This window comes from Capra hircus, chromosome 10 (assembly GCF_001704415.2).
Source record: "Capra hircus breed San Clemente chromosome 10, ASM170441v1, whole genome shotgun sequence".
NCBI classification, from domain to species: domain Eukaryota; kingdom Metazoa; phylum Chordata; class Mammalia; order Artiodactyla; family Bovidae; genus Capra; species Capra hircus.
Genome location: NC_030817.1, coordinates 29,376,061 through 29,952,776, shown reverse-complemented (window position 1 = coordinate 29,952,776; position 576,716 = coordinate 29,376,061). Strand labels below are relative to the sequence as shown.

General features: G+C 42.7%; 2 protein-coding genes and 2 pseudogenes across 4 annotated transcripts; 2 read left to right on the top strand and 2 right to left on the bottom strand.

Annotated features, from left to right (window-relative positions):
• TMEM30B (transmembrane protein 30B) lies at positions 164,309-167,810 on the bottom strand. Its single transcript, XM_005685946.3, has one exon. The coding sequence runs from the start codon at positions 167,697-167,699 to the stop codon at positions 166,638-166,640; it is 1,062 nt and encodes a 353-aa protein (XP_005686003.2). The 5' UTR covers positions 167,700-167,810; the 3' UTR covers positions 164,309-166,637.
• PRKCH (protein kinase C eta) lies at positions 207,178-568,767 on the top strand. Of its 2 annotated transcripts, none has more exons than XM_013967227.2 (14): positions 207,178-208,209; positions 280,965-281,028; positions 331,018-331,168; positions 336,225-336,259; positions 338,089-338,177; positions 339,689-339,818; positions 342,674-342,801; positions 346,053-346,196; positions 346,381-346,554; positions 375,528-375,682; positions 421,393-421,531; positions 422,193-422,381; positions 441,417-441,560; positions 442,944-444,230. In XM_013967227.2, exons 1-14 carry the CDS (start codon positions 207,847-207,849, stop codon positions 443,088-443,090), a joined length of 2,052 nt encoding a protein of 683 aa, XP_013822681.2. In that variant the 5' UTR covers positions 207,178-207,846; the 3' UTR covers positions 443,091-444,230. The 2 variants fall into 2 exon arrangements, with proteins under 2 accessions (XP_013822681.2, XP_017909572.1); XM_018054083.1 differs by lacking the exons at positions 441,417-441,560; positions 442,944-444,230 and adding exons at positions 483,549-483,713; positions 567,658-568,767 and having other exon boundaries at positions 207,487-208,209.
• Positions 385,042-385,562, bottom strand: LOC102180130 (annotated as a pseudogene).
• LOC102180398 lies at positions 571,651-573,060 on the top strand (annotated as a pseudogene). Its single transcript, XR_310342.3, has one exon. The product of XR_310342.3 is annotated as an elongation factor 1-gamma pseudogene (transcript).

The window sequence follows — 576,716 nt, the reverse complement described above, 5'->3', positions numbered from 1 at the left end:
TTCTGGTTTTTGTTTAGTTTTGTTTGTCTTTTATCCTTCCCCCAGCTATTCAGGGTGGGTGTTCACCTGCACCCTGAATGAACAGTTTACTGCCCTGTGGCTTTAGGGGAGAAGAGTCTAGTTGTAACTTTGTTGCTTTCCGTCAGCAGTGTTGCTCCCCTTCTCCAGACTCACTGGGGAAAGGGAGTCTCCTTTGGTGTCCTGCCTGCTTTCTGTCCTTTCTGGAGCAGTGAGTGGATGTCTGCAGAGAAGAGCCTGCAAGTGGGTGTGGATTCCTCTTGTGTTTGCAGCTCCCAGGGGTGCTGTACCCTCATGCTAGTCCACTTTTGTCCTTTCACAGTTTGTTACAAACTTTTAGCTGAGTTCTTTTTATTTTAGCCTAGTTTTGTACGGTGCCCAATGTCTCTTCTTCCTATAGTCAACCACAAGTAAGCCCTTGCTTAGTTTCATCTCTTCTTGGAGAGGCTGTCTGTCCATACATAGCCTTTGAGCTTTTTGATTCTGTATGACCTTAGTTTTCTGATGGATTCAAGAAAAGTCGTAATTCTGCTGATTGTTGTGAGGATGGGAGAGGTACTTTTTCAACTTTTCTACATACAAGGTAGGAGTGGAACTCATATGTTTTCATATCTAATCAAGCATGTACCCTCTCTTTATTCCTTTTAAAGGGTTTCTTAGCTATTCTCATGTATTTATTCTCTTAAATACACTTTAGAATTATTTTGTCAAGTTCTTCATCTCTCATCTTGCCCCCGAAAAACAATTCTTTTCAGAGGGAAAGGGTGTTAAAATATGTAGACTGATTTGCATTCTCGGTAGTGTTGAAACTCCCACTGCCAAGATCTGAAGATCACAGCCAGGGCCAGTGTTGTGATTGGAAGAATCCTCAAAGGCCAGCCTGCCTCTAAATCCTACTCATCTGCTCTGGTGCCTTGAAATTCCAGTATTAGAGGTAAGAGAAATATTTTCAGAGCCTTAGGGGATTAAAATGTATGCAGTTTGCCTTGGAAGGATCAGTATAATTTGTAACCATTCCTCTACTTACAAATTAAGACCACATATCTGCACAAAGTTTTGTGTGAATTGAGTGACTGATTGTGTGAACGTGTAGAAAGAAGGAGAGGAATTTTGTTAAGAACACGAGAGCTGGAGGGAAAATTCCTGGATCTGGAACTGAAAGCCGTAGAGTAGCTGAAAATGAGGACACTAAACCCCCTGGTGGCCAGGGACAGTGAAAGCCCCATGGGCAGCTCTGTGGTCATCATGCTTCAACCTGGCAGTCAGAGCCAGGGCAGACAAGGCTCCTCAGAGCAACTGGGCATGACTTGGGGGTGGGGGAGGGGGGCACGAAGTCTCCAGAATGTGTGGTGGAGGAAAAAATTTCTCCAAGAGGAACCAGTAATTATCACACCTATTGATTTGTTCTACCATGGCCCTCACAACTGTGACTCTCCTGGAATCAAATGAAACAATCCATCAATGGTTTCAGAAAGAATTTTCCAGTAGGGGAAATAGAGAAAGAAAAAAATTCTGGGAAAGGAAAAAAAAAAATCAAAACACCCAAACTTCTTGATGTTTTCCACAGACTGTTTTAGAAAGAGAAAGAATGATGCAATTCAATAAAAGATGATGATCCTTGGTTGACCCAAGTCATTTCACAGACCAAAAGCCGGAGGAACATAAAAGGCATAGACGCCCACAGGCAGACCATAGTTTTGATTTTTAAGATGCAAAAATTTTTTATAAATTAATATTTAATTTTCAACCAACTCCAGCACCTCATTAAGGAGGGGGCTGTTCTGTGCCAGACTCTTCCAAGGAAACCTGCTGGGTTTGAGTGTAGGTGTCAGCAAACATTTCCCAGTGTGCTCTAATGGGGAAATATTTATTTTGTAACACTCCTCTCTGACCAAAAAACAATTATGTGACATATTTTATATGACCAGGGAGATTTGGACTAATCATATCCATAACGTACCCTAATACAGAGAAACAGTTTTACGGGTATTTTTTCTTTGGCATGGATAGGGTGCTCCATCCTGGAAGAATGAGGCTTCATGGGAATTTCTCTTTAGCACTTAGAAAAAATAGTTTGGGAACACATAAGTTTGTGCTTGGTTTGGGATCTTGAATCCTGGAAGGTCTCTGGAAAAGGCGAGTGGGTGTGTGAAATAATTGTTAGTTACTGCAAGTCCATTTCATAATGGCCTATAAAAACACACATATTCCTTTTCTGACACTGCTATGCCTTTACTAAAACTTCTTGAAACAAAAAAGACTTCCCACAAAGTCATTTTCTGCTATTGGAGGGATAACATTTAGAGCAAGGTATAAGGACCTTTGCCAGAATAATTACTATTTATGGCAAAGATCTCCAAGATTTTACTTGGAACTGAGCAGGCTGGCGCTGCCCCTGCTCTGTGGATACACCACACGCATCCAGCAGCCACAGAAAAGCTGGCCGCCCTGCCAGGCAACGCTGCAATGTTAATAGAAATCACATGTTCTCAAGGGTGAAATATGATTATCTGCTAAGTGAAGGCTCTGTCAGGAGAAGCCAGAGGAGTGGCAACAACATGCCGAACCAAAACCCCGGAAGCGGTCCTGACCCTTTTCCATCCATCCCCTCTCGTGTATTAGAACGTGTCCCTGTGGGCACCTCCATGGCATGGCTGCCAGGACTCAGCATCCCAAGGCCAAGGCAAGTTTATGAACAGTAGGATCATTTATGTGGCTGTTGCATCTGGAACACACAGCAGTTCAGTGATTTGAAATCACTGGAAGAACAGAGAGAGGGATGTGTTATGGCTGAGGGCAGAATTTGGGCTAACGTTCAACAGACCAGCCACAGAGCCCATGTGTTAGTGTCCTGCTGGTAGTTCTGTTAGGAAGGCCTGTCATGTGTTGGGAAAATAAGACCTCTTATTAGAAGATAATTATTGTTATGTAAAAGTGATGCTGTGAAGCTGCTCAGTTACCCATGCTAGTGAAAAATCAAATTCATCATCTAACTGATACATAAATACAATAGGAAATGTAGATATATACAGTCAAACAAATGCTATATTCATGATCCGCTCAGCATACTGTCTGGTTTGAAGCATGATTGGTAGCAGGCATGGTCCCATGCGGCAGGGTCAGCTCTGCCAGTTTAGGAAATCCCTCTCTCCCCCTACATCCTACCTCCATTAATAATTTGTTATGATTCCTTAATCCATACACCTCTAAACCACTTACCAGCTCCAAGTTGTCACTGAGCAACAAACAGCACTTTTCTCTTCCGTAACACAGGGACAGTCATATTTCCTTTTATATTCCTAAATTTACCTTGATCTCCAAGAGAGGAAGAAAACGTACTTCTGTAATTTGGGGATATGGAACTAACACTCTATGTTTTTCTTCTTTGTTTCTTTCACAATTTTTATAGTGTTTTATTGTATTTTCTTTTATCCCTCTTCTTTCCAGCAGAAAGAGACCTGCTTGTTTTTTTGGCTGTATAGGAACCATTCCATTTTCTTGACCATATTATTGCATTTCTCTGGACCTTCTCCAGTTCTATTTTGCCTTCCCAGCAAAGAGATGTTTTTAAAAAGTAGTTATTTGGAGGAATAACATCAACATGGTTTATTATTTTTCTGCTTCATTAAATACCAGTCTGCTGTACTAATAGCTGTCAGTAAAGCCAAAAGTTAGTCAAGTAAGTAAATCATTTTGTTTAAAAATAGAAGTGTTGACACAGGCACAATGTACTAATTTGCTAATCCTTTTGGGACATACACACACATATAACTAATTTTGTACACACTCACATAACTTTGTAACATCCAAGGTAGTGATAGAATTACATACCCAGAGCTGCCAGTTAGTGATCAATAAATTGATAAATTATCAGTATATTGATATATTCATACATTTGGTATGACCATAGTGTATACAAATTAATGATAGGGTCCCATAATTAAACAGCTGGAAAAAGCTCTCAAGCATCATCTAGACCAGCCCAGTATTCCTAGATTAGGCAACATTTGAAATAGGCAAATCAAATATTGTCTTTCTTGTAATTTCAGGGTTCTTTTATTAAGCATTGACTGTGGCTAGCACCATGTCAGGCACAAGAGGCAGGAAGATGGAGGGGACCTTGTTCTGGCTCTGAATTTAGGGCCACACTTGAGATGCCAAGCCATTGGGTTATTGAGAGGATTAAAGGGACTGATATCTGTTAGAAGACCAGGTATATAGTGAGCTTTGCCTAAGTTTGCTATTATTATTTTTAAGTTTGAACATTTTAACTTCTACATTTTTATAATTGGAAGGAAATGGCCTGTTTAAAAATACCCAATGAGAAGTGCAACACTAGAAGTATGAACAGAATACCATGGGAACCTGGAGAAAGGAAGGGTGGGACCTGCCTGGAGGAGTGGGAATGGGTATCAGGAAGAAGTTGAATTGGGGCCTCGAAAGAGAGAAGGTGGGAGAAGAGCTTTCCAGTCTGGGGTGACAGCAAGTACTAACTGGATACATTCTTGGTTCATTTGGAGGCAATTTCCCTTTGTTGAGGACTTTTGAGAGATAGAGAACTCTGATTAGAGATGCCCCAACAATAACCCATCTTTCTTGAAGGACAGTAAGTCACCCATAATAAAGCTTCCCTTCCAGACCGTAATCTGCTCAGTTCTTTTTCCTCAGGGGATTTATTCTCATCTTTTGTTTTTGTTTTTGTTTTGGTAGAAAGGCAGTTAGCAAGAGCCTTGGCAAAATTATAAAAGAAACAATATGTCCTTTTGACTGACCTCTTCCCAGTTTGGAGTCTTGTCCCCATTCAGCATTGCCTGATGTTCACTGAACAAGAAAAAGGAACCTACAAGCTCATTCTCACGGCCTCTTCTGGGCTTACCATGCACTGTCTGCATCCTAAAGGTGAGCTTTCCGAGAATAATGTTTTAATGCAGAGATTCCTTGGCCAGTAAAATTTTCAAAAATTTTGGCAACCCCCAACGAAGTGCTAACTTTTTATTTTGCTAAGTGGGAACATTAAAAAGAAAACAAATTCCCACCCAAGAATATCACCACTATTTCTTAAAAGAAAGCATTTTTTTAAACAGCAACAAATAGTGGAAAGGGTAGAATTTCAGATTAAAGGATAGTCTTTTGCAAGAAATAGAACTGGTTCAGGAAAGTTCACTAGCTTTATTTTGCTGCTGATCAGTGATGGTCATTTGGGAAGGGCTGCATTGACTAAAAGGGATGAATACCTAAGGGTGGGAACTCAGCCACCAGTAGGGGCTAAGTGGGAACAGACAGAACCTCATGGTTTTCTCTGCCCCTCTGCCTTCTGTTTCACTATTGGATTTCTATCTGCTTCAGGAGCTCAGCTTTATCTGCTTCCATCTCCTGACTATTGTGGGAACTGAGCCTTGTTTTTTGGGGTCAACTGCCCAGACCATCAGGGCTTCCCAGGTGGCTATAGTGCCACCTGCAATGCAGGAGACATAAGAGACATGGGTTTGATCCTTGGGTTGGGAAGATCGCCTGGAGGAGGGCATGGCAACCTACTCCAGTAGTCTTGCCTGGAGAATCCCTTGGACAGAGGAGCCTGGTGGGCTATAGTCCATGGGGTCACAAAGAGTCAGACACAACTGAAGCAACTTAGATCGCACATATGCCCAGACCATCAGGGTCAGGAATTGACCTAAATGGACCTGTTGCTGGTCCCTGTCATTTCAAATCTCTTCAGTCAGTTATGCTCACTGTTTAAAAACCTTGAGTCAAAACCTGTGCTTGATCACGGCCCAAGCCTTGAAGAATACATTTGTCCTATTATCCTAATGTATTAGGAAGAATACATTAGTCCTAATGAAGAATACATTATTCCTCAATATGTCTATTGAGGTTTAGAAACTTCACGTCAAGTGAGGTTGACATGCTTAAAATATAACTTTGATGTAAGTGCTTTTCTGAAGGTAACAGTCACCTTTGAGGTACTTTGCATTTCTAGCCCACTTAGGACACATCAAGTGTCAATAAAGTTTGATTTATCCAGTAGCCAAGCCAGACCACTATGGACAGGGTCAAGATGCTAGCATTAGGGAATGGAAATATGCAAAAACTGCCTTTCTATTTTTGGTCATGTTCTGCAGCATGGTTCCTAGAATAAATTGCCGCTGCACAGCAGGATTCAAGGAAACAGTGCTGACGGCCTCACTCTTCTTGCATTGTGAAGCCTGGAGAAAGATCCGCCCACTGCTGACTTGTGTCCTAAATGAAAAATGCATTCCAGGTAGAACTGTGGCTCCTAATAATTTACTGGATCTTGCTCAAGAGAAATAGACATGAGTATTTATTTATAGCTGCTCAACTCCCTTTCAGACACACTCCAAATTTATTATTCTTGAAATTGAATTAGTTGTAATCACTGATTATGGGAACACGGAACAATTTCGAGGCAGGCCGGGAGGAAATTTTGTCGTTAGACTCTCCTGCACTAAATCCTGGTTTCAGCTGTGGGCCTTGGGCAGGAACTTAAATATTTCACTGTATTTTCACATCTGTAAAATGGGGAGGTTCCATTTATTTGGCAGAATCATTGTGAAGGTTGAAAAGAATAGTTGTGCAATGCTGGACAGATAACAGACCCTCAGGGAATAGTTCTGGTCGTTATTATCAAGAATTATTTAGAGTGGGAAAGAAAGCTCTTTTGGCATTTCCTGACCACCCTGGGACAAGGGTAAGGAGTGGGAGAGGGCTGGGAGAGTGTGGTCTGTTTCCTTGTGCTGGCTTCTAAATGTTTTCTCCTCTTCATGATGGACGGGCGAGGACAGGGATCACTTGTGGGTGGCTTGAGGAAATAAGTGAGCAAACAGCTGCCTCTTGCTCTCTAAAGTTTGGGGCCCTCGCCACCTCCACCCACAACACCTGTGTTCTTAATGGTGATTCAAATGCACATGTCTCTTTCAGGTAGGTTGAAAACATCCTTGCAGGCCTGTCCTCCAACCTGGACTGCTCTCTATGTCCCCCTGGCAGTGTGCACAGCACATGCTAGTTTGTTGACTCTGGAAACCAGGTTAGCACAACGCAAATAGGAGTTGAGTGAACTTGGGGACAGCTGAAGCAGCTGGACACATAAATCCCTTTTCCATGACCATGGTGGCCTTTGGCTTACTCCACTGGAAGAGAGGAAGGAGAGGATGAAATGCACTGTCATCCAGGCCAGGTTCAAAGACAGGGATGCCAGCAAATATAGTCTGCTCCTGTTTTTAAAGTTCTCTTCTCTTGTTACTATTGCTCAGTGTAAACAGTCGGCACTCAATGAACACTAGCAGACAGATGGAATCACTGCTCTCACCAGCTGACCTGAAAGTACTACCTGCCCTACCCCCTGAGCCTTGGCTGCTGTGTGGCACTACCCCTGGCTAAGCCCCAACCCCCCTACTTAGCACCTGTCAATCTCCTGTCCTCTATGAAAGAGCCTATTTTTCTCGAAACCTGCTGGGCCCTCCACTTCTCCGGGATTTCCTCAGCGCTGTCTGTGCAAGTCTTTCTGCTGCTGGAGGTGTTGCTCAGGCCCAGAAACTCAGGGAAAGGAAAAACGAGTCAGCTCTAGGCATGACTACAAAGTCTTCGCCTTCCCAGCAGCCTGGGGGGTTTTCTTCTCACCAGGACAACAGTGAGTCTCATTGGCTCCCACTGCACAGGCCAGCTCTAACCATGTCTCCACCCGGGGCAGCCACCCAGGTGATTCCAAGGGGTCCAAGGAAGAGCAGTGGGACAGAAGGGTGAGGGCCTTTTCCTGTCAAGTACAGAGGCTCCCTGCCCTGGATACTGGTCACATGCCCACGTGTGCCCAGACTGTCAGAAAGCCAAGCCCACCCTGCCCAGAGTGCTTGTGCTTTAGTTCTTGGCGGCTGTGGTCACAAATAGTGCAGTTTTTAATTCTGTGTAATACTGCCATGAAAATGGGCTTAACTGCTTTTCAGTATGGTCGTTATGACTCTCTTAACTTCCCTTCCCCATGAAACCTTGCGTGAGTCACGGCTGGAGAATCTCACTCCACCCCAACTGTCCTGAGGACAGACAGCCTGGCTTCCTGGGGTCTCTCTTCCTGGCAGTAAACCCCGCTGTCCCTGAGGACTGTTATAACTGGTCTGTGGTCAGAACATCAGGGAGCCCATAACCTGGCAGGAGTGGGGGTTTCCTTCCCAGCTCATTCCCCATCCAGGAGGGAAGACAGGTGTCTGCTGCACCTTCCCACGTGGGGCAGTGGAGAGATGGAGGTGGACCATGGGGCCTACTGGGCACAGAGGGGGAGCTGTCCTGCAAAGTCCCCAAGCCCAACCAGAGTCTTCCCTTCCTGAATTTGAGTCTCCTTGCTCCCAAGGGCAGTGGGGGCTCTTTCACGTGTAAAGGACAAGCACTCACTTTGGCCTCTGTATCTGTTTACAACGGCTCCCTTAACAAAGACAGGGTGACTTAAACAACAAAACTTCATTGTCTCACAGTTTAGGAGTCTGGAAGTCTACAATCAAGGTGGCAGGAATGCTGATTCCTTCTGAGGGCCGTGAGAGCAGATTCTCTCCAGTCTCGCTCCTAGCTAGTAGATGACAAGTTTCTCTTATATCTTTACACCATCTTCCCTATCAAGTGTGTCTCTGTGTCCAAATTTCTCCTTCTTATAGTCACTCAGTTGTGTTCGACTCTTTGCGAACCCATGAGCTATAGCCTGCCAGGCTCCTCTGTCCATGGGATTCTCCAGATAAGAATACTGGAATGGGATGCCATTTCCTTCTCCAGGGGATCTTTCTGACCCAGGGATCAAGCCTGAGTCTGCTACACTGCACGCAGATTCTTTACCATCTGAGCCACTAGGGAAACTCTATAAGAACACTGGTCATATTGGATTAGAGCTCACTCTAATGACCTCATTTTAATTTAATTATCTGTTAAAGACCCTATCTCCATATACAGTCACATTCTGAGGTACTGGGGGTTAGGACTTCAGTGTATGAGTTTTTGAAAGGACACAGTTCAGGCCACAACAGCCTCCTAGAATAAAAGTTCATTTTAAGGATACTGAGCTGAGGTGGGCCCATGTGTAAGCAGTTCTAGAGAGTTTTCCCTTTCTTGCTTTCTTTCTCTGGACTTTTCAGACCCTCTGGGTGAAGTTGAGTCTTTCTCATATGCACACTCCTAACACCCCTTCTCCCTTATAGAATTTACCAGATGTAATTAAATAATGGGAGGCAAAGTTTCCTAGCCAACATCCATCTCCTTGCTACTCTGGAAGCCCCCGGGGCAGCTGGGCAGATGGCAGCCTTGTTCTTTGCTGTGTCCCCAGCGCTTGGTCCAGACTTGGCAATTTCAGGGACTTAATCAGTAGTTGCTGATTGCAGACCTCTCACTTACGGTGATTCACCTCTTCTTCTCTCACTCCTTACTGGCCAATTCTTCATTAGCCTCTGATCCGATTTGCCCATGTTGCAGAATTGCTTTCTGTGTTTCGTATTTTACTTTGTGATATGCATACTATTATTTACCTAGTGCTCTCCTTTGAAATAAGTCACATTTTTACATGGAGAAATTTATTTTAAAAATTGTGTCATAGGTTTGATATTCTACTTATATGTTTAAATGGGTAGATATTAAAACAAATAAGAAACTACCAGTAAATGTTTGTGTAACAATGAAGGCTTTCCCTGAACCACTGGTGGACTACCTACCCTGCTCAGGACTTGGAGGAAGATAGTCTACCTGACTTAGCTGACCATCTCTCTGGTTATAACAAATAGAGTGCTCTTGGCTGCGAGTAACAGAAACTGCACTGAAGCTGACTGAAATGATAAGGACATTTACTATGTAACTGAGATACTGGCATAGTGAGGTGTGAAGACTGCTTGTTTTGAGGGCTCAATCATCTCATCAAAGATTGAAGTTTTTTGCATCAGACTGTCCTCCAGCCTCAGTGTTGGCTTAACCTTGTGGTAAGAGCAAGACAGCAACAGTGTCACGGCATAACGTTGAGACACCACGTTCAGAGAAATAAGGGAGATTACCTTTGCCATTTTCTTCAATACGTGAACTGTGAACTTCCAGATGTTCAAGATGGTTTTAGAAAAGGCAGAGGAACCAGAGATCAAATTGCCAACATCCGCTGGATCATGGAAAAAGCAAGAGAGTTCCAGAAAAACGTCTATTTCTGCCTTATTGACTATGCCAAAGCCTTTGACTGTGTGGATCACAATAAACTGTGGAAAATTCTGAAAGAGATGGAAATACCAGACCAACTGACCTGCCTCTTGAGAAACCTGTATGCAGGTCAGGAAGCAACAGTTAGAACTGGACATGGAACAACAGACTGGTTCCAAATAGGAAAAGGAGTACGTCAAGGCTGTATATTGTCACCCTGCTTATTTGACTTATATGCAGAGTACATCATGAGACATGCTGGGCTGGAAGAAGCACAAGCTGGAATCAAGATTGCTGGGAGAAATATCAATCACCTCAGATATGCAGATGACACCAGAAAGTGAAGAAGAGCTAAAAAGCTTGTTGATGAAAGTGAAAGAGGAGAGTGAAAAAGTTGGCTTAAAGCTCAACATTCAGAAAATGAAGATCATGGCATCTGGTCCCATCACTTCATGGCAAATAGATGGGGAAACAGTGGAAACAGTGTCAGACTTTTTTTGGGCTCCAAAATCACTGCAGAATGGTGACTGCAGTCATGAAATTAAAAGACGCTTACTCCTTGGAAGAAAAGTTATGACCACCCTAGATAGTATATTGAAAAGCAGAGACATTACTTTGCCAACAAAGGTCTGTCTAGTCAAGGCTATGGTTTTTCCTGTGGTCACGTATGGATGTGAGAGTTGGACTGTGAAGAAAGCTGAGCGCCGAAGAATTGATGCTTTTGAACTGTGGTGTTGGAGAAGACTCTTGAGAGTCCGTTGGACTGCAAGGAGATCCAACCAGTCCATTCTGAAGGAGATCAGCCCTGGGATTTCTTTGGAAGGAATGATGCTCAAGCTGAAACTCCAGTACTTTGGCCACCTCATGTAAAGAGTTGACTCATTGGAAAAGACTCTGATGCTGGCAGAGATTGGGGGCAGGAGGAGAAGGGGACGACAGAGGGTGAGATTGCTGGGTGGCATCACTGACTTGATGGATGTGAGTCTGAGTGAACTCCAGGAGTTGGTGATGGACAAGGAGGCCTGGCGTGCTGTGGTTCATGGGGTCGCAAAGAGTCGGACACAACTGAACGACTGAACTGAACTGAACTGAACTTTTCCTACAAGATTCCCATAAGACTTCCCTATGAAGTTCACTGGCTAAAATTGCCCATGCTGAGTCCTTGGAAATGAAATGACCAGGAAGTTCTCTGGGCTGGAAAAGATGCATGTCCATGACAACCACAATGTCCATGACACACACACATCAGTTACTAGACTATGGACAGGTTTGCCACTGAGGAAGGTGCCCACTGCTGGTTCATTCCGTGGCTACTCCTAGCCCCAAACCAGCCTATGTCAAGGGCAGGCAGTTTCAACCAGATGAGGGGTTGGGGCATGGCAGGGGGCACAATTGACACATCCAGGCTTTCCATTCAGGTGGCAGTTTCTATGCCCTCCAGCTCTGCCTGGCCTGAGATGGAGCCATCAGCTTCCAAACCAATGCCGCTGCCTTCTGGATTTCCGTGCTCTAGCTAACAGCAGACCTGAACAAACAGAGCCGGCTCCCACCCCACCTTGGCCCCCAAGTCTGGGAAGAGAGAGTCTGCCTTGAGTCTGCTTTTGATGGGGCTGAGCCAGACCCGCAGGGCTCATTTTCTCTGTCTCCTGCTAAATTCCCTGGCTGCTCCTCAGCTGTCAGGTTGCCAAGCCCTGAGCGTCTCCTGGCTCCATCTGCAGCAGGAAATGGGCCTGACAATTGTTCTTCCAGAGCTGGTGATTTTTCAATATGTATTTGTATGGATCCCACCCACGCTTCGTCTCCCAAACCCCAGGTTGTATTCAGCTCTTGATTTACTAAGCACGTACTACAAGCCCAGCTCTGTACTCAGCATGGTGGGTCAGGGGTGGGTGAGGAAGGGAGTGGGGAGCAGGGAGGGGACAGAGGAAGCATCTGACATGCTCTCCGTTTGGGGGCTTGTCTTCTAACCATAGCGACAACCACACACTCAGAAAGTGAGATCTCTAGCCAGGGTGGCTTTGTTTGGCTATAGGTAGCATAGGTGGTCCAGATAAAAACTGCCATGTGGGCTCAGAGGAAGGTAAGATAGACAGTTCCAGCATGTGTGCTGACCATTCTGTCCGCCTCTACTCATGCCAAGGGCCATTCTCTTCCCTACTGGGTACTTGGAACTGACCGCCAGAACCTGCATTACCTGGCCTTGGCCCTCCTCTTCCACTTGGGCTGGTGGAACCACAGACAGGAGACGGGGGCAGAAGGAAAGTGAGGTCTGGGATCTAGTCTCCCTGTTTCCTCCCCATCTTGTCCCCCTGTTCTGGATTTTGATTCTGGTTTGGCTGGTTCTTCTAAAGCTGTAGCTTCTGGGAGGTGCAGGATGGTGTGGCTTCCTGCTGTCATGGGCCCCCATGGTCCCTATTTGGTTTCCATCAGCCTCCTTACACCTCTGAAAATAGTTTCCTTATTCTTCAGAGCTCCCTTCAGTGTGCTGGGACATTTACTGACAAACCAGCTTAGGGAACCCCCTCTGAGCAGAGCCTAGAGCTGGGAGTCTGAGGATGAGTTTGAGTTGGGAAACAGAGAGGAGAACAAAGGGCTTTCCAGGGGGAGCACAGCCTGAGCTGAGGTGCCAGGGATAACCTGGGGGAAGTTGGGGAAACTGCCTGGACAGGAGTGAAGGCTGGAAAACCAGATAAAGCATCAGCATGGGACGTCCAAGACCGATAAAGAGGCCACTAAATTTTTATCATTAAATCCATTAAATTTTATCATTTTATCATTAAATTCATTTTATCATTAAATACATTTATCATTAAAATTTATTAAATTCATTTTTTAACTGAAAGATAATTGCTCTACAATATTGTGTTAGTTTCTGCCAAATATCAACATGAATCAGCCATCAGTATACCTATGTCCCCTCCCTCTTGAACCTCCTTCCTGCCTCCCTCCCGTTCCACCCCTCTAGGTTGTTACAGAGCCCCATTTTAAGTTCCCTGAGTCACACAGTGAATTCTCATTGGCTGTTTTACATATGGTAATGTATATGTTTCCTGTTACCCTCTCCATACATCCAACCCCCTCCTCCCTGCCCACCCATGTCCACAGTCTGTGCTCTCTGTCTGTGTCTCCATTGCTGCTCTGCAAATAGGTTCATCAGTACCGTCTTCCTAGATTCCATATATATGCGTTAATATGCAATATTTGTTTTTCACTTTCTGACTTACTTCACTCTGTATAATAAGCTCTAGGTTCATCCACCTCATTAGAACTGACTTAAATGTGGTCCTCTTTACGGCTGAGTGATACACCATTGCATGTATGTGTCTCAGCTTCTTTATCCGTTCATCTGTCGATGGACGTCTAGGTTGCTTCCATGTTGCAGCTACTGTAAATAGTGCTGCATTGAACTTTGGGGTACTTGTGTCTTTTTCAATTTTGGTTTCCTCTGGGTATAGGCCTGTAGTGGGATTGCTGGGTCATATGCTAGTTTTATTCTTAGTTTTTTAAGGAATCTCCACATGGTCGAGATTATGAATTAATGAGTCAACAATTTTGACTTTAAAAAAATTATTTATTTATTTGGCTGTGCCGGGTCTTAGTTGTGGCATGCAGGATCTTCAGTTGTGGTATGTGAACTCTCAGCTGCAACATGTGGGATCTAGTTCTCTGACCAGGGATTGAACCTGGGCCCCTGCATTGGGAGTGCAGAGTCTTAGCCCCTGGCCCACCAGGGAAGTCCCTTAGTTTTGAATTTATCATTAATGATTTTGTTTTGGTTTCTACTTTTTCCTATTGTTGATTTTACTGTCATTATTAATAACAGCTAATATTTATTAAACACTTACTTATGGATTAAATTGTGTGCACTGCCAAATTCATATGTTAAAGTTTTAACTTGCAGCAAGCACCTCAGAGCATGAGTTTATGTGGAGACAGGATCTTTACAAAAGTAATAAAGCCAAAGCGAAGTCTTTTAAGTGGGCCCTAGTCCAATAGGACTGGTGTGCTTATAAGACAGAGAAATTTGGACACACAGTCGTGCATAGAGAGAGGATGGTGGGCAGAGACTCAGGCCGCATAAGGCTGTCCGCAACCCAAGGAGTGAGCCTGGGACAGATCTTCTCTCAGAGTCCTCAGACAGAAGGAGCCTGCCGATGCTGTGATCTTGGACTTCCAGCCTCCAGAGCTGTGAAATAACCAACTTCTGCTCAAGTTCCCCAGTCCGTAGGACTTTGCTACAGCAGCCCTAGCAAACTGATGACACTCACCGTGGAGCAATCGTGTGCTGATCTGTTGTGAGCAGTCCTGTGTGCACAAACTGCAAGTTATTAATATCACAGTCCTTCCCTGGCAGCCCCTCTATCTCAGCACACTTTAACTGGGCTTTCCTCATGACTGAGGGTAGAATTTGCTTGCAATGCAGGAGACCTGGGTTCAATCCCTGGGTTAGGAAGAACCCCTGGAGAAGGGCATGGCAATCCACTCCAGGATTCTTGCCTGGAGAATCCCATGGACAGAGGAACCTCGCAGGCTACAGTCCACGGGGTCACAATGAGTTGGACACCACTGAGCGATTAAGCGTGCACACACACACATAACACTTACAGTCCTGACCCTTTTCCATGATTATCAACATATCTATTTATTGAGCCTGTATTACGTACCAAGCTGCCTTCTAGAGTTGGGGAGACAAAACTGACAAAATGCCTTATGGTCCTGGAGCTGACATTCAATGTTTCTTTTCTGTCTGCTCAAAGAAGAACAGCTCCATGAGTTAATGACACCTGAATGTGGTTAATGTGCCATAAATGAGAATGAAACCAAGATGACAATGGTGATGCCCTTGCCCAAGGTCAGTGCATGACAGGGCCAGGAACGAGATGCTGCAAATCAGACAGGCTGAGCCTTTGGATCACTATTGTCCACTCAGTAAATCCTCTCAAACTGAAGGGACAAGGGACTTATACCACAAAAATGAGTAAGACTCTTTCAAGTCCTTGTTAATGCCTGAGGTGTGTAGGTTTTTATTTAGCGCACAAATGCCAGGACTTCTGCTCAGAGGACTTGTTGTGTTCAGTCGCTGAGTCAGGTCCCACTCTGTGACCCCATGGACTGTAACACGCCAGTTTGCCCTGTCCTTGAGTATCTCCTGAGCTTGCTCAAACTCATGTCCATTGATTCAGTGATGCCATCCAACCGTCTCATCCTCTGTTGCCCCCTTCTCCTCCTGCCTTCAATCTTTCCCAGCATCAGGGTCTTTTCCAGTGAGTTGGCTTTTTCATCAGGTGGCCAAAGTATTCAGCTTCCAATGAATATTCAGGGCTAACTTCAATATTAGGATTGACTGGTTTGACCTCCTTGTTGTCCAAGGGATTCTTAAGCGTCTTCTCCAGCACCACAGTTTGAAAGCATCGATTCTTGGACTCTCAGCCTCTTTATGGTCCAACTCTCACATCCATACATGACTACTGAAAAAGACCGTAGCTTTGTCTGCAAAGTGATGTCTCTGCTTTTTAGTATGCTATCTAGGTTTGTCAAAGCTTTTCTTCCAAGGAACAAGTGTCTTTTAATTTCATGGCTGCAGTCACAACTTAAGAAATGTTTAAAAGAGAGGGAAGGACCCATATTTAGACTTTCTGAGGAACATCCATTCCAGTTTCAATTGCACTTATGTGCAGTTCTCTCCTTGAGAGAATGCTGGCCTGGCCTGGAGGCCCGTGGTGGCTTCTGATGGGTGTAGGCAGCTGCCTTCTAGATGACAGTTCACCAGAACCTCTGGCCGTTGTTCGAGAACAGCGTCTGGTGGGGAGTGGTGGTGAAGGCAGGTGGTGTATGGTATGACCAGCTCGTGCTTCAGTTCACAGCCCTGGAACATGTACTTTGAGCTGCATTCTCTATTGGGGGCAGAACAGAACGGGATAGAAGTTACCAGGTTGTTGGAGGTCCAAGATGTAGAACAAAGGAAGCAGATCCTAGATGCTGAGAGAGTCCTTCCAGCTCATTTGCCGGGAATTCTCATGGGTGTTGTTTGCCCATCTCCCTCAGCCTCACCCTCTCTCTTAAATGACCCAGGAGCCAGGTCTCATGCCTTCCTTTGGGCCATGAGATCATAAGCATGATCATTGTGATGGTGTAAATATACTTTAGTTACCCTAGCTTCTGCCAGACATGGAAATTCTCAGTCCACAGCGTGGGGTTGTAGAAAGCTAAGTTGCTCATGTGTTAGGCCACACCAGCCCCAGGAACTGCTTCTGAAAGGCTGGATATGCTGGTATGGAGTGATGGCCAGCCCCCCACACCAGGCCCTGAAATCAGGGTAGCTGGGCCTGCTGCTCAAGGTCCAACACAGACCCTCAAGAAACTGGGTGCTGGTCCCGGATCTCCTTCTCGTCATGGTCCAGATGTGGACAACTGTCATCTGCCCCTTCTGGTACAGTATCAAGCGCGTAAATGATTTGTTCACTAACTTCTTTTTAACTACAGTGGCTTCTTGATTACCCCATAATAATGCCCCTCACACTTATTGTTATCCCACTTTGTTTCTGTGGGTGGATGGGGAGGGTGGGGGATGGCCAGGTGGTAGAAACTGGGCACAAGCGTGGGTTGGTCCAGGGGGTGTATTGCCCACATGAATGTCATCATCCCGTATGTTGTGGCAGAAAAAGTTGGGAACTAAATGTCTTTCAGATTGTTCGGAGACAGGCTTCTGGAAGACCCATTAACAGAATGTTTGGAAACCAGCTTGGAAATTTTGACACATTGTCACTTTCATCTGCTAAGCAGCTTACAAACATTCTCCCCTCCTTCCCATGACTGCTTCCAGCTTCTTTGCTTCAGCCCAACTGTCTGAATTTTCCAAGTGAGATCACAGACCCAGAGGGGGCTGGCTCTGAGCTCTAGGAGGGTGTCAGGGGTAGATGCCAGGTTTGGGGGCAGGAGCTATTGGTCCTCAGGAAAGTCCCCCATTTTGCTCTGCTTTTTGTGAATATTAAAACCCTGTCCATCACAAGGCAACTAACCCCTGAATTCCTCAGAGCTCTGCCTCATTTGTAGAGCAGTCACTGTCACTGTGCTGTGCTTAAGACTGGGAGCCCTCCTGGCAGGGTGGCTGGTGGGGACCTGGCTGGGGGGGTTGCAGACTTTCCTGGGGTGACTCCTGGTGCCTCTAGGAATGTGGATGAGTTCAGGCCACTTTACAAGCATGAAATAGGGATCAGGGACCAGAGCCACTTCTCTGATATTTTAGGGTATGCAGTTGATGGGCAAAGCCCAACCTGAAGGGTTGTTCTCTTCTCTAGGAAATCTGAGCAACTCCCTTCAGGTTCTCCTCCCCTCTGACTTTTGTTGCAGTGGCCCTGAGGAGGGTCTTGGGTCTGCCCACCTTCTATCAATCACGAGCAGGAATGCTTCGGGGGCGCGCACGAGAATCTCTTTGCCGGGGAGTTAACTGTCTCTTTAATGCGTGTGTCTGCGCCAGCCCAGTGGGAGGCATGATAGATGCCCTGGGCTCCCCAGGGGGCAAAGCTGAGGGCTGAACAGAGGTGGGAAAGAAAAGCAGGTTTGTAAATAAACAAGGGCAGAGTCAGAGACCCAGGGCTTCGCCCCTGCCGAGGCTTTCCGGGCTTCTGACAAGGGGAGCTCCTGAAGGTCCCTCTGGGGCAGCTGGGGAGTCAGTTATTGTTTTTGGATTTCACCGAGATGAGCTCCAGATGACTTTCCAAGGGCTGGTTTCACAGCACATTTGCTCCATCTGAGCAATCACTCTCTGCGGCAGTTGGATTTCCATTCGGCATTTACCTCGTGTGCCCGGAATCAGGACTGTCTGCCTCCATGGGGTCGAATTGTCTTATTTTCTTTGGGGCTTAGCCAAACCCATTCCACTGGCCTTGGTTCCATCTAGGCACTTCCATTTGTGTGTGGGCAAGCCCAGACCAAGTTCACAGAGGTCTCCAGAGCACAGGGACGTTGCCCACTCCTTGTAGAATATAAAAAGTGAGGGAGAATTCATCAGATCTCTTAATTGCACACAGAGTGATGTTTAGCTACCATGGAAGACAGCAAAAACCAGAATGATGCCCAGCTTAGGAAATACCTTGGTCTCTGCTAGGGTGCTTCCTGAGGAGCCAGGACAGGCCTCTGGAGGATGTATGATGGGACCCCCTGAAGGGGAGTGGGCTGATGGGCAGCACTGTATACAGCAAAGAGAACCCTGGGGGTGTGCAAGGGGCAGGGGCCAAGGTGGAGAGGTGGGGGTGGGGGAGGTGGGGCCAGGTGTAGACTGACTGAGCTGTTTCAGGGACCAACCAGAGGCCTGGGACAGAGACCCAGGAGACCTGGCCTTGAGATGCTTGCATGTTGGGTGGTACCAGAGGTTTGGATTCCTTTGTCTTAATGATCTCACTTAAAATTTTTCTGATATTTATACTTTGGTAGTACAGAGAAAACTAGCCCCTGAAGTCAACATGCAGGTCATGTTTTTCACTCAAGGAAATAAATCTGTGTCCAGCCTTGATGCAAAGCATCCGTGGATGTCTAAGTTGTTTAAGTGAATGGCAGCGTGTTCTCTATGACCTGTACTGACAAGTGTGCCTGCTGTTAACCTCGTTCTCACGCATTTCCTCACCAGGTCACGTGTCCTCCAGCAGGACTGAGTCCTGAGATTCCCCTATTCAGCCCTTCATGTGCCCTCTGACCTCACTCATCTGGCCTCACTAATGTGGGCAGGGCCCACCTCTGCTGGTTTCTTGGTGCCCTCCCCCAGGGCTTGGCATGGGGACAGGGCCACCGAGGGTGCCTGCCACTCATGTGCTGCTTGAACACACTCCCTTATGGTGGCTCATGGCCCTCCCAACCCCACTGCTTCCTCCAGCCCCTCCACATCTACCTTTCCCACACTCCACTCCATGTCCCCAAGAAGAGCTGTGCTTGATTACCAGCTCAGGGCATCCACCCTGCAGAGGAGTACATCCAGTCTCTGGAATCAGAGCTGAATGCCAGGCCCGTGTCTGCCACTTATACCTGTGTACCCTAAACTTATTTCTCAATCTCTCTTCATCTGTAAAAACAGAGGATCAGTGCTGCCATGAGTCTTAAATTGTCCTAAAACGATAGAATCTGCTCTTCTTCCGTTCAGTTCAGTCGCTCAGTTGTGTCCGACTCTTTGTGACCCCATGAATCACAGCATGCCAGGCCTCCCTGTCTATCACCAGCTCCTGGAGTTCACCCAGACTCATGTGTGTCAAGTTGGTGATGCCATCCAGCCATCTCATCCTCTGTTGTCCCCTTCTCCTCCTGCCCCCAATCCCTCCCAGCATCAAGGTCTTTTCCAGTGAGTCAACTCTTCACACAAGGTGGCCAAAGTATTGGAGTTTCAGCCTCAACATCAGTCCTTCCAGTGAACACCCAGGACTGGTCTCCTTTAGGATGGACTGGTTGGATCTCCTTGCAGTCCAAGGGACTCGCAAGAGTCTTTTCCAGCACCACAGTTTAAAAGCATCAGTTCTTCAGCACTCAGCTTTCTTCACAGTCCAACTCTCACATCCATATATGACCACTGGAAAAACCATAGCCTTGACTGGACAGACCTTTGTTGGCAAAGTAATATCTCTGCTTTTTAATATGCTGTCTAGGTTGGTCATAACTTTCCTTCCAAAGACACCCAATTTTAGAGAAATTTTAAAAGGAACAAATTCCTTTCTGCTGGGGTTCCTTTTAAAGTTAACAGGGTTGAGGGCCCTCCCAAACTTTTTGTTAGAGCTTTCATTGTATCTAAGAGAATGTATCTGCATCCAAAATGAATTCTAGAAGGAAAAGAACAGAAAGGAAGTAGAAGTTTGCCAGGCGCTCAGGATGGAAGTGCTTAAATGCGGTTCTATTTGCTATGCTCTGTGTGTCTATGGACCGTGGGGATCAGCTTTACCCATTGAAAGATTATGATGGTTGATTGTTCCCTGATGCTGGCTTTTACTATGATGGGAGGTGTCCTCTGAGGTTGCACCTGTTGCCTTCATTCATCTTGTCTTTTTCTCTCTGTGCCTCATACTAAGTCACTTCAGTTGTGTCTGACTCTTTGTGACACTATGGACCGTAGCCCACCAGGCTCCTCTGTCCATGAGATTTCCCAGGCAAGAATACTGGATTGAGTTGCCATGCCCTCCTCCAGGGGATCTGCCCAACCCGGAGATTGAACCCACGTCTGTTACATCGCCCGCATTGGGCGTGTTCTTTTCCACCAGCACCATCTGGTAAACATGGTTTGGTCTTTCTTCAAACTCTGTTTCTCTGCGCCTTTCTTCTGACTCCACACTCTAGATCCTAACTGGAAGGCACTCCCCCCACCTGGGGGAAGGGATTGTGTCTTGGCCGTGGAGGAAGAAGTTGGTAAAATAATTCTGTCTTTTCGGTGCTCAGGTCTCCCCACTATCCTAATATCATTGGTTGGGAAAAAGCACTTCAGGATCTGGAAAGAGATTGTTGCCTTAAGTATTAGTTGCTCAGTCATGTCCAACTCTTTGCAATCCTGTGGACTGTAGCCCACCAGGTTTCTCTATCCGTGGGATTCTCCAGTCAAGAATACTAGAGTGGGTTGCCATGCCCTTAGAGGAAGTGAAAAGAAAAACTGTGGTTAGAAATAAGTGTCTATTTTCTACCAATGAGAGCACCCCTGTGCTTAGGCATCATTTTCCAACAAAAATGGTTTATGCACAAAGTGCCTATACTGCTATTACTCAGGGAGGGTTGGTCCAAGGCCTTCTCGAGAGAAGAGCCAGGAAGAGATTATGAAATCCAAAATGTAATTTCTTTCATGAAATGGTGCCCAGTTCTACAGACTTGCATTACTATAGACTACCAAAGGTTATTTACTTGAAGCCTACTAAGAACCATTAAGCACTACTAAGCTTCTGAACTACATTTCTTCATAGTATAAAATATAATGCAATGTGAAATACTTACATATTAAATTATAAAATAAAGATGCATGAGAAATAGGTATTATATATAATATAGTATAAACTCATGTGTTCAAGTTTATAATGTTTTTACAAAGTGAATGAAAAATTCTTGTTTATTCCTCTAATTTTTTTTAATCATTACTGAGTTTTGCATTTTTTCTCTTCAAAAGGGGGAACAGGCAGAGGGTCTGTGAGGACTTCTGCCAGGTCTAAGTTGGCCATAGTCAAAAAAGTTTGAGGGTGCCATCCAGAGAAAGGACACTGCAATTAATTTCCCCCAGCTTCCTCTTTTTTCCTTAGAGTGGTTTGAGAATTAATGGTTGGACAATGAAGCATTTCTGCATCTCCACACAGGAAATGGTAGAGAAGTTCTAAGTGTGATGGTGTAAACATATTATCATCTGAGACAGAAATAGTTGCCTTGTCCACCCAAAGGTACTGTGAGCATATGGGTTGGTTTTCTTTTCATCTCCATTTACTATCTGCAGTTTCCCTTTAATAAAAGAACAGAGAAAAGAAAACTAATCCAGCAGTTTAGGCTTCTCATCTATTATAAGGAGAAGAAAAATTCAAAGACAAAAATCAGTGGAATATTTTACTTGCAAGCTTTTAGAAGATACATATAAACAGAGATCAAAGGAAGGCAGAGACACCAGGAGACATGGTTGATTATATCCTTCCAACAGTGGTAATTGTGCCTCAATTTGCAGGGAAATAGGTTCCCTTTCACAGCCCTGATGATGTGAGCTGTGGCCGAGACTGGAACACATGCGGCGCATCCCAGAGCTCCAGCATGGGGGCTTTCGTGGGCTCTGCTGTGTTGTAGTGAGCAGGGCCCTGCCCCCGCCCCCAGCACTTCACAGAGTTCCAGGCGGACTTTGTGTCTGTGGCAGGATCTGGGTCTGGGTCCTCCTGGCTACTCATCAGCCCAGAGGCAGAGCACCCACAGAGAAACACAAACACTCCACTTGCCATTTGCAGTGGCGGTGCTTTGTATCTACATTTTTTTAGTTACAAAATATACATTTATTGCACCAGAGTTGGAAAATTCTAAACCATATAAAAAAGAAAATAAATACCACCATAATCCCTGTACTCGAGGGTAACCACTGTTGAAATGCGGGTCCTGCTTCTTTCAGTCCTGTGTGTGCGTGTGTATATGTACATCTTCATGCAGTCAGTCACCCACAAGGATTTCCCAGCCCCTCTTGTTTCTGACGAGGCTCAAGCCTGCTGCATGTTCTCCAGAAGCCCGAAGGCTTTCCTGGTGTTCTGGAAATTCCAGTAGTCTCATGGCCTCTGGATCACCTCAGATCTCCAAGCATCTGTTTCTACAGCCATTTTAACTGCGTTGTTCTGCATTTCATGGACCTAGATGAATACAAAGTCTTTCTTTGGATTTCCATCCCAAATGTCCACTCACACAAAGCGTTTATTGTGAAAATGGACTTTACTGAAACTGGCAGGTGGGACAGAGTTAGAGTTTAGCTTGCAGCCATAGTAGCACCTACAAATGGAGTGCCAGGCATCTTTGTGCCCTGCAGGCAGCCCAGCACCACCCTCCCGCACCCCCACCCCCTACCTCCCAGCCCTGTGCGGAATGTCTGACTCTGGGGATCTGGGACTCGTATCTTCAGCTCTCTCCTCCACCTTTGGTTCCATACCCCCTTCTCCCTCACAAGCCAACATAGCCCCCAAAACCTCCTGTTGTTTTGCACCTTTCAACACCAGACCCTCAAGTGCTCTTTCCTAATACAAGGGATTTGTGAATGAATTTTCTTAAACAAGAACCTTTCTTCTTCCAGTAACTGTTAAAATAACAAAAATCTTAAGATCATACTCTATATACATATTTATTCTGCTTTTTTAAATTGACCATTGCATTTTTAACACTTTCTCTGTCACTAAACCCTTAATGACACAGTACTTCATTAAATAGACGCATTCATTTCACTAGTCTGCTATGGTGGGGCAGTCTTTGCTTTGGGGAAATTTATAAAGCAGAAGTCATGAGCTCAAAGGGGTGTGAATATTCTTAAGGTCTAATACTAATTGCCAGATTGTCCTCCAGAAAGGTTAGGTCAATTTGCATACTCCCCAGGTCTAAAGGAGAGTGTCAGGTAACATGATTCTTTAAATGATTTGCTAATTTGGCACTGGCTGTGTTAGAGATTATTTCAGGGCAGCAAAATGCCTGGTCACTCAGCGCCTCAGAGAGCCTGAGGCATGGAGGGAGTTCTTGGCCTGGCTGGACTCCAGGACCCCGGGGTGGGTCCACAAACCTCTCAGGACCTCTAGTGCCACTGCCTCACCCAGGCGAGGACACCCACTTCCTCGGGTGACCCGAGCAGGCCCTTGCCCCTGCCCCCTGCCCTTGGAGAGGTAACATTCCCTGGGCAGCTCCCTGTCCACCTTGGGTATGCTGCCCTTGGGCAGGCTTCCTAGCCATTCCTCAACAGAGAAGGAAGGCACTGGGCACTCCACCTTCTTCCTGGCTCAGGGGGAAACAAGGTCTAGACCCACCAAACTCATTTCTTTCTCCCTCATTGGAGCTTGAACATGATCAAGAGCATCAGCTCCCCCATGGCCCATCCTTCCCGTAGAGTGTTTCAAGGGCTCTGCTTTCCCTTCCTCTGAGGTCAGAGGGCTGCCAACAGAGCCTTGGAGCTCATCTTTCCTTCCCACACCCCTTTCTTTCCTTTCTCGAGGTGAGAGAGATCCGGGGAATCGGAGCCCTTCCCCCCTTCACAGTTAGGACAGTGGTTAAGTTGCGCTTTTCCCACTTAGCAGTGCGCACGTGTACACAGGCAGCGGAGACACTGGCCATCCAGACTATTTTTAAACAGACTGAAAATACTGACTTACCGCAGAGGACTGTGCTGAAGGGGCTTGTTTAGGGTGTCGGATGAACCTTTACAAATATAAAATGCTTTCCGTCACCCTGCTCTTAACGCCCACCATACAGGTTCCTCTGCTGGGAGCCAAGCAGGAAGAGATTTGTAAACTCAGGCTGGCAGAGGGATGGGGGTAATGGGCAGCCTGGGTTTCGTGCTGCTCTGCGTGATTCAGCCTCTCTAGACCCTGGACGACCCTGGGGGCAGACCCTGAATTGCCGGGCTCAGTATAGGGCCCCATAAGTGTTGGTGGTTGGCTAGGACCATGCAGGTGATGGAGGCCAACTGCCAGAGATGCTGTGATCTCCGATACCTCTATTGCGCCCAGGCATACCCATGTCCCCCTCTTGCCCCAAGTCCTTCCACAGTGTCCCTGGACCTGTCCCCTTCTTGGGATATCAGCTGCCCCAGCATAAGGCTTGGCTGTTGCAGGGCGGAGGAAGGTCAAGTGCTCTTCTGTTCCAGGTCAGGCCCTTTGGATTTAACCTTGAGGCAGAGGATCAGCTGCCCTGGCAACCCGCAGCTCCTTTCTGCAGCAGTACCTCCTTCAAAGGTAGCTCGGCACGTCCTTGGCTGCCGGCTTCCCGGGGCGATAAAAATAGCTGAGGCCCTGCAGCTGCTGAATGATGAGTTCTGGAAGGAGATGATTGATTCTCACAGCTGAGCCCTGGGGTCAGTGAGCGCTGCACAGGCAGAGGGGCCTGGGGTGAAAGCTGGGCTCGGCCCTGGGCCGCTATAGATAGAGCTGTTGACAGAGGGATCCAGGCTCTCTGCACCTGAGGAGAACACAGTGTTAGCTAATTAAAAGGAACTGCAAAGGGCTCTAGTGGAAGGCAGATCATGCACCATTTTCTTTTAGGCCAGAGTTGACTTTTTTTGATAAGTGCATCATCTCCACACCTTCATGTGGAACAAGTTTCCCACCAGGGCAGGAGTTATTTCCAGGAAAAGTGATGGGGTGATAAAGCGACAGGAGCCCATCTTCCCCTGAAACAATGCTGAGGAGCTGGCTGGGCTTATGAAACACCCTAGGGACACAGATGTCAGGCAACTCCCTATGGCCTGAAGTCACCCCCTGCTCCTCCCTTAGGTTGCAGCAGGGCTCTGCTCGCCTTGCCAGGGGCCTGGGCCTGGGCCATTGACCTGGGCTGCTCTGGTTCTTCACGGTGATCTAAGGTGAACTGTGCCCATGGAGCTCCTGGCTCCACTCCGCTAACAGAGTAGCTTTGAAGCCGGGTCCCACATCACAAAGCTGCTGGGCTGTGCACAAGTAAACAGCTGGATGGGTGATGTTGCACAGCTGGACCAGATCTGGACAATTCAGAGATAGGGCCATGTGTGTTTACAGTGCATGCTCTTCAGGCAATCTATAGCTCAGCGTGTAAAGCACCAATAATAAGGTTTCAGAGACAGAAGGAGAGAGAGAGAAGAAATTGCTGGAGGAAGGAGAAATGAAGAGGCAAATGTGAAAGAATATGCTTTCCCATGAGGTTATTAAAAAGATGATGAGTTGATGAGGTGGCCAGACACAGAATATCATCCAGATGGCCGCTCCCCAGGAGAAGACGCAGGACTGTAATCGGAGCAGAGGGCTGGGAGGGACATACTGGTTTCTGTGAAAGAAACTAACAGAAAAAGACTCTGCAGAGAAGCCTGGGTTAGGACCACAGGCTGGAAGGAGAAGGGACCCTCTCTTTGTCTTTTATGCCACCTGTTGGGCATCTAGGTGTGTCTTTGTCTCTCTGGAGACACAGGAGTTGGACAAACTCATGCAATCCCTTCCTCACTGTTCTTTGCTCAGAGGTGGGATTGTGCATATTAAGTTGCTTCAGTCATGTTTGACTCTCTGCAACACTATGGGCTGTAGCCCACCAGGCTCCTCCATGGGATTCTCCAGGCAAGGATACTGGGAGTGGGTTGCCATTTCCTCCTCCAGGAGATCTTCCCAACTCAGGAATTGAAACCACATCTCATAACTCCTGTTTTGGCAGGCAGATTCTTCAACCGTAGCACCACCTGGGAAGTGCAGAAAAGAAATTTCAGAACAGTAAGGAAACAACCCCAGGGGCCTTCCCAGGTGGTCTAATTCTTAGGATTTCACCTTCCACTGCAGGGAGCGCTGGTTCGATCCCTGGTTTGGGATCTAAGATCCTATATGCCTCACGCCTGAAAATCCAAAAGTTAAAACAGAAACAATATTGTAACAGATTTCAATAAAGACTTTAAAAATGATCCATATCAAAAAACCCAAACAAACAGGAAAACAACTTCACAGGTCACCTCCAGGTCTATTCCTGGCATTTGTGGGGGAAAAATGGAGAGTCCTTCTCTGGCAAATTCACCTCTGTCCACACAGTGAGGGTCCTCCACACACACACTTTATGACACCCCAGCCCTAGCTCTGGCTCTCCATCCCACAAAATCACCACCACTTGGCCACTGCCTGGGGCCAGGAGAGTGCACATGGGCCACCCTTTGGAGGTCAGACCTGGGAAGAATGCACAGGCTGAGGCCATTTGGAGCTGGAATTTCCAGGTTCCAGTTCCCTAGAACAAGCTTAGAGGTGGCGGGATGGGGTGGGGGGTGTCACTGAATCTAAGTGGACACATCCTCTTGGTCACACAGACTTTTCATTGCCTCATGGAAAGTGATGTGACCCAGGAAGGTGAAAATGGGGCCCTTAAAGGGTATAATTGAAGGCAGGAACCCCAGTTGCTCAAGTCTAACTGGTGCTGACTACATCAAACTGAAGCTGTCCAAAACAGGATGAATTCCCACCAGATCCATTCCTCTCCTTGCATTCTGCCTCAGTGCCACCTTCCTCCCCCAGGGAACCCTGGGAGCCCAACTCCTTCCCCATCTCTGGAGCAGCGTTCAGGTCTAGGAATTCCAGCTCCTCCAGAATCTTCCTTCTCTTTCAGCCCTTGGCTACAACCCAGTGAGAACTCTCACTTGTGCCTGGACTGATTTCCTGGTCTCCTGGCTTGATCTCCTCCCATCCGATTTCCACACTGCCACCCCAGCAGTTTTTCCCCAGTGTGAGTATGACCTCTCTACCTTCTGTCCTACTTTAAGCTCTTCAGGAGCTCTCTGTGCCAGAAGGATCAAATCCAAGCTCTTCAACCCAGCACACATATCTCCTTCTAACCCTCCTCTGCCCTCCTCCTCTCTCCCCTAGCCTCCAACTCTCAAACCTAGCCAGATTCACTCACAGTGAGTACAGTGTCCCCTTTCTGACCTCCTTGCTCCTTGCTCATTTTGCTCCTTCTGCCTGCAGTGTCCTTGCTTGGCAGCCTGGTCAATGTATACTTTCTTTCTCCCAAATGGTAACCTTTTCAGCGCCCCCTACCATCTCTTTCCACCCCAGGTAAAACTGATCCCCTTATCTGTAACTGAACTGATGCTCAGAGCATAGCAGTTAACACATTTTCTGGTATTTACTTGTTTACGAGTCCTTTCTTTCCTAACTAGCCTGTAAATTCCTGAAGGCAGGGGCTAAATTCTTCTTCTTGACATCCCTATGCTTGGCATGGGAGCATGTGTTGAACTGGAACAGAAAAGCATCCCCGTGATAAGAAATCCTCCTCTTTACCACTGCACCACCTGGGAAGACCTGCTGCCACAATCAAATTGTGTGTTGATGTGCATATTTTGCTTCATTTGTACCAGATATCATATAGAACAATTCTGAAACAATAGGCAGGAACTGATCACGAAGTTCAGGCATGAATTCAAGACAGGGATGAGTCCATAAAAGGAGTCTTGCTGAGAACCTTTGGTGCCGCCAGCAGCTGGAAAGGCTCTCGGAGCCTGCAGAAGTTCCAGGGCTGTGGACTTCGTGTCTCAGTTGCCAGGGTCATCTCAGGACGAAGGCCAGGTCAGTTACTTTGGCCACTTGGCTCTGCATCCACTTCCTCCAGTAGGGGCTTCTTCCTCACCCTTGGAAGGAGAGGGAGGGGGAAGGGTAGACAGGTATGAAACCTACTCAGGCGGTCAAGGCCCAGCTGCCCATCTCATCCCTCCATGATACCTTGAATGTGGTAGTGCCAAAGATATAATCATGAGCAAGACACAGCCCTGCCACTGAAGGGCCCTCACTCAGCTTGGAAGACAGGGAAATAAACCAGTGGTAACCGTGGAGCAGAACACCTGCCAAGAAAGGTGAAATACTACATGACTGAAGGCCCCTGAGCATGCACTGCCCGCCTCCGTCGTATGACTCCTGGTCCTGTGTGCCCTTCACCTCACTCTTTTCTGTTGCGGGGTCTCTGTCCTTGCTCACACCTGCCTTCTCTGCACACCTCTCCCCCTGCTGGCCCCTCCTCATCTTCCAGCTTCTGCTGACTATCATTCCTCACAGAGACCTTCTTCGTTGCCTAGCCTGTGGCAACTTCTCCATTTTATTTCTTGACATTTGCTTTAGGCTTCTTGTTTATTTCCTTTAAAGCACTTACCAGGTGTGACTATTTCATTTATTTAAACGTTATTATCTCTTAAATCCACAACAGAATAAGCTCCAACAGAGGCCGCATCCATCTTATTTTCTCTCGAGTGAACAGCATCTGGCACATAGTAGGGGCTCAAGAATCATTTATGAAGCAAGTGAAGGAAAAAAGGACTCTTGTGAATCCTCTAGTGTCTGATGGGGGGAGATGTCACATAAGGCTTCCCAGAGACAGGACATTTGAGCAGGGCCTTGAAGCATTGTTAAGTGTTTGCCAGATGGCAGGACCATCACAGGTGTACGAGCAGGGATACACGTAGCCCATCTGGGAGGGTAGGGAGGGGCACAACTGCTGTTGGCAGTCTGTCCCTTTTTGTGTACAGCCACTAACTGATGCATGGGGTGAGGTAAACTATTAAAAGTCTGTTTTGACACGTCGACCTCTTTGGCAAGCCCATTGAATTCAGCACACGCGTTAAACAAATGCAGCACAGCTGAACAATTAGAACTCGGAATCTATACTTGAGGGACCCAACAGGGACAACAAGGACACTCAAGTGACCTCAGATGATTCCGAAACCTGGGAAAAATACCCCGGCAAGCCCAAGTCATCTGATCATGAGACTCATCTCCTGATCGCCTCTGACTGCTTACAAAGAGCTGGCCAAGGACATTCCAACTCTTCCAGGCCATCAGGCCAAGTTCCCAGGGACAGCTAGCCACTCAGCTCTCTCCCCCATCACACTCAAGGGCTGCATCCCATCGGCTGGCAGACACCTGCCCCAGAGCCAGCAAAACCACCACCGCCTTTGTACGGGGCCACAGGGAGAGGCTGTGGTTGGCAGAGCCCGGTGATTTATGACCTCCAGGCTCACCACCAGCACTGTGCCAAGTCGAGTCTCCAACTTCCCCAGGCATGGTCTCTCAGTTCCAGTGATTTATGGATCCCGAGGGAGCCAGTCACTTTTTCCTTCTCCTCTTTCTGCACCCTCCTCCCAGGACAAACAGGTTTCATACCCTGTGTACCTATTGCGTGTGATGACAAAAAGAGGCTCCATTGGCCCATATCCTCTCTGCACCTGCTGTCAGGGGATGATGGCTGTTGATCGGCAGCCACGTCCATTTCGCTGGCATTTCTTCAGCTCTTTGTGTGGTGTCTGGGCACCAGCCGTTGTGTTCTTTCTATGGCTTTGTCGGTTGCCAGGATCCACTTCCCACCTGCAGCAGGCCTGGCTCAAGACTGTGAGGTTGGGTTTTCTTTCTGTCCTTCTTTCTCGCTTTCCCTCCCCCATCTGTGTGTGTTAGTTGTTCAATCATGTCTAACTCTTTGAAACCCCGTGGACTGTAGCCCACTAGGCTCCTCTGTCCATGGGATTCTCCAGGCAAGCTTACTGGAGCGCCAGTTCCGTCTCCTGGGGGATCTTCCCAATCCAGGGTTTGAACCCCGGCCTCTCATGTTACAGGCAGATCCTTTACTATCTGAGCCACCAGGAAAACCCCTCCATCTATAAGAATCCACAAATCTTAGCTTAATTTCTTGGCATGAAGACCCAAAGGGTCTGAATTTCCTTCCAGGAGAGTTGAGCAGTCATAGTAGCTGCCCCGTCAGTGCTGCCCTTGAGCAGCTGGTAACCTGAACCTGCTCTGTTTGTGCTGTGCAGTGAGTGGGTCTTGAATTTCTTCCAAATCATGCCTTTACTCCAAGCGGTCACAGGAGAACAGGAAGACGGCACTCTTGCATTGCTCTCAGGTTCTATCGAGGCAGTGGCATCCTTGGGACCCAGAATGTGGAAAGGCACAGTCAAGACAGAGTGAGCAAGGGTAGGTAGTCCAGCACCATGGCTCTCATGCTCACCCTGCTGCAGCGCCTCTGTGTTCTGCTCAGGAGAGCGGATGTAAGCCAGCCCAGTTGGCTTTCAGCTCCAAAGGTGGCAGGCAGCAGCAGGACATGTCCGGTCTCAAGGTAGGGGGTGGGGGTGGGGGTGGGGTGCCAGGGCTGCTTCTCCAAGTGCACCAGGCTGCTGCCTGTAGCTGCCTTCCCTCTGGTTTCTGGTGGCCTCCCCAACCTCGAGGGGCCTGCCTATACTCCTTTCATCAGCAGAGCCAAACAAAGTGTGGGCTGGAGACTCTGGGATGCTCTGGGGCCTCGTGGGGTGTGGGGAAGGTGCCCACAGTGCTTGATCCAGGAATCCCTGCTCTCAGAATGATGGCATATTGTATATGTGTGTGTTCAGTCATGGCCTATTCTTTTGTGACCCCATGGACTATAGCCTGCCAGGCTCCTCTGTCCATGGAATTCTCCAGCCAAGAATACTGGACTGGGTTGCCAAGGCCTCCTCTAGGAAATCTTCCCGACCCAAAGATTGAACTTGCCTCTCCTGCATTGCCAGGCAGGTTCTTTACCACTGCACCACCTGGGAAGCCTGAAGGCATATTGTGGGGGTTTAGTAATGTATGATACCACTTTGGAGCACTTACTGCCTCTCAGGGACTATGCTAAGTACCTTACATCATCTTACTGAATCCTCTCAACAACTTGTCAGGAATGCCTTTCTTTCCCAACTTTCACAGATGAGAAAACTAAGCTTCCTGGGAAATGATTATCATACAACTGGTAATCGGGAGAGCCAAGAATTCTACGCAACTCCACTGCTCATGTGCTTAATAAACAAATTATACTGCTTTCCATGAGGGTTATTAGGAATTCATATATTTAAGAAGCACTAGGTAAATTAGTCAAAATTCCAAACAATGGTTAAATCTAGGGTGTTCAGATAAAGCAAGTAAATTTCCAAAATATAAGTTGAGACAAAGCAGAAATACCACCTACCCCTCTGACTCCTAGGATGATTCTAAGGCAGCCACCAGCTGCTTTGGTTTCCTCTGCTCCTGGGGATGGCAAGGGGAAGGGTACCTCTCAGCTCCTCCTGGACTTACCTGGTTAGGATGAAACCTTGAGAGTAGACTGCCAAGGACCCAGACATCTTTGGGGCACCATTTTCCTCCCTACCACATACAGGTTTTCTTATTCAGTCCTCATGGTAGCCACATGAAGTATATATTCTTGTTATACTCATTTTGCAGATGGGAAAAGTGAGGCTTCCAGAATTTACGTGACTTGCCCAAGGTCACGTCTGCTTGAGCTGCTCTAACCAAATACCATAAACTGAATGGCTTAAACAATAAAGATTTTTTGCAATTCCGGAGGCTGGAAAGTCCAAGACTTTGCAGGTAGACCTGGTATCTGGTGAGAGCCTACTTCCTGGTGTGCAGATGGCTGCCTTTTACCCTATCCTCACATGGTAGAGAGGGAGAGAGAGATCTCATGTCTGTTTCTCTCTTTGTAAGGGCATTAATCTCCCTAGGAGGTCCCCACCCTCATAACCTCATCTAATCCTAATTACTTGCCAAAGGCCCCACCTCCCAACAGCACTGCACTGGGGATTAGGGCTTCAACATCTGGATCTGAGACAGCATATTTGGACGCAAGTGTTCAGTTCATAGCAGTCACATAACCAGGAAGTGTCAGAGCCAGGACCTGAGCACAGATGATCTGACTCTGTTATATTCTAGTGACATTTTCCCAAAAGCGATATATGGCTCTTCTGTAGCCTATTTTTTAAAAAATTGAAGTGGAGTGCACTTGCTTTACAGTGTTTCAGGTATACAGCAAAGTGGTTTGGTTATACATATATATGCACACATGTATACATATTTGATTTTTTTCATTATAGGTTATGCAAGAGTTTGAATATAGTTCCCTGTGCTACATAGTAAATCCTTGTTGTTCATCTATTTTATGTGTAGTGGTATGTATCTGTTAATTCTATACTCTAATTTATCCCTCCCTGCCTTCCCCTTTTGTTGTTATCGTTCAGTCCCTAAGTTGTGTCCAACTCTTTGTGACCCCATGGACTGCAACACACCAGGCTTCCCTGCCCTCCACTATTTCCTGGAGTTTGCTCAAGTTCATGTCCATTGAGACAGTGATACTATCTAATCATTTCATCCTCTGCTACCCGCTTCTCCTTTCACCTTCCGTCTTTCCCAGCATCAAGGTCTTTTCTAAAGAGCTGGCTCTTTGCATCAGGTGGACAAAGTATTAGAGCTTCAGCATCAGTCCTTCCAATGAATATTCAGGGTTGATTTCCTTTAGGATTCACTGGTTTGATCTCCTTGCAGTCCAAGGGACTCTCAAAAGTCTTCTCCAGTGTCACAATTTGAAAGCCTATTTTTTAAAAATTTCATAATGCGTTTTGACCATATTTCTTTATGAATAAATATCTACAACTTTGTTTTAATGACTGGATCATGGATAGGTTGAGGATACAAAGGGTAGAGTCCAAATTCTTTTTCATGATACTCGTGATCTTATTGCTTTATATCTTTGTAAAACAAAGATAATAGTTTTAATACCTACCATGTGATGTTGGAGACTGCACGTCAATATGATTTGAAAACCATAATTTTCTATATAATGTAAGTCATAATGATCATTGTCATTATTATGTACCAGGGTAAGGGGACTCCCCATGGGTTGGAGTGCTCTGGGGAACAGAAGTGCTGGTTATCTGGATGTTCTCCAGCTTTTAATCATCTGGAAACCCATCTACTAGGGAATTGTCTTTCCGACTGCATTGGTTCTTCATAGAATGGAACATATTAGACCAAGAGTTAGCAAACTGTTTTCTCTGAAGGGCCAGAGAGTAGATATTTTAGGCTTTACTTGGGCCATATTGTCTCTGCCATTACTGTTCAACTTTGCCATTATAGTGTGAGGGCAGCCACAGACAACAGACATGTGGCCATGTTCCAGTAAACCTTTACTGTGGACATTGAAATTTGAATTTCATATCATTTTTTTATTATTTCAAACAGAATTTTTCCCTTTTTTTTATATTATTGGGGGATAATTATTTTAAGTATTGTGTTGGCCTCTGCCACACATCGACATGAATCAGTTGCAGGTATACATATGTAAAAATATGGACTGTTTCATGAATTGGCATGTCATCCTTGTGCAGGGGCCATGCTAATCTCTGTATCATTCCAATTTTAGTGTATGTGCTGCCAAAGCAAGCACTCACATGATTTTAATATCACAGAACAGTATTCACAAAACAGTATTCTTTTGACTTTAAAAATCACTTAAGACTACAAAAACATTTCTAGGCTCAAGGACTGTAGTTTACCAAACTCAGAGTTAGATTATCAAGGGGTGTTTGTTTTTTTTTTTAATGGAAATGTATTTCGGACAACTTGTGTCGGAGTCACTGCAGAGGAGAATGCTGTTGAAGGTGCAGCTTCCTGGTCCTCAAAACAGACCCACTGAACCAGACTGTGAGGGAAACCACCTGGGCCCCTGCAGTTTTAGCAGATTCTCCCAGGTGACTGTGAAATACATTAAGTGTAGGGAGCCATTTTAGCTAAAAGGAAACCAAGAGCGTTGGTGGAGAAGTTTTCAATTTTGGCAGGAAAATGAGGTCAACTGACAAAAACAAGTGTTTCCTACCCAGGCAGGTTCTTTTGGGATATTTTTAAAGTCACTTGGGTTCTCCTATTTATGAATTTCTTTTGGTCTTACTCAGACCCCCAGTGCTGTTTTCCAAAGAGAATGAGCAAGCATCGGAGCCCTGCTCAGCTCATATTGATTTTTGTTCTGAGTCCACCTCCCTATTTTTCTTCCTAGCTAAAAGAACCCCAGTTTTGTTCTGGCATTCAGCTTTAAGGAAGGGGACCCTTTTGCAATAATGTTTATCCCTTTTGCTAGATGTTTATCTTCAAGATGGCTCTTTAGGGAAAAGAAAAACCCTGTATCATGTTTGCCAATTCCTGTGGTGTAAATATGCCCACCATGGACAGTCTCAGGCTACCAACAGGAGATCACCAAATGGAGGGTGTGGGGAGAGACATGTGCTGTCAGCTCTTTTGAGCTGATAGGAGCTGCCCTGTGGCCACCCAGGGACCACGGGTCAAAGTCAATCATGGTGATCCCATCTCTCTGTAGTAATTGGCTTGTGACCAAAAAATATTCCAGGGCAGGGCTGAGTGCTTTAAGAAAAGTTTTCTTTATCAATAAAGGAAGGGGTTGCTTCTCTTATTTCACTGCAGTAATTCATACTCCACTGCAGTTAGTACTGACAGGCATCTTGTGCTCATGAAGACAGCTGGCCTGAGGACAACTCATACATCGTGGATTTTAGAACAGAGACAGGGAAGGGACTCATGTCCTTGGTGATGTGATGAAGCTGCTGAAAGCACTGTGTTTCAGGACTTCTAGTTCTGTGCATTCCAAAATATTCCAGGTTGTTGAATCTCTGTGGGCTGCGATTTCTGTTACTAGCAGTAGAAAGCTTCCTAACTGATGTATCGTCTCTGCACTGACCACTCAGAAACTCAGCAGAGAAGGCACCTGAGTTATTAGTCAGCCTGTAGCACCGCACCAGGGGTGGCTGCAGAGCAGAACTTCAGGGACTCGGAGGCATTGGAGCTCCAAGTCAGCATCTCACAGCTCATTCTCTCTCCCCTGCCCTACCCTCCAAAGCCCATTTACCATATGAAATGTCACCAACTTCCTGTCTCACATATCTTGCTCCAGCACGGCTAGCGCAAGTGATGTAGGACATTACTAGGGCTCCGACACCAGCTTGTGTGGCTGAGGTTTAAATGAATTTCATCAGCATGATTAAATACTTATTACATGAGTCAAACATACGGGCTTCATTAAGCTAGTGAACTCCCAGGAACCTCCTCTTCTGTTTATACAACCCATCTGGGCTCTCAGATTACTTTAAAGAAACGGGATAAATGGAGTTCGATATGACAGCCAGGTCGTCTTTCAGCATTATACTCTCAGAGGAAACGCATCTTCCATTGCAAACTCTGGCTCCCATACAACTGGGTGCAGAGGTTTTTTCCATCTGCTTCTGGCCTCCGTGAAAGCCTGACATGATGCTGAAATTGAGACTTTAAGTGTAACTTGCCAAGACATGACAGACATACTTTTCTCATTGGAGCATGGAACATTGTCTAAAGTCATTTGCAAAAACACAGACCCTGGGCCTTTTACAAGGAGGGCACACCTTGGAAGCAAAATAAAGGACAAGGTTTAATGAACTTACTGGGCCTCTGCTAGTCGTTATTAGAAGCTCTTTATCAAATTAAAGGCCTGCTGGGAAGGCAGCTGGGTGCCGAGCAGCAGTGACATGCGTTAAGTGCCAAAGTGGGTTTTAATTGGCTGTTTAAATGAGGAAAAGCTCCCTGCAGTGTGACAGACACACATAGCGGGTGTGTGCAAACACACAGGCACCCACACATGCACACACATCCGTGTGGAGCCCCAGGCAGTCTGGGAAATCACAGGAATCACATTTTTGGAATGCTGACATCCCCAAAGCGGGAACGCAAACCCACCAGGAAGGGAACCCTAAAACGTGGCGTTCATCTCCATGAATGCCAGTTATTATCTCTGATAATAATGAATAAGAGCGATGCAGCAATAAGTTGTTTGAATGCTGCCAGTTTCATACTGTATGTAGTCCAGCTACGCTGCCAAGGTCCTCTTACTCTGGGATCAAGCTCAGGGTTTTGCCATGTCTTGCACGTCTGTCAAGCCAGCGACATATCAAATAGGGACACATTAGCTACCTTGCAGGAATGTTATAAGAGATTTACACAAAGCTCCTCACTGTGCCCAGTGTCTATAAAAAGCCCAATAACTGACAATTATTTTGACCGAAATAAAAATTTTCTACTGTTTTCTTCAAAGCTTATTAGAGGTTATTGATTCCTACTAGCTATGCTCAGGATGAGAGGCATTGAAGCCTGGTAGCTAAGAGCACAATCTTTCACGCCAGCTTTATGTGAGTTTGTATGCTGGTTCTACCACATCAGGGTACCTCTCTGAACCACAGACTCTTTTTCTGCAAAATGGGATGAGTCATACCTGCTTCATAGACTGGCAGGGAAATCATATGACCTTGTCAGAAAAGAGCTAAGCACAGTGTGTGCACATGGCCGATGTGACCACCAATATACTTATTAAGGTTGTAAGTGTTTCTGTTCTCCAGTGAGAAATGAGGTGACTCAGTTACATAGTGGCTGTGGTACCAAGGACACCTTGGCTTTTCACAGAGGCTTCTAGCAAGTATTCTGTTAGTCAAAACACCGGTTGAGTGTATGGGATGGAATCTTACCAACTGACTGTGGCAAGTACAGGGCTTTTAAGGAACTAGGGACATATTTAGGACACATGGGGAGGAAGGGTTGACAAAGGAAGAGATTTGAAGTCAGTGTCTTGCTGTTCACCCCTTAGAAAGCTGGGCCTCCTGCATGGAAATGAGTATGAACACATTTTGACCCAGAATAACTCTGTGACGCAGCTAGGACCAGAGTCCAGGGCCCCCATTTCTGGACTTCAGCTTGTTTTACCGAGAAGGTTTCTTGTTAGGATGAGATTCTCAAAACCACGAGGGAAAAATTATTCCAAGGAGGGCAACTGTTTTTTCTTCCATAAGCAGGTTTATTCTCTTTTTTATTCTTGATCAAAAGAATTTTATTGGTACTCCAAGCTTGCTATTTGACAGAAGCTTTCAAACGAACTTCTTATAAGAGCAAGATCTCCCAGGTTTCTTTACAGGGTGGTGTGCAGTAGCCACTGTAACTTCTGGCTTCGTGTCAGCACCAGTTTGGTATAAAGTTATGAGGAAGTTGGGGGAGGGAGAGGGGAAGGAATACACGACTAGAGAGGTTGGGAGAGCTGGTAAAGTGACCATCTTTTGAAGAAGTTAGACATATTAAAGAACCTCGGCCTGGCCTACCGCTGCTGACACGGAACTTAAAATCCAGGATGTGGGTCCTTGGAGCCATTGTGAATTGGGAGATGTTTTCATAAAGGCTGCAAAAACAAACGCTCCCGGTTGAAAGCATGAGGCTACGTGCATTTAAACACACACCCTCTGTTCCAATAACACCGCAATTCCGAGCGATCCCTGGTGCATCAGCAAGGAAGCGAACAAACTCCTTCATTTCCCAACATCCTTGCTGGGCTTGAAGGGACCGCTGTTGCTCGGCTTTGCAGCCCTGCAAGGCTTTAAACTTGAAATAGCAGCGTCCCAGGGCTTTTACAAATGAGCCACAGCAGGCTGGACGTGGGCTATGGATTCATGGGCTGCCGGGGGGTTAATATCTCTTGCAATTACAAATCAGAAAAAAGCCTGCATTCTTCTTCATTCTCCTGCTTCACACATCCTTGGCAGCTGGGCTTCCCAATGCTTCATTTAGGCCCATGCCCGTGAAGGGCCGGATCAGCAGGCGCGGGCCATCAGGCAGCCATGTTAAGCCTTTGGCCTGGATCCCTGCTCCCTGCACTCGGGTGAGACAGACAGGCCTTTGTGTGCCTGGAGCCGGCTAAGCCAGGATGTGACTGTGAGCTGGAATCTGACCTTTCATGGGCTCCAGCACCTGTCAGAAAAAAACGAACAAACTTGGGGTGTTTTTTCCGCTCCGGACTTAAATGCCAGTTCTGTGACTCCCTCACAATGGAACGGTGCCAAGGCAGTTGTGGTCAACTCCGGCTCTCTGAGGACCAAACCTGAGACTTGAGTGATGGACGGCCCTGTGTTTCTAAGGCCTGGCCAACTCTCAGCTTAGAAGGAATTCAAGCCGAGCTGAGGACGCCAGGGCTCTGAGTTAGGAAACTCAGAGCAGAACCACATAGCCATATTCCTCTGGCACCCTGCAGTGTGCGTGTATGTGTGCGCACACACACATACACACACACACACGTGCATTACACATTGGAACAAAGACCCAGTCACAGTGACCCTGACCCTGGTGTCCATCAAGGGGCAATTTTGAGACCCACCCCATGCTGGCCTATTGTAGTCTTCTGAGTCTGAAGTACTGGTCACGCTTGGGGTAGACCCAGCCAGGTATGATCTGCAGGACCAAAGGGGACAAATGGTTTAACCTTCTTGAACCTCGACTTCCTCAGCTGTTAAATGGGGAGAAAAAGGCCTAATTCCAAGGGTTATGTTGTTGTGCATTAAATGAGATGATACATACAAATCATGAGAACCTTGCCTAGGCACCTTGGTCAGTAGCCATGTTTCCCTCCCATTCCACAGGGTGTGCTGAGGCTGGAGGAGGGGTGAGGGTGCTGGTCACCACTCATACTCCATTGCCCAAGGGACACATCCTTCCCTGATCCAGGAAGAGAGGCTGACCCAGCCCATCAATGACTTTAGATGTGGGAGGACAACTTTTTTCCAAAGTGTGGCCTTGGAGGATCATGTTCAGGGCTCCTTGGTGGCCTGATATTCGCCTGGAGGTGGTGCCGCTGCCAGAAGGGCACGGAGGCCTGGTTGGTTGGTATACTTACCAGCACCCTGAATATGTTCAGAACCCTACAGAGATGGAGGAAGGCTTCTTGCTCGGGAGTGTGTCACTTTGAAAGGAACATGGCCACTGTGCCTGCAGCCTTCCCTCTGGGGATCCTGCATGTGCCGAGATGTCAGGATGTCAGAGATGTCAGATGTCAGGATGTAGGCTAGCAGTTCAATGTAAAGGAGCAGCGGTTCTGGTGGAAAGAAGTGTCTACAGTTAGACAGATGCCTGCCCCAGAGCCTGAGACATGCAGGAGACGGCGGTGAAAAAACTCTGAAGTCTCTTCATCATCATCATCAAGCTATCGAATACTTTAAAAATACGTCAACATTATCATTTTAAATGCATTTTTCCATTACATTCATCAAAAATGAACAAAATTGTGCTTTAGAAATGAAGTTTCTGTTTCTTGTTTGACTTTACTACATCTTGTGAAAATAGGTGCATAGTTTTTACTAAATTTGGAGAGTGTTAGGAGAGGGCAATGGCACCCCACTCCAGAACTCTTGCCTGGAGGATCCCATGGATGGAGGAGCCTGGTAGGCTACAGTCCATGGGGTTGCTAAGAGCCAGACACAACTGAGCGACTTCACTTTCACTTTTCACTTTCATGCATTGGAGAAGGAAGTGGCAACCCGCTCCAGTGTTATTGCCTGGAGAATCCCAGGGACAGGGGAGCCTGGTGGGCTGCCGTCTCTGGGGTCACACAGAGTCAGACACAACTGAAGCGACTTAGCAGCAGCAGCAGCAGCAGTGTCATATAATGGAAAAGGGTGGCTCTGCCTTGGGGGAATCTCAAGGAGATAAGTCATCGTTTTCCAGAGAGAATATAACTGAAATTTGGTGACAGGTAGCCATGACTGGCAGCTGGGATGACTGGCTCCAGAACTAAGATGCTGAGCCAAGAAAGCAAATAAGTGTGTATGAGCCTTCAGGTGGAATGTGGTTGTTGACTTGAAATAAGCTGCTGCTGCTGCTTTTTTTTTTTTTTTTTTTTTAAATAAACTGCTTCTTACATGGGCAACTCTATGTAGTTGGTGCCAGTATGAGTAGAAGGGAGGTTTATTGAACCATTCTCCTAAAGAGCACAGAGTAGGCCAGTTAGTAAACACACAAATAGGTTATCAAGTCCATTACCTTTGTATAATTTAATTTTAAAAAGATATCATTACTGGTCAGACTGTACCTTTTGTAGTCTTTTTGTCCCTAATGTTTGAAACTCATAGTTTGCCATTTAAATATATAATTCCCTTGAAATATATCATGTTTAATCCTCAAAAGGATTCCCCAAAGGGAACTTTCACTGTTCCCATTTCACAGATGAGGACAGAGACTCAGGGAGGTTGAGTAACCTGTCTGGCATCACCCAGCTAGAAAATGCCAAAACTGGGACACAATCTCAGGTCTGTTTATTTCAGGTCTCAAATTCTTATTAAAGATACTCTGTTACTCCTTTCCATTGCTTCTTAAAATGTATTCCTTTACAACAAAGACATTCAGATGATCATAATTTGATTTTTTGGCTTAAAGGGTGACTTTAATCCATCAAATTGTATGCTGACAATATATTCCTCTGTATCTTTCAAAAAAGGTCTTTGTTTTAAAAATTCAAATGAAAAATTTTCAATGCTCTAAATCAGATTTTCACTGGAAGCATGTTATCTGATCATGTGATTATTTGATGTTTGATAAATATTCACTGCTACTGTTCAGTCCTCAGTTGAACAGTTTAAAGGTGGCTGGTTTTAGTCTTAATCTGAAATACATTAGGAAGGTCAGCCAAACCCAGGCAGGCTTCGCTAAAGGTTTTTCGCATTGGTCACAGTTTTGACTTATAGATCATCAATTAGTTGCAGATGTCGACAGTAATATGGAGTGTAGGAAGGGTCAGAAGAACACTTCGTTCCCATTTGAGAGGAATTCAGAACTTAAAAAAAATACTCTGTTAATTCTGAGCTGCCAACATATACACATTCATGCGTGTGTGTAACTCCCTGGAAAAACAATCAGGTTTTTGGAAGCAGTAGGCCATAGTTCTATAGATTTTATAATTCACTTCACAAGTACTTGGGTTTTAAAAACATAATTGTAACAAGAAGAAGAAGAAGAAGAATCCTTTTCACATTTGTCTCATCTCTAGAACTCAATGAATAGTTAATTTTTAATAATTACAATAATCACTATTTAAAAGTACTAGCACAGCTATGTTGACAGCAAAGTTCTGGAGTACCCTGTTTGTCTGTTTTTCCATCGGTCCTCACACTCACTCTGAGTTAGGTTCTACCATTAGTTCCAGGTAGAGCAAAGGAAATGGGCTTCCCAGATGGTGCTAATGTTAAAGAACCCGCCTGCCAATGCAGGAGACATAAGAGACCTGGGTTCATTCCCTGGGCCAGGAACATCCCCTGGAAGGGGCATGGCAACTCACTCTAGTACTCTTGCCTGGAGAATCCAATGGACAGAGGAACTTGGTGGGTTACAGTCCACGGGGTTGCAAAGAATTGGACACCACTGAGGTGGCTCAGCACAGCACACACACAGAGCAAAGGAAATGGAAGAGACAAGTGCCTTGTGAAAGAACAGGAGGAAAAGACTGCTTCTGTAGCTCACTGATCCCACAGGTCGATCAGCTATGGCCCATGGGCTTAATCTGGGGCCAAGGCCTGTTTCCCATGGCCGTGGAACTCAGAATGGTTGGAAGAGGAGCTGTAGGAAGTCAAGGAAAAGGAAAAAGTACATGGCAGGCCACATGTGGTCTGCAAAGACTAAGATATTTATTATCTGGCCCTTTACAGAAAATATTTGCCAATCCCTGGTCTGGACTAGTGTTAATAGAAATATTATTCAGTCACATAAATTTAACATTTTTTAGTAGCCCCACTAATGAAGCAAAAACAAACAAGTAAAATTAATGACATATCATTTCAACACATAATCAGTATAAAAATTACTAATGAAACATTCCTTTTTTTTCATTCTTTGAAAGCTGATGAGTATTTGATGCAACTCATCTGAGTTTGGATGAGTCATATTTCCAGGATTCATTAGCCACAGGTGACAAGTCACTACTCTCTGGGATAGTGCATGTCTAGACATCGAGGGAACAGGTAGGATTTTGATGTGGGGGTTGGGAGAACATCAGGCATGATCTAAGCAGTATCTCCCAACCTTGGCACTACTGGTATCTGAGGCTGTACCCTCGATGCTGTGGGAAGTGCCCTATGCATCGGAGGATGTTTAGCAATATCTTTAGACTCTACCCACTCGATACAAGTAGAACATTCCCCTCCCCTGTAGTGAGAGCCCAAGATGTCTCCAGATATTGACAGATGTCCTCTAAGAGGCAAATTGTCCTTGGCTGAGAACCACTGGTCTAAAGCATGGAAAAGGTGTGTAGCAGCACACCTGGAATTGCCTAAAAAATGTCCTCTGAGTCAATCACTTTGATGGAAGAAGCAATCGAAGGAGAGTAATGGGAGTGTGGGTAGAAAAAGCTGAGGGCAGAGCTCAGGCTAAATAAAGCATTTGAAATTTATTCCCTTAGCTATGATAGCCATCAAAGAGTTTTGAGCAGGGGAATGAAATTAGCAAACTTACAAATTAAAAACATTTTTCTTCCATCTTTGAATAAGTAGATTCTTTCTGCTCTTTTATTGCCACAGATTTTTTTATTCCCCTTAAAGAAAAGCATCATTTAAAGAGCCAGCATCCCCACCCTGTGTTTGATGGGTGGTTTTTCATAAATTCCAGTAGAGGGATGGGTCTCCAAAGCAGTGATCCAGCCCCTTGGTGAGCAGGCTCCCTGCCACTTAGCTGACATTCCGCCCTGCGGGAGCTGAGGAGAGAGGAAAATCAACAGCGGGCGGGCTGAGAGACTGTAGCTTATGCTGTTGGAATTTTCAGCAGGGCTACTTGGTGTTACAGATGGGGCCAGATGCAGCAGCCTGATAACAACTCCTGTATCTTACTAGATTGTTTTATTAGCCCAGTTTCTGACATCCAATGGCAAAGGGGTTTCTAAGTCCGCTATGAATAATAATAACGATGATGATAATAAATAGGAATATGTGTAGGTCTTTATAGTTGGTCATGTGCTTTTGTGTACATAGTCCTGTTTAACAGTCATGCATCAGGTATAATATTGAAGGAGGCATGTACATTGTAGATGCATATTTGAGGGTTTGTTCCTTTCTGGGCGGCTCGGAGGCTGTTTGTCCAGCTCTATTAAATGTTCTCTGTTGGCGCCTTGGACCCACTCTCCCCCTCTCCACCCTGCTCTGTGTCCTGGGAGGCTGGCCCGTGCACATTGCATCAGCTGGACTGTTTTGCCCTCATTTTCTGCTGCTGCTAAGTCGCTTCAGTCGTGTCCGACTCTGTGAGACCCCATAGACGAGAGCCCACCAGGCTCCCCTGTCCCTGGGATTCTCCAGGCAAGAACACTGCAGTGGATTGCCATTTCCTTCTCCAGTGCATGAAAGTGAAAAGTGAAAGGGAAGTCACTCAGTCGTGTCCGACCCTCAGCGACCCCATGGACTGCAGCCCTCCAGGCTCCTCCGTCCATGGGATTTTCCAGGCAAGAGTACTGGAGTGGGGTGCCATGGCACGTGGGAGATCACAGGGTGGGGGAGAGTGAGATTGGGGTGTTTATTCCCCCGTCCCTTCCTGCCAGGCTGTGGGTTGGTGGAGCTGCACGCCTCCGCTGAAGACCTCGGCTCCTGTGGTGATGGGCTTTGCCAGACTCTGGGCACTGCTTGCTCTCCTTGTCCTTTCAGGCCTGAGGGTGGGAAGGCCCTTTGCCCCTGGGTGCTTCGTCATCCCTTGTAGGCTGACCCACACCCCTGCCAATTGTCCTTTCATAAATCCCTTCCATCACCGCACCCCACCCCCCTGTCCCCACTGGGACCCTGCCTGCTTCTACTGAGGAAGGCCCACCCCTTTGTTGAACAACCCAACATCCAATCAGGACAACTCAAGCAAGGCTAGTGTGAGTAGCCTGGCCTTTGAAGTCAACGTGTTGACCACATTTTATAGCTAGAGAAGCGAGGCATGGTGTTTCTGTGGCTTTTCCTGGGTTATCAGGTAACTTGGTACACAAGAACTTTAATCATAACCCCCAAACCCAAATACCCAATTCTCTTCCAGAGAAGAATGTATGTAATGCTTAATTCAGTGTGTTTCTTTCTGGAATTTCTAACAATAATAATGGAGAAGGAACTTGGGAGGAAGTGTCAAAATCACGGTGTTTTCCTTTCCTTACGTGCACGTCTTTCAAGGGAATCTAAACTCCAGCTTGAGCTCCAATGTCTGAACCAGACTCGTCAGCTGTCAGCAGGTTGGCCCTGTCATCAGATCAGCAGAGGGAGATGTGTGTGTTCTCATCTCCTGTCTGCTCTCGGCCTGACTCTACCCCACGGGGAACAGGCCTGGACCTCACAGGGCCTGCACTTCCTCATGGAGTCGCAACCAATTACAAAAAGAACAAACCCTGCTCTGGGTTTTGTCTCAGCCAGTTTCACCAGAGGTAATGATTAATGTCAATTAGTTGAAAAAGTCTAGGTCTTTATTAAGATGCTTCCCAGCTATTAGTGAACACACTTTAGGTTCTTGATAGTATCAAGGTTATTAAGAACCAGTAAGAGCAGAGATAAAATGCCTAAAAACTATAGCAAAAGAGAAGACAGGCATTCTTAGGCAGTGCCAGGTAGAGGGCACTGAGCTGCCTGTGTATTCAGCCTCTTTAGGTATGTAGGGGTGTGGTGTGGGTTCACTCCGAATATTGGGGCTCTGGTCTTGGCTCGCTGAATGACTTGGGGCCAATTCCTTTAATATTTTAATTTCAGTTTCCCAGGAAAGGAGATACAAGGACCTTGCATACTTGTTGAATGCTTCTCAATGCTGACTCCATGTTAAAATCATCTGGGCAGCTTTTGAAGAGGGTATGTGGGTTCTACTCCACACCAGTAGGATTGGAATCACTGCAGACAGGATCTTGGCTTTGGTATCCACTATTCTGTGAGCAGATACAGTTCCATCCTCAAACCAGAGTTGAGACAGGGAAGGAAAAGGGGAGATGGAGAGCTCAAGCTGGGTTTTGATACATGTGTGTTTCCTATTCATGATCAAAATTTTTTAGATCAACTGTACCACTGCTAGCTGGGGGATTAGCTTAAATGGTAGAGTGCACACTTAGCACATGAGAGGTAGTGGGATCAATGCCTGCATCCTCCACTCAATTTTTGGTGCTTCCCCCATAACTCAGTTGGTAAAGAATCTGCCTGCAATGTAGGAGGCCCTGGTTTGATTCCTGGGTTGGGAAGATCCGCTGGAGAAGGGATAGGCTACCCACTCCAGTATTCTTGATTGGAGGGCTTCCCTCATAGCTCAGTTGGTAAATCATCTACCTGCAATGTGGGAGACCTGGGTTTGATTCCTGGGTCAGGAAGATCCTCTGGAGAAGAAAATGGCAACCCACTACAGTATTCTTGCCTGGAGAATCCCATGGACAGAGAAGCCTGGCTGGCTTCCAGTATTCTTGCCTAGAGAATCCCATGGACAGAGAAGCCTGGTGGGCTACAGTCCATGGGGTCACAAGAGTTGGACACGACTTGGCAACTAAACTACCACCACTGCACCACTGTACTTTATGTGTAGCAGGCACTTGATAAATAAATGTTCAGTGACTTGGAGGAAAGAAAAGGGATGCATGAGAAGAGAAAATAAAGGAAGGAGGGAGGAATGATAGAAGAACATTAGGACAGCTTTCTGTCCTCAATATTTGTGGAAATCATTGGCACAGCCAGGAATGATTTACCTGAATTTACAAAAGGTTTTGAAGAAACTGAGGAAAACGTAAGACTGAGGAAAACATAAGAGCTTGTGGCTCTTGACATAGGAGTTTTCAATGAATTTTAACTTCCTGTTGGTTTTAGTTGATTTGAGACTGTGATATCTAAAAATATTTGAAGGCAATTCAGTAGCTCTTGCCAGCTGGATTTCTCCTTGGCTAGACTTTGATTTGAAGGTGATTCAAGCATTGTTTGGTAACCCCAGTCTGAGATAACCAGGATAACCTTGATCTCAATTCACTCTTCAGGGTGAAAAACCATCTAGAACCCTCTGGAACTTTTTGTTTTAAACAAACTATTTTGTGAACTCAGTATATTGATCCACAACAGAAAAAATAATACCAGAGACAAAGAAAAACATTTCTTAATGAATCAGGAATAAATTCATCAAAGAGATAATAATCCTAAATGTGTGTTTGCACCTAATAAGAAAGCTTCAGAAAACATAAGGAAAAACTGAATATTTATCCAAGATAAATGAAAGCATATATTTTCACAAAAACATGTGGTAAAATGTTTCTGGTACCTTTATTCACAATTGCCAAAGCTGGAATCAAGCCAAATCTCCTTTGATGAACACATAACCAAATGTGGTAAAGCCATTAAATGGAATACTACTCAGCAGTGAAAAAGAATGGATTACTGATACACACAAAGCGCATGGTAAGTTGAAAGAAGACAGATTCAAAAGACTATGTATTATATGATCTCATTTATATGACAGTATAGAGAAAGCAAATTAATAGGGATGGTATTAGGTCACTGGTTGCAAGGGACCTGGAGGAATGGAACAAACTCGAAGGGAACAGGAAGGAACTTTTGGGGGAGACGCAGATGTTCTATGTCTTGACTGTAGTAGAGGCTATATCACTGCATACATTTGTTAAAACTCGTAGAACAATATACCTAAAAAGGAGAAGAGGATGGCAGAGGATGGGATGGTTGGATAGCATTACCAATTCAATGGACATGAACTTGGGCAGACTCCAGGCAATGCTGAGGGACAGAGAGGCCTGGCATGCTGCAGTCCACGGGCTGCAGAGTCAGACACGACTTGGCGACTTGACAACCACAACATACCTAAAAAGTGCAGATTTTCCTCCATGCCACTTATCTCCCAATAAACTAACAACAACAAAAAACCACAGAGGAATATTGTAAATAATTTTGTGCCAATAAATTCAACAACTTAGACAATAAGACAAATTCTTTAAAAGACAGAAACCACCAGAATGCTTTAAAAGTATAAATAGCGTGAATATGGACTTTCCTGATAGCTCAGTTGGTAAAGAATCTGCCTATAATGCTAGAGATCCTGGTTCGATTCCTGGATCAGGAAGATCCGCTGGAGAAGGGATAGGCTACCAATCCAGTACTCTTGGGCTTCCCTTATGGCTCAGCTGGTAAAGAATCTTCCTGTAGTACAGGAGACCTGGATTTGATCCCTGGGTTGGGAAGATTCCCTGGAGAAGGGGAAGGCTACCCACTCCAGTATTCTGGCCTGGAGAATTCCATGGACTGTATAGTCTGTGGGGTTGCAAAGAGTTGGACACGACTGACTTTCACTAACATGAATAGTCCTATATCTATTAAAGAAACTGAATTTTGTTCTTAAAATCTTTCTCACAAAGAAACCTCCAGGCATCTCTGGAGCTCCATGGCTTCTGTGATGCACCTGATATAAAATATTAAGGGATAATTACTGCTAATTCAGTTGGAGATATTTCCTAACTCACTTTATGAAGCTACCTCTACCCTGAGAGCAAAACCAAGGACATTAGAAGAAAAGAAAATAGTGACCAACTTTCCTCATAATGTAGCCCCCCCAAATATTTAGTAGAATATGAGCAAATAAAATCCATCAATACATAATACATCATGGAATGCATGATTCCAGCTTGTCATTCATCCAGCCTGGCTTTCACATGATGTACTCTGCATCTAAGTTAAAAAAACAGTGACAATATACACCTCATGTATTTATTAGTCACAGATAATTAAAAATTGATAATTAAATACAGCTTTTACAATGGCCTCTAACAACATGAAATACTTCGGGGTAAATTTAACCAAATATGCACAACACTTACACATGGAAACATAAAATTGTTGGGAGAAGTGGAAGGTCTAAATTAGTGGAGAGAGATACCATATTTGGTCAGAAAACACAATAGTGTTGAAACTTCAGTTCTTCCCAAATTAATATACAGAATCAACACAATCCCAATCAAAATTCCAGCAGATTTTTTTTTAAAGAAATTGACAGTTCTTTAAAAAATTTTTATCAAAATGTGAAAAACCTAGAATTGTCAAAACTATTTTGGAAAAGAACAAATGTGGAGGAATTATACTACCTGATTTTAAGATTTACTATAAAGCTACGTAATTCAGTATGGTATTGGCCTGAAGACAGACAGAATCAAAGAGCAAAATAGGGGATCTAGAGATAGACTGCACATATATGGTCAATAATTTTTCAAAAAAAGTGCCAGTGTAATTTGACGGGGAAAGGAAAACAACTGAATGTCCATAAGGATATAAATTGAACCTTGCCCCTTATCTCACATCATATACAAAATTTATTTTAAGTAGATAATAGGCCTAAATGTCATGGCTAACGTATAAAATTCTAGGAAAAAATAAATTGAAGTGGCTGAGGCAACTATTTCTTAGATAAAATACAAAGGCAAAATCTTGAAAGATAAAAATTGATAAACTGGACTCCTTCAAAATCATAAACTATTGCTCTCCAAGAGACACTGTCAAGAAAATGACAAGACAGGTCGCAGACTGGGAGAAAAAATTTGTCAAGATGTATTGTAAAAGACTTGTAGAGAGGCTAAAGAACTCTTATGACTCTGTAATAAATGAGAAACAACTGGGAAAAAAGTTTAAACAGGCAGTTCACCAAAGACGATAAACAAATGGTAAATAAAGACATGAAAAATGCTTAACATCACTCATCATTAGGATAATGTATAGTACAATCAATAAGATATCACTGCATGTTCACTAGAATGACTGGAATTAAAAATACTTATAATACCATGTGTTGGTGAGGACATGGAGCAACTGAAAAACTGTCTTCACTACCAATGGGAAGTGTGAAATGGAACAGTCCTTTGGAAAACAATGGGCCAGTTTTTTTAAAATAATAATTTTTAAAATGTATTTATTCTTGGCTGTGCTGGGTCTTTGCTGCCACATGGGCTTTTCTCTAGTTGCAGCTAGCAGGGGCTTCTCTTCATTGCACTGAGCAGGCTAGTTACTGCAGTGGCTTCTTTTGTTGCAGAGCACAGGCTCAAGGGCAATGAGCTTCAGTAGTTGTGGCAGGCAGGCTCAATAGCTGAGGTTTCCCGGCTCTAGAGCAGAGGCTCAATAGCTGCGGCGCATGGGCTTAGTTGCTTTAAGGCATGTGGGATCTTCCTGGATCAGGGATCGAACTTGAGTCTCCTGCACTGGTGGGCAGATTCTTTACCACTGAGCCATCAGAGAAGCCCCTGGCCAGTTTTAAATAAAATTTAATGTGCACTTTTCCTATGATCACTTCTTAGATAAGAACATAAGAAGTATAAAAACATGTGTCCACACAAAGATATGTACATGAATATACATATCAACTTCATTTTCAGTAGCTAAAAGCTGATATCAATCCAACTATCAATTAACTGATGAGCCGAAAAACAGATTGCAGCGTTTCGTTACAGTGGAATACTTCTTAGCAGCAAAAAGAAATGAACTACGGATACATGAAACAGCATGGTGAAGCTCAAAAGCATTATGCTAAGTGAAAGAAGCCAGATGTGGAAGACTACATGCTGTCTGATTCGATGTATATGAAATTCCTGAAAAAACAAAGCTGTAGTAACAGAAACCAGATTAGTCATTGCCTGGGGCTGGAGATGGTGAAATGAGGTTGACTGCACAGGGGCTGAGTACTTTTTGAGTGCTGGAAATATTCTGTATCTTGATTGTGGTGGTGATTATGCAACTCTATATATTAATCACACTGATCATACTATACATTTTTTAAAGGTTTAATTTTATTATATACAAATTATAACTCTATAAAGCTGATTTTTAAAGGGTCTAGATGTAGACAGGACTTCACATCAGAGTGACAAGTGGAAAGTTGCATGGCAAATTATACAGATGCAGGCAAAGATGAAGAATTGGAACAATTGTTGAAATCAATCTACTGTATTGGGTTTGATTATAATAGAGCCTGCCTGTTGGAGCTTTAAAGAATTGCCCTTGATAAAGAATCTGTTGCTTCTTCACACCCATCTTCATGTTTCCTTTCCTTCCAGCTTTTTGGCTGATCCTCTGACGTTGTCACTTCTCATTACCTCTTGAACTTAATTCTAATGTTTTTGTGATTGGGTTTTGTGTAGTTTCTAAGAGACTAAGGATTCAAACATTTATGGTCATCTGGTCAATCAAAAACTGAACTTTACTTAAGCTCTTTGGTATTTGCAATGCCAGCATTTATTTATCCTTTCCCAGTGGAAAAGCTGAACAACTAAAGAAAAAAAAAAAAAGTTAACGAGCTAGCTATCCTCAAAAACCATTTAGGGATTTTATATACTTTCTCTTTAAATGTATCAGGGCAGTTCACATAATCACTACAATTCATGACAAAATAAATTATTCCAGTTGTAGGCTCTGTAGTCAATGGATAAAATGCTTTGGCATGTTTTTAACGGGAGTGACATACATGGGGACTCTCTCTTCCTCAAGAGACCTGAGCTCCAGCAAAATGATAAAACTGGCCCAAGGCCGTGGAATCCCACGAGAAATTGAGATTGAAACCACAACACAAAGAGCAGAAATTTTGCATGCTTTTCAAGTTTCTAGTTTGATATGAACAAAGCTTTGTGTGCAAATCAAGGATATATTTAAAATTTTTCTCCTATGAGCACTTTGTGGTGTTTTGCATATGATAGAGTAAGTCTGGTAAGGGAGGAGAGCTGTATTTTACCATGTTTAGAATCCACTTAATCTCTTCGGTCTAGGCAAATCCCACCAAATGAGAACAGCTTGGTGTTTAAATTTGTTTACTCCTTGTAAAATAGAACTTCCTGATTTTTGATTCTGTAAAGATTTCTTGAAGTGGCATTTAAATATTTTTTTTGATCAGTTGAATGCAAATGGATCAGAAATGAATGGATAAAATTTCCCTCAAAGTTACTCCAAATTTTAATAATTAAGAACTAGCCAAACATACTTTAGGTTTAGGACTGGATTTAAAAGGACAAACCATTTCAAAACATTCAGGAAACTCAGACTGCATTCCAAACTGAATGTTTTGTTTAAATTTTACATGGGAAACAAAACATGCAGATTTGTCTCCACAAATATGAATCTGCTTTCAGTATTTATACCTCAACTGTCTTACTGATAGGAAAGTTTTCATGTCTTTTCTTCCTGGAAATGAAATAAATTTTCAGAGAAATGAGAGATTCTCATTTGAGAGATTAACAGTTGAGAGCAGTCCAAGCCTATACTGGGCAGGTCCCCAAGCATCTCTTTTGAAAGAAGCCCACTACCCTCTACTGTGGTACCCATCGTGACGGGGCCTCATTCATGAATGTAGTAACAAATAGTTTTCATTTTCAGTTCCACTTATCCTCCTAGACCTTGTGGTTCCCATTTTCAATTCCATTCTTTCTCCAGACTCTGTTCCAGTTTAGCTATCGGGCCTTTCTCTCGTTGAGCCATCCTGGTAAAATATTTTCAGTCCAATTCTGGCTTCTGGGGACAAACCTGATTCTCCCCTCTTACCCAACTCCCTGTTGCAGGGAGCTCCACTGTGGGGAGTCTGGGTTGGGCTGGTCATGGAGATCCCACTGAACTCAATGAAGAACTCAGTGAATTCTGGGTCCAGGTCTTGGGAAGAGAAATTTCTACTGATCTGGGATGAACAGCTATAGATATTTAGAGAGACACTTGTCAATGGAACTAGAATGGGCAAAAGATGTTTGTGGTGTCTTGCACCAGTGGTATTTCATTTCCTGAGATGAGTGTTAGTAGGTATAAAAACTCTCCATCTGTCCAGCCAAGGGCAAGTGCATGCTGGCAAAAGATAGTTATTAATACCTGTGACCATGGCAATGACTCAGGTTGTTGAGATCTTCAAGGTTTTTTACTTCCTGCTCTTTTCTCTTGGTTTTCTGTTTGTTACTTGAAGTTTAGTTGACTTCCCTGGTGGCTCAGATGGTAAAGCGTCTGTTTACAGTGCAGGAGACCTGGGTTCGATCCTTGGGTCGGGAAGATCCCTGGAGAAGGAAATGGCAACCCACTCCAGTACTATTGCCTGGAAAATCCCATGGATGGAGTAGCATGGTAGGCTACAGTCCACGGGGTTGCAAAGAGTCAGACATGACTGAGCGACTCCACTTTCTTTCTTTCTTAGTTGATTTACAACATTGTTCTCTTGGTTCTCTTCATAACTGATGATTAGAGCCTCAAAGAGGGAAAAGATCGGAAAAAGAGACAAAGTTAAATTGATCATCTGTGCTACCTTTTTGCAGTTAAAAAACTTCAAGTTCATATCTGAATCCTTAGGCAAAATAGAAAGATTATTGATTAAGTAAACTGCATGTTGAGAGGACTGATAATCTTTCTTTTCCCCTCTGTCCCATTCCAATCAGAGGGGGACTGCTAAATTAAAAGAATTTAATCAAGACCAATTCTTTGCCCTGGTAATCAAGAGAATTCAATGATATACGGATGGAGGCCCACCGCTCTGAGGCCAGGCCTGCTAATTAGGAAAATATCATTCTTTTCTGTGGATTTAGACCAGTGGTTTCCAAATGTGTCTGCACATTAGAGTCACCTGGTAAGTCTTAAAAAAATAAGAAGGGGTGGGCCCAAACCCAACTTTGTGAGAAACCAGTATTTTTTTTTTTAACTCCCTGTGTGATTCTCATGTACGACCAGAGTTGAGAACTGCTGGCTTAGATTGTAGTGCTTCTGAGAAAATTTAATATTTGTCTTTGGGAGGGGTACTTACTTTAAGAGGTCAATTAATATAAAATTGGCAGTCCTGTATCTCTTTTACTGTGGGAAGGTTGCAAAGTAAACCTTCATTCAAGGATTCACACCCACCCTCATCCATGAAATTATTAAAAAAACTAAGATCGTGGCATCTCTTTCTATCACTTTATGGCAAATAGATGGGGAAACAGTGGAAACAGTGACAGACTTTATTTTCTTGGGCTCCAAAATCACTGCAGAGGATGACTGCAGCCATAAAATTAAAAGATGTTTGGTCCTTAGAAGAAAAACTATGACCAAGCTAGACAGATTATTAAAAAGCAGAGACATTATTTTGCCAACAAAAGTCCATGTAGTCAAGGCTATGGTTTTTCCAGTAGTCATGTATGGATGTGAGAGTTGGACCTTAAAGAAGACTGAATGCCAAAGAATTGATGCTTTTCAACTGTGGTGTTGGAGAAGACCCTCAAGAGTCCCTTGGACTGCAAAGAGATCAAGCCAGTCAATCCTAAAGGAAATCAATCCTGAATATTCACTGAATATTCATCTTGAAGGATTGATGCTGAAGGTAAAGCTCCAATACTTGGGCCACAAGATGCAAAGAGCTGACTCATTAGAGAAGACTCTGATGCTGGGAAAGATTGAAGGCAGGAAGAGAAGGGGATGACAGAGGATGAGATGATAGGATGGCCTCACCAACTCAATGGACATGAGTTTGAGCAAGCTCCAGGAGATGGTGAAGGACAGGAAAGCCTGGTGTACTCCAGTTCATGGGGTCGCAAAGACTTGGACATGGCTGAGTGACTGAACAACAGCAAAATTCATGTCTCTGAAATTCCCAGGTGGCTCAGCAGTAATCTGCCTGCCAATGCAGTAGATGCAGGTTTGATCCCTGGATCGGGAAGATCCCCTTTAGGAGGTAATGGAAGCCCCCTCCAGCGTTCTTGTGGGAAAATCCCATGAACAAAGGCCCTAGTGGGCTATAGAGTAGCAGAGTCAGGCATGGCTGAGTGCACAGCTGTTCATGTCTCCATTGCTCTCCATGCTTATGATCATGGTAAATTTAAGGTTCTTGTTTCATTGCAGAAGGATTTAGAGATGAACTGATTGGTAAGAAGTGGATTTATTTGGAGAGAAACACACTCTACAGAGTGTGGGTCATCTCAGAGTACTGGAGTGGGGTGCCATTGCCTTCTCCACTCAGAAAGTGCAAGAGCCTCGAAATAGGAGGTGGTTAGTTTTCATGGGATGGGTTATTTCATAGGCTAATGAGTGGGAGGATTATTCCAATTATTTTAGGGGAAGGGGCAGAAATTTCCAGGAATTGGGCCACCACTCCCATTTTGGTCTTTTATGGTTGGCTTCAGAACTGTCATGATGCTTGGTGGATGTGCCATTTAGCATGCTAATGTATTACAATGAGCTAATGATGAGGCCCAAGGTCCACTGGAAGTCAAATCTTCTACCATTTTGGAGCCAGTTGGTTCCAACCAGTCTTTGTCATGAGATATGGGCATGTCATTCTTTTAAAGGTTGTGCCCTGTCTCCTTCCCTCCTGTTTCACTTAGAGGTGGCAATAAGCATTTGTGTCCACTCTACTGAAAGTGGTTGGGGAGGGAGTCATTCAAACTGTTGTTCTCCATAAGCATTCTGAGAGTGAGACCTCTTCCCATGGGTAGGGGAGGTATAGAGATTTCCTAGGAAAAGGGATGAAATTTCCTCCCTGGGGATGGGCTCTGAGCCCATAAAGTCCAAATTGACTTCAACTTCAGACTTTGTCCCTCTTACACTATAATTTCTTTCTCAATGTGCATTAACCCATTAGTAAATAAATTTTGCCTGTGGCTTTGCAGCCTGTGTGTTCATATTGTGATGACTGAGGGGGTAAAGTGGCAAGAGGGAGGGAGTCCTTCTGCCTCCTTCTCTCCCCAGGGAAGAGGCAGGCCACCCATCAAGAGGACCACAGCTCTGCAGAGGGGCCAGATGGTTACGGCATCCCCACAGCGGAGCCAGCAGCAGGGGTGGCAGATGGTCCATAGCCTGCAGAAGATCTCTGGAACGAGCATTCAGACAAGAGGGGACAAAGTTTCTGGTACCACCATGCAGCATGTGCCAGTAAATGTTTTGCAAATGGCTGTCCAGAAAAGGAATCTCAAGTTTGTGGCATTGGCCAATTTTCATGGTGTAAACACCCTCACTAATTTTAGGCTCCCATCTTGAACCAGAGGTCTCTTGAAGAGGAGTTGGGAAAAAATGTGCAAAACCAGCTCTGGCAGGCTGGGAGGAGTAGGCTCCAGGGGTCCACTGCCCATGGTTGGGCGAACAGGCTCCCTGCAGGAGAGGGAGGGGCCCAGCAAATTCTTGGGGGAATCGGTGTATTTTCTATAGATTTCTGCTCTCTGTGTGTTTCTGCTTCTCTTTCAATGTAAACAACCAACATTTGACTGTGATTACTTCAAATATGACCTCATGAACTCAGGGTTGAAAATAAGCATTTATCAGAAGCAAAATCTGGATTTGGACCCAAATAGAAAGAAAGGACTAAGGGCTGCACCTTTCATAAAATCTGAAGAATACATATTTTTGAATCTCCTTCAAATATTTTCCTAGAGGATCTCTACAGTTTGAGATGTTCAAAACATGTAATATTTATTGAGTGCCCACTATGTATTGGGTACCTTACATGTGTTAATTCCTCTTTACTATAACTTTATGAGAAAGGTATTATTAGAATAACACATTTTAGACAAATAACCACAGTGCCTATGTTTGAATAAAACTACATGTTATTCTAGACTGTTCACAAGGTTGTTTGAGATGGTCAAAAATAGCAAATATTTACTGAGTGCCAGTCCATTCTGAAGGAGATCAGCCCTGGGATTTCTTTGGAAGGAATGATGCTAAAGCTGAAACTCCAGTACTTTGGCCACCTCATGAGAAGAGCTGACTCATTGGAAAAGACTCTGATGGTGGGAGGGATTGGGGGCAGGAGGAAAAGGAGCCGACAGAGGATGAGATGGCTGGATGGCATCACCAACTCGATGGACGTGAGTCTGAGTAAACTCCAGGAGTTGGTGATGGACAGGGAGGCCTGGCGTGCTGTGATTCATGGGGTTGCAAAGAGTCGGACACGACTGAGCAACTGAACTGAACTGAACTGACTGAGTGCTTACTATGTACCTGGTGTTTTCCTTGAACTCTCCATTGAATTTTTATAATGGCTTAGCAGTCAGGTGTCACTATGATGCTTATGTTACAGTTAAGGAAAAAAAGAACAGAAAGTGACTTCCTGAAGGTCAGGTGACTCATTGATGGCAGAGCCAAGAATCAAACCCAGGCAGCCTGGCACCACAGACTCTACCATCTTTCCAAGGAGGAATGTTCTGAGGCCAATCCCTGACCTTTGGTGTAGATGCACTTCTAATCCAAACGTTTCTGCACAAACACCTTTCCCAGCATGCATCCTTCCTTCAGGTTGTAAACTACCTTTCTCACTTTGGCAGTGTATACAGTTTGGTATTATGTTATTGTGGTCTGTGATTTAGAGCTGAAGTATCTACATGCAAAGAGGTCAGGAGATGAATACAGAATCAAAAGCAATTCTCCTGGATAAACAAGGTCCTCTGTATAGCACAGAGAACTACATATTCAGTTCTCTGAATATATAGTTCATATTCAGTATCCTATGATAAATCATAATGGAAAAGAATATATATGTAAAGAATGTATATACACGTATAACTGAATCATGTTGCTAAACAGCAGTAATGAACACAACATTGCAAATCAATTATACTTCAATTTTTAAAAAAATTCCTCTATTTACAAAATAAAAGAAAGCAGTTCTCCTAATTGCTAGTCAAGTTCAATGTTATCCCCCTGAAAACCCCACACAGAATTCAGCTAAACTAAAGGGTTAAACAAAGTAGAATTTGAGAAGAATTCTATTGATCGCCACCTTTAGTACTGAAGCAGTTTTGAAGTTACTGCCTCTTTGGAATGACATAATTTACACCTTTCATTCTGGGGTTGTCTTAGCTGAGCTGCACAGTGGTGTTCTTATGTAGACAAAGCTACTGGAGTTTAGAAACAGGAAGGGCTAGAAACTCACTTTTAAAGTAAAATAAAGCTTACACAGTGGGGGATTTCCTTAACTCTCCAAACTCTGTGTTAGGTAGTCAGGAAAGAATAATAAAATTCCCCAGGAAAAGCGTTTCACAAATGGCAGTGGTTGAAATGTGGTTTGCTAGGTGGCCATGGGTCTGATTTCCAGCCTGTTCTCCTCACCTCCTGCAGGGCTGGTCCCAGTTGTTTTTTGCACGGACAGGTCTGTCGAGTGTTGCAGAAGAGCCAAGCCTTTCCAAACAGGCCACGGAAAGTCTGGAGGATGCTCAGCCCACAACCCAGGCTCCTGAAAATGTGTGTCTGGGTCCCATAAGCACAATGCTGGCTTTCCAGGGCTGCTTCCTTCATTACTCAGGAAGGGGCGCCAACTTCCATTCAGCCCTGTCGACTCAGCCAGCACTGCTTAACAGTGGAGAAAGCGAAGAGGTGCTTGTTCAATAGAAAGCAAACAATAGGAACTGCACGGATATACAAGGCTTCTAGCAGGTAGCTTCAGAGAGAAAGAATAAGATTGATGGAGTCGGAGATGAAATAACATGATGCCGAAGGACGAACGGGGTTTCTGGGCAGTCCTTCCAAAAGGTGCTGTGCAGTGTAGGGTTTTCAGGATGTTTGATTCAGCCCTGAGGACCTTAGGGAATGAAGCAGATCTTGGGAGGCTCTGGTCCGGGGCCGAGATGGGAGAGACAAGTTTAATTTAGGAGTTCACACCTGTAGCCTGTAGTGGCCAAATCATGGTTGAGTGGGAATGAAAAGATCCAGATAGTAACATCCTAGTACATTTATATATTTCATTACAGTACAGTTAGTGTTGCTATTGCTCAACACATGCATGCCTAAAACTCACCTCACTATGCAAAATTGCACAATAAAAACTACAGGGTTTATTGAAAATGGATCAAGGGTACAATACCTAGAAGCTTTGTTAGTGACATTAAAAAAGATAGGAATATAATAAAAATGATGGCACAGTCTCATGTTAAATAATTAAGAAATATGTAAAGACCACAATAAATATGGTACCTTATCTTGAAAAGAACCAGAAGTTTGCTTGTGGAAGTGGGCTTTGCAGCTTGTGAGTTATTATAAAGTGATGGAAGGTTATCAAAATTTTCAGTCTTGAAATCCTGGAGCTTATTTTTCTGACTTTGAAATATAGGCCTTTTGAAGTATGCATTTATATTATGGTATAATAGATACCATCTTCACCGAAATTGAAAATTTAAATGCATGTATGAGTGCCGAAGAATTGATGCTTTTGAACTGTGGTGTTGGAGAAGACCCTTGAGAGTCCCTTGGACTGCGAGGAGATCCAGCCAGTCCATTCTAAAGGAGATCAGTCCTGGGTGTTCATTGGAAGGACTGATGCTAATGCTGAAACTCCAGTACTTTGGCCACCTCATGCGAAGAGTTGACTCATTGGAAAAGACTCTGATGCCAGAAGGGATTGGGGGCAAGAGGAGCAGGGGACGACAGAGGATGAGATGGCTGGATGGCATCATTGACTCGATGGATATGAGTTTGAGTAAACTCTGGGAGTTGGTGATGGACAGGGAGGCCTGGCATGCTGCGATTCATGGGGTCACAAAGAGTCAGACACTACTGAGCGACTGAACTGAACTGATGATCTTTTTCAGTTAACTTCTGTATCCCTGCTGGAAATTCTCTCATGGCTTTCTCATCTGCTCTTGGGGCTTTGTCTAACAGCTGAAAGCGTTGGAAATTGTAGCAATATTTGAAACTACCCACCTAGCTACTGACAGTACTAGAAAGTGCCACCTCTGCAGAATATAGCATTTTTCATGAAGGTCTTTGTATACAGATGGTGAGTTCTTTTTGTGAGAAAGGTCATCCCCCATCTTTCACTCTGTGGTTTTCAGTCTCAACAATGCTCATCTTTTCCATCTCTTCCAACTTCAGGTCTTATTCTTACCGTCTTTTTAGCACTTAGAGTTCCATCTATAGATGTTTCTTTTCTTATCATGGGATTGCGGATTGTCTTATGCTTGTTGCTTGGAAAATGTCAGGTGTTCTCTTGAGTCTTTCAAAATGCTTTTTTCACAGAAAGCTTTTCTTTCTCATGACCTGTTTGGTGTTTTTGAACCAGGATGCTCAGACATATTTCAAATGCTGAATGAGTTGTTGTTGTCATTTCTTTTCAACTACAGCAAAGTTAACAAGTGTGAAAGAATAGTGAAACACAACCTTGGAGGACAACACACTTGGTTAGGGTAAGTAGGATGTATAGGACAGCACAGCTTCAAGGTAGAGGGTAGATGTGTGAAGTGTGTGCCTGGGTGCGTCCTGTCCTACAAGACTCAGTTCACCTGGGTGCAGTTTTCTATGTTAACCTAGTTTTTCTCACAGACAAAAATTACCCATGAGAAATCTACGGTATGCTCAAATTGTTCCATAATATACTCACCTAACTGGAATAAATTTGCATTTTCAAAACAAGTGTTTATCCCAGACTATATGCATCGTACCTCTGTTCATGTATTTTCTCACTTGATCTTTATAATAATGCTGTGAAGTAGACAGGAAAGTTAATATTCCAGTTATACAGATGGAAAAACTGAAGCTGGAACATCTCAAAGCTTGGATATGAGCCTGGAACTGCCAGAAGTTTAGATACGAGTTCTGACCAGGTTTTCAGTTTCTAGTCCTAGCAGTTCCTAAAGCCAATTTTACTCCTGTCTTCTGGAAGTTTGGTTTTGTGAGCCAGGAAATTTTCTTCTTTGGCTTAAAGTAGTTTGAGATGGGTTTTTCGAGTAATGCAGAGACTTGGCTAATGCAGGGTAGCCTGGATAATGTTCAAATTCTCTCCCAGCTCTGGGAAACTTTCTGCCACATTTTGACTTGTAAATTAACCAACTTCAGATAGAAGGCACCCTGAATTTCAAGATTTGCCTGTAAAGTTGGAGGTTCTGCCTGTAGTGAGCAGTGATGCAGACACAGGATAAAGGAGATAGCTTCTAGGACCTGTGAGGGCTAGCCAAGAAAGTCCCCAGGCAGAACTAAGAACTCTTGGGATCTTCAGAGGGGTTTGGTTTGCATCCCTTTAGACATGGCCCTTTCTGGAGACAGTGACTTTTCACTGTTCCTGTTGTCTGGGCTGTTGTGATGTAGCCATCACCAGGCTTGCAGGAGGAGATGCTCTGGGTGTAGCTGAGTTTCCTCTTCCTCCTGGCCCTCTGGTGTCCTGACTACTGTCAGCTAAACCCCAGTTCAGTGACAGAAAGGGATCCCAAAGGTTTTCAGCAAAGAGCTCAGGGCATATGGCTCCTGCTACTTTTGTGTTATCAGCTAACTGCCTGTGCCGCAGACACTGGAGAAGAATTCACGTGTTCATTCATTCATTACGCAGTTACGTGTGGAAGGCCGATTATGTGCCAGGATCATTCTTTTTACATGGTTTCTTTCCTTTGCTTCTTACAGTTTGAAACCAGGAACTGCCTGGCTCCCAGCCTGTGCACTTGACCCCGTGCTGTCTGCTTCTCCTGTTCAAGGTTATCCACAGTCTCAGTCAAGCCTCAATCGTTTTCCTACTTACCGGAGACCTGGAAACTTGTCAGTGACCTTCCTGTGACCTGGAAAACAATTTCTCACCTTGTCACTGCCTTTCAAGTTTGAGTGCAGACCTAGTTCCCTTCTATTTCCACAGCGAGTGCCTGGGTGTCACCTTCCTGCGTGGTCTGATGACCTTTATATATATTCCCTTCCTTCCTTCCTTCTTTCCTTCCTTGTGTCTTGTTTTAAGTTCATGCATTGGGACCAGCCTACAAATTTAAGAGGAAAAGAGTAAGAATAAGGAAAGCAGAGCAATCTAAATGCTGGAAAAATTTTTATTATTTTTAACTTCACAAATGTGCCCTTTGAAGTCGGTGGCCATGGGTCCTTCCCAACCTGTGCCTTTCATGTCCTGTTTCCAGCTGGAGTGGGAGGCTGGAGGTGCCTTGACCCTGAGCCCATGGTGGGCTATGCCTCCCTGTCCTTGGAGAGGAGATGCAGCTGGCCTTCCTGCTGGGAAGCCACTGATGCTTGTGGGGAAGGGAGGGCAGCCTGAGGCATCACCTTATGTGGTCAAGGCATCAGTGAGGAGTGACAGGGCGAGATTCCTACAGCCAGTGGGCGTGGGACTGGGGAGGAACGGGATGTTTCTGGGGCTGGATTTTCAAACTTTCTGCCTTGACTGAAACCCAGGTTCTCAACAGAGGGGATGTGACTCATGGCTGAGATATTCCCTCTGGCCTTGGATGACATTTACGTTGATTACCTCTGAGTCACATTTCTGGGGGGAAATTTTTTTTTTTTTTTTCCCACCAGATACAAACTGAAGGGAAAATGGCATGGCTGGTAGTTTGGAGACATCAGTGGAAACAGGATCACTTGAGTTATTGGTAGGAGAATTTAAAGACATGCAAGAATGGCAAGACGAACAAGGCAGAAAAGGAAGGTCATTGAGGAGGCAAGAATCATCTAGCTCCAATGGGACAGGTAGAACTGGGGTCTCTCCTGGTGTTGAAGGGATATGGGCTGCACAGATGGACTCTGGCCTCTGGCCTTTTAGTGCGGTTACAGAAATTCAGAACTTAAGAGTGGAGCCATTGTTCACGCCTTTATTTTGCAGGTACTCACTGAGTGCTTTCTTTCCATGTTCCAGATTCTATTCTAGGCAACCAGACAACACAAAGTCCTACCTGGTAGGGTTGATCCCAGTAGAAGAGAAAGACAACAGAGTGAATAAAAAAGCATCTTTCAGTCCAGCCATTTTGACTAATTAACAGAAATGCCTTCAGAATGTCCCTGCAGGATGTTGCAAGTCTGTGTAGTTTAAATGAGAGGAGGGGGAGTGAAGGGTCCTGTCAAGGGCACTCTGCTTCAGCTCTTCCAAGTTTGTCTGGAGTCCAGGCTCTTATAGATGCCTGACTCCATACATGGGATCCCATCTCTAGAAGAACCAGCAGGGGTGTGGAGCTGCCTGGGAAAGGAAAATAAAGGAGCCCCATTGAAGTCCTGGATCCTCCTATTGTGTGAGTTTGAAGCTTCACCTGAGGTTAAGAGCCTTTCTAATGTAAATCTCATTGTATATCCGGAGATAGGAAAAGCCATGTCCCAAGTCCAGTAGGATTCCAAACCAACAGAAAAACCAAACCAAACAAATTGAAAACACTTTGCACTAAATTAGCTTCACTTCTACTTGACCTAAAAGAATGGTTCCAAGGGCATTTCCTACAAAATGACCATTTGCAGCCACCAGGCTGCCATGTGGGCAGACGGTAATAAGAAGCAGAAAGAGCTAAGGACGAGGAGCCAGAGGTCTGGACTCCCATCCAGACTTGCCACTACCTGGCCCTGGAGAGGCAGGCAGCCCCACAGGCTGGCTGGATGGAAACTGAACACGGGGAGACCCAGGGCGAGGTTCTCCATCATGAATGAAACAGGCACACTTGCGAAGAGGGTGGGTACCGGGGAAGACAAGAAATAAACCAAAGGCAAGGGCTGCAGTGAGTGGCCAAGAGCCTAGCATCTCACTGAACCTTGAAGAAGCCAGACAGAAGGATTAAGATGCTTCCTGCGACCTGAGTGACGCTGGCTGTGGGAGGCTGGGCCAGGAGGCCCTGAAGGAAGGAGCACTGCTTGGCTGCCCGCCTGCTGAGGGCGAGGCCAGTTTTGCCTCACAGTGCCCTGTTCTCTAAATCCAGGTCAGAGCTCACTGACATCCCCACTCCCTCCCCACCTCCCTGGCCACCTGGCTGCCCCCTGGACCTTATCTTCTGGCCCACCCTCTGGGCCCATCCTCCCAACTGCCCTCCAGGGACCACTGCACACCTATCCATCCTGGACAGGCAGCTTGCAGCCAAGTCTTTATGCAAGACAGGAAGGCAGTATATGATGATAAGGAGAGAATAGAGGTGGCGGGGAGGGGAGAGGAAAACAAACATGGAAGGAGAGGGATAGCCGCATGAAGGCTTCAGCTAAAGGCGGACTGAGGCTTCAGGAAGAGGGGTGAGAGTGAGTGATGCTAAGAAAAAGGGAGCTGGGACGTGCTGCAGCGCTAGTTCTTGATTTCCAGTGGCAATGAAGGTGCAGCCCTGGCTACTTCTCCCCAGCAACTTGCTTCTTAATCACTGTCCTCCAGGTGGCTGTCTCCTCAAAGTTCTTCCCTCCCCCTGGCACCCTCGCCTGCAAGAGTAACCTGGAGAGGGCTGGCTCGCTTCTCCTTCCTGCCCTGTGGAAATTTCATCCTTTTGGAGGGGTCTTGGCTCCTCTTTCTGTCCATCTGGCTCTAGCCAGTGTCCCCAGGCCATCCATCAAGGTCAGTCAAGGGAGTGAGCAGATCAGAACTTGGATGGTTGCCGAGGGTGTGGTTTTGACCTAGAACTCACCCTGGGTAGGTGGGGTGCCCATGTGTGTATGCCTGATGTGCTGGTGTGCACGCAGGGAAGTGGAGATGCGGCTCTTACAGCTTTGGCAAAAGGATTTGAGTTTTACAGATCAGGGACTAAGAAGGCTGTTAGCTAAGGGTGGTCCAAAGACATGAGTTAAGCTGCCCCCAGCTGAATCTGTGATTGAGTCCATTCCTGTAACTTAGCTCTTGTGTATGTTGTGTGACCTGCAATTTCTCACCTGGAAATGGAATAAATTCTTAAACGGTTGTTGTTACCGTTACTATGGCTTGATCTTTCAAGGAGATGGAGTGTCTGATGTGCTAATGGGCCAGGTCAGTGACCAGAGTTACGAGACATTTGGGGTGAGACTCTGAAGCTCATCTTGTCTCTGATCAAAGATGAGAGAATTCCTATCCCTGCTGGTGGCTGGGTGGTTGAGGAGGGGCAGAGCGGGATGCTTGGAATGAAGATATACTGGCACTTAGCTGTGTTGCCTTCCCAGGGTCCAGCCAATGCCCATTATTAACAAGAATTCCCTGCTTTCATCATTTTAAAGAGAATTACTTTATTACCAACATGCTATTAAAATAACAGAAAGCCAAAGCAAAAATTGCTCCCAATACCACCCTGAAATCAAATCAATGAAAAATATGCACTATATCCAACAAATATAAAACTCTATCCATGATGTTACTAAGCACACCAAGAATGCACATGGACGTGGCCTGGCAGAGGCTGCTGACTAATCAACGAACGTTTTTTCAGGCTTAGGCCCAGCCATGCTATTCTCGACCAAGGTTTCACGACTTCTCAGAGGATCTGGCTTAGAAATCATGGAGGAAGGAGAGCCAGGCACAGCCAAACCCCACCTATCCTCCTTCTCCTCCCTCATGATGGTCTAACCCTTTGAAACATCGCCAGGTCTCCATGGGAGGCAGTCCTTCCGCTACATTGTGACATGGCCCCTTGATGTTGATGGCAGGGAATGAATGGAGTCTGTGCATTTGCCACAGAACAAATGGTGCTTCATCTGTGCCTGTTTGAACATGTGTACGCTTCTGCGTTTCAGTGATTTCTTCCTTCCCTAACCAATCTACTAAATGCAACATTTACAACCAGTCTCGCATGCATTATTGCAAGACTGGGGCCTGATCATGTCAAATGAAGGCTGCCAGCTTCCCCTGCCAGAAGCAAGAGGCACTGGGAAAAATGGAAATTAGACAATAGTCTTGTATACTCCCTGCTCTGTCATGGATGGCCTTCAGCAGGAAACCAATCAACGGAATCAAAAGAACACAGTTTCCTGTTAACATAGAGCGATGCCAAATCCACCCGACATTATTATTTCATGCCCTGTGCCAGTCATTGTCAACCATAGCATAAGTAATAACATGTGACTGGGGTTGTGGTTTTAGTGAAATATTCTTTTGCTTTTGGCATGGTACCACACACCTTCATATGCTTTATTGCCCTTTCCCAAACCTAGGGAGGTTTCTTTTTTATTTTTCCTTTTAAGATTTCTTTTCCCCCAAAGAACTACATCTGGCTGTTTTGCTGCATACCAGCTCCTAAACCCAAGCCAACCGAGTCCCAATTCTCAGCCTTTTCTTAAGCAACACTTTTTAAAAAATATATTATTATTATTATTGCATCACATAGGGCTAAAATAAACCCACTGTGTATTGGCCTTCAACAATCTTGCTTTTCCTCAGAAAATGGCTGGTTCCCTAAGACTGGCTTTAGGAGAGAAAAACCTCTCACATAATATTTTTCTTGCTCTCCAGGCTGATCTTGAAGGTGCTGATAGGTTGTAAGCCACAGCCTCTGCAAGGATGTTACAAGCCCTGCAGCAGGCGGGAAGTACATGTGTGTTTGGAATGCAACAAAAGGAGAATGTTACAGTGCGTTTTGGACAGGAGCCTGCATTTTTAACCCTTTCTCCAACTCCGTTAGCTACTCAGAAGTTTTATCCTAAAATGCCATAGTTAAGGGGAAATGTGGGCTTCCCTGGTGGGTCAGACAGTAAAGATTCTGCCTGCAATGCAGGAGACTTGGGTTCAATTCCTGGGTTGGGAAGATCCCCTGGAGAAGGGCATGGCAACTCACTCTAGTATTCTCGCCTGAGAATCCCATGGACAGAGGAGCCTGGCAGGCTACAGTTCGTGGGATCCCAAAGAGTTAGATATGACTGAATGACTAAGCACAGCACAGCTCAAGGGGAAATTTGAGGGGACACCTGGATCACTCTTTTGTTTTCAGACAGGTTTTCCTGGTGGTAGAGGGTTCTAGTCACAGCCAGAGCTGGCTCGGACCCTGACTCCCTCTGTTACTAGACATGTGACTCTGGGGAAGTTGATAAACTTTCTGATTCTCACTTTTTCTCTCTAGAAAATGGAGAAAACACTTTCCAGGACCGGGGCACTCTGACCTGTCATGGAAACTTTTAGCAGGAGGTGTGCCTCCTAAGTGCTCAATAAATGGTGCAACTATTTTGAAGAAAGTGCTTTGGAAAGTACTGGGTCCTTGCTCTCCAAAGTTTTGGGGGGGGGGACAGGAAGAGACTCTGGGGTTCCGGGTCAGGGAGCCTGTAGGGCCAGGTGCAGAGGAGCTGCTCTATGAGGGCTGCGTGCATTCTTTCACTTGTCACAAGATTTCCGGGAGAGAGAGACTAGGCAGGCACCATAATTCCCATTTCACAGGTAAAACATGGAGGTCCTTGCACACTGCTAGAATTGACAGAGTCAGCGCTGAACCCTGGAGCTCCAGAATCCTTGCTAATGTCCCATTTGTACCTCGCACTTCCTCTCAGAGCTGAGTTATTTTTATCTTGGCCTGTCCTCAGTTCCCCAAGGCCCGTTCTCTCCCTTTCCTTTCCAGGGAAGGACAAGCTCCCTGCCTTTACACACACACACACACACACACACACACACTCTCACTCACTCACTCACTCACCCACTCACTCACCCACTCACTCACTCAGTCATCCCTGGCCTGCGCTGCCTCCTGTGGTCTCCTATGAGAGTGGCCACTCACACTTGGATAGGACCTAAACTTTAAGGTGATTTGACTGCCTTGGATCACATTTTTCTTACCTGTACGTCTTCCCTGAAGTCTCTCTCTCCCTCTAGGTAGCTTTTCTGAACTGCACATTTGTTACCTGTAGGTTCCTAGATTAACCCATCATCTTTGTGGCTAAACTTGTCTGTTGCTTGAAAAGAGGAATGGGTTTAATAAGAGGAAGAAGCGCAATGTTTTGGAGGATGGAGGACTCGGGTTGGAGTGGGGTTCTAGTTCAGGTTCCCAGGGAAAGAGACCCTGAGATGGACATTGTTTGGAGGAAGTTTGGACATTGCAGAGAGCTCTGAGGGTCTGGACTTCCCTTGTGGCTCTGCTGGTAAAGAATCTGCCTGCGATGTGGGAGACCTGGTTTCGAAGATCCCTTGGAGAAGGGAAAGGCTACCCACTCCAGTATTCTGGCCTGGAAAATTCCATGGACTGTACAGTCCATGGATGGCAAAGAGTCAGACACGACTGAGTGACTTTCACTTCACTGAGGGTCAACATTAAGGGGTGGAGTGGAGGGCGGGTAGAAGGAGCAGGACTGAGCAGACGGAGGCTTAGACGGTAATGATGAGTGTAGTTACGACTGAGACTCAGCTAATTCCGTAGAAAGCTAAAATAACCCTTCAGAGTTGTCCTTCTCAGAGGAGGGGGTGTCTTTATATCCTCCATTAATCTGTCACTGAGTGCAGGTTGCTGCCAGGGATGTGAGTTCAGACAGGTATAATCTAAGGGTAGGTCTTTGAAAGGGACTCAGCTGACAGCCTTCACCGGCTATACCCTCAGCATCTGGGTGGGATGTAGGGAGGGGAGAGGGTGGAGGATGAGATCTTAGCCCTGAAGGAAAATTGGGTGGAGTGCCATAGTATCCACTCTCAGGAGAAAGCAAAGAGCAGTAGAATTAGCTGGAAGCTGGAGGCATGGGGCTTTTGAGACTCTGATGAAAAGACTTTAGAACTAAGGTATTGGGAAAGAGATGGTAGTTTATTTCAACCCACAACTGAAAACAGTAGAAAAAGACTTGGACAGCTGCAAACAGACGAAATTTTCTTGCTATGCCCATTGCCACTCTCCTTAGAACCTGGCCATGCATCTCACCTTGGATTTTGGTGTCAAAGTGCTGGACCAGTGTTTCACAAAGTCTGCTCTGTGAACCCGATCTGTCCAAAGTATTCTTGGGAAGGGGCTTTGAAAAATGTAAATTCCTGGGCACCAAAATGGCAATCCACTCCAGTACTATTGCCTGGAAAATCCCATGGACAGAGGAGCCTGGTAGGCTACAGTCCATGGGGTCACAAAGAGTTGGACAAGACTGAGCGACTTCACTTTCACTTTCAAATGGAATAGAATCTCTGGGGATGGGACCAGAAATCTGTATTTTAAGCATCTTCCTTCCCTCACTATTTGGTTCTTTTGTACTTTCATACTAGTGCTCATCAACATCTCTGTTACACTGTCTCTGGAACTGGCATGGTCTTCAGGGCTGAAAATATTTTTCATAATACTATTAATTAATGTACTACTACATTAATATTTTTTATAATAAAAATATTTGCATAGAGGAGTTATATCACTCTATGGATTTTTCAAATCACTTCCGTAGTAGGCCCCATTGAAGTGGCCGTGATACTTACACCATTTGCCCTAGCAGCTGTACCTGTTCTACTTATTCTTCTTCGGGGGGACCAGTCTCTCCTCCCCTCCACCTCCCTTTGACCCAACAACCATAGGGCTTGAATTAGAGCAGCTTTTTTCTTATGGGATTTCACTTATCTGACCATAATCACAGGTTGAGGGTGGGCATCTGCCATGAGCTGGGCCAGTCACTGTGGCCTACCTCCGCATCCAGTGATTGATGCAGAAATGTGCCCATGATTCAAGCTAAGGCAATTTGAGTCCTTCCCCTAGGATTTTTTTTTTCCAAACTAATGGTGTGGGGAAAGAGGAAGAGTCTTTCTCCTCTGCTCCGTTAGCATGATTCTACTGCTTTCAGTACTCATAGCCAGTGGTGTGGGGTAAGTGGGTTTGGGAGAGCAAAGCAGACGCCAGTGAAGAGACGCGGGGCATGTCCTGGTGGTAGTGAAGACCTCTATTCAGGTCACTTCCGGCTTTGTATGGTTTGGGAATGTGAACCAGTGGATTTCCTGGTACCAAGCCTGTGAGGGTAGTTCATTAGGATGTGATCGTGTGTAAATGTGGAATTATCAGACTCATGGGCTGTCTGGGAGGGGGTGTGGTGAGGAATGGAGGTAGTAAATAAGTACTAGAGGAAAGGTCTCCATTTTCTTCTGGCTGCACTCTGCTCCTTCCACCGCCAGGGCCATACAGTTAACAACTAGACATTACATGTATGTGATGTTTGTATTCCTTTCTCTGCTGAACCTAAAAAACAGACAAAACACCTTTCAATCCAGTGTCTCAGGAAGCTAGTTGCTGGGGCATCAGCCTTTGATATGAAACCTCCTTTCTTGGATTCTTGATCCCTTGCCTTTGTATCTCTTTCAAAAGAAGTCTTTGTATGCTAATTTCTATGCGAGTCTTAAAGTTTTAAGTGTTTGTCTCTGTATCCAGGGGTGTTAGCAGAAAATCTTGTTCCCCACATCCATCAGGGAGAAAAGGTCCTTGCTTACTGTGTTATTTTGGCTTCGTTCAACTATCAACCCCACGTCTGAGGCATATTTCACAAAAGAAGCTATCTCCTTGAGGTTCATTTTTCCCATTTGGTAGGTCAGGGCTTTAGCTTGAGGATGAGAAGTTCAGTTCAGTTCAGTCGCTCAGTCGTGTCCAGCTCTTCACGACCCCATGAATCTAAGCACACCAGGCCTCCCTGTCCATAACCATCTCCCGGAGTTCACTCATACTCACATCCATCGAGTCCGTGATGCCATCCAGCCATCTCATCCGCTGTCGTCCCCTTCTCCTCCTGCCCCCAATCTCTGCCAGCATCGGAGTCTTTTCCAATGAGTCAACTCTTCGCATGAGGTGTCCAAAGTGATCCTTGCAAAACAGAAAAGTTGAAGTCTGTAGTTTAATTAGTTTGGATTGAAAGGAAGAGGGCAAGTAACTGTTTGAGGGGTATACAAGTTTACCCAAAGGAAATTATGCTTCCTTAGTGGCGGGGTGGTGGTGATAGTGGAAGAGATGGTAATGATGACGGAGGTAGTGGTACTGGTGATGGCGGTGATGATGGTAAGCTTGGTGACAGCGGTGTGATGAGCACCCAGGAGACAATGGTCTTGCTCACCAGTTCCTTCCACACCCGAGGCATTATCACTGATGGTTGCTATTGTTTCTCAGTGTAATGCTCTCCTACAAAATAAGCACTGAGAACATAAGGGACATTAAGTAAAAGCCCACATACAGAGATTTGCTCAATTTTCTCCTGCCCCTTGAGCTGAGAAAAAAAGCACCTACCAGGTGGCCCATCCCTATTCCTTGCTTTTTTGAGGAGCATCCTCCTCCCTCCCCTGACTTCCTCCTTCTCATTCTCCTCCTTCTTCCCTGTCTCCAAATTAATTTTAGCAGGGAGTCCTAAAGCAAATGATCATGTTACAAGTCTAAATGCGATAGCCTGTCATCTTTCATTATTTTTGACATAAACAAAACTGTCAGAAGTATCTGAGACCTGCCCTTGGTTCAGGGTATTCTTTCTGAGGCCGAGAGAGGTACAAGGATTAGGAAAAGGGGGGTTGCTCCAAGGTAATAAAAAATGTAATGGAAGATTGAAAAAGATCTCCAATTCTAAACTTGTGTGCATTGTTAGACCATTGCATTTAAGGGCGATATTGATTAAGGCCATAAAATGTTTACAGAATTGTGGCTTATTTTATAATACAGAGGTCTGGGGGCATTTCATTAACCAGATTTATTTCTTTGACTATTCCCCTGCAATTTGCTTGAATATTTAGATTTGATTTGCAGTTAAAGAATAAATTGCCTGGCTTGTTTCCTGGAGATTGGTCCCTTCTGTGGACTGAGCTGTTGAAGACAGGCAGAGTATTTTTTCATATGGAAGAAAAAATAGCCTAACTACTAGAGTTGACTATTTAGGACTGTGAGCTAGTGTGCCAGGATTTCAGGCACACACACACACACAGAAATGTTTTGGAAAAGTTTCTTATTCTTCACATACTTGGAACATGGATCTCCCTGCCAGTGATCCTGGGATGAGCTGAGTGTAAATAAATGCAAGTATCTATTCATCAGAGACTGTTTATCTTTTTCTGGCCCCTCATTCAAAGCAGCCACAGTTTTCTGAAAGAGCTACTCAGACCATACTCCAAAGCAGAGAATTATTTGGTTCAGAGTGGGGAACGCTGAGGCCACAGTCTTGGTTTGGGGGCATTTCAGAACTTTAATATTTTGGTAACCCATGCTCTATAAATCATTGAATTACATCAAGTCTATTTAAAACCCCTCTGGGCAGCTGTTTAAAATGCTGTCACTGCAGTAAGCTATGTCCTCAGAGTCACATGGCAGGTTGGGGCCGAGAAGGGGATGGGTTTTGTTTGTGTTTCTTTGACTCCAGTTAGATTTACTCTCTGACTCTCCACCTCTGTGAACAGTCCCTCCATTTCCAGTTATTTCAAAGGCAGGATACAAAAGCCATTGAGTCCATCAGGGTTAAGCCTTCCCATCAGAACAAATGCTTTTTCCTTACATTCTTCCAGCCATATAGTGTAACTACCACAAATTGCTAACTTCGGATTAATATGTTTAATAAGTGAAATCTGGACTACTTCAAGAAGGCAGGCAGTTTGGAGGATTGGTTGCAGCTGAGTGGTCCCATGGCTTTTCCGAGGTCATCGCTTGGGGTTGAGACCACCTGTGTAGCACCTGTGGGCAACTCGGGCCTAATGACCCCAGGGAGCCTAATGACCCAGGGAGCCTAATGACCCAGGGAGCTCTGCTCTGCCAGCCCTGCTCTCTGGCCTCCCAATTTTCTCTGGGGTCTGACAGGGCTGGGTAGGGGTGGGGGGGTGCCGTGTGCATGTTATTAGGAGGCCAGATCGGGGGCTAGGGGTGGGGGTGGGGGGGCGGCAACCTGGAGTGAGGCCTCAGGCTTCGCTTTGGAATGCTGTGTCTTACTAGTGGACTGTCGGCCTCTGTTCAGGGTCCTAGCTTCTGGAAGAGAAGGTGGCTGCTGCTGTCTTTACAGTCACATCTGGGCCTGTCTTACCCAAGCCATGTGCCTGAATGCATGCACACACAAGCGAGGGAAGTTTAGCCTCACTGAACTTAATCAGAACTTTTCAACCAGAAAAACTGAAATTAAAAGTCAAATATGCTTATCTTAATTTCAGCAGACTTATAAATGTTGAAATCTACAAAAAAAGAAAAGAAAACAATCAAATTCCACATAAAATGTGTGTGTGGTGGCAGGGGAACACTCTCTTTTCAGTCTTGGCTCCTCCCATGTGTTTTGTCCTTTCCTGGCACATAGTAAGTGCTTGATAAATTTGCTGGATCAGTGTGCGAATCCAAATTAAGAGCAAGGCTTTTGGAGTCAAGATCTGAGTTTGAATGTCAGCATCCCACTTACTAGCTGTCTGAGCTTAAGCAGGTTACTTAACCCTTTTGAGCTTCAGGTTAAGTTGCCGGGAGGGTTAAGTGAGATAAAGCATGCCATATATTATACAACTGATCCTTGAAAGTAGGGGTTAGGGGGCCCGACCATCTCTATGCAGTGGAAAATCTGCCTATAACTTTACCTTCCATATCCAAGGTTCCACATCTACCAATTCAACCCACCATGAATCTTATAGTACTATAGTAGGTATTTATTGAAAAAATGTCCATGGAGAGGCAGACCTCTACCTTCTCAGTTCAAACTCTTATTTGTAAGGGTCGGCTGTACATGTAATCTATATTGAAATAAATAGCGTCTATCATATATTCTTGGAGAAGGGCATGGCAACTCACTCCAGTATTCTTGCCTGGAGAATCCCATGGACAGAGAAGCCTGGTGGGCTTCACTCCATGGGGTCGCGAAAAGTCAGACACGACTCAAGTGACTTAGCACATCATATATTCTACTCCCCACTGCACTGCGCCCAGAGCAGACCTCTCTAAAGATCAAGAGCTGGTTTTGCCTCTGCCTTTGCCAGCTGGGGAAGGAGTGCTGGGCTCAGCTTTCTCTGCCATCCAGGGTGGGGATGGGAAGAAGGTAGGGCCACTGGCCTTGGCTTTGGCGGGGCAGCCCTGGCCTGCTCACCAGCCCCCAGTTCAGGGGCATCCAAGTTCCAGCCTCCGTTCTGTATCTGGGATCCTCCAGGGGATCCCCAGGGCAACGCACCCCCAGACATTAGTGTATTTTGAAGAGGAAAAAAACACACAACAGTACACAAAGCAAAACAGCAATAGCCGAGGGGAAGATGATTCAAAGACAATCTGCTTATTTTGAGCCAAATCAAATGAGAGGCAGCAACTCGCAGTCTTCCCCCATCCCTGCAAGCTGATGAAATACCCGAGGGCCCTTGGGAAGGGGAGGCCACGTGTGTTTGGGAATCCCAGTGGGTGTCCCCAGCTGGCCTGTCTCTGGCCTTGCAGAGATTTCTTACTAGGTCAGTGTTTCTTTAAAAAACAGTAACAGTAAAGCCCTTAATTTGTTTTTGTTTTTTGTTGTCTGTGTGTTGTTTGGTTTTTTTTTGCAAAGTTCCTGGTTAAATTTATGGAAAAGGCAGTCAAAGGGAGGAAGGCACTGTGGTCCCCTACAAGATATTCTCCTTCCCTGAGTTGTCCCAGGTGAAGGGCCTTTGCTCTCCCACTCAGCCTGCACCAGACACTTCCTTCATGAGGAGGTTCTGGACTGGAAATGTTGCTTCTCAGGAAGGAGGGCTTTATTTCCTACTGTAGGGGCCCTTTCCTACCTCCCTTCCTCTTTCCCTCCCTCCTCTTCCCTTCCTCCTTTCTTTCCTTATTTTTTGGCTGAGAGTTTGTTATTTGATTTTCTCGCTCTCTCTTTCCATGGAGAAAGCAGGGATTTGTTCAAGTCTCATCCTCAATGATTGCTAACTTTGTGACCGTGCTGCTGCTGCTGCTGCTGCTAAGTCGCTTCAGTCGTGTCCGACTCTGTGCGACCCCATAGACAGCAGCCCACCAGGCTCCTCCGTCCCTGGGATTTTCCAGGCAAGAGTACTGGAGTGGGTCGCCATTGCCTTCTCCTTTTGTGACCTTGGATATCATTTAAACTTTCCAAGCCTTCGCTTCTTTATGAGAAAAATGGAGTTAATAATGTCCAAGATATGAGATTGTTGGACTGATAAGATATATTAACTGTAATCATGTACTCACCGCATAGAATACCTTAAGTAGGGACAGGTCTAATAACAAGGGCTGCTCTCCTGAATAAAATTACTTTGATAATCCCCCACCCAACACTCTACTGCTTAAGAAAACTTCAGTTAATAGTTTCTAGCCTCTGGGATCTTAGAACAAGCAGATCTTCAAGGTCAGCTTAAATACTAGTATCATTTCCTTGAAAGGGAGACCAGGAGTTTTTCCCAACCGAACATCTGTTTCAGCCTCTGCATAATCTGTGTGCCTTCACTCTTGTACCACTTCAGTCCGTCCTCCAGCAGCCAAAATGGTCTTTTAAAACTTATGGTTACTGGGGTGGTCGGGGGGAAAGTAGAGGAGAGAGGGATAAATTGGGAGATTGGGGTTGACATATGCATACTACTGTATACCCGAGTCTCTTGCGACACCTGCATTGGGAGGCGGATTCTTTACCACCAGCACCACCTGGAAAGTCCCAGATATAAAATAGATAATCAGGACCTATAGCATAGCACAGGGAACTCAACTCAGTACTCTGTAACGGCCTGTATGGGAAAAGAATCTAAAAGAGAGTGGATATATGTATAACTGATTCACTTTGCTGTACACCTGAAACTAACACAGTATTGTAAATCACTTATACGCGATTAAAAATAATTTAAAAAAACAGAAATTCAAAATCATACAAAACAAACATCTCAGAAATCCCAAAGCGTATCACTCCTTTTCTGGAAATGCTTCAGTGGTTTCCTGTTATACTTAGAATGAGATCTAAACTGCATTTGCTGGGCAAAGACCTGTGCTGCACCATCATCCCCTAGCCTGTTCACCACTGCTCTTCCTCTCTCTATTTTCTACCTACATGACCACCTTTCTGACCTTTGCATTCTCTGATGGCTCTAAATGCTCTGCTGCCTTAAGGCTCTGCACTCACTCTTCCCTGGGCCTGGAGCTCTGTTTTCCTGGATGAGTCAGTCTTTCAACTCAAATGTCACCCCCTCAGAGATGCCATCCCTCTACCTGATCTAAAGTAGCACTTATACCCCACCCTCAGTTACCCACTACTTACATCACCTCGTGCATTTCCATAGCACTATTATTCATTATTTATTCATCCATTGATTGAATAATGATCTTATAATTTAGGTGGAAAAAGTAACTTATAAATAATCAGCTTAAGCCAAGGGACCATAGAAACAATTGCAATAGCTTTTAAAGCAAGGAGAGACAGTCACGAATTAACCAATCTCTAAAATCAAAACAACAGAAAAGATCATCAATAGGAAGCCTGAGTCTGTGGTCAGAGCTTGGGTGGATACAATCCTATCCCAGAAAAATTACTGAAGGACTCACAAAAGGGTAAAACAATCTGACTTCCCTTAGGTATGAAGAAGGTGGAAAACATTCCCCATGTAGCTTCAATGAAAGCAGGAAGAGAGAATGGGTTAATTTTTGTAATTATGATAATTTCTTGTGTATTAAACACATACTTGACTAGGTCTGTTAAGAAAATTAGCTTTTGCTGGCTTACTCATTTTTTTCCCTCAGGGCCTACCAATGAGCCTTATTTTCTTAAAAGAAATTTTTGGTTTCCATAGAGAAAATTCTAGAAACAAAATATACTACAGAATTCAGTCTGAATTTTTTTCAAGCACTGTCTCCTTCTGATGTGCCTGGCCTGGGTTGTTTAGAGGCTATTGGTTTTGATGGCTTTGGGAGTTTATTGAACTACTGCAGATTATATAAATTATATTTTTTTCCTGAGTAATTTTGATTGAATAAACTTTTCCCCTAGTTCTCCTCCCCCACATAGTTTACATGCTCATATGTATTCCAGAAAAATTTAGTCCACATGTTTAGATTCATTTATGCTCAATTTATCCTAGGATCACTGGCAAGGGGACCCATGTTTAGAGTATCTGGAGAATAAGAAACTTTTCCTAAAACTCTTTTCATATGTGTGCCTGAAATGATAGCACGTTAGCTCAGAGTCCCAAATAGGCAAATCCAATAGTTAGATATTATTCTGATATGTGAAATAGGAAGATTTTAAGCAATGGATGATACAATCCCATATTATTTGAATTTACTTTAAAAGAAGTGATTTCTATTTACTGTTGGCGTTTCAGGATTTTTCCTTCTCTATTCAAATCCTGAGCAAATACATCCAGACCAAATTAATTTTCCCATGTATAAAAGCCATGTCAATAAGAAAAAATAACTAGCCACGTGGTTTGAAGCAAGTTAACCCAACTGCTCTGAGCCAGTCTCCTCATCTGTTAAACAGGGTTGTTGCTGCTGCTGCTGCTGCTGCTAAGTTGCTTTAGTCATGTCTGACTCTGTGCGACCCCATAGATGGCAGCCCACCAGGCTTCCCCATTCCTGGGATTCTTGAGGCAAGAACACTGGAGTGGGTTGCTATTTCCTCCTCCAATGTTAAACAGGGTTAGAGATGTCCAATCTGCAAAGTTGTTGTGAGGATTAAAGATAATGTCTGTAAAGCTCTGAGACTTAAGTATGACTTGTAGTAGAGTTTTCAGTTCAGTTCAGTTCAGTTCAGTCGCTCAGTCGTGTCCGACTCTTTGCGACCCCATGAATCGCAGCACGCCAGGCCTCCCTGTCCATCACCATCTCCCGGAGTTCACTCAGACTCACGTCCATCGAGTCCATGATGCCATCCAGCCATCTCATCCTGGGTTGTCCCCTTCTCCTTCTGCCCTCAATCTCTCCCAGCATCAGAGTCTTTTCCAGTGAGTCAACTCTTCTCATGAGGTGGCCAAAGTACTGGAGCTTCACCTTTAGCATCATTCCTTCCAAAGAAATCCCAGGGTTGATCTCCTTTAGAATGGACTGGTTGGATCTCCTTGCAGTCCAAGAGTCCTCAAGAGTCTTCTCCAACACCACAGTTCAAAAGCATCGATTCTTCAGCACTCAGCCTTCTTCACAGTCCAACTCTCACATCCATACATGACCACAGGAAAAACCATAGCCTTAACTAGACAGACCTTAGTCGGTAAAGTAATGTCTCTGCTTTTGAATATACTATCTAGGTTGGTCATAACTTTTCTTCCAAGGAGTAAGCGTCTTTTAATTTCATGGCTGCAATTACCATCTGCAGTGATTTTGGAGCCCCCAAAATAAAGTCTGACATTGTTTCTACTGTTTCCCCATCTATTTCCCATGAAGTGATGGGACCAGATGCCATGATCTTCATTTTCTGAATGCTGAGCTTTAAGCCAACTTTTTCACTCTCCTCTTTCACTTTCATCAAGAGGCTTTTTAGCTCCTCTTCACTTTCTGCCATAAGGCGGGTGTCATCTGCATATCTGAGATGATTGATATTTCTCCCAGCAATCTTGATTCCAGCTTGTGTTTCTTCCAATCCAGCGTTTCTCATGATGTACTCTGCATAGAAGTTAAATAAGCAGGGTGACAATATACAGCCTTGACGTACTCCTTTTTCTATTTGGAGCCAGTCTGTTGTTCCATGTCCAGTTCTAACTGTTGCTTCCTGACCTGCATACAGATTCCTCAAGACGCAGGTCAGGTGGTCTGGTATTCCCATCTCTCTCAGAATTTTCCACAGTTTATTGTGTAGAGTTTTAACAAGGGACAAATGGTCCTATCCATCTAGCATTTAGTAACAGTTATGATGAAGGTCTACATGACACTGTCATCACTAAGATGGTTATAGGGTGCATGTGGAAAGGGGCGGGCAGAAAGGAATGTCCAGAGTGACCAGATGGCCAAGGTGAGCAGCTTTCAAAAGGGCTCCTTCAAGGAAAGCTGGCCCAGATAGTTAGACAACCAGATGCCACTATGCTCAGCATCCTTCCTAACCTGCATCTACAGCAGTTAGCTGGCCATTTGTTGAAAGCCAACCAAATGTTGATGATGGTCATGGTAGATTTGGGGCCACACATTGGAAGACATTATCATAAGTAATCCCCGTGTGGACCTCATGACTTTTGTGTACATGATCTTTGGAACTTCATCTTCCCTCCTCCTTAGGATGTTAGCTTTCTGCAAGACAGCTCAGTGAGGAGGACAACCCGCTTCTAAAATGGGACCTAAACAGACTCTCTTTGCCCCAGCATGGATCTGAAAGGGCAGTTCATATATGAAGCCACCCATGAGCGTGAAGTGTCTTCAGGTCTTATGATCTGCAGACCACAGTTATGCTCTTCATTGAGAAAGAGTATTTACAGGAAACAGTGAAAGGCAAGGGAAACCACTCCAGCAATCATGGGAAAGATGGTGTCAGATGGGAGGGCAAACCATTGTAGTAACCTCCAGCAGTAATTATGGACATCTGGATTGATGAAAAGAACTGAAGGATGGCAGGCATTCTGCATTGGGGCCTGGGTTTTCCCAAAGGAAGATAAATGGGAAAAACATGTTTGCTTTAACTGCTGACTCATGGTACAAAATTTTAATTCAGAGACTTTAATTGAAAATGCAGTGAGAATGTAAAAGATTTACATAGAAAATATTTTAGTACACTGGCAAGACATTAATTATAAAACCAGATGGTCATGGTAGAAAAATCAACCAAGAGGCCTTTATTATTCTTTTGTTTGCTTTGCATGAAACATTTTTACTTTACAAATTCAGTATTTGATTATATATAAGCAAGACCACTTTTCCATTAAGGTTAATAATATAGAGAGTGATTGTCTGGTGTTCCAAAATATTAAGAAAAAGAATCATCGCTATAGAAACCTGGAATATGAAAGCATTCTTGTAATAGACGCTTCATGACCAATACACTGGTTCTGTCTCCCCAGAGGCCAGTCTAATGAGACCCTGTTTCTCAGCTCCTATTAACCATGACCGCTGTCTCAGTCAAGGGTCATTTGTTTGCAACAGAAGGTTGAAACAGAACTGTCTGAAATTAGCTCAGAAAGAGTTTAATGTGAAGGTATTGGAGGCTTTCAGAAAAACTTGTGCTCAGGAGGTATAATCAGTTAGTTTGTCTGATAATCTCTCTCTCCATCTTTATCCTAAGGCAAAGGCATCTTCTTTTTGCTTTCCTCCACACACATGTTCCAAGATAAGGCTGGTTTTTCCTGTGCGATGAACAGGAGTCCTACCGTGGCTGCCTATTTGAGTTTAAATCCGCCATCTTCTTTGTTTACTATTTGTCCCATCTTTTTTAAAATTCCTTTTTCTCCATTCTTCTATCCTTTTTACGTTAATGTAGTATTTTAAAAATTATTCCATTTCCACTATTAGCTTCTTGATCATACATTCTTTTTAAAAAATATTTATTTATTTGCTTATCTTTGGCTGTGCTGGGTCTCTTCCTATACTTGGGCTTTCTCCAGTTGTGGCGAGCAGGGGCTACTCTCTAGTTCACGTACAAGGGCTTCTCATTGCAGTGGCCTCTCTTGTTGCAGGCTTCAGTAGTTGCGGCACTTAGGCTCAGCAGCTGTGGCTCATGAGCTCAGAGCACGGGTTCAGCAGCTGTGGCGCATGGGCTGACCTGCCTCATGGCATGTAGGATCTTCCCAGGGATCGAACCAATGTCACCTGCATTGTAAGGCAGATTCTCAACCACAGATCACCAGGGAAGCCCAATTATATATTCTTTAATTATTCTTTTTGTGGTTACCACAGAGACGACAAATACACGTCACTGACGCATTAGACTATACTATAAATTAATACTGCTAATGCTTCGTGGACAATGAAACAACTTTGCAACATTTAAGCCAATTTTCCTGTTTGGGCTATTGTTGTTGTTGTCATATGTTTTAATTCTACATACTTTTAACCCCACAAAACATTATTCTTGTTGTTTTAAACAGTCAATATTCATTATGTTTTACCCACATGTTTACCTTTTCCGCTTCTCTGCATTCCTTCCTGTATTAACATGTTTCCATCTGTGATTACATTCCTTCTCCCTAAATAACTTCCTTTAGCATGTCTTCTAAGTAAATTTCTACTACCAACACATTCTCTTGATTTTTGTTTAAGAGTTTTAATTTCAAACCTTGTTCTGTAATCTACCTGTGAGCTTTTCTTCTGCTTGTGACACTTTTCTCTGCCCAAATTTATACACAAAAATTTGTTTTCCCAGCTTCAATGATACCCTATAATAATTATGAGACTTTTTATAGTTTATGTTTTGAAGCTATGACTTTTGTCCAGTAAGGATTCAAAGTGCATTTTATAACTCAAAACCTATGATGTTTTCAGGTCTTGAAGGCCTACCATGTGTCAGGCAATGTGCTAGTCATTGGGAATAAAAGATAAGATATGAACTTGTCTTCTAACAGCTCAATCTTGTAGGAAAAACTGGCCAACAAATGTTATATCATGTGTAATAAGTGCTGTGATAGAATTATGCGTAAGTTATTTTAGGAGCCAAAGGAAGAACACCACAATTAGGATCAAGGAGTATTCCCCAGGAGAGATCTTGTATTGAATTTTAAGAGTAGAAGTTGTTAGACTCGTGTATCAGCTAAGAGTTATTTTGTTGAAAATAACAGAATATATAACTAACAGTGGTTTAGATGAGTAATCTAGAGGCTTTTTTTTTTTTTTTTTAAAGTAATTTAGAGGCCTTTGGACTTCCCTGGTAGCTCAGCTGGTAAAGAATCCGCCTGCAATGAAGGAGACATCAGTTCGATTCCTGGGTTGGGAAGATCCGCTGGAGAAGGGATAGGCTACCCATTCCAGTATTTTTGGGCCTCCCTGGTGGCTCAGTTGGTAAAAAAAATCCGCCTGCAATGCAGGAGACCTGGGTTCGATCGCTGGGTTGGGAAGATCCCCTGGAGGAGGGCAGCCCACTCCAGTATTCTTGCCTGGAGAATCCCCATGGACAGAGGAGCCTGGTGGGCTACAGTCTATGAGGTCACAAAAAGTCAGACATAACTGAACAATTAAGCACAGCACACAGAGACCTTTGGCATTGATTTCAGCTGAGGATTTATGCTCTTAACTCTATTCTTCTGCTCTGCCATCTTTGGTGTGATGGCTTTTCATCCTCATGTTTTATGGTCTCATGATTTCAACATGGCTGCCACAACTCCAACAATAGCATCCCTGCTGAAGGTGGGAAAAGGAAGGAAGGATAGCACTGTTCATACCTGTCAGTTCCCTAGAAGTTCCACAGCAGACATTCTTTTGCATCTCATTGGCCAGAGTGGGTCATGTGACCACTCTCAGGTACAAGGAAGCTGGCAAGGGAGGGTCTGACTGTCAGGCCTCTGGGGAGGGAGGTAGCCTGTTGGGGCTGAAGGATTAGTCCACTGCAGTGTCTACCACAAATCTAAGGGTGGGGAACAAATGTGTAAAAGATTGGAGCTGTAAAACTTCATGCACATTTGAAGAGCTACAAATTGTTCTGGAACAAATGGGGATACTCAAGCATGCTTGACAGTGGCCATAACACAAGGTGCCTTGTGGGCTAAAGAGTCAAGCCACGAAGAGCAACAGAGAGCCTCAAGTAGATAAGAGTTGTGTTTTTAAAGAATTGCTCTGGTGGCAGTGTTGAAGTTGGCTTGGGAGTGGTCCAGAGTGCAGTCAGGGGGAAATAATTAGGAAGCTCTTGCAGTAAGCTAGGTGAAATGGGATGATGAGTAATTGTAGAGATAAAGATATGGCATGAATAATAGTTATATTTGAAACAATAATTATTGCAAGGTAGTATGTATAGTTGTTAAGAGTTTGAGTTTTGGAATAACATGTAACTGGTTTCCAATTTACTCTGCCATTTCCTACATGTCCAACTCTGGATATTACTCAACATCTAGAAATCTCTTCCTTCAGTTGTAAGTAGGGGCAGAAGGAAGACAGAATCCAGTTCATAGGGTTAAATTATATAATATAGTGGATTGTTAGTGCAGGCTAGCATTCCATTCTTTCTCTGTTATTTATATGTGAATATACATACATATTTATATAGATGCAAATATTGAATGGAAAGAATAGACCTAGGATGACCCCAGGTTTCAGGCTCCAGTGACGAGGAGAATGATGGTCATTGAGATGGGGAGTATTAGAGGAGGAATGGATCTGAAGGAAAAAGTGTGAGTTCAGTATTGGAAACATTTGAGTAATTTGAAACGTGAAAGTGAAGTCGCTCAGTCAGTCCGACTCTTTGTGACACCATGGACTGTAGCCTAACAGGCTCCTCCATCCATGGGATTTTCCAGGCAAGAATATTGGAGTGGGTTGCCATTTTCTTCTCCAGGAGATCTTCCCAACCCAGGGATTGAACCCGGGTCTCCCGCATTGTAGGCAGACGCTTTACCGTCTGAGCCACCAGGGAAGTATTTGAGTAATTTAGGGATATTTAAATGGCCTAGGGCATTGGGTAAGTGTTGCTTTAGCAAAAAGAACTTGACCATGAATAGACATTTGAGTGTCATCACATTGTAGATTATGGTTGAAGTTGAATGGATTCAACTCAGGGATCAGAATACAGAGGAAAAGCAGAGGTCATCAGTGAAGGGTGTAAGAAGGGAGAGTAGTTGGGAAGATGAGTGAAAAGCATGGCTGGAAGAGTGGAAGAAAGTCCAGGAGCATCACAGTGGACAAAGGAAGGAATAACCAAATGGTACAATATTTCCCAATCCTGGATTTCATCATATAGGTCCTAGGAAGCCTCTGTAGGGTTGTATTTAGCCGAGCAGTAGAGACTGAGGCTGCATGATGTGACTTGGAGAGTGAATGGGAAGAGAGAAAGTGGCGACAGGGAACCTAGGGAGCTATTTCCAGAAACTTGGCTCTGACCAAAATGGAGCAATGGAACAATAGCTGGCCTGAGGGAAGGTCAAGGAATGGCATCTTAGTTTGCTCGGACTGCCACAACAGAATACAGCCAACAGGTGGCTGAAACAACAAAAAATCCATCTCCTCTGGAGGCTAGAAGGCTATGATGGAATCACTAGCAAGTTGTGTTTCTGGTGGGAGCTCTCTTCCTGTCTTCTGCATGGCTGCCTTCCTGCTGTACTCACATGGCTTTTCCTCAATGTGTCCAATGGAAAGATGGAGATTAGGATCAGGGCCCACCCTTAGGACTTCATTTCACCTTAATTACCTCCGTCGAGACCCCATCTCTGAACAGCCATGCTAGAAGTTAGGACGTCAACATATGAGTTTTGGGGGGACACAAATATTCAGTCCATAACAGAGTGCTCTTATGAACAAGATAGAAAGGATTTTTTGTGTGTATTGATGCAGAACAACCAATAATGAGGGAATAACTAAAGATATAGAAGAGATAACATGGGCTATTGGAAAGATGACGATAAAATCAAAAGCAGAGCTTTGGATCTCAGAGAGAAGGGAAAAGTGTTGATGCCAGTGGAGGTGAACATCTGTAGGTGTCCTGGGAGGAGATTCCAGCCCAGTGTAGGAAGCAAAGTCATCTGAGAATAAGAGGTAATCAGGAGCGGGGTGTTAGAGAGGCAGGTGAATATGCGATTGCTGAAGGTCCAGCTGTGCTTGGAGACTACAGATTGATAATGGCCCATTCTTCCCAGTTGGGTAGTGATGTCTAGTTTAGGTAACCAGCTGACACATCCTTGAGGTTGCTGACCTGCTCAACTATTACTGCCATTTTGTATCATCTGTCATCTACAGACAGCAAACTGAAGCTTGAATTAAAATTCCTGCTTTTGAGACCAGAGGTACAGGATGGAAAAAGTACAGTAACATATCACTTTCAACTACAGGGGAACTTTAGTTGCTGGGACTGTAAGAGTTAATGATGCTGGGGGCATTTTTGGGCTGCATTGGTACAAGCACAGTATCTACACCAGAGAAGGTGAAAGTCTGTATTCAATCTGTGCCTGTCAGGTTATTCTGGAGAATTTTGAACACCACACATGAGAAGAACATGAACTGTACTGTAGTCACACAGACCATTGGATAGGACTCAAGCTGTGCCACGTGACACATGAGTACAGTCACTGGGGCACATTTAGCCTGAAGAGAAGACAGCGGTAATAACTGTTGATTTAATCAGTGTATTTATCTTGTGTCTTATGTGCTTCCACTCAAAGAAGTTTAACACTTGCTGGTTCCTTGTTTTCCTCTGACTTCCCTGGGGGATAGGGATGTTATCACCAAGATTTCACAGATAGGGACATTGAGACACCTAGAGGACAAAGGCAGGAGACAGCCTGGGTGTCCAGCATCCACCAACTTGCTCCTTAACCATTTGGTCCTTGATTTTCATAACAAACATTTCCCTTCTGTCTCTGCGCATAAAAATCCCCCGATCTTTCAGAGCCCAGCTGAAGTTTCCTTCCAAAGAAGCTTTCTCGGCATCATTGGGCTTTCAATGATTTTTGCCTGCTTTGAAATTTGCAAGTATTCAGAACATTTTACTAAGCACCTAAGCAATATAAATTGATATCTGTTGCTAGAGTCTGTAGTACTTCATTCTATATTATGTGCTATTTACTCCAGTGTTGGTCCCCTCTCCCTACGTATAATGAAAGTAAGGATTATGTTTAATTTTTTTCATACCTCTCATAGGGCCTAGCCAGTGTTGAACCCTGAACAGATGTTCAATATTATGCCTTTGCTCCAGAGGGGACAGTAGCGCCATCTTCTGAGGTTGTCCACTCTTCACACATTCTTGAAAGAGGAGTCTGAAACAAAGAGCAGTATCTCTACTGTGGACATGGCAGAATGTGAGGGCCCCATGGACGTCCACTACTTGTAGGTCATTCTCAATTGGTTACAAGTATTAACATTTTAGCAGCTACTAAGAGTTCCCAGTTATCTCCTTGACATTCTTGTGATCAATAAAGTACACTGTCAAAAGTGGATTCTCCTGAGATTCAAAGGGATTGTTTTGTTTTTAAAATATTGTTCTGCAAGTATTTTTATTTTTCCTGAATTAATCCTTAAAAAACAAAATTTTTCATGACTGATTTGAAGCATCAGCTTTTCCATTTTAAGTTTTACTTCTGTCCTGATTCTGTTTTTAAGATCTTATGAATTTGATGGCAATGCTTTTGATTTCCTTTGCATCAGCCCCTCCACTGGCTGGTTATCCAACACCAGTCCTAATACACTGAGCACACGATCCTTCATAATGTAACCTCAGACTCATCCAAACATTCACTCATATAGCTTCTGCCCCCGCCTAATTCTGGAAGCATCTCAAATGTGTCTTCCTCTCTATACCTCTATGCCTTTGTGTGTGCTGTTTCTTCTATTGGAAAACGTATCCCCCCTTTATTTTTGTGAAGGGAAACTGCTACTTGCCCTTCAAAACGAGACTGAAGTTTTGTCTCTTCTGTAGAACATTTGTTTTGCTCCATAAGCAGAGTTAATGGCAGCCTCCTTTGTAATCTTTTTCTCTACAATGGTGCCTCATATATTGCACTGTAATTATCTATTTACATAACAATTGTAACAAGTCTGAGGGCAGAAACCATGTCTCTGTATTCCTAGTGCTAAACATAGCAGATGTTCAAGAAATGTAGTCTTTGAACAAATGAATACATTGGGCTTCTTGGTCATAAGCAGCTGAAATAGACTCTGATAATCTCAAAAAGAAACTAAAGAATTTTTTGGACGGCTACTGGGGACAGATCAATGAATGTCTGGAAGACTGGGTTTGAAAAACAGGCTGGACCCAAGAAGAACCCATGAGGGGAAATCAGGAGGGACAAATAAATTCTGATTACCATTTATATCATCATATCCCTCCCACTGGTTTCTCAGGCTGGGGTTCAGTTCAGTCACTCAGTTGTGTCCGACTCTTTGCAACCCCATGGACTGCAGCATGCCAGGCCTCCCTGTCCATCACCAACTCCTGGAGCTTGCACAAACTCATGTCCATCGAGTCAGTGATGTCATCCAACCGTCTCATCCTCTGTTGTCCCCTTCTCTTACTTTCAATCTTTCCCAGCATCAGGGTCTTTTCCAAGGAGTCCATTCTGCACATCAGGTGGCCAAAGTATTGGAGTTTCAGCTTCAGCATCAGTCCTTCCAATGAATATTCAGGACTGGTTTCCTTTAGGATAGACTGGTTGGATCTCCTTGCAGTCCAAGGGACTCTCAAGAGTCTTCTCCAACACCATAGTTCAACAGCATCAATTCTTTGGTGCTCAGCTTTCTTTATAGTCCAACTCTCACATCCATACATGACTACTGGAAAAACCTTTGATTAGATGGACATTTGTCGGCAAAGTAATGTCTCTGCTCTTTAATATGCTATCTAGGTTGGTCATAGCTATTCTTCCAAGGAGCAAGTGGCTTTTAATTTCATGGCTACATTCACCATTTGCAGTGATATTCGAGCCTCCCAAAATAAAGTCTCTCACCATTTCCATTGTTTCCCCATCTATTTGCCATGAACTGATGGGACCAGATGCCATGATCTTAGTTTTCTAAATGTTGAGTTTTAAGCCAACTTTTTCACTCTCCTCTTTCACTTTCATCAAGAGGCTCTTTAGTTCTTCTTCACTTTCTGCCATATGGATGGTATCATCTGCATATCTGAGGTTATTGATATTTCTCCCAGCAATCTTGATTCCAGCTTGTGCTTCATCCAGCCCAGCATCTCACATGATGTACTCTGCATAGAAGTTAAATAAGCAGGGTGACAGTGTACAGCCTTGATGTACTCCTTTCCTGATTTGGAACCAATCTGTTGTTCCATGTCCACTTCTAACTGTTGCTTCTTGACCTGCATACAGATTTCTCAGGAGGCAGGTAAAGTAGTCTGGTATTCCCATCTCTTGAAGAATTTCCCACAGTTTGTTGTGATCCTCACTGTCAAAGGGTTTGGCATAGTTAATAAAGCAAATGTTTTTCTGGAACTCTTGCTTTTTCAATGATCCAACGAATGTTTGCAATTTGATCTCTGTTCCTCTGCCTTTTCTAAATCCAGCTTGAACATCTGGAAGTTCGTGGTTCATGTACTGATGAAGCCTAGCTTGGAGCATTTTGAGGATTACTTTGCCTGCGTGTGAGATGAGTGCAATTATGCAGTAGTTTGAACATTCTTTGGCATTTCCTTTCTTTGGGATTGGAATGAAAACTGAACTTTTCCAGTCCTGTGGCCACTGCTGAGTTTTCCAAATTTGCTGGCATACTAAGTGCAGCACTTTCACAGCATCATCTTTCAGGATTTGAAATAGCTCAGCTGGAATTTCATCACCTCCACTAGTTTTGGTTATAGTGATACATCCTAAGGTCCACTTGACTTTTCATTCTAGGATGTCTGGCTGTAGGTAAGTGATCATACCATCATGGTTATCTGGGTCATGAAGATCTTTTTTGTATAGTTCTTCTGTGTATTCTTGCCACCACTTCTTAATTTCTTCTGCTTCTGTTAGGTCCATGCCATTTCTGTCCTTTATTGTGCCTATCTTTGCATGAAATGTTCCCTTGGTATCTTCTTGAAGAGATCTCTAGTCTCAGACTCAGGATGGGGGGAATGTGCCATTAGTTGACTCCGTGTCACATCAGACTTTGCTCACTTTGTGGACAGACTGGGTTGAAGTCACCTGCTGTTGTCAGGTTGCAAGGCTGGGAGTTGAGTAGGTACTATGACCACTAAGATTACACACAAAGGGGAAAAACAACTTTGAAAGGAAACTGGGATGATAGCAGAAGCAAAATGAAATGTGTTTAATTAAGAAAAAGACAAAAAGACTGACAAGTGTCTCTTACTAAGATGAGACTTTGCAGAAAAGGAGACTATGTGACTTAAAAATCAACAATATTGGCTGGCTTGCTTACCAGCAAAATCGCTCTTGACATTTAGCACCTTTCTTTATTTTTCTTGATGAACTCAGAGTTCTTGCATAAATTTAATAATGTGTTATGTATCCCCTGGGTATCTGATTTACTGACTTGAGCTGAATGATTGGACTCAATACAGAAAAAGAGCTTGCAAACTTTGCCTATGGCTGTCGAGCCATCAAGGAACTAAGCTCTTTTGCTCCCTGGAGAAGCTAAAAATTCTAAAATGAAGTGCCCTCTGCTCTGGTTTCTGCTTTTCAGCATTTCTCTTCTGCTTTCACATACTTTTGCTGTTTTAAAATTAAATCTAAGAAACTCATTCCATATTTTTCATCATCTGCTTTTGAAAGTGAATGTTATGGATTTATGGTTTGGGTTTCTTTGATGTTAGAGTAGCAAACTATGCTTGCTTCACTTGTTTTCATTTCATTTTTTTAACATCTATGAAGCTTTGATAATTTGATTTATTAAAACACCACAGTCAATGTAGGGGAACTGACACCGTTCGGATTGTTGGAAAGCATCATCAAACATCAGGCACTAGTTCCCTATAGAGAACTTATGCCTGTTATGATGGACTCCTCCTCTTTGGTCTTCAGGGAAGTCTGGAATTAAGCAAAATTTCAAGCTACACCCCAAGGATATTCATTCCTAGGACATTTCAAGAAGTTTGAATTTGCTCCCACTCTCCTAATTTTGATTTTATACTTGCTAAAGTTATTTAGAATGATCAGTTATTTTCTTATTAAGAGTCAAAAATGCTCCTTCTTGTTTCCTGTACTGTGACTATGGATCTGATGTATTAAAAGTTTCATTTTATATAGTATCCCTTTAAATGTATTAAGGAGGAGAGGGGATGTGGAGTGGAGACAGAGAGATAACACAGGAGAACTCTACCCTGAGTGGAAAGACTGGATAAGAAGACCACCAGCAGAGCTTAAAACTATGTACAAAAATGTTAGTGTTGAAAGAACATCTAGATGTATTCATTGCAATCCTGGTGGCTCAGACAGTAAAGAATCTGCCTGCAACTCAGGAGACTTGGGTTCGATCGCTGGGTTGGGAAGATACCCTGGAGGAGGGCATGGCAACCCACTCCAGTATTCTTGCCTGGAGAATCCCATGGACAGAGGAACCTGGTGGGCTACAGTCCATGGGGTTGCAAAGAGTCGGACACAACTGAATGACTAAGCCACACACAATATCATTGGGTTTCAAGGAAAGGAACCACTTGTGTGCATGCTAAGTCACTTCAGTTGTGTCCAACTCTTTGCAACCCTATGAACTGTAGTCCACCAGGCCCCTCTGTCCATGAAATTTTCTAGGCAAAAATATCGGAGTGAATAGCCATTTTCTCCTCCAGGGGATCTTCCTGACCCTGGGATAGAACCTGCATCTCTTATGTCTCCTGTATTGGCAGGTGGGTTCTTTACCATTAGCACTACCTGGGAAGTCCAGAAACCATCATGTGTTAACATTTAATAAGTGTGTGTGTGTATGTGCGTGCGCGAGTGTGTGTCTATGTGTTTGTGTATGTAAGGGGGCCATTATAAGACTATGACAGGGACTCTTTTAGCTATCTGAGGAATGGAAAAAAGCCAGGTCACATGGGGACCAGAACTTCAAACTCAGAAACCAGGGATTCTCGCTCTCTGCACATTTGTCAGGAATTGTACATTCTCTTCTTAAAACTGATCATTCAACACACAGTGTTATATAGGCTATTATAAGTTTCTTTCCTTGATAAAGTAAAAAGGCAATTAGAAATGTCAGGAGATTTAAAAAAATCACTGTCTAAAAATTAAACAGTTTCAACTATGACATGGTTTTGAACTGATGGAGTATTGAGAAAGAATCCATTCAACTTTGGTGTTAGGAATAGTCTCCTTAGCGTGGCGCACAGGTTTGATAACATAAGAGGTACACATCTTTCGAATGGGTCCATTTGCACTATCAAACTAATAATTAATTTTTATTTAAATTCTTACTAAGTGACAGGCACTTGCTAAATGCTTTAGGTAATTTCATTTAATTTTCAAACAACTCTATATGCTAGGTACTATTATCCCAAGTTTTTCAGATGAATAATTGAGGCACAGAGAAGTTAAATAACCATATCAAGTCACATAGTTCTTAAGTGGCAGAGTTATTTTAACTTATATGTTTTACCTCTATGATATATAATATTTTGGGCTAGGATATATTATCCCGAGGTGGCAAGAATACGCAGAAGAACTATACAAGAAAGCTCTTAATGACCCAGTTAACCACAATGATGTGGTCACTCGCCTAGAGCCAGATATCCTGGAATGTGAAGTCAAGTGGGCCTTAGGAAGCATTACTATAAACAAAGCTAGTGGAGCTGATGGAATTCCAGTTGAGCTGTTTCAAATCCTGAAAGATGCTGTGAAAGTGCTGCACTCAATATGCCAGCAAATCTGGAAAACTCAGCAGTGGCCACAGGACTGGAAAAGGTCAGTTTTCATTCCAGTCCCAAAGAAAGGCAATGCCAAAGAATGCTCAAACTACCACACAATTGCACTCATCTCACATGCTAGCACAGTAATGCTCAAAATCCTCCAAGCCAGGCTTCAACAGTATGTGAACCATGAACTTCCAGATGTTCAAGCTGGATTTAGAAAAGGTAGAGGAACCAGATATCAAATTGCCAACATCCATTGGATCATCGAAAAAGAGAGTTCCAGAAAAACATCTATTTCTGCTTTATTGACTATCCCAAAGCCTTGGACTGTGTGGATCACAACAAACTGTGGAAAATTCTTCAAGAGATGGGAATACCAGACTACTTTACCTGCCTCCTGAGAAATCTGTATGCAGGTCAAGAAGCAACAGTTAGAAGTGGACATGAAACAACAGACTGGTTCCAAATCAGGAAAGGAGAACGTCAAGCCTGTATATTGTCACCCTGCTTATTTAACTTATATGCAGAATACATCATGTGAAATGCTGGGCTGGATGAAGCACAAGCTGGAATCAAGATTGCCAGGAGAAATATCAATAACCTCAGTTATGCAGATGCTGCTGCTGCTGCTAAGTGGCTTCAGTCGTGTCTGACTCTGTGCGACCCCAGAGACGGTAGCCCACCAGGCTCCCCCGTCCCTGGAATTCTCCAGGCAAGAATTCTGGAATGGGTTGCCCACCCTTATGGCAGAAAGTAAAGAGGAACTAAAGAGCCTCTTGATGAAAGTGAAAGAGGAGATTGAAAAAGTTGGCTTAAAACTCAACATTCAAAAAACAAAGATCATGGCATCTGGTCCCATCACTTTATGGCAAATACATGGGGAAAATGTGGAAACAGTGTCAGATTTCATTTTCTTGGGCTCCAAATTCAATGCAGACGGTGACTACATCCATGAAATTAAAAGATGCTTGCTCCTTGGAAGAATAACTATGTCAAACCTAGACAGTGTTTTAAGAAGCATAGACATCACTTTGCCGACAAAGGTTCATATAGTCAAGGCCATGGTTTTTCTAGTAGTCATGTATGAATGTGAGAGTTGGACCATAAAGAAAGCTGAGAGCAGAAGAATTGACACTTTTGAACTTTTGTGTTGGAGAAGACTCTTGAGAGTCCCTTGGACTGAAAGGAGATCCAACCAGTCCATCCTAAAGGAAATTAACCCTGAACATTCATTGGAAGGACTGATGCTAAAGCTGCAACTCCAATACTTTGGCCACCTGATGCGAAGAACTGACTCAGTGGAAAAGACCCTGATGCTGGGAAAAACTGAGGGCAAGAGAAGAAGGGGACAACAGAGGATGGGATGGTTGGATGGTATCACTGACTCAATGGACATGAATTAGAGCACACTCAGGGAGATAGTGGTGGACAGAGTTGCAAAGAGTCAGACATGACTTACTGACTGAACAACAATAACATATTATCCCAATCAGGAATAAATGATATTTACATAATCATTATAAAAATTATATATAGATGAAGTATGTAAAATTTGATTATAATCACAAAAGAGAATGCCAACATTATTGATCTTGGAACAGTATAGAAGTAAGTTGGGGCAAAGAGGGAGAAAGAGAAGGGAAAAGAGTATGTATTGCCTTATATTTCCCAGTAAAAGAGATATTATTTAATGTTACTGTATCAAAAGAGCAGAATTTTTAGTTATATAAAAGTGCTAATAGGACTAAAAATAAAAAATAAGCTAAAAAATGGAAGAATGTTGAGAATAACTAAGCCAAATTTTTTACTTTAAAAGTAGCACTCAATAGATTCTTCTTAAAATTGATAAATCAAGAAACAGTATAAACATGTTATTCCAGTTATGTGGATGGCTACCAGAAAACAAAAAGCTATAAACAGATGAACAAGTTACCTATGAAAAGTAGGCCTGGAGTGGAAATCATGGAGTGAGATTTTTACTTTTTATTTTATACTTTTCCATTTAAATGATTATTTCCATGTGTATACATTATGTTTTATAATAAGAACCATGCCCATAATATTTACTTCAGTAAGTCAACAGCTAGGTTTCCATCCCAGAAAAATGCCCATTGTAGATGTACAGAAGTGGCTCTGAGTGAAATTTCAGAGGCTGGAATTACAGTCCGTGTAAGGTGTGCTGGGCAAACACTGTTGCCCCAATGGTCTGGGTTTCCCTTACATAAATCTGAATGTCTTTAAATCCCCACCTATCCAACATACAGCCTAGAGATGGGAGTAAACAAGGACCCTCCTGCCTGAATTTCTTAGCCTCTTTTCTTTCACGTTTACCTCTGTGTGAGAAGGCGTAGTACGTTCTACTTCCTCTTCTGATCTCTGTCTAATGCTGACTCCAGGGTACAATAAGCCTCATGGCTGGACCTTAGTAGTAGATGGGGTACAGGAAGGGAAAATATCTTACTGAAAAGAGTGCAGAATATTGGGAGGCATTTCAAAAGTATTATCTCCCTTGTTGTTGTTTAGTTGCTAAGTTATGTCTGAATCTTTAGCAACCCCCTGGACTGTAGCCCACCAGGCTTCTCTGTCCATGGGATTTCCCCGGGCAAGAATACTGGAGTGGGTTGCCATTTCCTTTCTCCAGGGGACCTTCCCACCCCAGGGACTGAACCCACATCTCCTGCTTTGGCAGGTGGATTCTTTATTACTGAGCCCCCAGGGGAGCCCCATTATCTTGCTAATGTGTATACAAAAATGCTTACAAAAGGTCTGCAAGAATACAGACCACTTAGTGGCAGTGGGCACCTCTGAGGAGGGGGATGGGCAAGGCGGCAAGTGTATTCATGTATTGTCATGGCTTGTTGATTTTCTTTTGGTGCTATTGATGTTTCAGTGCTTTCATATTTTTTACATTTTGATTATTGCAGTAGCCTGTAAAGTTCGTTTTTGTCTCTATTTAAGTTTTTTACTGAATTAATAGAATTTATATTTTAGAATTGTTTTAGGTTTACAGAAAAATTGAGTGAAAAGTACAGCGAGTTCTCATGTATCTACCCTCACCTCCCTCCCCAATTTCTCCTATTACTAGCATTTTGCATGACTAACATCCTGTGGTACATTTGTTACAATTCATGAAGCAATATTAATACATTGAAGAAGCGAAGTGAAGTGAAAGTCACTCAGTCATGTCATGACTCTGAGTCATGGAATTTTCCAGGCCAGAATACTGGAGTGGATAGCCTTTCCCTTCTCCAGGGGATCATCCCAACCCAGGGATTGAACCCAGGTCTCCTGCATTACAGGCAGATTCTTTACCAACTGACCTACAAGGGAAGCCCATTGATACATTATTATTAGCTAAAGTGCATGGTTTCCATTTGGGTTCACTTTATGTTGCACATTCTGTGGGTTTTGACAAAGGTACCAAAACATATACCTACCATTAGGGTATCAAACAGAATAGTTCCACTGTCTTAAAAATCCCATATGCTCCTATGTGCTTCATCCCTCCCTATAATTGATTTTTTTAAACTTTTTATTTTATATTGGGGTAGAGCCAATTAACAATGTTGTGATAGTTTCAGCTGAACAGAGAAGGGATTCAGACATTCATATACATGGATCCATCCTCCCCCAAACTCCCCTCCCATCTTTATTTATTTTTTTAATTGGAGTATATATCCTTTGGGCTTCCCTGGTGGCTCAGATGGTAAAGCATCTGCCTGCAATGCGGGAGATCTGGGTTCGATCCTTGGCTCAGGAAGATCCCCTGGAGAAGGATATGGCAACCTGCTCTTGTACTCTTGCCTGGAAAATTCCATGGACAGAGGAGCCTGGTAGGCTACAGTCCATGGGGTCGCAAAGAGTCGGACATGATTGAGCAAATTCACTTTCACTTTCATATTTCCTTTACAGTCCCTCCCTGTAAATGACTTTTAAAAAATCTGTGGTAGTCCTGATTCCTGTACTTGCCCTGTTGGCTATTCCTACTTGCTCAAGAAATGAAACCCAGTCTACTGCACCTGCTCTTTTCATTACTCACCCTGCTCTCTGTGATAATAGCATCATGAGTGGTCTTCAAGCACCTCACATCCTGCCACTACCACCACCTGTCAGGGGAAAACCCAGACAGGATGAAATCTGCATTCCCAGCTGTCCCTGTCTTCCAAGGAAGAGAAACCCTAAACCAGTAGCTGAAGAATGAAACCAGATATCCCAGGGAAGGACTGGGGATGCCAGGTCTCTGGTGGTCTGAAAGAGGCCCCAAGTCAGAAGCCCAGAATTGCTGGGAAAACCAGCAGGAGGTGTAGATAATGCCAGGTAGCATCTCAGGCACTGTGAGGAAGGGGCCTCAAATAACAGGACTTGGGGTTTGTTCCTTGCTGAGTTATTAGGAACAGTGTAGAGCCCTTCTGCTTCCTGAAAATAAAAATAAAACCTCATTCCCAGTGTTGGCACGGAGGGCAGTCTCTCGTGGAGACAGCTGGGAATGAGGCTGGAAGGTGTTTCTCTAGGTAATGTTTTTTAAATATTTTTGCTGTGATTTAGAGTAAAAACATATTTCGTATTGACATCTAGTGCACACACAAACACATGCACACTGCAAATAGTATTAGCATCACTTGGGAGCCTGTTGGAAATGTAGGATATAGAGCTCACTTTTGACCTACTAGATCAGAATCTGCATTTTAATACAGTTCCCAGGTGATTATGATGCACCGTAAAATTTAAGAAGCACGCCTTCAGGGACTCTGAGCTAAAAACAAGTAAACTGTGCCTATGAACCTCAGGTGGTCTCTTCCATGGGTTCTCTCCACTTCAGACCAGAGCTCTTAGTAAGTACTTCAGCCAATAGGAATCTTGGGGTCCTATCTCCCATCTTGTCAAGACCCCACCAAATAATAATAATAATGGTAAGAATAGTGCTGCTGCTGCTGCTAAGTCACTTCAGTCATGTCCGACTCTGTGCGACCCCAGAGACGGCAGCCCACCAGGCTCCGCCATCCCTGGGATTCTCTAGGCAAGAACACTGGAGCGGGTTGCCATTTCCTTCTCCAATGTATGAAAGTGAAAAGTGAAAGTGAAGTTGCTCAGTCGTGTCTGACTCTTAGCGACCCCATGGACTCCAGCCCACCAGGCTCCTCCGTCCATGGGATTTTCCAGGCAATAGTACTGGAGTGGGGTGCCATTGAATAATTGTATTATAGAGCTAAGCATGTGCTGAATACTATTCTAGTGCCTTGAATGTATTAAGTTTTTTAATTCTAACTTAGTTTCTAGCTTTTTGCATTTTATGTATGAGAAAACTAAGATACAGAAACCTTAAAAATTTTTCTCATCACATGGTAATAAATGGGGAAACGAAAGTATAAAACCACAAAAGGGATAAAGCAGGAAGCACACTAGTGATGGGAAACAGTCAACAGATTTCCACAAGATGGAGAGTGGATGGGAGAAGGCTGTTGAGCAACACACACAGGTGGAGAAAATTGCGACCTCACATATTCTCCCTGGAAGGCTACAAAGGTGACTGGAGCCAGTCTGTCTGAAAAAGTCACCAAGAGGCTCTGTGCCTAGAATCAGCAGGTTTGGCTGAGGCTCACGGTAATCACTGGGAGGGGAAAACTAGACAACTGCCCTGTTGCACATCCCTGTCATCCCTGGCCTCCCAGCTTAGTGCATGAAGCACAGCAGCTGACACTCATCCAGGGCAGAAAATCTGTCAGTTCTGCTCTAAAAAAGTTTGAATTGGAAACCTAGGGGAAAGCTAAGATGTCCCATATAAATAAAAATCTCATTTGGACATGAGGGATTTCCTGGTTTAACAGTTGGTCGGAGTTTTATATCAAGTCCAGTTATTAAATGTGAGAGTAAAAAAAAAAAAATCTCAGAACTGTGAGGACTTAGAAAGTTTTATCTTCCATGCCCTCTTTTGCGGGAAGTTACTTCAGGAAGTACTCCAGCAAAATAAGGAAGTAAGCCAAGTTGCCATCCATAAATTAGCAACTCTGACCCAAAAGAACAGGGACAGACAAAAATCTCTGGGATGACAGCAGTATAGCAGGCCCAGATGTGGGCAGGTCCAGATTGGTACAGGAAGAGAGAAGACTTTCAAAACAGAAGGACTTAGGAGGGGGAGGCCAATTCACTCAGTAGAAAAGACGTTATTATGGAGAGTTTGGGACATTTTTGAGAATATGATAATGGAAAACACTACGAAAATTTTAAAAAGTAAGAAATCTCAAGGGCCAGGGGAAGCTATATAAGAACTTAACCAAATGTGATGTGGTTTAAAGCAAATGATAAATGCAGGAAAATAGACTCCATTAGTCATTGATGCTATAAATATTCTACTTGAGGTGGTCCTTGGTTAAATAGGACCAATAGGGAAGGAACTGCAATTCCAGCTCACTGCTTGCCTAGGTGTGGAAGAATACTTTGTTATAAACACGCAAATATTTTTCACTGGTGTCTAACTTTTAGAGTCAGCCTATTGGCAAAGCAGAGAAAAGTTAGACGTTATACAGACTATAAATGTCAACATCAGCCATAAACTGCAACCAACAGAAGGGAGGATATAGAAGAAAAGGAAGAAGGAAGACAGAGCAACATAATTATTGCCTCATTTTTGTAAAATAGGGAGTGAAGGAACACTGTTCGAACTGAATAGAAATTTGTGGGAATGTAAATTGGAAGAGTTTTTTTGGAGAGCAATTTGGCCATACTGTTATTGTTATTTAGTTGCTAAGTCATGTCCAACTCTTTGTGACCCCATGGACTTTAGCCTAGCAGGCTCCTCCATCCATGGGATTTCCCATCAAGAATATAGGAGTGGGTTGCCAATTCCTTCTTCAAGGGATCTTCCCAACCCAGGAATCAAACCTACATCATCCTGCATTGCTGAGCCACCAGGGAACCCCTAAACTGACAATAGAGCTAAGCAAACTGAAGATGCCCCCTACTGTGTACTCCAATCATTCTAAAGAATTGCTCACACATGAGTACGAAGAAGCTCGTAGCAACTTGTGGAACAGTTTAAAGGAATCAACGTAGATGAAGAAACAGTACCTAGTGGTTAAAAGAGGGAACTCAAGCTAGATGGTCACTAATTAGCTGTTGAGATGTTGGGCATGTGACTTCCTCTCTGAGTTTTCTTATAGATGGTTGAGGATTGCTACAGGATCATATTAGCCAAGCAATGGAGAGTACTTGGAGCAACGTGGCTGAGAGTAGGCACTCAGTATTGTTGTTGTTATTATTACTATTATTTTCCATCAACAAGGCCTGAATACTGCAGCACATTCATAGAAGGGATACAAGGCAACTGCTGAAATGAAAGGACTATCATTTACTGTGTTAACATGCATACAATTTGAAAACATCAAGTTGAGTGAAAAAGCAAATTATAAAGTGTTCAAAGTAATAAAACCATGTACATACATTTTTAAACATAAACAATACTATGTATTGGTTATAGATATGTACAAATGTGTATATAAAAGATATTTAAGGAATAAATAGGTGTTATGTTATTCTCTATACTCATATTTCATAATAAACATTTAAGATACAAAACTAAGTTGCTGAAACAAGAAATGGGGATGTAGTACTTTATAGAAAGTTTTAAATTTCAAAGATAACTAATAAAAGAATAAGAATATAAATATTAAATATTGCAAGGAGGAGGAGGTGAGAAAAGGAGGGATAGGATCATTTTTTTTGTCTTTTACATTGGAGAGGCAATAGATATTGTTTAGACTTGATAAATTAAGAAATAGGAGTGTACGTATACGCTCTAGAACTATGGAGGTTACCAACAAAAGAACTAAAACCAGAAGTTAAAATAAAATTTCTCTAGAGACTGAAACTGGATACAGTCTCTTATAGTATTTTATTCTGTGCTATGTATCATTTTGATGAAAGTTTAATTCAGATTTAAGCTTAATATAGATATAAAAAGAGTCTTGAGTTCTCCTTGAGACCAGAATTTTCTAAGCTTTACAATCTCTTCTTCAACGACCAACATCACCAACACTGAGTCAACAGTGAGGCTGAAACAAGTGAGCCTCAGAAAGATAATCAATTGCAGACAGTAGGCACTGAGATCCTACTGCACTTGAAATAACTGTTTCCATGGCCAGCCTTGACAGATGGGCTTGCTTATGTTAAGGGGGCTCCTGGATTTCCTTCTAGGGAGACAAAGGCCTTCTGCGAGACCCCTGTCTCTGCCCCACTCTGGTCAGTCAGGATTCTGGGGCAGGAGATAGAAGCAGTTGAAGTTTTAGAGACAGTTTAATGAAGAGATGTACAGAAATGTGGGCAAGGTAAAGTAAACCAACAAATAGTGCTGGGCAACCCTGGGAAGCTCAGTCACCACTTCTGGGCCTGCAGGGATGAGGGAAGGAAGCCCTGTGTGAGCTGGAGCTGCTGCCGGGAATGCTGCTGTTGTTGCTTTGTTCTGAGATCACCTGTGTGATGTGGACAGTCCCCGTGATGCTGGTACTTCCCACCCTAATGCCCTGCATCCTGCTTCCCTGCATGAGGGCTGTCCCCAGTTCCAGGGTTCTGACTCAGCCCTTGCACAGGACAGAGCTAAAAAGCCAAGGGTAGAACATGCTCCTCATTTTACAGATGAGGCCTAGGGGGAATAAAGTTATGTTGCAAGTCTCTTAATGCCTCAGTCAGTCAGCATCACTGGAATAAACATATAGGAGTCCCTATTGCTTTAAATAGACCAAGAGTCATAGGTGTATGGTCTGTATCAGGCAGGAGTGGATCACAGGAGTAGAACTCTGGGAGTGATGTGGAATGAAGCATTCAGTAAATGGCTTAGACTGTGTGCAGCCGTGTGCGTGCCAAGCTGCTTTCTCTGCATCTTGTGTTGAGCCTGAGGTCCCTCTGTGTCGGCGGCAGTGGTAATTGGGAAGGAAATATGAGTGTGGTTAAGAGCCAGGGCAAACTGATACCCATCTGGACAACTGGACTTCACAAGGACAACCTGCCTTTGCCCTCAACACTTCCAGTCTAGGTACTGGGTTGCTCTGCTGGAGAAGCTGGTCCCTTTGCCATGGAGTGACACCAGCACATGGCCCAGGACTTGGAGCCACTGAAGGAGGATCTGTGGGCCCAGGCAGTGCCCCTCACTGAGCCAGGGGAGCCAGCAGATCAGTGGCAGAGTGAGCAATACCTGATACCCACACCAACCTTCAGAGCATAAACCTGGAAGCATCATCACATCCATGAGTTTCTCATGTGGCCATCTGTATCCCGGAACCAAAGGGGTAAGGAAATTCTGAGGCAGGTAATTTCAGCTTGGCTAAGTGGACACATCACACATTTTGCATAGATTTTACTGACTTGAAAGTGCCTTGGTGGAAGCGAAGGCTCTATGAAGTGTTACAATTTGACACAACATCTAAGAGGATGCTGCACACAAGATACTCTGTAACTGTGTTCCATTTTGATGAAATAATCTAAATATTAGTCTTGTTGGTTTGCAGTCCCACACAAGTCAGCCAAACACAGCTGTGTAGCCTTCAGAGCCTTCAAATGATCCCCAGATGATGGCAGCCCACTCTCTACTCCTTAATTGCTTCTCCATTATAGCTTCCAAGTTGCCAAGCGTACCATTCATTTAATATCCCTCTACACTTAACGATTGCTCATGATCTGAAACCTTGTCAAAAAGATTTGAAGAAAAAGGGAAAAATATTAAGATCCACGGAAAAAGCCCTTGAAACTTGGAGTGGAAAAAATGACCAATAATAATAATAATAACCTGCCATGGTGCAAGCCAAGAGGGCAGTAATTATAACACAGCTTTGGTAACCGGAGGGGCAAAAGCGAGGCATTTCTGCCCAGGTGAAGATATAGCCAGCAGCCCCCAATATTCACAGCACCAGAGATGTTTCCAAATCCCACTTCAAACCTCGTAATCCCTTCAGTCCTTAACTGCTGGGGATGACATCACCTTTCCCTCCGTTTCAGACAGAGGCTCCCCGCTTCTTCTCCAGAGCACTGTTGTGGTCTAGCAGGCATGCAGCTTTCACGCTGACTTAGAAAATCCAGTCGCACACAATTTAAAAAATTATGATCTCTTTTTTCCCCTTTATAAACAGATGCCATTAACATTGAATCTAAGCAAGGGCGTAACTGTCCTGGCTCACTGAAGGATTTGTGGAATGTTTTTCAATATTGTTGAAGGCATGGATTTTCCTGCTGCAGAAAAGCTGTAAATATGGCATCACTGGGAGGCTGAAAAGTGTCTGTTTTCAGGGATTTGCCTCCCCGAATGTCTATAAAAAGGGAAACAAAAAGTAGAACGAAAGAGTAATGTACAGGCATGCTTAAATCTAGATTTTGCTGCTACTTGCTTGAGTTATTTAAAGTCCTCTCGTTCCACTCACAGGATTTTCAAGAAATAGGAGATTTCCCTTCCTTTTCCATATTCTCTCTCCATTCTCTGTCTGTATCTCTTTATAGCTATCAGTCTGTCTCTCTAGATCTATGCAGTGGCACAATAATTCGACAGTTCTTGTTAACATAGACACACATCCATTCATACATACACTCACTGATTCATCAGACATTTCATGAGCGATTGTTATGTGCCAGACACTAAGTTCTGAGTATAAAAGAACAAACAATTCCTGCCTTGGGTCTTACCAGTCTATTGGTGGTAATCGCCTTTTAAAGGATAAATTACACCATATTAAGAACATGCTCAGTGAGAAGAGAAGGGAGCAACTTATTATGCCGAGATAACCTTTCCCAGTTGTTCCAGAGAACCCTGGTATGATTATTTTCTGAGTCATAAAATATCCTTACAGGTCACTTTGAGTTAGTTTTGCAGTATTGAGTTAATTCAGTGGAAAGAGGAATCATCTTTCTCTGCCAAAACTTACCCTTATGTCAGGAGGAAGAGGGGTGGATGGAGAAAAGCACAGGGAGGGGGCCTGGACTCGGCCTGCCAAGGGACCAGCTTATTTAAATTCCCTGGTGCTATTAATGAATTATTAGGCTGTTAATAATGTTGTGTGTACTCATGTGTATGCTTAATTGTCTACTCTTCAAAAACTCCCTCCTTCCCCTCTCTTCTTTCTCCTTCTTCTTTTTGAAATGGTCAGAAGAAATCACAAAGACAAGGAGAAATCTTGTTTTATTGTCCTTTCAGTAAATTAGACCATCACATTGTGACATTTGTCTGAATCATTTGGAAATCTTCATTCCAAAGTCTGTAAAATCCCATCCATGCCTCAGGAGGGAGGGGAGAATGTACAGTTGCCAAACTTCACACTCTCCCGAGCCTTGCTAAATTTGGACCCAAGTGCAGAGAACTGGGGTTCTGCACTCACTTAGAACTGGCAAAAGGCAACTGAAAAAGGACTTCATGGCCATCAAAAGCTGTTATAGTATCATATGGTGATGAGTTTAATGTAAATGAACCTAAAACATCTGGTTCAAATTTCCTCTCAAATAAACAGCGTTATGAAAATTGGTGTGTGAAAAATATCTTCTGGGCAAAGGCACTTTGGATTATTCCTAAACTCAAACTGTCTGCAGTGATGGTTTAAGAAGAGGCCCAGGTGAGGCTGCCCTGTTGTTTCTGGTGGCACCTGAGTCTACATCCAATAGGGCTGGAGCAGAAAGGACTGACCACATGAGCTATCATCTTCCTAATGCATAAAGGGGAGTAATTCATTCATTTCTCAGTCATTTACTGAGCATCTGCTGAAAGCCAGCTATGATGCTTTGCCGAGGAGAATCTGTAGGAAACAAGACAGACCCTGCCGTTTGGGGGTTTGCCATGTACAGACAACTTGAAGGTATACACATGAGACAGGCAGGTATCGCAGAACATGGTAGTTGTTTCAGATGGTCAAAGAAGCCTGTGAGTCACCAGCTGAGTGTGGGTGGACTGATTCTGTGGGAACGTGGCCTCTGTGCTGAGAGCTTCAGAGTGTCTGGTTGACTGCTGCACTCTGCAGGGCCAGTCTCCATGCCTGATACCTGGCAGGGCCTCAAGAAATATCCATTAAATAAATGGTTCTCCAAACAGATACTGAGAGGGGAGCTGGGTGAGGAGGAGAGGAGGTGTGTTTGGAAGCAGTGAACAGTGCATGCCCAGGGCTGGGGAGAGAAACTTTAGTAGGCAGGGGACAGAAGGGCTGGGCAGGGATGGGAAGGAAGGAAAGAGGCTAGAGGAAAGAGGAGTCCTGATACTGGAGGGTCTTATAAGCCCAGTTAAAGGCTTAGACTTTATTGTATGGACAATGGGATATCCTTGAAGAGTTGTAAGCAGAGAAATGACATGATCAGAGTTTTATTTTAATTTTTTAAGGATGACTTTTTTATATATATAAATTTTTTATTTGGCTACTTCAGGTCTTAGTTGCAGCATGCAACTTCATTATGGCGTATGGGATCTCTTTTAGTTGTGGCATGCAAACTCTTGGGGCTTTTCCGGTGCTTAAGTGGTAAAGTGCCTGCAATGCAGGAGACACGAGTTTGATTCTTGGGTTGAAAGGATCCCCTGGAGGAGGAAATGGCTACCCACTCCAGTATTCTTGCCAGGAAAACCCCATAGACAGAGGAGCCTGGTGAATTATCAAGTCTACAGAGTCGCAAAGAGTCAGACACAACTGAGCAACTGAAAGCACGCATGCACGCAGGCACATAAACTCTTAGTTACGGCATGTGGGATCTAGTTCCCTGAGCTGAGACCAAACCTGGGCCTCCTGCATTGGGAGCATGGAATCTTAGCCACTGGATCATCAGGGAAGTCCCCAGTTTTATTTTTGAGAAAATCTCTCTTGACTACCATGTGGAGGTGAAGGTGAAGTTGCTCAGTCGTGTCCGACTCTTTGCGACCCCGTGGACTGTAACCTACTAGGCTTCTCCGTCCATGGGATTCTCCAGGCAAGAATACTGGGGTGGATTGCCATTTCCTTCTCCAGGGGATCTTCCCGACCCAGGAATTGAACCCAGGTCTCCTGCATTGGAAGCAGACGCTTTAACCTCTGAGCCACCAGGGAGAGTGGATTTGTATATTACAGGCATCCAGAAGGCTTCTATAGTACTACAATGGAAATGAGAAAGTGGGTCTGGCCTTGGATGGGGACAGTGGGGATAGAAAGAACCCGACAGGTTCCAAAGATATTTAGGAGGCCAGACTCAGTGGGACTCAGTGATCACTTGATGGTAAAGGGTGAGGGAGATTCCATGAGAGGGGCTCATCTTGAGATAGAGATGTGCCAGCCAGTGATTCCTTAGGGAAGTGCTCCCAAGTGGGAGGAGCAGAACAGGAAGGGAAGGAAGCTAAGGCAGGGTGTGACTTTCAGGCAAAATCCCACAGACAGTGCATTGTCTTTATGCTACAGGGGAATTCTACCTTATCTCAAACCATTTCAGTTGATTTACTTATTTATACCAAACTTGTTCCACTTAGGATTTAAGGCAGACTCTAAGGATGTGTAAAATGCAACAAGATTGCTTAAAGATCTAAGACAAGAAGAAAGAAAATGGGGGAGAGCCTAAGAAAGATGCCAGGATTGAAAGTAAAATGTGTACTTTAATCAACATATTCCCCCTATGTGGGCCACAAGCTTGGTTATAATATGAAAGGGAAGCTTCAATTATGCAACTTGGTGTTCAGAAAATAAATACCAACTTCAGAAGTGCAAATATTTTTGACACTAGAATGGGATGGAAATTTCTTCAGAATTATGATATGGGATAACTGTATGGTTTTATAAGTAACTTGCTTAAAACTCCTGGGAAGAAAAGCAATAAATCTCATGACAGTTTTAAAAATAATGATCCTCAACAGAAGCTGATAGCATCTCATCAAAAACAGAATTCAGCAAAATCCACCTGTCAAGGATGGATGTGCTGTGGGCCAGGTTACTGGTTCTCAGCTGTCCTTGCTTGACTGTGGGTAGACTTTAGAATACCTCATAAAGTGTCGCTTAAAAAATAATAGATGCCCTCCTTCAAGCAACCCCCATTGTCCTTGCAACTGAATGCTTACTAATATTGACTCATAGTGCACTTGAATTTTCTTCTTTATTCTCTATCTCAGTTGTCAGTTCAGTTCAGTTCAGTTCAATCGCTCAGTCATGTCCAACTCTTTGCGACTCCATGAATTGCAGCCCGCCAGGCCTCCCTGTCCATCACCATCTCCTGGAGTTCACTCGGACTCACGTCCATCGAGTCAGTGATGCCATCCAGCCATCTCATCCTCTATCATCCCCTTCTCCTCCTGCTCCCAATCCCTCCCAGCATCAAAGTCTTTTCCAATGAGTCAACTCTTCGCATGAGGTGGCCAAAGTACTGGAGCTTCAGCTTTAGTATCATTCCTTCCAAAGAAATCCCAGGGTTGATCTCCTTCAGAATGGACTGATTGGATCTCCTTGCAGTCCAAGGGACTCTCAAGAGTCTTCTCCAACACCACAGTTCAAAAGCATCAGTTCTTTGGTGCTCAGCCTTCTTCACAGTCCAACTCTCACATCCATACATGACTTCTGGAAAAACCATAGCCTTGACTAGACGGACCTTAGTCGGCAAAGTAATGTCTCTGCTTTTGAATATGCTATCTAGGTTGTAGTTACCCTCTATTTCTAATTGGCTGTAGACCTACATGACTTAGTAGACATTTGTTCTGAGATTAGACTTAATGTCATTCCATAAAAACTAAAAAATTTTAAAAAAAGAAAGATGCAGGTGTGAATCAGCAGCCATATTATCTATGCTTACAGCTGAGCCTGGGGAGGACTGTGGGTACAGCAGTCTCCTCAGAAACCATTTGAATCTATGCTAATGCATAAGCTCACAAGCTGCCAAGACCAACTGTTCTACGCCCTATACCACAGTTATAATACTAATAGTTTCAGCCAAGAAAAAACTTTCAAGGATGTATATGCAGAAATCTATCTCGTAAACAATTTGCGGTTCTCAATCTGGCTTGAAATGCCCCACCTGCTCGTGATTGCTTAAACTTCAGTCTGATAGTCTCTGGGTGTATCCATGTCTCTGCATATGAACTTATTTGCAAAACAGAAATAAAGACACAGACATAGAGAATGGACACATGGGTACCAGGGGTCAGGGGAGTGGTGGGATGAATTGGGAGAATGGCATTGACATATATACAACTACTATGTGGAAAATAGATAACTAATGATAACCTACTGTAGAGCACAGGAAACACTTCTCAGTGCTCTATGGACCTAAATGGGAAAGAAATCCAAAACAAAGGGAATATATGCATAGCATGGCTGATTCACTTTGCTGTACAGCAGAAACTAACACAACATTGTAAAACAGCTATTCTCCAATAAAATTAATTTTCGAAAAGGTGGGTGAATACACTTAGAATGGTCTTCAAACTGTTCTGGAGCCACAGTTTTCCCATGGTGTTTCATTTATTCAATATTTTAAAACCGTCTTTAAAGGAACCAAGTAGAGAGTGACCTTGACCCACAAAAACTGGGGTCATTGACCTTCCTTTCTGAGACTAACAGAGATGAGCCTTGTGGGACTCAGCCAGGAGCCAGGTTTCTTTTCACATAGTTGTCTTTGGGGAATGTATTTCTTGCAGTCGGGGAATGTATTTCTTGCAGTCAGGAAATACCAAATGGCACTGTGCCAACATTTCCTGTTGATTTCATCTATGAACTGTCTCTTAGATTTTCCCTCCTTTCCAAGTCTTCGTCCCCTCAACATAAGATGTTATGACCCCTCTTTTTGCTTATACTCTGGTGTTGACCTGTCCATTTCATCTTGCACACAATAGCCAGATTTGTGTTTTCCTTCGTAAGAAACCGTTTCCATTAATGTCACATTCCTGGTGAAGCATATGATTGGTTACCATCTTCCTATCATGCTGAGTCAAGAGTTCTCTAACTTTCAGCACCCTCTACAATCTGATTCTGTCATACATTCCCAATGTTATTAACCATTATCCTCTTTCTCCTCTGAATTAACACACTGTTTTGCTCATTCTTCTTCTATAAACACTTGTTAGTTAAAAACTTACATACTATCCTCTCTTACATTTATGTTTTCTTAATACATTTATTTCATATAATAAATGCATATCAGTTTAGAATTATGATATATTTTTAATGTATCAAACCTTTTATCATTTTCTAGTGATCTTATTTACCACTAGCATAGCAGCTTTTCTTCTTAAAGATCTATTTGATGTGATAGAAAAATGGAGATATCAACTTTTTTTTTTTTGGCTTACATGCCTGAAAGCTGGTTTTATACCTGATGTACTTAAAACCTTTCAGTGTTCTTAAGAATATATCTATATATATGTTCTTAACAGCATATATCTAGATTTTCTTTTTTACATTTATTTTGGTTACCAATGTATTTACATTTATTTCTGTCATCTTATTTTGTACCTTCTATCTGCCTTGTCTCCTCTGTTAACTTTATTTTCCCTCTTGGATTAAATTTATATCCTTTATATTTCTCCGTGAATGAGAATTTTTTTGTATTAAGCTTTCTTTTTTGTCTGTGTCTTTTTTTATACTTGTTTTTGGTAGTTTTTCAGTGTGTAAAAATTTTGCTCGACTTATTTTCTTTTGCATATTGTAAATATTACTCCACTGTCTTTTGCCTTTCATTTTACTACTGAGCACTACTTGCTCCTTGATATTTGTTCTGTCTTTTCTTTCCAGATGTTTTCCTGACTTTCTATATGTCTTTGCTGTTCCTTGGTTTCATTGTGATATGTCTAGATATATTTTTCTAGTTATCTTACTTGGGAGTCATTGGCTTCCTGAATATCAGGTCTGTGATTTTTCAGTAATTCTAGAAATAATTGAAACACTTACTAGACTTATGGTAGACTTTCTCAATCTGTCCATAATTCTTAGCCACTGTTTCATATTATCCATCTTTTTGTTTCCTTAGACTAACTTCTGGATAATTTCTTTACATTTCTTTTTCAGTTTATAAGTCCTCTTTTTATCTGTTTCATTTGCTATATAATTACCTGTTCTGTGCTTATATTTTCAGGTCTATTATTTCTTAAAGCATAGTAAACCTGTGTTTGCATTCTGTGTCTGATAATTTCAGTTCATAACTCTAATTTTGCTGACTGTCCTTTACAATGCCTTGTGTGTTTATGCTTTGTGACTGTGAGTTCATGTTCCTGGTGCTTGTCCATGGGAGTTCTTTGAAACCTGAGTTGCAATTGGCAACGTCAGAAAAGATTTGTGCTTCCTGACATTCAGATGGCCAATAGGCACATGGAAAGATGCTCATAATCACTAGTTATTAGAGAAATGCAAATCAAAACCTCAGGGAGGTACCACCTCACACCAGTCAGAATGGCCACCATTAAAAAGTCTACAAATAATAAATGTTGGAGAAAACGAACCCTCTTATACTATTGGTGGGAATGTAAATTAGTGTAGCCATTGTGGAAAACAGTATGAAGATTCCTCAAAAAACTAGAGTTGCCATGTAATTCAGCAATCCCACTCCTGGGTACATACCTAGACAGAACTACAATTTGAAAATATACATTCACCCTTATGTTCATAGCAACACTATTTACAATAGCCAAGACATGGAAGCAACCTAAATGTCTATTGACAGATAAATGAATAAAGAAGATGAGATACATATATACAGTGAAATACTACTCAGCCACAAAAAGAACAAAAGAATGCCATTTGCACAACATAGTTAGACCCAGAGATTTATCATACTAAGCAAAGTAATTCAGAAAGAGAAAGACAAATACCATAGGCTATCACTTATATGCGGAATCAAAAATACCACACAAATGAACATATTTACACAACAGAAACAGACTCAGACATAGAGACAGACTTGTGGTTGCAAAGGGCGAGGGGAGGGAGGAGGGAAGGATCGAGAGTTTGGGATTAGCAGACGCAAACTAGTGTATGTAGAATGGACGGACAACAGAGACTTATGTATCGCACAGGGAACTGTATTCAATATCCTGTGATAAACCAGAATGGAAAAGAACATGCAAAAGATTTTATATATGTGTGTATATATATAAAATGGAGTCACTTTGCTATATGGCAGAAATTAATACAGCGTTGTAAATCAACTATATTCAATAAGAATTTTTTAAGTCAAAAATATTTGATAATTATCAGATTAAGTAGATTTTATTTCATCCACGAGTAAGAGTATATTGATATACAGTAAGATCTGTATTTCCTGTTGTTAGTTGCCAAGGGGAAATAACAACTTGGAACTACTTTTAATAATTCTTCACTTAAGATTTTTAGCCCACAGAGATAGTATGAATTCATGTCATAAACCAATATGAAGACTAACTCTACCCAGTACCAAGTTTTCTTGACAGCTCCCTCTATCGTGTGAGCTTATTTCCATGCTACTGTAACTCAGACATGTGGTTCACTGGGATCCCAGCCCTATGAGAAGGTCTCCTGTTTGATTCCTCACCTTGATTGGGTCCTGAGCCTTTCATCTCATCTCACATCCTAAGCCATCATCACAATAAAAGCCCAAAGTCACTAAAATTTGATGGATACCCCTCTAGAGTTCCTGCTTTCAGTGAATTTTTGGTCTCTGCAGAGTCATTACTTTCCTTTAGTTCAGCAAATCATGTAAAATTACTATTTAAATCATAATTTAAAAATATTTTATCAGATGGACTTTTCAGATGATCTAGTTGACCATATTTCTGGAAAAAGAAGGGAAAGCATTTACATCTCCCTGCTTTGGTAGGTTGTAAGCTCCTTGAGGAAGAGTTATTTCCTATCAATCTTTGTGTCTTGTTTTCCATGACTGTTATTCACGGTTCCTAGTACAGTGTTTAAACCATTAGTATGGTGATACTTAATTTTATGTATCATCTTTACATGGCTATAGTGACAAACTCTTTGGTCAAACACCAGGCTAGATGTTGCTCTAAGGGTATTTTTAAGATGTGATTAGCATCGACAACCAGCAAACCCTAAGCAAACCATATTACCCTCTATAATGTGGGTAGGCCTTATCAATCAGAAACCTTAAGAACAGGCTGAGGCTTCCCAAAGAAGAAAGAATTCTTCCTCAAGCCTGGAAGATAGAAACCCTGTCAGAATTTCAAGCCTATTAACTTGCCCTCTGGACCAACTCTTACCTGTCTGCTAGTTCACCTTATGGGCCTCCCAGGTGGCTCAGTGGTCAAGAATCTGCCTGCAAATGCAGGAGACGCAGGTCCAGCCCCTGGGTCAGGAAGACCCCCTGGAGGAGGAAATGGCAACCCACTCCAGTATTCTTGCCTGATAATTTCCATGGACAGAGGAGCATGGCGGGCTGCAGTCCATGCGGGTCACAAAGAGTCAGACACAATTGAGCACACGCATATACACAGTTTGCCTGTAGCTTTCAGATTGTCCACCCCCACAATTACACGAGCCAATTCTTTAAATAAATCTCTCTCTCTCTTACTCCACGCGAATAAATATATCCTATTGGTTCTGTTTCTCTCAAGGATCCTGCCTAATACAGATGCTCCAGAAATATTTAGAAATATCTGCTAAGTAAATGTAGTTATGAATGAAAGGCTTTGAATAAGTGCTTGCTGTTTAATTGTATGATTTACTGAAGCTTCTGTCCGGAGATTTGCCTCCCTCTTAGGACTTGCTCTTTTTTTAATAAAAGAGTATGTACCATTCTGCCTCAGCTCTGTTCTACTTTCCATTTAATAGTAAAGCTGTGGGAGAGATTTCTAAATTCATATCCTGTTCCTCAATGTATGTTCAGTTTTGTGTGATATAGGAAATCTTTGTGCCAGAGTCAGAATGAAGACTGCTGCTCAGAACTGGTACAAATTCTTAGGACATCCAGGAGAACCACAGGGCCTCTGGGACTACAGTCTCTCTTGTATAAGTTCGTGGTACAAAGTTCTTCCACATAATCTTCTGGCCAATACAGCATTTCTCGGCTATTTCTCTTCACATTTATTTTGTGATTCAGATCCATTTTCACGTTGGCAGAAAACCTGGGGATTAAAAATGGAAACTCAAAAGTCAAGGGTTAACCAAAGAAATAAGAAAGAGTGGTAAATGGTTCAAGGGAGACATTTGCAGGCCTTCTGAAGGTGAAGAGCCTAATAAATTCCACCTCTAACTTCTGCAAGCTCATAATTCATGGTTTTATCCTCATATGGAAAGCCCTTCACTGCTTTCCAGGCTTAAAAGAAGTTGGGATGCTGAAGAGCTAGTTCTTAAGTTGTCACATGGCTGGTTTAATGGCAACCCACTCCAGTGTTCTTGCCTGGAGAATCCCAGGGATGGAGGAGACTTGTGGGCTGCTGTCTATGGGGTTGCACAGAGTTGGACACAACTGACGCGACTTAGCAGCAGCAACAGCGAAAGAGAAAGCTTTCAGTTGTTTTGTGTAGCTTTGTGTTACAAAATTAAAGTGATTAAAAAAATCATAATTAATTTAATATGATTGTTACTCCATGGGGAAGACTTGGGGGCTAGGCCAGGAAAGGCTAGTCTAGCATTAAACATGAAGCTCTTGTTCATGAAATGCTCTGGTCAGAGCTGCTCTTTTTTGGCAACTCCAGGTCCTTAATCTGGGGGTGGCTAGAGGGGAACACACATTTGTAACAAATCATCAAGCTGTGTATGTAAGGTGTGTACTTTCCCCTGACATTTAGCTGTACCACTGTATTTCAGTTTAAAGGAGACAAAGAGGATCTGACAATGTAGAGGGTAGACTGGTGTTGAGTCCATCTTTTGAATTCCCGTTAGCGCTTAGGGACACAGACTAGTGTCCAGCCTTCTCGTCTGTTCCCACCTGTTTTCCCGACCTCTCCGCAGCATCACCTCAGCCTCCACAGGAACATCATCGCCTTTTCCTTCCCTACCAGCAAATGGAAATTCAACTGGAGTCTTCTTGATAGAGAGGGAAAATCACATCAAGACTGGGAAGAAGGTTATTCTGGCATATGAAAACATAGCTCTGGTCCTGTGGTACACAGCTGTGGACTCTGCATTCACAGAGCTGACTCAGATCTTGGCAAGGATCTCTGACACGCAACCTCTGCTCTTTGAAGCTCCCTCTTCTACTTCTGAAGAGAACCCATGTTTTATAAGTTTCAAACTTCTCTCAGAATAGAACAGATATTGTAAATCTTGCTTAGTTGCTCAGTTGTGTCCGACTCTTTGTGATGCTATGGACAATAGCCCGCCAGGCTCCTCTGTCCATGGGGATTCTCTGGGCAAGAACACTGGAGTGGGTTGCAATGCCCTCCTCCAGGGGATCTTCCCAACCCAGGGATCGAACACAGGTCTCCCACATTGCAGGCGGATTCTTTACCATCTGAGCCACCAGGGAAACCCACTTATGGGAAGGCAAATATAGGGCCTGCCCTGGAGGTGAACGAAATTTTGAGTTTATCTTCTGTTTCTCTTGGCATAGCTGGTGTTATGTTGTTGGCCAGTAGACATGAATACAGAACTTCCCTGAGGTGGGATGTTTCAGTCCATAGCATGCTCACTTTGACTCTCTTTCATGTCTCTTTTCTGATTCAGTCAAGTTCATAGAAGCATTCGCTACTGGAAAATGAAGTTAAAACAAGCTCGGTTCTTTTCAAAAAAAAGCAAAACTTGTAATGCTTATTAAAGGCAGTAGGGGGAGGGTAAATACATCTACCTCACTCATCACAATCATCTTCCTATCCTCCTGACCTCTTCCTCCCTCTCTTATCCTCCAACCCCATACTCTCTTCTTGAGCTATAGGCACACCCATAGCCATCCCTCCATCACCTTGCATTGATAGATTTAGGTAAAACATCCTCTTTCAGTGTATGAATGATAAGCTTTGGTAAGAAAATATTACACATTCACCAGATTTATGGGCACCAAATGAATATTTTTGCACATTTCTACATGGCCAAATGTGCCTAGCTGGTCGTTCGTCAGTACTGCCTCAAAATAAAATGTTCTCCTGCCTGCCTCTCCAAATTTCAAGGGGAAAAAAAAAAGTGAGAGTGGAGGCAAAGCATACACAGACATAGTTTGGCGGCTTAAAAATGGTCTTTAAAAGTTTTAGTTGAAACTTGGCTTTTGTCTCTCAGCCCTCAGGGGAAAAATGTGAGCTTGTTTCCTCATTGAAAAAATATCATAGCCCTTGACAGGCTGGATTCTTTGATCCTCCAATATTACAGTGATTTCTCCAGTGCCCTCCTACACCCCATCCCTCCTCACCCCTCCCCACCCCCACATAACTGGGGCTTTGTAACCTGATGCTCCATAAAGAGCATTTCCTCAAGAGCATTAGGACATGTCCCCACATAATATTAAACCTGTCCCCCAATTGCCCTCCCCTTACTCCCAAGCACAGTCCCCTCCTGAGGCTTCCGCCGTGAGGCTGGGTTGGCAGGAGAGGCTGGCTCAGCTGTTTTGAATTAGGGGCAATGGGAGGCTTCCTTGTAATATATGACTTAATCAGGGGTCCCTGAAGTAAACAGTCCAAACTGCGTCTGGAAATGACCCGAAATTGGACTTCATAAACCTCCTTTGGCTTTGGAGCTGGGAAGGAATTTGAATCTCTCATAGGTGTGTTGTACGTTATTGTTAGCAGATGGGTAGCTGTCCTCAGACCCCCGTAGGAATGAAGTATGTTGTGTGGTGGTTGAGTACAATTAGGGTTACCAGATAAACTACAGGATGCCTAGTTAAGTTTGATTCAGATAGATAATATTTTTTTCGTACTGCTGTCCCAAATATTGCACGGCTACCATGGTGTTATTGATGTTATTGTGCCAGTCTTGTAGTGTTACTGCAATAATTTCCAGGAGTGAAGGATCCTTGGTGTTCTTGATATTACCTCCTTCCTACTGAGGCAAGGCTCAGACCTCTGTAAAGCTCCACCTGTAAACTTTGGGTCATTGTTGTTTTTATGACTTCTCCTTAAGACTAGTATCCTGTCACTCCTTTTTCAGGTGAGTTAGCGTCATGAGTTGCATTGGAGAAGGAAATGGCAACCCACTCCAGTGTTCCTGCCTGGAGAATCCCAGGGACGGGGGAGCCTGGTGGGCTGCTGTCTATGGGGTTGCACAGTCAGACATAACTGACGCGACTTAGCAGCAGCAACAGCAGTGCCAAGAGTAAGAAGGAAGCTGCTGCCCATAGGCAGTCTCCCCCAATAAGCCAGAATTTAAATGCTTTAAGTGTTGTCATTATATGCATGAGGCCAGCAGACCAGTGAAAAGATGTTCAACATCACTAATGATTAGAAAAATACAGGTAAAAACTATAAGTTGGAGGTGGGAGGGAGGTTCAAGAGGGAGGGGACATATGTATACCTATGGCTGATTCATGTTGATGTATGGCAGAAACCAACATAATATTGTAAAGCAATTATCCTCCAATAAAAAATAAATAACCTTTTTTTAAAAGAAAGAAAACTATAATAGAGTACCACCTCACACCAGTCAGAATGGCCATCATCAAAAAGTCTACAAATAATAAATTCTAGGAAGGGTGGGAATGTGAATTGGTGCAGTCATTATGGAAAATAGCATTCCATTTCCAGTTCAGTCACTCAGTCGTGTCCGACTCTTTGCGACCCCATGAACCACAGCACGCCAGGCCTCCCTGTCCATCACCAACTCCCAGAGTTCACCCAAACCCATGTCCACTGAGTCAGTGATGCATCCAGCCATCTCATCCTCTGTCGTCCCCTTCTCCTCCTGCCCTCAATCTTTCCCAGCATCAGGGTCTTTTCAAATGAGTCAACTCTTTGCATCAGGTGGCCAAAGTTTTGGAGTTTCAGCTTCAACATCAGTCCTTCCAATGAACACTCAGGACTGATTTTCTCTAGGACTGACTGGTTGGATCTTCTTGCAGTCCAAGGGACTCTCAAGAGTCTTCTCCACAGTTCAAAAGCATCAATTCTTCGGCACTCAGCTTTCTTCACAGCCCAACTCTCACATTCATACATGACCACTGGAAAAACCATAGCCTTGACTAGACGGACCTTTGTTGACAAAGTAATGTCTCTGCTTTTCAATATTCTGTCTAGTTGGTCATAACTTTCCTTCTGAGGAGTAAGAGTCTTTTAGTTTCATGGCTGCAATCACCATCTGCAGTGATTTTGGAGCCCAAAAAAATAAAGTCAGCCACTGTGTCCACTGTTTCCTCATCTATTTGCCTTGAAGTGATGGGACCTGATGCTGTGATCTTAGTTTTCTGAATGTTGAGCTTTAAGCCAACTTTTTCACTCCCCTTTTTCAGCTTCATCAAGAGGCTCTTTAGTTCTTCTTCACCTTCTGCCATAAGGGTGGTGTCATCTGCATATCTGAGGTTATTGATATTTCTCCCGGCAATCTTGATTCCAGCCTGTGCTTCCTCCAGCCCAGCGTTTCTCATGATGTACTCTGCATATAAGTTAAATAAGCAGGGTGACAATATACAGCCTTGATGTACTCCTTTTCCTATTTGGAACCAGTCTGTTGTTCCATGTCCAGTTCCTCAAAAAATAGACTTGCCATACGATCCAGTTGATCCAGCAATCCCACTCCTGGGCATACAACCCAGACAGAATTATAATTTGAAAAGATGCATGCACCCTAGTGTTCATAGCTACTATTTACCGTAGCTAAGACGTGTAAACAACCGAAATCTCCATCAGCAGATGAATAGGTAAAAAAGAGGCAGTACATGTATACAATGGAATACTACTCAGCCATTGAGAGAGTGAACTAATGCCATTGACAGTAACGGGGATGGACCTGGAGATTATCAGACAAAATGAAGTCAGAAAGAGAAAGGTAAATGCCATTTGATATTGCTTATCTGTGAAATTTAACATCTGACACAGATGAACATATCTATGAAACAGAAACAGACTCGAAAACATAGAGATCAGACTTGTGGTTGCCAAGCAGGAGGGAAGGTGAGGGAGCAGTGCATCGGAAGTCTGAGATTTACAGTCTGACCTATTATATGTAGAACGGGTAAATAGCAAAGTCTTACTGTTAGCACAAGGAATTATATGCAATATCCTGTGATAAACCATAATGGAAAATGAAAAAGAATGTATATATATATATATATGTATACTTGAATCACTTTGCTATACAGCAGAAATTAACATGCCACTACAAGTTCATTATATTTCAATAAAATAATTTTTAAACAGTGTCATTATATGGATCAGTTCTGTATCTTAGAGCTTTATTACCCTACGAGTTGTATTATTTGATGTTACTCAGATGAGTCATTACCATTCAGTTCAGTTCAGTCGCTCAGTCGTGTCCCACTCTTTGTGACCCCATGAATTGCAGCACACCAGGCCTCCTTGTCCGTCACCACTCCCGGAGTTCACCCAAACTCATGTCGATTGAGTCAGTGATGCCATCCAGCCATCTCATCCTCTGTCGTCCCCTTCTCCTCCTGCCTCCAATCCCTCCCAGCATCAGAGTCTTTCACCTGTTATTAAATAAAAAATAGAAACATACAAAAGGAACATTTGAGTTGTTATCATTTCCTCTAGTGGTGATAATTTAGAAATTTTTGTCATGTTTTTCAACTTTGTAACAAAGCTTCTTTACAAATTACATTTGTCATTGCTGTTTGAAGCCCACAGAAAAATGGCTTATGAGAAATGAGGCAGAAATGACAGAACTGCTTCATCGTAATAACTGAAAAAGAAGTCAGAAGGTTCAGGGAGGTGGCAGTGTTAGAATAGATTTTCTATGTAAGACTCAAGAATCTGCCTCTCGACTATGCTCCCTGGGAGGACTCGGAGTATGTTCTTCTCATAAGGGTAGAAGGATTGCATTGTGACAGCATCATCTGTATATTTGGGCTTGTGGTAAATGATGAGAGATGTTGCATGGTCCTAGAGAACCCTTGGAAAGGCACAGTCCTGGGACCCCTGCTGCTGCTGCTGCTAAGTCGCTTCAGTCGTGTCCGACTCTGTGCAGAATCCCTCTTTTCTCCCAGTTGCTCCAACAGCAAATCCCAACATCCTGTTACATGTACCCCAATCCCACATGGCTATGCTAGCGGTGAATGCTGCTGATAATCCTGCCTAAGGATACCTCCCCTGTCATGTGGCAGAGTCCTGCTGGGAGCTGTACACCCAAAAGAGAAAGTTTTTTGATCATCCCAGACAAAGGTATAGCTGGTGGACTAAACAGGAGGGGAAAAAACCCCATAGTATTCAAAGTTTATTAGATTGGGTAAAGGAAAAGGAAGCCCCAAATCAGTCCTCATGCCAGTTAGGAAGAACAGGGCAGCTGAGTATTAAAGGGATTATCCTCAAGAAATACAACAGGAAATGGGGGCAGAGTTTAGAAACAGTGACAGAAGGAAACATTGTAAGATGAATTAGGTAAGATTTGCAAGAGTCAACAGTGAGGAAACCAAGAGCTAGAACATGGCACAGAACACAAAACCAGAGAAGAGCTTGGTTAGAAGCACCAGCTCCACACAGAAGATACGATAAGAAAAGGCAAGAGACGAAATTATTCCAATGGTGCAGGAAACTCACTTGCCTGGAAAATTCATAAGGAAAGGGCAGATACATTAACATCGTCAACAGAGGAGGCAAAAACAAAGATAGATGACAATAGAGAATCTGATGGTATGATCAAGAAGGGAAAGAAAGGGATTAAAACCTGGAAAGGAAAATTAAACAGGCAAAGATACAGAATTTAAATTTTTATTTTTATTTATTCCTGTTCCCACATTTTATTGTATTTCCCTGGCAGACGTCCCACACTCTGGTAAGTCTGGGGGAAAGGGAGGGGTTGGCAGAATAATGTTGCTTTGGGGATTTGAATCTTATTACTTGGTGCTGTTAGTGCTGGGCAGACATTTATAAAAATTGCATGCTGTAGTGGCAGGTCATTTATTTAAAAATGAATCTTGAGCTTCAAATTTAGGACAAATGTGCAGGGTTAAAAGAAATAAAGAGAAATACTAACAGGATGAAGGCAAAGAGAAGGTGGGGTGTCAGTGGGCAGCAGTTGGCTTGGTGGCAACTAGAAAACCTGCCAGTGATCAAGAATGAGAGAAACCCAGATGCCAGATCCCCTATGGACGAGAGGCACTGACTTCCTGGAAGCTGTCTTTTTGGCTGCTTACTTCCCTAGGGATTTTCCTTTAAATTAATATTAGCCATAAGCTTAGACAAAAGTCACCGGAGTTGGGTTTGGAGGTGAGATACCGTCATAGTTAGTTCTGCTTTTCACATTTTAATTACCATTTTTCTCTCTTTCTTTTTTGGGCCTCATCTTCTGCTCAGGAAAATTTTATTCCCGAGCACATCATCTTAATCCTCCCACGTGCCTCCCCATTCTCTTCTGTCCTTTGCTCCTCTCCGTCTTTGTGAGAGGACAGGAGGCATGTTAGGGCAACCCCTGTCTGAGGTTTGGGCTCTGACCTCCTGCATTCCTCCTACGTTGATTCTGTCTCCTGGAAGCGGTCTGAGGTCCCACGGAGAACCTCATGGCTGGGACCACCACTGCCTTTGCAGCAGCTTCTCATCTTCTTGCTCCTCAGGAGGGTGGCATCCTTCTTCCGAGCCAGGCACTGCAGGCTGCCTTCCTTTTCCTTCTTGCTGCAGCTTTGCAGAGTCATTTTCTAAAACATTCACCGGAAGGGAGAAGGAAGAGTTACTGGTGCCTTTTTCGCTAGGTGACTTTTTGTTAAAAGGCTGTTTGGGAGAGTATTTACAATCCAAACAGTCCACAGAGATTGCCTCCCCGTGTGATATCCTCTTTAGCTGAGTTCTCTGGGGTGCAGGTGGGGGAGACAGAGTCACCCACACAGGGCTCCCTCCCAGCACTGTCTGGCCTGGCCCCTGTCTCTGCAGAGTGCTGAGGCCGCCTCTGAAAAGCAGATCCTGTAAAGTGATATTTTCCCCTTTTCTAATCTCAGAAAAGCTGTCAGACTGGTTCTGAGCCTCCCCTCTGTTACAAAATTTGATGTGTGGTGCTGGGTTTTATCAAGAAGCTAGTGTATCCAAGGCTATCGAGACAGATTTTCACAGGCAAATACTGGGTTGGACAAAAAGTTCATTTGGGTTTTTCCGTAAAATGTTATGAAAAAATCCGAATGAACTTTTTATCAAATCCATATCTTTGAAATGATTCTCAGTTGCTCAGCATCTTGCTTCACTTCTGTTCTTCTTGTTAGTTTGTATGCATTTTTTAAATTTCTTCTGTGTGGTACAGACAAAAGAAGCATTTTCCTCACTAGCATCCTTACGTATATCTCTTTTAACTATGTTTTGGAGACTCAAGTGGCATTTTACTTCAAAATTCCCTCATACACATGGACTTGGAGAGATACAGAGTAGCATATTTCCTGTATTAAAATACTTGCTCAAGATACACTGTTCTTTCTGGTTTATCAAACAAGCAAATGTGTCTCCCGAGAATTTTGAGTTCAGACAGGAACAACTCCGTGAACCTTTCTGTGTGTGAATCACTTGAGCTTTGGAAAGGTTTCCTCGTGGGATTTATGATTGCATAAAATATCCTGCTTCCACCTGAAATGTTTCATGAAATGATCTCTCAGCAAAGACTGTTAGTTTTATAATGGATAAGCGGCATTTGAGAAAATAAACTCTGCATGAACAAAAAGCTTTCAGCTTCGTGTATATATTCTGTCTTCTCAGAAAACCAAAGAGCTCTCATGAGCTCATGAAATTTGAACCTCAAAGATTCAACTAATTAATCTATTCCTCTTTCCATATTTTATTCCCAGTGGCCAGTTTCTCACCCATTATATTTAGGAGAACTGGAAAACTTGGGAGATATTTTCGGCCTGGGTTTTTTTTTTTTCTCTAACTTTTAAAAACGTGCTATTGGCTCTCTCTCTCTTTTTTTAAACTTTGCACCAGCCAGTCCAATTCTTCATCTTGTTGAATTGCCCCAGGAGACTTAAGCTCTGAAACCCAATTCCCCTCAAGCAAAGATATTTCATAGTCTTTTAGAAGTGAAAAGCACCCCAGTTTCACCCATTTCAACAGTTTCAACACAGGAAAGGATCCAGGAGAGGGAGAAGGAACTGTACAATATTGAGAAGAGAAGAGATTGTTGGAAGCTTCAGATTCCGTGTGCTTTCCACCAGCGAGCCCTATAAAGTGGCCGACATCAACAGAGACAAGAAGGAAGTGTGAGTTAAAGATTTCACTTTTGTTTTGGGTTTAAAATGAAGCGACGGTGTTTCCTACAACCCATTTCTTTAGCTTTCAGACTGTCTAGAGTGTCTTGCCTTTGAGGCCAGTACTGAGGTGAGCTTATCACAATTTCCATGGCCTGAGGCCTACAGCTTCACCTCGGGCTCCTACCATTTGGCTCAAGTTCAGCTTTTCTCCAGCTTCTGCCCTCCTCCCCAGCCTCCTGGGGAGGCTCTGTTGCCTGATCTTTATTGCTCTTTTCCCACACTCCATTATACAGCGTGATATCAGCCTCTGAATTTATTTATTAGGACTCAAGTCTACAATATACAACCCCACTTTTCCTGTCTGACATGGCACCTTCGCAGCAGAGGGGGCAAGAGGCGCTGCTTGTCATAAACAGTGGTAGAAAGTCGGCACCCAGAGGGGAAGGGCCAGAGGCTTGCAAAAGAGCCAGCCCTCTTGGAGGCCCCTCAGAGCCAAATTGGTTTTTCAAAGTTTCACACTTATAGTTCCACGGTCCAGACGGGCAGCCACAAACAGCTCCTTGTGGGGGAGTGCATTTGCAGTTGGCAGCCTTATACTCACATGTCTGGCCTTCACTTGGGACAATGGCTCCATTTTTTAAAAATTAGCTTTTTGCCTAATAAGCTTAATCTTTGTCATTGATGTTCCCATTCAATATGTATAAATAATCTGCAAACCTAGATTGTGTATTTTTTTAAGAAACAGGTAATTCATTTACATTGTGTATAACTCAAAAGGGTAGTAAAAATATGTATTTGTTGAGAAGTCTCACTCCCACCCCTGACTAAGTGGATTCATCCCCATCCCTACCCACTATGTGTAACCACTTGTATTAGTGTTTTTATGTCTTTTCAGTGCTTCTTTTTCTACCTGTTTTTAAAATAAGCCTTTTATTTTAGAATAGCTTTAGATTTACAGAAGCATTGCAAAGATAATATAAAAAGCTTTCGCATTCTTCTCATCCAATTTCTTCTACTGGTGTTATCTTATACTACCATGTATATTTGTCACAACCAAGAAATGAGCATTGTATGTAAGTATGAACTAAATTTTACACTATGTATCTTTCATGAACATCCTTTTTCCGGTCCAGGATCCCACTAGCATGCTACACTGGTCATCAGGTCTTTCTTGGCTCCTCTTGGTTGTGATAGTTTTACCGATTTTTACTTTTCTTTAAATTAAATTTTTACTGGATAAAGTTGGTTGATAAAAATGAAAGAGGAGAGTGAAAAAGTTGGCTTAAAGCTCAACATTCAGAAAACTAAGATCATGGCATCTGGTCCCATCACTTCATGGGAAATAGATGGGGAAACAGTGGAAACAGTGGCAGACTTTATTTTTCTGGGCTCCAAAATCACTGCAGATGGTGACTGCAGCCATGAAATTGAAAGACGCTTACTCCTTGGAAGGAAAGTTATGACCAACCTAGACAGAATATTGAAAAGCAGAGACATTACTTTGTCAACAAAGGTCCATCTAGTTAAGGCTATGGTTTTTCCTATGGTCAAGTATGAATGTGAGAGTTGGACTATAAAGAAAGCTGAGCACGGAAGAATTGATGCTTAAAAAACTTCAAAAAAACTGTGGTGTTGGGAGAAGACTCTTGAGAGTCCCTTGGACTGCAAGGAGATCCAACCAGTCTGTCCTAAAGGATATCAGTTCAGGATGTTCTTTAGAAGGACTGATGTTGAAGCTGAAACTCCAAAACTTTGGCCACCTGATGTGAAGAGCTGACTCATTTGAAAAGACCCTGATGCTGGGAAAGATTGAGGGCAGGAGGAGAAGGGGACAACAGAGAATGAGATGGTTGGATGGTATCACAGACACAATGGACATGAGTTTGGGTGGACTCCGGGAATTGGTGATGGACAGGGAGGCCTGGCATGCTGCGGTTCATGGGGTTGCAAAGAGTCAGACACAACTGAGTGACTGAACTGAACTGACGTAAAACATTGCGTAAATTTAAGGTTATAGCATGGTATTGCTGTGATCTATTTATATATTGTAATATGATTTCCATTGTAATGATATTTATCATATTACATACTTACAGTATAATACTATTGTCTATATTCCATATACAGTCTATTAGATCTCTGTGGCTTATTTAGTACTCATTACAAGTTTGTACCATTAAACACCATCTATCTTATCCCTCAGCCCCAACTCCCCTGGTAACCACCATTTTATACTGTTTGTTTGTTTACAGTTTGACTTTTTAGGTTCTACATAAAAGTGTTTCTGTCTGACTTATCTTTCTTGTCATAATGTGCTCAAAGCCCATGCATGTTATTGCAAATGGAAGGATTTCCTTCTTTCTCATGGCTGAATAATATTCCATTGTGTGTATATACTACATCTTTCTTATCCATTCATCCACTGATGGGCATTTGAGTTGGTTGCATATCTTGGCTATTGTGAATAACTGCTGCAATAAACATGGGAGTATATACATCTCCTGTTTTCATTTCCTTTGGGTATATAACTAGAGGTGGAATTAATTTGTTGAGAAACCTCCCTATTATTTTCCATAGTGGTTGGGCTTAATTTCTATTCCCACTAGCCACGTGTAAGGATTCCCTTTTCACCACAGCCTCACCAGCACGTCTTGTGTCTTGTCTTCTGAATGGCAGTAGTGAGGTAACATCTCATTGTGGTATTTAGTTGCATTTCCCTAGATTTTTCTTGCATTTAATGATGCTGACAGATTTGAGGAGTGCTGGGTTGGGTATTTTGTAGAATACCACTTTGGGGGTTTGTTTGATATTCTGCTCATAATTAGGCTGGGAGGAAGACTGCAGATCTGTTGTGGTTGTTCAGTAGCCAAGTCATGTCTGATGACATGGACTGTAGCATGCCAGGCTCCCTTGTCCTCCTCTACCTCCCAGAGTTTGCTTAAATTCATGTCCATTGAGTCGGTGATGCTATCTAACCATCTCATCCTTTGCCATCCCTTTCTCCTTTTGCCTTCAATCTTTCCCAACACCAAGGCCTTTACCAGTGAGTCAACTCTTTGCACCAGGTGGCCAAAGTACTGGCCAAGAGCTTCAGCATCATTTCTACCAGTGAGTATTCAGAGTTGATTTCTTTTAGGATTAACTGGTTTGATCTCTTTGCAGTCCAAAGACCACAGAGCTGTACTGTTATTCTCATCACATCATATTAGCAGGCACCTGCTGTCAACATGACTTATTGCTGTTGACATTGACCTTGATCACCTGGCTGGGGTGATGTGTACCAGGTTTCTCCGCTGAGAATTGACTTCCTTCCCTCTCCCCGCTTTGCATACTCAGCTCTTTAGAAGCAAGTCCCTAAGAGTGGCCCACAATGGGGGAGGGGTTTACGTGTTCCTTAATCTGTATTTGGTAAATTGGCAGGGCCCTTTGGAGCACCAAACCTTGTGCTAAGACTGCTCCTCTGAGCGGAGGCTCCAAAATCAGACTTTCTCAGCAGGATCTCACCTTCTGATACATTCGCACATTCTCAGAGGCAACTCACACACTTGCCAGCTTGCTGAGCTTTCAGGCTATCATTTTAATCATGCTTTAATAGCGACCCCTCTACATCAAAATCCACTTTTACGAGGGTGAATACCACAGTGCTCCGGCGCTAGGAAAATGCTCTCTACATTAAATTTCAGTGGATTTACACTGGATTTTGTTTTAATCTGAGTTCTGAAAAAGAATGTGTGGCTCATAGGACAGTCAGTGTTTGGGGGGGTTGATGCATACAGACTTGTAATGGCATGTGTGCTTTGTAGTCCCAGCTCTGGAACTTCCTGTCGGGAAATAAAACTCTTTGAACTGATTTCTGTTTTACCACTCCCTCCCACACTGTGGACTTGAGAAGTTCATTCTCCTGGGACCTCAGAATTGCCACCTGCCCAGTGGAGAGGGTGACATGAGGCCCCAGCAGAGCATCTTGCTAAACACTTCATAACTGGAATCAGACGAACTGAAGAGGGGCAGCTCTTGATGACTAGAAGTGATGCACTGCAGAGCCTCTGGGGCACAGAACTCCTCCTCTGTCCCCTGGGAAGGGGTCATGGGGCAAAGAGCCTGGGTGCATGATGGCATTCATGAGCTCTCTGAGGTTCTGGGGGAGGTGGCTCTATATGCCTATGAGCAGATATTGTCTATCCTGTTATTGCAGCATAACATGGAAACTCCTCTTTTTTTCAGTCAGCTTATAAAAATAAGCAAGGCAAAACAACAATCTTTAGTGGACATGCATAGTCTTGAAAAATAGAAATATAATCTCAGGAATGGGAGTTTTTTAATATGTATGTATGTATGTATGTATGTATGTACATATGTATCCAACTGCACCAGCTCATAGTTGTGGGACAAAGGATCTTCAATCTTCACTGCAGCATGCAGGATCTTTTAATTGTGGCACACAGCATCTATTTTCTTCCTTTCTTTTTTTTTGGTTGCAGGATATGAACTTAGTTACAGCATGTGGGATCTACTTCCCTGACCAGGGATCCAACCCAGGCCTGCTGCATTAGGAGTGCAGAGTCTTAGCCACAGGACCACCAGGGAAGTCCCAGAATGGGGGTGTTTTTAATGAGAAGCAAATTACCTGTATCAACTGATGTGGCTGATAGAAGTGACTGATGAAAGGACAATCATTTACCAAATTCTGGAAGCCCCTTCAGTTCAGTTCAGTTCAGTTCAGTTGCTCAGTTGTGTCCGACTCTTTGCGACCCCACAGAATTCAGCACGCCAGACCTCCCTGTCCATCACCAACTCCTGGAGTTTGCTCAAACTCATGTCCATTGAGTCAGTGATGCCATCCAACCATCTCATCCCCTTCTCCTCCCACCTTCAATCTCTCCCAACATCAGGGTCTTTTCAAATGAGTCCATTCTTTGCATCGGGTAGCCAAAGTATTGAAGTTTCAGCTTCAGCATCAGTCCTTCCAATGAATTTTCAGGACTGATTTCCTTTAGGATGGACTGGTTTGATCTCCTTGCAGTCCAAGTTACTCTCAAGAGTCTTCTCCAACAGCGCAGTTCAAAGGCATCAATTCTTCAGTGCTCAGCTTTCTTTATAGTCCAACTCTCATGCCCCTTCAAGACCCCCCTAAAGGTTCACCTCTGTTCCATCACGCCCCTTCAAGACCCCCGTAAAGGTTCACCTCTGTTCCAGCACAGTCTTAACTGTAGGTGAATTGCATCATGTCAGGTTCTCAGTACTCACTTGCTCTTTCAACCAACAGGCATTTCTCTAAGCCAGGCACTGTGTTAGTAGTAGTAGTAGTGAAAGTCACTCAGTCATGTTTGACTCTTGCAACCTCAGGGACTGTAGCCCACCAGGTTCCTCTGTCCATGGGATTCTCCAGGCAAGAATACTGGAGTGGGTTGCCATTTCCTTCTCCAAGGGATCTTTCCAACCCAGGAATTACTGTGTTAGTAATTCATCCTAAAAAGCATGAAAAATATTGTTCTAAGTGTCAGCACAACCTTCGTGACTCATTAAAATCTTTCAAATACACTTGTCCAGACCAAAATATACATCTTCAAGCTAAAGGTTATATTTTTTCTTGGCCACACCCTTCATCAAGTCATCTTTTCTCTTCCACAATCTGCTCTGGCCCCAGAGAGAGTTGGGAGAGGGAAGTATTTGCAGGATGTTGTGGGTCAATCAAATAGAAAGGATGTGACAACTTGTTGTGGGTTTGTGATGTTTCAATTGGGTTGTTCCCAGTTGGGGTGACAGATTTGTATGGGGCAATCCTGTCATAGTCCTCTTGCTGTCCTTAATCACAAAAATGTGCTGGAAAACTGGATGTTGTGGATAGACTGTGGAATTATGTGATTCCCACAGAGCGTGGTGTTTGGCAGTGGTTGGGAGATGATGGTTGTCATTAAGTGCTTCTGAATTCTCTGAAATACTTTCCTGTGAGACAAACAGCTGAGCTTTTGGTCATTCCTGATAGAGGCCTAACTATTACATCCAGGGTTTGTCTTGTTCTGTGTGCTGAGTGAGCCATTGACTGATAGAGAGAGGTCCCCCAATGAAGAATATTCTATCCCCATCTCCCCATCACCTCCTACTACCATCAACCCCTCCCACCAACATGTCTTTCTCGGATATCCTTGGATGCTACCACTAATCTTTTAACTGTGAATGTTCTAAAGAACTATGCATTCACTGATACGGATAATGCTTCAGTCCATCATTAGCCATTAGCAGACTAAATGTGTTTATTGGATTCATTTAGCCAGCTCTTCCAGGCTCAGATAGATTGAGGGGACAAATTATTTTTTTGATGATGGAGAAGAAAAATCTAGAACAACACCAACAAATCTAGATTGATTGGCAGCATAGAACACTGGCTAATCCTGTGACTCTAACAGTCAGACATCTGCTCTCATGATCTTCTAGTTTCATAACTTCTTTCCTTTTAATTATTTTTTATTGAAGGATAATTGCTTTACAGAATTTTGTTGTTTTCTGTCAAACCTTAACATGGATCAGCCATAGGTATACATATATCCCCTCCCTTTTGAAACTCCCTCCCATCTCCCTCCCCATCCCACTCCTCTACGTTGATACAGAGCCCCTGTTTGAGTTTCCTGAGCCATACAGCAAATTCCCTTTGGCTATCTATTTTACATATGGTAATGTAAGTTTCCATGTTACTCTTTCCACACATCTCACCCTCTCCTCCTCTCTCCTCATGTCCATAGGTCTATTCTCTATGTCTGTTTCTCCACTGTTGCCCTGTAAATAAATTCTTCAGTACCATTTTTCTAGATTCTGTACATATTCATTAGAATACAATATTTATCTTTCTCTTTCTGACCTACTTCACTCTGCATAATAGGTTCTAGGTTTATCCACCTCATCAGAACTGACTCAAATGTGTTCCTTTTTTATGGCTGAGTAATATTCCATTGTGTATATGTACCACAACTTCTTTATCCATTCATCTGTCGATGGGCATCTAGGCTGCTTTCGTGTTCTAGCTATTATAAATAGTGCTGCAGTGAACAATGGGATACATGTCTATTTTTCAGTTCTGGTTTCCTCAGGGTATATGCCTAGGAGTGGGATTGCTGGGTCATATGGTGGTTTTATTCCTAGTTTTTTAAGGAATCTCCATATCATCTTCCATAGTGGCTGTCAGAACCTCTGTGACCCGGGTAGTTTCATAACTCCTTCCTGCTTCCATTTGTACAACAGGAATGACAATAACAAGAGTATCTACCTTGTAATATTGCAGTTGGGAGGATTAAAAGAGAACAGTTAGATGAGTGCTTAGAAATGCCTGGCATGCATCAAGTGCTTAATAAATATTACGTATTGGAGAGAGACTTGAGCAACTAGCTGTTAGCATAAAGGCCCTGGGAATGTGGAGAGGAAGAAGAAACGTCCCAGAGTAAAACATAGTCCAAAAAAAGACTTGCATTCATGTTGCTAAGAACTGGTTTCTATCCCCGAGTGTGGAACTCATAAGCTCTTCTTCTCAAGCCTCCCTCCAGTACCTTCCAAGATTCCATCCACAATCAACAAAGGGATTATCTGCTCCAGTTTCTGGGGAGAGTATCATTTTACCCTTAAACCAGAAGAAGGGGGACTCCCTGCATTTTCTGCCTCGGGGGTCAATTGTCATCAAGTTTTCCATTCATTTCACAGGGATCATGTCCCCACCCAGTCACAGCAGTAGCTTAGGTGACAAGTAGTTCAGTAAATTGACTGTTGAAGAATTGCTTGAGTCCAGTACAGACACAAGGACAGAAACAAGGTCAAAAGTTGAAGCTTAGAAGACAGAGAGAAAAGCAATCTTTTCAAGTCTAGACAGCATATTAACAGAAGGGCTTAATGTGCTTCTCTGTTTATGGGAGCTTTTTGCTGACAGCAGTGAACCTGAGCCCTTTCTTCTCCCCATCCTGCAAGTTCCCTTCTGCTGTGTTGTTAGAGGCTGCCTCTTCCCGTGAGCCTGTGGAGGACTGCTGCAGGGCAGGGGGAAACAGGGAGGGAAAAAATAACTGGAGGGTTTATATTTTGGAGGCCGAAGGTGAATTCATCACATCAATCTAATGTGTGTGTGTCTGTGTGTTTGTGGTGTGCTTACTCACTGGGTCATGTCCAACTCTTTGTGACCCTATGGACTACAGCCTGCCAGCTTCTTCTGTCCATGGAATTTTCCAGACAAGAATACTAGAGTCGATTGCCATTTCCTCCTCCAGGGAATCTTCTGAACCCAGGGACTGAACTCGTGTCTCCTGTCTCTGCATTGGCAGACGGGTTCTTTACCATTGACCCACCTGGGAAGCCTTCGAAGAAGGAAATGGCACCCCACTCCAGTACTCTTGCCTGGAAAATCCCATGGATGGAGGAGCCTGGTAGGCTGCAGTCCATGGAGAAGCTAAGAGTCGGACACGACTGAGAGACTTCACTTTCACTTTTCACTTTCATGCACTGGAGAAGGAAATGGCAACCCACTCCAGTGTTCTTGCCTGGAGAATCCCAGGGATGGGGGAGCCTGGTGGGCTGCCGTCTCTGGGGTCACACAGAGTCGGACACGACTGAAGTGACTTAGCAGCAGCTGTAGCAGCAGCACCTGGGAAGCCGTAGCAGTCCACAAATATACTTTAGTCCCCCAGTGATTTTTTCTAGAAATGTTATAATTGTAAATGAGAGAACAGGCAGATTATCAAACATTTTTTGTATGTATTTTTATTTTCCCAAGGAGAGCAGCTTGAGAATGATATTTTCTTTCATTTTTAATCATTTTTTTAATTACAAAAATTTATATTGTTATAAGTCTAACTCTGACTGGTTACAGTATTGAGCAGTAGCTGATGAGAATATGAATTCATTTCCATTTTCTGGAAAGCATTTTGGCAGCATATAATAAAAAGTCATCAAAAAGGGCATATCCTTGGCCCAGAATTTTCATTTCTAGGATTTTATACTATGGGAATAGTAGTATAAATATTTATATGACAGAATGTTCCTCACAGAATTATTTAGAATGCCCCCCAAATGGAAATTTTCTAAACACTCTGAAATAGGGAATGGGTTAGAGAGAATATAATGGGAATGCCAGGCAGTCATTCAAAGCCTTCCTCAGGGAAGCATGTAATAGCAGTGAGACATAAGGTAGGGCTTCACATCACAGGCCTCAGAGGCCTTAAATTTGAGCTGCTATATGCGGGTGGTGATAACTCACAGGGGCATTAGAAGGACAACAGAAATGAAGATAAAAAATGAGTTGATGATGATGTCATTGTTGGGTAAAACACAGAATGACCAGTATAGTCATAAAATATCATTCAATTAAATATTATGTATATGTGCATGACTTTAATACATGTATACCTTAATATATGTATACATATATAGTACATTATATGTACATGTAGATATGTATGTATATGATATGCATAGAAGAAAGACTAGAAGGGTAGACACAAAATGTCAAAAGTAACTCAAAAGTAACTAACTCTGGGTAGTGGAATTACAGGTGCATTTAATTTTCTTATTTCTCTGTATTTTTCAAATTGAAATTCTGAATATACATGGCTTTGATCATCAGAAAGTTTCATAATGTCAGGAGTAAAATCTACCATTGATCCCTGACATTAAAATGCTTAATCTGTTCTCTATAAGGAACAAGAATTTTCAAGGGATGCGAAGTAACATGCACCTTCCAATGAGGCTCTTTAACCTGGAGAGAGACTGCAGGAAGGACTGACCTCTTCGGAGGCGTCCAGCTGTTGGAACAAAGTTCCACCACAGTCAGAGCTCAGAGCTGCGGAATCCGCCTGCCATTGTTCACCTGGGGCACCTGAATGGCTCTGGTTACATAAACCACTAGCTGTTTGTATAAATGGCTATTTTACCCTGGTCTGAATTGGAAAGAGTCTGTTTGATAGAACAGCTTATATAACTGAAATCTGAGACTGAAGGAAGGATTTGGCTTGGACTGTTGATTGCATGGGAGGGTGGGTTGGAAAGGAAACTTCCAGAGTGAGAGGCTCTTATTTTGAGGCAGTGAATTAGAACAAATTGTTCCTCGCACTCCACCTAACCACATTAATACAGTGGGATCTAGCCCATCCATAGAAATGGGTTCTATTCCTTCTTCCAGGGAGGAAACAGGGCTGTTTTTCTCCAGGGATCAAACAAAGTTAAGACACTCATGCCCAGACGCTGGTGGGAATGCCACATTTAATAGTCATTCCACGGTCCGCAGGCTGTGCCCCATTGATATTTCAACCCCTTCTGTTTTTAAAAGCTCAAAAACATTTTCATAAAGGTTTTCTTGGGGTGGGATTTTATTTTTGCAAGAGTGGGTGTGTTTGTTGGGTTTTTTCCTCTTTGAAAACTGTTTCAATTTTTTTCCTTTTTCCCATCCTGAATTTTAATGGGTCTGAAAGTAGGAGTCTGCCAGAATTTGAACATTTAGAGAAAAAAACACTGTAAGATCTTCTTTTCTCGAAAGCCAGCCTGGCGTGTATTTTTCAGGCCTTTCTCCCACACCCACTCAGCCTGAACCATGCAGGCTGTTTGGTGCCGGCCAAGGCCTCATGCTGTAAGCGCACTTGCTTCCTGTTTCGTCTTTCACTTCATCTGGACCCTGGGGCAGACTCAATTCTCATCTCTGAGGCTCTGTTATTTCAGTCTTTGGTCTCAATGTCACTTAATCAGGAAAATGCTAATTCCTCAGCAGGGAGAGGAAAGTCATAACTCTCTTCTTAGCCTTATATTAAATCCCCTAGAATCCCCAGAACAAGTAGCCCGATGCTCTTACCTCTATTTTTCCATCTGTAAAGGGAAAAACCATGAAGTGTGTTTAGTCTTCATACACAGTAATCCATGAAAGCCATTTGGGAACAGTTTAGGTTGTGCCTCATTATCTCAAAAGGTGCAGAGAAAGTATCACATCGTTCAAACTTCATTCATCTTAATCAATACATATAAGTCAAGTGTCTCTTGGTCCATATTTAGAGCAGAAGTGTGTACTCACGGAGGCAGAGTAGGTATATGTAAACTCTGGCCATGCCCAGATACTCAATGACTGTTAGTGGGATCCCCTTTCACCTCCTGGTCACTTCTCTGTCCCTGCTGCTGCTGCTAAGTCACTTCAGTCGTGTCTGACTCTGTGCTACCCCATAGATGGCAGCCCACCAGGCTTCCCCGTCCCTGGGATTCTCCAGGCAAGAACACTGGAGTGGGTTACCATTTCCTTCTCCAATGCATGAAAATGAAAAGTGAAAGTGAAGTCGCTCAGTCGTGTCCGACTCTTAGCGACCCCATGGACTGCAGCCCAACAGGCTCCTCCATCCATGGGATTTTTCAGGCAAGAGTACTGGAGTGGGATGCCATTGCCACCCCCACCAAAAGGACCTCCTTTTAACTCAGGACCCCAACTCCATGAAGAACTTGTGCAGATTTCAAACCAGAGGGATGACAGTCTCTTAAAATAGTTTTTATGGTAGTGTGAATCACTAATATGACTAATCCTTGGGGGCTACTGCTGCTGCTGCTAAGTCGCTTCAGTCGTGTCTGACTCTGTGCGACCCCAGAGACGGCAGCCCACCAGGCTCCCCCGTCCCTGGGATTCTCCAGGCAAGAACACTGGAGTGGGTTGCTATTTCCTTCTCCAATGCATGAAAGTGAAAAGTGAAAGTGAAGTTGCTCAGCCGTGTCCGACTCTTAGCGACCCCACGGACTGCAGCCCAACAGGCTCCTCCATCCATGGGATTTTCCAGGCAAGAGTACTGGAGTGGGGTGCCATTGCCTTCTCCGAATCCTCCTGGGGGCAGTTGCTAATTTTTATTCTGGGGTGTCCTCTTGTAAGATCCATAGCCAGTTTATTAATAACTTTAAGGGGAGGAAGGAAAAACTACTACATGAATAGTGTATAGAAGCAGGGAGATAACATCTCAGGTTCAGGGAGTGAAATGCACAAAACATTGGAAGATCTGTGAAGAAGGCATTCGTTCACTGTGGTCTAATAAGAGCACAGATGCTAGGGACTTGCCTGGATAGGATCCCTGCACCATGGTCAGCTGTGTGACTAGGGCAAGTGACAGCCTCTCTGTGTCTCAGTTTCTTTGATCATAAAATGGGGATAATAGTGCTAGTGGCTCAGAGTTATTGCAAGGATTAAAGGATTTAATACATGTTAAGTGCTTAGAACCATACTTGGTAACCAGTCAACAAACACTAGCATAATTGTGAATCCAGATGAAATTTTATTTTTCTTCTTCCAAATAAATCTAATGAAATATTGAGAACTTCTCCCCAGGAAAAAATACAGACAAAGATAAAAACTGTACAGACACAGAAAATTTATACACAAGCTCAGGGGTTTCCAAGGCCCTGTGAGTGTGTTAGTCGCTCAGTCGTGGCCGACTCTTTGCAAGTCTATGGACTGTAGCCCATCAGGCTCCACTGTCCATGGAATTCTCCAGGCAAGAGTACTGGAGTGGGTTGCCATACTCTTCTCCAGGGGATCTTCCCAACTCAGGGGTTAAACCCAGGTCTCCTGCACTGCGGGCAGATTCTTTACCGTTTGAGCTACCCAGAAAGCCCTAAGTCCCTGTGAAGTCCACTCATATTCCTGATCCACTTGGTGGAATCTAGAGAGATCTGCTTTGGGCAGTGTGGTGTGGTGGCTCAGACCCTGGGCTCTGGAGTCAGGCCAACTTGGTACCTGCTCTGTGAATTTAGCCCTGTTGATAGAAATGGATTCTATGCAGTAAACTGGGGTAAAGAAATCATGCAGTTATCTGGGAATGGAGATTATTGCTGTTGCTCCCAGTCTGTTTCCAGACACGTCTCCCTTTGTGGAAGAGCTGGGAATTGGCAATCTGGAACCACAGTTCTGAAAATGTCCCTCACAAATGAATTAGGGGAAGAGTAGCAGCAATAGCAACACAATTTAAACTGTGAGTTGACATATTTCTAAATATTTAAGAAATCGATACTGTACTAAAAGTCTAAATAAACATTCTTAAAATGATGGTGGAGTCAGATAGGAAGGTGCCAGAACTTGCTCCCAAGAGCTGGTTTATAATCCCTCCCCAGCCTTGGAGGGGCTTCCCAGGTGGCCCTAATGGTAAAGGACCCACCTGCCAAAGCAGGAGACATAAGAGACGTGGGTTCAGTCCTGGGTTGGGAAGATCCCGTCGGGGAGGACATGGCAACCCACTCCAGTATTCTTGCTGGGAGAATCCCATGGACAGAGGAGCCTGGCCAGCTGCAGTCTGTGGTCGCAGAGAGTTGGACACAATTGAAGCGACTTAGCATGCACATAGCGTGCATGGAGACTATGAATGGTGATCTCCCTACTCAGACTTTTCCCCCACTAACATCAGTTTTGAATACCAGGAGCCTGGTGCATTTTAAGATTTTTCTAAATGTCCAAAGGATTCAGCTTTCAGCAGGTAATATTTATGCACATGCCACATATGTTTATTTGTTTGTTTTTTAAGGACCTAAGGAAAATATACTGAAATGTTAAAGCTGTTATGCCTGGGATGTATAGATACAGATTATTTTAATTTTCTTTACCTTTTTCTTTACTGTGGTCATCTGCTTTGTAATAAGTATGTATTATTTGAATAATTAATTCAACAATTAGACATTTGTCTATATGAACAGTACTCTGCTAAGCATTGAGAATACAGCATCCATTATCTCCTCATGTCTATGATCTAGATGGGAATAAGACATTGAATAAGTATTTACACTAATAATTTATGCTTCCAATGACAATAACTCCTGATAGAGAAGTCTAGGTAACTGAAATCAAGAGAGATTGACCTAACCTAGAGTCTGGGAAAGCTTCTCTGAAGAAATAGTATTAAAACTGAAATCTGAAGGGGGAGAGGAAGAGGAAAGAAAGAGAAAAATATTCCAGATGTGGAGATTAGCATGTACAAAGACCCTGAGGCATGGTGATTTAAGAAGTTAAAAGGAGGCCAGAGTGCTTACTGCTTGGGGAAAGGAGGAAATTCACATAAGAGCAAGATGGCCTCAGAGATCCTGTTAATGGTCTTTGCATTTGATTTTAAGAGGAATAGAGAGCCAGGGTTTTAAGCAGAATAGTAACATATAGCTATTTCCATTTTGGATTTTTTTTAATAGAAAAACAAAAAAGTATTTCAAATCATTTGTTATTAATAGTTAAGATGTTCTTGAATTTAGAGCTTTTAAAAACCAACTCAGTAGACTCACCCTATATATTGAGTTGGCCAAGAAGTTCAATCGAGTTTTCTGTAACATCTTAAAAAACCAAACAAACTTTTTGGCCAACTCAACATAAAAATATTGAGTAAAAGTGTTTTTATAATAGGTGGTTATTCTTTTTCTTTTTTAAAAAAATATTTATTTAGGCTGCACCAGCTCTTCATTGCAACATAAGGTATCTTTGTTTTCTAGTTGTGGCACGTGAATCCTTAGTTGGAGCATGTGGGATCTAGCTCCTTGACCAGGAATTGAACCTGGGCCCTCTCCATTGGGAACTCAGAGTCTTAGCCACCAAACCACGAGGGAAGCCCCTAGGTAGTGTTCTTGGAACATCAGCTTCCTTTACCCAGGGAGGACAGTGACAGGAGCTTAGCCCTGCAGCCTGGCTCCCCTCTCAGTCCAAGGCCATGGGACATGCCAGTGTGACCAGAGCAGGTGGTGGAAGCCAGGCTACAGGGACTCTTCCTCTCACCACCCCAGGGAGTTGAGGTAGGAGGCAGCCAGTGAGCATTATGTCAGGAAACATGCCCTGGAAATGCAAAACGATGCAACTCCCAGACTGGCTATGGTCAGAGCACAGCTGGACAAACTACAGCATCTAGAACCTGACAAGTTGTGAGGGTGTTTTTCTGCTCAGGAGTGCAGGGCTGGGTCTCTGTCATGTCAGTTAACTACAGCTGGAGCTCAGGGGATCTATCAGGGACCTCCATAAATGTACATCCTGAAATGCTGTCTTAGAGATGCAAACACACCAACTTGGAGCCTACATTTGTTGTGAAGCTTTTGAGCTTATTGAAAACAACTTCTTAAACCACCATGCTCTATCATCTCATGAAATCACTGTCTTAGAAGTAATTGGTCACTTGGCCACTGAATAACAGAAGAGATGTTTCCAGCAAATGCTCCTCTCCAGCGTTCCTAAATCAACAGGGTGTGTCCTGGTTTCTGGGTTGTTTGAACGGCAGGGGGAGCTGCCAAAACCCACCCTCTCCTGGAGGAACTCAAAACTTTAGTGGGCTCTGGAGCCATGGTAACAGGCATCTGGTAGTCAACTTTTCCTGTAATAAGAAGGTATTAAATATTCACATCAGGAATTGGGACTTTTGTCGGCCCTGGACTGGTCTTCCAACCTGTTACCTATTATGCCTCACACTTTATATACCCCCGAATACAACAAGAAGAAACTTGTGAGTGTTCTATAAAACCTGCCACTGACATCAGGGTGGGTCTTTGAGGCTTATGGTTATCCTAATAAAAGCAAGGAATGTATAACAGGCTGTAGCCAGCAGACCACCAGCCACTTTATTGTAGAAGCACAAAAGAAAACCTCTGGTAAACCTACCGTACCTGCTGCACAGCGTGTGGCTGTTTTTTAACCCTTGAAGACTCCGTTATGCGCCCAGCTTGAGACGACATCTGTATGTTTCTGGTTTCCCTTCCTCTGAGGTCTACTAAGTTACACACTTAGACAAGAAATACCTATTGATGGAGTGCTTATGAATTACAGATTGGAGGTTACAAATCAATTCAGGATTTTTCTAATATAAATTCAAACCAGATCTGTGAAGCCAGCTTTTCACAGGCCATATAGGCAGATGGGCAGCCAGGCACCCATGCAATAGGTGTGATGGGGTCTTCTATGACCCCAGAGTCCTCTTTCTGGATGTCTTCCATTCTCCATAGCTTCCCTCATGCTCAGGAGCTCCGTGTCCTACTCCTGCCCAAGTGCAAACGCAGGAAAGAACCTGTATCGGTGGAGGGATGGCAGGAAACTCTCGAAAGAGTTATTCACACTGCAAAGAATGAAGTGAAGTTGCTATTTAGCAAAACGTAGCCTGGTAAACACTGGAAAAGACCCTGATGCTGGGAAAGATTGAAGGCAGGAGGAGGAGAGGATAAGATGGTTGGATGGCATCACTGACTCAATGGACATGAGTTTGAGCAGGCTCCGGAAGTTGGTGTTGGACAGGGAAGCCTGGTGTGCCACAGTCCATGGGGTCACAGAGAGTCAGACACGACTTAGCGACTGAATAACAATAAGGCTGGTAAAGAGAACTGGTGAGAGGCTAGAGAAGCACTCAAGGACTCTAACCATAGGGAGCTACTCCCACCCCAACATCAAGGGGCTGGATGTGGTGGAACCCTTAAGAGAATCCAGCAGGAGCTTCAGCAAGAGAAGCTGGTGGTGCTGCCTACAGCAGCCAGTGTCCTGGGGCACAGAGTGCCCATGGAAGAGCAGAGAATCCATCTGGAGGGGCAAAAGCAAACGGCCAGCACAGGGTCAGACGTCAGGTTAGGCAATCTATTACTTCACTCAGATTCTTTAGCATCCCAAGCCTAATAAGCATGAAAGAAAAGTTAGAGGTTGTGCAGGCATCTTATTTTTAATCCTTGTCCTAAAGGGTTTTCCAGCATCAAAGAGCAGGTATGGCAGGGAGAAAGAGGGAGCTGTCTCTGTTTTGAAACCCAGTAGCTGGTGGCCTCTGATCTTGGGATGCTTAGGAATGAGGGAGAGCTTTCAGAGGAGACCAGATATACAGGGGCACACAAAGTCTTCACCATCCCAAAGTGCTCTCATCCACTGGACAAGTATGGAATGCACTGCAGCATATCTGTATCTGAAAGAATTCTCCTATTCAGCTTATTTAGGAGTCATGAAGCCATGCCCCTCATCTCAATCCTGCATTTTTGACCAAGCCTTGCCAGTAACTTGCCTGCTTCTGGTCATGCTCCCTCCAAGCCACAGTCCTCCACATAATCATCAGAATATCCCATCCTAAAAAATCCCCACTTAAAATTCTGCCGTGATTCTCCATTGCCTACAGCATAGACCACCACCCCCCCAGTGTATTCCCAGGTACTTCTGCAGCCTTATCCCTTTTAAGTCTCCTCCTTGTCCTTCAGATACCTACCATGTCAGTACTTTTGCTTCTGTCATCTGAGATGCCTGAGGTCCTTTTCTGGGTCTTCTGCCCCTCCCATCTACCTCCTGACACTTACTGGTTGTTTTGAGGTGTGTCAGGAGTAAGACCTCCAGGCTGAGATTCAGAGATGCTGACCCCCCTCCTATACAGCACCCGCACATCACACTGAAGTGTCCCATCTCCTTATGGGAGCATCAGAAGGCCGAGGACGATGCCCTGTGTATGAACGCATCCTCTTAATGCAGCACCAAGCAAGAATTACTGTTAGAAACTGATAAACTAAACCAAATGACAACTTGCCAGCAAGTGTTTCCCAAAACCAGGTTCCCTGGGAATTAGACATTTCTTTAAGCCCTGTAGAAACACAACAGTATAGATATTTAATTAATGTTACTAGTTCTCCCTATATATTCTGTGTACACCTTAGCTGCTTACATATTAATGTAAATGAAAAATCAAACACTTATAAAGGATGTTTTTGTGGAATAAGTAGAAAGAATAGAAAAATAAACCATAGGACATCTGATTTAGGGAGGCTTTAAAATACCCTCCAGTGGAAGAAGTAAAGTGACATTGTTACCTGAAGATAATAGTATGATCCTTTGGAATTACCAGCCTTGATAGGCTGACCTCTTTGTCCCTATGGCTCTTAAATTTTCTGTAATTCTAAAATGGCTTTAAAACAAACTACTTCAACTGCTTAGTGGAGACATAATCACTTCGTGTCTATTGTTTCACAATTGTGCAGCTGTAGGATTACTTCATATAGTTTGGGATTTGTTCCTAAGACATGGGCGCATTAAATGAAGTGGGTCGAACATACCTCACTTCTCACAAGCTCTGGCAACATTATTTATCCTTTAAAATTGATATCCTGTAGTTATCTTTTACTTCCTGGTATTCTCTAGTGCTCCTGGAATAGTGGGCTGGGCCACCTTGAGACGGCAGCTTCATTCATTTTAACGGAGATCACCCACTGGAGTTACTGGAAAATGTCCATTTTTACATTCAGCATGTTATCTCAACCATCAAAATAATCTGGAGTTGGTTTATTTTTTAGAAAACTATTTGCTGCAGATCAAAAGTTGTCAGTCGTAAAAAGGATGTTAATAACAGAGAGACATCAGCAGTGTAAACAAAGCAAAATCACTGGCTGGCGTTGCACAACCTGCAGAAGGCACGGTGGGGGCTGGTGCTTGGTTGCTAATAGCTCTCAATCTATAGAGCAGCTCATCGATTCCACTGGCATAGTCTGGGGGTCTAAACAAGAAAACTCCATGGAGTCAAAAAGAGCAAGGCATAGTTCAGAAACTCCAAATCCTCTTGACAAGTATCCAATGCTGGGACACAAATTTGACACCAAATTATTTATTAAAGCCTCCCTCCCTCCACACACCACCACCATTGCAACACAGTATTTTCTTCCATGCCCTCTTCCCACTCCCGAATATGAAGTTCAAACTAATTGAATTCAGTGGCAATTGGAAACCCCAGTATTATAAAGAGTGTATTTCATTGTATATCAGTTCAGTTCAGCTCAGTTCAGTCACTCAGTCGTGTCTGACTCTATGAGACCCCATGAATCGCAGCACTCCAGGCCTCCCTGTCCATCACCAACTCCCAGAGTTCTAATTCTGGATAAACATACTCATAAAACCACACCTCCCCACTTTTGTCTCCATCTGAAGAGGCATCTGTGGTGACTGCAGCCTCCTCAGCATAGCCACTGCTCCTCTGACAAGTGCTGCTCAGACACAGGGCGCTTCTCCGGAAGTTGATGGTATAATTGGGGAGCAAAGGGAGTAGTCATCCACCCAAATGCAAACTGCAGAAAGCATCGGTTATGCAATTTTGAAGGTAAGATGTTGACACAACAATTGTGAAGACCATGAAGAAAAGGTATTGAGGTTATCATTTCATCCAGGAATTGCTATACTTAGTATTTACCCAAATGAGTTGAAAACTTATGTCCACACAAACCCCCCATACATGGAAGTTTACAGTAGTTTTATTTCATCCTTGCCAGAACTTGGAAGCAATCAAGATGTCCTTCAATAAATGAATGCATAAGTAAGTGACTGTATTTCATCCAGACAATGGAGTATTATTGGATGCTAAAAAGAAATGAGCTCTCAGCCTTGAGAAGAAGGAAATTTAAATGCATACTACTAAGTGAAAGAAGTCAGTCTGAAAGATTACATGTTATAGGATTCCAACTATATGACATTCTGGAAAAGGCGAAACTATGGAGATAGTAAAAAGATCAGTGGTTGTCAGGGCAGGATGGATGAATAGGTGGAGCACAGAGGATTTTTAGGACAATGAAACTGTTCTGTATGATACTACGATGTTGGATACAGGACATTATACATTTGTCAAAACGTGTAGAACATTCAACACAAACAGAGCCCTAGTGTGAACTATGGACTCTATGTGATGATGATGTATCAGTGTAGGTTTATCAGTTGTAGCAAATGTACCCTCTCCAGTGGGATGCTGTTAGTGGGGAAGGGCATGCACGTCTGGACAGGGAGTATCTGGAAACTGTGCTTTCCACTCAATTTTACTGCGATCCTGGTACTGTTCTAAAAATTAAGCTGTGTTTGTTTTTAAGTCTAGAGCTTCCCTTATAGCTCAGTTGGTAAAGAGTCCGCCTGCAATGCAGGAGACCCCGGTTCAACTCCTGGGCCAGGAAGATCTGCTGGAGAAGGGATAGGCTACCCGCTCCAGTATTCTTGGGCTTCCCTTGTAGCTCAGTTGGTAAAGAATCCACCCACAATGCGGGAGACCAGGGTTTGATCCCTAGGTTGGGAAGATCCCCTGCAGGAGGGAAAGGCTACCCACTGCAGCATTCTGGCCTGGAGAATTCCATGGACTATGCAGTCGGGGTTGCAAAGAGTTGGACATGACTTTCACTTCACTAGAGCACTGAAAAAAAAAAAAAAAGATGTAGTGGAAGCAGAGTAAAAGGGAGTCTTTTAAATATCTGATTTAAATATCAGTGTTTGGTCACCCAGAGGTATATAAAGGTGTAGAGTAACCAAAAGTGGTGCTTAATATTTCATGCGTCTTTACTGATGCAGCCCCATCCTCAAGCGACCACTTTGTTCAGTGTTAGAACCCCACTCCTGCATTCCTCAGTGTCAAAACCTGGCCACCCATCAAGCTGTTTCCTGCTTGGGCTGCCTGTGGGGCCTCAGGAGAAGTTCCTGAAGTGAGGAGGTAGGAAGACCATGCCTTCCCTAGCACCCCTTTCACATGCACCCTGAGACTCAGGATCTGATCTGAGTGGCCTGTGTGAACCTGCCCTGAGTTCCTGCAGGAAGAAGTTGCTCCAGTTAAAGACTAACTTCCACCCAAGACTGAACAGTCACTGAGTATTAGACAGTCATTGCTCTGCAAGGTAAGAGTGATCACCAAGGCCAGGCTGAACCCCATTGGCTGACAATGGCCTAGATGAACAGAAGTACACGCAGCTCCATTCCTTATTCCCTACTTAGAAGCCTGATAATGATACACAGAGAAGAGGCACAGCATAAATTCAGGTTTGGGCTTCCCTGGTGGCTCAGCAGGTAAAGAATCCGCCTGCAATGCAGGAGACCTGGGTTCGATCCCTGGGTTGGGAAGATCCCCTGCAGAAGAGAAACGCTACCCACTCCAGTATTCTGGCCTGGAGAATCCCATGACTGTATAGTCCATGGGGTCGCAAAGAGCTGGACACAACTGAGCAACTTCCGGTCCCATCACTTCATGGGAAATAGATGGGGAAACAGTGGAAACAGTGTCAGACTTTATTTTGGGGGGCTCCAAAATCACTGCAGATGGTAATTGCAGCCATGAAATTAAAAGACGCTTACTCCTTGGAAGAAAAGTTATGACCAACCTAGATAGCATATTCAAAAGCAGAGACATTACTTTGCTGACTAAGGTCCATCTAGTCAAGGCTATGGTTTTTCCTGTGGTCATGTATGGATGTGAGAGTTGGACTGTGAAGAAGGCTGAGCGCCGAAGAATTGATGCTTTTGAACTGTGGTGTTGGAGAAGACTCTTGAGAGTCCGTTGGACTGCAAGGAGATCCAACCAGTCCATTCTGAAGGAGATCAGCCCTGGGATTTCTTTGGAAGGAATGATGCTAAAGCTGAAACTCCAGTACTTTGGCCACCTCATGCGAAGAGTTGACTCACTGGAAAAGACTCTGATGCTGGGAGAGACTGGGGGCAGGAGGAGAAGGGGACGACCGAGGATGAGATGGCTGGATGGCATCACGGACTCGATGGACGTGAGTCTGAGTGAACTCCGGGAGTTGGTGATGGACAGGGAGGCCTGGCGTGCTGTGATTCATGGGGGTGCAAAGAGTCAGACACGACTGAGCAACTGAACTGAACTGAGCAACTTTCACTCACTTATAAACTCAGAGCAAGAGTGAGTTAAGGCTAATCATCTTGTGACAAGGACTAATTTATTTGAGAAATTTGAAGTACTGACTTGAAGCCTACTTGTTCATACAGAGTCATTATCAAAGCATCCATTTCCCCAACATTGCAATCCCACCTCCAAAACCACAGATTTGTTTCTCTTCAATCTCTCAAGCCTGACATCTTTGTCCATATTTCTTCATTCTACTGCCTGAAATAAAGGTTGGTCATGACTGAGCATGTGCAAACACGCACACGTGCGCGCGCGCACACACACACACACACACACAAGTCCGTGAAACTAGTGCCAAAAGCAAGGATTCCTTTAAAAAGTACAGTGGGCAAGAGTGACCCCTGCTGGATAAATGAGGACAAACTAGGATAGCCAGGAACTGAACAGAACTGAACACAGGAAAAAAGAAAATGTTTTAAAGTTGTGCTTTTGGAGGAGAAGAAAAATTGTTTCATTTAATCATCTTTTTAAAATTTATTGAATTAAAGGACAAACCTGAAAGTCGTATTCCTTTTTAAGTTTCTAGAAACAAACTTGGTTGAGTGTTTGCCACTTCTGCAGCACCTTGATACTTAACGTTAAGTGATTTTTTAAGAGCTCGTCTATTTTGCGCAGGGCATCTAAAAGCAACTTAATAGCTGAACTGTTTCTTTTCTATCTAATTGCCTGCCAGGGTTCTGAGTTCTTTGTGCACAGGCAGGAGTGTATCTGTTTCAGGATCAGGAGTAATTCTGATAAACCTGAAAGCATATGGTGAACTTCAAGACTGAGTTTTCAGAACTGCCTGGGGAAAGGGATGTGTTTGAGATAGGTCAACAAGGTTGGAAACATTCAAAGAAAACGTGACACATTTTACCAAACTTTTTCCTATGGTCACTGTGTAATTTGGATATTTTCAGAATCCTTAGTCCTTAATTTGGAAGATGAATGCTTTTTTTTTTTTTTTCCTAAAGAGAATGTTTCCTTATGCACAGTATATATCCGGATGCACTAAAATGTGCTGTGCTTTGCGATATCTTCTTTAAACACTCTGTTATAGGGGCATGGAGGAAACAGTTCAGTGTTTCAGTTCACTGCCTTTTATGTCAAAATGCCGAATCATACCTGTTTTTGACTCCGCCATTCCCTAGTTAGGCAACTTTGGGCAAGTTCTCTAAACTTCCTATGTCTCAGTTTCCTTCTTTGTAAAAGGGGGTTGCTTATAGTGCCCACTTCAACAGGTAATTGGGAGGGTTCAGTGACTGATGCTGAAACCTGTCTCCTATCATCCTGGGATAATCCCAATTAGCTTTAGATGAAAATGTTGAATCTTAGAGATGAAGATATAGATATTCATGATTTTAAAAAAAACATGCTGAAAGACTGGCACTTGTATATGTCAGTTGTTGAGAGGGAAGTCATTGATGGTAGGCAAGCCTTTAATTTGGGGCAGGAATAAAAACAAGTCAATTTTAAAGTTTCTCTGCCTATATGAACACCTCCAATGAAGCACAGAGTTAGAAGCCTCCAAGAAATTTCAAACCACTTTTCAGGAAGGAATCTGGTCTTCTGGGTGTAGACGGGTTTCCCCAATATATTGCCAGTATGCCATCTGTTCCTCCTTCACCAGCTCTGTACCTACCGGGGTGTTGGAAGAAATGCTGATAACAAAGATCCATTCTATGCCCATGAAAAGGACGCACTCTGTAGGGGGAGGAGGAAAAAGCTTCTGAGTCCTTCAGGATCCTGAGATTCGCACTGTCCTTCTTCACTGCAGTCTGACACACTCTCAGAGGGACTGTCGAAATCTTTGGCAATCATTCTCCTCCACTGACCAGGGTTAGACTTAGAGTTGAAGACATAGAGCAGAGCAAAATCAACTCCTTTCAAGGCAATTAGCCAACTGGTTTAGCCAAACCAATTTCTAAACATTGTCCTTTAACTTCTTGGTAGGATTAAGGGTGGAGAAGGAAATGGCAATCCACTCCAGTATTCTTGCCTAGAGAATTCCATGGAGAGAGGAGCCTGGTGGGCTGCTGTCTGTGGGGTCGCACAGAGTCAGACATGACGGAAGCGACTTAGCAGCAGCAGCAGCAGGATTAAGAGAGTATCTTTCTCTTCAGTAACTGGATTGTGGACCTCACAAACACCTAGCAGGAAAGAGGTTAACTGAAAGGGTTTAGGTTGTTATTTACATGCCATGTAAATACCTAACTAGTCCTGGCCTTTGCATTTGGCCATATCTCGACAGGGATTATAGGATGAACTTGGCACTTGTGGGACTCCCAGGAGAAGTCTTGGGATTTGGGAATATATGCTTTTGAAGTTTGCCATTCACGTCAATCTGTTCTTTAGGCCAAATCCTCATAATCACACCTGTCCTCCTTATGAGGGTTTGATTGTGGATGAGGCAATTTTTGCCTTTTCTCCCCAAAGGAGAGATCATTATCTTAAAAAAAAGATTGTCTTATAAGAGGCAAGTTCAAATACAGATGAAAATAATAATACTACTTAGCATTTCCACTTCACCTTTCATCTACAGAGCTCAAAGTACTTGGCAAACATTAATTAATTCTCAGAACACCCTTGTGAGGTAAAGTAAGGGTATTATCTTTATAATAATATATAAATACTGGCTGATTCATGAAAGCAGCCACTTTAAAGGGACAATTCTGCAGGATCAATTTCAAAAACAACCTTCTCACCTGGTGTAGACTTAATCCTTTTGGGTAACACATTTGGGAGCGCCAAATACAACATTCTAGAGGAGGCATTATCTACCCTTTCAAAATGATTTCTTTAGTGACTTTCAACAGTCTTAGCTATTTTGAGGAACTTTTTCTCATTAAAAAAACACTCGTGGCTTATCTAAATGATATCAGTCTCTACATATGAAAGAATTCAAAACTGTCCTTATATAAAATTTAATGCTGAGAATTTGGGATCCTATTTCAAATGCATGTGGATTTGAAGGGGTGTAATAATTTCAGGATTTTGTAATGTTTTCTATCCTTGTCTTAAATTCTGAACACATTGCAAACCGTAGTTTCAAGATTCATCAAAATGGGTACCAGTCAAAACAAGAGACTCTGACAGCTGGCAAAAGCTGACCAAGAATGGATTGGTCATCTTGCCCCCACTTTCCTCTCTTCATGTGGGTTGCAATGAATGCTTCACGCCAAAAGGTGGTCTGTTTTTCTCTTGTATCCCTTCCATCTTCTGTCTCCTTTAGCAAATAGCATAGTATTCCCTTTCTCAGTTGCTAACCTGGGTCCTCGCAATTGTTCATCAGGACTGATTTCAGAGTGTATCACCTCAATGAAACTCACCAAACATCACTACATTCCATCATATGTAACTTCATTTCTTGTTTTACCCACAACTATAGATTTCATAACTTCATTCCCATTTGCACTTGCTCTCCCTGGTGACAATGCTCATCTGTGTGAAGTCTGGCTGGCTTTTTGATCCCGGAAAGTCAATTTTTTAGGCTAGTAGAAATAATCCTTAAATTAAAAGATACTTGCTCCTTGAAAGGAAAGCTATGACAAACCTATACAGTGTTTTAAAAAGCAGAGACATCACTTTGTTGACAAAAGTCTGTATAGACAAAACTGTGGTTTTTCCAATAGTCATGTACAGATGTGAGAGTTGGACTATAAAGAAGGCTGAGTGCCGTAGAATTGATGCTTTCAAATTGTGGTGCTGGAGAAGATTCTTGAGAGTCCCTTGGACTGCAAGGGGATCAAACCAGTCATTTCTTAAAGGAAATCAAACCTGAATATTCACTGGAAGGAATGATGCTGAAGTTCCAATACTTTGGCCACCTGATAAGCCAACTCACTGGAAAAGACCCTGATTCTGGGAGAGATTGCAGGCAGGAGGAGAAGGGGGTGACAGAGGATGAGACAGTTTGGTGGCATCATTGACACAATGTACATGAGTTTGAAGAGGCTCTGGGAGATGGTGAAGGAAGAGAAGCCTGGTGTGCTGTAGTCCATGGGGCTGCAAAGAGTCAGACACAGCTTAGTGATTGAACAACAACATGTCTTTAAATCCATTTCCCATCAAGAACTATGTGGCATCCAGGAATCACTCAGTAAACATTGTCAGGATTTACTTTGTTCTGTGGAAATGGAAAAACATCCCCGGACTCTGAAACCTTTTTTTATAGTCTTGGTTGGGTAAATCCCCTACATGAAAATTTTATATATGTATCTCTGAATTTTCTGCTTATCGAGCCTTGTAAGTGAATTATTCTGCTCAGCCCCGTAAGAAATGGTACTGGTGTGTACCACTTATCTCTGGACTGTGGATCCGCTAAGTCTATCTACTTGCCTCTGTCGATGGCTTTACTTAGCAGCCTCAAGAGAGAAAACCTGGTTTTGGTCTCATAACATTGGTTGAGCTGATGGTCTCCAATCTCCAAAGTGGGATAAACCAGATTCCTTCACTGTGTTTATTTTGGCCCGCCATGTCTCTTTATGGAGAAAATGGTCTAAATAAAGTGCTTCCTCTGTGAATTTTGACAGGAAACACTACTAATATGCTTTCCTTTTGTTGTGTGCCTTGCTCTTTTCTCCCAGTGTTGTTTAAATATTTTCAGGACAATGACATATTTATTAATTCACTCCTCTCTGCATGGGGCATGAAATGATTGGTTCCTCTGTAAAACCCTCTTAGAAAAGGTGGTTTCTCCAGTGAGAGTTAATAATATTACCACTATTCATGTAAAAAAAACACTGAGACAATCTCTTAAAAATGGAACACATTTATCTAAAACAGCTGGTAAAGAAAGCACGCAGGCCCAGCCAGAGGCAGCGAGGCCAGAGGTCAGGGTTAACACCCATTTCGGTGGAACTTTGAAGCTGACATTTTACAGATTATATGTGTCTCAATGCACAGTGGGCATGGCATATAAATTGGACTTAGAGGCCCCTATTTGTTCTCTGCATTTTTATGAGCCCACAGAGCTCTTCTTTGAAGCAGCATACATCGAAAATAAAAACTCATTTTAATGTTGTGGAACTATTTACAATAAATCACCTTTACATCCTGGCTTTTCCTAAGTATAAGATCTCTCTTTCTTCACACACACACACACACACACACACACTCATGGGTAGCTTGTTTTTTATATTTACAGTATGGTAAGCCCAGCTCCCCTCTTCTCCTTGCTTTGACTTACGAATCTGATCAGAGATGCAACTGTATTTGGTACCACAGGGACGCCTATTGTAAGTCACGTGAGATGATTCAGCTGCAATGAGCTATTCTTTACCCCCAGGAAAATCCCCTGATACCATAAAATGCTGGCTATAGCATGGCCCTTCAGCACTAGAAGAAAGCATCTGATTTCAAAGAGATTGAGTTCCACTCTGGAACTAATTATATCATTCCTTTTATGGATATTTTAAGTTGCTAGGTGTTTTAACTGGAGAAGGCTGGCGACCCAGAGAGAAACACGCACTGGCAGAGACTGCCATGGGCACTTTAGCCACCTAATTAATTTTCAATAAAAGCTCACAATAGTTAATTTGCTCTAGACTCAATGTAAATCAAATGGAGACAAATAGGTTAAAATTAGAAATGGGTGATAGAAACCATGTTTACGGTCAAAATTACCTTTCACCCTGGAAATAACACAGATTGACAGGGGAAGAAAATGAGACCACACAGATTTTTGTTCAAATTGATTTTTAAGTGGATTAAAGATTTTATTAAGGAGAAAACCAGAATCTCCCCTCCCCAGTTCGCCCCACTGGAGAGATCTGAGATCTACAAAACAAAACAAAAAAATGTTACTTTCTGGAAAAGTGTAGTTTAGAAAAATGGCACTTTAAAAAAAAATCGGAAAATGAAGACATTGTTTCCATTATACCAAGTTGCCTGGTGCCCTCTCTTTCCCCTGCCCCCTCCCCAGGCTTAACATAGTATGGGTATAATAGTAAAAACACTATAAAGTTATTAAGTTCCCAGGTCTAAATTGCCAGGCTTGCCTACCCAATGCTATTCCTTTAGCTCCTACTTTTCAAAACATTGCTTTCTAACATCATACAACCATTTTTACTTTTACAAGAACACAGACACAGATTTCTTATGATTTTATAATGATACTTCAGGCCTCCAATTAAAATACCTAGACAATATAGATATCTTTGGCTCAGTCCATTGGACAAATATTATTATTAAGCTTCTCTCCAGGATTTTATATTTGCAAAATATTCTGTGGGCTTTAATCATTTTAAATTGCCTTAACTTTGCCCATTTTCTCCCATGCCTCTCTGTTATTCCTTAGGCAACCATTTCATTTTAACCCATGAACTACTCATGTGATGCAAGGTGAACTAAGCTATTTTTTTTTTTTAACATGTTGGAACGTTAGCCTCAGAGATAGTTAGCTTTTCCCTCGTCCTTTGCTGAACATGGCAATTTAAACCACCCCGGGATTCTATTTTTATTTCACTTTTGCCAAGTTCATGAAGTAAATTCCCTCTTTCCCACTCAATCTGGTTTTTCTTCCTGCCCCAAAGGAATGATGTTGTCACTGTAATGTCTTCTAATGCACTATAAATGCCGTGATGAATTGGAGGCAGGCTGGTTTCTTCTGAGCAGGAGTCCATTATCCTGTCACAGTGTTCCTTCCCTGTAACTTAATTTTTATTGTAACAAATGACTAAGTACCAAAAAATGAAACAATGTGATGGGCCAATCTAAAGTGGCCTGACTCTGATGGTAAGTGCAGTGGAGTGACAATTGTTTGCAGCTGCCTTCCAAGGGCTCTCTCCCTGATGACATCCACTATCCAAATTGGAGTTATCAAAAGCATTTTCTGTATGTTTATGTAAGATCTTCATCCACACTGACTGACTAACAATACTAATATAAATAAAGCACTTTGCAAAAGACATAAGCTAAGTGTTAAGAATGAGCATGTTAAGAGACCGTCTTAACTGTGTATTAGAATCACCTGGAAATTGGTTCAACCGTGCTATAGGATGCCAGCTCCCATCACAGGAGAAGCCAGTATATTTGGCCAAAAATGAAGCCGAGGAATATGCATTTTAAACAAGCATCTCTCTTTATTTTGTTGGAGTCATATAGATTATATTGTGAGAAGCCCTTGCTCAGAACTCTGGTCAATAAATCTTTTCAATAAACATCCGCTGCATACTTGACCTTATTTTATAACAAGACATCGTTTTTCTGATTGGCTAACATAGTTTTAATTTGAACACAATATATTCATAAATGGCCCATTTCCCCTTCTTCTGTTTTATAGATTGTCACCAACATGTCTGGAAGATTAAAATCACCTTTATATTACTGATGATTAAAGAATATTAATCGGGAATCCATAGATTCCAGGAAATTCTATCAACTTGGCATGTAAGTGAATAGAGGATTTTGCAGATCAGCAGTTTCCACATATTCTAAAATGGGTCTGTGACCCCCCAAAAGGTTAAAGATCATTGTTCTAAAAATGGAAAAACTTGGCAGTATTGGCCTTATTAGTATGAAACTTCCACATCAAATAATTGGTTGTAATGTCTAAACAGTACAACTGATTATGTATCTAACTAGTACAACAGATATTAAGACTATAGCTTAAAAAGAGACTATAGTTTTATAGGTAATCAACATTTTATAATCAAATAAAGTTTATTTCAAACCTCCTTACATACTCAAACATTGTCTGATGTTTGAAGTTTAATATGTATTATAATCAGATTGTCCCAGAAGCACCGAAACTTTTTTCCTAAGAAATATTTAGTAATGAAGGATAGAACCACTAGGTTTCACTTCCAGTGTTTTAAATGGTGTCTATTTTAGAGGCAACATGAAACTGAACAAAGTTTGGAAGATAGTGGAATCTCAGCATCAATTCATCTATTAAATATTTATTGAGGGCCCATTAAGAAAAATGAAAAACATTTGTTTATTGAAGCCTGAGGTTAGCAGGTTTGGGAATTTTCCCAGTTTCATCTAAACACACCTGTAAATTCTCATGGTAGAATCCTCCAGTTGTAAATTCCCAATTGGATTGCGATTTCAATAAAAATCACAGTTGACGTTATCAATCCATGTAATTTATAAGGACAATGGGGCTGACTTTAAAAAGTTTGACCATCATTTACTTAGAAGTCTGGATGAGAGTGGGAGAGTGTTGGGGAAAGAAGTAAAAGAATAGGTTTCTGAGTAAAGACACCTTAATCAATTGATGTCCATAGAATAATGATAGCTGTTTTGAATAATTATTGTTCATGCTTATAAAGAATGGGAGCCATATCAAAGAACACCAAATATTGTATCTCTACCTTAACAGCTGCTGGTAGTGAGACAAGATGTCCTTAAAATGGTCTCCAAGTATTTCATTTTAATCATAAACCATGAGGTGTTAAAGGGGTTAATGAGGTCTCAAGTAATTGTCAACTAATTATCTTTAAGTTGTTGTCATCACATTCTAATTGTTATACTTCTGCCAGCTCCGCCACTGGGGGTGCCCAATCTTAGAGTAATTGGTTAAACACTCACACACACCCATGCACACAAACCGATGGTTTCTAGCTGCTGTTTAGTTTGCTAACCTAAACCATTGTCACCAACACACACGTGCATGCATACAAACACACATACTTGCATACAAAAAGCTTTTAGGAACTTTCATCTTTTTAAAAGGGCAGGGGGAGAAATCAATAAAGTGGTAGCCTGGCCAGCAGTAGGAGATGGTTGAAGCAGCACGGGTGGCTGAGCTGTATGAGAAACAGATGTAAGCTCTTTGGGGCTAGGGCAGGCCTTTCTCTTTACAACCAACTCAACCAGCCAATGGAAAGCAATTAATGTCCCTGCCATCCGTCACCCACCCCTGGCCCCCAAAGATTATTCAGTCTGTCTGTTGAAGCCAAGAGCTTCATCCACCCAGCTGGAGAACCTATGATTTAGGCTCACACTTCACTCAAGTAGTACGCAGTCTTAAAAATGATTCGTTTCATGGTCTGAATCAGCAGGGAAGTGCTTTCTTGCTGCTCTGTTTTGTACATTCTACCCTCAGACAGGTCTGCATTCACCTATTGCTCTTTACATTCATCTCTTTCTTTTTCAAATTTGTTTCACTGGCCTGGGAATCATTTTGGAGTTGATAAAGGACAGGGACCAGACACAAATGGGTCATTGCCAGTATGGTTACTTAATCAGCTTTCAAAGGAGTTAGATGTTACAAGCTTAAGGATTTGAAGTGATTTTTTAACCACATTGAAAAAAATGGCAATTTCTCAAAAAGATAAGCAGGCATCTACCCTACAACTCAGCAATCCCACTCCTAAGGAGTACTCAAGAGAAATCAAAAGATACATCTACAAAAATAATTACATGGCAATGTTCATAGTAGCATTACTCATAACAGTTTCAAATTGGACACAACCCAGTTGTCCATTAACAAGAGAAAGGATAATCAAACTGTAATACATGCCTGCAACAAAATACTACTGGTACACAAGAATATGGGGAATCGTAAAAGCATTAGATTGATCAAAAGAAGGGAGATATGAAAGAGCATATACTGCATAATTCATTTATATGAAATCTATGAATGGCCAAAATTAATCAACAATAATAGAAGTCAGAAGTCAAAAGGGTTGCCTCTGGTATGGGGGATACTTGATTGTAAAGGGTCACATAGGAGATTTTGAAGGTGATAGAAATGTTCTATATCTTGTTTTAAATGGTTGTGTTTGTGAATGCAATTGACATAACGCACTGACTTGAACACCTAAGACCTGTATCTGGTACTGTGTGTAAATTATCCCTCAAGTTTTTTAAAATTAAGAAGGGAAGAATTTGGGGAATACAGATGTTGTACCAGGAAAAAAGAAATGACTGTGGAAATCAGGAAATAGAAATGAGGGGAAATCAGAGAGGCTGGAGGATGTGAAACTCAATAAGGATGATAATATATGTGGATACAGAAATCCCTAGCCAGCTACCTGAAAGTTTCTTGAGTACTTACTGTGTACCAAGCACTGTGCTAATCACTTTCTTCTATATTATCTATTTATCCTTCCCTTTTTCTTTGACACTCCAGTGCATAAAATTGGATTAGCCCTATTCCTTGGTTCATGACATATTCTTATCTTTGGTCCATGCCTGGCTAGTTTTATTCAGTTAGCTAGTTATTCATAATATATACTTGTAAGACCTTCACCTAAGAACTAACTAGAACCTTGACTGTAACCTATTATCTAGCTATATAATCCTATCTCCCATTTTCCCAACTTCCCCCAGCTCAAGGTAACCATCATCCTCAACTCTGTGTTTACCATTCCTTTTCTTTCCTTTTTACATAGTTTTATTAAAGCTTGTGAATTATTGTACATGTAGATTTAAATGTTACTTAGCTTTAACTTTATGAAAAAATGTATTCTATATAATCTTTTGGCATTTACTTTTTCACATTATATTGCTGAGATTCATGTAAATTGTTATGTCTCTGAGTCATTTAATCTTTATTATAGCCCTATAAAATAGGGATTTTTAGCCACATATTGAAGATAATATTGGGGCTCAGAGAAGTAAATTAATATGTCCAAGGACACAGCTAGGAAGTGGTAGAGACAAAGAGTTAAAGCTTAAAATTGGTTAACATATTTTAACCAATATGTTACACTGCCTTCTCTGTTCTACACCATCTGTAATTTATAACCATATCTCTATCAATACCTCTACCTGTTCTTATCTATATCCACCTCTGTACATATATACATATAAACATAAATGCCAGCATGAAGCCCAAGTTATGGAGCATGAAAGAATCCATCAAGTCTATGTAATAATTTATGGGTGGGTCCTTATACTCTGGTGGAGAAAAATATAAAAGTTATACATGCGTATCACTTCAAGGATTTTGGTCCTTTAAAATTCAGAGTACACAAGCAGGTAACGCCATGGGAATAGTGTCAGAAGATATACAGTAGCATGTACCCATGCGCTTTCTGGGGTGTGTATTAGAATAGCACCCTTCTTTTATTTCATCTCATATTCTAAAAGAGCAAATGCATGGGCCTTGTTTAAGCAAGTACTGCTCTGTACCTTATAACTGTATACCAGAGGCTGTAGAAACTAGGTCACTCTCTCAGGATGCCATTGCAGCCAAGCAGAATCTCATTAAAAATCAATTCCTCGGGTCCATAAAGCCAGTTTATTTTATCTTCCTGGAGTGCCCGCTGCTAGCCGTTACACAGTTCCATTGTGTGGCAGTCTTGTCTGTAAAGAACATTGCACAAAACAGCCATTTAAAGATTTTCCATTTTTATGTTAAACTTTATAATTTTGCAGTAGTTTAAGTTTACAGGGTTTGCTTCCCAAGTTTGAGATATCTTGTTACATGTGTTAGAAGTAGTATTGTTGATCCTAGGTCTCACTAATTAAATATTTGCCTTTATAAACTAGATGCTGTCCAATGTGAATGTGCAGATTTAATTGGGTAGCAGGGGTTCCGGAGCTAAGAATGCCTGATTTGGTCAATTTCTGCAACTTCTCACCCATGCTGCTTTCTGACTGTTGAATTGTACCCACAGCCTCTCTGGGTAATAATGCAAAAGTCAGGTCGGGAATTTGCCGTTTGTTGTGATTTGAATTCAGGTATCTCTAAACATTCTAGAAATCAATATGTATCAGCCAAATTTTATAAATGGGGAGTTGAAAGCACACAGAGATTTAGTGACCTGTACAGGTCACACCCTCTGAATGAACAGCAGAGGCGGAAGAAATTGGAGAGGCTGCTCTGGCCCCATCTGGAATCTTTTAACTCTTCTGACCCCCTTCAGCGATTTAGGGGCTGGCGGATTTCAGAGATCAGTGAACTTCTTGGAACAGTGCTTGGCAGTGAAACAGAGGCTTGGATTCCTTAGATTTTAGCTCTTCCAGGATGCAGGCTCGGTTTGCAATTTAGAAGACAGGGTGTGTGTTGTGAGGGGAATAAGAAGGGATGGACAAGTGTGAATTGGGCTGGGACTAGAGTAGGAAAAGGGTTAAGATGGCTACAGATACCAAATCCTTGTCCCCTGCATGCTTGGGACCAAATAAGCATATCATTAAAAAGATTTTAGACGTTGAGATCGGAAGAAACCAAGTCCAAAATAAACCTCAGTATAATCTATTTAAAAAATTTCAGTGGAAAGCGACAGGATTCTCCTCTGCTATGAACTCCTGCGATTCTGACAAATGTGTTTCTCCTCATGAAACCACCGCTGGGCACCATTCGCCAAGATGCCTTATGTAGAACCCCGTATCTACAAGACGGTGATTAGTGTTTGAACAAAAAGAGGTACCTGCTCAAATATGTTTGCATAGTTTGGCAGTATTTGATCTCACCCCTGGAGAATCATAAGCTAAAAGCTCTGAAAAGTCCTGCAGGGGGAAAAAAAACCTATTTGAACTTGTCTGATCATGGACTTTCCCCACAGTGTAGCAAAGCAGCTACAAGTAGCATGTCATGAAAATAGAAATAACCTGCAGAAGACATTTCAGGGGAATGATTTTTTATGTATAAATTAATCTGTTAATGTTTGGCTGTGCTGGGTCTCCGTTGCTTTCCATGGGCTTTCTCTAGTTACGGTGAGAAGGGGCTACTCTTAGCGGTGCTGTGCAGCTTCTCTTGTTGTCGAGCACAGGCTCTAGGTGCCTGGGCTTCAGTTATTGCAGCATGCAGGCTCGATAGTTGTGGCTCTCTGGCTCTGGAGCAACGGCTCAGTAGTTGTGGCTCACGGGCTTAGTTGCTCCGCAGCATGTGGACTCTTCCTAGACCAGGGATCGAACCCATGGCCCCTGCATTGGCAGGCGGATTCTTATCCACTGAACCACCAGAGGAATGATTAATCCTTCAACATTAAAACAAAATATTAATCATGTGCCCAGTCCACTGTAAACATTTCCATCTAAATCTCAAATCACAGAATTCTATCACTGGAAAGGCATCCAGTGGTTTAGTCCACCAGCCTCATTCTGCAGAAGAGGCACAAAGCGTTAGATAACTTATCGGAGTCACATGATGGAAAAGCAGCCGTGCGCAGGATCTCCTCCCAAGTCAATGCTCATCTGTGTCCCCATCCTGACACTCAAAGCATGTAGTTTTCATCTGAGCTTGAAAACACAAAACTGAAATGCTTCTTCACCAGTGTCCTGTGTTAATGTTTGTCTAGGATGAGATTCGATTAGGGGAAGAGTGCTAGAACTTGAAAGAAGGGCTCTCCAGGATTGGGGAGAATTTTAGAGACTACGAATGCTTCCCTGGTAGCTCAAATGGTAAAAAATCTGCCTGCAGCACAGGAGACCTGGGTTTGATCCCCAAATCAGGAAAACCCTCTGGAGAAGGAAATGGCACCCCACTTGAGTATTCTTGCCTGGAGAGCTCCATGGACTGAGGAGCCTGGCAGACTCCAGTCCATGAGGTCGCAGAGTCAGACATGACTGAGCAACTTGCTTGGATTGACTGAAAGCTTTTAGAGGACTTTCCAGGTGGTGCTAGTGGTAAAGAACCCTCCTGCCAAGGCAGGAGACATAAGAGACATCGATTCAATCCCTGGGTCAGGAAGATCCCCTGGAGGAGGGCATGGCAACCAACTCCAGTATTCTTGCCTAGAGAATCCCATGGACAGAGGAGCCTGGCAGGCTATGGTCCATAAGGTTGCAAAGAGTCAGACATGACTGAAGCGACTTAGCAGGCACACACGCAATGCTTTTAGAAATATTCCAGATTCAGAAAACAGGTAGTGCCCAGTAGACACTGAAGATGTGTAAAGCCAGCAGGTGGGAAAGTTGTCAAACTCGAGCGTCAGAAGGACAGAAACGGTGGAGTTGCAAGGAGACACTAATCATTACAGGGAGAAATGCTCACCAGCCTTTGAACCAGGGGCTTGACTCAGCACTGGAACAGGGATGGAGAGCAAAGGCAGATGGAAATGTATCTTCCAAAGGGCCAGGAGAGGATTTGTCTCATAAGAAACGTGTAACTAGAAACAGCTTGATCTGCCTGAGTAACCTATAAACCTGCTATTCCCCATATTTGTGTACATTTTACGCTACTAAAAATTGGCATAAGAATCTGTGTCTGCGTACGTTAAAAAAAAAATCTGATTCTATGAGCTTGGCTAAGGAGGGAGGTGAGGAGGGTGGGGATAGATGGTGGGGAACAAGAAACACATTTTTGAAGGAGAAACAAAAACCTGATTCCTTGGTCAGGGTGGTAGAGGGTGGGGTTGAAGTGAGTCTTCCACCAGCTAAGTCTAAATTGACTGGGAGGCTTTTATTTAGAATTCTCTCTTGGCAATATTTTATCACAGTATGGTTTCCATTCTTGGCTAAGTAAAAGAACTGAGGTGGAATGGAATTGGCTCCGTCTTAGCTCTGACAAGACAGTCATAATAATGGGAGCCATCTTTTCCCCATAACTTTGAAAAACATGAAAGCAGATATTGGCTCTGAGCATGTCTGATGGTCTAACTTTATTTCCTGTCAACAGAAATAACTCTGATTTATATTTGGTCATCAAGTTCACACACTCACATACAACTTGTACTGAGAGAGCACAGAGAGATGTAATATACAGACCTGTGATGTATGCCTGTCCAGCAACGCTTCCTGGTCCAAAGGAGACCTCAGGGACTGAGAAAGACACTTCAGTATTCTCACTCTCCTCACACCCTATCCCCCTGTGCATCCTTCCAGTGACGTATATTACTTGGGCTTCAGATGAGCTCCGTGTAGGCTTTGATCTTTGAGCCCCTCACCTACACTCTTTGTGATCCAGAAGGTTGGTTGGCCTGTATCCAGTAATTACAGTGAGATGTTGAAGACTGAGGGGATGATCCATGCTGGCATCTGGCACATTGTTTTATTCTTCTAATATCTGGGTACATCAGAGAAGTGAGAGAATTTTTAAAATTCCATTTGTTTTTCAAAATTGATCGATAGTCCAGACAGTGGAAATTGAGTGAATATGCCTTTTCAGTTAATGCCTTCTTGTGTCATCTGGTTTTGAATTCAGAAGCATTCTTTCCACTGCCCTGTTATTGTACCGTATAATTCATTGAATTTAAGATGCTATCAATCATGACATGTCCCATTATTTTATGTATCACTATGAAAAAATTGCTGCCCATTAAAAGAGGAACTAGTAGCTCCTTATGTTTAAATTTTTGTATTTTATCCTCATTCAAGGGATTTTTAAAATACTTATTTAGAGTTTTATTATATGTCCCACTTGTGCAGAAATAAAAAGGAAAGTATATGTAAAATTAAACTGGCTAACTTTCCCCTAACATGTCTTCATACCCAGAGCCCAACTGTTCTTAGTCCCTCTAGAGACAGATCTTTCAATGTCTGTGATTATGCACAATGCAGTGTTTTGCCCCAAAATATGATGACGGTGCAACACAATGACACCCACACCATGACCGTGGCCTGGCTGACAGTGAGTCTAAGTGACAGCAACTGGAAGAAGCCATGGATAGTGAGAAACCAGGAAATTGAAACACAACCTGATTTTAGAGATGTTAAAATGTGGGGGTGGGAGATGTCTTAGAATGGAAGAAATATGGTGTCAGTCTCAAAGCATGGCATGTACAAGACTCATGTATACAAAATTCAGAAATATGTTACAAAAATTTCTCTTTTTGTTTCCAAGGCTCAGCTTCAACCTCAGGAAAAAAAAAATGCGAAGTTTAAAATTAGCTACCTCCAAATTACTGTCTAAGTGTAAGCAGTTCACCGGATCCTAGTGAGCATACTTACTTTGCTTGCTGAGAGACTATAGGCTTTCTTTTTTTAAAAATGTGGCCACGGGGAGGGTTTATCTGTCAGTTTCTTAAGACTGTGAGCCAGCTTCATGTAGTTCCTGGGAAAGGTGCCTGCCAATATTTATTAGCCTCTCACTATAAGAAACCCAAATTCTAATTTCAAATAAGTCAATCCTAAAGCTGAGCACTGAAGAATTGATGCTTTTGAACTGTGGTGTTGGAGAAGATTCTTAATAGTCCCTTGGACTGCAAGGAGATCCAACCAGTCCATTCTAAAGGAGATCAGACCTGAATATTCATTGGAAGGACTGATGCTGAGGCTATAACTCCAATACTTTGGCCACCTGATGCGAAGAACTGACTAATTGGAAAAGATTCTGATGCTGGGAAAGACTGAAGGTGGGATAAGGGGACAAGAGAGGATGAGATAGTTGGATGGCATCACTGACTCGATGACATAAGTTTGAGTAAGCTCTGGGCGTTGGTGATGGACAGAGAAGCCTGGCGTCCTGCAGCCCATGGGGTCTCGAAGAGTTGGACACGACTGAGCTGAATAAAAATTTCTAATAAAAACCATTTTCATGCCTATTTGGCAAAGTTATCTGGTGAAAAGTTGCAGTGAAGTAGATGGCATGTACTTTTCCAAGAATAGTGTCAAGAATCTTTTCTTTATGACATAGCTCTAAAATAAACACACAACTTTTAGCAGAAAAAACAAATTGGTAGTAATCACTAGAATTATATTTGAAGGAAATAGTCCATATAATTTGAGTATAAATGAAAAATAAACATTTCAGTTTCTTTTTTGATAGATTAATTGGAATGTACTAAAACACAGAATTATTATGCAGTTTATAAGCATTCGTATTTTATTTACTCTCAGGAGCCTTAATTTTGGAAACTAGTATTCCACATGAGCATTCAGTTCAGTTCAGTCGCTCAGTCTTATCTAACTCTTTGTGACCCCATGGACTGCAGCACTCCAGGCTTCCCTGTCCATCTTCAACCCCCGGAACTTGCTCAAACTTATGTCCATCGAGTCGGTGATGCCATCCAACCATCTCATCCTCTGTCGTCTCCTTCTTCTCCTGCCTTCAATCTTTCCCAGCATCAGGGTCTTTTCCAATGAGTCAGTTCTTCGCATCAGGCGACCAGCATTACGCAATTACCTAAGATTTTTTTCCTTTCCCACCTGCATGAGGCCCAGAGGTAGTTAAAGGCTGGGATTCTGTCTCCGTCCAGCGGAGGGCAGTAGTGCACATCTTTAGAAGAGAGTCCCGATTGCAGATTGGCCAGAGGCTCAACTAAGTTGTACATTGCGTTCCCCGTCTTTTGAGTCAGGATCTGGTGACAGTCCTTGGAAGGGTCAACAAGGCCATGAAGAGTTGGCTTCAGGGCGCCAGGTGGCAGAGTTGAAGGCTCCTCTTCCCAGTTCTGTGGGATGTACTCCCTCAGCCCAGGGTTGTGTGCTGCAGGAACGATTCAAGACTCTGTGATGAGCAAAGCATCTGGGACCAAGCCTTGCTCCTTGGCTGCTTGAATTCACCTTTGACCACAAACTGGACGGGATGCGGTTAAAACATGACTCATTCCTTTCTCAAGATCTGTCCTTAGACTGCATTTTCTCCTATTTTCTGCTCTGATGAAAGGCAATGAGGAGACGTGGAGACTTATAGGTCCTTTAGGAGCTTCTGCCTCTCTGTACCATCCCTGCCCAGAGCTTTGTTTCCTTCCTGACATATTTGGACAAACTGGGAATGGCCAACCTACCAGAATTCCCAGGGAACCAACCATTGAGTGTGCTTGGTGCCTTTGAACTTTCAATTAGAATGGAGTGCTTGGGCAGTAGTCCATCTAAAGTCATTTCAATCATTCAATTTAAAGAAACTGTTAAATCAAAAAGAATTTTCAGACTTCTTAACAAATTACCAAACGCTTGAGAATGACTTCTAACCATGTGCATTGCATGAGTCTATAGAAATACTGGAAACACCCCAGAAAGGAGTGGACTCTAAGAGTGTTATAGACCATCATGTTCTAAGAGTATGAGGACCATCCCCACCCCAAAAGCCTTTCACAAGGACAGGGCATATTCCCTGGGTTATTACTTTTTTCAATACTATGCTGTCTGTGTAGTCTAAGGGTGCATGCTCAGTCGTGTCTGACTCTGCGACCCCATGGACTGTAGCCCACCAGGCTCCTCTTGGGATTTGCCAGGCAAGAATACTGGAGTGGGTAGCCATTCCCTTCTCCAGGGAATCTTCCCAACATAGGGATCAAACCCTCATCTCTTGCATTTCTTTACCACTAGGGCCACCTGGGAAGCCCTGCATAGTTTAAATGATGTTAGCAAAATGGACTCCTGTGTATTCACTTCCTAGTTTAAGAAATAGAATGTGACCAGTACCTTTGATGCCCCTGTTTGCCTGTCCCTCATCCCTGCCTCTTTCTTCCTGCCTCCTCTTTTCTCAGAAGTAACCACTCTCCTGAATTATAATCACTTCTGGTCTTTCCTTCATGCTCTGATGGCCTCTCCCTTCTGTTCCATTGGTCTAGTTGCCTTCCCTCTTGTCTAAAATCACCCAGTTGTCTAAATAACTGAAACTTTGCAGTAAGTCTTCATTTCTGGTGGGTCAAGGGAAATTCCCCTTCCACCTCACTCCCACATCCCCCTGTTCCTTTTTTTTTAGGAGTGTCTTGCCTATGTTTGTTCCCTTATGAGATTACTCTTAATATTCAGAGAGGACGAGAAATCAAGTGCCTTAGTGTGGATCCTCAGTCTGATAAGCTGGTTTGAATCCTGGCTCTTCTTTACTGTCTGTGTTACCTTAGGCTAGTTACTTTACCCCTCTGAGCTTCAGGTTCCTCGTCTGTGCCCTGCAGATTCACAGGACTGTCATGAGGATTACAATGGGGGGACGTTGCTGGTAAGGTATCGAGAACATTGCCTGGAAGGCATCGCTACAGACTTTGAATAGCTGGGAGCTTCTGCAGTCACAGTGACCTCCTTGCTGTCTCTCGTCAACCATGTCACCTTGGACTAGTTTCTTTATTTTTCCAAACCTCTGCTTCTGCATATGCCCAATGTGGATAATATTAGGGTTTGTTATAGAAGTTAAAGGAGGAAACCAAGGAAATTGCTTAGCATGTTGTCTGGGAAATGCTTAACAATTTCATTTAAGCATTTTAAGTAGATTTAATTTTATAAGTGAATTATACCTTCTCTTCTTGGAGATACTTCTGGGTATCTACAAAAACACTTGCCTGGAAATCCAAAACGTTTGCTTAAGCGAAGAATGCTGATTGTAAAGGGAAGTTTGTGAAACCATCTCTTGCATTCTTGCAACTTTTCCTTGCTGTCATCTTTTTGAAGAGCAGGATTCTCAGAAGGAAAAAAATCAAAGCCAAACTCTTTCCTAGGCCGTCTCTGTTTCCATAGCCTGCTTTGCTGGCTTAGGTCTGACCAGGCAAAACTGTTTCTTAACTTGTTTTCCAGAATCAGAGGAAAGTTTAACATAACAAAATTTTATAGCTCTTGCCCAGTAACATATATTACTTTAGAAAAATAAAAACACCTTTCCCTTATCATGCATTATTCTTTTACATGTACAATTTTCCTGACGTATTGAAGTAATATTCCATGGTTTGCTATGACTTGGAGGTTTATGGCCCTTCTGAGGCAGATCAGACTAAACATAATTCATTCATAGCTACTTAGTGCTCAGGGAAATAAACCCCTGAACTTAAATAACTATGGTGTGACCTCCGTAAAATATTATTTATGGTTTGAAAACTACTATTATGTAGATATCAAGATGTGCCAAATGTTATAAACCAAACATCAGCCGGCAAATGGGACCACTAGTATGCCATTTATTTTTGCTTTTCTTTCTGGATATTTCTCTACAAATGCTATTTTCATTTAAATGGTTTCTGGAGTAATTATCTGGCAGAGGAAAGCAGTGTTCATTTACATTTTATTATAGAATACTACAGTAAGTAAAAAATTCTCCTCTATAAAGAAGCACCACAAAAATATAAACATTCCATTAACTTTTTGCAGTTTAGTAGGAGAGACACTGAGGACTTTTGAGTATAAAGTAACTGTCCCTTCTATCAATGAATTAATGTAACCCATCTGCTATTCATTGCTGCAAATTAGTTTATGGAGGAAAACCCGACTGCACATGTAAGTTATCCAAATGGGAACTCTAAGCTTAGACTTTGGCACTGTTAAAAATATACGCGCCTTCACGACACTCCTTACTGTAACATTTTCAAAAGTTTAGGGTGTCATCTTTGTTTCCTCAGTGATTTCCTATGCATTTAATGATATTGTAAGAAATAATCTGTTCAGTGGTAGTAAAGTAATGGAATCACAATTATTTCCTAATAATCATTCATTTGAAGACCTACCACAGGCTAGTCACTCAGCTTGGCGTTGACAGTCATAAAGACAGATGAGATGAAAAAATCTTCAGTGCTCGGAGAACTAACAGTTTGAATATGGAGGTATATAACCAAATAAGCAATTTCTAGACAATGCATCAAGTGCTGTGAGGAAGGAATAAGCACAAAGGGAAGACAAGGCTGAGGGCAGAGAGTGGAAGGGCAAAGATGGCTTGTGGAGGACTTCACAGAGCCAATGACCCAAACACTGAGCAGGGTCTTGAGGATGACTGGGACACATTCTGATGGTCAAGTGGACATGCAAGATGAGGATGGGAAAAGACATGAGAAGATGCTGGGCTCAGGCCCCTTCAAATCATTCAATATAGCTGGAATCTGGTAGAGCCTTGGAGGAAGAAGGCATGAAGATTCAGAGCGAGGCCAACCATGAAGGCCTTGTAGGCCCTGCTTAAGGAGCTTAGACTTTCTCCTGCAGGCTGTGTGTGGACGTGAGAGAGTTGAAGTTGAGGGTCATGTGATGAGATCTGTGTTTTGGCTAGCTCCTTGTGGTTAGGATGTGGAAAATAAACTAGAGCCCAATTAGCAGGCTCCTCCAGCTTCCAGATGGAAAATAACAAAGTCCTGGGCCAGGGCAGTGACAGAGAGAGACTTGATTGAATGTGCATTTGGGATCTAGAAGCAACAGGCTCTGATAACTAGCTGGATGTGGGAAGAAACAGAGGGAGGAGCCAAGGAGGCAGTTCAGGTTTGGGGCTTGGATAACTGAGTGGGACCGATGAGTCATTTTCAGCATCTGGGGCTATTCCTGGAAGAATGGGTTTGGAGGAAAGGTCAGTGGGTTTCCTGCTGACCACGTGGAGCTTATGCTATTTGTAGGACATTTAGGCGTATCCCAGAGGCAGCTAGATGTGTGAGTTTGGAGAGAAGTTAGAATTGCAGGTAGAGATTATACCATTTACTTATATGATGGTCAATAATGTTTTTAAAGATTCATGAAAGGGAGTGAACAAATGAGCTAAGTTGCCTCCTAATGGTACAAATGATACCATCATTCAGTTACTTACAAATTACATTGAAATATCAAGTCTTCAGCCCTAAAGCCCTGTAGGTAAAAACAAAAAGCAAAGAGTAAAAAAAAGTGTTTTCCATTCTGTATTTGGGCTTCCCTGGTGGCTCCACTGATAAGGAATCTGCCTGCAATGCAGGAGACCCGGGTTTGACCCTGGATCAGGAAGATCCCCTGGAGAAGGGAATAGCTACCCTCTCCAGTATTCTTGCCTGGAGAATTCCATGGACAGAGGAGCCTGGTGGGCTATAGTCCATGGGGTCTCAAAAAGTCAGACACAACTAACACTTTCACACACTTTCACATTTTGTCATTTGGGTTTTCCCTGGTGGCTCAGTGGTAAAGAATTTTCTGGTGGCTCCTGTCCGCAATGCAGGAGATTCGGGTTCTATCCCTGGATCAGGAAGATCTCCTGGAGAAGGAAATGACACCGCACTCTAGTATTCTTGCCTGGGAAATCCCATGGACAGAGGAATCTGGCAGGCTATAGTCCATGGGGTTGCAAAAGAGCCGGAAATGATTTAGCAACTAAACAACAACAACATTCTGTCATTTACTATGAGTAGGAAGTGATGGAGCTCTCATTTTGGATTCTTTAATAAAAATGGAATATGTCTTTAACATTAAAATCATAGCAAGACTTCATCAAGTCTTCCTTTGAGAATATTCAAGTGCCCCCATTGAAATGACTATGACTGCCTCATCCAGAGGCTGTGCTTTTGTTGTAGAACACTGCTTTTATTGACTTTTGAACAAAATTGAGCAAAATAGAATGAATTTCTCCCTCATCAGTCTTGATGACTTTCTAAAACCTCATGCATTTTGATGGTTAAAATTAATGAAACTGTATAATAGTGTTAAGCACCTTGGACTTTCAGAACAACGGCCTTTTAGAAGAACAAAGTATCATAATTAATGACACATCATTCACAGTTTTCATCAGTAATGTAAGGTTTCAGCCACTTTAATAGGAATTCAGTTAAGAACTCAATGCAGAGAGAAAGGCTATTAGAGGAGGTGCTTTACAGTAATATCTTTTGCTTCTAAGGAAGAAGGTAAATCACACTAAAACTCATCAAAAAGACAAGCTGAGAGGTTCAGAAGGAGGTGAGCTACCATCCACTTACTGAATTTCTCCAAGGTTTGTCATCAGTGAAGTCACTGGTGGGCTCTGCCCTCTGCAGTGGGTTCCAGTCACAGCCAAGTCTCCCCCTTCTGGACACCCTGCTTCATGCTCCAAACTGCACCTTTTTTTTTTTTTTTTTTCTTTCGTTTCTCCTCTTGCTCCACACCCCCAGTCTATGTTAGGTTTCACTGCCTCGGGGTCTTCATTGTGCTATGCTGAGCTGCTCAGCCAAGTGCATAAATAAAGAAAAGACACCTTGCTGTGGTGAACTAATTTACATCATTACCACTAACAGTGAGAATTATAACGCCAGGTGGCAAACCAGTGGGGAAGTATTTTTCCCTGAATACACGTTGTTAGTCTTATCAAAGAAACCATGGGGGATGGTAGTATATAGTGAGTCAACAACTGTTTGTAATTTTTGCAAATTCTTTACACAAAAATACTACTCTTGGGTAAAATCTCTCTGGGAACTTAATATATTTCAGTCAGATTCACTGAATGACTTTCTTAATGACACTTTATGTGACTGCTTTTGTTAGAGGGAAATTATGAGAAATTCTCCTGGGGGGGAAAAATTGAAGTTAAAAAAATTCAATTTTGTCATCTAAATCAGTCAGCTATGTTTTATCTGTGGGAAAAAATCTAGGGTGCAAAGAAATGCCTGATGAAAATAAAGGAAGAGGGCGTTTACTATTATTACAGTTACTTGTACACAGTAACTGATATACCCAGGGGCATATAAGGAATTGATTACATTACAGCTCTACCAATAACTCTGAGAGTTTGCTCAAGACTTTTGAGATCCCCAATGACGAGAAGCGGGCACAGATACCATGATGCAGAAAGGGTTGTGGTTATATAGTGTGAAGTGGTACTTATTACTAAAGAAAATATCAGACTGTTTTTCTGTCTCTGATTTGAAACAACTGTCTAGTCCTTGAATTGTTGACTTGATTCTGGAGATTCTTGGAAAGTCTTTCTTGTTACATTTTTCTGTACTGGGAGTTCCCGCCAACCACATTAGTTTCTCTTTTGTTTGTGGTTTACTTTACAAAGTAGATCAAAGCACATTTTCAGTCCAGTCGTTGAGGTTCACTTTTCAGTCTCATTCCAGACAACACAGCTTTAGCTAGGAAGCATTTACTGGACAACATGAGACTTCAAACCCAGCTAGAATCCAGAGATACTAAATAAAACGCTACAGTGCAGGAAAATGTTTCATCTTTTGTTTTCAAAGTTTCTGAAGTTTTGTAGTCCAAAATACCGAATAAATAACTGTAATTTAGAATTTGGGTAAAATGCAGAAATGGAGAAGTAAGATTGCTGCAGTCACACTCTTTAGTAACTTAATACTAAATATTATTAAAAATTGACCACATTTTACTAAATTCAAACAACAGTCAAGGATTGTCTGATTCATACTACATGTTGATATTGATGTAAGTTCAAATTCTGTGTTAGGAAGTTAACACTGAAAGATTGAGTTCATTTGAGCTTTATTCTGAAAGATGATTTTCTTGCTGCAGTATAAATCTGCTAATAACAAATGAGCAAAGTGGATGGTAGCTGGTAACTTTAAACGTTTGTGGCTTTAAGATCATAGTTCAAAAGGATTAAGCAAATGTGATAACAAAGGCAACACAAATATAACCTTTATTCTCTTTCAAAAACCCAAAGAGGACCTGGAACCATATTCATTGATTTAATCAGAATACCTTTAATTTTGTAGACTCACTTAAAATTTTATAGCGATGAATACTGTAAAAATGATAGTAATATACATGGTTCTTCTCAACTAAGTAGTAAAAAAAATGTGGTAAATTATAAAGAAGCAACTACTTGATCAAAAACTCATGATAAATAAAAATTACTCTACATATATATGATCATATATACACAGCCTAAAACAACACTACAAAATCTGACAGTAAAACTGTGTCATATTCAGGAGTTGGGAAGCCAACATACTGGGATTATAATATATTTTTTGGTTTATGTAAATACTGGGACAGAATCTCTTAAGTCACAACTGTTCCAGAAGATCCAACAGATGTCAGCGAACATGCATGTTGTCTATGTCTATTATTTTTCAAAGAACCAGAAGAATAAAATAAAATTAATATAAATTATTCAGTACAATTCAATATTTCTGTGACTCAATTAAAACAAAAAAACAAAAAACTTCAAAGTATTGCCCTGCCTTATGCCGCTGCTGCTGCTAAGTCGCTTCAGTCGTGTCTGACTCTGTGCAACCCCGTAGATGGCAGCCCACCAGGCTCTCCCGTCCCTGGGATTCTCCAGGCAAGAACACTGGCAAGAGCAAAAACTGTAGTCACTGGAAAGTAGCCATAATAGAGAACAGGCACTAAGGGTTCTGACAGAACACCGAGTAACTGTTTGCTTTCAGCAAATAAACTTGTGCAGATGATCTCACTTTTTAAAGTTCTTTTGCCATAAAAGGGTTTTTAAAAATTCTATTATCTTACAGTAACTTTATATATCAATATATTAAAATGAGTTTAGAGTAGTCAAAGTTTAACATTATCTCAATGGTTCAAATAATTTTTGAGTCTAGTTTACATAAGACTAGTTTCTTAGCATTCACTTCAACATATTATTAAAAACAAACATGGTTCATTTGAGAACATTAACTTTTTTTAGACACAAAGGAAAAGGTATGAACAACATAAGCATAAAAAAATCACTAAGCATAAAAAATCATTTAGATGACAAGACTGAGTCACAATATGACTTTAGGAAAAACATTTTCCCTCTAAGGTCCCCTCCAGCTATCTGATTCTAAGGTTAAAACCTTCCCACTGAATTGTACAGACTGACCTGACATTTTCAAGTCTCTACACAGTACCTGGCCAAAAAAAAAAAAAAAAAAAATTCAATTTCTTGCACTAAAATATCAAATGAATTGTTGCAAACCCTGCTCTGCAAATCTGTATGCCAACTAGCTGTTTTCACTACTCTGCATGTTACAGAGAGCTTCCTATGTTCAAGGAGGAGCGAGATCAAACTTGGAACATTATGCTTGTCACTGCCCCTGGGAAAAGATGACCACCTGAAAACCTGAACGGGCAGTGATGGAGTCACACCTAGCCTCAGACATATAAGGAAATAGGCAACAGTATCCTACTTGCTCCCTGGTTCAGGGCACTGATTCCCTTGAGGGAATACAGGAGGAATCTCCAGATGGGTTTGTTAAAACTGCAGCTTCGAGGGTCTCACTAAAGCCTTAATGTGTCAGAATTTCTGGGGATGGGGCCTTCTAATCTATCTACATTTTAAAACAGTATGTTCTCCTCCACTTCTCCATGCCTCTGCTGGTTATTTGTAGGCTTCACTCTCTACACTTACCCCCACCCCCAAGAAAAGAAAACCACTGTACTACAGTGGTTAAAGCTCTAGCTTCAGAGTCAGAATCAGAACCAGGAGCCAATGAGTAGCTGTTAGATCTCGAAAGAGTTCTTTAACATCTACAGGTCTGTCTCTTCATCAGATGGAGTTTGAATAAGAATGTATAAGCAAGCGTCCATTCCTCGCTCAAAGAACCTAACATGTCCACTCGTGAAAGAGATGGGGGAAATTTGTAGGAATGTCTCGCTCTAGCAGTTCAAACACCCTAAAAGAGCCTGGAAGCGCCTGATCAGGTGTCAATTTCTCTCTCTCTGGTCCCCTCATCCACAATAGGAGGCAGTGTGAGGCGAAGCTGGAATTGGGTGACAGTCGAGAGGGAGAAGCCTAAAGAAGTTTGCAAGAGTTTTGGCAAGGAGCAGAAAGGGTACTTTGAAAGCAGGAATCACTCGTCGTCCTCCTCGTCGTCGTTCTGGTCCTGGTAGCGAATGTAGACGACCAGCATGACAAAGCCCACGAAGATGCAGAGGGAGCCGACCAGCAGGTAGGCGATGCCCAGGAATGGATTCTTGCCGCCCATCCACGAGATGCTGCTGAAGATGAGGCGTTTGTGGCCGCTGAAGACGCGCACCGGATAGTTGTAGGTGATGTTGACGCGGTAGGCGCCCCGCGGCAGCCCGGCCGAGTAGTTGCCCTGGCGGATGCGCGCGTACAGCTTGCGGAACGTGGGCAGCGCAGCGGTGCGCATCCACACCACGAAGTCCTGGTTGATGAAGCCGGTGTTGTTGGGGTCGGGGCTCAGCTCGTAGACCGGCCGGTGCCAGTTGGGCGGGGGCGCGGTGCCCCGGAAGGCCAGCGCCAGGCTGCCGTTCACCAGCGGCGGGTTGCGGAACTTGACGTGGTAGTCGGTCCACCAAGCGATGCCGGTGCGGTCGAGCGGCACCTCGACGTACGGCCCGTTGGGCTGGCGCTGGTGCCACAGCGAGAAGGAGTCGTTGAAGAGGCTGTTGGCGATGGCGCCGCAGGGCGCGATGGGCAGGCCGGCCGCGCTGTACTGGTAGGGGGCGCACTCGTTGACCGGGTGGCGCAGCGAGCTCGGCAGCCCGCTCAGCTGCGAGTCGTCGCGGGACACGCCGTAGCGCCGGTTGTTCTGGTAGAAATTGGTCAGCTCGTAGTAGAGGTACACGGGGCCCTGGAAGAGCTCGGGCAGCGAGAAGTACCAGGCGCACGAGCAGGGGGGCGGCGGCGCGCGGCCCTGGCCGGCCGTGGCGCACACCGAGCAGTTGCCGGTACCCGGGTCGCCGGTGTAGTCGTACGCGAGCTCCTTGATGCCGTTGGAGGAGTAGTAGAGGCCCAGGCCCAGGCCGATGAAGGCCAGGCCGGCGCAGAAGAAGAGCGGCAGCGCGATGCTGGCCGACAGCAGCGGGTGCCAGGCGGGGAGGCGCTGCTGCGTGAACGCGGTGTTGTCCGGCTGGTGGGCGCCCCGGGCGGTGGCGCTCCAGGTCATGGCGCCGCGCGGACCCACGGAGGGGCGCTCGGGTGCTGCGGCCCGGCGGGGTGCCTCGCCCTCCGCGCTGGGCGAGCCTGGGGCTACTCCCGGGGCGGTTTCCGCTGGCTCAGGTGACTTCTGGCCCCGGCCCGGCCTCAGGCCCCTGCACAGGTGAGTCTTGGTACCAGGTTCTTCTGGCGGTGGCTGGATCCCCTCAGTTCCGCCTCGGCCCAGGTGCTCGACCGGCTCCGCCCCTGCGGGTAATCGCGAGCCGCGCCCCGCCTCTTCTGGGGTGAGTAGGGCGGGCGTTCCCTTCCCTCACCTGGCGGACCCAGGGTTCGCTTGTCCTCTCGATTCAGGTGGGTCCGGACGCCAGCTCCTCCTCCTCGAGGTGAGTGGCGGCCCCAGGCTGCTTCTGAGTGGCTCCTACCTTGCTCAGGTACTTCTTCCCTTCCGCTTTCTATGTGACCAGAGTGCCTGGGCCAGTCTTGCCCGAAATGATAGAAGCTGCAGCTTCTAGCACAAAGTTCCACTGAGGGATCGCATCGTGCGTCCTGGAGCCTTGAAGTTTACAGGTAATTAATCCTCTTATCTAAAAGGCGGGAAAAGTGTCTCTAGCGACTCTTTGTAGGTTAATTTAAGGACCCTTTTCAGTTATCTTTCAGGGATAAATGTTAATGTCCGAAGAATCGCACTGTAGTAAATCTGTTTGGAAATCCATGCCTGCATTCAAATTCTAGCCTTTTTTTTTTTTTTTTAAAGGGAAAATGATTTTCCAGCTAGGTGCCCCAATCTGGCTGTAGAACTAAAAAAAGTGAAAAGTTCTCTAAATATAAAATGACACTTAAAACAGAGAATTAAAGATGCAAGAGGTTCAGAGCCTTTAAATATCTCTAGCTGGTGGAGAAACCGCACAAACAGAAAAATGCACTTACATGTAATTTCTTTCTCTTTTCAGATTATTTGCCTGACTGGGGGAAAAAAAAGCCTTATCCAAAGTACCAAAAGACCTACTGCTATCCACAGTCAAGGATGTTATGACTTTTGGCCTAAGGAGGTGAACTACAAGGATTTGTATTTCTTACTGCAGAGAAAACTCAAATTAGTTCTGAACATTGCTTGGGATTCCAGCTTTTATATCTAGGTTGGTACAATATACACAAGAAGGTGTCAGGCCATTTCAACTTTGTGCTAAATCCTTCTTGGGTATTGAGGTGTTTCTGTCTCTCTTCCTGCTCATAAAATGCAAATAACTTAAATATTTTCTATATTACAGTTCTGCACCTAGAATAATATATCACATTCTGGAGTCAATTGAAATTTGGAAAGTTAGAATACTTGCTAAATTAAACAACAGGATTTTGTTTGTTTGTATATATATATTTTTTCTTTTTTTTTTATTTTTCTTAACTCCAAAAATATTTTGTATTGGGGTATAGCCAATTAACAATGTTGTGATAATTTCAGGTGAGCAGTGAAGGAAACTCAGTCATACATATACATATATCCATTCTCTCCCAAACCCCATCCCATCCAGGCTGACACATAACTGAGCAGAGTTCTGTGTGCTATACAATAGGCTTTTGTTGGTTATCCATTTTAAATATGGCAGTGTGTACATGACCTTTTCAAAGTCCCTAACTATCCCTTCCCCACTGCAACCATGAGTTCATTTTCTGTGAGTCTTTTTCTGTTTTATAATTTCATTTGTATCATTTCTTTTTAGATTCCACATATAAAGGATGTTATATGATATTTCTCCTTGTCTGTCTGACTTACTTCACTTAGTATTACACTCTTTTAAGTCCATCCATGTTGCTGCAAGTGGCCTTATTTCATTCTTTTTAATGGCTGAGTAGTATTCCATTGTATTTATATACCATGTCTTTATCCATTCCTCTGTTGATGGACATTGAAGTTGTTTCCATATCTTGGTCATTGTAAACAGTGTGCAATGAACATTGGGGTGTATATATCTTTTCAGGCCTTGTTTTTCTCTGGATACATGCTCAGGAGTGGAATTGCAGGGTCGTATTGCAGGGTCGTATGGTGGCTCTATTTTTAGTTTTTAAGAAACCTGCATACTGTTCTCCATAGTGACTGTACCAATTTACATTCCCACCAACAGTATAGGAGGGTTCCCTTCTCTCCACACCCTCTCCAGCATTTGACGTTTGTGGATATTTTGATAGTAGCCACTCTAACTGGTGTGAGGTGATATCTCATTGTAGCTTTGATTTGCATTTTTCAAATAAGTGGTGATTTTGAACATCTTTTCATGTGCCTATTGGCCATCTGTACATCCTCTTTAGAGAACTGTCTATTCATGTCCTCTGCCCATTTTTTGAGCAGATGTTTGTTTTGATGCTATTAAGTGTCATAAGCTGTTTGTAAGTTTTGGAGACTAATCCCTTATCAGTCACATCATTTGCAAGTACTTTCTCCCAATCTGTGTGTTGTATTTTTGTTTTGTTTCCCTGATAGCTCAGTTGGTAAAGAATTTGCCTGCAATGCATGAGACACTGGTTCAGTTCCTGGGTTAGGAAGATCTACTGGAGAAGGGATAGGCTACCCACTCCAGTATTCCTGGGCTTCCCTTGTGGCTCAGCTGGTAAAGAATCTGCCTGCAATGCGGGAGACCCTGGGTTCAATCCCTGGGTTGGAAAGATTACCTGGAGAGGAAGCGGTGTACCTACTCCAGTATTCTGGCCTGGAGAATTCCATGGACTATATAGTCTGTGGGAAACAGTCAGACACGACTGAGCAACTTTTACTTTTTCTTGCTGTGTGAAAGCTTTTGAGTTTAAGTCAGTCTCATTTGTTTATTTTTACTTTTATTTCCATTATTCTGGGAGATTGATTAAAAAAGATCTTGCTGTGATTTATGTCAGAGATTGTTCTACTTATGTTTTCCTCTAAGAGTTTTATAGTGTCCGATCTAACATTTAGGTCTTTAATTGGGAATTTTGTTTTTAGCATTCTTCAAGTGTCAGTCTTATTATGCCAGGGAATGTAGAAGACAAAAGACAATTAGACTAAAAAGGACCCTTGACATCAAGGCCTTTTACAGTCTAATAGAAGACATATTACTTAAGAGTAAGAAAGACTCAAAATAGAGAAGAGACAGCATATACTTAAGTACCAGATTATACTTTACAAGAATGATATTAAAATTAAAAAGTAATCTTTGAATAATGGAAAATTCACTCTGTCTTATTGAAAAAATGAATGCAGTTTGGAAGCTTTAGCTTTTAGAGCAGACTGAGGGAGACCCAGCTGACTTGAATTCCACTTCCCTTACTCCTGATCATCTTCAAGAGAGGAAATCCCAGCATTGTCCATAAGTTGCTATCGTATGATCCAGTCTCCACTATACCTGTCCATCAATGAGATAAAAGAATAAACATTTCTCTGTATCATTTTGATGAGTTCCATCCATCTCTTTTATCATTGAGTCATCAGTTGGCTTGACATAGAGTCCACAAAATTAGTCTCTAGGAAGGAATTCAGTTCCTGAAACTTAATCTAGTGGATTTTAAGTTTAACAACTGCCCTGCCACCGCCCCCCTGAAGTGTGAGCCCTCCTGTTGAGCTGAGAGCCTTACTAGCTCTCCCCTCCTCAGGCGACATTTGTTTTTTCATTCAAATAACTATCCAATAACTAAGGTCAGAGTGGAGTGTCCCAAAAGTCAAGAGAATATTTCAAGACAAGGAATGGTTAACGGGGTGAAACAGCTGAGAGCTTCTAATGAGATATGAAATGAAAAGGCACCTTTGGATTTAGTTTCTGTGGGAACAGTTTGGGTGGTAGAGTGGGAGGAGTCAGGTTATCTCAGATGAGGCAAGGAGGACCTGGAGACAGCCAAGGTAGGACAGCTCCTTTTAGAAGTAAGGGGGAGAGGAGGAGAAAGGCAAGTGTTAATCATTTAGAAGAGTAGGTATCCATCTCAAGGAAAAGGCTTCTTTATAGATGACAGCAAGAGTTGGAGGGGAGAAGGATTTGAAGGAAGACGATCATGGTTTAGGCAAAGTTGAAAAGAGGGGCAATAAGCTCATGGTACAAAAGTGGGAATAGGCAGGAGGTGCTGGGTTCGAGAGCACATGCAGGGTCAGGTCACCTCTGAAACTGGCAGGCAGGGACTAAGGATGGATGCAGAATGCAGCTAGATTTGGGGCTTGGCTCAAGGGAAGAAATTTCTCATGTAAGAATTTCTGTACAGTAAAGTGTGTTTTGGTGGGGGTGGGGGTGGGGAAGCCTGAGACTAGGCAGGACCACTAGGAGCAGGAGAGGAAACTGGCTAGGGGTATATGAAGGGATGTTGGGTGACTTCATCTAGGGAAGTCCTGCAACCCAGGCTGGGCAAAGACAAGTGAACACATCCAGCTCATGGGGGCTTTCAGCTCAGATGAATTAGAAATAAAGGTCTAAGATATTGCAGTTTATTGTGGACAGGGTAGCTAAAGTGATATGCTTTAGTCTTTAAGCAGAAATACAAAGAAAAGTGAAACAAAGCTGTGGGAACAAAAGAGAGCACAGGGACCAGCAGACTGGCAGTTCTAATGATGTTAATAAGCAGGTGGCATGAAAGCTGAGAGGGGAACAGCCCTGGCTTGAGATGGGATGTTAAAGAGTTTGCAGGTGGAGCAGTGTCGAGATCCAGGTTTATGTCATGCCTTCTCTACCAGCTTGTAAATTCTGAGAGGCCAGGGATGGGTATACATTGCTGTGTCCCTCAGTTCAGTGTATGGTGAGGGCTCTGACCTGTCTTTCATTTGGCTATATGTTATCATGATGCATTAAAGGATACTTAGATCATGTCAGTCTCTCCCAGTCCCAATAAAGAAAGTTCATTCTAAACAAGTCTTTATTGCATCTCTTTGTCATGAAGAGAACTCAAAGTGAAAGAAAAAGTCATTTCCAATTCCAGTATTCCTAAAACCACTTTATTTTTTCTTTTATTTTCTAGATTTATCCATATAATTATTTAATTGATTTTAATTACAAAAATACATTATCATTCTATGTGTTAAATTACCTCCTTATGGAATGAGATGAATAAAGTAAATATTTCTGTTTCTCTGTGGTCTTCATAATTTTTAAATGGTTCCAGAATCCATGCTTCTGCCATATTAAACTACTTTCCTATTGTTGGGCATGTAGATTATTTTTATTTTTTCAGTATTCCAAAGAATATGGTAGCAAACATCTTTTTGCATATAACCTTTCATTTTATATTATTTCTAAATTTCTAAAAGTAGGAAAGAGGCTTAAAAATCAAAGCTGTTAAAGATACATACTGCAGGAGTCTTTGATCTTGCTGCAACAATGTTTACTTGGCTACATTCACCAAAACTTTGCCAACAAAACCAGTTGTTAGCCCCAGAATGTATTCAATCTGCATGAATAAATGACCAGGTACTAGGAGAAGCAATATAGGATAGGGGAAAGAAAGTTGCCTGACATTAAGGAAGTCCAAGTTCTATTCTAAAGTTTATCAAGAAATAGCTGTGTGACCTTTGTCAAATTAACTTCTCTGGTCTCCTGATTACTTATCTGTATGAGTGTGTTTGCCAAAATGATAGTAAATATCATTTTCAGTGCAAAGATATCTGGTCTTACTCATCCTAAGAGATCTTTCGTACACTACACTGACTCACTGAATAAATTGTTTGCCTTCTTGAGTACCTACTGTGGGCCAGTCACTCTGTAGGCCCTTCATATGCTGTAGCTCATGTAATTCACACCCGAAACCTAGGTGGTTGGTCCTATCATTAAAGCCATCAAACTGACACAGAACTAAGATTTAGGCTAAGGAAATGGAGGCTGGCCAAGTTTTTATAGAGGTAAGTGGGAGATTGGAAAGTCTAAATTCCAGGCATCCTGCATTTTCAGTCACTACAGTGTAATGTCTGGGCATACTTCCTCTTAAAAAATCCCCAAAGACTTGAACCGATTTTTAACGTTGCAAGTCTTTTATAGCCCAGAGATAAGAGAATTCTGTTCCATTTGTGCCAAGTCCCAGAACATCTGAGTTGCCTTATTTTTGTTTAACAAAAGCTTTCATTTTAAAGCCAACTTTTGTTCAGCATGTCTATTTCTCTTGCTCAAGTAAAAATAACTTCACTTGTCTGGCTGTACTCAGGTTTTGCATTTATTTCATTTAATTCATGACTATTTATCTTACCGTAATAGAGCCAAGGGTTTTTAATTGGCATTCCCTTATATAAGTTTATACTGCTCAAGATTGCTGCCTATTACTCTGCCCATGGGGCAGCTTTTATTTAAAAGGAATCAAATTAAATTGCTTCATAAAATTACAGCATGTGTTCAGAAAAGTTTGAAAAAAATCCACTGTGCCTGGACTTCATTTTTCATTAAGAACTGTATTCAGCAGACTTCCTGTTTCAAAAATTATGGGGTGGTACCCCCTAGTGGAAGATACAGAGAAACTTGAGTGAATCAGTACTGCAAGCACTGAAGGCAGAAAAGACAGGAATTCTTTCCACTCTTTGCTGTGGTGTGTTGGGATTTTTGGTCATCAACTTCCTGAAAAAACAGTGGAGGTCATGTGTAAGAAGAATTGGATGAGTTGAGCTGCAAGGGGCAGTATAAAATAAACAATGGAACCGAGATAGGTGACCATAGGTCTCAGATGTTACAGGCATTGGGTATGGGATGGCCAGGTTAAAAGGCTGGGCAAACCAGCAGTGATGGGATTGGACTTGAACTTTGTGCATAAAGTTTGTTTGCAGGAGTTGTACTTGGTGAGTTGACAGAAGAGAGAGACATCCAAAATATCAGGAGGACAAGTTGGGTGACAGAATTGAGATAGAGGGGAAGGAAGAGCTTTGTAACTAGAAATAAGAAAGTGTATAATCAAAACTGAATTGGGCTATGCACTGTGAAAGGTGAGATGGGCATATGCGAGGGTGAGGATGGGAAGAGAGAGGGGATATGGGCAGAGCAGTGTCTAAGGAACCAGCCTGTCTGTTGAGGCTAGAGGGCACCCTCACCTGGATGTGATATATCCTCTGGCTTTCCCTTTCACACAGTCATGATATCTCTTTGTGTTTTTAAAAGTTAATTTACTGAACTGCGCTGGGTCTTAGCTGTAGCACCCAGGGTCTTTGATCTTCCTTGTGGCATGTGGCATCTAGTTCCCTGACCAGGGATTGAACCCAGGCTCCCTGCATTGAGAGCACAGAGTCTTGGCCTCTGGGCCACCAGGAAAGTCCTGACAATATCTATTTGAAACTTAGGAATTCCTGACTGAATCAGGAGTGAACAGTTAAACACTTAAAATTTTTTTCAAAAAGTTATCAGCTTTGAAATCAAATAAAGCAGATGTTGGTTGCCACATGAGGGCAAAGCCTTGTGTTCTAATACCCATAATGTGAGGAGGGAGGGCTCATCTTAGTAAAACTGAAGTGCCCAAGAAAGAGGTGCTTAATGGTCTTTGATAGCATCAATGAACTGAAGAAACATACTTCTAATTTCACTATCTAGGTCACTGATATAAATATTTAAATACCTTGGCCCGGAAGCTGGGAACCTGTACTTGTCATGTGTGCTGATCAATACGCCTTGTTAATATTCAGTCTGAAGGTTGTATTACCCTTGGAGGATGGCAGGGGCCCTTGACCTTTCTCTCTGAAATGTGAATTTGAAAGTGGTTGTGTCTAAAGCTTTCAGTTTTCTTTTAGTAGGAAGGATACTGTGAGGATAGCTGCATTGAGTCAACTTCTAAACCAAAGTTTGGGAATCTTAAAGGGACCAAGACCCTACATGATACCTGACTCAGTGGTTCCCAAACTGGCCAAGTAGCAAAATCATTGGGGGAGGGAGGTGGTGTTTAAAAATAAGCATTTCTTATAATCTGATTCTTGCCACTAAATCATAAGCCCCAGGGGCTGGCACCCAGGAAGGTTACTCAGAGCAATGTGAGATCATTTGGGGCCACTAATCTAGCCTCATAATCCATCTGGGGATTCATTTTGATTGTAGTCAGGGATTTTGGCAATGGCTGGCTATTGTTCAGACATGAGGAATGTCACAGGAGCAACTGAGGGAAGTGCATCTAGCTCTCATAGGAAGAGAAAGTCATCAAGCTTCTATCCTCTCTCTGTACTGTTTCTTGCCCCTGCTTCTCCCTGACTTCAGTAGGTACCCTCCCCAGCAAGTTTGCTTCTCCAGATCTGGACTTCGCATGCTTTGGGTTGCCACAACTCTGATGTATATATGGGTGATGGATCATCTTTTAGCTCCTTCTGACTTTGCCAGTTATGTTCTTTAGTTCAGGGAGACTCCAGCTTGGGTCACTGCTCCAGCCCTGGTCCAATCTGTTGTGGCAGAAGTGGGAAAAAGTCCCAAGATAGATACATGGCTGCCTGTGTCTACCTCTTCAGTAAAAGTTGAAGTGACTCTTCTAAAGGAGAGGGTGTGATCTGGCTAAGAACTCAAAGGCTGTCCACCACACCTTTGTAACCTCAATGAGGAGGATGCTTGAGCCTCTTTGAGTTTGAACACTTCTTGTGACAAAGAACTCACCAATTTGTGCAGTCCCTAGCACAAGCTGGAATCAAGATTGCAGGGAGAAATATCAATAACATCATATATGCAGATGATACAACCTTTATGGCATAAAGAGAAGAGGAACTAAAGAGTCTCTTGATGAAATTGAAAAAGGAGCGTTGAAAAAGTTGGCTTAAAACTCAACGTTCAAAAACACGAAGATCATGGTATCCGGTCCCATCACTTCATGGCAAATAGGTGGGGAAACAATGAAAACAGAGACAGACTATTTTCTTGGGCTCCAAAATCACTGCAGATGGTGACTGCAGCCATGAAATTAAAAGACACTTGCTCCTTGGAAAAAAAGCTATGACCTACCTAGACAGCTTTTTAAAAAGGAGAGACATTACGGTGCCAACAAAGGTCCTTCTAGTCAAAGCTATGGTTTTTCAAGTAGTCATATGTGGATGTGAGAGTTGGACCATAAAGAAAGCTGAGTGCTGAAGAATTGATGCTTTTGAACTGTGGTGTTGGAGAAGACTCTTGTGAGTCCCATGGACTGCAAGGAGATCCAACCAGTCCATCCTAAAGGAAATCAGTCCTGAATATTCATTTGAAGGACTGATGCTGAAGCTGAAACTCCAATACTTTGGCCATCTGATGGGAAGAACTGACTCATTTGGAAAAGACTCTGACACTGGGAAAGACTGAAGACGGGAGAAGGGGACAACAGAGAATGAGACGGTTTGATGGCATCACCGACTTGATGCACATGAGTTTGAGCAAGCTCCGGGAATTGGTGAAGGACAGGAAAGCCTGGCGTGCTGCAGTCCATGGGGTCACAAAGAGTCAGACACAACTGAGCAACTGAACTGAACTTCCTTGTCTAGTTCTAAGATTTGACAGCTTTTTGGATAATGACCATAATGTATTCTAGGTTCCTTCTCTAGAGGAATACAGAATAATCTTACTCTTTGCTCTTTAAGAATGGTGAAGATGGCTATCATGTGTGCACCAGGATTTTTATTTCCAGAATATTCTTGCTTAGTTTCCTGATTTGGTCCTCTTTGAGTTTAGACAGTCATCATTCTTGGCGCCTTCCATTGGTTGATTTGGTAGATATTCTTTTAAAATATCTGTTTATTTAGCTGTGTCAGGTCTTAGTTGCAGCATGAGGATCTTTGAATTTCATTGTGACATGTGCTTATCTTTTGGTTGCAGCTTATGGGAACTAGTTCCTTGACCATGGATCCAACCTGGGGCCCCTGCATTGGGAGCCCAGAGTGTTAGCCGCTAGACCACCAGGGAGGTCCTGTAAGATGTTCTTAATAAGAATTTTCTTACATAATGCCTTAAAAAATATCGAGGTGGCTTTAAAATATGCAATAAAACAACATACAAAAAGTACTCCAAAGCAGAAGACTGAAGGCTAAGGGAATATATTTTATAAAACAAGGTGGAGCTGAGGGAGAAGTTGGTTCATGAAGTACCTGCTGTGAGATTGTGTGACTTGCTGGGGGTAGTCTGCAGGCTTGCTTCTGAAGCTTTCTAGTGACCAACGCCAAGAGCGAGGGATCAACCATAGCATCCATAGGAGGAACAAACCATTAGCTCAAAAGAATGTGATTTCTTGTCCAAAGACTAGGAAGTATTTCCTCCTTGGGGTTTTCCCAGAGAGGATGTCACAAAACCAGGTAAACAATATCTTTAACAACAACCTTGCAGTAAATATTGCATTTGTTTCCTAGCACTGTTTCTTACGTCTGCCTGAGGGAGATACGCTGATGCTTGTGTAAAGCACAATTCCGTGCAGCCGTTCTAGGAAGGCCCCCAGTCCAGGCTGCATGTGCCATTCTGTGCTCTGCCCCCCTGTCTATGAATGGTGTTAGAGGATCTATCAGTGGTCCTCAGGCTATGTTCTGAGGGGCCCATCAGTGGTGGAACTAAGCTCCCCGTCCCTCCTTTGCATCCATTTCTCTGACCCTGGGCTTTTAAGAAAGACATTGTTTGAACAAGAGTTCTTTGGTTAAAGAAGTTTGAGAATGGCTGATCTTAAAGAATGGGTGCTCTGCTGTCCTTCAGGTAGTCTTTCATAAATATCGTTCATTTTCTGAAGTTTTCAATATTTAAGGAGCAGTTGTGAGTTCCAAGATTAAACATCATGGTAAGTTTGGACTTTCCTGGTGGTCGAGTGGTTTGGAATTTGCCTGCCAATGCCAGAGAAGGCAATGGCACCCCACTCCAGTACTCTTGCCTGAAAAATCCATGGACGGAGGAGCCTGGTAGGCTGCAGTCCATGGGGTCGCTAAGAGTCAGACATGACAGAGCGACTTCACTTTGACTTTTCACTTTCATGCGCTGGAGAAGGAAATGGCAACCCACTCCAGTGTTCTTGCCTGGAGAATCCCAGGGACGGGGGAGTCTGGTGGGCTGCCGTCTGTGGGGTCGCACAGAGTCGGACACGACTGAAGCGACTTAGCAGCAGCAGCAGCAGCAGGAGACATGGGTGTGATCCCTGATCCGGGAAGATCCCACATCCTGCCGGGCAGCTGGGTCTATGTGACACAACTACTGAAGCCTGGGTGCTGCAACAGGAGAAGCCCCAGCAATGAGAAGCCCATGCACCGCAACTAGACAGCCGCCCCCACTCACTATAATGAGAGAAAGTCTGCTCGCAGCCATGAAGACCCAGTGTGCCCCAAAATCATTTAATTAAAAAATGAAAATGAAAAACATCATGGTAAGTTCCTAGAGCCCCAGTTAAACTCAGAGCCATGTGTTTTAATAAGCAAGCAAGCTAGGGAGGGATTGACAACTTCTTATTAACTCAGAGGTAACTCACAAGCACATATGGTGGACAGAAGGCCACTGCACCTCCACCTGGAGGTGGGCTAAGAAATGACCATCTGTTGTTTCCCAGATTCTCCTTAAGAAATAATTTGGCATTTGCTCTAACAAGTTGATATTCAATGTATAGCCTCAATGATTTTAGCTTGAAAAACTTATGTCTCTTATAACCGAACACTCATTTTATCCATAAGCAAATCTCAATAAATTACTCGCAGAACATCTACCTTTTATACTGAGAATGGTCTATGTATGTTTAAAAATTATGTAAAACCAGAAAGTTGATGGTTTTGGATTTAGAACAACTGGCTTTTCTTTTGCTTACTCCTTGGAAGAAAAGTTATGACCAACCTAGATAGCATATTGAAAAGCAGAGACATTACTTTGCCAACAAAGGTCCGTCTAGTCAAGGCTATGGTTTTTCCAGTGGTCATGTATGGATGTGAGAGTTGGACTGTGAAGAAAGCTGAACACTGAAGAGTTGATTCTTTAGAACTCTGGTGTTGGAGAAGACTCTTGAGAGTCCCTTGGACTGCAAGGAGATCCAACCAGTCCATTCTGAAGGAGATCAACCCTGGGATTTCTTTGGAGGGAATGATGCTGAAGCTGAAACTCCAGTACTTTGGCCACCTCATGCAAACAGTTGACTCATTGGAAAAGACTCTGATGCTGGGAGGGATTGGGGGCAGGAGGAGACGGGGACGACAGAGGATGAGGTGGCTGGATGGCATCACTGACTCGATGGACATGAGTCTGAGTGAACTCCGGGAGTTGGTGATGGACAGGGAGGCCTGGCGTGCTGCAATTCATGGGGTTGCAAAGAGTCTGACACAACTGAGCGACTGAACTGAACTGAACTGGACTGAATGAAGGACAGGGAAGCCTGGTGTGCTGCAGTTTGTGGGGTTGCAAACAGTCACACACGACTTAGTGACTAAACAACAGCAGTAGAAAATGGGGTCAGCTGGCTATTATGTCTTTCTGGTTCTTCATACTAAGATCATGGCATTGGTGGTGTCTGATCCATCAATGGACTGTTATTGCTGACTTTGAAACACAGTAGTGTTAAGTGTGGATTCCTTGTAAACCTTTCAGGTGAGGGTGGAAATGGGCCTGGGGCCTTGATATCGAGCTTGTATATCTCAGTCTACAACTGATTACAGTCTTCAGAGTCAAAGGTTATAGAAAAATGATAAAAGCAGCAAACTCAGGTTTTTCTTGTTAGATTGCTCCACTGGCTTGACAAAGAGTTTAATAATGACTGATGGTAGAATAGCTGTGCCCATAGTTCCCTTTGTGTAGAACATTGACCCAGGAGTCCTAGAATTCCTTCAACAGGGAAGTGACATATACTTTAGATAGACCATCTAGTAAATTAGGAGAAGAGCACATGACTGCCTTTGGGGAAAATGTGATAGATGTTACTCTGGTCCAATCAATGAGGAGAAATTAAAACACTGTCAACAGGGATCTTTCCTATCTACTCACAGAGCCATGTGATAACCCTTTGAAAGAAATATCTGTGAGAATAGTATGTGTGAGGATCCCTGTGTACTTAACTGTAAATGACTGGGCAGTGAAAGTGGGAAATTGTAAAATCAATCAAAGGTAAGCTCATCTTTATTAACTTCCCAGGTTGGCAAAAGGAATCTGTTAAGGCAAAGCCCTAGAAGGCCTGACTGACCACAGCCTTGTGATCTGGTAAGCCTCCTGCCTTCTTTCAGGGCCCGCCAGCTAAGGCTCAAAGAAGAAACTTCTGGCTACCTGTAGGCCTTTTTTTACCCCATCTCAAATGACCATTCCCAGGACAGCGCCCCAGTGTCTGGACAGGGAGGGTGACGGCAACAGAAAGCAGCCTCAGGAAGTGCTGGTCCTAAGTCTTCCTTCCAGAAGCAGGGGGATGACCCCTATTTGGCCCTCCCCCTGTAAGTTCACACAGTTGACCTCTGGCAGTCCTTACATTCAACTGGAATGACATCTTATTCCCACATTGAAATGGCAGAGTTCCCACTATCCAACTTGTACAGACACTCATCTTGGAGACCAAATCACTTCATTTCCCAAACATAGTGAGTTTGCTAAGATCCGCGTTCTCTGTTAGAAGTGATCTGTGGGTGATCAGTCTTCTCTAAGAGTTTTACTTAGCTCGATTTGTAAACCATGTTCAATGATCTTGCCAGGTCCCAGTCTCTGTCTGCACACAAAGCAGTCAGCCTTCTTGCAAGCTGTGAGAAGCTAGCCTGTGGGTAGCACCCATGATCTAAATATCAGGATTTCTCCCAGGAAGATCTTACCAGGGAAACTGCCCTGTAACCTGCCCGTCCATAGAGTGGGCGACCAAGCTCTTCTGAGTAATCAGTTTGCACTGAGAGTTACCGTTCTCATCGCGTGTGTTGCAACACTTCTGTTGCTATGCTTTGTTGCTACTGACTGAGGTGGGTGGTTGATTTGCCTGCCCTGTCTTCACCCCCTTCTTCAGAACTCTCCCCAGTCCCCCAAATATGGGGATTGGTCAGGGAGATGCTACACAGACTTGAAGTTTTATATTTGTTGTTTTACTTCAATTTAGAGTCATAATTGCATTTATTACGATGATTTACATTCTGCTTCTTTAGTGCATTAGCCATCTCAGCTAGTTTTGTGTTATCTAAATATTTGATCAAAATAACCTTAACCCCAAGCTTTAATCCTTCATTCAAGTCACTAATCAAAATCCTTACTGGGGGCTTCTCTGGTGGTACAATGGATAAGAATCCACCTGCCAATGCAGGAAACACGAGTTCGATTCCTGGTCCAGCCAAGACTCCACAAGCAGCCCGTGCCCCACTGCCATTGATCCTGTGGTCTAGAGCCGGGGAGCTACAACTACTGCGTCCACATGCCCTAGAGCCTCTGCCCCACAACAAGAGAAGCCACTGCAACGAGAAGCCTCTGCCCCACAACAAGAGAAGCCAGTGCAACGAGAAGCCCGCACACCATAAGTAGAGAGTAGCCCCCACTTGCCTCAACTAGAGAAAGCCTGAGCAGCAAGGAAGACCCAGCACAGCCAAAAATAATAAGTAAATAAATAAATAGTGAAATCAGGATTTTTTTTTTTAAAGAAGTTACTGGAAAATGCTGACTGGATTTGCCTCAGTGTTGACTTGTTAACTGGTGTAGATTTATTTGATGGTAAGATGAGCTTCAATGTGTTGTTGGAGATCTCTTTATTGTCATGGAAAGGTGTCCACAGTATACTGAAAACTGAAAACATTCATTCAATAGTATGCGTTTTTGATTCTATTGTTGTTAAAATATGTGTGCGTTTGTGTAAACATGATGGACAGGGAAGCCTGGGGTGCTGCAGTCCGTGGGGTCGCAAAGAGTTGGACACAACTGAGCAGCTGAACTGAACTGATGTAACCATGGAAGAGAGAGAGATGCATGCAAAAAAAGTCAGTGTTTATCTCTGAGGGGCCACACTACTAATAATTTCTTATTTGTTTTTAATTCTTGTATGTATCTCCCAGAAAACTATTTACTGAGCATGGCTGGCTTTTATAAATAGAGGAAAGAGCAAAGCAGTTTACAGTTTAAAAAATTCAAAAGAAATAAAGAGAAAGATCAAAGATATCCCTTTGGCATATCCCTAAAGACCTTCCTCCAGATCCAAGAAAGTGTTTCTCAGACCATTGTGCTGAACACACTTATTTGAAGAGATTTTAAAAAATATCTCCCCTGGGAGAAGCACCAGGAGAAACTGCTATTGCCAGCCCCTGGACCAGCGAGTGGACAGAACCACTTAGTTATAAATATACCTTACTTGGGGGCTACTCCAGTGGCCCAGGGGTAAAGAATCTGCCTGCCAAGTAGGAGACACAGGTTGATCCCTGAGTCAGGAAAATCTGCTGGAGAAGGAAATGGCAACTCACTCCAGCATTCTTGCCTGGGAAGTCCCATGGACAGAGGAGCCTGGCGGGCTAAAGTCCATAGGGTCACAAAGAGTAGGACATGTTAGCAACTAAACCACCAAGCTGCAAAATATCTTTTCTCTTCCTCTGCTCTTCAAAAATGGGATAGTAACATCTATCTTCAAGAATGGTGATAAGGCTGATGTGAAGTAGTGCACACAGATGCCAAATCGAGTGCCTGGCACATGGTGAAGCCAGGTAAGTGAAATCCTGGTCTCCATGGCATTTAGCCCACAGTTCTCCAATTTCTTCTCAGACCATTCCTTATCACATCTCTTCCCTCTTCTTCCTTTCCAACATATTTTGGGAACTTATCTGAGTCCAAGAAGAAAGCAAAGAAAGTGATTGTTTAGTATTGACACCAGTTTGCAAACATCATCATTTCTAATGATCTCCATGCATGCGTGCATGCTAAGTCTCTTGAGCCGTGTCCAACTCTTTGCAACCAGACTCCTCTGTCCGTGGGATTCTCCAGGCAAGAATACTGGAGTGGGTTGCCATGCCCTCCTCCAGGGGATCTTCCCGACCCAGGGATTGAACCCGCACCTCTTATGTCTCCTGCATTGGCAGGTGGGTTCTTTACCACTGGTGCCACGTAACATAATAAACCTTACATAAATAACTTATGTTTTAACTTTTTTATTTATCTCTTTTGCTGCTTTTTTGTGGCTTTTGCATTATGAAGTCCCCTTGGATTCTTGTAAGCCTGGAAGTTAATTCAAGAAACATTTGGAATTGTACATAAAGCTGTATGTGATTTTCACTCCCCAAAGAACTTAAAGGCAGGTAGAAAAGACTACACAATAAAATATCACTTTTCCCCATTATAACATTTTGGTGGAATTTTGGCCATTTTGAATATTCTGTGTGATGAGGGAAGAGTGAAACAGCACACTTTATTGTTTAAATCCCTTCTTAATTGGAGCAGGCTATTTTGGAACAATTCTTACAAGAAGTTATAGATTTCTATAGCCTATGGTTCAAACCACCTCAGAAAGACTGAGACCAAAGAGACGTAGCCTTGTAGAGGCTCATGAAAGGAAGGGAAGGTGACTCATTTGACTTGGGAGCCCCACACCCAAGTATCGGTCTGGGAGGCATTGTTCTTAGAGTCGCAAGCTTGACTAAGATGGTGCACAGCCATGCTCCTCCCATCGCTTCTCTCACTTATGCCCCCAGAGCTGGATGGCATGTGTGAGCAATGGAAAATTCCTTTGACTCCAGAGCTGGGCTGGCAAAGGGTCATGCCACATGCTGCAGCTTCCCCAACAGAATTAGTGGATGTCAGCTTAAGGTTCCTTCTCTGGCGTCCAAGATGCATTCGGCAGACCCATCATGTCCCCAGGGAGAGTGTATGAAATAATTATTTCCATGCAGAAAACTAGTCCCACATTAGCCTTGTAGAAATCAAGATAAAATCCTTCTATTGATACTCCTAATTTACCTCTTTAAAAACAAATAGAATGATCATAGTTGAATATATTATTTCATCCAAGGTGTTTCTAATGATTTTGTTGTTGCTGTTCAGTCACTAAATCATTTCCAACTCTTTGCAACCCCATGGACTGCAGCATGCCAGGCTTTCCTGTCCTTCACTATCTCTGGAGTCTGCTCAGATTCATGTCCATCGAGTCAGTGATGCCATCCAACCATTCATCTTCTGTTGCCCCCTTCTCCTGCTCCCAGTCTTTCCCAGCTTTAAAGTCTTTTCCAATTAGTAGGCTCTTCACATTAGGTGGCGAAAGTATTGGAGCTACAGCTTCAGCATCTGTTCTTCCAATGAATATTCAGGGCTGATTTCCTTTAGGATTGACTTGCTTTGTCTCCTTGCTGTCTCGGGCCGCTCAAGAGGCTTCTCCAGCACCACAGGTTAAAAGCGTCAATTATTTGGCCCTCCGCTCTCTTTTTACTCCAGCTCTCACATCCATACATAACTACTGGAAAAACCATAGCTTTGACTGTACAGATCTTTGTCAGCAAAGTGATGTCTCTACTTTTTAATATTCTGTCTAGGTTTCTCATAGCTTTCCTTCAAAGGAGCAAGTGTCTTTTAATTTTATGGCTGAAGTCACCATACACAGTGACTTTGGAGCCCAGGAAAATAAAATCTGTCACTGCTTCCACTGTTTCCCATATATTAGCCATGAAGTGATGGGACCAGATGCCTATTTTAGTTTTTTCAATGTTAGTTCTCTTCCTCTCTTTCAGAATATGGTTTGGGGCCATGAGGTGGCGCTGTTCATCTCGAATATGAAAATCACATGAAATTCCAATGCCAGGCTGTGCAGGAGAAAGTAATATGTTTAGTTAAAATTGTCACATTCTTTTTTCAGTGAGGGCAGAAACGTTTTATTTTTTACATAAAAATTTCCACTATTAAAATTTTCTAAAAACAACCCAGAACATTATCCCACAGTCCTACATGAAACTCTCCTTGTCGAAAGCAAATGTTCCTTCCTATGTAACATAAAAGCAATGCCTCTTAGACTTTCAGACTGGAGTGTTGGAATCCTGAGTTGAATGAGATTAAAAAAAACCCAAAAACTCTTCCACCTGCCTTTTGGAGCATTGTGCTCCTGATTTTCTAATATTGTTGATAAATTTGTACTGTGTAGCTATATTCTCTGACTTCAAGGTCCTTATTCCTGGAAGCATTTACAGATAGGATGCAAATTCATTTACATGGTATCCAAAAATGCTAGCTTTAAATCTGGAAAAGAAGAAAATGGCTTTCTTAGGAGCTAGCTTCATGACTTTCTTTAACCAGCTAATGGAAGCTGTTTCTCAAGTCTTCTCCCCAGACAGAATGTACCACAGTGCCTGCTTCACCAATTGTCTGCTGTTCCTGTTTCCAGCCTTCCCTCCTGCTGTACTGCCAGTCACTCTAGAGCCCTGCCAGAGGCCCCTTGTCCTCCCCTCCCACAGTTCTCCCCAAGCAGTCTCTCCCCTGCCCAGCACTCTGGTTACCTTTTGGTGTCATTGTTTCCTAGTCTTCCATGTATCCGCTTCTTCCACTTGGATGTTTTCAGGCACTGTTATTCTGAAATCATCTGAGATGAGCTCTACCTACCTCCAAACTAGCGTTCCCTCTCTGGGGCAATGCCACCTTCATCCATGGAGTTGCCTATGCAGACATCTGAGATTCAGCCTCTGCCCTCTTTTGTTTTCATTCCCATCCCATCCCCACCTTAACATTCTGTCACTACTATGGGCATGGATTGGATCATCTCTCATTTGGCTGATGATTGTTAACCTTCTCCTGGTCTTGGTCCCTCTGAGCTCATTAAAAAAAAATTGTAGCCAGACTGATTCTTGTATACAATATGTATATCACCATGTTTAGATCCTGCTGGAAATCCTCCATAGCCTCTTGTCTCTCTCAAGACAGATCCAAACTCCTTGACATGAACATAAGGCCCTGGGCCTGTCCCACCTCTCTGGCCTTATCTCCCCTGTCTCAAACTCTGTACTCTGTCCTTTGACACACCTGTCAGCCTATCAGATCAGCTGGACTTTCTCCCTCCTACTACTTCTGCACACACCTTCGCCCCTGAAATTCTTTCCTCTCCACCACCCACACCCCACCCCCTCCATATCTCCTGTATACTTCCTAGCTTAGATGTCACTGCCTCTGGGAAGGGAATCTTCCCCATAGAATCTCCAGATAGGATGAGCTCTCTGCTTCAGTTTAGTTCAGGTCAATTCCTCAGTCATCCCCAACTCTTTGTGACCCCATGGACTGCAGCACACCAGGCTTCCCTGTCCACCACCATCTCCTGGAACTTGCTCAAACTCATGTCCATCGAGTTGGAGATGCCATCAACCATCTCATCCTCTGTCATCCCCTTCTCCTCCTGCCTTCAATCTTTCCCAGCATCAGAGTCTTTCCCAGTGAGTCAGTTCTTTGCATCAGGTGGCCAAAGTATTGGAGCTTCAGCTTTAGCATCAGTCCTTCCAGTGAATATTCAGGACTGATTTTCTTTACGATGGACTGGTTTGATCTCCTTGCTTACCACAGCCCTTATCACACTGTATGGTAACAGTGTGTTAGTCTACTTTGCAGGTTGTAGGAAACAAATTTCTTTCTTTCTTTGGCTGCGCTGGGTTTTAGCCGCAGCATTCAGGATCTTTGATCTTCATTGTGGTATGCTGGATCTTTAGTTTTGGCCTTTGAACTCTTAGTTGCAGATCTAGTTCCTCGGTCAGGGATGGAACTTGAGCCCCCTGCATTGGGAGCAAAGAGTCTTAGACACTGGGCCACCAGGGAATTCTCATATAAATCTCTTACTCCCTACCTATCTCCATCATCCAACACAGTTCTTAACACATAGTAGGTCCTCAATAAATATCTTTTGAACAAATTAATGAAGACTTGATCTACACAGCTCACTTCCACTCACTCTTTATAACCCACCTCTATCACCTTCCCCACTCACCCCTCAGGAGTGAGTCCTTTCCATCAAAGACCATCATGGCCCTGGGCACAGACCTCAGTCAGAGCATGTATGTCGTGTGGCAATGGTGTGAACCATCTTCACTAGACTCTGTATGCTTCAGGGCAGGACAGTGTCCTCATCAATTTCCTGAGAGTGGAGAAGCAGCAGGGTTTCCCTGCTTCCAAAGATCATCAGCAAAATATGACGAAGACAGACTAAGTTTTCATCTGATTTGGGGGTTTAGGCCTGGTTTTGTTTTTATGGCTATTACCTTCAACAAGCAGGGGCACCTGTTGTTTGTTCTCACTCCCCTCTGCTGAAGTAGGGGCCTCAAAAAAGCCTTGCCAGAAAATAAAAATTTAAACTCTAAGGTTTACAGCCACAAACCATCGCTTGGTGAAAACTACTCATGCAACCATTTAAGGGTGTTAGGTCCCATAACGTGTGAGTGAGGCTGTTAGAGTTTCTGGTATGTGTGAGGAATGTGTGTATGTGTGTGTGTGTGTGTGTGTGTGTGTGTGTGCGTGCGCGCGGGCGCGGGCGCGCGTGCTCTGACTCCTGTTTCCCTCCACTAGCCCCTCTGTGTACTCACTTCCTTCAGAGGATGGGACTTGATTATCCCTTGTGTAGTAATACCATATAGTATTATTTCTTAAACACATGTGCCAGATGCTGTTGTAAGCATTTCACATGTGTTAACTCAATCCTTCAAAGACCCTTTGACACAGGTGTTAGCATACCCATTTTAGAGAGGAGAAGACTAAGGCACCAAGAGATTTAGTAACTCACCCAGGAATGAGCAGAGGAGGTAGGATTTGGACCCAAGCAGTTTGCCTCTAGCTCATGACCTTATTTATCTACTATATATATTATATGGAAATTTGACAGGAAATATATTTATGATTATTTTGTTTGAGGATACTAACAGCCATAAAACATTGTCACATTCAGTATGTCAATATCTGTAAGTAAAAGGGCAGATTGTTACCAAAACCTCCCATCTCCTCTGACTCAGATCAGAGCATCCTCAACCCCAAACTCTGCAAAAAGCCTTGTAACCCTTTTCCTTGCAGGTGTTTAAGCCTACTTTCCCATCTCCCACAGACTTTCTTGAGATAAGCAGTCTTGCTTAGTTCTCCATAAGTGGAGAGCCTTCTTTCCTGCTTTTTTTTTCTTTTTATTCATTCATATTTTTACAACGCTGTGTTAGTGTCTGCCAACAACGCTGTGAATCAATCAGTCATGTGCGTACATACATCCCCTCCCTCTTGAGCCTCCCTGTCACCCTCCCATCCCACCCCTCTAGGTCACTGCAGGGTACCAAGCTCCCTGTGCTATATAGCCGCTTCCCACTAGCTGGCTATTTTACACATGGTCGTGTATATATGACAATGCCACTCTCTCAATCACCTCTCCTGCCCCTGCTGTTTCCACAAGTCCTTTCTCTCCGTCTGCACCTCTATTCCTGCCCTGCAAATAGGTTCTTCCTTTTCTTGATCACAGATCTCTAACTGCTAAGTTACTTTTCTTCCATTTTTCCTGATGCTAATTTGGAGACTTCTTAAGTTTTACAGGCTCTCTCGCTAAACATTATTCACTGCGTCTAATAGTATAGCACACATCTTATCTCTAAGAGTTCATATATATTTGAGTACACTCCACCCGACTTGAAATCAAACCAGAGCACTGCAGCTCACATGATGGCCACAGAAGTTAGCAAGCTCTATTGTTAATTGGTATAACACAATGTGGTCATACGTATTTATCCATTATGAGACAGGCTACTTTAAAATAAATGTTTCAAAGGATAAATAAATTTTTTTCATACAGATTGAATACTATCTGACGTTTTAGAAAGTGATTTAGAAAGAGCTCCTTCCCATATGTAAACTTTTCTTCCTTTTATAATCTAAAGCCTGTGGCCTCATTTCCCCATTTCATTTTATCTCACAGTTTTCCTTTATCTTTTCTGTTTTTTCACTTAATCTTGGACTGGAGCATTTTTGAGCATTTCATTCAATCTCCTATCTAATATTTGTTGGATGTTTTATTTTTCCTCTGGGGTGCTGGAATACGCTTATGGAATATGTTTCCTTAGATAACGTGTTAACAGGAAGGGAATCCTATTTAAAGGGAAAATGTTTAGATACTTTTTTCAAGACCAATAGTGTATTCTGGCTCAAAGAACCTCCATATGAATATCATTCAACTACTTGCTCAATCAGTATTTATTGAGTACCTACTAAGCCTGGAATCATGCCAGGCACTGGGGAAATGAGATAAAAGCACAATCTTATCTTCAAAGAATTCATAGTGTAGGGTAAGAGAGTAATTATTTTTAAACAATAAGAATGCAGTATATAGGTGCTGTAACGCAGATATACACTGGAGGGCAAAGGAGCAAAAGGAGAATTTATGTCCTCTTGGTGGCTCCAGAAAGATCACCCTGCAAAAGGATCACAGGACGTCAGGACTGGCCAGTTATTTTCATTGTAGAAAGAAACACAGTTGGGTTTGAACTGTAGAACTTTAATTCAGAAGGAAAAAGGAGTAAACACTTTTCAGATAAGGCTATAAGATCATGTTGGCATTATATTATCTAACATATCTTATGGAACTTTAAATTTCAATTATTTTAAAAATTGTATATTTAAAATTTCAGAATGTTTCAATTTTTTAATTTTTCTGTTGTTGTTTGGCAGATACAACCTATTTATTTTTAATTGAGCTGAAATGTACATAACAGTGAAATGTACTCATCTTAAGAATACAATGTTATGAGTATGCTAATGATACATCCTTGTAACCAGCACAAAAAATAGGCTGTGTAGAATTTTTCCATCATTCCAGAGAACTCTTTCAAGACCTCTAACAGGCACCAGACTCAACAGGCAATGACTGATCTGAAAGTTTTGTCTGTTCTATTTCTTTAACAGATATAGGGCTATTCAGATTTTCTGTTGTGTCAGTTTTTAATATATTATGTTTTTTCAATATTTCCAATTGTTTTAAGTTGTTGAATTCACTGGCATGATGTTAAGTATAATATTCCTTTATTATTCTATTAATATCTATATGACCTCTGGTGAGGTCTCCTTTTTATTCTTAATATTGGTAATATGTGTGAGTTTTTTTACCTTCATAAATCTTGCTAGGGGATTAAATGTTACTAATCTTTTAAAAAACTGATTTTTTACTTTATTCATTTTCTCTGTTTTCTATTTTATTGATTTCTGCTCTCAAGTATTTCGTTTCTGTTACTCATTTTGGGTTTAGTTGGCTTTTCCCCTCAGCTTTTAAGACCTTATTTTTCTCCAATGAAAATACAAATATTTAAAATCCCCTCTAAGTACTGCTTTAGCTGTTTCCAACAAATTTTGACATTTTTTGTTCCTAAATAACTCAGGTGAAAGTATTTTTTAAATTCCCTGTGATTTCTTTTTTGACATAGAAGTTATCTAGAATCATGTTGTGTGGGTATGTTGTAAGGGTGTTTCTACAAGAGAGTAGCATTTGAATCGGTGAGCTGAGTAAAGCAGATGGCCTTCCCCACAGTGAGCGGACCTCATCCAATCCACTGAGCACCTGAATAGAATAAAAAGGAAAGTGACCACTTGAGCTGGGTTATTGATCTTCTCCTGTCCTTGATGCTCATGATTCTTAGGCATTCAGCCTCAGTCTAGAGTTTATAACATTGGTCTCTGGTTCTCAAGTCTTTAAAGGACATCATTATTTTTTGGAGGGTCACCAGCTCACAGACAGCAGATCAGGGCCTTCTTAGCCTCCATAATCGTGTGAACCAATACCTTATACTAGAATCCTTGTCTATCTATCTGTCTGTCTGTTTACCCATTTACCCACCTATCTATTCTATTGGTTCTATTTCTTTGGAGACCTTTCACTAATAAAGTACCTATTTAATACACATTTGAAAATATGTATGTATTTGTATTCTGCAAATACTAAGTATGATACCCTGTAAGTATCAGTTAGATCACGTTGGCTGATAATATTGTTCAAATCATTTAATCCTTATTCATTTTTTTGTTTGTTTCATTCTATCAGTTACAGAGAAGGGTGTTAAAGTCTTCAACTATGATTATGGATTTGTCCTTTAAATTCTAATTTTTGCTTCAGGTACTTAGAGCTTTTTTAGTCCCATAGATATTTGGATTGTTTTATGCCTTCATGATGAAATGACCATTTATTAATAAAGAATTATTACTCTTCAACTCTGATCATTTTCCTTGACTTGAAGTTTATCTTGTATGATGGTATGAACACCAGCTTCCTTAGATTTATTTGACCTGTCTTTTTACTTTCAATTTCTTTGGTCCTTTAAAACACATCATGTGCAAACAACATGTAGTTGAATCTTGTTTTTTATTTATCCTTGCAATCTCTTCCCTTTCAATGGATTAGTCAGTTCATTTACACTTAATGTAATTATTGATTTGGTTGAATCTAAGTCTTTTATCTTGCTAGTTGTTTTCTATTGTCCTGTCTTTTTTCTCCTCATATTCTTCCTTTTTGTTCTTTGTTCTGTTTAATAAAACATTTTTAGCACTCTATTTTATTTAATTTTAAAGAATTGGAAGAGCTGATACATTCATTTATTTAACAAATAATTGTAAAACTTCTGTATGCCTGCCATTGAGCCTGGTGTTACATACAATAGTGAATAAAGTGAATATTTCTGCATCTATTGAACTTATAGGATAGCAAATCTAAGATGATTAGTACTCTATTTTAATTGAATTCCTCTATTGGTTTTAAGTTATACATTTGTGTATTTTTTTCCAGTGGTTTCTCACATTCTCCAGCTAAACTTTCTTCCATAGTGTAAATATTTCATGTGCTTTTCCAATATAAGAGCTTAATATGTGACTATTAAGACTTGAAATGTGGCTAGTAGAACTGAGAAACAGAATTTAAAATTCTGCTTAATTTTAATTTAAAGTTTAAGGTTTAGTCACTCGTGGTTTTTGTTATTGTTGCTCAGTCATGTCCAACTCTTTGCGACCCCATGGACTGCAGCACGCCAGGCTTCCCTGTCCATTATCAACTCCCAAAGCTTACTTAGACTCATGGCCATCAAGTCGGTGATGCCATCCAACCATCTCATCCTCTGTCATCCCCTTCTCCTCCTGCCTTCACTCTTTCCCAGCATCAGGATCTTTCCTAATGAGTTCAGCTCTTCGCATCAGATGGCCAATGTATTGGAATTTCAACTTCAGCATCAGTCCTTCAAATGAATATTCAGGACTGATTTCCTTTAGAATGGACTGGTTTGACCTCCTTGCAGTACAAGGGGCTCTCAAGAGTCTTATCCAACACCACAACTCAAAAGCATCAGTTCTTCGGTGTTCAGCCTTCTTTATGGTCCACTTCTCACATCCATACATGACTACTGGAAGCCTTTATTGGCAAAGTAATGTCTCTGCTTTTTAATATGCTGTCTAGGTTTGACCTCTGTATAGAATGACACATTCTTATCATTCTTTTTATTTTTTAATATTTCTTTAAAGATCAAAGGCTATTTTTAAAAAATTATTTATTTGGCTGTGCCAGATCTTAGTTGGAGCATGCAAGATCTTTACTTGCAGCATGCAAACTCTTAGCTTTAGCATGTGGAATCTAGCTCCCTGACCAGAGATGGAACCTGGACCCCCTGCATTGGGAGCATGGAGTCTTAGCCACTGAACCACCAGGAAAGTCCTCCATCCTCATCATTCTACTTAAAGTTAACCACCTCGTGTAAAATATAAGAACTTCATAATATTATCATTTTAACTCTACCCTCTTTGTTATTGCTTGTCATATATATTTACTACTACATGAGTTAAACCCCCTACAATATGTTTGTCTTCTAGCAGTCTTTTGTCACTTAAATAAATTATGAGAAGGAGAGAAGAAGACAGTCCTTCACGTTTACACACCTGGTTGCATTTCTGCTGCTCTTCCTCCTGCAGTGGTCTTGATCCTGGTGCTCCCTCCCTCCAGTGCAGGCTTCCTCTTGCTGTCATTTCCCGTCATCCTCAAAAACTTTTCTGTTCCTGTTTCTTATAGTTCACAGTGAATTATTCCAGCATCCATTTATCTGAAAATTAACAATATTATTAATATTAATAAATTATCTTAATATTTTTTATTCTTATAGTTCACAGTGAATTATTCCACCATCCATTTTTCACTTTTGAAAGATATTATTACTGCATTTATAATTCTGGGCTAACTACTATTTCTATCATTTTCATGATGACATTCCGCCTCTCTGGGCGCCATTGTTTCTAGTAAGAAGGCAACTCTCACTCGCAGTGCTGTTCCCCTCTAGGTAATTGGCTTTTTACTCTTTATCTTTGGTTTCCAGTTTTTTGACTGTGACATACCTAGGTGTGGTATTTGAATTTATTCTGGTTGGATTTTGTTGATTATACAATGTGTAGGCTGATGTCTTCTGCCAAATTAGAAGAGTTTTCAGTCATTGTTTCTTCAACTTTTATTCTACTCCATTCTCCTTCATATTTTTTTACTAGGACCCAAATTACATACACAAACACACACACAGATATATACATATGTGTGTAACATATACATATATATATATATATATATATATATAGGTACATATATGTTTATATATATGAGTGAGTGAGTAAATGAAAGTTGCTCAGGGTCTGACTCTTTTCGACCCCATGGACTGTAGCCCGCTAGGCTCCTCTGTCCATGGAATTATCCAGAAAAGAATACTGGAGTGAATAGCCATTCCCTTCTCTAGGGGATCTTCCCAACCCAGAGATTGAACACAGGTCTCCTGCCTTGCAGGCAAATTCTTTACCATCTGAGCTACCAGGGAAGCCCATATGTGTGTGTCTAAAACTTTTTACTTCTAATATATCCATTTGGTTTATTTCTTTGCTGATACTCCCCATCTGTTTACTCAAGATACTCATCCTCCTCTGTTGACCCTTAAGTATATTTATAATAGCTGTTTTAAAGAACCCCATCTGCTAATTCTAATATTTGGGTCCTCTTGGATTCTGTTTTTATTGACTGCTCCTTTTCTTGATTATGGGTCACATTTTCCCACTTCTTCACATCTCTAATATTTTAAATATTATTCTTGAATATTGTTATAAGTGAATTATGGAGAGTCTGGATTACTTTATCTTCCTTTAAAGGGTGTCAAGGTTTCTTCTATCAGGCTGTTAAATTACTGGCAAATCTTGATCTTGTTGGGCTTTGTTTTATTATTTGTTAGTATAGTTCTGTTTCAGTTTTGTCCTTACTCCTGGGCGTGGCCCTTTCTCTAGGGTATGGCCCTTTCTCTGGGGCATGGTATTTCCTCCTAAGGTGTGGCCTCTTTGGGGTTTCAGCTGAACACATTAGGTGCTTATTAAGGCTGTGCCACTGCGTCTAAGCCAACATTCTCACGTTTCCAGTACTACATGGCCTATGATATCTCGGCCCAGCTCTCTTACTTGCGTGAGCCCATTCTCAGGGCTCATGAAGTCTTATTCTGCACACTGGCTGTAGGGAAATACTCACGAAGTCTTCTTTGTCACCCTTCTCTGAACAGCTTCTTCCTTTTTGATATCCTGCCTTACAAATTCCAGGGACCATGTATATTCTAAACTCTGTCTGTACCCCTTTTGTTCAGCAGAACATGCGTATCCCTTTGGATTCTAATTCCTTATCATTCTATTGGTGTCCCCAGGCAGAGAACTGAAGGAGACATGGAGCTTTTGGTGTGTTTCCCTTCTCCCAAGTATCATCGTCCTACAGTGTTTACTGCCAAGTGCCGGAGATCGTTAACTCAGATATTTATGGTGGTTTTCAGTAGAGGGCCAGCCGAGTGCCAGCCACTCTGTAGGGCCAGAAGTGGGTGTCCTCTTCTGCATGTTTTGGTACAGTATGTGCACCTTAATAAAATACTAGAACAAAAGATCACTTTCCTTTTTTTCACGTAAAGATCTTTATTTCATTTCTATGTCAGGGCACTGTTCTTGATGATTATTATGTATTATTTGTTAAATTTTATTAGAGTATAATCGCTTTACAGTGTATTAGTTTCTACTTATGACACAGTGAGTCAGCTATACATATTCATATATCCCCTCTGTTTGGGATTTCCTTCCCATTTAGGCTACCCCAGAGCACTGAGTAGAGTTTCCTGTGCTATACAGTAGGTTCTCATTAGTTATCTATTTTATGTATAGTATCACTAGTGTGTGTATGTCAATCCCAATCTCCCAATTCATCCCACTCTCCCCCTTCCCTCTTGGCATCCATGTTTGTTCTCTTCATCTGTGTCTGTATTTCTGCTTTGTAAATAAGACCATCTATACCAGTTTTTCCTTAGATCCCATATGATTATTATTTATTCTTAATCAAACCTCAATATCATTACTTTGTTGAAGTTCCTTTAAATTATTATAATTACCACTTCTAAATCATAAAGATCAATAATTAACATTAATATCTGTGAGACTCATTATAGTGCTTATCAAACTTTGAAAAGACATTTTAAAGATATTAATGCAAACTATGAATAGAACAAAGTATATTCTAATGTCCTCCTATTTAAAAAAATGGAATATAAAACAATTATGAGACAATAAAATGGTGTATATAAACCTTGCTGTTCACTGGCACAAAATCCAATTTGTAATTTTGTTAAAAATGACAAAAATAACCTTTTTCACTGGTTGTAATTTGACTGGCACATCAAAGTAAATGCTCGAAACAAATTTTCCCAACACTGAATTTCTAGGAAACTGATATAAATCATCAATTATATATTAATTTATGTTTTATTGTTTAACAAAACATATGTAAGTGATATAAATGATACCACTGTTTGTATAACTCAATTAGAGAGATGAGATATGTTGAGTCTGTAGTTTACTTGAGACTAGAGCCCACTCTGAGGAGCTCTGGCCCCACATTCCAAAAACCCAGGAAATGTGTAATAAACAGCATGAGAAATGCCCACATTCTGGTTCTGGCTCCTCATCTATAAAATAGGTTTGCCCTAAAATTCTCAGGCATGCCTTCCAAATCAAAGGACCCATCCTTTTTGTGTCTGTATTTTTACTTTCTGACCATCTTCTTATTACAATGCTGTACTTTTGTCTATCATCTTAAAATGTTCACTCTATACGTTTATTTTCATCTCAAAGTAATGATAGCTGTATTTCTGGGTGGTTATTAATATTCATTGAATACTTATAAATGTGAACAAAAAACAGACCTGTGGCAGAATGCCAGGTAATTTTAAAACAAAAAAGAAAACAGTCACCCCATAAATATAATGCACTGAGTCTCTGATGGCTATTACAAAAATGGACCCAAACTCAGAGAAATAGCTTGTCCGTTTACATGGAAATATAGACTCTGGAATGATATCACTGCCTGCCATCAGTTATCTAAAACTGAGTCCAAGTTTTTAAAGTCATTTCCTAACTAATGTTAACAAGCCCAGGTGTTTCCTGATTTCAGTTGTTCAGACTCTCAGAAAAAAAAAAAAAAGAGTAAGGCAGGGAAATGTGTAAAATTCCTTTGTTGGCTTCCTTTCGCCCATATTGAACCCAAGTTTCATCTTCCTACTGTGAGTGGTTTTTGTGTTTCCCTGTCCATTTAGCCCATGAGCTTGTTTTTCTTGCTTACTTGTTATACTCCTCAGAAGTCTCTCTTGTTTTTCTTGTTACCAGTGTTATTTTTTTCCAAGTTTTCCTCCGTATTTAAAATCTCAGTATGAGTGATTATATATTTTGGGTTGTTTTGGGTTGTAATCACTGCATTTATTCTTTTTAAAAATATTTTTTCTACTTTTTATTTTATTATTGGAGTATAATTGCTCTACAGTGATACATATGTTAGTTTCTGCTGTATAATGAAGTGGATCAGCTATGTGTATACATATGTCCCCTCCCTCGTGGCTCCCATGCCGCCCCTCTGGGTGCGTTACAGTGCACAGCTGAGCTCGCTGTGCTATACAGCAGCTTCCTACTAGCTATTTTACACATGGTGGTGTATATATATCATTGGTATTCTCCAGATCTGTCCCACCCTCCTCTTCTCTCTCTGTTTCCACACGTCCACTCTCTCTGTCCTGCCTTGCAAATAGGTTCATCTGTACCATTTTTCTAGATTCTATATATATGTATTAATATACAATATTTGTTTTTCTCTTTCTGACTTACTTCACTCTGTGTGACAGACTCTACGCCCACCCACATCAATTGTTGTTGCTCAGTTGCTAAGTCTTGTCTGACTCTTTGCAGCCCGATGAACTGCAGCATGCCAGGCTTCCCTGTCCTTCACTATTTCCCGAAGTGTGCTCAAACTCATGTCCGTTAAGTTGATAATGCCATCTAACCATCTCATCCTCTGTCGCCCCCTTCTCCTTCTGCCCTCAGTCTTTCCCAGCATTAGGGTCTTTTCCAGTGAATCAGCTCTTTGCATCAGGTAGCCAAAGTACTGGAGCTTCAGCTTCAGCATCAGTCTTTCCATTGAATATTCAGGGTTGATTTCCTTTAGGATTGACTGATGCACAATTATATTTGAACTAAGAGAATGTGTCAAAAATCCTGCCTCTGACTGAAGAGCCTCTGCAGGTGCTGGGATTGAGCCCCTGGTCTCGAGTACCAGTTCCTCAGCCCAGGGGGATAAATGGCATAGAGTGTGAAGCAGCCAGAATGAGGTAGGGGAAGGGAAAGTGAACAACAGGGTAAGGCAGAACTGAAAACATTTCTATAATGCTGTAGGACTTTGCATGTGCATTAAAGTGCAGTTCTCATTTAATTCTGTGTTATTATGTGACTTCTTTAAGGTCATCTAGCCATTTTAGAGGATGCAAACCTGTCTTTGAATGCTTTTGTCCCTTATGTCTGGGCTTCTTGAACTGGAGTATAAAAGAATCACCTGAGATTGTTAAACTTTATTGAAAATGCCAATTCCTGGGTCATCCCACTCCCTGTTTCACAAAAATCATGGCCAGAAGATCTGAATTGCACTTCTCTCACCTGTTGGCTTCTAAAGCTAAAATTATATTGATGGTATAGTGGTTATTTTCCATTAAATTATTAGAAAGCAAACAGTACCTTGATTTAGTATAAAGTATTTACCTTTTCTAGTATCTAAAAAAAGTTTGCTAACTTTCTGTGTTCTAAACAAATACCTGGATTCAGAGTTTTAAAAAGGGCAAAGGGGAAGCTACTTGGGTGATTTTAATGTCCTCACATGACAAAATGATTGAGGCTGATGTGAAACTTTCACACTTCATTACCAAGATTTCAAGGATGGAAAGTCTTTTTTTATGCCTCCTTATTATGAACTATAAGCTCTTGGGAACGGGGGCCAAACTGCTTTTTCATTTCCAAGAACCAGAAGGCGTTCAAGCTTCACTAGAAAGATGACAGGAAATGATTACAATTTGAAGGGGTTAAAGTCCACCTATCTGTGATTTGGTATGGAGTTTTTAATATTAACTAAAAAAAATTAAATTACTGAAGTGTTCAGCAATTATAGAAAAATAGAAAAATCACAACATACAGATAAATGAAAAGAAGAAAAAATCATCCATAATAAACAACATTTATAAAGTTGCTTACCATGTTCCTGGCACTATTTCAAGGGCTTCACAAACACTTTCTATAGCGCTCACAGCAACCCACTTCACAGCTGAGAAAACCGAAGCATAGTAAGAATAGGTAGAGCCTGAAGTCACGCTGCTATAGGGGATAGGGTCTGGGTGGAGGCAATCTGCCTCCAGAGACCATGTTTTCAAGCTCTCCACTAGCCAGACTCTATTCTATAATCCATTACCCCAGATAGTCATGCTCACACTTAGGGGTCTACCCTTCCAAAAATATGTGCACACACACATATGCATACATGTACAGCATATACACGCACACTTTACACTAAATAGGATCCCTGCTTTCTTCACTAATAGTATATTATGAACTTCTATAATGGCTACTATAGTAAATAGTAACTGCTACATCCTGGCAAAATATTCTATTTAAAGTGAAGCTCCTCCCCCTCCCTTTGTACAACTAAGAGAAAGCACAGCCATGAAGGCCCACGTGATCTTCCTATTAAGATTACTTGACTTGGCAAAAGCTGTTCCATGTACTAAAGTTTATTACTATCTACTATTCAATTCCAAGGCTGAAAGAACATGTTACACATGACCTAAAGGCGATTCTTGAGGGCTCTGAAAACCCTGAGTATGCTGCCCAGTGACCAGAATGGAATACTGATTAGATGGTCACTGAGTCAACCTGAGAATGCCATCGATGAGACATAGAGAAAACCCAGCAAAGGGCAAAATAAAGATACCATCAGAGCAAAATAATCATTTTCCTCTCACAGATTTCTTACACAACCCATAAAATCTAATAACTTGCTTGCCACTTAATAACCACTTGGTTTATTAATGGACTAGAACAAAATGATAAAAGTTAATGGAACAACCTGACCATTAGCTACATTAATAATAGGTTTAGAGAAAATTATTTCTATTTTTAACCATATATGCTTGCTTTCTATTACTAGTGCTTTTTAGAAATATTAAAATGTTAAGAAACATACTAAAGTGAAAAGTTATAGTGAGTTCTGTATTCAGAATTAAGGAATTTTACATTCTTTTAGCTTCAAAAGATATTTTTGTCTCATTTGGTGACATGCTACTATAGGTTGTAATTATAGAAGTAGATACAAAGAAATAATTAAAGTTACTAAATGCAGATTTGCCTTCAGTTCAGTTCAGTTCAGTCACTCAGTCGTGTCTGACTCTTTGTGACTCCATGAATCGCAGCACGCCAGGCCTCCCTGTCCATCACCAACTCATTACCAACTCCCGGAGTTCACTCAGACTCACGTCCATCAAGTCAGTGATGCCATCCAGCCATCTCATCCTCGGTCGTCCCCTTCTCCTCCTGCCCCCAATCCCTCCCAGGATCAGAGTCTTTTCCAATGAGTCAACTCTTCGCATGAGGTGGCCAAAGTACTGGAGTTCCCCTATTTATCTCTTATTTTATATGAAGGTATGTCTTTTTTAAAAAGTCTACCAGATTGTAATCTAGGCCAAGGACTTTTATGAATCTGTTTTTTAACAGAATGCCTGTAAAGTTTTCCAGGGTTCCATACTATATTAGGATTGTAAGAGGTGGCTCAGTGGTAAAGAACTTGCCTGCAGTGCAGGAGATGAGGGTTTGATCCCTGGGTCAGGAAGATCCCCTGGAGCAGGAAATGGCAACCCTCTCCAGTATTCTTGAATGGAAAATTCCATGGTCAGAGGAGCCTGGTGGGCTGCAGTCTGTGGAGTCGCACAGAGTTGACATGACTGAGCAACTGAACGTGAGCATACTACTATTAGGAAAGGCTCTTGGGTGATGTAAAAGTTTCAAGTGAAAATATTCTAATGGGTAGATTCGAGTAGGTGAGTTATGTCGAAAGTAAACCAGCCATGGGAGAGATTTGTGTTTGTTCCGTTTATATTCAGAAAATATTTAACTTTAGTGGAGTTTCCTGTTAGAAAACAATGGCAGAAATGTCTTACCGAGTTATTACTCCCGATCACCAGGCAATGTTTAGGCAACCTGACTGCTTTTTTAAGGGCGTATTGCTTTGATGTTTGTTCCTCTGTTCTGAGATCAGTCCCTGGAAGGCCGGTCTTTTGAGGAAGGCTGAGGAAGTGTGAAAGCTGAGTCAGGCTACTCCATCCGCTCTTTAGGACTTTGCCCCTCAGCCTTCCTTTCCCTCATTCCCTCACTCAGCATGAGCTGTTCATCCATGGAGACACAGACTGTTGGCATCAGGACCCTGTGGCTCTCTGAGGACCTCACTACTCCAATCATCCCAGACTCCTCCCACCCCACCCTTCCTTCTGACTTGGCTTCTGTTTCTTCTTCCATGTCATTGAAGATTTTCCTTTTATCCTGGTTTCAGAAGCCTCACAGTGATGTGTTTAGATGTGGGTCTTTATTGCTTCATTCTGCCTAGTACACTGTGTCCTTTCAATATGAGACTCATGTCTTCCTTCCATTCTGAGAAATGTTATTATCTCTATGATGTATCTTACCTTTTTCTATGCTTTTTGGAACATGTATAAGGACATTGTGGCCCACCTTTGCCACATTATATGTGCCTTTATGCATATACCCTTTTACATACTTACCTTTGCATATTTAAAAATGGATGAGAGGCAGCACTGCTGTAACCGCTGCCCTGTGTACCACTCACTTCTGCCTGCTGAGAATCTCCAACTTCCTCCTCTCCGTACTCAGTGTATTTGATAGTTTTCATTCCTATTGTGCAATAAAGCCACCTGGGATAGGGGTTAGGCATGCATTTTTTGACAAATGGACCAAATCTTACCTCTTTCATATATTAAGTATGTGATACAATTCACTTAACCATTCTGTCCCTCACTTTTCCTGTGTGTAAATAGAGACAATAATACTTACATCCATGGTTGTCATGAGACTCAAATGAAATGTGTGTCAAGTGCTGGTGAATACTTAATAAACGATACTATGGCAGTCAGAGTAACAACTGAAATGTACCATATGCTTGACAATGTATCACATGCTTTGTTTCGAATCATTAAATATTTTATCTTCAGAGCTCCCACAGATGAGTACATCATTATTCATTTGTAAATTCAACATCTTAAGAACTGTTTTCTTTTATCCATGTTGCATTCCAATCTTAATCCTTTGGTATACATATTTTATGTATTTCATGACATATTTATATTTCTTTCTTTAGATTTTTAAAATGTTATTCACTATTTTTTCCTATGTTGTTTATCATATGTCATTCTAATGACTATGTGATATTCCACTGAGTTGTTATTCTGTAATTTACTCAGTCATTTCACTATTGCTGGAAGGAAAGTTATGACCAACCTAGACAGCACATTAAAAAGTAGAGACATTACTTTGCCAACAAAGGTCCATCTAGTCAAGGCTATGGTTTTTCCAGTAGTCATGTACGGATGTGAGAGTTGGACTGTAAAGAAAGCTGAGCACGGAAGAATTGATGCTTTTGAACTGTGGTGTTGGAGGAGACTCTTGAGAGTCCCTTGGACTGCAAGGAGATCCAACCAGTCCATCATAAAGGAGATCAGTCCTGAGTGTTCATTGGAAGGACTAATGCTGAAGCTCAAACTCCAATACTTTGGCCACCTGATGCAAAGAGCTGACTCATTGGAAAAAGAGGACAAGAGGAGGGAAAGATGGAGGACAGGAGGAGAAGGGGACGACAGAGGATGAGATGGTTGCATGGCATCACCGACTCAATGGACATGGGTTTGGTAAACTCTGGAAGTTAGTGATGGACAAGGAGGCCTGGCGTGCTGCAGTCCATGGGGTCGCAAAGAGTCGGACACGACTGAGTGACTGAACTGAACTGAACTGAGATAATGTAGTAGGAATTGTATATGCTGCTGCTGCTGCTAAGTCGCTTCAGTCGTGTCCGACTCTGTGCGACCCCATAGACGGCAGCCCACCAGGCTCCCCCGTCCCTGGGATTCTCCAAGGCAAGAACACTGGAGTGGGTTGCCATTTCCTTCTCTAGTGCATGAAAGTGAAAAGTGAAAGAGAAGTCGCTCAGTCGTGTCCAACTCTTCGAGACCCCATGGACTGCAGCCTACCAGGTTCCTCCGTCCATGGGATTTTCCAGGCAAGAACATGAGTGGGGTGCCATTGCCTTCTCTGGAATTGTATATAGAGAAGTCCAAAGTTATAGTGTGACTAAGACAAGAAAAAAGAATACAGTAATTCCCCTACATATGAACCTCAAGTTGCAAACTGTCAAAGATGCAACTGAGCATTCCATCCGTGTCAGGCATGAGTGAAATTGCAGCTTGCCTTCCATCCCCTATTGCTGATGCTCCTTTAGCGCTACCATCTCTCCTCTCCTCTCTCTCCTCCAGTCAGTAACTCTTCTTGCCTCTTCACTTGATGCCAGCCCCTATATGCCAACTGTTGTACTGTACTATTGTACTTTTTGAGGTATTGTACTATAAGATTTAAAATGTTTTATTTTTTGTGTTTGTTTTTTATGTATTATTTGTATGAAATTATTATAGACCTATTATAGACCAGTACTGTATAGCTGATTGTGTTGGTTGGGTACTGAAGTGTAATTTTGTTGGACTTAATGAACATGCTCTCAGGATAGAACTCATTTGGATGTAGTGCATTTTACTGTAGTAATAAGTGGAGCAAAAACAAACCTCTAGCCTATTAAAAAAAAAACCTATAATATATATTTTAAAGCAGTCTATACAGATATGTGCAGCTTCCCTTATAGCTCAGTTGGTAAAGAATCCACCTGCCATGCAGGAGACCTGGGTTCGATTCCTGTGTTGGGAAGATCCCCTGGAGAAGGAAATGGCAACCCACTCCAGTATTCTTGCCTGGAGACTGCCACGGATAGAGGAGCCTGGTGGGCTACAGTCCATGGGCTTGCAAGAGTCGGACACAACTTAGCAACTAAACCACTACCATACAGATATGCAAGTTCTGCACTGTATTCTGTACAAGCCACTATTGATAAGGGTGGGATGCATATAAAGAGTGAACTTCTTTCTCCCCTGCCTTCATTAAAACTCAGGAGGATCAGCCCTACATAACAGCTGTCATGTAGGTAAGGTTTGTATTGGCATCCAGTCCTTCCCTACAGGGACTTTGCACTAGATGCTGTCTATCACCTGTCTAGTGTCCCCTACAAGCCACCTAATGACACATGACATGGGCTGGAGACAATCAGAGTCTTCCTCAAGATTGATTTAAAGACGCCAGTAGAGAAAAATCTCATTCTACTGAGGCTGTTAAACTAGAAAACCAGGAAGTCGAGGTTGCTGGAGACCATCTCCCTGGCTGTTGGCAGGCAAGTTTAGACAGCAGGCTAAGAGCCACAAGCATAGGTGCTTCTTAAACTAAGGTCCGTTTTTTCACCTATGCCTTGGATGGCATTCACTCCTGCAGTCTCAGAACTGTGCAAACCCTCTCTTTTCCTGCACAGCTCTCCTTACTCAAAAGCCTTCCACCTGGTGCGTCCATCTTCCTCCTCAGTTCTCACTCTCCTCACTACTCCAGCCAAATGTCTTGAAAGAGTATCTACACTCACTCTCTTCACTCTTATTTTTCACCTCAACCTACTCTAAACAGGCTTCCACATTTACCCTTCTACTGAATCAGCTCAAAGATTACTCAGGAACTGTCCAACTCCACAGGCTTTCTTTAGTCTTGTTTACTTAATCCCTTAGCATCCTCTGACCTAGCTGACCTTTCCTTCCTGCCTGAGAACTTTTGAGTTGGTTTCCACAATAACTGGAAAACACATCCTCTTGAGTTTTCTCTCACTTCTGCCTGCCGCTTCTCAACCCCATTGTCTGCCTCTCCTTTACCTGTAGATGTTGGGGTTTCTGGAAGTCTGCAGCCTAAGCCCCTTCTTTCTCTCAAAGTACATTCTCTTCCTATCTTTTCCTGTAATGGAGCTCTCATCCACTATTTAGCTTTGATTGTGATCTCCATACTAATGGCTTCTCCACTTATGCCTTTACTCCTGACTCTACCTCTGAGCTTCCCAACCACATAGCCGCTTGCCCACTTTGGATTTCCACGTAAATATATCAGAGGGATATCAAACCTGACGTGTTTCGAACTGAACTCTTCACCCTCCTCCACAAATCTGCTGCTCCTCCCCTAGTGTTTCCTAATCGCTCATGGCTCTGTCATCCACACAAGTGCTCAAGTCCATTTCCAGCATGCTTCTTTTAGCACTTTCCTCTTCCTCATTCCCTTCTTTCCATCCATCACTGAGACCTGCCACTCCGTCTCAGTTCCACCTCCTTAGCTTCATCACGGTCACATCACCCAACTCTGTCACCATCCTCTCCCTTCTAGACTTCAGCCACAGCCTCCCCACTGGTGTCCCCATGCCTGTGCTGGCTCCTTCTAGTCCATTTTTTGCACAACTCCAGAGAGAGATTTTAAAACCTCAATCTCATCCTGCCCTGGCTCTGCTTAACAGTCTTCCAGAGGCTTCCAGCTGTTCATAGTTAAGGTCCAAAGACCTACCAATCTGGTTAGTCTTGGCCCTCAACCCACCTTTACAGGCTCTTTTCAGCCACTTGCCCCTCCAGCCACATGGAATCCTCCTGGTTCCCCAAACAGGACAAACTGTTTTCTCAGGAACTCTGAATAAATAGATCCTTCTGCTGTGAATTTTTTTAGGTAACCCTTCTCTGATTAGCTTCCCCTCAACCCTCCGGTTACATTACCCCAAGATACCTTGGTCTGTTCCTCCACTTCCCCTCTATTTACTGTTTTTCCTCTCTTGTGGGACTGTTAAGCCCCAGGAGGGCAGGCACCATGGCTGGCCTGCTCACTGCTCTGTCACCACTGCCCACCTACGCCTGGCACTGACCGATAGGGCAAAAATGGAGTATTTGGTGGCCTCACCACCTAACCCCAGGGCACCTGTGTAGCTGCCCAGCATTTGGGACTGTCTTCTCTTAGTGCTGAGATCCAATAGCAGCAAATCCTTCAGTGGTTCTTAAAGCTAGAGTCCTACTCTTTGGAGGAGAGGATGACAAAGTTGACCCAAATGATCCCCTTGACCTTTCCCACTGGGGCCATACAGGAGCTCCCTGGGTGTTGGAGAGCTTGCTTTACGGCTCTGTCTAAAGCTAAGGTGTCCTCTGGGCGATGTGCTACATCCCTGCCCCGTTCTTCTAAGGAAATGCTGTTTTTAAGACCGGCCTTTCCCCACCGACCATTGTTCTTTTCTGTTTTCATTCCACAGTGTGCCTAAGTGAACTGCTGAGAACGGAGTTGAGAGCCCCAAATAGGGCAGTGGGAAGAAGGGAATAGAAAGGCTGACCTGCTCCCAGGAGACTCAGAGTCGCCAAAGAGAATGTAATTAGGGATCTTAACAATGGCCTAAGCTTTATGGGAGACAAATTGGTTGAGGTGGCCCTCAGGGAGTGAGGAGATCCCAGGGGACAAAAACTGCAGGAGCCCCGAGTGGAGAAGCAGCTGGAGGCGGCCCCCTCTGACTCACAAACAGAGCAACAGCCTAGACTGTTCCTAGAAGAAGCGATTTCTTCGGCGCACGTGTACTGGGGACTGTGTCGGTGTGTGTTTGTGTGAGTGAACATCTTCTGCCCTTGTCCTGTAGGGCTGGGCGGACCAGGAACCGCCCCGCAGAGGAAGAGATTTAGTAGTCTCGGCCACGTCTGTCTTCAGAACCGACCTTTCCTGCTCTTTGTGCAACAAGACACACCTCTCCGAGGAAGGAGGCGGACATCATTACTACTGCCCTATTAAAACACACACACACACTCACACACACAACAACCGTGTAATTACTCTCCGCAGGAAAGGCGCACAACAGGATGGGCCCGAGCTGAACTCGGGATGAGCCATCCTTGTAAAGATTAGGAAAAGGAACCTCCCTGCCATGCACCCGCCTCCGGCCAGGGCCTCTCCCAGATGGTCAGGCTGGGTGGCCAGACCACCTCCTAGGGTGAGAGGGTGGGCGCGGGAGTCCCCCAGCCGCGCGAGTTCCCTGTCCCTTCTCCTACCCGCCTTCCAGCTCTCGCTGGTTCAGTCTCCCACGCCTCAGGTGTTTGCTGGGGCTGGGCCACAAGCCCTTCCCATTTTGGCCTGCACCTGGGGTAACCTCCAGCCCCGAGCGCCCCGCCAGACTGCTGCAGCGAGTGCGCCCAGAGCGGTGCGAATCGACCCGCGCGGGGCTCCCCGGGCTGCGTGCGCCCCGCCACTGCCCAAACGCAGGGCTGGGCTCCGGCTGCGCGCCACGCCCCCGGGCTTCGCACGGCGCGCGAGCCCCTTGGAGGGTGTCTGTGAACGGGGAGCCAAGCGGCTCGAGGCTCCTGCCCGGGATGCGGCGGCAGCTGCTTCCTGGTTTGAAGCTCGCCGAGTGGGGGAGAGCGTGAGCCCGCGGAGGCGGGGGCAGGAGCCCGAGCCGGAGCAGGCGGAGGCGGGGGCAGGAGACGCTGGAGGCTCGAGCTAACCGGACGGGTCGCTCCGGCTCTCCCGGGAGAGGCGCTTCCTGGCCCTGAAGAAGGGGCGAGTCCCGTGCGAGCCCCCGGGAGGCGCCGCGCGCTCGAGAGGGACGGTCGGGCGACCCCGGCCCGCTGAGGGCTCGGCGCCCGGCTCCCCTCCTTTCCACCTCGCGAGGGAGGGAGGGAGGGAAGGAGGGGAGGGAAGGTCCGGCGGAGGAGGCACAATGGCCTGTCGAGGGGAGCTTGGGTGCTGCTTTTCCCGGGAGCTGCCTCCACTCCAGCGGCCGCCGCGCGGGCTGGCCTGAGCGAGGGCTCCCCGCTCTCCGGCTGCGAGACCGCGCGGTCCCTGGGGCGGGACAGCGGCGTCGGCATGTCGTCCGGCACCATGAAGTTCAATGGCTACTTGAGGGTCCGCATTGGCGAGGCCGTGGGGCTGCAGCCCACCCGCTGGTCCCTGCGCCACTCGCTCTTCAAGAAGGGCTATCAGCTGCTGGACCCCTACCTGACGGTGAGCGTGGACCAGGTCCGCGTGGGCCAAACTAGCACCAAGCAGAAGACCAACAAGCCCACGTACAATGAGGAGTTCTGCGCCAACGTCACCGACGGTGGCCACCTGGAGCTGGCCGTCTTCCACGAGACGCCCCTGGGCTACGACCACTTTGTGGCCAACTGCACCCTGCAATTCCAGGAGCTGCTGCGCACGGCCGGCACCTCGGACACCTTCGAGGGCTGGGTGAGTACCTGGAGCCCTCACCTTGGTGTCCACTCCACACCTTTCCCGTCTTTCATTTTACAGAACTTGCCTGGGACCCGCTTTCCCATCTTCCCAGGCTCCGCGGCTCAGGGAATTCCCTCCACTTTTGGTCCACGTCCAGGTGGCCCGTGGCACTGGTGATGCGACCGCGGTGGGTGTGCGAGGGCATAGTTATGCCTCTAAGAAGCCATCCTGGATACGGTTCCTCTTGGGGATGGCAGCTTGGGCTAACGGGAAGTCGGGGGAAGGGGCCATCACCCCCTCCTCCCAGACTTTGAGTAAGGCGCCCTAACTCTCTGCACGCGGGTGATACAGGAAAGGCAAGGAAGGTGTGTTAGTAAAGTGACTTGCTTTGGATAAAGCTCTTTAAGCGTTTCTTAAGCGAAAGGCATGCATTCTCGCAGGTATTATTCATAATGTTTATGGATACGTGTTGGTTCAGCCGCTCAGACGTGCACACGTGTTTCAGCATGCACATCCATTACATCCCAGAGGTAAATAACCTGCACTGGCAGGGATCGGAGTGCCTGGGTCTGCAGTTGGCAAAGTTTTGTTAAGCAGTTTTTCAAGGAGATGAGATTTACATGATGTGTTTGCAGGCAACTTCAGTTCAGTTTCAGCCCAAGAGGTCTGATTCCTGCAGTTAGTGTTTCTGCTGTTACTGGTCTTGAGAGTTTCCAGGGCTCCTCAGCAGTTTGTGAACCACCCCTGGTTTCTCACCTCACCTGCTTGAATTTCTGTGTATTGACAAGTAGTTGCCCGCAACTTCCTACTTGCCTGTGCTTTTCACATAGTTCCCATGAGGCAAAATGTCTGCTGCAAATAAATTAAAATGTCTAGAGACTCTGCACAGTGCTAAAATGCATTTGCTTCCTAATCTTCATACTGCCTTTGTGATGCAGGTGTTATCCTTCCCACATGTACGTGATGAAATGATAATTAGAATGAAGTGGTCTGGTCTGGCCGAAAAAGTCCTTTGAAGACTCTTAGGAGTTTAATGATTGAAATTCTGGAGGATGTCAGTTTTGAGGCCAGAATGTGAATCAGTTTTGAAAACCCTGTTTGAAATTAACAAGTGGGGGAATCAGATGGACAGTAAGAAAGACTCATTTAGATATTTTACACTTTGAGGGATTGATACTTTTATCATATATTTTGTAAAATTACAGCTAGCTTGTGGAGTAGTCTCTTAAATAGGAGAAAAAACCATAATGACTGTTAAACTGTAACATCAAATTATATCGAGTTAATTTCTCTTCAGCTGAATTTGCTTTGTGGAATTTAGAAGTGGACTGGAGAGGAATGGCCAAAAGAGAGATTGACATTTTATTTTGTGAATTTCTGAATAGGAAGTAGAGATCAGTCTAGGAATCTGAATGGAATTATTAAATTAGTATCCAGTTAGGAGTTAGATTGGGCAAAGCTCTAAAGAACTGGGTTCTGAAATATAATGGTGCAGGCTGACCGATGGTCATTAGAAGCATGTTTTCCAAGAGAGATCCTAGACTGGTTTTCTTTACCCGTAATCCGCACATTTGAATCACCTGAGGGACTTTTAAAACCCCCTACTTTTAAAGACTCTAGACGAGACTCTCTGGCTGTGGACACCAGCATCAGTATTTTTCGGTTCTCCAGGTGATCCCAATGTGCAGTCAAGTTTGAGAACCTGTAGTCTAAATGAAGACCACAAGGTAAGGGCTGGAAGAAGCATAAGTATAGGAAGATTCAGGTTACTTGAAAAAGTGGGGTGCCTATTTAGATCTGCCTATTTTCCCACTGGCTGTAGATTTAAATGTAAATTAAATTTACATATCTTATTTGTCTCAATTAATTATATTTAGGTGTCTAATGTAACCCGGTAGTGGTGTTCTGAAAAATACGAGTGTTTGGTAGGATATATCAGCATTTAAATGACCTTGACATTGGTGATTTGTCAGACACTCATTCAGTGAGGAGGCAGAGTTTTTAAAATTCTTGGTATTTTGAAATTGTGATGATAGGGTAGATAAAATAGGCAGTGAGTTTCCTTTTTAAAAAATTTTTTGTTGAAATAATTTTGTTAAAATATTTGGAAATATATGGAATGCTTGTTTTTTAAATGATCCTCTATAGGTCTAAAGTGGTTTTGAAATTCAGAATTACAGAATTACTTATTTGTCCTTGGCATATTAAATTGAAATGCATAGTTCATTCAGAAAGCTATAAATGGAATAATTTACTCCACGATAAATTTATTTTTTGCAACTGAAATTACAGATTGCTAAACAATGAAAATAAACTAGCAGTTTAATTATCCCTAGATCAGGAGAAGAGACAAAAACAAGATACCTTTATTATTAGAATAAAACAAAGTTGTTACGCCTTTTTGCTTAACATAATTTCTAAGTATTAAGATCGTCTTTGACATTGATTGTGTACCAGTTTCATTGATATTACCTTCTAAGCTTGATGAGAGAAAGAGATCTATTTTGTGCAGTTATATTCCTAGTACCGAGGAGGACGCAGCAACCCATTCCAGTATTCTTGCCTGGAGAATCCCACTGGATTAGGGGAGCCTCATGGGCTACAGTCCCTAGGGTTGCACACGACTGAAGTGACTTAGCACACACGCGCACATTCCTAGTACCAGGCACAGTGCCTGCTGTGGATTAGGCAATCAACCATTTCTTTCCTAACTACATTTATTTCATTTAATTTGCATTATATCCAAGGAGGTAGTGAGATATAATATGACAGCTAAAGAAGTTCTTAAATGGAAATTCAGTGTTAAACTCTTCAATTAGAAAAGATTTCAAAGACCTGAGTTTCTGCCTAAAACTAGGAAAGTAAGAACCAGTCAAATCCTAGGTAAGCAGAAAGAAGGAAATATAAAGATAGCAGAAATCAGTGAAGTAGAAAGCAGAAACAGTAGAGAAAAACCAATGAAACAAAAACATTGGTTCTCTGGAAACACACGCACACACAATAAAATTGATAAATCTCAAGCCAGAATGATCAAGAAAAAAGATGACACAAATTACCAATGTTAGAAATGAGAAAACATCACTATAGATCCTATGGACATTAAAAAAAATAAGATAATATTATGAATAACTTTATGCCAGTAAATTCCGCAATTTAGATGAGATGAATAAATTCCTTGAAAGATACAGATGACCAAAATTCATTCAAACAACTAGCTTTATGTCCATTAAGGCAATTGAATTTGTAGTTAGAAAACCTTCCACAGTACAAACTTGAGGTCCCAGGTGGCTTAACTGGTGAGTTCTATCATACATTTAAGGAAGAAACATTGACGATTACACAGACTGTTCCAGAAAACAGAAGAAAAGGAAACACATCCTGGCACGTTTCATGAGGCCAACATTACCTTTATACTAAAACTTGATGGATGCTTTGCAAATAAATAATAGAGCTAAAGACCACTGCCCCTTCTGAGTGTAGATATTAAAAAATCTTAAATTTTAGGAAATCACACCCAGCAATATAACAAATGATCAAATGGGGTTATAACCAGGACTGTAAAGTTCATGGTTGATTAAACATTTAAAATCAATCCGTGCAACTCTTCAAATTAACAGAATAGTTTAATAACAGAAAAAAAATTCATATGATCAGGTCAATAGATAAAGAATTTGACAAAATTCAATATCCACTCATGATAAAAACTCTCAACAAATTAGCAATAGAAGGGTACTTTTCAACCAGATGAAAGACAGCTGTGAAAAACCTACAAATAACATGTTGATAGTGAAAAACTGAATGATATTCCCCTAAGATCAAGAGTGGCAAGGATAGCTACCCTTACCACGTCTGTTCAACAGTGTAGTGGAGGTCGCAGAGAGTGCAACAGTTCCATTGTGGAAATGATAATTTTCTCAACAAGTGCTGCTTGAATAATTGAATAGCTATATGCAGAAACTTGTGCATTGACTTTAATCTTACATTATACACAAAAATCAACTGAAAATGGATCATAGACCTAAAAGTAGGATTTTAGCTATAAAATTTTTATAAGAAAACACAGACGAAAATCTTAGTGACCTTGGTCACCACAAGTACTTTTCAGATAGGACCCAAAAAGCAAGTACTATAAAGAAATCAAATCAGACTATTTAAATTAACTCTTACTTTTCAGAAGATTCTTAAGAAAAAGACACAATCTACTAGGAGAAATTATTTGTAACATGTACATCAGACAGGGGACTTTTAACAGGAATAGATAAAATGACAATGAGAAAAATAGTTTAAAAGTGGGACGCAATGAGAAATGTGTTCAAATTAAAAATGGGACAAAGATTTGAATAGGCACCCTTCATGGAAAATAGCACAGTAAAAGATTAGTTAAGGAAAAGTAAATTAAGACCAAAACCCATGGGAATGTCTAAAATTAAAGAGACTGATCATACCGTGTGAGTGAGCAAGTAGAGCAACTGGAACTGTCATATACTACTGTGAGGGATATAAAACGATAATCACGTTGGAAAACACTTTTGATACTTTCTTAGTGTTAGGAATGTACTTACTATGGGACCTAGCTACTCTTAAATGAAACCATTTATACATAAATATTTTTAGCTGCTTTATTTGTTATATAGCCCCCAAACTGGAAAATGTCAGTCAACAGGTGACTATTTAAACAAATTATATATCTATACAGTGGAATACTACCCAATAATAAAAAGTAATGAACTATTGATACGTGCAACAAAATGGATGACTCTCAAAATACGTACTTTATGTACTGAAAGAAGCCAGACAGAGAATACATACTGGATGTTTTCATTTATGCAAAATTATAGAAAAATGTAATTTGCAGTGATAGGAAGCAGAGCTGTGGTTGCCTGGGACCAGGGGAATGAAAGTGATGGAGGGATGGATTACAAAGAAGGCATAAGGAAACTTTTGAGGGAAAAGAACATATTCATTATTTTGATTGTGGTGATGGTTTCCCAGTTATATACTTATGTCTAAGCACTTCAGATAGTTTGCTGTTAAGTATGTGGACAAGTATACCCAATAAAGCTGTAGGGAAAAAACAATGAGGATTTATTATCCTTATTTTTCCAAATAAGATGTTAAATAAGTAAAATGCCTGAATTAGATTTGAGCCAAGGCTGACTCTTGAAAACTACATTGTCTCTTTAGTGAAAAAAAAAAAAAGAGTAGGAGCATTAAAAAAACAAACAAACAAAGTCATTGAATATAGTTTCTGACTTTTAAGACAGTCTCATTTTCTAAATTATCACTGTCAGCTTTTTTTCTATTCCTTCTTCAACTGGTTTATTTTGTATAATTTCTTGGACTTGTGATACCCCAAAATTTGTCCAGATTAAAACCTTATTTCCTTCTTGTTTGCTCGTTCTTCGCTCACTTTCCACGCGGGGACCAGCACCTAATATACTTACTGCAGAGCATGGGGACATGGGAGGAGGCAAGAGGAGCTGGAGGCTGCGTCATGGAAAGACCTTGGCATCCCCTCAGGAAGGAAGGACCTGCTTGGCAGGATCCCAAGCTGTTTTCCTGGTTCAGCCCTCCTGAAGACATTCTGTTCCCTCCAGCACTGGGAGGGCTGCGTTCTCTCAACTTCTCACTCAGGGTACCTGCCTGGTAGTCTTGTCAGAGGAAGCAGCCAGGTTACCACTGGGCAATCACTGATTATCTTTGCCCTTTATTTGTGGATCCAGGTACATGGATTTAGAGCATCAGATTGAATCTTACAGATTCATTATCTGTTGGTTCATTCTCTGTTGTATTTTGTAGTTTTTTATTCTCACGGTTGTTTTTCTTTGAAGTCGATTGGGCCGGAGTGTTTAGGAGGAAAACATTTTAGCATGTATCGGGAGGTTTATCCCAGTATATGTGAATTGTATTATTTATATTGTGTCTTCACTTTCATGATAAGAATTTTGCTGCAGTGGGGCTGGCTGTTTCTCATCATGGTTAAGTTGTGGTTCAAATGTTTCAGGCATTTTCCAGACCTCATTATCTATTACCCTTCAATGCACTCAACACTCTCAGATCATTGTTAATCTGTTTTATTATACCCTTCTCTTTTGGGCTATTATCACCTTGAGATCAGGGACCCCTGTCTCTCTTATTCGCTGTTCTAAGTCCAGCATCTTGGGCAGTGTCAGGTGTATAGTAGGTACTAAATATTTGTCAGAATGTGTTTTTGGAGCAAGTAGAATGTAAGCACTTTGGAAAGATTTTTACTTAAACATTCATCTTTTTAAAAAGAAAGAAATGGAAGTAATTGAGGAGTGACCAGTTATTCCAATGATCAGTGTTCCATGTAAAAAATTAATTAATTGCACATCAACTTGTGCTTTAAAGACTGGATAAGATTTTTATCCTTTGTATATGGTAATAAATTGAAAATTGCATTTGGAAAATTACTGGCTTTTGCTCATTTTAAAAGACTGATTACCAAACCTGTTAATATGATGTGACTTTGTTCACTGATAGTTTGTGAGCCCGACATGTTAAATTTGGTTGTACTTCAACAGTGGAAAGCTAATGAGGTTGGTGGGCAGAGTGAATCATTGTATCTTATGTAATTCTTAGTATAGTTTTGGTATCTAGCAAGAGTTTAGAATGATGACTGTTTGTGATAGTAAAAGTGCAATAATTTTTTACGAGGTAGGTAGCATTTACATACAATCAGAGAGATGCCTTGGATTCTTTGTAGTCTTTCTTCTATTTTGCAAAGCAGTTGGCTAGGTCTGGTACTCCATTTATGTTGGCTGCTGGCCCCATTTTGTTAGAATATAATGAAAATGAGGCCTGAAACTCAGTGCCTGATCACTTTCTTTCCACTTTCATCACTGCTGTATTCAAAATTATCTTTCTCAATTGCCAAGCTGATAATCATTCCTTTACTTAAAACCTTTTGGTGGTTCCCCACTGCCCTTAGATAAAGCACAACTATTTACAATGGTATAGAATATTCTTTACAAGCTGGTCTCCGATTTCCTCTTCAGCCTTATGGCTCACCTCTCCCCAGCCCACACTTTCGTGCTCCAGCCACAATGATCAGCTTTCCGTTCCTCAAGAGCCATCATGCTAATTCCTGCTTGTGCTTCATGTCTCGCTGTAGATATCACTTGACCCAGGAAACTTTCCCTGACGTGCCAGGTCTCGGGTTGGCTCTCCTCCTCCTTAGTGTTCCCTCAGCATCCTAAGATCTCTACTGTCCCCTTCCCCTCTCTCCTGAAGGGACAGATGTATGAATTGATTGGGTTCCTGTGGAAGTATATGATATTGATCAGAGGAGTTCAGGGTTTAAAAGTGTGGACTGTTGACTGAGGTTCATCCCCTCTACCCCTAGGGTAGCTACTGACAAACTATTACATGTTTCTCTATGAAATGCCAAGCCCTGAATGAGCCTTCCTCCACCATTGAGCCCTCCTCCACCATTGAGCCTTCCTCCAACATTGAGCATACCCAACATGGTGCTCTGCCCTGGGGAGGCCAGTGGGCAAGACAGACATGGCCCTTTTCATCACAGACCTCATAATTCCATGGGGGAGAGAGATTGGAGAAGCGGTGACTGGGGAAAACAACTAGAAAATGACAAGACAGAAGTAAGGACTATAATGCTGGTGAGTGCCTACTTTGGGGAGACCAGAAACATTTTTCTGGAGGAAAAAGAGCTAATTTTTAAGGCTTCAGCATAGATTGCATGGCCACAGGTCTACTTCAGTTAAAGGATTTGGAAAAACCATCCCTCAAAAGAAGAAAAGGAACTTCTAACTTGATAATGTTTTCCCAGAGAGACATCATAGATCTTTTTGAAAGGTAAATGTTCCTGATCCCTAGAAAGCTTTCCATCTTCTGAAAGTTTGCTGCTGCTGCTGCTGCTCCTAAGTCGCTTCAGTCGTGTCCGACTCTGTGCAACCCCATAGACGGCAGCCCACCAGGCTCCCCCGTCCCTGGGATTCTCCAGGCAAGAACACTGGAATGGGTTGCCATTTCCTTCTCCAATGCGTGAAAGTGAAGTCGCTCAGTCATGTCCTACTCTTAGCGACCCCATGAACTGCAGCCTACCAGGCTCCTCCATCCATGGGATTTTCCAGGCAAGAGTAACTGGAGTGGGTTGCCATAGCCTTCTCTGTCTGAAAGTTTGGAGGGAACTAAATTTCAATGTCTGTGAACAGATAACCTGAAAGAACATTTAACTCCCCCAAGAAAGAAACGGTAACACCTTTTTTTGAACCATCAAACATCCCAAGTTTTGTGCAGATCAGAAAAGAATCATAGATGTTGAAGCAGAAAGGTCATCTTGTTTGGAACAGTAACAAAAAGCCTGACAGCTCTTAGGACCATGGACGCCCTGCAGATGTATTCATTTGGCAGAGATGTTTTTAACGTTGACTCTGAAGAAATGGCAACCCACTCCAGTATTCTTGCCTGGAAAATTCCATGGACAGAGGAGCCTGGTAGGCTACAGTCCATGGGGTCGCGAAGAGTTGGACACGACTGAGTGACCTCGTTTCACTTCACTGAAGACATTTCATTCTGTGGGGTTTGCTGTAGACCTCACCACTCCCTAATACTCAGTCTCCTATTAGCTGCTTGATCCTGGGAGGTTTTTGAGTTTTTGAATCTATGATAGCTCAAGTGTTTTGTTTTCAGAATGTGGGAACCAAAGCTCTAGCTAAAGCATTATTGTTTCCTTAGCTCATGTGATATATGACAGACACACACTTATATACTAACATCACACACACACTTATACACTAACATCTACATAGATATGACAATATACTTATTCAAATCTATTTAGATATGTAGTCATTTATTAAATATATTAAATTACATATTTGCTTATTTAAATATTTATTTACCTATTAATATGCTTCCTAAAATTTTAGTGGAAGCTGGCTTATTAGTAAATATATGGGAAGTTAACTTTAACTGCAAATTAGTTTGGTATTAGCTACCCAGTTAAAAAAGAAACTCTTTGTATTTCATTGTACAACTTACAGCAATATCTAAGTACTGTGCTAAGAGAGTCAGGAGAGCTGGGGTCAAGGTTTGGCTTTGCCATCTGTCAGCTGTGACCTCAGGCAAGCCTCTGTGTAATAGGCTCTCAGCTCCCTGGTTTCTAGCAGGAGGGGATTGCACTAGAGTCTCTCTAGGGACCCTTCCATCTCTAAAGCTGCTGCCTCCATATGTTAGGCAATTACATCATTTCTTTGCTTTTGGAGTAATTGGTTTGGTTTTAAGCAGTCAAAATGACTTATGTCTTATCAAAGTTAGTAATTCCTAAGAATTAAATTGGTCCAAATCTAAATTGCTCAGGCTTGGAGAGGATTTAACTCATGTCTAAATGACTTTTAGCATTGGTAGTGATGTTGGTGTTGTTTCCTTGGCTTAGAATCAACCTTAAGGAATTACAGTGGGTTCTCATTTTAAGTCGTGCAGTTGTATCTCTTGATTTACACTGATGGGCTCCTCATTCTATGGGACTGGTAAGTTATGTCCCTGTTTTCTTGCATCAGAGAGAGACTGAGAATCCCACCCTTTGAGCTTTTGCTAGAAGCCATTCTCACTAGCATGGTAATTAATGCTTTATTGTCATGAGGTGTCTGTAGCCACCAGTCTATATATCCACCCTGCTTGATGACAAGTCCTATAAATCACTTGTACGATAGACATTTTAATTAGATGGCAGAATGGGCCCAATGGTATTGGCTATTGTAGTGTTTATGTGCTATACTGGAGAATTTTATGAGTTGGGAAATTTTTGTTGAGAATCATGGCCCTATATAGGGAGATTTATCAAGATTATTAATGTATTTCTGTAGCACCAGTACATTAGAGCAGTGATTGTCAAAGCAGCTAGCATATTTTAATAGAACGACTATACCAACAGTGCTTTAATTATGTGCTGTCTTCTGGAAAGTTCCTTTGATTTTTACGTAAGTTCAACCCTGACACAACTTTGACCTTACAGGGGGAGAAATGCTTAAAAGGTAACCAAAAGTGTTTAGTTTGCTCTATGGTTAAAAAAAAAAAAAAAGAAATGTGCCAGAGGATAGAACCAGGGTCAACATGAGCCCCTCATAATTACCTGAATGAAATAAGTCATATGGGGCCAGTGTGAGCATGTTCTCAATGTAGTGCTTGCTCTCCAAGTGCTTAAACCAGAACCACAAAGCTGAATTTTTCTTTGCAAGTCAGATATATCTCTTGCACTTACTTGGCGCTATTTCTGCATCTTCCATTTGATGTACACTTACATTCGATGTGTCTCTGTCCTCACCCTGGGCTTCAGTGTTCTTGTCTGTGGTGGCAGGGGCTGGGCAACCTGTGCTCTGTGGCCTCTTCCAGTATCTGCGTTATGTGGCTCTGTTCGTTGTTCCATTAGACAATGCAATTTCTGCTCCCTTCTGAAACGTCTTCTGGAGATTGTTCTGCTGATACTGATTTGTTCTAGGCTCTGAAATTATTTTTGGAAGAGCGCACAAAAGCTGTATTAGCAACAGTTCCTAAACAAAATGCATTTATTAATTTGTGAGCTGTTCATCTCTTAAGTGCTTTAGTATATATTACTCTTGATTTATCACAGTACGGAAGAGTTCAGAATGGGTTTTTAATAGACTCAGTGCTTTGGAAACCATGTTTGAACCCTGGATCGTTTTAGTGATGATAAAAGCTATGGACCCTGTTTCTAGAAAAACGCACATGCGTGCATATTGACAATGTGCTGGGAACAGTGTCATCAGTTTCGTGGTCCCCAGAAGCCTAACTGTGGATACCCGGCTTCAGGTGTTAAAAGGTATCAAAAATGAGGTTGTTATTAATTTCTAATTCCTAGGGTATGTACTTAAAATGTGTTCTCACTTCTGGTTCCCGGTGAAATATACTAGATTATGACCCATTTTAGGACCTATTTGGTTGTGTCATTTAGGTATTTTCAGAAATCTCTACTGTTGAACGGTTTCTTTTAGGTTTGCAATAGATGGAAAGTTAAAAAAATAAAAAAACTGGGACATTTTGAATGACCTTGGCTTGATGTCTTCTGTTAAGATAACCCTCTGTAAGAAGAGATAGGATTTATCAGTATACTTAAAATATTTACCCTCTTCTTGAACTGTACTGGGCCTTGTGGTGAACCACTGTGCTAATCCAAGACAAAACGATGGGATCAGTGGCGCTTGCCTGCTCCTCTTGTCCTGTGATGCCAGGTCTCCAGTGGCCTGGGTCCGTCTTGAAAGTGAAAGTCACTTAGTTGTGTCTGACTGTTTGCAACCCCATGGACTGTAGCCTGCCAGGCTCCCCTGTCCATGGAATTCTCCAGGCCAGGATACTGGAGTGGGTAGCCATTCCTTTCTCCAGGGGATCTTCCTGACTCAGGGATCAAACCCGTGTCTCCCACACTGCAGGCAGATTCTTTACCATCTGAGCCACCAGCCCAACAAGATTATCTGTTCCTGAGTTATAGCTCACCTTGCCGACGCCTTGGAAAATAGCCTGATGATCCTAGAAATTGAGCTGAATGGAGATTGCCCAGAGTGCAACCCCCTAGCTAGTCAGAGGTGAAGCTTGAATCTCGCTCTCTGGACTTGATTCTTTCCTGACACCATCCTAATGTGTGGAGGAGGCAGCGGGAAAGCCATTCAGTCATTCATCGATCTATATTGAGCACCTGCTGGGTACCCCTCTCTGTTCTAGGTGTTATAGATGGGGCAGAGAACACAACTTTCAGAATCTCGGCTCTCACAGGCCTTTTACCCTCTCAATAAGCAGGCAAATAGGTAATTACAAGAATAGCCCATGGTGGTTAGGTGCTAAGTAGAGAATTAAAACAGGGTGGTGTGATGGAGTGTGACAAGGTGACTGCTTTACTTAGAGTGTCAGAGGACTCATAGGGTGACATTTTGGCTGAGACCCAAGTGGCAAGAAGCATCCAGCCATGTGAAGATTATAGAAAGCATCTGGGCAAAGGGAACAGCTCAGGAAAAGGCCCAAAGGTGGCGACAGGTTTGACATGTGGAGGAACAGAGAAGGTATGAGAAAGGGCATAGACTTGCTGTTAGCAGGTGCAGTGTATTATCCCAGCTCTGCCACAGTGAGCCTGTCCCTTCAGCTCTATTCTCTCTCCTGGAAAACGGTGTTCAAGTTAGCTACCGCAGAAGGCTGGTGTAAAGATTAGATTTAATATGTAAACCATGCTCAGCACAAAATAGGTCCTCAAGAAATGGTAGCTTTGGCTGCTTTTAATCTCCCAAGGAAATTAATATTTTGACAAGGACCTTCTGAAAATAATCATATTGGCCAAGGAAAGGCATTCGGATGGTTTCACTTTAGACAATGAAGGCGGTGATGTAGGCGCTTCCTGAGGAATGGGGGAGGTTGTAGTTTTTGTGTGTGTGCGTGCATACTCACTAGTGTCTGACTCTTTGCAGCCCCCTGGGCTGTAGCCTGCAAGGCTCCTCTGTCCATGGAATTTTCCAGGCAAGAATACTAGAGTGGGTTGTGGTTTCCTACTCCAGGAGATCTTCTTGACCCAGGGATTGAGCTGGCGTCTCCTGCATTGGCAGGTGGAGTCTTGATTGCTAACCCACCTGGTAGTCTTGTGGGCATCCCTCAAATGACACTAAGGCATCTGCCTGCTTGCGACCTGTTTCAGTGTCATAGGTTCCAAAAAAAAAAAAAAAAGAATAGAGGAAAGGAAACAAAGACATCAAAGTTTATTCCAGGTTCTTGAATTTTTAAAATGATATATTTATTTTCTATGGAGTCATAAGTATTAATGGAATGTTTTAATACTTAGATAATTGTACTGCAGTGATATAATTGATAGGGTTCCAGGTGTCTTACTTTTTTAGAAAACTATAAATGTGTGGAGAATTAATAACCATAGTGCCAGTAATCATAAAGGAAATAAAACCTCAAAAATTATAAGTGGGTACAGTTGATTCTTGCTGACTTCTGCAAAGCCCATTTACCTGATTGAGTATAATTTGGGGAATTAACTCTGGATAATTTTGTCTATTTTTGAATAATTTTGGATCATGCCTATTTTGGCATCTGCTAGATCTCCGGAATATTTCTGACCATCCCTTCAATATCTGTCTGGTCTCTGTTGAATGTAAAAAGACACATTAGCATTAGCCTAAGCCATATAAATCAGAATGCAGAATCTACAATGACAGAGTCACAGCACACAAATACAGGCTTTGAAGAATATTTATTGGACAACGACCATAATTAGCAGTGCATCGCAGTGTGATGGTTGAGTGTCAGCCAGATTGGGTTCAACTATTCATTTTGCCTCTCATTAACGAGGTCGCTTGCCTGGAGAACCCCAGGGACGAGGGAGCCTGGTGGGCTGCTGTCTTTGGGGTCGCACAGAGTCAGACACGGCTGAAGTGATTTAGCAGCAGCAGCAGCAACGAGGTTGCTTAACCTCTGCTAGCCCCAGCTTTCTCCTTGTAACTTACTACCTATCTCATAGAGTTGTGTGACAATATAGTGAAGACTTAGGTAAACTAGTACAGTGCATGACATATACCACTGTAGAAAACTCAAAGTCACAATTACCACCACTCTACCAGTACTTAAATATGAAGTCATGATCCCAGCCTTTTCTGAAATTAGCTTTCAAAGCAGTAAAATGTTTATTTACACAGCATTTTGGAGTTTTCAGTTTTAAGGAATTTAGAGGTCAGAATTTTAGAAAGGGTTTTTGAGTCTAACCTTCTTGGCACATTTGCTTTTTATTTAGGATTCTGGTGTGTAAATCAATAAATAGGGTGGTTATTGGTGAAAGAGAAGATGGTTTCCTTATCCTAGGTTTGGGGTAAATTCTGCACATTTGTCCGTTTTGAAAGATCTCGAAAGGAATCTGGGGAATCGAAGCTAGAATTACTATAGTCGCAATGTTGACTAAAGTTAGTTTATGGAAAACCTTGAGTTTGAGTCTGTTGGTTAGCGCATCTGATGCTGAACAGGGAGAAGGTTCTGAGTTAGGGGCGATAACCAGAAAGAAGTAAAGTTGCAATATTTTAGTTGCAAAAATCCAATGAAGCTGCCTTTCAAAAGCTGAAATGAGAAGGTTTATTGCTGAGAAAAGATGGTAAATAGCCTCTTTGAATAGGCATTAAAAGATGTTTCCTTGACTTAAGTTTGAAGATATAATGCATTGGATGTGAATTATTCTTTCATGCTTTTAAGGAGGAAACAATTTTATAAAAGTGCATCATTTGACCTTGTGGATTTCCGGGTGAATCAAGGATGCCAACAAGAGTGATTTGGTTTACAGAAAATATGACCATTTTCCCCATATCAATTATCTACAGCTTTATCAGTTAAATCAACACTCGTTTGGGGTCCTAGGTCTTTCATGGGTGATTTTAAGTTAGATGTGTTCTGATACAAAAATGTTTACTCTTTTAGACCAGAAGTTTCATCTGCTCCATAGTAAGGCCCAACAGTATTCATAGTGATGTTCAGTGCAGCCTTGGTTCTGGCTGCTCAGAAGTCTTGGTTGGCTCTTAAGCTTCCCGGAGAAGACGTTGTTTCTGAGTCTCCCTGCTGGGCCCCCTCGCCTTCTTGTCATGCACATCCTGTACCTGGGTTGTGGTTGTATTGATTTGCTGGGGCGCTGCTGTTGCAGATGTCTGGGGGCGAGTGAGAATGTGTTCGTGGGCGTTGGCCTGATGTTGGCCACTGACCTGCTTTCTGCCCAGTTGTACCGCTATCTGTGTGAGCATCCAGATATATCTGTGTGAGCACCGGTGACCCTCAGGGGCCCCCTGGTAAAGGAAACTTGTAGACTGAAGAAGCCCCTCCTTGTTCTCATGTCTTGAGTTGGCCTCAGAATTCAAACACTGTCATCCACTTTTGCTAAGAGATCATCTCTTTAAAAATATTCCTATTTCAGATACAGACATTAATACTTTGTGTGAGTTTAAGAGCAGCCTTAGGAGTAGTTTAGGGATAGTGAATATGCCAGTGTGATTTTTATTCCTTGATTATTTAAATACATGTAAAAGGTGTGTGGCTTCCCTGGTGGCTCAGACGGTAAAGTGTCTGCCTACAATGCGGGAGACTCAGGTTTGATTCCTGGGTCGGGAAGATCCCCTGGAGAAGGAATGCAATGCACTCCAGCACCCTTGCCTGGAAAATCCCATGGACGGAGGAGCCTGATAGGCTACAGTCCATGGGGTCGCAAAGAGTCGGACACGACTGAGCGACTTCACTTTCACTTTCACTTTCCAAAGGTGTGTGGAAAGACTAAACCGAACCCTAGGTTCCCCAGATAAAATGTTAACTTGTGTTTAAGTGATAAGAGGTGGTTTTCAATGTAGGAAAAACGGACTCAAACCATCTTCTGGTATACCAGATGTCAGGACTCTATTAACGGCAGCCTGCCTTTGGTAAGAAAAGGAGACCAGTGAGGGGCATAAACTGGATAATGGTTTAACTGTGACCTTGAAAGAATAGTTGCCATGTAAGCTTATTTTTTAAAAACACATCCTGTTTCTGGAAAGATAAATAAGTGGCCTGTGAAGTTGCCTAATTAGGTGTCCAGTGTGTGTTTTCGTCTCTGAGTGGAATTTCTGATGCTCATTGTCAGTCCCTTCTGCTATAATTTGGTCCTTTTGGGCTTGTGAATGTAGAATTTTGATTTTAAAACAGGAAAAATAATGATTCTGAAAAATTGTTCCTGTCAAGATATCAAAGGAGACTTTCCATTAATGTCATTTCTATTAGTATTTTGAAGTCAAATTACCTGCTGACAGTTTTGCTTCAGTGAAGCTTACGTTAAAAGGAAGAAACTGACTGAGAGAATTAGAAGAAAAAAAATGAAGTATCGCCAAGCACCATCCCCAACTCCCTCTCCCCTTTCTCTTCACAAGACCCTTGCTTCCTTACTTGTTTTTTGCTTGAGTCATTAGTGGGAAGAGCTCAGATTAGAGCCCCGGTTATACTCAGAATTTAAGTGTACTTCCTAACACCCAGAGTCTTCTCTGTAGTCAAGGGCCCTAATGTTCCAAGAAAACTGAAGCGCACAGGTGTGAACTTCCTGCTCCCACCTGTGGCATATCCTGCAGGCAGTTTTGAGATGAGGCCCAGTCCTACGCCTGCTCTGTTTGGGTCCCCTCTGTGTCTGTCTGGGTCAGGTATTTCACTTCCTGTACCTTCATCCTCTCCCTTCCTCCCAACACCTTTCCTTTAGAAATGACCCAGATCTCTAAGCACTCAAGTTCCCCAAACCCCACAGAATAAATGACCCAGGGCTGTCTTGGCCTTGATTGTTTCCCTTTTGAGGTGAGGCTCAGTGTCTCCCCTTCTCATCTCAGCCATCTTCCCAAAGAGCTGACTGCATCTGTCCTCTCCAGCCCATGCTTTCTTCCCAGTGCAGACTGCCTTGTGCCTACATCACTGTGTGAATACCACTCCTGCAAAGCCCGGGAATGACCATGTAATCACGTCACTTACTTCTGCTTCTTCCTTCTCTTTGCCTTCGGGCTTCAGTGTTTCTCCAGCACCTTCTGGGAATTTCTTTTTGTATCAATTTTACAATTTTTTTTGTACAATTTTCCTATTGTATCTCTTTCCTCATCCTTTAAGCTCCTTTAATATTGGTGTTTCCTGGGGTTTTATCCTTATATTGTTGTCTTCCTTACTCCAGATAGTCTCATCCGCTCTCATGGTCTTAATTGTATTGCATGTAGGCCAAGAATTTCTAAAACTCTGTCTCCAGTCTTTGTCCCTGAACTTGATTAATGCTTCTTGGACTGGGGCAGGCTTAGGGCGAAGGGCTTTATTCTCTGTCTCCTTCAGGCTTTCGCAACAGTCTTGAGGGATGAGCAGTTCCATGGTTCCTGCATTTCCTACCCAAGGAAACTGTGGCTTAGAAGGTTCAAGAACAGGCCTAAGGTCTCATGTCTAATATGCTTGCTGGACAGAGCTACTTGGGCATCCTTCAGGTGTCTTAAAGTCAACACTGCCCACAACTAAATACCCCATCTTTATCCCTGCCTGCTCTTCCATGCCAGAGAAGGCAATGGCACCCCACTCCAGTATCCTTGCCTGGAAAATCCCATGGATGGAGGAGCTTGGTAGGCTGCAGTCCATAGGGTCGCTAAGAGTTGGACACGACTGAGCGACTTCACTTTCACTTTTCACTTTCATGCATTAGAGAAGGAAATGGCAAACCACTCCAGTGTTCTTGCCTGGAGAATCCCAGGGATGGGGGAGCCTGGTGGGCTGCCGTCTCTGGGGTCGCACAGAGTCGGACACGACTGAAGCAACTTAGCAGGAGCAGCTCTTCCATGCATTTTCCCTGTCAGAATTCATCTCATCATCATTTGGGCACCTGGGCTTCCTTGTGGAGTTTTCTCTTTCTCTTCACTTCTTTCCCATTTTCATCAACTGCCAAGTCCTTCTGGATTGGCTTGCTGTACATTCTTGAGTCAGCTTCTCTTTTCCATCAGCACCATACTTGTTCAGACCCTATCACATAGATAAATTGTTTCAGTAGCCTTGGAATTGGTCACCACGAACCTACTCCCTCAAATCTGTCCTCCTAGAGCTGCCCGGATGAGCTGTCTAGAACCCAACCTTAACCTCTCTCCTGCCAGCAGTCTTTTAAAGGCTTCCCATCGCCTATAAAGTCCAGGCCCCTTGGGAAGATTCCTAGGAGTCTGGCCCTTGTCTCCCTCCCCCATTCCTTCTCCCATCTCTCCTTGTCTCCCAGTTCATGATCTAAGTACAGATGAGCTAATTAGGTTTTCTTGCTTCTATTCATGACTAATTGTCTTCGTTTTCAGTACATATTGGGAGAGGAGAGCAGGTATTCCTTTGTAGTTTGGATAGAGGACTTGTTACATAACACTGGAGGAGACAGGGGTGAAGGAGGTCACGTAGCAAAAATGTGTCACTTTCTATGTAACCATACACACACCCACAAACAGGCCAGGGCATGCAGAGAAACATACCAACACACTCGGCATTCCCAGGGCACCTGCTTCAGCTGGAGGTGCATCAGGTGCTAGCTAGGGGTGCACAGTTCAAGGAGTTCACCTTGTAGTGAGGCAGACGGCACGAGCCCATTGTTTCATCATCAGGGAGCTGTGGAACAGAAATGAGTGCAGGACGCAGGGGATTGTAAACCTGCTTCAGGGAGGACGTCGTGGAGGAGGATACACCCAAGTTCAGTTTTCATAAGAAAGGCAGTATTCATCAGGCTTATGCTGGCACAACCTCCTGTCCCATATCTCCCTTGGGGATTTGTATATTTTTCCCTAGAATTTTACCCACGTGGGTCATTTTATACAGGGCTCACACCTCAGTGCCTGTTAAAAGCAAACTGTATATATATGTATATATGAAATAGATAATGTGGAGTTCCTGTGTAGCACAGGGAACTATATTCAATATTTTGTAATAACCTATATGGGGAAAAGATCTGATCTGAAAAAGAATATACAGATAAAAACCCACGCCATGCTCAGTAGATAGGTTGTGTCCAACTCTTTTGCAGCACTATGTACTATAGCCCGCCAGGCTCCTCTGCCCATGGGATTTTCAGGCAAGAATACTGGAGTGGGTTGCCATGCCCTCCTCCAGGGGAATCTTCCCAGCCCAGGGATTGAACTTGCATCTCCTGCATTGGCAGGCGGGTTCTCTACCACTGAGCCCCCAGGGAAGCCCCATAGGTAACAGTCATTTTGCCATGTACCTGAAACCAGCACAACATTGTCAATCTACCATACTCCAAAAAATTTTTTTTAATTGGAAAAAAAAATGTTTAAAGGCTAAATTCATTTTAAAAATTAAAAAAAATTAATAAAGGCAAACCGTGTCTGGTTCAGTCCATTGGCAGGAACTTGCTTCATGAGGGCAAGGGACTATCCTAACCCTGCTGATTCCCAGTGGCTGGTTTTGGTAGGTGCTGAATAAATGGTTGAATTGGGTGTCTTGAGGGGAGGGGTAAGAAAGGGTTCTCTTCCTTACCCCAAGTCAGTGTAATGGTTGAGGCTTATGTGGGGTGGGCCTATGGCATCCTGAGCAGAGTGGCCTGCCTGTGCCATGTAACCGGACTGGCTCCTGGGAGGGGCAGCGTGTAGGCTAGATGTCCAGCTCGGTTCTGGACAGAAGTTCCAGACTCCTGCAGCTGAAGGGAGTGCCCTTTTAAAGGCTAAACTAGTAATTAGACTCAAGCAGAGGGTGGTGGAGGTGGAGCTAACTCATTTATTAGCATATAACATGATCACTCAAACTCCTGTAAATATAGATGCTGGTGGTTTGTCTTCTCCCAACTGCAGAAAAGCCTGGGAGATATGCCCTGGGTTATGAGTTACTCAAAGGGCGGATGCTCGAAAATCTCAAAATACCAGACTATGTCATATCTGTGGGCTGTGTGTCCTCCAGTTAATTACAGATTTTTATCTCCATTTATGTGAAGTTAATGATTATCTTGGTTTGGGCTCGGAACTATCTGCGTTAGACCCCTGGTTCCACTGGGCTCGGTCACTGCCTACTATTTGGCTTGAGGCCTTTGTTTTTTCCACCAGAAGAATCGCACCGTAAGTGTTTCCACAGGAACTCTGCCCTTCGCCAGTGTCATTGTTGTGGCTGTATGGCAGAACCCACAGGGTGGAGGTGTTTTAGCCCTCACTGAAAATGCCACAGATCTTTCCGTCTCTCACTGCAAATTTTCCAGTCGTGTTCTGGTCCACCGTGGAGTCTTAAAACCGGGTTTACTGATTACCATGTAGGAACTGATTATTAGATGTCGTAAATGATCCATTGAAGATCAGCATCCAGAAAGTCCATTTAGTCTATGTCTCTAGCAACTAACATTAGACAACACCCTGTGCAAATTGCTGGTAAGGTCCAAGAACTGTGTAGCATCTGTTAAGACAGCCAAAGACATTACCGTTAAGTAAGCCAAGTTAAGACTTATCTCTGGCAAATGCAGTTTTGACCCTTTCAGTGTCTCAGTGGATCAGCAGGTAATTGTTCTAATTGAATCATTTGCTTTCCTTTTTTTCTGAGTGCTTCCGGAGGGCTGGGAATAGTTGGCTATTAACTGGACTTCATGTTATGCCTGATTGGTATTTATGGCAGACCAGTTACCCCTGTAATCAAGTAGTTATTTGGATTAATAAGTCAAAGGAATGGCTGGGAGGCTAGTGTACTGCCTGGAGAAAGGGTCACTGTACCTCTTGTTAGGAAATTAATGAATCTCAAATGACTATGACTCAAGTGAGAGATCTTCAAAAAGAGTGGCTCCTTAGAGAAATAGTGACCAGCTCATTGAAAAATAAGACACTAGGTTAGATCAAGAAGACTCATCTGTTCAGACTGGTTGATTTCTCTTTTAAAACTATGCAAGAACTAGGCTGTATAAGGAAAAGGTCTTAACTTTTCATTCATTCTGGAGCTATGATAGAACCAGGAATAGACAATACAAAGGCAGAGTGACAGGTTTCTTTAGACATTTGTCTTAAATGTAAAATGTTTATCTAATGTGCAATAGTAAGACCTGGCCTTTTTTTTTTTTTTTTTTTTTGGTAACCAAGTGATATTTTGAATAATACTCACTGTGTAACAACACATGACACATTGTGAAAGTGTAAACATTACTCTTATTGAGTCTGAAGATGTTTTAAAAAGTGTCATTTATAACTTATTAGGGTGAGATGAGTGGAATTATATATGGCACAAGGCAGTTGGTCTGGGTTATTTAGAATAGGTTTTTTCCAGGTTCTATCTTCTGTGGAAAGCACAGCCTTACCTCTTGGCTTTGTTAGTTCCAGGATTCTGACAGTCTTAAGTGTGAGCCTTCTACCCCCAGAATCGCATCCCCTTCATGCTACACCAGGCCTATATTTTGTTAATGGTGGCTCTTTTGGATGGTGACGTTTTGCCTTTGGTAATCTTCCCTCGTCATCCTGAAATGATGCCCATTTACCTCTGAAACACCATGAAGGTTCTCATTTGAAGGACACGACTTCTTATGTGCTTGAGAAAGAGGTGCAGCCTTGGTTTAGGCTGCTGATGGAACCGGCAGATCTCTGAAAGCTCCCCCGGCTCTGAGAATTCTGACGTCATCCACTTCCGCTGCCAGGCTTGCAGCTTAAAGACATTGGAGGTGGAAGAAGAAAAGGAAATAAATGAAAGACATAACTCCTTTGGGCCAGTGGGAAGTGGGTCAGGAGTCAAGTGAGACAGTGCCTGGCACTTCTCAGCCATCGCAGAGCAGAAGTGTCTTGTGATGCACACGGAGGCAGGCCAATGGGTCTATTGTGTGCCAGGGGTTCCCAGGAGAGTAAGCTGCCGTGTGGCAGGTGTAGCACACTGCAAGCTGGGATGAGTGACCGATTTCATCCTTTCTTTAAAAAATTGATTTACTGTCGGCTGTGCTGGGTCTTTGTTACTGTGTGCATTCTCTAGTTGCAGCAAGTGGGGCCTACTCACTAGTTGTGGTGCATGGGTTTCTCATTACAGTGGCTTCTCTTGTTGCGGAGCACAGGCTCTCAGCACACCGGATTCAGTAGTTGCAATTCGCAGGCTCAGTAGTTGTGGCTTGCCAGCCCTAGAGTGTGCAGGATTCAGTAGTTGTGGCCTGTGGGCTTAGTTGCTCTGCAGCATGTGCTGCTCTGTAGCATCTTCTGGACCAGCGATTGGATCTATGTCCCCTGCACTGGCAGCCAGATTCCTACCCACTGTACCCCCAGGGAAGTCCCAATGTCATCCTTTTTTTTTTCTTTCTTTTTTTGGTGATTTGTTGAATGAAGTATGGGCATCCCACATGGTGCTAGTGGTAAAAAAAAAAAAAACCCACCTGCCACTATAGGAGATGTAAGAGACATGGGTTTGATCTCTGCATTGGGAAGATCTCCTGGAAGAGGGCGTGACAATCCAATGCAGTATTCTTGCCTGGAGAATCTCATGGACAGAGGGGCTGGGAGGCCTACAGTCCATGGGGTCACAAAGAGTTGGGCATGACTGAAGCGACTTAGCACGCAGCACTTAAACAAAGTATTTGATGTTTGAAAGTAACTTCCCTATGAGAAGAGCCCATGGAGAGTGTTGGGTGGCTGCTGTGTGACCAGACTTGTTCTTTTCAGTCGGCAGAGCCAGCCCCAGGGCAGACAACAGCTGCAAGTACAGCTGGAACACCACCAGGGCCTGTAATCCACAGATTTGCTTGAGGATAAGAAAGGTGGGCTGGTCACCTGCTGGTCTGCTCTGATGAGCGTGCTGGCCCTGCTGATCTTTTCTTGGGTGTCACTCTAAAATCGCCTCCCATGGCTGGTTATGTGACCTTCTGTTTTCACCAGATCGCTAGCTCCTTCAATAGATGGATCTTAGAGATCATCTGGGACTTAAGTTTTCCTTTCAGTTTTCAAGTTCCAGTGACTGCCTTGAGCTCCCAGTGGAGTGACTGAGGCCAGGCTCGAGTTGCTTTACCCAGGCTCCTACTTCATGTGATAGTTTTTCGGTTTCCACTTTGAGAGAATGACCTTCTCAGGCCTGCGACGGGCTCTTTCTGTTCCTGTCACACACTAGGCTGCACACTCACCCTCCAGCAGTTCCCTTTTCTAGTGTATTTCCTCACAAATCATTTTCCCCTTTCCCCTGTTTTTAGGGCAGCAGATCCCAAGATATTCACATACAGATACCCTCCCTTCTCAGAACCTTCTCCTGTGAGCACATTTATGGAGGACAGTCTCTCTCTAGGGTCTTCTGCCATCTGTGGTCCCTTTGGGGCTATCATGAGGAGAGTGTTTTCAAGTCTTTTCTAGAAGTTTCCATTTAATATTTAATTATTCCAGATCATGTAGATTTTAGACTTCGCATAAAAAGACAGGGGCCTATGTTAGATGTATTAATCTCCCACGGCTTCTAGGTAACATTGACCACTACGGAGGAGTGGCAGGTCATTCATATCCTTTCCCCATCCACAGACCAAAACTTCCAGTATTTGTATCTGGGAACCAGGTTGACAGAGCCTCAAACAGTAATTCGATGGTGGTGCAAATCTGATGGAACTGTGCATATTGAAGAGGATAAATGATCCTCCACCATGAGTCTCAACTTGTGCCTTCTAAGAGTTCTACTGCAGGGTCCAGAGGGAGCAGAGAAGTGATAAATGGAGTCGTGTGAAGGTGGGATCATGCATAATAAGAGTAGGTACTCAGTAAAGGTTAATTAGGTGTCAGGCTGAGTGCCTCAGATACATTTAACCTATCCAATCCTCAGAATGCCTTTGGGACGAATTTTTCTTATTAGCCCTTCCTTCTGAGGCCACTGAGTCTCAAAGAGGTTAAGATACTTGCCGAGTTAAGTGATGGAGCTGGAGTTTGAACCCCTGCAGAGAACCACCAGGTGGCATTACACCTGCTTCGGGTGATTGATTAGTAGCAAGATGTAAAACTTGGAGATGAACTTCCATGTATTTGCCTTTTAAAGGTATATATCTCCTAATTCTGATATTGTGCCAAAGACATTGTCAAGGGCTTAAGGGCTCATAGGCCCTGGATACAGAGAACACGTTCCATGTGCTAAGTGTGCTTCTGCAGCAGAGAGCGGGTCCTCGCCATGGTGCCTGTCCTAGCAGTGGGGTGAGATCAGATGATCTCATAGCACACATCTGATGGGCTTTCTCTGGGACTCACCTCTCCTCAAACTCTGTGCTTGCTGCACTATACATTTCTTCTACCTTTAATTTTATGCTCTCTTAGTAGAACAGTGAATTGCTAGGCAGAGACCTTGCAATGGAACTTACCAGCACAAGCTGGTGCAGAAAGTGTTGGTTGTACCCTACAAATAGTCACTGAAGGTAGTCAGGGGAATTTCCTAGTGCTTAGGGCTATAGCTTCTGCTGATGGCCCTTTAAAAACAAAAAAACAAACTCTTTTGAGATATTTTTAAATTAACTGTTACTTTGCAACCGGTTCAGCACTTTCTTGAATCACTTATTATGTGTCTGGGGTTCTGTTAGGCATGGATCATGAAGAAATAAAAAAATAGGTTCTCTGCCTTCAAGAAGCTTACCTCATAGAGGAAACAGACACCCCAGTACTTCTAGGGATCACAAATTTACTTTGTGTCCAATATGGCCTTAATGCAGAATTCTAAAGAAATTAAACTTCTTGAGCAAAGCAAGCATGAGCAAACATTTCACGTATTTCTGCCTGTGTTTTGTGAATCATTTTGTTTTCTGTCCCAGACTTCAACCAGACAACCATTATAGGAATGAATATTTAAATGAGTTCTTTTCCTAAGGATTAGTTTTTCTCATTCATGTCTTCATTCCGTAACTTAGCTAATGAAGTTCTCACAAGTCATTTTTAAGTTTAGGGATGGCTTAGGAATTGTACCATATATTTACTTGGACCTGTCTGCTGCCCCTTATTTTACAGTCTGTTCACTAATGATTACTGTGTTTGAGTTCCTTTGAGTTTGATAGTGAGAGGTGGGGACTGGTCCAGAGAGGAACCAGTGATAGGTATTCCAAAAACTGACGGTATTTGGGTGAAAATCCAGAGACGGTGCTTATCTAAGGCAGTCTGGTTTGTGCCAGGTTTGAAGGAAATTTAATTACTTTAAAAATGCTATTGCTTTTTATTTCACATGTTTTCCTTGCCTCACTGTTTTCCTTGGAGTCATTGGGATGGAGTGTTGCAGTTTAAGGTGATATCCTTGTGCTGATGGTAATTTTCTGATGATCTCCAAGACTGTATGGAACGTGTCAGAACAGACCCATCCGTCCCCCGCTCCTCTGTCACCTGCTCTCTCTCAGGCCTCGGTGCCCACATCCAGGTGGTTGGCAGGCACCTGGTAGCTCTTGCCTGCTGGGCTTAGCAGTGGTGTTTTTGGGCCTCATGCAGTTGGAACGTTTGTCATTTATTCAGAAATCCCCATTTTGTGGAGATTTGTGCTCTCAGTTTAGATTTAATGAAGAAACACAAGCTGGAATCAAGATTGCTGGGAGAAATATCAATAACCTCAGATATGCAGATGACACCACCCTTATGGCAGAAAGTGAAGAGGAACTAAAAAGCCTCCTGATGAAAGTGAAAGAGGAGAGTGAAAAAGTTGGCTTAAACCTCAACATTCAGAAAACGAAGATCGTGGCATCTGGTCCCATCACTTCATGGCAAATAGATGGGGAAACAGTGGAAACAGTGTCAGACTTTATTTTTGGGGGCTCCAAAATCACTGCAGATGGTGACTGCAGCCATGAAATTAAAAGATGCTTACTCCTTCGAAGGAAAGCTATGATCAATCTAGATAACATATTCAAAAGCAGAGACATTACTTTGCCGACTAAGGTCCGCCTAGTCAAGGCTATGGTTTTTCCAGTAGTCATGTATGGATGCGAGAGTTGGACTGTGAAGAAGGCTGAGCGCCGAAGAATTGATGCTTTTGAACTGTGGTGTTGGAGAAGACTCTTGAGAGTCCGTTGGACTGCAAGGAGATCCAACCAGTCCATTCTGAAGGAGATCAGCCCTGGGATTTCTTTGGAAGGAATGATGCTAAAGCTGAAACTCCAGTACCTTGGCCACCTCATGCGAAGAGTTGACTCATTGGAAAAGACCCTGATGCTGAGAGGGATTGGGGGCAGGAGGAGAAGGGAACAACAGAGGATGAGATGGCTGGATGGCATCACGGACTCGATGGACGTGAGTCTGAGTGAACTCCGGGAGATGGTCATGGACAGGGAGGCCTGGCGTGCTGCGATTCATGGGATTGCAAAGAGTCGGACACAACTGAGCGACTGAACTGAACTGAAGTGGTAGCCATTGTTAATCCAGGGGTCATAGGAGGCAAGACACCTTAGGTAAAGTCCCTTGAAGAGAGGTACTCAGTCTGTTTTCATTACAATTTGTTAATAATGTTTCTCTCTGTTTTACACACCTGAAGTCTAGTGTAGTTGGTAATGAATCTCCTTAGTAATTTATATTGGCAGATCTGAGGTGTTAGATACTAACTAAAACATTTTACACTCTGCATGTTAACTTCACTCACAGTTAAGTGTCCTCAGGGTAAGGAAGGATGCAACCACCTTTACGCAAAGAGAAAGGAAGAGAGGACCCAGCTTCTTCAGGAGTGGGACGAAGTGCACTTTACTGAGCCTGGCTGGGGCAGTGGGGTGAGGAAGAAAGTTAATAGGTCTGGGAAGGGAGTATCTCACTAGTTTCCCAAAGCTGTTTCATCCAGGTGCCAAGAACGTTGTCAAAACCCACAAAGGAATTCCCCAATTCCTTTCCATTCCTCTTTCTGATATGATCTGAGATCAGTTGATTTACTGGCCAACCTTCCAGTTTCGCCTGCACTGCACTATATTTTTACGTCTTTCTAAATGGCAGGCTGTACAGTGTGGTGTTTTGGGGGAAGGGGTCACAGCCAGAGTAGGGTGCCCAGTGTTAGAATGCTCTAGAGGTGCATGGCTAGACAGTGGATTTTGAATGAATAAAAGGAAAGGCTGGGTGGATCAACTAGTGAGGCCCTCTGAACCAAGTGTGGCCTCTGGAGAAGCAGGAGGTAGGACCAGATTTGCCAGCAGATGGAGGGAAACAAAACTCTGCCTCTGGTGTGCAGGCTTGATAAGCCACTTTTCTGCTTTGATTGTGCCAAAATGGAGGAAAGCTTCTCTAGTTCTTTATGGGGGCCAATAACAGAGAAAGTGAAAGTTGCTCAGTCGTGTCCGACTCTTTGCAACCCCGTGGACTATACAGTCAGTTCATGGAATTCTACAGGCCAGAACACTGAAGTGGGTAGCCGTTCCCTTTTCCAGGGAATCTTCCCAACTCAGGGACAGAACCCAGGCTTTCTGCCATTGCAGGTGGATTCTTTACCAGCTGAGCTATCAGGAAAGCCCGGGCCTTTATTACTGGTGTTCTTAATTTTAGTAAACTCTGCCGAGCTGCTTTGTGCACCAATCTTGGTATGTAACTTCTGTGGCTGAAGTTTTTCCTCTTCTTTCTCCCCTGTCACAGTCACCAAAAGCCAAGTAGCCCTTGGTGAATATCATTTTTCCTGTGAATCCTCCAGGCCTGGTTAGTTTCCCTTCCTCCCATCTTACACTTCCCTAGCCACTGGTACTTCTTCCTTGTAGCACTTTATACACAGTTATTTACAATTGATTAGTTGTCCCCTCCTAGATTCTAAGCTTCTTGAAGGCAGGGTCCAGGCGCATCCTCTGTTCCCAGCAGCTGCTCGGCACCTAGAAGATGACCAGTTAGGACTGGTTGTCCAGCTGACCAGCAGACTGACAGATTAACACTGAGGCATTCTTTGGAAGTGTTGTTAAATGGAATCAGTCTGAGAATTTGATAAAACGCTGATGGTATCAGTTTACATTCTTACAAGTCTGCCCTTGAGGCTTGTAAGTGGCAGTTTGTATGCTTAGTGCTTTACAGGTTTCACAGGATTTTCCATGTTTCCTTTCACGTGCATTTCCTACTTTGACCCTCACAGTGGTTCTCTGAGGCACGTAGACATCATTTCCTTTTCAGTTGAGGGGACTCAGGAGGTTACACAGCCTGAGGCGTAGCTGGGGCTTGATGACTGATCTGCGGTCTTATGCTGTTCCTCCTCCACCCCCATGTTTATTGAGCACCTACTGTGTATCAGTCCTTAATATTTGTTACCTATCTACTCTCTCATCAGTTCAGTTGAGATATTATCCCCATTTTGCAGATGTGGAAATGGAGGCTCTGAGAGGTTAAGTAACTTTCCCAGAGACACATAGTGTTAACAAAAGACACAGAGTCTGGGTCCAAGCCCAGTTCTCCTGTGCTGGAGGGCACAGCTATTGCCACAGAGGGTACAGAGAGTGCCAGCTGAAACCTTGCTGATCCTTCTGGTGGGGAATGGAGAACAATACTTGTCACTTTAGAAATTCTGGTTGCTGTCTATATGTTCATTCTTGTGCTCATGGTGGTGTTAGAAATACTGTATTTATTAAATGTCAGTGAGATGTAGGACTGTGCTTGGGATGCAAGGATGAATAAAGAGACCATACAGAGAATTGTGACAGTATATTATGTATGTATGTGTGTGTGAGTCACTCTGTTGTGTCTGCCTCTTTGTGACCCCATGGACTGTAGCCCACCAGGCTCCTCTGTCCATGGGATTCTCCAGGCAAGAATACTGCAGTGGATTGCCATTCCCTTCTCCAGGGAATCTTCCTGACCCAAGGATTGAACCTGGGTCTCCTGCATTGCAGGTAGATTCTTTACCATCTGAGCCACCAGAGAAGCCCTATAAAGACCCCCCCAAAGGTCTGTGTGTTACAGGACTGAAAAGCTGGGAAGATAACCGACACTGGTATTCATATGATGTTTCTTGCTTTCACGGTCAGCCGGTTTGTATTCTTTTTCTCCTTTCCACCATCACTGTCCCTCACTGTCAGGACTGAGGTCCAGACGGTAGTCCATCCAAAGGCTACCTGTTGGCTACTGGGCCCTAGAAGAACGCCTATACACTTACTTGCCTGGCTTGCGTTGTATACAAACAGTATAAAAATAAAAGAGAACCGACAGATATTTAGATCTATGGACTTGTGCAGAGAATGAAAATTACTTTGATCTGGGCAGTGTTCGTGCCTTGCCTGCTGGCTCCATACTCCTCTGGAGACCAAGAACGTCCCATTGTCTCTCTGGGTCATTTCTGAAATGGACCCGGGAAGCTGCAGCAGAGTCTCTGTCCTCATCTCTGCCTCAGAGTCCCGCGCCCCTTGAAGACACTACCAGAATGTTCTCTCGTCCCTATGGCTGCCTGTACCAGGAAACTCCACGTGCCCCAGAATCCTGGGAGGAAAGGAAGGGAATATCAGTTCTCCTTTGTGGGAACAGAGATATTGACTATTCCAACCCTTTAGACAACCCAGAGGGATGGGGTGGGGAGGGAGGAGGGTTGGGAGTTCAGGATCGGGGGACACATGTACACTCATGGCTGATTCATGTTGATGTATGGCAAAAACCACTACAAGATTGTAAAGTAATTAGCCTCCAATTAAAATGAGTAATAATAATAAAAAAAAAGCTCTTCTCTTAGCTTAGACCTTCACATAATTCCAGAATATCCTTGGTGACTTCGATCTTACAGCACTCAGAGATCAGCTCTTTAGTGGCAGGGATTTCTGTTGAGGGATTGTAGGTAATGTTTCGACTCTGCCTGAAAGATCCCAGTCTGCCTCATGCAGCCTCAGCCAAGGAAATGAGTAGGTTCTGGTGCTTCCTGTTCACCCCGGACCACTTTGCTTTGTGGGTTAGGATCCCAGGGTAAGCAGTGTGTGACTCGTGTTTCTCATCATGTAGTTTACGCAGTTTAAGCAATGCTCATTTAAAACATTGTAGTGGCCTCATGAAATGATACTCGATTAAATAACTTAAAAGTAGCTGCTGCTCCCCCAAATAAATGATTGGGCTGTGGCACTAGGGGTGCTGAGTGAGGGCTGCATCACTGTCACTTACTTGCCTTGTCTTTGTGGGGTAAGGGTTCCTTTGAAGGGCCCCAGGATTCTGGAGGAATGTGTTTCTAAATCTTCATTCTCACAGATGACGCTTCTAGCTCGACTCCTGCACACTTCCTGCTCTGGGCCTGCGGGCGGGGGCGGTGGGGATTGGGCAGGAGGTGTGGTCATGGTTGGGGGCCTGTTGGGGAAGAGGGCAGGGAGAAGCAGGCTGATGTTCTGTGGCTTTAGCCTGTCTTTTCCCCTTTGCTTTTCTGTCTTCTGTGAGTATATATATATATTTAAGATTTGCTCTGTTAGTGAAAGCATTCCAGCTGGGAGGGACATATTCAAGTGAACTAAATGGTGTTTGGAGGCAGAGTAAGGGGCAGGGAGTTCTAGGGGAGACCTGAATGGTGCTGGTGGTTTTCCAGTTGATAGAATAGTCCTTTCCTCTGGTATAGATTTAGCTCTTTGGAACCCAAAAGACTGGAGAAGGCAGTGGCACCCTACTCCAGTGCTCTCGCCTGGAAAATCCCATGGACAGAGGAGCCTGGTAGGCTGCAGTCCATGGGGTCGCTAAGAGTTGGACACGACTGAGCGACTTCACTTTCACTTTTCACTTTCATGCATTGGAGAAGGAAGTGGCAACCCACTCCAGTGTTCTTGCCTGGAGAATCCCAGGGACGGGGGAGCCTGGTGGGCTGCCATCTATGGGGTCGCACAGAGTCGGACACGACTGAAGCGACTTAGCAGCAGTAGCAGCAACCCAAAAGACAAGTCCAAATTAGTCAAGAAAATGACATGCTCTTGGCACACTGTGGTTTGTATTGAGGAAAAAGTGACCCAACTTTGAGCTTGAATTCTTAGTCATGAATTCAAGGAGGAGATGACCTCTCCCATATGTCTTACTGTTTAGCTGTAAAACTATAAAAAAAAAGAATGCTGTTAAGTTTGCATGGCTACTGTTCATCATGGCAGGTGAGCAGATTTCTACGCTGACAGCTGGGCTAATCCTGGGAGCAGTCGGTGCTCCCTCACAGAGAAAGTTACTTTGACATTTTTCAGTCAGTCATGAAGTGCAGGGTCTTAGCGCAACAGCAGTGTGTGGTAGGAAGGGTGGGAGATTGGGAATCTGAGGGGACAGTCCCAGGTTGACTGCTGAAGAACAGTGAACTCAAATCAGTCATCACTTCTGTCTACACTGAGGTTATCTGTTCAACAGAGAAATCAGGCCATTATCTCTAAGGGCTTTTCTGGCTCTCAGTTCTGCAATAACTGCTCTTGGAGACTCTCTAGCTGTTTTTGTGGGCCTGACTGTTGAATTGCTTACCCTTTCCTTAAAATCAGGGATTGCCTCATTGTTCTTATCCTTTACCTCCTCACTCATGTCCACGTGGCCGTTAAAGAATACAGGGAATTGATATGGAAAGAAAGACGTCCCTGATATTACTGAGTGAAAAAAATCCACTTGCAGAGAAGTAGGCATGGTATGGTCCATTTCTAAAATAATAATGATAATGAATGGTAGTCATATTAGTATAAGTCTCTATCTTTTAGTTGAACTGTTGGGGCCAGATGTGTTCCTGAATTTAGGACCTTTTGGTTTCACGCAAGGCCATGCATCGTCTATTAAGTAATACTTCCCCTGGGGGCTAGGATGGCATCCTGTCCTCCAAAACAGTAACATTCTGCAGTGAAACATGAATATTCACATTAAGTGGGAAAAATTAAGATGACAAATTGTCTTATGTTTTTGAGGTCAAATTTGACGACAAATGTTATAAAAGTTTTTCATGTTTTGGAGCTTTTTGAGTATCAGGATTGTAAGTAAGGGATTATGGACCTGTAAAACTAAAGGGAAGAGATCTGGAAGATTATGTATCAAACTCGTAGCGATGGTTTTTTGGCTATAGAAGTGCGGTAGAATTACAAAAAAATTTTATTTTCCAAAGTATGTGTTTTTTTTCCTCCGGAGCATGTCTAATTTTATAATCAGAAAAAAGTGACTAAAGGTATGCATAAAACAGCTGAAAGCGCACTTAACAAATCCATTGCAGTGTGTATTAGGCCATTAGGATTTGAAGGATATTTCTTCTCAAATTTTCAAATTTATGAAGTGTGACTATAACTTACATATACTTAAATTTTTTTCTAGATAGTAATATTGGAAAACTATAAAAAGAATATGTGATAGTAATTAAAAAGTCAGTGGTAAAAAATAAGTCCTTTGGAGTCCCATGTGGGAGGTCAGGAGCCACCTTCTCCTTACTGGCTTGTTGTTGTTCAGTTGCTAAGTCATATGCGACTCTTTGTGACCCCATGGATTGGAACATGCCAGCCTTCCCTGTCCTTCACTGTCTCCCAGAGTTTGCTCAGATTCATGTCCATTGAGTCGGTGATGCTATCTAACCATCTCATCCCCTGCCCCCTTCTCCTTTTGCCTTCAATCTTTCCCATCATCAGGGTCTTTTCCAATGAGTTGGCCCTTTGCATCAGGTGGCCAAAGTATTGGAGCTTCAGCATCAGGCCTTCCAATGAATATTCGGGGTTGATTTCCTTTAGGATTAACTGCTTTGATCTCCTAGTTGTCCAAGGGATTCTCAAAAGTCTTTTCTAGCACCGCAGTTCAAAAGCATCAATTCCTTGATACTCAAACTTCTTTAAGGTCCAACTCTCACACCTGTGGGCTTCCCTGGTGGCTCAGATGGTAAACAATCCACCTGCAATGCGGGAGGGGTTCGATCCCTGGGTTGGGAAGATCCCCTGGAGGAGGGCATGGCAACCCACTCTAATATTCTTGTGTGGAGAATACCCATGAACAGAGGAGCCTGGTGTGCTACAGTCCACGGGGTCACAAAGAGTTGGACATGACTGAGTGACTAAGCATACAGCACTCACACCTGTACGTGACTACTGGAAAAACCATAGCTTTGACTGTATGGACCTTTGTTGGCAAAATAATGTCTTTGCCTTTTAATATGTTGTCAAATTTTGTCATAGCTTTCCTTCCAACGAGCAAGCGTCTTCTAATTTCATGGCTGCAGTGATTTTGGAGACAAGGAAAATTAAATGTCACTGTTTCCACTTTTCCCCTTCTATTTGCCATAAGGTGATGGGACCAGATGCCATGATCTTAGTTTTTGGAATGTTGAGTTTTAAGCCACCTTTTTTAGTCTCCTCTTTCACCCTTATCAAGAGACTCTTCAGTTTGTCTTCATTTTCTGCTCTTAGAGTTTGTAGAGCACATTATACCAACCTATTATATAATAAAAATCACATGGAAGAAACAATTATATATTTAATAGCTGAAATATCATGTATGGGAAAATATTTTATGGAGATATAAGGCCTTATAGGGAAATATAAGAAGTAAAAGATGTTATTGAAGTAATATTGCAGTTCTTTGAGGGCCCAGAATGAATTGAGTTGGTGGGAATGGGCTTTGTCTGAAAACTGACTGGAAGAATTCCTCCAAATTTGAAGTAATTTGCAGATGTATGAAACATAAGTGGGATGGTTGGTAGTTGATTATTTAACTTTATCAGTTGATATATTAGGACATATATTATTCTTAATTTTTACTTTTTTCCGTATTTGTAATCAAAATACACTCATTTATTACCTTTCCCCTCGTAATTATATAATTACCATTTGTATGTTGCAAATTTGCAACATATGCATGTTTGCAAATTATGCAAATTACCATTTGCAGAATATTTCAGTCACGGTTTACATAATTTGTTGACTCCTTATTGCTATTTCTAATTGTTGTTATTGTTGTTTCATAAAGAATACCCTCTGTGCCAGTAGGTCTTCCCTTTTATTTCCCCTCCTATATCTTGGGGTTGTTTCCTTATGAAAGATTTTCTGAATGTCATAAGAACTTAAAGTGTATCCATAATCACTTATTGAGTGCCTGCTAAGTGTTGAGGTTCTGGAGATACAGAGATGAAGTTTTAGAACCTCTGCATGAGTTATGTCCAGTTCCTAGATCTCTCTTCCCTACCACCTGGTTAATTCTCCATTTGAATTCCACTTCATGGAGAGGTCTTCTGTGAGTCCCTCCAAAGTAGTTTTTCTGAACCTTTTCTTCTCATTTAATCATGGTTATAAACACATAGTCATTTTGGGATTATTCATTTTGTTTTTGCCTTCTTCAATAGACTATGAACTCTGAGAACAGGTCCATGTCTGATTTGTTCCCCTTGGTACTTTACTAGGCACTCCAATATCTCTAACAAATGAGTGCTTGAATAAATAACTCAATGCACATGAGTTTGAGCAAGCTCCAGGAGTTGGTAATGGACAGGGAAGCCTGGCGTGCTGAAGTCCATGGGATCGCAGAGTCAGACACGGCAAATTATGTAAAGCAGTGACTGAAATTCATTTATTGCTTTATGAAAATAAACCTTTCCCTCTTGCAACAGAGTTCCAAACTCAGTGCCAACATGCTACTCAGTGTCTTACCTGATTTTGCCCTACTCTGCAGTAGGAGTGGGCTCATCTTAAACTCTTTTCTGCTAAAGCTATTGCTTTTCTGTACAAGTCCTCCTTGATCTGTCATTCTATTATATACCAATGACATTCACCATTTGGACTTATTTTGACTTTTTTTTTCTTGTTTTCCTCATATTTAAAAAAGTATGTTTTTTCAGGACCTGTTTTACTAGTGTTATCTGATGACTATTCCTATTTTGGTTTTTATGCCCTTTCAAAAACTGTTAGTTTTTTGAGGGAAGGGATGGTTTAATCTCCAATAGTATCTAATAAAGATTCATGTGGAAGAGGGTTGGTAATAAAAAAACTTTGAATGGGATACTTTGGAAAATTCATTTTCTTTTTTTAAAATTTAATCTTGTAGTGGAGTGTAGTTGATTGACAGTGTTATGTTAGTTTTAGGTGTACAGCAAAACGATTCAGTTATATATACATATATATCTATTCCTCTTCAGATTCTGTTCCCATATAGGTTATTACAGTAGACTTCCCTGTGCTATACAGCAGGTCCTTGTCGGTTATCTATTTTATATGTAGTAGGTGTATATGTTAATCCCACACTCCTGATTTACCCCCTTTGGTAACGATAAGTTTCTTTTGTAAATCTGTGAGTCTGTTTCTGATTATAGATAAGTTCATTTGTATCATCTTTATAGATTCCACATAAAAATGATATAGTAGATATTTGTCTCTGTCTGACTTACTTCACTCAGTATGACAATCTCTAGGTCCATCCATGTTGTTGCAAATGGCATTATTTCATTCTTTTTTATGGCTGAGTAATATTCCGCTGTAAATACGCAGCACATCTTTATCCGTTCTTCTGTCGATGGACATTTAGTTTGCTTCTGTGTCTTGACTGTTGTACACAGTGCTGCAGTGAACACTAGGGTGCATGCATCTTTTTGAATTATGGTTTTTCTCTGGATATATGCCCAAGAGTGGGATTCTGGATCACATGGTATTTCTAGTTTTAGTTTTTTAAGGAGCCTCCAGATTGTTCTCCACCAGAAAATTAATTTTTTTTAAACGTATGTTTTAATGTATCCCTTGGGTCAAAGGACTTCTTAAAAGGATGATCATCAAATAAGTATTTAAATAATAGGACCAAAATTTATATTCTTACCTCTGTACTAAAAATGTGCAGTAAATCAAATTTAAGGGAGAATTTGGTAGTCATATGTTCAAGATTTAAATCTCTTGACTACTCTTGCTTTGACTTATCATTTGCCTAATGGGTAGCTTCTGAATTTATTGCTTGGAATGTTGCTACTCAGGGCTGATGTTGTTAGTATTGCTACACCATGATTTTATTTGTAGCTGCTTCCACATTCTAGCTGACTTGGAATCTGGAAGATCTCCACCAAAACACCTGTATAATTCAATCTAAATTCAGAAGTGTCACTGTCAAGAGAGGCAACTTCAGGTTTATGAGACTCCTGTGAAGTCTCCTTTAATCATAGATCTCCTTATACATAATAGAAACTTGCAGGTGATTCACCAGGGGTGGAAGCCTGGAAAACAGACTGCCAAGGAAGGTAGTCTTTCCGGTAACACATTACCACCCTTTTGAAGCATCCAGAGAACCTGAAGAGCAGGAACTGCCAGTCAGACTGACTGAACGCTTGGCATTCTTTCATGGAAAGATGACAACTCATCTGGGGGGAAAGAGGAAGTGGAGGGGGGCACAGAACAGGAGGGTGAGCTGACATTTCCATTGTTTTGTAGACTGCTAGCTCTAGTTGGGTGGTTGCTTGGGGGAGGGGAGGAGTTGGAATCATGCCCTTCATTGTCGATGTCTAAGGAAGTGTACCATTTTATTAAGGACGGGAATTTGTATCCATTTTATCCTTGCATTGCTTCAGAATCTGGATTGCTTGTGATCCCTTATACTCTCCTCACACTGACCCCTGGGGCACTACTAATTATAGTTCTAGCATCATTTTAAGAATTGAGATTCTTCTGTGTAAAATTTCTGTGAAATCTAAGTGCCAAAAGATTTTTTACAGGCTATTTCTGGCTTTGCCTCTGACATGTTTTGTTAGTTGGTTTTTGTCTCAATTGAGAAGCTTACATAGTAAGAGTCAAAGGACTTAATAAGGTGCTATTTTGATTATTAAGTGTTGTCTTGGGACATCTTGGAGGAAAAGAGTTATTTTCTTTGTTTCTCAGTTACTTTCAGTAGAACCCACTATGAAGAAGAATGAAGACTTCAGTAGACAGCCAGTGGCGAGGAGGGGAATGGTGGGTCGTTTGAAGACTGGTTGGTTCCCTGATTCTATGGTTTTTCCTTGACCAGCAACACCGCAGGCCCAGACCAAAACCAGGATGCCTTCTCCATGCCCGTATCTGGGCTACCAGATTGTGCAGGGAAGACTTGCCCCAGGGCAGTTGATGCTGTCCATTTCATCCCCCTTCTACTGAAATGTTACTCCAAGCTTTTGGTTCTCCCAAAGGCCTCTCCACCCTTTCACTCAGACAACCCTGCATCTGACTTCATTAAAAAAAAAAAAACTTAGACTACCTAGAATGATTTCTACCAATTTCCTGCTCTGATACCTGCAAACATATGTATAGTCACCTCACTTGCTTTCCTCTAGGTTTCTCCCCATACCCTCCTTCCTCCTCCTAAGCCTTCCTCTGTTCGTTACTGTGCCTTCCTCTCTAATTTTCAACCTTTGCGGATTGACTCTCTCTTTTCCTTTGGCTATGAATAGCTCTCAGTGTTTCCTACATTTGCGTTTCTTGTATTTACTAATGCCTGTTTGTTAAATCCAGTGGACGTGTGTAGTTCTTATTGCTCTGGACGTCCTTGTTGTGTCTGATACAACTTGTCTACTGTCTTCTCCTGAAGAGTCTTTGGTTTCTAGAAGGGATGGTCCGTGCCTCTGGTTTTCCTGCTGCTTCTCTCCTTAGTGGATGTGTCGTCCTTTACTCACCCCTTGCAGCTGGAGCTCTGCTCTGGGAGGGCTGCTTCTCTCTTCTCACATCCTCTGGCTTCAGGGCTTCATCCACTCACTGGGTTTTCATCACCGTGTATGTGTTGTGACTCCCCGCCCCCCAGTTCTTTGCCTTATACTGCAGCCTGGTTTCCAGCATCGACTGGTTATCACATGTATATCTGAAAGGTGCCCTAACTGTACAGGGGCTGAACGTACCACTTTTCCTCCAAAGTGCCCCCTTTCTCCCATCTTCAGAGTCTATATTGTCTGGTGGTGAAGGTTGATGCTCTAGAATGAGACAGACCTGGATTCTGATACTTGCTGATATTTGATCATGAACAAATCATTTAATTCTCCAGCCTCAGAGTCTTCCTTTTTAAAAATGGAGATAAAAATAGTACCTGTCTCAGAAAGTTCTTGGGAGGTAGACCCTGATGCACCTGTTTGGTGCCTGGCTCTTAAATAAGAATACAGTAAATGTTTGCTCGGCTGGTGGTGTTCTCTTTTAGTTACTCTTATCCGTTGAGTCATCCTTAAAACCTATTTTCTTTGGTTCCTTTATCCAGCTAGTCACCCAGTGTGGCTGATTTCTAATTACCATTTCTTTCTAGTCGTAGAAATTTCTGAGTTTCCCTCTTCTCTTGATTCTCATTACTACTGCCTGCATGCAGGGTCTCATTATTACTCCCCAAGGTGAGACCGCAGTCTCCTGCCTTCTTTTCACACCTGCAAGTCCACTCTGCTGCTAGGTGTCCTATCTCTGTCTAACAGGACCTCTCTCTTGGTTGAAGCCCTCCGGTGTAAATCAAAGACCAAGCTCCTTAATGTGGTATAGCTGGCTTTCCCGTAGCCTTCGTGGCATTTTAGCTTATTTTCTGACGCTCCCTGACTCCAGCTGTGTACATGAACAAAAATGTCTTGTACTGTTCCCCGTGCATGCCATGCTGTTTAGACTCTTTCTCACCTTTATTATCCACCCTGCTGGGAATGCTATCTTCCCTGCTTTTGCCTTACTAATTCCTTCTCCTGAGGACTCAGCTAAGTTGCCACCTCCTCCAGGAAGCCTTCCCAGACCCTCCCAGGTTAGTCTGGTAATCTTTCAAGAATCCTGTCATTCTCTGTACTCATTGTGTGCCTGCCAGGTTGGATCATGATCTATTTATGTTCTTTCCTTTCAACATAAATCTTGAAGGGCAGACATTATGTATCATTCATACTTATATTTTTGTACCTAACTTGGTGCTTGACATGTAGTAGATACTTCTGAAATGTTTGTTAGATGAATGACTGAATTTGAGAACAAGCAAACTTCACAGCAACCTTGGTTTTCTAGTTCTGGCGCAGGACTAGGTTTCAGCATTTCAAGCCATGTCTGGGCAGCCACGGCTGAAGTAGACACCCTGGTATTGCTTCCTTGGAGTTCCTCGTCCTAGGTAGCAGTGCTGGAGTGAGACTGTCAGCTCACGAGTGTCTGAGCCTGAAAATTATTCCTGTGAAGAATAAAATATGTCACATTAGTGGCTTAATTTTTTTTCCAGAGAGCACTTTAATGTTTTCAAACCTGTGTTAGTGTTAACACTTTCTATTTGCATGAGAACTTCCCTGATAGGAGATATCACAGGTATTAAGTTTTCTGAGTAGTGTTACAGCAGGGCAGAGCTACTTTCCATTGATTTGGAGATAGAGAGCACATATACCATGAGACAGAACATCTTTAGTGATGGAAAATAGACTGACCTACTTGAGAGGCTGCTTGTTTCCTAATTTTCTATTTTAAAAAGATGACAGCCGAACGCTGAAAAGCTTAGGACATTTTAGAACTCTGCTGCCCAATATTGCGGCTTCTAGCCACATGTGGCTGCTGAAGTTTAAATAGAATTAAAATTTAAAAAATTCAGATCCTCAGTTGTGTTAGCCACATTTCAAGTTCTCAGTAGCCACATAAGGCTAGAGGCTACCATATTGGGCATCTCAGATATAAAACATTTCCTTCATTGCAGAAAGTACTATTGGACACACTGCTTTTGAATGTAAAATTCTTGTTGGATAATATAGAGGTGGTTTTACAGCTCTATGCAATAAGAATTTTTACTGGGAACACCATATAATTGCTGTATCATTTTATATAGTGTATATAGCATTTTATCACCCTATCATTTGATATTGTCTTGATCTTCAGGGACAGTGACAATCAGACATGAAATGCTGTATTGTCTGCCTGGAAATGTTTTATTATACAACTCTTGGGGGAAAATGAGTGTGGGTTGAATAAATGGAATTATTTTTCTTTGCCTTACATTACTAGAAAAACTCAGAGGCTAAAATATATCCTGGAATTAAATAACATTTATTAAAGAATGCTATCTCTCTGTGAGAAAGTGTGTGTGGGGGGAGGGGGCAGGGGTGTGCTGGATGAAAGGGAAACATGATCTGTATAGTTGGATATTATTAAAACACTTAAAAAATTAAAAGCAAAATGAAGGCAAGATCTTTTACTTTCTTTTGTTTTCTTTCACATTTGCATTATCCACTGAGCTTCTGGTGGCCTGAGAAGTTTAAGAAGTAAGCATAGATTTAGTTTAACTGGAACCATGCTAGGAAACTTGAGCTGCCTTATAGTACGATGGAACTCACTAGACTACTGCATTGTGGAACAGCAACTTTTAACATTGACTTCCTTGGATGCCAGTATCATCGAGGGATGGAGGAGGGGGGGGGATTGGAATGATTGTTCAGAAAGAATAAAAGTGGCAGACCTGTACAGCTCATCTCACACAAAGATTCACCTGTGGCTGCCATGCACAGGGAAGTATGGCATGAGTCACTCCATGATTAAAGAGACACAGACGTGTGTGTGGTCATGGGGTTGGGGGGAAGGGGAGGGTGGGATGAATCGGGAAGTTGGGTTTGACATAAATATGTTACTGTGTGTGAAATACATAGCTGGTGGGAATCTGCTGTGTGGCAGAGGGAGCTCAGCTTAGTGCTCTGTGATGAACTGGAGGGATGGGGTGGGGGTGTGAGGGAGGGCCCAAGAGGGAGGAGATATATGTATACATATAACTGATTTACTTTGTTGTACAGCAGAAATTAATAAACATTGCAAAGCGGTTATACTCCAATTTAAAAAAATTTAAATAAAAATAAGAGGTCATGACAGGAAAAATAGAGACTCCAGGAGGCCATAGGTGATTCCCATTTGAATGGCTTCTGAAGTCCAGTTTAGAGGCTACGGTAGGTGGGACCTTCTTTGAATTATGGAGGCTATCATTTCATAGTAGCATCTTCTTTTCCCACTCTGTTTAAAACAGTGCTAGAGATATTCTTCAGTTTAACCCTTTAAAAGAGGAGGGATGTGAGCTTGAGGGTGAAGGACACTGAATTCTGCTGTGACCTTCCTGTACCGTTGTCTTCTTGGGGTGCTTCATTATTGAGGCAGAGAATAGAGGGCTTGTAATTTGGAGTAATGTGTGGAAAGGTTTGCAAGAGAGTGGAGAGCGAAGGCTGTTTGTCCTAGATGATAATCACAGTGGTTATAGTGTAGGCCAAATGGGTTCCTGACCCACATTACAAGTTTATTTTACCAATGAACTTTTACTTCTCAGTGAAACATGAGAATTTCAGGGAGTTAATTATTTGTGGACTCTTTTCTGAAACTTTCAACTCTGTCTCCTTTTTCACAATGGGGCTCATTTTATACCCTTTATGGCCTATTTTGAAAAGAGGCAGCTTAACCTTATGTTGTGAATGTGGGCTTTGGAGCAGGTAGGTAGGGATGGAAACCCATGGTCACTGCTTGTACAAGTTATTTAAATTTTTGAGCCTTGATTTTTACATCCTGCAAAATGGGAATAATAATGCTTACCTCATGGGCAAGAGAAGGACATTTTCACATGTGGAATACAAAACTAAATCAAGTTGACTCATTTTCAGAAAGACTTTTGAAAATGAATAAACATGTCATTTCTTGATCACTTTTATGGTTATGTTGATCTTTTTTTTTTTTTTAGTTTTATCACATGTATTCACTTAGTGTTATAAAATTTTAAGGAAAAAAAATAAAAATAAAAAAATAAAACTTTAAGGAGAAAGGGTTCATGGTGAAACTAGACAGTCTCAGAATCTGTACTAGTGTCAGGGAATTAGTCAGAAAATAAAACTGAATGTGCTCAAAGGATCAGTTCCTTTTAAGAGAAATCACTGTATTATTTAAAAGAAAACAAAGGGACCAAGGAAAATGAGAAAGCTGAGAAATTCAAAGGATGTTCACTTGTTCAAAAACCCTTGATTATTTGAACATTTTGCTGTTTTGAGGAATGTTGTTCACTGATTTCCATTTAGCCTACGAGAAAGAAACCAGCTTAACTTCGAGAGAGTTTTTGAGGACAGACTACTCAGTGATCACAGACCTTATCACAGTCTTGTAAAAGTCAGGATTCATGTGACTCTGACACAGAGGAGGTGGAATAATCAAATGTTCCTCCCATGAACACTGTATAGCGATCACCACAGAAGGAAACAAAGTTCCCTTTTCCTGAGCTGCTCAGGCCAGCACGGCTGAAGACACGTGTCCTGTTGAAGCCACAGCGTGTATTGATGACCCTTTTGCACCCAGTACTGAGCTAATTCCCAGAGGTAGAAGATGCATCCCAGCCTTAGAGACGCGTATCATGTAGAGGGGAATGTGGACGTGAGCACAGGCAATGTCAGCACCAGATGATGAGTGCTGACAAGGAGCTGGGAGAACACAAAAAACAGCTCTTTACCTCATGTACATCTTTGTGGAGAAGTCACCTGAACTGAGTTCTGAATGATGAGTAGGACTTAGTCACACGATGAATGGGTCGGAGAGAAGGAGGCCATTGTTTGTAGGCTGAGGGAATAGTGTGAGTGTTAATGCATTAAACATCCTGTGTATGCTGGTGAGTGCAAGCCTTTTGACATTAATTGAATATGAAGCATGGGGTGGGGATCAAGGGCTATAAGGGGAGTGGTGTAGTTGGAGGCCAGACCATGAAGAGTCAGATATACTATGTGAAGCTCAGATGTATGTTCTAGTAGGTGGGGAGCCACTGAAGAAGTGCTTTTTAAAAAAACTTAATTTAGTTTTGACTGTGCAGGGTCTTCGTTCCTACATGCCATTTTCTCTAGATGCGGGGGGCCTGGGCTGCTCTCTAGGTGCGGTGGCTGGGCTCCAGGATGAATGGCTTCGGCAGCTGCAGCTCCTTGGCTCTAGAGCATAGACTCCATAGTTGTGGCATGCAGGCTTAGTTGCTCTGCGGCATGTGGGATCTTCTGGGACCAGGGATCGAACCTATGTCTTTTGCATTGGCAGACGGATTCTTTACCACTGAGCTACCAGGGAAGCTTGCCATTGAAGAATTTAACTCGAAGTGTAAATGGTCAGATTTGCCTTATGGGGGGTTGCCACGGGAGCTTGGTGGATCATAGGTTTGAGACTAAATGACAGGAAGCTGTCACAGTAGAGGATCAACCATGCAGGAAAGCAATGGAAATTAGGTCTGGAAAGAAGATAGATATGAGAAATTCCCATGATGTGAAGCTTATGTGATTTTGATCAATGGGCTATGGGGAATGGATGAGATGGAAGAGACCAGGATGGCCTCTAAAATTCTGGTGGTGTTAATGGATCTAGGGAATGTAGGAGAAAGAATTGGTGTGGGGGCCAAGGTGGTGTATTGATTTTGAAGTGTCTACCAGCCAACTGAATGTGATTCTGAAACTCTGGGAAGATGGGTGGCTGGAGACAGGAACCTAGGAATCACCCAAATAGAGGTGGTCGTTAGAACCAGTGTGAATAATTTCATGCTCAAGGAGAACAGAGAATGAAGAAGGCGGTGGATAGAGAACAGTCCTAGGGAATATCAGAAGTGGAAGAATACATTCCTAGGAAAGACTTGACAGGAGGAGCTCTCAAGGTGGCATCTGTGCTTGTCCTAGAAGCTGGTGGTCGGGGACAGGGAGCCTTTTGAGAGGTTTGTCGTTGAGATACCTAACTCCTGGCCACTCTAAGTGTTTGACGAAGTAGCTAGCAGTCAAGGTAGAATGGATTTGGGCATTTGAAGAGATTGGAGATTATTTGGAATATCCAGTCACTGGAGAAAATGAGAGGTGAGCTAACAAAGAAGAGTGAAAGAAAGGTGAAGAGGTGCTAGGGCTTGAGATTAGAAATTTTGCATGTTTAGTGGCCCCGACATGTATGTGAATCCTTAGCCAGTGTGCAGGAGGAAAGGAAGCAGATGACGAGAGTGGTCCAGGGTGGGGTTTCGTCAATCAGATGTGGCAGAAAAGGAAGATGTGAGGACACAGGGGTGCTGGCAAGAATTGGGAAGGAAATGTGACCAGAAGGTGCCCTCGCAGGTTGAAAGGGACCAAACAGTTCACAGCCTTGAAGTGCTCTGTGTGCTCAAAGAATGGAGGCAGAGGGAAAAGGCTGGGGAGTGGTGTCAATCTCAGGACAGAGCAGTTCCAGGGTGTGGTCATAGGAGTGGGTGGCAGAAGCGGCCTGACAGAGACGACCAGATGAGTGGAGGGCAGCCCATAAGGAAAACTACAGAAAAGGGATTTTGACTCCACTTGGACAAACTTGTAAGATTCACTCTGAATCGCAGGACAATATGTAGAATAAAACTGTATTTGGATGTTTGAGAACATGATAGATAGCTGTGTGTCCTAGATGTTTTGGGCCGTCTGCCTGGATGCAGGGGCATCTCCTCTCAGTGTCTCTGAAGACACCTGTTGGAATGTCTTTATTTAAAGTGTGGGGAAAAGTCTGGGTTTACATCTCTTTAAGGAGGAAAATAAGAAAGCTTAGACAATGAATATAATTTATGATACTACTTTATACTTTTCAGAGATATTTCACATTTTGCTGTTCAGTTTAGTGTGATGGTTCTGGGTAATCTATTTAAAAGTCAATTTTTAGTTTACTACTTTCTGCAGAGAGGGTAGAAAGAAGTACATAACCCATATATTTCACTGAATGAAAGGATGGGTAATTAACAAAAAGATCTGAAAGTGCTAAGATAAATGTAAGTATTTTCTCATGCTAAGGAAAGCAATAGATTGATGCTGAGTTATATACACTTGAATTCCACCTAAAGTTTCATTTCAACTTTATATATTTCTGTATTTGATTTTTTAAACTGTAGTTTTGTCTTCTAAGATGAGAAACAAATAGAAGCAAATTGCATGTAGTGTTTCGTGTCCTACCATGTGCTGGGTGGTATGATGATAAAAAGATGCATAAGACTTGCATCTTGACTCCTAATAGCTTTGAATTTAGTTGAAGAAACAAGACATAAACACGGGAAGAGTTAGATAATTATGCAGGATGTAAATCGCAAGGCATGACATGACTAATGGACAGACACATTGTTTGGACAGCAGATCTATAGGAGTTCAGAAGAAAGGCCATTGCAGGCAGTGATGGTAAAGGAAGGGGTGTTATTGACAGAAAATGAGGGAAAGAAGATCAGGGTTAAGTAGAGGGACTGAACCTTGGGAGTTATGAAGCCTTGTTTGACAGCTTCTGCCTGACCTTTCACCTCATTTCCCAATCGGTAGAAGGGAATGATGATGATATGTTGCCTCCCAAACTGTCAGGAGGTGAGACAGTGATTGGAGAGTTCTTTGCAGAAAAGTCCTGGTCCTTCCATAATGCGTAGAAGGTACACACTGCACACCTTTGGCAGTTTTAGGTTATTAGTTTCTGTTGTTCCCATTCACTGAGTTTTAGGTTATTTCGTTTCTGTTGTTTTCAGTTCAGTTCAGTAGCTCAGTTGTGTCCGACTCTTTGCGACCCCATGAATCGCAGCACACCAGGCCTCCCTGTCCATCACCAACTCCTGGAGTTCACTCAGACTCACGCCCATCAAGTCGGTGATGGCATCCAGCCATCTCATCCTCTGTTGTCCCCTTTTCCTCCTGTCCCCAATCCCTCCCAGCATCAGAGTCTTTTCCAATGAGTCAACTCTTCACGTGAGGTGGCCCAAGTACTGGAGTTTCAGCTTTAGCATCATTCCTTCCAAAGAACACCCAGGGCTGATCTCCTTTAGAATGGACTGGTTGGATCTCCTTGCAGTCCAAGGGTCTCTCAAGAGTCTTCTCCAACACCACAGTTCAAAAGCATCAGTTCTTTGGTGCTCAGCTTTCTTCATAGTCCAACTCTCGCATCCATACATGACCACTGGAAAAACCATAGCCTTGACTAGATGGACCTTTGTTGGCAAAGTAATGTCTCTGCTTTTGAATATGCTATCTAGGTTGGTCATAACTTTTCTTCCCAGGAGTAAGTGTCTTTTAATTTCATGGCTGCAGTCACCATCTGCAGTGATTTTGGAGCCCCCCAAAATAAAGTCTGACACTGTTTCCACTGTTTCCCCATCTATTTCCCATTTACTGAGATGCAAAGAATTAGCATATTGCTAAAAGTTTGGCCTCTTTTACAATAAGGAAAGACTCATAAATCTCTGAAGACATTTTATGCAAAACTACTAGACCAATGATTACTTTGGAAAAACTCTTTTCGTGGCCATGTATCCTTTTTTTAATCTTTATCTCCTTGAGCAAAGATAATAAGTAGTAAGCAAAACAAGAGGAACCCGATTCCAATTTAGGAGGAAAATAATTTGTAATTCGCTTGTTCACCTGGAGTCCTTGAAAAAGTTGGTGGAAGTTGCAGACTGGCTGGCAACTACTTTAGGTGCATCCAGCTTGGACTCTGGCATTTTGGAGACTGTGTGGCCTCAGAATTCATGGATTTCCTGGATATAAGGACATGAGTGTTAGTCATATCAACTTTGCTGGTAATTGCTTTGGGGATATGGTATGAATTAGGCAAGGAAGTTTGTACCTAGACTGTAACTAATGTGGACCCTTCTTATACATTCGTTGATCCTTCAGCCACTCTCTAGTCCATGTTTATGCAAATATTTATACTTGCCCCAATTGCCAAAGACCTTGAGGCATCCAGCACTCTTGGGCTCTTAGTGTGATGGTGATAAACTTAGGATCGTGGAACTTAAGCCTCAAATCCACTGAGAGTACCTCTCTGTCTAGGGAGGTTGTCATTTTGGTGTGGTCTCACTTCCCTTCTCTAAGGTAGCAGTAGCAAGATGGACTAAAAGTAAAATTCCTGAGTTAACTATTTTGAGTAGGGAATTCTGTTTTCCTGACTCTATCCAGTTGCCTACATCCTCCACTGGTCCACTCTTTTGCTGCTTATGGACCTGGTGACCCAAAGGCTGTAAGCATGATTTTCTCCTACTTTGCCAGATTGGGGACCTAGAGCTACAAGAAGGCAGAAAATATGACAAAATATATATGACAAAGAACAGTGGAGAAAGAGGAGAGATGAGAAGCTGAAGAAGGCTTGCATTACATCCACAGGGAGGGGATTGAGTCAGCTAGTGGTTCTCAAAGTGACGTGTCTGCCTTTTCCCCAATCTAAACGTCCATGTCTGACTCAGTTTCCTTGGAGGACACACAGTAGGAAAATGAATCCAAGATGGTGCAATTCCTGCATTGCAAGTGTGTGTATGTGTGCGTGCTTGCATTTGTGTGTCAGAGGTCAGCCCTGATGTAACTGCCATCAAGGTCATAGCAGGTGAGGTCACGGTGGGTGAGGGTACATGCAGGCATCGCATGGCCGGGCTGCCCTTGGTGCTGTTCTCTTCCTGTGACTTCCCTATTTTTGGCACCCATCCTGGTGCCTAGCATACAGTAGGTGCTCAATCAATGCTTGCTGGATGACTCACTGGATGAATGGGTGCTAACTCTGACTCCTGTTGGGAGTTTTGTGACCTGGAATCACTATACAAGGAACGAGAAGGCTCAGAGCAGATTTGTGTCCTGCTTGTGACTTTCTTGTTACAACTGCAAATAATGTGTTACTCAGATAGAGAGGCTCTAAACCCGAGCTCGGGAATAGAATGCACAGTTGGGATTTTCTAGGGAGAGGGTCAGAATGGGTCTGTGACCCAGCCTGGCTGAGGGGCAGGGTTTTAACCCAGCCTCACCCTAGCATGGGCGTGCCAACCCATTCAAGTTCCAGCATCTGCTGGAGGTTCCTGACAGAGGTCACCCTTTGCCTCTTGTTATGGAGAAAAAAAAAAAAAAGGAAACTGTGCCTCCAAGATGATCTTGCCTTTGAGCCTGGAGTGTGTCCCGACCAGGAAGAAGACTTCCTGCTGATGGCCCTCAGCCTCACTGATTTGTCAGGAAAATCTTTAAAGGCGGAGCTGACATTATGGAGTCTCTGCTCAGCAGACACATGGATGTTTATGAAGCAACAAAGGAGGAACAGTTGGGCCAGAGGTCAGAGGACTTCATGCTGATGTGCCCGTTGGCAGCGCCTGTCACTCTCCTGTAGAGATCTTCCATCTGTAAAACTAGATACCCATTACCTCCTGACTGGAGCTAACAGGGAGAGCGTGCTGTGGAGGTTTGAACATTCTCGGAATGTGTACAAAAATTTAAAATATTAATAGAAATATGTTTACTTATAAATGGTGATTTCTCTCCTGCAAATAAATTCATAAGACATTTTTGCAGTCTTTGAAATTGTATGGTTGATATAGACATCCAAAGCACAATTGATAGTAATTGGTGCTTATGGGGAATTTTTTGAAGGGTATTTAATAATATGTATGCATTTATTCATTATTTATTTATTCAGAAAATGGATGGAAACCTATCTAATATGTGCCAGACCCTGGAAACATACTTGGGCCCGTGCTTCCTTTTGACATCCTAGCTGTGTACTTGGCCATGTGGTTTGAGTTTTGTAAATCAGCTTTAGAAGAAAGCTGCTGCTTAGAATTTGCTGTGCAAAATGTACCATAGAGTCATTGAGATACTTCTGAGCAAGTCTGTAACCACTTTCAGCAGATCATATATGACGATGCACTGAAACAGTGGTTTTTAACCTTTAGCCTGTGTCAGCATCACCTGGAGGGCTTCTTAAAGTACAGATTGCTGGGCCTACCCCCAGAGTTTCCTATTGACAGGTTAAGGGGAGTGAGGTGCTTAACTGTGTGCAGTTCTGAGAAATTACTAGGTGGTACTGATGTGGCCTGGGCTTCCCTGGTGGCTCTCAGTGGTAAAGAATCTGCCTGCTAATAATGCAGGAGATGCGAGTTTGATCCTGGGTCGGGAAGATCTCCTGGAGAAGGAAATAGCAACCCACTCTCGTATTCTTGCCTGGAAAATCCCATGGACAGGGGAGCCTAGCAGGCTACAGTCTAAGTATCACAAGAGAGTCAGACATGACCAACAGCTGATGCAGTCTGGGGACCACAGTGGGGAGCCACTGCATTCGAGACATTTCTTTAGCCCTAAGAGCCTTGCAAGTTCTGCTCCTTTTCAGAAACTGGTGTGGTTTATTATGGTTAATGTGATTCATGGTTGTGATCTTGGTTCTCATTTTGCTTTGCTTCAGAAATTTGGATTGAAATTTTTAGCTCAACTTCAATAAAAATTAAACTATTTACATTTAAACTTGACTCCAGCCTTGATTATCTATTTCATTTTCTCCATTCTATTCTTTTTACCTGTTTATATTTTGCAATTTTGCTATATAACTTTCTGTAAACTGCATTTTGTGGAATGTAGTACATATTGATAAATGATTGCCAACACTGTTCTTTTCTTGGGCAATTGGCTTTCAAATCAACTATAAAATACTATGTTTTGTTTTTTTTTTTTCACGTTACAGTTGTAAACAGTTTGTATCAGTAAATATTTCCAAAAGTAATTGGGGGTATTTGGAAAACAAAGACCTTTTCCTGTCTGCTGCAGTGAAGATTGATTACTTTTAAATTCGAAATCTAGAAATAATATTTATTTAGCAAGTGGTTACAGTTCCCAAAGCTATGCCATTAGGCTCTATAAAATCAGTAGTATTGGGAAAGAATGGTGAATATTGTTCAAAGTCATAATCTTTACTCAAGAATGGTACATTAACATAGCAGTTACTTTATATTAACTGAAATTACAGAATAAAATGAGGAAATCAGGTGTCTAGATCTCAGGATAGACCATTAGCCAACCAATCTGCAGTTTTGAATTTTTACTTTATTTTTTATTTTTTTAATTTTTAATTTAAATTTATTTATTTTAATTGGAGGCTAATTGCTTTACAATATTGTATTGGTTCTGCCACACATCAACATGAACCCGCCACAGGTGAGGGATGGTATGGGGAGGGAGTTTTGAATTTTTAAAATAATTACTCTATTAGTAGGGGATGCAGATATTGAATATATCAGACATATATTTTGCTACTTTACTGTAAAAATATGTGATTAGTGTAAATATCCCAGGTGGCTCAGTGGTCAAGAATCCACCTGCCAAGCAGGAGATACAGATTGGATCTCTGGGTTGGGAAGATCCCTGGAGAAGGGAACGGCAACCCACTCCAGTATTCTTGCCTGGGAAATCCCATGGACAGAGGAGCCTGGCGGGCAGCAGCCCATGGAGTCACAAAGAGTTGGACACAACTGAGCAGCTAAACAACAACAACAAACGAATGAATAGGTGTGTTTAACAGAATTTATTTGATGTATCATTTTCATAACAGTACTTTTGGTAAAATATATGTCTAATACTTGTCATATTTGAGATTAACAATTGACTCTAAATTGTTTGAGTTAAGGGTAGAATTCTTGACAGGGATAACCACAAACAATAGATTATTCATATACATCCACTTAAACTGTTACTTTTTTGTTTATTCAGTCATAAATATATGCTCTTTATAATTGAAATATAATTTGCAAATCATAAAAGCTACTCTTTTAAAGTGTACAGTGCAGTGAGTTTGGTTTTTACACAGGTTGTGCAGCCGACAGCACTATCTGACTAATGTATTAGCTATAGGAACAGTGTCTCTGGAAAAGTCAACATTTTAGTGGCAACTAACATGTCCACCTACTCCAGTATTCTTGCCTGGAAAATCGCATGGACAGAGGAGCCTGATGGGCTATCGTCTATGGGGTTACAGAAGAGTCGGACATGGTTAGCAACTAAACAACAAAACAGTGGATTGAAAATTTGAAAATTGGATAGGAGGCATAATAGGGTGAGAAAGTTCTCAGTAAACAAAAAATAGAGCTGTTTTCAAACAACCAGTGCATAGATAATACGATATAACATACGGAGATTTATATTTTTTGAGAACCTTACTATGTAAATGGAGAAGGAAATGGCAACCCGCTCCAGTATTCTTGCCTGGAAAATCTCATGGACGGAGGAGCCTGGCAGGTTACAGTCCATGGGGTCATGAAGAGTTGGACACTACTGAGCGATGTCACTTACTGCATAAAAACAAACTTCACAGTTTCTTAGGTTGTAGGATGAACAGGGAAGGGAGGTAATGGTGAGAAGAGGGGAGGAAGAACTACTTAAAGGGTTGCCAAGCTTTAATGTGCATCAGTCAGTCACCCCAGGGGTTTGTTACATGCGAGGCTGGTTTACTGGGCTTGGCCCTGGGGCCTGTATTTGTACTAAGTACATCAGGAGACTCTGGCTCAAGGGGCCTAGAGAAGTTCTTGCAGCCCTTACTCCTTTAGCACTGGGGATAAAAATGAAAAACTGAGGTGTCTTGAAAACATTCTCCCAAGTCCTTACCCCCTCCACCTTTTTTTTTTTTTTTTGGATGAGGAGTTCCTGTTCAGATTTTTTGCAACTCTTTGTGAAATCAGATAGTGTAATGGGCATGACATCATTTGCATTACACAGCGTTAGTGCCAAAAAAAATAAAACCTCGTTATGTTAGATGCTGGTTGGAGGCAGTGAGTGGCTCATTTCCCTTCTTTCCTGGCCCCTTGGTCTCTCTGTCTCTCTTTTTCTGTATCTCTCTGTGTCTTTCTCTCTTTCTGTCTTTCTCTTTGTCTCTCTCCCCCTATCTTTCTCTTTGTTTCTTTCTCTCACTCTCTCTTCTTCTACTTTTAGCTTAAGGGAGGACCCTTCACCAACAGCTCGTCTGAAAACAATCTACAGAAAAGGAATGAATGGGAGTGCTTCTTAAAAGATCAGTCTTGGGGTCTCAGAGGGGGCCTTCTCCAGGAGCACGGACCAAAACCAAAGGCTGCAGTATGAAAAAACTGGCTCAGCCTGGGGTGGGCGCACCCCTCGCAAGATGGGGAAATTTGGAAACAAGACTCACTTAACAATGATAGGGCAAAGCTACCTACACAACCTAAAAAAGTCAGGTCCTTTTGCTCTGCCTCCGGCTGGCTTTTCGTCTGTATATTGCAGAGTTCACGTGTCTCACCTGCAGTATTGTTCCTAATTCAGATTTCTCTAGAGGTTACCTGGAATCAGGGCTCTATGGAGGCACTTTTTATTTAAAAGCTACTTTTCTTAAATAGACATTTTATTTTAGAATGGTTCCAGATTTACAGGAAAGTTATGAAAGTAGAGTTCCCACACAGCTCATACCCAGTTTCCTCTTTTAATATCCTACATCAGCATCATACTTTTATCACAGATAATGAGCCAATAATGATGCATTATTGCTAACTAGGCTCCATAGTTTGTTCAGATTTCTTTAGTTTCTACCTAGTGTCCTTTTTCTGTGTTGGGATCCCATTCAGGATACTACGTTATGTTCAGTTGTCACGTCTCCTTAGGCTCCTCAAGACAGTCCCAGTTTCTCAGATTTGTCTTGTTTTTGATGAACTAAAAACTTGAGGAGTACTAGTTAGGCATTCTGTGGAATATCCTTCCGTTTGGGTTTGTCTGATGTTTAGACTGTGGTGGTGGGGTTGTGGGGAGGAAGACCAGAGATAACATACAGTCGGTCATTGTTGTTCAGTTGCCCAGTTGTGTCTGACTCCTTGTGACCCCATGGACTGGAGCAAGCCAGGCCTCCGTGTCCCTCACCATCTCCTGGAGTTTGTGCAAGTTCATGTTCATTGCCACCCAGCCATCTTATCCTCTGACACCCTCTTCTCCTTCTGCCCTTGATCTTTCCCAGCATCGGGGACTTTTCCAATGAGTCATCTGTGTGCATCAGATGACCAAAATGCTGGAGCTTCAGCATCAGTCCTTCCAGTGAATATTCAGGGTGGATCTCCCTTAAGATTGACTGATTTGATCTCCTTGCTGTCCAAGGGACTCTCAGGAAACTTCTCCAGCTCAAAGTTCTAAGGCATCAATTGTTTGGCGTTCTGCCTTCTTTACGGTACAGCTCTCAATCGTACAGGACCACTGGGAAGACCATAGCCTTGACTATACAGACCTTTGTTGGCAGAGTAGTGTCTCTGCTTTACAGTCTGCCATTACATCACATTAATTACATCAGCATGCATTCTACACACACATACTAGCAAATGCATTATTAATGTTGATGGGAACCTTGATTGCATGGATGAGCTCGTGTTTGTCAGGTTTTTCCCATGGGGTTGCACTTACCCCCTCCTTTTCCTTCCTGTGCTTTTTGGAAGGAAGTCACTATGTATAGCCCACATGTAAGGCTGGAGAGTTAGGTTCCATTTCCTGGGCTGAGGGGCAGGGAGAAGTATGTACATACATGATTTGGTGTTCTGCTTGTGAGATTTGCCCCTCCACATTTATTTAGTTGTTCAACATTTTGTTTAGGTCAGTTGAACTTGTGGATGTTTATTTTATACTTTAGCTTACAATCCAACACTCCATTATTTGGTCATAGAAACTGTCCAGCTTCAGTCTTTGGGATCTCTTTGAGTAGGCTCCTATGTCTCTTGGTGGCATAACCCCATCATTGTGGGTTTGTTTTGTTTTTATGTTTTGAGCACTTCTTTATTCTTCCTGGCACTACAAATGGTCCAGGCTTATTTTGTATATTTATTGCTCCAGCCATAGAATCAACCATTTCCCCAGGATCGCTGGTTCCATTTTTTTGGAGAATGGTGTTAGAAACCACATTCTGGGCACCGGGTATTCTTGTTGCTAATGGAGTGTTATTGCATTTAGGTCCTCTCAGAACAAGGAGAGATGTATGTATACCAAGCCTTAAATGTACAAGGGTTTCCCTGGTGGCTCAGATGGTAAAGAATCTGCCTGCAATACAGGAGACCTGGGTTTGATCCCTGGTCTGAGAAGATGCCCTGGAGAAGGGAATGGCTACCTACGTCAGTAGTCTTGCCTAAAGAATCCTATGGACCAAGGAGCCTGGTGGGCTACAGTCCCATAGGGTCACAAAGAGTCAAACATGACTGAGTGACTAACAGTTTCATTTTACATATCCACATATCTGTAGGTATTTCTCCTCTGTGTCTATGTATATGCATCTGTGTTAAGCCAAATATGAGTTCGCACTGATGCCTTCAACTTCAGTATGCTACACGGATCCTTCTAGCCTTTCTCCCTTACTTGTCTCTTGTCTACAAATTCTAATGGTGAGAACTTCTTCCCACCACCCATCATCCATTTACTTACATGTGGCTTCAGAATGATTAACTGGTACACCCCACCTCCAACCCTCAACTTTTCCAGATAGGGTTCTGTGCTTATGTGAAGTTCCTTTTGCTTTAGTCTTAGAGTCCTCACTCCTTTCCAAAGTTACTAGGTCAGTGCCTTTTCCCTCCATCCCTCAGTGAGGTTATTTCATAGTTCTGAGTGTACTTGATTCTTACGTTGCAGTTTGCGTTCCATCTAGGGATCACTTGACTCCCCAAATGCTTTTTATTTCATTAATTGCATCCATTCAAGTTGACTGTAAAGTTTTGTGGGTTTTGGCAAATGCTTAGTGTCCTGTGTATGGACAGCATACAGCATAGTTCACTGCCCTCAGAAGACCCTTGTACTGATTAATGAAGAACTTGAAATTATGGTTAGGCGAAAGAAATAGGAATGAGTATTAGAAAATGTCTTCTCATGAAAAGGCAAGGGCTGGTGGGGCCTTGTTTGCTGCTTTAGGAGAAGGCAGATTCTAGGGCCCAAGGATGTGTTTAGGTTAGAATCAAGTGACATGACAGAAAAAAGTGTGGGGTGGGTTTTTCATTTTAGCAAAAAATCTCCAAAGAGTCCTAGTGGAAGTACCGCTGGTGGATCTGAAGCGAGAGGTGGGTGGTGGACATCCTGTTTCAGGCCTCTCTTCTTTTATTCCAAGTTCTACAGCGGCCTCAGCTCAGCCTTTGGCTGAACATTCTACCCAGAGTCCTACCAATCAGCTACATCTGACAGCAGTTCTGGTTTTACTTCTGTGTGATGTTCAGAGACTGGTCTGCTATCAGGCTCTCCCCTGGCTGAAGCCCTAGTTGGCTTTCAGCTGTAGCTGCGTAGTTTCTAAGAGTTGGCAAAGTTAATTTAATAAGAGAACAGGACAGGTGAACTTTAGGAAAGCTTCTTGGGCAAATATTAATCAGGTTTATTGAAAGTCATAAATGTATTAGGATTCCATCCACAGGATGGTGGGAATGGCATTTGAGGACCTAGAATCCATCTCTAGTTCAGCCTGCCAATTTAAAGTGATTTACCCTGGGTGTCTCTGCAGTACAGTGGGGACAAGGGTCCTATACTTTCCCTTACTCAGAAGGCAGTTGTGAAGATACATGGGAAAAAATGTGTGAGATTTCTCAGGGTACCCAAGATAGATGAAGTGCCTTTCTGTATGCTCTTTTGCTGGCTTTGTTGTCTCCCGTTCTCTAAACATAGCTTTGCCTCTTGACTTTGCTCTATGAACTTCACCCTCTGTCCTTGGCGGGGGTCTGTCTTGAGGTTCAGTTATCCTTAGTGTATGGATGACAACCCTCACTCTGTCTAGGCCTTTAAGTTGCAGGCCCCATCTTTCTTTTTGTCAAATATTTCTACCTCAATGGCTTTTCAAAAAAATCAGTATACTTAAAAATTAGTCATCCTAAACCAACTGATTCAATGGACATGAGTTTGAGCAAACTCTGGGAGATAGTGAAGGACAGGGAAGCCTTGTATGCTGCAGTCCATGGGGTTGCAAAGAGTCCGACATAACTTAGCAACTTAACAACAAAACTAAGTGACCTTCTAGACTGTCTTACTTCTTGCAGGATAAGTCTTCCAAGCTTTCAGATCCTGGAACCCTTTTTGGTTTTTCATCATCCCCAGCCCTTAGCCCCCAAGCCATACTGAGCTCCTTCGGTAATATCTCCTTCCTGTCCCCTCCTCCATCACTGACCTGTACCACTGGAACAAACGCTTAACTGTGTCCTCTTTCCCCTAGTCCTCTAACTTGTCTCCCAGCCTGTTCTCCTTTACTATTGCTAGTCTAATTTTTCTTAAATTTAAAATCTCAACTTGGCATCCAAGGCACAATTTGAATTTCCAGCTTTACCTTCCTGCTTAATTAAAATATATAACTGAACTACATGTTCCTTCTTGCTTCAGTGCTGTGCACTCTCCTTTTCCCCACCCTGCTTATCTTGGCGGGTTAAATTTTAGAGGGGAAGTAAACTTTCAGGTAGAAGATTCAGTGGTATAAATGAACTTTAGGCAAGTATGAGGAGGACCTTTCCAACAGAACTGCTCAGGATGAGTGGGTACCATGGGAGAGGCCCCACTGTTACTTTCTGGTTCCCAAGCCTGGCATCCCGTTAAAGGCCTTATCTTCCTTCACCTCTGCAGCTTATGGCTTCTTTTCTGAAGCTGCTTCCTCCCATGAAACCACACTTGAGCAAATCCCCCATCCCTGAGATGGCATCTCTGGTTTTCCTTTCTTCTGCCTTGTAAAATGAATTTGCTTTCTTCTTTCTCCCTTTCCTGTGCTCTTTCTTGAAAAGTTGAAGGCTCTTGGTGATCACCTTTTGAGAAAGATTCCTAGATGAGAACTCCAGCCTGGTCCTCACTCCATAGTTTGTCTTTAGTTCTGTCTTCTTGCCAGATGTTTCTATTTGGGTTCCTTTGTGTCCAAATTTGAACTCATTTCCTTCCTTCTAAAACGTGTTCCTTCCCCCTGAGTTCCCTGCCTGATTGATGGCAACAGAGGCTGGAAGGCTTTTTCTGTGCAGGGCCAGCCAGTAAGTATTTTTGGCTTTGTGGGTTGTAAGGTCTCAGTTATAACCACTCATCTCTGCCCTTGAAGCACAAAAGCAGACATAAATAATATGTAAACAAAAATGAAGGTCACTGTGTTTCAATAAAGCTTTACTTAGAAAAACAAGCAATGGGCTGAAATTGACCTGTAGGCCATAGTCTGCTGACTTTTGATCTAGGTCACCTAGGCTTCTAATTCAATATTCCTTTGACCTTCCTACTGCTTGTGTTTGCTTTGTATGATTTTAATTTCTACTGACTCCACCCTTAAGAAACCTTTCATATTTCTGGATCATACTCTTCCCCCATTCATTGGTCTAGTAGACAAAATAATCTGTTTTACATGTTATTCTCCATCAACTTACAGAATCAAAACTTCTTGTAACTCCTCTTTAATAAGGTTAAAATTCTCTAAAGGCAGCTGTTTCTACAGTTTTTGCCTCTAACCTTCTCTCCTACTCATCTGTATGAACACTTCCCCATCCACGCTGGGTTAGTTTATGTTCTGATACTGTTTCTATCTCTGCTCATGATGTGCTGCTGACTCACAAGGATCTCCTCTCCCACTTACTGAAGCTTGTCTTCAGGCCTCCACTCAGGCGAAGCTCTGTCCTAGCCCAGTGATTGCTCTTCTCTCACTCTCTTTTTAATTGAACTGGAGTTGACTTAAAATGTTGTGTTAGTTTCAGGTATACAGAAAAGTGATTCAGTTATAAATATATATGTATATATATGTATATTTATCCATATATATATGTATATTATTTTCCATTATCAGTTATGAAGAGATATTGAATATAGTTTCTTGTGCTATACAGTAGGTCCTTGTTTTTTTATCTATTTTATATATAGTAGCTGCTGCTGCTAAGTCACTTCAGTCGTGTCCAACTCTGTGCGACCCCATAGATGGCAGCCCACCAGGCTCCCCCATCCTGGGATTCTCCAGGCAAGAACACTGGAGTCGGTTGCCATTTCCTTTTCCAATGCATGAAAGTGAAGAGTGAAAGTGAAGTCGCTCAGTTGTGTCCAACTCTTAGCGACCCCATGGAGCCTACCAGGCTCCTCCATCCATAGGATTTTCCAGGCCAGAGTACTGGAGTGGGGTGCCATTGCCCTCTCCGATATATAGTAGCATGCATATACGAATCCCAAACTCCTAATTTATCTCCCCACCTTTCCTCTTCGGTAACCATAGGTTTGTTTTCTATGTTTGTGAATCAGTTTCTGTTTTATAAATAAGTTCGTTTGTTTCATTTTTCTTTTTAGATTCTACATATAAGTGATATCATGATATTTGTCTTCTCTGTCTGACTTACTTAGTATAATCTCTAGATCCATCCATGTAAATAATGCTGTAAATGATGTTATTTCATTCCTTCATTCTTTTTTGGTGAATAATATTCCATTGTGTATGTATACACCACATTTTCTTCATCCATTCATTTGGCAATGGACATTTACGTTGCTTCCGTGTCTTGGCTATCATTAATGATGTTGCTATGAACATTGGAGTGCATGTATCTTTTCAATTTGTAGGTTTCTGCAGATATATACCCAGAAATGGGATTGCTGGATCATATGGTAACTCTGTTTTTATTTTTTTTAAGGAACACCCATGAAAAGTGAAAGTGAAAGTCACTTAGCTGTGTCCAACTCTTTATGACCCCATGGACTGTATAGAACTCTCCAGGCCAGAATACTGAAGTGGGTAGCCTTTTCCTTCTCCAGGGGATCTTCACAATCCAGGGATCGAATCCAGGTCTCCCACATTGCAGGTGGATTCTTTACCAGTTGAGCCACAAGGGAAGCAAGGAACTTGCATAGTGGCTGTGCAAATTTACAATCCTGCCAAGAGTGTAGGAGGTTTCCCTTTTCTCCACACCCTCTCCAGCATTTATTATTTTTATAGAGTTTTTGATGATGACCAGTCTGACCAGTGCGAAGTGATACATCATTGTATAGTTTTGATTTGCATTTCTCCAGGTGGCTCAGTGGTAAAGAATCTGCCTGCAGTGCAGGAGACACAGGAGACACAGGTTCGACCCCTGGGTTGGGATGATCCCCTAGAGTAGGGCATGGCAACCCACTCCAGTATTCTTGCCTGGAGAATGCCATGGGCAGAGCAGCCTGGTGGGCTACAGTCCACAGGTTTGCAAAGAGTTGGACGTGACTGAAGCAACTGAGCATGCAATGATTAGTGATGCTAATTATTTAGCAAAAGATGCTAAACATCTTTTCATGTACCTGTTGCCATCTGTATGTCTTCTTTGGAGAAATGTCTGTTTAGGTCTTATATATTCTTTTTGGTTAGGTTGTTGGTTTTTTGATATTAAGCTGTTTGAGTATTTCGGAAATTAAGCCATGATGTTAGTATCATTTACAAATATTTTCTCCCATTCTGTAGATTCTTTTTTTTTTTTTAGAAATAATATAGTTTTTATTTTATTTTATTTTTATTTTTTTAATTTTTACTTTATTTTACTTTACAATACTGTATTGGTTTTGCCATACATTGACATGAATCAGCCACGGGTGTACATGAGTTTCCAATCCTGAACCCCCCTCCCACCCCATATCATCTCTCTGGATCATCCCCGTGCACCAGCTCCAAGCATCCTATATCCTGTATCGAACATAGACTGGCAATTCGTTTCTTACCTGATAGTATACATGTTTCAATGCCAAATCATCCCACCCTCTCCCTCTCCCACAGAGTCTAAAGGTCCATTCTATACATCTGTGTCTCTTTTGCTGTCTTGCGTAGAGTGTTATCATTACCATCTTTCTAAATTCCATATATATGTGTTGGTATACTGTATTGATGTTTTTCTTTCTGACTTACTTCACTCTGTATAATCGGCTCCAGTTTCATCCACCTCATTAGAACTGATTCAAATGTATTCTTTTTAATGGCTGAGTAATACTCCATTGTGTTTATGGTTTCCTTTACTGGGCAAAATCTTTTAAGTTTAATTATGTCCCATTTGTTTATTTTTGCTTTTATTTCCATTACTTTGGGAGATGGATCCAAAAAAACATTGCATGATTTATGTCAGATAGTGTTCGGTGTATGTTTTCCTCTAGGAGTTTAAAGTATCTGTCTTACATTTAGGTCTTTAATCTGTTTTGAGTTTATTTTTGTGTATTGTGTTAGAGAATGTTCTAATTTCATTCTTTTACATGTAGCTGTCCAGTTTTCCCATCATTATTTGAAGAGACTGTCTTTTCTTCATTGTGTATTCTTGTCTTTGTCATTAATTATTGACCATAAGTGCATGGATTTACTTCCAGGTGTTTTATCCTGTTTAATTGATCTATGTGTCTTGTTTTGTGCCAGTACCCTACTGATTTGATGACTGTAGCTTAAGGGCATAGTGTGAAGTCAAGCAGTATGATTCCTCCGGCTTTATTATTCTCTTATAAGATCGTTTTGGCCATTTGGGGCCTGTAATGTTTCCATACAAATTTTGAAGCTTTTGTTATAGCTCTGTAAAAAATACCATTGATAGGCATTGCATTGAATCTGTAGATTGTCTTGGATAAGATGGTCATTTTAACAGTATTGCTATCTTTTCACCATTTCTTTTGTCTTCAATTACTTTCATCAGTATCTTATAGAGTGCAAGTCTTTTGCTCCCTTACGTAGGTTTATTGCTAGGTATTTTATTCTTTTTGACGTGATGGTAAATAGGATTGTTTCCTTAAGTTCTCATTCTGATATTTTGTTGTTAATGTACAGAATTTTGTATTTTACCACTTTACCAAATTCATTGATGAACTCTGGTAATTTTCTGATGGTGTCTAGGATTTTCTCTGTATAATATCATGTCATCTGATTGCTCCTTTTCTTTTTTTTAAGAATCTTTTTTTGAAGTGGGCCATTTTTAAAGTCTTTATTAAATTTGCTGCAATGTTTGTTTTATGTTTTGATTTTTCAACTGTGAGGCAGGTGTGTTCTTAGCTCCCTGACCAAGGCTCGAACCCACAACCCCTGCACTGGAGGGTGAAGTCTTAACAACTGGAGAGTCTCTAATAGCTCCTTTTCTTGATCTCAATAGTGCTTTTGATGTTGTCCTTACCTGTTCCATTGAGAGTGTACTGGGTTGTATTTTCTATCTGTGTGGTATTCCTACTTCTCCATCTGAACTTTAAGAAGCTGTTAAGGGTGGCCAAGAGTCGGACATGACTTAGCTTCTGAACAACCACCAGGATGCCCAGTAGGTACTCAGTCGACATGGTAATGGTCATACGTTGAACTCTCCTTCCTCTAGATCAGCTCATCTCTTTAGAAACCATCTTATTTAATGGTACCATGATTATATTGGCCTCATACACTCTCTCTGTGCCCACTTCTCTTGCATGTTCGACTCCATCTCTGATTACAGAGTCTAGCTGTTGCTCCCTCCCCTACCTTTCCTTTTCTGTTCCCCTCCTGCAGCCCCTCTGTTGCTGGCTTAGCTCAGGTCACCTTTGCTAAGACCACTGGAATAGCCTTCAACTATGCGTTCCCACCACCAGCCTCTCTCCCATTATTACCCAGTACCAGTAGGGCTTTGTCATGTTTGTATAATCCTGAAACATGCAGATGGCCCTTAGTGGCTCCCCGTTCCCTTGGAATAAGGGCTAGCTTTCCAGGGTGCCAGGAAGCCGCTGATAGCTTTTCCTCTCCAGCCTTATTTCTGCCCCATCTCCTTTACAGTCTGCATTCCACCGTATGCAGCCCTGATAGTCGGTGTGCATCTGCACATACTTCTGTCTCTCCTTCCCTAGCCCATCTGGAAAACTGGCATCTGTATATCGAGGTAGGGCGCATATGCCACCTCTTTACAGCATTCGTCTCTCCTTCCCTCTGGAAGACCAAAGCGGGTGAAAGTGTCACAGTGTAACCCTTGGGAGAGACCTTGGGCTTGATGCATTTTCTAATGTTCCTTCAGATTCACAGTCATCTAAAGGAGACCAAGAGCCTGAGTGGTGAGAAATTAAGTAGACAGGTCTATAAAACATCCTGAATGCTTAAGTATGCTAAATATGTAGTTCTGACTTCTTGCTTTGGCTTGGCTTTCTTCCTCCATTATAAAGTAGAATAGTTCTGGTTTTATTTATATCCTTTTCTTAAAAAGAAAACTGAGATCTTATGTGGCAAACACTTGGAATCTCCATCTTGTAATATTTCTCTGTTCTTGTGGGAGAGTGGCCTGAGGAGGAGGCTCACTGTGGGGCTGACAGCTCACCTCAGGTTGCCCCCTGGGGTTGTGGAGGACTCTCAGCAGGAAGGGGGCATGGGTGGTGTTTCTCACCTCTAGCCACATGCAAAGGTCACCTGTCCCCTTCACTTACTATCTCATCCTGGCAAGGATAGCATATGTTATCTTTCTAGAGGGGTCTACAAAACAGAAAAGAGAAGGGTGGAGATCATGTCGAATGTGTACTTTTAAGGTGTTCTTTGATGTAGGGAGCACAATTACTGTGGTTCCTCTCTCAGTTTAGGGTCTGGTCTGGCATGAGATTCTTGCTGGGGCAGATACCTTATTGGAGGAAAAAGAAAGTGCCTTCCTGGTTCTGGAGGGTGCTATTCTGAGAGTCCTCTGTTGGTTTCAAGGGTGGGCCTTTTCTGTCCATCTGGAGTAGCAGCAGCTCTGGATCTCCTTGGCTGGGCAGATCCTTTCAGAGCTGCGATCCTTATTCATAAAGGAGGTGTCAGGTAGCCCTCCCAGCACAGAATTGAAAGCCCTAGGAGGTGAAGAGGGAGGAATTGTAGTGGAGTGTTTTGAAGAGCCTAAGGCATCCATCATCTAATTAACATTTTCGGTTCCTTGGATATTGGAGTCAAAGATTGAGATACACACACACATAGCACTTACACAGTAGACCATTTCTGTCTATCCTTAGCTCATTAAAAATGCTCTAGTCCTAAGAGATCCAGTCTGGATTACTTTTTCCTGATTTTTCATTTTGAGCAGAGAGACTTTGGAAAACTAATTTTAATGCAAAAGAGTTCCAGTTTTTCCAGGAGAAACACATTTTACACTAGGACATAGGGGTAATGGGCTCTGAGTTGAAATAATTCTAAATTTAAATTTATAGTGATTGGGTGTGTTGAGCTGGCGATGGGGCTCAACATTAGTAATTAAGAATTATCATGAAGCTTAAACATGCATTTGAGAGACAGACTCTTGTGTTGTCTTTACTTCCTCCATGGAGTTCAAAACTTGTTTCTGGCTTGGAATTGTAGAATCTCAGATATGAAAAGGGCTTAAAGCTTAGTCAACCTTTAGTGTCTAGGTGTGGAAACCAGATGATCTGCCACAGGAGCTGTGGTCACAGCCAAGGGCTCTTTCCCTACCATCCTCTTCAACTATTCGGAGTGTCCGGGCTTAGCAAGATGAGGATTTAGTCACTGACAAATGATGGTATTTTCCTTCACTTTAAACTATAGTCAGATTTGATAAATTTCACCTTATAGTCTCATTTTTTTTTTCCCCTGTAGCTGGACAGGTGGATCAACCCATGATGCCATTTCTTTTTTTCTTTTAAACACCAAGCACATTTTGTATTGGAATATAGCTGATTAACCATGTTCTGATAGTTTCAGGTGAAGAGCGAAGGGATTCAGCCATGCATATACTTGTATCCATTCTCATTTTTAATCTGTGGTGCTTTTTAATGCGCTTTCAACTTGCAAACCTTGTCTGATTGTGAAAGTAGAAAGTCAGCAGGAACATAGGATTTGCCTTATTTACCCACTTTTCCTTTAAACTCCTTCCCATGACAAGACAATGTGCTGTGTGTGTGCAGCACATGACCCTGACTCAGGTCCTCCAGGCAGCTGACTAATGGGACCTGAGCCACTTGCTGCATTTTGCCGGCCCCAGCACAGACTAGCCACACTCCATGGCTCCTGCCACGTGCCCTGTGGAGAGCCATCAGGTGACACCATCAGGCTGGTGCCGCTCCCACTGGTCTTGGCAGCGAGGAAGGGAGGCTGGAACACTGAAGCTTGGCATTTGGCGAGGAGTGCCCTCAGGTGCTGAGGGCACAAGTCCAGCCTGAGTTCCCAGGGAGATGGGTGATGTGATTGACCTAACATGCCGCAAAGCCCAGACAGGCGGGTTCAGTGAACAGAAGGCATCAGGTAAACCTGCAGCAACCCGCAGGCAGAGGCAGGCACACCAGGGAGGCTGGTGTGGAGCTGGGGCAGGAGCTTCCCTGAGTTTGGATCTTGGCTTGGCCTTCATTGCTGGGTGACCTTGGACAATTCCATAACATCCCTGAGCCTCCATTTTCCTGTCTGTACTCTGGCGGTGGAATTACTTACCTCACAGGAGGGTAGGGGGAAGCTGAGAAATAGTGTAGGTCAGGTACCTGGCAGGGCCCCTGCACACTGATGAGTTCATGACACAGTAACTGCTATTTCTATTGCTAACAAACACAGCTGCATACCTAATTATTGATTATTGGTACAATTCTGTAAAGAATTTTTTCCCTCCAAGAATTTGAGCTCTCATTTTTAAGTCTGATGGTTGTAGCTGGAAGAGAATTGTGAAATGCTTTATCATGTTTTGAGGTTCTTTGGTTACTTATCCCTAGAGTAAGACCTAGAAAAGTTATAGAAAGGATTTACCTAGCCAAGAATCTAGGTGTATCACATATGTCTAGCTGCAGATGTCAATTCACCATAGAGTTTAGGTGAACCTTCTGCTGCTGCTAAGTCGCCTCAGTCGTGTCCGACTCTGTGCGACCCCATAGACGGCAGCCCACCAGGCTCCCCCCATCCCCAGGATTCTCCAGGCAAGAACACTGGAGTGGGTTGCCATTTCCTTCTCCAATGCATGAAAGTGAAAAGTGAAAGTGAAGTCGCTCAGTCGTGTCTGACTCTTCATGACCCCACAGACTGCAGCCTACCAGGCTCCTCTGTCCATGGGATTTTCCAGGCAAGAGTACTGGAGTGGGGTGCCATTGCCTTCTCCCGGTGAACCTTCTACCTCTGCCCAATAAAGGGTTGGTGTTGTTTGTTTTTTTTTTTTCCTTTTAATATGCTAGAGCCTTTTGCTTATCCTATGCTCAGATGACTATCAAGTAGCCAGAAGTTTCCTGCCTGTGATCAATTCTAATGCCTTCTGTGAAGGGAAATGGTTGTAAATTATTACCAGTTAATTAAATGAGTGTTTCCGTTGAGTCCTGTGTGCAGGCTTTTATCCAAGCCTGTTTAGAATCATGGAACATTAGAGCTTGAAAGGTTGTTAAACAATTGTCTTGTTTCACGGGCAAGAAGACCAGGTTCGGGATGTAGGTGATTCGCTCAGCTTCTGCAGAGTGATGCCAAAAGAAACACTGGCTCAAGATGTGTGGTGGGGGAGGAGAGAGAGGGGCTGGCAGTATGGGGGCACGTCAAGCAATCCGAATATGATCCCTAAGCAGTGGGCCTGTGTAGTCCATATGCTACTGGTTTGCCTTGGAGCCATCTTGAAGTGCTTTTATATTTTATGAAGTACTGTCACAGAGTATTTATTGTAGGGTAAAATACTGTCATTCCTATTTTATAGGTGATGAAATTGAATTGGTCAGATGACCTCCCAATTTGGCTCACTAGACCAAATCAGCAGTTATTTGCTGAGTGCTTACTTGGTTCAAGGAACTCTGCTAGGTCCTTCGGAGAATTAAAAAAAAAAAAATTGTCAGCTCCCTTGGGAATGGAGCTTATAGACATAACTGCAAGTGATGAGATTTAAGTGTGAAATTTTATCTAATTGTTCAAGGGCATTGGTAAATACTAAGATAATAATCGAGAAAGGAATTTTGAGACTGGAGGGACCAATGCGCATGTCAGGATCTTCCTGGCAACAGTTTCTTCCTCCAACCTCTGTAGCTAAATCATCTTTGCCGGGTACACTCAGCTGCTCCTATCACCCTCAGCCCCAGGGAACTTCTCTGGGAAGTCCTGAGCACCTGGCAATGATCCTGACTCTAGGAGTCATCCAGCCGAGGTTGGGATGAGTGGATAGATGAAGAGAGAATGGCTTTCTAAGCAGAGCCAGCAGCACAAGCCCAGGTGTGGCTGCACCACAGTGAGGAGACAGACCTGACCAGCAGAGCAGGTTTAAAGAACGGAAATTTGAAGAGGTTTGGGTTAATTAGTGGGGATACAGAGGGGAGCTCACGGTGCCCTGGAAAGCCCGGTGAAGCAGAATGAGTGTTCTTCTGGAGGTACTGGGAAGCCTCTGGAGGCTTGGATGGAGGAAAATTGATGAGAGTGGCACTTTGGGAAGAGCATTTGGGCTGTGAGATGTAGGCACTCGTTTCGTTTGTTTTTATACCATAGATGTTGTCAATTTTGGTGCAGTCCAGTCTGTCATTGTCTTGTCACTTGTGATTTTGCTGTCATACCTAAGAAACCATTGCCTACCCCAAAGTCAGGAAGATTTATTCCTGTTTTCTTCTAAGAGTTTTACAGCTATAACTCTTAGTTTTAGGTCTGTGATCCATCTTGATTTCATATTTACATATGGTGTGAGGTAGGGGTTCGCTTTATTCTTTTGCATGTGGAATACAGTTGTCACAGCACCATTTGTTAAAAAGAGTATTCTTTCTCCATTTAATAGCCTTGATGCTCTCCTGCCCACTTTTAATCCCTTTCTACCACTTGTTCTATTTCCCTTATCCATCCCCAGGCAACCACAGATATGTTTTCTGCCAATATAGAAGCTATATGTTTATAGCCATGTAAAACTGTATGTTGTCTTGCTTTTTCTAGGCAGAATATTCTCTTTTGTGTTTGGCTTCTTTCGTTTACTATTCTTACATTTTGCTGCATACATCAATAGATTATTCTTTTTATTCTTGGGGCTTCCTAGGTGGCTCAGTGGTAAAGAATCTGCATGCAGTGCTGGAGACCCAGGTTCGATCTCTGGGTCGGGAGGATCCCCTGGAGAAGGGAATGGTTACCCACTCCAGTATTCTTGCCTAGAGAATTCCATGGACAGAGGAACCTGGCAGGCTGTAATCCATGGGGTTGCAAAGAGTCAGACACAACTGAGCGACTAATACACATTCCATTGTATGGCTATATTGTATTTTTTTAAAAGCCCTTGTGAACATTTGCATACATATCTTTGAATATATGCTTGCATTATTCTTCCCTAAATACAAGTCAAATGACTGGATCAAATGGGAGATGTATGTGTAACTTTTAAGAAAATATCAAACTGGTTCCAAAGTGATGGTACCAATTTACAATCCCATCAACAGCATATGAGAATTCCAGTTGTTCCACATTCTTCCATTTAGTATCATCAGACTTTTTAATGTTAAACCTCCTAATAGGTATGCATTGTTTTTGCATTTTGGTTTTAATTTACATTTCTCTAATGACTCCTTGGAAGAAAAGTTATGACCAACCTAGATAGCATATTCAAAAACAGAGACATTACTTTGCCAACAAAGGTCCGTTTAGTCAAGGCTATGGTTTTTCCAGTGGTCATGTATGGATGCGAGAGTTGGACTGTGAAGAAGGCTGAGCACCAAAGAACTGATGCTTTTGAACTATGGTGTTGGAGAAGACTCTTGAGAGTTCCTTGGACTGCAAAGAGATCCAACCAGTCCATTCTAAAGGAGATCAGCCCTGGATGTTCTTTGGAAGGAATGATGCTAAAGCTGAAACTCCAGTACTTTGGCTACCTCATACAAAGTGTTGACTCATTGGAAAAGTTGACTCTGATGCTGGGAGGGATTGGGGGCAGGAGTAAAAGGGGACGACAGAGGATGAGATGGCTGGATGGCATCACCGACTTGATGGACATGAGTCTGAGTGAACTCCAGGAGTTGGTGATGGACAAGGAGGCCTGCGATTCATAGGGTCGCAAAGAGTCGGAGACGACTGAGCGACTGAACTGAATAACTGATTATGCTGATCTTGTCTTTATGTACCTATTTGCCATCTTTATATATGTCTTCTTTGGTGAAATTAAGTGATGAAGCTCATTTTTTAAAAATTGGGTTTTTTTTTTGTCGTTGTTTTAAAACAGAGTTAAGCGAGTTCTTTATGAGAAAAAGTTACATATATTTTCTCCGGATCTGTAGCTTGTCTTTCATTCTCTTGAAACTATCTTTCCAAGAGCAGACATTTTCATTTAGATGAAGTCCAGATTATCATTTTGTTTTTTAATGGGTTGCACTTTGGTCTTATATCTAGGAAATATTTGCCTAACCCAAGGTCCCAAAGATTTTCTCTGATGTATTTTTCTTGAAGTATTAAAGTTTTAGGCTTTATATTTAGCTCTGTAATCCATTTTGAGTTAATTTCTGTATAAGCTACAGTGTGTGAGTTCAAGTTCAGTATTGTGTATAGGAATATCCTATATGGGTTCATAAGAATGCCACATTTTGAAGGCCATTGCTTTCTGAATTTCAACAAGGACTTTGGAGTTGCCCTCCTCACTAATAGAAGTGGTCTATAGGAAAGAGGGCTTAGTTTATTCTCTTCTCCCTGAATGACTGTTGCAGAAAGAATGCTCAAGGTCTGACTTTGAAAGTGGGGCCTCCTGGGCACTCTGGCCTCAGCCCTGTTATAATGTACATTCTGTAAGTGCCATAGATGATGACACGGTAACCCAGGCCCTGATTTGGAAGGCCATGAAGCTGACGAGCCGAGAGACTGAATGACTGGATTTGGGATTCAGTGAGCCTTGGGACCCACAGAAGCGAGCTGAAATTCTGTAGAAAAATACAAAGCTTAGGATTTGGGGCCTAATCACTGTTTAGGATGTGGAAAGCAGAGCCTTACAGCAGGTAGAAAAGATGCAAAGGTTTTAGTTGATGACAAACTCAGGTTGGGTCACTGGATCTTCTCTAAATTGTTCATGAAGGTCTGTAGCTGCATCACTAAAGGGCACTGTCAGTGTTGACATCAAGGTTGTGATAACCTTGCTTTATCCTGTTAAGGTTTGGTTGCACCTGTGGGCTGATGTTCGCTCTTTCATGGGGGTGTGGAGAAATTGGAGCTTATCTGGAGGAAACTTATCAGAATGGTAAAAGAGGAGAAAACCATGTCCTGTGTGAAACTATTTGGAATATCCTTGTTGGTTTGTTAATTTTCTCACAAAACCATTTCAGTCCTCTTATGTGCAAGGCAGTGTCCCAAGTGACCAGGGCATAACAATAAGTGGGTTCCAACAATGGTCTCTGTAATGGTGTGGGGTTGTCCACTTGTCTAAAAGAGGTCTTGAGACTTACTTGGTGGTCTAGTGGTTAAGAATCTGCCTTACAATGCAGGGAACACCGGTTCTATCCCTGGTCCGGGAAGATCCCACATGGCGCAGAGCGGCTCAGCCTTTGCACCACAGCGCCTGAGCCCAGGTGCTCTAGAGCCCATGCTCTGTAATGAAAAGCTACCTCAATGAGAAGCCTGTGAGCAGCAGAGAAGACTCAGCACAGCCATAAATAAATCAATCCCACTCCCTTATAAAAAAAGCCTGATGAGCCCCTCTTTGCCTGGCAAGGTAATAAAGCCATCCTTAAAAAGTAATAATAAAAATAAATAACTAAAACAAAAGTGGTCTCAGAAGGTCTTCCTGTAAAAAAATGAGTTTTGAGTTGACTCTCAATGGACAAATAGGAGTTTGACAGTTTACAAAGAGAAGGATTTTCTAGATAAAAAGGCCGCATGCCCCAAATCACTAGGCAGTAAGCTTCAGACAGGTAATGGGTATTTTCCACCATTTTGACCACATTCTCCATTATGCTGTCTGACCCAGAATCCGTTTTGTTGATCTCTCAGCTTATAAATGAAATAACATGCCTCCCCGCAGAGTCTACAGGTAATTGAAAGAGGCTGAGATATGGGTTGTGTGTGTTTGGGGTGGTGAGGACACAGCATGCAGGGCTGTGTGCCCTGCTGAGGAGTTTGGCTGTTATCAGAGAAGAGAGAGGACACATAGAAAGGTTTTAAGTTAGAAAGTCAGACTTTCACTTTTGAAATGTCAGTGGTAACAGCTGGAGGACAGTGAGTCTGGAGACAGAAACCAGCTAGGACGCTGGTTCTGGAAGAGGCTAGGTGAGGCAGAGCAGAAGGATGGAGAGGAAGGGGTGGGCTGAGAAGATTCTCAGAAAGTGGACTTGGAGTTATGTGGTAGGATTACATGCACATGGTGAGGAGTGTGGGCTGCTGGGAAAACGTGGAATCAGGAATGGGGGGAGTCAGTTAGTGGGTACAACATATGACTTTGCACTCTGGACATGTTGAATTAAAGGGATTTTCTCAATGAGACGTAGAGATGGAGACTTTCAGAAAAGGTGCATAGATAGGTTTGGAAGTAAAGTCTGTGCTTGAGACTTAGGTAAGTGACCATACCCTTTTGGAGATTCTGATGTGTTTGTTTTCTCCTACTCCAAAAGATTCTCAGGTAGATTTTGAAATCATGAGTCTGAATATTCCTGTGGGAGGAAAAGAGGACTTAGGAGCTGCAGGGTTTATAGAGAGATTCACGAAAGAGGAAGCTGGCCAGAACATCAGATACTGCAGAGAAGTCAGATGAGGGAAAGACAGACACATCTTTGGATCTAACCATCGGGTGCGCACATGTGTTACAGGAGCTGTTTCAGTGCTGGGAAGACAGGGAAACAGATTGTAGGGGATGGCATAGGTGTTAGACGGTGTACAGGGGAGGTGATAATTGACTTTATTAAAAATATGACTTATTCTCTTAGGCTGCCAATTTGGATAAGCCTTTTTGGGTGCAAGTGATTTAAAAAAAAAACACCTTACTCAAACTGGCCAAAGGAAAAAGAATGTATGGGCTCAAATAACTGAGAGATCCAGAAGAATAAAGCAGGGCTCGATCTAAGGCTTTGAATGACATCAAGACCTGGTCCCTTTCTTTTTCAGTTCTCCCTTCTTTATTGGCTTCATTCTGCAGCCCAGTGTCACCAAATGGTGCCAGACATTCCCAAGTTTCTGTCCTTCCAGATTGAAGTTCAGCTGGAGTGAGATTGTATTGCTCCCTATAGATCCAGGATTCCTGATTGAACCTATTTGCATTCTGTTGTGCAAAGCTGCACCAGTGACTAAGGGTAGGGAGTAGCAAGTACTCAGATGGTGATATAGGGCATATGTCAGTTTCAGGCCGGTCATCATGACTGAGGGAGTTCAGTGCTCTGCTTGGCAAACTTGGGTCACATGTCCACTCTGAAGCAGGGATAGAATCACAGCTGAGCCATGGACTAATGTGAGGGCAGGGTGGTTCTCAAAGCTGAAGTGCTGTTGCCAGAAGCAGGCATGGATATTCTGCCTAGAGCTAAAATATGTGCTACAGCTATAGGGCACAAAACTAGGGTTGGTGAATGCAAGCTATTGGTCACTGCATTTCCGCCAATGGAAGCTATTGGTCACAGAGAACGATTACCCTGGGGGACAGGAATGAAAGAGGTCAGCTGCAGAGGTATCAGTTGGCTGTCACTGACAGTGTCTGAACAGCCACCATGAATAGATGCCAAGCCATTGCACTGTGTAGATGTAGCAGTTCACCTCTAAGGCCACACTGTCAAACTGTTTCTCTGTAACACAGTAAGGAATACATTTTTACCCTAAAGCCCAGTATGCCCTTAATTATGCATACAGAACTGCAAACAATTTTCATGACATAGTACTTTTCCTTCATATTTGGTTTGTTCATGTTTTCTGTTCCATTTAAAAATCTCTGTTATATGAAACTCATCACATGATTTTCATGTCTCACTTATCAGTCTCGACCTGCAGTAGGTAAATTCTTATTCTAAGGTCAGAGGTCTTAGAGGAACTTGGTTTACAGGTGGTATTTGAGTCTGGCTTTTCCACCACAAGGGTGGCTTGGGTCAAAATTGAGGATCAAACCTGTTGCACTGTGAGAGCTCCTGGTTCTCCGTGCTGGAGTCTCCTGCTCTCTGTCAGAGCAGCTCCTGACCCATGGGGTGGAGGGACCTTCTTTGTAGGCCATCAGGCAGTGTTGGAGGAGTTCACGTGCTGTGTCACAGAGGTGGCCTGGCAGTCTGTCTGCCTGGGGCCTGGCAGCAGCTCCTGTGCCAGCAGCAGTGGATGATGTGAGGTCAGTGTGTGTGCATGTGTGTGGCTCTGACAGGATTTTATATTGAAGACGAGGGAGTGGCTTTTAAAAATATTTTTGACTTGAAACAAGTCAAGGCAGAGAGTGGAGACAATTAGAGACTGACATCCTGTTTAGTCATCTCTCCAGAGAGTTCTATTTTCAGAGCTGTTCTATAAGGGTTCACAAGTGGGGTTAAGGTAGTTAAGGGGATATTGTTAAGTTAGCAGTAGTCGTGATGCAAGAAGCTGGTTTGAACACTGGGGTGAATTGCAATGCGGTAACCACGTTGATAGTAGTAGACTGAAGGCAGAGAAAGGCAGAGTTTATGAGAATCAGCTCTTACGTAGATGAAGATTTCTGAGTCAGTACAAAACAGTTTTGTACTGTTTGTTAGTACTTTTGAAAAGGTAAAAGCAGGGTGTGGTGTTTAAAGACAGGTGGCAGTGAGCTAGCGTATGGTCAATGCATTTTTTTCCCTTCAGTATGGGTCACGTGTTGGTATAGTACAGGCAGTGAATAGCACTGTCAAAGTTCTTTGAGGTTGTCTCATGGGAGCAATGTCAGAAATGCTGAGTAATGGTATCATGGACTTGGAGTTGTGAGCAGTGAAACGGGATGGTTAAGACCTTGCCCAGAGCCACTGTGCCAATCAGACTGGAGTCCACGTTCTGGTCTAGTTTGAACACTGTACCAGATGATTTGCAGCTCATTTAAATTTAATATTCTATAGTCAACTTCTCCAGACCTTTCTGTCTTCAGAACAAAGGCAGGACTGAAGTTCTGGGCTAAACTTGATGAGGTCTTTATTGGGTTGGCCAAGAAGTTCATTTGGGCTTGGCCAACAAACATTTAAGGACAATTGTAAAGTTATGTATTTAATTACAATTAAAATATTGTAAATTTATGTATTTGTGTAAATTTATGTATCAGAATCCATGGCTTAGAGGTGTTCATGGGTAGTTCAAGGTTGGCGTGAAGAGGGCAGAGCCTGCCTGCCTGGGCCCACGTGGTCAGAGCAGACATGGAGGGCACATGCCCCTTCACCCTGGGGCCATGCTGGGTGAAGGCTTTTGGGAGACGGGCATGTTTTCAGAAGATGGGATCTGTGAGAAGACGTCCAGCTGCCTCATTGGCAGGATGTCCATCTTGTTTTCTCAGCTCATAGGTGAGAACAGAAAGGAACCTTGGTGTTCCTGTGAACGGTTGAGAGTAGGGGATGCACACAGTAGAGAATGTACTGCCTCTCCTGGTGCTTCCTGAAGATGAATTGCACTCAAGTGGAAGTGGGATAGACAGAGACAGCACTCTTTCAGTCAAGCTTAATACTTCCCCAAACTGCAGGTGTGCAGCTGGCCATACCACATTGGTTCATAGCCTTTTGTGTTGCCATTATTTCTCTACTCTATATATGTGCCACGTGGTGTAGCAAAATATTGTTCTTACAAATGCTGCCCATCAGTTAGGGATGTTTCAGAAATGGTGACCTTGTGTATGAATGCTTATCAATATCTCAAAGAGCCAAAATGGAAGAGGAAAAATTTCAGGAGAGGCGAAGCATTGCAAGGATAGTTTCGTTCAGATCTGTTTTTCATCCTTCACAACTTCTTTCACTGTTGCTTGTTTCCTGCCCACCTTCTGTTCAGTGAAAGACTTAGATCCGATCTGTGGCTGTGATTTGCACATTGAGGCCTCTCTGTAAAGAATTTTTTGAGATCCACCAAAACAATACTTCAAAATTAGAATATAACATATTTTTCCCTCTCTCTCTAGGTGGATCTGGAGCCAGAAGGGAAAGTGTTTGTCGTAATAACTCTAACAGGGAGTTTCACTGAAGGTAAGAATGAATTTGGGGTGGTTTCTGGTATTTATGTACTATTGAGTTCATACTCAATAGGAATTTCTATCATAGAAATAATGAAAAAAATATTTTATAAAAGATACTTTAAAAAATTAACTGTTTAAATTAGGCTGGTTGGTATTTTATTGCCTAATGGTCTGTTGGTTTTCGTTGCCAGAGCAAATATATTTGCTAATTCTGGCAATCTTGTGTTTTGGCTTTTATTCATCATCTTCTTAGTTCAAGAAGTTCTTGCCTTTTTTGATTCATGTCTATTAAACTGTACTTAAATTTTTGGCTTTGGGCCTAACCTTTAGTTTGCCTCTTAATGTATTAAAAATTGAAAGATCATATTCTCTTCCTTATAATCTTTATCTCATCCTGTCCTTCGAGTGATTCTTTTCCTCTTCCCCTGACACTACCCTCACCTCCCACTTTCCTTTATTTTTAATTGAGGTAAAGTTTATATACAGTGAATTGAATAGATCAGAAGTGAAGAATTTTATTTTGACAAATGCGTACAACCATGTAACTAGCACTGCAATCCAAGACATAACATTTCCATCCTTCCGAAAGTTCCCTGTGTCCTTTCCTAGTTAATCCCCTGCTGCCAGAGATAAGAAATGCAATATTTTGTTTTGTTTTTTTCACTGTAGTTTAGTTTTGTCTATTCTGGAAGTTCATATAAATGGAACTATATAACATGTTCTCTTCTGTGTCTGATTTATTTTGCTCAGCATAATTTCTGTAAGATCTATGCGTGTCGTTGTGTATATTAGTATTCCATTCTTTTTTATTGGTGAATATTCCATTCTATAAATGTAGCACAATTTTGTTTGCTCATTCTTGTCCTGATGGACATTTTGGAGTTTTCCCTATTTGGGGTTATTATGAAGAATGCTTCCATAAATATTCTTGTACATAAATTACGCCTTGATTTCTCTTGGGTAAATGCCTAGCAGTGGAATTGCTGAATAACACAGTAGATACATGTTTAACTTTGTAAGAAACTCACATGATTTTCCAAAGTGGTTGTATTCTTATATTCCCACCAGCAATGTATGAGAGTTCTAATTACTCCATGTCCTCACCAACATTTGATGTGGTAATTCTCTTTAATTTTAGACATGCTGGTGGCTATGGAATGATAACTTGTGGTATTAATTTGCATATCAAATTCCTTGCAATTTCTGTCCCTTTTCTAGTGGCTTTCCAGTGTTTCCAATTAATTGTTTTAGAATACATCTCTAAATATTTAATTGTTTTTGTTGGCAGGGTAAGTCCTTTGCAAGCTATTCTGCCATTACTAAAATCCTTGCAAAGTTCTGTAGAGGTGTGGCTTTATGGTTTGTCTGTTTGGTGTTGGCATTTTGCAAATTGGTGACACCTTTGAGAAATGATTTTCTCTTATCCCATTTAACCCTTCTCCTTCATATGGGCAAATTATCTTAAGGTTAGTATTTTTCAACTTGTCTCAGTTGTTGCATCTTATCCTTTTGCTCTGATATTGAAATTAGCAGACACTTGGGTTACTTGAACATGAAAAAACTGTCCAGATTATAGTTTAGGGGTCTTCTGCCTGCTCACAAGTCTTTTGGTTTTGCTTGGCATTTTGAACAAATAAGATTCGTGAGAAAAAATGAATCTGTTCATAACTCAGTCAAATAAAATATAATGTAATATTACAGAACATTGCTGAGAGAACATTCTTACAGCACATGGAAAGTGGGTACAACCATGGTATAGACAAACCCAGCAGTGAGTGTAGAGGCATGAATGAGGAGTGGATAAGATTCTGAATATGCTGACCTACCCGAATATGCTGCAGTAAGTTGCAAGGGGCCAGAGGAGTAAGGCCATGTGTGTTAGAGCAGGTCTGAAGGTGCTGTTGTTGTTACATGACATCTCTTTTTAAGAGTTATGCTGTCCCTCTAAGAATAAATTTTATTACATTTCTATCTTCCTTAATTGTACACTAGAAACATCAGAACAATGGTGCTGGAATAGTCCTCAATGTTCTCATAGTATTAATTTATTAGTTATAGTGATAAAAAGAATGTCAAATGTTACTCGGGGTGAGTTCTTTTTTTTTTAAATTTTTTAATTTTTTTTTATTTTTTAAATTTTAAAATCTTTAATTCTTACATACGTTCCCAAACATGAACCCCCCTCCCACCTCCCTCCCCACAACATCTCTCTGGGTCATCCCCATGCACCCGCCCCAAGCATGCTGCACCCTACGTCAGACATGGACTGGCGATTCAATTCTTACATGACAGTATACATGTTAGAATTCTCGGGGTGAGTTCTTACTAGGACATTGCAATAATATTCCTTTCAGAGGTGACCCTGGGTAAAATGGCGAGGCAGGCCAAGTTCATCTTGGGTAATTCCACCTCCCCTTTAAGTTAGTCCTTCCTGTTCTCTGTCTTCAAGTGTCTTACTCCAGAAAGATGCTCAGTGATCTCCTCTCTCCAGGAACACTTGCTAATAAGGAAGACAGGGGATTCATGGGCTAATTCATACTACAGTGATAATGATTGATATCTTAGCATTCTACCCCTCTTAGGTGTGCCTGTGTATTTTTAAATGATGTTAAAAGGGCTGTTTTACTGATGAGAAGGAGATTTTTGATGTTCAAGTTCCAGGATCTGTAGCATCACTGTGTGGGCTGTATTTTAGAAGCTCAGAGCTGATCTCCCTGTCTGTGGGAGCCTTATCTTGCCAGTTTAGCTCCTAGGCTGGGGCTCAACTTGAGCTGGTACGTTGCTGCAGCCTTAGGGCACAGCTTCCTTGTCAGATGCAGAGAATGTGATGGCTGTCTCTGTGTGTGTTACTCAAGGAAGGAATGGAGCTCCCCAGCCCCCACATTCCTGCCTCGGCTGTGGCAGCACATGGACCTGGCTCTGTGAGAATGTCCCTGGTTTGGCCTCTCTCCTGTCAGCCACCCTAGGTCATGTCTGGCTGTCAGGTGACAGGTCAGCTGGTAGAAGATTTGGAGCTCTAGTTCCCACCTGGGGTGCTGGAGGGCTTTACATAAAGGAGCAGGGTGAGGTCAGGCTTGCCTGGTGTGGCTCAGGCTGTGAAGGGGGCATTGGCCTGGGATCCCAGAGAGATTGTCAAGGCTCAAGAAATGTTGGTTGATGAAAGAATGAAATGATGCCATTTGCTGCAACATGGATGGACCTAGAGATTATCACACTAAGTAAAGTAAATCAGGCAGAGAAAGACAAATATCATATGATATCGTTTATATGTGAAATCTTAAAAATGCTACAAATGAGCTTATTTACAAAACAGAAACAGAATCACAGATTCAGAAAATAAATTCATAGTTACCAAAGGGGAAAGCAAAGGTGGAGGAAGGATAAATTAGGAGGTTGGGACTAACATATACACACTACTATATTTAAAATAGATAACAAGGACCTATAACATAGGGAACTCTACTCAATATTCTGTAATAACCTATATGTGAAAAGAATCTGAAAAAAGGATACATGTATAACTGAATCACTTTGCTGTGCAGCAGAAACTAACACAACATTGTAAATCAACTATAATATAAAATAAGAGTGAAGTTCAAAAAGAAAGAAATCTTGGTTGAGCCTCAGTGTACATCTGATCTATCTCACAGGGTTATTTTGAAGGTCAGATGATGGAAAGTGTAGGAAAGTGTAGAGTGTTCTATGAAGGCACATCTCCATGTTCCTGTTGTCATGGCAGCAAGATTCCTGTCATTCTCCGCACCCCTGCAAGGCACCCATGTATCCTCAGCAGGTGTACTTTATTTCGACACTGATTTTCTTTTATACTAGAAGCCTCAGGTTTTTTTTTATGCTAGAAGCCTCAAGAATTTAGTGGACAGTTTCTAATGTGATGTTGGCTTATTGCCATGCCTGTTTCCCTTTCATGGCCTGCTCTAGGGGTTCTGCCATTAACAGATGCTATAATCCCAAGGCTCTCCTTTAAAAAGCAATTGCTTAAATGGAGGTATGGTCTGTGATATACCAGACTGGCATTAGGAGCTGCTGACTAGTCCTTATTTCATCCTGTCTCATCTTCTCATCTTTCGATAATTGTGCTGAATTTGCAGCTAAGGCAAAAGAGTTTTTATTAAATATAAGACATGACATGAGAAATGACATGAGCGATGCCTGCCGAGTACAGACCTGTGATCTCATCACAGATGCTGGGGATATAAAGATGAACAAGATACAGACACTGGAATGAGCTCGTCTGCTGTGGGCAGATGCAGCCTATGTGTACAGTATGGGGGCCCAGGGCCCAGCACAGGAGTAAGTCCAAGCCATGGTGCTGGCTGGCAGGAACATGTGATCAGATCAGCCAGGAGATTCTGGAGGAAGCTCCACTGGGGAGCATGGTGGAACAATCAATAGAAATATTGCTGGTGGAGGAGAAGGTTCAAGAGGGGCAGATAGCGTGTTCACAGGTATAGGGGTGAGAGAACAGTGAAGAGTTCCATAGACTGAACATAGTGAGAGGGGTGCTGAGTGAGAGGGGTGCTGAGTGAGAGGGAGTGTGGCCGGAAGTGCGCAGAGACTTGGGAGGAGGGCCTCATGCACATGGCTCAGAGGTAAAGAGTCTGCCTGCCCGTGCAGGAGATGTAGATTCAATCCTCAATTGGGAAGCTCCTCTGGAGAAGGAAATGGCAACCCACCGCAGTATTCTTGCCTGGGAAATCCCATGAACAGAGGAGCCTGGTGGGCTACGGTCCCTGGGATCGAAACGAGCCACGCACAGACGAGCAGCTGAGCCCACAGGCAGGCATAGGTTTGCCCAGGACAGTCTGAGTTTGTCTGCAGTGCCAGTGTGAACCATTCACAGCATCACCTTGCAGTCTCATGAGGATCCCAGGTTAGAGGATAAACTGCATGGTTGCACTACTTCTAGGCTCGCAGACATGATGGGGTGCCAGTGAAGGGTTTTAGGGAATGGGAAAATCTTACTTGGTAGCCATAGGTACATGAGGCTGGCGGCAGGGGGCTATTAGGATCATAAGAGGAGACGGGTATAGATAGCCAGTAAGAAACAATCAAAGTTTTCTAAGAGAGAGATTACTAGAACTGGAGTTAAGGTGGAATCTGTGGGGATGAATGGAGAGTGGGAGACAGCTATGAGAAATATGTAGGTCTTGAAACCAGCAGGAATTGGCAACTCATGGGGTGTCAGGTATGAAGAAGGATGAGACTCTGGTGATGCCCAGAGGATGTCGTGCATTCACCAGACTAGAAACATAGCAGGAGAAAGTGATGAATTTAGCTTTGAGCAGGTGGAGTTTGAGACACTTGTGGGAAACCCAAGAGGAGATGCTTAGTAGCAATAAGAGTCTAGAGTTTTGTTAAGGGATCTAGGTGTGAGATATAGCTCTGGCTGCCAGTGGGAGCCAGTCTGGAGGCTGGGATTTAGAAAACCAAGGTTGACTAAGAGCAGAACTCTGTGGAACACCAACAATTAAGAATCTGGCTCACAGATTATAATTTGTGAAACTTACTCAAACTCTGTTGAAGGTTTACTTAATGAACACTCATTTTGTTAGCATATTTATTACTTATTCAATAATATTTGAGTGCTTACTGCATGTTAGGGACTGTTTTGTCAGATGGTAGAACATCTTCCAAATTGACATCAAAATGTTTGCTAATGAAGTTTGGAGAAAGGGCAGAACATAAAAGAGTTTTAGAAAAAAAAATTATGCATAAATTGGTGTTAACAGCAGTAGCTTCACAATTTGATCATGAAGTGTGCTGTGTATAGATTTATGTTTAATGCTGAGATGAGAGGATGAGCCTGCTTCGAAACCCAACATTAAATTGAGACGGAGCAAGAAAAACTCTTCATGGAGATCTGTCACAGAGCTGAAAGGCATAACATTGTCAACTGGATCAAAAACCCGTCACCATTGTTCATATTAAGAAAGGTGTTATCACTCTTGATCAGATATAGAATTCCCCTCAGCACTGCTGCCAAGACCCAGTTGAACTGACTTATTGTTTTGAAAGGACTGTCTTATGTCATTTATTTCACTCTGGCTAAACCTTTCTGGAGCTCACCACTGGATCAGCCACCTAATCGAGCTGAAATTTTATTAAAGTGATGAAAGAAACCTGGACTTTTAATGCAGCCTCTAGATGCTGTCACTATGGCTCTGTTTGATGGTCACTGTGCTGGACTAGTTCTTACCTGGAAGAGTGGAATGGCCAAAAAAAAAAAAGAAGAAGGTTTGAAATATTGATGAAAATGCATTGAACTAAACTCATCACTTATATAATTGGAAGAGAAGCAACAAAAGAAATTGTTAAAATAGTGATATCCCCTCAGCAAATCAAAAAAGATGGTGCTGCACTGTAATGCTATTAAGAAATACAGTGTAAGATTTGAAGATAATGTAGTTTATGTAAGTGAAGTTTGCTTGAATTCAGAGTATCTCATACTGCAATGATTGGCCCACAGAGTGAGAACCAGATGACATGTGTTTCCTCATGGGAGTACACCATCCCATTTGTGAAGTAGTCTTGCCAAAAAATCAAGCCCGGATCTGGTCAGGCTTCCACATCTAACCACCACTGTGGAGGAAATAGGGGGATAGGGACACATTTAAAATGACACCATGAGGTACAATCAGCAAAATTCAAAATGTGGGAACATTTGATAAGACAAGAGACTTGGTTCCTTTGAGTAAAAATTGGAAGAGAAAAAGAAAAGAGAAGGAAAGACCAAAAATAGCAAAAGATTAAAAATTGGAGGAAAAAAGGGAGAGAAAATCAAAATAATAAATGAGAAACATATTAACCACCTTCAACATGTGAAACGTATCAAGCAAGAATTGCAAAACTAACTCCCAAGATACAACTGGGAAAATGTATGACTGTATACATCATCATAATAAGGAATTATTAACCTTATATAGCTGTGATTGTGGCATTTTGGTTGTTTAAAACAGAGCATCTATGAGCGATACATACTGAAGTGTTTACTGATAAAATGATTTCTGAGGTATACTTCAGAATATTCCAGAGGTGGGAGAAGGGGAGAGAGGGTACAGGTAAAACCAGATTGGCCACAAGTTGCCTCTTGAAGCTAGATGACAGTTACATGTAGGTTTATAAGTTTGACTACTTTTTCATGTGTTTGAAATTCTCCTTAATAAGAAATCAAAATTATACATTTAAAATACCTATTTCCTAAACAAAAAACAGTATGTGGGTTGCCTCTGCAACAGCCAAATGATGCTTTAACTTTGAACACATGAAATCTATTCTCATTTATAATAAAGCTGGTGTTTTTTTATCTATACATTTTATCCTTAATTCCCAATTTTTATGTATGATGAAGAGGAAGAGTTAAAAATTTAAATGACTAGAGTACTTCAGAAATATTTTTAAAGATTCTAAATAAATACTAAGCTGTGAGTCAGAAACTGCAGGTAGGAAGAAATGAGTAAGACAAATCCTTTCGTTCTGTTGTAAAGTTCTCACTCATAACGAATGACAGGTAAGTCGTCTATGAACAATTGCATAACACTTTGCCCTTAGAAAGTTTCATTTTAAGATAGTTTTCTTAAAGAATGATGTAAAGCAAAAGAATCAATGGTAGACAGATCTTGTGGACGTGTCTTTCCCCCAAAGTTCCCCAAGCAAAGTTGAGAGTGTTCTGTACCACTTCGGAGGAAAAAGTGATTTCTTAAAAGATAAACAAAAATACAGTCTGACAAAGAACTTGTCATTTGTGGATTTGAAGCTCATCGAGAAAGCTTCACTGAAGCTTTGAATTGCCCCCCTTCTTTCAGACTCTTATTATGTTACTTAGAGCTAATACTCATTTCCCCTGGGGAGAGGATGGAAAGTGCCGGAATTTTGGTATCTGCCAAAAGTATTCTTTCTTCTAAGGGAGTGCACTGTAAGATCGAGTAAAATTCTGATCTTTTTGAACCATTTTCGCTCAGATTTCCTGTGCCAGACCACTGGTCTACACGTAATTATGTTCTCTGCTAAATCATCATGGGTGCGTGCACCGAGGCAGATGAAACATGTGTTAACTGCTTGAAGGCTGCAACTCAGTTTCTCACACTCTCTGTGTGTTATTTTTAAAGGGGGAAAAAGTCATCTCTGATGGTAGTTTTCAGTACTCCTTTCTCATGTTTCAAGCCTGACAACATATTGTTGATATATCTTTTTAAAGTTAGCTTTTTAAAAAAATATGTATTCTCTCTGTACATTCAACCTGAAGGACGAGTGGCTACTTTGGTTCTCCTGGTGGTCCAGGCTGTTCTGTGGCTCCCATTGGAAATGACTGCCGAGTTGGAGACAGGGCTGGAGGGTAACAAAGAGGCATTGAGGCAGTGGGGAGAGAAGGAAAACTGGAAAAAGACATGATCTTTTTAAAGAATTGAAACTAAACTGTCCATGTTGTGGTTGACCTGATCCTCTTTCCCATGAGAGCAGGCTCGTTTATTGAACTCCTTCTGAGGACCAGATGCTGTGCTCAGCCTGAAACTGAGCAAGGAGCAATAGCAGCTCTTGTTTCATTTTCTTCCAGTAGCAAGATAGCCTCTTACCCTCCTAATAGTTGCCCTCTATATGTTCATGCCATCATGCATATTATTTCATTTGCTCCTCACAACAAACTACTGAGGTGGATGTAATCCTCAGTATGCAAATGGTGACTCCATCTCAGGGATGCTGAGTTGCTATGGTCTCCTGAGTAACGAGTGCCGGAGCCCAGACACAAGCTCAGACTGGGATGCTGAGGTCCAAGATCTCTCTAGGCCATCAACTATTGGGGAGGTGTTTCCATGTTTTCTCTTTATTCTACCTTGGATGAAAACTGTCCTATAGGTGATATAATCCCAACCTTCACAGAGTTTTGTTTTCTTTTGGGATAATGTTCTTTTGCAAGACTTTCTTTGGAGTCCCCCTTCTTACACATAAAGGTTGACAGTATTCTGGGAAAGGTACCGCCTTCTTAAATACCAGGTATAGATCAGAGAACTCTGGGAAGACTGAGCTTGAGATTTGCTAAGTTTTACCATCATCATCAGTAGGTTCTCTTAATGAAAGCATTAAACTAGAACTTGGAAAAATTATAAGTCAAATGAGTTCAGTTAGCATATGATAGCTATATTTGCCTAGTTATGTCTCAACCATTGTTGGCTTCATCCTGACTACTTCTCTTACTTTCATTGACTATTGATGATAAACTTTTAAATGGTTCCCAAAGTGTGGTCCTGCAGATCTCTGGGAGTTCCAGAATATTCAACTCTGATTATTCATTGGAAGGATTGATGCTGAGTCTAAAGCTCCAATACTTTGGCCACCTGATGTGAAGAGCCGAATCACTGGAAAAGATGCTGTTGCTCAGAAAGATTGAAGTCAAAGGAGAAGAGGGTGGCAGAGGATGAGATGGTTCTATAGCATCACTGACTCAATGGACTTGAGTTTGAGCAAACTCTGGGGATAGTGAAGGACAGGGAAGCCTGGTGTGCTGCAGTCCATGGGGTTGTAAAGAGTCGGACATAATTTAGGGACTGAACAACAACAATGCATAAGGCACTCTGCTATATACTACAATACTATTGTGTCTCAAGAAGGAACACTTGAATAATTAATCTACTTTTTTCACCCCATGGGACACCATTTTTTATTGAAAAAATGACAAACTGTAGTTATCGAGACATAGGATTTTGTCAGGTATTTTCTTAAAAATGAATGAAACGAGCTTGTTATTTCCAAGCAAAAAGCTGAGTGTGATGCTGGTGATAAAATTGGACCCTGCAAGGCATGGGTAGAATTTTAGAAATTTTATACTCACCACATGAGCTTGTCAGCTTACAGTACTTAAAAGACTTTTCTTATGAATTTGTTGTTTATTAACAATTGTGAGGCTTTTTTTAAAATATTGTAAAATAGGTTAACATTTGGAAGAAGATCTGCATAACTTAGTAAACCTGTATTTTCAAAATGACCGATACAAAATGTTACAAACCATGCATGAGTCAAGGACCCATTGAAAGCTTAAGACAGACTAATTGATTTTGTGTAACAGTATAAAAATCTCATCGATTATATAGATTCTACATTGCAACTAACTCTTAAACTACCAGTTGTGTCAAGTTTTGGTATAGACTCAAAGAAGCACCTGAAAAAGCTATTAAAACACTCTCTTTTCCACTACTGTCTGTACGAGGCTAGATTTTGTTCATATACTTCATCTAAAACAGTGTTGTAGAAGATAGAATACAGAAGCAGATCTAAGAATCCTACTGCCCTCTGAGTCACACTTTAAAGGGATTTGCAGAATTGTAAAACAATGCCACTCTTCTCATTTAATTTTTTTAAAAATAAAGTTATCTTTCATAAAAATGTTATTTGTTAACATGCAATGAATTTGTTATTGTTTTAAATGAATAAATTTTTTAAAATCTCAATTTTAATTTCTAACATGATAAATAACAGTAGAGAGAACCCACATAAACCAAAACTGAGCCCTTGATTTTTAAGACTAGAAAAGGGTCCTAAGGCCAAATTATCTCTAGAATTTCTAGGTTATCTCCCCCTTAATCTTTCTTTCAGAAGTCCAGCACTTTTAGTGATAATTTAAAGAAGGAACTGACAAGCTTTTGTGTATGCTCTATTGGGACTGACATTAGGTGACAATTAGGTGATATACACAACAGAAAAATTCAGTCATTTTTTTGAAACTGTTATCCTTTTTCTCTAATTATTTTTACTGTGTGTTGCACTTCTGCAGTGGGTTTTTGTTATTAGCCCTTTCTCATAAAAATAGGGAGGTCAGGAAATGACACCCAAACTACCTAGAAACCTATGGTGGTTTCTAACTTTAGAGATGCTGCTATTGGCAGCTTGATGCTAAACCTTTGCTTGATTTGAGCAGAACAAGGCAGTCGCAGTACTTCTGAGCAAGTGGACAGAGCTGTTAGCACTAAAAGCTGAACCGCAAAAATAGCTCAAAAACCTATGGTTGGAAGCATCCGCAGATTCACCTTGTGTGACACTCACCCACCAGCATGTTCATATGAAATCAAGATTCATGCAAAACATAGAGTCTGACTAGTATCTTCATTTTCTCAAGCTTAATATATATATTTTTTCAGTTGGAATTACACTCATGCAGAATTCTCTCAGTGGAGCTGAGATCTGGAGAAAACAAATGATTTAATTTTTTGATAGAAAAATTAATTGCTACAGAGTCTGGTTTCATTGTGCTTCAGTTTCATTTCCAGCATCCCTAGTGCTCTCTGCTCTCATTGTTTCAAATGAACAAGGCAGCAGAGGTTCTGTGTGCCAGGCCAGTTACATTGACATCCCTTTTGGTAGGTTTTTTCCCCAATAACGCCTGTGTCAGTGGGCAGGTGAAGAGGCAGGAAGACCAATTTCTTCTCCCCTGAAACTTGTCATCAGCATTAGGATTTCATCCTGGTGTTTGAAATTTCTATTCAGCACTAGATGACTTCCTGTGTGAGGCTGAGAGTGGGCGAGGGGAGCCTTAGTGGTCTAGGATTGAAGACACATTCCTTGTGTATATCAGAGATTGCCTTTGATTTTCTTAAGTGGCAACTTAGTTCTAACATTGTTTTGGAGAAAGTCGGTTGCTGTCTCTGTGAATTTACTTGGGTTACAGAATATACTGGATTGGGTAGTACTTCTAAACTATCACCACTTGGGTCCGGTGGATCGAGAGAATTCTCTCTGGACACACACTGTGTTTATGTATAACGTGATATATGTATGCGTGCGTGTGTAGGTCGGTACTTACTAATGACATTGAGTTTATTCCTATAGAAGTCAAAATTTGGTGTGTGGGCGGAGACACAAACAACTAGACAAATTAACATAATATGCCAAGTGGTAAATGCTCTGGAAAAAATAGGGCAGAATGAGGGGACAGAGATGAGGACTGTGTGTGGCTGTTCTGTTCAAATTAGGTTGGTGTTGGAGCTGTCGACCTGAAGGGAAGGAGGGACCATGAGGTTGTGTTACGGGAAGAGGGGACAGGAAATACAAAAAAACTCTAAGGTGGGAGTGTGGTGGGTGAGTGAGTGTTAGCAGAGGGGAGGATTGTTACCAAGCACTGAAGTTCAGAGGAGGTGCTAGCGTCCTTGCTGACAAAGTCTGCATGCTGTTAATGTCACTTCTCTTATCAGGAACACATCTTTGTTAATTGAGTGAAGTTCACCTATATTTGATGCTGTCTTACCATTTGGCTGAACATAATCTTTCTTCTTTGTCTAGGGGCCCATAGAGCACCATATTTATATCCATTTATAGTGATTTAATGTAAGTTGTTAAGCAAAAACTTTTAAATTTATCATGAAGACTATCCTGAGTTCTGTGTATTCCATCAGGGTTTCTTATTGTTCTAAGCTACATTAGGATCAGTTGCATAGTTTAATATGCATTCAAATGTACTATCTGGCAATATATATAACAATTCCATACACTGCTAAATATAATTAGGTATAATTTAATTCCAGCTATAGGTTATTAGGAAATTACTCTTACTGTACACCTGACCTATCTAAAACACAGTCAGAAAATTTAGGTTCAGCTAGAATCTTCTGCTCATGAATGTGGTGGAAACTCACTTTTGTTGAGTTTTAATAAATGCTAATGACATGGCTTCAGCAATACATGAACTGTGAACTTCCAGATGTTCAAACTGGTTTTAGAAAAGGCAGAGGAACCAGAGATCAAATTGCCAACATCCGCTGGATCATGGAAAAAACAAGAAAGTTCCAGAAAAACATCTATTTCTGCTTTATTGACTATGCCAAAGCCTTTGACTGTGTGGATCACAATAAACTGTGGAAAATTCTGGAAAAGGTGGGAATTCCAGACCACCTGACCTGCCTCTTGAGAAACCTATATGCAGGTCAGGAAGCAACAGTTAGAACTGGACATGGAACAACAGACTGGTTCCAAATAGGAAAAAGAGTACGTCAAGGCTGTATATTGTCACCCTGCTTATTTAACTTCTATGCAGAGTACATCATGAGAAACGCTGGGCTGGAAGAAGCACAAGCTGGAATCAAGATTGCCAGGAGAAATATCAATAACCTCAGATATGCAGATGACACCACCCTTATGGCAGAAAGGGAAGAGGAACTAAAAAGCCTCTTGAGGAAAGTGAAAGAGGAGAGTGAAAAAGTTGGCTTAAAGCTCAACATTCAGAAAACGAAGATCATGGCATCTGGTCCCATCACTCCATGGGAAATAGATGGGGAAACAGTGTCAGACTTCATTTTTGGGGGCTCCAAAATCACTGCAGATGGTGGTTGCAGCCATGAAATTAAAAGATGCTTACTCCTTGGAAGGAAAGTTATGACCAACCTAGACAGCATATTCAAAAGCAGAGACATTCCTTTGCCAACAAAGCTCCGTCTAGTCAAGGCTTTGTTTTTTTCCAGTGATCATGTATGGATGTGAGAGTTGGACTGTGAAGAAGGCTGAGTGCTGAAGAATTGATGCTTTTGAACTGTGGTGTTGGAGAAGACTCTTGAGAATCCCTTGGACTGCAAGGACATCCAACCAGTCCATTCTAAAAGAGATCAGTCCTGGATGTTCTTTGGAAGGAATGATGCTAAAGTTGAAATGCCAGTACTTTGGCCACCTCACGCGAAGAGTTGACTCATTAGAAAACACTCTGATGCTGGGAGGGATTGGGGGCAGGAGGAGAAGGGGACGACAGAGGATGAGATGGCTGGATGCCATCACTGACTCAATGGACGTGAATTTGGGTGAACTCTGGGAGTTGGTGATGGACAGGGAGGCCTGGCGTGCTGCAATTCATGGGGTCGCAAAGAGTCGAACACGACTGAGCAACTGAACTGAACTGAGTGACATGTGGAGAAGTAAATAGGTTAAAGGTCAGTCTGGGCACATACAAGACTTAGTATATAACTTTTTGAAGGTTAATTCTTACTGCATTTTGTGTAAACAAGGACACTTCCATTATCTGAGTCCTTTGATTGATAATTACCAAGTCCTGAAAATAGGGCTTCAAAAAGTGTGAAATGGCAAGACAGGAGGATCTGTTCTAGAACAATGAAATCAGTTGAGAATTTTGAAAAATGCAGGGTTTTTTTTTCAGGCCCAAGACTGAATCAGAATCTCCTGGGAAGAGGCCAGGAAAACAGATTCCTAATAAGCACTTAGACTGGTTTTAATGGTTGGCCAAGTTTGAATGCCCCTGTTGTACTTTAAATCATATCTAATTTGATTAATGGAAAATTTTGGTGATTGGGAAGTTTGCAGGTTGAAAAAAAAAACACACAGGAAAAAAAACTGCATAGTAGAGTGTATTACTTTGCTGTAGTCTGTTAAGAGTTGACAAAACCCCAAATGCATTTTTTTAAAAAAGAACCTTTAAAATGCTGTGACATAAACAGGTCGGGTTATAGTTTTTGCACCTTTGGGAGAAGAAAATGAGACTCAGAGGCTAAGGGCCTTGCTTAGTATATATGTATATGTCTAAATTTGGTGCTAATGCTGAGACTCAAATCAGCATTGAGCGTCTAAAATCAGGATGGGAATGTTGGCTTTGAGACAACGTCTAGGTGTTTCCCCTTCTCTTTGAGTAGCTGGGATCAGGAAAAGACGATTTAAAGTGATTCCAGTTACAATAGAAGCCAACATTTAAAAAATAATATATATGTTTTAAAAGATTTGATTGGTGTTCTGTCTTTGAAAATGACAAGAATTATGAAAGTGTCTTTCATCTTTTATTTATCAATATTTGTGTTACAGTGGCACCTGTATGCTAATTCTTAGAACCAAGAACAGATTAAATAACTCAGTGTGTACTTTTCTGATTCAAAGGTTTGATATCTTCCACTTTACACTGACTTTCTCAGCACTATCATGAGGAAGGTTAATTTTGCAAAAATATTTGAAGGTATTATCAAGTTTTCCGAAGGCTGGGCATAGCTCCGTTGGTGTTGATCTCTTATTTGTTGGTGATAGACCTGATACACAGATTTACTTTGTCAGGGGCTTAGCTGTGATTGGGCTTCCCTGGTGTCTCAGACAGTAGAAGAATCCACCTGCAGTGCAGGAGACCTGGATTCAGTCCCTAGGTCTGGAAGATCCCCTGGAGGAGGGCATGGCAAGCGACTCCAGTATTCTTGTCTGGAGAATCCTATGAATAGAGAAGCCTGGTGGGCTACAGTCTATGGGGTTGCAAAGAGTTGGACATGACTGAGTAAGCACAGCACAGTAGCTGTGATTGGAGCAGGTTGTCAACCAATTCCAAGACTTGCATCAATTATAAGATCTCACTTTGATCCCGTGCCTGATTTTTATTGTGTAACTTGTATTATGGAATATAGCTGATACTCAGAAAATGAAAACAGCAGCTGTTCACATGGTGAGCAAGAATTAGGATAGTTTTAAGCAAGTAGGAATGTCAGAGAAGGGGCTAGTTTAAAAGTGTTCCCTTGATGATTATGCTTTGAGTATTCAGTTTACCTATATTAGTCTCATTGTTACAGGGATTTTGATAAAACTCAGTTGATGAGTTGGGGTGTCTCAGTGGAATGAAATGAATAACTTATTTCTCAGAAAAGGTGTAATAACTCTGAAGTAAGTCTGGATGGCATCACTGACTCAATGGACCCGAGTTTGATCAAGCTCCAGGAGATGGTGAAGGTCAGAGGATGCTGGCATGCTGCAGTCCATGGAGTGGCAAAGAGTCGTACATGTCTGAGCAACTGAAAACAACAACAAAGTCTGTAGTGTTCAGAAATCATTGTGTAGAAGTGACTGCATGTCTGGGTATCACTGTCTCACCTAATGGTTGCTTAGAGTCTACCCAAAGGAGTGCCTAAAAATACCTGGAGGGGTCCTTCCAACAGTGAACTTTAGGGAGGTTCATTGACAAAGACTGAACTTAACTGTCAGAGGGAACCATTAATTTTGTTAAACATATTAACAAGTGATGACTCAGGAGGACTGATGCCTCCTGCTGGCCCTTCAGGATACCGTGGGGACACTCAGCCAAGATGCGGAGGAATAGTCCTGCTCAAGGGTGCCTGTTACCAGTCAGTGAGTGTCTTGTTCTATGCCTCTGCCTCAGGGGTTGCACTTTCTTAGTGGATATTCTAATCACTACGGTCTTGATAGTGCCTCTGTGAATGCTCCAGGGTCACTCTAAGTCCAGCCTTACGGATGTTCTGTTTCATGTGCAGGATATTCACCCTATGCTAGCTGTGTCTGTTCAGTCCTCTCTCTCTCTCTGCCTCTAACCAGGAACCATGAACTTCCCGTGGACTAAGACGGGTTTGGTTTGGTATGTGGCACAGTGCAGTGCTTTCGAAATGTTTCAACTTGAACTCTTCAGGCCCAGCAGGGTTCTCCAGGGCACCCCTGTCCCCAGCACTCCCAGTTGTCTTACTTCCTCTGACTTCACACCTCCATGTCTCCACCTCTCAGCTTGCAATCCCAGATGAGTGTTTGTTCAGTGTTTCTTCTTGGCAGTGTGTAGTAGCCGTGGGGCACTCTTAATTGTTTTTTTAAGGGGAAGGATCACTTTGCTGGAGTCAACTGAAAACACTTTCCCTTTGCTGAAGAATATAATGGTTCCTCTCTTACACCGTTCAGTATCCCAGCTGGCCCCAGAAACACTCCCACTTCTGGTTTGGGATCAGACAGGGTCTCATGTTCTTGGGAGTTTTAGGGGGAAGGGTAGGGAGAGAACTCTTTCTCTTTTATTTTACTTTTTTAATCAAGAAAATAAGTCAGGCTTTCAACCAGTCCATTCTGAAGATCAACCCTGGGATTTCTTTGGAAGGAATGATGCTAAAGCTGAAACTCCAGTACTTTGGCCACCTCATGAGAAGAGTTGACTCATTGGAAAAGACTGATGCTGGGAGGGGTTGGGGGCAGGAGGAGAAGGGGATGACTGAGGATGAGATGGCTGGATGGCATCACAGACTTGATGGACATGAGTCTGAGTGAACTCTGGGAGTTGGTGATGGACAGGGATGCCTGGCGTACTGCGATTCATGGGGTCACAAAGAGTCGGACACCTCTGAGCAACTGAACTGAACTTAGATAATAGGTCTCCAGGTTCCTGAATACCCCCCAAAGTTCATTTCTGGTGTTAGTGTTAACCCTGTCATTAACAGAACCACACAGACACAGTTCCCCTGGGAACTGCTGTCAGGGGAGGGGGTCTCTTACTGTGCTCAAGATGTGGAGTTGGTGGTAGAAGGGCATCAGCTTTGGATAAGATGGACCCATCTCTGCTTCCTGTGCTTCCCAGCCATGTGTGACCTTGAGCGATGGTTGCCTTAGATGAAAAGCACAAGACTGGTGGTGTCTACCCCCAGGACTGCTGTGAAGGTTACATGAGATGATACATGCTTGTACACACCCACAAAGTATTGTATGTGGCCTGATGCATGTTATGTACCCACCCAATTAGGAAGGAAATCCATACCTAATGTGTTTCCATGTACTTTGTGGTGAATCGTCTAAAGGACACTGGGAAAGATATAATGATATAAGCCTTGTTTCTCGGCCGTTGTTTCAAATCCTAGACAGCACTTGAACCTGTCACATATTTCATGTTCTGGAAGGGCGCATTTCGGGCTGTGTGTCTAAGTGCTTTTGATGGGAGCTGCTGTCAGTGAAGCCCTGGATGGAAAAAAAGGTATGGGAAGGATTCTCTCCCTGTAATGGGGTGCCGTTTCACCAGTTCCCTGCTTGCTGGGCCTCAGAGATCATAGGTTGCTCCTCTTCCTAAATTTGCCCACCAGACCAAATACTACGTCTTTTCCCAAGTCATCCCTTCAGGGTTTAGCTGATGCCTGGGTGGATGCTATTGTATGGTGTCTCCTTGTGAGGGCCGAAGGTGTGTGTGTGTGAATGTAACTGCCACGATTGCTCCGTAGGAATGCTGACAGGACAACAGGACAGGCATTAGAGTCTACACCCTTGTCTAGCATGACCCAGGGAGCAGTGGGTCCAGGGAACTATCCTTTGGGATCATATCGTAAACCAGCTCCCACGGTTGGCTGGTTCATTTGGTGCAGAAATACAGATGCAATGAGTACCTTCTTCCCATAGCTATTTTAAGAAGAATGAGTTAATAAGATATTTCTAGGTCCCAGAATGAAGGTATGTTTTAAAAGCAGATTATATGTGCTACTTGAGGATAAGATGGTTGGATGGCATCACCAACTCAATGGACATGAGTTTGGGTAGACTCCAGGAGTTGATGATGGACAGGGAGGCCTGGCGTGCTGCAGTTCATGGGGTCGCAAAGAGTCAGACATGACTGAGTAACTGAACTGATATATGCTACTTGCTGTTAATTTCTTATCCCTAGAGGACTTAATCTGAAGTGCCAGCTTGGACATTTTAAGTTGTTGGGCAGCATTGGCCCTGGCTTCCTATCTTTTCAGCTGCACCAGGATTTTGTTAGGTTCGGTCATCAGCCTGATGACTAACGTGCTGTTCATCAACTCGAAACAGCACTGTTTTCTTTTGTTGTTTATTCACACCTTGCAGTTGGTTCACTGCATGTGGATGTTGTTGTAGCCTTTAGTCTTTTGCCAAATATTTGCCTTAGTTTATTAAATTAGTTTCTTATTTATCAGTCAAAGTGTGTGTTGACTTTTGTGGTTTTAATTTTACAGGCTTGGTTGTCTTTGTATTACCAGATGGTGTCTCTTGTTTGAGCCCATAAGCAGGGCTTGTTTGCAGGTTGGCTTGTTCTGTTTAGGGCTTAACCACACCCAGTTCCTTCTCAACTTAAGGATGGTGTTCTATTCAAGTGAAAGTCCATCTCTAAATCCAGTACTTAATTATTAATTAAAATATCTCTTGCACATCTTGGAGGCAAAATTACAACTTCATTGCACAAGAAGGAGGCGTGCATGCTGAAAATCTGTGAACTTCTGTGTGGATTTGGGTTAGGTTAGCCTCTTTGCTGCATGGTACATGTAGGGAGGGCAATACAAATCCAAAGGGCTGAAGGTAGGGAAGCTTCACAGATGTTATCAAGCAGTGTTAAGGACTCTCTTTCTCTAGGGGTCTTGGGGAAGTGCTGCTGCCTGCAAGGGTGAACAGAGTCTAGATCTGGGTGCTTGCTTCCTGCTTCTAGCACTGTTTCCAACTCATGGACTGTGATGAGGGAACTATCATGGCTAAGGTCCTCTTTCTGCAGTCCTCCCCATATTCTTGGATGCTCCCCCATCCCTTCTCTCAGGTGGAGCCTATGGGCTCCCTGAATTGAGGAGATGGGGATCGGAGGGTCCGTAAAGAAGAAGGCAGCTAGAGATCCCTGGCTAGAATACCAGAGTGGAGACAGCTGCCAAGAAAAGGCACTCCACAAAGATGCAAAGTGACCCCTTTAGTATTTGAGTTCTAATCAGGATACGGAAATACCTGAGGCAGGGGAAAGAGTCCTGCAATAGAATTAGAACTCTGCCTGGTGCTGACAAAGGGCCAGGAATACTGCCTGTTCCTACCAACTGGATGGGAAAATATCAAGATTCATGGAGCGCTGAGTTGAGTATACAGAAAGGTCTCGCTTGCCTGGTGAGGAATAACTAGCACTAGGCTGAGCACTGTTCTGGCCACTTAAAAAAAAATCTAAAAATCTAAATTTGATAGGATCAAACAATTTCCAAGTAACTTCACTGTGTCCCTGAGCAAAGTTCAAGATTCTGGAATTCAAAACTATCCAGTACTCAACAGGTAAAGTTGATAATGTTTGGTATCCTATCAAAAACTACCAGACCTGCAAAGAATTAAGAAAATGTGACCTATAATGGAAAATCAATTAATCAATTGAAACTGATCTAGAACGAATACAGATGTTAGGATTAGCATTAAAACAGTTATGATGACTATTCCCTATGTTCAAAAAAGTTAAATACAGAGAAGGAAGATTTTAAAAAACCCACAGATTGGATCCTCCAACATGATGTACCTAAGTCAAGCCTTTTATAACTTAATCCTAATGCTATTTCCGTCAAACTCACATGACCCAAACATGGCCCCTGCTGATTTATCTGATCACTAAGCCCGTCCTAGTCCATTCAGTGTTCTCTTGAGCCCAAGTTAGGGATCACCAATCAGTGTTGACTCAGTGATGCCAGGACTCAGTGGTACCTTTACCTTCCTTCATGCCTGCTCTGCCAGTGCCAGACGTAAGGAGTTATTCTACAGCACTGTTCCTGGGACAAGGAATGCATTTGAATTCTTGGTGTATAACCGGGTGCTCAGCAAAAATTCGTGTGTTTCTTGTTTTTTCAGCAACTCCAAAACCATTATACTTGCAAGCCTTTTTTTTCCCTCCTGCACAAATTCTGGTTCTATTACTCTGCTAAAATATATCCTGCAATAAGTTCTATCTTTATGTGCCCACTGTCCCTCAGTATGGCCATTTCCTTTCTTCCTTTCTGCTGGTTGCCAAGGAAACCTCTCTTCTCACAGAGGCTACACCCTTTTCCTGGGCAGATTCATCGTCTCTGGCCTCTTATGTATTCTTACTTGCTCACTTATCTGGTCTGACTACACTTTGTATAATCCCTTAGTTGCTTTTGGTTGCTTCTCCTTTGGTTATGTTGATGGAAAAAAATTCTTCACCTGATCCTCAGCTGCCATCCTATTTCTTTTCCACTTTTATAGCCAACTATCTTGGCATCACCGATTCAATGGACATGAACTTGGGTGAACTCCAGGAGATAGTGAGGGACAGGGAGGCCTGGAGTGCTGCAGTCTATGGGGTCACAAAGAGTTGGACTTTGCGACTGAACAGCAACAATAAATCTTGACAAATATTCTGTTTCTGCTCCTGACCACCTGCTTTCACCTCAGTCTCTGAGTCTCTCTTGTTCAGCCACCTCCTGATTACAAAACATACCAGCTTTCAACAGTCTTCTGTTCTGACCTTGCTGCTGTATTTGTTTCTGCTTCCTGATCTTCTTTTGGGAGCCCCAAATCACCACTGCAGATATCTGCCCTCTATTCTGAGTGGTGATCCTCAGCACCTCTAGGTCCTTCTTCCATTCGCTTCCATGATGACTTAACCTTTATCTTCTTCAAGACCCCATTTACTTGCTTCCCTGGTGCCTCAAACGGTAAGAGATCCAGCTGCAATACAGAAGACCTGGTGGTCCTTGGGTCGGGAAGATCCCTTAGAGAAGGGAATGCCTACCCACTCCAATATTCTTGCCTGGAGAGTCCCATGGACAGAGGAGCCTGGCGGGCTACAGTCCAAGGGATCGCAGAGTCAGACACGACTGAGCGGCTTACATACTTCATTTGAAGCAGGTGGCCTTGCTTCCTAAGCGATTAAGAAAATTGCAGGAGGTGTGACCTCCCTTAGCTACATCCTGCTTCTGACTTTATCTGCATTCCCACCGTCTTTGTTCCTTAGCCTCTGTCCCAGGGGACAGCTGTCCTTGCTTTTGCCAAAGACCTGAGCTTCCTCAAACACTTTGCTTCCATACCTGTAGTTCTTCACTTCCCTCTCTCTTGGGTTCTTTCCTCAATCAGTAAACATAGCCAAACATTCTCAGCCTAAAAATCCAGCACTTTCTTGGGTACTTTCCATTGTTTTTCTTCTTTTTCATCCAAACATCTTCAGAGTGTGCCCTGCCTGTGTACACTCTCACCTCTTCTTCACCTTCTGTTTTCTCCCCTAGCCACTCCTGAGGCTCTTGGCTTCCTTCTCTCCATTCTACTCAAGGAGCTCTTGATGAGGTCACCAGGGGCATCTGCATTGCCAGATCCAGTTAGCAGTTCTCAGTCCTCGTCCTAGGACATCTCTACTGCATCTGACAATGTCCTCACTCCTTCCACCTCGGGGCCCTCCACTTTTTCACCTCCACATCACTGAAATCTGTTGATGTCCTCCCTGACTCTTCCTTCTCTGTATCTTTAGGCTTCTTGCATCCTGCTTCAGTTTGTATTCTCCAGGGTTCCGTCCATTGCTGTGCTCACTCATATCCTTGGGGAATCTGTGTTAGTCTAGGGGTTTCACTCTGCCTGTTGCTCTCTACCCTGATATCTTCATCTGCAGTCCAGCCCACTCTCCTGAGTGGCGACATTCCACATCCAGTCACATGCTGGGTGCTCCCACCGTGGTTGTTCATTCATTCTTTCACTTAGCAAACGTGGCATCTCTGGTGGCTCATTGGTAATGAATCTGCCTGCCAATGCAGGAGACGCAGGTTCAATCCCTGGGTCAGGAAGATCTCTTGGAGAAAGAAATGGCAACCCACTCCGGTATTCTTGCCTGGGAAACCCCATGGACAGAGGAGCCATGGACAGTCCATGGGGTGGCAAAAGAGACATAGCTTTGTGACTAAATGCCAAATCTCCTATCTCCATGTTCTGTTGAATATGAAGTGCTGATGATGAAAGGAAGCAGCCCTCCTCTGCTTGGTGCTAATCCTGTTCTGATCCTGCTCCATCTCTTCTTTCCTCTGCCTTTGTGGGCTTCCACTCCGCCTCCTGTATCTTAAAATTAAGCACTTACCCTTACAGGGTCTCTCATCTTCAGGGAGACTATCAGTTATTACCTTCAGCCTCAGTTCTTCCCGTGAGCCCTGGTTAAGTGAAGTCTTTCAAACACCTTAGACTCAGACCCAAGTCATCATTTTCCCCCCTTCTCAGCCCCCTCTGCTTACTCCATTTCTGTCCTTGCTACTTCTCTTCTAGACACCAAGCTTGAACCCACATATTTCCCCCACCTACGCATTTTGTCTCTCCAGCTAAAACCAAAAGCACAGTTTCTGCTCTGCTTTTTACCTCTGTCTGTACACCCCACCCCCAACTTGTCGATCTGTGAGGGCATAAAGTGAGGCAGAGAGAAGTGGTTCCTACCATTTCCTGTTTTAACAAGCATCTGCAGAGCCCCCACCCACTCCAACTTTGACATTAAGTAATCACATTAGAAGTGATATTTTTGGAAGAGATTTCACCCAGACTTCTATTTCCACCCAGAAAGGGACCTCGGGAAAAAGATTAGCCATTGACAGATGAGGATGTGGAATCAGTTTAATGAGGATTCTCATTGGGGATGTTTACTGAAATTATTTTAACCACTCTTACTTTAGACTGTGCTATGTACAATCTTCTTTCTCTTTGGGTGGGGGATTCCTTAACACTGTATGGGGCCAATTCCATCACTGGCCTGTTACCTTCAGTTTCTTTTTTCAGCTTCATTGAGGTACACCTGAAAAATAAAATTATAAGATGTTTAAAGTATACATCATAGCGATTTGAAATACATATACATCATGAAAGGATTTATACCATCTAGTTAATTAACACATCCATCACTACCTTCAGTTTTTAAAGTTATTTTTAATTGTAGTAAAATACATTTAACATAAAAATTTACTATCTTAAATCTGCGATAACTGTACAGTTCATTGGCTTTTATTGTATTAATGTGCAGCCATCACCATCTCTAGAACTTTTTTCAAAACTGAACAGAACTTTTGTGAAACTGAAACTCTACTCATTAAATAATAAATCCCATTCTCCCCTCTTTCTGTCTCTGAATTTGACCACTCTGAGTGTCTTATATGAGTGGAATCATGCAATATTTGTCCTTTTGTGACTGACCTATTTTACTTAGTATGAGATCCTTGAGATTCATCCATGTTGATGCATGTACCAGAATCCCCTTCCTTTCTAAGACTGCCTCTATTCTAGAGGAGATCAGCCCTGGGTGTTCTTTGGAAGGAATGATGCTAAAGCTGAAACGCCAGTACTTTGGCCACTTCATGCGAAGAGTTGACTCATTGGAAAAGCCTCTGATGCTGGGAGGGATTGGGGGCAGGAGGAGAAGGGGTTGACTGAGGATGAGATGGCTGGATGGCATCGCTGACTCGATGGATGTGAGTCTGAGTGAACTCCGGGAAATGGTGATGGACAGGGAGGCCTGGCATGCTGCAATTCATGGGGTCACAAAGAGTCGGACATGACTGAGCGACTGAACTGAATATTTCATTGTATGTAAATACCACATTTTGTGTATCCGTTCATCTGTTAATGGACTCTTGGATTGCTCACCTTCACTTTTAAAACATTCTAATATTAATATATTAGACTAAATCCTGCTCATTGTGAATGCTTCAATCTCACACTTAGTTGAGACTTCGTTGACTCACCTTTCCCAACTGTGACCTGGTGGCCTGGAGTGAAGAGGACAATGACGTCTATTTTTCTTTTGAAATACAGTTGATAGATAACATGACATTAGTTTCAGGTGTACAATATAATGATTTGATATTTATATGTATTGTGAAGTGATCACCACAATAAGTCTAGTTTACATCTATTACCATACATAGTTACACAAGAAAAAAATCCTTGTGATGAGAACTTTTAAGGTCTACTCTCTCAACAACTTTTAAACATGTAATACAGTTTTAACTGTCATCACCATGATGTACATTACATCCCCATGGCTTATAAGTGGAAGTTTGTATTTTTTTTGGAAGGAGGGCACAGTCTCATCCTGAGATCCAACATTCCCTTCTGTCCTTTCCATCCCCGCTTTCCTCCTCTTTCCTCCCCCAAGAGTGATTGTCTTGGAATCAGTCTCCCTCCCTCTGCTTCAAGCTGGGGAGGGAATAGCCTCTTCCCCCCTCTAATGCTGAAGCCCCCTCCCTTTCTCAGACAAGTTCTGACTTTGAGGGAACACACAGATCGGGTAGTGGGGTTAAGGGTTCTGTTCCTAGGAAGCACTGCTGGGAGGGGGCTCTCAGAACTTAGATTTGGGGTGCTTAGTACCTTTTGTACTCAGTGAAAACTCGAGGCCATCAAGAAAATTCCCACTCAACATCTTGCTACACTTAAAAGTGACCTAGCTGGCAGGCTATAGTCCATGGGGTTGCAAGAGTCGGACATGACTTAGTGACTAAACCACCACCAGTTCTATATGACCGTATCATCACTGGCCGCAAGTGCAGTGTCTCCAGAGGTGAGACGTGTCCTTGGGGTGAACTTCTTTGAAAGGGCTTCCTCTCGTTCTCAGCACCCCAGATTGCTTTACCGAATAGAACCCCTGTTCGTGTCTCCTCTTTTGGTGATCTTTCCTGATCTACCATCATTGTAGCTGAAAGAGCCTTATTTCTAGGGCTGTTTGTGCGGTGCAGCAACTTTAAATGGGCTGGCTTAGTGGTTTCTAACTCTGTTGGTTACTAAGCCTTTGCTCAATTTCCCAGTGTCTCACATAAGTATAGCTAGTTGGACTCTGTGTCTTTTTGGACCAGTAATGTACTAAATGGCAAAATTAAATTCTGTGAAGTCTTTAATTAGATTCTAATTTACAAAAGTATGTAAACACTACTTATATATATGTTAGATATATTTTGTGGTCTGAGACAGTGTTTGATGCATTGTGGAGGCATCTTCCTTTATAAGGAGTCCACCCCAGCACTTATAAACTCATAGCTTGGGAATGGTCCCAATAGCCAATTTTCTGTAACAAAAAAAAAGAAAAGAAAACAGCCTATGGAGTGACTGAATCTTTATCTGACAAAACTTGAAATGAAAGCGTCGAGGTTAAAAGTATGTTTGTGTGCACAGCTGGTTTGGGTGTGAGGGTTTTTGTAGATGCTTCTAAGGACTGATGAGGAAGCCACACCAGGCTTGTTTCTCTGCTGGAAGGGCTGAGGCAAGGTCATCTGACCCACTGATTACATTTGAAAAGGGAGAGTGTGTCTTTTGCCACCTCAAAGGGCAGCTGTTTATTGAATTTATCCACCCTGCAATTGTTTTCCATATGGAGTGGTTCCTGCAGAAAGATCTAACATCTGCACAGGTCTATCCTGTTCCTCGGCTGTGTTTACCAAAGTGAGTTCTGCCCTTACATTCACACCATGAACTGCACGTACAAGTGTGAAGGCGAGTTTGGCCTGCCAGGTCCAGTTTGGGGAGGTCATACTTTGAAGCATGTTGCATGTTTGACAGTCAAGCTCACTGAGTCATTCATTAAATAGTAAGCCCCTCCTGCAGATGATGACTGCAGCCATGAAATTAAAAGACACTTACTCCTTGGAAGAAAAGTTATGACCAGCCTAGATAGCATATTGAAAAGCAGAGACATTACTTTTCCAACAAAGGTCTGTCTAGTCAAGGCTATGGTTTTTCCAGTGGTCATGTATGAATGTGAGAGTTGGACTGTGAAGAAAGCTGAGAATTGATGCTTTTGAACTGTGTTGTTGGAGAAGACTCTTGAGAGTCCCTTGGACTGCAAGGAGATCCAACCAGTCCATTCTGAAGGAGATTAGCCCTGGAATCTCTTTGGAAGGAATGATGCTAAAGCTGAAACTCCAGTACTTTGGCCACCTCATGCAAAGAGTTGACTCATTGGAAAAGACTCTGATGCTGGGAGGGATTGGGGGCAGGAGGAGAAGGGGACAACAGAGGATGAGATGTCTGGATGGCATCACTGATTCAATGGACATGAGTCTGAGTGAACTGCAGGAGTTGGTGATGGACAGAGAGGCCTGGCGTGCTGCGATTCATGGGGTCGCAAAGAGTCGGACATGACTGAGCAACTGAACTGAACTGAAGCCCCTCCTGTGCCAAGCACTAGCTTGTGTCCTAGGGATAAAAAGGTGACTGACAGCATTCCTGCCTTCAGTCTGGAGAGGAATAAACACGGTCAGTATGGCAGGTCATGGTTTGCATATCAGGGGTCAGGGCGCCTCCTGGAAGGCCTGATGGCCTCAGGAGCGAGGATAGGGATAGAAGGTGAACCTGGGCTCAGGAAGAGCCACGTGTGATGGGTTATGTGGATTCTGTGTTTGTATCTGGAAGGATTAGCCTAAGCCAGGAGTGTCAGTTTCAGGTACTGAGAGATGTCTCAGAGACCCTCAGAGGACCAGGAAGCCTTTGTAGAACTATCCCTTTGCTTGGCATCAGAGATGCCACTTAATCCCTGGGTTTTGCTTTAGAATTAGCAAATAGAGAATTCACCAGCAGAGACGGAAAGCCTCTTGAAGTCTGTCTCACAAGAACAAGGACGTTAACCCTGAAGCCTGGGCCATTTTCCATCCTGAGAATTAAGCTCTGCCATTTCCTAAATTCCCATCATGGTTTCAAGTGAAGAGGCCATTGTTCATTTTCCTTCCTAAAAGAAGCAATATATTTAACTTCTGGCTTTCTGCCTGACTAATGGAGGGTTGATCTCTATGAAGCCAACACCCGTGGCTTCCCAGCAGGACAAACCCTCAGCTTCCATTGATCTTCTCCAGCTCGGGTTGAAGTTATTTAGATTCTACACCAGCTCAGTAGGAGTCTTGTGTCAAGTCCTACTAGGTGGCTACCTGGCCTTGATTCCCAAACCGTGTTTAAAGATAAAAAGACAAGGTCTTACCCCTCCTAGCAGCTAGAGCTTCTCCAGAGACCTATTATGGGAATTTAAAAGCAAATGTCTGATGGGAAAATATGTACTATCTGAGGACTTTGAAGCTCAATACAAAAGAGCCTTTATCAGATGTTGAATAGTTCAGATCCAGGCAGGTGTCCAAGAGCAGAAGTTTTCAAACTTATTTTTAAGCAACAAAATACTCTTTCTTTTTCCTCCAAATGAAATCTACAGAATCCAAGTACCATAAGGTTCTTTCAACCTTGGCACGATTGACACTTTGGGTAGGATAATTTTTTGTCATGGGGGTAGTTCTGTGCATTATGGGAAGTTTAGTAGCATCCCTGACCTGTACACTCTAGATTCCAGGAGCAATCCCACCCTCATCCCAGTTGTGACAGCCAGAAATATCTCCAGACATTGCCAGATGTCCCCAGGGGGCAAAATCACACCCAGTTGAAAACCAATATAGTACAGTATGTAAAACTGATTTAAAAAAAAGAAGAAGGAACCAGTGCTTTGGAAGTGGGATTAAACTCCTTCCAAATTTTGTCCGGGGTCCCTGGCTCTCACTGATGGTATTTAAGGAACTGGTATAGGGCTTTAAGGATCTGGTATAGGGCTTTGAGCTATTATACAGGGACACAATCCGAGAGGGATAGATTGTCATTTTTAAGATCTGGAACTTGGGGAACTGCTTAAAATGAAGAAAATCTAAGAATTAGACTTACAGGTATTTTGGATGTATGCTGAACAGTTACCTGTGTACAAAGATGTACTTTGTAGGTGAGCTTAGATGTACAGAATAAAGGAGGAGAGGTGGTTGGAAGAGAGCCACCTAACTCCCTATGCACTGGGCTTTGGCTACCATATTTATCACGTTTTACCAGAGATGCCAGCCCTGTGCCAGAGCCTACCCTTGCTGCGTGAACCCCAGCTTCCACAAGACTCAACAGAACCAGATTGCTGCATAGGATGGGCTCATCCCTGCAGCCTCTTTCAGCCAGATGCTGGCTGGAACCCAATTTGGATCATAGTTGTTTCAAAATCACTGGATGGATTTTTACACTTCTACGCTTTGTACTTAGGGAGTAATGTGTGCTTTTGTATGTGTGTGAGTGACCACGCCTCTCCTTCCAGGAGCCCAGCGCTGTCTCCTGTCCCTGCCATTCTGAGCACCAGTTAGGGGTAGGGGTGGGGAAATATAACCTGGGCACGTACCACTCCCACCTTCTCCTCCCTAACCCAGGCTGATGCAAGTGTGTGGAAGTCTGTGCCACAGGCAGACTCTTTAGCCTAGGTATGTGGGCATCAGTGTAAAAGACAATACTGCTGAGTGAGTCACTCTCATCTGTGGGCAGATGCATGGGCTCAGGAGGGAGGGGATTGACTGCCCAGAGGCCTTGGCTTCACGCAGTCTGTTCAGCAAACTCCTTCTAACCCCATGCCACAGCTGGAGTCCTGCTTTGGATCCCTGGAGAGCTCGTGCCTTGCTTGAGGGCTCGCTCCTCATCCCAGCCGTCTGCCTGGCTGCTTGTGAAGGTCTTTGGCACTTAGAGCAAAGTTCTGTTTTTCTCAAAGATGGTATTGCAGTGAGCTATGGGGACAAATAAATGAGTGAAACTTATGTTGTCTGTTCATCTGTGAGTCTCTAACCCTTCTTAGAAACCTATTCCCCCAAATCCTGCAGGAGCCCTGTAGAGGTTTGCTTAGAATTCCTGGAGGAGGGTGTTAAGGGCCGGTTGTGATGTGTCTTCATCACCCTGATCTTTCCCATTGCTGCCGCCTGGGCTAGAGGAGAGAAGCTTGGGAGGACACCTTAGGTTGAAACTGAGTAAGGGACCTGAGACACCCTGAAGCCCCCTCTGACTCATGATGAGGATGCTCGTAAGAATATTTAGAAAAAGAGGCTTCTACTCCTTAATTAAGGTTTGCAATCAGTTTTATTGACTTGCATCTTTGCTGTGGTTTATTGCTCTAAGTACACAAACCATTTAGCAAAAAAACAGAGGCTCAGCAAAGGTTACCACTGAGATGAGTCTATAGTAGGCATGATCTAGTGGATGGTTTGATGAATGACCCAAGGATGTAACTGGTTTATTTTGAAAGGAGAGCAGCATTCCTAGGACTCATGACTGCATTTCCTGACCTCTGTACTTTTGTCACCGTTTATCATCAAAATATGCAGCCAGTTTTAGGTAATGCTGGACTGTGAAAACTAACCGTGTAAGATTGAATGAGTTTCAGAGATAGGAGTTGCAGAAAGTATTTTTATACTTATATGTGACTTTATAATGTATACATTGTTTTTACATGTATCTTCCTCTTTAATCATCAGAAACCAGCCCTTGTGACCTGGGTACTCTCTTGGCCTTATCTCAAGAGAATTTCAGGAATCTGATAACATTGAATCCTCTTCCTTGATCTGTGAAGGCTCATTCCTGCCCAGGTCTGTTATTCATCTTCCTTCTAAATCTCATCTCCTACTAGTCCATCACTTTCACTGTAGTTCTAGCTGTATTAATAGTATACTCCTTCTAGGCTTCCCTGGTGGCTCAGAGGTTAAAGCGTCTGCCTCCAATGCAGGAAACCTGAGTTCGATCTGTGGGTCGGGAAGATCCCCTGGAGAAGGAAATAGGAACCCACTCCAGTATTCTTGCATGGACAGAGGAGCTTGGTAGGCTACAGTCCACGGGGTCACAAAGAGTCGGACATGCCTGAGTGACTTCACTTTCACTTGTAGGTATCTGAACGTGGCAAACTCTTTTATACTTCTGTTTACTTACTCATTCACTCACTCACTCGTTCATTCTTTGCTGGTTGGATGCATGCATGCTCAGTCGTGTCTGACTCTTTGTGACCCCATTGACTGTAGCCCACCAGGCTCCTCTGTCTATGGGATTCTCCAGGCAAGAATACTGGAGTGGGTTGCCATTTCCTACTTCAGGGCCTCTTCCTGACCCAGGGATTGAGCCTGCGTCTCCTGCATTTGCAGGGGCATTCTTTACTGCTGAGCCACCTGAGAAGCCTAAGGATACATCTTCCCACCCCAACATACCCCTAGTTCACAGTCTAAACAGATAAATGAGAGTCTGTGTGATAAGGATTTTGGTGTTGGGGCTGGAGACACTACCCAGAGGGCAGTTAAACCCTGACTTGAGTAATGTTCAACAAGGCAAATCTTAAAGTCATCTTAGTGGGAGGCAGGGTAGGAGAGTAAGGAGAGGAGAGAGGAAGGCAGAGATAAGGCTGGTCCAGAGCCCAGGGCATGGCAGGGTTGGATGGGTGATAATGATTTGGTGTAGAGAGATAAACCAGCATGTGCGCTGCCTTAAGGACTTTGCCCTGAGGCCTGAAGGCAGCCACTAAAAGGCTTTTAAGTAGGAGCTGGGTAGTAATGGCTCAAAAAGACTTTCTTGAGGGTTTCCTGTTCCTTCTGCTACTCCCCACCCCCACCCCGCCCCCAATCCAGCACTGGTTTGGCTTTGGATTCAGCCACGTCTCTTCTGCATTGCTTCAGATTCTGGGCTCTTTCCAGGCTCCTTCCCCTGTCTCATAGCATCCTGGACACACAGCCTAGAAATGAGGCAACAGTTGCTTTTGTGCTTTAACAATTAACCTGAGGGTCCTTCCTGCTAGACCTCTTGGTTCCTGCCCCAGATACTCTGATTTAGTTTGGAATAGAGTCTGGGAGGGCATCCGTTATGGCTCAGCTGATAAAGAATCCACCTGCAATGAGGGAGACTTGGGTTCGATCCCTGGGTTGGGAAGATCCCCTGGAGAAGTGAAAGGCTATACCATCCAGTATTCTGACTTAGAGAATTCCACGGACTGCACAGTCCATGGGGTGGCAAAGAGTCGGACAAGACTGACCGACTTTCACTTTCAGAGTCTGGGAATCTCCACTTATTAATAAGAAATATTCCAGCAGACCATGCACTCAATGCAGCCCTGTGTCTTCAATACGTGTGTACGTGCTGTATTCACTCATACACTTTGTCTTAGTCACACTTAAAACTGTGTTTAACAGAGTGCCTGGTACAGATGTGGTATGCTACAAATGTTTGGTCTAATGAAAGAACAAATTTATATGTGTAAGTGTTGATGTCAAAATGAAATCTCCCAGATGATTCAGAGGCCAGGGCCTTTTACAGTTGACTACATTAAAGCTGCCACATTGTCATGGCCCTGGAGAAGCAGGCAATCCCATTGAACTACAGCATTCTACATACCCAGAAATGGGAAAGAAGGTGCCTTTAACTTGCATTTCAGGATTTTCAATTGTGTGTTGGTATAATCTGCAAGGATTCCACTAATGGAAGCCTGTGAGGATACAAAACTGTAAAAAGTAGCTCTGGCCTCCAAGACATCCTTGGTCTACTTGAGGCAAAAAGGAAAAATGCGCAGTTGACTGACTTTGTGAGCTGGTGAAGGCCAGGTGGGGTGCTGTCCATGGGAGAGCATCAGGCCACGAGGGGGGGAGGAGGAGGAGGAGGGGAGAGCACGAGGGGCTGGAGGGGTCTGCAGACACCTTGGGAAGAGGAAGCACCTGAATGAGGGTTGGCTTTGGGAAGGTGAGCAGCTAGTCATGCTCGAGAGAGTGACCTAGGCAGAGTCTGGCCGGAGGAAGGGCTCTGAGCAACAGAGACACCTGTTTGGAGCAGGTGTGTATAGAGGGGCCGCAGGTATTACTCTGGAAGGGGATGTTGCTTCAAGCATAGGTGGGCCTTAAACAAAAGGCTGGGGATCTGGGCAATTGCCTGTTTCAGGCAAGTTCAGCCCTTCAAAGGTTGGTTTTCTTTGTCTCCAACTCTGTTCACCTTAGCAAAGTCATGCATTTCTGAATTTAAGAGACTGAGAAATGAAAGCCGCTCAGTGCTGGCTGCCAGAATACTGGAGTGGGCAACCTGTTCCTTCCGGAGGATCTTCCCAACCCAGGAATCGAACCCAGGTCTCCCACATTGCAGGAGGATTCTTAACCAGCTGAGCCACAAAGGAAGCCCAAGAATACTGGAGTGGGTAGCCTATCTCTTCTCCAGTGGATCTTCCTGACCCAGGAATCAAACTGAGGTCTCCTGCACTGCAGGTGGATTCTTTACCAACTGAGCTATCAGGGAAGTCCCTATCTAAGAGATAACTATATACTACTCTTTTTTGGAGAGTTCTGGCCACACTTGAGTTCCTAGTGAGTGGAAAGTAGGCCAGGCTGCATCCAGGGACAGTTTCGTCTGGCTTTTCCTAGGGAGGAGGGTTCTCGTATCCCCACCTGTTCCTCGTGCCCGTGCCTTGCTCACACCACCAAGCTGTCATGTTCCCTATGGTGCCATGTGTTTGCCAGTGCCTTCAGTGAAAATGGTTTAAAAGAATCAGAACTATGATTTTCTTAGTCACTAATCCAAAACACAGTGCTCAGGCTACCAGACACGTGATCTAGACTAAAATTTTTGGTTCACGTTGGCCCTGTCATTGCTGAAGCCAGGTTCTTCGCTCTTTCACAAGTCTGGGCAGACAGCCTGTGATGTTTCCATCAGAGGTGTCACTTCTTAACAACCCTTTGATCCAAGATAGCTTCTTTGTAGTCTTAGATGGAAATTTTGCCCCAAGGAGGTATAAGAGGACTCCCGTGAAGACTTTTGTTTTCTTTAGAGCTGGCCACAAATACTGGCAGAAGAAAGTCTCCTGTTATTACCCTTGTTTATTCTGTTTTATGTAAAAGGCTATCGCTTTAAAATCATTTCTGTTCCCAGCCTTTTATCTACAATTACAGTGTGAAGTACCTCACTGTACAATGTGGGAGTACCTCATCCTTGTGTTCATGGAGGAATTTTCTCACACAACTACAAGAAAATGCAGAAAGTTTTGTTAGAGGAAATTCTACTCTCTCATCTCTCATGAGTTATTGCTTCAGGAATGCAGTTTACCAAAGTGGATTAGAGTCAGCTTGTAATGGGGAAATACATGTGCTCACAAGAGCAGCGACGTGGCTCTCCCCTCAGAATTTCCACTTTGTCACCAGTCTACACCAGATGCTGAGAATAGGCCATGACTATTGTGGGGTCCTTCCCAAAACAGGTTGATTGAGAATTGGTCTGCTTTATATCTATGAGCTCGAGCTTTCACCTGGCACTTAAACACCAAAAATACTTCATTGATGTTAGTGGGGACTCTTATATTGTGGGAAAGTAAAACATTTCTGTCTATCAATCATTGCCTAAAAGTTTTTAAAAAGATGGTTTTTTTTTTACTAGGTGAACTTTTCTCTAAATGTCTCTTTAAAATACCCCCTTTTCTGAAAGGGGGAGTGAGTGAAGTGGATCAACTTTGAGTAACAGTAGTTTTCGCTTTGTTGCATAGATGGTTTAAAGAATTTTGAGTGTCATTGTTCCCATCTCACCCCTGCTTCACATTCATGACCAAAGGTGACAATTGAGTGCTTGCGGGCCACCTTGGTGGCCAGCTGCCTGTGCAGCGCTTGGCCACTGGTGGACTTGCAAGCCATTTATTTAGTCCACACCATAGCTGGCCTGCGAGACTATCAGAAGTAAGTTCTTAAAGCAAAATTAAAGCAAGAGGACTTATCTCTTGTTATGGAGAACTCTCACAGTTTTACATTGAGTTTCCAGGTGATTTGGAGTAGAGGGAAACATGAAAATCTTCATTCCTTACAGATCAAGTGAAACCGGTTCCTATCTTCTCGTTAAATATAAGTAAGAAAGTGAGAAAAAGGAAACCAAAGGCCAGAAAGAGCACAGAGACTTTTTAGGTTCCTTTCTTCAGAATTACATTTAGGAACCAGTTTGTAAGCTTTGGGCAATAGCTCAAATAAAACTGATTTAACATTCTGCTTCTCAGGGGCAAATGGTGGAGGTTTATAAATGCTTTACAGTTAGAGTGCATGCTCTGATCCCCTGTTTTTGATCTTTGCGATCAAAGATGGCTATGAAGAAAATATCTGTATAGTCAAAGGTATTTTTTCCCACTAGTCATTTACAAATGTGAGTTGGACCATAATTCTGAGCAATGAAGAACTGATGCTCTTGAGTTGTGGTGCTGAAGAACTCTTGAATGTCCCTTGGACTGCAAGGAAATTAAACCAGTCAATCCCAAAGGAAATCAACACCGAATATTCACTGGAAAGACTGATGCTGAAGCTGAAGCTCCAATACTTTGTCCACCTGATGCAAAGAACCAACTCATTGGACCAGACCCTGATGCTGGGAAAGATTGAAGGCAAAAGAAGAGAGCGGCAGAGGATGAGATGGTTAGATAGCACCACTGACTCAACAGACATGAATTTGAGCAAACTCCAGGAGATAGTGGAGGAAAGGGAAGCCTGGCATGTTGCTGTCCATGGAGTCCGACTCACAAAGAGTGGACATGACTTAGTGACTGAACAATAGCAAAGATTAGCATCAGTAGCTAGGGATGCTACTTCTAAATGAAGAAGGTGAGTGGCACATCCATTGTTGGTGCTTCCAGAGTCTTGAGGAATCCTGGAATCTGTGTTCTGCAGACTCTGCCACAGTTGCAGCAGCAGTTGCTAAAACCAAGTGTATTTTAGTCAGTAAAGAACTTGACAAAGATATAACATGATTCATTTTAATGAGGCTAGAAAAAAAATATTCATCTATATGCTAGGTAAAGAATCTGCCTGCAATCCTGGAGACCAGGGTTTGATCCCTGAGCCAGAAAGATCCCCTGGAGAAGGAAATGGCAATCCACCCCAGTATTCTTGCCTGGAGAATCCCATGGACGGAGGAGCCTGGTAGGCTACAGTCCATGGGGTCACAAAGAGTCAGACATGACTGAAGCGACAGAATAGGAGTTGTAAACAGAGATGAAATAGAATCAATGTAATTGAGGTTATTTTATTAAAATTCAAAAATATTAAAATTTAACTGGATTATTTTACTCAGCTAGTGATGGTACCAAAAAATAAAAAGAGTGTGCCTCTCTGGGAAGCCTTTGTATTAGAGAAGCTAAGTGCTGAGTGCTTTCTCATTGTTCCCTGGACCTGTATTCCTGGCTATGTCAGTCTTCCCAGATAGAATGTCCTCCCTAACCTTTATAATGTACCTTAGTCTAATTCTACTCTTCTTCCAAGACCTAAATGAAATGCCGTCTCTGCTATGGAGCTTCTCCTAACACCCCAGCTCTCAGGTAGTTCTTCTCACCCCTTACTCCTCTAACACCTGTGGGTAGCACTTAGCCTCACCGCTTGGTGCTTTTCATCTCATTATAGCTGTGACTCAAACTGGAATATAAACCTATTGGGATAAATGGCCCTCAAACTTTTTTCATCAAGCAGACATCAGTGAGCAAGTTTTGAGCATGAACCCCACATATATGTATATTTTATACAAGTTATGTATATATAATTATATATATATGGTGTGTATATAATAGTATAGTTGCTATAAACACAAAGTATCACAGAATTGAAGCAAGAATTTTGGATTGACATGTACATACTGCTATATTTAAAATGGATAACCAGCAAAGACCTACTGTATCGCACAGGCAGCTCTGCTTAATATTATGTAACTACCTAAATAGAAAAGATGGCAAAACAATGAAAACAGTGACAGACTTTTTTCTCTTGGGCTTCAAAATCACTGCAGATGGTGACTGCAGCCGTGAAATTAAAAGATGCTTGCTCCTTGGGAGAAAAGCTATAACAAACCTAGACAAGGTATTAAAAAGCAGAGACTTAACTTTGCCATCAAAGGTCTATCTAGTCAAAGCTGTGGTTTTTCCAGTAGTCATGTACAGATGTGAGAGTTGGACCATAAAGAAGGCTGAGTGCCAAAGAATTGCTTCTTTTAAACTGTGTTAGAGAAGACTCTTGAGAGTCCCTTGGACTATGAGGAGATCCAACTAGTCAATCCTAAAGTAAATCAGTCCTGAATATTCATTGGAAGGACTGATGCTGAAGCTCCAATACTTTGGCCACCTGATGCAAAGAGCCGACTTACTGGAAAAGACCCTAATGCTGGTAAACATTGAAAGCAGGAGGAGAAGGAGATGACAGAGAATAAGATGGTTAGATGGCATCACAGACTCAATGCACATGAGTTTGAGCAAGCTCCAGGAGATGGTATGCTGCAATCCACGTGGTCGCAAAGAGTCGGCCACAAAATGGGAAAGACTCTGGAAAAGGATAGATACCTGTATATGTATAACTGAATCACTTTGCTGTACACCTGAAACTAACACAACATTGTTAATCAACTGTGCACCAATATAAAATTAAGAGTTTTCTTTTTAAAGTGAGGAATGTGAGAAACAGATGAATAGAAGGGCAGTAGTCTCTTCCTGTACTCCACCATAGTAATTTGAGAACCTCTTGGAGTAATGTTACCCTACTTCTTGGTATTCTTGGCCCTAGTAAATAGTAGGCACTTGACAAATATTTGATGATGGTGGTATTTAGGTATTAAAGTGACTAGGTCAGAAGGTGACTATTCGGGATTGCTTGATCCTTGTATTTTCTTCATTCTGGACATGGGTACATTCTGTTTCCTCTCCTTGCAGCACTCTTCCCCAGTTTTCCTGTTCCTTCCCTTCACTAAGCACATTTTTCCTGTTCCTTCACCTCCCCTTCACTTGTCCTGAAATTTGTAGCTTCCTTGTCCTTAAGAGAAGCCACCTCTGATTGCCCCTGTGTGGGTAAGACTTCTGCCCTTCCACACTTCTGCACAGTAATAGCTATTTATGGTCTGCCTCCAACATAGACTTTCATTTGTTGAGGGCATTACTGTACCTTGTTCACCATCATACCCCTACTTCCCATTGCAAAGTTCAGCATTTAATAAAGATTAAAAAATCTACATGCAGCAAGGCTAACTTAAAAGTAAGCTAATAGCATTAGCATCTCATCCCTATGAAAGTAGAGTTTTCCTATCTGAAAACTGTATTTTTTCCTCATTCACTCAAAGTTTACAGACTGTTTTCTCCATCCCCACCCCCACTCCTACCCCCCACCCCCAGCCTCCAAGCTCATGTAGGATAGAGAAGTGCTTCCCTGGTGGCTTAGATGGTAACGAATCTGCCTGCAATGCAGAAGACCTGGGTTCGATTCCTGGGTTGGGAAGATCTTTTGGAGGAGGGACTCGCAATCCACTCCAGTATTCTTGCCTGGAGAATCTGCATGGTCAGAAGAGCCTGGCATGGAGTCGCAAATAGTTAGACACGACTGAACAACTAAGCGCAGGATAGAGGAGGAAGAGGTGGTATGTCCTCAGAGCCTGTTTGAGGACCAAGGTTATAGCAAAACTGACCTGCGCTTAATGTCTAAGATGGGGCAGAATACCTCCTCATCCTCAAAGTGATTTGTGAGTTGAATGACAGGTTAGGGTTGAGAAGTCTGTTGCTCTTCATTTTCACCTAGAACCCTAACAGTTTGTTGAACTGTTGTGTATTTAGACTGTGTTTACTAGGTTATGATAAAGCTCTGAATTAAAACCAAACTATACAGACTTTTTTAAGATGATATGTTGAGCTAGTACTAAGTGCTCTAGAATTTGGAGGCATTTTTCCCACTTATCCAGCTATTTGGTATATACTTGTATACATTTCTGCTTTTCCTCGAAAGATAAGAACTCTTATTCAAGGATATAGAGTGGACTATAAATGATAATAAAGAACCCTTGGAATGCATTTTAAGAAAAGAGAATTCATTTGTCTTTGACTAGTGGAATGTTCTTTCTGGTAGCACAGAAATAATAATACTGGAGCATGAAGATGGGAATTTATTGCTAATCCCAAACTCTGCTTTTATCAATGGTTTCAATCCTTGTCAGTACCAAACCTTTGTTTACATTGTTTTAAAAAATTTAATTTATTGCCTTTTATTTGTTCCTGTTTAAGGCATAAAGCAATTGTCAAAAAACAAAACAAAACAAAAAAAGCCCACGAATCTAATAGCCAAATGTATGCTTCCAAGTTGTTAGCTTCTAATAGGATGTGACTGTATGATATAAATGACATTTGGTTAGAACAGCTATCTCTCTTTTTTAAATTTTCAAATAAAGCTGACTGAGGTTTAAAGCCCTGGCATTGCTGTTGAAATTAGAGGAAATTTGGTTGTGTGATAAAGATGTTTTACCTTCAGTGTTAGGTTTTGAATTAGTCTGTTTACAAAGAGCAGTGGTGCAGTGGTTTTAAAAATCATGTTGAATCAGCAACGTGAGGGAGCAACATCGCTTTCATTCCAGCCATGTAGCTGGAAAAGGAAATGATTAGACATCATACTCTTCATGGCTAATATCCTGTGAAGTTTTTCTAAAATCATGAAATCAGGACTCTAGAGCTTAGAAGGGACCTCAGAAGTCTACCAGTGGAAAGGGGGGGAAAAAATGAAAGGGAAATGGAATCAGCCAAACTAAAGGGCAGGATTCTTTTAGTTCTCAGCAGGAAACACATGTTTATCTGGAAAAGATTTTGGTTGGACAGGTTGTTTGTATAAGAATCTTTTTTGTGAGGAAGGAAGACCAACCTGAGCTTGGAGGCTGGGGGTGGAGGGTAGGAGTGGGGGTGGGGATGGAGAAAACAGTCTGTAAACTTTGAGTGAATGAGGAAAAAATACAGTTTTCAGATAGGAAAACTCTACTTTCATAGGGACGAGATGCTAATGCTATTAGCTTACTTTTAAGTTAGCCTTGCTGCATTTTCATTTTATAAGATATGATTAAATGGTAACTTTAGCATTAGTTACTATAAAAGCAGAAATGGTTACTTTTAAAAACATAGGGAAAACTTATGTCCACACAAAAAGCTGCACATGAATGTTTATAACATCTTTATTCATAATTGCCAAAATTCGGGGGCAACCAAGTTATCCCTCAGTAGGTGAAAAGATAAAGTGTGGTACATCCACACAATGAAATATTGTTCAGTGCTGAAAAGAAATGCACGATCAGTCCATGAAAAGACACAGAGGAACTTTAAATGCTTACTCGTACGTGGAAGAAGCTAGTCTGAGAAGGTTACATACTGTGTGGTTCCAACTCTATGACATTCTGCAAAAGGCAAGCTGTGGAGAATCAAAAAGATCAGCGGTTACCAGACTCAGGGGGAGAGAAGCAGATGAATAGGCAGAGCACAAAAGATTTTTAGGGCAGTGAAAATACTCTGTATGATATTATAATGATGAATATGTATCATTATACATTTGTCTAAACCTGTAGAATATACAACACCAGGAGTGAACCCTGAGGTAGTCTGTGGACGTTGGGTGGTTGTGGTGTGTTTGATGTCGGTTTATCCTTGGTAACAAATGTGTCTGTCTGGTGAATGACACTGGTAATAGGAGAGACTATGCGTGTGCAGGGCAGGCACAGGAGGCATATGAGAAGCCTGTACAGCCTCTCAATTTTGTTGTGAACTGAAAACTGCTCTAAAAAATAGTCTTTAAAAATATATGGAAAGACGTTTGGAAAGTAGTGGGGAAATAGCACAGAGTGACACCACTTATGTAAGACTGCATATCTGTACAGTGTCTATATGTGGCGTGTTAACTAAAATTTTCAGTGATTATTTGTATAGTAAGATTGAAGATGACTTTTTAAAAGAAGATGTTCTTCTTTATTTTCTTTATTATTTACATTTTCTATAGTGACCATATATTATCTTTGTACACAGCTACAATGCAAAAACGAAAAGATTGTGTTACCTCTGCTCTGACAGGTGAAACCACATCATGGCTTCATTATCCTCTGAAGTGCAGAAGGTTATCAAAGGGACAGGAGTCCAGGAGTGGGGCATTTTCTCTCCAGTTAAATTTAGTAATGAAGGATAAAAGGAAATTGCCAGATAACTGGAAAATGCTTCCATTTTAAAGCATATAAAACCAAGATACTTTATCTAACTTAAGCTTCAAGTTGTGGATAATGTCATTTTGAAGTATTTTCCAGATACTCAGGATGACAATGAGAGGGATGATATGGACACATCTCCAGGGCTGCAACACAAATCTGACGGGACAGAAACATGTTTCCTCCTCATCCTGAAAGTAGATGGTTAATAATCCACTGAGCAGTGTTTACTTTTCTTTTAAAAAACTGAGGAATGAAGAAATGGCTGCTGGAAGTCCATTCATGGATGAAATCAGTGGGGGGAAATAAGATATTTGTAGAATCTTGCTAACAGAGTAGAAATTCTTACCATTGTTTTGCAGCAAGGAATCGTAGGATTCTTGCATTTGATCATAGGGAGCAAGAGGAAGTTTCTTTCATTAAGTTATGTGTGCAGAAAAGAGTAGGCACAATCAAAAGTTTATTATTCTAAGAATTTTCTATTTTTACTTCATCTCATTCCACAAAGAATTTGAAGCTCCTTGTTAAGAAATGATATAGCAGTTAAATATAAATAAGAAACCAGGGCCAGGCTAAGTATGAATTCATTCTATGGTAGATACTATGAGTGATCCACCCATATTTCCTCTCAGCCACAAAGGAAGGGTGGAAATGTTGGAGAATTAATGTCCCCTTTCCTTGAAGCAGCCATTAACCAATGTCAGATGAGATCTAGAGGATAAATATCCCAGTTTCGTTGCCCCTTGAGTATGGTCTACCAAGCCTTTGAGATCCCTGAAGGAGCCCAGGTGGCAGGATGAAACGGAGAAGATTTGATGGGTTCCTGAGAGCTGTGGGTGTTGGGATAGGGAGGTTGACATTGGTATCTGCTAAGCAGACTTGGTGGTGGTGGTGTAGTTGCTAAGTTGTGTTTGACTCTTGTGACCCCATGGACTGTAGCCTGCCAGGCTTCTCTGTCCATGGGATTCTCCAGGCAAGAATACTGGAGTGGGTTGCTGTTTCCTTCCCCAAGGGATCTTTCCCACCCAGGAATCAAATCCGGGTCTCCTGCTTTGCAGGCAGATTCTTTCCTGACTGAGTTATGAGGGAATCCCACTTAGTACAGGAGTCTGCTATGTTCTTAATGAAAGGAACCCTGGTCCTCCAAGCCCATTGCTACTGGGCTTATTCCCAGGCTACCTCAGTCTTCCTCTGCAGAGCCTTGGGGATGCCCCATTCCTGGGACCTCAGGTCTGAACCTCAGAAAGCGAGGACCGAGGAGAGAGACTAGTCTCCTACCTAAGGCCCACCTGAAAGGTATTTTGCTGTCTGAGGAGTCAATTTTCTCTCAGATGTTGGACAATGGAAGCACCACCCTTTGGGGGAAAATCTACACCCTATTACCTTAAAATAAAATATGATTCAAATAGGATAACTACAGTAAACCTAATTTCCCTAAGGAGTTTCACATCCACTGAATTATGCATATTTCATAAGCGTAGCTGGATGGATGAAGGATCGATTTTGGAAGGGAACAAACTTACACAGGGATACTAGTTAGGAAACTATTTCACAGTCCAGATGAGAGGAAGAAGGCATGAGCATGGGAGGGAAAGATCACAGAAAGTTTAGTTAGATCATAGAAGGTTTAGTAGGACTTGATGACCAATTTGTTGTGAGTGAAGAAGTATATGAAGACATCTCTCTGTTTTGTTTTGTTTCGTTTTGTTGTTTTCTGGATGACTTCAGGCAGAGTGGTGCTACTACCCCTAGCATGGCTTCAAGAAGTTGGGGAAGAGGGTTCAGCCTACAAATGTCAAGTTTTAGGTTTGTCTTGGGTATGTCTTGAAGAGATGCTGAGAAGCTACTTAGAAACAAGTTTAGTAGTTAGAAGCCAGAACTAGAGCTGCATATTTGGGAGTCCTCAGTACACAGGCAATTGTTGGAAGTCAAGAGATCTTATGAAGTCTTGGAGAAGATGAATGAGCAGCCAGAAAGACCAGAAAAATGAGGTGCAAAGAACCTTGGGACATGCACATGTTTAAAGGTTGGGTGGATGAGACTAGCTGGTGCAGGAGACTAAGAAACTGTGGGCTGAGAGGAACCAGATGTTGTCGGAGCCAAGATCCCTTTCTTTAAGTACTGAGGAGAGTACTGGCTTCTAATGGAGCCTGGGTACCATTTCTGATGGCCTTATCCAGAACCTTTGTTCTGCTCCTGTTTCTGCTAACAGAGGAGGCTGGAGGCATGCGTGGGTAGGGGCGGGGGGATGAGCTCAGCTTTGCTAGTGCTATGAGCTATGAGTCCTACATGAGAGAGTCAGTCTAGTACAAATTATTATTCTCTCCTTCTGTCGCCATTGATAGTCATCTCCCCGAGTTTGCATGATGGTAGATGTTTTTGTAGGCTGGGCTTCCTCAGAAGCCAAGTCCCTGAGAAACATCTGTGTATAGCTTCTGTAGAAGCAGGTCTCATTATACATTGAGTCTAAGCACTCGTTCTGAATTTGGAAATAACTGTGAGTCATGTGGTTCAGCTCTTTTTAAAAAACAGAAGATTCTCTTCTGCTCAGTGCCACTTAGGGGCTTTTGCCTGCCATTTTTCATCGTCACCGCTGCTGGTACAGATTCTCAGAATCTTCTCCCCATCCTGGTTCACCAAGCTCCCCTTCCCCTTCTAAACAACTGCTAATCTCTGCCCATTCGTCAAATCTTCCTTAAATAATCAAAGGACACATCTCCTGTGATTCTGTCTTCACTCACCACCCACTAAATGCTCTCTCCCACTGGTGTTGTGTTCTTGTAAAGATTCATTTAAGTTATGTGTTTGCCTTATACATGTGCTAATTGTTCTCTCATTATCATTATTGTCTTAGACAGGAGTCATCTAAGTTAAACTCTTAAGCATTATTCTTTATCACACGGTTCTGCGATCACATGGCTTCTTCAGTGTGTTGGATAATACTAAGCAAAATTCTCTGGCTACCTTATTGCATTACCTTTCAAGGGTGTATTTTGGAGACGTAACAACATAATACTCTGTTCTTTCTTGACTAGTAACTTGTGCTCAACACAAACGTTTTCCTGTTTGTTTTTCCCACAGTTATTCCCTCGCATGTGCACGCATGATAAAACGAGTATCTCAGGAAGAAGAAAAAAGACATTTGATAGCACTGTTCAGTAGTTCAACACAGTAAACAGGGTCTGGCCTACCCACTTCGATCACTGTCTGCTTGACCTCGTTTAACCTTCCTGTTAGTTTCTGTCTCCTCACCAGAAAATTTACTGCTTTCCAGGGGGAGACCCAGTTGATTCTAGGAGACCTATTGTTAATAATGTTAATAAAGGACAAAATGCAGTATGATGTTAACCGTGGTGGTCCTGGGATAAAATTAAGAGTGGAGGATTCCGGGGGTGGCCCTGGTACTAAGTAGCTAGATGAGCCTTGGAAATGTTGTTGAGCTTCTTTAGGAAATGGTTTCTTAGGTATTGATTCCTCTTCGAGGCAATTGGATGACTGGATTAAAAATCCTTTCTAGTCTTTAACACTGAAGTAAGCGTTTTAACAACAGTTATAATTGGTAACAGTTGCCTCCTGCCAGGTATTTTTCTAATTATGTTACACTTATTATTTCAGCAAGTCCCCAGAATGGCCCTTTGAGGAGGGTTCTCTAGCCTTCATGTTCTACAAATGGGGAAACTGAGGCACAGACTGAACAATGTGCTCAAGGTCTCCCAGTTTATAAGGGGGAGATGCAGGATTCACAGCTGCACTCCAGATTCCAGGCCCTCACCTGCCTCACTCACCTGCAGGCCTTTATACCTGTGGTTGCGTATAAAGGCCTCAGGACCTCCTCTGCACAGCCCCTTGAATACCAGTTTCAGAGTATAGTAAACCAAGTACCGGTGCTGCTGAGCAAATTCAACTTAAATTGCATTCTACACGAAATCAAAAGTATTTCCTTTATGTATTCTATATCAGTAATTCTGAAAATTACAAAATGCCATAGATTTTTTTATCTCTGATTTTAACTTGGAAATTTGTAACTATGATTTCTGCTTTTGACTCACATCAGAATGTTTCCAAAGTACTTTCAAACATGGATTTCTATGTCTGGTGTGCGTGCCTGCGAGCATGCATGTTAAGTCACTTCAGTCATTCTGACTCTATGTGACCCTATGGACTGTAGTCCACCAGGCTCCTCTTTCCGTGGGATTCTCCAGGCAAGAATACTAGAGTGGGTTGCCGTGCCCTCCTCCAGGGGATCTTCCCGACCCAGGGGTCGAACCTGCGTCTCTTACGTCTGTCTGCACTGGCAGGCAGGTTCTTTACCACTAGTGCCACCTGGGAAGCCCGTGTCTGGTATGTGAAACTTTAAATTCAGATAGGGAGAGCAGAAGGCTAAAAAAGATGGAATAGTTACCATTTTCGAGATAAAATTAAGACAGTTTGATGGAGACTTCTGAAAGCCATCTCTCCCCTACAAATCCTCCCGCCAGCAACATAAGTTTCATACCAATAAAATTTTCTACAAGGATAACTTACCCTGTGATGGCTTCTCAGGTTCTGAAAAAGAATGTGTGGGATGACAATCAGATTTTATGAAATACAGTTTTATTTCAAAATAGTTAATCATCATTACATTTAACATAATTAGTCTCCACCCTATGGTTGGGAGGGCTTGTGAAAACCAACTCCTGGAAAGACAGATCAGGGCTCTGCCCATTTCCAGAGATGGCAATGTGAGTTTCCACGCTGGGGCATGGAGCCAGCTTCCTATTTACTTAGAGGCATTGAGCACCTCAGGAGCTAAATAGAAGTTGTGATGCAAGTTTTGGCAGCAAAGCATGTTAGGATTGTTTGATGTGCTCAACTAACAGATGATATGAAAGATTTCTCAAAGCCCAGGGTGGTTTCAAGTACAACAGGATTAAATTGTCTTTTTAAGCCCTTCTCAGGCCTAAATCAACAGGAGGCCATGCAGACAATGAGGAAACTCTCCCTGCACTCTCAAGTGGGGGTTCAATCTGTACTCAGAGTAACAGAGTGCAGTCCCAGAGTTCATTCTTCTGCTCAGGGCAGCCAGCAAGACAGTGGTGATACGGAAAGCCATATGAAGCCATGGCAGCCCCAGTTTTCTTACATGACTTAAATTTCTTGCGGATTCCGGAGATGTGGGTAAATGTGTATGTTTGCTTTTTAAATAAAAAGAGGTACATGTGCAAATGAATGCAGAGGAAGGAAGAGTGAAGTTTGGTTACAAATGACCATGTATGAGGTCTGGTGAGGCACCTGGGATAGGAGGTGAAAGAGACACAGTCCCTAGTTTCCTGGGGTAAGGGAAAAGATGGAGGTGTGCTCCCAGGTTGCTATGGAAACAGGGTGAGGAGAAGCATTTCACCCTGATTCAGGGGTTGGGGGCAGCCGCTTAGGCTCTGAGACACACGGGAAAGTCTATGTTAACTCATTTGGGAAAAAACCAAAACCAAGGAAAGAACATTCAAGGAAGGGTGAAAGGCAGGAGTGAATGCAGGGGGATGACTGACTTGGTGAACAGCTACATGCAGTTTCTTCCTACGTCCTTCTGGCTGTAAGATCACCTAGAAGTTTCATAGGTCAGATTACTGCAATGGTAATAGCTGTTGAGGGGGGAAAAAGGACTCAATTTATGAAATGTTAAAACTGCAAATGAGCTGACCTTTTAACCAATCTTTATAGCATTAAGGGATTATATAAGTAAATTATTGGTAATTAGACTCCCAAGGGAGAATTTAATTTGCATCTAGATGTGATATGTGTTCAGTAATTCAGTACAAGTTTTACTTTGGCCACTGCTGAGCTGGGTCTTAGGTTGGTGATAATGTAGATCAGATATAGGGTGTTATCATCTAGGCTAAATTTCATCATCTGTCAGCAAAGCGACATTAAAATCTGCTTATTTTGTGGTTACTAGATGGCTTCTAGAATTATTGTGAAAGAGAGCAATAGAGTGATTTCTGTTCTTGTGTGACTCTTATCCAAAGTTGTAAGACCTTCTTAGGAATATTGATTATATAATACTTTCCCCATAGGACTGAGGACTTGGGGTATATTTTCATCTTCTTTGGATAGATGGGAAACCTGAGGATGAAAGTAATTGGGCTGCTTACCAAAAAACTTACACACACACACACACAACAAAACAAAAATTAAAGTAGGTACGATTTTAACTGTACTAGAGCCTCTGGAGAGTTGGTGTCTTAGCCAAATTTATTTGGATGTTTTTTGCATTTCATTCTCTAAGATTTCTTGTATTAAACTTCATTTTTACTGTTAAAAAGAATATAGCATACATTGATATGATGTTATCTGGATACAACTGATATATATTCCTGCTTTCTGTAGGAAAAAAATCCTAGAAGTTGAATTGTTACATGCTAACACTTGAACAAGGTGACAAAAGCACCAACTTGAAAAGATATCTGCACCCCCATGTTTGTAGCAGCATTATTTACAATAGCCAAGATATGGAAATAACCTAAGTATCTGTCAATTATGAATGAATACAGAAGTTGAGGTAGTATACATACAATTAAATATTACTTAACTGTAAAAAATGAGGAAATCTTACCATTTTTGTCAACATGGATAGACCTTGAAGGCATTATGCTAAGTGAAAGAAGTCAGAAAATGACAAATACTGTATGATCTAAAAAACAAACAGAAAAACAAAAAAATCAATTCACAGAAAAAAGATGTCAGATTTGTGATTACCAGAGGCAGGATGGAGGTGGAAGAGGAATTAGAGGAAGGCTGTCAAAAGGTTTAAACTTTTGGTTATAAGATAAATAATTACTAGGGATATAATGTGAACAGCATGATGACTACAGCTAACATTTCTGTATAATAAATAGAAAAGTTGAGACTAAATCCTGAGTTCTCATCATAAGAAGAAAATATTTTCTTTCTTTTTATTTTATCTATATGAGAAGATGAATGTTAGTTGAATGTATTGTGGTAATCATTTCACAGTATTTAATCAGACCATCATGCTGATATGCCATAAATATATACAGTGATATTATGCCAGTTATTTCTCAATAAAACTGGAAAAAACATTGACAGGTATTGTCAATTGGTTATCAGAAGAAATCATTCTCAAAATAGATACATGTGTTGAATGCTACCATGTGTCTAGCTTTACACAAAACCTTTCTAATGCATTGCTTCATTCAGTCCTTGGGGTAAAAAACTTAGGAGGAAGGTAGTACCTGATTTATAGATGAGAACAGGGAAGCTTAGCAGGATAAATACATTCAGAGCACGATGGGGCCAGGACTAGAGACAAGTTTATCCTCCTCCCAGCAGAAGCTGGAGGTGCCTCTTTCCCTACCTGGTTGTAAGAATGGGCATGTTAACCATCTTTGTAAGTATTTGCCAACTTAAGAGGTAAAATGCTATTTACCTCGCGATTCTTACATGGCTATCTTGGATGGGATTGGACATCTTGGCATGTTTAATGTTTGTTTGCATTTATAATTTTATGAATTGCCTGTTCACTTCCTCTGCCCCTCCTTTAGATTTTTGTCCTCTTTTCTAAATGATTTATACATATTATAAATGTAACATTTTGTCATGTGTTACAAATCCTTTTCTCCTCAGTTTGTTTCCACTCTGTTTTGTTTATTGACAGTAGGACTTTAAATTTCGTAGGTTACAAATCTGTGGATCTTTTATGGCTGTAGAAATTTGTTATCCTTATCCTGTTCTAGGAATATTTTTCCCCCTCTGTGGTTTCTTTCTTTCTGTAATTTTCGCTTTAACATTTATCTTAGATTATTTAGGTGTAAGAAGTGAGGTAAAGATATTTTCCAAAAGGCTACCGAGTTGTCTGAACACTACTTATTGAATAAATCCATCTTTCCCACTGATTTGAACCATATTATCTTTCAGCCAAATTGATTTCTAGTTTTGGACTGTTCTTGAAGGGGTAAAGCACTGTTTAAATTATTGTAATTTTATAATGTGTTTTAACATGTACAGCAAGTCCTCTCTCATTGAAATTTTTGAACAGTTTTAAAATATTTATGGTACCAAATAAACTTTGAAAAAAAATGTTGAGTTTAAAAACATCCTTTGGGAATGTTGATTGTGATTTTGTTCAGTTTAGAGATTAGTTTAGAAAGAATTGACAGCTTTATAGTGTTGAGTGTTCCAGTTTAAGAACTTCATTTTTACACATCTGTTCATCTTCTTCAATCGATTTTATGGTCTTTTTTCATATAAATCTTGTACTTCTGATAAATTATTTCCTAGATAGTTTGGTTTTTGTAGCTATATTAATGGGATTTTTAAGATTATTCTAATCAGTTCTTTTGACATAATAAATACCTTGGCTTTTAATGACTTATTCCTGTCCATCATACTATACTCATTTTTTAATAAATTAGGCTAAATTCTCCTGAGTTTTCTAGTCATACATTAAATAACTTCAAATAATGGTATCTTTGGCACCTTTTCCTGGTAGTTTGATCTTTAATTTTCATATCTAATAATTTTAGCAACGACTTTCAGAATAATATTAAATAATATTGGTGATAATTAGTCTTATTCTTAACTGTCACTGGAATTTTAAAAAGATTACCATTTAGCTTTTGATCTGTGAAATCATGTGTTAGTCATGTTAAAGAGACACTCTTCTAGTCTTTTTAAAAGAATTTTTTATTGGATTACAAGTTAAATTTTACCAAGTGCCTTTTTAACATCTATTGAAACTGTCATACTTATTCTTTTACCTATTAATAGAATAAGATATAATAGGTTTTATAATAATATGCCTATTGTTATGCTTCTGAGAAAATTCCTACTTGGTCACAGTGAGTTTTTCTTTTAAGGTAATGCTGAGTAGTACAGAAGTTTCTGGTTATTTGAGTATAATTGCTACTGGGAAAAGTCTACCTAAATGACTACTTCAAAATTAGAGGTAGTCCTTTAAAATCTTTATAATTCTTTCTAAAAAGTTAGACTATTGTTTTAGGTAACTCTTAGTGAATTTTGATCATTATGTTTACATGTTTACACAGAAATCTTCTACTTTTTTTCCCAGGTTTTAAAATGTATTAGCAGATTATTCTTGTATGATTCCTCTAATTTCCTTTGGAGCAGTGATTTATTTAAAAGCATTATTGAAGAAGGAATCTTTATTTTACAATCACAAGTCTCTGCATACATTGGGAATATTCTAGAATAGTAAAGTGGAAAAGATCCTTTACCATCTTTAAATGGTGCACGGTTCTCAAGTCTTCAGATTAGGAGCCACTATCTTTAAAATGTGAGATTAGAAAAGGAATTTTGAATGTATTCCCAGTTAATTTCTGCGTATTCCAAGTCAACAGAGATGGTGCTGGAAATGATGCTTTTGGACAGGGCTGTCACTGTGCTGGGGGCAATTCCTCCACTAAGTTTTGTGACGACACTAGCATGGAAGGAGAGTAATGAGGAGTCCCGTTTGCCAGCCAGTCAGTGAATCTAAGGTCCTAGACAGCTGGACAAGTACCATGTGACCACGCTGCTGTCACATACTGGGACCTCAGAACCCTGGGGAACCCAGGCTCTATGCTGGAGAGACTAGCCCAAGATAGTCAGGCAATGGGAATCTCAGAGTTCCATAGATCCAACAAAGCATGAGGATTTTTGGGGCTGTTTTGTATCTTAAAGAAAGAAAATAATAATAGTAACCTGGGAAGTATTTGAACTATCCAACTTTCTCATACATTAGATGCAGATAGATTCATTACACTTTTTTTTTCCCCCTTCTTTTAATATATAGCTACTCTCCAGAGAGACCGAATCTTCAAACATTTTACCAGGAAGCGCCAAAGGGCTATGCGAAGGCGAGTCCACCAGATCAACGGACACAAGTTCATGGCCACATACCTGAGGCAGCCCACCTACTGCTCTCACTGCAGGGAGTTTATCTGGTAAGAGGCTCCTTGGCTTCTCTCCTGCCATGAGCTGAGACTTCCTCTGGTTTTGTGTGATTTCAGGAGAAGACATGATTATTAAGAATTGTTTTAGAATCTGATTTTTTCCCTCTTATTCTAATATGTTGACCTAGAAACTTTAATCCCCAAACCAGCAGAAAAAAATTACGCAATTTACAGATTAAGTTTTAAATGTTATTTCTTTTGCTAGTCATTTTGGTAAAAATGTTAATGAATCATGAATTGGTCAAAAAGCAATAATTAGAGAGGCTAATCAATTAATAAATGGTCTACCCTTGAAGAGGAAAGAAATATCAACAGTATTTCTCTAAGAAGGCGTGAATCACATGATGACTTACAGAAATTAATTGTTTCAGCTACACTAAGCACACAGCGGTCTTCAGCCTGAAGGTAATAGCTTTCAGTGACCACATACTATAATCCCTGACATTTAAGAATTAAGATAGTTAATAGTTGAGAAATTCTAGATGATTTGGAATAATATCTTATTATATATGTCACTCAAGCTTAAGTCTAAGAGGCAAATATATAATGTGAAATAAATTTAAGTAGTAGTTATCTTCAGTTAGAAAGTGAAGGTGAAGTCACTCAGGCGTGTCCAACTCTTTGTGACCCCATGGACTGTAGCCTGCCAGGCTCCTTTGTCTATGGGATTCTTCAGGCAAGAATACTGGAGTGGGTTGCCATTTCCTCCTCCAGTCTTCAATTAGAGGCAGCATTAAACACATTTACTTGCAGAGAGAAAGAAGAAATACCCCCTCACTTGCGCAAAACATACACACACTCTTCTCAGAAGGAAGAAAAACACTCTTGTATTTTGCTTTTGTTGCAAACTTTAGTCATTTGGAAGGAAAGTTATGACCAACCTAGACAGCATATTGAAAAGCAGAGACATTACTTTGCCAACAAAGGTCTGCCTAGTCAAGGCTATAGTTTTTCCAGTGGTCATGTATGGATGTGAGAGTTGGACTATAAAGGAAGCTGAGCGCAGAAGAATTGATGCTTTTGAACTGTGGTGTTGGAGAAGACTCTTGAGAGTCCCTTGGACTGCAAGGAGATCCAGCCAGTCCACCCTGAAGGAAATCAGTCCTGAATATTCATTGGAAGGACTGATACTGTAGCTGAAACTCCAATACTTTGGCTACCTGATGCGAAGAGCTGACTCATTGGAAAAGACCCTGATGCTGGGAAAGATTGAGGGCAGGAGGAGAAGGGGATGGACAGAGGATGAGATGGTTGGATGGCATCACCAACTCAATGAACATGGGTTTGGGTGAACTCTGGGAGTTGGTGATGGACAGGGAGGCGTGGCATGCTGCGATTCATGGGGTCGCAAAGAGTTAGACACAACTGAGTGACCAAACTGAACCGAACTTAGTCATTTTGTTTAAGGCAGAAACACTTGGTTCATTTCTGCATATTGATCAATTGCTTTGTGTTATGTGGGCTTTTTTGTGATTACTTTGGATTTTATACCTTTTAGCAAGTCAAAATCCAGGCTTTAGCTTATGTTTCTGGTCTTTTAAATCATGAACAGGGTTTAGTCTATTATCCTTTTAAAGTATTACTGAAGTCGATTTGCTAGTATTTTGTTGACGATTTTTTGCATCTATGTTTATCAGTGATATTGGCCTGTAATTTTCTTTTTTTGTGATATCTTTCTCTAATTTGGTATTAGGTTGATGATGGACACATACAATGAGTTTGGAAGTCTTCCTTCCTCTGAAATTTTGTTAACTCTTCTCTAAATGCTTTGTAGAATTCATTTGTGAAGCCATCTGAGCCTGAACTTTAGTTTGTTGGGAGGGTTTTTAAAATTATTATTATTATGGATTCAATTTCAGTTCTGGTAATTGGTCTGTTCTGATTTTCTATTTCTTCTTGGTCAGACTTGGGAGATTGTACCTTTCTAAGAATTCTTCCATTTCTTCTAGTTCTTCCATTTTATTGGCATATAGTTACATATAGTAGTCTCTTATGAGCCTTTGTATTTCTGTGATGTCAGTTATAACTTCTTTTTCATTTCTGATTTTATTGATTTGGGCCTTCTCTTTTTATCCTTGATGAGTCTGGCTAAAGGTTTATCAATTTTGTTTATCTCTTTGAAGAACTAATTTTTAGTTTCATTGATCTTTCCTATTGTTTTTAGTTTCTATTTCACTTGTTTCTGTTCTGATCTTCGTGATTTCTTTCCTTCTACTAACTTTGAGCTTTGTTTTTTCTTTCTCTAGTTTTTTAGGTGTAAGGTGAGGTTGTTTATGGAGCTCTTTCTTATTTCCTGAGGCAAGATTGTATCACTATAAACTTCCCTCTTAGAATTAATTTTGCCACATCCCATAGGGTTTGGATTGCTGTGTTTTCATTTCCTTTTGTCTCTAGGTATCTTTTCTTAAATTTCCTTTTTTATTTCTTCAGTGATCCATTGGTTGGTTGGTAGCATATTGTTTAGGCTCCATGTGTTTGTGTTTTTTGAAGTTTTTTTCTTGTAGTTGATTTCTAATCTCATAGTGTTGTGGTTGGAAAGATGCTTGACATTTCAATTTTCTAAAATTATTGAAGCTTGTTTTGTGGCCTAGCATGTGATCGAGGAGAATGCATCCTATAGAATGTTCCATATGCATTTGAAAAGAATGTGTATTCTTCTGCTTTGAGTGATGTGTTTTATAAATATTAATTAGATCCATCTGGTCTAATATTTTATTTAAGGCCTGTGTTTCCTTATTGATTTTCTGTCTGGATGATCTGTCCATTGCTGTAAGTGGTGTAGTAAAGCCACCTGATATTATAGTGTTACTGTCAATTTCTCCCTTTAATGGTTGTTAATATTTGCCTTATATATTGAGGTGCCTCTATGTTGGATGCATGTATATTTACAGTTGTTACATCTTCTTCTTGGATTGATCCTTGATCATTATGTAGTGTCTTTCTTTAGCTCTTGTAACAGTGTTAATTCTGAAGTCTGTTTTGTCTGATATAAGTATTGCTGTTTGAGCTTTCTTTTGATTTCCATTCACATGGAATACCTTTTTCCATCCCCTGGATTTCAGTCTGTGTTTCTTTAGATCTGAAGTGAGTTTCTTGTAGGTACCGTAGATATGAGTCTTGTTTCCGTATTCTTTCAACCAACTTCATTTACTAAATGAAGTCAGACAGAGAAAGACAAATATCATATGATATCACTTATACATGGAATATTAAAAATTATACAGAGGAACTTAGTTACAAAACATAAATAGACTCACAGACATAGAAAACAAACTTATGGTTATCCAAGGGGGAAGGAGGGGACAGGGATAAAATAAGGATTCATGATTAACAGACATACACACATATATATAAAAAATATAAAAACAAGGACCTACTGTATAATACCAGGAACTATATTCAATATCTTCTAATAACCTATAATGGAAAAGAACCTAAAAGAGAACCTATCTATAATAAATCACTTTGCTATACACGAGCAACTAACATAACATCATAAATCAACTGTACTTCAATAAGATAAATTTTAAAAAAGAAATGACCCTAACTTTGTACACATTAAAAAATTAAAAGAAAGAGAATCTTGTTTAAACCAAAGGCCCTATACTGGTTGTTGATATGATGAAGCCTAAAGTTATAGTCTTTAACAAAATATTCCTATTCCATTTTTAAATGGGAAAAGTTAGCATCTCTGGAAACTTTGAGCCAGTTCTCTTCCTTACATGCTCCAGTTAGCTGTAGACACACCTCTCCCTGGGTTTGCCCAACCAGAAGAGTGACTGTCTGTTGCTGTTTATTTCATGTCACACCATTCAACTTCTCTTCTTCACATGACCTGGCTACTACAGGTGTTTAGTAGGCATTTTGGGTGAGAACTTGTGATCTCAACTAACATTCTAAATGGAAAGTTGCTTGATAATTTAACTAAATGTTTTTCTACCAGGGAACTTTAACTCCAACCTACCTCCCCACTCCCTATACACACAGTTAAAATAGTGGTATATGTGTTTTATATAAATACGATTAAACATATAGACCTTGGCATTCATTCTCATCACCAACTAGATATGTGAACCTGGACAAGTTATATAACCCATCAGTGTCTCTTCATCTGCAAAACAGAGATAATCATTTTATTTTATTTACATAGTAAAATTTTATGTACACTTAGAGTGCCAGGCACTGTTCTAAGTCTTTATCAACCCTTTTTATCTTCATGATGACCTTATAAAGTAAGTACTGTTATCATTATGCCTTTTATATGGCTCAAAGAAGTTAACAATTTGCCCCAAAACACATCCAGGCCATCTGACTTTATGATCTGTGCTCTAGGTCATCCTATCACGTGTGCTACCTCACATGGCCTTTGTGAGGATTAAGTGAGATAGTACATGTTAGCTGCTTGGCTCATTGCCTAGCACATCCTACAGGCTTAGTAAAATGTGATCTTTATTAATGAGGGTGAAAACTGTACCACTGTCACTCAGACTGTATTAGGGAGAGACAGAGATGGGAGCTATGAGCATGATGGGCATCTTGTGGCTGTACTTCTCCCGTGTAGACTCTGGGGTGATGTGTGCACAGAGAAGAGGAAAGATGCTTCAGGTCAGTCAGGTCCACTGGACTCGCCTGTTTACCTCCGTATGTATATCTGCATCTAAGCTTCACCTTCTACACATCTTTCTGTGTATATGAGAGAGAATGCTCAGTTAGGCTGTAGAGTGACACTTCAGCCTGAGGCTCAGTCACACACAGAGAAGGGCTTATTTTCACTAAGGACTAGGGGGATTGCCACAGAGGTTGGTAGAATGAGAATTGGCAATACTTACCTGTTTTTATGATTTGGAGTATTCTAATTTGTCAATTTCCTTTTTGTCTTATGGTTACAAGCACTCAAAAAGGACGTCATCACTGCTGCTTCTCTGAAATTTTATTTTTTATAAAGGACTAGAGGATGAAATTTGTTTTCCTTAAGTACTGTGATTATAGGAGTTGTTGCTGAAATGTTTGACTAATGGTTACTTTTTTCTCTATTGTCTTGAACCAGGGGTGTATTTGGAAAACAGGGTTATCAATGCCAAGGTAAGAAAACATTTTTGAAAGTATATTTAATCTTGTTTCTGTGTTGAGTGATTATTCCAAGAGGAAACAGGGTACATTCCATTAATATTTTGATAAATAACTCTCTGTAGGTCAAATGAGACCCCATAACAGCATTATCACAACTTGATCAAATTGACATTTATAGAATACTCCATCTAAGAGAAGCAGAATACACATTCTTCATAAGTTTTCTAGGAAAATTTACCAACAGAGAACACATTCTAGGCTATAAAACCAACAATAACAAATATAAAAGAATTGAAATCCTAAAAAGTATCTTCTCAGACAGCAGTGTAATGAAACTGAAAATCAGTAACAGAAAGATAATTAAAATACTTCCAAGTATTTGGAGATTAAGCAATATATTCTAAATGGCTCATGGGTCAAAGAAGATTTGAAAGGAAATTTAAAAAATATTTTAAACCCAGTAAGAATACAGTTTATCAAAGTTTGTGAGAAGCAGTGAAAGCAGTGCTGAGAGAAAAATTTATAGTATTAAATGTTTAGATTACAAAAGAAGAAAGATCGAGTCAATAATCTAAGTTTCCATCTCAGAAAGGAGAGAAACTTAAGCCTAAAATGAGCGGTGGAAAGTAAATAATAAAAATAGAGTAGGAAACAGTGAAATTTAAATTAGGGAACCAATAAAGAAAAGCCACTAAATCCAAAGCTAGTTCTCTGAAAATATCAATCAAATTAATAAACCTGTAGCCAAGCTGACTGTGAAAAACACAAATGCCTCAGAATATAAATTTTTTCTATGTGAAGGATTCCCTCTTATAAAAAGACTAGTTAGTTCCCTGGGCACTTTCAATTCGGTTCTCCTGAGAATTCAATCTGATGAAAGCTAGATTTGTTTTAGACTATAGTACTATTTACTGACTTGTCATCTGTCTTTACATATTTAATCCTGGAAACTTTCATGTGTCTTGAAAGATCTTAAAAATGATGTGTATTTTTAATATTGTTTCATTGCTCGTTAATGGAAATTGGGCTGTGTCTACACTCTATCAGTTATCTAAATGAAAATGAAGAAAAAGTTATTTATAAAATTCTAGCTATTCAAACAATTGATTGAGTCATTCTGCAAATACTTAGTGAATACCTACTTTGTTCAAGTCATCATGCTGGCTGGGAATCCTGAGTACACTGGAGGCCATATGTGGAACACTTTAAATGAGGGAGGCCAGCTAAAAGTTTAGGAGATCAGAGGAGGGCTAGAGTTTCAGTCTAGAAGGGAAGTCATGGGGAGTGTGTTTCCAGGGAAGAAACATTTTTAAAAGTTTCGTGATCTGTTATAAATTTGAATTAGTTAAGTGATAGGAAAGGAAGATATCCTGGGAATTGAGAAGGATGTGGACAGTGTGTGGAGGAGGGTGAAGACTTACTCCAGGAAGAGCAGCCAGTCTAGTTTTTAATGGGACAAAAAACCATCAGAGAAGAAATGTGACAAGTGAGTCTGGGGTGGGCTTGAGAGACCCTGAAACTGATCTGGAAAATTTCAGCTCTGTTCTGACTGATATTGAGACACGATTGAGTGCTTTAGATCATGGGGCTGAGGATGTCAGCAGCATACTGTGAGATGATTCCTCTGGAGGTAGGCACAGGAATGATGACATGGGTTTCAGACTTGAGTATGAATAGTTTGAGCATGAGCAAAGGCCTGAGTTAGGGTGAGGGCAAAGAATATAGGAAGGAGGGGAGCACAGGCTTCCCATGAGCCCAGCATCTAGCCCTTGTTACTCTACTGAAACTGGCTAGGCTGTCAGCCTCTGATAAATGTATAACTGCTGGATTTTATTCCCCAGTGTGCACCTGTGTTGTCCACAAGCGCTGCCATCATCTGATTGTTACAGCCTGCACTTGCCAAAACAATATTAACAAAGTGGATTCAAAGGTAAGATAGCAGTTTGCGGATTGTCTACCCACGCTTATCTGTGCACAGTCTCTCTCTCCCTCTCTCCCTCCCTCCTCCTTTTTCTCTCCCTCTCCGCCTCGGTGTCTCTCTCTTTCTCTCTCTCCCTCTGTCCCTCTTTGCTGCACCCCCCACTTTCCTGCCATATTCCTTGAAGACAACAATGGTATCAGAATTGAAATGTCTCTCCTTGTTATATTATGGCATTGTATTTCTGTACTTGCTTAGCTTAACCTGTCCTTAAGATATTCCATTAGTGATCAGCTGGGTAAAAGCTCTAGAGATCAGTTCTTCTAATTAGAAGAGAGATTTGGAATTGTGAGAAGTTCCCTGAGTTTGGCACTGGATGACTGGTATTTGAGTGTAGAATCCAGCCTCTGCTAGCTAGCTTCTCTCTCAGCCTAGAGCTTAAAATAGGATCAATACTGCAAGATACAACTGATGTGATAAATATGTTGTTAACTATAAATTGCACTCTCTAGATAAAGTGACTGTTGGCCCCTTCTAGCCTCTCAAGAAATTTCAGGGAGGATGTTTATTTGTACATAAATTCTTGAACTTCTCTCTTGCCATTTTGCGTCCAGCAGAGGTGGGTATAACGCTCTAAATTCTGAAGGTAGAAGGAGGGTGAAATATTACCAACAGTTAGTGGTAAATTCACGGGTTCACTGAAGAGTCCGGCTCTGAATTGATGGTCCTTTACAGTGTACACCCAGGATTGCTATGGAGTACACATAGAGGCGTGTGTTCTTTCTTTTGAGAAAGAGCCCAGAAAGGTTTCAAGAGGAGTAATATTACCCCATTCCTTGTGATGCCTGGCTCTGTTGTTATTGCTTTAAATTTGATGTAGATTAGAGCATACGCCTAATCTAATGATTTGCTGAAAATAGTATGTGAGATGACACCTGATCTAAGAAGTGATTGTATGTGACATAAAAGCACAATCTTTGCACTGAGATACCAAAATCCAAAGACAGGCAGAGGCTGGAATGGAGGAATAAGATCACCACTTGAATGTCACTTTGGCATGAATTCCTTAGGTGAGTCCATGTCCTCTGGGTAATACCCTCTGCCCTGTCCTCATGATATAATGAATTTTTGGAAGAACTTGTGGTGATAGTAAGTGTATGTAGTCTATAAAAGGCTTGTTTAATCCTGAAGTTCAAAGGTTCTAGGAAATGGACATAATTGTGAGGGAATTGGTAGGGAGAGACACACAGCTTGAATATAAAAGATGAAATGAAAATTCAAATTTCTTTTAATCTCCCAAGATGGAGAACAATCTTGTATACCACACATTTCTGTCCAGTCTTGTTCACTAGAAAACGTGGTCAGTCTGCATTGTTAGGCCTGGGTGATTCACTGCTGCTCAGCAGTAATGATGTACCCATCTCAGGTGGGATAGTAACACTGTGAATTTGGGGGGCTCCTGTTAACAGTTTTCGCAGAAGGTATGGCATTTCAGCTCTCATCCTCCTGTTTCCTTTTCACAGACTGCTGAGCAGAGGTTTGGAATCAACATCCCACACAAGTTCAGCGTCCACAACTATAAGGTGCCAACGTTCTGCGACCACTGTGGCTCCCTGCTCTGGGGCATAATGCGACAAGGACTTCAGTGTAAAAGTGAGATGCTGGCGTGTGGGGTAGCCACTTCCTCATGAGAACACCTCGCTGCCAGCTTTCCAAATTCTGCAGTTCAGAATCTGACCTAGAACTGATGGTTTTAGACCTTTTATAAACAGACGTCTCAGTGACTCTAGATCGTCCCTTGTCGGGCATGTACAGAGAGCTGCACTTGATCCACAAATGTCCTGACTACAGCATGTTTACACAGTTGCTAAATTAAATGTCCCATCTGGTTAGCTAGGCTGCTGGCTATCCTCTGTTCAGTGCTGAGTACAGGCTAGTCATTGTGTATTTCAATAGGTATATGAAAGAGGAAAAAATGGCATCTGGTCAGAAATGGACGATAGTAGGAGGTGAGGTGGTCAGCAGAAAAGGTTGGGTTATGGGTAAAGAACTGGCAAGAGTGGTGGTCTGATGACCTCATCAGAAATAAGCAGAAACTGCGTTACAAAGGCATAGCTGGAGCTGCCCTGTGTCTTCTCAAAGAGCTTGATAGAGATTGGAGGGTAGGTGGAATGAAGGACTCTTCAGCTTTGGCCCCATGTGGGCTTGCACTTCAACAGCTATGCCCAATGGAGCCTGAGTTTTGAGCTTTTGCCTTAGCAAAGGGTCGGGAAATGGGGGCTGATCCCTGTCCTGTTAGGAGCTGAGAGGCTACTGGCCTGGAGTCATCTCTCACTGAGTGTTTCTGAAACAGTCTGGCTGTCGTGGGATGCACTGTCCCCTGCTGAAATACATGTGGAGTTCAGCTTAAAGCCTTAGACACATTCTAAGTCACCAGAGGAAGGCAGAGTTCATGTCAATAAAACTAGGCAACTTCCACTGGCTGGATTTACCAAACCTGCTTCTATTACCGAAAAAGGGCTAGTCCCTTGTGTTTAAGAAAGGCCAGTTCTTTTGTTTCTCCAGAGCCCCATTTGATTATTCTTTTTTCATGTGTGCTGTGTGTGTGTGGACTTCCCTGGTGGCTTAGAAGGTAAAGAATCTATCTGCAATGCAGGAGACCTGGGTTCCATCCCTGGGTGGGGAAGATCTCCGGGAGGAGGACATGGCAACCCACTCCAGTATTCTTGGCTGGCGAATCCCCATGGACGGAGGAGCCCGATGGGCTACAGTCCATGGGAGTCACAAGGATTCTTTTTTCATAGATATGTGAAATAAATTCTTTTTCAACCAAAACAGTGCAGACAGTGCCCGTGTGGCTTTGTTTCAGGCACTGCTTGATCATGAGGTGGGCGGTGTCCCTTTCTAGGGTGAAAGTCACTTTCTGCTCTTGTATGCTCTGTACAGAGCCATGGGTGCGGCTCATCTGCATGGTTCTTGTCCCTGGTGGTGCTAAGGATAGCACACCTACAGAATTCCTATCATTTTTGCTTTTCTTGTCATGTGGTGCTTTAGAAAGGCCACTACTGGCTTGTATGTCTCCATACCAGCCTTCCTGAGAGAGGAGGATGTCCTATGAAGCTAATAAAGCTTAAGCCTCAGAGTCCCTCCCTTGCAAGGCACCTTCCAAGCTCTCTACTTGATGGAGTGTTCTTTTTCTTTTTTTAAATGATTTTATTTATTTTTGACCGCACTGGGTCTTTGTTGCTATACATGGGCTTTGCTCTAGTTGCAGCGAGCAGGGACTACTCTGTAGCTGTGATCCAGGGGCTTCCCACTGCGGTGGCTTCTCTTGCTGGGGAGAACGGGCTTCAGTAGCTGTGGCTCCCGGGCTCTAGAGCACAGACTCAATAGTTGTGGCACACCAGCTTAGTTGCCCCACAGCATGTGGGAGCTTCCCGGACCAAGGATCGAACCAGTGTCTCCTGCATTGGCAGGCAGATTCCCAACTACTGGGCCACCAGGGAAGCCCCAGAGTGTTCTTTTTCTCAAAGAAGATAACCCTAAATTGCATAAATTTAGCTCCCAGAAATTTTGGAACTGTGCATCCTTCCAAAGATGGGCTGACACATCCCAAACATGTATTATGCCGCTTCATTTCTGCCTCCACTCTGCAGAACCAGGTCAAGAAACCATATCAGAACTCTGTGCTGATTAAACCTCAGGTCTTTCATCATCCCAAGTCAGCTTCCTGTGCGCCAGGAGCTTAGTCTGCTTCGCTCTGCTCTTCCAACTGTCACTTACTTTGACCTTTAAATCAATTGCTTTTTGTCACCCATGAAGCCACAGGCTGCAAGCCCTGAGAAACACAGCCACACAGGATGCCGCGTTCTGTGCTGTGGGGGCCAGCCAAAGACAGTGCTCATAAAGAAGGCTGTACTTAGAGGTTTTTCTCTCAGACTCACCGCTTCACTGTTTGAACAGCCATCTACACATGGCTTTGTAATTACTACCTTTTTTTGAGAGGTACAAGGAAGAGTATAAAGTCACTTGGCATGTTTCCTTGTTACTTAGTTGACTGAGCTGTCACTCTGATGAACATTTTAATCTGTGTTGAATCATGCTGGGAAATCAGTGATGATTGTTAAAATGTAACATAGTTGAAAGTCTTTCATCAAGTTGTGGTGAAAAAAAAAAAGGTATTTGAAATTTATTATTCTTCAGTATGCTAGGTTTTCTGCTTCTGCACAAAACAGAAATAGAGAAAGTCAGGGATTTACTTACACTCTGCTGCTGCTGCTAAGTCGCTTCAGTCGTGTCCGACTCTGTGCGACCCCATAGATGGCAGCCCACCAGGCTCCCCCATCAGGGATCATTATTTGAGTCAGTTGAATTTTAAGAGAAGATGGCATTGTTCAGCCTGTGCGGTTGCCCGGCCACAGTCCCTCAGGTCATCACGATTCTGTTTTACATCTCATGTTGACGTGGCTCTTTTCTGAATGTGGATTCGTTTCTCCTCTTCCCTCCAGTATGTAAAATGAATGTACACATTCGATGTCAAGCGAACGTGGCCCCAAACTGCGGGGTAAACGCGGTGGAGCTGGCCAAGACTCTGGCAGGAATGGGCCTCCAACCCGGAAATATTTCTCCAACCTCGGTGAGCCTTTACTGTTTCCCCATATTATAATCTAGACATTGTTCCCAGATGTGGTGAGTCCTCGTGTCGTGTGTGGCGTGATCCAAGTCCTAGTCTCAGCAAATACAGTAAACAGATTTATTGCATTTTTAAAGAGCATTTTCTTCTACAAATAAGATTCTGTATACAGTTATGTAACAACAAATAGTGTGCAGACATTGCAATAAGCGGAAAAAGGATTTTTTTTTTTTTCGGTAAATCAACTTCCTATCATTGTGGTTTGGTGAAAAGCCTGGAAGCCAGGGGCCTGGGTTCTACTCTTGGTGGGATCCCTAGCTGTATAGCTGACCAGTAACTGTGGGCCTCTGCTTCCTCCTCTCTGAAGTCGTTTAAGTTGAAGAGCTGACATTCTCCACAGCCCTGGAATCCAGAGTGTGAAGTTTTTGTACGGATAGTGAATTTATCTCTGGCCCAGCCACAGACAGGAGTTCCCTCCTCTTGGCTCTTGGGGGTGGGTGGAGCGGGTCTGTTGCTGTGTGCATTTTGTCTTCTCCCCTCCCTGAGTGACCCATATCCTCCCCTGGTCTGTTAGAGCTTCAGCCACATCCTATTGCTGCCTTGCTAGCTGGGGTCTGCCGAGAGCTGGGGAATGATCCGTGGCTATGGCTGTGGCTTCTAAAATGTGTAGCTTGATGTCTGGTTCAGGAAAGTTGTAGACCGAACTGGCAAATATCTTCGGATACTTAGGAAGGGAAGTGCATTCACTGACAGGTGCTTGGTTGTCCAAAAAATGTCATCACTAACCACCTCGTTTCCTTTGTTTTCACTAACCACCTCTACCAGGTGGAGGGCCCCATCTGGTAGATCGGGGCCTTGGACTGACACTGTATTCTTGATTTGAGGAAAAGTAACGTGAAAGTGGCTCAGTTGTGTCCAACTCTTTGCAGCCCCCTTGACTGTAGCACACCAGGCACCTCTGTCCATGGGATCTCCCAGGCAAGAATACTGGAGTGGGTTGCCATTCCTTTCTCTGGGAATCTTCCTGACCCAGGGATTGTCTCCTGCATTGGGAGGTAGATTCTTTACCATCTGAGCTACCAAGGAAGCCCAGGCGGTGCTAGTGGTAAAGAACCCACCTCCTAACGCAGGAGCTGTAAGAGATGCAGCTTCAATTCATGGGTTGGGAATATCCCCTGGAGGAGAACATGGCAACCCACTCCAATATTCTTGCCTGGAGAATCCCATGGACAGAGGAGCCTAACGGGCTTCCGCCCTTAGGATTGCAGAGAGTCAGACGTGGCTGAAGTGACTTAGCATGCACGCACGCAGACTGCTGTGCCTGAAGAGTGTCAGGTTAGGGCTTTCGGCCTGCCCCAGAGCTTCTGAAACTCCGTGGGAATGAGCTGAGCCATGCAGCACAGTCTCAGGAATGGGCAGTGTCACATGTCATTTGAACCAAGTATCTTTAATGTTCTGACACTTAATAGTGAGAAAACCCAAATTACCTATTATCTGAGAGTTCATCACTAAAGAGTGACGTCTTCAGTCTATCAAAATAGGAGAATGGGTTAAAAGAAAAAAAAAGATTGAAAAACACTGGCTTGAAGCTTTCTGGCCAGGGCCAGCCCAACCAGGGGAAGGACTTAGGTGGAGGAAGTGAAATTCAAGCTGGTAAAGTTTTTCTGTCTTTGAAAAATTTATGAGGAGAAACTATTAGAACAATTGGATTTTAAAAAATGATCCATTTTGTATCTTCAATCACTGTTTCACTTGGTGGAGTAAATACAACCCTTGTAGTTTCAGGCTGTTGTTGCCCAGCTATTTATTGTAAACATTGCTTAGAAGTTGCCCCAAATTAGCTGTTTTTTCATAGGTCAAATGCTCCAAGATGTTAGACTTCTGGTCTCTTGTCTCTTCTGCTCTGCTTGTCTTATAAATATCCCAGAATGGACATCTGCACCGTCCCCTTGTCTGTAGGTAGCGTCTTCTGCAGGATGCAGCTGGAGAACTCCCTGGAGAGTTCTTCTGGTTCCATCTGGTGAGCTAGGAGCTCTCATTGTATTGGCGGTTAACCTTTCTGGAGGGCAAGTTGACCATGCATCAGAAGGCTTCAAACTTAAATTCTTGGTTCAAAGAGTTCCCTTTTTGGAGAGTTATCTGAATAGAGGATGCTAATGATGGTCTTGTAGATAGTGATGACAATGCAGCTGAGGTTTATTGAACGTGCCAGGCACTGATCTAAGAGCTTTAGGCACAGTTATTCATTTATTCCTCATAACGAGCCACGTGGCAGCTGCTCTAACATCCGTGTTAGGAGTGGAAACTGAAGCACAGAGAGGTAGGTGACTGGTCCACGGTCACAGGGTTGGGTTGCAGACCTGTGATTTGAACCCAGGCAGCCTGCTTGAGAGCCCAGACTCCTTATCACCCTGATATGAAGATCTGCATGCAAGTACAATCACTGAGTGTTTTCTATACAGAGAAAAATGGGGATAATCTGTATGTCCAGTATCAAGGGAGTTATTGAATCAATTGCGATATATCCGTAAATTGAATTATTGGACAGCTTTTTAAAACTCATGTTCTTGAATGATATTTAGAACTGTGCATAATATGTTAATAGCATGCAATTAACATGTTAGTATGATAATAGCATGTAAAATGTTAAAATTAGTGTTATGAAACAATTTCATTGTCTTTTTAAAAATTAATCAAGCGTAAAGATAGATGTGTGTATATTTATGTTGTTTTTATTTTTGTTGAAGAGGGCTGATGAGATTATAGGTATTGTCGATATTATCCTTCATGTATTTGCTCATTGTTCCAATATTTACATTAATTTTCATTTCTATAATTTAAAATGTATATTATAACCTTGCTTCTCTTATTCTCTTTGATTTTCTGAGCAGTTGTGAAATCTGCTACTTGTAGGACATGGACACCAGATGGCGCTCTTAGAACGTGGTCACCTGTAGAAAGCAACCAGGTGGCCCAGGCTGAGACAGTGTTTCTGTATACTGCCATTTGAGCACAAACTGAAACTCAGTGGCTTAGATATATTTTTAAGTGATTCTTACCCTAATACAGTAAGCACAGATCAGGAGTTTATGCTGAACAGCTTTGAGCGCGGCAGAACCTGATCACATGTCAAGCTGTATTAATCTCTCCCCATGTGCTACATTGAGGGGTGAAGCTGCAAGTAAGGTCTTCTCTACCTGTAACTGCTTCAGGTTCCACTGGGATTTCTGATTCCATGTATTTCTTCTTTGCAGAAGCTTGTTTCTAGATCAACCCTAAGACGACAGGGAAAGGAGAGCACCAAAGAAGGAAATGGCATTGGGGTAAATTCCTCCAACCGACTTGGGATCGACAACTTTGAGTTCATCCGAGTGTTGGGGAAGGGCAGCTTTGGGAAGGTGAGTCTTGGCTGCAGCTGTTTGGGTTAAAGGAAGCCTGCTCCATGGAGGTTGTTTGTCTGGGCAGGAAAGAATCCATATGCCTGTTTCCCACCTGCCATCGGCCTTCTGCCCCAGGCAAGGCCATACCCTAAAAGCTGCAGGAGTTCTCTGGCTCACGCTCCTTCCTGCTGCTTTGCCATAGGTGATGCTTGCAAGAATCAAAGAAACAGGAGACCTCTATGCTGTGAAGGTGCTGAAGAAGGACGTGATCCTGCAGGACGATGATGTGGAGTGCACCATGACTGAGAAAAGGATCCTGTCCCTGGCCCGCAATCACCCCTTCCTCACCCAGCTGTTCTGCTGCTTTCAGACCCCTGTAAGTAGGACTCTAATTCACCACCCCATGGCCTCCTTTCTTCAAAAGTTGACTGCAATATGTCGAAGGTTTCATAAAGTAGCAGGTCAGAAACTTTGAGGGGTGGAGACTCCCGAGGTAGGGTCATTTGAAGTACCCAGTGACTTCTGATGACCAGAACCAACGAACTAACCACTTCCTTTCATGCTGTCCTGGAGAAGGACCAGTTTGAGGGTTGTGTGTCCTAAGATTAAAAATGTCTTTGTACATAAGTCTTCTCTAGCAGAGTGAAGGTTACAGAAGTCCAAGAAGACAGTAAACATCATGGGCTGCTTATACTGGTGACTTTGACCTTGGCTCCATTGCTAAATGCTAAATTCTTTCTGACCCAGGGAAAAGAGTTCAGACCAGGATAGGCCCAAAGAGGGCACCTTGATTTATAATGTCCCAAGGCCTTACTTCTGGCCGCAATCAAGGACCCTTTGCTTGATTCTGTGGACTGATCCTGGGATTCTGTCTACCCTATCATGGGGTGGGAACTTCCCTGATGGCTCAGATGGTAAAGCGTCTGCCTGCAATGCGGGAGACCTGGGTTCAATCCTGGGTCAGGAAAATCCCCTGGAGAAGGCAATGGCACCCCACTCCAGTACTCTTGCCTGGAAAATCCCATGGATGGAGGAGCCTGGTAGGCTGCAGTCCATGGGGTCGCTAAGAGTCGGACACGACTGAGCAACTTCACTTTCATCATGGGGTGCAATTAGGAATGCTTTTGGGTGTGGTTAACAGAATATATGACTGATAGTGGTTTATACAATAAACAGAAAGGATGAATTTAGTTCATAGTAGAGACTTTTTTCTTGAGAAGTCTGATGATAGCACTATTAGGATTGTATGAGATGCTTAGTGTCATTAGGCATCTCTTGCCCTTGAGGTCTCAAGGGACTTGCCCTAATATCACAGCCCTAACCATCACACATCACATGCCAGCATCTGAAGCAGGAAGCACAGGGAGCCGAGGCAGAGGGGCTTCATGCACTTTCCTCTTATCAGGGATAGAAAAATCTTTCCTATCTTGAGTTATAGGCTCATCCTGGGTTGCAGAGGACGCTGCAGGAGCAAATATCTAGCCGAGATAAGCTGCTTTGTCACAGTGGGCTCCCATCCACCTTGACTCATCCCTGAGGCGGGGCATACTGCAGCCCAGTTAGACTGGGCTCAGGACTGGGCTTCTGCTGTCAATGGAGAGGGGAGAGGGCTCCTATGAAGGCATCGGGAGGGTCTGGCAGTTATTTCCCAATCTTCTTGCTTCTCAAAGGCATTCTGAAAGAGAATTCAGGGCACGTCCCTTGTCTCTGCCGCCATCAGGGATGTAAAGGCCGTGGTAGGAGTGGGATGGGGGCGTCACACCTGGTCCAGGGATGCTGCAAGGCATTTCTAGAGAAAGTGACAGCTACACTGGAACCAGAAGGACCGGTTAGAATTAATCAGGCAGAGAGAGTGAAAGGGAGTAAGTTGTCCACAGTGAGCAGCTCTGGGTGGGTCTACCAGTGAACAGGTCTCCTGTGGCAGCTCAGTCAGTAAGGAAAACGCCTCCTAAACAGGAGATGCAGGTTTGGTCCCTGGGTCAGAAAGATCCCCTGGAGGAGAAAATGGCACCCCACTCCAGAATTCTTGCCTGGAAAATCCCATGGACAGAGGAGCCTGGAGGGCTACAGTCCATGCAGTTGCAAGAGTCGGACATGACCTAGCGGCTAAAGCGCCACCAGTACACAGGAGCAGGGAGGGCGGGTGAAGCCCACAAGTGTGGGGTGTGGGGTTGAGAAGGGGCCTGGCGAGAACTGGGCTGAAGAGGTGGGGCGGGCCAGGACCAGGCTGTGAGAGCCTCGAGGGCTCTGTGAAAGGAGCTTGTATTTTAGCCCTAAGAACGAATGAAAGGCATTTAAGCAGAAGAATGACATACCAGATTGCAGATTTAAACTATGAAAAAGCAAATTTTTTGTATGCAGTGGGTAATATAAGCATTCTCCAAGTATTCATCTCCTTTCTTTGACTGAGACTATTATTAGTACTTTCATGTATAGCCGTTCAGAGAATGGTTTGTACCCAAAAGCATACATACATACAACATATATGCATCCGTATTTATTTAAAAAAACATAAATGGTGGTATATATTTGCACACCATTCTGTACCCTCCTTTTTAAAAATGCTTGTTTATCTTTGGCTGCCTTGGGTCTTGGCTGTGGCACACAGACTTCATTCCAACCCGTGGGCTTCTCTCTGGTAGAGGCACGTGTGCTCAGTAATTGTGGCGCTCAGGCTTAGTTGCCCTGAAGTGTGTGGGATCTTAGTTCCCCAACCAGGGATCGAACCTGTGTCAGCTGCACTGGAAGACAGATTCTTAACCACTGGACCACTAGGGAAGTCCCCCACCCCTGTCTTCTTAAGGAAAAAATCCAAAATGGTTTTACTAAGAGAGTAAATCTCTGTAACACATCTTGCAAAATTTATACTTTTTAAAACTTTGCATATTAAAAATGAAATATAATTGACATTTAACACTGTTTTAGGTGTGCAAAAAATGATTTTATATTTGCATATATAGTAAAATGAGCACCACAACTAAATCCAGTTAGCATCTATCAGCACACTTAGCTACAGAAGTTTTCTTTTGTTGAGAACCTTTAAGAAATACTTTCAGCAACTCTCAATATTCAATACCATATCATTAACTATAGTCACCACATTGTACATTGCATCCCCATTCACCTTATTTGTCTGAAAAAAAACATAATGTATCATGAGATTGTCTCATATTTGTGTATACCTGACTGCCTCATTTATAATGGCTGCATAGTATTCCATTTTAACACCATAATACCCATTATTTAACCTATTTCCTGTTGGTATATACTTAGGTTATACTTAACTTTTATTTCAATCAAATTTACAATGTGTCCCTTGTACTTTTATCTTATGTACCTGTGCTATGATTTCTATATGGGACACTATGGGAAGTGGTATTGCTTGGTCAAAAATGGATGGATTTATGATTCTGATGGAGTCTAGTGGGCCTTCTCTCCTATCATGGCTGAAAATAGCTAAGACTTTATCACTTATATACCAGGCACAGTTCTAAGTGCCTTATGTGTATTATTAATCTTTATGGTAATCCTGTGAAGAAGTTCTGTTAACATCACTCCCATTTTACAAATGAGCAAACTGAGGCAGGAAGAAATTTAGCTTCCAAGTGGCAGAGGTTTTAAAGCCAGGCAGTCTGACTGCTGAGCCCAAGCTCTTTCCACTTGCTGGCCATATTTCTAAATTCACACTCCCAAACCACATTTGAGAAGGCTTATTTCCCCTCCTCTCCTGTTATGATGCTGCCTATCATTTTGATGGCTGGAGAGATTTTTTTTTAACGTGACTTTGGAGTTCTAATTGGCATTTCTCCAACAGTAAGTGAGGCTGAGCATCACATATGTGTAAGGGCCCCTTGTGTTGGCAAAGGCACATGCGCAGCATGGAGAACCTATGGAGCAGGGAAGCCAGGAGGCAGGAGGACAGGTGAAAGGGGGTGCGTGGCGTGCACCCCCGTGCTGTCCAAGCACCTCAAGGTCCAACTGATAGCTCCTTGGGCTGCAGTTTCCCTTGCATTCCCCCCTCTTGCCTCTCATGGTCTGGGCCCTTTGAGGCCACACCCTCTTCATCAGAGCCCCCAGTGGCTCCAGGAGTCCTGGAGCCCACGCTGGCCCTGCCACCATGCCCCTGATTCTCTGCTTCCCATTTCTGGGTCCATGGTCCCATCAGAGCTCAGTTCTGCCCATCCTCCATTGCTACCTGGAGTAACCTCAAAACATTATTTCCCAAACTCTGTGCTTTGTCCACCTAAAGTCTTTTGCTGGTCCTCATCTAGCTGTTTTCTCAGAGAAAAGTGGGGTGAGAACTTTGTTCTCGGAGAAAAGCGGGGTGGTGGTTCTGGGTTTGAGAACACCCTTGTGAAGAAGGCAAGACTGGTGGGTGGCACTGGTTGTCCACCTGGGCTTCAGGCTCAGCTCCTCGTTTCATGAGCCAGGCAGGACTACATTCAGGGCCGCACCAAAGAGCCGATAGTTTTCTGTGACATTGGGTTGGATGATATTAACTGGTGATAATCTTTGAGTCAGACAGCTGACTGACGTGGTCATGCAGTGGCCACTTCAAGTTATTCTAATGAACAACTAAAGTAGTGTCTCCTGCCCAACTCCAGGGGGCTTTTACCTATCCAAGGAAATCCCCGTGATTCTATAGAAGCAGTCTGAGGTCTTACAAACAATTAGATGATGTTGTAATAGAAAAGAAATTAACCTGAAACAGATTGGAAGGCCCATAAATATAGAATATACAATGCAGAATTTTCCAGGAAAATGTGAACTATAAAATGTCCCCAGATATCAGTGTCTCCATGTGATTTCCACAGTGTTCAGCTGATGTATGTGTGTATCATACGTGTTCAGTCGTGTGTGACTATTTGTGACCCTATAGACTGCAGCTGGTGTGTGTATGTGTGCGTGTGTGCGTGAATTCTCTCAGTCGTGTCCGACTCTTTGAGACCCCATGGACTGTAGCCTACCAGGCTCCTCCGTCCATGGTATCTTCCAGGCAAGAATACTGGAGCTGGTAGAAGACTTTATTAACACTGGCCATCTATTTTTAGTGACAGTTTCATATATGGCCACAAGGTGGCAGTCGTTACCACAAGGTGATTTTTATTTCTGCACCAGAGAGGAGCTGACTTTGGGGTTTAAAATTTGTGTGTTGCAGTAGATGTCTCCAAAGCAAAGGATAAAGGTAATTTTCCCCTCCCCTAAGTCTAGATGATAAAGTGGTAGGAACAGCTTAAAAGAATCGTGCATTTTTCTTATGCTGAGATAAAGATATGCAGTTTTCATATTGCTATAATTTAAGCCATGCGGATTTGCAAGATATCAGACTCTACATATGCATGTCATTTGCTCTCTGCATCAGTTCATCTGTCAGAAGTCCTCAGTCACTATCCCTGTTTGCTATTGAAAAACTAAGTATAAAGAACAGAAAATGCCAGTTACTGTGAGAAATTACAGTAGGTAAATGACTACTTTTCAGCAACTGGGTTTGGCAGGCCCTGACATCTAAAAGAAGATGCTGATCAGTGTGTCACGCGAAACTGTAACAGTCGCCCCTGCAGAATTTAGAAGGGACCCGATGTGAGACGTGGGAGCCACTCTCCAGCATTTGCATGTCACTTCATTGTGAAGATGCTCGTAGAAGCAGCGCTTCTCTCACTGTCCAGGCCTGCGGAATGAGTGTCTCTGAGGCCCAGGAGAAAGGAAGCAACTTGCCAAGGCTCCCTTGAGCTGAGTGGTGGAAACAAGGTTCATCTCTGGGTCAGGCTGACTCTGGAGTCCGGCTCTGTCCACTTGGTATCTTGTACAACATAGAGGTTGTTGATTCAGCATCTGCTTAAGCCCCTCCTGTCTGCACTGGCTCCCCTCCAACCTGTTGATATGGCAGCAGCCTTGCCCTTGGAAAAGGAAGCTGAGTCCTTCCAACTCTGTTTTCCTCTGTCTGAATGGCTTGCAACTCCCTTAAAATTCCTTTGAGCCCTAGAGTTCTTGTGGTGGAGATGAAAGTGGGGTTGCTGTGAGGACCAAAGGTGAGAATGCAGACACGCTCTGGCCACACGCATGACATGGTTCAGAAGAGAACCAGCTGGGTATGGTGATGACTGCCTCCTTCCCCACACCAAAACATGTCCTGGGACTCCCAGGGGCCAGCACAGACCCTACATGACGGTGACAATAAGCACTCACAAAATAGGGATTTGGGAGCTCTTTTTGTTCTTGGTCAAAACAAAAAGATAAGCAAATTTCAAATATTAGATAATTTAACAAGTTTGCTATGTAGAATTATGGACCCATGAATTATTGCCCCAGATTTTTTTTTCATAATACATATTACTTGCAAGTACATCATTCCATTGGCATTCTCATAAATTTCTGAAAGCATTGTAAATTCTAATAGTTTGTGAATAATTCGTTAATCTGGATCATGGCTTACAGTCTGGATCAATGCTTATACTCTTGGATCTGTTGATTTTATTTCTGATAACCTAGCCAAAGAAAGCAACATAAAGAATAAGATGTTATGCATTAATATGGTTAATTTTCAGTACATGATTTATATTAGGAAGATACTGGAAACAACCTCAGTCTTCAGCAATGGGAATCTACTTAAAAAATGTACTACTTGATGAAGGTTTTTGGCCAGTAGAGATATGATTGAATATTAAGTAGTATAACACACTAAAGTAACACACTAAAGATTGTGTGTTACTTTCAGAAGCATCTAACATATATGATTTATTCCATACAATTCTTACATCAGCCCTAGAAGATGGATACAATTATTATCTTTATTTTGCTGAGTGATAAAGTGAAGGAGGAGCTAAATTACTTGCCCCAAATTAAACAGAGTAAATGGTGGGACAAGAGATGGGAGGCCAGGGAATAGTATAGAATTTATGATAATTAGCAGTGTGAATCCATTTCAGGTTCCTCCTGGGAGAGCAACTTGGCAAACCTGTCCCCTCCTCAAAAAAAAAAAAAAAAAAAAAAAGCCAGAAAGGAAATGATGCCAGTAAACTATCAGGGACTCTCATGAAGGCAGTGGAATTATGGATGCTCTTTTTCTTCTTTGTTCTGTTTGCCAGTTCCTGCAACGTGCTTCTGTTTCTTTGTCGATGGGGTGGGGGCAGTGAGGCCTCCTGAAGCCAGGAGGGCCCAGGTCCGGCTGCTAGCCTGGGGTACACTGCCTTTCCCACCCTTTCAGGTTAAATTCACTTCACACTCCTTTCATCTTAATCAGGGACTGTTGTGGCAGCTGAGCCTGCTGGCATTTATGGCCTGGAATCCGGGTCTCCCCACCCCCAGCTCCCGGGGCTCTCCTTGGCGCTCCTGGAGCCTGGCTGAGAGCTGAGGGCCGAGACCAGGAGGAACAAAGAGGCAGCGGCAGCAGGAGGGGGAGCGGCAGAGTAAATGCTGGTCAGATGCTTGAGGCTTTGTTCAGAGACCCAGTTTGTTAGAGCAAAGGTTTCCGTTTGGAAAACAGGACACGCTGTGCCCAGTGCCCAGGCCGCGTTGGAGCCATGAGCACGTTTGTGCGCTGGTGATCTGCTGCCCTGGGTGGAGGAGGCATTACACAGAACCTCCTTTTACAAGGACAGCAGCTGGGTGCTCTTACCTCCCTACTTCTGGGGTGTCGTCAGGTGGCCCCTGCAGGGGGGTGCTCACAGAGCAGTGCAGCTGGAGTTCCTGGCAGGGGCCATCGCTTTCTCTAAGGGGCCGCACCTCAGTGTCCATCAGTAAAGCAGAAACCCTGCCTTTGAAGGGCAGGGTGGCTAGGAATCTTGTGACCCAAGTGCTGTCAGCTCACCTAACCGGTGCAAACTGACCTCAGTGCACATAAGTCACACTTAAAATATGTCTGAAGATCACCCAGCAACAGGGGTGCAGGGGAACAACCCTGAGTTGAGTTATTTTCTCTATCATTATGTTAAATATTAGCAGAGGGGTGTACGTGTCAAAGAGAGACACACACAGGAGAGATGGGCAGCAGGCTCATCCTGTTGCCCTGATGTGCATTTTTGGAATCTCGTCAGGAGGGGACTGCACTGCAGCCTTCCATAGGCGAGCTCTGGGTTCTCATCCTGGCCAGGCTAACAGCACCCTTGTCTTGAAGAAGGTCCCCTGCCTATTATCAGGCAGGAATAAAGGCAGGTTAAAAGAAAGACCATTTCTTCTTAACCTGTTTGAAACTGGGCTTCCTCCTTCCGTTGAGCAATGAGTGCCGTAAACACAATGTGGTCTGTTTATGGGTCACTTGGTATAGTTTGCCTTTGGCTCAGATCAAAATAGAAAACCAGCCAGAACGTGGTGTTTCCCAGTTGGGCATGTTCCTGACATTAATCATGTTCCCACTGGGGACAGAATGCACATGGGCCGTCTCTGGGCTCTGAATTTCTAGCGGGGGGCGGAGGGGGCTGATTTAGGACCTTTGCTTCTGTCCCCGGAGGCTTCCCAGCTTCCCGACTATCTGTGACTCAATAGGGTCGTGAAAATGAATGAGAAATAGGAGAACCCGGAGTTCTTGCTGTTCCTTTGGCTGTCTCTGCTTGGGGAGGATGCCAGAACACTTGGTGTGACCAAAGGGCTTGAAAGGGTTGGCATGTGTTTCCTTTTGAGGTTATTCAGCTGCAACTGGCCTTGTCACTAGCTGTCACCCACGGTGATGACCTAGAGATGGCCTGGACCCCCCAGCTCCAGTGTGTGGAGGCGGTTCACAGATGGTGTGTCATTTCCTTTGACTTGGCCGAGACTTGCCGGGGTCAGACTCGGCCCCTGTGTGTCTGATGACTGGCGAAGCTCTGTGGTAGGGAGCATTGGTTACGGTTTTCCCTAACCATGCCTGGGAACCTGCCAAACTATGGGTGCTCAGACCTCAGTGGGGCTCTGTTCTAAAGCTCCGGGCTGGAAGTGCTGGGAGTGGCTCCAGGCATGAGAACGTGAGGGGCTTTCTGCCAAATAGTTTAGTGACAAGTCAGCCAGTCCAGAATCACACTGATGGAGGGCAAGGGAAAGAAACAGTGTTTGCAATGCTCAGTCTGGCTGGCAAGAGGAGAGTCATACACATGGCATAGACAGTATAAGGACTGTATTTCCTCCCTGCTACAAAAGGGAAGGTAGCTGAAAAGGAGCTCTGGATTCCGGGGGAAATTTTTACCTCTGGGCCAGTCTTTCCTCAGAAGGGCAACCAGAATAGAAGACTAACAGTCCAACTAGCACCCTAGGGTGGCCTGCGGGTATTTCCCTGGGAAGCTGGGTTGGCCTTTGTCAGGACCAACTAGGACCTTGGGGCCAAGACCTAAGGCAACATCTGTGGGTGGCTGGAGCAAGCCCCTCCAGAATCATGCAGTCTAGAAACCCAACTGCACTGGGTGGAAACCATAGACTCTTGTCCTGTAGTTTTGAAATACTTGCTTTTTCCATAATTACTTCATCACTGGTCAGAACACAGCTATGTCTATCTCTTCTCAGGCTCCAGGTCGAGGGTCTCTCAGGACAAAGTCAGCTCTGTCTGTCAGTATAAACTTTGCCAGCCTGAAATTTCAGAGACTCGTCCACCAGTTGGTGAAGATCGGGGGTGTTCGTTCATTCGGCAAATGTGCACAGAGTTCCTCCAGGGTGTAGGCCCGGCTCTGAGCCCTGAGGACACGGTGGTGGACAAAGCAGGAAGGAGCCCCTTCCCTCATGGAGCCGGTGTCCTCCTGGGGAATTCGGGACCTGAGTAGCAGGTCCAGAGCAGAGAGTCACCCCTCTGTGGTGGGCTGGTCATGGTCGAATTTCTGGGATTACTTTTAGGGCAGGCTCAGAGCAGCCATCTTGTATATTCCCATCTGGTGCAGGGAATTGAAGACCTGATGGAGATTCCTGGGGGCAGTGAGGGCAACAGGCTTGGAGTCCAAAGCAGGAGGTGTCATGGCTAAGCAGCAGCTAAGCTTACTTGCCACGCTCACTATTGCTGTTGGTACAGAGTTCCTTATGCTGCTGGGAAGACTGATCTCTTCCCTGAGAGCCCCACAGGAGGCTGCAGGGACAACATTCCCTGCCCCCACCCCTATATCCATGCCTTCAGGACTGACTGCTCCTGTGCAGGGTTCCTTTTCCTGCCTTCTGAAGCCAGAGAGTACCTCGGCTCCTCTCACCAGAGACCCTCCATGCTGCAGCGGCAGAGGCTTTGGCAGGCCCTGTCTCCCCTTTAGGGCCACCCAGGGAGTTCCTGTTTCTCTGCAGCCATCCAGCTTTCAGTATATTTGCACAGCAAAAGAGCTTGCTGTATTTGGAGCTCACTCCTACTCACTTCTTTAGGATGGTCTGTGATGATGTCTTGCTTAGGTCTTACGAAGGGAGTCTTGGAACTCTTCCCAGAAACTCAATTTCATCCTTATGGTATATGATATTTTCAACATTAAAATGATGTAATGTTTAATTCCCAACCAAAACAAGAGGATAGCCCTTCCAGCAAAATGCCTGCCCTCTTCCCTACATGCATTCCCAATCCTATACCCGTGGGAAGTGCCTTATCCTTGTCCTTCCTCTCACTCATTTCAGATCTCCTTGCAAAGTGGGAAGTAGCCTGTGCCCATGAGTAGCCCAGACCTTCTGTGCTAGTGTGTGTCTACCAGTGGTGAAAGGTGGTTCAAAATGAGTTAGACACATCCAGCAAAGTAGGGAGCTGGACCTACAGACTGGTTCAGGTCACTCTTTTGGGAACCTGCGGAATTGAGATCCTGCTCGTAAACTCACCAGGGGCTTCCCTGGTGGCTCAGATGGTAAAGAATCTGCCTGTAATGCAGGAGACCTGGGTTCAGTCCCTGGGTTAGGAAGATCCCCTAGAGAAGGGAATGGCAACCCACTCCAGTATTCTTGCCTGGATAATTCCATGTATAGAAGAGCCTGGCAGGCTGCAGTCCATGGCGTCACAAAGAGTGGGACACAACTGAGCAACTAACTCTTTCACTTTCATAAATTCAATTTGTCCCTCTTTAGTTTGTCTTCAGGTCAGATCTGTAGGAGGAAGTTCCCTCCACATTGCTCAGAACTTTATCTCCACAGCCTTGGCCTTCACCAACAGGTCAATATGTCAAGGAATTAAATGACTGATCCCCTGGGGAAGGGAATGACAGTCGCAACCTACTCCAGTATTCTTGCCTGGGAAGTCCCATGGACAAAGGAGCCTGATGGCTACAGTCCATGGGGTCACAAAATCAGAAATGCCTGAATGACTAAACAACAGCAATATACATATATATATGAAGTTACTTAAATTTACTAAAAATTTTATATAAAATTTGAATCACTTATTTATGTAATGTGATGAGATTTGCCCACTGCTAACGTTGGGGGCAGGATAATACTTCTTTATGAGAGGGTCGGGGCTATCCTGTGTGCTGTAGGATGAGTGCATCCCCAGCTTCCATTCACTAATGCCAATAGCACATCCCTAATTATGACAACCAAAAAAATCTCCAGACATGAACAGACGCTCCTGGAGGGAAAATCTCACCAGCTGAAAACCCCTGCCTTACGTGAGCATCTGGTGGTCCAGCCTATATATGGAAAGTCAAGTAAGCTAGATCAATTTACTCTCGACAGAGGTCCAAGAAAATGAGTCAGATCTTCTTTATAAAAACATAAATACTATATCTTTTTTTTTTTCCTGAGTTTGTAGACAGAGTTCCTGTTTAGGGGCTGCTAACAGCTGTCAGCAGCTACACTGTGGCATTTGAGGGAACTGGGGCCCTGAGCTAAGAAGAGGAGGTGGAAATAAGGGATCTGTTGAATGTGAGCAGGAGTTAGCAGGCTGCCAGCTGTTGTGATGGGGCAGAGTTATCAGAGCATGGGGCATCCAGGGAACAAAAGATTAGCTCAGCGAGCATATATTTAAAATGAGCCGGTTATGTTATAAAACAAGCAGTCGTATAGTGCAGCTCTCATGTTTGGGCATTTAATCATTTCTGCTTTGCCAACAAGGCACTGAATGAGTGACATTTTATGAAGCTCATCATCGTCACTGTGGTCTTAAAGGGGTTCCTATCTGTGAGTCAGATTCCTGTCCTCTGTGTGCTGCATATAACTGGAATTTACAGACAGAGATAAAAGTTTTAAGAAACATTTCCCAATCAGTGTAGAAGAAAATGTTCTGGTAGCAATACAAGTGTGCTCTAGGGGAAAACAGACTTGCAGTTTTCTTTTGTTTGTTTTCCATGTATGGAAATGTCATTTCAGCCTAAGATAAAGATACAGCCTACCATAGAGGCTGTCTGCAAAATTGTGTGGCCTCTACATATTAAAAGTAAACCCTAAAAATGAATTAAAGACTTAAATGTAAGGCTAGACACTATAAAGCTCTTAGAGAAAAACATAGGCAGAACACTTTTTAATATAAATTACAGTAAGATCTTTTTTGACCTACCTACTAGAGTAATGGAAATAAAAGCAAAAATAAACAAATGGAATTTAATTAAGCTTAAAAGCTTTTGCACAGCAAAGGAAACCATAAATAAGATGAAAAGACAACCCTTAGAATGGGAGAAAAATATTTGCAAATCCCCCCAAAATACAGACAGCTCATGCAACTCAATATCAAAACAAACAACTCAACCCCAAAATGGACAGAAGACCTAAATAGACGTTTCTCCAAAGACAGACCTTTAGATGGTCAATAAACAGGTGAAAAGATGCTCAACACCCTTCTTATTAAAGAAATGCAAATCAAAACTACAATGAGGTATCATGTCACACTGGTCACAATGGCCATCATCAAAAAAATCTACAAGTAGTAAATGCTGGAGAGGATGTGGAGGAAAGGGAACACTCTTACACTGTTGATGGGAATGTAAATTGATACGGTCACTATGGAGAACAGTATGGAGGTTCCTTAAAATAGAATTGCCATATCATCTAGCAATCCCACTCCTTGGCATATACCCACAGAAAACCTTAATTCAAAAAGATTTATGTACCCCAGTGTTCACTGAAGCACTACTTCCAATAGCCAGGACATGAAAGCAACCTAAACGTCCATCAGTAGAAGAATGGAAAAAGAAGACGTGGTATATACATACACCGGGACATTACTAAGCCATAAAAGGAACAAGGTTGTGTCGTTTGCAGAGATGTGGATGGATTTAGAGACTGTCATACAGACTGAAGTAAGTTAGAAAAACAAGTACTGTATATTAATTCATATATATGGAATCTAGAAAAATGGTAAAAATGATCTTTTTTTTTTTAAAGATGATCTTATTTGCAAAGCATAAATAGAGATGCAGACATAGAGAAAAAAATGTATGGCTACTAAGGGGAAAAGCAAGGGAGTGGGAGGAATTGGAAGATTGAGAATGATATATATACACTACTATGTATAAAATAAATAACTAATGAGAACCTACTGTATAGCACAGGGGACTCTACTCAGCGCTCTGTGGTGACCCAAATGGGAAGGAAATTTTAAAAAAGGAGGGGGATTTATATATGTCTATGGCTGATTCACTTTGCTGTACAGCAGAAACAGACACAGCAGTGTAAAGCAATTATACTTCAATTTAAAAAAAAGACAAGTAGATCCTAGCCACAAGAGACATTACCTGTTGATACGTTGAATGGTAATATTGAATGTATGTTGCATTTTTAATTCAATTTAGGAAATGTTTCCTGAATCGGGGACATTGTATGGTAGGGACTGAAAGCATAAGGAAGAATAAAATGTGGGCTTGTCCTCTGGTTGCTTTCAGTCAAGGATCACCCTATCCTAAATCGGTACTTTTCATCACTGTGTGATAGAAGATAGTCATAGCTTGGCCCTTGGGAAGGTTGGGAGGACCTTCCATGGCAGGGGCTATTCTGAGCTGGGTTTTGAGGATGAATAGGATTTGTATAGGAGATAAGGATCAAGACCATCCCCAAGGAAAAGAAATGCAAAAAGGCAAAATGGCTGTCTAAGAAGGCCATACAAATAGCTGTGAAAAGAAGAGAAGCGAAAATCAAATGAGGAAAGGAAAGATATAAGCGTCTGAATGCAGAGTTCCAAAGAATAGCAAGGAGAGATAAGAAAGCCTTCCTCAGCGATCAATGCAAAGAAATAGAGGGAAAAAACAGAATGGGGAAGACTAGAGATCTCTTCAAGAAAATTAGAGATACCAAGGGAAAATTTCATGCAAAGATGGGCTCAATAAAGGACAGAAATGGTATGGACCTAACAGAAGCAGAAGATATTAAGAAGATGTGGCAAGAATACACAGAAGAACTGTACAAAAAAGAGCTTCATAACCCAGATAATCATGATGGTGTGATCACTCACCTAGAGCCAGACATCCTGGAATGTGAAGTCAAATGGGCCTTAGAAAGCATCACCACAAACAAAGCTAGTGGAGGTGATGGAATTCCAGTGGAGCTCTTTCAAATCCTGAAAGATGATGCTGTGAAAGTGCTGCACTCAATATGCCAGCAAATTTGAAAAACTCAGCAGTGGCCACATGGCTGGAAAAGGTCAATTTTCATTCCAATCCTAAAGAAAGGCAATGCCAAAGACTGCTCTAACTACCACACAGTTGCACTCATCTCACATGCTAGTAAAGTAATGCTCAAAATTCTCCAAGCCAGGCTTCAGCAATATGTGAACCATGAACTCCCTGATGTTCAAGCTGGTTTTAGAAAAGGCAGAGGACAGAGATCAAATTGCCAATATCCGCTGCATTATTGTGTCACACGAGTGTCTGTTCCTCGGTTCTTTGTCTAATCACAACAAAGATTTGGAGTGATGGACATTAGAGCCCTCGGCACGTCACAGCTCTCGGGTCTTGGACAAACCGTGTTATAGCTCTTAGGCAAATCAGTGTTACAGCTCTATTTTATTTAGAAGATAGCAGGAGAATCCATCCTTGAAGCGTGAGGGCATGCTAACCCAAAGACTTGAAGAGAAGAGAATGGAGGAGTGTGTGGGAGAAAGAGAGAGAGAGAGAGAGCGCGCATGCATGTGGGAGAGGAAGAGAGAGAGAGCGCTTTGGCTCCTCCTTTTATATGTTTTCCTCCACCCGGGCCTGCGCTATGCAAATTGGGCTTAGCCAGGAGTGCTGTCTCTTCTACCTGAAGTCTTCACTCTGGTCCTCGGACCTTCCTTTGACCTTCCTTGTTTTTTTTAATCCACCGCCATTTTGGACTCCTTTTCCCTATTCTACCTACCTAACAATTGAAAAAGCTAGAGAGTTCCAGAAAAACATCTATTTCTGCTTTATTGACTATGCCAAAGCCTTTGACTGTGTGAACCACAATAAACTGTGGAAAATTCTGAAAGAGATGGGAATACCAGACCACCTAACCTGCCTCTTGAGAAACCTATATGCAGGTCAGGAAGCAACAGTTAGAACTGGACATAGAACAACAGACTGGTTCCAAATAGGAAAAGGAGTACATCAAGGCTGTAGAGTACATCATGAGAAATGCTGGACTGGAAGAAACACAAGCTGGAATCAAGATTGCCGGGAGAAATATCAGTAACCTCAGATATGCAGATGACACCACCCTTATGGCAGAAAGTGAAGAGGAGCTAAAAAGCCTCTTGATGAAAGTGAAAGAGGAGAGTGAAGAAGTTGGCTTAAAGCTCAACATTCAAAAAACGAAGATCATGGCATCTGGTCCCATCACTTCATGGCAGATAGATGGGGAAACAGTGTCAGACTTTATTTTTTTTGGCTCCAAAATCACTGCAGATGGTGATTGAAGCCATGAAATTAAAAGACGCTTACTCCTTGGAAGGAAAGTTATGACCAACCTAGATAGCATATTCAAAAGCAGAGGTATCACTTTGCCAGCATAGGTCTGTCTAGTCAAAGCTATGGTTTTTCCAGTAGTCCTGTATGGACGTGAGTGTTGGACTATAAAGAAAGCTGAGCACCGAAGAATTGATGCTTTTGAACTGTGGTGTTGGAGAAGACTCTTGAGAGTCCCTTGGACTGCAAGGAGATCCAACCAGTCCGTTCTAAAGGAGATCAGTCTTGGGCGTTCATTGGAGGGACTGATGCTAAAGCTGAAACTCCAATACTTTAGCTACCTCATGCGAAGAGTTGACTTATTGGAAAAGACCCTGATGCTGGGAGGGATTGGGGGCAGGAGGAGAAGGGGACGACAGAGGACGAGATGGCTGGATGGCATCACCGACTCAATGGACATGAGTTTGAGTGAACTCTGGGATTTGGTGATGGACAGGGAGGCCTGGCGTGCTGTGATTCATGGGGTCGCAAGGAGTCAGACACGACTGAGCGACTGAACTGAACTGAGGAGCCCTACAGGGACAGAAGGGGGATGGGTCTTCCAGATGGAGGTAACAGCCATGCAAAGACACAGAGGCTTAAAAGTGTATGATGTGGCCAGGAGCCCCCAAATAACTTGATGGCACAGGATTGAAGGAGAGGAAATGTGGGGAAGAAAGAAGACATCCTGTGCTGAAGGGTTTAGACTCTTCAGAGGTGAAAGCAACTGGCAGAGGATGTGAAGTCAGAGAGCAACCTAAGATCTGCGTTTGGGGAGGGCTTTAGGTGACTGTCTGCAGAGGAGACTGACAGGGGCAGCCCTGGTAAGGCCTTGAACCACTGGTCGGCAGAACCTTTCTGCTCTGAGGCAGCCATCACAAGAGTAGAGTCAGGGAAACATGTAGGAGGTGGAATTGGTAGGACTTTTTAGAGTAAAAGAGTGAGAGGATTGGCTAGAGTTCTGACCCACTGGGAGCCTAGGGGAATGGAATACATGGGTTCAATTTACAGAAAACCCAGTGGTAAGATTAGACAGGAACCCAGATGAAGATTAGATTTGCGTCATCAGTACCTTCCTAGTGGAGAAGGCGATGGCACCCCACTCCAGTACTCTTGCCTGGAAAATCCCATGGACAGAGGAGCCTGGTAGGCTGCAGTCCATGGGGTCGCGAACAGTCGGACACGACTGAGTGACTTCACTTTGACTTTTCACTTTCATGCATTGGAGAAGGAAATGGCAACCCACTCCAGTATTCTTGCCTAGAAAACCCTAGGGATGGGGGAGCCCGGTGGGCTGCCTTCTGTGGGGTCGCACAGAGTCAGACACGACTGAAGTGACTTAGCAGCAGCAGCAGCAGTACCCTCCTAGAATAGTACTGGTATCAGTTCAGTTGCTCAGTCATGTCTGACTCTTTGCAACCCCATGGACTGCAGTACACCAGGCTTCCCTATCCATCACCAACTCCTGGAGTTTGCTCAGACTCATGCCCATTGATTCGGTGATGCCATCCAGCCATCTCATCCTCTGTCATCCCCTTCTCCTCCTGCCCTCAATCTTTCCCAGCATCAGGGTCTTTTCAAATGAATCAGTTCTTCACATCAGGTGGCCAGAGTATTGGAGTTTCAGCTTCAGCATCAGTCCTTCCAATGAATATTCAGGACTGATTTCCTTTAGGATTGACTGGTTTGATCTCCTTGCAGTCCAAGGAACTCTCAAGAGTCTTCTCCAACACCACAGTTTGAAAGCATCAATTATTCTGCACTCAACTTTCTTTATAGTCCAACTCTCACATCCATACAAGACTACTGGAAAAACCATAGCTTTGACTAGACAAATTTTTGTTGGCAAAATAATGTCTCTGCATTTTAATATGCTATCTAGGTTTGTCATAACTTTTCTTCCAAGGAGTAAGCATCTTTTAATTTCATGGCTGTAGTCACCATCTGCAGTGATATTGGAGCCCACAAAAATAAATACTCTGTTTCCATTGTTTTTCCATCTATTTGCCTTGAAGTGATGGGACTGGATCCCATGACCTCAGTTTTCTGAATGTTGAGTGTTAAGCCAACTTTTTCACTCTCCTCTTTCACTTTTATCAAGAGGTTCTCTAGTTCTTCTTGGCATAGCAAAAACTGTAATTTTAAATGTTTCTATAGGTGTTTATAGAAGGAGAAGAGGGGAGAGTGAAAGTGAAAGTCACTCAGTCGTGTCTGACTCTCTGCGACCCCATGGACTGTCCATAGAATTCTCCAGGCCAGAATACTGGAGTGGGTAGCCTTTCCCTTCTCCAGGGGATCTTCCCAACCCAGGGATCGAACCCAGGTCTCCTACATGGCAGGCAGATTCTTTACCAGCTGAGCCACAAGGGAAGCCCAAGAATACTGGAGTGGGTAGTCTATCCCTTCTCCAGGGGATCTTCCCAACCCAGGAATTGAACTGGGGTCTCCTGCAATGCAAGTGGATTCTTTACCAACTGAGCTATTAGGGAAGCCCTAAATTAGAAATTTCTAAGTGGGGGAAAAAAGAAGAATCAGAAGGAAGAGGTTTCGTAGGAGGAGGCATCAAGTGCTATGATGAAGTCAGTTCACCAAAGGATTCAAAGCTATCCATTGAATCTGGGATGTGATTGTTGGTACTGCTGTCTTAGTTACCATTCTCATCCTTGGGGTTTGAAGGGCACTTCTGAACTTTATTTCACCAGCTGAAGCTTCTTGACAAAGTCAACACAATATCCTCTCCCCAGGGTAAACCTTTTTCATCTACTTCTGATTACTTTGTCCCTCATCTTATTATAGCTATGCTTCTTTTACTTGGGTCTCAAGAGACCCAGGTTCATTTCCTGGGTTGGGAAGATCCCCTGGAGAAGGGAATGGTCACTCACTCCAGTATTCTTGCCTAGAGAATTCCATGGACAGAAGAACCTGGTGGGCTACAGGACATGGTGTTGCAAAGAGCCAGACACAACTGAGCAACTAACACACACACACACACACACACACACACACACACACACACACACATACATACATACACACACACCCACACCCATATACGCTAAGGTCTGCATCTTTCTTCCTCAGTGGACCATGGAGATCTGTATTTGCTCAATTGAAAAAAAGGTCGAGAGATTGTAGGGGGGTTTAGGGGATTTTATTCCCCAGTCTGAGGGCCAGAGAAGAACAATCTTGTGGCTGCACTGGAAAAATCAGACTCAAAATAGCATATGGAAGGTGAATTCCAGACAGAAACTGCAGCACATAAAGCAGAGGAAGGAAGAGCCTCTCAGCCAGTGGATTCCCAGGCATCTTCTCAAGGCAGACATGGATATTCTTGGCCAGATTCAATACCTCCCTAACTGGGAAAAATGTTTAATCAAACAGCTGTAACCCGGAATCTCTTCCTAGAAGACAGACATGTCTAACTGATCCACAAATCAAAGGGAGAGATGAAATCTTCTTTAAAAAGTTGCAGAGTTTCAGAATCTCTGTTGTGAAAAGGATCTAAATAAGTGAAATGGTGTAATGGCATTTTTAATCTTTATTTTATCACCCTATACAAACTAAATGCATAAGTGTCTTCAATAGCCTTGCTCCTATTTGACGCTGAAACCAAAATCTTTGTGCAAAATGATGATTTAAAGAAATCCTATTCTGTATACTTTTAAGTGACCCAAACTTTTTAAAAAAGTGACTAATCAGAAACCCAGTGCTCTGTGACAACCTAACGGGGTAGGGTGGGGTGGGAGATGGGAGGGAGGTTCAAGAGGTATACATACATATACCTAGGGCTGATTCATGTTGATATCTGGCAGAAACCAACATGATATCATAAAGCAATTATCCTCCAATTAAAAATAAATAAATTTAAGCAAGCCAAAAAAAAGTGAATAATCACCTAAGACAGCAGTCCCTAACCTTTTTGGCACTAGGGACTGATTTCATGGAAGACAGTTTTTCCACGGACCGGGCTGGGAGGAATAGTTTCAAAATTATTCAAATATATTACATTTCTTGTGCACTTTATTCCTTATCTAATGCTGCTGCTGATCTGACTGGAGGTATCAGTGGCCTAGAGTCTGGGGACTCCTGACCTGAGATTTCTTCTTTGGGAATCTACATTCAGAATTAAAACACCATGTCCAGTTAGTGATCATCTGCTGTCAGAGATGCTTGTTTTTCCAAGCTAATAAATCTGATCTTTATCATAGTACAGTGACTAGATTATTAATACTATGTTCTCTTACTCAGATCAACTTAAGCAGAAGTCTAGCTAATTGTAGCATTTCATAGAAATAGCATCGGGAATACTATGTAACTGTTAAAAAATCACGGTTTTGATGACTAAGTGCATGAGGAAATATTTATAATACAAGTGAAAAAGAAGGGGTAGGTTTTTGTTTTCTCCCTTTCTGTTCTTTTTCTGTTCTTTCGCATGCTGTGAAGTATTAAGTATAATTAGGACATAAGGCGGAAACCAAACATAGTTAAAATTATTTTGTAAATATCTTATGTGCTCTAAAATCTGTAATTCTTTGGATGCTAAAAGCCATAAATAATTTTGTTTCTCCTCTTATTTAGACTTCTATCTCTGGGTGTCAGGATTATAGCTATTTTATTTTCTCCTCAATTTTCCATGTATTTACTTTGTAATTACATTTGAATGAAGAACATGTAATTACTTTTATAAACAGAAAAGCCAAAGCTTTATAAATAAAGGGACATGAAGTGGCGTCAAGCAGACCTAACTTCTCTTGAACTCTTCCACCAACTATTTTAACTGTGGGCAAGGCACTTTACTTCTTTGAGCTTGACTCCCACACAATGGCCTATAAAACTAGTCTTTGGCAGTTTGTTCCAGCTTTTCTGATATTCTGGTTTAAATCTTATCAGGAAGCAAAGACAGCCTCCTGCTATGTTAGTTCCTTGGGTTTGTTAACCCTTAGCATGGTCCAGGCACCAGGGGCGGTGGTACTGGAGATATATCATTTGGCATCTGGGCTCTGGCTTGAAAGGTTGAAGGTTTTCCAGAGAAAACAAGACCAAGTGCAGAAAGCCAGAACAGCCAGTTCAGTGATACTGGGGAAGATATGTGTGGATCAGAGGCGCAAAGGAGACTCCTCCAGAAAGGGAGGGCTTGAGTACCAACTTCACTATATCCCCTATCATATGTTTGCAACTTATTTATGCTTTAAGAAATATCCCGGCCCAGATGCTTCATAGGGTGTTGAACTGCAGGTTTGATTGCCAAACATTTCCCTCATCTGGTATGTATGCCAGTAAGCCTTGTCGAGTTACATTACAAGAGAAGACCTTAATGTGTTCAGTTTACCAGGAGAACACTTTTTGGAAAGAACTGTGTGTCTCTCCAGGTTTCAAATGCAAGCTCTTTGGGGCTTGTTATATTGGAGACATATTTTATCTTCCCAAACGTGTCTGAGCTCAGACAGGATGTATCATGCCTGTGGGCTTAACAGAAGACTTGCTGGGTGATTGAATTAACTTCTCATCTCTTCTGGGCTACACAAAATGGTAAATTAAAAAAAAAAAAAAAAAACAAAAAACGAAGAAGCGATTTGCTTCCCTCCTTGTTTCTTGCTTGAAGCCTTTGTAATTGTTCTTAATGTGGTTAAGTTCAAGTGGTTTCCAGTTCAGGCATGGTGCAATCAGATTTCCTCACCAGGGTGCTTTTCCACTGTCACCTCTTTGACGTCAGTAACTGTTCCTGTTGATCTGAACTCCCTATTCACCCTGTAGATGACTTCGTCAGAGAAAAATCATAAAGCAGGAGGCACTTACAAGAAATGCAGCACAATGCTGTCTATTCCTGGAGGTTTCCTTTCGCTTGTTCACAGCTGGTCAGTTTGATACCGGATTGATATGTTACTTATTTAGAAGTAATTTCAAAGCAGTTCTTAGAATTTGGATGAATAAGTATAGATGTGGCTCCCAGCCAAACATTATCTTCAAACAATAACTAAATTAGTCTTTAACTTTAAATGTTGTTTCTATTCCTGGAGTTATTTCCAAAAGGTAACCTATATCCTCACTATAAATACATGTTTGGATGAAATTTACATGTGTCAATGGCAGTGACTATGGGTTCTTGCTTTAAACAGAAAAATCTTTCTCAATCTGTTTATGAGAACAAATGAACTCCAGCAAAGGGGAGAATAGCCACTGTAAGAAGTCCTGTAAAGTTTGCAGTTCATGGGGGAGCACATTTGCCTTGCAATAATAATTGTGATTATAATAAAGCTCTTAAAATAGTATGAATTGTCATCTAACATTAGAAAAATGAAAAAATTTGTTGGAGAGGAAACTTTGGTTAATGTGACTTGGCTTACCAAATCTAGTTTCGTGACCCCTTGTTCAGTAGTCAGGTCAGAGAAAGATAAGTCCTCCTTTCAGGTCAAGGCCGTGACCGTGCAGTATTAGGAAGTGCTCCTGCATTCCAGCAGCTGCCCTGGGCTCCTCCTGACTCCCTGAACCCTCGAGAATCCTGTCCTGAACTGAGGATCAGGGAGCTGCTGCAGTAGCATTTCGGCTGCTATTTCGTTCCCGTGTACTTGCCAGGCCGAGTGCTCTGTTGTGAGCACCCCGTCTCTGCGTCCATGACAGGTGGTTCTCTAGTCTGCAACCCCCATCCCAGGGGCCAGAGCCCCAGGAGCAGAGAGCCAGTGTGGCTGCAGCCTGGGGGAGGTGGTGATGAGGAAGAAGATATCAATAGTACTACTACTAATAGTTGCTTCCCAAGTGGCTCAGATGGTAAAGAATCTGCCTACAATGCAGGAGACCCGGGTTCAATCTCTGGGTAAGGAAGTTCCCTTGGAGAAGGGCCTGGCACCCCACTCTAGTATTTTTGCCTGGAGAATCCCATGGACAGACAAGCCTGGCAGGCTACAGTCCTTGGGGTCACACAGAGTCGGGCATGACTGAGTGACTATTACTCACTAATAGCTGGTAACTTTTATCCAGCACTTACTATGTGCCATGTACTGATTGAAATTCTAAGCTTAAATCATTTCATCCTCCAGTACCTGTGAGTTCAGTCATCTTATTGTCCCCATTTTGCAGATGAGAGTTTTGAGGAAGAGAAAATAGAGCAGAGCAGGAACTGCTTTGGTATCTCGGGCTCCCTGGCTCCAGAACCCATGGTCCTGACCGTACTGTGCTTCCCTTTAGCTACACCAGGGACTTCAGTGCTGGGCACAAGGTCTTCCAGCTGTAACTTTGATCCTGTTTGTGGTATGTAGTAATAACAATAGTATCTATTTGTTGAGAATACTGTTGTGGGTCTGGTGCCTTGCCAAGCACTTGGCTTCTGGTTAAATCTTTACACAGTCGGTGTAATTAGAGATGTTCTTACCCCAGATTTAGAAATCAGGAAACCTCCTGCCCCTTAAAATTTGGTGAATGTTTCAGTTAAAATTTTACTGGTAGAAAAAGAAATAGGAAAATACTAAACCAGGGTCATTCAAAAAGGGAGACGTGAAAACAGAGATTCAGAGGTACAGTGGTATCTCATGGAACCCAAGGGCACATACGCCAGGTCTCTCCAGAGACCGGAAGCTGGAAGGGCGTGAGGGACCCAGACAGTTTCCTTCTCAGGCATCATGCTGTCTGTCTCTGCCCTCATCCTTCCCCTTCATCTGCCCATCCAGGCTTTTACCGCTGTGATACACCAAGACTTTTCATGGGTTCACGTCACAAAGGCAGAAGCCTCCACTCCCTAGTTCGTGTTTCCTCAGGTCCTGTGCACAGCACAGCCTACTTGAACACCTGCCCATCTCAGTTCCAATTTTCTGAGAAGGGGACTGGGGTGGGGCGGAATGCAGCGTGTCCAGCACTTACCTGTGTGACTGCGCCAGGACAGGTCTCAGAAAGGGCTCAATGAGCTGAGCTGACACCTCTGAAGGTACCTGGCGCGCTGACCCTAAGGCCTCTCATCCTTGGCCCCTGCTCTGTCTAGAGTCACCCTCCTTGGGTAGGGTCATCTTGCCGCAGGTACCATAGCACTTTTATCTGGATGGGTAGGGCTTTTTTTGGTTGCACTGGGTCATCTTTGCTGTACATGGGCCTTGTCTAGTGGCGCGTGGGGACTACTCTTTGTTGTGGTGCATGGAATTCTCATTGCGTGGCTTATTTTGGTGCAGAGCACAGGCTCTAGGGCTTCAGTAGTTGCAGCACCTAGACTCAGCAAGTAGCGGCGTATGGGCTGGGTAGTTGTGGCACACAGCCTTAGTTGTCCTGTGGCATGTGGGATCTTCCCAGACCAGGGATCAGACCCATGTCCCCGCATTGGCAGGCCAACTCTTATCCACTGTACCACCAGGGAAGTCCTAAACAGGTGTTTTGTCTCTAGCTTTTCCTCGTGGATTGCACATCAGTTCTCCCTCCTAAAGAACTGTCCTTATGAGGGGCTTTAGGGAATGCACACTGCTTATACTGACAGTCACTTTCAGGTCACAGGATATTTTTATCCCCTGTGGCCTGGGGAAGTAGCAGCCCGGGACTGACAGTAGCCCAGACAGACCTGGCCCAGCCTGCAGCGGGTCAATGGAAGCAGGCAGGTGATGACAGAAATTCTATTATTAACCAGGCACCAGCTCCTTGGCCTCCTGTAACTCACATGGGCTGGGCTGCGCTAAGCTGGGCTAGGCTGCATGGGACAAAGGGATTTCTGAGTTGCTTTTATTCCTCCATAATAATGACTTGCGTTTGTGGTTGGTTGAACCAGGGACAAAAGAGAGGAGCAAGGGACAGGCAAAGGGCTGGGCCACTGGCTTTAGAACTGAGGTTCAACTAGTCTGCGGGACCTTTAATCTGCTGCTATGCACATTGGGGCAAGACTTCCCTTCGAGGAGCCAGAGGCTGTGCAGGTGTCCAGGCTCAGCGTCTAGGAAATTGGATTTTAGAAAAACTGGAATGTTGTCTATACAGGCTTACATACAGAAGCAGCCGTCTGCCCTCCCTGCCCACGTTGGGATTTGGAAGCTCTTCCGTGCCCCAGAAATGACTCATGGCAGCCTTAATCCACCCTGCCATGCAGTGAGGGCCTCCCTAAATGCATGGATCCCAGCAGACGCTTCTTCTGGTAGCTTCCCATTTGGGTTTGTTCAGCGTGACTTAGTGTTTGTGAAGTCACCAGCAAGACTTGGTCTTAAGCACCACAGATCGTGGAGTAGTTGGAGAAGGAAATGGCAACCCACTCCAGTGTTCTTGCCTGGAGAATCCCAGGGACAGGGGAGCCTGGTGGGCTGCCGTCTATGGGGTCGCACAGAGTCGGACACGACTGAAGCGACTTAGTGGTAGTAGTAGTAGCATCGTGGAGTAGTAGGTGGATGGTGATCTTCTTTCTCGTTTCTTGATCTCTGCCTTTAAAGGGCACTTGCTTAACATGAAAGGTTTCTAGCTTGATGGCATTCATTCCATAGGAGTAGAATTCACCCAGAGTCGCTGGTTTTTGTAGCTGATGTTTTGTTATTTGTGGCAGGTTCCAACACTTCCTAGAGTCTTTTTCAAGCCAAGCCCTTGAAAAAGCATAGTCGCCACATGTTCTAGCCCAGACACTGGGCCTGTAATTATGACCAAAACCTATAGTGAGGGATCCTGTGTATTCCTAGGTCTAGGACCCTCTTTTCAGCTATGGGTAACCTAGGGAAAGGGTGAAGGGGTGCTTCCTAACTAGCCTTGGCTTTTTGTACCAGCACTTGATCATGAAAGCTGCATGTGTTAGAATGAGGTCCCCACTCAGCACCCTCAGTGCTTGGGGAGTGTCCCCCTTGGCAGTCACCGCACCCTGCCTCACACCTGACACTCCCGCTGTTCACTCACCTTGACTCCTGCCCTGTCCATCCCCACTCCAATCTGACTTGTGCTTCCTCAGCCTTCAAGGCTAGTGAAATTGGTTCCTCCTAGTTTTCCCCAAAGCCCGCCCCTGCCTCCAGGCTGCTTCCTCGTCCCCAGTCTGTGTCCCATGACGCCCCCTGTGCCCATGTACTGCGCTTAGCACACTGGGCTGTTGTGCTCCTGAGAGCAGGCCTGGGTTCTCCTTCATCTCACGCTACTCAGTCCCCACCAGCCCAAAATGTCTCTCTGAAAGACTCAGTAGACTCCATACAGCCCATACCAGAACTCAGACCCCGTACACCCAGTGGAGCACTGGGACTCAAGTCAGAGGCTATTGAGTCTCTCTCTGGATGTGATTGCAACTAGCCTGATGGCCTGGTTACATCAGGCATCAGAATGGCTGTTAAGGGAGAAGGTGGTTACTAGGGGCCTTAATAATGAACAACCGGGAATGTAAAGACCCTTCTGTCTGTTGACTTCCTAATCCCACCTCCTATTGACTGAATACCTGCTCTGAGACAGTCTCAAAATTGTCCTTTCCAATGTCCCATCTTTCATATGAAAATCAGAGAAAATGGAGGAAGCCGTGAGTGACTTTGGTTTGTTTCTAATTATGAGTAATAGTCATCATAGAAATCTTCAACGATATGGAAAAATATAAAAAACAGATAAATGTCATCCGAGATTTCACAGTTGAAAGCAACTCGTCATATGTAAGCATTCTTTTTTTCATCTTTTCTGTGCATGTCTGCATCTTTGGCTATAACTGAAATCATTCTGTACATTCATGTGTATGATTTTTTTTTTCTGATGTAAAACATCTTCCATTACAGCTGCCAGCAGCGGCAACCCCTACTGTTTATTGCACGCTTTTTAGAAGCCCCACCTGAGGACATGTTTAATGAAAACTTATTGCTGAGGATGGCTTCTCACTCACCCCCAGCTAATGATGAGTGAATCTTTGCTAAAAGCTAGAGATTTTTGTCATTTATCTCCACCTCTGCCAAAGAAATTGTGGAGAAATTGCTGCCAAATGTTAACTGTCTCTGCAGCAGACATTTAAAAAAGAGTAAACAGAATTGTATGTAAACAGAAGGTCTCTTCACAACAAACACATTTTGTTAGCTGATAAACATGCTTTTATTTTTCTACCTTGTGACCTTATTGCAGGTCTTTGGTAAGATGGGCCATTACTTTTTGTTAAAGTGTCATTGTGTCTCAGCTGGCTTGTTTTCCCTTCCTGCTTGCTCAGAGAGTCATGTGTCGCCCAAGGGCTATGAGCTGTACCCTCTGTTCTAGGTGGTGCCAGACAGGAGGTTAGAATTAAACTCTGGGTGAAAAGCAACCCCTGCTTTCTCGGTTCTAAAGTTTATGACCTTTTCCTGTGCATCCCAGGTGTGCGTGCCTCCCAGGACCCCCTGCATTATCTGAGAATCTGCCTCTAGGGCAGGTGGTGGGACTGAGACGAGAAGCGCAACCAAGGCAGGAAGGCAGTATTTCCTTCCCCAGATCTGGAATTTAGCCCAGAGTCTGGCTTTTCAGACTTGAAGTTATGAGGATTGTTTTGGGGGCAAGCTAGAAAGGGATACAATTTCCCTTGGAACGCCCTCATCTTTTTGATGCCTGCTGTCGTCGACACTTGTGCTAACTTCACTGATGTCCACAGCCTACAGAGTAGCCACTTACCTACTGACCCAGTTCCAGTAACAAGGCATTTTGAGCTATTGGAATTCACGTGGCTGCCAGACACAGCCATGAAAAGGTGGACAGGCCAGTTAACAAAAATGTATCAGATGTACCTTCTTGCTAAGGCCTGGATCCTCATCCAGGCCCCCGAGGCCCCTCCAAATGAACACAGCAGGGGCATAATAACGTCCATGTGGCTGTAGCTCTTAGATCTGTCTCTATCACAGGCTCACCCTCCGCCCCACCCACTGCTAACCTGTTCCTTCCACACGAGCCTGCCCCGTACAAGAAATAGGGGGCCGTATTACTCACCCAAGCTCATCCTGCCCAACTTGGCCTCTCCCCTGGCCAGTCACTCCCACTCAGTCGAAGGCCTCTAGCTTAGTCAGGTGACTTTGTATTTTTAGTTTTCTGTTGGCTTATATTGGCCAGCCTGGAGAGTTATTCTACTGATGTTTGGTGTTTGGTTTTGTGTGTGTGAATCTTGGTATTGCATCTTTACTCCTCAAGTGTTGCTTCTCATTAGCAGAAAGAGATGTTTCATAGACCCAGAAGATTTTTTTTCCTTCTAATTAAGGTCTGTCTTAAATTGAGAATAAGAGGTCATTAGTTGTAGTGTCTTCCAATGGGGAAGAGCCTGATTAAACCCATGATAGAGAGGTGAATAGGAGCACACACAATCTCTGCCCTCTGTCTCCCGTTCAGCTGTGACTGTATGGCAGCCCCTGGCAGAGATGGGAGCACTTGAAACCACAAATAAAAATGCTTCTGGGTACATATACATATCCTTTGTGAATTGGTAAAATACCAGGTTCCTTACAAAACAACCTCCTACCCCCTAAAAAGATGACCAGTGGTCCTGATGGCACTCATTCTGAAGGTCTTGGCTCACGCATCACTTGCTCAGAGTGACCTTCCCAGCCCCACAAACAGATGATATGATGTCATTGCTTCCTCCACTTTTCCTTCACAGCATTTACCAGAATTTGAGAATTTACCTGGTTGTATGACTTTGTGTTTTTAAGTAATGTATATCTCCCATAGCAGATGCTCTGTGGATAGAGACTGTGTTTTATGCCTCTCTTACTCTTTGTTGGGTTCCCAGCACCTAATCCAGCACTTGGTTAACCTGGGACTACATACATGCTAATGAGAGGGAGCAAGCAAGTCCTTTGATCTCAGAGGTTCCCAAAGCAAAATGTTTTACCCTGTTCCTTTTGGAGACACCACTTGTCAATGGGGACCTGTACACTTTTTCCATTAAGCAATGTTACTTTCCACAACACGTTATTCGTAACACTTGTACAGTACTTAGTACACCAACTGCATCAATGACTCTTAAGAGCCTATTTAACCTGCTGGGTTAGAGTTTTATTCCAGATGGAGACAGCATCTCACTTGACTTTAGGTTCCCTTTTCTGATTCAGGAACCTTCTGATGGGCTAAATGGAATTTCTAACATCCAGGCAACTCTCAGGCTCTCATTAGACTGTTGTCTGGCTGATTGGTCAAAAATGTTTTCCTTTTTCTCTGATTATTCTCTGCCCAGGTGTGGGGACCTATGTCTCTTACTTGCTGTGAATGACCCTGCACGTTCTGGACAAAAAAAGAGTGCACCTTTTGATTATGTTGCTCTCTTTCAACTTATGAAACTCAGTGATTTTGGTAGAGATAGTGACATCATTCTCACCTTACTAATGCTGAACATCCAAAAAAAAATTAAAGATTACATGGTGTTTAAGATGCAGAATTAGAACCAAAAAGCTTCTGATACCTTCTCTGCTTTTTACTTAATGCAGAAATTCAAGGTTTTGTGGAATTCTTTAAAAGAGATCCAAGTGTTACTATCACCACCTACCACCCACCCCCACCCCACCCCCACCCCCACCATCCCAAGGATCTAATCCATCAGGCCGTCCTGCTTTGCCCTGAGCCGCTGTCAGGATGTTCCATTGAGCACCTCCATTTAGCAACCTCTTCTCCCCACACTGCAGTCCCAGATCATATGATGCTGACTGGTCTCTAGGCTGATGGCTATACCACGTTTGATCCTTTTTTGTGTGTTTGTATCCAGGATCGTCTGTTTTTTGTGATGGAGTTTGTGAATGGGGGCGACTTGATGTTTCACATTCAGAAGTCACGGCGTTTTGATGAAGCACGGGCTCGTTTCTATGCTGCAGAGATCATTTCAGCGCTTATGTTCCTACATGACAAAGGAATCATCTATAGGTGAGTTCTGGTTGCTGGTAACCCCTCTCACATGAACCTCTCATCCCTGGTTCATTTCCCTGATTCAGCTTATCCTTCCAGTTCTCATGATGAACAGTTGAACTCTTTTTGAAATTCACGAAGTTTTGCGTGTCCTTTAGAATAAATGAATAACACAATGATAAACACTGCCTGCAGACTAAAGCTTGTGCCTGTGTGGTATTTGTAAAATAGGCTTGAGAGTCTCGAAAGGACACTGTTCATAAATTTGTTCAGCTGGGGTTTTCAAGTGGCTGAACTTGCTGGTCTCTTCTGTTTTAACCTTGGGAGTGATTCATTCCATCTTCAGAATCTATGCCTAAACTGCAGAGCATGAATACCTCTTGCCCTAAATGGCTGTGATAAGAATCATGGTCAGGAGCCAAGAGGTGACCTGTTGACGAGTAGGGTCCTGCTTGATGATGTCTGTCATGTGAAGTCCCCTCCTAAATCTTGTTTGATTTCATTTCATGACACATAAGTCTTTATCGTAATATATCATATGTTAAATGGGCTTGAAATCTGGTTAATGTTGTTAGATCTCAGAGCAGATAAAAGTAACCTTACTCAGACACAAAGCTGAGTATGGTGGAAAATGTAATAGTGAGTGTTAGGTAATTTTCATCCTCAAGTTTTCCTTGTTTCCCATTGTCAAAGTCTTTCTACCTTTTACATCACATTGTAACTTAGTTGCCACATATGCCTCATTATTTTTCCCTCTTGAGAAGCAATTGTTTCTTTCCTTTGAGAAAAATTCTCTCTCAGGTGCATTCATGTAAAGAATTTCCTGATTGAAATTTGCCGTTTATTAGCTTTGCTGTTCCTTTGTGAGCTGATGACAGTATGGACATCATCATTAAAGTGTGAGAGAGCTTTAAAACTAAATATTCTTAAGTACCCTGAGAGGAAAAAAAATAGGCAAAGAGAAGTGAGATCAGTAAAGAATGCAGCAGGACTGGTCCATGGTGCCAGAAAGAAGTGGGAAAACGAGATGGAGCAGGCTTGGTGCAAAAATGTCTTCTAGTAAATTCGCAGTGCAGAGCCGTGGAAGCTCAAGTGGACACAGTGCTCTGTCACAGCCCCAGCTGTGAGGTAGCAGAGTGGGGAGCTGGCAGGATAGCCAGCAGCGGGGTCGTCCCTTGAAGGTAACCAGGAATCTCCACTCACTCCTAAGTCATGAGACGGCCACAGGTTACTCTGTGGAAGCTCTGTGCTTCCTTGACCCGGCCATGCTGTTGTCCTGGCGGCTCCAGCAGGGCACGTCTCCTGTCTCAGCTTTGAGCCCAGTGCATGATTGTTGGTGGTTGCTGACACGGTCCCTGATGCTGGAGGGGGTTCTAGGTCCTTCCTGGTGGTGATGTGGGACTCTGGACTCTGTGTTCTGTTTGTTCTCCTCTCCATGGCTGAGCTACCCATCTCTGGTCTGCTGACCCCAAGGAAAGCCTTCCCCACATTTAATTTTTAAGAATAACCACTTTCCTGTTTGACAACGGCTTGTGTTGTTAATTTTAAAACAAAACAAAACAAATGGCAACAAAAGCTAAATGGAGTACTTGTTACAGGCCCAGTACTTGACCGGCATTTCTTTCTTAATCCTCCTAATAATAAATTATATAACACTAGTGTTATCCATGCTACTTAGATGAATTACTGATCTTCAAAAGACTTAATAACCAGACTATTAACTGGTAGTGGAGCCAGAATTCAAATGATGTTTTTAACCACTGAGCTACACTGTCTCCTCTAGAGAGATTTAAAGGCTTAGAGTACAACTGTAAAGTAAATTTTCAAGTAAACCCCTTGAAGAGTGGACTGCTTACTCCCTCTTTGGTGATAGAGTGGCTTTGATTTGTGAAAATGAGGCAGAATGGGTATCTTGGTTCATTCAGGCTGCTGTAACAAAATAGCACGGATTAGGTGGCTTATAAACAATGGACATTTATTTTTCACAGTGGAGTCTGGAAATCTAAGATCAGAGCACCAGCATGGTCATGTTTGATGGAGACCCTCTTTCTGGTTCCTAGCTGGTGCCTTCTTGCTGTGACCTCATATGGTAAAGGAGGCCAGGGATCTCTCTGGAGCCACTTTTATAAGGCACTAACCCTGTTCATCAGGGCCCCATCCTCATGACCTGAGCACCCCTGAAAGGTCCTACCTACTAATACTATCAACTTTGAGAATTAAGATTTCAACATATAATGTGGGGAAGGGAAGATACAAATATTCAGACCAGTAAGGGGGAAAAACACTTGAATAGTTAAATATTCTGGCTTTTCATAGGACTGCATAACCTTCATGCAAGGCACATGCTTCATCTGCCTCTCCGTCTCCTTGTTTCACTTGTTTGAAATGTGGAGGATGGACAGTGTAACCTAATGTGGTTTCTGGTGAAGCAGTATCAGCCCACATCTTGAGAAATTTTATTTCAGTTCTTGGTCTTGCAGTTTAAATCTGAGAATTTAATGTACTCTTTGACTTGAATTCCACATGCAGTCTCTAACTGATATGCTTGACTTCGAAGGGAGCACATTTAATTAGGATAGATTCCAATGCTATTTTTATTCTGTGGATTTATTTCACTGGATAATTTAATTCCATTCAGGGTATTGGCCTGAGAGCAGAGTCTTAAGGATAAGCCTTTGGATGCCAAGTCCCTGGAATCCACACACAGTGAAGGGCACATTTGGATCCCAGGGGTATGAATTTGATGCAGAGAGCACAGGAGGAGAATTGGACAGCCTCGTGTATCATACATGTCCTGGGATGGCCTTTATCAGAGCTAAAAAGATCTCCCTGAATGATACCTCTGATCTATTCAAAGAGGATTGTTGTCGTTTGGCTGTTTTGTCTCATGTTTCCAGGGGAGGTATTTCTTTTCCAGTGAATTACAAAGATGGTACCATTTGCAAGTCGTCATCAAATGGGACTTTAGAAGGTACTGCCTTAGGCTCCCTCTGACATGACTGTCTTCTGTCTCTCTGCCAACTGTGCCTTGTGTGAGAGGAGACAGGCCAGTTACATTCAGGTGATTTTCTGCTTACGTTCTGACCCTGATTTCTCAGATGTGTTCATGTGTTCACTTGCATTTCATGGAGGAACAGAAGTCTGGCTCTTGGGCATTACAGCAAGGAAAAAGTCTGCCCCTTTGCCTTTGGTTGGAAGGTCTGGAGCTTTGGTGTGGCTGCAGACCAAGTCTAGAGGGCTTTGAATTAAGCAGTCAATGAGTCACTTTGCTAAGGGAAAAAAAAGACCATTCATTCCTTTGTTTGGGGCTTGTTGGCTGATTAGAAGCCCAGATAGTACTCATGAATAATTTACATGGGCACTGACTTTTTTCCAAAGTCAAGCTTTACAGAATTGGGGAAACAAAGGGCCCCGCATCCCATTTACCTGACTGCCAGCATTACGGGCACCATTTTCTATCCTGTTTCGAAAGCTGTATTAAAGTTTACTCACAGGAACTTGCTTATGGGAACTGATCCATCATTGACATTTCAGCTCCCAAAGCCAGCCAGCACCCATTGGATTTTCTGTTTCTGAGAAGACATGGAATGCATCTAAAATAGGTTGAGAGAGGAAGAATTTATAGAAGAGCTCAGTTTACGTTTTGATTCATCCTTCTGAGGTTATGCTTGAACACAGTGCATTTCAGTGCAGTTTTCATCTTACACGTCTAGCTGCTTTGTGCCCTGTGCAGTTCTCAGCATGGGGGGTGCGTGGTAATCAGTGTTTACTCCTCAAGCTCCGAGTGCTTCCTGGGGTCACTTGCTCTCCTGTTGCCCAGATGTCGGACTGGTCACAGAGGTGACTGCCAGACCTGACACACTGTCTTGTACTCGTATGTGTACACAGCACATTAGCTTTAAAAGAAAATCACTTTTGAGTTCTCCTCAAATTAGAGAACAATCACTACCTAATTTGACTTTTCAAATAAATTCAGAATTTGAGAGGATTAGCAATCTCCCTGCCAGATGAGATTTTTAAGCTTCTGAACACAGCTGTAGCATCTGCATGAATACACCAGTCTCTAATATCATCTGACTCTTGTTTCTCAAAGATACTGTAAGGGACCATCAGATTCCTTATTGACTTCACGTTCCTGTGTGATCTAAAGTTAGCTGAGCATTGCTTTGCTCAGAGAGCCCGTGCTAGAAGCCACCTCTGTGAGCATTGCGTTCAGGTTTAAGAAGTCACAAGTCATCTGCTTCCAGATCAGCTTGGTGTTGGGTCAGTGGTAGTAGCATGTGCTTGAGTCATTGTTCTCTGTTATCTAGCTCTTCCCCCTCTTGAACTGGGGCAACACCTGTCTGATTTCCATCTCCTGGGGCCTTTCTAACTCCTAAGTATTAGCAGAACTTGCAGAGTCCCCAAATGTCTTTCATTTGAGCCTAGAATTCTGGACTCTTACCTGTATTGGAATTCAGTTCTGTGTTTATATTTATTCTACTCATTCTAGTGATAAAGATGGTCTTTTTAGATAAAGATGAAAGCCCAAGTTAGGAGTTCTGTTTTCCCTTTGCCGTACAACACCTCATTCCTTCTGCCCCAAGAAGTAGGTTTACCCTTTCTTGATATGCTTGATACAAAAACAATTACAATTGTCATTTTTATCTTCATAGAGCAGTCCTTGTTTCTTTAGGATGCACAAGTTGTGAGATTCTCAGTATGTTAGTAACTTTCACTTCGGATTTGGCCATGAGCCCTTACCTAGCATTGTTCCTGGAACTCCGAACTTTTTAATCATATTCTTGCCCTCTCTCTTCTTAGCTTGTTCTGCCAGTTGATGGCCTCATTCCATGCCTGCTCTTCCATCACCAGAAAGTGACTTCAATCCCTAACTCCCAAGACCTTTTTTCAAAGGTATGATGGAGAGCTCTGAGAATTACCAGTTTATTAGAACAGCCTGACTTTTCCTCCTACAGTGAAACTCATCAGCCCTCTTTGTCCTCCCTTGCACAGCCTCTGGGGATATTTGACAAGTATTTATGGAGCATCAACTCTCTGCCAAGGATATGGATACAGTGATGAGCAAAAACAAAAGTGCTGTCTTGTAGGCAGTATGGTTGAGTGAGGGAGAAAGACATCAATTACATGATGATCGTATTAATACAAAATCGCAACTGTGACCAGTGCTATGAAGAAGAATGCATTGCATTGAATGAGAACATCTCATAGGGTGTTTCAATCTGGTCAAGGAAAGGTGGAAGATTTTCCTAAGGAAGTGACTCATGAGCTGAGGTAACCAGTAAAGAGGGAAGGAAAGAGCATTCAAGACAGAAAGAATAGCAAATGCAGGTGCTCAGTATCAGGAGGGAACATGGCAAGTTCAAAACCTTTTAGAGAAAGAAGTCCAGTATGGTTGGGATCTAGGAGGCATAACTTCCCTTAGTTGACATTTCTTTAACTTAGTGTGCTCTCTGTCCTCTGATGACTTTAAGATTTTATTAGGCACTCCTTGTAAATAATTTACTTACAAGTTGGGTAAGGCTGGTCATGCTGTCAGTCCCTGGAGGAGCCATCTGCTCACAGTGAGTTCCTTGTGTCCGGATCTACGTGTTTATATTCAACAATGACATTACAAAATGTCAGACCTCCAAGATTACTTAGTGCCAAGTTCCCTGTTATGGATGAAAGAACTCAAGCCTGAAATATCCAAACAGTAAATTGCTTCTCAGGATGGATGTTTTCTTAGGAGGGCTCGCTTGCAACTTGTTTTTCATCTTCAGAAAAAAACATCACCATTAGGAAATTTTCATTCAGTCTTCATGGAATGCTGAGCTTAAGGGCTAAACAGGACATTCACAAGCATGTGGTGTTCACTCCATCTCACTGAGGAAAGTGCAGTGGAACTCAGGACATAATTAGAGCTCCCACTGGTGTTAGGCGGTAAAGATACAACATGAGTAGATGTGGTGTCTGCCCTAAGGTTTTTTCTGTGGGGTGGGAGAGATGGCCCATAAATAAGAGCAGGTGGGTTGCAAAAGTGAAGCGTGCCCAGGGCATTATGGGAGCACAGAGAACAGCCACTTAGCCTAAGATGCAGATTTAGGCAAACTTCCTGTAGAGATGATTGCTGAGCTGAGTGTGTGAAGTTAAAAGCTGAATAAAGTTAAGTAGGTGTTTAGGTAGAAGACAAGCTCTAACACTTAACACTGAGAAGTATGAAAGTCCATGGAGGGTGGGGTAGAAAACGACTAGAAATTTAGTAGTACTATGCAGAGTACATCATGAGAAATGCTGGACTGGAAGAAACACAAGCTGAAATCAAGATTGCCGGGAGAAATATCAATAACCTCAGATATGCAGATGAGACCACCCTTATGGCAGAAAGGGAAGAGGAACTCAAAAGCCTGTTGATGAAAGTGAAAGTGGAGAGTGAAAAATTTGGCTTAAAGCTCAACATTCAGAAAACGAAGATCATGGCATCTGGTCCCATCACTCCATGGGAAATAGATGGAGAAACAGTGGAAACAGTGTCAGACTTTATTTTTTTTGGCTCCAAAATCACTGCAGATGGTGACTGAAGCCGTGAAATTAAAACACTTACTCCTTGGAAGGAAAGTTATGACCAACTTAGATAGCATATTCAAAAGCAGAGACATTACTTTGCTGACTAAGGTCCGTCTAGTCAAGGCTATGGTTTTTCCAGTAGTCATGTATGGATGTGAGAGTTGGACTGTGAAGAAGGCTGAGCGCCGAAGAATTGATGCTTTTGAACTGTGGTGTTGGAGAAGACTCTTGAGAGTCCCTTGGACTGCAAGGAGATCCAACCAGTCCATTCTGAAGGAGATCAACCCTGGGATTTCTTTGGAAGGACTGATGCTAAAGCTGAAGCTCCAGTACTTTGGCCACCTCATGCAAAGAGTTGACTCATTGGAAAAGACTCTGAAGCTGGGAGGGATTGGGGGCAGGAGAAGAAGGGGACGACAGCGGATGAGATGGCTGGATGGCATTACTGACTCAATGGACGTGAGTCTGAGTGAACTCTGGGAGTTGGTGATGGACAGGGAGGCCTGGCGTGCTGCGATTCATGGGGTCGCAAAGAGTCGGACACGACTGAGCAACTGAACTGAACTGAAAGCCTAAAGATTCAAGTATGGTGGGAGATAAGGCTAGAAGAGTTGATAGAAATGAAGTTATATAAGGCTTAATATTCTGGAGAAGTTTGAATTCAGTATCACTTGAGGTTTGGCACCATTGCCTGTCATAGGAAATGTAAAATTCCATTGGCTTAAATTAAGTAGAAATGAATTTCTCTTTCCTGTAAGAAGTCTCAAGGCAAGAGATCTTGCTCTGCCATGAAAACTCCATGGAGTCCTCTGGGGCCCAGATTTCTATCTTTTATATTCTGTTATATTCAGAGTCACCTCATGGTCTTAAAATGGTTGCTGTATCTCCAAAAGTCATCTCTGTATTCCAATACAAGGCAGTACTGGAATAAGAAGGGCGAAGGACATTCCTTCCATTGAGTCTTCTCTCTTTAGAGATCCTCCCTGAACTTTCATACAGTACTTACCATGGAATTGTCCAAAGCTTGGTCATACTTGGCTACACCTAACTGCAGTAAAGGCTAGGATGTTATTACATGGCTAAAAATTGGGGTTCTCTTATTAAGGGAAAAGAAGGAAAATAGTTATTTGATGAAAACTTGCACTATCAGATACAAATTTCATACCAGGGAATTTGGCTCTATGTAGCAGGTAATGGAGAGTCTTTGAAGAATCTTCAGCAAGTTGGATGACATGACTGGCTTTATATTTTACATATATTTTGTGGGAGAGTGTGTGGATATGTGCATGGGGGCAGAAGGGGAAGGTTGAGTTTGTGCCTATTATTGTGTTCTGGGTAAGAAGATAATGAGGCTCTGATACATTGGTAGTAGGTCTGAGGAGAAGGCCAATGTTTTTGAGGTACCAGCAAGTAGAACAGACTCAGTTCAGTGACTGGGTAGACCCAGGGGGTGAAGGAAAAACCTGGGGTCATACCTGGGTGTTTAGTTAGAAGTCTGAATGAATGATGGTACCATTAGGTACAAGAGATCATGAGCCTGGGAAGAGATCTCGGCAGGTGAAGAAGATGAGAATTAGAAACGTAAGCTATCAAGTACTTAAGACACGTGCCGGTGGAAATGCATAATAGGCAGATGGACTTGAGTCTGAAACCCATTGAAAATGGGCAGGAACTAAATATTTGGAAGTCATCAGGACATAGCTGTTAGTTCAGATCATAGCACTGGATGAGATCATCATCTTCTTTGAACTGAAGGAATGCTGGGCATAGTTTTCAGCCCATTTCGTGATGGTCCTGAGGACATGGGTGGGTTGCTGAACGCTCCAAGCCTGTTTACCGGTCTTCAGTGAGGGGTACCATTGACATAACTTCCCTGCAGGGTGTTAACGAAACTCCAATCAGATGGAAGTGGACATGTGAAAGCTCTTTGAAAGCTCCATGCTGTGTGGACAAATGAGATTATTCTTTGCATACATGCTATCAGCTGATTTGGATTTTCTTTGTGGCATAGGCTTCAGCTGAAATTTTGTTCAAAATGCATCCTCAATAGTAGAGAATTGAGCTTCCCTCATGGCTCAGCTGGTAAAGAATCTGCCTGCAATGCATGAGACCCCAGTTCGATTCCTGAGTCAGGGAAGGTCCGCTGGAGAAGGGATAGGCTACCCACTCTAGTATTCTTAGGTTTCCCTTGTAGTTCAGCTGGTAAAGAATCCGTCTGCAATGCAGGAGACCTGGGTTCAATCCCTGGGTTGGGAAGATCCCCTGGAGAAGGGAAAAGCTACCCATTCCAGTATTCTGGCCTTGAGAATTCCATGGACTGTATAGTCCATGGGTTCACAGAGAGTCGGACACGACTAAGCTATGATTTTTCCAGTGGTCATGTATGGATGTGAGAGTTGGACTATAAAGAAAGCTGAGTGCAGAAAATTGATGCTTTTGAACTGTGGTGTTGGAGAAGACTCTCGAGAGTCCCTTGGACTGTGAGGAGATCCAACCAGTCCATCCTAAAGGAGATCAGTCCTGGGTGTTCATTAGAAGGACTGATGCTGAAGCTGAAACTCCAATACTTTGGCCACCTGATGCAAAGAGCTGACTCATTTGAAAAGACCCTGATGCTGGGAAATATTGAAGGCAGGAGGAGAAGGGGACAACAGAGGACAAGATGGTTGGATGGCATCACTGACTCAATCGACATGGGTTTCGGTGGACTCCGGGAGTTGGTGATAGACAGGGAGGCCTGGTGTGCTGCGGTTCATGGGGTTGCAAAGAGTCAGACATGACTGAGCGACTGAACTGAACTGAACTGATCTGAAGACCAATCTTTGTAGTTCTTAACTAGCCGGGCATTCCACCACACCACTGTTGATGTCATCTATGATGTCATGATGGTGGCAGCCACTGACTTTGCAGCCCACAGTCCCCAGGATCTCTTTAATGGTTCCAGAAAGTTCTCAGGACCATCAGTTGTTGATTCAGTTGTTCATTTCAACAGCACCTATCAGGCAGTGTGGACAATCTCATCAAAAGTGATGTTTCCACTGTGTTTAATGTTTTTCTGCTTCTTTCTGTCTCTTGGCATTTCCCTGAAGGCTTTGATATCAGGTAAGAGGCAGAAGGTACCACCCCAATCTGGGTCTGTTCTGAATGGCCAGTTTTACTGTAATCCTCAGCCCACTCCAATAACCACTTGCCTTGGTGATGTCATCACCAGCCTTTTTTGGAGACAGACCAAGAGGTCCAATCTTGGGGCCCAGGGCAGATGTGGCACCAAATCCCCCTCCAGTGCACCTCATGTGTATGCCTTTGATCTCACTGGGGTTGAACTTAAGCAGCATAGTGGAGGCAGCTGGTGTCAGATGAACTGGGATTCAGGCTGAACAACGAAAGTTGCACCTTGGCCTCCTCTGAGCTGAAAGAAGACTGATAGGCCTCTGCCCTGATATCAAATTTGATTATGCTTTTCTTTCAAACCAAATCATTTTCTTCGCATTTTAGCCACATTTTGATACTGTGTGTAGTTACTATACTTACGTGTACTTATCATTAAGTCCTTAAGATACCTTCCTCAAAACTATAAGCCTTCAGAATAGGAGAAAATAATAACAAATGAAGCAACTGACAATGAATTAATCTCAAAAATATACAAGCAACTCCTGCATCTCAATTCCAGAAAAATAAACGACCCAATCAAAAAATGGGCCAAAGAACTAAACAGACATTTCTCCAAAGAAGACATACAGATAGCTAACAAACACATGAAAAGATGCTCAATATCACTCATTATCAGAGAAATGCAAATCAAAGCCACAATGAGGTACCATTTCACACCAGTCAGAATGGCTGCTATCCAAAAGTCTACAAGCAATAAATGCTGGAGAGGGTGTGGAGAAAAGGGAACCCTCTTACACTCTTGGTGGGAATGCAAACTAGTACAGCCCCTATGGAGAACAGTGTGGAGATTCCTTAAAAAAACTGGAAATAGAACTGCCATATGACCCAGCAATCCCACTGCTGGGCATACACACCAAGGAAACCAGAATTGAAAGAGACACATGTACCCCAATGTTCATCGCAGCACTGTTTATAATAGCCAGGACATGGAAGCAACCTAGATGTCCATCAGCAGACGAATGGATAAGAAAGCTGTGGTACATATACACAATGGAGTATTACTCAGCCATTAGAAAGAATACATTTGAATCAGTTTTAATGAGGTGGATGAAACTAGAGCCTATTATACAGAGTGAAGTAAGCCAGAAAGAAAAACACCAATACAGTATACTAACGCATATATATGGAATTTAGAAAGATGGTAATGATAACCCTATATGTGAGACAGCAAAAAAGACACAGATGTATTGAACAGTCTTTTGGACTCTGTGGGAGAGGGCGAGGGTGAGATGATTTGGGAGAATGGCATTGAAACATGTATAATATCATATGTGAAATGAATCACCAGTCCAGGTTCAATGCATGAGACAGGGTGTTAGGGGCTGTTGCACTGGGATGACTCAGAGGGATGGGATGGAGAGGGAGGTGGGAGGGGAGTTCAGGATGGGGAACATGTGTACACCCGTGATGGATTCATGCCAATGTATGGCAAAACCACTACAATATTGTAAAGTAATTAGCCTCCAATTAAAATAAATTTATATTTTAAAAAAAAGCTTCCTTAGGAAACCCTGGAACATAGGGGACAGGTTGTAAAACTTGGAGACTTGACTCTTACATTTTGTTTAAATTTCAACTGTCTCTCTAATATATGGGGAAAACAGTCAAAGTCATCTTGTTTGCTTCATTTGAAGCAAATATTTTGGTTGTTCGTTTGAGGGGAGATTCAAGAACACTTTCGTAAGGTTACTAGAGTGAATATCCTGGTGCAATTTCTCCAAGGACCCAGATTAATGACAGAAAGAAATTTCAGCCCTGAAACACTTTGTTTCTGTACTTCACTTACTAGATCAGAATACAGATCCTGGCCTACCTCTTCAGTGTTTGACCTTTACGTCAACAATGGCTGTGGTTATTTGGGACTAACTGATAAATGTGTTAATTGATTCCACTGCCTAATGAAACCAGACCACCGGTTTTGCTCTATTCCCACCAAATTGGTTAAGCAATCTACTGCTTCATTATAATTAAATACAACCTTGGATTTATTTGCTATGTTCTAAAATAAAATCATTGATCTTTAGGTATCAGGTGAACACTGCCATTTGTAAAAAGTGATTCAGTTGTTCAGTTCAACAACTGCTTATGAAATGCCTTCTTAATGCAAAGCTTTATGTCAGACTCTCAGAGACTAAAAGAGGAGTAAAGAGAGGCCTTGCCCTCCAGCTTTGGTTTCTTGTTCATTCCTTTAATACTTACTGGTTGAGCATCCATTGTGGGCCTGGCACTATTCAAAGCTCTGAATAAAGCTGGCAATACCCCCTACCCTCCAGGAGCTTAAATTCTAACACAGGTAGTCAGACAAACAAAAAGTAAGTATATTGAGTGTTGGGGTGATAAACTCTATGGAGAAAAAGCTCTGTCAGGGAAGATAAAGCTTGAGGAAAATAGTTTTACTGTTTATTAACACATAGGGGATTAAGAACATTTTCTCTTGTAAGGACTGTTTGAGCAGATGAGCAGTGACCTAAGGACTTGAGGAAACAGGCTCTCTGTGAATGTCTGGGGAAAGAGCATTCTGGTCTGAAGGAACGGCAGGGCACAGCCTGTGGGAGGGGGCGTGTGCTCTGCAAGGACAAGGATGATGGTGCAGAGAGGTCTAGGATAGGAGGAGATAATCTGAGCTCTCTCCCTGATACTGCTGTACGAAATAATAGCCACATGCACTGAGCTTTTATCTTGTGTGGATAAATGCCTCTGTAAGAAGTTGGACATATTTAGTTTTACCTTCTTATGACATCTCTCCAAGAGGATTGTGTCCTCCTTCTTTTATATATAAAGAGGCTCTGGGAAGTAAAGTAACTTGTTCAAGGTCACGCAACCTGTGGTAGAACTCTCCCACCCTATAAAATAATATATAAAATATATATATGACTATGTTAGAAATCCTGGTGATTTCACTTTTTTTTATGATTATGTGTAAGTTACTGAATAACATTAACACCCTAAAGTTATTAAGGGGCTGTACACAAATATTTTTATCATAAAAATGTGTATATATAGTCTTCATGGGATATACATTCTTTAGTGAGAACAATCATTTTCCCCCTTTTTTTTTAATTTTGAAGATAAAATTAATTCCTCTCTAATTATAAAAGGAACATATAGCAACCACTGAAAATTTTAAATTAAAAATTAACCTATAATCCTACTGAAAGATAATCATTTTTGTTTAGATATATTTCCTTAGAGTTTTAAAATGTATTTACTTTTAAAAAAAATAACAAAATTGATATCATACTATATATATATTTTTAACCTAATTTTTTTCCACTTAATCTGTCATGATCATTTTCCCCCATCATGAAAGTCATTTATATTCTCTTTTAAACCTAATATTACATGATGCAAAGTGGTCTATCATATGATCCTACTTAACTTATAGTACATTTAAATTGATTTATTAATAATAGTGAGTTTATTATTTCTTTGTATATCTCTTTGGATCAGTCTTTGATTATTCTTTTTTTCCCCTGGAACAGATTCTTAGAGTCTCAGATACTGCTGAGTCAAAAGACATTTGCATTGTTGTAAATTTTTTTCTGGGATTTGAGGAACCTGGCTTCCAGTTCTGTCTTGCCACTTCCCAGCTGTGGAATTTTGAGCAAGTTACTTAACACCTCTAAAGCTGCAGTTTCTTCACTGATAAAATACAGATCGGAGAAATGCACCCCTGAGAGGTGCCTGTGAAGCCTTTAGCCCGGAGCCTAGTATGTTGTGCGTGCTCAGTAATGTTCACTTTTTGAACATTCTTTGGGAAAAAATGCATCAAAGCACACATTTTAATGATGGGTATTGGTGTTATCCCATGGATTGTATTGATCTTGCCAGTTCACTTCCTCCGACAGATCTTAAATGTACAATTTGATAGGTTTGACAAGTGTACACTATATGTGATCAATTCTCCAAATAATAGAACATTTCCATCATCTCAGAAAGTTTCCTTTCAGTTCTCCCTAATCAACCAGTGTTTATTCCATATGGATGTTGTATGATGTGAATATCCGTACTAGGAGCCTGAAAGTAAAATCGCTTCTCAGTAACACCCTTGTGAGTATAAGAGGATGCAGTTCTTTTAGGTGACTGAATGCAGTGATGGTCATGGTCAGAAGAAAGCCCCCAAAGACCTCATTTTCTGTCAGATTTACTCTTGGTAGAGAACATAGTTCCAGGAGGATAAACATCAGCAGTGGGTTGTCTGAATATCTGAGGGATAGGTGGTTTTTATTTTTTGTAATGTTTTTAAAATGTTCTGCAAAAAACAACCATTGCCTTTTTAATAATTAAAAATGTTATTTTCAAAAGGGATCTCATATGTGATACTGAATATACCCTAATGCGAGTTTTTTTATTATGTCAAAAATAGGTGCCTTGCTGCTGCTATACCAGTTAAGCTCTGTCAAGCCTTGGCTTTCAGGCTGTGATCACTCTTTGTCTGTGAGTCACATCCTGGGCTACTCAGGGTGCCATAATGAACATTGTAGACTGGGTGACTTACACAACAGAAATTCATGTCTGTAGTTGTAGAATCTGGGAAATCCAAGCCACTGGCCATTTTGGTTTCCGGTGTGAGCTCTCTTCCCAGTTTGCAGACTGCCACCTTCTTGCTGTATCTTCACATGCCTGATGGGGAAGAAACAAGCCCTCTGATGTTTCTTCTTATAAAGGCACTACTCCTGTCGTGGGGGGCCCCCCTCATGACCTTATCTAACCCCCATTACTTTCCAGAGGCCCCATCTCCAAGGATGAGGTGGTCAGGGCTTCAGGATATGAATTTGGGAGGTGTGCAACCATTCGGTCCATTGCAGTGGTTCATTCATATGTTTATTAAGCTGTCAATGTTTTCTATTATGAGAAGCAAGGTGCTTTGAGTCTACTTGATGATACAAAATTACCCGGAAATAATTTCAACCTGAGGAGAATAGCACCTGCTGGAGTTGAACACACCATGGGCTGACATGAGAGAACAGCTGGGGATTAGCTGAGGGCATTACCATTCTTTTGGCTCACTGAGCCATGTATGTTAGTCTTGGAGTTATATTTTCCAGTGTGTTGAGACCGAATCCTCCTCCTGGGTCCCAGTACTTAAGCCTGGCAGGAGAAATAGCTAAGCGGAATGTGGTGTGACCATTTGCCTTTTGATAGATAGCCTGCCTGAAGGTGGAATCTTTTTCCATTGTCTTGCAAATGTCAAATTGTACTTATCAGCAGACTTCCTAAGAAGAAATTATTTTAAGAAGAAATTATTCTAATTATTCCTAAGAAGAAATATAACTTGGTACAACCACATTACCTTTTGGCAAAGATGCCCAGACATTGATGAATTCTGTGGGTTCAGTTGCAAAGAGGAGTGAGTGAAAATGACGAGCAAACTGCTTCTCACCTTGAAGAATGACATCATTGAGGGATCCAGTTCCCAAAATGTGTGATGCTGCTCACAACGGGGAGGTGGCAGTTTGACTGTGTGACCTTTCATTTCTCCTTCCTCAACCCCAGAATATCCCTCCAAACCTTCTCTTTCACATACAGAATCTCTGCACTGCATCCTAGCCTGCATTCTTAGTATTTACCTGGTCCATGGCCCACTGACACAAGTTTTGAGTCTTGGGGTTGGAAGGAAATTCAGTTATACACCCTTCTCCTTCGAAGCATGCAGACCTAATAGTCTGCTGCGTGGTCATTTTGCCTGTACTCACACACCTCCACGTGGAGAGGAACTTGTTCCCTTCACTTCTAGGCATCGATGACTACTGGAAATTTCCCCACTGTGTTGACTGAAACCATAGCTCTCAGTATCTTCAGTTCACTGGTTCTGAACCACTCAGAAAGAGGAGACTGGAAAAACACAGATCTTCTACAAAAAAAAAAAAAAAAGCCTTTCGGATATTTGGAGGCAATTTGGTTCTTCCAGTGTAGTTTGTCTGCCAAAGAAGGAAATATGATTAGTATGATATTGTTCATCCTGGTTGTCTTTTTCAGTCAGTGATTTCTGAGCAGTCATAAGCCATCCATGTAATTTTTCATTCCTGATTAAGTATCTAATTGGTGTGTTACATTCTCCTTTTGTAAAAAAAATCAGCAGTATTATAGCTAGGAATTGGTTAGCTCATTTTATTCCTCTTAAATAGGACTTAGGCTTTAATTGAACTTTGTCAGTGCTGATTATAGGGGTAGCAAGCCTAGTGGGAAGTTGATTATTGGTGTGACATTAGGCTCCTCAGAGTTTTCCTTTTGCAAAGGTGAGGCATAGGATGAGTACAGATGTGGGGATGGAGGAGATGAAGACCTGAACACCTCGACTTAGAGGAACGTGTGGAACTCCTAGTCCAGTGACCCATCTCAAAGTTGTAAATACCAGGCTAACATTTCAGTGGCCACAGGCTCCAGGCTGATTGCATGGCAACACTGCAAATGAGAAGGTATGGACTTACAGTTAAGAGCAAGACTTTAGAATCAAACTTGGATTAGAAACTTACCTCTGCAGTGTACTAGCTCCATGATACTGGATGAACTCATTAATTCCTCTAAATCTCAGTTTTCTAATCCATAACATGGGAATAACAGTACTGCCTGTCCCATGATTTTATTGTGAAAATTCAATTCATGTGGCTTATTTCTGATAAGCCTGATACCATGTCTGATATCAGTTAATAACATCAGTACATGTTATCAGTTAGAAAATAATCCTGGGAAGAAACGTGAACAGTGAACCCACTTAAGAGGTGCACAGCTTTAATAAGGAAAGGGTAAATAAATTATGGTATATCCATCTTGAAGAATATTATGCAACTATTGAATGAATAACTGAGTTAGACTTATATTTATTCACCTGGGTGGTTTTCTCCTGATAGTGAGAAAAATAAATAGTATGTATGCCCATTTAAGTCCCATTTTTTGCTTAATAAAAAAACCCAGCAAAGCCAACTGTACATAGACATGTACTTGGAAGAAGTGGGAGAGCAGAAACAAGTCTGGGATGGGTCGGACAGTTCTTAATTTTTCATTATGTGTCTTCAGATTGCACCACAGATTGTGGTAAGAATGGGTTACTTTTGTGATTTTTGAGAACCAGCATTTTTAAATGAAAGAAGCAAAAGGGGTGGGGGCAGAGGAAGAGGAGAAATCAATCGCCAGAGCACGAGAAGGGATGGCCAGCCCGGGAAGGGATGTTCTCTGGCAGGGGGTGCAGGGTGAAGAGCTGGGAGCCTCAGGCTTTCTCTCTCATTTGTCATGGCTCTGTCAGAGCTTGGCATCCAGAGCTTTGCTTTTCTTGTTCATTTTCAATCGGTACCCCTCCATTTCTGGCACATGGTATAGAATGTTTCTTCTTTGTCTTTTTCATTTCTGTTTTTATGTCTAGCAAATGAGCTTGTCTGGGGAGATCACATTGGGAGAGATAAATGATGGAAAGATGGATCAGTTCAGTTCAGTCGCTCAGTTGCGTCCAACTGTTTGCAACCCCATGGACTGCAGCACGCCAGGCCTCCCTGTCCATCACCATCTCCCAGAGTTCACTCAGACTCACGTCCATTGAGTCAGTGATGCCATCCAGCCATCTCATCCGCTGTCATCCCCTTCTCTTCCTGCCCCCAATCCCTCCCAGCATCAAAGTCTTTTCCAATGAGTCAACTCTTCGCATGAGGTGGCCAAAGTACTGGAGTTTCAGCTTTAGCATCATTCCTTCCAAAGAAATCCCAAGGCTGATCTCCTTCAGAATGGACTGGTTGATCTCCTTGCAGTCCAAGGGACTCTCAAGAGTCTTCTCCAACACCACAGTTCAAAAGCATCAATTCTTCGGTGCTCAGCCTTCTTCACAGTCCACCTCTCACATCCATACATGACTACTGGAAAAACCATAGCCTTGGCTAGATGGACCTTAGTCGGCAAAGTAATGTCTCTGCTTTTGAATATGCTATCTAGGTTGGTCATACTTTTCTTCCACTGAGTAGGCGTCTTTTAATTTCGTGGCTTCAGTCACCATCTGCAGTGATTTTGGAGCCCTCCAAAATAAAGTCTGACACTGTTTCCCCATCTATTTGCCATGAAGTGATGGGACCAGATGCCATGATCTTCGTTTTCTGAATATTGAGCTTTAAGCCAACTTTTTCACTCTCCTCTTTCATCAAGAGGCTTTTTAGTTCCTCTTCACTTTCTGCCATAAGGGTGGTGTCATCTGCATATCTGAGGTTATTGATATTTCTCCTGGCAATCTTGATTCCAGCTTGTGATTCTTCCAGCCGAGCATTTCTCATGATGTACTCTGCATAGAAGTTAAATAAGCAGGGTGACAATATACAGCCTTGACGTACTCCTTTTCCTATTTGGAACCAGTCTGTTGTTCCATGTCCACTTCTAACTGTTGCTTCCTGACCTGCATACAGCTTTCTCAAGAGGCAGGTCAGGTGGTCTGGTATTCCCATCTCTTTCAGAATTTTCCACAGTTCATTGTGATCCACACAGTCAGAGGCTTTGGCATAGTCAATAAAGCAGAAATAGATGTTTTTCTGGAACTCTCTTGCTTTTTTCATGATCCAGCAGATGTTGGCAATTGTTTCTGGTTCCTCTGCCTTTTCTAAAACCAGCTTGAACATCAGGAAGTTCACGGTTCACATATTGCTGAAGCCTGGCTTGGAGAATTTTGAGCATTACTTTACTAGCATGTGAAATGAGTGCCATTGTGTGGTAGTTTGAGCATTCTTTGGCATTGCCTTTCTTTGAGATTGGAATGAAAACTGACCTTTTCCAGTCCTGTGACCACTGCTGAGTTTTCCAAATTTGCTGGCATAGTGAGTGCAGCACTTTCACAGCATCATCTTTCAGGATTTGAAATAGCTCCACCGGAATTTCATCACCTCCACTAGCTTTGTTTGTAGTGATGCTTTCTAAGGCCCACTTGACTTCACATTCCAGGATGTCTGGCTCTAGATGAGTGATCATACCATCATGATTATCCAGGTCGTGAAGATCTTTTTTGTACAGTTCCTCTGTGTATTCTTGCCACCTCTTTTTAATATCTTCTGCTTCTGTTAGGTCCATACCATTTCTGTCCTTTATCAAGCCCATCTTTGCCTGAAATGTTCCCTTGGTATCTCTAATTTTCTTGAAGAGATCTCTAGTCTTTCCGATTCTGTTCTTTTTCTCTATTTCTTTGCATTGATCGCTTAAGAAGGCTTTCTTATCTCTTCTTGCTATTCTTTGGAATTCTGCATTCAGATGCTTATATCTTTCCTTTTCTCCTTTGCTTTTTGCTTCTCTTCTTTTCACAGCTATTTGTAAGACTTCCCCAGACAGCCATTTTGCTTTTTTGCATTTCTTTTTCATGGGGATGGTCTTGATCCCTGTCTTCTGTACAATGTCATGAACCTCATTCCATAGTTCATCAGGCACTCTATCTATCAGATCTAGGCCCTTAAATCTATTTCTCACTTCCACTATATAATCATAAGGGATTTGATTTAGGTCATACCTGAATGGTCTAGCAATTTTCCCTACTTTCTTCAATTTAAGTCTGAATTTGGTAATAAGGAGTTCATGAAAGATGGATATAAATAGGGTATTAGTTGTTGACTAAAGAGCAGTGTTGATGTAACTTATTTAGATGTGTTAATACATAATCTGATAAAAAGAAATGTTGAGCTGTTCTAAAAAGATTACAGTGAAAGCAAAGTCCAGCCTCCCGATTTCTCTTTCTCAAGGCAACCAATTATCCATTTCTTGTATATCCTTCCAGAAATGGTTTACACATACATAAGCTCTATATTTAAGGGTATTTCCTATTGAAAAACAAAGGGTGTTATAGTATATACTCGAAGAACAGAGGTTTTTCCTAAGCCTTTTGAAAGACCAACTCTGAACTCCTGTAAAAAGCTAGAAGTTTTGAGACTCCTTCTCTTCTCTGAGAAAGGTCTGTGGGTGAGGGCTCAAACCTGCAAAGAATTCTGCTCTTGTTGGAGAAACTGTGTAGATCTGTTCAGATCATGCAACGGGCTTATAAAAGTTTATTGCAGTTATGTAGCTACAAAGAGAAATTTATTTCCAGCCCTACACATCCTGCAGTTGCATCAGTGGTGATTTATAACTGGAGTAAGGAGCAGCAGCACACACGTCCACGCTGGCTGCATGGGGTTTGCATTGCTTTGGGGCAGAGCACTCATTTACCAACAGTTTCTCAAGCCTCTTTCTCTAAGAAGCACTGGAGCAGGCATTGTCAAAGGGAGAAAAAATAAGACATGAGCTCTTACGTTCTAAAAACACGTGAGAACTCTCCAGAGCCTGTAAATCAAGCAAGTTGCTGTTGTTTAGTCGTTCAGTTGTGTCTGACTCTTTTGTAACTCCCTGGGCTGTAGTCCCTCCAGGCTTCTCTGTCCATGGGATTTCCCAGGCAAGAATACTGGAGTGAGTTGTCATTCCCTTCTCCAGGGCATCTTCCCGACCCAGGGATCGAACTCGAGTCTCCTGTATTGGCCAGTGGATTCTTTACTGCTGAGCCACCCAGGAAGCAAGAGCAGGCATTAAATGTTTGTTTAATACAAGCATGAGACACTTGCCCCTCCCTAGTTTGCCCTTAGTGAGGATTTTAACACTCCTTTGACGAAGAAATGGAACAGAGCAACACAGGAAAGCAGGTGATAGTGAGTCATGAAATTCACCCTTAAGGAGAATAGGTCTTGCCATCATGAGCCTTTCCTGAGGGACCCAGGGCTCTTGTGTTAATTCTTGGAGGAAGGAGGAAGGAAGACCTGTTTGGGGGGGGTTGTGCTTATTTATTTGTTCTAATTCCTACACTAGTCGCGGGAATTGAGAAAAGTATGCTGGGGTGGTGAAATTAATTTAAGACTCCATTGACAGCTTGAAATTAATTTAAGACTCCACTGACAGAGGAAAATTTTGACAAAGCGAACCTGAGGGCTAAATGTTGTCAGGATGGCTGATTTTATTGCTACTCTTAAAAAAGGGGAAAGATTCAGTTTTGGCCTGAAGAACACTGAAGTTTTGTTTTCTTGTCTGTGAAGACACAGGTTCAAACCTGTCAGAGGCAGTCACTGAGTTTCCTTATGACTGATTTGTATGTGTGGCATCAATTTTTTTTTTCCCGTAAGAATCTGGATGAGTAATTCAGAAAGTCAAAAAATAGCAAAGGAGAAAGAAATGAGAAAAGCTAGCCAAGGTCTCTCCCAGATGCCAGGAAGGTCCACACAGACGGGAAACGTCTGTGAGGTCTCTGTTTGTTTCTCTCCATGCAAATCCTCTGCCATGCTCCGCAGAACTCGAGTGCTCTATCTGTTCAGCTGCCATTTAAGAAATAGGACTCTGTTCTCCGTGGCTTATTCCTTGGGGTTTCAGAATGTAAAATATGAAGTGTGTATAATCACAGTTCCCAGCATGTCTTGGCATTTCAGCTTTGGCAGCGAGAATGGGAAAAACTGAAACTTTTATGGCCGGGGTGGCTGAGTATAATCTTTGTGCTATGGCACCGCCAGAGGAAGTATGTTAAAAAGCACTTTCCCTCCACAGTCCGTCTGAGGGGCGGCTGGCTTTGTCCAGTTTGCAGCAGCTAGGGTATAGTTTAATGTTGTGTTTGCATCCAAACAAAGAGGGGAGTGTCGAGGGCTTACAATGCAGAGCATTTTCACAGTATGTCACTAGATATATAACCCAGGAAGGGTGGTCTGGGTCACACTGGGTGTAGAAAGAGTTAACTCCAGAACCAATAACTTTCCAGAGAAGCTCAAGATACGGTGCTTCCTAAGAATCTGTTCTCAAGATAACAACTCAGCAGAGGGTTAAGATGGAAAGAGTTCAGGAAAGAGCAAGCACTTTGTGGGACTTCCCTGGTAATCCAGTGGCTAAGACTTTGTGCTCGCAGTGCAGGGGGCCCAGGTTCACTCCCAGGGCGGGGAACTAGATCTCTCATGCCCCAGCTGAGAGGTCACATGCCACAATTAAAGATCCTGCACACTGCAACTCAGCATGGCCAAATAAATAAATTAAAAAAAAAAAAAAAAAAGAACAGCACTTTTTAAGAGAAGAATTACAAGAAATTGCTTCCACCTTCAGTGGGTAGCTTAAGCACAGTGGAGAGGTGGGTCAGCCCTGTGTCTTAGTTTTCCCAAGAAGTCCCACCTTGCTCCTGTGACTCCTCCTGAATAGCAGCCCCCTTTTACTTAGCGTCCCATTTTGGACAGTGTACTATACAGTCACCCTACAAAGAGGTGTCCGCATTCTACAACCCTTTTTTTTTTTCTTCCTGTGAGATCACAGAACCAAAGACAAAGGGATATTTTTTAGGAGTATAAAGGGTTCCCCTTCTGTAGGAAAGGAATTCTCCCAGCATTTTCCTTTCATGGAGTCTTCTCCCCCCAGGCCATGAATTGGAAATTTAGTTCTTAACCATTTAAAAATATCTTTTTCGCGTTGGTCACCATCTTGATCTGAAAGACACATGGAAGAAAATTACCTTATCCCTGAGTCCCATGTTTTATTTCCTTTGCCTGATACCTTAATATATTTACATGAGATACAAATTTGTTAGTAGTCTTAACTTCATGGGTCCACATTCATTATTTATTTGTGCATCTGTTTATTTACCAATCATTCATTTATTCATGCAACAAATCTTCACTGAGACCTACTTTGTGTCTAAGGATACCATAGTGGCCAAGACAGGCCAGGACCCTGCCTACAGGAAGCATATATTATAATGTAAACATATTAAAAGTAATTGCCAGTTGTAAAAATGACATGGAAGGAAATAAGTGAGTTTTTCACATTTAGTTTTACTCAGTGGAGCTAAAGAAAGGGGGAGAGAGAGAGACAGATGAATAACTCTCTGTCCACTTCTTTCGTTGTTGAATGTCTAAAGTATTTGACCTGGGGTCTCAAACTCAAATGGCTTCAGAATATGGACCCAAGGGGACACAAAGTCACACCGTTCTAACCAAATAGAACTCATGTATCCGTACAACGAAAGTTCAGTTTAAAAATGAAAAACAGGGACCCCGAGGCCAGACCAGCAGGAAATGGCCACACTCCATTTGGCCCTGGCCACTCACTTCCTCCCAGACTCCCAGACGTCCTTTAGCTCCACATCAGTGCCCACAGGCCTGGTTCAGAGTCTCCCATTGCAGTTGGTCCCATGTGGATCTCTCAGAGGAAACGAGGGCCCATGTTAGGATGTTACAGCCACAGGGAGCTTTTCCGCCTTGCTTTGGAAAACATTGAGCTATGCCTCCACAGCTTGGATGGCAGACAGACTCTGCTCCAAGAAATCTGCTGGAGAACCTGAATGCTAGCAGAAATGTCAAGAGGATCGTCTTTCATCGTGGAATTTCTGTACACTTCTGCGAGTGCCGTAAGTCAGCAGGAGGGACGTCACCACACTGCAGCCTTAGGCCTCAAATCAGAGTGGCTCCGGCAGTTGCCCAGCTCCACAGTTGTGTGCGGGGGCCACGCTAGTCCTGGAATGCAGGCTCCTTCAAGCAGACGATGATGCCTTTCCGAAGCCAAGTCCGTTTTCCTTGAGTTCTTGGGTGGGCTGACTCTGGAAAATTCATCTTCATGTCTTTAGCCAACACCCACCCTCCTGCCACTCCCCCAGAAAATTTTTCTTCGGTGCCAAGAATGAATCTCCTAGGAAACCAGACACTATCCTTAACCTAGATTTGCGCAGATGGGAGAGGCTATCAGTCCTCCGCCCTGTGGTTCCCTGGAGCTCTTTCTGAGACGAAGACAGAAAGGGAAAAAGAGAAACCCGAATAAGGAGGAAGCTGACTGCCTCTTATTCCTATTGGCCACAGTGACTCCTCCTGAACAACATTTCATGCAGTACTTTGGTTGTAACAGAAAGTTTTTGCACCCAGTGGCCTTCCATGAAGTCTTTTTGAAGGCATTGATGTCTTCAAATGGAATTACCTAGACTGTTTCCTTTGAAGGTGAATCAGTATGCATAAGTCCTACATTTCCTGTTAACATCTCCTTCCCTGTGGTTCCCTCAACTTTTACCATGGCAGCTGACAAGGAGAATGCATACGAATAACTACCATATATCCTTGATTCTAAGAAACCAAAGGTCACAAAATGCTGGTGGTATCTGATATGATGAAAATGAGAATACTGGCAACTGACAAGTTTTTTTTTGTCATTAGTTTCAAGGAACTTCCTGTTTCAAAAGCATTCCATGGGATGCAGTGGGCACGAATCTTAGCATCAAGCAATACAGGTATTGGAGTTTCATTCTTCTCTAGGTAGTGATAGACGGTTTTTATTTTTGTTTTTTTTTTTCCCCACTCTACATATGGTGAGTGTGGCTTTGGTTGTTCAGTTGCTCAATCATGTCTAACTCTTTGCAACCCCGTGAACTGCAGCATGCCAGACTTCCCTGTCCTTCAGTATCTCCTGGAGTTTGCTCAAACTCATGTCCATTGTGTCAGTGATGCCATCCAACCATCTCATCCTCTCCCGCCCCATTCTCCTCCTGCCCTCAATTTCCCCAGCATCAGGTTCTTTTCCAGTGAGTCAGCTCTTTGCATCAGGTGGCCAGAGTATTGGAGCTTCAGCATCATTCCTTCCGATGAATATTTAGGGTTGATTTCTTTAGGATTAACTGGCTTGATCTCCCTGTTGTCCAAGGGATTCTCAAGAGTCTTCTCCAGCACCACAGTTTGAAAGCATTAGTTCTTCGACATTTAGCCTTCTTTGTGGTCCAACTCTCACATCCATACATGACTACTGGAAAAACCACAGCTTTGACTGTATGGACCTTTGTCAGCAAAGTGATGTCTCTGCTTTTTAATATGCTGTGTAGGGTGGCTTGGTTAATGATACTATTAGAGCCATGACAGTGAAAGGGAAACAGAAACCTAGATGGCAAGGGAAGTGTATGATCAGCTGGCTTTGAAGGCTCTTCCCTTTTTTTCTGCACTAGTCGGGCTTCTGTAGGGACAGCGTATAAAGGGCAGGGTTATGTGCAGGCACCGTTTTCCAACGTGTCAGAAAGGCAAAGTCAGTTTACCCCTTCCTCTGTCTCTGTCTTGGTAGATTTGTGTTCCTGGTCATTTCTTTCCCCCAAACTGGGGAACCCAGTCTCAGATAAGAGGAGGTTTGCCTAGCCTAGTATTATTAATACATAGGGTAAAAGTGAAGAAATGCTGGTCAGGTGGTTGAAGGTATCTTACACATGAGGCCCCTGTTCTGTAAATGGTCTTTCTTTGATTGACTTCTCTTGTCTGTAAATGTGTCTCAATGAGCGAAGCTTGAGGACATTTTTCCACTCATAATTTATAGTCAACTTATTTGCTATGTTCTCAAACAGTGCTACTAATTAGATTCGCAAACATCCCATTTGGCGTCACTTCATTGCCATCCAGGTACTCACCTTCCCAAGGCGAGCATTATTCTGTCATGTCCAGAATTCCTCTAATGTGTTATTAGCAAGGATGGTGGACCTGCTTCAATCCAGGGTCTGGAGAGCTGTGCAAAGGCAGAAGGGGACTCTGAAATGAAGTCTCAAATCCTGCCAGCTCTCTTCCAAGGAGTCGCTCCTCAGCCCCTGCCAAGAGCTTTCGGTTTCCAGGAATCACATTTGATGCAGGTTGTGAGTTATGGCACCAACGTGTGTTTGTCTTAAACGGACTTTTTGGTCTGGAAGGTGCCCTTCACCCCTCCTGACACGCTGTGGTGCTTTCATTTGCCCTTGTTTGGCTGGAGTTTAAAACATGCAGGCTCAGAGTAGACCATGGTTAAGTCTTTCCACAGGCTTTGTTAGACCATAAAGGAGTCATCTCCACCATTGAGCTACTCATTCAGTATGTCCTGCACATCTGCTCTGTACTGGCTTTGTACCTGAAGACCCGAAGATAAATAGAACAGGGTGCTTTAGTCTACTGAGGGCTCCAAACACATACGTAAATTGACAATTTAAGACATGGTAAGGAATGATGCTAAAGCTGAAACTCCAGTACTTTGGCCACCTCATGTGAAGAGTTGACTCATTGGAAAAGACCCTGATGCTGGGAGGGATTGGGGGCAGGAGGAGAAGGGGATGACAGAGGATGAGATGGCTGGATGGCATCACGGACTCGATGGACGCGAGTCTGAGTGAACTCCGGGAGTTGGTGATGGACAGGGAGGCCTGGCATGCTGCGATTCATGGGGTCGCAAAGAGTCGGACACGACTGAGCGACTGAACTGAACTGACCACAGATTCTCAGAGTGAAGCATAAACAGAATGCAATGAGAACCCCCCCAAAAAGGAAGCAATTAATTCTGATGCAGAGGGTCAACAGAGGTTTTGGAGAAGAGACGGCATTTGGGCTGTGGATTTTTAGTTAACAGCAGAACGTGGAAATACCTGCCAGGTAGCTGGACCACTGGGACCAGAGGCCTGGAGACAGGAAGTGTTCCCTGGGGACTCGTGAGGACTCCGTGTGGGTGAAGGGCCAGAGCAGGGGCAGGTGGCAGCTTGAGGTGAGCTGAGGTGAGAGCGTGGAAGGCTTGGGATGTGGCCTAGGAAGCTTGGGTTTTATCTGCCTGTCAATTGTAGTTATCAGAAGATTCTGAGAAAGAGAAAGACTAGTAGGAAGTAAGTGTGGCATGTTAAAATAGAGGGCAGAAGAGTGAGTCTGGAAGCTAGGAGTTCCACAACTCCAACCGTTGTGGAATAAGCCAGTCAAGACCTGGTCATAAATCATGGCAGTGACAGTGATGGAAAAAAGAGAGAAACGGGTGGCAGAGTGGAGGGAAAGCTGAGAGGACTCTGTGGATATGGGGACCATGGAGTAGGCATTCAGGGTGACTCTGAGATTTCCGATGGAGAACTCTAAAGCCTTTAACTAAGTGAAGACAGCAGTGGGAAGCGTCCAGTTTTATCCTTTTGTGTTTGAAGGGCTGAAATATTTCTAGTAGCAATGCTCCCAAATCGGTTAATGGCTAACTTCTCATACACCTCTGGATCTCCGGAGAGAGGTGTCAGGGTCAAGGTTTCAAATGAGGAGCCATCTGTCCAGGGTGCTATTTGAATCCAGGGCTTTCACCGCACACACAGCCAGCCAGACTGTGCACTGGGCAACTCCAGGGAGTGCCGCTCCGTCAGAGTCTGTGACGACGTGCATGATGACTATGAATTTCCCAGGAGGTAGTGGTAACATGTCTTGAGAAAGGGGTGCCTTTTTCTAATTTGCACAAAGGCGCCATATGGTCTAGCATCTGTGCTGGAAATAGACCCAGGCAAGGGCCAAGAACAGAACCTCAGGGAACCGCCCACCCTTCAAGGGAGGGTGGAGGAGGAGCCCAGAATGGAGATACTTAGGAGTGGTTAGAGACTTAAGGAAGACTGAGTTTAGTTGTCCTGGAATTTACCTAACAAAGTAGTCCCAGCTCAGTGAGCTCTCAGCTTACTTGGTTTAAGGACTCAGGTGTAGCCTCTGCAAATAATATCCCTTAGTTTTCCCTTTGCACACATCCCACGGGATCCTGGGCAATGGGCTAGTTAAGAGTCTTCATCTCTTTAGGATGTAGCATCATCAAATCTCGGCTCTTCTTGCCGAGGACCAGCCCTGGGCAGGTGAGCATGGTTCAGAGTGAAGAGATGTCTCTGAAATGCTCACTCCAGAGCTGACCCTGATGACTCCTAGGGGGCAGGCTGTGTTCACTGTCTCAAGGAAAGGGCACTCTCTCAGGCCACTCACCCCTGTCACGTTTGGCTCCGGCCAGCTAGAAGGTAGGAGTTTCCAGGGACGCTCCCAGACCAGAACAGGCAGAACCTCTCAGGTGGCCCTGAGTCCTGACCTCTGAGGGCCCAGCGAGGCAGAGGAAGCTTCTCGCCTCCTGAGCCATGCAGAGAGGAGAAGGCATTCCCAGAGCCATGGCTTGGAGGCTGTCTCATCTGTCACCACAGATGAAAGCAGTGCTCACAGCCTCCCCCATGTGTACCCACAGGATGGTACTAATGCTTTTTGCTGAAGAGAAAGCATGTGCCCTGCCTTGGCGATGAGTCTCTGCCCACGCAGACCTGTCCTTGCTGCCTCGCAGCACTTGTGACCTTGTTTGCATTGGTGGAAAGTTATAGGAGGAGCGATAGCACCATCTTCCTGGCCGGAAAGGTGTCATGAAACCCAGACCAAAAGTTCTGAAGTTTGCTTCTGTGAACTTGGGGGACCCAGGCCCCATAGGCAGATGAAACATTGTTGCGAATGGCAGTGAAACTCAGAGTGAAACTGGAGTTCATCAGTGTGGGTGGCTTGTACATTACCTACATCAGTCAGTCAGAATGTGCTGTTTTCAGAATAATCACTTAGATCTTAAATGTTGGTGATTTTTCTTTCATCAACTGATTCTCTGTTTTCAATTTGAATGAGGAAGAGTTCCTTCTCTAATAGGGAAAAAATATCACTTGTTCCTGAGGCTTGTTTGTTTGGTTCCCGACCATATGTGAACCTAGGGTCCCTGGCTTCAGAAGCCCTCATGAAGCCTTGAGATGATTTCATACCCTACATCCTGAAAGTGGGCAGGTGATTGAAATACCATTTTAAAAGAAAGATCTCTGAAGCACAGAGGAGAATTTTTCCATGGCTTCAAAGAGAAAGTGTAAGTGTAGAACCCCAAAAGCTGAGGTTTAGGAAATGTGTTTTCAAACTGCTTTCTCTGGAAAATGCAGGGAACCACTAGTTCCCAGTGAATCCCAAATAAACTTGGGATTTACCAACTTTCAAAGAGAGTAGTACCATATGGTGGGAATTGTGTTCTTTAGTTCAGGCTTAAAGGCTTTTCTGAGATTTTAAAGTTAATTGTTCTGTAATATTCCATTCCTTCTGGTTTTGGAGTTTTCCATGAGATGCCTTAAAAAAAAAATTAGATGAGCTTTTCAACTTGATGAAGGACTTCAGGAATCTCATTATTCTTTTTCTTCCTGGAGTGACCTTTTAATTTTATGCAGAATGTACAGAGGTAATTTGTCTTGTCTGGTTATAATACCGCACTGTTGTAAGGATGTTTAATCACTAGGCACACACATTAGTCATGGGTTGTTGTACCTACAAGCCCAGCTTTCTTATATTAGCTTTAGGACTAGATTGAGAGCCAGAGGAATGAGTACAACTGGCTCGATGGCACAAAGAGCACAATCCCAGATACAGATAACATTTCCTGTCATTTCTTCCTCATTTCCTAAGCACCCATGATACACAGAACACCAGCTAGGCATTGGACGGAGAGACACTGGCCACAAGAATTTTACATTTTATATATAAAATATATTTTATATATATTTTATATTCAAGGGGTGTATAGATAAAGGGAATGCAACCAGAATTCAGGGTAAAAAACAGGGCTTGTTCAGTTCAACCAGCATATAAGTGTCCACGCAGCCCTGTGCCAGGCCCTTTGCTCTGAGGTTAGAGAGCTGAAATAAGCTTGGGAAAGACCTACAGGGAAACAGTGATTATAGTCAGTGCAATCAATGCTATAATTAGAAGTATGCACCAAATTCCCACGGAGCATGGAGGAGAGACACCATGCTTGTCTGAGGAAGCGACACAGGAGCTTTCTGAGACGCAGAGCCTTCAGTGAGACTGCCGTTGTCAAACAAGCCTGGTAGAGGGGAAGGAAGAAGGATGCTGGCCAGAGCTCCTCAAACTCTCTGCGATGGTAAACCAGTGGATTTTCTTCCTTTCCAATCCATTTAGGACCAACGCTTGTATAAAATGTAATAAACTTTTTATTTTATTCACTTTATAAGAAAAATGAACTTTAAAAGAAAACACACATAGAAGCCCAAATTTTTATTAGATTGAGCAGGCATAAAATTACTGTCAAATAGTTGTAAAAGTGTCTCCTAAATACATGCTGACTCTCAAGGTTTCTGCTTACTTCCTTGCTACCTCATGCATTCATTTTCTGCTTCACTGTGGGCCAGCAGCAGTTTGCAGGTGAGGACCAGTCGGCGGACCACACATCGAGCAGCACTGCTCTAGGCACAGAGAGCATTTGTCCACCAGAGAGCACGTTGCTCATCTGGGAATGAAAAGCAGACAGGGGACAGTGTAGGGAGGAAGTAAGGCTGGCAGGGCCGGCAGAGGCCAGATGATAGAGCATTACAGATGCTATAGCCAGACGGGAGCCTCTTAAATTCAGATGTTCAAGGGACAAGATCAGAATCGTCATTCCAAAAAATAACTGGCAGAGCATGGAGAATGGAGGATTGAAAAGGAGAAAGAGACCAGTGAGGCAATGTAGTGATCCAAGAGATGGGCTGGATAGAGCCTGTGGCAGTGTGGTGCAAAGAAGGTATCCAGTTCTAAATATAAGAAGGAGGTGTAATTTTCACTGGATGTGTTTAATTGGATGTTAACAGTGGAGAGGAAGTGGCTTTCGGTCCCATTCCATTATTTTCCAGATGAGGAAACTGAGGCCCAGAGAGGTGGCAGAGCTGAGACAAGAAACTTTGCTTTCTGGCTTGAAACAAATGTCCCTGTCCCTTGACTGACTGATCAGACAGTGCACCAGCTAGCACCTGCCTTCCAGCTTGCCCCCTGACCCCTGTGCTGCCTCTCAGGAGAGGGTAGGATGCACGTCCATCAGAAGGTTCTGGTGTGCCCAGATGCCAGCCTGCACACTGACCCCCCCCCTTCCCCTCCCCTGCACTGCCCAGCAGCTCTCAACCAGAGGGCCTGACTCCCTGTGCTCTCGGCTCACAACTGCTCTCTTAATGTCAGAAGCCACTCTCAGGCTCACTGTGTCCTCTGATGGCCAGTTAGATTCACATACGTCCTGTTCAGTCAGTCAACAGAATTCTTAATATCCTCCTTTCACAGGAACAAAGGTTGCTCTCACCTGTCAGCCAAACGTCAACAGGCAGTCACCAAGCACGGCCAGTTTTCCTTTCTGGTATCTCTTGGCTGGAATTGGTTTGGTTCTAAACAGGTCAGGAAGATTCCTGTCTGGAGTGGGGTAGACCTGAAGGTGTGTTCAGAGCTCCAAAGCTTCCTGGGGTGCCATCCTGGTCCAAGGTCACCCCCCAGGACAGGACCCCAGCAGGCAACGGCAGCTACAGGTTTGCTCCAGAGATCCCAGAGAGGTGCCAGGGTATCAGCACAAACCAGAATCAACCAGTTTCCTAGAGTCTCCCCCCTCCAGCCTCCCTTAAACCAGCTTCTCTGGGGTCTCAGAACCAAACCGACACTACAAGGCGAAGAGGACAGGCTCCTCAGAATATCAGCCGTTTATTAAGGGCAAGGCACTGTATTAGGCACCAAGGGCAACTGAAAAATACAAAAATAGAAAAATGAAAACCAGGAAGCACCTCCTTGGAGGTCAGATATAGTTGGGAAAACAAGAACCAAAAAAAAAAAAACAGCAGCCCGTGGCAAGATTTGGAACTTGTACTGTCTGCCCACCCCTTCCCTTGAATACCTGTGACCTTTGTGGTTAAAGGAAGGCAAACACCAGTGCAGTGGCCTTGATAGAAATGCTTCAGTGTAAGCATGGTGCTCAGAGGTGACTACTCATTTGTGAAAACATGTGACAAAAAAAGAGACTTGGATACACTGAAAAGATACCTTCATTTATCATCCTGTTGTTTAAACAGTGAACAGTTAGTAGCAACATCTCCCAAAAGTGGCCTTGTGGTGTCTGGGTTTTATCACTTCATTGAATGTATGAGGCCCATCTCCATGACTGGGTGTATGTCCCAAATAATGAGGCAGGGAAAGGGTAGAAGATGAGGTGGAGTTTTATTTGATTGCATTGTGAGGTGTGGATTTCATGTCAGTTCTCCAGAAAGGAAATAAATGTCTCCAGCCACAGTGATGGTAGGGCTTACCTGGTGGCTCAGACGGTAAAGAATCTGCCTGCAATGCAGGATACCCGGGTTTGATCCCTGGAGAAGGTAATGGCTACCACTCCAGTATTCTTGCCTGGAGAGTTCCATGGACAGAGGATCCTGGCTGGCTACAGTCCATGGGGTCTCAAAGAGTCGAATGCAACTGAGTCACTAACACTTTCACAGTGATGTTATTGATAGCAACAGTAGGATTTAGTGACTTTCTTCTCCTCCAGCTTATACTGATTAAAGAGCTTCTCAGGTAGTCGGGCACAACTGAAGCGACTTAGCAGGAGCAGCAGCCGCAGGTAGCACAGTGGTAAAGAATCTCCCTGTCAATGCAGCAGACACAGGAGACTTGGGTTCAATCCCTGCGTGGGGGAGATCCCCTGGAGGAGGAAATGGCAACCCACTCCAGTATTTTTGCCTGGAGAATCCCATGGACAGAGGAGCCTGATGGTCTGCAATCCATAGGGTTGCAAAATGTTGGACTTGACTGAGTACACACGCATGTACATACTGCTTATAAGAATGGTATAGTTTTTTAAGGCGAAAAAACTGGAAATAGAATTCCCATACAACCCAGCAATCCCACTTCTGGGCATACCCATGGGGGAAACCAGAATTAAAAGAGCCACATGTACCCCAATGTTCATCGCAGCACTGTTTATAATAGCCAGGACATGGAAGCAACCTAGATGTCCATCAGCAGATGAATGGATAAGAAAGCTGTGGTACTTATACACAATGGAGTATTACTTAGCTATTAAAAAGAATGTATTTGAATCAGTTCTTATGAGGTGGATGAAACTGGAGCCTATTATACAGAGTGAAGTAAGTCAGAAAGAAAAACACCAGTACAGTATATTAATGCATATATATGGAATTTAGAAAGATGGTAATGATGACCCTATATGTGAGACAGGAAAAGAGACACAGATGTAAAGAACAGACTTTTGGACTCTGTGGGAGAAGGCAAGAGTGGGATGATTTAAGAGAATAGCATTGAAACATGTATTTTTAAAAAATGGTATGATAGCGAACTGTACCTGTAGTGAACTGGCTGGCAGATGAACTTAAACCAATCTTTTCCTGCTGTTCTGGGTGGGGTTGCTGATGCCGAACAGAGCATCTTAGTCCTTCAGAATGTGGTCTCAGCAAAGATGTGCAAAGGAGACGAAAGTGTTAGGTGATGAGGTTGTGCCAGTTCTTCAGACATTTTGCTGGTTGTTGGCGCCGGGCGGGGGCACCTCAAGGCAACCTGCTTTGACTTCTTGATCTCTTCCCCGCAGAGCCATTTATAAGCCAGGTGTGTCACTTAATAATATAATAGACTTCCCTGCCCCAAATGCAGAAGCTTACAGTAGTTACTTAGAATTTAAAAAGTCTGTGTATACTCCATTATTTTTGATTCCCATAAAAATCTGAAGTAATAGGCCATGCTGTGATCTGTTATCTGGTCTTTTGGTTGATGAAGAAATAATAACTGATGCTTCCATAGCACTTCAATGCATTGTGGACACTGTTTTAAGCAATGCATATTAAAAACTCGTAATTCCCATAAGGCAGGAACTGCTGTTATCTGGATTTCACAATAAGGAAATAAACATGGTGGTTAAGTAACTGGCCCAAGATTACACAGCTGGTAGAGATCAGGGCCAAGACTCCAGCCCAGGATGCCTGGCTCCAGAGTCCCTTCACCACACATTACACTACCTCTTGGAAACAGGAAGGCAAAAGTTGGTTGAACGACCTCCCCAAGGTTACCTGGGGAAGGGGAAGGAAGCAGACTGAGAGGTAAATGGGGCCTCTATTCCTCCTAAGGGCATAGTTGGGAACTCGCGATTGGCCTCTGTCTATCTGTCATTCTTGGCCACAAGTCCTGGTTTGCTCTGTCCCCAGAAATGGTCACTCTGGATTGTTATCAAATCATCAGCATGGACTATGGTTCCCTAGGAAATGTCAAATATGCCCCATAGGAGGATTAGAAATAACTCAGTTGGTAAAGAATCCACCTGCAATGCAGGAGACCCGGTTTGATTCCTGGGTTAGGAAGATCCACTGGAGAAGGGATAGTCTATTCACTCCAGTATTCTGGCCTGGAGATTATACAATCCATGGGGTCACAAAGAGTTGGACTTGATTGAGCGACTTTCACTTTCAGAAAGTAGTTATTGCTGCATGAGACTTTATATTTGCAATAGATCTTTAGATTGCTTTTTTAATATACATAGAGGCATGTATAATGCTGTGGCATGGGTTATTTATGAAGTGAAATCCAAGGTTAGGTTCTGTTTAGACTAAGATTGATCACCTTGTGACCTTAACAATGTTTTAACAGAGAAACTGAGGTGCTGGGAAAGTGACCAAACTGAAATAGCCTATATTTATTGGATCAAGATTAGTCCAGCATTCAGGCAAGAAGAATGTTAATCTCCTCTCAAAAGGTGTGTTTATCTGCTACTTTTGCTTGCAAGTTAGGTGATACTTTCCAAACCAAAACTAAGATGCACAAGCTAAAAATATTTTTCCTCCTGACTTGTGAATTCTGTTGATATTTAAGATCATAGGAAGTTATCATGATTCTCACTTATGCATTTAACAGATTAATAAGAATTGTTGTGTCTGACTCTTTGTGACCCCATGGACTCCAGCATGCCAGGCTTCCCTGTCATTCACTATCTTCTAGAGTTTGTTCAATTAAAAAGAATATTACTACATAAAACTGGGGAGTCTTTGGACAACATCTCCACATATAAGTGCTCATATATTTCAAAGTGAACAATATAAATGGTTCCTTGAAAAACATGGGCTCTTTGGCGTCAAGACTAAGTCCTGGGAATGGATAGGGTAGGTGTTGAGGAGGTAGCCTGACTTCTCCCAAAGGGGATGTCTTAGGGGAAATTTTGATGCTTTGCACATTTTGCTCTGATATGCATAGCATTAGGAGGAAACCAGTAAAGTTCCTTCTTGGAAAGAACTCAGATGTGTGTTGCTGCCCTGCACCCAGCTTGTGATCAGTAGTCTGGAAATGACCTGTGGAATATTCCAGGCCTACTCTTGGAGTTTGTAATCTGATTGGGGAAAGCAAGACTTTTTGTGTAAAACAGAAGACAAAGCAGTACCGAGCATAAGCCATAACTAAGATGTGAGCTTTCCATTGAATTCTTAGGACCTGGGCGTGGCTCTGAACTCCAGGTGTCCTTGGGCTTTTCAGAGACTTTCCTTTAGATGGCTCAGGTTTCTTCTCCATGGGGAGAGCAGATAACTGGATGAGATCTATAGGTGTGGCTGAAAGTTCTGGTTCAAGTCAGCCACGGTCTCCCTCCATCTCCCCTCCCGACCCCTCCCCTCTGAAATTGCTATTGTGTAAGGTATTACTAATGCTGGCAAAGATTTTGTGTTTAGCCATTTGCCAGGCATATCCGTTCCTGGGTTGGGGCTATAAACTCGACTCCTTCCTGCCATAAGCTGTTCCTCATCCCCCCCTGCCAGTAGTAGCCATGTCCCCTTCACATATTCTGCAAGGCTGCATGTTCCTTCAGCATCCACTGCAACAACTCTTGCTACTTGTTTACCCCAGGTAGTAACCCTGGCAAAGGAGGGACATTACTATCTCTTCTCAGTGGACTCTCTTCAGGGAACTGCCTCCGTGACAGGATCTAGTCCCATTAGTCAGAAGAGCCCTGGGTTTCCTTTGAGGGATCCAGTAGCCACAGCTGGACAGGTTAGCATTCTCATTGTCCCTTATTTACACCGTCTCCATTGTCTCCAGCAATGATGGCAGCAACCACAGCTGGCATTTCCTAGTGCCATGTGCCCTGTAATGTTAACCGAGTTGCACTCTATGAACCTGTTTGTTGGTATTGGTGCTGTGTGTCCAACATAAACGTGGCAGAATCTGTCGACCAGGATCCCCATCTGGTCCACAGCTGCCCCAATTGTCCTTAGACTCCTCCTGCTTAGGAGGAGCCGTGTTCTGATTCCTCCTTATTGGAAATCTTGCCATCCTCATCTTTGCGCACATGCCCTGCAAGAAGCCAGCCAGTGAGGAGCTTCTGCCTGCCTACCCTGACCCCAGCTTGCAGGCTCTCAGAATCCCCATGACTCCCTGATGCTGTTGGTGATCTTGCAGCTGGAGAACCTTTATTTCCTTGTTGTATTTCTGTGGTTGGGAAGCCAAGCTGCCCTGGCAGGTGGTTTTCCATGGGTCAGTTGCACTTGGCTCTCTGCAGTGGGGGGCCTGTGTAGTTAAAGGAGGATTCAGCTTGTCGATCACTATGTTTCCCCTGAGTCATCAAGTCCAGGTCTGACGTTGTACCCATCATCTCTTCTCTGTTGGAGCTAAGCCCGATGGCCAGAAGGTCCCTGGCCACCAAGGGGCTGTCATCTCCTTGGTGTCTTTGTCCCAAGCCCTCCACTCTGCCTCCTGCTCTCCCACGGGATGCTGCCAGGCATCTCATAGGAAGTGTTTTGACAAGAAGGATCGGTGAGAGTTTTTTCTTGGCAACTATAAAATAAAAGTACTGTAAGGAGCTCCTAAATAAATTTGTGCTGCTTCAGCCAGGGAATTTCAACCCTCCTGGAAGTGTAGGGGAGAGTGGAATGAAAAAAAAAATGTGGAAGGCTCAACTGCCAGTTTGATGGCTCATTCATCTGATGGTCCTCCGGAGGTGTGTGATCCACACGGGGTGGACATTAGCCAAACTCATTGCCTCTTGCATTTGTCCAGAGAGTCAGCGAGTGTTTTCTTTGTGCTTCTTTTTTTCCCTACCATCAGACAAGGCAGGGGGAACTTTCTCAATCCCTCTGCACAAGCTGGTCCTATGTGTACACAGGGGTGATGGTGGAAACAAGCTGCCTGTGTATTGAGTGCACCAAACAGCAGAGCTGGATGGAGCCCAGCATCTGGCCTCAGGGGGTTCATTTGTGAGTCTCCAGCTCTGTTTTAAAGGGGATGAAATAGAGTCATTGCCACAGAGTCATTTTTTATGATCATTTCCCATCTCAAGTAGCTGTTGGGAAGAAATATGAAAAGGTAGGGGGAAAAGAGCCACAAAGGAGCTTCTAACATTTTCTGGGTTGGAAATTGTTTTACTGTTTTTCATTCACTGGAAAATAAGTTATTTTACATTCACTCTCATAATGATGAATGTTCATGCTTCATATATTAGTTCTTAAGCCAGTGTTGCAATAGATCAGCCTCACAAACACCAGCTAAAATGTCACTTTATGAGGACAAATGGCATGGGGACCTCATTTAATAATTCAGAACGTTGCTTCATTTAGCAGGGGCCTCGTTTTCATCTTTAAGTTTGTTAAGACTTTAGGGACACATCATGGAGCATTTGAAAATATCAGTGCCATTCATGATAATTACGTACATGTGAGACACTTAAAATAATTTCATTGGCTAAAAAAAATGAGCTTATGACAACAGGTCAGAATTCTGAGTACACAAATGTTCACATTCCCTAAGGGAAGTAAGGTGCTTTTTTTCAACATGCCCTAGCAACCTGGTTTCCAGAATAAATCGTTTCCACTCCTACCAGTAGATCACTTTCCCTACACATCTTCCTTGGGAATTATAGCCTGAAAGAATAGAGAGACTAAAGAAAAGGATTAAAGCCAAAATATATAAATACATATCTTACGACTTTTTCCTGGTTATCAAAGTAATATGTAATTCCTACAAAAAATTTAGAAAGTACAAAAAAGAAAACATTCATGAACATATCATCTAGACATGTAATTGTTTAGCTTTTCCCAACTCTCCCTTTTCCCTCCTATCTTTCTTCCTTCTCTCTCCAACAGTTGTAACATAATTAAGAGAATATTGAAAGTACAATTTCGTGTTCTGCTTTTTCATTTAGAATTGTATCATCCTGAAAATAAGTCATGAAACCCAACAGCTATAAAAAGATTGATAGATTTGATTATATAAAAATATGAAAGTTATCATAAACAAAACAAGCTGAACAATAATATTTGCAACCAATATAACAAATTACTGCTGTCCATTATGTGTAATGAATCTCTACAATATAATCCAAAAACTAACTCAAATTTTAAAACAGGTAAAACTTGTGACTAGGCAACACACAGAAGAAATACAAATGGCCATTAACCATACAGATTTTTTTAAAGTTTAATCTCAATAATCAAGAAATGAAGGTAAAACAGTGAGATCATTTTCCCCTAGCAAATTGGCAAGGATGGAAGGGTGATTACATCTAACTTGAATAAGGAAGGTAAGTGGATGCTCATGTACACTATTGGTGGGAGTATAAATTGGTGCCAGCTTTTTAGAGGGCAGTTACTCAATGTCTTTAAATTTTAAACATTTGTACACTTTAACCCAGCATTTCCACTTCTGAAAATGTAACCCTCCTTTAAGAGTGCAAATAATGTTCATTACTCCATGGACACATGGAGTAATGTGTTTAAAGATGCAAGCAACTAGAAACAATCTACCCGTTTATGGAGAAGGACCTAATTAAATTAGGGAACATCTTTATAATGGAATTATATGTAACCATTACAAAGAATGAGGCAGATCTACAGGCTATAGAAATATGTCCAAAAGTTCATTAAGTGAGAAAAGTAAGTTACTTCATAACATTTGTTAGTGTCGCATTAAGAAAAGATTATATGACTACAAACCTGTTCTTGTTTTCTCCATAATTTTTTTCAGGAATGATGGAATTTAAGATAATGAAAATAGTATTTGTATAATCACAAAAGAAATCGTTTTCGAAAGACAAAATTTCTGTCATAGACACTTCCCTGTGTTTGTTTGTCCTTCATTATACCTCATACAATTTTAATAACCTTCATAAAATTCTGTCATGGATATACCATAATTTATTTAGCTGTTACCCTCTTAATAAATAATTTAGCTTGCTTCCAAAATTTGCTCTGTTATGCACAATACAGCAACAAACATCTTTGTAAAGTAAAAGGCCTAAACCTACACTCCTCAAAGGATCCCTTCATGTAGCAGAGGTTGCGAGTTTAACCTAGAAAGAATTCATGAAATGGTTTTGAACGTGAAAGGGTAACATTTTCTAAGCCTTTTAAATCTTAACAGCACTACATATGGTTCATTGGAGGCAAAAGAGTTGGATCTTTCTTTCCTGGTACTCAGTTGTGCTACCCACTCTGACTATAATTTATCTCACTGGAAAAGATTGAGGACAGGAGGAGAAGGAGGCGACAGGGGCTGAGATGGTTGAATGGCATCATTGACGCAACGGACATGAGTTTCAGCAAGCTCAGGGAGATAGTGAAGGCCTCAGAAACCTGGCGTGCTGTAGTCCATGGGGTCGCAAAGAGTCGAACACAACTGAGTGACTAAACTACAAAGTGTTTGTGGTCTGAGTGTGAAAGTGATGAGGGATGTTATCCTCAGGATGCTCTTTCCAAAGCTTCATCCCAAGCCTTTGCCTTTCCATTCCATTCTCTCTCCCCAGGTGAACTCATCCACACCCAACTAATGACTCGTCATTTTCTGTCCCTGGCCTGGCCTTTCATCTAAGCTCTAGGAGTGTATATTCAGCTGCCCATTAAACATGTCTACTCAGATGTCTAAAAAATACCTCGATATGTCCAAAATAAATTCTTTGAGTCAGAACATGCTCATACGTTCTTTTTTTACCTTCTACGTCTTTCCATTACTAAATCCTGTTACTGTCTTCCCCTGGTAGTTCTCCATCTGTCTAGTGCTCTTTACATTCCTGCCCCGCCCCTGGTCCAGACCACCATCAGTTCTTTTCTGAATACTCCAGTAGCTTCCCCACTGGTCTCTTCATGTTCTGTCTCGTCCCCTCTGACCTGTTTTCCTTGTAGCTGGAGGGGCTTATTGTAAAATCAGATTAATGCCATCTTTCTTCTGTGTAGGACCTTTCAATGTTTTTTTTTTTTTTCCCTCTTGGACCAAAGTCTGAAATCCTTATTGGGCCCTGCTGTATGAGGCTCTTGCTCTTTCCTGTCTCCTTTCATCTTCGGAGTCCCTTGCATATTGCCTGGCTCATGGATGGTACCCAGAGATTAGTTGGATGAATGAATGGCTGAATGTCTTCTGTTAGATAGCACACAAATGGCATTACTATAACATGTGATAAAACCACATTTTAGGCTTTTGCTTTTTCAGTGACATTTTAGAATTCTTTTACCAATTTAATACAATTGGCCCTGCTTCAAAAAACTGTCAAGTTTATATAAACCCTGATATTTAAAACACAAACTAACCCTAAATGGTTTTGTTTTGAGACTAAGGTCATAATTCAAATTCACTCTCTTGGCAAATGCCACCTCTTAACTCTTGCCTACACGTCAGCTTTTCTTCCTTAGAAAAGTTACCCTTAGAGTTATCGTCATAGTATTTAACAACTAGAAAGAGATTTGCTATGTGTTCCCCTATTCCTGTACCTTCAAGGATTGTGTGAAATTAATAACCAAACAAAAAATTTATTTTTCTAGAATTTTGATTGTGCATTTAATAATGTGTCACAAAAATGTGACGCGTTATTTGGCAAATCAGTCTCAGGATATTTGTTGATTATCAGATGGTTCTTGTTTCGAATGATGAAGTTCTCTCAGGAAACTGCCTACTAGGAGAATTAGCCAGTGACACAGTAGCACTGTATGGAAGAGAGGGTGCCTACTGTGGTGGGTTTGGAGCCCAGGACTTAGAGGGAGGTGAGCAGAACTGAATTCAAATCCTGACTTTATCCCTGGGTCACTAAATGATGTTGATGTAGACCTTACTGCATAGGGTTGTTTTGAAGGGAAAATAAGAATGTGGATGAAGCACTTAGCATTTAGTGAACATTCAGTTTGTGTTGCTACTACTGACACTAATCGTTGTTATTGTTGTTGTTGTTTTATTGTCATCATTATCATCCACAGAACGTTTTTTCAGGTTCTCTAGACACACACACACACACACACACACACAAATGAGCAAACAGACAAAAAGCAATATACTTAAAATAGTATACTGACTGTATATTTTAGGGTAACCAATAGCAAAGTTGTACTTTATCTAAAAAATACTCTTTTAGATTTAGATGTTAAAATATGGATAGATGAGACGATTTCATATTTTGGATCTGCTTCCAGATCCGACTAAAAAGATGGGTCAAGAAGGGAGTGGAAGTACAGTTGAAACACGCTTGGGCATTGATAGCTGTTTTTGCTGTGTGATCACTACAGGAGTCGTTTATGTTATTCACCATACTTTCACATCAGTTTGAAATGTTCCATGATACAATTTTTTAAGATACATTAAAAATAGCTTCTGAATAGCCTCTTAGATGTATTGTTGTCCAAGGAGCCAGTCTCAACTCACTGCTCTTTATTTCTTTTGGAAGAATAACTGAGTCCAGAGATCTAAGCAGTAAGACCTCCTGTCATTCTGTTTTATGACTCTCAGAATAGCTCATGGTGGAAACAAAACAAATACAATTTTTGAATTTCCTTTGTTTTCAACTACTTCAGAATCCTCTCTGAAACCACTGTGGGCATTTTAAGTAACCCTCATTACCCAGGCAAGAACAATGCACCTTTCAGACCGTCAGGGAGGATAAAATAACTCTTTCTACCCTTCTGTGCTTGCATAACAAAGGTAGAGCTATTAAATACCACTACTCAATAAGCTAATGAATGAGGAGGCCATAATTGTGTATTTGGTGTTTTAGGATCTGAGCCTGTGCCCTGTATGAACTTGTAATCTTCATCGTGGAGCCTTGTTAACTTCGGCTGCTGACTTACATGTTGGCTGGGGAGGCTGAGGGAGTCCAAAGCCAAAAACTGACCTCTCTGCCTATTTCATATTCAATTCAGGAGTCAAAGAGTGGCTTTTTTTTTTTTTTTGCTTTGGTTTTTTTGTTTAAGTGAAGATACCTATTTACCCTTAGAGTGGAAGCTGACAATAGCCACAAATGGCTCTGTGTTCTCCTCTTTCATATGTGTGTGAGCCAGGGGAAAGGATTATGCTTGGGTCCTCTCTGCTTTATAATTGCCCCTCCTAAAGTGGTGTCTTTTCCCCAGCTCCACTAAAGCAAAGAATTTGAATTTATTATATTTCAGGGCTCTTTCTTTCACCCCTGGCATCTCTCTCCAAGAGGAAAAGCACTTGGATTTTTGTAGGTTTAATTACTTTGGCACAAGGGTCCCAGTGAAGTTTATGGAACTTCATTCCTTCCCCCCAAAATAAAATAGGCTCTGAATTGGCTGGTGCAACTCACCGTGACCCATCCAAAATGCCTCCGTTTATCTCTTTGGTCAGCATCTTGTGCCAGGCGTGCGCTGAGGCTAGGGAGCAATAAGGCTCAGCCCCAGCCAAGGGGTGAGACAGGTGTATAGACAGAATGCAGCGAATGCAGTGAAGGTTGTCGGTCATAGAGCTGTGAACTGGGTGCTCTGCGGACATCAGCACAGACCTCACAGTGGGGGTTTGAGACATTTGGGCTGAGGGCAGAACTGAATCCTCAGGTTATCTTATGCTCTTAATCAACCCCCCTTATTAGTTCTAGTTGAGAGTTTTATCCTGTTAGGTAGTTCAGTTCAGTTGCTCAGTCATGTCCGACTCTTTGCGACCCCACGGACTGTAGCACACCAGGCTTCCCTGTCCATCACCAACTCCTGGAGCTTACTCAAACTCATGTCCATTGAGTCGGTGATGCCATCCAACCATGTTATCCTCTGTCATCCTCTTCTCCTCGCGCCTTCAATCTTTCCCAGCATCAGGGTCTTAGGTAGTACTTGGTATGAAACCAGCAATGGCATTTCCCTCAAGGCTGGTCCAGTTCTGAAAATGCCTAAAAGGAGACTGCAAAATCAGGACTGAGGTATAGAACTGGCCTGTCTGCCCTGGGGCATCCTATGACCAGGTGAAGTCACATCCCTAGGGCCGCTCAGTTCCTTGCCCTGAGCAGCGGGGCCATGTCCCAAGACTTCTCTGTGCAGAGGGCATTGTGATGGGCAGCGTATGAAACTGATGACAAAGCGCTTTTCCCTCCCCAAACAAGTCCTGATACCTGTGACAGCTGCTGAGTAATAAGCAGTCAAACCGCTTAGCTGGGACGTTAGTCACAAGCTCTCTTGAGCAATCTCAGGTCGGCTCTTTAGACCATTGTAAGTTTCTGTTAGCACTTGCTTCTTCTACCCAAGGAGATCCTTTCCAAGCTCTCAGCAGGCACAGTGGCTTCAGGAGATTTTAGAAATGCAGCCACCATTTCTGGCAGTGTGAGAGTCAGAGGTTTCTGAGTGTAGGACCGCACAGAGGTGGGCTGCTGGGCTGGAACATGGTGCTGATAAAGCCAGACCCGAGGCTCAGATCCGCTAAGGCCTTGATCCCTCCTGGAGCCGATGAGAAGTGGCTGGCAGATATTAGAGATGACAGTGTTTGGACTGATGAGTCCCCAGAGGAGCCAGACAACCAGGCACTAATAGGGCCTTGAGTCTGAAATCACGTCTAGAAGAACAGCTGAGACCATGCTCTTGACAGTGGCTGTGACCAGAATCCTTCCTGCTCCCCTGCAACACACACACCTGTTCTTCTGGGATCCTGCCTTCATGTGGGCTAATAAATCTTGCTCATACTGTGTGTGTGTTGAGAGGGCAGGGGAGGAGGACACGGTTTCCACAGACCAGAGCCTACTGAAAGCTTGTGTGGGAAGTGGGATTCTGCCCAGGGAAAGGGGCAGGAGGCCGACTTGGGGGCCGGGGCCGGGTCTGGTTTAGAGGTGGAGGAGCCTCGCATTGCTGAAGTGGCACCCAGCATATCTCCGCCTGTCACCCGGGAGACGCCTGAAGCATAAGCTCAGAGTGGAGGCTGGCCTGAGAAAGTGCTGCAGCTCTCATCTCGCTTATCCAGGGATTCCTGGAAAATGGGACTTGGTTCTCCTGCCTGCGTGGCTTCCAGTGACCCCTGTCTGCAGGTCCCACGTGGTCCGGCCGCATCAACTTGCAGGGCCCAGTGTGGAAACCAGTCTTGCCAGTTCTGTCATCACCTGCCTCCCCCGAGTCGCAATGTGATCCCGGGCTGGACAGCGACCAGCCTCTTCTTCCCTTGGGCCAAGCAGCCCAACAGGCCTTTATTGTCAGAGCAGAGATGGGAAGACATGGGAAAACAGAGCCACGGATGCCCCGACACAGCCCCCTGGGGATGCGAAGGCCCAGAGCAGCAGTCAGTAGCCCCCGCTGTGGAGAGGCCCAGTGAGGGGCCACCATCACTCCGCATAGCACAGCCCCGGGAGGCCACGGCTACTGCAGCTTCCCACCTGGCAGTTGACTGCAGACCTCCAGGTCAGGGTGGTCGTCTAGCATCACTGCTGGCTGGGCAGCCTCCTTCCCTGCTAAGCCAGTGTGGTTGCCTCCGAGCACATCTTTCCTTCAAAGATCAAAGGATAGAGTTTGTCGCCCTGTAGGCAGGGCTGCTCCCCCAATCCTCCCCCAAGGCTAGACTGAGAGGCCCACAATAGGATGTAGGTGTGTGGGACTCTTTCCCAGCTTGCCATGGTGCCAGCTTCCCTCTGTTTTGATGCCTGGTAGGTGTGGCAATGGGAGACAGTTGGTGCCAGAAGCCTATGTCGGGGAGGGGGTGTTTAGGAGCACTGCCTTTCATTTGCAGACAGTTTTATTGACATTTGACCCATGTTCCTACTTCTGTCAATACCCTTCACCAAGCAGTTCTGCTGCTGGAAACTCACTTCCCTTGATTCTGCCCTTCCAGGTTAGGGGAGGGAGGGTGAGTGCTTTGCCTTGCACTCACTGTAATTTCTGAGGTTTCTATGTATCTGGGCTATACCCAAACAAACCCTGTTCTCACTTCTGTTTTGCTTTTCCCTGGTCATTAATGTCCCCACTAACCCACTGAATCTAAGGCAGAAACCCGGGAGTCATCAGTTCTGCTGCTGCTTCTCCTCATCTACCTCTAAGTGGTTATCAGGCCTTAATCCTGATAGTCTTTTCCCAAGCACTGCTGATTGATCCCTACTTTCCATTCCATCTGTCACTGTCCTAGTTCAGCTCTTAACATCTCTTCCCTGGACTCTCTCAGCTTCCCTCTAGCTGATCTTTTCTCATCAGCTGGAAAACTTAGTTAGAGAGCTTCAGTGGGTCATGTTTGCCTAATATCTAAGCATCAGAATTCCTTGGTGTGGTATGCAGGGCCCTTCACAGTATGGACTTAACTCGGTGTTCTAGCCCTGGCATTTTGATGGCCCCAGTGTTTCATGTGAGTCCTCGTATGCCACATGGGGTTCCTGAGCCCACCTCATCTCTGCTCTTGCTCTGTGCACTGGCCCTGTCCACCTGCCCACGGTGACCGTCTCATACCACTTCCCACCTGGAAGACTGACTCACACTGTAAGACCCAGCTCAGTTTCTGCCTCTACTGTGGCACAGACCTCTGTCCTGCCGCTAATAGGAATGAATTGTTCCTTCTTATTTTTCTCTCACAGCACGTGGTTCCTACTTCTCTCATGCCATTTGTATTACACAACAGTTGGTTCTGTCTTCCTCCCCCATCACTCTCCTTTCCTCTTTCCCCCAATATATGTGTGTATGTATACACACATATTTATGTATCTACACACACACACACACACTCATCTATGTGTATATACTTTGAACAAAGATTTATTGAGTGCACTATGCTAGGCACAGTGTGAACCAGATGCATCTGATGCCTCCTCCATGGAGCTGACAGTCTGGTGAATATCTGTCTCCCAAACACACAGTGCGGTCCTTAGGGAGAAGGGTCATCTTGCTCTTGATGCCCATCACAGTGTGTGCCGCACAGTGGCCACGTGCTCTAGGACTTCACCGAGCGAAGGCCAGTGGGCAGAGATAGATGCCACAGAACAGGGTGTAGGGTGGGTGGATGTCTCCTGTATAGGTGGTCAGTGGGAAGCCTGGCAGTCACATTGTCAGTTTTTAATGGGCAGCCTGTGTTTTGATATGTGGTTAGCCCATTCAGATGGAACCATCATCCAGGACTACGAGGCAGATTTCAAGAGTGGATCTCAATCTGTTATCCACATAACACAAAGAAGTGTGTCCCCTTTGAAGGGTGGGTGCAGAAAGCTCTCCTGGCTGTGTGACCCGCCATCTTGTGACCCAGCTCAGCCAGGTAGATGGTTTGGGGCCCGGCTGCCCCACCATATTTGCTGCTCTGTGTTTCTTGCAGAGATCTGAAACTGGACAACGTACTGTTGGACCACGAGGGCCACTGCAAACTGGCAGATTTCGGGATGTGCAAGGAGGGGATCTGCAACGGGGTTACCACCGCCACCTTCTGCGGCACGCCTGACTACATTGCTCCGGAGGTGAGTGTGCTCATTGCTTAAGCAGCTTTGGGAATCCAGACTCCCCAGCAGCCCCATCGGAAAGGCAAGGCCAAGCAGACGCTGCAGCTTGTGGGCAGCGTTGAAAGCTGACACCTCCAGACTCCTCTCTGGCCCCTTGTGTGAATGATGGCTGAAAATGTCCTTGGTTCCTCCAGTACAAATTCAAGTCCAAAAGAGTTTTGTAAACTTTGCAGTTGCTTCAGGCTTTAGCCCTGAATGAGGACAAAGTGCTCTCTACACCTGGCCCATTTAATTTTCTTCTTTGTCTCTACACAGAGCTTTGATTCTGGCCTCATTTGGTAGAAATAACCACAAGCTCTTGAATTGCCCCCATATGAATGAGTGAGCCCATCTCCTCCTCCTCCACAGATGTAGTCCCAAAGCGCTTTCTGGTTCGGATCTGCGTATACTATTACTTTGGCCTAAGTAGATCATAGATGTTTGACCACCGGAATGAGAAGGCCTCTGATTTGACCCCAGGAAAATATACCCCAATCTGGAGATGGACTGAAACATGCATGCCAGGGCAGGAAATTCCCTTGCTTTACTTCAGCTCCTAATCCTTCATTTTCTGTACTCATTAAGGGTGCATTTGTTCATCAGATGCACAGAGCTCCTCTCATGTCACCCCTTTGCACAGATCCTCCAGGAGATGCTCTACGGGCCCGCGGTGGACTGGTGGGCTATGGGCGTGCTGCTCTATGAGATGCTGTGTGGCCACGCGCCCTTCGAGGCAGAGAACGAAGATGACCTCTTTGAGGCCATACTGAATGATGAAGTGGTCTACCCTACATGGCTGCATGAAGATGCCACAGGGATCCTGAAATCTGTAAGTGTGACATACTCAGCCAGCTTTCCAGCTATTGCAAACCAGCTTGCTGTGTGTGCTGTTTGGGTTTGAAGTTTGTTTGTGATACTGTCTAATGGCTCTCACTGAAATGTGTGTTTTAATCTGTAGACTCAAAGAACCAGAGTTTTCTCAGGCTTTTTTGTCCTCTTATGCAATAGTTAGTTTGGAGCCAACTGCCCAGGTGACGCTAGTGGTAAAGAATCTGCCTGCCCATGCAGGAGACACAAGAGATGTGGGTTTGATCCCTGAGTCAAGAAGATCCCCTGGAGGAGGAAATGGCAACCTAATCCAGTATTCTTGCCAGGAGAATCCCATGGACAGAGGATCCTGGTGGGCTACAGTTGCAAAGAGTCTGACATGACCAAGCAACTGAGCACACGTCATAGCCATTCATAGCATTGTTGGCCAAATACCAAGTATTTCTACCACTTATGGCTTCAGTGTTGGTGAAGTGATGCTCCTGTTTCATCCAGTCAGGATGTATGAGGCTGTTGGGTCATGTAAATGGCACTACCAGTTGTTTCTGTACTGATTGTGTTTCTGTTGGCAACATCCAAGGAGCAGGATGAAGGGGCCTTTCCAGTAGTGCTGGGAGAGGAGACGTTTTTCAGACTTGGGCAAGATCTCATTTGCTTCCATGTGGTCCTTGTGCAGGTCAGGTACCAGGCCCACAATTTAGGTGCAGTGTGGAATAGCGTGTAGCAAAGGTCTTTCTTTTATGCATTTAAGGCAATGTGATGGAAGCCTTATTTTCAAGTGTGGAAGAAATGTGGATTTGATGCTTTTATGTTGAAAATAAGAAAGTAACAAGTAATATGCACAATGGATAACACGATCCTACTGTGTAACACAGGGAACTCTGTTAAATGTTATGTGGCAGCTTGGATGGGAAGGGAGTTTGGGGGAGAATGGATACATCTGTATGGACAGCTGAATCCCTTTGCTGTCCACCTGAAACTATCACATCATTGTTAATCAGTTGTGCTCCAGTATAAAATAAAAAGCTTTAAAAAGAAATAGATGAAGAAAACCAGAAAAAAATTAAGAAGGAACAACCAACAAGAAAGCGAAATTCTTCCAGGGCTTTGATCCGGGGCCCTGCCAAGTGCCAATAACCTTCTGATTCTAGGAAACTGTTTAATGTACAGAATGATAACTAATTTTTTAGTATTGTTTATTACCAGGTATATGACATCACCTGTTGTCCTTACAGTCTTATATATCCTGTAGACCCTGAATATACCAGTAAAGTATAAAGTTATAAAAAAAAAGTTAACGTGTAATAAGAGAATAACGTAATTTGGGTCAATACCCTATTAGGACATCAGGTTATTATTTCCCAGTATATGCACAGGGAGAATAAAGATGAATATTCTTCAAATAGGGGAAAATCAGAATAATCCATTCTCTCTGGGGGATATCTATGGGATAAAAATTACTTTGCCCAAATGATATCACTTCCTGTGATTGGAGACAAAAAAAACTAAATTCAGGAAATACCAGCTTTGTTGGTGAAAGACTTGTCTCTCTGGAAATCTCCAGTCATATAATTAGTGTCATTTTAAGGACATGTTGTTTACAGATCACTCTGTCCTGGGGCTGATGGCATGATTGTCCCTGAGAAGTCTCCACTTCTCAGGAAATGATCACAGAAATCCTTCTCAGGCAAATATTGCCCAAGTGAATCATAATTTACAACTTGATTCTCAAGTTCAGGCACTGGTGCTCTCCTGATATTGAAGAAGCTTTACTTGCACATAGAAATAAAAGTGAAGTACTTTGGGATTCTACCAACTGTCTTCGATCTACCCTGTTTTCATAAGAAATTTTATTTGTATATTTAGTAGAAAATTTAGACTAAGGAGAATGTGGCTTTTATAATTTCATTAATAAAAAATCAGGGAGAAGGGCTTATCTTTATAGATTTATGCCTTAAAATTTCTCAGCCCTTGGAAGGGAAATGTACTCACCTCAGCTACCTGGCCCCAGCTACCTATGATGACCTAATCTATGATGACACAACAAATTGTGCTGCAGAGTTGGGCTTACTTTTGCGTTATTACTCTATGGTCTGGAGTTGGGGTCCTCTGACTCCCAAGGCATGCTAATCCCCTGTCGCCTGCAGTGACCACCATCACAGTACTAATGGTTTTTCATGACGCACATATTTAGTCCAATTACCACAGCTGATTTAGCTTTTCTACTATTTAAAAGAAAGACCCCAGAGTTATATATAATTCAAATGAAAATGCTAGTTCATGCCATAAGGAAATATGCATTGTTGGCCTTAGTGTATAAAAGTTATTGTGCTTGGTACCATGAAGGGTAGGAAACAAAAGTCAGTCTGTGCCTCAAGAAACTTTAATGTTTCCTATTTAAGGATTAACAGTCCAGTCCAGTCTTTCTCTGATAAACACTTAATACCTTTTGAATCCAGGTTGGGAGAAATCTTTAGAGACCACATCAGCATTTGAGCTGACCATCACCCACATCTGCTTCTCTTAATTGTTATAGAAGTCCTCAACCTCTTTTTAGCATTTAGAATCCTCTTCAGAGAGTTCTTCCCCACTAAATCTGAGACACAGGTTTCACCCCTTTTAACCCAATCCCTATAAAACCTAGAGTAGCTACTAAGCAAGGTTAAGATTCACATGGAACTATTAAGATGATTTATATTTAACCAGATAGATCCAATTACTTTTTTAAAAGTTTTACTAGTGTATAGTTGATTTACAATATTGTGTTTCAAGTGTACAGCAAAGTGAGTCTATTATACACGTGTTCATTATTTTTCAGATCCTTTTCCCATACAGGTTATTACAGAGTATTGAGTAGAGCTCCCTGTGCGTACAGTAGGTCCTTGTTGTTTATTTTATATATGTAATGTGTGTATGTTAATCCCTCATTTATCCCTCTCTCAATTACTTTATATCTTTGATATATATAGAAGCATTGCTGGTAATTAGTGTATATGTTATCTAGGAGCATCCTGCCTCCGCAATCTTTGTTCTGGGAGAAAACAGCCTCTGGTGCCTCGCGAGAATTTGCTCTTCAGTGGGGACTGAGTTGTTCCCTCTCCCTGCAGACTCGCTTCTGGGAAGCTGTGAACCTCTTCCCTTCCCTTTGTTTTGGCCCCTTTCTAGTGCCAGCAGCTCAGTGGATGATGCTGTGTCACCGGCTGAGCACTGACTTTCTTAAGTGGCTCTCTGTGTTCTCTGTTGGGCATCTTCCTGAACGAAGCAGCTCAGGTTTCAATCCATGGCAGGCTTATCTCCCAGCTGTGTTATGCTCTGGCTGAGTGACCTTGGCAAGCTAACACACCTCTCTGAATCTGTGTCCTTGCTCAAAAGATCTGTAAATTGAAGTAATAAAATCCATGTCACAGGGTTACTCCCCAGATTCAGTGAATTAGTACATGTAAGCCATGCAGGGACATGGTAAGCATTCTGTTTCTTCCTCCCTCAAGGAGTATACCTTAAGAGCAATTTTCTGAAAAACACTGAAAAAGATGTCAGAGAAAATTACTAAAACATATTCACCGAGAGGATTTCGGAGACAGCTTTGTACATTTCAGCCCCCAGGCCTAAAAATAAAAGGCTTAAATGCTGTAGCTGAGGAAATTCAGCTGTTCTTGGCAGAGGGCTGAGATATTTAAACAGAAGTCTGATCAAAGAAAAGGAAGAAACCATTGAGGAGCTCTCAAGACGTGGGGAGAAGCACCCAGGAGGGAAGTGTCAGCGCCTGGTGGTGGAAACGGCCTGCAGAGCAGAGCTGTCCGAGGGCAGATGCTGGCTCGTTCACCTGCTGGCTGCAGGAACTTGGGCACACAGTGTGATTTTGCCATGCCTCGGCTCGTCCTCATCTGTACTCTCGGGATCAGAGATGATGCGAGGGGGATACTTGGAACAGTGCTGAGCACAGACTAGATGCTCAGAAAGCAGATGCCAATGTCATCAGTGAGAGCGGGGTGCATTTTTAGGCTCTTTGCCCTTTTCTCTGAAAAAGTATGATTCTACTTATTGTATTAAGAAGAGGGTTTAAGGAGCAAGTCATACCTCACAAACCATTCAAACTGCTTTCTGGTTCTAATTGCAACTTGATTTAATTAGACCAATATAGTGGGTTGTTTGTTTTTGTTTTTTGTTTTTCCTAGAAGAAACCTACAAAATCTTTTATTCCAAATCCATTCCAATTCCCTCATTTAATAGATGAGGAAACTTGAGGTCCAGAGAAATTGTGACTCACCAAAGGCCATTCAGCACATTACTTAAAACAACCAAACAAATTAGAACCCTTGTGTAGCTCTCACGGGAATGTAAAATTGTGCAGGCACTGTGGAAAGTGGTATGGCAGGCAGTTTCTTAGAAAATCAAACTTAGAAGTACCATATAACCTAGCAATTCCACTTCTAGGTGTATATCCCAAAGAACTGAAAGCAGGGGCTTGAACATATTTGTATATCAGTGTTCACATCATTATTCACAAAATCTAAAAGGTAGAATTGTGCTCATTTCACATGCTGGCAAGATTATTCTCAAAATTCTTCAAGCTAGGTTTCAATAGTACATGAACCAAGAACTTCCAGTTGTACAAGCTGGGTTTAGAAAAGGCAGAGGAACCAGAGATCAAATTGCCAACATCCACTGCTGGATCATAGAAAAAGCATGGGAATTCCCCCCAAAATTACTTCTGCCTCATTGACTAGGCTAAAGTCTTTGATTGTGTAGATCACAACAAACCAGAAAACTCTTAAAAGAGATGGGAATACCAGGCTACCTTACCTGCCTCCTGAGAAATCTGTATGTAGGTCAGGAAATAACAGAACTGGACATGAAACAACAGACTGGTTCAAAAATCGAAAAAGGAGTACATCAAGGCTGTATGTTGTCATCCTGCTTTTTTAACATATATGCAGAGTACATCATGTGAAATGCTGGGCTGGATGAAGCACAAGCTGGAATCAAAATTGCCAGGAGAAATATCATTAACCTCAGATAAGCAGATGATACTACCCGTATGGCAGAAAGTGAAGAGGATCTAAAGAGCCTTTGATGAAGGTGAAAGAGAAGAGTGAAAAGGCTGGCTTAAAACTCAACATTCAGAAAGGTGGAGATGATGGTGTGTGGTCCCATGACTTCATGGCAAACAGATGGGGAGAAAATGGAAACAGTTACAGATTTTATTTTTCTGGGCTCTAAAATCATTGTAAGATGGTGACTGAAGCCATGAAATTAAAGACGCTTGTTCCTTGGAAGAAAAACTATGACAAACCTAGGCAGCATATTAAAAAGCAGAGACATCAGTTTACTGACAAAGATTCATATAGTCAAAGCTATGGTTTTTCCAGTAGTCATGTATGGATGTGAGAGTTGAACTATAAAAACGCTGAGCATCAAAGAATTGTTGCTTTTGAACTGTGGTGTTGGAGAAGATCTTGAGAGTCCCTTGGATAGCAAGAACCAGTCAATCCTAAAGGAAATCAACCCTGAATATTCATTGGAAGGACTGATGCTGAAGCTGAAGCTCCAAACTTTGGCCACCTGATGTGAAATGCCAACTCACTGAACAGGACCTAATACTGGGAAAGACTGAGGGCAAGAGGAAAAGAGGGAGAGGATGAGATGGTTGGAGGGTATCACTGACTCAATGGACATGAGTTTGAGCAAATTCTAGGAGATAGTGAAGGACAGGGAAGCCTGGTGTGCTGCATCAATGGGGTCACAAAAAGTTGGACATGACTGAGCGGCTAAACAGTAGCAAAAAGTGGAAGCAACCCAAGTGTCCATCAACAGGTGAATGGATAAACAAAATGTGTTATATGCATACAATGGATTAGTCACCCTTGGCAAGGAAGGACATTTTGATGCTTGTTACAACATGGATGAACTTTGAATGCATTATGTTTAATGAAATAAACCAAATACAAAGGGACCTCCACTTACATGAGAACCCTAGAGTAGTCAGATTCATAGAGATAAGAGCAAAATGGTGATTGCCAGGGGCTGGCAGAGGGGTTGGTAGGGAGTTAAGAGTTTAAGGGATGATAAATTTCAGCTTGGGAAAATGAAAAAAATTCTATAGATGGATGGTGGTGATGGTTGTACAACAATGTGAATATACTTAATCCCACTAAACTGTGCACTTAAAAATGGCTACGAAGGTAAATATTGTGTTCTATATCTTAGCGACCCCATGGACCGCAGTCCACCAGGCTCCTCCGTCCATGGGATTCTCCAGGCAAGAGTACTGGAGTGGGTTGCCATTGCCTTCTCCGATATTATACCACAGTGAGGAGGAAATACCCTGGGATCAGAATCCAGTTTTTTCTGACTCCTAGTCCAGGGTTCTGAGCTAGCCTACACCTGGCCACTCCCCATTTTTATTCTCCTTTTCATTAATAAGCATCCTTTGCCTTTAGAGCCCCACATGTTTAGCACCCAAATAACTCCCTGATATGATTCTTTCCAACTGTCCTAGAAACATGAGCCACTGAAGGAAGCTTCCAGGGTGCCATGTACTTAATACTCACAGAGCATGAATCCGCCAACCATCTAACTTTCCATAAAATAAGATATAACGTTTAGGATAAGAATGTTAGTGTTATTTAAAGACTGTGCATTTGAGTCTTTCTCTACTGACCTGAGATGAGCCTGTGACCGTAAGAGAAACTGATACATGAGGGAATTAGGACCCCTGTCTCATTCCACCCAGCAAATACTTGTCAGAAGCTTTCGCTTGGCTTAGCCTTGTGTGAAGTGCCTGGAAGCAAAGCTGAAAAGACACAGCTTCTTCTGTTGCTCACAGCCTCGTAGGAATGAGAACACGTAAACGGATACTTAGCTCACTGCCAAGGAGGAATGATCAAAGCTCTCTCTGGGGTCAAGGACAGGGAAGTCACATAAGAACAAGGCAGAGGAAGCAGCGTCTCAGCTGGGCGTTGAGAAACAAAGGTTCAGTAGGGTAGACGGGGTGGCGGGGGGCAGGGGGCAGGCAGGGGAAGGATATTCTAGACAGAGGAACTAACTTGTGCAAGTACTCAGAGGGGAGCAGAGCATGTGTGTTCAAAGAAGTGCAGTCACCAGTTCCACCGTTGGTGCGTTAGGTGAGGGTGAGGGCTGGGAAAGATGAGTTTGGGACGTGGGACCTCTGAGGGGTCCGGGAGACATTCAGAAAGTGGTCTATTCCTTGCAGCTGGTCCCGTGGGTCTGGAGCTCAGGAGAGAGGTGGCAGGGGAGCAGATGTGGATGGGGGGAGAGGGTGAAGAGTGAAAGAGGGGGCCTGGGGACACCAGTGTTGAAGGCGTGACAGTGGAAGAGGATTCGCTAAGGAGGTTGAGAAAGAATGGCTTCGGGTGTGTAAACATCTCTTCTGAAGCCTTTCTGCTAGTTTGACTTGTGAAATAGGCCAGGGCTATTGCAGTGTGCTTTCGCAGTATGCTTTCCTCAGACACTGATGCTCACAGTCTTCCGAGTAGTGCTAGCCGGGTTCAGTGCTAGTCCTCGGCCAGAAAACCGAGGGCTTGGGAAATGCATCTGTTAGGAGCTAGGTAGGTTGAGACATTTTTAAGGACTCTGCACGAACTTTCATTTTGTTTTGCAATTCCAGATCAAGGTAAAATACCTTGCTTCCTTTAAAAATATGGACTTCAGGCCTTTCTCAAGGATTTTGTAACCATCTGTGATTCTGGGGGCTTACTGACTTCAAAAGTTCCTAATGTTATGAACCTCGAGGGTATCATGCTTAGGGAAATAGGTTAAAGGACAAATATTGTAGGATATCACTTATATGTGGAATCTAAAAACTACAACAAACTAGCGAATATAACAAAAAAGCAGCAGACTCACAGACATAGAGAACAGACTAGTGGTTACCAGCAGGAGAGGGAAGAGGGGAGTTGGCGAGACAAGGGGAGGGGATTAAGAGGTGCAAGCAACTGTGTATAAAATATATATAAGCTACAAGAATATATTGTACAACCACAGGGAATATAGCCAATATTTTATAACTATAAATGGAATAGAATCTATAAACATTTTAATCACTGTGATGTACACCTGAAACTAATATAACATTGTACATCAAGTATATTAAAAAAAAAGAGTTCCTAATGTTGACTCCACTGGGTGTTATAATCCCCAAACTATCAGGAAGTCATCCGTGTTCTTCTGGATTGTAATCATTTGTCATGGAGCTTGGTGACCATTAGAAACTTAAACACAGAATTTCAGAGATGGAGGATGTGTAAAAACAGTTTGTCTAAATCGCTGGTTGGCAGGGGAAGCAACCTCACATAATAGAATGGAAAGAACACACACTAGTCTGAGGGTCGCAAGACCTCTACTTGCCACTGCGGCCCAGTCTTTATTCCTTAAGGCAGTGATGATAACACCTCTGGTACCCACTTCAAATGGGGTAGCACCATGAAAGCATTTTCAAAGTGGTAGGCACAATGCAGAAGGTGTTAGTATTATTAAATTATGAGTAGTAATTTCACAGCACGCTGAGAGCTGTCATTATCTTCATCCTCTCTTTGAACATCCACCAACATCATCAAGATTATTAAGTGCTTAATTGTACATGAGGCTGTGTTAGCTTTTTGTTTTGGAGAGAGCTGTATTTCTGTTTTCCCAGGAGCCTTTTTTTTTTTTTTCCAATTAAAATTTTTTTCTTATGCTTTTTTTAAATTGAAGTGTAGTTGAGTTACAATGCTGTGTTAGTTTCAGGTGTACAGCAGAATGACTCAGATATATATATATATATTATATATGTAATGTATATAATATATATCATTTTCCATATTCTTTTCTGTTATAGGTTATTACAAGATGTTGAATATAGTTCCCTGTGCTATACAGTAGGTCCTTGTTTTTTATCCACTTTATATAGTGTGTATCTGTTAATCCCAAACTCCTAATTTACCTCTCCCACTCCCAAGCTGAGTACCTGAGGGCACCCCAAAGAGGGATTTTTAACAGATAACACACAGAGAAGGAGAGAGCGCCCACGGGTGAGCCGTGCCCACGCAGCTCCTCTTATCTCCGCGTGTGACCCTTTTCTGCTGGGTCTGCCCTTCCCCATGGGAGAGGCAGGAAGGGCCAGGATCCCTGAGCCAGCCCTTCACATCCGCTCTCACCACTGTCTCAGTGTGGTGGGTCATCCCTACTTGGCTTCCTGAGATTTCCCAACAGTCTTGCCTGTGGATCATAAGGTCAGCAGCATTCCTGGAATTGGCGTCTTCTGGATATTTTCCTGCCCTTTTTTTTTCCTTCAGAAGGAAATGCTTTCTAAATGTCGCCTTACTTTAAAATAGAAGGTATTATTATTATCCCATGTCTGTAGAAACTATGTGGATGCGCATTTATGTAACACCGTAGAATCATAGAAGTTCATGACCCGGAGGCTTGTATGGCGTGATAACATCAGTGAGTCCCCTGAATTCAGAGTGAGGGGTGTTCTTGTCTGTCTTTCACGGTGAGGGAGGGGCTGAACCCCTAACCCCGTATTCCTTTCCTTGCCTCACTCATCATCTTGCCGTTCATCATCTTTACCCCCACCACAGGACTGAATAGCCTTACACCAAAAACTCAAGGGTCTCCCCAGAGTTCACATAAACGTGGAGAGAGGGCTGAGAACTTGCTGGGGAGAACACTCCCCGTGGAGCACAGAGTCAGTGGGGGAGGGGAAGCGGAGTACAGAGTTTGGGGCCCAGTTTTCTACTTGAACATAAAAAGCCCAAGTCATTAAGCAGTGATCCTGACAACTAAAAATAACCACAGTATCCACTCCAATAGAGAAGACTATTTTTCCCACTTGCCCTTTTGTCTCTCCTGTCTCATCTTCTCTGTGAAGGTTTATGTTAAATGCATGTTCCAGAAGCAAAACTCTCCTACCCCCGCTCTCAACAGGTTATATAAAAACTGGCAACATCCACAGAAGGTAGCAGAGAAAAGATAAATAAAGATACGCGCTCTTGTGTGAAAAACAGATGTACACTTTCTAGATTGCTGACCTTAGAGATGATTTAAAAATTTTTTTTACTTGGTTTCAGTATAAACACATTTTCTGTTGGCCACGGTGTCACTGAGTTTCCTAAACTGGTATTCAGTCATCCCCAAATGCTAATAATCATGACCCAGAAGAAAATATATGGTTTGCTCAGAGCTTCGGCAGTTGCACTGAACTTTGGCTTCATCAGCTCCAGAGAGGCTTGGCGGGGGCAGTCCTCCTGAGTCCCCAGAGCTTAGGAAGGTGAAGGCCTCCCTGAGGTGAGCGTTCCTTTGGGCTCCATCATCTCCGGTGAGCGATCACAAGGCGCCAGTGCTGACTCAGGTTAGTCAACGCCCTTTTCTCCTTCTCACACAGGTGGCCAGGTTAAATAAGTGCTGAAAGGGGTTTGGTGCGTTCTCCTGAGTCACCTTTGTCAGTTCAGGAAGCACTGTAAACTTGGCCTCAGAAGGAGATTATAGTGCTCTTGCTTCTGAGCTTCACAGAAATTAAAGTGTATGCTTGCGTGTGGGCTTATCTTTCATCACACCGATCAGATTTCATCCCTCTGTGCATTGTCTGCAGGAGTCTCACTCACCTCTGTGTACAGAGAGGGAACCACAAGTAATCAGGGCTCCTCTTTTAATGCTGAGTGTGTCCCACACCTGTCACCAGGCAGTTAACCGGAGTGGCACTGAGCGTGTTCCTCAGCACTTCCTGCTCCCCTCCTCGCAGAGCTGGGAATGCTTGAGGCAGTAGCCAAAGGTGGTCAGCCAGGGGGAGGCCGAGGAAGCAGAGGGAAGCCAGGGTCTTGCAGAGGAGCAAGCTCTCCACCATTACAGCCGATTTTTCAAATACTGTTGCGGGGAGAATCCAAAAGTCAGTTACCGAAAGATCCTTTAAAAAGAGGATGGTTATCGTGCAGCCTGGCAGTGCTTGCCCGTGGCCAAGACTGGAGTTCCCATAGGAGGAAATGGAGCTTTGGGCTTCTTACTGAAACTGACACTATAGAAACGGGTCATGTACTCACAGACAGACCAGGCTGGTATAGGCAGAAGGCAGAAAAATGCTGATCATCCTAGAGACTTCATTTTTGCCATGTTATTAAAGTTACTGTTCTCAACTTCCTTCCCCCACTTTACATTGTTAGGACCTCTGTTCTTAGAAAACTTACATTTTATCTGTGGCTAGCAGTATGAAGGATTTTTTAAAATGAAGTATTAATATCACATGACTCTTTAATCTTCATATCTCAAACAGGATAAAAATGTCAGATTTTATAAAATGAGCCTAGAAATCTTTTCTATGTAGAGATTTGCTAACTGATGTCTGTGGGTCCCAAGAGATTGAGCTGGAAAAAGTCTAGTGAACAGAAGTAGCACACTTTGTTTAATTTGTCACTTCCAATTATCACACAGCATTCCTTTTTAGCAGGTGATGGCTAGGTTTGGTTTGGACACCCAAGACAATGTGTATCCAGAATAAAGAAGGGCGTTGGACTGGGTTTCATCAAGGGGAAATGAAGACATTGTGTACTAAGCCTCTGGCGGGTCTTGCTCCCTTTCAGTAGCTGTGTTTAGAGGATCATAGCTGTCAGGAGAGCTTCCCTTTCCTTTAACATTTGGGAGTTGTTTTTGCCTGGAGAATCCCAGGGATGGGGGAGCCTGGTGGGCTGCTGTCTCCGGGGTCGCACAGAGTCGGACATGACTGAAGCGACTTAGCAGCAGCAGGAGAGCAGTTAAACCCTCGCCATCATTCAGAGCTGCTTGGGACTGGTTTGCCAGGAATAAAACCATCTTGGCCAACCACATTGGCATTGGCACAAGTGCCTGACCTTGGGCTTCCTTCTCTGAGACTCGCTTCTGACCTTTACCTCTTTTTTTAACCAACACTGTAACATAACTGTAATGAAGCTACCGAGATAGCTTGGGTTTCAGGGGAAGCTATAATGAGTGTAAAACATCGGCAAGGCAAAGTGTTAAGAGCAATGATTAAGAATTAACTATATGCCCATGAACAGCCTGCTGGATTCCAACCATAGACAGGATGAAAAATATCAACAAACCTGCTTACTAGTTATCAGTTTTATATATAGTAGTGTGTATAGGTCAGTCCCAATCTCCCAATTAATCCCTCTCTCCTTGCCCGCCCCCCAGTAACCTTAAGTTTGTTTTCTGCATTTGTGACTTGTTTCTTTGTAAAAAGGTTCATTTGTACCATTTTTTCAGATTCCACATATAAGCAATGTGATATTTGTCTGACTTCACTCAGTATGACAGTCTCTAGGTCCATCCATGTTGCGGTAAATGGCCAGTATTTCATTGTTTTTATGGCTGAGTAATACCCCATCGCATATATGTGCCATATCTTCTTTATGGTTCCTCTGTTGATGGACATTGAGGTTGCTTCCATGTCCTGGCTATTGTAAACAGGGCTGCAGTAAACACTGGGGTGCAGGTGTCTTCTCAAATTAGGGTTTCTTCCAGGTATATACCCAGAAGTAGGACTGCTGGATCATATGGTAGCTCTATTTTTATTTTTTTAAGGAACCTCCATACTGTTCTCCATAATGGTTGTACTAGTGTATATTCCCACCAACAGTGTAGGAGGGTTCCCTTTTCTCCACATCCTCCCCAGCATTTACTGGAGATTTCTTTGATGATGGCTATTCTGACTAGCGGAGAAGGTGATGGCACCCCACTCCACTACTCTTGCCTGGGAAATCCCATGGACGGAGGAGCCTCATAGGCTACAGTCCACGGGGTCGCTAAGAGTCGGACGTGACTGAGTGACTTCACTTTCACGCATTGGAGAAGAAAATGGCAACCCACTCCAGTGTTCTTGCCTGGAGAATCCCAGGGACAGAGGAGCCTGGTGGGCTTCTGTCTATGGGGTTGCACAGAGTCGGACACGACTGAAGCGACTTAGCAGCAGCAGCAGCATTCTGACTGATGTGAGGTGATACTTCATTGTAGTTTGGTTTGTATCTCTCTAATGATTAGGGATGCTGAGCATCTTTTCATGTGCCTCTTGGCCATCTGTATGTCTTCACTGGAGAAATGTCTATGTACATCTTCTGCCCAGTTTTTTTGTTGGATTGTTTGTTTCTCGGTTTCCTAATCTGCATTTCCTCCCATGCTGCCCCATCAGCTGACTCCGTGCCCAACCTCATCCCTCTCACCATGGCCCTGAGCCACATGGCGCTGCTGGCACAGGTGGTTCTCGGGTCTGTGCCCTACCACCACAGCCCGCTGGAAGCGGGGTGAGAGAAAAAGGTGCCTGACTAGTCTTTATAATGATGTCAGATTCTACCTGTGACAGCGGCAAAACACACAGACCCCAGTGGCTGCACCATATGCAAGCCCGCATGTTATCTGCCCTCGACAGGGGGGAAGCCTTCACGGCCATGGCCATATTCTGTTCTGTGCCCTGTATTCTTTCTCTGCTCTCCTGCCTCAGGACTCTCTGTAGCACCATAAAATTCATTCTTCCTAACTACGAGTCTTTCCCTGGAATACTATGGGGATGTTCTGTGGCATGCCCCCTTAGCTCCCCAGCACTAACTGCCAGCTCTGTGACCTCTGGTCTGAAGTTGAATGGAAGGAAGAGGTCGTTTTGTTTGCTCAACAGCCAGATCCATCTGTTAAGTAGAAAATACAGTGTTCTTTCTCTCCTGAAAGAAAATCTTATTAATCACTCTGTTTATATAACTAGTCTGCTTCCTATGAAATCAGGTTCCGAAAGAAAAAATACTTTCAATCATTGCGTACATTTGAATGAGTTTCAGAGTACATTTGGATCCTATCTCTAGATGCATTGTTACACAGGGTGAGTTTGAACTCTATCCTCTGGAACATCTGACAACTCAAACCCACAGCCGCCTCAGGTGTAGCAGAGCCCACAAGACATAACAGGTACTGTCTGATCTCAGATTTACAAGAAGGTGTTCCAGCGCTCTCTTCACCATGCACTCAGCACTTCCCTTCTGTTGTTAAAGCAGATATAACTGCACGTTAAAACCTGAGCATCATCTGTATTATTGTTTTCAGATTGTCTTTAGAAATCTTTGCTGTCAGAAAAGCAATCTTTGAGAAATTTTTGCTGCTTTTCCCGAGACCATCACTACCACCCCCCTGTTGGAGTCCAGGACTGTGAAAGCAGAAACAGATCTTGTGCCCTTTTCCTGGCTACCAAGTAGAATAGCAGAGAGAGACAGAGCCAGATAAACCTTGGGGCCAAGGCTCAGCTCAGATATTCCTCTCTGAGAGGCATTTCAGTCCATGCCCCTGCATTTAGGTAGAACAGGATGGCCCTCCAAGTGGTTTAACAAGATGCTTGCTGAAACTCACTAGCATTGATTAAGGGTTCTATGCTGGTATTTTACATTCATTTACTCATCGTAATATGAGGAAATTTTTTTTTAAATCTCTCTTTTATAGTTGAGGAGTCTAAAGTCCAGGGAAGTTAATACATTTGTCCAAGGTCACACAGCTTATGGGGGAACTGGCATCCAAACACAGTAATGAAGCTGAGGAGCCGAACCACTTCCCCTCTGTGCCTGCATATCAGAGGAGCTCTCACATCCTTTATGTACCCATCCCTGGCTGGCAGGAGGCTTTGCAGGACATTCCTGGACGGACCTGGCCCATATCACTTGTGTTTCCTCAGGCGGGGCACCTGGCTGACTGCTTCCCACTCTGGTCCTGCCTTCTCTGCAGCCTGGAAGGAACTGTCATTTCTCATTCTCTGGGCAGGTGTGCTTTGATTCCTTAGGACCCTCTTTCCACTTTCATGAGGGCCTCAGGAGAAAGGGGAATACAAAAGGTGTTCACACTTCCTTGCCCCTGATCTCCAGTTAGCTGCAGACTTACATTCGAGGTGGAATCAGATTTTCCACCCTGGCCTTCTCACTCTTTACAGCTTATAAAACACTTTCATTGAACCTAGCAAACATTCTGCTTCCTTTAGTAAATGCATCCAAAATCTTTCATGGAGTCACTTTATTTTCCTCCTGGGCTGACTTCCCCTTTTGAGACCACAGTCAGAGAGAAGGTCAGTTGAGGTGAGGCAAGTTTTAAGTATGACCTTAGACATGGATGAGTGATGCCTCTAAACACCATGGTTGTTAACTTGTTTGGCTTCGGGTCCAGTAGGGACATAAGCAAATAGAGAAAGTTTTCTGCAACGGGATGGTGCTGTCACCATCACAGCAGCAGGAACATGGTGCTTAAGGGACCATGGGCCTGACCTAGGGATGCACACCCCCTCTGCCCCCAGCCCGCTCCACTGATGTGTGCCAAGAAAGATTCCAGGCCTGGGACTGATGTTCAGTGTTCCCTGAACCTCCCATCTTTGCATCTTTGCTAGGGGGTGGGACTTAGTCATAGAGGAGCTATAACCCTGCCCCCCCTCAACTGGCCTTCTGTTCCCTCAGCACCAGAGGTTACCCCCCTGCTCCTCCCTGAAATGGTCCCCCTCCTAGTTTCTGTTCCATGATCTCTGTCCTCCTCTGACTGTCTCATGAGCTCTGCTGCCACCCTGGCCTTCTTACCCTGTGCCAGGGCTGGGAGCCAGCACAGGCATATATGGAGCCAGATGTGAGGCTGTGAGGAGTGCTGGGACCAGGGGTCATGTGCCCCAGCCAAGGAGGCAGCCATGCTCAACTCAGGTCATTTTCACCAGGAAGTAGTACAGGTCCAGTGTTCCAGAATATTCCATCTCCCAAGAGAATCTGGAAAACTTGACTTTCATGCTACTTCTTTGACTAGTTAAAATTATTTTCAAACACTCTACATGGGCCAAATAAAATGTCTGTGGCCTGGGGCTGCCCTCGATTCTCTTCTCCCTCCACGTCCACCTTCCCTGCATGCCAGCCTCCCTCCCAGCCTCAGCTCTATCTTACCAAATGTCGTCATCATCCCTGAGAATCAAGACTTCTCACCCTGGTCAGGCTCCTCCTGGTGGATGTCTGCACATCACAGATGCAAAGCTGAGCTCACCAACTTCCCAGATCTGTCAGGTCTTGAGAAATGATCGAATGGTAGATGTTTATTATGTCTTATTATTATTCCTCTGACAAAAGTCATCGCTGCTCCTATTTCTACTTCTACTGACACCAGTACTCCCAACTATAATTGGTTCCTCTTCCGTCACCCGTTTCCATCACTCAACATCCAAAGAGGACCCTGGGACCTGGCCGCCCTCTTCTCTCTGCCCCCCAGTTCCAGGCAGTGTGGAGTCTGCTCACTCTTCTTTCACAAGCCCTCCAGGGCTTGCTCCCTGCCTTTCCTTTCACTAATAAGAGACTCTAGTTTCCAAACGTATGTTTTCTTGGCAGTGAGCTCAGCCTTCTAAATAGTCACCCCCATGTATCTCTCCCTCTCTTCTAGGGATTTAGCCATCATGTCGTGGCTAGAGTCATCTCCTAGATCAAGGGCAGCTCCCATCATTTACATCATTCACATTATAAACTGTAGACAGGTCTTGCTGGCTCCCCCGTGGTTCCTTAGCTGTCCTTTCATGCCAGCCCGAACACCCAATGTCATGGGTGCTTCGCTGCAGCCATGCCAGTCTGCATTCTCAGGCATGTGGCAATTCTATCCACCTCATGTCATCAAATGTCCCCTCTTCTGTTAGGCCACCACCTGCCTTCTCACCACCAGCCCCCCAATCCGAGTGGCCCAGTCTCTCTCCGAAGCTTCTGCTGCACTTGACTATGTCTTCCTTTTATCCAGCTGGGTTAGTTAAAGCGGGCTCTCCTCTGCCTGCTTCTCTCGATCAGCTCCTTCATGGGGAGACACTGTCCTTGTCATCTGTGCACTGCCTGCACCACCCCCCACCACCACGAAGCCTAGTGCACTGCCTTGCATAGACACCTGCAACCTTTATAAATTGAACTTTTTTTTTTTCTTCCACATGGAGGATGGCAGTATCTAAAGGGCTCAAGATATTCAAAGTTAACACAAAACTGCCTGGTCATTTGAAAGAACATTATCAGAATTCTAAGTGTAAACTAGTAGAAAGCGTCATTCTGCCTGACTCTGTTCACAGGGATGAAGTCTGCAGGGGAGAACAGCCACGCCTTGGTCTGCTTTTCTCTGTTCAGTGCCTTTCCACAGTGCCCCTTAGAAGCTTGGCTTCTGTGCCAGGGCAGGAAAGAATGGGCAAAGGCGTTCAGACACTGGGGCTTCTGCCACCCTGGCACCAAGAGCCCCACACTGTTCCTCTTGCCCAGAAGAACAAGTTGTACCCGCACATTCACGAGGTGTCCTCTGCTCACACCGTTGGCAGGCCTGGGAGTTTCCCATAAGCCATCTGGCTCTGCTCTGCTGCCCTTGTAGCTTGAGTTTTTTTGCAGCATTGTCTTTTGTTAATTAGCTTTTAGAACAGACACGGCTACTCCATCAGGGATTGTATCCCATTGACTTTCCTAAGAAGGGAGCCTACTCGTTTCTTCGGTGTGTGTATTTTCCCGTCGTTCTGAGTTGCACACACTTATCTAGGCAGAGCCCACACAGCACGAGCGCCTAGCTCTTCCAGAATGGAGTTGTTTATGAGACATTTCCTATAAGTCTGCTGACCACCCCGCATGCCCGGAGCGCTCACTGCTCCGAACCTCTCAAAGCTGCTTTTACTTTAGAGTTCCACCTCCAAATTCAGCACCACCAGGCCTTTCATTCCCCGTCTCTTGGAAAGAGGAGAAACCATTAAACTCCATCATTTTTTACTAGCTCTCGTTTGAAGCTCTTGTAGCACTTTATGAGGTCTCTCCTGTCAGTTTGCTTAGGGACCTTGGCAGCCTCTTCCTTCCACCTGATCACACTCACCTAAAGCAATCCAGGAGGTCTGGCAGCTTTGGACACCTGACACGGCAGGGCTGGTCATCTCCCAACCCGACCCTTTCTTATGTGCACCTTCAGGATCTTTTCAAATTTACTGGGTAAATTCCACTCCAAGGAAGTTATCAACTTCTGCTCATTACTTTTGCCTCATGTTCTTAAACCAGACTTGGAAAGGGATATTTGGGGGCTGTTATAAATTCAATGAAAGATAACTTGATTTAAATTTTTGAAAAGTTTTTATCCAAGGCCATTTTCTCTTGATAATGGAAAAGTATGTGTCTTTAAAATTAGAAATGACATCCTGCCATGAAGAGTGAATTATCCTGTACTGGTCTTTGGTCCAGAAATGATCAGAATGCCTGTATTGACCACTTCATGAAAGGCGAGTTGGCCCAAAACATCTTGATAGGAGGTCGGTTGTGAGGAAGTTGCCCAATTGATATAAATTCAGAGGATGGGTACACACACACAATCCTTAAATGTGTGGCAATGCGTTCCAATTCTAGTCTATGTGGCAAGAGTCTCAGTCATGAAACATTTCAAAATGGAACAGCAGGAGAGAAGGGAACATCTCGAAGGAAAAAAACTCTTCAGTCAAAACTATAATATCTTTGTTGCATAAATAAAAGTGTCCAACTTTGTTTTTCCTGGAGCCTGAACACAGAACTTTTAAGTTTCTCACCCTTGCGGCTCCTTCACCCAGAGCGTCAGAATAATGACTCTCTCTCTTCTCTCCGTGGTCTTGTCAGAGAGCGGGAATCCTGGCCGGCTGGTCAGGTCGCTCAGAAAAATGGCACAGCTGTTCCGAAAAGTAGCCCCATTCATAAGCTGCCGGCTGTTCTCAACTGCAGTGCTGGAGAAAGGCACACTGTTTTATAGAGAGTTTCTTTTCTTTAAAGGGGGGAAAAAAATACATGGTATTTACAGGAAAGAAAACTGGGCTCTTCGGTTTTATTTTGGTTGCCACGTCTGAAATGGAAGTGGGGAAGGCCAGAAATACACACGAGCAACTGCGCCTTGACGGGGTGATTCATAGTGGTTGTGCCGCCTCTGATGGAAAATTCAGCTGGTTAAGCAAGATCAGCCATGAAGCCTCACATCATCTCCTCTGCCAGGGTTGATGCCTACCGTCTTGTGACAGCCTTACTGTGTGTGATTGTATGATTGACTGTCTTTCTCCCCCTCTCAGTTCATGACCAAGAACCCCACCATGCGCTTGGGCAGCCCAAGTCAAGGCGGTGAGCATGCCATTTTGAGACACCCTTTCTTTAAGGAAATCGACTGGACCCAGCTGAACCATCGCCAAGTAGAACCACCTTTCCGACCCAGAATCGTAAGTGTCCGAGACCACCTGAGTAGACCTTCTTTCTTAAAACTGTCTCAGTGTTCCACTCGAGCAGCTAGATGGTCCACGAGGGAATGACCAGACTGGAAGTTCAGCCAGATGCTTTACAGGGCAGCCTCATCCAGGACTCCTCCTTGCCCCCAAGGCAATAGCTCTCGGTGTGCCGGGGGTTACATTTCAAAAAGTGTTTACCTCTTGCTTGCCTTGGCCCCAACCTCTCAAGTTAAAATTTCCTGAAGAGGCCTTGAAACTTTCCAGGTTTACCCAAAAGAGTTTGGTTGAGAAATTCATTGTTCTAGCTGATTTCCTTATGCTCCTTAATCAGGGAGCCTTTCCCAAGCCCCCAGGAAAGAAGAGAGGACGTGAAATGCACCTCAGGGCCCTGAGCCTGGCTCCCTGGCTTGGAGAGCTTAGGTCTGTGTCAGCCCCTGCAGCACAGGGCTCAGGGCAAAGGAGGCCAAGTCCTTTATGTCTAGGAAATACTGGGAGAACTGTGCGTGCCTCCCCAAGGGAGGAAGCTAAGTAGGGCGGCATTCCTGAAGGGGTCCAGCTCTTAGACTGAGAGCTAAGCTGTTTCTCATGGGTGAGTCAAGAGAACCACAGTGGGAAGGCAGAGAAACTGGGCTTCCAGTACATCATGAGTTAGGGGGACGATGGATGCTCAGAGAGAAATATTGACTCCAGGAAGAAAAGTGAGAGATCTCACAATGGTAAAAATGATCTCTCCAGCATTAGTTTATAAAGATGTAAAATACACGTTTCCATATGTCATTGGCTTAATCTGTAACAGCCTGCTAGGTTGAGATACCAAACACCCGGAGCATAAAACCACTTCCTTTCATGGGCATCCCCCTGCCAGCTGTTCTGGGAGGAGGGGAAGTTTTGCCAGCAGGGCAGAATGAATCTGCTGGTGAGTGAAGTAAGAAGCATTTGTTCCCTGAACTCAGAATTTCCAAGAAGTCTTTGAGGAAAATCTCTTCAATCACATAGTGTGAATTTACATAACGTCTGCTGTCTTGTGGGCCCCTGTTTGGCCTGCTGAGCAGTGGTACCTGTCCACGAAATGGACAGGGTGAACCAGCTGGCTGGGTCAGGTGAGCAAGTTAATTCCTTAGCTTCCCAGCCTAAGACTGGTCTGTTCAGCAAGCTTTTTATGAGGCTAGTGAATTGGCAGTTAGAAATGCCCTAATAATACACAATGCAGTAGAATTAGTAGAAAGCACTGTTTAACCAATTGTCATACCTGGAAATAATGCTGCCGAGAGAGTTGCAGGGCCATCCTCTGAACTCACTGGCAAGGGCTAAGTCCCACGGAAGATTAATAAGCCTCATGCACAGAACCTGAAAGTTTCCTTGTTTCCTTTTTGACAGAAATCCCGAGAAGACGTCAGTAATTTTGACCCTGACTTCATAAAGGAAGAACCGGTTTTAACTCCAATTGATGAGGGACATCTTCCTATGATCAACCAGGATGAGTTTAGAAACTTTTCCTTTGTCTCTCCAGAGTTGCATCCATAGCCTGTGGTGAATGGGAGAGATGGTATGAGAAGCAAAAGGAGAGATTTTTCCAGGAATTTCCTCTGTGGGGAACTCCTCAGTGTCAACGTTAGAACAAGGCCCTTACCTTCAGGGAACAGGTGGAGAGCTCTGTGAAGGACGGAACATCAAGAGATCAACCACTTCAAGTTCTGAAGGAGCCAGGGTCCTAGAAATAGTGGATACCGAAATGAGATTTCATGAAGAAACACACTGCTCAGCTCTGAATTTCCATGGCTACTTCAGGTTCAGGATATTAATAGGAGCCAAAAGAAGAAAAGGTGTGAAGAATAAACCAGGTCCTAGAACTTCCAAGTCACTCAGGCATTCTTTCTTCAAGGGACAAACCTAGACTTTGTATGGCCCAACTCCCAGCTCTTCTGTAAGCCAATGAGCCCTGAATACTGGCAGTCTGCAAGAAGTCTCTAAATGCTCATGAAGAACTTGATGAGAAGGAAAGGGATGGCTTTCCAAATAGAATGACTTACTCTGAACAAGAAATAGTGTCCATAAAGCTCATAAAGCCCAATCTTGACAACAGTTGGACATCAAGGCAACTGCTGCAGCTTATTCTTTTATCTTTCCATTCACTTCATAGATATTTATTGAGTGCCAAGTGAGACGGCGCTGCAGTACCCAGCAGTGTAAACAGATTTGCTCTCACCAAGCTTTTATCCTTAAGTTACCCGAAAGGTGTGTGCATTCTGTGAAATGCCTCTCCACGTTGCCTACGTCATCCTTTGTCTGCACATAACTTTTTTGAAGGCAGCTTGCTGCCTCAACAGCAACTATCCAAATACTTGGTGGGTTGACCAGCGGATGAGCTCAGCAGCTTGCAGACTGGTGGCATCTCATCGTGGAGGCAATGTGCCGATATTGCTCTGTTCTCATCACTGGAGAACCGCTCTCCACTCGGGTCCATGACCAGACTTATGGCTTATACCTTAGCAAGTTATTTAAATTATATTTTAAGAGACAAAGATGTTTGTTATGTGTTTTAATAATTAGAAATGGCTCTTATAAGCAGGACATGTATCAAAGAAGGACCTTATCATATGTACCCATGTATGCAGTTGGAGAATTTTATCTGGCTGAAATAAATGCATTTTGTAACAAAAGCGATTTTACTTGTCTAGAAGGATTTGTCCCATCCCCACTAGGAGAGGAGATATGTAATTAAAATAAGCTTTGAGCAAAACACATAGAACTTTTGACTCAAAGCAACTTCCTGAGAGCAAGGGTTGCCATCCCATTGTGTTTGTCACTTAAATGAATGTGGCCTGTCTCTTCGTAACCACAACTTTCGTTCTGAGTCAGGGTAGGTAATGCTGGCCAAGCCTCACTGGCACAGACGCATCCTCAAACTCTTTGTAGCTAGACATGGTAATTGCTTATTTCTCATCCAGTGAGAGCAAGTTCAACAGCCCTCTTCCTGCTCTTCACTATGCCATCTGATTATGCAGGTTCCAAGGTTGCCATAGGAGGGGAAGGGAGAAATGGAGGCAGTGCTGACTGTTTACCTGCCTCTCCTAGGAGAAACACGCATCACCTGTGCTCACACCAGATGGGCCAGAACAACATACAGGACTGGGGGTTACAGAGGAGCCAAGGGGTATCTGGGCAGTAATGACAGTCACTGTTAGAGGTTCATTTTTGTATTCCAAGATGGAAAATGGCTTTTAAATGAAGAGAATATTTAGAAGCCTCCCTTTATATTTCACTCCCAGCCATTCTTCGATATACTCACTCATGTAATTTTACTAGGTCGTCACAATACCCCTGTGAGGCAAGCTGCTCATTCTACCACTTTGTCCAGTGTGAGCACCAAGGTACATTTTGTACCCGAGAACAAGAGAGAATCTGAGAAGCTGAGTTAGTTGATTACCTGAAAGTTTCAGACTTGGTAAAGAGTAGGTCCAATCTAGAGTCTAAATCTTGGATGATCTAATCCAACAGACTTCTGGAAAGGGACTCAAGGTCTGTTTGGCTTTCGTAGCAACTTTGCAGCTCAGTGTCTCCTTTTGCTCTGTGGGACTGACTAGCTTCGGTCTAGTCCACAGTACTCTTGCCGTGAAAATCCCATGGACGGAGGAGCCTGGTAGGCTGCAGTCCATGAGGTTGCTAAGAGTCAGACATGACTGAGCGACTTCACTTTCACTTTTCACTTTCATGCATCAGAGAAGGAAATGGCCACCCACTCCAGTGTTCTTGCCTGGAAAATCCCAGGGATGGGGGAGCCCAGTGGGCTGCCGTCTATGGGGTCACACAGAGTCAGACACGAGTGAAGTGACTTAGCTGCAGAAGCAGCAGTCCACAGTGTAAAGAACCACAAAGAACAGAGCAGGCCTCCTGTGCTCATTTACAAAATCCACTATCACAGGCCTGCAAAGGACCCCAGTATCTTCTAGACCTAGCAGCTTCCCTCTTTCCACCCTATTCCCAAGTCTGCCACCTGGGTCCCCTAATTTGGGTTCAGTCCATTCTTTTAAGATAACTGCAACTCTGTCAGATTATCTGACAGCCAGACTTGGCAATGATAGGATTTCTAACATTTCTGCCCCCATCCTTCTTTTACATGTGAGGAGAGAGAGGAGGTACAGGATATTGACCTAAAACTCAAAGAGTCTTCGACCCTGGAGTTGGCGCTCTGTTTCATATCTTTCGTCTGTCCTCCTAAACCTTACTTCCCTCTTGAGGATCACAAGGCCACGGGCCCGCACTTCCTGAGGCGGGCTGGCCACAAGCCGTTTGATCAGTGGATATTTAGTCTGCCAGGCCTGCTCAGTCCCCTGAGCTCCGTGGGTACCGTGGAGGTCAAGACGAGGTCACACTGCCATCTCCCTCCCCCAAGACCATCTCACCTTTTCAGAAAGGAATCTTGGAAAGTCTTGAGACCTTAACGCCCTTCTCCCTCATCCCCACACCCATTTGTCCCTGTTCTCCCAAACTATTCCATGCTACCCGATGAGCCATGCAGCCCTGAGTGTTTGAAAGGAAAATAGAGCATTTGCTCTGACATGTTGATTATCTTTTGACTGCAGAAGGAGTTTTCACTTACTAATGGATAACAGTTATTGCATGTTTACTACAGATGAGGTGCTGTTACACTTTTCAGTGAATTTACTCATTCAGTGCCCCAAGGGGTGGGCAGTCTCATCTCCATTGTACAGATGGGGAAACTGAGGTATTGAGTGATTAAGGAATTTGTCTGAAGTCACCCAAGTGAAACAGTAGGGTCAGGATTGAGGGCAGGCAGTTTAACTCCTGAGTCCCTAGTTTTAGCCCAAATTGTAAAAATTCCTCTATTAAGGTCAATTTTATTGTTCCCACTTTTGTGAGGTATTGAGCACAATAAAAAGGGTGTAAACTGGATTTAGCAGAGAGCGCTAGATAAACTGCCAGCTGGGCAGGACAGTATTACTCATCCGGTCTGTAGAACCCTTTATCAGCAGTGAAATTGTGTGATTTGCATGTCAAGGCCTGGAGTGGCTCACCCACACCCCGCAGTGTCTGTCCCTTCAAGGAACTGGGGCAGGCCAGAATGATGCAATCAGGACTTGGACCTCCCTGAGGAAGAGGAAATAGTCTGGGTCAAACTGGATCCTGTAAACCCTGTGTGAACCCCTGAGGTAATCTCTGAGCTTTGGAGGTGAGAGTGCATGGTGAGGGGCGGTCCCGTCCCTTTCTCTTCCCTCCTGGAGGAGCCCTTGTGTTTCAGCAACCCACCTTGGCCACCCACCCTGCTGGTAACATGGAATCATCAGAAAAGGGACATTCAGCCTGGGGCTCACCTGGGTAGCTGCATGTTTACAGCTACAGAGCTGATGTAATTTGGTAACAAAGAAAAGACCAAATTAAAAGCACCCCATTTATCACTTGTTGATCTTAATCGGGTAAAGGTTGCTATAAAGATATTCCAGTCACAGATCTGGCCTTGACTGTATCACAGGCCAACACCGTAAGGCCTTATGTCCCCTCTGTTCCCAGATTTGGTCATCCTGATTGCTTTGTCTGGCTGTGTTGACTTAAAATGACTAGGCAGCTCTCTCTGATTGCCCCTGGCTCAGAGTTGCACCAGGTCCTATAACTCTTCATTTTACGTCATCTAGGGATAAGACTCTGACACTGCCAGAGACATGTGCAGTGGAAATGTCATAAGTGGTCATATGGCACTCTAAACTAAGGTGCACATTGGACAGATCAGGTCCAAGTGCAGCTATCAATGAGGCTTTATCATCTCTCTTCCTTCCTGTGTTGAATTAGAACCACGGCTAAGAGTGCCACCCTCGGCTTCTTCCTGTTCCAGAGGCACCCCCATCACCTCCACTCCCCTGTCAATTCCTCTTTCTCTCCTCCTCATCTTTTGCATTCTTTATTCCCGGGTGTAATAAGCCAGCTCTATACTCTCTCCCTCCCTCTATCATTTGGTTTTCAAGCCCAGTGGGTCATACAACCAGCTTTCAAAACACAAAGATGACATAAAATCCTGATTTGCCTATCTTACATGCTCTTTTAGGGCCCAGAAATGGAAGCCATCCATCCCTTGTATTGCCACATCTTCGGCTTCACCCCCCTACCCACACTCTACCTGCTATGTCAGGTATTACCCTGCCTGCTCTGCCCACCATGGCTCAGTGGTAGCGATTATTACCGTCAGCTATTTCAGAGGACAAGGGAAGATTGCAGGTGATGTCCTCCAGGAAAATGGCAAGTGGGACCTCCATGTTCTTCACGCTGCCCATCTCACCTATGGGGATGCCATGCTGGCTCCAAGTTGGAGGGCTTTGTACTTTCCTGAGTAGTTGCCTGCAGAGATTTCTCAGGAGATTCTTTCAAAAACTTCTAGGATGTTCTGAGTCTGTCCTACCCTGATTGACATGCAGAGTCGGCGTTAAGCTTGAAACTGTGCTGCTCACCCTTAAAAAAGAGGCTTAGGAAGTTCCCATGGTTTTCCATAAAATGGTTCTTATCTTAAATCTTTCAGGAATTCTTTTGTTCTGCTGGATTCAACTCACTCTGACCAGATAACACAGAACCACAGCCCAACACCAGCATCTGCTGGGCATGCCCTGGACACTCAGCACACACACCATGGTGAACACACGTGCTCACAATGTCCACTGCACCCTGGCATGAATTAGGATTTGAAACCAATCATAGAACACAGGGCCTTTTCTTTCTGTTTGAAGATATCTATGAAGATTTCTGGTAAAACCAGAGACCTCATAGTCCTATGTATTCCTACTGGAACTTGAGCCATAGCACCCTTGTCCTCACGCAACACCCAAAGACCACCCAGAGCTCCCTTTCTCGCACCACCAAGGCAGTTCTTACCCACAGAGGTTTCATTCTTCCAAAGGCTGCCACCACAGCTGGGAGAATTCGGGCTAAATAAAGTGAAGATTGTGTAGGCACCGAGTGCAGTCCAACATTCAAGTGGCTGAAACAGGAGTCTTCTTTGGAGACATCTCAAATTAGAAACCGAAGCTGGTCTAGCAGTCATTTGATCTGACAGTGTCAGAAATTGCCTGGATGATCTCTGAAGTTCTTCCAGCCTTAGGCTCTCAAGACTACAGATGAACAGTGGAATATGGTTCATCAGCCTCCATCAGTAGATGTCCACTCCATACTAGCCTCACCACATGCAAAACCTCCATTTCTCAGATTTCCTCCCCACCTTACCTCTCTGTGCAACCTTCACATCCTGGCACACCCCTACATCTCCACAAGCTCTCTCTCCCCCAAATCCCCCTGAGGCTCACACCGATCTCTTGTCCCCAAAAATCACATATCCATATCTCATCTCATGTGGAGGTTGCCCCTCATATTTCTCAAGCTTGTCCACACGTGAAAAGAAAAAAGGCTTTCTAAAGTTACCATCAGGCAAGATCACAAGAAGGATAAGCCCTCTTCTAGAAATTGATAATATAGTACTTGTAAATGAAAGAGAAAGCAATATTCCTCAACTCAGTTCTCTATTTTCTCAAAATTATTTTCAAGGATACAACTGTCATTGATAAAATGAATTGTAGGCCAAGGGAGATAAAGAGATGATATCAGTTATTTAGGTAATTACAGGCAAAATTGCAGAATTATTTAAAGCTGTAATTTATGAGCACTGGAAGGGTTACTAATCATTAGGATTGTACAGGGATTCATAAAAGACATGTCTTGAAAGTCTAATCTTGTTTTCTTTGTTGATGGTTACTAGACTGGTTGATCAGGCATGTATGATCTGTTTCACATAACTGAACTTCAAAAACATACATGACAAAGTCTTACTTCCTTGTGGCCCAGCAGGATTCAAGGAACAATGGTACCCAAAGTATGGTGATTAATAGATTAGTATCAATCTGAAATAGTGTTCTGCAACCTAAGGTAATTCCTGCTTCCCTAGGATTAATAGACAAATTTCATCTCTTCCTTTAGTCTTATTTTAGATTTCAAACATGATGACCTACCACAAAAATAAAAGTTAAACACAGGGCCACTTTGTTTTCCAACTACACATGCTTTCTCAGGAGATTCTGGTACACAGAGCAAAGTGGAGCTTAGAGATCTATTCGCTCATGAAACTAACATTTATTAAGCATCAACTATATGTCTACATGCTTTTGTGGCTGGAAAACCAAAACAAAACCTAAAAGATCCCTGCATTCTAATCTAGAGATGTAACAGTGTTTACCCAAACGAATCCATTCAGTGGTATAGCAGCTTTGTGGTCTTATATTCCACATAATTGTATCTGTAGCACCTGGCCCATTGTATGTGCTAAAGAAATATGTGCTGTTGAATGATACCATCAGAGCTAGGTGTCAGCCACTCACTTTTTTGACTCCAAAGATAATACTCTTGCTCATCTCTATGCTGGAATAAATTTAAGAAATATAACTTGTACGTGGGTCTGAAGAACCTGAGTATATTGGGGCAAGATGGAGATGATAGCATGAGTAAAAGGTAGACAGAAGCAAAGAGAATAAATTCAATGTATGTATTCATCCAACAAATGTTTATTAGGATTTATCAGACCTTTTGCTAAGTGATGGAGACACTATGACAAGCAAGATAGTCACAGTCCCCAGCGTCCTTGAGCTTATCACCCAGTGAATACAGGGATAGGGTGCCATGACTGCCAAATCAATAAAAATGCAATCAAGGCCCCAGCGTTCCCACTGCACTGTTTCAGAGGAGCAGGTGATGAGCCCATTGAGCTTGCTGTGATTAGACTGTGCCCAAAAAACTGCACTCAGTTGAGGATACCAGCGTATATATACAAAGCTCCATTGTGACCAGAGGAGAGTCAACTGGGTGATGGAGGAGAAAAAGCATGCAACGCAGCAATGAGGGGGTAAACTGGGCATGAGCCTGAGAAGGAAAGGACCTTCAAGTGTACAAAAAACTACCGTGGTGATCATTAAGGCTGCTCTCCAGGTGTTTCCAGCTCTCTTTCTTCTGGGCATAGGGTAAGAAACCCTTTTGGGCCCCATTATGGGTGATGAAGCCATGTGAAGAGTTCTAGTCAACAAGTTAAGAGAATGATATATGGTATATGTCAGCTAGATTATTCACTGCTAAGGAAGCCTCTCTTTCCCCTTCAGTGAGCACACTCTCTCTTTCTCCCAATAAACGGCCATGTTGGAACATGATGACTGGGTCCCTGAGTGATTAACATGAACTAAGAGCAACTAACACTTTCACCTGCAAGCCCTCAACCAACCCTTGATGGATATTTTACAAGATCAGCAATAATTATTCATATTTTTATTACTGCTAAGATTGTGGTGGTTGTTTGCCACTGTGGCATAACCTAGTCCATCCTGACTATTTTCTTGGGCTCCAAAATTACTGCAGATGGTGACTGCAGCCATGAAATTAAAAGATACTTGCTCCTTGGAAGAAAGACTATGACAAACCTTGACAGTATATTAAAAAGCAGAGTTATCACTTTGCCAACAAAGGTCCATATAGTCAAAGCTATGGTTTTTCCAGTAGTCATGTACAGATGTAAGAGTTGGACCATAAAGAAGGCTGAGTGCTGAAGTATTAATGCTTTCAAACTGTGATGGCTGGAGAAGACTCTTGAGAGTCCCTTGGACTCTCAAGCAAAGAGATCAAACCAATTAATCCTAAAGGAAATCAACCCTGAATATTCACTGGAATGACTGATGCTGAAGCTCCAATACTTTGACCACCTGATGGGAAGAGCTGACTCACTGGAAAAGATTGAGGGCAGGAGGAGCAGGGGGTGACAGAGGATGAGATGATTGGATGGCATCACCAACTCAATGGACATGAGTTTGAGCAAACTCTGGGAGACAGTGAAGGACAGGGAAGCCTACAGTGCTACAGTCCATGGGGTCACGAAGAATTGGACATGACTAAACAACTGAACAACATCATCCTGACTAATGCTTGCTATATGGAGAAAGTCTGGTAATTTAGAGCTCTCAGGGTTAAAATTGGAATCTTGTCAGGCTGCAATAGGGGTTACAGAATTTGTTTTAGCATAAAAGCGTACTTTTTTCACAAAGGTACTCAAGCATATAATCAACTTTCTTGGGAAAGAAGGAGTTCACCACCACTGGACATCTCCAAGGATCTTTGGTGGGATGCTGGACAGAAAGTCAGACCAGACCATCTCAGAAAGGCTCCTTGCAACCCTAGGAGACCATCACAACACAGACTGAATGGGCTTAGCATGCACACTGTAAATGTGCCACACCCCAGGGCCCGCTGGGGCAGGCTTGGGGCTGGCTCACCATAATGTCCCCACTGGCCAGGGCCTCTGCTTCTTTCACTCTACCAGGAGTCTTGAGCCTGTGCTCAGCATTGCTCATGGGCTCTGCAAGTGTGTACCAGTTGCACAGCAGCTCAGATGACAAAGAGGTAAAACAAGTGGTAACAGTTCTCTTGATTCACCGTCATGTAGACTGATGTAGCCTTCGGGGACTCCTGTCTGCATTAATAGCATCCTGGGGACATTAGGAAACCACCGAATTCACCCCTATTGGTTTGTCCCTCATTGTGCTGATCTGCTTTCTAGGAAGAAGAGCTAAATGTCCTTCCTAAGCAGACCTCCAGTATAAAGATCTTCTCAGGGGATATTTGTGTTGAGAGAAAGGCTGGGGAGAAATACGGATCTCAGCATCAAAGGCTGGGTTCAAGCACTTGCCCTATCTTCTCGCATTCTGCTGGAGCTGGCTCATACTGGCTCACAGGAACCAGTCAGACACATCTCTTTCCAAGTCAGTGATGAGTGTGCTCACTATGGCAGCTTTAAATCGGGCCTGGTGGAACTATTTAGACCAAGAAAATCAGTAAATGTTACAAATCAGGGTTTGGTTTGGTTTTATTGGGCAGCTTACCAGCATGCCCTTGGTTGACAGTAAGAAAGTCATAATTTTAAGAACCAAAATGATCTGGTTCATGCTCTACTAGCTGTTGTCATTAGGGGCAATGTATTGAAATTTCCATGAACTTTAGTCTTCTTATCTGTAAAAATGGGTATAATAATGATGATCAAACTATTAACTACCTAAGAGGGTAGTGTGAGGATCAAATGAGATAATGTTCACAGATCATTTACTAAACTAAACAAAGCTCCTTCACCTTGGAGCACATACAGACAGCAACCTCCGGGGACAGAAAAAGGACACCTTGGAATCGCAACTACTTCTTTTTTAATGTGTAAAACCTTCCCAGAAGTGTCCCAACCTTACCTCCTCATAGTCCATCAGCCAGTTTTGCATCATATGACTATACCTAAAAGCATTCACTTTGCAAGGGTAACAGAATCTACAAGGTATACCAAATCTACAGCTCCCAAGGGAGCAAGTACCACTGAAAGAAACCCAGAAACTACCTGAGTCCTACATATTTGGCAAATGAGAAAAAAATCCATATCAAAATAGGTAGAAGGTGCTGAGACAGAATCTTGCCAAAAAGCCCACCCCCAGCTCAGTGACACACAACTGGGATGGTAACTTGCAATTCTGAGCTTCTCTCTGAGGAGTGAAGGGTTTAGTCTGCATATCTGGTGCAACAACTTTTAAGATTTCCACCTGAGAGATGAGCCCCCAAAACATCTGCCTCTACAAGGCAATTGGGCTTACATCCATGAGATCTACAAAGCTATCGCAAATTAAGAAAACAGTTCTTAACTGACTCCCATAGATTCATCAAGGTTATGGCCCCAGGGTCCAGGGAAGAGGCAGCGGAATTAAATGTCTAGTCTTTCTAAAAAATAGGCATATTTGTTTATCTTAAAAGTGATGGCCTGAGAGGTAGGCTTCTAAGGCATCTAGGGGACAACTACTTAGCAACTAAACAACAACAGTTGCTCCAGAGACTGGGGAGGCTGGCAGGTGCCATCTGCTTCACACTCTGCTTCTGTCTCAGTCCAGGTCAAAAGTATCTCCCAGAAAGGAACTTGTGTACACAGCTGACACCCCAGCATTTGCAGCTACCACCCAGGAGATGCAACCCTTGATAACCTGACTTTGGTGGCCAGCAGAGCATGTATTTGTGGGTTCCCCAGCACAAAAACAGAAAAACAGTTCTTAACCAGCTACCCACTCGAGGTATGATACAGAGGCAACAGACTGAAAAGCCCAGTCTTTCCATCAAAGAGGTCTATCTCCATATCTGAAAAGCTATAGCGCTGGACTTGCCTGGTAGTCCAGTGGCTAAGAATCTGCCTGCCAATGCAGGGGACACAGATTCAATTCCTAGTGCAGGAAGATACCACACACCTCAGAGCAGCTAAGCCTGTGAGCCACAGCCACTGAAGCCTAGAACTCCTGCATGCTCTAGAGCCTGTACTCTGCACTGAGAAGCCACTGAAATGAGAAACTTGGGCACAGCAGCTAGAATAGCCCCTGCTTGCCACAACCAGAGAAAGCTCATGCACCGCAACGAAAAACAGTTGCAGCCAAAAATAGAGAAAAAAAATTGAAAACAAGCTGCAGCCTGAAGGTCAGGTTTCTAACTTAATATATTCCTGAGAGCTGACCGCCATCCTCTCCAAAGACGACAGAGGCCAGTGGGTGTCCATCTTTGCAGTCTCCCTCTGTCCCACCCCAGGGTCACCAGTATCTCTGATAAAGCAGTTTGTGCATACATGTGGTACCCTGGCTTTTGTGGCTGTCACCCAAAAGATACATCCTTGAGAGTCTGATGTCCAGTGGGGCTGTGTTAACAGGTTCAGTTGGAAGGTAGCCAACAAATCAATGGTTCTTATTCTTATAAACTGGCTAGCCTCCAGGGCTCAGTACAAAGGGAGCAGACAGAAATGCCTTCTCATCTTCCCGGTGAAAGAGGTATATTTGCATATTCTAAAATGCTGCTTCCTGGGGGTGTGGCTTCCAATCAGCCCACATCTGGTGTTGACTGAGATTCCCTTGAGATTTCCCCACTGAGATTAACACTGATAGGTCTTGGCCCTCCCTCAAATACTGGGAGTCATCAAGAGTAAAGATAGCTGCTTAGATAATCACAGATGATTGAGAGACAACCAAGAGGTAGGGCAGAGTTGAATGACAAGTTTCCTTTTCTCACCAGGTCACTTCTTCAAGACTGAGAGCTGGGTCTTTTATCTAATGCACAGAAACCAATGCAGAGACTAAAGAAAAATGAAAAACACAGGAATATGTTCCAAACAAAATAACAAAATAAAAATCCAGAAAAAGACCTTGTGAAATGGAGATAAATAATTTACCTGATAAAGAATTAAAATAGTGGTCATAAAGATGCATACCAAAGTCAGGAGAACAATGCAAGAACAAAGTGAGAATTTCAACAAAGAGAAAATATAAGAAAATACCAAACAGAAATTACAGAGCTAGAGAGTTGGACTGTAAAGAAAGCTGAGCGCCAATGAATTGATGCTTTTGAAGTGTGGTGTTGGAGAAGACTCTTGAGAGTCCCTTGGACTGCAAGAAGATCCAACCAGTCCATCCTAAAGGAGACCAGTCCTGGGTGTTCACTGGAAGGACTGATGTTGAAGCTGAAACTCCAATACTTTGGCCACCTCATGTGAAGAGCTGACTCATTGGAAAAGACCCTGATTCTGGGAAAGATTGAGGGCAGGAGGAGAAGGGGACGACAAAGGATGAAATGGTTGGATGGCATCCCCAACTCAATGGACATGAGTTTGGGTAAACTCTGGGAATTGGTAATGGACAGGGAGGCCTGGCGTGCTGCAGTCCATGGGGTCACAAAGAGTCAGACCCAACTGAGCGACTGAACTCAAAGAGTGAAATAACTGAATTTTTAGAAAATTCATGGTGAAAATCACTGCCAGGGAACAGAATAAAGAAAAAAAGAATGAAAAGAAATGAAGACAGTCTAAGAGATATCTGGGACAACATTACATGCACCAACATTTGCATTATAAGGGTCCCAGGAGAAGAGAGAGAGAAAGGACCTGAAAAAATATCTGAAGAGATTAAAAAAAAAAAAAAATGGGAGCAGAGGGAACATACCTCAACTTAAAAAAGGCCCCATATATGACAAAACTAAGCCAACATAATACTCAGTGGTGAAAAGCTGAAAGCATTTCCTCTATGATCAGAAAAAAGGACAAGGATATCCACTCACTCCACTTTAATTCAACATAGTCTTGCAAGTCCTAGTCACAACAATCGGAGAAGGAGAGGAAATAAAAGGAATCCAAATTGGAAAAGAAGGAAAATTGTCACTGTTGGTAGAAAACATAATACTATACATAGAAAATGCTAAAGATGCTATCAGAAAACTACTAGAGCTCAATGAATTCAGTAAAGTTGCAGGACATAAAATTAATACATAGAAATCTGATGCATTTCTATATAGAAACAATGAAAGATCAGAAAGAGAAATTAAAGAAAAATCTTATTTACCATACCATTAAGAAGAATATAATACCTAGGGATAAGTTACCTAAGGAAGCAAAAGATCTGTACTCTGAAAACTGTAAGACACTGATGAAAGAAATCAAAGATGACCCAAATAGATAGAAAAATATACAATGTTCTTACACTAGAAGAATCAACATTGTTGAAATGCCCATACTACTTGAGGTAATCTGTAGATTCAATGCAATCCTTATCAAATTACCAATCACATTTTTCACAGAACTCAAACAAAAACAATGTTAAATTTCTGTGGAAACAGAAAAGAACCTGAATAGCCAAAGTAACCTTGAGAAAGAAAAATGAAGCTGGAGAAATAAGTCTCCCTAACTTCAGACTATACTAAAAAGCTATAGCCTTCAAAACAGTATGATACTGGCACAAAAATAGAAATATAGATCAATGGAACAGGCTAGAAAGCCCAGAAATAAACCTATGAACCTATGGTCAATTAATCTATGACAGAGGAGGCAAGACGATACAATGGGAAAAAAGGACAGTTTCTTCAGTAAATACTGCTAGGAAAACTGGACAGCTACATGTAAAAAAATGAAATTAGAACATACGCTAACACCATACACAAACAAACTCAAAATGAATTAAAGACCTAAATGTAAGACCAAATACTATAAGAGGAAAACATAAGGAGAACAATCTTTGACATAAATAACAGCAATATCTTTTTCAAGTTATCTCCTACAGTAATGGATGTAAAAACAAAAATAAACAAATTGGAACTAAATTCAAAAGCTTTTGCACAGCAAAAGAAACTATAAACAAAAAGACAACCCACAGAATGGAATAAAATATTTGAAAACAATGCAACTAACAAGGGACTAATCTCAAATTTACAAACAGCTCATACAGCTCAATATTAAAAAAATAATAATAATAAAATGGGCAGAAGACCTAAATAAACATTTCTCCAAAGAAGACATCAGTTCAGTTCAGTTGCTCAGTCGTGTCTGACTCTTTGTGACCCCATGAATTGCAGCATGCCAGGCCTCCCTGTCCATCACCAACTCCTAGAGTTCACCCAAACCCACGTCCATCAAGTCAGTGATGCCATCTAGCCATCTCATCCTCTGTTGTCCCCTTCTCTTGCCCCTAATCCCTCCCAGCATCAGAGTCTTTTCCAATGAGCCAACTCTTTGCATGAGGTGGCCAAAGTACTGGAGTTTCAGCTTTAGCATCATTCCTTCCGAAGAACACCCAGGACTGATCTCCTTTAGAATGGACTGATTGGATCTCCTTGCAGTCCAAGGGACTCTCAAGAGTCTTTTCCAACACCACAGTTCAAAAGCATCAATTCTTTGGTGCTCAGCTTTCTTCACAGTCCAACTCTCAAATCCATACATGACCACTGGAAAAACCATAGCCTTGACTAGACGGACCTTTGTTGGCAAAGTGATACCTCTGCTTTTGAATATGCTACCTAGGTTGGTCATATCTTTCCTTCCAAGGAGTAAGCGTCTTTTAATTTCATGGCTGCAATCACCATCTGCAGTGATTTTGAAAGTGAAGTCTCTCAGTCATCTCCAACTCTTTGTGACCCCATAGACTGTAGCCTACCAGGCTCCTCCGTCCATGGGATTTTCCAGGCAAGAGTACTGGAGTGGGTTGCCATTTCCTTCTCCAGAGGATCTTCCCTACCCAGGGATCGAACCCAGATCTCCCGCATTGTAGGCAGACTCTTTACCGTCTGAGCCACCAGGGAAGCACCACCCTTGTAGTGGTGATTTTGGAGCGGTGATTTTGGAGCCCCCCAAAATAAAGTCTGATACTGTTTCCACTGTTTCCCTGTCTATTTCCCATGAAGTGATGGGACCGGATGCCATGATCTTCGTTTTCTGAATGTTGAGCTTTAAGCCAACTTTTTCACTCTCCATTTTCACTTTCATCAAGAGGCTTTTTAGTTCCTCTTCACTTTCTGCCATAAGGGTGGTGTCATTTGCATATCTGAGGTAATTGATATTTCTCCTGGCAATCTTGATTCCAGCTTGTGCTTCTTCCAGCCCAGCGTTTCTCATGATGTACTCTGCATATAAGTTAAATAAGCAGGGTGACAATATACAGCCTTGACATACTCCATTTCCTATTTGGAACCAGTCTGTTGTTCCATGTCCAGTTCTAACTGTTGCTTCCTCACCTGTATATAGGTTTCTCAAGGGGCAGGTCAGGTGGTCTGGTATTCCCATCTCTTTCAGAATTTTCCACAGTTTATTGTGGTTCACACAGTCAAAGGCTTTGGCATAGTCAATAAAGCAGAAATAGATGTTTTTCTGGAACTCTCTTGCTTTTCCCATGATCCAGCGGATGTTGGCAATATGATCTCTGGTTCCTCTGCCTTTTGCCAGTTTGAACATCTGGGAGTTCACGGTTCATGTATTGCTGAAGCCTGGCTTGGAGAATTTTGAGCATTACTTCACTAGCGTGTGAGATGAGTGCAATCATGCTGTAGTTTGAGCATTATTTGGCATTGCCTTTCTTTGGGATTGGAATGAAAACTGACTTTTTCCAGTCCTGTGGCCACTGCTGAGTTTTCCAAATTTGCTGGCATAGTGAGTGCAGCACTTTCACAGCATCATCTTTCAGGATTTGAAATAGCTCAAATGGAATTCCATCACCTCCACTAGCTTTGTTTATAGTGACAGACATACAGATGGCCAATATGCACATGAAAAGATGCTCAACACTGCTAATTATTAGAGAAATGCACATCAAAACTACAATGAGAAATCACCTCACACCAGTCAGAATGACCATTCTCAAAAAATCTTCAAACAATAAATGCTGGAGAGAGGGTATTGAAAAGGGAACCCTCCTATACTGTTGGTAGAAATGTAAATTGGTACAACCATTATGGAGAACAGTATAGAGGTTCCTTAAAAAATAAAAATAGAGCTACTGTATGATCTAGCAGTACCACTCTGGCCATAATTCAAAAAGTTATCTGCACCCCAATGTTCACTGCAGCACTGTTTACAATAGCCAAGACATGGAAGCAACCTAAATGTTCATCAATAGAGGAACGAATAAAGATGTGGTACATATATACAATGGAATATTACTTAGCCATAAAAAAGAATGAAATAATGCCATTTGCAACAACATGGATAGACTTAGAGATTGTCCTACTAAATGAAATCAGACAGAGACAAACATCATCATATCACTTATATGTGGAATTTTTAAAAAGGATACAAATAAACTTATTTACAAAACAGAATCAGACTTTAGAAAACAAATTTACGGTTACCAAAGGGGATGCCTGGAGTAGCAAGGGGAGGGCAGGAGATAAATTAGGTGTTTGAGACTAACATATACACACTACTATATAGGAAATAGGTAAACAACAAGGGCCTACCTTATATCACAGGGAATTCTACTCAGTATCTTGTAATAACATATAGTGGAAAAGAAATATACATGTATGTATGTGTGTATGTGTATATGCTGCTGCTGCTAAGTTGCTTCAGTCGTGTCCGACTCTGTGCGACCCCATAGACGGCAGCCCACCAGGCTCCCCCGTCCCTAGGATTATCCAGGCAAGAACACTGGAGTGGGTTGCCATTTCCTTCTCCAATGCATGAAAGTGAAAAGTGAAGTGAAGTCGCTCAGTCGTGTCCAACCCTCAGCGACCCCATGGACTGTAGCCTATGAGGCTCCTCCGTCCATGGGATTTTCCAGGCAAGAACACTGGAGTGGGGTGCCATTGCCTTCTCTGGTATGTGTGTGTGTGTGTATATATATAACTGAATCACTTTGCTGTACACCTGAAACTAACACAACATTGTATATTTACTATACTTCAATTAAAATAAATGGTAAAAACTAAAGATATCAACCTTCCCCCATATAAACAAGAGAAAACAAGTGTTGGCACGGATGTGAAGAAAACAGAACTCTTGTACACTGTTGGTAGGAATGTAAACTGGTATAGCCACTATGGATAACAGTATGAAAGTTCCTTAAAATTTTTTTTAAAATAGAACTACCATATACAATCCTGAAACCCCACTCCTAGGTATTTATCCAAAAAACAAGCCCCAAATTACTACCTTAAAAGACAGATACATTCCATGTTACTTCACTGTAGCATTACTTACAATAGCCAAAACATGAATTTACCATAAGAGGCCATTACAATGGATGCATGGATAAAGAATATGTGTTAAATATATATGAGAGAATATCATTCATCCATAAAAGAGAAGAAAATTCTGCTATATAGAACAACATGGATACACTTTGAGGGTGTTATGCACATTGAAATAAGTTAGGCAGAGAAAGACAAATACTATATGATCTCACATGTATGTGAAACATGAAAAAAAAAAAGAACTCATAAATACAGAGAATAGATTGGCAGTGCTGGGTGCAGTGAAATGGGTGAAGGGAGTCAAAAGGTTACAAACTTCCAGTTTTCAGATAGTAAATTCTGGGGATGTGATATACAGTATGGTGACTATAGTTACCAACAGTGTATTGTGCATTTTAAAGTTGCTAAGAGTGAATTTTAAATGTTCTCATCATTAAGAAAAAACTAACTATGGATCTTATTGTGGTGGATTGATCATAACTTATTATTTTATGATATATACATGTATCAAATCATTATGTTGTATGTGCTGAGTCGCTTCAGTCTTGCCGAACTCTTTGCAAGCCTTTGGACTGTATGTAGCCTTCCAGGTTCCTCCGTCCATGGGATTCTCCAGGCAAGAATAGTGGAGTGGGTTCTTTACCACTAGGGCCACCTGGGAAGCCCCATTATGTTGTATACCTGAAACTAATTTAATGATGTTGCCATTTCCTTCTCCAGGGGCTCTTCCTAACCCAGGGATCAAACCTGGGTCTCCCATATTGCAGGCAGGTTCTTTACTGTCTGAGTCACCGGGAAGCCCATAATGATATCTCAATAAAAAGCAAAATGATCAACAGAAATAGCCTTTTAATTACCAAATGTGCTGTACTTAGTTACTCAGTCATGTCCAACTCTGTGCAGTCCCATGGACTGTATCTCATCAATCTTCTCTGTCCACGGGGATTCTCCAGGCAAGAATACTGGAGTGGTTTACCATGCCCTCCTCCAGGGGATCTTCCCAACCCAGGGATCGAACCTAGGTCTCCTGCATTGCAGGCGGATTCTTTACCGTCTGAGCCACCAAGGAAGCCCAATTACCAAATACTTCTCTAATTAAAAAGAAATATTCTTTAAAAGAAAGAAAAGAAAGCTTTTACAACTTATTCTGAGAGGGTAAGACATGTTGCTCTGTTAATTCTATTCTTCCTATATTACAGCACTGGAGGGAGCCCTGTGAAGACCTCTAAGATCCTGTTCACTAATTTAATGAGGTGGTGGGGGGAGATGTGAGTTCCTGACACCAGCAATTCCTGACTCCAGCTGTGTCTTATATTTCAACTCAATTCTGACACTATCTACAGGGAGATAGCCTCAGATGCCCCCAGTTAAGTCCTACAAAACTGCCAATAGCAAATTCACTTGTGCTTCTGACCAAACAGCTGTAGAGCAGAGGTTTACACAGCCTCCTCCTGGGGTTCAGTGAATTTGCTAAAGTGGCTTACAGAATTCAGAGAAACCTTTACATAGATAATCAGTTGACTATAAAAGGCTGTAACTCAGGAATAGCCAAATGGAAGAAATATGTAGGGCAAGGTATGGAGAAAAAGCATGATGTTTTCCCTGCTACTCTGCCCAAATCTCTATGTGTTCACCAACCCGGAAGCTCTCCGAACCCATTATCACGTAAGTGTGGTTGGTTACACCATTGCCTTTGGCTACTGAACTTAATCTCTGGCCCCTCTCATCTCAGTGCAGAGGGAGGGTTGTGGGGTAAGGGAGTGGGGGGTACTGGAAGTTCCAGCCCTCTAATCACATGGTGGCTCCACTGGTAACCAGCCCTCATCCTTAGGTGCTTTCCAAAATTGCTTCATGAATATAACAAAATACATCTTTATCACTCTCATTACAGGAAATCCCAATGGTTTTAAGAGCTCTGTGCCAGGAATAGGGTCCAAGACCAAATACATGTGTGCTAAGTTCCTCCAGTCGTATCCAACTGTTTGTGACCCCATGGACTGTAGCCCACCAGGCTCCTCTGTCCATGGGATTCTCCAGGCAAGGATACTGGAGGGGGTTGATGAGCCCTCCTCCAGGAGATCCTCCCAACCTAGGGATTGAACCTGCATCTTATTATGTCTCCTGCATTGGCAGGCAGGTTCTTTACCACTAGCACCACCTGGGAAACCCAATATAGTTATTATAAATCACAATATCACGACCACATGTGCTTCTTGCAGGCTAATATTGGGACAGAGCCAAAGGGACAGCAGAATTTTCCACTTGGCTTATCTTCCCAGAATGCTGGGGCCCTGATGAACTTAATCCGTTTGTCAGGACCCCCAAATGGGGTCAGCACACATCACAAACCTAAACCTTAGGCAGCCTGCACTTATGGGAAACACCTGTCAAGGAAGTCTACACCACAGCCCTCCAACTCAGCTATAGCTAGTTCACCTGAGCCTCTGTTAGTCTTATAAGCCCCTGAACGCCCAGTCATGCCTTTCTTCAGCATTGCCTCTTCCCCTGCACTAAAGGACTCCCTGTTGCCTGAAATCCCTCAAGGAGAGTGCTTGAGACACTGTCCTCCCCCAACCCATGGATGGTTTTCCCTTGAGCAAAGGACAAACTAGATGGCTACTAGATTTAGTTTTATCATTTGACAGGCCCCAGCTGAGATTCTAGGGACTGACTTCCCGAGGCTCAGAGCTGTCTCCTGGACTTCAGGGGGGCTACCAATAGTAACTGCTGAGACTATACAATGGATCTTGAAGAATATGGACCTTGAGTCAGGAGACACAGACTTGAAACGTGACTCTGCATTCACACTACAGTGGCAAACTCCCAAACCTCACTCTCTTCATTGATGAAATAGCAATAATAATACCCACCTTACATGACTCTGGTGGTTAAAAAAAAAAATAGGATGATTTGTAAGCTCTTACCTCTCCATACAAATTATAGTTGCAGTTAGCATAATTGAAGAATCAGGTTTAAAAGCAGGGTCCTTTAGCTGAGTCAGCATTTCCCCATCTAAATGTTTGAAAATATCAGTGGAAGAGCTGGGAGGAGAAGAGGGAGAAACGGAAGAGGGCGAAGTAGGGAAGAGGAGGAGGGAGAATCATGTTCCAACTCATCCTGGAGGAGGCTCAGAGTTCAGGCACTGCTGCTAAGAGCAGGGCCTAGTTCCCAGCTCCATCTGTCATATTCCCCAGACACCTCCACTCTTGTTAGCTCTCCATTTGCCGAGGAAGGGATAAGGGAAGTGGAGCCAAGGAGCTGTATTTTTTGTTTGTTTCCTGCTACAATCTGTCTTAGAGGCAGAGCATAAGTAGTCCAGAACTTCTCCTCGCCTCGCTCTGCACCTCCCCAGCTGCACCCACAGGGATTTCATCCCACACGGAAGCCAAGACCCTTCAAAAGCAGGAAAGGGACTCAGATTCTCCTTCATGTATCTTTTATGTGAGAGAGAAACAGGGTCTGTCTCTCTCAGCAGGAACACTCCACTTGGAAGAGAGGTACTAGAGGGCCCAGGGCAGGGCAGTGGGATCTTGGTCAAGAAACAAACGGGGTCAAGCAAGGTCATTTCCAAACCAGTTCTTATTTCTGAGGAAAGGCCAAGACTGAGCCAGCCTGGGACATGGTAGCTTTCTACTCAGATAAGCTGGAGAACTGGTCCCTGGCAGGACCAGGGAATGGGTCTTTGTGAAATGCTGGGCAAAGCCAGCTGGAGGTCTTGCCCCTTCCTCAGCTGAGCATCCCGTTAGTGGAATCAGGCCCGTCCTTAACTTCCCGGATGACCTGGAGCCACACGTCAGCTTCCACATGACTCCAGGGCCAGCCAGACAACTGCATGGTCCTGCTGAGAAAGCCCACAGGCATGGGGATGACTGGATCAGGTCTCGAGAGGGACATTAAGGCATACTGGAAATAGTTTGTCTGGAATCTCGTGTACTTGAGTCCTCAGGAATGCATGGTCTGGGTAGCTTTCTGATGTGACTTACAGAAAGGTCTCGTGGGGATAGAGGAGGAATATGGTAACAGCTCTGGATCACCTTGGAAAAATAGCGCTCATTTGCCAGCCTGGCACTGCAATTCCAGGAAACAGCTGTTGGTGAATCAGCAACCGTCTCTTTTCCTGTGGTTTCAGGAAGCTCATTCAGGGCCTCACCCTCCTCCTCTCCAGGAGGAGAAACCACTCAGCCACACATGGGCTCTTCTGGGAGGGACTGAAGGGGGCTCCAGGGAAGTTCCCCACCCCTAAAGCTGGGGGAAATGGGATGACATGAAGGACCTCACAGCCCCAGGGCCTACCTACATCTTTTGAAAATATTCTCCAGACTTCACTACAGAAAATCCATTCCAAGTTCTTGATTCTCTCCTAGAATTCATCACAACCCAGAAACCAGGTAGAAGTCTCTACATTCTGGGTGATGTGACTTGCTTTTGCCTCAAGTGTTATCAATCTCTTAATTACAGAGCCATCCAGGGACTTCAAAGCTCCCAGAACTTGTTGGCTGGTCCTCTGTGGGTTACTAGGCAATGGATGGGGTTTAGGTAAAGGAGGGGGTGACCAAGTTCCCACTACCCTGCCCTGGGCCCTCTAGAACCTCTCCTCCAAGTGGAGTGTTCCTGCTCTCTGCCTTTGTACTGGCCAACCTCTGACCTCCTTCTGAGGTTACTGCTCACCCTGGAACCGCTTTGGACCACTGGTCATACCATTTGTGCCTTAGTTTTTTCTCACAGCCAAATGGATCTAGGCAAATAGTTAACAGATTTTGAGAGGAGAATCGCTTCTGATTTTCATACCCACATGAGAATTAGTTATGTGTATCTGGCTCACCTCCATGCTATTACATTCAAACACGAGTTTAGACTTCAGTGACCCACATTCAGACCTAATGATTAAGAAAGCAAATCCATGTTCACGGATGATTCAGAAGAACTTGAAAGATGAGCTGAGTCAATATGACTGTGGAGTTTTTAATCCCTCCACCCATCCCGTTGCCATGTACCCACCTCCTTACCTTTCTCTGAATGTCAGCAGCCTTGATTGGCCAAGACTCACGTGAGTGCACTGCGGAAGTTGGAGAGAGATGGCTGAGCTGGCCTCAGACACCCTCCAAGACTCTTCATCCTTGTGGCCTTTTCGGGACATGAGCCCTCTGGCTTCGGGGAAGACAGGCAGCTGTGCAGCTTGTAGCAACCTGAACAGGGAAGCAGAGGGGGAGGGGTGTTGGGATAGCAGTCAGCTTGGGGCTTCTAGAGCTCCAATTCTAGGGAATCTAATCATCTAAGTGGAGGTTTTGGTCTCACCTATGGACCAGGGACTCTCAGCAGTGGGAGAGGGATTTGAAGGAAACTGTGAAAACTTCTAGATAAGCTTGGAGTCAGGATGGATAAGGAAGAGAAAAACAAACCTCCTAGGGACCTGGCCCTGGAGTTCATTTCGTGCCCTAATAAACTTCTCAGGTCCCTCTAGTGGTAAAGAACCTGCCTGCCAATGTAGGAAACATAAGAGACACAGGTTCAATCCCTGCGTTGGAAAGATCCCTTGGAGGAGGGCATGGCAACACACTCCAGTATGCTTGCCTGGAGAACAGACAGAGGAGCCTGGTGGGCTACAGTCCATAGCATAGCAAAGAGTCAGACATGACTGAAGCGACTCAGCACAGCACAATAAATAATGTCACCCCAGCTCCTTTCCTTCCGCCGACCTTCCTTTGCTCAGTTTCCACTCTTTCTCTGCAGCTTCTTGGTCATATACAGACTGGCCCAGTGGTTCTCATCAGCTACACCTGGAAACCTGTTAGAACTGCAAATCCTCAGACCTCACCCCAGACCTACTGAACTAGAAACTCCAGGGGAGGGGCTGGCAAGCTCTATTTTAACCAGTGCTCCAGAGGATTCTAAGTTCTCTAGTTTGAGAACCAGTTAGGCTGCAGGCTCTGTGAGGTTCTGACCTCACAAGGCTTAGCGTGGTCCAGGGCACCAGGGGCATAGCCCTGCACAGAACCTGCAGTAGGAAGTAGAACGGTGATCAAGGAGGCCACCTGGAAATACCCAGAAGCTGGGTGTTCTGGTTGGGTGGCCCTGGCTAAGCCACTCACCTCTTGGGCTCGTTCATTCCTCTTCAGAAGTGTAAATGGGGGGAAGCTGGTCTCTGAGGCTGGAGTAGTTCTCGTGTCTCTGAGTCCTGATCTGGCCAGTGTCTGCTTCATTAGTCCTTTTTGCTAACTCCCTGCCAGCCTTCATGGCAATCGTGAGTTTATCTTGTCCTTGATCAATTACTATATGTGAGACAGACAGAGAAATCCAATGTAGAATTGAAATAGAAACACCTATAGTAGAGGTCAGAGCCTCCAACAGAAATGGGGCCATGCTTTGAGTGTATGTTCTCAGCAGGGAAGGAGCTGGAGGGGAGGGCCCCTCCTGCTGAGAGCTCAGCTGGGAAATAGTGAGGAGGGCTATATTATTAGGAGTCCACATAGCTAATTAAAGCAACAGGCTTTTAATCACTCACTATGATGGTATAAACAAAAGTCTACAACTGGAAAAAGTGTCCGTTTCCCTCATGGAGCTCAAAACCAGCCTAGGGTCAGGTGGACATGCCTAAATGTCAGGGTCATCTCTCTCTAAAGGGAATTCCTTTAAAAGAAAAAAAAAAAAAGGCAGTTTATGGAACCTGGAGTTGGTGGGGGGAGGGGAAGGGCTATGAGTGGAAAAGTACTGGGTATTGAGAGAGGCAGGGAAGAATCTTCAGTTTCCATACAAGGAAGCCTCAGGAAAGACAGCATCTGAAGAAGACCTCTGCCCAAGGCCTCGGTCAGACAGACGCAGGAATGAAGGGGCTTCTGAGCTAGGAATGTAAGTATACAAAGAGCAAGACCGGTGGGGTGGTAAGTCCTTGACTGCACCTTCCTCCAGGAACTGCCATGTGCAGGCTCCACACCAAGGCAGGGGCCTGCCAGGCAAAGCCTTTATAATTGTCAAAGATTAGGCCTGAAAAATCACACATAGATTTTGAACCAGGACTTAAGCCTCCTCACCTCTCCCATGAGCCTCTTCTCCCACCTGCCTCTTATTCAACACTGCCAGCTTTCAAGCAAGGATCAGGGCACTTGCCTCTGTCAGAGATGCCATGATTTTGTCCAGATGGAAATCACTTTCTACCCACTTTTCTAGTCTTGCAGTTCTTGCTTTCTGTCCTTTTAAATTGCAGGTATCTCTGAGAAATAATTTGAGAGAACTAAGTGCAAGTGCCAATGAAAAGTTCACATTATTGGCACAAATAAGACTTGAGGATGAATCCCAAAATGACCAGAATTATCTTCCTGAAAGATGACCCAGGGTGTGGGGAAAAAATGTTTCAGAACAAGCCCTGCTGATGCTTAAGCTGAAGCTGAGTCACTCACTTGTCCCTGCCTATACTATTTTTTACTGTAGTTTATGTGTATAAACAGATGCGTCCTGTCTTCCCTTGGACTGTGAGCGTCTGAGGGCAAAGGCTACACCTTAACATGCCTGTGTACTCAATCATGTCCAACTCTGCGACCCCACAGAATGCAGCTTGCCAGGCTCTCCTGTCCATGGAATTTTCCAGGCAAGAATACTGGAGTGGGTGGCCATTTCCTCCTCCAGAGGATCTTCCCAACCCAGGGATCGAAACTGCACCTCTTGCATCTTCTGCATTGGCAGGCAATTCTTAACCACTAGGTCACTGGGCTTCTCTGGTGGCTCAGAGGTTAAGCGTCTGCCTCCAACGCGGGAGACCCGGGTTCGATCCCTGGGTCAGGAAGATCCCCTGGAGAAGGAAATGGTAACCCACTCCAGTATTCTTGCCTGGAGAATCCCATGGACGGAGAAGCGAGGTAGGCTACAGTCCACAGGGTCACAAAGAGTCGGACACGACTGAGCGACTTCACTCACTCAGGTCACTGGGAAGCCTGTATATCGTCCCAAATACATTGCTCTCAAATACATGTGGATAAGTGGTTGGGATACAGAGCCTCAAGCAAGAACAAAACCAGTTCTTCTGTGATCTGGAAATATCTAAGTCTTTATGTTAACTTTTACCACAAATTTGTCCTTTCTTCCCAAGTGGCTTGTACATATTTTCATGTTTCAGGCCAGATCTCACAGTGCCTGGCCCATAGAGTTAGCTCTAAAAAAATACATAATGTCTCAGAACAGTCTTCACCAAGAGATGAAAGGTGGAACTGAAAATTTAATCCTCTCAAACCCCATGAGGATCCATCCCCTAGCGTGTGAGATTCCAGGCATGATCAGACAGGATTGCCCCTTCCTGGAATCCCTCAGAGAGTGGCCATAAGCACATGGGGGATATTTCTGGGAACAGTGAGCTATCAGCAACCTATCTTTGCTTCAGCTTACACCAGGACTCAGACTTAACTGGTGGAGATTTATGGGTTTGTCTGTAATGTATCTGATGATTCTTATTATTCATCACAGTCACCATCTGAAATTTCCGGGTGCAACCATCCCTAGCTCTTGACCATGGCCATCAAGGTGGTCCTAAAAAGGAGTCAACAAGCCAGAGAGCAGGTCTCCTGCTTTCTAAAGGATAATTTATATAATTTAGGTAAAAAAAAAGTGGACCCATCCACTCTAGGCAGGCACAGCCCTGCCTACCATCCCAATACATTCTACTCTAGCCTTCCATTCATCCCTCCCCACTGACCCTCCTGCTTCTTTGAGGTCATGTGAGTAGGTCCTAGATTTACAGCCCAGTTCAAATGAGCTTTCCCTGTCTTCCTCTGATGATTTCTGATCATCCTGTGGCCAACAGTCAGACTCTGGGTCTTGGAGAAGAAAGCCACCAGAGAAGTTCCAGTTCAGCATTCCTCTGAGGATCAGTGGTTCTGACTGCTTAGCAGTATTTCCTGGAGAGTTTCCATAATATCGCTTCCTGGAACTTAGCTCCAAAAATTCCAGTTTAGTCAGTCCAGGTGATGTTCAATCAGCCATATTTTTTTAAAACAAACTTTACAGATGATTCTGATGCATGAGCAAATTTGGGAACCACTGGACAAATTCTAAGCTCTTTGAGATCAGGAATGATGTGAATCCTCCCTTCTGCATATCCCCAATGACTAGCACAGCATCTGGCTCAGAGCAACCATTTATATTCATTGAGTCAATGGATGTTGAAAACGTGGTGGTGGATTGGAAGTACAGTCAACCTAACATCTTACCTAAAGGCGAGGTGAGGGCCGATGGGATGCAGAAGGTCAAGCCAGTCAGCGTGGGGCTAGGGACAGGAATAAAGCAGCAGAGCCGCGGTGGGAGTAAGTAGAAGAAAATGGGGAATTTGAGCTCCATGTGGAAGAACATGGCCCCTGCACTGGAATATGCTACAGTCTTTAAAGATGCTGATGCCACTGTGTTGGGAGTTCTGCCTCTTGTCCCACCTAAGAAAGCAAATCTAATTGGTGACTTCCTGGTTAAAACCCTCCAAAGCAAAATGAAGCAACCAAAAAGCCCCTCCAAAGGCCTGCATTGTCAGGATGAAGTTCACACTTTTCTCTGATTCATAGTCCTTTCCTGGCCCCTCCCCAGCTCATCCCAGGTACTGGCTCCCACCTCTCTGCAGGGCAGCGCCACCCCGCCTTCTCCCAAGGTTTACGCTCTGCCTGCGACGCTCATTGCTCATTCGGATACCTGAGACCGTCCAATCACAGTTCTCTTCCCCCAGGAGACTGCCAGCTCCCTGAGGGTAGGTCGGCCTCCTGTGTTCAACGCCTAGCCATCAGTAGTTCTAATATTAATATTTCAATGAAGGGAAACCCACAGCAGACACTCAGGACTGGCGTTATGTGTTGTTGTAAAATTGGATTCTAGAAAACTGGACACAAACTAGCGCATCGATTTTGGATCTAGAGAGGAACTGGGAGATGGGAGGGGAGTTGTGTGGAGAAAGAGAAAAGTGAAGGTGGGAGGGTCAAAAAATAAAACAGAACGAAAAGTGTCTTGCGCTATCCGACCCTGGGGGTCAAAGGCCGTGGGAGACTGTCCTGTGGTCACACTCAGCCAAGGCAGGCTGCCAAGAGGCTCCACGCCGAGAAAACCCCGGCGGCGGCTGTACAGGCGTGACTTGCGGGTGACAAGTGGGCGGGACGGGGGCGGGCGCGGGGCGGAGCTGCACGGACAGGGTCAGGTGCACCACGCGGGCGGGGCGCAGCGAGGCCGGTGCTGGAGGCAGCTGATTGGCCTGCTTGACGCTCGGATGCCTTGATCTGGTCTGACAAGTGGAGGCTGCTTTGAGAAGCGGCCTGGATTTTTGGCATTCAGTGAGCTAGAAATAACTGGCTGGGCTCTTGGCGCTGCGGTCACAAATACCTTGCCCTTCGGAGATGACAGCCCAATTGTAGGGGCTTTTCTGCAATGCAGATCTGTTCTCTGAAGGCAGGCCTGAGTTCTAGTCCGGACTCAGCTCCCAACTTGGTTCAGTGGAGTCACTGGAATTGGCAGCAGCTCAGCCTTCCCTCTGTAAAACGGGGTTTTTAGCTGACCCCCTTCCGCCTCTGTTGAAAATTATTCCGAGTGGCTGCCCTGACCCTCCCAATTCCTCGGCCTGAGCTTGATGTCGCGGCTTCTAGAAGCCTGGAGCTCCAAATGCTCACTCTGGGAGGGACTAGAAGATGATCCTGTTTGAAAAGGTACTGATGAACGTTTTGTGAATCATGGACCCTGTGAGTCTCCGATGAAAGCTATGAACCCCCACCCTAGAAAAATTTACACACCGATCAAACATTGCTTATAAACTGCAGGGAGTTTCTGGCGTAAATCACAGACCCGTGGTTTATCATCTCCAGTCTAGTCCAACTCCTCCTCTTGCGGATGAGAAGACTGGCCTGAATCAAGCCCTCAGCGTTTCCCTCAACTTCCAATCCTTATACACCAAGAGCACTGCTTTTTTCCTCTTTTTCCTTCAACCATCCTCACCGTGTACCACATTTGGGCACGCTCTACAGGGAAATTATCCTATAAATATTTATATAAAGAGTGGGATGTCCTGTAGCAGAGAAAGTGAAAACTAACACCCCCAGGTCTGCAGAATTTCCTGCTTCTCTCCCAGCTTTCACCTCATCCTTTGTGTGAGTCTGGGGAGGGGGGCTAATAGGAGCTGAAGCTGCTGCAGCAGAGAACTCCCCAGCCCCTTCAAAATCAGCACCATCCACATTGTCACATAAAACTTCCTACTCTGAAACCAACCAGGAGCTGCCCGGCAGCAGGCAAAAGCAGCCAAAGCAGCTTTGACAGTGGCTTGCTTCCCCAGAAGTATCTTGTTACAAATGGGCTTCTTGAGTAATGGGGAACTCCTGGGCCGGCCCCTTTTAATGTTTTGCAAGAAACAGCTCTAACAATGGATGATTCAGGAGGCTAGTAATTGGCCCTCACTCTTACCACATTGTTTTGATAAAGTAACATAGCCCAGCAGTGGGTAGGAAGGCAGTAAATAAAAGCCAAACCTCTCCCTAGGCCAAGTGTGCACGGCACTAGTGGCATTGCCATCACCAGGTGCATGGTAGAAAGGCGGGCTCTGTCTCAGACCAACTGGGAGATCTGCACTGTAAAGAGATTGAGAAAATCTGCATAATGGCTTAAAGTTTGAGAGGACCCCACCCACCCAAAGTCAGGTCTTAAGTAGAGTCTCAGTCATCCCTTACTCCCACCTGGGAAAAACACAACAGCTGAATGAAATTCCTCTGAGCTCTGCCTGTAGGAGACGATGGTCACACTCACAAGGAGACCCAGTACTATCTATACCCTGCTCCCTCAACCAGAGACCTCATCTACCTGTTTACAGAGTCACTCACCTTGTTACTGCCATTTGATTATTTTATTTTGGGGGGAAAACAGAGAAGTCTTCTATCTGGAGATGAAAGTGACAAGGAACACCTCCTAAATAAAACCCAGTTTGGCTTTAGCTTCGGTGTTCTCTGACCCCATTGATGCTGCAATCAGCTCCAGGGTCTAACTACTGAATACTTTAGGGGACATGAGAGGAGGGTAACTCTCTGCAATTGCCCATTTGTACTGTCTAGTACTCTTTTCACTTGCCTTTGGAAATGAAAGTGCAGAAACTGTGGGTGGCAAGGAGGGCACAGACCGCTGACTTCCAGAGTGGGCCTGACAGGAAGTGGGAGAGACGTGCAGAAGACTGCTCAGGGAAGACAGGCTTCAGTGACACCCTACTGAGACAGAGACCTGATTTCCCAGGATGTCACTCCCTGCCTGTTCTCTGCAAGTACTGGCGTTCTATGCCTTTAAAAAAAAAAAAAAAAAGATGCTTGGCCAGCTTATGGAAAATGTAACGTGGGCACTTTACTGCCATCCTGGCTTTTAAAGGGGTCGAAAACAGACGAGCTTCAAGGTGTCAACTGCTTTGTTTGCAGCCTTAGAAAGACATCCTTGATCTTTTATTGTCCTGCCTTTGCTCAGAGCAGCAAACTCTCCCTGGGGAAATGGCTTATCTTCAAGAGAGATGCTGTTATGGCTGAAGATGTTTTAGCTTCACTTCCATTCTCTGACTCCTTGTGGAAAGTAATTGCTGTTGTGGTTTAGCCCTGTGCCTTTTATTCTTCCGTCTGTGCTTAGGTGAACAGTAGCTAAGTGGACACAGCTGCTTAAAATTCAGGACATAAATATCTCCACAGAGAATGATTCAGACAACAGGAGAGAGAACCAAGAGTAAGCAAAAGTGCACAGTCCCATTACAAATTTGTGGGGTGGGTTCGTTCAGCTGGTAGAACAAAGTGATTGTTACTCAGGATCCTGGGTTAGTGAGAGGATCAGAGAGCCACTGGGACTGAATTACATCCCAGCATCCAATTGAAAAGAACAAAACTTCACCCCCATCAAGTACATGTTGGGTGGTTTATTATAGCTACTGGAAAGGGATTTCTTTATCCCAAAATGGTTGATTAGAGGCATCTCGAATCACAACTTGAACAGACTCTCAGCTCCAGGCAGCCACATAACTGTGGACCCAGCTTTATACAGCTCAATTCTCCTTGCCAATCCAATTAGTTTTTTTCTTTAAAGCTTAAACTTGCCTTCTTCAGGAAGACTTCCTGAATGATCTCAGCTTACCCTAATGTAAAGGAAATTTACTGCCCAGGAGCAAAATCTACACCCCCCCCCCCCCCCCCCGTGTTTTCGTGTAACCTTGGAATCATGCTCTCCTTGTTTGTTCTTGTCTGCCTACACAGATCCATCAGCAGTAGTTTTCCATGTTCTGCATCCCCTATTATCTCCCAAGCTCCTGCTATACCCAGTCTGTGCTTGACCAATACCAGTTGGGTTTACTGAGACCGTAACCTCTAAGTGGCAGGTCCCTGGTTTATCCATCTGAGACCCAGGGCCTCTTCAACAGACAGAAAAAGGGTTAGGACTATTGACTCAGGGACATTCTTGGCTCTGTGTGAATGCTTTGTTTTTAAAACAAGGGTTTTTGTCTTCAATGTATTGAAGAGACATAACCCCCACTGTCAGCATATTTTTAAGTATCTGCTTGTGTTGCATCCTGCTGTCAGGCCAGAGTCCCCACACACAGATTCCCTCACTCTGTCCTGTGCACCCACCAGAGATGGGGCAGCTGGTGGAATGTGTTCAAGCCAAGTCTACAATCTAGGAAAGTGAACAGGGCATTCTGAGATTTCCTCTCTCCTCAAATTTCGCCAGTGTTCTGAACAGCCAAAACTAATGAAAAGAATGGATTTGTTTTATTCACAGGTGTTAATGCTCCTCCAAAAGTAGTTGTTTGGCTAGCTGAGATGTTGAAGGCCATTGACCAAAACAGTCTGCAGGTGTGGATCGGAGCAGAGCTCTGGATTTCTATAGAATGTGGCAGTCTTCCACTTCACGTCACCTTCATCCTAACAAGATCCTGTATTGTGTGTCTGCTAAGTGCAAGGCATTGTGTAGGCATTAGAGATAGAGTGGTGAATAGACACGGCTTGTATGTGGTGGGAGAGCCTGGAACTGATCCAGTAAGTAAACAAGCAAGGATATAATTATCAACTGTGATAAAGGCCCTAAAGGAAAAAGAATAGGATGCTCCACAAGAACATTACAAGTGCTTCTATCTGATCTAATAGGGGTGGGGAAGGGAAGATTCAGGAAGGGCTTCTCAGAGAAAGTGATATTTGAGCAAAACACTGAAAGAGAAATAGAATTTAAAAAGTGAAGAGGAGTAAGGGAGGGCTTGAGAAACAGCTTGAGCATTGGAGGAAGTGAAATAAAGTCCTTGGATTAAGGGGAATGAAGAGAGCAGGGATCAGGAGAGAGAGACAGGGGCTGGGACAAGTGTAGATGTAAACAGTACCGAGGTTCCTGGCTTTTATTTTAGAACAATAGAAAGTCATTATAAGCAGATGATGAGAACATTAAATTTGTTTCCAGAAGTTTGATCTGGTGAGACAATCGTGAACAAAAACATCATCACTTACTTCTTTTCCAAGTCTCCCATGAAGAGTCTAATGAACTGCCCAAGTTCTTCTTCTGAACCTCTGAGCCCAAGTGAGTGATACCTCCCCAGACCCACTGAAAAGCCCAGAGGGCTTGTTGAAAGGTGTGGGAGTCCTGCTAAAACTCACTGTGAAGGCATTCAAATCTGTGATGCTTTACTTCATGAGTGCTGCCTCCACTCCCAAGGAATAAATCCTTAAAATTATAACCCTTGGCTTCCCATGCCCAGGCAGGCTCGCTTCTGTTGGATCACAGTAATCATGGCTTCAGCTGTGAATTACCAATCTCAAATTAAATGATTACCCCAAGGTCAGTGGACTAGTCAGCTACTATACCAAGGCCAGCTTTCTAGTTCCCTATACCCCAGGCAGATGTGCCCCTCAGGAAAGTTGTTGGGGCCTTGTAATATGGGTCAGTTAGAAGGAGAAAGAAAGGATGTGTGTTCCCCAGACATTTTTTCTTTGATGCTCATGTTTATTCTAAGAATCAGTTCCCAGGATCACCTTCTAGAGTGGTAAGAAGCTCTCTTTGACTGGAAAGTGATTCTTTATTTGAAAACCACGCCTATCCTTTGTGGATGATGGTAGCTTTCTCGCTGGTTGTCCCACATTGCCAGCTCCTGAAGCTCCTGGTACAGTTGAAACAGGCCTGGGAACAACCCTTGGGTTGCTGGAAAGACATCTTAATCTTCTACAGGTTTTGACCTGAAAAGTAATCACTTATTCACTAGATTTACTTGACAGATTTTACAGTGTTGGCAGCTTGTGTCTGGGCCTTCCCCCAGCCCTCTGTGCAGAAATGAACCCAGGGTTACTCATCTTCTGCATTTTAAAGGAATTATGGGAGAGCTCAAACAAGCCACTGAAAAACCTGTTTTATTTCAGAACTTGTGAGTGTGGCTATTTCAGGCCCCAGTAATGCCATTGAAATTAGAGATGACTCTTGTGCTTTCTACTTCCATCAGAAAAGGTTTCAAGGCATGTGGGGTTTTATGGGTGGTTTTCCCCAGAAGAGAAGCAGCTTAAAAAATTGGACCTACATGTCCAGCTTTGTCCTTGCAGACAGAGCTCCCTCCCATCACCCCATTTCTCACTTCATGAGCTGATCTATCCTGACAGCTGCCAAATTAGTCCTCTCACTCCTGGAGCTGGCTTTGGCACTGCCACAGTTCTCTCCTTTTAGAGTCCACTCTTCATCTCTTCGGTGTTTCTTCAGCCTTACTTTGGGGGTGAATTACATGGATATAAAGCTCTTCATAGAAAAGTATAGTTTCAGTTAGCTAATAGAGGTTCTAGAGGATACCTCCATCTATGGTGCCAGAACTCATCCACCAAATGCAAAGTTACATTTGGACATAAATCATCTACAAACAGTTCTGAAGAACACAGAGGCCAGAGGGAATCCTATGATGTCTGTTATCGTCTAATTTGTGTGTGTGTGTGTGTGTGTGTGTGTGTGTGCGCTTTTCTGACTCATGCACCATTGGAATGTCTTCCTTGTTCTGTTCTTCAAATTAGAACAGTTCCTCTGTTTGGGTCTGTGACATGTTTACTAAAGGGCAGAGTCTGAACCCAGTCTAGAGTCTGATGAAAAAAAAAGTGTTTTTCCCTCAGCCACTGATCATCCCATCTGTCACCAACTGATGGAACAGCCTTGGGGAAACCACATGACCTGCTTCTCCTCTTTCTTTCTTTGTAAAATAAGGAGAATGCTGGTCTTATGCTCTAATAGAGCTATTGTGAAACTTTTAATTTGCAGTGTGTGGGTGAACAGTGACAAGTTTTAAAATAGTTTATTAATATAACCATGCTGTTATGTGAAGTAGGGTTTTCTTATCCTTTCTCCCTATCCCCCCGGGGGGGAAAAAAAAAAAAAAAAAAAAAACAAGAAACAAAATGCTTGCCAAACTATGTGATGGCATGCCTAATTTAAGTCCTGGCCAGAGTGGAAAAGGCTGACACAATTGTGGCTTTCATCCCTGGGTTCCCAGGAATACACAAACCTACATCTCTTCTTTGTTTGCTTTCCTGCTTTACTGTCTCTATGGCCTGGGCCTCATGTTGGGGTGGAGGAGAAGTCATATAATTCCTGGAGGCATAATCTGTTGCATATTAATATAAATGCCTTAAAGAGTTTCAGCCTGGCTGCCCATATTTGGAGGGCTGAAGAAAACATTTTGTGTGTGTGTGTGTGTGTGTGTGTGAGCTGACTCTGACAGTGTCTTTCTCACACTGAAAATTACTGGGGGCAGAGACGAGTCTCTGCCATCCATTTTTCATGATGCAATGAGTTCTGGGCAATGAGTAAATGCTTCTGTGGGTGAAAGGGCTCTGGTCCCAGGGCTGTCACCAGCTATCTGGCATGCCTGGGCTATGGCTCTCCATTTCTCTGAGTCTCATTTTTAGTTGGAGATTTCAACTGGTGTTCAGTGAAACCCTTTGGTGGAGGGAGGAGTAGAGACAGGCTCTGTTATAATTATTATTTAGCATTTGGAGCAACTTTATAAAGTTTGTGCTAATAGAAAAAAGTTGAACTTTGCTATCTTCTAGCACTATTTATGGCCTGAAAAATTCCACTGGAACCCTCACTGATGCTCCTATGAAATATTTATTTTCATCTCATCCTATTTTTCTTCTTTTGTTCTTCAAAGCTAGTAACTGTCGGAGAGCAGAGGTTAGGAGAGGGCCTCACACTTATGTCTGGTAGAATAGGAATTCTCAGTTTAGCCCAGCCAGTCTGGAAAGTCTTTCTGTAGTGAACAGCTGTGATGGGGATGTGGTCAGGTGAAATAGGATCAGGGCTGAAATCCCATAGCATGGTCATCTCCCAAGACATGATGATACTCAGGCACAGCTTAGAAATCTTTGAGTTGTCCCTAACCCTTGCCACTCACCAGTAATGAAATGTGAACTTGCAGGATTGGTCCCATGTTCTGTCTTCTGAAGTAATTTTAATTAAAACAGACAGACTCTGGCATAAAAGGAAGAGGTAGGGAATTTGCTGAAAACCTAAACTGTGCTGTTAGAGGTGGCAGCATTTGCTAGTCTCTTTCCGGCTGTCAAGATGCTGTGAGTGCCATCAACCCAAAGGTTGCTATGACTTTTATCAGATAAAGCAGGACCAAGGCCACAAGTCTGATGGTGGGCCAGAGAGAGTGGTGTCCCAAACAATGCCCCCAAAGTGAACCTGCTGGAAAATGAGTAAGGTCCCCAAACCATTCAGATGGCCAACCCCAGCAGACCCGCCATAAGCTACCAACTAAGAAAGCAGTGACCACACATATCTCGAACCTGCATCCCCCTCTTTCGTCTCTCGCAATTACTCTCCACCGTGCAACCTTTCCAAGGCCCTCAGTCTAGAACTTTCTCCATGTTCACCATAAAGTTTTGTCTGGTGAGAGAGACCCTGTGACCTTGTAGGGCTGGTATGCATGCTTGCTAAGTTGCTTCAGTCCTATCTGACTCTTTGCAACCAGGCTTCTCTGTCCATGGGATTTTCCAGGCAAGAATACTGCAGTGGGTTGCCATGCCCCTCTCCAGAGGAATCTTTCCAACCCAGGAATCAAACTCAAGTCTCTTCTGTCTCCTGCCTTGGTAGGTGGGTTCTTTATCAATAGCGCCACCTGGTAGGGCTGGTAGACTTTCCCAAATCATCTGTAAAGCTCCTCTCAAAATGGCACATTGACCATCTCCTCCCTCTTCTCTCTATGCTTCTCTCCACCCTCACACTTAACTCCTCAACAACCCCACAGTATCACATATTCCTGCTCTTCTCCTCCACATAATGCCAAGCGTCTGGAAACGATCTCTCAGCCATGTGTTGACACTTCAGTGCCCTTCTGAAGTTAAGAGGCAGATAGATTTCTCAGGAAACATTTAAAAGGAGCTTGGGTTCCACTGTTTTGAATTATGGCACATGGAGAAAGGAGACCAAACAAAGTATTTTAAAAGGCTTAGAGAAATCCGAGGGTCAAAGCTTCTTAAATAAATGTTATGACCTAGTTGGAATGTGGCACAAGTTGCCTTTTTGGTTCATTTATTTAAAATAATTGTGTGACATCACTGTTTAGTCACTTGTCTGTGTTTATCCCCAAGGCAATTCCTAATGAATAATGCCAGCAACCGTGAGATGCTATTTCATACACAACAGGCATCGTGGTCCACTGTGTTCCTTTGCAGAACATGCAGTTTTCCCACACAACAGGTTTTCGTTTTATCCAATCAGTGAAACAGAACCTTTAGAAGGAAATTGTGTCTGGCAAATCACTATCCTCCTTAAAAGACACTGTTTCGATTTTAAAATAAAGGCTCCTTTAGAAGCCTTTGAGTCAGTTCTAATGAGGCAGATGAACCTAGAGCCTATTATACAGAGTGAAGTGAGTCAGAAAGAGAAAAACAAATATTGGATATTAGCGCATATATATGGAATCTAGAAAGATGGTACTGATGAACCTATTTGCAGGGCAGCAATGGAGACACAGACAAAGAGAACAGACTTTAGAATACAGGCGGTGGCAGGGAGGAGGGAGAGGGTGCAACGAATGGAGAGAGTAGCGGGGAGAGTTACATTACCATATGTAAAATAGAGTTAGCATATGTAAAATAGAGTTACCATATGTAAAATAGATAGCCAATGGGAATTTGCTTTATGACTCAGGGAACTCAAACCAGAGCTTGGTAACAACCTGGAGGGGTGGGATGGGGTGGGAGGTGGGAGGGAGGTTTAAGAGGGAGGAAACATATGTGCACCTATGACTGACTCGTGTTGATGTATGGCAGAAACCAACACAATATTGTAAAGCAATTATCCTTCCATTAAAAATAACTAAATTTTAAAAAGAAGATAAAGTCTCCTGTAAGCGTGGTTTGCAGAGTGATGCTGTTAGGTACCTCCAGGTTCATGAGGGCTACATCTTGGTGCATTGCTCCTTCTGTTATGTGGTGTTTTTGCCTTAAGTTCTAGTTAATCTGATATAAATGAGCCAGATTTCTCTTTATAATTGTTATGTGGTACATCTTTCTAGTTCATTTATATTCACACTTTCTCTTTCAGTGTTGTTTTAATTTGGTCTCCGGTAAGCGGCATATAGCTGGATTTTTTTTTTTTTAATTCACTGTGATAACCTTTACTGTACTGTACTTAGTCGTTCAGTCGTGTCTGACTCTTGGCGACCCCATGCACTGTAGCCTGCCAGGCTCCTCTGTCCATAGAGATTCTCCAGGCAGGAATACTGGAGTGGGTTGCCATGCCCTTCTCCAAGAGATCTTCCCAACCCAGGGATTGAACCTAGGTCTCCCACATTGCAGATGGATTCTTTACCATCTGAACCACAAGAGAAGCCCACTGACATATTCAAATATGTCACAATAAAATTTAATGTGACATATTTGAATTTCTGCTTCCTTTTTTGGGGTTTTCTCCTTACCATAATTTTTTTAAGTTTGGAAATTTCTCCTTTTCTATCTTCTACTGTACTAACAAGGTTTCCATTACTTACAGTATTTTATTTTATTTTTATTTCTTTTTTCCTTTTTTTTGTTTAAATTCTTTATTAAATCATACATTGACATGAATCTGCCATGGGTATACATGAGTTCCCAATCATGAACCCCCCTCCCACCTCCCACCCCATATAGATACAAATTTACTTGCTGATTTCAGTGGTTCCCTTTAATTTTTAAAACATATCTATTTAACCCTGAACTTTTTAAAGTTATGCATCCTCTTCACTATTGTACAGGCCTCATAGATTAAACATGGCATTTCTTTCCATCTTAGTATTGCTGTGTGGAGCTTGAATTTCCCCCTTTTAAATATGTTAAAAAAAAAAAAGGTTAATATGTATACCCTAATGGTCAATAATTAATTAAACTCATTGATAAGTGTAATCAATTTCTATTTCATCATTATTTCTTATATTTTGGCTCACTTTTCTTTGTGAGTAAAAGTGAAAGTTGCTCAGTTCAGTTCAGTCGCTCAGTTGTGTCCAGCTCTTTGCGACCCCATGAATCACAGCACGCGAGGCCTCCCTGTCCATCACCCGGAGTTCACTCAAATTCACATCCATCGAATTGGTGATGCCATCCAGCCATCTCATCCTCTGTTGTCCCCTTCTCCTCCTGACCCCAATCCCTCCCAGCATCAGAGTCTTTTCCAATGAGTCAACTCTTCGCATGAGGTGGCCAAAGTACTGGAGTTTCAATTTTAGCATCATTCCCTCCAAAGAACACCCAGGGCTGATCTCCTTCAGGATGGACTGGTTGCATCTCCTTGCAGTCCAAGGGACTCTCAAGAGTCTTCTCCAACATCACAGTTCAAAAGCATCAATTCTTCGGCGCTTAGCTTCTTCAGTTTTGTCCATTTCTTTGGACCCCACAGACTTTATGGTCCATGGAATTCTCCAGGCCAGAATGCTTGAGTGGGTAGCCTTTCCCTCCTTCAGGGGATCTTCCTAACCCAGGTCTCCTGCATTGCAGGCGGATTCTTTACCAGCTGAGCCACATACCATTCTTTAATATTTTTAAACAAGTTTGTTTTTTTTTTAACTCTGTTCTTGTGATAACAAATCTACTGTCAATGCCGTTGTCATCTCTTTCTAGATAAGATAATAGATGTTTCCTCTCTGGAAATTTCTGAGCTAAATTTCTTTACTGCTAATGCTGTGCTATTTTACTTCAGTCTGTCTGGTGGTCATGGGTTTTCTCTATTCATCTTAAAGTATGAAGATGCTTCTCTTTTTTTAATCTGAGGGACTGAGAACTGAATGTTGGTTTTAGTAAAGTTGATAGGGGAGGCAGGGTTGGATGGGAGAATGCCTGATTAGAATGGTAATACTTGGCAATTATGTTTAGGCCTTTCATGAGTGGGCAAAAGTGAGGCTTTATTTATCCCCACCAACTCCTGGCTTCAAGCACTAAACTGGCTTTTATTCCCTGCCTCAGGTGGAACTCTTTAATTCTCTTTACTCTGCAGACACTAGGCAGTGACCTCACCCTACTTTTATTCCTGGGGCATTGTAGACTTATGGTTGTGGAGATGTTTATCCATGAGCCAGCTATACAGGTTTTGGTTTCTGCTTTATCTCTTATTACTATGAGTTTAGCACCAAAATTGTATCAAAGCATGTCTGTGGAGCCATATGATTGACTGGAAGTTCCTTACACTTTTCAAACATTTGAACGTTGTGGATGGGAGTATTAGTTAACTATTTCTGTGGGACAAACCATCCCAAATCTCAGTGGATTAAAACAGTAACTATTTAAGTTATGATTCTGCATATCAGAAATTTATGGTGAATCAGCTGTACATTCTTCTGGTCTTTGCTAAGTTCTTTCATGCATCCATGGTCAGCTAGAGGTCAGCTAAGGAGCTTTGCACCTGGGGATTAACTGGTTTCAGCTAATGCCAATAGGGGTGACAGGATTGACTTAGCCATGTGGTCATTCACTACCTAGCAGGCTCCCTCAAGCTTGTTCCCTAGTAGCTAAGCAGAGTTCTAAGACAGAGAACAAAAACTCACAAAACCTCTTAAGAGCTAGGCTTAGGAAGGGCACAACATCACTTCTGCTGTGACTTATTGGTCAGAGCTGGCCACATGGTCAGTCCACATTCAAAGGGTGGAAAAGTGTTCCATCCCTTGATAGGAAGAGATGGAAAGCCACATTGCAGAGGAGCATGGATGCAAAGAAGATGGCCATTTTTGCAAGAGACATGCTACCAATGGAGTATGAAATTAAATTGTTGTGTGATTGATTTCAATTAGATATAAGGAAATATATCAACAGTAGGGCATATAAGTGATTTTTGAGTGTTGGGTATAAAGGAGTTAGTGGCAGAGGCTCTGCATCGGATTCAGGACAACCAGATGAGTATTTGCCGTAATCAAGGTATGAGCTGGGAGCCATGAGAGAGTCACAGAAGAACTACTTTCTGCTTTTCAAGTAGTGATGACTTTAATAAAGAGTGCAGGGCAAGTCTCCAGCTCTATAACAAGGCAGAATATAATACTTTGAGGTGACTGGACAAGGGAAATCTTCAGAATGAGGTAGACTACAAGTGTAGGCTGAGAACAAGAAGCCATGAAAAGATTAAAGACGCAAAAGAGACAAAGATTATAGGAAATGGTTGCGTTTTGGCCGGCACCCTTATTTAATCGGTAGAGGCCAAAAAGTTAAGAAATGCATTCATCCTCAAGAAACAAAGGAAAAAAAGAAAAAGAATCCTAGTTCTCCCAGCTGATTCTTTTAAAAGTTAAACCAGAAAGCACTTATTGCTTTTAACTTAAAGAACACTTGTATCAACAAGAATTCTGCACACCTCAGCAAAGATGGGTCCTAGCTTGTGGTGACTCTGGCAGATTTTCAGGGTGTTAGCAAGAAACCCCTTTCATACCAAAGCCATCTAATTTTTTGTGTTCTCCTGCCCAGGCCAAATGAGCCCAGGAATTGAGCCCAATGGCTGGTGCTCAGAGGGCATTGACTTGTAGGTCCTTAATCCCTGCCTCCGTGAATGGCAAGAGTTCCTTTTTTGTGTGGAATTAGCTTGTTCTAAGGAGAAGGCAATGGCACCCCACTCCAGTACTCTTGCCTGGAAAATCCTATGGACGGAGGAGCGTGATAGGCTGCAGTCCGTGGGGTCACTAAGAGTTGGACACGACTGAACGACTTCACTTTCATTTTTCACTTTCCTGCTTTGGAGAAGGAAATGGCAACCCACTCCAGTGTTCTTGCCTGGAGAATCCCAGGGACGGGGGAGCCTGGTGGGCTGCCGTCTATGGGGTCGCACAGAGTCGGACACGACTGAAGTGACTTAGCAGCAGCAGCAGCTTGTTCTAAAGAACTGAAGGCCACCCTTGAAAATGTCTTTTGGCCTCTTTTTCATTGTCTACACCACCCAGTTAGTTTTTCAGACTATCAAAATTTGACTTTTGACTTTTTGACTTCCCAGAATTTATTGACTTATCTGACTAATTCTCAGGTTGAAGGCCAGACATGGCCTGGTGTTCAGTGTGTCTTAAAGGACCAAAGGACCACAGCCCCCAAGGCAGCCATGTCTATCCAAGCAGTTATGCTTCATCACGTTTTTGTTCTCCTTGGAAACCACCAGAACTCTACCCACTAGAGCAAAATGAATCTGGTACAGGTAAGTCAGACATTCCCATAATGCTCAGCGTTCTTTGCAAGGGTGGAGAGAGACGATACAGAGCTTAGTCAGTCATCCCAATACAAACACTAGAGAACGTTTTTGGAAATAAATGGGAAATATTTAATAACTGTGTCATCATGCTTCTGTCCCTGAAATGAATTTAATCCAACACTGCATTATGTGTGTGAATTTGTGTTACATGAAGGATTCTATTTTAAACTCAGAAACAGTGAAGAGATGGAAAAAAATATATTTGAGGGTTACTCTGACTTGACCCCAGGCCTTATTTTTGCACCTTCACCACATCATAATTCCCCCATCCTTTCAGTTCTGATATGATATTTCTAGGATCCAATCCCTTCTCTGGATCCACACTGCCACTACCTTAATTTGCAACCTCATCATCTTCCAATAGGTCATTGTAAAAGCTTCTCTTATGGGTTGAATTGTGTCCCCGCCCCCAAATTTATACACTGAACTCTTAACATACAATACTGCAGAATGTGACTGTATTTGGAGACAGGGCCTTCAAAGAGGTGAAGGTGAAGTCGCTCAGTCGTGTCTGACTCTTTGCGACCCCGTGGACTGTAACCTACTAGGCTTCTCCGTCCATGGGATTCTCCAGGCAAGAATACTGGAGTGGATTGCCATTTCCTTCTCCAGGGTATCTTTCCAACCCAGGGATCGAACCTGGGTCTCCCTAATTGGAGGCAGATGCTTTAACCTCTGAGCCACGAAGTAAAATGAGGTCATACCAGTGGCCCCTAGTGATCCAGTATGACTGGTGTTCCCATAAGAAAAGAAGATGAGGACACAGGCCCAGAGGGTAGCCCCCTGTGAAGAGGGAGGGAGATGGTGGCCATCTCCAAGCCAAGGAAAAAGGCTTCAGAAGACCAACCCTGCTGACACCTTGATCTCAAGCTTCTAGCCTCCAGAACTGTGAGAAAATCTGTTGTTTAAGCCACTAAGTCTATGATGTTCATTATGGCAAACCCTAGGAAACCAATACAGCTTTCTATCTGGGTTGCCTCTCAAATTGATACTTCTAAAAGTATCTTAATCATTAGCCTGACTGTCACTTAGCTGTTAAACCGTTCAGCCACACCTCACCTCTCAGTGTTTTCCACATTGTTCGCCGAACAATAGTTCTGTAAGATGTCCCCCCAGGCTGTGAAAGTTTGGGAACTCTGTAAGTCTTCATCTGGAGGAGTCACAGTGTGTGTTTGTATATTAAAGGTTCTGAGAAGTTTTATAGTCAGAAAACCTGGTTATCTTGGTTTAACCCAGTGTTTGCCATTTTTCTTGACATAATACACATTATATCTACTGCAACTTGTGTTCTGTAATACAAACCAGGACATGCTGCTCTGTACAACAATACTTTAGCATGTCATACAGAATGGGGGCCACTAGATTTAGCAAACAAAAATTCAGGATATTTAGTTGACTGTGAATTTCAGATAAAAAATTATTTATTTCTCTAAAATTCAGATTAACTGACTGTCTTGGGTTTTGTCAGGCAATCCTGTACAGAACCCTCTTTGACCCTCTAACATAGTGCACAGACTGAACCAAAATGAATTTGGTAAGTTTTTCTCCAATTAACATACCAGGAAAGGATAAAGTCAAGGTTGATTCTTGTCTTTGAGTTGGATTCTTTCAATTTGCCACCCATTGTTTTCCCTTATTCTCTCGTTCTCTCCATCCTGGTTGTACATTAGAATCACCTAAGGAGCTTTTAAAACTACCTCCACCTCATCTCAAACCAAGTGACTTAGAATGGGGGGGTTACTCAGTGGGGCGGGGGGTGGTTGCTGAGTGTTGGGGTTGAAAGGCAGGGCTGGGAGGATAGTGAGGCAAGTGAGGTTTAAGGGGAGTGGGATTTAAGGAGGCTCTCCCTCTCAGGGCTGACCTTGTCCTTGCACAAGCCCGAGAGTGAGGGCCTCCTTAAATACCATGTCCCTGCTAGCCTCACCCTAGTCAGATCCAGTTAAAAAGAATGCAGGATTGTGGAGAAGAGCCTGCAGGGGGTTTCTGAGCCGCCCTGAGTCCTCTTTCCACATTTTGATACTTTACCAGGAAATTTCAACATTTATGAGCAACAGATATGAGCTCTAGCCCATAAGCATGAGTCAGGAGAGGCTTCACCAGGTCAGATTTTTCTGAAATGTGAACTTGCAGCCAGCTCTAGTTTTTTCTGGAAGGCCACTTCTAGAAATTACAAAATACTGGGGTTCCTCTTTTTTGGTTCAGGCTGGTGATGTTTGAGTAGCCTCTAATCCCTGGCAACTCATAGCTTCTGTTTATTAGGAATGATTTTAACCTTCTGAAAATGTAATGAAAGTATACGTTTCACTTTTCTCTCCAAGGTTTATAGATGCTCATCCCCACTCATGGTCCCTCTTCCTCCTTGCTTTCTGCTTTTTTGTCAGTGATTTCACACCCCATCACTGACAGTCTGGTCAGAAAGGAGCATCGTTAATCCTCGCTGGAGGCTGCATGAGGGCAGCTCTCCTGAGAGCAACAGGGGCCAGCCTGGCTTTGAGTGGCCAACTCTGGACCCTCTCTTTCTTCACCAGCCTCTGAGTTCCACGAGCACTTTACCCCATCCCACTGTTACTGGCTGGCAGCCAGATCCTTAACTGCAGCTCCCAGAGACTCTGCAAGTTTTCAAACACCAGGGAAAGAAACTTTGTAATTTTCCAGTGCTGGGAAAAGATAGTATTGGTTGATGGGAGCTCCCCAGCATAGTCAAAATTAACTTCTTTCTATTGTGATAACTGAGTGATTTTCAAGGATGTTCTTCTTATAATTGGATACAAAACCTACCTCCTCAGAGGAGAATTTGGAAGAGAAAAACACAAGGGAAAGGGTCAGATAAGGCAAAGTTCATGGCAATTTCCAAGTAATACCAAGATCACAGAATCCTGTGGGTGTATCTCACTTGGCTTAATAGCTGTGTCCCTGTAAAATTTCACATAAATGGAATTTTAAAAAAAATAAATCATTGTAAGTGCATAGGAAAGATTGCTAAAGAAAGGAAGCCTGAAGGACCATACTTTATAAAGTGAATGATCTTTATAGAACGCACATCATCCCTCCCACGCAATACACTGATCTTGTTTTTATAAGCTTCCCATTTTTCGCAGGCTGGATTTTCAGGAGATAGGAGTGCCTGTTACTTATAATGATGACTAGTCTGAGGTCATAGCTGTTCTCTGAAACTACTTTCCTAATGCACTCTGAGGAGTATGAGCAGCTTCCAGGGTTTGGTGGAAACTTTTAGCTGAGAAAATCAGTCCTGTGTGTAAGCTGACCCAGAACCCTCCTGGCCTACTTCCAGACTGATGTGGCCTTTGGGGTACCCAGAAACATTATCAATGACTCGATGTCAGAAGACCTGATGGGGGACATGCTGACGCTAAATGTTGCCAAATGCAACAAGAACCAGCAGTATGGTGTGGTGGATAGAAGCATAAGGTGTGGAGCCAGACTTCTCTGCCTGTCCTCTAGCTGGGTAACTCCCTGAACCTCAGTATCCTCATCTGTAGGCTGGGGTGAATATCATAGTACCTACTTCAAATTAGCACCTGGAATACAGAAAGTGCTCAAAAAATATTGGCTATTTCAAAATTGCTGGTTTAGCTCTAGACAGGAGAGGAAAAATAAAAATCAAAAAACCAAGGATGCTTATGTCCACTGGGTGCTGGTCTATTCCAAGTATGTGCTTTCATTTAATCCTTGTGTCACATACACACACAAAGGCACTAATATTATTCCTACTTCTCAATAGAAACTAAAATTCAGAAAGGTTAAGCAGTTTTCCTAATGTCACACAGCAGATATATCTGAGGCCAGTGGTATGGCTCTTTCTATCCTGTCTCAGTCCTGAGGAGACAAAAGCCTGAAAGTGACTTTTCAAAGATGATGGCTTAGAGCCTGGAAGGTGTTTGGACTTAGAAGTAAAATTGATTCAGGAAGTTACATCAAGGAAATAAGGAAGGGAAATTCTTTTATTTCACAAAAACTTTTATGAGACTCCACAGCGTGCTGACACTCTAGGTACAGAAGTGACTAAGGCCTCACCCTTGACCTTAATCCCCAGGGGTGACAGCCACAGTCAAAGTAAAATTATGGTAAACATCAGCCAGTGTTAGAATTTAAAAGAATGTGCCGTTGAATCCCTGACTTAAAAATGACCAACTTTACCTGAGGACGGTTTCTAAGGGAGGTGACCTATGAGGGCTTTATACTTATTATTTTATTCACTCCCCCTGTACTTGGGAAAGTGGGCAATATTATTACCCTGGGGCAGGGACCACTAGTTACCAGGATCTAAAGCCCCTTCTTGGACTTTCCACGTGGCACTAGTGGTAAAGAATCTGCCTGCCAATGCAGGAGAGGAAGGTTCAATCCCTGGGTCGGGAAACCCCCTAGAGAAGGAAATGACAACTCACTCCAACATTCCTGCTTGGAGAATCCCATGGACAGAGCTGCCTGGCGGGCTACAGTCCATCGGGTCACAAAGAGTCAGACGCGACTGAGTGGCTTAGCAGCAGCAGCAGCAGCAGCCCTTCTTATTATGAAGAGAACCCTGACTACCTTAGGGAGGCAATATGGCCAGTTCAAAATCTACATCTTCTGGATTCCTTTGCAGGCAGCTCTGGGCCATAAAATGGCAGCAGAGGTCATCGGGTTAGACCGCCAAAAAGGTTCTTTAAAAAGGTATAGGCTGGTCACATCGGCTTTTTCTTGCTCTTTCCCCCGGCTTCCTGCTTCTTTCCTAGAGTGCAGATTTGATGGCTAAGTCTCCAACACTAACTTGTGACTTTAAGAAAGGAAGCCTCAAGCTAAAGACGGCAGGACAGAAGGAGCTTGCAACCCTGATGACCATGACTTACTGTCCCAGCCTCAGACTGGCTCCTTCCAGACTTGTTTGTTTAAAAGAAGGCAAAACAAACTTTTATCTTATTTAGGCCTGTGTTATTTTTGGTAATTGTTACTAGTATCTGACCCAGTCCCGAACTGGCATGTGGCTCTGAGGCTATTAGGAGGTGGTGCTGAAATCTAAACTCAAGCAGCCTGACTCTCCAGCCCACATCCTGATCCACTGTTGGGGCAAGCCATTGCATCCAGGGCAACCCAATGGCCTAGAATGTTTCCTTGAAATTATAATCCTTTTCTGCCAACTGTTTAGCCCTGGCATCAAGTGCACAGCCTAGTACTCAGAGCACTCAATAATGTATGTTGAATGAATACACCAAATAATTGCCCCTCAACCATTTCCCCAAGGAAAATGTTTTTCTGAGGGGTTGTACGATGGTCCCTGCTTCTTAGTTATCCCCAGGCCAATGTCAGTATGAAGTTTGTGAGAAATCTGAAATGCTCTGACATGTTAAAATAAGGGAAAGAATAATAGAAGTGATAGACAATAAAAACTTGAAGATATATATATAAACCTCACTTAATTAAGTAGAATTCTTTTAATGATGAAGCAAAATTGCATAATTCTGGAGGCAATACTAAAAATGTAATCAAATGATGAAAGCAAGTGTTTCTATCCCAAGTTCTTTATTTAACTTATTAAAATTTTTTTTATTTATCTTTTTACTGATTTTAAAAATATCAAATATGACTTTATAAAAACGTAAAAGTGAAGCCCTCTTGCAACTCCTTCTATACATCAAAACACACTAAATATTTTGTAAATGAGCTCATGGTGTGTGTACTATTTTGCAACCTTTACTCTTTTCAATTCACATCATATTTTGGACATTTCCCAGTGCCTTGCACTTAAATTGACTTGGTTTTATTTAAGGCAGAAGGGTACCTTTTATCCCTATGGTCTTCTATAAAAATTGTATTTGGATGTATCTTTGACTTTGCCCTTAAAGTATCATCAGGTGTTTGTAAGAGGTGGTTGATGAGAAGGGCATCAGAGATTAACTTACTTCCAGCTGGACTCAGCTGGGCTCTGGAGTAGTCAGGCTGAAAAATGACCAGCTCTAGAAATAAAAATTTCCAAAACATTCTGGATCAGTGTTTTGTGGGCAGCAAGTCATGAAGCTCAGAGTCAAGAGCAAACAACTTAGTCCTGTCAGGATGGTCGATAAGCTTCCAGGGTCCCTGGCATCTGTGGGCCTAGGGATGGGATGAGGGAGAAGCAGGTAGCAGCCTGCAACCCCATAGAGAGTCTGTTCCTTGACGGGCCATCTCCCGGAGCATTGAGAGCCTATGGGGTACTGGGCACTTACCATTTTGGACTCAGGTATTGGAGAGAAAATGATCCAAAAAAGACTCTGATGCTGGGAGGGATTGGGGGCAAGAGGAGAAGGGGACGACAGAGGATGAGATGGCTGGATGGCATCACTGTCTTGATGGACGTGAGTCTGAGTGAACTCCGGGAGTTGGTGATGGACTGGGAGGCCCGGTGTGCTGCAGTTCATGGGGTCACAAAGAGTTGGACACGACTGAGCGACTGAATTATACTGAACTGATTGGAGAGAAAATGATCCAAAAAAGAAGTCTGCTGATGTGACCGCTGCCCTCGTAGAGTTTAAGCTCTAGATGAGATGAATGCTATGAATCTGACTCCCACCACTCCACCCACATCAAACATGCTCACTGTCCACGATTGCCCCAAATCCATCAATCAACCTACCCAGCTACTGTAACCTGAGCTTGCTTGGTAAATGTTGAGAGCAGCTGCTGTAAGCTTGGGTAGCCAGCTGGGCACAACCGAGAAGACTTTGGGGAAGAGGCAAGTTAGTCATCAAGCAGGACTTTAAAAGAGGGAAAGAAGTGCAGAGGTCAGGGCCCCCGGCAGCACAGATGCACAGATCTGCAGCTGATGTGCAGGCTGTGGTGGTGGGGTAGAGCGGTGGGAAGGCAAAGGAAATCACTGAGGAAATTAATGCAGGCAAGAAGGAATCAATGAAGAAATTGATAAGGGCAGGAAGGAGAGCTTAAGATGGGAAATGGGCAGGGAAAAGAGTGGAGGTGTGAGAGGCTTTTGAACCTCCATTAAGGAGATTAACCTGGATAGATGGGCAACAAGGATGAGCTGTGCCTTGGGCAGGGGCACCCCCAAGGAGAGCCAGGCAGGCCACAGCTGCACCTGCTGAGCGCATTCATGCCCTGAGTCTGGAAGGCAGCAGCTCCACCAGGAACTTGCCAGCACTTCCCTTGTGCAAGCTGAGAGAGATTCGCCCACTCTGCAGCCAGCATGACTGCTTCATGGGCAGAGTGGTTCGGGATGTTCTAGTTGTCCAGCTGACCCAACTAGTATTTCTCCCTCCATGGCAAAACAGCTGGGCCTGCCTTCCAATCCACAGTGTCAGTGTCCTCCAGGTGGAGAGCACAGGGATCCCTGGAATCAAATGATGCTGGGTCCACAGACTAAGTGCAGTGAGCAAGGGCACGCATCAGGGCAGCCATGGAGCATCTCAGTAAGAGGGAAAGACAAAGACCTTACAGAAGCAACGCGGACTGACTCAGAGGTTATCATATGAGTGAAACAAGTCAGAAAGAGAAGGACAAATGCCATATGATATCACTTATGAGTGGAATCCAAAATGTGGCACAAATGAACCTACCTGTGCAACAGAATGGGATTGAGGGCAGGAGGAGAGGGGACGATGGGATGGGATGGCTGGAGGGCATCACCAGCCCGATGGACGCGAGCCTGAGTGAACCCCGGGAGTCGGTGATAGACAGGGAGGCCTGGCGTGCTGCGATTCATGAGGTCGCAAAGAGTCGGACACGACTGAGTGACTGAACTGAAGTGAACTGATGAAACAGAAAGTGAGTCACAGACATAACAGACTGGTGGCTGCTGGGGGGAGGGCGTAGGGGGAGGGATGGAGTGGGAAGTTGGGGCTAGCAGATGTAAGCTATTAGGTATAGAATGGACAAACAATAATGTCTTGCTATATAGCACAGGGAACTATATGCAATATCCTGAGAGAAACCATAATGGAAAAGAATATTAAAAGAATGCATATATGTGTGTATATATATATATATATAACTGAATCATTGTGCTATATAGTGGAAATTAACACAACATTGTAAATCAACTATATTTCAGTTTTAAAAATATATTGATATAAAAAGGATTTGGACTCAGGTTTGGTGATTTGGGGGAATGTGTGAAGAGGGGCAGCTTGCTCTGGACTGGGTGTTATCAGGAAACAAGAGTAATCATTCTTACATAGAAGACAAGGAGAAATGAGATGTCTAAGGCTATAAATAGTAAAGAAATGGCAGACACTCACATTAGCCAGGAAAGGGGGCAGCTTTCGTGATTTATATGATTTGGCCAATGTTCTTCTTTTTGTCTGGGTCGAGCCATGATTATGAAGTAATCCTGTTTTGTTTTGCTCCCTCACGGTCACAGAGTGGCCTTGCCTGATGATGGTGTTCTATGGAGTGAGCTATGTTTAACAGGAGAACACCATGGCCCCACTGTGAGTGCCAGGCTGGGTCCTGGCTCTTTGGAGTTGCTTTCTGTTTCTCGATAAGAACCAAGGACCATGTCTAAAGGCAGCCAGGAACCCTGGAGAGAAAAGAGTCTGAGGGCTTGCAATGCTCATGTCTAAGTGGAAGCTCTTCCTGGAAGGCTGGAAGAGAAACTTGGGAAGCCAGGTGCTCGTGCTGTAAGGCTGCCCCTAGTCCATTCATTCTGTTAACAAATATTTACTGAGCAGGTAATATGCTTGGGCACTTGGGACAGAGCTGTGAGTCAGAGAGTCCTCCTGGAGTGTCCACATGAGTGAGGGGTACACATAGTATGAGTGGACAATAAAGAAGATAGTCTTGGGTAGTCATGGATTTTATCATGCAAGTAAAAGTAGTTGATAGAGAAGAGAGTGACTAAGGGGATACCATTTTGGAAAGGTGGTCAGTTACACCCTCTCTGAGGTGGTGATAAGAAGGTGCCATGTTAAATTCTGGGGTGAGAGTATTTTGAGCAGAGGAAACAGGAAGTGCCAAGGCTTCTAAGAACAGGAAGAAGATACATGTCTCTGCAAGGTGATGAGTGAGAGTGAGATGGACCAAGACGAGGTCAGAGAGGTAGGCTGGTTCTCCTTGTCTGGTTCCCCCCACCCCTCAAGTCCTAGAGATGATCCGAAGACTTTAGAGGAAGAACCAAGGACCTCACATCTCCTCTGAGATAGCAGAGATGTGCAGCTTATTGACCTGTCTCTGCATCTCAAGTCCTATCTCTTACCAGCCACAGCCTTTCCTTCCAGGCCTGGGGTTTAGGATATACCAGGAATAGCCTGGTCTTTTCCTTGCCTGCTGAAGTCAATCATTGTTTAGAAGGGTGTGTTAGTTTCCTATTCCTGCTGTAACAAATTATTGCAACTTAGTAGCTTAAAACAGCACCTTTTAATTTCAGTTCTGGAGGTCAGAAATCCTAAAATCAAGGTGTGAGCAGGGCTATGTTCCTTACAGAGGTAGAATCTGTTTCTTTTGTCATTGCTGTTTTCCATACCATGCAGCATGCAGGATCTTAGCTCCCCGACCAGACCTGCACGCCCTACATTGGATGCTCAGAGTCTTAACCACGGGACCGCCAGGGAAATCCCAGAATCTGTTTCTTCTGGATGTATCTGTTTCTTTTAGAGGCCACCTGCATTGCTTGACTTGTGGCCCCTCCCTCTATCTTCAAAGCTGACAGCATAGCAACCTTCAAATCTCTCTATGACCTCTCCTTCCACCATCACAGCTCATTCTCTGATTCTGACTCTCCTCCTCATATAAGATCCCTTGTGATTATATTTGGCTCAGCCAGATCATTCAGGATAATCTCTATATCTCAAGATTCTTCAATTAATCACATCTACAATTGAAAAATTACATTTTGCTGTGTAAGGTAACAGAGTCACAGGCTTGAAGAATTCGCACTTGAACATCTTTGGAAGCCATTCTGTGACAGTCATCTGGAGAGCAGAAAATGAAATCTGATCCAAACCATTCTACTAGGATGTGTCTTTTAACCAGTATGGGTCTGCTTATTTGCTATAAAAATAGGATGGGGACTTCCTGCTGGTCCAGTGGCTAAGACTCCACACTCCCAATGCAGGACCCCAGGTTTGACCCCTGGTCAGGGAACTAGATCCGATATGCTGCAGTGAAAACTTGGTGCAGTCAAATAAATAAATATTAAAATAAAATAAAAATAGGATGGATACTTGTCCTATCTACCTCAAGAAGTTGTTGTATCACATGAATTAAGGTAGCATATTTGAAAAAATAAGAAATGCTATAAAATATATATAAAGAATAATTATGAAGTATTACCAAGCCTATGAAACATGGGTATTAGCGGTACATGAAAAGCAGTATTATATATTAATATAAAATACTGGAATTGAAAGAGCTGAGTTTGAGTCTGCTTTCCAAAATACTTGCTGTTACCTTGAACAGGTCACTTAACATATTTGGGTTTCACTGTGTGTGAAATTTGGAAAATGCTGTCTTCTCATTAGGGCTTCCCAGGTGGCTTAGTGGTAAATGCAGGAGACGCAAGAGACGCAGATTTGATCCCTTGGTGGGGGAGATTCCCTGGAGGAGGTAATGGCAGCTCATTCCAGTATTCTTGCCTGTGAAATAACATGGACAGAGGAGCTTGGTGGGCTACAGTCCATAGTCGCAGAGTCAGACACGACTGAACGGCTGAGCATGCACACATCTTCTCACTAACATTATTGTAGAGTTTAAATTAACATTGGCAGTGGCGCTTTGTGAAATGCTACACAAATGTTGTCTGTTAAATATTCCATAGGCAGTCACCCAAATACTTCTTCCTCAATGCATGATGAATCCAGGCAACAGGGACGTACTTGTCAGACCAATGCCAACAGGTCTGAATCTCCACTGTACAAAGTGAATAAGAAATGAAGAGGAGAAACAAGGGCCTCTCTCTTCCCTCTCCCTTCAGCTACTGAGGGACCAAAAGGCAGCAGGGAGAAACTACAGCATTTAAAATGGCTATTTGGGAAAATGCAAAGTATGCCCGCTGAGGATATAGAAGCTTCCTGCAATGAAGAGGTTTCGATAGAGGTGGGCTTTCTCTGGAAGAATTACCTCTGGTCACAACGTTAAAATAAGTTGCTCAAGAGCTGCCTTACTCATTCAGTACCTGTTACCTAACCATGAGCATAGCGCTTGGTTAGAAATGGGCATGAAACATGCTTCCTGTGTGTGGGCTATAGACTCACACATATTTATTCAGCACATCATTTCTGAGCACTGAACTATGCACTAAACACTCTCCTTGGTGCTGGGGACAAAGTGGGAGGGAGAGACAGAAAACCCCCTACCCTCCAGGAGCTTGTAAGTTGAGGAAATGAATGCTAATCAAACAATTCCACAAAAGAATGTAAAAGGACACTCCGAACTCCCCCAAGGCAAGTCCAAGGCCTCTGGTGCTGGGGGAACTTAGCACAGAGGTCCTAACTTGGCCTCCAGAAAGTAACAGCTGAGCTGAGATCTGCTGAGCAAGAGTATTTAGAGGAAAATGGATGGAGGAGTTTTCCAGGCTGAAGGAACCGCAAGTACCAAGGCAAAGAGGAAGCATGGGATGTCTGAAGACCTTAGAGAAGGCCAGTGTGGCGGGACTCCTTGAATGAGGGGTACAGTGGTCGAGATTTAGACTGGAGAGCTATGCAGGGTAGTTCCAGCCACAGGGGTCATTATGTGGGCAGACAGGGTGACTGACAAAGTCAGGACATAGTGTTTTACCCAGTGCCAGGTTTTGTTTTGATTTTAATGTTATCCTGTTGTTGCATTTCTATAACCTGAAAAATTCTTTAAATATGTAATAATCACAGGAGATAATTCTTGCTAGATTAAGAGAAGCACCTTAGGTCACCTTGTGTAGGTGAAGAGTGCCTTAGGTGTCCATACCTGGCCCTGCAAACTGGCTCCAAGACAGGATGCAAAAACCAGACCAAATACTATTGCAACTCGCTGTTAATAACGTCTGTCTCAGTCTTGTGCTTTCCCAAACATCTAACACAATGATCACATTTGACTCCCCCCAGATAGCATGAAAGTGAAAGTGTTAGTTGTTCAGTCATGTCCGATGCTTTGCAAACCCATGGACTGTAGCCCGCCAGGCTCCCCTATTCATGTATTTCTCCAGGCAAGAAAACTGGAGTGGGTAGCCATTCCCTTCTCCAGGGGATCTTCACATCCTGGGTCTCCTGCATTGCAGGTAGATTCTTTGCTGTCTGAGCCACCAGGGAAGCCAATTTGAGCAAACTTTGAGAGACAGTGAAGGACAGAGGAGCCTGGTGTCACAGTCAGACACAGCTTAACTACTGACCAACAACAAAGTAAGTGTGAAGTAGGGCATTTTAACAGTGAGGAAGTTGTCCAGTGACTTGACTCAAATTCCATCTGCCCAAAGGGGACACTGGAACTGGCAAGAACTGCTTCTAGATTAAAATGGTTTTTCCCACAGACCACCACTGAGTCACCTACAAACTCTCTCTGACCTCCTTAATGTCATGGAACTCTAGAATTTTCCAAGTTGTAGGGAAACTTGACAATCAACCGACTTGTTGAATTCTCTCATTTGGAAATTTCAGGAAGTTTGAAAAAATTTGAGAAGCCATAGTATTTCAGAAAAAGACTATAAAAGTGGTATTTTCCACTAAGGGAAGAGGGAAGTCATTAAGAAGTTCTGTCTACTGACTCACTGTTGGCTCCCTAGCACATGCCGTGGAACGGAACGACTCTCCTCCCGTCACTAGTAGCAGTGACCTTAGGAGACCTGTCACCTTCCTTGGTACCCCCTGTTTTCTCAATATGAAATAAAAACGTAAAGTGACTACCACTGATGACAACAAATAATCTTATAATTCAGCCCATACACACAGAGAATTGAAACAAAAGTTCCAATGATATGTACTTATCCTTACTAGGCCAATTAGCCATGTTGTAGTAGTTTCAGGTGGACAGCAAAGGGACTCAGCAATACATATATATGTACCCATTCTCCCCTAAACTCCCCTCCTGTTCAGGCTGCCACATATTACTGAGCAGAGTTCCCTGTGCTATACAGTAGGTCCTTGTTGGTCATCCGTTTTAAATATAGAAGTGTGTACACGACCATCCCAAACTCCCTAACGATCCCCTCCTCCCTTCCTCTGCTGGCAACTGTAAGTTTGTTCTCTGTGAGTCTGTTTCTGTTTTATAAATGAGTTCATTCACTTTTCTATTCTACTTTTTTCAGAAAAAGCTCTTTGCAATCCGCTAAACTGATTTTACTCCCCACTAGAATTTGAAATTCTCAGGTTGACAAACTCTGGACTGGATCCCCTCTGAGATGCCTCCTAGTCTGGTTCCCTGACATTCCTCAGGGCTGCCCAGAATCCTTTGCAGTTTCTTTCGTTTGGGGTTTCTTTCTAGTAAGGCAAGTGGCTACTGTCTCTGAACCTGGCAGCTCCAAAATGACTTGGAGGTTGACACTATCGGATTTTTGGCCTCAGCAACTGGCACTGGCTGGCCTCTGGCAGTTTGTCCCTACGTGGATAAAGAGGCATGAACATGGCCTTCTGATCACAGATGGCTGAGATTTGGTGGAGAAAGATCTACATTCAAACTATAGAGTTAGAGAACTTGGCCAGTCTCTGCCAGCTCCCACTCCAGATGTCCACACACCACACACACTACATACACACACCACACACCTCACCCATGAACATACAGCCCTCATAGTTGTCCCCTTATTCACCACACATGCACACAGACCTCCTACATGCTATACACATGATTGCATACCATGTGTATACACATACACACTCACCATATGCTACATACATCCCCCACAACATACATACACACAGACCACACACACACATTGGCACTTCAACAATGATACCACTGAAGCACTTTGTTTTTAAAAATTGCACTCTTTTAAAAAAATCAGATAGTAATACTATGGTATTTCATGTACATTTTTTTCAAATTTAATTAAATTCTCACATTATAAGTGCTTATTTTCCATGTTTTGTTAATTTTTCTTCTAGTCTATAATAGCTTAATACTGTATATTAATGCTTATATCTTGAATAATTTACACAATTCCTTAATGTTTTGAAATAGGCTTATAAATGCATGCTTTTGAAAAGTACTGCACATGTTGCCTCATTGATATTTTAAATTTTATAAATTCTAAAGATTTTAAACTCTAGTAACAGTGTCAAGGCCAGTATTTCACTATGAAGCGAAGTAAATGTCAAGTCTTAAAATCTTGACATCATCATTTTGCCTTAGAACTGCCATCACCCACAGTGAGGTGGAGAAGTACTGGTTCTCACACCCTCATGATGATTCTGAAGCTGCTTTCAGTGTCTTGCCCAGTGCTTGGCATCTGGAAATCCTGCAGGAAACGTCTGGTGAGAGAGTGGCTGAAAAGGAAAAGGGGGAGTGGGGAATAGCAGAAGAAAGAAAAGAAAAAAAAGAAGAGGGAGAGAGACAAAGGAAGAAGGGGAGTGAATAATCCAACAAGTGGAGTGGATAGAGTGAGTGAGATAGAACAACCGTATGTTGCTTTTGCCTCAGACGTCTTTCCCTATGGAAAATGGAAATCAAAGACCATTTCCATGATGGATCTTGTTCAAAATATTATTGCTGGAACCCACCTGGTAAAGTGGCAATTTTGTGGGATGTTCATGGAAAATTCAGCTTTCCATCTGCTAGAGGAAGCAAATCTTGCTGAGACATTTGACAGACACACAGTTGTTTAGTCTTGGACATGCACTTTTCCATGGTAACAGAAGCCATGTCACGGAAACATATGCGTCACTCATCTGAATTGTTTTCTTTGCATCTCTAAGAATTGCACATGAGTTTTGGAAGTAAGGATAGGGTTTTATTGTTTCTTTTAATGATAAAACATTTAAAATGGTTATTATTTTTGAATCATCAGAAGATACAGATAAATATAAACAAGAAAACAAAGATTACATATTAGTCAAAACATCCAGAGGTGATAATTAACATTTTGTATTCCAGATTTTGTTTTAATACAAAAAATAGGTGTATATATTATGTATACATATATTACATTATGTAATCTTTTGTTTCGTTGAATATGATGAGGACATCTCTGTCCATTTTTAAAAATATTATTACACAGCTTTCTGTTCCCCTATGGAAAATATTTAGGTTTGCCAATTTTTGATTATCTAAATTACACAGTAAAGAATATTCTTGTGGAGGCATTTTTTGTGCATTTATTTCCTTAGGATATTTTCTTAGATGTGAGCATTTAAGTGCCAATATGCACATTTTAAAATGCTATATCAATTTGCCAAATTACCCTCCAGAAACTCTGAACCAATTTACATTCTCTTTAAAGTATATGAAAGTACCTATTATCTCACGCCCTCATCAACACTAGTTATTATCGTTCTTTTCAAACTTTTCTAGTTTTATAGGTTAAAAGCTATTTTCATTTTTATTTTAATTGGCATTTCATATATTCCTAGTGAGGTAAAATGATTTTCACATTTTTTGGTTATTTGCATTTCACCTTTTTTGTGTAACCTGCCTGACAGTGTTTCAAGTGTATTTTTCCATGTGTTTTTTGTCTTTTCCGTAATTTCTAAGAGTTCTTCATAATGTAAAGATATTAACCCTTTGCTGCCATATATGTTGTGAATTCGTTTTTTAGTTTTTCATAACTCTGAATATGTAGACATACAGATATTTTATTTTAAGGAATCAGTATACCTACAATTTTCTTGTTGTTTCTTTCTTTTGATTCATGGGTAGAAAAGTATCCTTCATTCCAAGATTACCTTTGTTTTTTCTATCCTCTTCTGTTTTTTTACATTTATATTTTCAAGTCATACAGAATTTGCTTTGTAGCATAAGGCAGGGATCTATACTTTTTTCCTGACTTGCCAATGAGTTGTCTCATTAACATATGGACTAAATAATCTGTATTCTTCCTACTGATTTGAAATGACTTGTTTACCACACTAAATTCTCACAGACACCCGAGTTCTTCTGTTTCTTGTTTTTTGTAGTTTTCCGAAACTCTAAATCCATGTATGTTTGTCTTTTAGAACTAGCTATCATTTTAACTATCTAGATTAAAAGTTCTTATTCTGTAGACTCCGCAGGATGGTTGAATAATTGATGCTACTTTTAATAGAACGAGGTCTATTACCATCCTAAGGAGGTGTGGGAAAGGGGAAAGTTTTCTCCCTGGGTCATAGGGTTTTGATATGGGAAGATATAAAGATAGTCTGTTCCAAAGCCCTAATTTTACAAATATTAATTGACTTGCTTATGGTTAACATAGCTAGCAGTGCAGAGGTGAGACTCAAACCAAGTCATATTCCCCTAAATCCATGCTGGAGGAAGATGGTTACAGTGAGGGTCTATCGAGGACAGCAAAAGCAGAGTTAATAAAAGGATCCTTTCTGTTCCACATCTCCAGGAACTTGCAGGTAAATGGGAGGTTTCTGGAGCACCACCTTGAAAAAGCAGTTAAATGTACAGGAGCCCCTGCTGTTACCTGAGTCCTTAGAAAATTCAGCAGAAAAAGGGACATCACGGATGCACTAAAGAGTGAGCACACAAGTACACATGCGCAGTCAATAGGAGCAGCTTATCCAGAGTCGTGAAAGTCCAGGCATTTTTCAGGAGTGCCACTCTCACCCTGGTTGACTCTGTGAAGGTCACTGAGGTCAGACGCCAGCAAGAGACAGCAGCGGAGAGGCAGGAAACGTGTGGGGCTCTGGGAACATAGCAAGGAAAAAAGCTTTTTGTAGGCAAGGTATGAGTGGAAACTCTGACAATGTGAGGAGGGCCCTGTGTAGGTTGTGTTTCCTTTTCTCAGTCAAGAAAACTCTCAAACTGTTCCTTCTTTATTATTACTGGAGTATAATTGAGTTACGATATTATATTACTTTCAGGTGTACAACATAGTGATTTGATATTTTTATAAATTATAGTCCATATAAAGTTGTTATAAATTATTGGCTATATTCCCTGTGCTGTACATTACCTCTTTGTAACTTATTTTATATGTAGTAGCTTAATTCCCTGCCCCTCTTCCACCCTCCTCCCACCACTCTTCCCTCTGTAACCACTTCGTTTATTAAACTGTGTTCTATAAAAGCTGCCCAGTTTCCCTGCCACCTCCCCCTGGTGGAAATCTCTTCTCTAGCAAACCACTTTCTATCTGACATCACTGAAGTTTTAAAAATACCATTAGTTTAAAAAAAAAGTTTAGTTTCCTACAGATATGTACTTTGATTTTTTATTAGGAAGATGTAGACATATGATTTAAAATTCAAGAGGCACAAAGGACTATAGTGAGAAATCTCACTTCCACCCATGGTCTTCAGCTACCCAGTTCCTTGTCTAGGAAAAACTAAACTCTAGTTTCTTATATACCCTTCCAGAGTTGTTTTCAACATATCCAAATACATAAGTACACACATATATTATTCTGTGAGAAGTTTTACACGGAGTAGCATGCTACACACACTTTTCTGCACCTTGACATTTTTACTTGACACATCCTGGGGATGCTCCATGTCTCTACATAAAAAGCTACTTCATTCCTTGTCATAGCTGCATTTCATTACACTCTAATGCATGAATAAAGCATATTTTTTAAACCTGTTCTCTCATAGATAGATGTGATTTTTTATTTTTTAATTTTAATTGGAGGCTAATTACTTTACAATATTGTAGTGGGTTTTGCCATACATTGACATGAATCAGCCATGGGTGTACATGTGTCCCCCATCCTGAACCCCCCTCCCACCTCCCTCCCCACCCCATCTTTCAGGGTCATCCCAGTGCACCAGCCCTAAGCACCCTGTCTCATGCATTGAACCTGGAATGGTGATCTGTTTCACATATGATAGTATACATGTTTCAATGCTATTCTCTCAAATCATCCCACCCTCGCCTTCTCCCACAGAGTCCAAAAGACTGTTCTGTACATTTGTGTCTCTTTTGCTGTCTCACATATAGGGTCATCATTACCATCTTTCTAAATTCCATAAATACGCGTTAGTATAAGGGAAAATTTCATGCAAAGATGGGCTCAATAAAGAACAGAAATCGTAGGGACTTAACAGAAGCAGAAGATATTAAGAAGAGGTGGCAAGAATACACAGAAGAAGTATGCAAAAAAGATCTTAATGACCCAGATAATCACGATGGTGTGATCACTCACCTAGAGCCAGACATCTTGGAATGTGAAGTCAACTGGGCCTTAGGAAGCATCACTACGAACAAAGCTGGTGAAGGTGATGGAATTCCAGTTGAGCTATTTCAAATCCTGAAAGATGATGCTGTGAAAATGCTGCACTCAATATGCCAGCATGTTTGGAAAACTCAGCAGTGGCCACAGGTCAGTTTTCATTCTAATCCCAAAGAAAGGCAATGCCAAAGAATGCTCAAACTACTGCACAATTGCACTCATCTCACACGCTAATAAAGTAATGCTTAAAATTCTCAAAGTCAGGCTTCAGCAATAGGTGAACTATAAACTTCCAGATGTTCAAGCTGGTTTTAGAAAAGTCAGAGGAACCAGAGATCAAATTGCCAACATCCACTGGATCATTGAAAAAGCAAGAGAGTTCCAGAAAAACATCTATTTCTGCTTTATTGACTATGCCAAAGCCTTTGACTGTGTGGATCACAATAAACTATGGAAAATTCTGAAACAGATGGGAATACCAGACCACTTGACCTGCCTCTTGAGAAACATATATGCAGGTCAGGAAGCAACAGTTAGAACTGGACATGGAACAACAAACTGGTTCCAAATAGGAAAAGGAATATGTCAAGGCTGTTTGTCACCCTGCTTATTTAACTTATATGCAGAGCACATCATGAGAAACGCTGGGCTGGAGGAAGCACAAGCTGGAATGAAGATTGCCAGGAGAAATAACAATAACCTCAGATATGCAGATGACACCACCCTTATGGCAGAAAGTGAAGAGGAACTACAAAGCCTCTTGATGAAAGTGAAAGAGAAGAGTGAAAAAGTTGGCTTAAAGCTCAACATTCAGAAAAACGAAGATCATGGCATCTGGTCCCATCACTTCATGGGAAAGAGATGGGGAAACATTGGAAACAGTGGCTGACTTTATTTTGAGGGGCTCCAAAATCACTGCAGATGGTGACTACAGCCATGAAATTAAAAGACTCTTGTTCCTTGGAAGGAAAGTTATGACCAACCTAGACAGCGTATTAAAAAGCAGAGACATTACTTTGCCAACAAACGTCCGTCTAGTCAAGGCTATGGTTTTTCCAGTGGTCATGTATGGATGTGAGAGTTGGACTATAAAGAAAGCTGAGCACCAAAGAATTGATGCTTTTGAACTGTGGTGTTAGAGAAGACTCTTGAGAGTCCCTTGGACTGCAAGGGGATCCAACCAGTCCATCCTAAAGGAGATCAGTCCTGGGTGTTCATTGGGAGGACTGATGTTGAAGCTGAAACTCCAATACTTTGGCCACCTGATGCAAAGAGCTGACTCATTTGAAAAGACCCTGATGCTGGGAGAGACTGAGGGCAGGAGGAGAAGGGGATGGACAGAGGATGAGATGGTTGGATGGCATCACCGACTTGATGGACATGGATTTGAGTGGACTCCGGGAGTTGGTGATGGACAGGGAGGCCTGGCGTGTTGCGGTTCATGGGGTCACAAAGAGCTGGACATGAGTGAGCGACTGAACTGATACTGTATTGGTGTTTTTCGTTCTGACTTACTTCACTCTATAATAGGCTCCAGTTTCATCCACCTCATTAGAACAGATTCAAATGTATTCTTTTTAATGGCTGAGTAATACTCCCTTAGTGAACTCCGGGAGTTGGTGATGGATGGGGAGGCCTGGCATGCTGCAATTCATGGGATTGCAAAGAGTCAGATACGACTGAGCAACTGAACTGAACTGAACTGAACCGAACATTCCCTTGTGTATATGTACCAGAGCTTTCTTATCCATTTGTTTGCCAATGGACATCTAGGTTGATTCCATGTCCTGGCTATTGTAAATAGTGCTACGATTAACATTGGGGTACAGGTGTCTCTTTCAATTCTGGTTTCCTCGGTGTGTATGCCCAGCAGTGGGATTGCTGGGTCATATGGCAGTTCTATTTCCAGTTTTTATCTAGATTTTGTCATCACATACAATGCTGAAGTTAATATACTATTTTACACATCAGTGCATTTGTAGTAAGAATAAAGTCCTAGAAGAAGAAATATGAGATACAAGAAGATGAGTATTTGTATTTTTTTTATTGCTAAATTTCCCCTTCTAGAGATAGTACCAACTTAAAGCCCTCCCAGTAATGTTGAAAGTGCCTGTCTCACATCTTTGCTAATATAATGTGTTATCAACTTTAACTGTGATAACTGAACACTGGTGTCTCAATATAGTTTTAATTTGTATTTCTCTTATGAATAAGATTGAGAACCTTTTTATATATTGAAGGACAATTTGTATTTCAGTCCTATAAATCCTTTATACTCTTAGCCATTTTGTGTCTAGTGTGCTATTGATCTTCTTATTTTTGAATTTTTAATATTTATTGATTCTTAGCATATTCAAAAGCAGAGACATTACTTTGCTGACTAAGGTCCATCTAGTCAAGCTTATGGTTTTTCCAGTAGTCATGTACGGATGTGAGAGTTGGACTGTGAAGAAGGCTGAGTGCCGAAGAATTGATGCTTTTGAACTGTGGTGTTGGAGAAGACTCTTAGAGTCCCTTGGACTGCAAGGAGATGCAGTCAGTCCATTCTGAAGGAGATCAGCCCTTGGTGTTCTTTGGAAGGAATGATGCTAAAGCTGAAATGCCAGTACTTTGGCCACCTCATGCGAAGAGTTGACTCATTGGAAAAGACTCTGATGCTGGGAGGGATTGGGGACAGGAGGAAAAGGGGACAACAGAGGATGAGATGGCTGGATGGCATCACCGACTTGATGGGACGTGAGTCTGAGTGAACTCCAGGAGTTGGTGATGGACAGGGAGACCTGGCGTGCTGCGATTCATGGGGTCGCAAAGAGTTGGGCATGACTGAACGACTGAACTGAACTGAACTGAACTGAAGAGCTTTTTATACAGTAGAGCAGCTAATGATTTATTTGTGATTTTGGTTGCCCCTATTTTTCCAATTTGTCCTTTGTCTTTTAACTGTTGGTTCTTAGAAATCCTTTTATTTTATGGCTTCTGTGTTTTCTGTCAGGCTTTCCCAGAATAAGATTGCAAAAAATAACTTATGGCTTATTTGTGTAAACTGATGGCTTATTTTTTACTTTAAAATATTTCATCTCTCTGAAATTTATCCTGGTATGAAATTTTAGATGTGAATACATTTTTTTCCCAGATATGTAACCAATTATTCCAACACATTTTATTAAATAGTTTTATTCCACACTAATTATTAAATGATTTTTCTTTACTAATTTGAAATACTGACCTTATAATATCTATACTTTCAAGGTATTCACATATTATAAGTTAAAATGAACTTTTCCTCTCTAACAGCTGTCCTCAAAATCTTTATAAAACTTATAATTTCATGTGTGCATACTCAGTCACTTCAGTCGTGTCTGACATTGTGGACTGTGGCCCACGAGGCTCCTCTGTCCATGGGATTCTCCAGGCAAGAATACTGGAGTGGGTTGCTATGCCCTCCTCCAGGGGATCTTCCCAACCCAAGGATCAAACCCCCTTCTCTTACGTCTTGTACATTGGCAAGTGGGTTCTTTACTACTAGTGCCACCTGGGAAGCCCCGGTGATTTCATATCAGTCTCTTAAAAATCACTGGAAAATTGCATTTTCATTATTTTCTTCCCTTTGCTTTTCTCCCTCTTTTTGCTTTAATGTTATACTTTGTTATGACAGAAGTCCCCAGTGAACCAGGAATACAGAGCTTCCTCAACTTGATAAAGAATATCTACAAAAACCCGACAACTAATGTCATATTATACTTATGATAAAAAAACTAATAACTTCCCAACCAGGATCAGGAGAAAGGCAAGAATGTCTCCTCTCACCACTCCTTTTCAGCACCATGTTGGAAGCCCTTACTAATACAGTAAGATGAGGAAAGGGAACAAAATGTATCCAGATTGGGAAGGAGTAAATAAAATTGTCTTTATTCACAGATGACATGATCATCTATGTAGAAAATAAGAATCAACAGTAACAACAACAACTCCTAGAGCCTAGAGCTAGTAAGTGATTATAGCAATGTTGCAGTATTTAAGGCTAACATACAAAAAAGTCAGTTCCCTTCCTATATATGAGCAATGAGCAAGTGGAATTTGAAATTTAAAACACAATGCCACATACATTAACAGCCCCCAAAGTTAAATATTTAGCTATAACTCTAACAAAATATGTGCATGATCTTTATAAGGAAATTTAAAAAACTCTGAGTGAAATCAAAGAACTAAATAACATGGAAACTCCATGTTCACAAAGAAGAAGACTCAATATTGTCTAGATGTAAGACTTCACTTGATCGATAGATTGGGCTCAACCCCAGTAAAAATCCCAGCAAGCTATTTTGTAGATATTGACAAACTGGAAAAGGCAAAAGACTCAAAATAGTCAGTACAATATTAGAGGAGAAGAACAAAATTAGAGGACTGGCACTACCTGACTTCAGGGCTTATTATAAAGCTATGGTTGTCAAAACACTGTGGTACTGAGGAAAGAATAGACAGACTAAAAATAGACCCATATAAATCTAGTCAATTGATCTTTGACAAAGGCAATACAATCCAGCAAAAACGTTCCTTTCCATAATGAACAACTGGACACCCATATACCAAAAAAAAAAATGATTCTAAACATAAGTCTTATGCCCTTCACAAAAATTAATTCAAAATGTATCATAGACCAAAATGTAAAATTCACAGCTAGAAGATAACATGGGGAAAACCTAGATATCCTTGAGCATGACTTGACAATAACTTTTTAGGTATAACACCAAAGCCATAATCCATGAAAGAGATAATTGGTAATCCAGACTTCACTAAAGTTAAAAACTTCTGCAAAAGATAATGTCAAGACTTTGAAAAAGCAAGCCACAAATAGGAGAAATATTTGCAAAAGATACCTAATAAAGGACTGTTGTCCAAAGTATACAAACAATGAAGAAACAGTCTGACTTTTAAAATGGGCCAAAGGGACTTACTTGGTGGTCCAGTGGTTAAGACCTAGATTTCTAATGCAGGAGGGGTGAATTCAATCCCTGGTCAGGGAGCTAAGATTCCATGTGCCTCATGGCCAAAAAACCAGAACGTAAACAACAGAAGCAATATAGTAATAAATAAAGACTTTAAAAATGGCTCACACAAAAAAGTCTTTAAAATGGGCCAAAGACCTTAACAGATTCCTGATCAAAAAGGTATACAGATAGCAAGCAAATATGTGGAAAGGAACTCCACATCATTTATCATCAGGGAAATGCAAATTAAAGCCATAATTGAGATACCGCTTCACACCTATTCAAGTGGCCAAAATTCAGAACACTAATAATACCAAATACTGGCAAGGATTGGAGCAGCAAGCACCCTTACACATTGCTAGTGGGAATGCAAAATGGTACAGCTACTTTGGCAATCTGGTAGTTTTCTTACAAAATTAAACATAATTTATCATGTGATCTAGCAATTTCTCACTCTGGCATTTACCCAAAGGAGTTGAAAACTTCTATCCACACAGAAACTGCACACAGATGTTTATAGCAGCTTTGTCCAAGACTGCCAAAACCTGGAAGCCGCCAAGATGTCCTTTCGTAGGTGAATAGGTAAGTAAACGATGGTACATCCAGACAATGGAATATTATTCAGCACTGAGAAGAAATGAGTTATCGAGCTGTGAAAAGACATGGAGGAATCTTAAATGCATACGACTAAGTGAAAGAAGCCAATTTGAAAAGGCTACATGTTGTATGATTCTAGTTGTATGGCATTCTGGAAAAGCAAAACTACAGAGATAGTAAAAAGATCACTGGTTGCTAAGAGTCTGGGGAGGGGATGGGAGGGGAGAAATAAATAGGAGAAGCACAGAGGACTTCCAGGGCAGTGTATGATACTATAATGACATATACATGTTATTATACATTTGTTCAAGCCCATAGAATGTACTCCGAGAATGAATTCTGATGTAAACTTTGGGTGATTTTGATGTGTCGGTGTAGGTTCACCAGTTATTACAATGTACCACTCTGCTGGGACATGTTGATAATGGAAGAAGCTATGCATATGCCGGGGCAGGAAATGCATGGGAAATCCCTGTACCTTCCTGTCAATTTTGCTATGAATCTAAAACTGCTCTAAAGAAAATTGTCTTTATACAATTTCTCCTCTAAACCTCTCTCGCATTCTTCGTATCAGTGTTTCTGCTTTCCCACGCAGATATTGCCGCTACTTTTCGGATCACTTGTGCCTCTTCTTCCCTTTTAAGGAGATATTGCAAATTGCTCCCCTTTCTCCCCGCCCCCATCATTAATCCTTCCTCTCATCCAGGTGGTTATAGCTAAGTGGCTATTTCAGTAAGACTGGAGTTTCAGAGTCAAGGCAGGGCTTTTAGCGTACAATCAGGAGTTGTCAACACAGAGGTGGCTGCTGAAGCCCAGAGAATGTTGATCTGCAGGAAAGAGTATGTAGATGAAAAAGAGTGATGATTGCTAAAACTTGTATTACACAAAGAAAAGTGAAGGAGGATCTAAAGGAGAAATTGCCATGCCATGCTAAGTTGCTTGAGTCATGTCCAACTCTGTGCAACCCCACGGACTGTAGCCCACTCTGCTCCTCTGTCCATGGGATTCTCCAGGCAAAGTTACTGGAGTGGGTTGCCATTTCCTTCTCCAAGGGATCTTCCTGAACCAGGGATCGAACTCACATCTAAGTCTCCTGTACTGGCAGGCAGGTTCTTTACCACTGGTGCCACCTGGGCAGCAATGGAAAAATAAAAGATGAAGAGTTCAGAGTCTCTGAGAAGGAGCCAGATAATACAGAAATATCAATGAGGTTAAGGATAAAGAAACAAAACAGTGGATTTGGTGACAGGAAGTTCATTGCTGCTCTTTGGAGCAGGTTACTTCCCATATTCAAACCCATCCACCCTTTCCATCTCAATTGCTTCCTCTCCTGGGTGGATGGAATTGCCATCAGCAGAACAGTACTCCCAATAGAACAGTTAGAAAAGGCAAATAAATGAAATACATAAATGATTTATTTGAAGGAAGCAGAGAGCTACTGAAGTAAGGAAAACTGGAAAAGCTCAGGCACTGGAAAGGGGGAAATGAGAGGAAAGAGCTGCTGCTTCATACATTTTTATGCTCAGGGCTTTTACAGGAGGCTGAGAATCCCAACTCATGTCCATTGAATCAGTGATGCCATCCAACTATCTCATCCTCTGTCATCCCTTTCTCCCACCTTCAATCTTTCCCAGTACCAGGGTCTTTTCAAATGAGTCAGCTCTTTGTATCAGATGGCATTGGAGTTTCAGCTTCAACATCAGTCCTTCCAATGAATATTCAGGACAGATTTCCTTTAGGTGGACTGGTTGGATCTCCTTGCAGTCCAAGGGACCCTCAAGAGTCTTCTCCAATACCACAGTTCAAAACCATCAATTCTTTGGCACTCAGCTTTCTTTATAGTCCAACTCTCACATCCATACATGACTACTAGAAAAACCATAACTTTGACTAGACAGATCTTTGTGGGCAAAGTGATATCTCTGCTTTCTAATATGCTGTCTATCATAACTTTTATTTCAAGGAGGAAGCTTTTAATTTCATGGCTGCAGTCACCATCTGCAGTGATTGTAGAGCCCCCCAAAATAAAATCTGTCACTGTTCCCATTATTTCCCCGTCTATTTTCCATGAAATGATGCGACCAGATGCCATGATCTTCGTTTTCTGAATGTTGAATTTTAAGCCATCTTTTTCACTCTCCTCTTTCACTTTCATTAAGAGGCTCTTTAGTTCTTCTTTATTTTCCGTCATAAGGGTGGTGTCATCTGCATATCTGAGGTTATTGATATTTCTCCCAGCAATCTTGATTCCAGCTTGTGCTTCCTCCAGCCCAGCGTTTCTCATGATGTGCTCTGCATATAAGTTAAATAAGCAGGGTGACAATATACAGCCTTGACGTACTCCTTTCCTGATTTGGAATCAGTCTGCTGTTCCATGTCCAGTTCTAACTGTTGTTTCCTTACCTGCATACAGATTTCTCAGGAGGCAGGTCAGGTGGTCAGGTATTCCCATCTCTTGAAGAATTTTCCAGTTTGTTGTGATCCACACAGTCAAAGGCTTTGGCATAGTCAATAAAGCAGAAGTAGATGTTTTTCTAGAACTCTCTTGCTTTTTTGATGATCCAGTATATGTTGGCAATTTGATCTCTGGTTCCTCTGCCTTTTCTAAAACCAGCTTGAACATCTGCAAGTTCATATTTCATGTACTGTTGAAGCCTGGTTTGGAGAATTTTGAGCATTACTTTACTAGCATGTGAGATGAGTGCAATTGTGTGGTAGTTTGAGCATTCTTTGGGATTGGAATGAAAACTGTTCTTTTCCAGTCCTGTGGCCACTGCTGAGTTTTCCAAATTTGCTGGCATATTGAGTGCAGCACTTTCACAGCATCATCTTTTAGGATTTGAAATAGCTCAACTAGAATTCCATCACCTCCACCAGCTTTGTTCGTAGTGATGCTTCCTAAGGCCCACTTGACTTCACATTCCAGGATGTCTGAGTCTTGGTGAGTGATCACACCATCGTTAATATCTGGATTGTGAGGATCTTTTTTGTATACTTCTTCTGTGTATTCTTGCCACCTCTTCTTAATTGGTGATGGACAGGGAGGCCTGGGGTGCTCCAGTCCATGGAGTCGCAAAGAGTCAGACACAACTGAGCAACTGAACTGAACTGAGAATCCCAAGGGAAGATGCAGTGCAGTCTGGCAGAGGGCTGCAAAGGATCAAGGGAAACCAGCAGAGTTTTGGTGAAATACTTGGAAAGGCCTCAAGCATACAGCCTGTTTCCCTCTGAGAACTTTTGCCTAATGCTGGGGCTGGCTGTTCAGAGCAGGGGTTTTAAAATGCAAGTGGAAAACCTGCCCCTGAAAAGCTGAACTTTTTCAGCAGTCCTGTAAGACTGTAATTAGAGTTTAGTACCCACTGGGGGTAGGGCCTTGCAGAATACAATGGGCTTTTTGTTGAAAGTCCAGGAAGTCAGAGACGAACCAGTGGAAGACTGAGACTTACCAGAGCAATAATTCAAACCTGACTCAGCAAATCACTAATTGGAATAACATGATTAGCTACCATTCCATCTGGAAAATGTGGGGATGGTAAATCCTTTCCGAAAGAAGTCATCTGAAGTCTGTATGACTTAGTACACATAATGTCATGTACTCAACTCAAATGTACTGGGGGCTATCAAAAGACAGGATCACATGAATGGAAATACCCAAAGAAAAGCAGACAGGGACACACAAGTATTTCAGATGTGAAGTTAGCCAACAACGACTGACAACTCACTACCACTGGATTTTTAAAAGGGAAAGATGGACAACAGTGATGATAAGGTGGAATCAATCGCTTTGTCTTCCATAAGTTTTCTTGGGTCCTCCATTTCTAGAAGTCATCTTTTCCTTCTCCACATAATCTTGAAAGTTTATCTGTACTTATTTTTGCCCTTAGCACCTTAAGTGAAGTCACTCAGTCGTGTCCGACTCTTTGCGACCCCATGAACTGTAGCCCACCAGGCTCCTCCGTCCTTGGGATTCTCCAGGCAAGAATACAGGAGTGGATTGCCATTTCCTTCTCCAGGGGAACTTCCCGACCCAGGGATTGAACCCAGGTCTCCCACATTGCAGGCAGATGCTTTAACCTCTGAACCACCAAGGATATATGTGCAGGTGTTTAAAAGCATGAAGTTTTAGAAGTCACACTGGGTTCAAATTCAGAATCAGACACTTATTAACTACATGTCCTTAGATAAGTTGAGTGAGTGAGTGAGAGTTGCCCAGTCATGTCTAACTCTTTGTGACCCCATGGACTGTAGCCTGCCAGGCTCCCTTGTCCATGGAATTCTCCAGGCAAGAATATGGGAGTGGGTTGCCATTTCCTTCTCCAGGGTTAGATAAGTTACTTATCTTATTTAAGCCTCAATTTCCTTGTCTACAGAATGGAGTCAATAATAGTACTTTCCTCACAATATTGTTTTGAGGAATTCAAATATACTCTCACTAACTCAGTTGCAGTAATGTGTTTAATTTTTAGTTATGTGCTCTAGGTTCCCTCACAGTCTCTGCTGAGAAGTGTGAAAGGAACTTTAATATTTGCCCAATCCATTCATTTTATACAGACTTAATACCTGGAATATTTCTTTAGAGATCTCAGTTCTTTGGGAATAAATGTTAGGCCTTTGCTTCTTTCCTCCAAGATGTATCTGGATACCTGAGGAGAGGTCTGTGGGTCAGGGACCTTGTGGCAGAGAGGAGAGACAAGGTCCTTAAATCCATCCAGCTTCCTCTAGTTCCCTTTGATCTCTGCTGTGAGATAGCTGAACAAGTCTGCTCCCTGGACTGGTAAGCAGTAATATGCCCTTGTTTCTGTCTGGCTGTTAGGGCTCAACAGGCTGGAGCCCACCACTGAATTATAGAGCCCCAGCTACTTGCCTCGAGATTCCTCTCCTTTCACAACAACGGTAGGCTTCTTCTGGGCCCCTAATCTTCCCAGCACCTGCGTGTCTTCTCACTGAGATGTAAAAGAATTATTGCTGCTTCAGAATACGTGTCCTCCTTATCTACTCCCCTAGTTCCCTGTGCCTGTCCTTCATAACACTTCACTAAATTGGTAACTTTATATTTTTATGGGAACATTCATTTAATGTTTCCTCCCACACAATATTACAGCATGACAGTTTCTTAAACTGTTCATCATGGTATTTCCAGTGCCCACTATAACAGGTACTTGATCAATATTGCTAAATCCATAAGTGAGAAACTCCAACTTCAAGTCCCTATGATGGAAGAACATGGATGATGTTGCCTCAAATATTTTCCCATTCACACCTTTGTTAGTTTTCTACCCAAAGGCCATTCCCCATGTGTTCTCTGCTTCCAGAACATTAATTTTGTTTGGTTGGCAGAATGCCCAGTGTGGAGACTAAATCATGAATTGATCTAGATGAATCATGGCAATCTTATTCCATTTGTCCAGTAATGGATTGCCACGTTGTTCTGGCTAATGAGCTAGAAATATATCTCTAGGGGGCTTCTGGGAAAGATTTCTGTCCTTGATGGAAGGAGAAAAAAAGTATAAGGAGAGAGCTCTCTTTAGCCTCTTGTACCCCCAACCTCTCACTTCTTAGATGTGGTAAAGTGAGGCTGTTATGTTTAGAACCGTGGCAACTATCCTGCAACCGTGAAGGAAAGGCCTGAAGAAAGGCCAACATGACCTCACTGAACTTCTCTACCAAGCGTGGCACTACCTCCAGATTTCCTGTTGTGTGAGATCATAAACGCCTTCATTATTTAGGCGAGTATGATTTGAATTTTACATTGTAGGAGCCAATTTTTTTTTTCTGATTCACTATGAAACGAATCCAATTTCATGTCAATTCCATGACCTAGAGCTGGGTAAGCAGGTCAAAGATCCTGTTTTTATCCCCAGACAAGTTACAGTTTACCTCAGACATAAGCCTCATTGGCATCCTGGGTTACATGTCAAACTTGGCTTTAGGTAACACCTCTAAATCCCACTGAACAAAGAATTTCTAAATTGTCACACCTGGTGACCAGGTAGCTACAGGTCAATGGAATGGGATGAGGAAGTAGAATTGAAGAGGCAGAGGAATGAGGGCTGAAGCCAGGAAAGCAGAGAGACCAAGAAGCCATAAAAAATAAGAAGTTAAAAGATTGGGGTGAAGGAACAGTCTAGTCAAGTAAAAATAAGAATAACAGAGGAATTTGGAAGGGAAAAATTTAATTTCTTAATTGTCTAGGAAATAATCTAACAAAAATGCACGATTTTTTTTAATTAAATTCCAAGAATGAACATAAATAATGACCTGAAAAAAAAATGGGGTGTTACTTCAATTATATGGTATGGTTTAGTATTTTAAGAATATCACTTTTTTACAAATTATAGACCCAATGTAATGTCAGTAAAATACCCTTCCTACAATTTGAGGGACTTCGAAAAACTGGTTTTAAGCTGTATATAGAAGAATAAACATTCACAAGCAGCTAATTTTAAAAAGTAAATAAAAAGATGCCATACTAGATATTAAGGTATATCACAAAGACATGATTTTAAAAAGGAAAAAAGGCAAGTTAATCAATGGACCAGAATAGAGAACCCAGAAATAGACCTAGCTATTGACTGAAATTTGGTGCATGATAAGAGGGGATTTCACCGATAGAAAGGGAAACCTCTGAATGACCAATAAGTTTATAGAGATTCCCATCATCACTAGCCATCAGAGAAATGCAAATTAAAGCATCAATGTAAGCTCACTTCTCAGGAAGCTAGATACTATCAAGAACAGCGAAGGTACACCGCTGGTGGAGTGTGAACGGGTGGAACCACTCTGCAATCAGTTCTAGAGAAGAAGAAGATGCAGTCTCAGCCCTGAGTATGTGCCCAGTGAAGCTTGAATGTGAAGATCGTAATGATACACATTAAGGATGTTCATCATGGTGCACCAACATGTGTGTGCGTGCGTGTTAGCAAGGACTTGGAGGCAACCTAGTGTTTATTAATAAAGCAGTGACTTCATTAAGCATAAATATAAATAGGATGGGCCACTAGGCTAGTGAGAGGTAGTAAAGGAGATTTGCATAGAGTAATAAGGATGGGTCGCCAAAGCCTAATGATGAAGAAAATAGGTAAGAAGCAGAATGAATTCCATAGCACAGAACCATATTTGTGAAGTAAGAGCACACACATACACACACAAGTGGCAACACAGAATATTTTTAAGAATATATATCTAATGTGTGGAGGTAGATTGGAAAGATACGTAGAAGTTCAGGTCAGTACCCATGTTGGAGAAGGGAATGGGAAACGTTTAGTTTATCTTGATTGTGGTGATATACATACACATCTGTCTATATATACATATATAAAAACTTATAAAAATTGTATACTTTAAACATAAGCAGTATTTTGTACATCAATTATACTTTAGTAAAGAGACTAAATGGATAATGACAGTGGTGTGTAAACTGATGAATGATTATTCAGTTCTTCTGGGGTCTAAATACACATATATACAATGGAATACTGCTCATCCATAAAAAAATGACATAATGCCATTTACAGTAACATGGGTGGACCTAGAGATTATCATACTAAGTGAAGTTAATCAGAAAGAAAAAGACAAATACCATATGGTATCACTTATATGTGGCATCTAAAGTATGACACAGACTTATCAATGAAGCAGAAACAGACCCATGGACATAGAGAACAGGCTGGTAATTGCCAAGGATGGATTGGGAGTTTCAGGACAACAGATGCAAACTATTATTTATAGATTGGATGAGCAACAAAATCCTCCTGTATAGCAGAGGGACCTATATTCAATATCCTGTGATAAACAATAATGGAAAAGAATATGAAAATGAGTGTATATATATATATATACATGTATATATATATACAAATATATATGTATATATATATGTATAAAACTGAATCACTTTGCTGTACAGCTGAAATTAGCATAACATTGTAAGCCAATTATACTTCAATAAGGTAAGTTAAAAGTTAATTAGTGAATTAAAAAAAATAGAAATGCAGTGGCCAGAGAACTCCGGTGGTTCTTAAGTTTTCATTTGCATGAAAATCATCTGAAGTGCCTGCTGAAAGAACAAATGCACGGGCCCCACACTCAGAGATTCTGAACCTACACGTTACCAGGCGCTCTAGATGACCTTCCTGTCAGTGACCCTGGATCATACTTGAAGACACTCTGAACTAGATAAAATCAAGCTGCTGGGAGAGAGGGAGGAAATGAGTGAGCAGAGGCGACGAGTAGAACATCTGCCTGGCACCAGCAGCAAGGGGCCGACACTCCGGCAGCTGGCGCCCTCAGTGTGGGCTGCCCTTCTTCCCCTCCCTCTTATGGGAGTTGATCCCAGGGGCCTTAACCTGGAGGGATATGGGTGATGGAGATTGACAACAGCCATCTGGGGCGTGCATCTATGGGTAGGAAGCCCCCAGAGGCATCTTCCTCACCAGGCTGCTGGGAGTCTGGTGCCTCCCATGGTCCTGAGCTTAATGTGATCACCCTCACTCCCAGGCGACTTCCTGGAGCTGGGCTGCAGGGAAGCGGGCTATGAAGAGAGTGAAGATGACATATGTGGGGCATCATCAGAAGCACATGCTGGAGTCTGACCCGATGAGAGAAGAATGGGTGGAATCATCTCTAAGCAAGTCTCCTGGTAGCCCCCTTCAGTGTGCAGGTGGTCCAGGATTTTCGCCATAAAATAATGCTGTCATCCCTCCGGTGCCTGCTTTGCTCTTGTCTCCTTTGGTCCCTGCATCTTGTCTGTACATCAACAGCTGGGCTGTTTTCTGGCATCGTGTGCACCACGTGGAGGAACTGCTTAGTAGCGATGGCTGTGATTATAAGCAGACATGACTTAGTCTTAAGCTTGTCCTTAGGCATGTCTAATGGCGCACTCAATCCTGTTTCTCCAGGCAGAGAAGTCTACCTCCTTATGAATGGAATACAGCCACCCAGTCCAGAATGGATTGGTCTCCGTGCTACAGTTATTTATCTAGGCACTGTTCCCCTAATGGCCCAGAGCACCGACAGGAGCTTGGACTCACTGTCCTCTTCCTAATATGTAGAATGGCCTGGTTTCCTAAGGACAAGGAAGGTTTTTCAGATTTATACAAACAGACCAAGCATATTTGTGGGTATCCAGGTAACAAACCCAGTCTGAAACTCCCTCTTACAGCATGATTCATGGCCCCAGACTAAAATGCTAATGTGAACACAGATGCTCCAAGAAATCAACTTCAGTAGAAAAGATTAAGGAATGGTCCCAAATAGAATTTTCTCTAGAAATCCTTTGGTTCTCCAACAGGGTCTTTTTGTCACAAATGTGGATATTTTCATGTCAAGGAAGGAGAAAGAAAAAAAAGGAAAGAGAAAGAGAAAGAATGACACAAATATTTCAGGCTTATTAATAATCAGTCAAGTTTTCTCTCTGTCCCTAGGACATTCTTGAAGTCAGCTGTTTGATGCCAATTGCGTGTGATGTGTAAAAGCGTGTGAACCTGAGCGTCTCCGTATGTGTCTCTGGAACTGGATTTCCAAGCCTGGTTGAATGAGACCCCGTGCAGCTGCAACTCCCATGGTGCCGAGCAGCCTGGGCAGGCTGACAGAGCCATTCTCTGTCTAAGTAATGTGTTTGCTTAAGCATGAACATTAGTGTCAGAAACGCTTAGTGCAAAGCAACTTTTCGGGGGTGAAGCAGTCATTGCCAAGTCTGTGCGTCTGGGAATTCGTTATGTCTGTTCGTCTGGGGTTAGTGGTAGGCTTAGACAACTCTTGTATTCTCTAATGAAGTTGAAAAGATTAGAAAAAAAAAACACTCTTTATAAAATCATCGTTTGGGGGTGAATCCAGCTGCAGCACTGGTAATGTCTTCCTGAAGAACTGAATATCACAGCTCTTGTTATGAGGGCCAGATCCACTTCCCCTCATCAGCCCCATCTTCTGAGATGAGCAAAATGAAAGTTATTTTATACCCGACCTTGCACAAAGCTAATGTGCCTAATTAGCAGAAGATCTGCTTCTAGGAGAGGCATCTGATCTTGATCAGTAGAATCCCATCTTTCAGAGATGAGGGCGCATCTTGGGCAGACTGTGTATTTTTCCTTGTCTTTCTCACAGCCGCATTGCCTGTGAACTGAACTGACAATCTCTCTGCCCCTGTTGCCTGCAGGGCCACAGGCATCCACCTCAGAGGTAGCTGCCAGCGCTGAGCTGGGGGCAGCCAACTGGACCACACAGTTCCGGGCTCACAGCCTGCCGGCTGGTTCATACCCACTGGGCTTCAGCTTAAGAAGGGACTGGAGCCAAAACAGCGCTATGAAATCATCTTGTTTTATCTTTGTCTTTGGGATAGTTATTAATAATATATGGACCTTGTACAAATCAGGTCTCTTTCCCCTCCACTATATCCATCTTTCCTCTCCTGAGTCAGCTTCTATGACCAGCTTCCTGTGTGATGGTCCATGCAGTGGTATACAATGGTGGGGTGATGGGAGAGAGAGGGTGCAGGCTGTTGGGGGGTACACTACTACAGAGAACATAGAAACAATAATAAAACTGACAACAAGCCAGTCTGCTGCTTCTTGTCACCAATGCTGACAGTTTAAACTGTGTTGATAATAAAACACTTCTCCCGACAAGTTCTGAACAATTGTTTGTGTTGTTGTGGCTCACGACACAGGTGGACTCAGCCACAGGTGTTCTTTGGAAAGTATGTTTGTGACAGTCCAAAATCATCCAAGGTCCCTTTTCTGCACCTCTTGTATCCCTAATTACTGTGGTACAACACATTCCTACATTTAAACAGATTGGAAACAAGCAAAGATAGCAGAGCAGTTGCCTAGACAAAGAAACAGAAAAATGCATGATTTCAATTCTATTTGACCACACAGAGCTTTCATTTGTGTCTAAAATTTAAGACAATGAAACAGATTGTAAGCTGCATGGTGTAGTATTTTTGTTTATGTGCAAATTTCAGTTCATCCATGAAATATTTGGCTGAATTTGAAGATCTCTAAAGTTAAAATTTATTCCTGCTGAAAATTGTTAATTGTGTGAGAACTGAAGACCTTGAGAGTGAATGGCTCCTTCAGTTTTGTACCTCACTGTACTGCTAGCTGTGCCTCGTACTAAGGAAATCCAAAATACACCTGCTCACTCTTGGTAGCAGCAGCTGGGGCATTGACAGCTAACCTAAGCTTGGCCCATCAGGTAAGGCAGAATTCCACCTGGAATTTTTAATCTGGAGCAAGTGACTCAAAGATGGAAGGAGAGTTTGGAACTCATCTTTGTAGAAGTGGTGATAGTGCCAGGGGGGTATCTGGCCTTCTTATAAACCTTGGTTTCTACTTGTTTGTCAACTGGGCTTGCAGTTCACTCTCAGAGCTCTCTGATAGCCTTCTAGTGAATTCCTTCTCTGCTTAGGTTAATCAGAGTCAGTGTGTTATTTGCAGTCAAAAACTTTTACTGGTATTCCTAATTCACAAGAATAGGCTGAGGATAAACTTTGAAGCCCAGGATAATTATTTACAGCAGACAAACAAGAGCCCTAAAAATGTAGAGCAGTGGGCTTCCCAGAAATGTCAAAGCATATCTCCCAACTTGTCAAAGCCCATCTAACATACCAACTATCCCCAGCCCACCTTGGTCAGATCTTAGTAGATTCAGCAAGACAAAAACCCAAGGCTCTCTTTGATTAGAGAGACATTCATAGAGTTTTGGGCTTCCCAGGTGGCTCAGATGGTAAAGAATCTGCCTGTAATGCAGGAGACCCGGGCTTGATCCCTGGATCAGGACCAGTTTTCTTGCCTGGAGAATCCCATGGACAGAGGAGCCTGGCAGGCGACAGTCCATAAAGGTCGCAAAGAGTCAGACATTATTGAATGACTTTCGCTTTTATAGAGTTTACTCCATTTAAAATAAATTAAGGGCCAAAAGCATTTTTAAAAAATATCTAGTTAAGAGTTACAGTTAAGGCAAAAAAAAAATAGAAATAATAGAAGAACAGAAGGTAACTTGTCAACAAAAGTCTGAAAGCAAAGTTAAAAACATCTCATCCAACCATTTATTTTTGTTAATTACTTGTTCTTCTCTGAATGCTCTTGGATCAAAGGAATGGAAATCTCAGTAAGTTACAGATAAATGTTAATTCCAAAACATACTACAGGGATGGGTTACATGCAGTTCAGTTCAGTTCAGTTCAGTCACTCAGTTGTGTCCGACTCTTTGCGACCCCATGAATCGCAGCACGCCAGGCCTCCCTGTCCATCACCAGCTCATTACCAACTCCCGGAGTTCACTCAGACTCATGTCCATACAGTCAGTGATGCCATCTAGCCATCTCATCTTCTAAGTATTCAATTCATAGTTGACTTCTTTCCAAAATTATTGATTCTATTCTTATATCCATTGTAGTTACAGTAAACATCTAGCTTTTGTATTAGTGTCTATGACTTTGAGTAAGTTCTTAAAAATCTCTAGACTGAGGTTCCCTCCTTTTTCCTTTGGGGTAGCGATGTCATCTTGGAATGACTGAGAAATTTTAGATAAAGCACCTACTACAGTGCCTGTCACATAGTAGGGCACCTAGGCAATTTTTCCTTCACTTCGATTCAGTCACTCAGTTGTGTCTAACTCTTTGCGATCCCATGGACTGCAGCATGCCAGGCTTCCCTGTCCATCACCAACTCCCAGCACTTACTCAAACCCATGTCGATCAAGTCGGTGATGCCAACCAACCATCTCATCCTCTGTTGTCCCCTTATCCTGCCCTCAATCTTTTCCAGCATCAGGGTCTTTTCCAGTGAGTCAGTTCTTTGCATCAGGTGGCCAATGTATTGGAGTTTCAGCTTCAGCATCAGTCCTTCCAATGAATATTCAGGACTGATTTCCTTTAGGATGGACTGGTTGGCTCCTCTGGGACTCTCAAGAGTCTTCTCCAACACCACACTTCAAAAGCATCAATTCTTTGGCACTCAGCTTTCTTTATAGTCCAACATCCATACATGACTACTGGAAAAACTATAACTTTGACTAGATGGACCTTTGTTGGCAAAGTAATGTCTCTGCTTTTTAATATGCTGTCTAGGTTGGTCATAACATTTCTTTCAAGAAAAGTTATGTTTTCTTGGAAGAAAAAATGTTTTGGAATTAACATTTATGTTAATAAAAAGGTTTTAGAATTAACATTTATTGCAGCTTACTGAGGAGATTTCCATTCCGTTGATCCAAGAGCATTCCTTCACTTAGCCTTCAGTAAGCACCTGCTGCGACAAGAGCTATTTAAGGCATCAGACATTTCCTCATCAGTTCAGTTCAGTTCAGTCACTCAGTTGTGTCCGACTCTGTGACCCCATGATTCGCAGCATGCCAGGCCTCCCTGTCCATCACCAACTCCCGGAGTTCACTCAAACTCATGTCCATCGAGTCGGTGATGTCATCCAGCCATCTCATCCTTTGTTGTCCCCTTCTCCTCCTGCCCCTCATCCCTCCCGGCATCAGGGTCTTTTCCAAGGAGCCAACTCTTCGCATGAGGTGGCCAAAGTACTGGAGTTTCAGCTTTAGCATCAGTCCTTCCAATGAACACACAGGACTGATCTCCTTTAGAATGGACTGGTTGGACCTCCTTGCAGTCCAAGGGACTCTCAAGAGTCTTCTCCAACACCACAGTTCAAAAGCATCAGTTCTTAAGTTCCTTATATTCCTACTGTATTTGCTGTCTTCCTTCAGCTACTTGCTAAGATATGATTAGGTGGTCTTTCTAAATATCAGGATGAATAGCCACAAGTACTGACTTCCTTCATCTATCTCCTATCTGCTCTTTCTTCACATGTGTGAGCGCACAAATTCACATGCGCACGAGTGCGCGCGCGCGCGCGCGCACACACACACACACACACACACACACACACATATTTTCTCTCTCTCTCTCACTTCTAATTCAAGGACTCTGGTGCACCTTAAGAAAAGTCAGCTCCATCTGTCAGTCCTACCAAAACACCTTCTGCTTCTGCAAAGCTGCCTCCACCTTTCTGACTCATCCAAATCTGTTCACTCACTGTATGTCCTCATGGCATCATGTGTGCTTGTTTCACTAGGCTTACTGTGAAATAATTCTGTGTGTAATCGTCGTGAAGTTCCTGCCTGGTTTACCCCCAGACTCCATGGAGAGGAGTGTCCATCACTGTCTCTCTTACATCTGTACCCATAGCTCTTACTGGTGCCCGGTACCTGAAATATATTTCTTGAATAAATGGAAAACAGTTCTTGAAACCCCACATCTTTTATGGAATCTTCTGGGATTCAGGCTCTCCATAGCACCACCTCTGCGCAACTCTCTCTACTCTAAACCCTAAAAATGTCCTATCATTTGCCCCTGTCATTCCAAGGCAATAAGCACATGTACTTCATGTGGTTTATCAACTTAATTCAAGTTTCAACTTGAAGTCCATAACAGTGGCCCAGATAAGTGGACAACTCAAGCAGACTTTTTGGCACTCTGTTCAGCAAACATTCATTTAAATATTTGTTCAAATTTCTTAAAGAATAGACCAAGGAATTCATGGGGCTCCGGTGCCTACTGAAACAGAACTATGCCTCACCTTTCAGTTCAGCTCTGGTTCAAACTAACACACTGCAGCCCACAAAATGTTCTGACAATTAACTGGAACCACCACAACTTTTAGAGGGCAGTTTAGAGACCATCAGCTTTTCTTTGATCACTCTCTTTGGAAGTCTCATTGCCCCCAGCCCAAGCAATTTAACAAATTATTTCTTCTAATCACACACAGCAATCTCCTTGAGAGGGATCCTGGTAAACACAATTTTTTCCATCTTAATACATTTCTAGAGATGCTTCAGGACCCATTTTAGAGCAACACCTCATTACATGACCATCTGACTCATTTTTAAATTTGACTCCTGGGTTCATTATGCCAATTATTTGGGATTCCTAATAAAGAATGTGTATGTTAGTTAAAATAGGTTCATGCCACAGCCAGAAATCTCAATACTGGAAAGACAAAAAGTACAAATAAGGGGGTAAATCTATATCCCTTAAGATGTTCTTTGCTGTGTCTTTTTTTTGGAGAAGGGGTAACGGAGAGTGAGAGATTATTGGATCATTAAGGTAATGATCAAAGGGAATACTTTTATAGGAAGGAATTGGTCTCTGTGACTATGAGACCTGGCTAGGCAAGTCCAAAATACATAGGGCAAGCTGTCAGGAAGGGCAGGCTGGAATCTCAGGCAGGAGCTGAGGCTGCAGTCCAAGGCAGAATTCCTTCTTCACACAAAGCTCAGTTTTGCTCCCAAGGTCTTTCAGCTCATTGCATCAGGTATATCCAGGTTATTGAGGATAATCTCCTCTACAGAAAGTTAACTGATTGTTAGATGTTAAGCACATCTAGAAAATACTTTGACAGCAACAAGATTAGCATTTGATTGAACAACTAGGTTTGGCCTAGTCAATTAATACATAAACCTGCTGTTTTTCCTGCTATAAAAACAATTATAGAAAAATGGACAGAACAAAAAAATATTGCCTAGAATTCTATCACATACAGAGAACCACTATTAACATTTTGCTGTGTTTTAATGAATGCCTTCTAGTTTTGTCTTTCTAGCAATTTATTTATTTTTTTATAATAGCAGGAAAAATGGAAATAAATGACATGCTAAAAATAAATAAGGAAATAGTCATGGGAGTTACAGTATATGCATGTGAAACAAAATTATGCAGTCTTTAAAATTTATAATTATAAAAAATTACCAACCAGAAAAAAATACTTCAATTGAAAGAAAGCACAGTACAAAATTATACCCCCACCATGACTGTGATTATAACTATGTACAAATTGTGTAACATGGTAACTTGAACTAGAAGGAAACAAAAAATAATGCAACAGGGAGGGAGGGATGAAATAGGCAGAGCAAAGAGGACTTTTAGGGAAATGAAGCTATTCTGTATGGTATTATAATGCTAGGTTTGTATCATTGCATATTTGTCAAAACCCAGGGGACATATAACACCAAGAGTGAACCATGTAAGTTAACATGTGTAATGTATATAACTGTGTAAGGCAAACTATGAATTTTGGACAGTAATGATGTGTCAGTGTGGGTTTACTGATTGTAACAAATGGACCACTCTGCTGGTGGATATTAATAATGAATGAGGCTACGTACGTGTGGAGGGCAGGGAGTATATGAGAATTCTCTGTACTTTCCGTTCCGTTTTGCTGTGAGCCAAAAACTATTCTAGAAAATAAAGTCTCTCCAAAATTAAATAAGCAACAGAGCAAATGTCAGTGCCCAGCCCAGAGCCCACCAGCACTTAAGATTTTAGTGCCCTGGATGAGCACCACAGATGACTGTGGTGCTGCCACACACATAACTCTGCCTGGAGACTTTCTCTGTCCTATGGCCATTCTGCCAGAGCAAGGGGCAAAATTAAATTGCTGGAGAATTAACATCCTTCAGCAAGGATGTAGTTGGGAACTATCCACAACCAGCAACTGATGAAAGTGGCTGGGTATATACCTGGCCCCTCAGGCAAGATATCCTGGAAGTGGGGCTTGCACCCTGACCCCCAGAGCACCCCTGGTAGGTGAAAGGCCAGCAGGAACCTGCTGTAATTCATACTCTCCTGGCTTCCTTCCTGTCTCACTGTCCCCTTCACTGAGGCTTCCTCGTCTCCTAAATTAACTACTTGCCTTGTCTTGATCTGGTTCTAGAGCATATGTTTTCAGCAGGGTTGATAAGAGTTCCAAAGGGATGAAACAGTTATCTGGGGAGAGTGTTAGTGTGCTGTATGTGTGTCTGTGCTTTATACACAAAAGTGTACTAAAGCACAGATATACACACAGTACACTAACATTTGGAATGTATCTCAGGTATTAAAGATTCATGGGGGAGCCCATAAATAAACCCATGTGCCCTTAAGGTCAGTTAATCTACGACAAAGGAGGCAAGAATATACAACGAAGAAAAGACAATCTCTTCAGTAAGTGGTGCTGGGAAACTAGACAGCTGCATGTAAAAGAATGGAATTAGAACATTCTCTAACACCATATACAAAAATAAACTCAAAATGAATTAAAGACCTAAATGTAAGATCGGATACCATAAAACTCCTAAAGGAAAACATAGGCACTACACTCTTTGACATAAATTGGAGCAATATTTTGGGGAAATCTATCTCCTAAAGCAAAGGAAATAAAAGCAAAAATAAACAAATGGGACCTGGTAAAATTTAAAAGCTTTTGCAAAGCAAAGGAAACCACTGACAAAATGAAAAGACAAGCTACTCAATGGGAGAATATATATGCAAATGATATGACCAATAAGGGGGTAGTAACCAACATATATGGACTTCCCCAGTGACACAATGATAAAGAATCCACCTGCAATGCAGGAGCTGCAAGTGATGTGGGTTCGATCCCCGGGTCGGGAAGATCTCCTGGAGAAAGGCATGGCTACCCACTCCAGTATTCTTGCTTGGAGAATCCCATGGACAGAGGAGCCTGGCGGGCTGGCGGGCTACAGTCTATGGGGTCGAAAAGAGTCGGACATGGCTGAAGTGACAACACACACGCACAGCCAGCATATATAAACAGCTCATAAAATTCAACATCAAAGAACCAACAATCCAATTTTAAAATGAGCAGAAGAACTGAATAGACATGTTTCCAAGGAGGGACTGCAGATGGGCAACAGGCACGTGGCAGGATGCTCAGCATGGCTAATCATCAGGGAAATGCAAATCAAAACCACAGTGAGCTATCACCTCTCACCTGTCAAAGAGGCTATCATCTGAATGTAAATAACTAATGTTGGCAAGGATAAGGATATGGGGAAAAGGGAACCCTCTGAAATTGTTGGTGGGAAAGTGAATTGGTGCAGCTGCTGTGAAAAATAGTACGAAGTTGTCTCTAAAACTCTAAAAATAGAACACCATATGAACCAGCAGTTCTACTCAAGGATATATATCTGAAAAAAACAAAAACACTAATTTGAAGAGATACATGCACCCTGATGTTGACAGTAGCATTATTTATAATTGCTACAATATGAAAACCTAAGCGTCCATCAACAGATGAATAAAGATGTACACACCCACTCCCAACCCCCATCATTTCATTCCCCTTTCCTGACAGTCTGGTCAGAATCATTTTGGATCAAGAGCTAGAATCAGGGCTTCTTCCCTTTTGTATGCAGTAAGAAAAAAAAAGTTAAGCATACAAGAAAACTCTGTCTTTATGAGAGTTAACTGGGGTGTGAAGAGTGTGAGAATGGAAAGAAAGGGTCAGGAAACCCTACCTGGCAGGTGGGGAAGGAAGAGGCCCTGGTCATGCCCAGGCTGGAGGGAAACCATGGAGGATCCACCTGAGTCCCTTGAACTTTCATGACAAGGGCAGGAGATGAAACGGGCACCAGGGAAACTTGGAGCTCAGATTCTGTCTAACTGGGACTCTTGAGGGCAATCGGGCTCTGGGAGTGTTCAGAGCGTCAAGTGGAGAAACACCCTAGCTGCAGAAACCTGAATGTTATGAAGGGTTTGGGGGATGGCTGGGAAACCTATAAGGGGGTTACAAATATCATGGGTATTTGGCAGCCAAAACAAAAGATCAGGTCAGTTCCACATTACTACTCACTAGCACGAGGCCCTACATTCTTGAAAATGGCCCAAGGAAGATTTTCTTTTACAGTATTTATAAAAATGCTAGTCAAAGTGCTCTATTGTCATATCTCATTTTAAAGTCAGGCCAGAGATTGGTGAACACCATTGTTCCAACTTTGCTCCTGGGTGACAAAGAGGCATGGTGCTCTCACTCAGGCAAGACCAGGGTTCCAGGAGCTCAGCTGGGTCATTGGAGGGCAAGGCTGGCTGGGAAAGGAGCGAGATGTCTGCCCAAAGGCAGATTCTCACATGTCTGATGGCTTAGGTGGCAGCGGGCTAGACAGACTGTCAAAGTCCCTTCTTACTCCTGTGATTCAGTGAGCGTTATTGTCTTCTGTAAGTGCTCAAGGAACTTTCTCCTTGTAAACTAGTCCTTGGAGAAGCTTGTAAAGCTTTCGTGGCACACGAGGTAAAATTTCACTCTGCTCAAAGTGCAGCATTTGTAGAGAGTGAGTCATCATGATTTCCAGCTTTTCCAGCAAATGCCTTTGGCTGTTAAGTGATCTGAACTTCGGCTTCCCACCCAAAGATGAAACTGAGGAGCTCATCTGTAGACATACAGTTTTAATTTAAAAAAAAAAATGCATCTCTTTGTTGAGAGCAACAACTATGGAGTGCCTCTTTTCATGAAGTATTTTATTCCTACAACAAGCCTTTGAGATTATGGTGAGGTTATTGCTGCCTGTGGTAAAGATGGGAGAACTGATGGTCAGGGAGGTCAAGCAATTTGCCCCAAGATCACATCACTAGTAAATGGAATAGATAGTTTCACTCTGGGAACTGTACATGACACTTCCTTTCAAAGAGACAGAACACTTCCTTTATTAGAAGGTTACACACTCCTAAAGGTAGGTGGGCAGACAGCAAGAATGACCTTTGATCACAGAGGTACCTCAGCATGCACTTGAGATGGTAGGGTTCAGAAGATCAATGAACGGCAGTAGATGATTCAGTATATTTACCTGTGACCCTCCGCAGTACCCTTTGGCTTAGCAAAGGGCTCCCTAAGTACCTGAACTTCCTCTCAGGGAGGGATAGTTGCTTGAAAACAGTGGATTTAGCTCTGAAGACTTTGCATCATACTGGAAAATATCCTCAGGTTACCTTCCAGTTGTGCTGTATAAAGGACTATAGTGTCATGAAAGGAACTTACTCCTCTTGACAAACATTTTCCAATGTACCCATCTTTGGATATCCAGTCTCAAAAGTCTCATCCACTCCTGCGAGTTCAGTTCCCTGGATAACTTCAAATCCTCTTTCTCCACCTGTTTCCGAGATGGCCACCGTCACATCCTTCCCTCTCTCTGGGTTCATGCCATCCCCCAAAGAGGTGCAGCCTATTCCTTCAGTCTTCTTAAATATGAGTGGATCTTAATGACTTGCATGACCAGTAGAAAGTGATGGAAGTGACATTCTCTGACTTTCAAGCCTAGGTCAAAAGAAACCTTGCTGCTTCCATCTGAGTCTCTTGGAATAATCACTCTTGAAAGAGAGTTATCATGTAATGAGTGTGATTATTCTGTGAGAGACCCTGGAGGAAAGAGAGGTGCCAAGGAGCACCAGCTGCCACATGTGTGGGTGAAGCAGCTTCTTGGAAGTGGACCCTCAGTGTCACACACCACCTACCTCAAAGCCAAACCATCCAGCTAAGCCCTTCTTGAATTCTTGACTCACGAAATTATGGGGCCAAATAAAAAAATTATTGTAATCTGTTCAGATGGGGGATAGTCTAAAAGAGCTGCCAGTTATAACTGGGAAACATTCTCAAGTCTCTTGTAACTTAAGAAACAATAATACAAACAAACAAAAAACACCACATCTTCTTCTCACGATTCTAAATCTCTTCCCCCTTGTTCATGCCTAAATGCTGAGTGGTGTTCAACAGATTTCTCTGCCTTCTCCCTTCCCACTCACTTCTCTGCCCACTTTTTATCAAACATCTTGCCTCTTCTGAAATCGCAACAATCCTAACAGCTTTGTTATTACCGACACCCTTTTGTCATTATCGTACTTGGCTTCCCTGCAATCTCTGACATTTGTCTGCTTCCCCTTGGAAACGCCCCCATCTTCTGGGCTTCTTTTTTCTCACTGATGCTTCCTTCTCAGCCTCATTCTTCTTTATCTGCTGACATCTTAAAGGAGTTGGATTCTTTAGGATTCTGCCTTCAGCTCTCTTCTCATGCTACATGCTCCCTGATTGTCAGATGTGTCTTACAGATGATATTGTGTTTATTAAATCCATCAGAGTGAATCAGAAGGTGAAATTTAAATTTCAATATTTCAAAAACAACAATATTACAATAGCCAAGAGGTGGGAACAGCATAAACGTCCATTGGCTGATGAAGGAACAAAAGGTGATAAGCATATATAATGCAATATTATTCAGCCTTTCAAGGAAGGAAAGCCCTTCACATGTTACAGTTTGAATGAACCTTGAGGCCATTATGCTAAGTGGAATAAGCCAGTCATGAAAAGACAAGAGCTGTGTGATTTCTCTTACATAAGGTATCTAAAGGAGTGAACTCACAGAAATAGAAAGTAGAACGGGTGGCTACCAGGAGCTGAGGTGCAGCAGAGAAAGGGGAGTTATTAAATGAGTATAGAATTTCAGTTTGGCAAGGTGGAAAAGTTCTGGAAACTTATTTCACAACAATGTGAATCTACTTCACGCCACAGAAGTATACACTTAAAAATGGTAAGATGGTAAATTTTATGGTGTGTGTGCTTTTTAACCACAAGAAAAACTGCAAAACGCAAGGAGGAGGCGAGGTGAGGGATGAATGGAATAGGAGTTTGGAGTTAACAGATACCAACTAGTGTGTACAGAACGGATAGATAAGGTCCTACTGTATAACACAGTGAACTAGATTCAATATCTTGTGATAAACCATAATGGAAAAGAATATGGAAAATAATTTTACAAATATAGATAACACAGAACCACTTTACTGTATAGCATAAATTATTACAACATTGCAAATAAACTGTACTTCGGCTTTTAAAAAAGTACATGAAGGGGTGAAAATCACCAAAAAATGCAAAAAAAAGAAAGACAATTCTTTAAGATAGTAGCAAGTTGTGGGTCAGTGTTTTAAATAGTCTTTATTTTTCAGAGGTCCATAAATACTCAGTTCTTCAAAAGCGGGTACAATTGTGTCCCACTAAGGGATAGCCCTAAACCTTGGATGAAGCAGTGTATTAGGTAACCCTTTCACTTCCTCATTTGAAGAAGATAACATCCTTGTTTATACTGCCTGGGGCTCATGGAATTACAGAGCAGGAGAGAGTTAGAGATGATGTAGTTCTACTTTATTGTATCCCACAAAGTCCATCGGAGTTGCAGAGTCCAACTGTTACGCCATGTGACTGGGGAAGATTAAGTCCTACTGATCTCCTTCCTGATTGACCCCCCAGCTCTTCCTTTTTCCTGTACCACCTTATCTTTGCTGAAGGGTAGTAGGAAAGGAAGGGACAGAGGAAGAAAGATGCCTGAAAACAATAAGAGCAAACGATGTGCTGATGCTTCTAAAGGGAGATTTCTCTCAAAAATATAATCAGTTACCTTCTAAAAGATGATAAAATTGTGTAGAGTTGTAAAATGTTTACCCCCAACTGATATTATCGTACACTTAGTTCACGGCATAATTGTTTTGTGATTCTACTATTAAGGGCAGGAAAACATGAAACAGAGGAGTGTTTCTGAAAAATCCTCATCGGTTTTTTTGTGTGGATATATTTAGAAGGTGACCAAACATTCAAAAGATCCAAAGTAGTTCTCACCAGAACTGTGATGCCAGTATCCTAGGACCCAGGTAATCAATAGGGCAAAGCAAGATGTGATGAGTATAAGGAAGCGCTAAGAACGTTGCACAAAGGGGGAAATATTTATTGGCTGTTCTATCCAAAAACTTTCTTAGGAACAGTAGCAGAGCACTGTTGGAAGCAAAGGAATTTCACCTCCCAAATTTTAATACTGCTATTTTGGATCCCCTGTCTTTTAAGCAGCTTGGGATTAAACCAGATTAACAAGGACATGGTTTGTGATAGTCACAGACTGGTGATCTCAGAATATTAGTAGCTGGCCAGAAGATGTGCTTCAAATAATTAAGATGATGAGGCAAAGGTCAAGATTATGATCCAGGGGAGTACATGTCTAGCTCTGACTACCTCTACTCATAAAAATTATGACTGCTGCTAATCTCTTCCCTGGCTCTTGATTATGTTGAGCTGAATAAATCCCTGGTTCAATAGCATCAGTTTTCCTCTACCCTGCAAAAGGAGGAGAGCCTGGGACTGGCTTTGTACAATACACCACAGTCTTGATTGCTGAAAGGCAGAAAGTGTATGCAGACTCTTCCCGCCAACGCTGGGCTCACACTTCCTTTCTCACTTGTCTCATTAAGGTTAGGAATGAGTCATTTGTACTTAGTTAAAGGAGAGAGGGGCTCTTTGCCAATACATGCATGTAACTATCCCAAATCTGAAACTGTTCCCAGACATAAGATTAGTGAGTGCTAAGACATCTGAGCTATTCTCCCACCCCACCTAACTGAGCCCTTTTTTTCTGCCTCACTTCCAGGAACCCTATCATGGTGTGTGTACATCAGATAAAAATCTGGAATGATGAGTTATGTTATCATCATTTCTCATATTTTTCAAAGAAAAATATATCTAACTGGCTTCACAGTGGTTTGTCTATGACTATGAACTATAATACAATTTTGCACTCAGTGTTTTTTGAAGTTGTGTGTTTAATAAAATACCCATATTGGGTATCAACTATGTTTCAGATACTGTATACTAAATGCTTTATATACATTTTCTAACTTAATCCTCACATTAAAGAAAATAATTTTTAGATGAGGAAAACTGAAAAAAAAACAGTCCAAGGCATGGGACTTACCTGGTCGTCCAGCAGTTAAGAATCTACCTTACAATGTAGGGGATGCAGATTCAATTCCTGGTCAGGGAACTAAGATCTCACATGCTGGGGAGCAACGAAGCCTGAGTGCCACAACTACCCAGCCCATGACCTCCAGAGCTGGCAAGCCACAGCTAGAGAGCCCTTGCCACAAGGCAAGATCCCAAGCGCCTCAACTAAGACCCAACGCAGCCAAATAAAGAAGTATTTAAGAAAAAGAAAAAGAGTTCAAGGAGCTTGTCCGAATCTACACAGCAAGCAAAGAATGGAATCAAGGCCTCAAAACTAGGTCTGTCTGATGCCAAGCAGACAGACTTGGCTACACAGAGTTGTTCTACATAGATTGAAGGGAAATTGTTTACACATAGTGAGTATTAGACTTAGCCAGTGTCTAATCTGACTGGCGCTGACAGATATAGATAATGACATGTATTCAAATTTTTTTTACCATTTCTGCCAATGGAATCAGGTTACCAGTCCTGTCAATTATTTGCATTTAATCCTAATCCTATGCAGGCATCACATGAGTCCCTGTGATGGTTAATTTTATGTGTCAACTTGGCTGTGCCACGATGCCCAGATATGTGACCGAATATTATTCTGGATGTTTCTGTGAGGACGTTTTTAGATGAGATTAACGGTTTTTCCTGTGGTCATGTATGGATGTGAGAGTTGGACTGTGAAGAAGGCTGAGCGCCGAAGAATTGATGCGTTTGAACTGTGGTGTTAGAGAAGACTCTTGAGGGTCCCTTGCACTGCAAGGAGATCCAACCAGTCCATTCTGAAGGAGACCAACCCTGGGATATCTTTGGAAGGAATGATGCTAAAACTGAAGCTCCAGTACTTTGGCCACCTCATGCGAAGAGTTGACTCATTTAAAAAGACTCTGATGCTGGGAGGGATTGGGGGCAGGAGGAGAAGGGGATGACCGAGGATGAGATGGCTGAATGGCATCATGGACTCAATGGACGTGAGTCTGAGTGAACTCCGGGAGATGGTGATGGACAGGGAGGCCTGGCGTGCTGCGATTCATGGGGTCACAAAGAGTCGGACACGACTGAGCAACTGAACTGAACTGAACTGAACCTTCAAATCAATGGACTTTGACTAAAGCAAATTTCCCTCCATACTGTGAGTAGGCCTCATCCAAGCAGTTGAAGGCCTGATCAAAACAATAGATAGACCTCCTCTGAAAAGAAGGAATTCTATGAGCAGACAGCTTTCGAACTTGAACTTCAGATTTTGGACTAGCAGCCTCCTTAATGATACGAGCCAATTTCTTGAAATAAAACCCTCTACATATATAGATAAACATTTTATTGATTCTGTTCCTCTGGAGAACTCTGACTAATAAATTCTCATATTCCATAAGTCAGAGTGCATCTCTGAACAGCCATAGGCCAATATGAGAAACAGTCTTCTTTTTAAAAAAATATTTTGTTTTTATTTATTTGGCTGTACTAGGTCTTAGTTTTGGCACTTGGGATCTTTAGTTGCAGCATACAAACTCTTAGTTGTGGCATGTGGGATCTAGTTCCCTGACCAGGGATCAAACCTGGGTCCCTTGCATTGGGAGTGCAGAGTCTTAGCCACTGGACCATCGCATTCTTAGTATCAGAAATCATCAAAACCAATGGTTTAGAGCTTAGTAAAAATACAAAGGCCAGGCCCTACCTAACACTTACTGAATTAGACTCTCCAGGAATAGAACCTGAGCATGTCTATTTTCATTAAGCTTCATACTGATTGTGACCTCAATTGCTGGTTAAAATATAACTGCATTATATGAAACTAGAAACATGGGGTATGTCACATGTCACATGCATGTAACAAACACAGTATGTCAAGATAGACATGGTTCTGCTGGGCTAACAAACAACCCAGAGATCTCATTGCTCGTGCTACATGACCACTGCTGGTTGGTGGAAGGCTCTTCTGCTCACTATAGTAGGCCTTCACTCTGTGTATTAGTCACAGTTCTATGGGAAACAGATGGCATATTCAAAGAAGTAATTAAAGACAGCTTAATAAGCAGACTGTTTACAAAGGTGAGGGATAAGGTTGAGGGAAATCAACAAAAGAAAGTGCTAACACTAGGGCCAATGACAGCAGCTCCCAGAACCTAAAGAGATTAACTGCTACCCAAGAGGAGGTGGAGATCTTTGGTAGAAGAATGCAACCAGCCCATGGAGACCTGGAAGGGAGGGAGTGAAAGAATAAATATCCCAACACCACTCTCCTTCTGCCCTCTGATATCTGGCCAGTACCTCTCATTACTCAAATGCACTCAGAAGAGACAGGACAAGGGATCTGCAGCCATAGGCTGTAAAAGGCAGCCTCCCAGGGCATAGAATGTCATGGATAGGGTGGAATCTATAAAGGCAAATATATAATATCTAGTACATTCTGGAACCCAGGCTAGTGCCACCCTGAATATTGACAGTCAGCATTGTAGAAGGGAAGGAAATGAGGCAATACCTGAACTGGCTTTTAAGCTTCAGCCCAGAATTTCATTGACCAATGCAAATCACATGGCCTAGCCTGACTTCAAAGGATTGAGGAGCAATGTGGAGACACAATCCTCCTCCAGGGAGGGGAAGTAAATGGTGACAGTAAACTATGCAAGAGAGGCTAAATGGATGGCTAGAAGTCACATGAGGGGAACACTTGTTTCTTACTGTATTTCTTTTCTTATCTTTTGAATTTTGTAGTGTATTAACCATATTACCTCGGAGAAGGCAATGGCACCCCACTCCAGCACTCTTGCCTGGAAAATCCCATGGATGGAGGAGCCTGGTGGGCCGCAGTTCATGGGGTCGCTAAGAGTCAGACACGACTGAGCGAGTTCACTTTCACTTTTCACTTTCATGCATTGGAGAAGGAAACGGCAACCCACTCCAGTGTTCTTGCCTGGAGAATCCTAGGGACGTGGGAGCCTCATGGGCTGCCATCGATGGGGTCGCACAGAGTCAGACGCAACTGAAGCGACTTAGCAGCAGCAGCAACAACCATATTACCTGCTGATAACAATCAATAATAGTAAAATGTTAAAATGTACACTTAACTGATATAATGTTGTATATAAACATTCTATATAATTTTTTAATTTTAAAATAAAAAAAAACTATAATGAAACTACTGTGATCAGTTACTATACTCAATATTTGTCCTTCTTTTTGGCTACCCAGCATGTGAACTATTCACCTTATGAAAAAGAGTTAACCTCCCAGTGTAGAAACTGAATATGCCAGACACTAGCTTTTCCCGCTTCCTTTGCTGCTAGGACATTGGCACCTGATCAAGTTTTTGCTAATCAGATTCAGTTGCCCCAAACTTTAAATTGGAGACTACAGATACAAAGAGGGGACTGAACCAAATCCCTCCTGTTGATGGCTAGTAGCTAGGATGGCAGCTACATCCAATTTCCAGAGTCATCAGGGAAAGTAGCAATATCCAGGTTTCAATTCTGGTGATTCTTGGGACGCCGTCGGCAATGTCTACCACCCAGCAGCAGCAACTGCAGTTCTAGTGCTCACAGGACTAGTTCCAAGGCATGATTTTCAGCTTGATTTTGGATGTGTATCCTCTAAACCTGATTCCTACTCCTTCTGGAGAGTTTAGGACGTATCCAATAACTTTCTACTAAATTCCACTTTCTGCTCAAATTAGCAAGTTTTGGTGTCTGTTATTTGCAACTAAGAACCCGGATTGTTACAATGCCTAGTTTCTGGCCTGTTACTGTAAGAAAGAATAATTATAAGAACTAGATGAACTTTTCTTTTAACTTTCCATTAAGAAAAGAAACTGAAAGGACTGTGTTAGTAAGTAAATAGCAGCTTAACCTTCCTTTAGCAGTTCTACATGTGTAAAGCCTTTTTGAGCTGGCTGCTTATCATTGCTTAGAATAAGAGTTGCAGGGCAATATGGATTTTAAGCTATTTGAAGCCCTGAAAATTAAAGTGAGCTGGACAACAGTTTAGATTTTAGGATTTTGTCTTAATTAGATAAGATCTTGGGAAAGTGAAGACACTAGTAAAATAGAGTGAAAGCCAAACTGAAGTCAGGACACTCAGATTCTAGTGTAGGACTGTATCTAACAAAGATGACTAGATCTCTGTTTTTTTCCTATTAATCAGACGATTGCTTAGAGTCCTTCATCTCTGATACTTTATGCTTCTAAATTGTTAAAACCCAGAGTGAATTCTGTTCCCTATTGGATAATACAGCTCAAAAAGGCACCAGCCAGATAGAGTCAGACTGAATTACTCTGTATTTAACTTCTCTGTACTTAAGATGCTTTCACTAAAAAGCGTGTTTAGACATAGTGCTGGGCAATGAGAAAGAGGTCACCAGTTATCTTATGATAACTTTGACCAGTAAATTTATCTACAAGACACAGTTTTTCTTACTGCTTTATATTTTCTTAAGCTCAAAACCTAAGACTCTAGTGACCAGAGCTGCATAAGAGACAACTCATCAACCAAGAAGATGGGCTTATTATGTCTGTTTTCATGTTTGTTTTATTCATAATTGCAAAACATGGAAGCAACCAAGATGTCCTTCAGTGGATGAATGGATAAACTGCGGTATATCTAGACATGGGGATACTACTCAGCACTAGAAAGAAGTGAGCTATCAAGGCATGAAGAGATATGGAGAAACTTATAATGCATATTACTAAGGCAGAGAAGTCAGTCTGAAAAGGTTGCATATGATTATATGATTTCAACTACACGACATTCTGGGAAAGCAAAACTATGGCCACAGTCAAAAGATCAGTGCAGCCAGGAATGAATAGAAGAGGCACAGAGGACTATGATATTGCACGATACTATAATGATGGATACATGTCTTTATACACTTGTCCAAATCCAAGGAATGTTCAATACCAAGAATGAACCCTAGTGTACAATATGGACTTTGAGTGACAATCTGTCAAAGTAGTCTCATCAGTTATAACAAATGTAGCACTCTTGTGGGAGATATAAATTAAAAAAAACAAACTGTGGGTATATAAAGGCATGGAGTATATATATGTATGGGAAATCTCTGCATCTTCTGTCAATATTGCCATGAGCCTAAAACTGCTCTAAAAAATAAAATTGTGAAAAATAGACAAGAATCCCAAAAAAGAGATTCAGCAACCAAAAAGATTAAGTGATTATGTATATATTCTCAGATTGATTGATTTGAAGGGAAAACTACCTACCACTCTACTCAGCGATGGGCAGGCAGAGGAAAAGGTGCATTTTGAATCTGATACACACACACACACAAACTATTTTTAAGTGCCAGAGGGAAAAAATGCAGTGCCTTGCATTAGTAGACAATCTATGCTTTTATTCAATAAGATGTATCACTCCACCTTCTGTTTTATCCTTATAGTTTTAATGAAGTATATAATATAATCTCTTTTAAAAATCCTGGAAGAAGTTCAAAATTGAATCTCCTCCTAGCTAATTTAATTTAAGTGCTTTGTAGCAATTTTTAAATCACGTCCCACCCCCCAAATTGTACGCAGCTGGGAAATAGTGTGGCTCTATTCAGAGTTCAAAACAACCTCCATTTCTCATTGCTGGCTCAGATTTCTAAAAATTACAGTCTGTGGCTGAGCCTAGCAACGAGGAGAAATTTAAATTTGGAGAAATTTCGAGAAAACCATGTTCCTTGACAAAGAGAGCTCCTTGTTCAAATGATGAATTGGGCAAAACTTGTCTTCTATATTCCAACTTCTTGCTTCTTGATTTCTCTTTCCTTTAACGCTTAGATAATTTCTGGCAAGAAATTATAGATAAATAGATAAATTCATCAAGATATGTTTTCTGAAAGGATTGATAAACTTATTTACATTTAGTTGAGGAGTTGTCTACAGCCCACTTCTATATACTGCTCAGCCCCATTGGAATCTGGTTTCAGTGCTAATCCCTAAAGCAGCCCCCCACAGAAATCTCTTTCTGAGCTCACCAATAAACTTCTAATTGCTGAATCCAATGGATTCTCCTCAGTCCTTTTATTTTTATTTTATTTTTTTTAGTCCTTTTATTTTTTAAGAAGTTTTACTGGGGTATAGTGCTTTACAATGTTGTGTTAGTTTCTGCTATACAGTAAAGTGAATCAGCTATCCGTTCACATGTATCCCCCTTTTTGGATTTCCTTCCCATTTAAGTCACTACAGAGAACTGAGTAGTTTGCTGTGCTATGTAGTTGGTTCTCATTAGGTATCTGTTTTATAGAGGAATGGATAAAGAAAATGTGGTACATATATACAGTGGAAAATTACTCAGCCATAAAAGGAAGGAAATTGGGTCTTTGTGGAGACATAGAAGGACCTAGAGACCATCATACAGAGTAAAGTAAGTCAGAAAGAGAAAAACAAGTATGGTATGTTAACACATGTATGTAGAATCTGAAAAAGATTGGTATAGACACAGGTTCAATCCCTGGGTGGGGAAGATACCCTGGAAAAGGAAACCACTCCAATATTCTTGCCTGGGAAATTCCATGGACAGAGGAGCCTGGCCGGCTACAGCCCATCGGGTCACAAAGAGTTGGACACAACTGAAGCAACTTAGCACAGCACAGCACAAAGACAATCTTTATCTACAAAGCAGAAATATAAGACACAGATGTACAGCGCAGACATGTGAATACCAAAGGGGGAAAGGAGCAGGTGGGATGAATTGGGAGATTGGTATTAGTATATATACGCTCAGTCCTGTAGGAGCGAGATGATGAAAATTGTCATTTTTCCCATCTTTCTTGCTAACTAAACTGTTTCATTTGCCCAGACCTCAGGGATGAGTCATGATTGATCTAACCAGTCATGGCAACTCCTTCCACTTTGTCAATGAGTAATCTAACAGTGGGAATGAGCTTTGGTCAATGAGACATAAGGAGAAGCCTGATGGGGCCCCTGAGAAAGAGTTTTCCTCCTGGAAGGGAATGAGGTACACAGAGAATGCTCCATTGTCTCCACGCCCCTTGCTTTCTGCTTGAGATGCTGTCAACTGCGTGGAGTAGCCAGCCTATGAGCCTTAGGGAGACACTTCTGATACACTGATAGTGGCAGAGCAGAAGGATGGAAAGTGGCCACAAACCAGAGACCACCCACCTCGGGTGTCCTGAGAAGTCATCTGTAATAACGTCATTCATTTTTATTCCATTTCTTGCAGCCAAATGTGTCCTGATTAATATACCTTCTCTCTGAAGCGTATGCTATTGTAGACCACTTTTTCCTTAAAAACTGCTCTCCCCATGAGCTCAGTCAGCTCTGGTTCTCATCTCCTCTTTCTTAACATGTCCCTCAAATATATTATTAGGGGCTTCCCTAAAGATTAATCTTTAAACCTCTTTTGTGCTTAATCCATGTAGTCTTTTGAGGAGAGTCCTTCCAGACCACCACTTTTATTCCCAGCCATACTCTGACAAGTCCCTCAGACCCTTCAACCAGGCTCTGTCTCAAGATGTTTAAAACCAAATTCAATCATTTTGCTTTGCACGCATTTTTTTCCTCCGTATTTCTCATCTCAGTTGATGCTAGAACCTCTTCCCAGTCACCCAGGACAATAACATGGGCATGATTCTAATTAGGACTCCTCCTTCAATTATTCACACCCTCTTCAAGTCTTCACCACAGCAAATGGGTTACAAGGTCACGTCCAGTCACCTCCTACTTCTCTAAAATTTTTATTATTTTTAATGGGAAAGTACAAAAATTCTAAAGTACTAAGACAGTACTCTTTTTATCCCTCATACCAGCTGTCTGAAAATTCTTTTATTTTTAATTAGAGGATAATTGCTTTGAAGGTGCGGTACATGGAATGGAATATTACAAACATACATAATATATACAATGGAATATTATTCAGCCATAAAAAGGAATGAATTTGAGTCAGTTCTAGTGAGGTCGATGAACCAAGAGCCTGTTATACAGAGTGAAGTAGTCAGAAAGAGAAAAACAAGCATCATATATTAATGAATATATATGGAATCCAGAGAAATGGTACCGATGAGCCTATTTACAGTGTAGGAATAGAGACTCAGACACAGAGAACAGATGTCTGGACACAGCAAGGGAAGGAAAGGGTAGGATGAATTGAGCATTGAATCATATACATTACCATTTGCAAAACAGATAGCTAGTTGGGAAGATGCTGTATAACACAGAGAGCTCAACCCAGTGTCTGTGACAACCTAGAGCAGTGGGAGGGAGGGTCAAGACGGAGGGAACGTATGTATACTTACGGCTGGTTCACATTGTTGTATGGCAGAAACAAGATACTTTTAGAATCCCTCCATCTTCTCTGCTCTCACTGCTGCTACCTCATTAGCTCACACTTTCTAATCTCTTGCTAAAACCTTTAAAAGGTTCATTCTTTAGTCTTGCCTTTCCCACTCAATTCTCCATACTGCTCAGGATGATTTCTCTGTGGGTCGAATATTAAAGAGCCACTCCTCCACTTAATCCTTCCTTGACGGCTGAGAAGGGTATTTGAGGTCCTTCCTCATTTGACCTTATAATAATCTCTAGTTTCATGTCCTCTGGATATGATCTGATGAAGGGCCCATTTTTTTCCCTAGAAAATCTAATTTCTGCCCTCACTTCACCTCTGCTTTATCCACCTGTTGCACTCTCATTTATCTTCAGTTCAGGTCTTATTTCAGTTGTGAAGAGTCTTTCTTTGTCTTCACCATCCTCCTTCCGTCTTCTGTCCTCTAAGAAAGTTATATATTCTTCCACAGTATATTGTGATATTATACCATGGCTCTGTCAACCAATTCAGGAGTCATTGATAACTCTGCCAAATTTCCATTAGATTCTGAGCACAGTGAGAACAAGGGCTGTCTTATTCATGTTTGATTCCAATATCTAACAAATTATTCATAGAGAGTAACAATAAATGTTTAGTAAAGGAAGAATTAAGTGAGTGAATTATGTTCTAATTCTCAGGGCATTTGCATTTTACCAAAAAAAAAACCCCAATAAACCACTAATCCATAAAAAGGAATTTCTAATTATTTGAGGTACCATACTTTGCTGATGCTGGTGAATCACACTACATGGACAGTTAACCCATAATAATATCCCTGTCTTGCCTGTAAATTCTCTTCTCGAAAATGTTAGAAATTTTGGTCTCTCTGAACAAGGCATTTGAAAGCCCATAGGTTGTACAAAACTAATCATAGCCTTTAGTGAACATACAGTAATGTTTTTGATGTTGTAATGATTCCTTTAAAAACCTTGTGTAAAAAGTACAGTTCTTCTTAAAGATGAATTCAGAAATGTTATGGAGTACATCTGCAATATGTATAGACAAGAGGGATGACTTCTTAATCATGCTGTACCCTTAAGATCTAGTTATAAGTAATTCCCCATAATTGTTAGTGTGCACACTGTGTTTAACAATATATGAGCAGATTCAGTCATTTCCAAGACATGTTGTCACTGATTACAGTACAAGTTGTACTGAATCTTCTCTACTTCCCTGATTGAGATCTATGCTGTACCCTCCTCTGCTCCATGCCACCAAGAGGCCGACCTCTGTGGATTGCATCTATTCAGCTCCTTGGCTCTCTGATTTCTGGTTGCGTTTCGCCAGTGAGGATCACCAGGTAAAGGTCAGGAGGAAGAAGAAAAAGACGGAGATTTTCTACCCTGCCAGGTCATAGTCTGGCAGTGACGGCATTCCTCCATTAAATGCCACAGGTCCTCATGGGTGGGCGTCTGTAGCCTCCCCCTCCTCTTCCCTCTTAGGCAGAGAGGTCATAAAAATGGTAGCAGCACCCTTCCATTGTTAGCGCACAGGGGTTTCCCTCTCCTCTCTTGGTTTCCCTCAACCCTGCCCTCACCCTTGTATGTATTCCCTTCACTGAAGTCTCTTTATTCAGCTGGTTTGAATGCCACCTATTTGCTGCTTGGACCCTGCCAAATCATATGATCAGGATGTTCAGGGAGGCAAGGAGGATTACTTTATTTACACCATATCCCATCTTTATTTGCTCAAACCACAACCAGCTGTGGGTGCAAAAAGGCCCCAATAATAGCAATAAAATAATATTCTGGAGTGGTCAGCTGCAGAATTTTGGTTTGCTGTCTCTCCATGTAGTTCCAACATAGGAAGAACTACAAAACTCCAAAAGGGAGACACTCGTCTGCTTTAGAATTAGGACACTTGCTCCCATTAAGCTGGATCAAAGAGCCGCCATGGAAAAGCTGATAACCAACAGGACACATTAAAACATCACTGGTCAAACTAGTGCTCTATGACAACCTAGAGAGGTGGGATGGGGTGGGAGGTGAGAGGGAGGTTCAACAGGAAGGTTCAACAGGAAGGGGACATGTGTATACCTATGACTGATTCATGCTGATGTATGGATCGCAGAAACCAACACAATAGTGTAAAGCAATTATCCTTCAATTAAAAAAAATTTTTTAAATCACTGGGCTAATAAAGCATCACAACAAATATAACAGGACAAAGAAAACAATATTAACTCAGAAATCCTTTCCAGAAGAATACTCTATGTGGTTGGTAGATATATTTCCATGAGTTGTTGGAGCATGAAATAAAAGAGGATAAGGCACTCCCTCTTCCATAAGCCCTGCTACAGTAATAACACTCCCTCTTCTGAGGAAAATGGGGTGGGTTTACATGAAAAGTGGGTTGGGTTGCTGTTTGTGGGCCATTACTTCTCTATTCCATTTTCTCACATGCAAAGTGACAGTAATACCTGTATCAGTCTCAAAACATTGTTGTACATTGCTTATTAATTTCTAGAGTAATATTCTTTGAAAAACTTATAGATGGCTCATTTTTTATTTTAGCAGTTTTAAAATATTTTTAAAATGTTTTTAAATGTTTGCTCATGATTTTGATTTTTAAGCTGACATATAATATAGTTTTATGAATTAAGTAGATGTTACCCAAGGAATATCATAACCTTTAGATGTTCTGTCACTTGAATAAAAATTGGAGCTCTCCTAATGTAGAAAAAGCAGGAAATCTCAAGTTACCAAATGAATGTTCGGTCTCTATGCTATCTTGGCCAAGTCAATGTTTCAGTCTCAAATTTTCAATCTGTAAAATGGGACTGTTTATATTTGCATAACTTCTAGGATTTTGCAATTCACAAATAAAATACTACTAATTATGGTGCAGGATGATAAAAGAGGAACTTCCCTAATGAATCAGTGGGTAAAGAATCTGCCTGCAATGCAGGAGACGCAGGCTCAATCCTTGGGTCAGGAAGATCCCCTGGAGGAGGAAATGGCAACCCACTCCAGTATTCTTGCCTGAAAAATTCTGCCAAGTGGAGATTGGCAGGCTAATCTAAAGTGTTATAAAGAGCTGGACACAAGAGTGTGACTGAGCATGCATGCATGCATGATAGAAGAGATCATCATTTTCACTGATCTTCTCTCTAATCAAAATCTAACTTTTAAGGCTTTCTCCTAATCTTTCAGTGTTCTATGAGAAAATCATTACTTGTGTTCAGACACCCATTGTGTCCAATCCCCTTCTCCTCCTAGATGAGAAAGACAACTGAGATGACTGCTTAGCTTTCTTGCCACATGAAATGTTCTAGCTAATAAACAATGGAACCACACAAAACCCATGCACAATTCTCTAGTCGCACTTCCCCTAATAGCGTCTAAGTTCACATGTTTCCGGTTATATAGCTACAGGATGATAACTAAGCCATTCTGACTTGGCAGTAGGTATAACAGCAGATGGGAAGAACCCTTTAGGGTTACTTCATTTACATTTCAATTAAAATCTCTGCAGATGAAATATCATAAAAAATATTTGGAAGGTAGAAATTTCAGTTGCTATGTTTCAAACACACTAAGATTATTTTTAAGTAGAAAAGAGCTGTTATCCTCTTCAATCACATATATCTACTTACTTTTATGTGGAGCCAGTTCTGGGTCCTTAGTTATGATCCTAAATGATCTTATGTGATCTTAAGTGATCTAAATGTGAGCTGATTAAACATTAGGACTGATTGTATGATAAACAGCAACTTTTTAATATAAATATGCCATATGCAATATTTGTGATATGTGAGCGTGTGTCTGACTCTTTGGGACCCCATGGACTGTAGCCTGCCAGGCTCCTCTGTCATGGAATTCACCAGGCAAGAATACTGGAGTCGGTTGACATATTTGCGGCAAAAAGTTATTCATTATTTACCTGAAAGTCAAGTTTAACTAGATGCCCATGAAATATTGGAAACAAACTTACGCATTGTTTGTCTGAAGTTCACATTTAACTGGGCAACTTCTATTTTACCTGGCAACTCCACCTGCATACTGCCTTAGTCAACAGAGCATTCATTGCTATTTATACTTAACAGCTATTAAACCTGGAAGGGTAAGCACAAACTAAACAATTACTCTAAGCAATATCCTGTTTGACCTAGCTGCAAGCTACGAGCTATAAAAGATTTATTAAGGGAGGATCGGTTGTCAAATTTGTTGAACACTTCTTACGAACTCACCCTCTTATGAACTCTTTTGACCTCACCTGTGTCCACAGTCTACAGATACAGGTTCTGCTCCAGCCACCTCTGTGGCACCAATTCTGCGTGGGCTTCAATCACTCAGGTGGGAACAACCTGACAATACCTTGCCTCATATTCATAGTACAGGCATATGGGGCCTTCATAATGCTGCTGAAATGCGATACTGTGAGGCCCACTTGCTCCTACATATGGAGGAAATTTTTCATCAATGGGAGACGGGAGCTGGCAAATACAATTTTTTCTTTTCCTCCTCCAACCCTGGCTATTTGGAAAAGGAGTAGTTCATATGAACTTTCATACAACAGTCCTGGGGGGATTAAAGCATCGATTGCATTTGATACCAAGTGGTGCCCAGATTTTGTCTTGAGACCTGCTTTCTGGAAAGCTCTGACTAAGATATCATATTACCAATATCTGGTAATACCATCTGCATGATAGAAAAATGTAGCTTGTAGTCAAGGGACTTGGGCTCTAGTCTAGCTTCTGCCATTTGCTAAGTGAATGACATATGTGGTTATTTAGTCGCTAAGTCATGTCTGACTCTTTGTGACCCCAGGCTCCTCTGTCCATGGGAATTCCTAGGCAAGAAATACTGCAGTGGGTTGCTATTTCACTCTCCAGGGGATCTTCTCGACCCAGGGATCCAACCCACATCTCTACATTAGCAGGTGGATTCTTTACCACTGAGCCACCTGGGAAGCCCGATATAGAGGTTATGTAACTTTTACATCTTTCAGATTTTCATCTGTAAAATGAGGGTAAGAATTTGTACTTTGTAGTTCTAAAGACTCAACGAGATAATGCGCATAAAAAGCACATTAATAGGGACTTCTCTGGTAGTCAAGGTGGTTAAGAATCCACCTTCCAATGCAGGGGACACGGGTTCAATCCCTGCCTGGAGAAGATTCCACATCCGCAGAGCAACTAAGTCCATGCACCACAACCACTGAGCCAGTGCTCCAGAGCCCATGCTCCACAACAAGAGAAGCTGCCACAATGAGGAGCACGCAGATCACAACTAGAGGGTAGCCTCCACTTCCACAACTAGAGAAAGCCTGCAACAGCTTAGAAAACAGCACCAAAGACCCGCACAGCCATAAATAAATAAATAAGAATTTTAAAGCACATTAATAGCAATCACTGATAATTTTCTCTGTCAGGCACTGTATTAAGTGATTTATATTCTTTTCCACTAACCCTATGGGTTAGGTTCTATTGTCAACTCATGTGACACACCGAGGCACTGAAAGGTTAGGTTACTTGCTTAAGATTATAAAACTAGTATGGGTGGAGCCAGAATCTGAAACTAGGGAGCCTGATTCCAGACCTATGCCCTTAACCATTACATGATACTCTTCATCTGGTGAACAAAATAGTGCCTGGCTCAATATCCATTCCTTAGTTGCAGAATCCTGCATTTATTTGGGATAATGTGCCCACTTCATTGACCAAAGCTCCAATATTCCTTGCAGTGAGGTGCGATCATATAACTAAATTCTGCCTAATCTATGTTAATGACAATGTTATGTGGTATTTCTGGGAAATTTCCTTAAAATGGAGAGGGGCAGACCTTTCTCTTGCTCCTCCTTTCTTCTGACTGAAATGTAGACACAAAGGTTGGAGTGCAAGCAACCATTATCAGCCATAAAGTGACATCACGAGGATGAGAGAACAGTGAGATGTTGTGGAGCCAGTACATGGACCATAGGTAGCCTACCTCAGATCTTCTTTTAGGCTAAGAGAATTACTCTTCAGCTTATTTCAGTTGGTACTGGTTTTATATTTGTGTGTGTCTATGTTTTCTATTATTATTATTATTATCTAGGTGGCCAAATTTAATCCTCACTGATATAAAAGTTGACAAAATTTTTGGCAGTCTGTGTATTCGTTAATATTGTAAGACACAAAGTCAAACACTTATTTAGTTATAGTTATTACGTTAATATTGATAAAGGGAATATCCTTAAGAACTGTTGTCCTACTAAGCATGACTTTTGCTGAAAGTCAGAAGTCAGGAAAAATGTAAGCTACTTATTACAAGAATCAAAATTAGTTGATATTGCTATACACATTACAGAACAGCTGCTGTCACCTAAAATGAAAATTCCATTTTTTCAATCAAGACTCATCTCTCCCCAGAGAAATATGCTGCTTACTTCAGGTAAATATATTCCTCTTTCCATCAGGACAAGGCTAAAGAAAGAATGTATTTATTTACCAAAGTGAAGTATCAAGCCAAATCTATACCCATAATTACTTTCAAGGCCAATAGCCAAGAAGACCATGTTGATAAAGACCTGAAAATTAGCACATTAATCAAGCAATCAGTACTTATTCCTGACTATTAGGCAATTTGGCAAAGCATTGGAAGTTAATTTTATGATCACCTCTCATAACTGTTGTATCAGAGAAAACATGTGTTTATATTTTTTTAAACAAACTTGCTATTTATAATGATCCCCACTTATTTTTGTTGTTGTTAAGTCACTCATTCCTGTCCCCATGTGACCCCATTGGGGGGGGGGGTCAACTGTTGTTCAGTCAACTCAGTCGTGTTCCGACTCTTTGTGACCCCATGGATGGCAGCACACCAGGCTTCCCTGTTCTTCACCATTTCCAGGAGTTTGCTCAAACTCCTGTCCATTGAGTCGATGATGCCATCCAACCATCTTATCCTCTGTTGTCCCCTTCTCCTCCTGCCTTCAATCTTTCCCAGCATCAGAGTCTTTTTCAATAAGTTGGCTCTTCACATCAGGTGGCCAAAGTACTGGAACTTCAGTTTCAGCATCAGTCCTTCCAATGAATATTCAGGGTTGATTTCCTTTAGGATGGACTGGTTGGATCTCCTTGAAGTCCAAGGGATTCTCAACACCACAATTCAAAAGCATCAACTCTTCAGCACTCAGCCTTCTTGATGTTCCAACTCTTACATCTGTACATGACTACCAGAAAAACCATAGCTTTAACTCTACGGATCTTTGTTAGTAAATTTATGTCTATGCTTTTTAATATGCTGCCTAGGATTTTCATAGCTTTTCTTCCAAGGAGCAAGTGTCCATCCTCACTTATAATATCAATGAAATTATATTTCAGCCTTATAAAAAATGCTCATGTTGTCAAAGAAAAAATAAAAACAATGTGACTCATGGTTAATGAGAATTTTTTAAAAAACAATCAAATAGAATTTATGAATGTGAATGCCTAATCTATTTCTTATTTGTACCTTTTTCATTTTGTTATGGTAAATACAAATTTATTTTTTGAACTACTAGAATTAGAACTACTAATTCTGTAGTTCTACCAAGGCAGAAGTTTATGCATGCTTATAAGTGTAACATATTGTCAAGGAACTTCCACCATTTCTGGGTTATTAGTTTCTTTTGCATTCCTTTCTTCTCTTTTTCTCCCATTCAAGAAAGAAAATCTGATGCAAATTCTGGGGACATTGCCATGGGTATAATCTTAATATTGTTTTAATTTAGAAAGGAAGGTAAACAATCTGCAAAATTCAGCTATCTAATATGGCCAACTTAGATAGCATATTAAAAAGCAGAGACATTACTTTGCCAACAAAGGTCTGTCTAGCCAAGGCTATGGCTTTTCCAGTGGTCATGTATGGTTGTAAGAGTTGGACTATAAAGTAAGCTGAGCGCCGAAGAGTTGATGCTTTTGAGCTGTGGTGTTGGAGAAGACTCTTGAGAGACCCTTGGACTGCAAGGAGATCCAGCCAGTCCATCCTAAAGGAGATCAGTCCTGGGTGTTTATTGGAAGGACTGATGCTGAAGCTGAAACTCCAATACTTTGGCCACCTCATGTGAAGAGTTGACTCATTGGAAAAGACCCTGATGCTGGGAGGGACTGGGGCAGGAGGAGAAGGGGACGACAGAGGATGAGATGGCTGGATGGCATCACTGACTCAATGGACATGAGCTTGGTAAACTCCGGGAGTTGGTGATGGACAGGGAGGCCTGGCGTACTGCGATTCATGGGGTTGCAAAGAATTGGACACGACTAAGCGACTGAACTGAACTGAACCGTACCAGTACTGACATCAGATTCATTCCAACATGAACTCTCTTCCAAAATGGTCCTTCTCCTTTCTTCTATCCCCATGATCCCTCTCAACTTAAATATTGATTGTTTAGAGTCTATGTTTAATTTTTAAGAGATGAACACTGTGAAATAGAATTATTTACTATTAATGAGGTTCAAAATATTATTGATAGTTTAATTTCTTGGTACAACCTTTTCTAATTTAAAGAAATAGAAACTATGACCTTCAAGAAACTACATGCCTTGATTGTGTTCTTGTCTTAAGCTTAATCTGATCTGCTAGTTACAGTTGAGTTGATAACAGAAGCTTTTCAGAATCCTCTACTTGGATTTTGTAGGAGTTAAGATAGAAAGAGTAGTCCAGCAACACTCGCTTCTCCCCAGAAGTAGGAGGAGAGGAGAGAGTAACTCAGGAAAAACTACAATTTCCCTACATAGTATCACAAATAAACAAAAGTCCTAAATCCATGACTTCATCACAATTTCCTCCTTTTGATATTTTCCCGGTGGTGTCAAATATGAAACAGCCTGAACTCGTACTAGATTCGGGAGGATCAGCACAGAGTAAGTAGAAAGGGAAATGACAGAAATATGATTCCTATTATTATATATAGAGGAGTATAAAATTGTCTATAATTTTGTATTTAAATGTTAGATTTCACCTCTTTATAGTACGTTTAAATTCCTTAAAAATAAGGTCCTAGAATGTCTTCCAATGTATATAATTCTGGGAGTTTTCCAAAGGACATGCAAGGAATTATAGATACATTGGCCAAGAAACTGCTTTAGTTCAACAGAATTTAGGCAACCTGGAAGAAGAACCAGGTAGCATCTTTGGAGCGTCCTTTTAAAGTATCAAATGTCTCAAGAGAAACCGTGGAAAATGTCAAAGGGTATTTTCTGACACTGGAAAGTATGAGACACTATTTTTGACTGCAGGGCAATTCAGCCAGGCACTTGAGAAAGCTAGAGTGAGGGAATAAGAGTTGTCTTTCAGAGATGGCCAGAGAGAAAGTCATTCCTCTTCAGTGCTGGCAAGAGCTATGAAGGTTCCTGGCAGTTAGGCTAATATTTTTCCAAAAGAAAACCATTGAATCTATCCATGCATATAGACAGATATTTGGTTGACACTGCACAGTTCTATGCCAACATGGAAAATACAATTTTAATGTTAAAAAAATATTAAAAATAGGTGTTAACAGTTAATTGCCTTGATCATGAAAAAACTTTATTCTTTTAAAAAATATCAAATTTTCCATAGTATTTTTCCTTGATAAGTTAGCCAGGATAGATTAGAAGAAAAATAAGCCAACAATTAACATGATAAAATAAACTACCACCTAGTGTTCAGCTTAGAACCAGACCAAAGGAACTCAAGGGTTATTGATGGAAGGGAAGAATAAATGAATGAGTAAACAATCTATTTGATGGAGCTGTTTTATATTTCAATTAATTGAGGAAAGTTTCCCATCAATTGAGAAATTATACTCTAGACATTTTTAGGCATATTGCTCTTTCTGGAAATTATGAATATTAGTAGGTTCATTTGCTTATATTTAAAAAAAATATAAAGCCAATTCCTGAGCAGAAATTGTCTTCCTTTTTTCTCTATCTGGAAGGCATAGATTCTATTCTTTTGTGTAATGGTAACATGTTATTTTAATATACATAGGAAAGAAGAGAAAAAAGACTTGGTATACAGCCCTATTTTCTATGGTTTATGGCTGGAGTTCAATTAACACTAAACTTTGACAGAGGTGCCATGATACAGACATGGAAGAAGCATTAATGGTCAGTTCAGTTCAGTCGCTCAGTCGTGTCTGACTCTTTGCTACCCCATGAACTGCAGCATGCCAGGCCTCCCTGTCCATCACCAACTCCCGGAGTCCACCCAAACCCATGTCCATAGAGTCAATGATGCCATCCAACCGTCTCATCCTCTGTCATCCCCTTCTCCTGCCTTCAATCTTTCCCAGCATCAGGGTCTTTTCAAATAAGTCAGCTCTTCGCATCAGGTGGCCAAAGTATTGGAGTTTCAGCTTCAACATCAGTCCTTCCAGTGAACACCCAGGACTGATCTCCTTTAGGATGGATTGGTTGGATTTTCTTGCAGTCCAAGGGACTCTCAAGAGTCTTCTCCAACACCGCAGTTCAAAAGCATCAATTAATGGTCAGTGACCTGGAAACATGATGTACCTTGGTCCTCTGTTTATGGAGTGAGATAAATAAGAGAACTGATCTGCCCTATGAAAGGACTTCCATTACCCCTACCTTTTTTTTTTTTTTAATGAAGTAAAAGAGAACAGATCAAGATCAGTGGTGGAACTGATGCCATAACTTCTTTGTTCCTCAAGATACTAGACTGAAAAACTTGACCTCACAATTTGAAACGACATATGTGATTCTAAGAGCTGTCCAACAGACAAGTGGTCTATAATTTGACAGATAAATGGTTCCCCTTTGCCATCAAAGGAAACAGTAAAGCCACAATTATGTAAAGAACCTCCACCCAAAGCTCTGCGTTTAAGATGAGCCCATCTTCTTGATTTCAGGAAATGGAGGCTCAGAACCTTGGCAAACTTCACTGACAAGGAAAGGGCCTGTTTACATTGGCGCTTGTTCTTCAGGCTCCACAAGTTTCATGGATTAGCATGAAATTTCCCTTTTACCAACTTCTCTGTAATGGTCTCTTCTATAGAGAGACACTCTCAGATTTTGCCTGATGTTCTGGCCCAATCATTTTAATTTTATTGTTACTTATTTTTGACTGTGCTGGATCTTCATTGCTGCACATGGGCTTTCTCTAGTTCTGGTGAGCAAGGGGCTGCTCTTTGCTGCAAAGTATGAGCTTCTCATTGCTGTGGCTTCTCTTGCTGGCCCAATTATTAACAGAACTTGTCTCCACTCTCAAAATGGCCCCAGTTAGGACAATAAATTACATGGCCATCTCATGTCTTATTGACCTACTGTGGAAGTCAGTCTCTCAAGGATTTTCCATGAACACTGAAATCTGCCTGTATCTTAGACATCCTAGATTTGAAGACATCTTGGGTACTACAAGTAATTAACTAAAAAAGGAGACCTGGGACAGGATATATCATCTTTGAGTGACTATGACTAGGTAAATTGTATTTCCTGGCCTCAATTTCCTCATGTAAAATCAGAGTGTTAAAGTAAAGCCACTTTCCCTGGTAGCTCAGATGGTGAATCTTCCTGCAATGCCAGAGACCCAGGTTTGATCTGTGAGTCAGGAAGATCCCCTGGAGAAGGGAATGGAAACCCACTCCAGTATTCTTGCCTGGAGAATCTCCATGGACAGAGGAGGCTGGAGGCTATAGTCCATGGGGTCAAGAAGCCTCGGACACAACTGAGCAACTTTCACTTCAAAGTAAATGAACAATTTAGCAATAAATGTCACCTTGTCTAAAAACCATAGAGTTTTGGTCCTCTGCTCTTTTCTCCAGTTCACTCCTAGGGCCTGGGCACACCAGAAGAAAGGTCAAGTGTGACAAGTGACTCAAAGACAGTACTGCAGTCTAATAACCTCAACCATTATTAATTTGCTGTAGATTCTTTATCACCATTCTAATATTCAAACATAAAGACTCTGAGGTCCCAAAGACATTCAAACCAGCTTGAGTTGGGCAGAGCTTCTAGGCAGCTATGTACAGAAAACTCTGGTCTTCTGCTTTATTGACTATGTCAAAGCCTTTGACTGTATGGATCACAATAAACTGTGGAAAATTATTCAAGAGATGGGAAGACCAGACCACCTGACCTGCCTTCTGAGAAATCTGTATGCAGGTCAAGAAACAACAGTTAGAACTGGACATGGAACAACAGACTGGTTCCAAATAGGGAAAAGAGTACATCAAGGCTGTATATTGTCACCCTGCTTATTTAACTTACATACAGAGTACATCATGAGAAATGCTGGACAAGATGAAGCACAAGCTGGAATCAAGATTGCCAGGAAAAGTATCAATAACCTCAGATATGCAGATGACACCACCCTTATGGCAGAAAGTGAAGAAGAACTAAAGAGCTTCTTGATGAGAATGAAAGAGAAGAGTGAAAAAGTTGACTTAAAACTCAACATTCAGAAAACTAAGATCATGGCATCTGGTCCCATCACTTCATGGAAAATAGATGGGGAAACAGTGGAAACGATGACAGACTTTATGCTTTTGGGCTCCAAATCACTGCAGATGGTGACTGCAGCCATGAAATTAAAAGCTGCTTGCTCCTTGGAAGAAAAGTTATGGCCAACCTAGACAGCATATTGAAAAGCAGAGACATTACTTTGCCAGCAAAGGTCCGTCTAGTCAAAGCTACGGTTTTTTCAGTGGTCAAGTATGGATGTGAGAGTTGGACTATAAAGAAAGCTGAGCACCAAAGAACTGATGCTTTTGAGCTGTGGTGTTGGAGAAGACTCTTGAGAGTCCCTTGGACTGTAAGGAGATCTAATCAGTCCATCCTAAAGGAAATCAGTCCTGAATATTCATTGGAAGGAATGATGCTGAAGCTGAAACTCCAATACTTTGGCCACTTGATGTGAAGAACTGACTCATTTGAAAAGATCCTGATGTTGGTAAAGATTGAAGGCAGGAGGAGAAGGCAACACCAGTGGATGAGATGGTTGGATGGCATCACTGACTCAATGGACATGAGTTTGAGTAAACCCTGGGAGTTGGTGATGGACAGGGAGGCCTGGCGTGCTGCAGTTCATGGGGTCAGAAAGCAGACACGACTGAGTAACTCTGAACTGAACCTATTCCATTTTGTCCCCAAAGTATCATACCTGAGAACAACAATGTTCTCTTCAACTTCCTGGAAGACCTGACTCTCATTTCTGAGAAATACAGGTACATAGACATATGTCACCATTTATGATTCTACAGAATTAGGGAGGTTCATGTCTCAACCAACCCAACTTCCATCTTTTGCAAGCATTCGTTTTACACTCTACCTCTTCCAAAAGGATTTGCATTTGCTCCATCTCCTCATTGATAACTACAATCTTGTTAGTTTATTTATTAATTTTCTTTATGATCCAATAATCTCTACGTAATTACTAAGGGCATTTGCCGGGTCAGAGATGCAAAATGAAGTCAGCATCTTGGCAAGACAATGTCATGCACAATATAAAGTTTGGGGATGGGGTGTGAAGGAAGAATCAAGAGAAAATGGAGGATGCTCTGTAGAGAAAATGGAACAGACGATAGAGACAGGAAACTATAAAAGTCAAGAAACAGAGTCTTTGTAGTTCTCAAGGGGGATAACTTGACCTTATCATATGTCCTTTGTTTTTCAGTTTCCCTGTACCATTTCAATCAGCCCTCTTTTCATTCAACATCTGAGTTTCTATTCTTTGAAACCAAATAGTCCCTCGAGACCAAAAAAATCCCTGTTCAACAGACCTTCTAGTATAACTCCAGTCTAGGTGAGTGTATCAGTAAGACTCTCAACAGCAAACAGATGGAACACTCAACTTGAAGACTTACCAAGGTGTGGGGTATTAGTAGAGCCACAGGGGACAGTACAGAAACCCAAGGTTGGTAATTGCACAGCGTTTACCACACTGTATCTGAAAGCACAAAGGAGGGGAATGGTTGTGCCATGCTCAGTCTCTCGGTTGTGTCCAACTCTTTGCAACCCCATGGACTGTAGCCCACCAGGCTCCTCTGTTCATGGGGATTCTCCAGGCAAGAATACTGGAGTGGGTTGCCATCCCTTTCTCCAGGGGTTCTTCCCGACCCAGGAATTGAACCAGGGTCTCCTGCATTGCAGGCAGATTCTTTACTGGCTGAGCCACCAGGAAAGCCCAGGGGAATGATTGCTAAGCTGCTAAGTCACTTCAGTCGTGTCCGACTCTGTGCGACCCCATAGATGGCAGCCCACCAGGCTCCCCTGTCCCTGGGATTCTCCAGCCAAGAACACTGGAGTGAGTTGCCATTTCCTTCTCCAATGCATGAAAGTGAAAAGTGAAAGGGAAGTCGCTCAGTCGTGTCCGACCCTTAGCATGGACTGCAGCCTACCAGGCTCCTCCATCCATGGGAATTTCCAGTCAAGAGTACTGGAGTGGGGTGCCATTGCCTTCTCCGAAGGGAATGATTACTGGAACTCAAAAGGAGAGGGTCCAAAGCAGAGAAACACCTTGAGTGTTTCAAAGTGTGCACCTTGAGGAGCAGTGATTTAGGTCAAGGAACACAGCTAGCCCGAGGCAACCTCTCAGAGAGGGAATCAGGGAAAATATATCCTGACCTCACTTTTCTGCTTCCAACAACTCTATTGGTGTTCCCCATTGGCTAAGCTCTACTTGAAGCCAGAGAGCAAGGAAACCTATCAGTGTTGTCCATAAAGCTCACTGTCCCGGAATAGAGATGTCTGCTTCATTGATGTCTATGTTGATCTGAATAAATTTCTGAATGCAATTTCCTGGGAAGTAGTTAAACCTCCCATACTCACAGTTCTGGACGAGAAAGCACTGTCTGTCTGGAAGGTGGGGTGCAAGTCCTGCCTAGTCAAAATGCATGTACACCAGACCTCCCAGAGCATCCTTCCAGCCCAGCAAGGCCAGGGGCTGCACCTCACCCATCTGCAGTCTGCCTCTGGTGTGTAAATGTCTGCCTGGAAGGAGAAGCCTGCCTGAAAAAGGGAGCCGTGGGCAGTAATGAGAAGTGGCAGCTGAGTGTGAAATCCTGCCACTGGCCAGCGGCAACTGAAAACAAGGCCGAAAATAGCTCAGGCAGAATCCCGGCTTCAGGACAGGGAGAGAAACTGCTTTTATCAAGAGATGTCCTTTAAAGCCATTTAGAGAACATGTGGAAATGGTATTGTTGTGTTATTTTTATTCCAAACATCCATTCCCAAAGGAAACCTGAGCCACAATGCCTTTCTGGATCTCCGGGGAAAATTGGATTCTTCTATTGGCGTGGAGAAAGTGACATAGAAGGACTCAGCAGATGACAATTTACAAGGACCAGGGTCCAGGACAAAGCTGAATGTGAAACATGAAGAGAAAATGCCGTCTCATTCTCCAAACTCCTTAGTGTTTCTTCTCGTGGAGTAGAAAAGTATCTCTTTCAGTTTTATCACCCAGTCTTTCTAAAGTAGATCATGTTTTCAGTTCTTGAATTCATTCTATGAAATCCAATGTGACTGCCAAAGGAATAACTGTATTTTCTTCACTGTCTTTATCAGCCTCTCACAACTGCTCCCTGAAAATCTTGAAAAATTCTATTAAATATTGATATTTGTGCTATTTTCATCACAAAAGCAGTATCACAAGCCTCAACGTGATCACTGATTCCAGAGTGTACATTCTAAATCAATATAATTTGATAGACTGTGTATTGAGTTTTTTCTGTGCATTAGACACTCAGAATACTAAGATGAGTTTTAAATGACCCGACCTTCAAGGAAATGGACACATAAACATAGGGTTATAGTATAGTATAATAAGTAAACTTATTTTCTAAAAAGTGAGGTCACTGTATAACAGAAGGAATGATCAAATCTTACGCAGGCAAACAGGCTTCCTGGAGTAAATGTATGAATCTGGCTTTAAAAGATGAATAGGAGTTAGGAGGTAGGTAAATATGGAAGGGCATTCCAAGCAAAAGGAAGTGTATGTGCAAAGGATAAGAGGCCTGAAAAAGCAAATTGTGTCTTCAGAACTAGCAACAAGTTGGCCCTGCTGAACCTCACCCACTCAGGGGAGAGGGGAGGAAGGCAGACACCAGGCAGTTAGCAAAGGATGATCAGCAGGGGTGCATGCTAAGTAATCTAAAACGGTATTTGCAAATGGTTTCTCTTCCGTTTTTATGGGGCTTCCCAGATGGCAGTAGTGGTAACGAACCCACCACCAGTGCAGGAGACATAAGAGACACAGGTTCCATCTCTGGGTCGGGAGGATCCCCTGGAGGAAAGCATGGCCACCCAGTCCAGTATTCTTGCCTGGAGAACCCCATGGACAGAGGAGCCTGGTGGGCTACAGTCCAATGGGTCACAAAGAGTCCGACATGACTGAAGCAATTTAATTACATTTAATAATTAAATCAGAGTGTCTCTCCGTATAAAAGTTTCATCTCAGTTCTCTTCTAAAATCTGAACTCTTAAGTGGGAGGGAATGTGGCACTAATTTCATCATGCTGTGAGTTGACTATCGCCTGTGTGCCCCCAGGGGCACAAGTCACTTAAGATAACAGGGTCTTTCCTAGAGTCCCAGTAAGAAAAGGAAGTACTGCTACCAGGCTACACAGAAACAGCAAAGGATAACTTAACGCAGAAGTGTGAGATGGTCACATTTCCATTTAGCAAGATCCCCATGACAGCACTGTGGATACCGGGCTGTTTTGAATGGTGAGAGGCACAATGTGTCCTAAAGCTGTTGTAACAAATACCACAGATAGAAACTTACTTTCTCAGAGTTCTGCAGGCCAGAAGTCCAAAACCAAGGTGTGGATGTGGCTGCACTCCCTCCGGAGGCTCTCTGGGAGAATCCTTTGCCTCTTCTAGCTTCCTGTGGCTGTTGGTAGTCCTTGGTTTGGCTTGTGGCCATATCACTTCAATCTCTGCCTCTGTCTTCATATCACCTTCTCCTCTCTCTGTTTGTCTCTTCCTCTTCTGTCTCTTGTAAAGAAACTTGTCACCACGTTTAGGCCCCACCTGGGGAATGCAGGTTGACTCATCTCAAGATCCTTAACTCAGTTATGTCTGCAAATATTCTTTTTTTTTTCTTCCCCAAATAAGACACCACTCACATGTTCTAAGAATTTGGACTTAAACATATCATTCCACTCACTTCACAGAAGAATCCTATTTCTCAACCTATGATCAACAGACAAGCTGCCTTAGGATCTCCAGGAATGCTGCCCTCTGTCCTTTGCAAACTGCTGGACTAGAGACATGGACTCAGTAAGGAGACAGCAGCAGCCATGAGGGTGACCTTGTGGTATGGGTGTGGGAGCTAGAATTAGAATGATAAACACTCAGTGGTGACTTGAAAGCGGAGGGGAGGAGGATGAAGGTGAACATACTGACTCCCGGATATCTGGGAGTCACAGGGCCTCCCAAAAAGACAGGAATACAGACAGAAAATGTAGAATCCCAGCCATCTCTGGGCTTGTAAGGACTAGTAAGATCATTTGTCCAGCCCTTCAGAATTTTCCTTTTTGTTTTCTTTAACAAACAATCCTGCAGCTTCTGTTCAAGCACGTTTCTTTGCACAGTCTGATTTCATTGTTGACTGTTTCTTTCATGAGCTTGTAAACTGAATGCAGGAAGAGGCCATGATTGTTGGGCTCTCTGTTGTTTCCCCAGCATCTAACTGAGTGTCTGGCATATAGAAGATGCTCAATACATATTTCTGAAGGAACAGATGAATGAACAATTCCAGTGACTGGAAGATGTGGGGACTAAGAATTGGCATGGGCAAGACTAATCAAGGGTTATTACAGTGGCTACTGTTCAATTTCAAGCAACTATACTTGTAAATTCTTCCATGTGCAGTCACTTATTTTGTTCCCCACATTGAGCCTAAGGCTTCTTCTACATGAAGATTTCTTTCAAATACTTTGAAGAGAATTTTTGTGTCCCTTGAGACTCTTTCTCCTTGGCTGAATGTGTTCATCTTCTTTGACCACATGGCCTGTTTTAGAACTCTACTACCTTCTCCTTGTTCTCCTTTCACATTCTTGACTATTTGTGAGTGTCCACCGAGTTCTCTGCACCAGGGTTGTATAGTCAGTAGGACACAATAGTCGCAGTCCAGTTTATCCTTGTCTCTCTAAAGTTATTAAAGATAGCAGTGCCCAGAACTAAAAGGAGCAGATACCATACCCTTTGTACTGGATATGTGCTTTTTACTACTATGTCTAAATAAGTTTATTTTCTTTCCCTTGCTCTTTTGCAGCACTAGACATGATGTTCCCTATTGTCTGTACCACCATGGGCCATGAATGAAGTGGTTTCTCTTTTGGGTACAAGGATGTCTTAGTCTGCTGGGGCTACTATCACAAAATAGACTGAGTGACTTAACAAAAAGTAGTTCTGTTAGTTTTGAATCCTGTGACATTTGTCATCAGCATGCCAACATGGTTGGGTTCTGGTGAGATCCCACTTCCTGATCTATGGATGGCCACCTTCTTTCCCTGTCCTTGTGTGGCAGAGACAGAGATCATTCTTCTCATGTCTGTTCTTATAATGACACTAATCCACTCACAAGGATGCTAACCTCATGCCTTAATTACCTCCCCAAAGCCCCACCTAAAAATACCATCATATTGGAGGTTAGGAGTTCAACATTGGAATGTTGGGGCAACTCAAACATTAGTTCCATAGCATTGAGCACACATAGAATTTGAAGTACACTCAACATTCAACACTAGAACCTTCCATCTCTTGCAAAATATGTAATTACACCCTGTAAAATGGTAGTGCAATGAACAGAAATGAAGCCCAGCAACCTGGAGGGGCAGGGTATCTTTTCAGTCATCTGTAAGAAGCAGGTGCTGTGTCAAGCCAGGGAGAGGAACCAGCTTCTTGGGGGCTCAGGTTACATCTTCTGTTCAGGGAAGCACATCAGAGTCATACACAGAGTGAAGCCAAAGTGGTTTTTTTTTCTGTTCTATAGTTTTACATGTTTTTTTTTTCTATTTTTATGATAATGAAATCAACTTTTAATAAAACAAAAAGAATTCAGCCAAACTACTGGAACAGTTGCAATGAAAGAAAAATCCCTTTAGTTGAATTCTTTTTATTTTATTGCAAGTTTATTTCTAATTGTTCACTAATGAAGCTCCAAGCTTCAGAAAGGATATTCTCCTTTAAGGGAACACAGATGTTTGACTTAAAACTCTATTTTTGTGACATTTCAATATTGGTATCCTCATATTTTACTAATGAAATTATAAGAAAACAAAATCTGCTTGTCCTACAGCAATTTGGCTGCAGTTCAAAAACTCTTTCATTAACATGAAATAATATGTTATGCAAATCTAATTGCAGAAGAATTAACCACACTTACCAAATAGTCATCTGTGATCCAAAATGAAGAAGAAGCTATAGGGAAACAATACCAGCAAATGGACAGTAGCAAGAGATTCTAAGGAATATCCACATACCTCTGTTGTGGTCACTTCTGGGTCTATTTTGATGTTTTCTAGTAAAAGTCTGAAATCTTCTACCTCATTTTTTGGTGTGAAATGGTGTTTATTTGCCTCTTATTGTACTTCAAGAATAGAAGTAAATAAATGGAGGTTGTTTGCATTTATAAGCCTTTAGGTTTGTCAATTATAGCTAATCCATTGGAGTTACAGCCAAGAGACAATGGTTAGAAAGAAGGCAAAGGTACCAATCAAGATTTAGTGAAAGGCTGGTGTGGGTATATTAGGTGTGCACAGGTAAAACTGGTCAAAACTTTTTGGTTGTTTTAATTTGCCTGGGTCTTCCACTTTGAATTAAGACATGTAGTCAGTCAGAGCACTTGGCTCTAGAACTGTTTGCATTCCCCAAATGCTGTTGGATTGTCTATTCCCCAGCGCCAAGCCCAATGCCAGGTACATAGTAAGTGCTGAATATCTGTAGAATGAATAAAACAAGTGAAATAAGGAAAAAAAATTTTTAACACTTTCTGATTTTCCCAGTAGAAGTACACAGGTCAGTAAACACTTCTAAGTTCTGACACCAATATTCCAGGGACAAAGATTTGGCCCACCCAACAGAAAGCTATCCCTCACATTACAAACTGAACACTAAATGAATTGATCATTATTCTTCCTTTCTAATGATACTAGGATATAATCAACATTTAGTCTTTATAAAGATAGCTGCATATTTAAATTTTTCTGTTTTGTGTAGACTGTAATTTTATCTACAAATGGTTTCCAAACTAGACTGTGACATTGACCAGTTGGTTAATTCAAGTGTGTTCAACTGATCTCAATCATTGCAGGTGATTTGGAAATTCAGTGATACTCTTTGGTAGTTCCAGTCACGTCCCACACATAAATCTGTCTCGTCCAAGCCAAGAAGATTGCAGCAAAGGTGTGTGTGTGTGAAAGCACTTGTGTATTTTTTTCTGTTTATTTTATTAATATTAATCTCTGTCAGTCCTAGAGGAATTTTGCACCTTCATTTGTTTACATAAGCATACAAGTAATCATAGAAAGTCAACCTGGCGATATTCAACTCAGAATAGATCTGAGTGTATCTTGAAATAACATTCTTCGTTTTCTTAGTAGCTTCCAGCATGCTCAAGGATTGCCAGGGTATGATTAACTCTCTTAGTTCAGTTCCCATCATTATGCAATGCGTTCTAAAATGCAGAAACAAATAAATGATGTCACAGAGACAAAAACTCTGCAGGTAAAAACTAGCATAAAGCAGATAAGCATTCTCTGGCTGGGATACAGAGCTCTAAAACCTCTAAAAATAATTAAACCTTACTCTGAAAACACTATGTATCTGATGTGAACTGCCCAAACTTGTTTCTGAATAGATTCACTTTATGTCCACCGACGGGTTTCTTTAGACATTTTAAATTTATTCATAGAGTTTTAATACACTAAATTCTTGTTCATGCAGTTTAATCATGAATCACTGAACTAGTTTAATGCTTAGTCCACTCATTGATCTGAGAGCCTATACCTTAACATGTTCTTTTCTTCCATTTAAAAATGAAAAAAAGACTATTTCTGCCGATGGCTATTGGATCACACCATTTAACTAAAATCAGATTCCTTGCTTACCGTGAATACATACATGGTAAGATGGTTTCCTTAATTGACTGGTTTAGATCAATGAGTTGGTGTTGATGAGGTCCTCATATTGGCTAGGGAGCAGGAAAATGAAGTTGGGTGTTAACTCATGTCTAGTGGAGGAAACATGGGATTAGGAATCAACAGATTTGTAGTTAATCTTGGCTGAGCCTTCAAACAGCAGCATAACTTGGCTAAAGGAGGACACCATTCTTGCTGCTGCTGCTAAGTTGCTCCAGTCATGTCTAACTCTGTGTGGCTCCATAGACGGCAGCCCACCAGGCTCCTCCGTCCCTGGGATTCTCTAGGCAAGATTACTGGAGTGGGTTGCCATTTCCTTCTCCAACGCATGCATGCATGCTAAGTCGCTTCAGTCGTGTCCGACTCTGTGTGACTCCATAGACAGCAGCCCACCAGGCTCCTCCATCCACAGGATTCTCTAGGCAAGAATACTGCAGTGGGTTGCCGTTTCCTTCTCTGCTCTTGAGCCTCATTAAATTCTCAGGACATGTTGAGGTAGGCTTGGGTAGGCACTCCTGGTATCCCCTATTACAGGAGAAAGTAATTAGATATTTGCCCAGACTCAAGTCGGAGGTTAGAGGCAGAGCCAGGATTCTCCCTTGAACAAGTTGGCTACTGTACTGATACTGTGATCATGGATGTAAAAAAACTTTTTAGAAAACTATATACTTATCCTGGCTGTGCTGGATCTTAGCTGTGGCATGTGGGGTCTTCGTTATGGCATAGGGGATCTTTTAGCTGCTGCATGCATGTGGGATCTAGTTCCCTGACCAGGGATTGAACCCAGGCCCCCTGTATTGGGACCTGAACGTCTTACCTACTCCACCACCAGAGAAGTCCCCATTAAAGGACTTTTAAAAATATAAAGAATGATTATTCTGACATAAGGAAAGTTCAGTCACCATGCTCATGTGCCAAAAATTGGAATGGGTGTGGAAGGAATACACAGCTGATGGTGATGATGATGGATGATTTTAGGGGTAATCACTATTTGATTTTGGAGTAGGAAATAGCAACCCACTCCAGTATTCTTGCCTGGAAAATTCCATGGACAGAGGAGGCTGACGGGCTACAGTCCATGGGGTCACAAAGAGTCGGGTATGACTGAGCAACTGAACACATATGTACCACTTGATTTTAAGGAGTAGCACATGTTAGTTAAATGAAGCAGTTAAGCTAAACATAGTCTTACTATATCATTCAGCAGTTGCACTCCTAGGTATTCACTCAACTGATTTGAGAATTTATGTTCAAAGAAAAACTTCCATAAGAATATTCACAGCGACTTTATTATCATCACCAAAAACTGAAAGCAATAAATATGCCCTTCAGTGGGTGAATGAGTAAACAAACTGTGATACATGCATGCAATTGATATCATTCAGAGATAACACGAAATGAGCTATCAAGTTACAAAAGGCATGGGATGAATTTTAAATGTATAGTGCTAAGTGAAAGGAGCCAGTCTGAAAAGGCTGGCTATATAATTCCAGTTTTCTGACATTCTAGGAAAGGGAAAACTATAGAGATAGTAAAAACATCAGTGATTTCTAAGGAAGAGGGGAGGAAGAGTTAAGTAGATTAAGCACAGGCAATTTCTCAGGGTGATGAAACTAATCTATATGATACTATAATTATAAAGGCATGACATTATGCATGTGTCAAAACCCAAAAATCTTCAGAGCACAAAGGCTGAACCTTAATGTATGCAAACTTAAAAATTAGTTTAGGAAGTTGAGGGTTTCCCTGGTGGTTCAGACAGTAAAGAATCTGCCTGCAATGTGAGAGACCTGGGTTTGATTGCTGGTTTGGAAAGATCCCCTGGAGAAAGGAATGGCTACCCACTCCAGTATTCTTTCCTGAAGAATTCTGTAGACAGAGGAGCCTGGAGGGCTATAGTCCATAAGGTCACAAAGAGTCGGATACAACTGAAGCGACTTAACATGCACACATGCACGCATATATAGGGATTAGTATACACAAGTATATTTCCTTGTTTTCTCACCTGAGAGAGCCCAGATGTAATGACATCCCGGTGGCAAGGAGCACTACTAGTGCCCAGATCTTGGTTTCTAATACCGTGGGCCAAGAAAAGGAACCAGGGCTCCTCAGAGAAATGTGGCCCTACAATATGGCTCTAGGACTAGGTCAGGAGAGACACAAAATGGTCCTGGAGCAACTTGCAGTTCCAGAAAGTTAGGAAGTATTAAAACACACAAACACTCACGCACACACATACACACACACACCGACAGGAGGATGTTGAAGTCATACAAGAGCCAACTGTAAGAGCTCCCAGTGGCCAATTCTGGAAACTTGAGCAAAAAATAAAAACGTAGTGTTAGACTAATATAATCCAATATATAACAATAGACACCTATGAGTCCATACTAATATAAATAATTGAATAAATAAATAAATGGAGCAAAGAGACAAATCTCTCACGCAGAAGAATTCCAAATAGTTTATGTAGATGCCACACCCACAAGGAGGTGGAACCTCTTTAGTGTTGACGATGCATCATGACTTCCTTACAAAGAGTACGGTATAAGGGGACATAAACATGCCTATGGCTGATTCATGTTGATGTTTGGCAGAAACCAACACAATTCTGTATAGAATCCTTCAATTAAAAACATATATAAATTTTAAAAAAGAGTACAGAATGGAAGGAGCTTAACCCTGGAGAAACAAACTAATCAGACAAACCACGTGACTGAGATGGTGTTGACCAGCGGCAATAGGTCATATTGATAGAATGGACTTTGCTGTGATATAATGCAACTGATCTTTGTTGTGGTCTTCCTCAAAAATCAATCATGCAGTCTAATCAATAGAAAAATATCAGATAAATCTAAATTAAGTCACATGCTACCAAATCCTTGGCCAGTACTCCTTAAAAAAAATTAACTCTGGAAAATTCTCACAACCATAAGACTAAGATACAAGTAGATGTAATGTGGTGTCCTGGATGAGATCCTAGAATAGAAAAAGGACATTAGGTAAATACCAAGGAAATCTGAGTAAATTTATAACTTTGGTTAATAATAATATATCAATATTGATCCATTCAAAATTATAACAAATGTAGCATACTAAATAAGTTAATAATAAGAGAAACTGAGTATGGAGTATATGGGAACTCTGTACTATTTGTACTGTGCTTGTGATATCTGAAAGATACTGCTTCTCACACCATAAATAGTATTTCAATGTAAGGATAAAAAGTGTAATCAGACACAACTCAGTAAAAACAATCAATTTATCTCCTTGGATGTAATGATAGTAGTCACAACTACTTCCTACAGATGAATATACATGTTAGAAAGGGATTTTTAAATGCAGAAGTATATTTAATTTATTGGCTTAAATAAACAATATTGATTTTTGGATAGTTGCCAAGGGCAAGGTACTGTATTTAATTGTGTAACTAGCTGTCCTCAGAATTGCTACTATTAGAAGTTCAGTGCCTAACTAGAGTATCCTTTTCTTGGAGATGGCTTATTAATTGACTTATTTTACAATGAAACCTATCACAGCCAGGGTGTAATTGTTTTCAGCCCTTCCAACAACCCGGTGAGATGCCTGAGCTGATGGATGTTTGCAACAGAAGTTATGGAAAGGAGTGTTTGAGCTTCTGTATTGTTCTTGGCCCTATAATATGATCAGTGAAGAAACCTGAGTTTTACCCATTCCCATCCCTGTAAAACAAGATCAGATGACTAAGTGTGAGTTGAAAAGAAAGCATGTGCAGTCATCACTGCCTTATCTTACCCTTGCTTGGAAGTAGGTCTGAGAGGAGGATGGCAAAATAAGGGCAACAACTAACACATGCTGCATATATATCCTGTGTCAGGCACGGTGCCAGGTTCTATACTGGTGGTCAGTGCTCATAAAACTGTGGGCAGTAGAGTCTTATCCTTAAGGTTTGAAGGGGGCCCAATAAATTCCACTCCTATTTACAACTTTAATTCTCAACAAATGGAGATATAAGACCAATGAGTGACAGATGGAGATAAAATCACTGCTGTGACTGATAAAAGTCTCTCTTACAGTGCTGGAGAGAGAGGCAGTTAGTACAAACATTTTGGAAAATTAAAGCTGAACAAATGCATACTTCGTATGCATTCATGCTAAGTCACTTCAGTCGTATCCTACTCTGTGTGACCCTATGAACTCTAGCCTGCAAGGCTCCTCTGTCCATAGGATTCTCCATGCAAGAACACTGGAGTGGGTTGCCGTGTCCTTCTCCATATGTATACTTTATGCCTCAGCAATCCACTCATCGAACTATAACCAGTAAAATGTGTATGTACATATTCAGTGAAAGATATATTCCAGAATGTACATAATAGCACTATTTGTAAAACTGGAAAATACCCAAGTGCCCAACAACAGTAGAATAGATAAATAAATCTTGGTATATTCTTGCAATGGGTTATTATACAATGATAAGGAAGATTAAACTACAGCCAAATACAAAAGAGTATAAACAGTGTGACTCCATTTAAGTTAAATACAAAATAGGCAAAATGAATCTGTGGTTTTAGAAGTCAGGACAGATGTTGCCCTTGAGCAGGGTGTGAACAGTGACTGGGAGGGACCAGGCATGAGGCTTCCCAGGGTGCTTCTCTGTGTGTTTGGTTGTATTAATGATAGAGAGCTACACACATAAGCAGTGTACGTTTTATTATGTACATCATACTTTAATACGGAGAAGGCAATGGCACCCCACTCCAGTACTCTTGCCTGGAAAATCCCATGGATGGAGGAGCCTGGTAGGCTGCAGTCCATGGGGTCGCTAAGAGTCAGACACGACTGAGCGACTTCACTTTCACTTTTCACTTTCATGCATTGGAGAAGGAAATGGCAACCCACTCCAGTGTTCTTGCCTGGAGAATCCCAGGGGTGGGGGAGCCTGGTGGGCTGCCGTCTATGGGGTCGCACAGAGTCGGACATGACTGAAGTGACTTAGAAGCAGTAGCATACTTTAATAGAAAGTTTTCTTTAATCCTCTCTTGCTCCCACTTCCCTATCTAGCTACCACTTCATTCCTCTCCTTTTTAAAACAAAGCAAATTTTTAAAAGTACTATTTTTAATATGGACCATTTACAATATTGCTTCTGTTTCATGTTTTGGTTTTCTGGCCTCAAGGCATGTGGGACCTTAGCTGCCCAACCAGGGAGTGAACTCATACCCCTTGCATTAGGAGGCAAAGTCTTCACCACTGGGCTTCCCTGGTGGCAAAGAATTCGCCTGCAATGCAGGAGATACAGGAGACATGGGTTCGATCCCTGGGTAGGGAAGATCCCCTGGAGAAGGAAATGGCTACCCACCACAGTATTCTTGCCTGGAGAATTCCATGGACAGAGGAGTCTGGAGGGATACAGTCCATATGGTTGCAAAAGAGTCGGACACAAATTAGCGGTTAACACTTTCACCACTGGACCACCAGGGAAGTTCCCAAAGCAAAACGTTTTTGAAAGAACTGTCTTTCTTCAATGTCTCCATTCTCTCTTGGACCTGCTGCAAAAAGGATTTTTGCCCTAAACTCTCTATAGCTTCTCTTATAAAGATTAATGATGACTTATATATGGCTAAATTCAATTGCCAACTTGCCTCATCTTACTAATCAGCAGCATTCCATACAAATGATTATTGACTATATTTACCTGGTTCTACACTCACTCTCACTACCCTCTCTAGGTAAACTCATCAAGTCACATAGCTTTAAATACTATGTATATCTTTATGATTCCCAGACTTTTATATCTTTTGCCCAAATCTCTCCTTGGCACACCTAACTTGTATATCCCATTGCTTACTCAACATCTCCATTTGGAGATCTAATGTGTGCTGTGCTTATTTGCTCAGTCATGTCCAACTCTTTTCGACCCCATGGACTATAGTCCACCAGGCTCCTCTGTGGGGATTCTCCAGGCAAGAATACTGGAGTGGGTTGCCATGCCCTCTTCCAAAGGATCTTCTCAACCCAGGGATTGAACCCAGGTCTCCCGCATTGCAGGCAGATTCTTTACTGTCCGAGCTACCAGGGAGATCTAATAAACATCTAAAAAGTCTGATATCCCCCAATCTGCTCCTCCTCCCACATTCTTCTCCTGTTCACAACACTTCTCAGCTCTATTGCATCCTTCCAGCTGCACAACCCCCAAATCTTGGAATGATCCTAGATGCTTCTCTTTTTCCTTACATATCTAATTCATGAACCAGAACTGTTAGTTTTACACTAAAAATACACTTAGAATTTGTACACTTTTCATTACCTCCACTGGTACCATTCTGGTTCAGATCATTATTTCTTACCTCCTTACCTCTCATTCTCCTAAAAGCTTCCCTTTTGCCTCTCACTTCCTCACCCCTTGTTTCTGCACTTACTACCCTACAGTTGATTTTCTACACAAAGGATCCTGAGAAATAATAATTCAAATCATGTCCTTTGTCGCTCCAAACCCTCCTCGTGGTTTCCACCTCACTCAGAATAAAAGACAAACTCCAAATTATGCTCTTTTAAACTCTGCATAATCTGACCTCACTTTCTCTCCCAGATCTCATCTCATGCAGCCTTCCCCTGCTTCAGCCACCCTGGATTTTTTGTAGTTCTTCATACAGTCCATCTATCCCCTTGACCCTGGGCATTTGCATTGGCTGTATCCTCGCTCTAGAATGCCCTTCTCCCAAAGTACACATCATCTGCATTTTTATTTTGTTCAGTCTTTACTCAAACGTCACCTTTTAAAATAGCGTTTCTGTGCCAACCTGTCTAAAGTTTCACATACTTATCCCTCTTTTCTGCATTTGTTTTTCCTCCTTGGCACTTATCACCCTCATATGTGAACGTTTATTTGTTCATTTGTTTATTGATTCATTAGTTGTCCTTCTCCCCACTAAATTTCGAGCTCTGTGAAGACAGGCATTTTTAGCTGTTTCATCTCTTTGTACTCCAAACCCAAGACATCATTAGAACATATCCATTTAATAACTAACTGCACGTGGTATTGCAAGTCTTACCGTAAACTATATCCCTCTTCTGGTATAGAGTTCCCTGAGAGTCTGTTTTCTCTCACAGAAAAAGGTTTGTTTATTTTTATGATTTAACCAAATTTACCACTAGTTTCTCTAGGACTACTGGTATGTCTTTCAGGATCCTGAGGAATATGCTTCGGAGTCGTGAACATGGGAAGCTGAGCCAGACTGCAGTTCTCAACCTGATCCCGTGGTCATACAGGTCTGCTGGCTCACGGGATCTGTCTGCTTGTCTACTGGAAGGCTCCAGAGCTGGTTCTTCTGCACAGCCTAGGACTGTAGCCCAACATGTCAAAACCATGAGACTGCCATCTGTTCAAGTTATGTAATTTGAGATCTGGAACAATTTTCAGTGTGGGATTTGCTGCCCAAATAGAATCATTTTCGGAAAGAAGATTAAGCTTTCTTTGCTGGAAAAAAGAGAAATTACCAGAAAAGTGATCATTTCACTGAGTATAAATAAACCTTGCTCCAGAATATAATAAATGAGAAAGGCAAATTTGCTTCATCAATATTTTCCTGTTTTAAAAATAAACACAAGGTGATACTTTAATTTTGTAAGTGCAAAATAATTCTTAATGGGAAATGGAATTATCCATTTAACAGATCTAAATTTTGTTTGAAGCATTTGCCTGCCCTATAAGACACTAAGCAGAATCAGGGGGTGAGGGAAGCCTTGATAAGCTTATTGATATTATAGAATATGGTCTTTCTTCCTAGGAGAGAAAGTTACCTGACCCACCATTAGTGGAACAGAAGGCTTGATTTGTTTTTCTAACAGAACTTATGTGACCCACAGTTACCTTATATGACCAAAGGAAACCACTTATGAAATGACTGCCTGGAGTTAAGGATTAAAACTGCAGCTTTGTAGACTGGAATTTCTCTCACTAAATTTATTCACCTAAACAAGGCTTGATTCAGTGCCCTAATTCTTACTGACTCCAAACTTTAATGAGCTGGGGACTTGTGTTAAACACCACTCATTTTTCTACACAGAACTAGCACTATTGTTTTGCCTGATTACAAAAACAGAAATTTTGTAATCATGGAATGGTTTTACTGGGGATAAAATCAGTCATCAAATTAAAGTATAACAAAGGAAGTGAAAATCACCTGGACATCTATAACCTGGAGGTTAAGAGGTCAATATGTTTTGCAGATTCTTCTGGGGTTTGTTTTGGATATGTAATGTCTCCTTTTTACAAAACTTAATCATATAATAGCTGAATTATATATGTATACATGTATACATATATAAAATATACATATATAATAAAATTATAACTGAATCACTTTACTATATGGCAGAAATTAATACAACATTGTAAATCAGCTATACTTCAATAAAAATACTCTCTCAAAAAAGTAAGACAACAGTGAAATTTGTCACACCTATTGTCTCTCCCTTTCATAAATGATTTCTCTGTAGCCTGCAGTGTTATTTGATAGCACTTTACCCCAAAATTGGAGTCAATCCTCTTAAAACTTGCCTCTGTTTTACCAACTACGTTTATTCTAAAGTAAATAGAATAAGTACTATTCTAAATCCTTTGTTGTCATTTTAACAACTAAGTTCACCATCTTGTATGGGCACAATTTGTGGTGTCCCTAAACAGTTATAATAGTGACTGATCGCAGATCACCATAACAAACATAATAATAATAGGAAAGTATAGACTATTTCGAGAATTAACAAAATGTGACACAGACATGAACTGAGCACGTGCTGTTGGGAAAATGGTGCTGACAGACTCGCCTGACCCAGGGCTGCTGCAAACCTTTAATTTGTAAGAAAAGTAAAAAGGCAATATCTACGAAGCCCAATAAAGCAAAGCACACTAAAATGAAGTATGCCTGTATTTTACTGCCTGTAGTCAGGCAGGGAAGAACTCTCTGATAAAGCAGACTTGAGTAAAAGCCAGTGGGAGAGAGAGCTCTGTAAGACTCTGGGGGAAGTCCTTTCTAATAAATAGCAATTGTGAAGGTGCAGAGGCAGACGTGAGCTCTGTGCATTGGCAGGACAGCTCGAAGACCCCCAGCATCACAGCGTGGGATGATGCTGGGGGAGAGGATGTTGCAGGAGCAGATTTGCCTTTTTCTAAGTTTCTTAAAATCCTTCCGATAACCTCAAGAAAATCTCAGTTCGATGCAAGTTTGTGTTTAATACTCCCCTGATGCAAAATGTGTTACTCTAACTTTTAACAAAACGGATGACAGATTGGAAGATCACAGTCTTCTGAAGTGACAGTATAAAATAGAATAATGTTGGATTTTATTTACATTCATGCTTACTATATATTATAGCAAGTAGTTTCCTGTTTATAAGAGTGATACAATTTTCCTTTTAAATAGACATATTTAAGTTTTCAATTTATTCAACTTCAAGAAAAAGAAAATATTACATAGAAATATATAAAGGGTATATAGTCAGAAGTTGCAAAAATCATAAAGGGGACTGGCAAATGACTTAAGTTTGGGAAACAGTTCTAGGCCATCCAGCTAGCACCTGAACTCTAAACATGGATCCAAATCCACCAAAGCTCTTCTGTTTTCTAAGATGATTCAGTTCAGTTCATTCAGTTCAGTCGCTCAGTCGTGTCTGACTCTTTGCAACCCCATGAATCGCAGCACGCCAGGCCTCCCTGTCCATCACCAGCTCCCAGAGTTCACTCAGGCTCATGTCCATCGAGTCTGTGATGCCATCCAGCCATCTCATCTTGGGTCGTCCCCTTCTCCTCCTGCCCCCAATCCCGTCCAGCATCAAAGTCTTTTCCAATGAGTCAACTCTTCACATGAGGTGGCCAAAGTACTGGAGTTTCAGCTTTAGTATCATTCCTTCCAAAGAAATCCCAGGGCTGATCTCCTTCAGAATGGACTGGCTGGATCTCCTTGCAGTCCAAGGGACTCTCAAGAGTCTTCTCCAACACCACAGTTCAAAAGCATCAATTCTACGGCGCTCAGCCTTCTTCACAGTCCAACTCTCACATCCATACATCACCACAGGAAAAACCACAGCCTTGACTAGACGGACCTTAGTTGGCAAAGTAATGTCTCTGCTTCAGTTCAGTTCAGTTCAGTCGCTCAGTCGTGTCCGACTCTTTGCAACCGCATGAACTACAGCATGCCAGGCCTCCTTGTCCATCACCAACTCCCAGAGTTCATTCAGACTCACGTCCATCAAGTCAGTGATGCCATCCAGCCATCTCATCCTCGGTCGTCCCCTTCTCTTCCTGCCCCCAATCCCTCCCAGCATCAGTCTTTTCCAATGAGTCAACTCTTCGCATGAGGTGGCCAAAGTACTGGAGTTTCAGCTTTAGCATCATTAGTAAATATAGATATAAATTAATCCAGATGCACTAGTCAGTGATACTCTCAACCCCGAGTAAAATAGCTGCTTTTGGACAACTTTAATTTAAACATTCTCTTTGGAAGAAATATCAAGACATCATGGCTAGTGCAAAAATCAGGCAGAGAGTTGTGAAAGTGTTTTCCCATTTATATTATCTAGATGATTTAATTGACTGTTCTCCCTAGTTGTTTCTGGATTTATGTGCTAGTTTGTTTTTAGATGTGGTGCTAATTTAGGTGGAAGTCTTTCTTAAATGAATTAGTGTCACAAATAAAAGGATACTTTCAGTGGAGGATGGTTTAGAAGGTTGTGTTCTACCTACTTGCTGATACAGTTTGAATGCCTCAGTACTGTATATTTTAATGTTTTTACTGAAATTCTTTCTAGTGAGATTTAAGCAAGGAGATGGGTGAGAGTTGCTTTGTATTCTCAGCACTCTCTGGAAAAAGAAAATAAAACATGAATAGAGCTATTCCAAGTACAGGCCCAGGCTGATCACTAGCAAGTTAAATGGTGCAACACTGTATCCATCTAAGTGTAAATATTTTGCTCATGTTTAGTGGCTCCTAGAAGAGAGAGTTGGAAAATGATGTACCTGCTTTCACATAGAAGAAAGCCCCACTTTCACAAAATTTTAAATCATTAAAGAACAATTGATATAATCTGAATAGAGGAGAAACTAGTCACTCATTTAAATTATCTGTAGGATTTTTGAAATCTGTGTGACAAAACATATTAAAAAGTGATAAAGCCCTTTCTCTGTGGAATCACCATGGCAGCTGGGACCCTGTACACATACCCTGAAAACTGGAGGGCCTTCAAGGCCCTCATTGCTGCTCAGTACAGCGGGGCTCAGGTCCGCTTGCTCTCCGCACCACCCCACTTCCATTTTGGCCAAACCAACCGCATCCCCGAACTTCTCTGTAAATTTCCTGCTGGCAAGGTTCCAGCCTTTGAGGGTGACGATGGATTCTGTGTGTTGGAGAGCAATGCCATTGCCTACTATGTGAGCAACGAGGAGCTGCGGGAAAGTACTCCCGAGGCAGCAGCGCAGGTTGTGCAGTGGGTGAGCTTCACTGATAGCGACATAGTGCCACTAGCCAGCACCTGGGTGTTCCCTACCTTGGGCATCATGCACCACAACAAGCAGGCCAGAGAGAATGCAAAGGAGAAGGTGAGGCGGATTCTGGGGCTGCTGGATGCTCACCTGAAGACGAGAACTTTTCTGATGGGCGAACGCATGACGCTGGCTGACATCACAGTTGTCTGCACCCTGTTGTGGCTTTATAAACAGGTTCTGGAGCCTTCTTTCCGCCAGGCCTTCCCTAATACCAACCGCTGATTCCTCACCTGCATTAACCAGCCCCAGATCCGGGCTGTCTTGGGAGAGGTGAAACTGTGAGTAAATGGCCCAGTTTAATGCTAAAAAGTTTGCAGAGAGCCAGCCTAAAAAGGACACCCCACGGAAGAAGAAAGGTTCTCAAGAAGAGAAGCCGAAGCCCCAGGCGGAGCGGAAGGAGAGCAAAGAGGCGAAGAAGGCGGCTGCCCGCGCTCCTCAGGAGGAGCTGGATGAATGTGAGCAGGCGCTGGCTGCCAAGCCGGAGGCCAAGGATCCCTTTGCCCGTCTGCCTAAGAGCACCTTTGTGTTGGATGAATTTAAGCGCAAGTACTCCAACGAGGATACGCTCTCCGTGGCCCTGCTGTACTTTTGAGATCACTTTGATAAAGATGGCTGGTCCCTGTGGTACTCTGAGTATCGCCTCCCTGAAGAGCTCACCCAGACCTTCATGAGTTGCAGCCTCATCATTGGAATGGTCCAGCGACTGGACAAACTGAGGAAGAATGCCTTTGCCAGTGTCATTCTCTTTGGAACCAACAATAGCAGCTCCATTTCTGGGGTCTGGGTCTTTCGAGGCCAGGAGCTTGCTTTTCTGCTGAATCCAGATTGGCAGGTGGACTACGAGTCGTACACATGGCGGAAAGTGGATCCCGGCAGCGAGGAGACCCAGACGCTGGTTCGAGAATACTTTTGCTGGGAAGGGGCCTTCCAGCATGTGGGCAAAGCCTTCAATCAGGGCAAGATCTTTCAGTGAACACCTCTTGCCATCGCCCAGCCGCCTGCACCTGCCCTTTGGGGAGAATGGGGGTCATTAAAGGAAACTGAACATTAAAAATAAATTAATAAAAAGTGATAAAAAAAAATTCCTCCCCACTCACCAAAAAATTCCTGGGCTAAATCAGAAGGCTGTAGGTGCTAGACTCAGCTCCTTCAACTACTCTAGTGTCTGCTGACCTTGAAGAGCTCACTTGTTTTCTCTGGGCTTAGTGTTTTAACCCTGAGAGAAATAGATTAGATATATTCTATTTGGGGTAAAAATGCCGTGCTTTTTTATGTCAACAGCAAACAAATATTATCAGACTGAATAAATTGGATATCCAAAATAAATAGAATATTTGGTTAAAACAGTTTCTGAATGACCAAGTAATGAAATTACAGAAAATAACGAACACAAAAGAGATACTTTTTAAAAAAGTATAATTGTCGGAAAATACTAAATTACATTTGGACATTGAAAAGCCATGAACGTATTCAAGCCGACAAAAAAGAAACTCTGAGATAAGATGCACACACAGTCATGTTGTAGCCATAATACTGCCCAACGCACTGGACCAAAGAAGGAACAAATTTATTATATATTTCCATTTCTCAAACATGCACACCATCTGGGTCATTGTGACATGGATCGAATGTCAGGTTACTCCTCAACAGAAATCTATGCATAGCTGTCAGAAAGGAGATGTAAGAGCTCCATTTCTGAGCAGGTGTATAAAGGGAGCAATAGCCAGGCTGGAGCAATAGCCAGCAATAGCCAGGTAAAAATACTAAAAATAGTATTTTTAGGGCCACACTTAAATCATTTCATAATAATATGCCTGTCATCATATGTCATAATAATATGCCTACTTGTATATCGTGTGGTCTGAATTAAAATTCAATTATATTAAGTTTGTCCTGGCAAATCTTTCTCTTTGCTGCTCCTTTTAATGGGCCCAGTCACTGACTCAATACTCAGAAACAGGTATATTCAACCAACAGAGGAAAAAATTTTTAAAAACCACTTATAAAGCAAAACTGCAAGGGCTAGGAGGAGCCTTGGCTACATTTGTTGAAGAATAAGATAAAATTAGCTTGTCTGTCCAGATGTCTGGGAATGGATTAAATTACTTCCTGGGGCTCCTTTAAGGATCAAGATGCCATAGAAAATTTTGGTAACTGGCAGATTTAAAGGGTGAGAAGACTGTTGACTCATTTTTAAATGCTACCTATCTCTGTACTTAGGTAAATACTTGTGAATATATTTTACATTGGATTCCTTGTAACTATTTTCAGAGAGAAAATTTACTTAAAAGACAGCTGGGTAATATAATGAATCTCAGTGGGTGGAGGTTCTATGTCATAATTTACAGGAAGTAATTTATCTGCCTGGTGGGTTATCAGGACATGGTGATGACTAGACTTGTTACTCAAATGATTTCCTAACAACAACTTCAAAGGCACCGATATTGGAATTTGAATCCATAAAAGCCTATGTGGGTTCCCACTCCCTTTTTCAAGGACCACATTTTCCAATGAATCAGAAATCAAGGTATATATGGAGTTTCAGATGTTATCTACCATACCAACCATCCTCTGATGCCTAAACATGTCACAGGATGAGCTTCTGCTAGAAAAAAAGTAAATGTCTCTGCTACATATTAGTGTGCATTTTTTCAGAACACATTCCAAAACATCCAAAAAGATTACTGGAAAAAAAAAAAAAAGAACCAAAATGTAAATGTGGAGTCTGATAGGTAGCGAAAGCCCAAGGGAGCAGACATTTGTCATTTTTAAGCAGAATTCAAAAATTCCAAGAAGCAAAAGAAAAAAAATTACCAAGTAGCACCTTTCCTACATCCAAAACTAGACCCTGCATGAATAATATCATGCCGATTATGAAGCCCTGACACAAAACCAACAAACAAAATTATACACCAGAATTGCTGGAGCAGTTGCAGATAAGCTTGTTTGTTTTATTTGGAGTCCCTAACATCTCTGAAACACAATGCTGAGCCATAAAAAGTGCAACTAACGACATATGCTACTTTTTTTTCACTTCTAGAATTGGCCAGTTTTAAAACTCCTCAGTGAAGAAGCTACATCATTGACATTAAAGATGTTTTTCTAACTTGTAGCAGTTAAACAAAACACCATATTTAAAAAAAACATAAAAATAAAACCAATAAGTAAACAGAATTGTGGAATTACCTGACTGTGTTAAATTATAATGCTTTAGCAGCAGCATCTGTATTAGACTGGAACACAGAATACCTTAAATGTGTATGGTATTTAATTTTCCTCTTCCAGAAGAAAAAGAAGTAGGTTTTTTTTTTGTTTTTTTTTTTTGTTTGTTTGTTTTTGCAGTAAATAAGCTGGCATTGCCAGAGAAGGCAATGGCAACCCACTCCGGTACTCTTGCCTGGAAAATCCCAAGGAAGGAGGAGCCTGGTAGGCTACAGTCCATGGGGTTGCGAAGAGTCGGACATAACTGAGAGACTTCACTTTCACTTTTCACTGTCATGCATTGGAGAAGGAAATGGCAACCCACTCCAGTGTTCTTGCCTGAAGAATCCCAGGGACGGGAGCCTGGTGGGCTGCTTCTATGGGGTCGCACCGAGTCGGACATGACTGACGTGACTTAGCAGCAGCAACAGCAGCAAGCTCGCGTTGCATTAATCAAACAAAGAGCGAACAAGATGTCTGAACCATATACATTAAAGATTTCAGAATGACACGGCAAGCAAATTATACACGCAACGCTTACACTTTCAGAAAAACAGGATGCTCAGAGAGACCTAAGTTACGTGTGGGTACTATGAAAAAAATGATGAGGTGGGGCATAGCTGGTTGAAAGTGAGATTCGGAGCTTTTTTTCCTTTAAAATACTTTGAGCTCATTCATGTGTGTGATGCCTAAGTCTTTAATGGAACAAAGAAAAGCCACAAATATGAACAGACCAAAAGTTCTCTTCAAATGGAAGACACGAATCAGAATCTTTAAGGAGGTTTGCCTCTTCCTCCTCTTTAGAAGTGATTGGCACACACTTAGGTTAGACTCAAGGTAACATGATAGAAAAACTTCCTGTCAAGAATCCACAGTGGTCTGTGCTACCCTTGATCTGCCCTATCCCATGGTCATTCAGTAACAGGACTGACTTGAGTGAGCAGTTCCGCTAAATGAGTCTGGTTTGGTGCCCTTGAGCTCCAAGGTCATGTGACCAGATGTGTTCTGATGCTCCAGAGGTCCAATGGCATGACTAACCTTGCTGAGTCATGCTTTACTTGTGGGGCATGAAGCATCAGTGCTTTAATTGACATGCCCTTAGGAGCATTGGGAAGCAATACCCACCCTTTCCCTTCACTTGGGGTGTGTCAGGGACACAGGACAGAGTCCCACACAGGCTGTAATTCATATGAGCCAGTCTTGAGTAGATTTTTTTTTTTCAGTTAAAAGAGTGAAAACCTGACCAATTCTTACCGATTTAACAAAGGAAAAGGCATTTTCCTAATTTTTCTGTCCATGCAAGTGCTCATACTGGGTGAGAATGAACAGCAAGGCTCTTTGTTGATCTGTTCCCTCATTCCAACCCCTTGATGTGGGAAAGAAGAAGAAATTCTGTCTTTGAGGAGAGTCTGCAGATGCCAGGGTATAATCAAGTTCTGGTAAGATTAAAAAGATCTTGTACTTGTACAGACTTCTAGAGCTTGCCAAACTCTTGCCAGGTGGC

What these genes read in the sequence shown, in the direction of transcription:
- TMEM30B (XM_005685946.3), bottom strand. Translation starts at nt 167,699, where the DNA reads ATGACCTGGAGCGCCACCGCCCGGGGCGCCCACCAGCCGGACAACACC.
- PRKCH (XM_013967227.2), top strand. Translation starts at nt 207,847, where the DNA reads ATGTCGTCCGGCACCATGAAGTTCAATGGCTACTTGAGGGTCCGCATT. An exon ending in CGGACACCTTCGAGGGCTGG is followed by an intron (nt 208,210 to 280,964) that starts GTGAGTACCTGG and finishes CTCTCTCTCTAG; the next exon opens with GTGGATCTGGAGCCAGAAGG. An exon ending in ACAAGGACTTCAGTGTAAAA is followed by an intron (nt 339,819 to 342,673) that starts GTGAGATGCTGG and finishes TCTTCCCTCCAG; the next exon opens with TATGTAAAATGAATGTACAC.